The sequence below is a fragment of the Tachyglossus aculeatus genome, chromosome 27 (genome assembly GCF_015852505.1).
Source record: "Tachyglossus aculeatus isolate mTacAcu1 chromosome 27, mTacAcu1.pri, whole genome shotgun sequence".
Classification (NCBI taxonomy): domain Eukaryota; kingdom Metazoa; phylum Chordata; class Mammalia; order Monotremata; family Tachyglossidae; genus Tachyglossus; species Tachyglossus aculeatus.
In genome coordinates, this window is record NC_052092.1 from 1,591,381 (window position 1) to 2,005,691 (window position 414,311).

Consider the following 414,311-nt stretch of genomic DNA (forward strand, 5'->3'; position numbering starts at 1 on the left):
GGCTTTCTGTCCCTTGGGTGGGGCCCGGGAAGAGCTGGTGGTTGGGAAAGAGGGGTTTCCCTTCTCCCTTCCCCTCCCCATCTGTCCCCCGCCTCGACCCTTCTTCCTCTTCTGATCAGCCTCGTCCCCTCTTCCACCGGGCTCTGACAGAGGTCCGGGTGGGGGGCGGTGGGAGGAGGGGGCGGGTCTCCCCGCTCCAGCCTGAAGAAGGGCTGGGGGCTGGGGGTCCCCAGATCCCTCGTAGGACCAGTCTGAGCCCCCCCAAGATTCAGGGATGGTGCAGTCGGGGGGTGGGGGGGAAGGGGCGATGGAAAAAGGCCCGAGCTGAGGGTCGCACGTTCCGGAGAGCCCCCTCCCCAAAAGGAGGGCGAGTGGTCCCTCGGGTGAGCATGAAAAACAGGGCTCAGGCTGAAAACCCCCAGAGAACCCCTCCTCTTCACCCTCCCCATTACCCATCCAATATCAAAGTCAGAGACCCCCCCCCCCCATTAACTCCCCCGTTTCCCCGCACCCCCAAGTTCTTCCAGCTCTTCTTGTCCCCCGGCCTCCGGTGAGCTCCCTCCCCCCAAAACAGACCCCCTTCCCCAATCCCCAAAGTCGGGGGAGTCACGAAGCTCCACCCAGGCTGGTGACATCACCGTTGCCATGGCAACTGAGATGGTTCAGTGGTCCAGCGGCCTGATCCCCAAATTAGGTCCAAGAGGAAAGTCCGGTGCGGACCCCCGCGGGAAGGGGGGTGGGTAAAAGACCACCCCCTTGGGGAAAGCCTGTCCCCCACCCCTCAGGAGGCGAGAGGAAACGCTGCGGGGATGTACTGGACTCCTCCTTCCGAACACACACACACACACACACATCGCCCCCCAAGTTGATAGGGAAGTGATGTGAAGGTGATCAGACCTTACCCTGCTTCTTTCCCCGCCCCCCCAGCCCCAAGTTCAACCTTGAACTGCCCAGGACCCAGGTGTCCGACAGATCGCTCCCTACTTCTCGACACCCCACCCCGGGGGCTCGAAAGTTCTCTCTGAGGTCTACCCTCCATCCTTCCTGCTGCAGCCTCGGCCCAGACGGCAGCTTTGGTCTAGAGAGACGGTTGGGAGGGAGGAGAACGGCACTCCTCCAACTGGACAGGGAGGTGGACGGAGGGGCGAGGGGAGTACAGTGCTAAGCGCTTAGTACAGCGCTCTGCACACAGTAAACGCTCAACAAATACTATAATTCTATAATCTATATAATTCTATTTATTTTGACGGTAATGACACCTGTCTACTTGTTCTGTTTTGCTGTCTGTCTCCCCTTTCTAGAGTGCTAGCCCGTTGTTGGGTAGGGACCGTCTCTCTCTGTTGCCTATTTGTACTTTCCAAGGGCTTAGTGCAGTGCTCTGCACAGAGTAAGCGCTCAATAAATACTATTGAATGAATAAATACGACTGAAATACGATTGAATGAGGAGAGAGAAAAGGGGAAAGAGATGGTAGGGACCGGACTGTGAGCCCCATGTAGGGCAGGGGTCTAGTCTAGTCTAGTGACTTTCCTGCTGTGTGACCTTGGGCAAGTCCCTTAACTTCTCAGTGTCTCAGTTACCTCATCTGTGAAATGGGGATTAAGACCGTGAGCCCCCTGTGGGACATGGGTTGGGTTCAACCTGATTACCTTGTATTTCTCCCAGGGCTTAGAACAGCGCTTGACACGTGGTAAAAGCTTAACAAGTACCATAATTTTATTAGTAGTAGGAAGGAAGGAGGAAGAGCGTGTAAAAGGGCGGGAAAGAGGAAGGAAGGAAGAGAAAAAAGGAGGGGAGAAGGGAGAGCGGGGAAAAGGAAAGGAGAAGGGATGGAGGAAGGGAAAATGGGGGAAGAAAGGAGTGAATGAGGGAGGAAGGGAGGAAGAGAGGAGGGAAGAAAAAGGGAGAGAAGGAAAGACAGAAGGAAGGAGGGAGGGAGAAAAAGAAAGGAGAAGGGATGGAGAAAAATGGAGGGAAAGGAGAGAATGATGGAAGAAGGGAGAGAAGGAGGGAAGGAAGACGGCGAGAAGGAAAGAAGGAAGGAGGGAGGGAGGACGAAAAGGAAAAGGAGAAGGTATGGAGGGGAAAATGGGGGAAGAAGGGAGAGAAAGAGAGAAGAAGGGAGGAGGAAGGGAGAGAAGGGAGGGGGAAAAGGAAGCGCAGGAAGAAGGAAGTAGGGAGGGAGGGAGGGGGAAAAGGAAAGGAGAAGGGATGGAAGGGAGGAGAAATGGGGGAGGAAGGAAGAAAACGAGAGAGGAAGGGAGAAAGAAAGGAGACAAGGAGGGAGGGGGAAAATGATAGGAGAAGGGATGGAGGGAGGGGGAAAGGGAGCGCGGGAAAGAAAGAAGGAGGGAAGAAGGAAAGGAGAGAGGAAGGGAGAGGGAGGGAGAGGAAGGGCGGGAGAGAGGGCCAGAATGGGGTTGAGGGTCTCGCAATGCTGGGATCACTCCAGACCTAACTGTCGGAGTCTGCTGTGTGACCTCGGGCAAGTCACTCACCTTCTTAGTGTCTCAGTTACCTCATCTGTATAATGGGGTCTGTCTCTGAGCTCTGCCCAGGTCCAGAATCGGGGGGTGGCGGAATTGTGGGGAGGGGGTCTGAATTTTCAGCAGCTTCTCCCTGGGACTCGACATCTTGCCCCCACCCCATTAGGGATCCTGGGACACAGGACTGGCGCATAGGGGGAGAAAAGCAGGCCAGAGGGTCATTCATTCACGGTGTGCAAAGCACTGCCCTAAGCGCTCGGGAGAGGACAAGGGGACAATAAACAGACGCTCTCCCTGCTCACAATGAGCCGGGTGGGGTTGTCTTCCTGCACCCCCAAAATATCCGTAAAATTTCTCAGCGGACTGGAGAGGGAGAGATGACCTCTCTAAGCCCCCTCCCACAATCCAGAGGGTCGACACCTGTCATCTCGGCCTCACCGACTTTTTAGGGGGCCCGGGACGCCCCCACCCCCAATCTTTCCTCCCCAAGCCAATTTGGGAATTGCACAAAGTGTTTCTATGGAAACCAATTCGGGTGTCTGTTCCCCATCCCCCCCAAAAAAACCCAAATATAGCCAAGGCAGCCCAAAGTGGAGCCTGGAGGTGGTGGTCTTGGGGATTGGGGAGGGGGTTCTCTGAGTGCATTAGATCAGTGACCAGGCGAGACTTGGTGGAAGGGTGGAAAGAAGCCACAACCCTTCAGAAACGACCCCCTTCTCCCCCAACTGTTTGGACCTGTTTGCAGAAACGCCCCCCGCCCAAAATAAAATAAAATAAAATAAAAAATTGGTGCTCGAAGTCAAGGGATCCTGAGGATGTCACGTAGGTAGAATGAATTCCAGGATTTCTGGACTTTGGACCAGTTTATTTGAATCAGTGGCATTTATTGAGTGCTAACTGGGTGCGGGACACTGTGCTAAGCACTTCCTACGGGCGGGTGGGGCTGTGATTCATTCATTCGTTCATTCCATGGTTTTTATTCAGCGCTTACTGTGGGCAGAGCACTGTGCTAAGTGTTTGGGAAAGTACCGCGCAACAATAAACAGTGACATTCCCTGCCTCTCTAGACCGTCAGCTCGTTATGAGGAGGGATTGTCACTCTTTATTGTTGTATGGTACTTTACCAAGCGCTTAGCACAGTGCTCTGCACACAGTAAGCGTTTAATAAATATGATTGAATGACTGAATGGAGCTGGGGAGAGAGTCAGGGAGTGCTGGATAGGCCTGGGAGGGTCTCACAGGACATAAATCACCTTCAGTCCTGAGTCTGAGGGTCCTGGCTCAAAATCTTGGATTTTGGGGTTCAGTGGGTCATTCTTCCCGACTCCAGGTCCAAGCCCTGGGGGTGGACAGGGAAGCAGTATGGCCTAGTGGATAGAGCCCGGGCTTTGGAGTCAGAAGATCATGAGTTCTAATCCCAGCTCCGCCACTTGTCTGCTGTGTGATCTTGGACAAGTCACTTCACTTCTCTGGGCCTCAGTGTCCTCATCTGTGAGATGGGGATTAAGACTGTGAGCCCCATGTGGGACAGGGACTGTGTCCATCCTGATTAGTTTGTATCTACCCCAGTGCTTAATACAGTGCTTGGCTCATAGTAAGTGCTTAATAAATAATAAAACAATAATTATGGTATTGATTAAGTGCTTACTATGTGCCAAGCACTGTCTAAGTGCTGAGGTAAATACAAGGTAATCAAGTGGGGCTCACAGTCTCAATCCCCATTTTCCAGATGAGGTAACTGAGGCACAGAGAAGTTAAGTGACTTGCCCAAGGTTACGCAGCAGACAAGTGGAGGAGTAGGATTAGAACCCAGGACCTCTGACTCCCAAACCTGTGCTCTTTCCACTAAGCCATGCTGCTTCTCTAAATGCCACTTCTTATCTTTCCAGATACCTCCTTCCCCTCCTCACAGCACTTGTATATACTTGTACAGATTTATTTTTATTTCTCTATTTATTTTACTTGTACATATTTACTATTCTATTTTGTTAATGATGTGCATGTAGCTATTATTCTATTTGTTCTGACGATTTTGACACCTGTCTACATGTTTTGTTTTGTTGTCTGTCTTCCCCTTCTAGACTGTGAGCCTGTTGTTGGGTAGGGACCGTTTCTATATAATAATAATAATGATGATGGCATTTATTAAGCGCTTACTATGTGCAAAGCACTGTTCTAAGCGCTGGGGAGTTTACAAGGTGATCAGGTTGTCCCACGGGGGGCTCACAGTCTTCATCCCCATTTTACAGATGAGGGAACTGAGGCACAGAGAAGTGAAGTGGCTTGCCCAAAGTCACACAGCTGACAAGTGGCGGAGCCGGGATTTGAACCTCTGACTCCAAAGCCCGGGCTCTTTCCACTGAGCCACGCTGCTTCCATGTTGTCGACTTGTACTTCCCAAGCGCTTAGTACAATTCTCTGCACACAGTAAGTGCTCAATAAATACGACTGAATGAATGAATGAATGATTGTGAGCTCCATATAGGACAAGGTCTGTGTTTAACCTGATTAGCTTGTATCTATCGCAGTGCTTAGAACAGTGCTTGGCACAGACTAAGGGCTTAATAAGTACCATTATTATTATAGTTAAATACTGATATTATTGTTATTATTGATTATTTATATTATTATTATTTACTTATATTTATGTTTATAATATTTATTATTATTAAAGACTGATTATTAATGTTTCTAATGTCCCCCTTCTAGACTGTGAGCCCGCTGTTGGGTAGGGGGACTGTCTCTATATGTTGCCAACTTGTACTTCCCAAGCGCTTAGTACAGTGCTCTGCATACAGTAAGTGCTCAATAAATATGATTGAATGAATGAATGAATGGCATACAGTAAGTGCTTAACAAATACCATAACCTATCAACCCAGAGCTTAGTACAGTGCCTGACTCATAGCAAGCACTTAATAAATACCATATCTTATCTACATAGAGCTTAATACGGTGTCTGACTCATAGTAAGCACTTAACAAATATCATATCCTACCTATCCAGCGCTTAGTACAGTGCCTGGCACATAGTAAGAACTTAAATACCATTATTATTATTATTATTATTATTATCAGGTCAGACATGTGGCAGAGTCGGGATTAGAACCCATGACCTCTGACTCTGAACGTTTGTACATATTTATTACTCTATTTTATTAATGATGAGTCTATAACTTTAATCCTATTTATTCTGATGGTATTGACATTCATTCAATTGTATTTATTGAACGCTTACTGTGTGCAGAGCACTGTACTAAGCGCTTGGGAAGTAGAAGTTGGTATCATATAGAGACGGTCCCTACTCAATAGCGGGCTCACAGTTGTCTACTTGTTTTGTTTTGTTGTCTGTCTCCCCTTTCTAGACTGTGAGCCCGTTGTTGGGTAGGGGCTGTCTCTATGTGTTGCTGAATTGTACTTTCCAAGCGCTTAGTACAGTGCTCTGCACACAGCAAGTGCTCAGTAAATACAATTGAATGAATGAATGACACAGTCCCCATCGCACATGGGACTCTAATCTAAATAGATTAGTACAATCTAAGTAGGAGGAAAGCAGGTGTAAAATCCCCATTTACAGGTGAGGAAAGTGAGGCCCAGAGAAATGAAATGACTTGCCCAAGATCACACAGCAAGATAATCAGGGCAGAAGAGGTCCCTGCCCCACAAGATGCTAATAATCTAGGTAGAATGGAGAAAGGACATTACATCCCCATTTTCCAGATGAAGAAACTGAGGCTCAGAGAAGTCAAGTGATTGAACCGAGGTCACCCAGGAGGTAAGTGGCAGAGCCGGGATTAGAAACCACGTTCTCTAACTCCCAGGTCCGGAATCTTTCCACTAGTAAGTGCTTACTGTGTGCGAGGCACTGTACTAAGCGATTGGGAAAGGATGAGTTAAATACCTGTTCTTCCTTCTACTAAGACTGTATTTATTTATTTATTTAACTTGTATGTATCTATTCTATTTATTTTATTTTGTTAGTATGTTTGGTTTTGTTCTCTGTCTCCCCCTTTAAGACTGTGAGCCCACTGTTGGGTAGGGACTCTCTCTATACGTTGCCAACTTGGACTTCCCAAGCGCTTAATACAGCGCTCTGCACACAGTAAGTGCTCAATAAATACAATTGATGATGATGATGATGACTGGGAGCCCCATGTGGGACAGGAATTGTGTCCAAACTGACTAAGCTGTATCTACCTCAGTGCTTAGAACAGTGCTAGACACATAGTAAGAATTTAACAAATGCCATAATAATTATTATTTTTATAGCTTCCTTCTAGACTGTAAGTTTGCTTTTTTATGTTATCTGCAAAGCACTTACTGTCAGGCACTGTACTAAGCGCTGGAGTAGATACAAGATCATCATATTGGACACAGTCCCTATCCCATGTGGGGCTCACAGTCTTCATTCCCATTTGACAGATGAGGTAACCGAGGCCCAGAGCGGTGAAGTGACTTGCCCAAGATCACACAGCAGACAGGCAGCAGAGCTGGGAGGTCTCAGTGGTCCGCACACAGTAAGCGCTCAATAAATGCGATTGAAATAGGATGGAATGAAGGTCTCTGCTCTTTCCACTTAACTACTCTGCTTCTCTCGTGGTGGGCAGGGAATGTGTCTATCAGCTCTGCTGTAGTGGACTCTCCCAAGAGCCTAGTCCAGTGCTCTGGACACAGTGAGCGCTCAGTAAATAACACTGATTGTTTAATTGATTGTTTCCAGGTTAGAATTGGCCTATAATTTTCAGGATTGGCGACCTCCCCCAGTCACCACCAGGGGGCGCCCCAATGTCTCAGGACCTTTGTAGCTGAAGGGAATAAAAATAATAATAATAATTGTGGTGTTTAAGTGCTCACTATGTGCCAGGCACTGTACTAAGCGCTGGGATGGATAAAAGCAAATCGGATTGGATACAGTCCCTGTCCCACGGGGAGGGCTCACGGTCTCCATCCCTATTTTACAGATGAGGTCACTGAGGCCCAGAGAAGTGAAGTGACTGACCCAAGGTCACACAGGAGAAGAAACCCTGCCCCAAAGGACCGGATTCCAGCGACCCCAGCCTCAGCCCACCAGAGATCCCACGCCATCCCTCTCACTTCCCAAGCGCTTAGTACAGTGCTCTGCACTGTGTATATATATATATGTATGACATATATATATCACCTGTATATATGTATATATATTTGTACATATTTATTACTTTATTTATTTATTTTACTTGTACATATCTATCCTATTTATTTTATTTTGTTAGTATGTTTGGTTTTGTTCTCTGTCTCCCCCTTTTAGACTGTGAGCCCACTGTTGGGTAGGGACTGTCTCTATATGTTGCCAATTTGTACTTCCCAAGCGCTTAGTACCGTGCTCTGCACATAGTAAGCGCTCAATAAATACGATTGATTGATTGATTGATTGCACGGTAAGCGCTCAATAAATCCGATGGAATGAATGACTGGACCCCAAACCCGGGACAAATGCAGAGATCCCACCCCACCCCTCTCACTTCCCAAGCGCTTAGTACAGTGATCTGCACAGTAAGCGCTCAGTAAATACGATTGAATGAATGAATGAACCCCAAACCCAGGGCACATGCAGATCTTGGTATCATTGGTATATTTTTCTTTCTTTCCCTCCTCTGTCACCTACTCTCCTCTCTCCCTGCTTCTCCTCCTCTATCATGTCCCCTCATCATCATTATCATTATTAATAATATTAATAATAAAGCAGCGTGGCCCAGTGGAAAGAGCCCGGGCTTGGGAGTTAGAGAACATGGGTTCTAATCCCGCCTCTGCCACTTGCCTGCTGTGTGGCCTTGGGCAAATCACTTCACTTCGTGTCTCAGTTACCTTATCTGTAAAAAGGGGATTAAAAGTGTGAGCCCCACGTGGGACAACCTGACTATCTTGTATTTACCCGAGCACTTTAAACAGTGCTTGGCACATAATAAGTGCTTAACAAATACCATTATTATTATTATTATTATTATTATTATTATCATTATGTTATTTGATAAGTGCTATGTGCCTAGCACTGTTCAAAGCACTGGGGTAGATACAAGATAATTAGATTGGACATATCTTGTCCCACAGTCCTTGTCTTCTTTGACTATTATTATCACTATTATCAATTATCAATTAATTAATAATAAATATTTATTATAATAATCATTCTATTTTTATTATCATGTAATAATTATTATGACATATTACTATAATCCGTATATTATAATATGATAATTATAAGAAATAATAATTGTTAATTATTATTACAATTATTAATGATAATAAAATAAGACAGGACTGTGGGACAAGATATTGATATTATTAATAGTAATAATAATAATGGCATTTGTTAAGTACTTACTATGTGCAAAGCACTGTTCTAAGCGCTGGGGGGATACTGTGAGCTCACTGTTGGGTAGGGACTGTCTCTATATGTTGCCAACTTGTACTTCCCAAGCGCTGAGTACAGTGCTCTGCACACAGTAAGCGCTCAATAAGAGCTCAGTGGAAAAGAGCCCGGGCTTTGGAGTCAGGGGTCATGGGTTCAAATCCAGGCTCTGCCAATTGTCAGCTGTGTGACTTTGGGCAAGTCACTTAACTTCTCTGTTCTCAGTTCCCTCATCTGTAAAATGGGGATTAAGACTGTGAGTCCCCTGAGGGACAACCTGATTGCCTTGTAACCTCCCCTGCGCTTAGAACAGTGCTTTGCACATAGTAAGCGCTTAATAAATGCCATCATTATTATTATTATTAAATACAATTGAATGAATGAATGAATGCAGTAAGCGCTCAATAAATAGGATGGAATGAACAGTGGCGGAGGGAGGAGGAACAGAACGAACTGATTGTCCCTAGGCTGTGAGCTCGTTTTGGACGGGGAATGTCACTGGTTATTGTTGTTTTGTACTCTCCCAAGCGCTTAGTACAGTGCTCTGCACATAGTAAGCCTTTTAGACTGTGAGCCCTTTTAGACTGTGAGCCCACTGTTGGGTAGGGACTGTCTCTATATGTTTCCAACTTGTACTTCCCAAGCGCTTAGTACAGTGCTCTGCACACAGTAAGCGCTCAATAAATACAACTGATTGATTGATTGATAGTAAGCGCTCAATAAATACGATTGAATTGCTTCCAATTTTGTAGCTTCTGCTGCCCTCGTGTGGCCAACTGTCGCCATGACTACGGAGCTGATCTCTGCTCTTCTTGATGAATAATAATAATAATAATAATTGGCATTTGTTAAGCGCTTACTACGTGCAAAGCACTGTTCTAAGCGCTGGGGATGTGATAATAATAATAATAATGGCATTTATTAAGCACTTACTACGTGCAAAGCACTGTTCTAAGCTCTGGGGAGGTTACAAGGTGATCAGGTTGTCCCACGGGGGGCTCGCAGTCTTCGCTTTGCATATAGTAAGAGCTTAATAAACGCCATTATTATTATTATTATCCCCATTTGACAGATGAGAGAACTGAGGCCCAGAGAAGTGAAGTGACTTGCCCAAAGTCACACAGCTGACAAGTGGAGGAGGTGGGATTTGAACCCATGACCTCTGACTCCAAAGCCCGGGCTCTTTCCACTGAGCCACGCTGATGGTCCTTAGATAATAATAATAATTTATAATTATTATGGTATTTGTTAATCTCTCACTATGCGCCAAGCACCGTTCTAAGCGCTGGCGAAGATATAAGGAAATCGGGCTGTCCCACGTGGGCCTCACAGTCTTAATCCCCATTTTACAGATGAGGTCACTGAGGCGCAGAGAAATTAAATGGCTTGCCCAAGGTCTCACAGCAGACAAGTGGCGGAGCCGGAATTAGAACTCAGAACTTAGAAGTCTTTAATAATAATGATGATGACAATGATAATAACAAAAATAGTTCTGGTTAAGCGTTTACTGTGTGCCAAACACTGTTCTAAGATCTGGGGTAGAACAAGTTAGTGAAATTGGACACAGCGGCTGGAATTAGAACTCAGAACTTAGAACTCTTTAATAATAATGATGATGACAATAATAATAACAAAAACAGCTCTGGTTAAGCGTTTACTGTGTGCCAAACACTGTTCTAAGCTCTGGGGTAGAACAAGTTAGTCAAATTGGACACAGCGGCTGGAATTAGAACTCAGAACTTAGAACTCTTTAATAATAATGATGATGACAATAATAATAACAAAAATAGTTCTGGTTAAGCGTTTACTGTGTGCCAAACACTGTTCTAAGCTCTGGCGTAGTACAAGTTAGTCAAATTGGACACAGCCCCTGTCCCACATGGGGTTGACACTCTTCATCCCCCTTTTACAGAAGGAGTCAGAAGTCCTGGGTTTGAATTCTGACTGTATCCAACCTGATTAGCTTGTATCTGTCCCAGAGTGCGTGGCACATAGTGCTTAACAAGTACCGTTAATTATTATTATTACTATTGATATTAATACTGCACCCCAAAAGGGAGTCAGTAATAGGCTAGAGAAGCAGCATGGGCTGGTGGAAAGAGCATGGGTCCGGTGTCAGGGGAACTGGGTTCTAATCCTGGCTCTGGCACTCGCCTGCCGTGTGACCTTGGGCAAGTCAGTCGTCCGTGCTTCAGTTTCCTCATCTACAAAACGAGGGTTCAATACTTGTTATCCCTCCTATTTCGACACAGCACCTGTATATATGTATATATGTTTGTACATATTTATTACTCTATTTATTTTACTTGTACATATCTATTCTATTTATTTTATTTTGTTAGTATGTTTGGTTTTGTTCTCTGTCTCCCCCTTTTAGACTGTGAGCCCACTGTTGGGTAGGGACTGTCTCTACATGTTGCCAACTTGGACTTCCCAAGCGCTTAGTACAGTGCTCTGCACACAGTAAGCGCTCAATAAATACGATTGATGATGATGATTGAAAGCTCCCTGTGGGACAGGGACTGCGTCTGACCTGATTAACTTGTATCTGCTCCAGGGCTTCAAACCGTGTTTGACACATAGCAAGCGATTAACAAATACCATTAAAAGAAGTGAATGAGGCTCTTCTTTCTTACCAAAAAGGGGGGTGGCCTAAGAATTACAAGAGGAATAAAATAGTGATTCCACTATTTTAGGCTGTTTTTTCAGCCTAAAAACTCACCTCCTCCAAGAGGCTCTCCTGAATTAATCCCCCACTTTGAAAAAAAAAAGGTATTTTCTAAGCACTTACTATGTACCGGGTGCTGTATTAAGCACTTATCTGGGCTGAGGCCTTCCCTGACTAAGCTTTCCCTGCCCCTCTTTCCTCTTCTCCCACTCCCTCCTGCCTCGCCATGTCTTGTTCCTTTTTTTCATCCCCCCTCCCATCTCCACATCACTTATGTTCATTTCTATCATTTATTTATTTCTATTAATGTTTGTCTCCCCCTCTAGAATGTAAGCTCGTCATGGGCAGGAAATGTGTCTGTTTATTGTTGTTTTGCACTCTCCCAAGCGCTTAGTATCGTGCTCGGCACATGATAAGCGCTCAGTAAATACGATTGCGTGAACGTCTGTTTTCTCCAGTGACTCCAGTTGGTTTTCCTACTTTTGAATCCATTTTCAAGTTCTTCCCTGTTGGGGGGGAGACGGACATTAAAATCAATTAAGGGGAAAGTTCAAAGTGTATAAGTGACACAGAAGGGAAAGGGAGGGGGGAGAGAAGATGAAGGCTTAATTGGGTCGCACCTCTTGGTTGAGGATGTGATTTTAAAAAGGCTTTGGAAGTAGGAAGAGTGGTGGTCTGTGTGGATGTACTAATAATCGTATTAATAATTGTAGTATCTGTTAAACGCTTCCCCACAGCACCTGTATATATGTATATACTGTCTCTATATGTTGCCAACTTGTACTTCCCAAGCGCTTAGTGCAGTGCTCTGCACACAGTAAGCGCTCAATAAATACGATTGATTGGGAAGGCCTCCTGGAGGCGGGGATGATGATGATAGAGAGGCCTGGAGTTTCCGTAGTGTAGTGGTTATCATGTTCGCCTGACACGCGAAAGGTCCTCGGTTATGTATATATGTTTGTATATATTTGTTACTCTATTTATTTATTTATTTTACTTGTACATATCTATTCTATTTATTTTATTTTGTTAGTATGTTTGGTTTTGTTCTCTGTCTCCCCCTTTTAGACTGTGAGCCCACTGTTGGGAAGGGACTGTCTCTATATGTTGCCAACTTGGACTTCCCAAGCGCTTAGTACAGTGCTCTGCACACAGTAAGCGCTCAATAAATACGATTGATGATATACGTTTGTACATATTTATTACTCTATTTATTTATTTATTTTACTTGTACATATCTATTCTATTTATTTTATTTTGTTAGTATGTTTGGTTTTGTTCTCTGTCTCCCCCTTTTAGACTGTGAGCCCACTGTTGGGTAGGGACTGTCTCTATATGTTGCCAACTTGTACTTCCCAAGCGCTTAGTACAGTGCTCTGCACACAGTAAGCACTCAAAAAATACGATTGATTGACTGATTGATGGGTTTCCTCCACTGCCGAACCGTTTCCAGGTGCATCATACTGAGCTCTGACTTCTTTCATTCATTCAATCGTATTGATTGAGCGCTTACTGTGTTCAGAGCACTGTACTAAGCGCTTGGGAAGTCCAAGTTGGCAACATATAGAGACGGGCTCACAGTCTAGAAAGGGGAGAGAGACAACAAAACAAAACACATTAAAATAAAATAAATAGAATAATAGACTTCTGAAGACAATGCGGAGTTTGGTGCTGATTGGTGAGATGGTGATGAGCAGGATTAGGGTAAAGTTTCCCCCATCTCTGGGTCAAGATGGCTTGCGCGGTGTCCAAGACACCCCCTCTTTCCCAAGCAGCGTGGCTTAGTGGATAGAACACGGGCCCGGAAGCCAGAAGGACCTGGGTTCTAATCCAGCCCCCCGCCACTTAATAATAATAAAAATACTGGTATTTGTTAAGCGCTTACTATGTGCCAAGCACTGTTCTAAGCGCCGGGGTAGATACGAGGTAATCAGGTTGTCCCACGTGGGGCTCATAGTATTAATCCCCACCTTACAAATGAGGTAACCGAGGCCCAGAGAAGTTAAGTGGCTTGCCCAAGGTCACACAGCAGACGAGTGGTGGAGTCGGGATTAGAACCCACATCCTCTGACTTCCAAGCCCTTGCTCTTTCCACTAAGACATGCCACCTGTCTGCTGTGTGACCTTGGACAAGTCACCTTACAACTCTGGGCCTCAGTTCCCTTATCTGTAAAATGGGAATTAAGACTGTGAATCCCATGTGGGATAGGGACTGTGTCCAGCCCCATAAACTTGTATCTGCCACAGCACTTAGAACAGCGCTTGATAATCAATCGATCGATCAATGGTATTGACTGAGCGCCTGCTCTGTGCCGAGCACTGTATTCAGCGCTTGGGAGAGTGCAAAACAACATAATTTATATTGTACTCACCCAAGCGCTTAGTACAGTGCTGTGTATACCGTAAGCACTCAATAAACGGTTAAATTAATGAGCAGAATTACAAGTTCCTGGCTTGGAGTCTAGAGGCCCAAAGTGCTTAATACCATTTTTCAAAAAAGGACATTTCACTCTCTTTGAGAGCCCGGTGTGATACTTGTCTCTATGTGTTGCCAACTTGTACTTCCCAAGCGCTTAGTGCAGTGCTCTGCACACAGTAAGCGCTCAATAAATACGATTGATTGATTGGTAAGAAAAAAACCCGAACAGGTGTTACTCATTCCCCTAAATCTAAACCAGCAAACATGGTGGAGAAGTGGTTCTGGAGAGGAGGAAGAGAGGAGGAGAGGAAGAATCCACACTCCAGGTGAAAAGCAGTTATGTATGCAGGTCATAAACCCCAAAGTCCTGTATTTACCAATCCCAAGCAGACACAGCAAAGGATATAAAACGCCTAAGCAGCTTTTTTTTTTATGCAACGCTATGAATACGCCGGTTCTTTCTGCTCCCTGTTTAATGGATTTGAATGTGAAAAGATGCTGATTTGGGGAAGGGAGCTGAGGGGGGTGTGTGCGAAGGGAGAGGGTTCTTTTGTTAGAGAATGCGGTGGATTTATTTAGCATTTGGAGAACCGAGGGGCTTTCTCCCTTTTTCTCATTAGCATAGCAGCTGGGAAAAAGGGTAGACGCGTCCGGAGTGAATAGGGGGGAGAAAAATAGCTTTAAAAGCGGGGGACGGGTGAGGGGGAGAAGAAAGAAAGAAAAAAGAATGAAGGGTTGAATTGGGGAATTTGAAAGAAGAGGCCGGGGGGCAGGAGAGGAGCTGAAAGGTAGCTTTGAATTATTTTAAGGCTCAGAGGAGGAGGAGGAGGAAGGAGAGAGGGGCTGTCCGGCTGCAGAGAGTGAAGTGTCCAGGCTGAAAGGCCTGTTGGAAAAGGGGACATGGGTCACTAGGAACCAAGGGGGCATGGAGCTGTCTGAGATGGCAGGCAGAGGGGGTGGAGGCTGTTTAATTTGCCTGGCACAGACACCCATACAACAGCCCACGCTCCAGGCCTCTCAATCAATCAATCAATCAATCATATTTATTGAGCGCTTACTGTGTGCAGAGCACTGTACTAAGTGCTTGGGAAGTACAAGTTGGCAACATCTAGAGACAATCCCTACCCAACAAGTTCCTTCCTCTCCCCCTCGTCCCCCTCTCCATCCCCCCCTTCTTACCTCCTTCCCTTCCCCACAGCACCTGTATATATAATAATGGCATTTATTAAGCACTTACTATGCACTGCACTAAGCGCTTGGGAAGAACAAGTTGGCAACATCTAGAGACAATCCCTACCCAACAAGTTCCTTCCTCTCCCCCTCGTCCCCCTCTCCATCCCCCCCATCTTACCTCCTTCCCTTCCCCACAGCACCTGGATATATAATAACGGCATTTATTAAGCACTTACTATGCACTGTTCTAAGTGCTGGGGAGGTTACAAGGTGATCAGGTTGTCCCACGGGGGGCTCACAGTCTTAATCCCCATTTTACAGATGAGGGAACTGAGGCACAGAGAAGTGACTTGCCCGAAGTCACACAGCTGACAGTTGTCGGAGCCGGGATTTGAACCCATTACCTCTGCCTCCAGAGCCCGGGCTCTTTCCACTGAGCCATGCTGCTTCTCTTATATGTATATATGTTTGTACATATTTATTACTCTATTTTACTTGTACATATCTATTCTATTTATTTTATTTTGTTATGTTTGGTTTTGTTCTCTGTCTCCCCCTTTTAGACTGTGAGCCCACTGTTGGGTAGGGACTGTCTCTATATGTTGCCAACTTGGACTTCCCAAGCGCTTAGTACAGTGCTCTGCACACAGTAAGTGCTCAATAAATACGATTGATTGATTGATTGGGCTCTCAGTCCCAGACTGAGCCCCCTCCTTTCTTTCCCCCTCCTCCCCCTCCCCATCCCCCCCGGCTTTACCTCCTTCCCCTCCCCACAGCACCTGTAGGTATGTATATATGTTTGTGCGGATTTATTACTCTATTTATTTTACTTGTACATATTTATTCTATTTATTTTATTTTGTTAGTATGTTTTGCTTTGTTGTCCGTCTCCCCCTTCTAGACTGTGAGCCCACTGTTGGGTAGGGACCATCTCTAGATGTTGCCAACTTGGACTTCCCAAGCGCTTAGTACAGTGCTCTGCACACAGTAAGGGCTCAATAAATACGATTGAATGAATGACTGTGGCATTTGTGAAGCGCTTACTAAGTGCTAGGCCCTGTACTCCCTGCAGGAGAAGCAGCGTGGCTCAGTGGAAAGAGCCCGGGCTTTGGAGTCAGAGGTCATGGGTGCAAATCCCGGCTCCACCACTTATCAGCTGTGGGACTTTGGGCAAGTCACTTCACTTTTAGAGAAGCAGCGTGGCTCAGTGGAAAGAGCACGGGCTTTGGAGTCAGAGGTCAGGGGTTCGAATCCCACCTCTGCCACATGTCTGCTGTGTGACCTTGGGCAAGTTTCTTAACTTCTCTGAGCCTCAGTTACCTCAAATGCCGTCGTTATTATTATTATTATTATTAATTATATTATTATTATTATTATTATTATTCTCTGGGCCTCAGTTACCTCATCTGGAAAATGGGGATGAAGACTGTGAGCCCCCCATGGGCCAACCTGATCACCTGGTTAACCTCCCCAATGCTTAGAACACTGCTTTGCACATAGTAAGCGTTTAATAAATGCTATCATTATTATTATTATTACTGAGCTCTGGAGTGGATACAGGCAAATCGGGTTGGACACGGTTCCTGTCCCGTGTGGGGCTGACAGGTTTAATCCTATTTTACAGATGAGGGAACTGAGGCACGGAGATGGGAAGTGATTTGGCCAAGGCCACACAGTGGATGAGGGGCCGGGTCGGGATTAGAACCCATGACCTTATGATTCCCGGGGTCGTGCGCTTTCCACTGTGCCGTACTGCTGCCCCTCCACAAGTTCTGAGTGGGATTCTCCACTCAGAGAGAGAGAGTTTGGAAGTTTCCTGCCCCTTCCACCAGCCCCGAGCTTTAGCATAGGAAAGAGTGTGGCCTAGCGGAAAGAGCCCAGGCTTGGGAGCCAGAGGACCTGGGTTCTAATCCCTACTCCGCCACTTGTCTGCTGGGTGACCCTGGGTAAGTCACTTCACTTCTCTGGACCTTAGTTTCCTCAATCATAAAATGGGGATTTAATTCCTGTTCTCCCTCCTACTTTGACACCCAAGCCCGGGCTCTTTCCACATGGGGCTCATAGTCTGAGTTCATGGGTTCAAATCCCGGCTCCGCTGCTTGTCAGCTGTGTGACTTTGGGCAAGTTGCTTAACTTCTCTGTGCCTCAGTTACCTTATCTGTAAAATGGGGATTCATTCATTCAGTCGTATTTATTGAGCGCTGTGTGGAGAGCACTGTACTAAGCGCTTGGGAAGTACAAGTTGGCAACATTTTGAGACGGTCTCTACCCAACAGCAGGCTCACAGTCTAGAAGATGAAGGGATGAAGACTGAGAGCCCCACGAGGGACAACCTGATCAGCTTGTATCCTCCCCAGTGCTTCGAACGGCTCCGTAAGCTTTCCGATTCTAGGCTAAGGGTGACTTTGATGCTATACATATATAATAAGGGTTTTCCAAGTAAGTATAGCCAAGCTGCTAATCATGTGATTTTAATTATAATTATATTATATATATACTAAATATATTATATATAATTATTATGCACCTGTATATAATAATAATAATGGCATTTATTAAGCACTTACTATGTGCAAAGCACTGTTCTAAGCACTGGAGAGGATACAAGGTGATCAGGTTGGCCCACGGGGGGCTCACAGTCTTCATCCCCATTTTCCAGATGAGGTAACTGAGGCACAGAGAAGTGAAGTGACTTGCCCAAAGTCACACAGCTGACAGTTGGCGGAGCTGGGATTTGAACCCATGACCTCTGACTCCAAAGCCCGGGCTCTTTCCACTGAGCCACGCTGCTTCTCTATATATGTTTGTACAGATTTATTACTCTATTTTACTTGTACATATTTACTATTCTATTTATTTTATTTTGTTGATATGCTTCGTTTTGTGGTCTGTCTCCCCCTTCTAGACTGTGAGCCCGTTGTTGGGTAGGGACCGTCTCTATATGTTGCCAACTTGTACTTCCCAAGCATTTAGTCCAGTGCTCTGCGCACAGTAAGCGCTCAATAAATACGATTGAATGAATGAATGAACAGTGCTTTGAACATAGTAAGCACTTAACAGATGCCGTCATTATTATTATTATTATATGGGACAAGGACGGTGTCTGACCTGATGATCATATACTGACCCCAGTGTTTAGAACAGTGCTTGACACATATATTAAGGCTTTATAAATACCGTTGAAAAAGAGAGAGATGAGCTAGGGGTAGTGGAATGTGGGCCAGGAATGTGTCTGTTTATTGTTGTACTCTCCCAAGTGCTTAGTACAGTGCTAGGCACACAGTAAGCACTCAATCATCATCATCATCATCATCAATCGTATTTATTAAGTGCTTACTGTGTGCAGAGCACTGCACTAAGCGCTTGGGAAGTACAAGTTGGCAACATATAGAGACAGTCCCTATAAATACTATTGAATGAATTGGCGTGACCCAGGGGCTTGAGCATGGCCGTGAAAGTCAGAAGGACCCGGGTTCCAAACCCAGCTCGGCTACTTGTCTGCTGTGTGATCTTGGGTGAGTCACTTCGCTTCCCCGGACCTCAGTGACCTCATCTGTAAAATGGGGATTAAGACGGTGAGCCCCAAGTGCAACAGAGACCCTGTCCAAACTTGTATTTTCTCCAGCGCTTAGTACAGTGCCTGGCTCATAGTAAGTGCTTAATGAATACCATATATATAAAAAGAAAAATGACCCTCTGAGGACTTGGACTTCAGCTGCTGCTCCATCCATCAATCAATAGTCTTTACTGAGCACTAGATGAAGAGCTTGGAGAGCGCAATAGGGTTAAATGAGCTGAGTAGCACAGTGCTTGATTTATTATGAAGTACTTGATTTATTACTTTATTACCAGGACAGATTTATTACTCTATTTTACTTGTACATATTTACTATTCTATTTATTTTGTTAATGATGTGCATCTAGCTTTATTTCTATTTTTTCTGATGACTTGACACCTGTCCACATGTTTTGTTTTGTTGTCCGTCTCCCCCTTCTAGACTCTGAGCCCGTTGTTGGGTAGGGACCGTCTCTATATGCTGCCAACTTGTACTTGCCAAGCGCTTAGTACAGTGCTCTGCACACAGTAAGCGCTCAATGAATGTTTGGGGCGTTGGAGAGAGAATGGGGGCGGTTTGGGTTTCTTTGATGGCCCGCTCTAGTGGAAAATTAGGAAGAGGGATCTTTCCCCTTCATAATCTCAGGATTCTTCCGTGGCCTAGCAGAGAGAGTCTGGGCCTGGGAATAATAGTAATAATGATGATAGCATTTATTAAGCGCTTACTATATGCAAAGCACTGTTCTAAGCACTGGTGAGGTTACAAGGTGATCAGGTTGTCCCACGCGGGGGCTCACAGTCTTAATCCCCATTTTACAGGTGAGATATCTGAGGCCCAGAGAAGTTAAGTGACTTGCCCAAAGTCACACAGCTGACAATTGGCGGAGCCGGAATTTGAACCCATGACCTCTGACTCCCAAGCCCGGGCTCTTTCCACTGAGCCACGCTGCTTCTCCAGTTGGACCTGGAGATGGACCTGGGTTCTAATCCCACCTAGCCACTTACCTGCTGTGTGACCCTGGGCAAGTGACTTCACTTTCTCTGAGACTCAGATTCCTCATTTGTAAAACGGGGAGCCCCGTGTGGGGCAGGGACTGGGTCCAACCCAATTTGCTTGTATCCACCCTAGCGCTTAGTACAGCGCCTGGCATATAGTAAGAGCTTAACAAATACCACAATTATTGTTATTATTATTATCTTGGAAATGTCTTCTCTCCCTCAAACATGGAGGGGTTGGTGGAATGAACCAGAGCTGGGAGGCAGTGCGGGGAAAGGAGAGACTATTTCATCCATCCGTCTGTCCATTCAAGGGGTTGTACTGCCTTTGGGCAAGTCACTTAACTTCTCTGGGCCTCAGTTATCTCATCTGTAAAACGGGGATTAAGACTGTGAGCCACCACTGGGACAACCTGATCACCTTGTAACCTCCCCAGTGCTTAGTACAGTGCTTTGCATATAGTAAGTGCTTAATAAATGCCATTATTATTATTATTACTGAACTCCTTCTCCCCATGAAGCAGCGAGGCTCAGTGGAATGAGCCAGAGCTTTGGAGTCAGAGGTCATGGGTTCAAATCACAGCTCCGCCAATTGTCAGCTATGTGACTTTGGGCAAGCCACTTAACTTCTCTGTGCCTGTTACCTCATCTGTAAAATGAATGAATGAATCAATCAATCGTATTTATTGAGCGCTTACTGTGTGCAAAGCACTGTACTGAGCGCTTGGGAAGTACAAGTTGGCAACATATAGAGACAGTCCCTACCCAATAGAGGGCTCAGGGTCTAAAAGACAGTGGGCTCACAGTCTAAAAGAAGACTGTGAGCCCCCCGTGGGACAACCTGATCACCTTGTAACCTCCCCAGGGCTTAGAACAGTGCTTTGCACATAGTAAGCGCTTAATAACTGCCATCATTATTATTGTTATTATGCCAGGAAGGAAGAAGAAATGGTTCCTGCCCTCAAGAAGTTATCAGTCTGAGAGAGGAATCGAGGTAAGGGCTCTGGGGAGAGACTGGGTCCACCTTGATTATCTTGTTATAATTCTCTCTATTTATATATTTATTTATTTTACTTGTACATATCTATTCTATTTATTTTATTTTGTTAGTATGTTTGGTTTTGTTCTCTGTCTCCCCCTTTTAGACTGTGAGCCCACTGTTGGGTGGGGACTGTCTCTATATGTTGCCAACTTGTACTTCCCAAGCGCTTACACAGTAAGCGCTCAATAAATACGATTGATTGATTGATTGATTGATTCTGCCCCAGCCCATGGTAAGTGCTTAACACCTTATTTATCTTATGCTTTGAGTTGTCTCCAACCCATAGTGATGCCATGGACACATCCCTCCTGGAACGCCCCATCTCCATCTGCCGCCGTTCCGGTAATGGATCCAGGGAGTTTTCTTGGTCATAATCCAGAAGTGGTTGGCCGTCGTCTCCTTCCGTGTGGGAAACTTGAGTCTCCGCCCTCAACTGTCTTCCAGGCCGCTGCTGCCCAGCACGGGTGAGTTTTGACTTGTCGCTAGCCACTGGCCAAGCCAGGAATGGGATGGGTCGGTCTCGGCTCCACTCTCCCTCCCGTAGCCAGACTGGTAGAGAAGCAGCGTGGCTCAAAGGAAAGAGCCTGGGCTTTGGAGTCAGAAGTCATGGGTTCAAATCCCGGCTCCGCCAATTGTCCGCTGTGTGACTTTGGGCAACTCATTTCACTTCTCTGTGCCTCAGTTACCTCATCTGTAAAATGGGGATTAAGACCGTGAGCCCCACATGGGGCAACCTGATCACCCTGTATCCTCCCCAGCGCTTAGAACAGTGCTTTGCACATAGTAAGCGCTTAACAAATGCCATTAGTAGAGGACTGGAAACTCTCCAGGCGCCACCCTGAGTGGGGCCTTAACATATTACATTATTATTATCATTATTATTACTGTTGTTATCATTGGGGAGAGGGCAGAGGAGAGGGAATCATTCTCTTTGCGGTGCATTACTCCTTTCAAGATTCCGGAGAGGGGCAGAGCTTGCAGAGAGCTACAGAGAAGCAGTGTGGCCTAGTCGTCAGAACCCCCTCTCTCCATGCCAGGAAGGAAGAAGAAATGGTTCCTGTCCTCAAGAAGTTAATAGACGAATCAAGGTAGGAACTCTGGGGATAGAACCCAGGCCTGAGATTGATTATGATTATTATTATTATTGATTAATTCAATCAATAAATACGATTGAATGAATGAGTCAGAGGACCTGGGTTCTAATCCCACTCCACCACTTGTCTGCTGTGTGGCCTTGGGCAAGTCACTTAATTCTCTGGGCCTCAGTTCCCTCATCTGTGAAATGGGGATTGAGACTGTGAGCCCTCTGTGGGACAGGGACTGTGTCCAACCTTGTATCTATCCCAGTGCTTAGAACAGCGGTTAACAAATACCATTATTATTATTGTTAGAAATTAGCCTGATCTTGTCCCACCAGGGTTAGCACATGGGGTCTTGAGCAGCCCAACAGGACTTTGGCCTCCTGAGATTTTCCTGGGTCCTGGGTGGGTGTTGGTTACCATTAGCCAGTGAGATTCTCTCCCTTTATTTTTAATGGTATTTGTTAAGCGCTTACAACGTGCCGGGCTCTGTACTAAGCACTGGCATAGATCAGAAGCCAATCAGGTTGGACACGGTCCATGTCTCACATGGGATTCAAAGTCTTCATCCCCATTTTGCAGATACAGTAACTGAGGCACAGAGAAGTGAAATGACTTGCCCACAACAGAGAAGTGGCGGAGCTTTTTTTCTTTTGTATTTGTTAAGCGCTTACTATGGGCCGGGCATTGTACTAAGCACTGGGGTTGATAGAAGCAAATCTGGTTGGACACAGTCCCTGTCCCAACTTGAGGTCACTTGGGCAAGCCACTTCACTTCTCTGCGCCTCAGTTTCCTCATCTGTAAAATGGGGATCGAGATGGTGGGACAGAGACTGTGTCCAACCCGATTTGCTTGTATTTTCCCCAGCACTTAGTACAGTGCCCGGCCCATAGGAAGCGCTTAACAAATACCATAATAATAATAATAATTATTATTATTACAATACAACAATAAACAGACACATTCTCTGCCCACAAGGAGCTGGTCCTAATGGTCCTGTTCCTTTACACATCATCCTGAAGGGCAATGGATTGAGGGATGCAGATAAACTCCTAGAAATCACAGCTCCTGATTTCACATCAAACGTGGACTCCAAGCCAATGACCGTTTCTTCTCTTCCTCTGAAGCCCAGTGAGTGATCGATCATATCCATGGAATTGTTTTCCAAAGTGTTATCTCGCTTCGGCTAGTCTGATCCTTCATTATTTTTTTAAAATGGTATTTGTTAAGCACTTACTATGTGTCAGGCCCTGTACGAAGCGCTGTGGTGGAGACAAGCTAATCATACTGGACACAGTCCCCCTCCCACATGGGGCTCACGGTCTTAGTCTTCATTTTACAGATGAGGAAGCTGAGGCCCAGAGAAGTGAAGTGACTCTCCCAAGGTCACACAGCAGACTAACGGCGGAGTGGGGATTAGAACCCAGGTCCTGCTGATGCTCAGGCCCGGGCGCTAGGCCGGGCTGCTTCTCTATTTATTGGGTTAAGGTCCCCGAAATTCAAGGAAAAACCAAACCCTGACCCCTGCGACTTATCTATATGTGTTTTTCTATCCGTGTCTTTCTCCACTCCAAACACCCTTCCCCCCAAAAGTCTCCGGCTGCAGAATTGAAAGGAATCGAAGAGAAAGTTGTCAAACTTCTCTTGGCTGGGTTGACTTTTCATCGTCCTGTGGCTTGAGAGGAGAAGGATCCATCTGTTTTGGAGTGAGCAGCACAAACAGAAGCTGGAGACAATAACAAGAAAATACATGGAGAAAATCACAAGAAAATTCCTGCTCTCTTGAAAGAAAATTAGCTACGTAATAAGGTCTAAGACAGCCAGAGCCCTTGACATGCTGAAAGAATGTGCTTATGATGTGAAACAAAATAAGTAAAGATGTTAGATGTTTCTCTGTCTTTTGCAAAGACCTCTTGGAAAGAAAGGAAAAAAAATGCCTTCCAAAAATATGTTTACCATTGGAGAGAAGATAACCGATTCTTTTCCATCTGGCATTGAAATTTCAGTAGGAAGTAAGGAGAAGCAGCATGGAGTGGTGGTTAGACGGTGGGACGGTGGGCTTGGGAGTCAGACGGTCTTGGGTTTTAATCCTAGCTCTGCCACTTGTCCCTTTTGTTGGGCAAGCCACTTCACTTCTCTGGGCCTCAGTTCCCTCATCTGTAAAATGGGAATTGAGACAGACAGAGACTGCATCCAACCTGATTTGTTTATATTCGCCCCAGCGCTTAGTACTGTGCCTGGTGCATAAACAAATACCATAATTATTATTACAAATGGAGAGGCAGCCTCCCAAGTGCTTAGTACAGTGCTCAGCACACAGTAAGCCCTCAATTTAATCCCATCTCCACCACTTGTCGGTTGTGTGACCTTGAGCAAGTCAACTCCTCTGAGCCTCACTTACCTCATCTGTAAAATGGGGATCAAGACTGTAAGCCCCATGTGGGCCATGTACTGTGTCCAACCTTTTATCTACCCTTGCTTATTACAAAGCCAGGCACATAGTAAGTGCTTAACTAATACCATTTTTAAAAAAGACTATTTGAGAAGAAGCTGCTCAATTCATTGAAGGCAGATACGGTTTTCGAAACCCTAAACTCTGGAAAGTCACTTGGGGGGGTCTGTAAATGAAAATTCATAAAATCCCAGAGCTAGAAGAGTCCCAAGATCTGATGTACTCACCCTTTTTCCTCCCAGGAATGATGATTCTGAAAGCATTCAAAACCAGGGATTGAGGAATTGATTTTTAATTATCTCAGACAGACAATTCTACAGTCTTTCTTGGTATTGGGTTGACCAGTACCTATCTAACCAAACTTCTTCCGGGTGTAATGTAAATGCCGGGATGTTACTTAAACTGATCGATCAATGGTATTTATTGAGTGCTTACTATGTACAGAATACTATACTAAGCACTCGGGAGAGTACAGTCCAACAGAATTAGCAGACACGTTCACTGCCCATAATGAGGTTACAGTCTAGAGAGGGAAACAGACAGTAATATAAATAAATGCCGGGAAAGCAGCGTAGCCTGGGTATCAGGAGGACCTGGGCTCTAATCCCTGCTCCACCACTTGTCTGCTGAGTGACCTTGGGCAAGTCACTTTACTTCTCTGTGCTTCAGTTACCTCATCTGTCAAATGGGGATTAAGACTGTGAGCCCCATATAGGACAGGGACTGTGTCCAACCTAATTAGCTTGTATCTACCCCAGGACTTAGCACAGTGCTTGACAGACAGTAAGCGCTTAACAAATACCATTATTAGTATTACTACCATTATTAAGTAATTATTATTTAATAATTATTAATTATTAAGTAATTTTAATACCTAATTTTTAAAATGCGTAGTTAAGCGCGGAGGGGTTGAGCTTGGGATGAACATCAAATGTCCAAAGATAGCAGATCCAAGCGCGTAGATGATGGAAAACCCAATTAAGATAGGCTTATCAGTTTCCATCTTTACCTCACTCCAATGGAGGTTGATTCTCCACCCTAAGAGGTGAGGAGTGGCCAGATACATTACGCAGACTCTGAGCCATCAGTCTCTCCCAACACCGTGACTGCCGGGTGGACCTCACCAACTCTGTTATATCGTATTCCCCCAAGCGCTTAGTGTAGTGCTCTGGCATTCATGGATTTGGTGAGTGGCCCAGAGAGGAGCCATCTAAAGCCAAGAAAGAAATTCAGGGAGAAATCAGAGAGGACCGATTTCTTGCTTTCTCCTTCTGCAGCTCAATCTCCTCACCCCCTCCTAACCTCACCCTGTTACTCTACTACAACCCAGCCCACACACTTCGCTCCCCTAAGTAGGAGGGAGGGGGATTTAATCCCCATTTTACAGAGCGGATAACTGAGGCTCAGAGAAGTGATGTGTCCTGCCCAAGTTGACACAGCAGACGAGCGGCAGAACTCCCAAGCCTGGGTTCTTTCCACTGAGCCACCCTGCTTTGCTGCCCATCGGATACTAATGATGCTTTCGGTTGTCATATTTTCCTAAAGGCCAGCTGATTATCTTCTTCCCCTTTTCCAAATCTTAAAGAAATGTTATCTGTTGCCCACTTTGTGGCTAAACAGCAGCTGCTCAAAAGAAATCACACAGACCTAACTCTGACCTTCATCCTTCTAACGCTGAGCCGGCCTCTTGGAGAGCGGAAAGCAGGACGTGAGATCTCGAAGAGGCTGAGAATCTTGTGGGAAGGCAGAGTCGCTTGGGAAGTGCCAGTATTTTCTGCAAGTTTCATTTTTCTCCCTCTTCTGGGAGAACACCAAAAAACGCCCAAACTCAGGAGATTGGCGAGGTGAGGCGTTGAGTCCGGTGCGGGCTCAATGGTGATCAAAGGGAGAAACGCTCTCTGGGTCCACAAAGCATTGCCTCCGTCTCTACTGGGCGTCAAATGGCATTAAAACAAAGTCATTTCCGCGCTGAGGTTGAAACTGGACCACCTCCCCCATTCTCCCCCCACCTCCCCTAACTGGGGAGAGGCACAATGGCCTTTCTCAGTCAAATGTGTCTTTTCAGCAGAGAAAACTTAATTAAAAGAGATGCAAACTAATCCATTGTTTTGGGATAAAATGAATATACAGTACGGCAATGAAGCAGGCCCATCTGCCATTCTGAAACATCCCTTTATGATGAGTTTTAGCATAGAAACCAAGAATAGGGTCCTTACCATTGTTGGACTCTTTCAATGGAAGCTATTAGAACGACTCCAAAGGAAAAAAGAAAACTAGAAGAAAAAGCCACATACTCCGGAACATTGAGATTTCTACTGAAGTCTTTTTCTTTAAATTTTTAAACCGTGTTTAATTTTAACAGCGATATGAAGTTTATAACTGCTTTCACTTGGGATCTTTGCTCTTTTCACATGGTGACAAGCACTTTTATCTGTGGGAAAACAAGCAGAGACTTACCCAAAGTTTCCCAGAGAAACCGGAGCTAAACTGGGGATTTAGACTGAATGCATTAAGATTTGCCAGGTTTAGACCGTGAGCCCCATGTGAGACGGGGACTGTGTCCGACCTGATGAACTTGTATCAACCCCAGCGCTTAGAACAGTGCTTCAAACATAGTAACTACTTAACAGCTACAATAATTATTAAACCACTTGGCATTTGATGCTAGAAAGTGGCTTTATTCCACTTCTTATAGAGTCTAATCATCTTAGATTATATATCGTAGCAATTGCAAGCTCTCCCCTCCTTTGAGGAACAGCGCGACTTGGAGGAAAGAACAAGTGCCTGGGAGTCCGAGGACGTGGGTTCTAATCCTGACTCCGCCATGGGCCGGCTGTATGACCTTAGGCAAGTCACTTAACTTTTCTGTGCCTCAGTTACCTCAAATATAAAATGAGGATTCTAAACCTGCTCTCCCTCCTCAGTTTGCGAGCCTCGTGTGGGACAGAGACTCATTCTGGCTTGACACCTAGAAAGCACTTAATACTACAGTTACTACGACTGTACTGTCCGAACAGGCAATTCTAGGGGTTTTCCTGACCCATCCACTGTTGAAGAATGAGGGATCGTTTTTTGACAGCATACGTCCGACTGAACCGACCATGATGGGTTGTCAGAAGCAAGGCTTGTTCACGTTATCAGTCAAAACACAAAATAGGAACAGGAACAGTATCCAGCCCGATTTGCTTGTATCCACCCCAGCGCTTAATATATTATTATTATTAAGTGGCTTGCCCAAGTTCACACAGCAGGCCCCTGGCAGAGTTGAGATTAGAACCCAGGTTCTCTGGCTCCCAAGTCCTGTCTGTTTCCACAAGATCACATAATTTCCCATTTCAACAAACTGTCACACAATGTCCATCACCGCTCACCCCACTACACTAGGGGGTTTCTTTTTTATTTTTTGAGTGGTGGAGGAGAGAGAGTATTTGGGAATAACTCCTTCACATTATTCTGGATCCCACTGGGATGATCACAGGAAAGATTTTGATTCAGTTTGAGTTCAATTCTCTAAACTAGTGAGAGATTGGGGAGTTCTTCCTGTAGCGAAGTAAATTTTTTTGGGCAATGCTACTGACCAATGCTTAGGAGTTAGAGTGGCTAAACCACTTGTCTACTGAGTAACCTTGGGCAAGTCACAACTTCCCTGGGCCTCAGTTTCCTTAAGTGTAAAATGGGGATGAGAAGTGCTTAACAAATACCACACGCCCACAAAAGGACACAAACTAGCCACAGTGACCCTCAAAGTGGGTGTGGCAAGCTGCCAACACAACTGAATTTTCCCATTTGTACAATGCTGGCTTCCATGTTTTACTGCCACAGGGCCCGTCACTGTTTTAAATGCATTTGGGCAGAGAAAATCTGAGGTTTCCCCAAGTGGAAATCACCACTTTTCTCAAGTGGAGGACATGGGAGCAAGGCAAAGGGGAACAACCGAACACTATAGGTGCAAGACTGCTCAAGCTAAATGAGTAGCAAAATTAAGACAGGCTCAACGATAGTGTTTCAAGTTCAACTCTAAATAAAAACCCACCATTTCAAGATCATAACATCTTTTCAGGCCACTGTGCTAATGCTCAGATGATGCCTTACATGCAATTCCACCTCTGGCTTCAGATACTTTAGTACATATTTTAAAAGCAAATATTTTAATACAGAAATTCAGTTCTAGAAAATTTCTGAAGGGTTAGGGATACATATTTCTCTTACGAAGCTTTTCAGTTTTGTTCCCTACTTAATCAGTCTCCATTTTGGAGCAAGTAGTAGTAGCAATAGCTTACTATGTGCAGAGCATTGTGCTAAATGCCAGGAATATTCAGAATCAACTAATCTCTGTAGCAAACCCCAAAAGCACTAGCCACGAGACTCTTGTACACAAAGTGATTTTGCAGTCAGCCTGCGAAACTCTGGAATTAAGTCATGTTATTAAGGTGACATTCCACGGAAAAGGATTAACTTTTCATATCTGTTACCTGCCAGTAAAAGCTGGTGAATTCATGACAACTCAAGGGTCAGGTTGGATTATCGATTTCATGGGATTTTAAACCTGTCTTTTATTCCTCTGTTCACATGTACTTTCTAAATTTTTAATAAGCCACATTAAACTAATAGTGATGGTATTTGTTAAGCACTTACTATGTGCCAAGCACTGTTCTAAGCCCTGAAAGAAACCCCACCCAGAGGGATGGGCTTTCCACACCTCTTACATTTTGGAGGAAAACAATATGAGGGCAATACCGAAATGACTGGGTCAAGTCTACCACTAGCAGATATCCTAGAAAATTTAAATACACCAAAAACGCACACATCTTCACTCTGAGCTTAATTTTGGGATGTGGGTAACCAGAGGGCCTACCTTACCCTGGCTAATTTTACCTAGAATATCTGGACCATTCAAACCCTAGTAGAAGTTTTTGGCCTGAAGTACTGAAATAATTCACGAGTCCTGGTTTTTAAACTTGGTTGCCCAAGATAACTTCCAAAGAATGCCGACCAGCATCTTGGAAGGTCTGATAATTTGTTTCTGACCACGCAAGACAAGACTGCAAGCAAGGTTTTTCAGTTGCCTGGGAGCTTTGGTTCTTTTTGTATGGTTGAGTCAGAAGGAGGTGGTTTTACAATGGTCGATTTTCTCTTTTTTTTTTTTTTTCCATAAAATGTGTAGGTTAGGACGCTTCCTGTGTCTGAGGACATCAGTTTTTTAACTGCTTGATATCTGAAAGGAACCTTTGCAAGCTATCACTCAAGAACTCAGACAGGGCACGTATCTCTACATATGAAAACAAAACCAACACGTTCTTTTTTTATAAAAAGGATCAATGAAAAATTTATTTATAAATTTTTCACTCTGGGGCTACAAGTCTATATCATACACTCAGGAATATGCTGTATTGTACAGACTTCATCCAGTTAGAAATGATCATAATAGTGACCCACATACAGCTTCAATATAAGCCTAAAAATTCTTAACATTAATTAACATAATTAAAAAGGTATTCGCATCTAGAGAAAAAAATCTACAGAAAAACTCCTTTCTGGAGTAATCTGTGCAACAGCTTCAATGTCTGCTTATTTCACTGACATTATCAATATATTCTTCTTACGGAAAAAACCCACAGATGACTGCCACAAGATGACCCGTCATGCACGCATGCACACACACACATATACACACAAACACACAAAATCTCCATCCTTTTTTTTTTTGTACTCCCCATTTTGGCATGAAAGGTCAGCAGCACTATGTGCCAAATTGGGGGGGGGGGGGTTAGGGAGGGGGGAGAATCTCATTTAAATGTGAATAATTCAGCATCCCTTTTATTTATCAGGATCGAAACAAAATATGGGGGGGTGTGGGGTTGCATAGAAAATTGAAGCTACAGGGACTAAGGAAGGGCAGCAGCCTTTGTTAAAAAAAAAAAGTGATGCAAAAATACATCCACTTACACATTTTCAGAGCAAACCCCCCTTCCCACTGTATAATTTTCAGTTTCTAATCAGATCTACAAAGCTCCAGAAGGCAACACTTTTCTTAAACTCACTCAGCAATTAACACAAGAGATTCACAGTCTTATAGGTATTTTATAAAAATATAAATATGGGTACATTATGTTGTCTTCACAACACTGGACAGAACTCCCTTTAGAATTGGGTTTATAACCAAGATTTCTTTAAAAAAAAAACATCTAGAACTTGGCTTAAAATATGTTAATATTTTATACTATGTCATAAATGTTATGACATTAATTGTGGCCATCCATTTAGTTTTTTTAAAAAAATGTGCAACCATCTGGTAACTATAATAAAACTCCCTAGAAAAGGTACTGTTCACCCCTTTATAATTATAACAGAAGCACCACCAAAAGCGCTATTACTGTTTCACACAAAGTTTGCAAACCAAGCAGTCCTCGAAAGTTACAGCATTAACGAGACACTTCAAAAAAAGGTTTTAACCTGGAGCTTTTTATCATACACAACTTAGTCAAGAGAGAAAACTGCACGTGAAACCATTGTATACAAAGCAATATATTCAGTGCAATGAAAAAAAATTGGCAGACTCAAGTTTTTAGTTTGAGAACAGAAAAAGGCATGTTCCCCCAGGCCACATCGAACCCTCACAATATATTCAAAACGAACAACAACAAAAATCAGGGTCACAAACCCAAGTACGATAAATAGTTAAAAAAACAGATAAACTATTTTTTTCTTTCCTTTAATCGTTACGGTTTGAGCAAAGGGGACAAAGAGCGAGCGGAGGGATGGCAGTGATTTTTTTTTTCTTTTTTAGTGCGGACACGGGAGTAGAAAAAAAAAATACGAAAAACGTAGGATGTGGGGTTTGAAATTCTGCATCTTTGATGTTCTTGTGCCCAGGCGGTATAAAGCAGCAAGTTGGAGGTGCAGTCATTTACCAGTGCGATCTGACATGGTCTCTTCTTCCTCCCTCTTCTTTTTTATGGGGTGAAAACCAGGGGGAATTTAGAGGGTGATCCAAAAAGGGTCACCGAAAAAGAAACTTTTTAGTAGTTTCCAGGCTACCCTTGCAATTCTGCAGTGGGGGCGGCAGGGGGCGCTGCTGTCCCGGGCCCAAAGCCGGTCTTCTGGTCACCCCCACCCCCCCAAATGACTGTTTCTTTTTATTTTTCCCCCCCCTTCAACCTTTTCCCTGAGGGGGTAAAAAAAAAAAAAGTTTCAGAGGCCCGGATACCCTTTCTGCTGTCTTTGTTGTATTAAAATTCAGATTCACCAGAGGACTTGGAGGGGAAAAATTAAAAAAGACCAAAAAATAAATGAAATTATTTCTCTCTCCCACTAGTTTCCCCCTCCCCCCAGGAGGAAAATGAGGGGTACAAAGAGGAGTGGGGGAGACCCGATGGTGGGAAGGAGCAACCAGGAGGGGGGTTATTAAATAATTTTAATAGAATTAAGTAATTCTATTTATTCTGATGGCATTTTGACACCTGTCCACTTGTTGTCTGAGAGCCCGTTGTTGGGTAGGGATTATTCTCTATTTGTTGCCGATTTGTACTTCCCAAGCGCTTAGCCCAGTGCTCCGCACACAGGAGGGGGTAATTAAATAATTTTAATAAAATTAAATCATTCTATTTATTCTGATGGTATTAATCAATCATATTTATTGAGCGCTTACTGTGTGCAGAGCACTGTACTAAGCACTTGGGAAGTACAAATTGGCAACATAATGTCACCTGTCCACTTGTTGTCTGAGAGCCCGTTGTTGGGTAGGGATTATTCTCTATTTATTGCCGATTTGTACTTCCCAAGCACTTAGCCACGCAGGAGGGGGTTATTAAATAATTTTAACAGAATTAAATAATTCTATTTATTCTGACGGCCTTGACACCTGTCCACTTGTTGTCTGAGAGCCCGTGGTTGGGTAGGGATTATTCTCTATTTGTTGCTGATTTGTACTTCCCAAGCGCTTAGCCACACAGGAGGGGGTTATTAAATAGTTTTCATAGAATTAAATAATTCTATTTATTCTGACGGCCTAGACACCTGTCCACTTGTCTGAGAGCCCGTTGTTGGGTAGGGATTATTCTCTATTTGTTGCCGATTTGTACTTCCCAAGCGCTTAGCCCAGCGCTCCGCACACAGAAAGCGCTCCATAAATACGATTGAGTGAATGGATTGATTGATTCGTTCGATCGTATTGATTGAGCACTGGACTAAGCGCCCCACTGACTTCTCTGGGGAGGAATTCGAGGATCCTGAGGGGAGGTGAGGGGGGGGAAAAAAGTTAAATAAAATGTTCGTGTTGAAATGCATCTGGGTCAGTTCTTCCAAAAAATAAAATAAAATAAAATAAAAAAGGGGGAACAGCTTCTGGGGGTGACCAAAATCCCCCCTCCCCAGTCAGGGGGAGGAGGAAAATCCGTTTTCAAAGCATCTGACCAGCTCTCTCGCTGAAACGGCAAATACTGTGAGCACAGCCGAGGTAGATGGAAAAATTACAGTAGGAAAAAGAAGAACAAAAAAACCGAAAGGGGGAGGTTTTTCTTTAAAAAAAAAAAAATTAAAATCCCCCCCCTCAACCGCCTCAGCCCGAAGTGCAGACGGTTCTCAGGCGTCTCTGTGGGATTTCTTTGAAAAACGTAAAAAAAAAAGGAGTCCAAGCAGCTTTTGATTTCTTTTTTTAAAAAATAATGAATATTAGGGGGGGAAGGGAAATATAAAAAAACAAAAAAAAGTCCACAGACAGACCCCCCCACAGGCCTGCGTTGCCCCTCGCACGTCTGAGGAGACGACGGCGCGGCCGCAGTGCGCAGGCGCGCCTTCGCGGTGGGGGTGCGCGCGCACCCGGCGTGCGGGGGCTCGGCCGGGGTGCGCGCCTTCACGGTGGGCTGTGCGCGCGCGTCCCCCTCACGGAGAGGCGCGCCTTCACGGTGGGCTGCGCGCGCACCCATCGCGTGGGGGCTCGCCCGGGCTGCGAGCGCGCGCCCCCTCACGGAGAGGCGCGCGCCCCTCCATGTGATGAGGCGCGCGCGCCCCTCCTCGCGAAGAGGCGCTTGCACGATGAGGCGCAGGCACGATGAGGAGCGCGCCCCCGTTAACGATGAGGCGCAGGCACGAGGAGGAGCGCGCCCCCGTTCACGAGGAGGCGCGTGCCCCCACTCACGAAGAAGCGCCGGTACGAGGCGCGCGCACCCATTCACGAAAAGGCGCGCGCGCCCCCAGCGCGCGGGGACCGCCCCCGGATGCGCGCGCACCTTCACGGCGAGCTGCGCGCGCAGCCGACAGGGCGAGGGGGGGGGTCCCAGCTGCGCGCGCAGCCGGCGGCTAACGGAGGCGTCCGTTCCCGCTCCCCGGGCAGCGCGGGCCGCCTCCTCCTGCGGGTCCTCCTTGGTTGGGTCCGCGGCCCGCCTCTCCCCCGGCCCTCACCGGCCGCTGGCCGAGTACTTGGCCTTGGTGATGAGGTACAGCACGATGTCCTGGTGGCCGCCGAAGGCGGCGATGTGCAGGGCGCTCCAGCCGTCGCGGTTGGCCAGGCGGATGTCGGCGCCGAACTTGACGAGCAGCTTGACGAGCTCCAGGTTGCCGTCGATGACGGACTGGTGCAGCGCCGTCTGGCCCTCGGGCCCGAACGAGTTGACGTTGAACTCGCAGTTCGTCATGTTCTGCAGCAGCGACTGCAGCTCCTTGGTGTTGCCCTTGCGCACCGCCTCCTGGAAGATGCGCTGGCTCTGCGGGGCCGAGCAGGTGGACAGCTCCGCCTGGCTCATGCTGCGCGGGGGCGGGGGGGGCTCCGGCGCCTGGAGGGCTCCCCGGGCGCGGAGGCGCATGGAAGCCGGGCGCGGGGCGGCCGCTTCGGGCCCCGGGGGAACCGTCCTCCTCCTGTTGCAGCTGTTGCAACAGCTCTTGCAGGTATTGCAGGAGCAGCTGCAGCTCCTCCTGCAGCCGCCGCATCCAGCTCGGAGCTACCGTGGGACTCGTTGGGGGGGGGGGGGGGCGACGACAGCTCCTTATCGCGACATGAGTCGCATGCCCCGACGAGCGACACCTCCCCCCCGTCCGTCTCCGGGCGCGTCGCGCGCGGCTCCGTGGACGCGGCAACGGCGGCGGCGCCTTTTAGGCCCCCTTATATTTGCATAACAATGGAGCGGCCGGCGCGCCATTGGGCGCCGCGGCGGTGGGAACGGGCGCTGATTGGGCGGCGCCCCACGTGGGGGGCGTGGCGTTGCTAAGGTGGGCGTGGCGTCGCCCGGGAGACCGGCGGTGATGGACAGGCGGTGGCGTTCCACCCGCCTCCGTTTCTCAATCAATCAATCAATCGTATTTATTGAGCGCTTACTGGGTGCAGAGCACTGTACTGAGCGCTTGGGAAGTACAAGTTGGCAACATATAGAGACGGTCCCTACCCAACAACGGGTTCATTCATTCATTCAATTGTATTTATTGAGCGCTTACTGTGTGCAGAGCACTGGACTAAGCGCTTGGGAAGTACAAGTCGGCAACATATAGAGACGGTCCCTACCCAACAACGGGTTCATTCATTCAATCGTATTTATTGAGCGCTTACTGGGTGCAGAGCACTGTACTAAGCGCTTGGGAAGTCCAAGTCGGCAACATATAGAGACAGTCCCTACCCAACAGTGGGCTCACAGTCTAGAAAATATAGTCAGTATAATAAAGATGGTATTTATTGAGCGCTTGCTATGTGCAAAGCACCGTTCTAAGCGCCGGGGAGGTTACAAAGTGATCAGGCTGTCCCACGGCGGGCGGGGGGGCGCTCACAGTCTTCATCCCCATTTTACAGATGAGGGAACTGAGGCCCTCAGACCTGAAGTGACTTCATTCATTCATTCAATCGTATTTATTTATTTTTTAATGGTATTAAGCGCTTACTATGTGCAAAGCACGGTTCTAAGCGCTGGGGGGATCCAAGGTGATCAGGTTGTCCCACGTGGGGCTCACAGTCTTCATCCCCATTTTACAGATGAGGGAACTGAGGCATGGAGAAGTTCATTCATTCATTCATTCAATCGTATTTATTGAGCACTTACTGTGTGCAGAGCACTTTACTAAGCGCTTGGGAAGTACAAGTTGGCAACATATAGAGACGGTCCCTACCCAACAGTGGGCTCACAGTCTAGAAGGGGGAGACAGAGAACAAAACAAAACATATTAACAAAATAAAATAGAATATGTACAAGTAAAATAAATAAATAAATGGAGTAATAAATACATACAAACATAGATACATGTGCTGTGGGGAAGGGAGGGAGGTAAGGCGCGGGGGATGGTGAAGTGACTTGCCCAAAGTCATACAGCTGACAATTGGCGGAGCCGGGATTTGAACCCATGAGCTCTGACTCCAAAGCCCGGGCTCTTTCCACTGAGCCACGCTGCTTCTCTGAGCGCTTACTGTGTGCAGAACACTGTCCTAAGCACTTGGGAAGTACAAGTTGGCACCATATAGACACAGCCCCTACCCAACAGCGGGCTCACGGATGACAAAACAAAACATATTGACAAAATAAAATAAATAGAATAGTAAATATGTACAGGTAAAATAAATAAGAGTAATAAATATGTACAAACATACAGGGGCTGTGGGGAGGGGAAGGAGGTAAGGCAGGGGGGATTCATTCATTCATTCAATCATATTTATTGAGCGCTTACGGTGTGCAGAGCACTGTACTAAGCGCTTGGGAAGAACACTGCTAAGCACATAGTAACAAATGCCATTATTATTATTATTATTATTATTGTTATTACTAATCTCGGGCCTACGAGAGAGAAGGGCCTAGGAGAAGATGCCGCTTCCCTGGCAACCCCGGCCTCGCTGAGGGAGACCAGGCTGCAAAGCCTTCCTCCGTGACTTGCCCAAAGTCACCCAGCTGACAATTGGCAGAGCTGGGATTTGAACCCATGACCTCTGACTCCAAAGCCCAGGCTCTTTCCACTGAGCCACGCTGCTTCTCTATAGTGCCCAGCAAGCACCCAATACATCCCATTTCCTCATTGCACTAATGATCTCCTCCCCCTCTCTCTCTCTCTCGGTTCGTTAAGGGCGAGGATGGTTGTCCACTAATTCTGTCGGATTCCCCTCTCCCCAGCGTTCAGGACAGTGCTCCGCGCCTAGGAAGCGCTCAATAAAGTCATTGTGGGCAGGGAATGGTCTGTTTATTGTTATATTGCCCTCTCCCAAGTGCTTAGTACAGTGCTCTGCGCATCAGTGCTGAGAACAGTGCTTTGCACATAGTAAGCGCTTAATAAATGCCATTATTATTACTATTATAGGAAGCACTCAATAAGCTTGTTGCGGGCGGGGGGTGTGTGCTTATTCTAATATTGTCCTCTCCCAGCGCTTAGTACAGTGCCCTGTAAATAGGAAGCGCTTAATAAAGTCGTTGCGGGCAGGGAGTCTGTCTACTGTTTTATTGTCCTCTCCCAGGCGCTTAGTACAGTGCCCCGCGCATAGGAAGCGCTCAATAAGCTCTTTGCGGGCAGGGAGTGTGTGCTTATTATTCTATTGTCCTCTCCCAAGCGCTTAGTACAGTGCTGTGCACACAGTAAGCGCTCAATTAACCCCATTTCCTTACTATACTAATGCCTGTCTCCCCCTCCTCGAATCGTTAGGGGCTGGGGGACGTGTCCGCTAATTCATTTATTCATCCCACCGTATTTATTGAAAACCTACTGTGTGCACTGTACTAAGCGCTTGGGAAGTGCAATTCAGCAACAGAGTCAATCCCTGCCCACATCGGGCTCGGATCGCCCTCTCCCAATCAATCAATCAATCGTATTTATTGAGCGCTTTCTGTGTGCAGAGCACTGTACTAAGCACTTGGGAAGTACAAAGTGCTCCGCACATTCTGTGGTCCTCTCCCAAGCGCTTAGTACGGTGCTTTGCCCACAGTAAGCGTCCAATAAATACGAATAACAGCAATCAATTCGTCGGGGGCAGGGAATGTGTCTCTTTATTGTTCTGTTGTCCTCTCCAAGCGCTCAGTCCGGTGCTCTGCACACAGTAGGCGCTCAATAAATTGATTGATTCTCTACGATTGATAGAGAAGCAGCGTGGCTCAGTGGAAAGAGCCCGGGCTTTGGAGTCCGAGGTCGTGGGTTCAAATCCCGGCTCCGCCACTTGTCAGCTGAGTGACTTTGGGCAAGTCACTTCACTTCTCTGGGCCTCAGTTCCCTCACCTGGAAAATGGGGATGAAGACTGGGAGCCCCACGTGGGACAACCTGATTACCTTGTACCTACCCCAGCGCTTAGAACAGCGCTTTGCACATAGTAAACGCTTAACAAATACCAACATTATTATTATTATTGATTGATTGATTGATTGATTGATTGATTTCTAGAGCGCCCGCCTGGGAAAGTGGAGGCGTTGCAGGGCAGCCTCTCCGCGGGTAGGGGGCGCCAGTGGACAGACATGAAATCTGAGGGGGCGATGGAACGAATAATTACGGTAGCAAGCGCTTAGAACAGTGCTTGGCACGTGGTAAGCGCCTAACAAATACCATTATTATCATTTCATTTATTTATGGCCACTCTAGAGACACACACAAACCTCAAACCACACAGAGCGACTCCAAAGACATCACCTTTCTTCCCTTCCTCCGCATTTCTCAATCAATCAGTCAATCAATCGTATTTCTTGAGCGCTTACTGTGTGCAGAGCACTGTACTAAGCGCTTGGGAAGTACAAGTTGGCAACATTTCTCCCGGTAGCAATATTTGTGCTGGCCTGAAAATCCAGTCATTGTGAGCAGGGAACTTGTCTGTCTCCCCAGAGCTCAGAATAATAATAATGATGATGATTACGGTGTTTGTTAGGTGCTTACTCTGGGCCAGCCACTGTACTAAGCGCCGGGGTGGTGACAAGCCTGTCGGGTCGGACACAGGCCCCGTCCCGGGCGGGGATCCCCATTTTCCAGATGGGGCCCAGAGAAGTAAAGTGATTTGCCCAAGGTCACACAGCAGACGGCGGCGGAGTCCGGATGGTGCTCTGCGCGCAGTAAGCGCTCAATAAATACGATTGAATGAATGAATGAATGAACCCAGGGCCTTTTGACCGCCAGGCCTGGGGTAGGGACTGTCTCTATATGTTGCTAGCTTGTACTTCCCAAGCGCTTAGTACAGTGCTCTGCACACAGTAAGCGCTCAATAAACACAATTGATTGATTGATTCTATCCACTAGGCCCGTCTGCTTCTCAGTGCTCTGCACATAGTTGGCACTCCATAATCGGTTGACCGATCGATAGCCCAGTCGTTTAAATTCATTCATCCAATCGTATTTATTGAGTGCTTACTTGTGTGCAGAGCACTGTACTAAGTGCTTGGAAAGTACAAGTTGGCAACGTATAGAGAAGACCCCTACCCAAAAAAGGGCTCACAGATGACCGCTTAGGGTTTGGAGATCCTGTAAACTGAACACAAACGTCGGGTATTTAGGGCTTGGGGGCGTAAAACTAAACTGGGAGCTCGTTGAGGGCAGGGAATGTGTCTGTTGTTGTATTGTCCTCTCCCAAGCGCTCAGTACAGTGCTGTGCACACAAGAAGCGCTCAGTAAATACGACTGATGGAATCAAAGTAAAATGCATCCAAATGTAACGGAATGCACAGGGGAAGCAGCGTGGCTCAGTGGAAAGAGCCCGGGCTCTGGAGTCAGAGCTCATGGGTTCGAATCCCGGCCCCGCCAACTGTCAGCTGTGTGACTTTGGGCAAGTCACTTCACTTCTCTGGGCCTCAGTGACCTCATCTGGAAAATGGGGATTAAGATTGTGAGCCCCCTGGGGGACAACCTGATCACCTTGTAACCTCCCCAGCGCTTAGAACGGTGCTTGGCACATAGTAAGCGCTTAATAAATGCTATCATTATTATTATTATTATTAAATGCCTCCCCAGATAATCAGAAGGCAGTTGAGGGAAAGATATTGAGAGAAGGAGGGGGCTGTTGTGGTAGCATCTGTCTTTGGAAAACAAAAGATAGACCATTCCTGGCCCGTTTTTATTGACTCCGTGAGGTTGGCTGTTTTAGTCGTAATTCTCAGAATTCAACCGGGAGATCCGTAGGTTTTGTCCCATTCCCTTTTTAAAGCCTCAGTGGCATTTGCTGTCAGACGGGAGACAAAAGAGAAAAACGGGCGCTCAATTCAAACGCCTTCGGTTGGATTCAGAGCCACCAATCCTGGAAGGGGGAGAGGGGGGGATTCGCTCTCCCAATTCACCACAAAGCCCGCAAATCATCTCTTGGAAGGCGAAGATGCCATGAAAAGAATACTAATAACCTGCCTTGGGAAAAAAATCTCAGCCATGACCCTGAAAACCAGGGACTGTGTCTGTCTATTGTTGTACTGGACTCTCCCAAGCGCTTAGTACAGTGCTTGGCACCCCGTAAGCACTCCATCAATACGAATGAATGAATAACTTCTGTCTTTTCCATTTGTGGCCTGTCTTTTGATGCTATTGATGCCTTGTACATATCTATTCTATTTATTTTATTTTGTTAGTATGTTTGGTTTTGTTCTCCGTCTCCCCCTTTTAGACTGGGAGCCCACTGTTGGGTAGGGACTGTCTCTATCTGTTGCCAAATTGTGCTTTCCAAGTGCTTAGTGCAGTGCTCTGCGCACAGTAAGCACTCAATAAATATGATTGATTGATTGATTGTCTACTTGTTTTGTTGTCTGTCTCCCCCTTCTAGACTGTGAGCCCGTTGTTGGGTAGGGATTGTCTCTATCTTTTGCCAAATTGTACTTTCCAAGCGCTTAGAACAGCGCTCTGCGCACAGTAAGCGCTCAATAAATACGACTGAATGAATGATTGAGTTAGGCCACCCTGATGTCTTAGCAAAAGAGCGTTGGGTGAGAACCGTTTCTATCGATAGATTCATTCAATCGTATTTATTGAGCGCTTACTGTGTGCAGAGCACTGTACTGAGCGCTTGGGAAGTACAAGTTGGCAACATAGATGAGCTGTTTGGATGGAGACACACATTTCCCTGCCTTTCTCCGCCTCTGACCCCCGCCCTGTAAAAATGGCAGGGAAGGAGGACTGCAGAAACGATGATACCGACTAACTCATTTCTAAACATTTTCTGTTGACCATCATGTCCAAACTTTTTTTACATGCTGCAGATTTGCCGTAATAGATGCTAGCCGTCAAATTTCCTCATTAGGGCTTTACAGTTTATAGCTTGTTCTGTGGTTGCTGAAAATTAAAAAGAAATCATTTCTCGGCGTTTACAGAGCAGGATACAGTCCTTAATTGACCGGCAAGTTGCGACTCGTGTTCCCTTTGAAACAAGTCCCGGAATTCATTTTATAAAGGTAATTATTTCAGCCTCCGCTGTTGATTGGCAAGGGGCAACAGTCGACACCACAGAAGAGTCGTTGGAAAGGATGGGAAAACGTCTGAAAGTGAAAAGTCTGCTCTGCACACAGTAAGCGCTCAATAGATACGATTGAATGAATGAATGAATGAAAAAGTCCCAAAGGAACTTTCATTTCATTCATTCATTCATTCAATCGTATCTATTGAGCGCTTACTGTGTGCAGAGCACTGTGCTAACCACTTGGGAAGTCCAAGTTGGCAACATACAGAGACGGTCCCGACCCAACAGCGGGTTCACAGTCTAGAAGGGGGAGACAGACAACAAAACAAAACATATTAACAAAATAAATAGAATAAATATGTACAAATAAAATAGAGTAATAAATATGTACAAACATATATATATATCAATCAATCAATCGTATTTATTGAGCGCTTACTGTGTGCAGAGCACTGTACTAAGCGCTTGGGAAGTCCAAGTTGGCAACATATAGAGACGGTCCCGACCCAACAGCGGGTTCACAGTCTAGAAGGGGGAGACAGACAACAAAACAAAACATATTAACAAAATAAATAGAATAAATATGTACAAATAAAATAAATCGAGTAATAAATATGTACATATATACACACACGTGGTGTGGGGAGGGGAAGGAGGGGGCCGGGGAATCTAGGAAAACCGAAAAAGGATCTGATGACCTGCTAGTACGGTGCTCTGCACACAGTAAGCGCTCAATAAAAACGATTAATTGCTTTCTGAGTGATTTTTTTTTTGCTCACCAGAGGGGTTTCAATTGTCTAGGTTTACTTGGCTTAAGTCTCTGCTTGGGGAGAATGGAGGTGCGGAAAGTGATTATTTGAGTTCTTTTTCTCCGTACGTTGAATATCCAGAAAAAAACCAAACCGAACATATGCCAGAATCCATTCTAGACCGGGCGTTTGCTTAGACTAACTCAGAAGTCCGCAGCCTGCAGGTGTTTCTTTCCAAAAACCAACAAAAGCATCAGAAAGTGGCCAAGCGAGCTACCTCAAAGGGCCCAGGCTCATGGGAACAGAGCCCATCGCTCCAGGTGCGAAATGGGAAATGGCGAGCTCCAATTCCACGCCTCCCGAGTGCCAAAGCCCCGGCACAAATTAAGCCCCGAGGTCACGTCTTAATTGGGGTCTGTTTTTTCCCTCAAAAGCCAACGGTGACTGAAAACCATATCTGGCTTCATAAGAATTTGATAGCGGATAAATACCGGGGGAGAAATCGATGTGCGTGCCTTGTGGGGGATGGGAATTGGTGAGCCTGGGCTGTGATCTGGAAAACCGGCTTGGTTGAGGTTTCATCTCTGGCTCTTCAATCAGTGGTATTTATTGAGCGCCTACTCTGTGCAGAGTGCTGTACTGAGCGCTTGGGAGAGTAGAGTACATTCATTCATTCATTCATGCTTACTCTGTGCAGAGCACTGTACTAAGCGCTTGGAAAGTACAATTTGGTAACAGATAGAGACAAGGAATGAATAAATACGATTGAATGAATGAATGTTGCCAACTTGTACCTCCCAAGCGCTCAGTCCAGTGCTCTGCACACAAGTGCCCAATAAATACGATTGAATGAATGAATAATTCCCCTTCAGTCCATTTCTCCCCCTTCTAGACTGTAAGCCCGCTGTTGGGTAGAGACCGGCTCTCTATGTTGCCAACTTGGACTTCCCAAGCGCTTAGTCTAGTGCTCTGCACACAGCAGGCGCTCAATAAATATGATTGATTGATTGACCCCAGCTCTGCCAACTGTCAGCTGGGTGACTTTGGGCAAGTCACTTCACTTCTCTGGGCCTCAGTGACCTCATCTGTAAAATGGAGATTCAAAGTGTGAGCCCCTCTTGGGACAACCTGATCATCTTGTAACCTCCCCAGCCCTTAGAACAGTGCTTTGCACATAGTAAGCGCTTAATAAATGCCATTATTATTATTATTATTATTATTATTATTAATCCCTGCCCAACAACGGGCTCACAGTCTAGAAAGGGGAGACAGACAACAGAACAAGTAGACAGGCATCCATAGCTTCAAAAGACAGGCACAAATGGACACCAATATAGCAGCCACATTCCCTGCCCACAACGAGCTTACGGTCTAGAGGGGAGCTTACAGCTTACACCTACTGAATAGGCAGGGCGATCGGATATCATCAATATTATTTATTATTATTTATTATATTATTTTATTATTTTAGACAGTTGGGATTCAGCCAGTGGTATTCATTGAGCGCTTACCGTCCTAAGGGCTTGGGGGAGTAAAAGAGAACAGAATTGGTAGACACGTTCCTTGCCCACAAGGAGTTTCCACTGTAGAGGAATTCCAGTCCTCCCTTCCTTTTTAGAAAAGAGAATGATCTTTTTGTCCAATTTGACTTGAGCCTCTTGCCTTTCTCCAACTGGGGTGGACCAGCAAATCGGGTTGGGCACAGTCCCGGCCCCACGTGGGGCTCACGGTCTCAATCCCCATTTTACAGATGAGGGAACTGAGGCCCAGGGAAGGGAAGCGACCTGCCCAAGCAGAAAAGTGGCGGAGTCGGGATTAGAACCCAGGTCCTCTGACTCCCAAGCCCGGGTTCTTGCCACTAGGCCTTGCTGCTTCTCACAGCTAAAATTGAGAAGAGAACCGAACCATCAGAGACGCCGAGAATCAGGAGGTGAGAGGCAAAGGAACAGGCGACGAAAGAGGCTGAAGAGAATCGGCCAGAGAGCTAGAAGAACTGGGTGAGAACTGAGGCAGAAAAGCCAAGGTTAGTTAGCGTTTCAGGAGAAGGGAGCTCAAAACATTGTCAAATAAAGTCTTCCCTGCTTCTTTTAGCCCTAGCTCCACGTGTAAATCACCGTAGGTTTCCTCAGAGGCTCAAGTCCGTTAACAATCCAATGACAACACAAAAATTGGTGCTAGCAAACGTGTCAGCCTTCCACAGGAATGTTGGCAACTGTCACAGTGCCAGGAAAACACAAACACGAGTAAAGTTTCTCAAATTTAGACTCATCCTCACAACTAAATCTCCCAGGCTTAATTACAAAGGCAACCTATAATTTTACACTTTTATGAGGCTGAATCTCTTTTTCTACCCAGCTCCACCCAAGATAAACTGTCATTCCCCATCTCAAACTAATATGGGAATTTTCTCTCATAATCAGAGAGTGAGTGAGTCTGTTTATTGCTGTATTGTGCTCTCCTAAGTGCTCAGTACAGAGCTCTACAGGCCGTAAGCGCTCAGTAAGTATGATCTAATGAATGAATGAATCAGCTAAAAAGCAGCATGGCCCGGTGGATGGAGGATGGGGCTGGGAGTCAGAAGGACGTGGGTTCTAAGCCCAGCTTGGCCAAATAATAATAATAATAATAATAATAATAATAATAATAATAATAATGGCCTTTATGAAGTGTTTACTAATCAGGTTGTGTCAGGTGGGGCCCACAGTTTTAATCCCCATTTTACAGATGAGCTAACTGAGGCACAGAGAAGTTAAGTGGCTTACCCAAGGTCACACAGTAGACACATGGTGGAGCTAGGATTAGAACCCACGTCCTCTGACTCCCAAGCCCAGGCTCTTGCTGCTAATTCATGTTTGCTGTGTGACTTTGGGCAAGTCACCTCACTTCTCTGTGCCTCAGTTCCCTCACCTGTACAATTGGGTTGAAGATTGTGAGCCCGACTGTGTCCAACCTGATTAGCTCGTACAATCATACTGGCATTTAATAAGTGCTTACTATGTGCAAAGCACTGTTCTAAGCATTGGGGAGGTTACAAGGTGATCAGGTTGTCCCACATGAGGCTCACAATCTTCATCCCCATTTTACAGATGAGGGAACTGAGGCCCAGAGAAGTGAAGTGGCTTGCCCAAAGTCACACAGCTGACAGTTGGTGGAGCCAGGATTTGAACCCGTGCCCTCTGACTCCAAAGCCCGGGCTCTTTCCACTGAGCCACGCTGCTTCTCTACCTCAGGGCTTAGAACACATAGTAAGCGCTTAACAAATACCATTAAAAAAAAAAAAATCAGACCCTCTCCTCAGAGATCTCCGTGCCAATCTCCAGGACCAGAGGTCACTAAAAACCACTCTCCTCATCCATGAACCTCCCTGTTGCATTTTATCTTGACCAAATTGTTTTTCCTGATTATTATTCACAAGTTCATCAGGAGGTCATTTAGAAACCGTAACCTCCACTTGAGCAGTGTGGAAACTGAGGCAGAAGGAAGCAATGATAAAAAAAGGATGAGATGCCATAACTGCAATCTTGTTTTGTGTATGTGTGTGTTTGGAAGAGGTTTGGGGTTTTTTTTTCCTTGTTTTTTTGGTTTAATCCCAGAGTCACACTGGTTCCATTTGGTCCAAACTTGGAACAAATGGTTAAACCCTCATGAAAACATTTGTAAACAGACACGAGGATTGAAATGCTTGAGGTCGTGAGCATTTGTTTCTCTCGAGGGCCAGAGGCTAATAATAAACAGATTAATAGAAAGAGAAGTTAATCCAAGGCTGCTCAGACGCTGTGTCTAGATATCACTCCTTGCATTTGTCATAAAGTGATGGATGCTACTCTCAGGATGCCACAATTCCCGGTTTGCGTTATCGTTAAGGGCAGTTTGGGATTAATCAATCAGTCAATCAATCAATTGTATTTATTGAGCGCTTACTGTGCAGAGCACTGTACTAAGCGCTTGGGAAGTACAAGATGGCAACATATAGAGACAGTCCCTACCCAACAGTGGACTCACAGTCTAAAAGGGGGAGGCAGAGAACAAAACCAAACATACTAACAAAATAAAATAAATAGAATAGATATGTACAAGTAAAATAAATAGAGTAATAAATATGTACAGACATATATACAGGTGCTGTGGGGAAGGGAAGGAGGTAAGATGGGGGGATGGAGAGGGGGACGAGGGGGATTAGAAGTGTTAAAGAAATGAGCCTTGTTTGTGGTATTTGTTCATTCATTCATTCATTCAATCGTATTTATTGAGCGCTTACTGTGTGCAGAGCACTGTACTAAGCACTTGGGGAGTACAAGTTGGCAACATATAGAGACGGTCCCTACCCAACAACGGGCTCACAGTTCATTGAATGCTTCCAGTGTGCAGCGCTTACTATGTGCCTGGCACTGTTCTAAGCGCTGGGGTAGATACAAGGTGATCAGGATGGACACAGTCCATTTCCTTCATGGGGTTCACGGTTTCCCCATTTTACAGATGAGGGAACTGAGGCACAGAGAAGTGAACTGACTTGCCCAAGATCACACAGCAGACAGGTAGGGAGCTGGGATTAGAACCCAGGTCCTTCTGACTCCGAGGCCTGGGCCCTATCCACTAGGCCATCCTGCTTCTCTACTACAATAATAAATAATAATGATGGTATTTGTTAAGCGCTTACTACAACCGAATACAATACAACTGAATTGGTAGATACGTTCCCTTCGTACAAGGAGCTATTTGATTAATGATTCCCCTATCCTTAATTTATGTTTATGTCTTCCTTGCCCCTGTAAGCTCTTTGTTGGCAGGAATCGGCTGTACCATCTCTATTGTGTTGTCCCCTCCCAAGCGCTTAGTACAGTGCTCTGCACAGAGTAAGCGCTCAACAAATACCACTGATTGGTTGATTGAGTGCTCAGGGATGGGCTGACAGAGTGGCTCAGTGGAAAGAGCCCGGGCTTTGGAGTCAGAGGTCATGGGTTCAAATCCCGGCTCCACCAATTGTCAGCTGTGTGACTTTGGGCAAGTCACTTCACTTCTCTGGGCCTCAGTTACCTCATCTGTAAAATGGGGATTAAGACTGTGAGCCCCCCGTGGGACAATCTGATCAACTGGTAACATCCCCAGCGCTTAGGACAGTGCTTGGCACATAGTAAGCGCTTAATAAATGCCATCATTATTATTATTATATACGAGAAGCAGTCCTGCTTTTGGTCGTGCAATGTAATAATAATGAATATTACTGCTATTAATAAGAAGAATCATGGCATTTGTTAAGCGCTTACTATAAGCCCAGCACTCTACTAAGCGCTGGGGTAGATACAAGGGCAGCAGGTCCAATATGGGGTTTCTAGTCTAGATAGGAGGGAGAACTGGGATTGCATCCCCATTTTGCCGAAGAGGAAACTGAGGCCCAGAGAAGTGAAGTGACTTGTCCAAGGTCAAACAGCAGGTCCATGGGATTAGAAACCAGGTCCTCTGGTTCCCAGGCCCGTGCTTTTTCCACTAGGCCAGTCTGCTTCCCTGCAGCGTATGACAATGAGACAGTCTGCTTGTAGGCGCCTAAACTTGGGCTACATTTCTCCCCTTCATCTTGGTGTAAATTAAGAGACAGAACTGTGGGGAGGGGGCGGATAGAGGAAAGGTGAAAGGTAAAAATCCAGATGAAACATTAAATGCCCACAAACAGCCGACCACATTTGGATGGGGTTTGACGTCACGGGAATGGCTCCTTAAAAAAAAAAGGATCGCATTTAAAAAAAATCAGCCAAAAATGTGTAGCTGAAGACATATTTCTGAATAAAGCAATTGATGAATTTGAATTTAGTTCTGAGTTTGCATTTTACTGTGGGCTAGGTAATAAACCCCTCCTCCCATGAAAATGAGATGTTGAAGGGTTTATTTCCAGACAAACTCACCCTTGTCCAGGAACGTGACCCCCAGGAAGCGTGAGGCCTAGTGGACACAGCACAGCCCTGTGGGTCAGAAGGCCCTGGTTTCTGATCCCGTCTCCGCCGTTTGTCTGCTGGGTGACCTTGGACAAGTCATTTCACTTCTCTGTGCCTCAGTTACCTCATCTATAAACCAGGGAGTAAGACTGTGAGCCCTATGTGGGAAATGGACTTTGTCCAACACGATTAGAGAAGCAGCGTGACTCAGTGGAAAGAGCCTGGGCTTGGGAGTCGGAGGTCCTGGGTTCTAATCCTGCCAGCTGTGTGACTCTGGGCAAGTCACTTCACTTCTCTGTGCCTCAGTTCCCTCATCTGCAAGATGGGGATGAAGACTGTGAGCTCCATGAGGGATAACCTGATAACTTTGTAACCTCCCCAGCGCTTAGAACATTGCACATAGTAAGCGCTTAATGAATGCCAGCATCATTATTATTAATATTGTATCCTCCCAGCGCTTAGAACAGTGCTTGGCACATAGTAAGCGCTTAAATACATCATTAATTAATGACTTTGGATCCACCCCAGTGCTTAGTAGACTGCCTGGCACATGGTAAACAACAAATACCCAAATTATTTTATTATTATAATCTACCTTAGTAATATGTATCTTCCCCAGCACATGCTGGGCACATAGTAAGTGCTTAAAAAGTATTCTAAAACAACAACAACAACAAAAAAACACCCTCATGCTTACCTGTGGGGAATACAGAGCTGAAACAGAGAAAGGGGAGAAAAAAGTCTTCCCTGGGTTTGGATTTTCTAAAGTCAGCATGTGTAGACAAAGACTGTCCTGTGATCTCACTGTGGGAACTAAGGATAGCAACAATTCTAGAAACTTCAGGCTATTAAATCACTGAAGTCTTCCAGTTACAGTCTGCATTGCCGCTACATGTAGCAGGGAAGAATTATTCACTCCTTCCTCCCAGGGCCTCGCTACACCACTTTTTCTTAGCCTGAGTTTGACCACTATTTTTTTCCTTAATGGAATATGTTAAACGCATAGTATGTGTCAAGCCCTGTTCTAAGTACTGGGGTTCCGTACAAGTTTATCAGACAGAGCACAACTCCCGTCCTTCATGGGGCTCACAGTCTAAGGAGGAGGGAGAAAGAATTTCTGGGCGTTAGTAGTTCATTCAGTCGTATTCATTCATTCATTCAATCGTATTTATTGAGCGCTTACTGTGGGCAGAGCACCGGACTAAGCGCTTGGGAAGTCCAAGTTGGCAACGTCTAGAGACGGTCCCTACCCAACAGCGGGTTCACAGTCTAGAAGGGGGAAACAGACAACAAAACATATTAACAAAATAAAATAAATAAAATAAATATGCACAAGTAAAATAGAGTAATAAATATGTACAAACATATATACAGGTGCTGTGGGGAGGGGAAGGAGGTAAGGAGGCGGGGATGGGGGGGAGAGGAAGGAGGGGGTTCAGTCTGGGGCTGAGCGCATACTGGGTGCAGAGCACTGTACTAAGCGCTTGGGAGAGGGCAATAGAATAATAGACACATTCCCTGCCCACAGTGAGTTTATAGTCTAGAGGGGCTGTCCACAGACCTGCCCAGCACCCATGTCTACCCTTAATAATAAAAATAACTGTGGTATTTGTTAAGCGCCTATTATGTGCCAGGCTCTGGGGTGGATACAAGCAAATGGGGTTGGACACACAGTCCCTGTCCCACATGGGGCTCATATTCTTAATCCCCATTTTACAGATGGGGGAACTGAGGCATAGAGAAGTGAAGTGATTTGCCCAGGTCACACAGGAGACAAGTGGCAGAGCCGGGAGTCGAACCCAGGTCCATTTGACTCCCAAGGCTGGGCTGTAACCACTAGGTCACACTGCTGTTTCTCCTCCCCTCCCCATCTCTTTGACTCTCTCCCTCTGCTCTTTGTCAGCTGTGTGACTTTGGGCATGTCACTTAACTTCTCTGGGCCTCAGGTCCCTCATCTGTAAAATGGGGATGAAGACTGTGAGCCCCACGTGGGACAATCTGATTACCTTGTATCTACCCCAGCGCTTAGAACAGTGCTTTGCACATACTAAGCGCTTAACAAATACCAACATTACTATTATTATTACACCCTTCCCCGCCCCACAGCCCTTGTGTATATATGTACATATTTATAATTCTATTTATTGTATTAATGATGTGAATAGATCTATAATTCTACCTATATGTGATGTGTATATATCTATAATTCTATACTGATGCTATTGATGCCTCCCTACTTGCTTTGCTTTGTTTTGTTGTCTCCCCCCTCCTAGACTATGAGCCCGTTGTTGGGTAGGGATTGTCTCTGTTGCTGAATTGTACTTCCCAAGCGCTTAGTACAGTGCTCTGCACACAGTAAGCGCTCAATAAATACGATTGAATGAATGAATAGCTTCTAATACTCTTTTCCCGGACTCGTAGGAAAAGGGAGAAATGCCTGTAATTGACATTAGCCCACGGACAATGAAGCGCATCAATCGTCAGGTGAAGGTCATGTGTCTGTCTGAGAGCAATCAAATCAATCAAGTAGTGAGTACTTACTGTTTGCAGAGCACTGTACTAAGCGCTTGGGAGAGTCTGCTGGTGAACTGGAACGGACGGTTCCCTCCAACGACTGTTTATTTAGTGTTCTTCAATTTCTAATTTTGCATCTTGTTGGTAACAGGGGCTCTTTTGCCTACATCTTTCTTCATTTAGATCAGGAAGTTCACCTGGGGCTGGGGCAGAATCCGAGTTGTTTGTTACCCTAGCACTTAGTATAGTAATCAGAAAAGCAGCATGGCTCAGTGGAAAGAGCCTGGGCTTTGGAGTCAGAGGTCATGGGTTCAAATCCCCACTCTGCCACTTGTCAGCTGTGTGACTTTGGGCAAGTCACTTAACTTCTCTGTGCCTCAGTTACCTCATCTGTAAAATGGGGATTCAGATTGTGAGCCCCCCGTGGGACAACCTTGTAACCTCCCCAGCACTTAGAACTGTGCTTTGCACACAGTAAGCACCCTTAATAAATTCCATCATTATAATCAGCACTTCATAAGTCCTAATAAATATCATTCTTCCTCGCTCTGCATTTTAGAAGCATTACGGAAAAAGAAGCCAAGGTCCCTTCTTTGTGAGGTGCTTAATAACATCAATAGCTGTTTTGCTGGGGTTTTTTAAGGGTGTTTGTTAAGCGCTTATTATGGGCCAGGCACTGTGCTGAGCTCTGGGGTAGATACAAGACAATCGGGTAGAACACAGTCCCTGACCCGCGTGGGGCTCAGAGTCTTAATCTCCATTTTACAGATGAGGTAACTAAGGCATAGGGTAGCGCAGTGACTTACCCAAGGTCCCACAGCAGACAGATATATGTTGCCAACTTGTACTTCCCAAGCGCTTAGTACAGTGCTCTGCACACAGTAAGCGCTCAATAAATACGATCGAATGAATGAATGAATAAGTGGCGGAGCCGGAATTAGAACTCAGATCCTCTGACTCCCAAGCCCGGGCTCTTTCCACTAAGCCATGATGCTTCTCCACCTGTTTTCTCTCCTACTTAGATTGTGAGCCCCATTTGGGACCTGATTTTCTTGAATCCATCCCAGCATTTAGGACAGTGCTTGGCACATAGTATTCATTCATTCATTCAATGATATTTATTGAGCACTTACTGTGTGCAGAGCACTGTACTAAGCGCTTGGGAAGTACAAGTTGGCAACATATGGAGAAGGTCCCTACCCGACAGTGGGCTCACAGTCTAAAAGGGGGAGCGCTTAACAAATACCACATGGCTCAGTGGAAAGAGCACAGGCTTTGGAGTCAGAGGTCATGGGTTCAAATCCCAGCTCTGCCAATTGCCAGCTGTGTGACTTTGGGCAAGTCACTTAACTTCTCCATGCCTCAGTTACCTCATCTGTAAAATGGGGATTGACTGTGAGCTCCCCATGGGACAATATGATCACCTTGTAACCTCCCCAGCGCTCAGAACAGTGCTTTGCACATAGGAAGTGCTTAATAAATGCTATTATTATTATTATCAATATCATCATCGTCATCTGGAAGGGGCATCCCAAAATGCGTTTGATAATCAGTGGAGAAAGGAAGGAATTAAATTTGGCATTAAAACACTCAATATCCTAGTTATTAGCATTCCCAGCTTTTTAAAATCAAACCTAATGGAAAACTTTTACCCTTTAAGAACCCGAAGCATTGGTTTCAAAAGAGAACTGAAGAAAAAGCAGTGACAGGAAAAGAAAAAAGAACAAAACGCACTCTATGCACAGCCCAGAGAAACTCATTGAACAAGTCTAAGCTATGTTTTCAGCGATATGATCATTGTTTAGCGAGCACGTTATCACTACTTAGGTTCCAGTAGCAGGCTGGGAATCCAGATAATCCAGTTTGCCTTCCAGCACCGTGGCTCGAAAACAGTGTTACCTTGGCCAAGTCACTGCCCTTTTTGCCCCAACCTCTCCATGCCATCCAATCGCAGCTTCTAGAGGGCTTTGAAATCTGCAGGTGGATAATAATAATAATAATGGCATTTATTAAGCACTTACTATGTGCAAAGCTCTGTTCTAAGCGCTGGGGAGGTTACAAGGTGATCAGGTTGTCCCACGGGGGGCTCACAGTCTTAATCCCCATTTTACAGATGAGGTAACTGAGGCACAGAGAAGTTAAGTGACTTGCCCAAAGTCACACAGCTGACAACTGGCAGAGCCGGGGTTTGAACCCATGACCTCTGACTCCAAAGCCCAGGCTCTTTCCACTGAGCCACGCTGCTTCTCCTAGTGGATGACACTAAATTCATTCATTCATTCGTATTTATTGAGCGCTTACTTGTGTGCAGAGCACTGTACTAAGCACTCGGGAAGTCCAAGTTGGCAACATATAGAGACGGTCCCTACCCAACAGTGGGCTCACAGTCTAGAAGGGGGAGACAGAGAAGAAAACAAAACATATTCACAAAATAAAATTAATAGAATAAATACGTACAAATAAAATAAATAAATAAATAGAGTAATAAATATGTACAAATATATATAGATATATACAGGTGTGAGGAGGGGAAGGAGGTAAGGCAGGGGGACGAGGGGGAGAGGAAGGAGGGGGCTCAGTCTGGGAAGGCCTCCTGGAGAAGGTGAGCTCTCAGTAGGGCCAAATGAATGAAATATATAATACATAGTGATAATAATGATAATAATAATATATAATGAAGTATATAATAATAATAATGGTATTTATTAAGCGCTTGTATGGTTTCTTTATACTGAAGTACGCTTACAAAGTCAAGTTTTTAATGTTGTTTGGGGACTTTTTTAATGGTATTTGTTAAGCGCTTACTAAGTGCCAGGCACTGTCATAAGCACTGGGGAAGATAGAGGGGAATCAGGTTGGACACAGTCCCAGTCCCACGTGGGGCTCACAATCCTCACCCCCATTTTCCAGATGAGGGAACTGAGGCCCAGAGAAGTGAAGTGACTTGCTCAAGATTACGTAGAGGAGACCGGGGCGGACCCGGGATTAGAACCCAGGTCCTTGACTCCCAGGACTGGGCTCTATCTGCAAGGCCATGCTACTTGTACTTGTACTTCCCAAGCACTTAGTACAGTGCTCTGCACACAGTACGTGCTCAATAAATACGACTGAATGAATGAATGAATTATTATTAGTATTATTAACAATAATAATGGGGCAATGGGACAATAATAATAATAATAAACGAAGACCTGGGTTCTAATCCTGTCAGCCACTGGCCTGCTATGCGACCTTGGGACAGTCATTTCACTTTCCTGGGCCTCAGTTCCCTTATCTGGAAAATGGAGATTCAGACTCTGAGCCCCATGTGGGCCAGGGACTGGGTTCAAATTGATTCGCTTATATCTATGCCAGCACTTAGTACAGTGCCTGGCACTCAGTAAGTGCATACCAAATGCCATTTTTTAAAAAAAAGCAGGAAAAGAGCGCGAAATGAGAGCTGGCAGCGGGCGAACAGGAGCGAGGACCATGGAAAAGATGAGCTGTCAAGGAATGGAGAGTCAGTCAATCTGGCAATTAATCCTACTTACTGAATGCTCACTGCATGCAGAGCACTGTACTGAGCGCTTGGGAAAGTAAAATACAACAATAAACGGACCCATTCCCTGCCCACAGGGCGTTCACAGAGCGCAAGATGGGCTGTAGTAGAAAAAAGTGACTAGGGAAAGGAAATGATCCACGATGATGATGATGGTATTTGTTGAGTGCTTACTATGTGCCAAGCACTGTTCTAAGCACTGGGGGAGACACAAGGTAGTCAGATTGTCCCACGTGGGGCTCACAGTCTTAATCCCCATTTTACAGATGAGGTAACTGAGGCACAGAGAAGTGAAGTGACTTGCCCCAAGTCACCCAGCTACTTCTGTGAGAAGCAGCGTGGCTCAGTGGAAAGAGCCCGGGCTTTGGAGTCAGAGGTCATGGGTTCAATTATCAATTGAACAATTCCGCCAATTGTCAGCTTTGTGACTTTGGGCCAGTCACTTAACTTCTCTGTGCCTCAGTTACCTCATCTGTAAAATGGGGATTAAGACTGTGAGCCCCCCAAGGGACAACCTGATCACCTTGTAACCTCCCCAGCGCTTAGAACAGTGCTTGGCACATAGTAAGTGCTTAATAAATGCCATTATTATTATTAATAATAATAATAATCCTCATTTTACAGGTGAGGTAACTGAGGCACAGAGAATAATAATAATGTTGACATTTATTAAGCACTTACTATGTGCAAAGCACTGTTCTAAGCGCTGGGGAGGTTACAAGGTGATCAGGTTGTCCCATGGGGGGGCTCACAGTTTTCATCCCCATTTTACAGATGAGGTAACTGAGGCACAGAGAAGCGAAGTGACTTGCCCAAAGTCACCCAGCTGACAAGTAGCGGAGCCAGGATTAGAACCCACGACCTCTGACTCCGAAGCCCGGGCTCTTTCCACTAAGCCATATTGCTTCTCTATTTTCCATCCTCAAAAATCGGTATTGATGGTTCAGTCAATCAATCAATCAATCAATCAGTGATATTTGTGGAGCGCTTATGGTGCGCAGAGCCCTGGATTAAGCACCTGGGAGAGCTGCCCATAAGGCAGCAGTGTGTCCTAGTGGTAAGACCCCAGGCCCTGCAGTCAAAGGTCCCGGGTTCTAATCCCGCCTCTGCTCCTTGTCTGCTGTGTGACCTTGGGCGAGTCACCTCACTTCTCTGGGCCTCAGTTCCCTCATCTGGAAAATGAGGAATTAAGATAGTGAGCTGACGGGTAACTATCCCAACACTCAGAACATCGCAGGGCACATAGTCAGCACTTAACAAATACCCTAAAAAGAAAGAAAGAAAGAAAGAATGGAAGCTAGAGAAGACAAAAAGGGGGGGGGGGGGGGGGGCTTTCTGAATCCTGGCTGAATAGATCCAAGAATTTGGGGAAAAGTTTCTCCTTCAAGCAAAACTCACTCATTGTACCTAGCTAGTCAATGGTTTGGGATTAAATTGCCTTGTAAAACGCAGGGCTCTGCATTCCTCCCTCCTCTCGGCAGATTTTAAACTTAAAACCACCCCAATAGAAAACATCTTCTGTCAAGGGCAGGAGAGTAACAATAAGCCCGACAGGCCACCTTAAAGAAGCTTTGGGGTCAAGGGGAGGGGCCAGGGGCTTCCAGGAGAAGGCGTGGCTTCCAGTTAATTCATTAAAATGTGTCGGAGAGCGTGGGAAAGAGGAGAGCCTTTCTTCCCAGCAGAGCAGAAAGGCAAGAGAGAAGAGAGAGGGAGATCAAATAACACGCATGCCCTGAGCGGCAAAAACCAGAGAGGAAAAGACCGGATTCAGCTCAGGAACTGGGACACACAGATCAGTGGGCAAAAATATCACCTCTCCCACCCATCGTTTAAAAATCCAACCCCCAACTGTCGTGATTTTAACACCCAGAGTCTGTGGCAAATCCAAGCTAATGCTCAGATGACATTCGGGCAGGAAAACACGAAGGGCCACCGAGCAGAAGGGGTGAATCGCTTCTATTCGGTGGATTTTTTGCTTCAAGAAAAGATTGGCCGCTTAAATCGTTAGTTTCTGCCGTGACAAGGAGGGTGCTGGGAGTATCTTTTACAACTTTTACAAGCTGTGAAGCTAAAATACAGGCAGGCAGAGACTAGGTCGGCCTAAGCGTGTCTGCAGTTAGCTAGCTAGAAGCTGTCCAGTAAAAACTACTCTGATTTTTCGAGACCACCCCCATCCCCTAGCCCGGTCACTTCGGTTTTACAAGCCAGACATCACATTTGTCTAGCAGACGTCGATTTTCTGCTTTTCCGCCCACCCCGGCTGATGGTTTGGCGAAAACAGTCCGAAGGAAGGAAAGAAGAGATGATCGCAATGAACTACTCCGGATTGAACTGCAGTCTGAGCCCCGCTTTTAATCTCCGGTGTAGTTGCCCAGCAGATGTATTTATTAGTCAGAGGGCAGACCTGGTTTAAGATGAATTCACCGATGATGATGATAATGGTGTTTGTTAAGGGCTTACTTCATGCCAAGCACTGTACTCAAAGATGGGGTAGATACTCGGTAATCCTGACTGATGATTTGGGAGTGAGAAAAATAAGTTAGGCTGCTAATGTGAGCCCTCGGGGCTTCTGAAAAATCCAGACAAGATAGATAAAGAGTGTAAGGGAAGAGGAAGACGAGTCACAAATTAGTACGCGATCTAGAGGAACCCAAAGTCTTGCAAAACCTGTCAAGATAGCGACAACCCTGTAACCTATAAGCAAGGAATTTAGATCAGGAAATACTCACATCCCGGTCCTAAGAGGGAATTGCCCTGTCTGAAGAGGAGAGAGCTTTTATTGTTGCTTACTCTTCAGATGTTCCATGAATTTCAATATTTTAAATTAAATTTATTTTTTGCAACACTTAGGTTAGCATCTGGTCATGCCAACCTAAATTGTGCTAATCATGCTAAATTAGCCAAATCATTTAGCATGCTAAATCATGCTAGTGAAATCATGCCGCATCTACTGGTGTTTGATCATTTCCACCAATAGTAGTAGTGGTAATAATAATTGTGGTCTTTGCTAAGCGCTTACTATGTTCTAAGCAATGTGGTAATAATAATAATTATGGTGTTAAGCTCTTACTATGTGCCAGGCACTTTTCTATGCACTGGGGTGGATACAAGTAAATCGGATTGGACACAGTCCCTGTCCCACGTGGGGCTCACAGTCTCAATCCTCATTTTACAGATGAGGTAACTGAGGCACAGAGAAGTGAAGTGACTTAATAATGATAATGAGGGCATTTGTTAAGCGCTTATGTGCGAAGCACTGTTCTAAGTGCTCGGGGGGATACAAGGTGATCAGGTTGTCTCAATCTTAATCCCCACTTTACAGATGAGGTAACTGAGGCTCAGAGAAGTCAAGTGATTTGCCCATGTTCACACAGCAGACAAATAGCGGAGCCGGAATTTGAACCCAGGTCTTTCGGACTCCCAGGCCTGGGCGCTAACCACCAGACCACACTATTTCTCGGTAGTAGGAGCAGCAGCAGCAGTAGTGGTAGCAGTAATAATAATAATAATAATAATAGTTGTGTTATTTTTTAAGTGCTTACTATGTACCAGGCACTGTACTAAGCAGTAGTAGTAAGTCAGTCAATCAACCATATTTATTGAGCACTTACTGTATGCACAGCACTGTACTATATGCTTGGGAGAGTACAATGTAACAATAGAACAGACACGTTCCCTGCCCACAACGAGATTACAGTCTAGATGAGGACACAGACATTAATATAAATAAATAAAATGACAGATATAGACATGGGGGGGGGTAATGAATAAAGGGAGCATGTCAGGGCAATGCAGAAGGAAGTGGGAGAAGAGGAAAATGAGGGAAGGCTTCTTAGAGCAGATGGGCCTTCAACAAGGCTTTGAAGGGGGGAGAGAATAGTAGCAGCAGTAGCAATAGTAACAGTAGAGCTAGTAGTAATAGTATTTATTAAGCATTTACTGTGTGCAATGTACTAAGTGCTGGGAAAGAATATGCAGGTGGGAATGTCAATCGTATTTTTTGAGCGCTTACTGACTGCAGAGCGCTATACCAAGCTCTTGGGAGAGAACAATAGAAAAATATATTGTACAATATACAATATATAATCGAGTACAATATAAGGATTAGATGCAGTCACTGTCTTTTGGTGGGGTCGAGAGTGAGCTCCCAATCTAAGAATAGAAGGGGGGAGAAGGGAATACAAGAAGAGGATAAAGGGGAAGGGGAGAGGAAGGGCAAACTCCGCCTCCATAAAGAACAAAGCTCACCCTATGGAATTCCTTCTTTTTGATGAATACTTTCCGATCAACACCTAAAAAGGCTGCAGATAGATCTGAAACCACAATTAGAACCTCTGAGTTTCAAACAAGCGCCTCAGCCTTTGCTTTTCACCTTCCCCGCATCCACACACAAATCCCAAGAAGGGGTGCTCCCGTCTTTCCAATTTTTAGGGTTCAGATCGTCCTGCATCATAAGCGGGAATGATTTCCTGACAGCTTTTCCTTTTTCCCTCAAGTTTCCTTGGCTTGTCTTCACTTGGGATTATAAGGTAGGTTTCCTCCTCCCAAGCGCGGCATTTAAAAAGTTTTCCCCGCTCTGCCTTGCCCCAAAATATTCTTAAGAACTCAGAAACCCCCCGAGAAGTGTTAATGATAACCCACTTCCATTTTCCCACCTATGATTCCCTGGTGGCACTCCCCACTGATCTTCCGGCCTCCTGTCTTTCCCCACCCCAGTCCACACTTCACTCAGCTGCCCGGATCACTTATTTCTCCACAAAAACATTCAGGCCCTGTTTCCTCACTCCTCAAAAACCTCCGGTGGTTGCCCATCCACCTCCACACGCAGTGTGGCTTAGTGGCTAGAGCCCGGGCCCGGGAGTCAGAAGGTCATGAGTTCTAATCCTGGCTCTGCCACGTGCCTGCCGTGCGACCTTAGGCAAGTCACTTCACTTCTCTGGGCCTCAGTTACCTCATCTGTAAAATGGGGATTAAGACTGTGAGCCCTGTGTGGGACCAGGCCTATGTCCAACCTGACTACCTGTATCTACCCTAGCACTTGGCACGTAGTAAGCGCTTAACAAGTACCACTATTATCATTAGAGAAGCAGCGTGGCTTAGTGGAAAGAGCTCGGGCCTGGGAGCCAGAGGTCACGGGTTCGAATCCCAGCTCCACCACTTGTCGGCTGTGTGACTCTGGGCAAGTCACAACTTCTCTGTGCCTCAGTTACCTTAAAATGGGGATTAAGACTGTAGGTCCCAAATGGGACAACCTGATAAACCAGGAGGCCTTCCCAGACTGAGCCCCTTCCTTCCTCTCCCCCTCGTCCCCCTCTCCATCCCCCCATCTTACCTCCTTCCCTTCCCCACAGCACCTGTATATATGTTTGTACATATTTATTACTCTATTTATTTATTTATTTTACTTGTACATATCTATTCTATTTATTTTATTTTGTTAGTATGTTTGGTTTTGTTCTCTGTCTCCCCCTTTTAGACTGTGAGCCCACTGTTGGGTAGGGACTGTCTCTATATGTTGCCAACTTGTACTTCCCAAGCGCTTAGTACAGTGCTCTGCACACAGTAAGCGCTCAATAAATACAATTGATTGATTGATTGATTGATAACCTTATATCAACTCCAGCACTTAGGACAGTGTTTGGCACACAAGTATTATTATTATCATTATTGATAAACAGGAACTTCTTACATCAACTTTAAAGCCCTCCATCAGCTCTTTCCCTCCTACCTCAACTCACTTATCTACTCCAGTCCAGCAGGCACACTCCACTCCTCTAGCTCCAGTTTGCTTACTGGGCCCCCATCTCATCTATCTCACCGCCGACCCCCTTCCCACGTCCTCCCCCTGGCTTGGGGCTCCTTCTCCCTCTGTCTACACCAGACCACCATTCTCCCCACCTTCAAAGTATTATTAAGGTCACACAGCTTCCGAGAGGCCTTCCCTGATTTAAGCCCTCTTCTCCCCTGCTCTCTCTCCCTTCTGCCTCACCTGCACTTGGGTCTGTGAACTTTGAGCGTTATTCGTCCCACCCCCACCATCGCAGCATTTATGTACCTATCTTTAAATTACACGTTATAAATGATTTATTTATATTAATGTCTGTCTCCCTGTCTAGACTGTACGCTTGTTATAGGCACAGGACGCGTTGCTAATCCCCTTGTATTGCACTTTCCCAAGTGCTTAGTACCGGGCTCTGTACATAGTAAGCTCTCAATAAATGCCATTGATGATTGATTTCTTTCTGGTTTGGAGAAGAAGGGACTCTCTTTCCTTCCTCCCACCCACCTTCCCTCTTTCCCCCTCCTCCCCTCTCCTCTTCCCTCCCTCCTCCCCCCTCTACCCTCTCATCTTTCCTCCCTCCTTTCTTCTTTCTCTCTCCCCTCCTTCCTCTCTTCCTCCCTTCTTCCCTGACTCCCTCCCTTCCTTCCCTCCCTCCTCCTTTCACCTCTCCGTCCTTCCCTCCCTCCTCTTCTTTCTCCCCCTTCCCTTCCTCCTCTCTCTCCTCCTTCTTCTCTTCCCCCTTTCTCCTCTCTCCCTTCCCATCTTCCTTCCCGCCTCTCCCTTCTCCTCCTCTCCCCTCCTCCTCCTTTCTTTCTTCCTTCCTTCCTCCTTTTTTTCTCTCCCTCCTCTTCTCTCTTCCTCCCTCCTTCCCTTTCTCCCCTTCCCTCCGGCCTCTCCCCCTTCTCTTCCTCCTCTCTCCCCTCCCTCCCTCCTTCTCTCCTCTCCCTTCTCTTCCTCTGTCTCCCCACCCTCCTCTTTTTTCTCCCCTCCCTCCCTCTCCTGTCCTCTCTTTCATTCATTCGCTCATTCAATCGCATTTATTGAGTGCTTACTGTGTGTAGAGCACTGTACTAAGCGCTTGGAAAGTACAGTTCAGCAACAGAGACTCCCTCCCTCCCTCATGATCAGTCCCAGGTGAGATCTGTGCCCTGCAGGAAATAAAAGGGAGGCTTTCATTCATTGTCTCCCCCTTCTAGACTGTGAGCCCGTTGTTGGGTAGGGACTGTCTCTATATGTTGCCAACTTGTACTTCCCAAGCGCTTAGTACAGTGCTCTGCACACGGTAAGTGCTCAATAAATACGATTGAATGAATTCAAACGTATTTATTGAGCACTTACCGTGTGCAGAGCACTGTATTAAGCGCTTGGAAAGTACAATTCAGCAACAAGTAAAGACAATCCCTGCCCACACCGGGCTCACAGTCTAGAAAGGGGGAGACAGACATCAAAACAAGTTAACAGGCATCAGTAGCATCATTATAAATAAATAGAATTATAGGTATATACACATCATTAATAAAAAATAAATGGAATTATAATTATATATATGTACATCTATACACAAGTGCTTTGGGGCGGGGGGGGGGGTTAGAGCAGAGGGAGGGAGTCAGGGCGATGAGGGGGGAAGCAGAAGAAAAGGGGGGCTCAGTCTGGGAATCAATCAATCGTATTTATTGAGCACTTACTGTGTGCAGAGCACTGTACTAAGCGCTTGGGAAGTACAAGTTGGCAACATATAGAGACGGTCCCTACCCAATAGTGGGCTTAACAAGCAGCCCAAGATAGTCACTGTGTTTTATTCTCACCGTCTTTCTGTCCAGGAGGGAGATTCTTAGAAAGACAATCTGTCATCAGGGTTCAGAGCATGACTTGATTTTTTTTTTTGATGTTATAAAAGAGATCTCCTTTATCAGAGGACACCAGCAGGAATCCCATATACCAACTCTATCAATCAACTGTATTAACTGAGCGCCTACTCTGTGTAGAACACTAGGCTAAGCACTTGGGAGAGTACAGTTTAGCAGCGTTGGTTAGACATGTTCCCTGCCCTCAGGGACATCACAGTCTAGAGGGGAGTTTACTGTTGTATTGTCCCCTCCCAAGCGTTCAGTACGGTGATCTTTGCATACAGGGAGTGCTCATTAAATACCATATATTGAAAACAAATCTCAGGTAAGACTAGGGAACTCGCTCCCTGGGACCTATCAGTGGGTAATGTTATGATAATAAGTAATAATAATAATAAGTGACCTTGGACAAGTCACTTCACTTCTTGAGAAGCAGCGTGGCCTAGTGGAAAGAGCACAGGCTGAGGAATCAGAGGTAGTGGGTTCTAATAGCAGCTCTGCCACTTGTCAGCTGTGTGACCTTGGGCAAGCCAATTAACTTCTCTGTGTCTCATTTACCTCATCTGTAAAATGGAGATTAAGACTGTGAGCCCCATGTGGGACAATCTGATCACCTTGTATCTGCCTCAGCGCTTGGCACATAGGAAGTGCTTAACAAATACTATTATTATTATTATTATCTGGGTGCATCATCTCCGCTTTGCACATAGTAAGCGCTTAACAAATGCCATTATTATTATTATTATTATTATCTCCCTGTTTCCAAAGGGGAGCGCGGAAGACATTGGAGATGGGTCGGAAAGGGCAACTCCAGTTCAAAAGCCACAAAGCCACAGACCAGAGAGCAAGGAGGATTTTTTTTTTTTCAGAAGGCCCAGCCAAACGCAGAGCAGAGCTTCCGACCCAGATTACACCAGGAAGGAAGCTAGTGCGGAAAGGGATGTGTGGGGAGACACATTCCTAGGGGATGAGGAATAGCTTGGATATATTCGTTTGTAAACTGAAGGCAGTGTGACTGCCAAGCAGCTCGTCCTGGAGCCAGCAGGATACACGAGAGATACAGAGAGGGATGGAAATCGTAAGGGACTACAATTCTTTAAGGTTGGCAGGTCTTGACCAAATGGGAATACTCTGCCCTATCCTCAAGCAGCCCAGGCTCACCCTCAAATATCACTTGGCGTGGGGGGTCGAAGGCCCAGGCTTTGGGGAGTGTTTTGGGCAAAGGGAAGGTGCGGGGAGAGCCCCACTACAGAAAAGAGGAGAGGGGTTTCAAAGACCTGGCCTTATGTAAAATTTAACCCAAGCCTCCTGAAGGAAACTGAAATCTTGTTCCAGCGATCTGAGTTCAGGAAGAACTGTAAACTGAGAAGAAAAAAAACAAAACGGTGCTATCGGGCGTGACTATCATCTTGAGCTGTAAGGAAGGATCGAGGTTCACATAAACGTGAGGCCTGGGGAGGTCTTTTTTTTCTTTTAAGGAAATTTATCAAGCACTTACTCTGTGCCAGGTGCTGGACTAAGCGCTGGGGTAGCTACAAGCTAATCAGGTTGGACACAGTCCATTTCCCACTTGGGGCTCACAGTCTTAATCCCCATTTTACAAACTGAGACCAGGGAAGTGAAGTGACTTGCCTAAGGTCACATAGACATGTGGCAGAAGCAGGATCAGAACCCAGCTCCTTCTGACTCTCAGCCAATAGACCACACTGCTCCTACACTCCCTTGGAAAAAAAAAATGCTTCCAATTTAGCACTTTCTGTTCACCTGGTTTACGAAAACTCAAACAGCGGCAGTTTCCTAAGGGCTGAAGGGCAGCTCTTTTCAGTGCTAGTAAATGTTAAACTTTACAATGGCCAGTGCAATCAAAAACCAAGCCGCCAAATTGAAAAACAATGCATTAGACTGATTAAAAAGCTGAATTTAATGCTCTTTGATGTTTACCCTTTATTCAAATGGAGACAATTTATTACTTCCTTGATGATGATCAAGGCCAGGCTCCATGGATCTTGGCTTTGAATTCCCATTTATTATTAGAGATTATCTCAGCCCGGTAATTACATCTTAAAGGCCGACAGGAGGACAGGCAAAAAAAAAAAAAAAAAAAAGAGCAAGGTGGGGTTTCGGGACAAATGGCAGACCGGAATTCAGGTGGCTCTCCTTAGGGCTCCATTCAGCTACTTTTTTGAAAAAAAAAATGGCATTTGTTAAGCCCTTATTACTGTCAAAAATTGTTCTAAGGGCTGGTGTAGCTACAGATGAATTGTCAGACACAGTCCCTGTCCTGCATGGGGCTCACAGTCCAATAATAAAATAACAATGGTATTTGTTAAGTGCTTACTAGGTGCCAGGCACTGTTCTAAGCACTGGGTTGGGTAATAATAATAATTATGGTACTTAATAATACTAATAATGTTGGTATTTGTTAAGCACTTACTACGTGCCAAGCACTGTTCTAAGCGCTGGGGTAGATACAAGGTAATCAGGTTGTCCCACGTGGGGTCACAGTCTTCATCCCCATTTTACAGATAAGGGAACTGAAGCCCAGAGAAGTTAAGTGACTTGCCCAAGGTCACACAGCTGACCAGTGGTGGAGCCAGGATTAGAACCCATGACCTCTGGCTCCCCAGCCCGTGTGCTTTCCACTGAGCCACGCTGCTTCTCTAAGCACTTACTATGTGCTAAGCACTGTTTTACGTGCTGGGGTGGATACAAGATAATGGGGTTGGACACAGTCCCTGTCCCATGTAGGGCTCACAGTCTTAATCCCCATTATACAGAAGAGGGAATTGAGGCCCAGAGAAGCCAAGTGTCTTGCCCAAAGTCACACAGCAGACAAGCGGAGGAGCCGGGATTAGAACCCAGGTCTTTCTGGCTCCCAGGCCCGTTTAGGTAGGAGAGAGAACAGCGCTTAGTAGTGGGAAGTTTTGTCCTAGGACAAAACTTTCAGGAGGACAGCTGTTAGAACCCATGTCCCAATCAGTCAAACAATTAATCAGTTGTATTTATTGAACGCTTTAAGTGGTTAGAACACTGTACTTAGCGCTTGGGAGATCAATCAATGGTACTTATTGAGAGCTTACTGGGTCAGAGCACTGCACTTAAGCATTGGGAGAGTACAATAAAACAGAGGTGGGAGAGTACAATATAAAACAGAGTTGGCAGACACGTTCCCTGCCCAAAAGGAGCTTACAGTTGAGAGGACACGACAAAAAACCCCTGATGGATATTCAAGTGCTATGGGGTTGAAGGAGGGGTGAAGAAAGGGGGGCAAATCAAAGTGCAAGTGCAATGCAGCAGGGAGAGGGACTAGGGAAAATGAGGGATTATAAAAATATAAGATAATATAACAATAAACAGACAAATTCCCTGCCCACAACGAGCAATAGAAGAGCTTCCAATCTGCAGGGGTTGGGCAGGGATGAGAGAAACTGAGGCATCAAAGGACAGGATGTGGTTATCCAAGCTTCTTGTGGGCAAGGAACATGCCTGCCAACTCTATTCTATTGTCCTCTCCAGTCTAGAGTGGGGGAGACAGACATTAATAGAAATAATTGAAATGACAGCTATGGACCAAAGTGCTGTGGGGTGGCGAGGGGGGAAGAACAAAGGGAGCAAGACAGGGTGATGCAGAAGAGAGTGGGAGATGAGGACAAGTGGGGCTTAGTCTGGGAAGGCTTCTTGGAGGAGATGGGCCTTCAATAAGGCTTTGAAGGGGGGAGAGAGGCACTGTCTGTCAGATTTGTGAATCAATCAATCAATCAATCGCATTTATTGAGCACCTACTGTGTGCAGAGCACTGTACTAAGCGCTTGGGAAGTACAAGTTGGCAAGAGAGGGAAGGGAGGGCGTCCCAGGCCAGAGGCAGGATGTGGGCCGGGGGTCTGTGGCAAGACAGGCAAGATGGAGGCCCAGTGAGGCAGTTAGCACTAGAAGAGCTATTATTAATAGATTAATTAATTAATTCATAGCTATTAATAGAATTTTTTCCATCAATGTCTGTCTCCCCCATTCTAGACTGGAGAGGACAATAGAACAGAGTTGCGGGCTGGATTGTAGAAGGAGAGAAGCGAGGTGAGGTGGTGGCGGGGAGGTGGTGGATGGCTTTAAAGCCAAAGGTGAGGAGTTTTTGTTTGATTGAGGAGGTGGATGGGCAATCACTGGAGATTTTTGAGGAGCGGGGTGACATGTCCTGAATCAATCAATCAATCGTATTTAATGAGCGCTTACTGTGTGCAGAGCACTGTACTAAGCGCTTGGGAAGTACAAGTTGGCAACATCCCACTGTTGGGTAGAGACTGTCTCTATATGTTGCCAACTTGTACTTCCCAAGCGCTTAGTACAGTGCTCTGCACACAGTAAGCGCTCAATAAATACGATTGATGATGATGACTACCAGGCCCGTGCCCCATCCCTATGCAGCAGACAAATGGCAGCAAACCTTGTGACTACAAGGCCCATGCCCCGTCCCTATGCAGCAGAAACCTTGTGACTACCTTTTAGACTGTGAGCCCACTGTTGGGTAGGGACTGTCTCCATATGTTGCCAACTTGTGCTTCCCAAGCGCTTAGTACAGTGCTCTGCACACAGTAAGTGCTCAATAAATACGATTGATGATGATGACTCCCAGGCCCATGCCCTAATCCCATGCAGCAGACAAATGGCAGCAAACCCTGTGACTACCAGGCCCATGCCCCGTCCCTATGCAGCAGAAACCTTGTGACTACCTTTTAGACTGTGAGCCCACTGTTGGGTAGGGACTGTCTCTATATGTTGCCAACTTGTACTTCCCAAGAGCTTAGTACAGTGCTCTGCACACAGTAAGCGCTCAATAAATACAATTGATGATGATGACTCCCAGGCCCGTGCCCTAACCAGATGCAGCAGACAAATGGCAGCAAACCTTGTGACTACCAGACCCATGCCCTGTCCCTATGCAGCAGAAACCTTGTGACTACCTTTTAGACTGTGAGCCCACTGTTGGGTAGGGACTGTCTCTGTATGTTGCCAACTTGTACTTCCCAAGTGCTTAGTACAGTGCTCTGCACACAGTAAGCGCTCACTAAATACGACTGAGGATGATGACTACCAGGCCCGTGCCCTAACCCCATGCAGCAGACAAATGGCAGCAAACTCTGTCACTACCAGGCCCATGCCCGGTCCCTATGCAGCAGAAACCTTGTGACTACCTTTTAGACTGTGAGCCCACTGTTGGGTAGGGACTGTCTCTATATGTTGCAAACTTGTACTTCCCAAGCGCTTAGTACAGTGCTCTGCACACAGTAAGTGCTCAATAAATACGATTGATGATGATGACTCCCAGGCCCGTGCCCTAACCCCATGCAGCAGACAAATGGCAGCAAACCTTGTGACTACCAGGCCCATGCCCCATCCCTATGCAGCAGAAACCTTGTGACTACCTTTTAGACTGTGAGCCCACTGTTGGGTAGGGACTGTCTCTACATGCTGCCAACCTGTACTTCCCAAGCGCTTAGTACAGTGCTCTGCACACAGTAAGCGCTCACTAAATACGATTGATGATGATGACTACCAGGCCCATGCGCCATCCCAATACAGCAGACAAATGGCAGCAAACCTTGTGACTACCAGGCCCATGCCCCGGCCCCATGCAGCAGAAACCTTGTGACTACCTTTTAGACTGTGAGCCCACTGTTGGGTAGGGACTGTCTCGATATGTTGCCAACTTGTACTTCCCAAGCGCTTAGTACAGTGCTCTGCACACAGTAAGCGCTCACTAAATACGATTGATGATGATGACTACCAGGCCCGTGCCCTAACCCCATGCAGCACACAAATGGCAGCAAACCTTGTGACTACCAGGCCCATGCCCCATCCCTATACAGCAGAAACCTTGTGACTACGTTTTAGACTGTGAGCCCACTGTTGGGCAGGGACTGTCTCTATATGTTGCCAACATGTACTTCCCATGCACTTAGTACAGTGCTCTGCACTCAGTAAGCGCTCAATAAATACGATTGATGATGATGACTACCAGGCCCGAGCGCCATCCCTATGCAGCAGACAAATGGCAGCAAACCTTGTGACTACCAGGCCCATGCCCCGTCCCTAACCAGCAGAAACCTTGTGACAACCTTTTAGACTGTGAGCCCACTGTTGGGCAGGGAATGTCTCTATATGTTGCCAACTTGTACTTCCCAAGCGCTTAGCACAGTGCTCTGAACACAGTAAGCGCTCAATAAATACGATTGATGATGATGACTACCAGGCCCGTGCCCTAACCCCATGCAGCAGACAAATGGCAGCAAACCTTGTGACTACCTGGCCCATGCCCCGTCCCTATGCAGCAGAAACCTTGTGACTACCTTTTAGATTGTGAGCCCACTGTTGGGTAGGGACTGTCTCTATATGTTGCCAACTTGTACTTCCCAACCGCTTAGTACAGTGCGCTGCACACAGTAAGCACTCACTAAATACGATTGATGATGATGACTACCAGGCCCGTGCCCTAACCCCATGCAGCAGACAAATGGCAGCAAACCTTTTGACTACCAGGCCCATGCCCCGTCCCTATGCAGCAGAAACCTTGTGACTACCTTTTAGACTGTGAGCCCACTGTTGGGTAGGGACTGTCTCTATATGTTGCCAACTTGTACTTCCCAAGCGCTTAGTACAGTGCTCTGCACACAGTAAGCGCTCAATAAATATGATTGATGATGATGACTCCCAGGCCCATGCCCTAACGCCATGCAGCAGACAAATGGCAGCAAACCCTGTTACTACCAGGCCCATGCCCCGTCCCTATGCAGCAGAAACCTTGTGACGACCTTTAAGACTGTGAGCCCACTGTTGGGTAGGGACCGTCTCTATATGTTGCCAACTTGTACTTCCCAAGCGCTTAGTACAGTGCTCTGCATACAGTAAGCACTCACTAAATACGATTGATGATGATGACTACCAGGCCCATGCGCCATCCCAATGCAGCAGACAAATGGTAGCAAACCTTGTGACTACCAGGCCCATGCCCCGTCCCTATCCAGCAGAAACCTTGTGACTACCTTTTAGACTGTGAGTCCACTGTTGGGTAGGGACTGTCTCTATATGTTGACAACTTGTACTTCCCAAGCGCTTAGTTCAGTGCTCTGCACACAGTAAGCGCTCAATAAATAGGATTGATGATGATGACTACCAGGCCCGTGCCCTAACCCCATGCAGCAGACAAATGGCAGCAAACCTTGTGACTACCAGGCCCATGCCCCATCCCTATGCAGCAGAAACCTTGTGACTAGGTTTTAGACTGTGAGCCCACTGTTGGGTAGGGACTGTCTCTATATGTTGCCAACATGTACTTCCCAAGCACTTAGTTCAGTGCTCTGCACACAGTAAGCGCTCAATAAATACGATTGATGATGATGACTCCCAGGCCCGTGCCCTAACCCCATGCAGCAGACAAATGGCAGCAAACCTTGTGACTACCAGGCCCATGCCCTGTCCCTATGCAGCAGAAACCTTGTGACTACCTTTTAGACTGTGAGCCCACTGTTGGGTAGGGACTGTCTCTATCTGTTGCCAACTTGTACTTCCCAAGCGCTTAGTACAGTGCTCTGCACACAGTAAGCGCTCAATAAATATGATTGATAATGATGACTCCCAGGCCCGTGCCCTAACGCCATGCAGCAGACAAATGGCAGCAAACCCTGTTACTACCAGGCCCATGCCCCGTCCTTATGCAGCAGAAACCTTGTGACTACCTTTTAGACTGTGAGCCCACTGTTGGGTAGGGACTGTCTCTATATGTTGCCAATTTGTACTTCCCAAGCACGTAGTACAGTGCTCTGCACACAGTAAGCGCTCACTAAATACGATTGATGATGATGACTACCAGGCCCGTGCCCTAACCCCATGAAGTAGACAAATGGCAGTAAACCTTGTGACTACCAGGACCATGCCCCGTCCCTATGCAGCAGAAACCTTGTGACTACCTTTAAGACTGTGAGCCCACTGTTGGGTAGGGACTGTCTCTATATGTTGCCAACTTGTACTTCCCAAGCGCTTAGTACAGTGCTCTGCACACAGTAAGCGCTCACTAAATACGATTGATGATGATGACTACCAGGCCCGTGCCCTAACCCCATGCAGCAGACAAATGGCAGCAAACCTTGTGACTACCAGGCCCATGCCTCATCCCTATGCTGCAGAAACTTTGTGAATACCTTTTAGACTGTGAGCCCACTGTTGGGTAGGGACTGTTTCTATATGTTGCCAACTTGTACTTCCCAAGCGCTTAGTACAGTGCTCTGCACACAGTAAGCGCTCAATAAATACGAATGATAATGATGACTACCAGGACTGTGCGCCATCCCTATGCAGCAGACATATGGCAGCAAACCTTGTGACTACCAGGCCCATGCCCCGTCCCTATGCAGCAGAAACCTTGTGACTACCTTTTAGACTGTGAGTCCACTGTTGGGTAGGGACTGTCTCTATATGTTGCCAACTTGTACTTCCCAAGCGCTGAGTACAGTGCTCTGCACACAGTAATCACTCAATAAATACGGTTGATGATGATGACTACCAGGCCCGAGCGCCATCCCTATGCAGGAGACAAACAGCAGCAAACCCTGTGACTACCAGGCCCATGCCCCGTCCCTATCCAGCAGAAACCTTGTGACTACCTTTTAGACTGTGAGCCCACTGTTGGGCAGGGAATGTCTCTATATGTTGCCAACTTGTACTTCCCAAGCGCTTAGCACAGTGCTCTGCACACAGTAAGCGCTCAATAAATACGATTGATGATTATGACTCCCAGGCCCGTGCCCTAACCCCATGCAGCAGACAAATGGCAGCAAACCCTGTGACTACCAGGCCCATGCCCCGTCCCTATGCAGCAGAAACCTTGTGACTACCTTTTAGACTGTGAGCCCACTGTTGGGTAGGGACTGTCTCTATATGTTGCCAACTTGTACTTCCCAAGCGCTTAGTACAGTGCTCTGCACATAGTAAGCGCTCAATAAATACGATTGATGATGATGACTACCAGGCCCGTGCCCTAACCCCATGCAGCAGACAAATGGCAGCAAACCTTGTGACTACCAGGCCCATGCCCTGTCCCTATGCAGCAGAAACCTTGTGACTACCTTTTAGACTGTGAGCCCACTGTTGGGTAGGGACTGTCTCTATATGTTGCCAACTTGTACTTCCCAAGCGCTTAGTACAGTGCTCTGCACACAGTAAGCGCTCAATTAATACGATTGATGATGATGACTTCCAGGCCCGTGCCCCATCCCTATGCAGCAGACAAATGGCAGCAAACCTTGTGACTACCAGGCCCATGCCCCGTCCCTATGCAGCCGAAACCTTGTGACTACCTTTTAGACTGTGAGCCCACTGTTGGGTAGGGACTGTCTCTATATGTTGCCAACTTGTACTTCCCAAGCGCTTAGTACAGTGCTCTGCACACAGGAAGCGCTCAATAAATACGATTGATGATGATGACTCCCAGGCCCGTGCCCTAACTCCATGCAGCAGACAATGGCATCAAACCCTGTGACTCCCAGGCCCATGCCCCGTCCCTATGCAGCAGAAACCTTCTGACTACCTTTTAGACTGTGAGCCCACTGTTGGGTAGGGACTGTCGGTATATGTTGCCAACTTGTACTTCCCAAGCACTTAGTACAGTGCTCTGCACACAGTAAGCGCTCAATAAATACGATTGATGATGATGACGACCAGGCCCATGCCCTAACCCCATGCAGCAGAGAAATGGCAGCAAACCTTGTGACTCCCAGGCCCATGCCCGGTCCCTATGCAGCAGAAACCTTGTGACTACATTTTAGACTGTGAGCCCACTGTTGGGTAGGGACTGTCTCTATATGTTGCCAACTTGTACTTCCCAAGTTCTTAGTACAGTGCTCTGCACACAGTAAGCGCTCAATAAATACTCTTGATGATATAGAGACAGTCCCTACCCAACTGTGGGCTCACAGTCTATTAGGGGGAGACCGTGAACAAAACATATTAATAAAATTAATAGAATAGATATGTACAAGTAAAATAAATAGAGTAATACTGGAAAGTAATATAAGCATTTTCCTACGTCAGTCCCCAAATAGGACATTTCCTCTCCCCCTTTCTAACTAACAATTGAACTTGAAACAAAAGGAAAAATATATTCATTTTTCAAATATGTTTCTGTAGAAAAATGATCCTTCTTCTTCTCCTCTTCTTTCTCCTTCTATTCCTTCTCCTCCTCTTTCTCTTTCTCCTTTCCCTTCTTCTCCTTCTCCTCCTCCTCTTCTCTTCTTCCTCCTCCTTCTCCTCTTTCTCCTCCTTCCCCTTCTTCCCTCCAACCAAACCTCCCATTCAGCTCCTCTCAACTATTCCCTGCATCTCATTGGAGTCTCTCTCGCCTTCCCTCCCAGTACAGTATAGTGCTAAGTGCTTAGTACAGGGCCCTGCACATATTTTTATTATGGAAAGCAGTGTGACTCAGTGGAAAGAGCACGGGCTTTGGAATCAGAGGTCATGGGTTCAAATCCCGGCTCTGCCAATTGTCAGCTGTGTGACTTTGGGCAAGTCTCTGGGCCTCGGTTACCTCAACTGTAAAATGGGGATTAAGTCTGTGAGCCCCCGTGGGATAAACTGATCACCCTGTAACCTCCCCAGTGCTTAGAACAGTGTGTTGCTCATAGGAAGCGCTTAACAAATACCATAATTATTATTATTATTATTAAGCACTCAATAAATATGATTGACTGACTGACTGAATCCTCTCTGGAACTCCCCTGCCCCACTTCACATCCAGCAGTCAGCGCTCTCACCATCTTCAAAGTCCTATTAAAATCACCTCTCCTCCAGGAAGCTTTCTCTGACTAATCTTTCCCTATCCTATTTCTCCCATCAAGATCACATCAACCAAGTCACCTTCCTCCAGGCCTTAGATACTACCCCCCTCTCCTCCCTCCTCTGGACTATAAGCTCGTTGTGGGCAGGGAATGTATCTGTTTATTGTTCTGATGCACTCTCCCAAGCGCTTACCATAGGGCTCTGCGCACAATAAGCGCTTGATAAATACGATTGAATGAACAGAACTTTTTGTTCATATCTTTAAATTCTGTTTCTTCCCCTATTTCTTCCCCCACTATGATTTATTTTAGTGTCTACCTCCTCTGCTACAGTGTAAGCTTCTCAAGGGCAGGGATCACGTCTACTAATTGTACTGTACTCTCCCAAGCGTTCAGTACAGTGCTCTGCACACAGTATTCATTCATTCAATCATATTTATTGAGTGCTTGCTGTGTGCAGAGCACTGTACTAAGTGCTTGGGAAGTACAAGTCGACAACATATACAGTCCCTATCCAACAATGGGCTCACAGTCTAGAAGGGGGAGACAGACAACAAAACAAAACATGTAGACAGGTGTCAAAACCGTCAGAATAAATAGAATTACGGTAGATTGTAAGTTCCTTGAAGGCAGAGATCTGCTAACTTTATAATAATAATAATTATGGTATTCGTTAAGCGCTTACATGTGCCAGGCACTCTATTAAGCGCTGGGGTGGATACAAGCAAATCGGGTTGGACACAGTCCCTGTCCCACGTGGGGCTCACGGTCTCAATCCCCAATTTACAGATGAGGTAACCGAGGCCCTGAGAAGTGAAGTGACTTGCCCAAGGTCACAGAGCAGACAAGCGGCGGAGTGCTCTGCACAGCATTTGATCAATACTATTGATTGCTCAGTGCTACCATTTGGGCATTTTAGCTTTTATTGGGTTGCAGTTTTCCTGCCTGTGAAATGGAGAAGAAGCTGTCCACCCTCACAGGGTTGCCAACCTGTACTTCCCAAGTGCTTAGTACAGTGCTCTGCACACAGTAAACGCTCAATAAATACGATTGATTGATTGATTGATTGATTAAATCCACACTGAAAATGCCCTCTAACATGGCATGGAGGCTCCCTGGCCTTTACTGCAGCCCTAAGGGAGAAGCATGGAGTTCCCCTCTCCCACTCCCCCACCCCAATTTCGGCCTCCTGGACGTGCCCAAGGCAGAGGTCACTTAGACATTCCTGGACTGGGCCTGATCCCGAAAACCCTCTGGAATTTTGGGCAGGGAGAAGGGACCGCCCTAAAAGAAGGCAGCATCTTTTGAAATTCCAGCCCAAGTCTGCCAGAAGTTACTCCACTCGTTCAGTCGGATGCCCAGGTGCCAAGCTACCGGCCTGTGCCCGCTGACGGCTCTCGGGGAGTTTGGGATCACGGGTCGTTTGGCTTCGGAAGTCTCGAGGCCTTCGATCGTGAAGGACTCGGAGCGTTTAGATAAATTAGTTCTCTCAATTCTCAACCGAAGCAGGAGAGTTCCATGAAAAATAAAAAAAAAGGAAATCACGGGATGCTCCCGAGAGGTCAGTTTTATCAATCACCGGTTGAGATTTCAGACGAGAAAGGATAAATAACCAAGACTAATGATATAAATACAGGTTGCTGGGCCTCTTTTGTTTGGAGATGAGTCATTGAATGGGGCCAAAATATTTACGCTCCTCCCACAAGTCTCTGTTCCTTACTGGACTGCCGGGCCCAAGTCGGACTTGGAATTCTGGACGGAAGAAACCTCAGCCACCGCAAGTGCCGCTGAGAAGCAGCACGGTGTAGTGGCTAGTCAGAAGGTCACGGGTTCTAATCCCGGCTCTGCAGCTTGTCTGCTGCGTGACCTTGGGTAAGTCACTTCACTTCTCTGTGCCTCAGTTTCCTCATCTGTCAAATGGGGATTGAGACTGTGAGTCCCACGTGGAACAGGGACTGTGTCCAACCCAATTTGCTTGTATCCATCCCAGCGCTTAGTACAGTGCCTGGCACGTAGTAAGCACTTAACAAATACCACAGTTATTATTATTATTATTACCACCACCAGACCACCAGCACCGGACCACGCTAGCTCTCCGTTGCCATGGGGACGGTGAACACCTGGGACCTTTCAGTCAGGGCCTCAGGGGTTGGATGTTTGGTCAGATTAGTCACAATAATAAAAATAATAATAGTATTTGTTAAGTGTTTACTATTTGTCAAGCACTGACCCAAGCACTGGGGCAGATACAATCTAATCAGTCTCTGTCCCCCAAAGGGCTCAGAGTCTTAATCCCCATTTTCCAGATGAGGTCACCGAGGTCCAGAGAAGTGAAGTGACTTGACCAAGCACCCAGAGGACACGTGGCGGGGCTGGGATTAGAACCCAGGTCCTTCTATAATAATAATAATAATACTGGTATTTGTTAAGTGCTTACCATGTGTTCTACGCGCTGGGATAGATGCAAGGTGATCAGGTTGTCCCATGAGGGGCTCACCGTCTTGATCTCCATTTTACAGATGAGGTAACTGAGGCACAGAGAAGTGAAGTGACTTACCCAAGGTCACACAGCTGACAAGTGGCGGAGCCGGGATTATTGATTGAATGATTATACGATTGAATGAATGAATGATTAGAACCCATGACCCCCGACTCCCAAGCCCGGTTTCTTTCCACGAGGCAGCCAAGGTTGGAAAGTGGGGTCTCTGGGGATCACAGAGAGAACTTAGAGAAGCAGCGTGGCTCAGTGGAAAGAGCACGGGCTTTGGAGTCAGAGGTCATGGGTTCAAATTCCAGCTCTGCCCTTTGCCAGCTGTGTGACTTTGGGCAAGTCACTTAACTTCTCTGTGCCTCAGTTCCCACATCTGTAAAATGAGGATTAAGACTGTGAGCCCCACGTGGGACAACCTGATCACCTTGTATACCCCCAGCACTTAGAACAGTGCTTTGCACATAGTAAGTGCTTAACAAATACCATAATAATAATAATAATAATTATTATTATTATAATTAATCCATCCAAGCTCCTCTGTCTTGCCAGTCTGCTCCCCAGCCCCCTCAGTTCAGCCCTTCCAGCCCCAGGAATTCCCCAGCCCACATCCTCCTTTCAAAAAAAATGAATTGAAAGCCACCCTCAGGTTTTCTCAGGAAAGGACCCTGATGAGATGATCTGAAATGTCATGCTCCACCTGGGTAATTCCAGTTTTCAGACACTACCTTGGACGAAACCCCCCCCCCCCCCAAAATGCCCACTTCACCCTCCCATCCCAAATGGGGATCCCGGTCTGTTCACTATAATGAGTTCCCTATAATGATAATAAATAATAATAATAATAATAATAATAATGATGGTATTTGTTAAGCACTTACTACATGCAAAGCAATGTTCTAAGCCCTGGGGAGGTTACAAGGTGATCAGGTTGTCCCACGGTGGGGGGGCTCACAGCTTTAATCCCCGTTTTACAGATGAGGTAACTGAGGCACACAGAAGTTAAGTGATTTGCCCAAAGTCACACAGCTGACAGTAGGAGGGAGAACAACTATTGAATCCCCATTTTTGCAGATAAGGGAACTGAGGCACAGAGAAGTTAAGTGACTTACCCAATGTCTCTCAGCAGGTAAATGGTGGAGCTTGGATTAGAACTCAGGTCCTCTGGCACCCTCTTTCCACTAGGCCATGCTGTCGTTTTTTGTTTTTTTTTTAAATGGTATTTGTTAAGTGCTTACTACGTGTCAAGCACTGTGCTGAGCACTGGGGTAGGTACAAGTTCATCAGTGCTTAGAACAGTGCTTTGCACATAGTAAGCACTTAATAAATGCCATCATTATTATTACTTTAGGTCAGACACAGTCCCTGCCTGCATCGGGTTCACAGTCTTCAGTAGGAGGGAGAACAGGCATTTCATCCCCACGGTACAGTCGAGGAAAGTGAGGCCCAGCGAAGTGAAGCGACTTGCCCGAGGTCACACAGCAAGCCGGGATTCATTGATTCATTCATTCAATCGTATTTATTGAGCGCTTACTGTGTGCAGAGCACCGTACTAAGCGCTTGGGAAGTACAAGTTGGCAACATATAGAGACAGTCCCTACCCATCAGCGGGCTCACAGTCTAGAAGATCAGAAACCGGGTCCTCTGAATCCCAGGCCCGGGCTCTCTCCACTTTGGTTACCTGCTGTGTGACCTTGGGCAAGTCACTTCATTTCTCTAGGCCTCCTTTACCTCACCTGTAAAATGGGGATAGGGACTGTGAGCCCCGTGTGGGACAGGGACTGCGTCCAACCAACCTGATTTGCTTGTATCCACCCCAGCGCTTAGTCCAGAGCCTGGCACACAGTAAGCGCTTAAAGAATACCACGATTATTATTATTATTATTATTATGGTTTTGTAAGCGGGTGGGGGTGGAATGGCGGCCCTCTGAGCATTGCATGTGGGATTTTTGCTCACGTCAACCAGCTCCAGGTAAAACCAGGCTTGAATCTGGGACTAAAATCCAGTTATTCTGACACCAACAACAGCGGGTCTTCCTGAGGCAAATCGTATGGGCAGGGGTGTGTGTGTGTTTTTTTTTTTTAAATGGCATTTATTAAGTGCTTACTATGTACAAAGCACTGTTCTAAGCGCTGGGGAGGTTACAAGGTGATCAGGTTGTCCCACGGAGGGCTCACAGTCTTAATCCCCATTTTACAGATGAGGGAACTGAGGCACAGAGAAGTGAAGTGACTTGCCCAAAGTCACACAGCTGACAAGTGGCGGAGTCAGGATTTGAACCCATGACCTCCGACTCCAAAGCCCGGGCTCTTTCCACTGAGCCACGCTGCTTCTCTGTACTAAGCACTTGACAGTAGTCACTTCACTTCTCTGTGCCTCAGTGATGATTAATTGTTATTCTCTCTGGGTCTCAGTGCCCTCATCTGGAAAATGGGGATTAGGACCGTGAGCCCCTGTGCCCAAATTGATTTGCTTGTAGCTAATTCAGCATTTAGAACAGTGCCTGGCACATATTAAGCCCTTAATACCCTAGAAACAAAAATCCAGCGCTTAGAACAGTGAGCCACGCTGCTTCTCCATTAATAATGGAGATAAAATCCTTTCATAGGGTCCACCGCACTGGAAAGGGGAGTTGTTTGACTGGGTTGTCGCGCTGAACGGGGAGATGTTTGATTGTGTCGTTGCGTTGAACCGGGGAGTCGACTGGGTCGCCACGCTGAACGTGGGAGCTTGATTGGGTTTGCCACCCCGAGCAAGGGAGTTATTCGATTGGGTCCCCACGCTGAACACTTACCCAGGTGTTGCTCATTGCCCACCTCAGTCCTGAATCAGCCCGGGCGGGCGGAGAATGTGTCTGTTTAGTGTTCTATCATACTCTCCCAAGCGCTTAGTACAGTGCTCTATACACAGTAGGCGCTCGGTAAATACGACTGAATGACTAAATGAGCTCCCAACATAGCATCATCATCATCGTCATCAATCGTATTTATTGAGCGCTTACTGTGTGCAGAGCACTGTACTAAGCGCTTGGGAAGTACAAGTTGGCAACATATAGAGACAGTGGGCTCACGGTCTAAAAGGGGGAGACAGAGAACAAAACCAAACATACTAACAAAATAAAATAAATAGGATAGATATGTACAAGTAAAATAAATAGAGTAATAAATATGTACAAACATATGTACATATATACAGGTGCTGTGGGGAAGGGAAGGAGGTAAGATGAGGGGGATGAAGAGGGGGACAAGGGGGAGAGGAAGGAAGGGGCTCAGTCTGGGAACATTTTCACAGCTTCCAGCTGCTGGACATCCATTTTAATGAACCCTTTACCAAAAACAGCACAAACACCCGCCCCGTGAACCCAACACGCGTCCCCATCCTCGAGTCCAACGTGTAAACCCGAAACCGGACCAAATTTCCGTCTCCGGCTTCTCCCAGGGCCAACGACTAGAGGGACAGAGGGGTGGCTCTCTTATCCCTCTCCCCGAGGACCAGTTGGCTTCGACGGACGCCCGCCAGCCCTGAGCCCCCTCGACTCGGCCGCCGGAGACCCTCTGCCCGTCCTCTCCCTCACAAGATCTCCCGGAACTGGGAGACCAGCCGGTCGAAGTGAGAGCCGTCCCAGAAGACCTTGCCACACCGCGTGCAACAGTAGAAATGTGTCAAATCTTCCCTGTGGAGAAGTCCCTCGGGGATGGCCCAGGCCTGCAGGGACGTCCCGTTGCTAAGGGTCAGCGACTCGGTGTTCAGGGCCGACTCCTCCAACCAGGGGCAGCCGCGGTGGCCGCCATCGCTCGGAAGCCGGTTGGCCGGGGCTTCCGTCGTGGCCGGGTCCCGATCCCGTTTCTCCGTGGTTTCCGCCGGGCAGCCTGGGGAGACGGGAGATGCCCGTTCATTCATTCGATCGTACTGATTGAGCGCTTACTGCGTGCAGAGCACTGTACTAAATGCTTGGAAAGTACAATTCGGCAACAGACAGAGACGGTCCCTACCCAACAACGGGCTCACGGCAGGGAGACAGACAACAAAACCAAACAAGTAGACGGGCATCGATAGCATCAATCAGTCATCAATACCAGGCAGTTGTGAGGAATCATCATCATCAATCGTATTTATTGAGCGCTTACTGTGTGCAGAGCACTGTACTAAGCGCTTGGGAAGTACAAGTTGGCAACATATAGAGACAGTCCCTACCCAACAGTGGGCTCACAGTCTAAAAGGAATGGGGTTTTCGATGATAATAATGATCATTATAGTACTAAGTGGGCCAGTAAGTAATAACAATCATCATCATCGTGGAATTTGTTCAGTGCTGTGAGTCAAGCACTGTACTCAGCACTGGGGTGGATACGAGAAAATCGGGTTGGATTCAGGCCCTGTCCCACGTGCGGCTCCCAGCCTCCAACCCCATTTTCCAGATGAGGGAACTGAGGCCCGGAGAAGGGAAGTGACTGGCCTAAGGTCACACAGCAGACAATGGGCGGAGCCAGGATCAGAACCAGGTCCTTGTGACTCTCAGGCCCGGGGTCTAGCCACTGAGCCGCGCTGCTTCAGTTGGTAAACACATTCCCTGCCTACGAGGAGTTTACAGTTTAAAGGTTAGAGTCGGACACCATTCATTCAATCGTATTTCTTGAGCGCTTACTTCTTGTAGAGCACTGTACTAAGCACCAAAATCCCTACAATCCCCCCAATCCCTACCCAACATGGGGCTCAGAGCCTTAGTAATAATAATTATGTCATTTATTAAGTACTTACTATGTGCAAAGCACTGTTCTAAGCTCTGGGGAGGTTACAAGGTGAACAGGTTGTCCCACGGGGGGCTCACAGTCTTAATCCCCATTTTCCAGAGGAGGGAACTGAGGCCCAGAGAAGTGAAGCGACTTGCCCAAAGTCACCCAGCTGAAGAGTGGCGGAGCTGGGATTTGAACCCATGGCCTCTGACTCCAAAGCCCAAGCTCTTTCCACTGAGCCACGCTGCTTCTCAGTTTTAAGTGGGGGTGGGTGGAACTCCAAGTGGAGATATCCCAGAGGCAGGAAGTAATAGGGAGTGAGAGAGGCGATTGCCTCATCTCCGGGTAGAAGATAAAAATCTGAGAGTCCATCCTTGGAAGGTGGAGACTGAGAGCTTGGGAGTGAAAGAACTCCCCCAGAGAGGGAGGTTGGTAAGCAGAGCAGAGGGCCCGCTCTCTGTGTAACCTGTGGGAAACTGAGTCATATGCAAAAGAATGGGGCGATCATCTGTAAGGAATTCGGGTGGCGGGAAATACATAGGTTGAGTGACTTGTCCAGACCTGACCCGCCTTCCGGGGCCAGAGGACAGACTGGAACCCAGGACCCACTGTTCTAACCACGCCGCCATCCCCGGACTGAACTGCCAGACCTCCCCGAATGGACAGAGGGACTCGAGTTTTATTTTTTAACGGTACTCATTAAGCAATTCCTACATGCTGGACTTTCAGATTCATCCATTCGATCGTATTTATGGAGCGCTTACTGTGTGCAGAGCACCGTACTAAACGCCTGGAAAGTACAGTTCAGCATAGAGACAATCCCTGTCCACAGCGGGTTTACGGTCTAGAGTGGGGGAGACGGACATTAATAGACGTCATCCCTGGCCTCCAGGAGATTTAGAGAAGCAGCGTGGCTCAGTGGAAAGAGCCCGGGCTTTGGAGTCAGGGGTCTTGGGTTCAAATTCCGGCTCCACCACTTGTCAGCTGTGTGACTTTGGGCAAGTCACTTCACTACTCTGGGCCTCAGTTACCTCATCTGTAAAATGGGGTTAAAGACTGTGAGCCCCCCGTGGGACAACCTGATCACCTTGTAACCTCTCCAGCGCTTAGAACAGTGCTTTGCACATAGTAAGCGCTTAATAAATGCCACCATATATATATATATATATATATATACTTCACACTAGCGTGTGCACAGCACTATAAAAAAGCTCTTTACCATCTGCAGAGCGCTGTACTAAACGCCTGGGAGGTTACAATAGAGTTAGTAGACACAAACCCTGTCCTCCAGGAGATTACAGCCTACTGTGTGCAGAGCACTGTACAAAAGTTTATTATTAATAATAATCATAATAATTATGGTATTTGTTCCATCACTGGGGAGCCCGAATGGACAGATGGGCTAATAAATAAATGATAATGATGGTATTTGTTAAGCACTTACCATGTGCCAAGCACTATTCTTGGTAATCAGGTTATCCCATGTGGGGCTCACAGTCTTCATCCCCATCTTACAGATGAAGTAACCGAGGCCCAGAGAAGTGAAGTGACCTGCCCAAAGGTGCCCAGCTGACACGTGGCGGAGCCGGGATTAGAACCCACAGCCTCTGACTCCCAAGCCTGTGCTCTTTCCACTAGGCTGCACGGGTTCTCTAGATTAGTTAGACTGTGAGCCCACTGTTGGGTAGGGACTGTCTCTATATGTTGCCAACTTGTACTTCCCAAGCGCTTAGTACAGTGCTCTGCACACAGTAAGCGCTCAATAAACACGATTGATTGATTGATTTGGAAAATGCGGATGAAGACTGTGAGCCCTATGAGGGGCAGGAACTGTTTTCAACCTGATTATCTTGCATCTACCCCAGTGCTTAGTACGGTGCCTGGCACAAAGTAAGCACTTAACAGATCCCAAGAAAAAAAATCATCTTCAAGATCAATGGGGGTTAAGACTGTGAGCCCCCCGTGGGACAACCTGATCACCTTGTACCCTCCCTAGCTCTCAGAACAGTGCCTGGCACATAGTAAGCGCTTTACAAATGCCATCATCATTATTATATCATTTCCCCTCTAAACTGTGAGCTCGTTGTGGGCAGTGAAAGCGTCTGCGGTTCTACCGTCCTCTCCTAAGTGCTTAGTACAGCGCTTTATCATCAATCGTATTTATCATCATCATCATCAATCGTATTTATTGAGCGCTTACTGTGTGCAGAGCACTGTATTAAGCGCTTAACACACAGTAGGCGCTCAATGAATACGACTGAATGAATAAACCGAATATTCATTCACTCTTTCTGTCCCGCTCCAGACAGACAGTAGATATTCCCAAACGGTCTACCATTCTCTTTAGACTGGCCCCTTTTAATTGTGGGCTTCAAAGGGTGGAAAAACGCAACATCACTTCAAAGTAACAATTTTTCAATGGAAGCTTGTAAAACTTTTTTTTTTCCTCTCCCCCCCCTCCTCCGATGGCATTCTTTGGAAAGTCTTTTGAAGATGCCTGCCCTCCCTGTTGCAGCCTGTTTGAAAAGGCCACTGGAAGCGGAGAAGCAGGGGGTGCCAACTAGACAAACAATCTTAAGGGAAAACAAAAAGTTGCTGTGGAAAGGTCATCTTCTTGTCAGTGTTGAACAGAAGAGGGGTTTTTGGGGGTTTTTTTTTTTTCGGGGAGGAAGGCTTCTTTAAGGAGCCCCCCCCCCCTTTTTTTTTCTTTTTCCTTCTCCCTTTTCTTAAAGAAGAGTAAACACAGCAGCCTTATCTGTGTGAGAGAGTGCAAAGTACACAGAGCAATTCCAAGACAGAGGCGTCCAGCTCAGGGGAATTCAGGGACTCCCACGGTCACATGATTATGAACTGGGGCCTCACGGAATGCAAAAGCCATGAAAAGAAAAAGGGGCCACACCTTGACTGGAAGGCAAATTGGCATTTCCACCCAATCTCTCTCCTCTCTCTCTCTCACCCACACCCTCATTCTCTCACCCTTCCTCCCTTTCTTTCACCCCCATCTTCTTCTAGACTGTGAGCCCACTGATGATTCATTCATTCAATCATATTTATTGAGCGCTTACTGTGTGCAGAGCACTGTACTAAGCGCTTGGGAAGTACAAGCTGGCAACATATAGAGACGGTCCCTACCCAACAGCGGGCTTACAGTCTAGAAGAGGGAGACAGACAACAAAACAAAACATATTAACAAAATAAAATATATAGAATAAATACAAGTGAAATAAATAGAGTAATAAATATGTACAAACATATATATGTACATATATATGTGTACATAATAATAATAATAGCATTTACTAAGCACTTACTATGTGCAAAGCACGACTCTAAGCGCTGGGGGTTGGGTAGGGACCGTCTCTATATGTTGCCAACTTGGACTTCCCAAGCGCTTAGTCCAGTGCTCTGCACACAGTAAGCGCTCAATAAATATGATTGATTGATTGATTGCCATTATTACTATTATTATTGTAAGCTCCCCAGCGCTTAGAACAGTGCTTTGCACATAGCGCTTAACAAATGCCATTATTATTATTATTATTGATTCTCACCCACCTTCATCCTCCCTCACCTTCTCCTCTGCTCTCACCTCTTCCACCCACATTTTCTTCTCGGCGTGGCTCCCCTGGCAAGAGCCCGGGCTTTGGAGTCAGAGGTCATGGGTTCAAATCCCGGCTGTGCGACTCTGGGCAGGTCGCTTCACTTCTCTGGGCCCCAGTTACCTCATTATCATTATTATTATTATAATGGCATTTATTAAGCGCTTACTATGTGCAAAGCACTGTTCTAAGTGCTGGGGAGGTTACAAGGTGATCAGGTTGTCCCACGGGGGGCTCACAGTCTTAATCCCCATTTTACAGATGAGGTAACTGAGGCACGGAGAAGTGAAGTGACTTGCTCAAGGACAGACAGCTGGCAATTGGCAGGGCCGGGGTTTGAACCCACGACCATTTGAACCCCCATTTCCCAGATGAGAAGCAGAATGGGGGTTCAAATGGTCGTGGGTTCAAATCCCGGCTCTGCCAATTGTCAGCTATGTAACCATGGGCAAGTCACTTAACTTCCCTTAGTACAGTGCTCTGCACACAGTAAGCGCTCAATAAATACGATTGATTGATTGATTGAATCTCTGGGCCTCAGTTCCCTCATCTGTAAAATGGGGGATGACTGTGAGCCCCCCGTGGGACAACGTGATCACCTTGTAACCTCCCCAGCGCTTAGAACAGTGCTTTGCGCTTAATAAATGCCATTATTATTATCTCTCTCATCCTCTCCTCTTCTCTCACCCACCCTCTCTCCTCTTTCACCCACATTTTCATCTCACCCACCCTCATTCTCTTTCTCCATCTCCTCTCTCACCCACCCTTTCTCCTCTCTTTCTCACTCACATTCTCCTCTCTGTCACATACCCTCTCCTCCCTCACACACTCTCCTCTTTCTTTATGGTCGATCAATAATTAATCAATGGTATTTACTGAGCATCCTAAGACATTCTTGGGGAAGTACAATCTAACAGTTATTTGAAACGTTCCCAGCCCACAATGAGCTTACAGTTTAGAGGGAGAGACAGACATGAATATAAATAAAAAAATAAATTAAGAATGTAATGGCTATTATGCTTATAATAAAGAAATTACGGATATTCATCATCAATCGTATTTATTGAGTGCTTACTACGTGCAGAGCACTGTACTAAGCACTTGGGAAGTACAAATTGGCAACATATAGAGACAGTCCCTACCCAACAGTGGGCTCACAGTCTAATGGTATTTATTGAGTGCTTACTGTGTGCAAAGCACTGAACTAAGGGCTTTGTGGTATTTATTAAGTGCTTACTATGTGCCAAGCACTGTACTAAGCTCTAGGATAGAAACAAGTGCTTAATAAATACCATCATTATTGTTATTATTATTATAACTACAAGATAATCAGGTTGGACACAGTCCCTGTTCCAAGACGGGATCAAAGTCTTTATCCCCGTTTTATTCATTCATTGATTCAATCGTATTTATTGAGCTCTTACTGTGTGCAGAACACTGTACTACGTCTGTAGTACAGTACAGCTGTACTGTTTAACAACAGTAATAAAGATAGTATTTCTTAGGTGCACATTGTGTGTCGAGCACTGTTCTCAGCAGTGAGCCCTGTTCTAAGCACTATTACAGACGAGGTAACTGAGGCACAGAGAAGTGAAGTGACTTGCCCACGGTCACCCAGCAGACAAACGTCTCCAACCCTCCCGCTCAACCCAGTCTCTTCTCTCACCCTCCCTCTCTCGGCTCTCTCAATCGATCCATGGTATTTATTGAGCGTTTACTGGGTGCAGGGAAAGCGCAGTACAACAGAGTGGGTAGTCCCTCTAGACTGTAACCTCATTGTGGGCAGGGGAACGAGTCTGTTTATTGTTGCACTGTACTAGCCCAAGCTCTTCGTACAGTGCTCTGCACGTGGTGAGCGCCCAATGAGCCCGCTGTTGGGTAGGGACTGTCTCTATCTGTTGCCAGATTGTAGTTTCCAAGCGCTTAGTCCAGTGCTCTGCACACAGTAGGTGCTCAATAAATACGATTGAATGAATGAATACACAGGGTTCATACATCATACATAGGGTTCTTACATAGGTTCATACATCAGTGAGAAGCAACATGGCTCAGTGGAAAGAGCGCGGGCTTTGGAGTCAGAGGTCATGGGTTCGAATCCCGCTCCACCAGTTGTCAGCTGTGTGACTTTGGGCAAGTCACTTAACTTCTAGACTGTGAGCCCGCTGTTGGGTAGGGACCGTCTCTATATGTTGCCGACTTGGACACAGTAAGCACTCAATAAATACGATTGAATGAATGAATGAAGTGGCAGAGGCTGGATTAGAACCCATGACCTTCTGATGCCCAGGCCCAGGCTCTGCCCATGACGCCAGGATGCCATGGGGAAGCAGCATGCCTCAGTGGAAAGAGCCCGGGCTTTGGAGTCAGAGGTCAGGGGTTCAAATCCCGGCTCCACCAGTTGTCAGCTGTGTGACTTTGGGCAAGTCACTTAACTTCTAGACTGTGAGCCCGCTGTTGGGTAGGGACCGTATTGATACGATTGATTGATTGATTCTCTGGGCCTCAGTGACCTCATCCGTAAAATGGGGATGAAGACTGTGAGCCCCCCCGTGGGACAACCTGATCAACTTGTAACCTCCCCAGTGCTTAGAACAGTGCTTTGCATGTAGCAAGCGCTTAATAAATGCCATTATTATTATTATTATTATTATTATTATAGGGTTGAATGCATGAATGACCTCTGCCCTCAAGGAACTCACAGTCTCTCCCTCTTTCTCCTCTCTCTCAGTTTCCCTCTTGGCACTCTTCACCCCCACACCCTCTCCCCCATGCTTTCCTTTCATTCCCAACTCTCGCACTCCTCTCCCAAGACCTCACTCCCTTTCGCTTTCACACGACGCCCACCTGTCCCTCACACCCTCTCTTCCCCGACACAATCCCCCCCGGCCCGCCGTCGCCCGCCCGCCCGCCTATCCCCCTTCGTCCCCTTCCAATTTCTCCCAGGCTCCTGTCACAACGCCCTCCTCCCTTCATACATTACTAGTTTGGTCATAGATCACCGTGACAAGCCAAAGAAAGGACAGTCGGTTGAAAGTGGCAGTCTGACAGGTGAACCTGTTGGCGGCTTTTGTTCTCGGGATGTTCCCGGGGACGGATTGCGCCGATACGTGCAGGATGTTCGACCTGCCAAGCCTTCTGGCGCTTGGTGCAGTCCTCTGCACACAGTAAGCGCTCAATCAATCAATCAATCAATCAATCATATTTATTGAGCGCTTACTGTGTGCAGAGCACTGTACTAAGCACTTGGGAAGTACAAGTTGGCAACATATAGAGACAGTCCCTACCCAACAGTGGGCTCACAGTCTAAAAGACTCAATAAATATGATTGAATGAATGAAGATGGGGATTAAAACTGGGAGCCCCCCCTCCCCCCCAGGGGGACAACCTGATCATCTTGTAACCTCCCCAGCGCTTAGAACAGTGCTTAAGCGCTTAACAAATACCACCATTATTATATTATTATTCTAGAGAGCCTTCAAGAAGGAGAAGAGCCAGGGCGGGGACTGAGCCCACTGTTGGGTAGGGACTGTCTCTATAAGTTGCCAACTTGGACTTCCCAAGCGCTTAGTACAGTGCTCTGCACACAGTAAGCGCTCAATAAATACAATTGATTGATTGATTCCCTCACTCAGGAGTGACAAAAGAGGTATCCAATAATAATAATAATAATGATAGTGGTATTTGTTAAGTGCTTACTGTGTGCCAAGCACTGTTCTAAGAGCTGGGGTAGATTCAAGGCAATTGTGTTGGACACAGTCCCTGCCCTAGAAGGGGTTCACACGCTTCATCCACATTTTCCAGACGAGGTAACTAAAGCCCAGAGGACTGAAGAGACTTGCCCAAGGTCACACATCAGGATTAGAACCCAAGCCCTCTCACTCCCAAGCCCGTGCTCTTGTCACTCGGCCATGCTGCTTCCCGTGGGAAGTGCTGATTGTGAGGCTCTGGTACAACTGAGAAAAATGTGTTCCACCTGATTATCTTGTATCTATCCCAGCGCTTAAGACAGGGCCTGGCACATAGTAAGCACCATAAAACACACACACACACACACACACACACACACACACACGGAACCTTCTTGGAGTGAAAAAGTTCCCTGCAAAAAAAACCCCTTTCCTTAGTGAGTTTCCTTGATAAGGGAAAGGAGGAACATTTGAAATGTGAGTCCCTGGAGCCACCTGGTTATCTCCTGGTTACAGATACTCTAGATAAGAAGGGGACAAAAGAGCAGAATTAGGCAAGGGGGCATCTGTGTCTGTGTAGAACTTGTACTTCCCAAGCGCTTAGTACAGTGCTCTGCACACAGTAAGCGCTCAATAAATACAATTGATTGATTGATTGTAGAAGGGCCTGGAAAAGCCAGCTATGGGAAGAAATGGGAAGAAATGCCCTTTCCCCCCTCCTTTAGGATAGGCTAAGTGGACAGAATTGGGCAGGGAAAGGTGATTGAACAGGTAGAGAACAAGGAGAATTCCTCCGCTGCCCGCTGGCTTTGAGAATTCCAAAGTCAAAGAGAATTCCAGCTGTTTTCCTTCCTCGCTTTTCCTTCTTCGGGGTCACGGCCCAGCACAATTCTCTCCAGAGTTCATTTTCCAGACCCCGCCAAGAACCGGGGGGAAGCTGAGTTGATTGCTTAGCAGGGAAGTCCCCAAGATTCGCTCAGGGAGTGTTTTAATAATAATAATAATAATAATAATAATAATAATAATAAAAATAATGATGGTACTTGTTAAGCACTTACTATGTGCCAACCACTGTTCTAAGCTCTGGGGTAGATACAAGGTAATTAGGTTGTCCCACGTGGGGCTCACGGTCTTCATCCCCATTTTACAGATGAGGGACCTGAGGCCCAGAGAAGTGAAGTGACTTGCCTAAGGTCACACAGCAGACAAGTGGCAGAGCCGGGATTAGAACACACATCCTCTGACTCCGAAGCCCCGCTGCTTCTCATTGTTTTCTGTCTCACTGTTACTTATGGCAATCATTAAGCACTTCCTAGGTGCCAAGCATTGTACAAAGCACTGGGATGGATACAAGATAATCGGATCATACAGTTATTGAGCGCTTACTGTGTGCAGAGCACTGTACTAAGAGCTTGGGAAGTACAATCAATCAATCAATCAATCAATCGTATTTATTGAGTGCTTACTGTGTGCAGAGCACTGTACTAAGCGCTTGGGAAGTACAATCAATCAATCAATCATATTTATTGAGTGCTTACTGTGTGCAGAGCACTGTACTAGACTGCGAGCCCACTGTTGGGTAGGGACTGTCTCTATATGTTGCCAACTTGGACTTCCCAAGCGCTTAGTACAGTGCTCTGCACACAGTAAGCGCTCAATAAATACGATTGATGACGATGATGATGATGAAGAGAGGGGGCATCCCCTCTTGGGTGGTCCCGGCCGCTTCGGCTCGCCGCGCCCGAGTTCCGATTTCCTAGAGGCCCCGTGGGTAGACCACCAGGACGGGGCTCCCGCGCGATGGGTCCGGGTGGGTAAACGTTTCCTGGCGAATCTCTACAAGCCCAAACAGCCTGGGCGGGAAAATGTGCACAAAACCCTGGGAAACCTGGAACAGCCCTAGGTTAAAAATTCAAATGAGTTATTATACAACGATTAATTGTCCTGTTAATAACACACAAGCACAGCCATAAAAAAAAAAGAGGGAAAAAAAATCAAAGCGGGTTAGGAGGTGCGGTGGGGGAGCTTGGCTCCTGGCTCCTAGAAGGCCCGGGCCGTTCAGTTCTGGCTTGGGAGCGGTCCACGTGTTGGTGGGCTCTGGTCTAGACGCCTGCGGAAAATGGCGGCCTTAAGACGTGACAACCTTCGTTGTCCTGTGTCTGGCCCACAGAGTTTCCCCGGGGACTGCCAGGCCTGGGCTGGGTTTGGAGGTCATTCGTGCATCCAATTGTATTTATTGAGCGCTTACTGTGGGCACAGCACTGTACTAAGCGCTTGGGAAAGTACTTTACAACAATAGCCAGACACACTCCCTGCCCACAATGAGCTTAGCTTGCCAGATTGCTTCTTGTTCTATTATCCTTGAGGATAGAGCGCAGACCTGGGCGTCAGAAGGTCATGGGTTCTAATCCCTGCTCTGCCACTTGTCTGCTGTGAGACCTTGGGCAAGTCGCTTCACTTCTCGGGGCCTCAGTTACCTCACCTGTCAAATGGGGATTAAGAGTGTGAGCCTTATTTGGGACAGAGACCGTGTCCAATCTAACTTGTATCTCCCCCAGCGCTTCGAACAGTGCTTGGCACATAGTAAGCGCTTAGCAGGTACCACAATTATTTGTTATTACTATTACTTCACTTCTCTGGGCCTCAGTTGCCTCATCTGGCAAATGGGGATTGAGACCAGGAGCCCCACGTGGGACAGAGACTGCACCCAATTAGCTTGTATCCACCCCGGTGCTTAGTACAGTGCCTGGCACATAGTAAGCCCTTAACCAATGCCACACAACTACTAATCACTTGAGAAGCAGCATGGCTCAGTGGAAAGAGCCCGGGCTTGGGAGTCAGAGGTTGTGGGTTCTAATCCCGGCTCCTCCACTTGTCAGCTGGGTGACTTTGGGCGAGTCACTTCACTTCTCTGTGCCTCAGTTCCCTCATCTGGAAAACGGGGATGAAGATTGTGAGCCCCACGTGGGACAACCTGATCACCTTGTACCTACCCCAGCACTTAGAACAGTGCTCGGCACATAGTAAGCGCTTCACAAATACCATCATCGTTATTATTATTATTATTAGTGTGCGTTCAATAAATAGATTGAATGAACGAATCCGCAGTGCTGATCTCCCTTCGGGCCCCGGGATTATGTTGCTGACTCACAATCCTGACCCTCCACGAGGACCTTCACCCGTCGGCTCCGGGATGTCGGTCCTGGAGGCCGGAAGCCGGAGACGTAATCGTCATGATAATAATTGTGGTATTTGTTCAGTGCTTACTATATGCCAATCAATCAATCAATCAATCAAGCAATCGTATTTATTGAGCGCTTACTGTGTGCAGAGCACTGGACTAAGCGCTTGGGAAGTCCAAGTTGGCAACATATAGAGACAAGTCCCTACCCAACAGTGGGCTCACAGTCTAAAAGGGGGAGACAGAGAACAAAACCAAACATACTAACAAAATAAAATAAATAGAATAGATATGTACAAGTAAAATAAATAAATAGAGTATTTATATTAACATTAATTTATATTAATAAATAAATAGAGTAACAGCCAGGCGCTGTTCTAAGCACTGGGGTGGATAGAAGCCAATCAGTTTGCACACAGTCCCGGTCCCACGGAGGTCTCACAGTCTTAATCCCCATTTTCCCGATGAGGGAACTGAGGCCCAGAGAAGTGAAGTAATAATAATAATAACGAGTAATTATGGTACCTGTTAAGTGCTTACACACAGCCCCAGTCCCACAGAGGGCTCACAGTCTTAATCCCCATTTTCCCGATGAGGGAACTGAGGCCCAGAGAAGTGAAGTAATAATAATAACGAATAATTATGGTACCTGTTAAGTGCTTACACACAGTCCCAGTCCCACGGAGGGCTCACAGTCTTAATCCCCATTTTCCCGGTGAGGGAACTGAGGCCCAGAGAAGTGAAGTAATAATAATAATAACGAATAATTATGGTACCTGTTAAGTGCTTACACACAGTCCCGGTCCCACAGAGGGCTCCCAGTCTTAATCCCCCTTTTCCCGGTGAGGGAACTGAGGCCCAGAGAAGTGAAGTAATAATAATAATAACGAATAATTATGGTACCTGTTAAGTGCTTACTATGTGCCAAGCACTGAGGTAGCTACAACCTAATCAGATTGGACATAATCCCTGTCCCACACGGGGCTCACAGTCTAATAATAATAATAACGATGGTATTTGTAAAGCGTATACTATGTGCCAAGCACCGTTTTAAGCACTGGGGTAGACACAAGGTCATCAGGTTGTCCCCCGTGGGGCTCACAGTCTTAATCCCCATTTTCCCGGTGAGGGAACCGAGGCCCAGAGAAGTGAAGTAATAATAATAATAACGAATAATTATGGTACCTGTTAAGTGCTTACACACAGTCCCGGTCCCACAGAGGGCTCACAGTCTTAATCTCCATTTTCCTGACGAGGGAACTGAGGCCCAGAGAAGTGAAGTAATAATAATAATAATGAACAATTATGGTACCTGTTAAGTGCTTACTATGTGCCAAGCACTGGGGTAGCTACAACCTAATCAGATTGGACATAATCCCTGTCCCACACGGGGCTCACAGTCTAATAATAATAATAATAACGATGGTATTTGTAAAGTGTATACTATGTGCTAAGCACCGTTTTAAGCACTGGGGTAGACACAAGGTCAGCAGGTTGTCCCCCGTGGGGCTCACAGTCTTAATCCCCATTTTCCTGATGAGGGAACTGAGGCCCAGAGAAGTGAAGTAATAATAATAATAACAAATAATTATGGTACCTGTTAAGTGCTTACTATGTGCCAAGCACTGGGGTAGCTACAACCTAATCAGATTGGACATAATCCCTGTCCCACACGGGGCTCACAGTCTAATAATAATAACAACGATGGTATTTGTAAAGCGTATACTATGTGCCAAGCACCGTTTTAAGCACTGGGGTAGACACAAGGTCATCAGGTTGTCCCCTGTGGGGCTCACAGTCTTAATCCCCATTTTCCAGATGAGGGAACCAGACTGTAGAGAAGCAGTGTGGCTCAGTGGATAGAACAGGGGCCTTGAGGTCATGGGTTCAAATCCCGGCTCCGCCACTTGTCAGCTGTGTGACTTTGGACAAGTCGCTTAACTTCTGTGGGCCTCAGTTACCTCATCTGGAAAATGGGGATTAAAACTGTGAGCCCCCCGTGGGACAACCTGATCACCTCGTAACCCCCAGCGCTTAGAACAGTCCTTGGCACATAGTAAGCGCTTAATAAATGCCATCATTATCATTACTATTATTATTATTAATTCCAGCTCCGCCCATATGTCTGCTGCGTGACCTTGGGCACTTGGCTTCACTTGGCTTCTCCAGGCCTCAGTTTCCTCATCTGTCAAATAGGGATTAAGAGTGTGAGCCCCATGTGGGACAGGAACAGTGCCCAACCTGCTTAGCTCGTATCTACCCCAGCGCTCAGAACAGTGCTTGGCACATAGTAAGCGCTTTAACAAGTACCATAAGAACCACATAGTAAGTCCTTAGAAGGAATCTCCTAACACAGGCCTGAGAACTGTTGCTATTGTTAATCATTCCTGTTATAATAGTAGCCCAGTGTTGATAAATTCTAGTGCGAGTGGCCCAGCCCACAGCCCAGGGCTGTTACCATGTAGCCTGACTAATCTGGCCAGTAAAACCAGTTTTCCAGAGTGGTGGATTAATCTGGCTGTTATTTGAGCCGTCGTTCCCGCCCCCCCAGCCCCGCCGCCTCCCTGAAAATAAAGTGTACGACACAATTTGGTAATATTTATCTCCCATCTGCTCGCCGGGAGGGGAGATGACAATCGGGTCGAGGACCCTAAAAAGGCTCAAATACAGGGAAGCCAGGGAGACTGGGTGGTGGGACAGTGTGGCCTAGCGGAGAGAGCCGTCGTCTGGGAGTCGGAAGGAGCTGGGTTCTAATCCCGGCTCCGCCACATGTCTGCTGGGTGACCTTGGGCAAGTCACTTCACTTTCCCTCATCTGTAAAAATGGGGCTGAAGAGTGCGAGCCCCATGTGGGACGGGGACTGTACCCAACCTGATTGGCTTGTAATAATAATCATAATAATGATAATAATAATAATAATGTTGTTGTTAAGCGCTTACTATGTGCCAAAATAATAATGATAACAATAATAATGTTGTTATTTGTTAAGCGCTTACTATGTGCCAAGCACTGTTCTAAGCACTGGGGTAATAATAATAAAGATAATTTTGGTATTTGTTAAGCGCTTACTATGTGCCAAGCACTGGGGTAATAATAATAATAAAGATAATTTTGGTATTTGTTAAGCGCTTACTATGTGCCAAGCACTGGGGTAATAATGATAATAAAGATAATTTTGGTATTTGTTAAGCGCTTACTATGTGCCAAGCACTGGGGTAATAATAATAATAATTTTGGTATTTGTTAAGCGCTTACTATGTGCCAAGCACTGTTCTAAGCACTGGGGTAATAATAATAATAAGGATAATTTTGGTATTTGTTAAGCGCTTACTATGTGCCAAGCACTGTTCTAAGCACTGGGGTGGATACAAGGTCATCAGGTTGTCCCAGGGGGGGCTCACAGTCTTCATCCCCACTTTACAGATGAGGGAACTGAGGCTCAGAGAAGTTAAGTGACTCGCCCGAGGTTGCACAGCTATGTGGCAGAGTCGGGATTAGAACCCACGACCTCTGACTCCCAAGCCCGGGCTCTTTCCACTGAGCCCCGCCGCTTCTCATTACTAACAATAATAACTTTGGTTTTGGTTAAGCGCTTACTACGTGCCGGGCACTGTCCTGGGCGCCGGGGTGGATACAAGCAAATCGGGGTGGACTCGGTCCCTGGCCCACGCGGGGCTCGGCGGCTCAACCCCCATTGTACAGACGAGATAACCGAGGCCCCGAGAAGGGAAGGGACTTTCTCACGGTCACCCGGCGGACAAGGGGCCATGCGTCATCAGCGTTGCAGAATTTTTCCGGCACGGAGAGGGAGCGGAAAGGTGAGTTTCAGAATGGGGGTCCTCTCCCTCCTTTCACCCGCTCTGTCGCCACACCTGAGACAGGTGATTTCTCAGCTCCTTGGGTCCAAGCCACGTCGGGTGACTAAGGCAGAGCACAGAGCCAGAGGTCGGCCTGATTACATTAAACCAACAGATGACAAGTCGAAAAAAAAAAACTCCCAGGCTCCCTGAGCCTGCTTCATTCACTCATTCAATCGTATTTATTGAGCGCTTACGGTGTGCAGGGCACTGGACTAAGCGCTTGGGAGAGGACGCTGTAACACTAAACGGACACATTCCCTGCCCACAACAATCTGCCGGTTTAGAGGGGGAGACGGACGTTAACAGAAAGAAAGAAATGATGGAGGGGGACCTAAGTGGTGTGGGGCTGGGAGGGGGGGATGAATAAAGGGAGTGAGTCAGGGTGACGCAGAAGGGAGTGGGAGAAGAGGAAAGGGGGGCTTAGTCAGGGAAGGAGACGGGCCTTCAATCGGGAGAGGAATCGCCTGTCGGATTTCTGAGCTTGCCAACGGGCCAACGCCGGGAGATACGGATGCTTCCCAGACGGATTCTCCATCGGCACTCAATCGACTCGCCCCCTCCTTCCTCGCCTCGCTGATCTCCTCCTCCGGCCCGGCCCGCACACTCTGCTCCTCTAGCTCCCATTTCCTCACTGGGCCCCGATCTCGTCTATCAATCAATCAATCAATCAATCAGTCGTATTTATTGAGCGCTTACTGTGTGCAGAGCACTGGACTAAGCGCTTGGGGAGTCCAAGTTGGCAACACATAGAGACGGTCCCTACCCAACAGTGGGCTCACAGTCTAGAATCAATGGTATGTTCCGAGCGCTTACCGCGTGCGGAGCACTGGACTAAAAGCTTGGGAGGGCACAATGCAGTAACTGAGGCTCAGAGAATCAATCAATCATTCAATCAATTGTATTTATTGAGCGCTTACTGTGTGCAGAGCACTGGACTAAGCGCTTGGGAAGTCCAAGTTGGCAACACATAGAGACGGTCCCTACCCAACAGTGGGCTCACAGTCTAGAAGGGGGGAGACAGAGAACAAAACCAAACATACTAACAAAATAAAATAAATAGAATAGATATGTACAAGTAAAATAAATAGAGTAATAAATATGTACAAACATATATACATATATACAGGTGCTGTGGGGAAGGGAAGGAGGTAAGGGGCGGGGATGGAGATGGGGACGAGGGGGAGAGGAACCTTCCCGGAACTGTGGGAACAGGCCTGAGGTTCCCTCAGGGTGGGAGAGGGGCCAGTGGGCCGGGATATGGAGTGGAAAAACGAGACAGGGAGGCACGGTGGCTGGCAAAGGTGGCAGAAGTGTCTGAAGCTGGGCTGGCCCCTCTGTCAATCAATCAATCAATCGTATTTATTGAGCACTTACTGTGTGCAGAGCACTGTACTAAGCGCTTGGGAAGTACAAGTTGGCAACATATAGAGACAGTCCCTACCCAACAGTGGGCTCACAGTCTAAAAGGGGGAGACAGAGAACAAAACCAAACATACTAACAAAATAAAATAAATAGAATAGATATGTACAAGTAAAATAAATAGAGTAATAAATATGTACAAACATATATACATATATACAGGTGCTGTGGGGAAGGGAAGGAGGTAAGATGAGGGGGATGGAGAGGGGGAGAGGAAGGTGGGGGCTCAATCTGGGAAGGCTTCTTGGAGGAGGTGAGCTCTCAGTAGGGCCTTGAAGGGAGGAAGAGAGCTAGCTTGGCGGATGGGCAGAGGGAGGGCATTCCAGGCCCGGGGGAGGACGTGGGCCGGGGGTCGATGGCGGGACAGGCGAGAACGAGGCACGCTGAGGAGATTAGCGGCAGAGGAGCGGAGGGTGCGGGCTGGGCTGGAGAAGGAGAGAAGGGAAGTGAGGTAGGAGGGGGCGAGGTGATGGACGGCCTTGAAGCCCAGGGTGAGGAGTTTCTGCCTGATGCGCAGATTGATTGGTAGCCACTGGAGATTTCTGAGGAGGGGAGTAACATGCCCAGAGCGTTTCTGGACAAAGACAATCCGGGTCTGTCGATCCAGCGGGATGGGACTTCCAATGTTCTGGTCTTGCTACAAGATCCACGTTCTGCTACTGCTTCACACCCCGGGTCTGCCCTGGGAAAATCTGACTCCCCAACGGGACTGTGTCGCGGAAATGAATCTTCCCAAATAATGCCTGACCCGTACAGACCTGGCCATAGCCCAAGTGGCGACTTCTTAACTTTTAAAGGGTATTTGTTAAGCGCTTGTTCTCAGCCCCACGGCTCTTACTCTCATATCTTACTTTCATATAATAATAATGGCATTTATTAAGCACTTACTATGTGCAAAGCTCTGTTCTAAGCGCTGGAGAGGTTACAAGATGATCAGGTTGTCCCACGCGGGGGCTCACAGTCTTCATCCCCATTTTACAGATGAGGGAACTGAGGCCCAGAGAAGTTAAGTGACTTGCCCAAAGTCACACAGCTAATTGGCAGAGCCGGGATTTGAACCCATGACCTCTGACTCCAAAGCCCGTGCTCTTTCCCACCGAGCCACGCTACTCCACATGGGACAGGGACTGTGTCCAACCGGATTTACTTAGAGAAGCAGCGTGGCTCCGTGAAAAAGAGCCCGGGCTTTGGTATCAGAGGTCACGGGTTCAAATCCCGGCTCTGCCAGTTGTCAGTTGGGTGACTTTGGGCAAATCACTTCACTTCTCTGTGCCTCAGTTCCCTCATCTGGAAAACGGGGATGAAGACTGTGAGCCCCCACCGTGGGACAACCTGATCACCTTGTAACCTCCCCAGCACTTAGAACGGTGCTTTGCACGTAGTAAGCACTTAATAAATGCCGTTATTATTATTATTATTTGCCCCAGGGCTTAGTACAGTGCCTGGCACATAGTAAGCACTTAACAAATACCATTATTATTATTATTATTGTTATAAATCAGACCCCAACCCAGCCCCCGGACCCTCGCGTCAGCCGAAGTGGCTAGGTTGGCTCACCCGGTGGTGGACACGGAGTCCCCAGATGGTTTCCGCGGCCCACCTGGGGCCGGGCGGATTTTCCCGGCCCGTTTTCCTCGGCTCCGTGGCCGCTGAGCTTCATCAGTTGCCTCATCTTCTCCCTGGAGATCTTCAGGTACTCATCACAGTTGCACGCCTAGAAGAAAGAGAAGCGGAGAGGATGAGCGGGATTGGAGGTGGGCACCGGGAGCCGTGGTGACGGGAAGACGGCCGCACAGGAGACGCTCTCTGGGATGGTATTTCCTTCATCCTTTCGTTCATTCAATCAATCAATCAATCAATCGTATTTATTGAGCGCTTACTGTGTGCACTGCCTGATTTATTTATTTAAATAAATAAATAAACAAACAAGCAAACAAACAAACAAATAAATAATAGCTTAGGTTATTACTGGCTAGAGCCCAGGCTTGGGAATCAGAAGGCCCTGGATTCTCATCCTGGCTCCGCCACACGTCTGCTGAGTGACCCTGGGCAAGTCTAGACCGTGAGCCCGTTGTCGGGTAGGGAACGTCTCTACCTGTTGCCAACTTGTCCTTCCCTAGTGCTTAGTCCAGTGCTCCGCACACAGTAAGCGCTCAATAAATACGACTGAATGAATGAACGAATGAAAGTCACTTCACTTCTCCGGGCACATCCGTACAGTGGGGATAAGAGTGCGAACTCCACGGGGGACAGGGACTGAGTCCAACCTGGCAGAACAGTGCTTGGCTTATAGTCGGCGCTTAACGAGAACTATAATTATTATCGTGATTATGAGGCCGCGCCGGTTGCAACCGGGATGGGAGGTGAGGGGGCTTTTAGACTGTGAGCCCACTGTTGGGTGGGGACTGTCTCTATATGTTGCCAACTTGGACTTCCCAAGCGCTTAGTACAGCGCTCTGCACACAGTAAGCGCTCAAAAAATACGATTGATTGACTGATTGATTGAGAGGCAGCCCCCTGAGAAGGCGGGGTCTCTTCCTGCCTCTGGCAGCCACGGATGCCAGCTCCCACTGACTCACCAGTCCACCCCAGACGGGCTTCTCCGGGCCTGTTGGGAAATGGCTCCCGGCCCATCCCCGCCCCTCGGGAACCCGAGGCCCCGGTTTTCCCACGGCCACACGGCTCTCGGCCCTGAGTGGGAAAAACGCCGGGTTCCGGGGACGCCGGAGGTGGGGGCGGCTGGGGCGACCCAGGCCCGGGCCTGCCGCCCGCCGTGATCCCTATCGGGAGCTGGACGGGCGGGTTTTCCCCATTCGAGGCCCTTCTCCTTTCGGCTTGAACTCCCGGCCGCTGATGATAATAAACAATAATAATGATAATAATAATAATAATGACATTTATTAAGGGCTTACTATGTGCAAAGCACTGTTCTAAGCACTGGGGAGGTTACAAGGTGATCAGGTTTTCCCACAGGGGGCTCACAGTCAATCCCCATTTTACAGATGAGATAACTGAGGCACAGAGAAGTTAAGTGAGTTGCCCAAAGTCACACAGCTGACAATTGGTGGAGCTGGGATAGCATTTATTAGGCACTTACTATGTGCAAAGCACTGTTCTAAATGCTGGGGAGGTTACAAGGTGATCAGGTCGTCCCACGGGGGGCTCACAGTCATAATCCCCATTTTCCAGATGAGGTAACTGAGGCCCAGAGGACTTAAGTGACTTGCCCAAAGTCACCCAGCTGACAATTGGCGGAGCCGGGATCTGAACCCACGACCCCTGGCTCCAAATCCCAGGCTCTTTCCACTGAGCCACGCTGCTTCTCTGATGGTCCGACTTGTACTTCCCAAGCGCTCTGCACACAGGAAGCGCTCAATAAGTACGACTGATTGATTGATTGGTATTTAGGGTACTTATTAAGCGCTCACTATGTGCCAGGCGCTGTTCTTGGCCCTGGGGTAGATCCAAGGTCATCAGGTTGGACACAGTCCCTGCCCCATATAGGGCTCACACGCTTCATCCCCATTCGACAGATGGGGAAACTGAGGCCTAGAGAAATGAAATGACTGGCACGAGGTCACACAGCAGACATGTGGTGCTATTATTATTATTATAATTCCCAGACTGAGCCCCCTCCTTCCTCTCCCCCCTCGCCCCCCCTCTCTATCCCCCCGTCTTACCTCCTTCCCTTCCCCACAGCACCTGTATATATGGATATGTTTGTACATATTTATTACTCTATTTATTTATTTATTTTACTTGTACATATCTATTCTATTTATTTTATTTTGTTAATATGTTTGGTTTTGTTCTCTGTCTCCCCCTTCTAGACTGTGAGCCCACTGTTGGGTAGGGACTGTTTCTATATGTTGCCAACTTGGACTTCCCAAGCGCTTAGTCCAGTGCTCTGCACACAGTAAGTGCTCAATAAATACGATTGATTGATTGATGTGGTGGAGATGGGATTAGAACCCAGGTCCTTCTGACTCCAGGCCCAGGCTCTAGCCACTAGGCCAGGCGAAGTGAAGTGACTTGCCCAAAGTCACCCAGCTGACAAATGGCGGGGCCGGGATTTGAACCCATGATCTCTGACTCCAAAGCCCGGGCTCTTTTCCACTGAGCCATGCTGCTTCTTGTGGGACGGGGACTGGGCCCAACCTCCTTAGCTTGGATCTGCCCTGGTGCTTCGTACGGTACCTGGCACGTAGTAAGCACTTAACAAATACTAACCACACATATACACCCTAATCCAGCGTGGCTTAGTGGAAAGAGCCCGGGCTTTGGAGTCAGAGGTCATGGGTTCGAATCCCGGCTCCGCCAACTGTCAGCTGGGTGACTTTGGGCAAGTCACTTCACTTCTCTGGGCCTCAGTTCCCTCATCTGTAAAATGGGGATGAAGACTGGGAGCCCCCCGTGGGACAACCTGATCACCTTGTAACCCCCCCAGCGCTTAGAACAGGGCTTTGCACATAGTAAGCGCTTAATAAATGCTATCATTATTATTATCCGAGATCCATCAATCGTGTTTATTGAGCGCGTACTATGTGCAGAGCACTTTTCTGGTGGCTGACCTTGGGTTAGTCAATCAATCAGTCAATCAATCGTATTTATTGAGCGCTTACTGTGTGCAGAGCACTGTACTAAGTGCTTGGGAAGTACAAGTTGGCAACATATAGAGACAGTCCCTACCCAACAGTGGGCTCACAGTCTAAAAGATAATAATAATGACATTTATTAAGCGCTTACTACGTGCTAAGCCCTGTTCTAAGTGCTGGGCGGTTACAAGGTGCTCAGGTTGCCCCCCGCGGGGCTTAGTCTTCATCCCCATTTTACAGATGGAACTGAGGCCCAGAGAAGGGAAGTGACTTGCCCAACATCACACAGCTGACAAGCGGTGGAGGCGGAATTCGAACCCCTGACGTCACCAAGCTAGCTCTCTTCCTCCCTTCAAGGCCCTACTGAGAGCTCACCTCCTCCAGGAGGCCTTCCCACACTGAGCCCCTTCCTTCCTCTCCCCCTCGTCCCCCTCTCCATCCCCCCATCCTACCTCCTTCCCTTCCCCACAGCACCTGTATATATGTATATATTTTTGTACATATTTATTACTCTATTTATTTATTTATTTATTTTACTTGTACATATCTATTCTATTTATTTTATTTTGTTAGTATGTTTGGTTTTGTTCTCTGTCTCCCCCTTTTAGACTGTGAGCCCACTGTTGGGCAGGGACTGTCTCTATATGTTGCCAATTTGTACTTCCCAAGTGCTTAGTACAGTGCTCTGCACATAGTAAGCGCTCAATAAATACGATTGATGATGACGATGATGATGACTCGAAAGCCCGGGCTCTGGCCACTGAACCACACTGCTTCTCTGAACCACACTGCTAGTCACAGGGATTGAGGGGGTGATGGGGGCGGTGATGAGATTCTGGCACCCGTAGCCATGTTTTTTTGGGAGTTGGGGACCGATGATGGTTTCCCACCCCATTCCCGGCCTGAGCCTAGATGGAAGGCCTCATCATCATCATCATCAATCGTATTTATTGAGCGCTTACTGTGTGCAGAGCACTGTACTAAGCGCTTGGGAAGTACAAATTGGCAACATATAGAGACAGTCCCTACCCAACAGTGGGCTCACAGTCTAAAAGGGGGAGACAGAGAACAAAACCAAACATACTAACAAAATAAAATAAATAGAATAGATATGTACAAGTAAAATAAATAGAGTAATAAATATGTACAAATATATATACATATAAACAGGTGCTGTGGGGAAGGGAAGGAGGTAAGATGGGGGGGATGGAGAGGGGGACGAGGGGGAGAGGAAGGAAGGGGCTCAGTCTGGGAAGGCCTCCTGGAGGAGGTGAGCTCTCAGTAGGGCCTTGAAGGGAGGAAGAGAGCTAGCTTGGCGGATGGGCAGAGGGAGGGCATTCCAGGCCCGGGGGATGACGTGGGCCTCAGAGAGGAGCGGGCCTCGCCTCCCGGCCTCTCTGGGGTTAATGCCAGCAGAACCCTTGGGGACAAAAACACACCTTCTGAAAAGTGTGGGAAAGTCCTGGCCCAGCCCGGCCTCTTCTCCTCCTTGGAGATCCAGGGGCTAAGTCACCACCTTCGTCTCCCTTCTGACTCATCCTCATAATTTTCCCATCGGCTCACTCACCTGGAGCACCGGGCCATCCCAAGAGGAGGAAGGACGTAGTAGGAGGGACACGGGGGTGGCAGGAGAAAGGAGGGCGAGGGAAGTGACCCCTGGGCCCGTCAGGGGGGAGAGAGGAAGCAAGGAAGGAGTGTTTGGCGTGGGAATAATAATGATAATACTGTTTGTGGTATTTGTTAAGCACTGACTTTGTGCCAGGCACTGTACTGAGCGCTGGGGTGGATACAGGTAAATGGGGTTGGACACAGTCCCTGTCCCAGGTGGGGCTGGCAGTCTCAATCCCCGGAGGGGGGAACTGAGGCAGCAGACGGAGTGGCGGGGCCGGGATTAGAACCCACGACCTTCTGACTCCGAGGCCCGGGCTCTATCCACTAAGCCACGCTGCTTCTCCCTCGTTCATTCATTCAATCGTATTTATTGAGCGCTTACTGTTTGCAGAGCACTGGACTAAGCGCTTGGGAAGTACAGGTTGGCAACATAGAGAGACGGTCCCTACCCAACATTCATTCATTCATTCATTCAATCGTATTTATTGAGCACTTACTGTGTGCAGAGCACTGGACTAAGCACTTGGGAAGGTTACAAGGTGATCAGGTTGTCCATTTGTTAAGCACTTACTATGTGCAAAGCACTGTTCTAAGCGCTGGGGAGGGTACAAGGTGACCATTTGGCCCTACTGAGAGCTCACCTCCTCCAGGAGGCCTTCCCAGACTGAGCCCCCTCCTTCCTCTCCCCCTCATCTGCCTTTCCATCCCCTCCGTCTTACCTCCTTCCCTTCCCCACAGCACCTGTATATATGGATATATGTTTGTACATATTTATTACTCTATTTATTTATTTTACTTGTACATATCTATTCTATTTATTTTATTTTGTTAATATGTTTGGTTTTGTTCTCTGTCTCCCCCTTCTAGACCGTGAGCCCCCTGTTGGGTAGGGACTGTCTCTATATGTTGCCAACTTGTACTTCCCAAGCACTTAGTACAGTGCTCTGCACACAGTAAGCGTTCAATAAATACGATTGATTGATTGATCAGGTTGTCCCACGTGGGGCTCACAGTCTTCATCTCCATTTTACAGATGAGGTAACTGGGGCCCAGAGAAGTTAAGTGACTTGCTCAAAGTCACACAGCTGACATGTGGCGGAGGTGGGATTTGAACCCATGACCTCTGACTCCAAAGCCCTTGCTCTTGCATTCATTCAATCGTATTTATTGAGTGCTTACTGTGTGCAGAGCACTGTACTAAGCGCTTGGGAAGTACAAGTTGGCAACATAGAGAGATGATCCCTACCCAACGACGGGCTCACAGTCTAGAAGGGGGAGACTGACAACAAAACACACATGTGGACGGGTGTCAAGTTGTCGGAACAAATAGAATTAAAGCTAAATTCATTCATTCATTCAATCGTATTTATTGAGCGCTTACTGTGTGCAGAGCACTGAGCCATGCTGCTATTACAGCACCTCACCGATTTCTTGCTATAACCCAGCCCATCCGGTTCGCTCTTCTACCACCCTCCTACTCCCCATTTTTTGATCTCGTCTGATTCACCGCCAACTCTGCCCACATCCACTCTAGCGTGCAACTCCCGTCTCCCCTTCAAATCCGAAGGACCACCTCCCTCTCCACTTCCAAAGCCCTACTAAAATGCCACCTCCTCCGAGAGGCCTTCCCTGACCAACCCCTAATTTCGGTCATTTGCCCTTCCTTCTATTTCTTTTATACACTCAGATCTGTACCCCTTAAGTGCTCTGCACACAGTAAGCGCTCAATACATACAACTGGTTGATCTGATACTCACCCCATCCCTAGCCCCACAGCGCTTATGTGCATATTCATTCATTCAATCACATTTACTGAGCGCTTACTGTGTGCTTACAACAATAACCAGTGACATTCCCTGCCCACAACTAGCTTACAGTCTACAGCGGGGGAGACAGGCATCAATACAAATAAATAAAATGACAGATATGCATATAATGCTTTGGGGCTGGGAAGGGGGGGAAGCGAGTCAGGGCGACGCACACCTCCTCCAGGAGGCCTTCCCAGACTGAGCCCCTTCATTCCTCTCCCCCTCGTCCCCCTCTCCATCCCCCCATCTTACCTCCTTCCCTTCCCCACAGCACCTGTATATATGTATATATGTTTGTACATATTTATTACTCCATTTATTTTACTTGTACATATCTATTCTATTTATTTTATTTTGTTAGTATGTTTGGTTTTGTGCTCTGTCTCTCCCTTTTAGACTGTGAGCCCACTGTTGGGAAGGGACTGTCTCTATATGTTGCGAACTTGGACTTCCCAAGCGCTTAGTACAGTGCTCTGCACACAGTAAGCGCTCAATAAATACGATTGATTGATTGATTGATTGAGTGGCAGATGAGGAAAGGTGGGGTTTAGACAGGGAAGGCCCCTCCTTATTCTCTCCCATTCCCCTCTAGCTCGTTATGGGCAGGGAATGTGTCTGTTTATTGTTGCGTGGTACCCTCCCAAGCACTCAGTACAGTGCTCTGCACACGGTAAGCGCTCAATCCATACGACTGAATGAATTTCCAGCAGATCTCTACCTGGAGCTCCAATTTTAAGGGGGAAAGGGCGAAGTGAAAGGAAGAAACAAGACAAAACAAAACAAAAATAAACAGTCCTGTGAATATTCAGAGTCCCCAATCCTGTTGTAACGGGACGGATAGTTCACTGGCTTTTTATTGGATCATTAAAACGGGGGATTAGCACATCAATCAGCCTTCCCCGGGTGGTTTAAAAGGCTCTCCCTTCTGCAAGGCTCTTATCTTCCTCCAGGCCTCAAATCCAGCTCAAACTCCCAAACTGGAGCCCCACAGATTAGTCGCTGGGGAAGGCAATGCTGTTATTTCCCCCACCCTGAACTGAAATAACCCCTTATTTCCTTTCAGGTTGAAAGGGCTCTTAGGGCAGGGAAACGCAGGATCAAAAGATAACGCAAAACAGCAAACGACCAGGGTGTTCCCTAGCAAATTGGGGGAGGGCTGGTAGGATTGGGGGCAGCTCTTGGCCCTGGAATTCACTCATTCCTTCAATTGAATGAAATACGATTGAATTGCATTTATTAAGCACTTACTGTGGTGCAGAACACTGGACTAAGCGCTTGGGAAAGCACAATACAGCAGTGAAGAGCGACAATCCCTGCCCACAAGGCGCAAACAGTCTAGAGGTGGGGGAGCCATCAATGCAAATAAACAGAGATCAATATAAATAAATAAAATGACAGATAGATATGGGCGTAAGTGCTGTGGGGCTGGGAGGGGGCCCCTCCAGGAATTCATTCATTCATTCAATCGTATTTAGTGAGCGCTTACTATGTGCAGAGCACTGTACTAAGCGCCTGGGAAGTCCAAGTTGGCAACATATAGAGACGGTCCCTACCCAACAGCGGGCTCACAGTCTAGAAGGGGGAGACAGAGAACAAAACAAAACATATTAACAGGGTAAAATAAATAATAATAATAATAATGATGGCATTTATTAAGCGCTTACTATGTGCAAAGCACCACAGCACCTGTATATATGTATATATGTTTGTACATATTTATTACTCTATTTATTTATTTTACTTGTACATATCTGTTCTATTTATTTTATTTTGTTAGTATGTTTGGTTTTGTTCTCTGTCTCCCCCTTTTAGACTGTGAGCCCACTGTTGAGTAGGGACTGTCTCTATATGTTGCCAACTTGGACTTCCCAAGCGCTTAGTACAGTGCTCTGCACACAGTAAGTGCTCAATAAATACGATTGATTGATTGATTGATATTGATTGATTCTAAGCGCTGGGGTAGATACAACGTAATCAAGTTGTCCCACGTGGGGTTCACAGACTTAATCCCCATTTTCCAGATGAGGGAACTGAGGCCCAGAGAAGTTTTACATGACTTGCCCAAAGCCACACAGCTGACAAGTGGCGGAGCTGGGATTTGAACCCATGACTTCTGACTCCAAAGCCCCAGCTCTAGAATAAATAGAATAAATAGAATAAATATGTACAAATAAAATAGAGTAATAAATCCGTACAAACATATATACATATATCCAGGTGCTGTGGGGAGGGGAAGGAGGTAACGCGTTGGGGATGGAGAGGGGGAAGAGGGGGATTAAGACAGTGAGTCCCAGGTGGGAAATCGACTGTGTCCAACCTGATTAACTTGTCTCTCCCACAGTGCTTAGCACATAGTAAGCACTTAACAAGTGTTATTACTATTATTATTCTTCCCAGTCTCCCCCCTAAGGCTGCAGTTCTCACGCTGGCTCCTGGCCTGCGGTTGCTATTTGTCTTGACACGCACTGCTTTCTTATTACTAATAATCACCATCCTATTTCTTTTAATGACATTTATTAAGCAGCACGGCTCAGTGGAAAGAGACCGGGCTTTGGAGCCAGAGGTCTTGGGTTCAAATTCCAGCTCCACCACTTGTCAGCTGGGTGACGATGGGCAAGTCACTTCACTTCTCTGGGCCTCAGTGGCCTCATCTGTAAAATGGGGATGAAGACCGTGTGTCCCATGTGGGACAACCTGATTACCTTGTATTCCCCCCAGCGCTTAGAATCAATCAATCAATCAATCAATCAATCGTATTTATTGAGCGCTTACTGTGTGCAGAGCACTGTACTAAGCGCTTGGGAAATACAAGCTGGCAACATATAGAGACAGTCCCTACCCAACAGTGGGCTCACAGTCTAGAAGGGGGAGAGAGAACAAAACCAAACATACTAACAAAATAAAATAAATAGAATAGATAGGTACAAGTAAAATAAATAAATAAATAGAGTAATAAATATGTACAATACAACAGTGCTTTGCACATAGTAAGCACTTAACAAATACCAACATTATTATTAAGTGCTTACTATGTGCAAAGCAGTGTTCTAAGCGCTGGGGGATACAAGGTGATCAGGTTGTCCCACGTGGGGTTCACAGTCTTAATCCCCATTTTACAGATGAGGTAACAGTGACTTGCTCAAGGTCATAGAGCAGACATGTGGTGGAGCCTGGATTCGAACCCATGACTTCTGACTCCAAAGCCCGTGCTCTTTCCACTGAGCCACGCTGCTTCTCTAACAAATACCATAATTATTAGTATTACTATTATTAGAGTTTATAGACCCAATCCCTGCCCATAAGGAGTTTACAGTCTATTGCATGCAGAGCACTGTACTAAACACTTGAGAAAGGACAATGCAATAGAGTTGATAGCCTTGGTTTCTGCCCACAAGGAGCTTACCATCTTGGCTGTGTGATGATGATGATGATGGTATTTGTCTTCAGGAGAAGCAGCATGGGTCAGTGGAAAGAGCCTGGGCTTTGGAGTCAGAGGTCATGGGTTCAAATCCCGGCTCTGCCAACTGTCAGCTGTGTGACTTTGGGCGAGTCACTTAACTTCTCTGGGCCTTAGTTACCTCATCTGTAAAATGGGGATTAAGACTGTGAGCCCCCCGTGGGACAACCTGATCACCTTGTAACCTCCCCAGCGCTTAGAACAGTGCTTTGCACATAGTAAGCGCTTAATAAATGCCATCATTATTATTATCACAGCAGCCGACAAGGAGACGGTTGGGAGGCACACAAGGAGCTCCTCTGGGGTGGGAGCTCGGGGCGCTTCTGGCCTCACCCCGGCGGGATCACCTCTCTCCCGGGCAGCTGGAAGAGGGCACGGTGCCAGCTGGGAAGGGGAAAGTCTGGGGGAGGCGGGGGCGGCAGGGGAGAGGAGGGGAGCTCACATAAAGGGCTCATTGTCTTCCAGGGTTTTTTTGGCCGCGTTCACCCGGGGCTCCCGCCTCAGACTCAACCACCTCCCAGAAGTCTGAGTGGCTCCCCCATTCCCAAACTGGGGGGCTCACCTCACACTCAATCCCTTCCTAGAATTCCAAGAGGCCCCCCCCCCCCCCCAGCCTTTCCCAGTCTGTGGGGCTCCCACCTCAGACTAGACCTCCCAGGAATCCGTGCAGCCCCAACTTTCCCAGACTGTGGGGCTCCCACTTCGGACTATACCTCCCAGGAATCCGTGCAGCCCCATCTTTCCCAGTCTGTGGGGTTCCCACCTCAGACTAGACCTCCCAGGAATCCGTGCGGCCCCAACTTTCACAGACTTTGGGGTTCCCAACTCAGACTAGACCTCCCAGGAATCCGTGCGGCCCCATCTTTCCCAGACTGTGGGGCTCCCACCTCAGACTAGACCTCCCAGAAATCCATGCGGCCCCATCTTTCCCAGATTGCGGGGCTCCCACTTCAGACTAGACCTCCCAGAAATCCGTGTGGCCCCAACTTTCCCAGTCTGTGGGGCTCCCACCTCAGACTAGACCTCCCAAGAATCTGTGCGGCCCCATCTTTCCCAGTCTGTGGGGCTCCCACCTCAGACTAGACCTCCCAGAAATCCGTGCGGCCCCATCTTTCCCAGACCGTGGGGCTCCCACCTCAGACTAGACCTCCCAGAAATCCGTGCGGCCCCAACTTTCCCAGTCTGTGGGGCTCCCACCTCAGACTAGACCTCCCAGAAATCCATGTGGCCCCAACTTTCCCAGTCTGTGGGGCTCCCACCTCAGACTAGACCTCCCAAGAATCCGTGCGGCCCCATCTTTCCCAGTCTGTGGGGCTCCCACCTCAGACTAGACCTCCCAGGAATCCGTGCAGCCCCATCTTTCCCAGTCTGTGGGGCTCCCACCTCAGACTAGACCTCCCAGGAATCCGTGCAGCCCCATCTTTCCCAGTCTGTGGGGCTCCCACTTCGGACTAGACCTCCCAGGAATCCGTGCGGCCCCATCTTTCCCAGACTGTGGGGCTCCCACCTCAGACTAGACCTCCCAAGAATCCGTGTGGCCCCATCTTTCCCAGACTTTGGGGTTCCCAACTCAGACTAGACCTCCCAGGAATCCGTGCGGCCCCATCTTTCCCAGACTGTGGGGCTCCCACCTCAGACTAGACCTCCCAGGAATCCGTGCGGCCCCATCTTTCCCAGTCTGTGGGGCTCCCACCTCAGACTAGACCTACCAGAAATCCATGCGGCCCCAATTTTCCCAGTCTGTGGGGCACCCACCTCAGACTAGACCTACCAGAAATCCATGCGGCCCCAACTTTCCCAGTCTGTGGGGCTCCCACCTCAGACTAGACCTACCAGAAATCCATGCGGCCCCAACTTTCCCAGTCTGTGGGGCTCCCACCTCGGACTAGACCTCCCAGAAATCCTGCGGCCCCATCTTTCCCAGACTGTGGGGCTCCCACCTCAGACTAGACCTCCCAGGAATCCGTGTGGACCCATCTTTCCCAGACTGTGGGGCTCCTGCTTCAGACTAGATCTCCCAGAAATCCATGTGGCCCCAACTTTCCCAGCCTGTGGGGCTCCCACCTCAGACTAGACCTCTCAGAAATCCATGCGACCCCACCTTCCCCAGCCTGTGGGGCTCCGGCCTCAGACTAAATCTCCCCAAAATTTGTGCGCCCTCCCCTTTCCCAGACCGTGGGGCTCCCACTTCGGACTAAACATCCCAGAAATCCGAGCATCCCTCCTTTTCCCGGGCTGAGGGCCTCCCGCCTCTGACTAGACATCCCAGAAATCCGTGCGGCCTCCATTCAATCGTATTTATTGAGTGCTTGCCGTGTACTAAGCGCTTGGGAAGTCCAAGTTGGCAACATAGAGAGACGGTCCCTACCCAACGGCGGGCTGACAGTCTAGAAGGCTTTCCCAGGCTGAGGTGTGGCCTCAGACTAAACCTCCCAGAAATCTGTGTGGCCTCCCGCCTTTCCCAGGCTGCTGCCAGCCTCCGATTAACAGTCCAGCGCACGCAGGATGGGGACACCAATGCGTCCCCCTCCCCGCCAACCCGGGGTTGGCAGGAGGTCGTCCCCGGGAGGGGAACAGGGGCCCAGAAGGCCACACCTGGGGCTGAACCCCCGCCAGAGCCGGCGTCCCCGAGGCTCGGGCCCATCCAGGATGGGGTCCCCTCCGGCCGAGTTGGGAGAGGGAGCGGCGAGGCCCGGACCGATGGCCCATCTGCTTCCAGCTGCTGCCCGGTCAGGCAGACTGGGGCCGGGTCGAGGATCGCTCTGGGCCCTCCGTGAGCACACCAAAGGGGCCACCTACCCCGGCCTACCGAGTCGTCCATCCTCAACGGGGGCCCCGGGCTTGCCCAACGTCTCAGCAGCGGACAGACCGGACGTCCGGGAAGGTCCAGGACCGAGAGACGAGGCGGAGGCGGAAGGTCGGTGTGGGACAGAGAGAAGTGACTTGCCCGAAGTCATCACACAGCAGGCAATTGGCAGAGGTGATGATGATGACGATGGCATTTGTTAAGCGCTTACTATGTGCAAAGCACTGTTCTAAGCGCTGGGGAGGCTTGTATCCCCCCACAGCGCTTAGAACAGTGCTCTGCACATAATAAGCGCTTAACAAATGTCATTATTATTACTATTATTATTACAAGGTAATCAGGTTGTCCCACGTGGGGCTCACAGTCTTCATCCCCATTTTACAGATAAGGGGACTGAGGCTCTGAGAAGTTAAGTGACTTGCCCAAGTTCACACAGCAGACATGTGGCGGAGCCGGAATTCGAACCGGGATTTGAACCCAGGTCTCCTGACTCCCTGCCCCGTTTTCTTTCCACTAAGGCCACGCTCTTTCCCCAAGACCGTCAGATTCACCTTTTTTTTAGAAGATCTCAAAGCCTTCCAGAAATATCAGCTCCAGAAGACCACATCACCTTGTAGCCCACCGGTCTGTTCTCCTAAGCGTCTTACTCATCATCCCTTGCTCCTCCTCTTCCTCCCGGCGTCCCACATTCTTCCCTGGTCCTCTGGGAAGGGTCTCAGAACGATTAGTTTTTTAAATGGTATTTGTTAAGTGCTTACGACGTGCCTGGGGCTGTACTATTTATTATACACAACATTAAGTGTTTAAGAGTATTTGGGGGAGTTATTTTTGAAGGACATGTTGGGTAGGGACCGTCTCTATACGTTGCCAACTTGGACTTCCCAAGCGCTTAGTACAGAGCTCTGCACATAGTAAGTGCTCAATAAACACGATTGAATGAATGAATGAATACTAAACCCTGGGGTTAGATACAAGATAATCAGGTTGGACACAGTCCAGTGGGATTCACAGTCTTAATCCCCATTTTACGGACGAGATAACTGAGGCACAGAGGAGTGAAGTGATTTGCCCAAGATCACACAGCAGCAGATAAGTGGCACAGCCAGTACTCGAATCCACTAGGCCACATCACTTCTTCTGTGCAGTGATTGAGTTCCTGTCCAGCTTCTATTCATTCATTCATTCATTCATTCAATCGTATGTATTTATTGAACGCTTACTGTGTGCAGAGCACTGTACTAAGCGCTTGGGAAGTCCAAGCTGGCAACATATAGAGATGGTCCCTACCCAACAGTGGGCTCACAGTCTAGGAGGGGGAGACAGAGAATGAAACAAAACATACTAACAAAATAAAATAAATAGAATACATATGTACAAATAAAATAAATAGAGTAATAAATCTGTACAAACATATATACATATATACAGGTGGTGTGGGGAGGGGAGGAGTGGGAGAAGGAGGAAGGGGCTCAGTCTGGGAAGGCCTCCTGGAGGAGGTGAGCCCTCAGTAGGGCTTTGAAGGGATGCCTGGGTTCTGATCCCGACTCGGTTGCTTACCTGCTGTGTGACTCTGGGCCTCAGTTTCCACATCTGTAAAATGGGGATAAAATAACCTGTTTTCCCTGCCCCCTTAGAACATGATCTTTACTCACCCTCCCCTCTGCAATGGCAAGTTAGTCAGTCAATCGTATTTACTGAGCACTCACTGTGTGCAGAGCCCTGTACTAACAAAGCAGCGTGGCTCAGTGGAAAGAGCACGGGCTTGGGAGCCAGGTGTCATGGGTTCTAATCCCGGCTCTGCCACTTGTCAGATGTGTGACTTGGCAACTCACTTAACTTCTCTGGGCCTCAGTTACCTTATCTGTAAAATGGGGATTAAAACTGTGAGCCCCACGTGGGACAACCTGATCACCTTGTATCCCACCCCCCAGTGCTTAGAACAGTGCTCTGCACATAGTAAGCGCTTAACAAATGCCATTATTATTATAATGAGGAATCCCCATTTTACAGATGAGGAAACTGAGGTCCAGACTAGTGAAGTGGCTTGTCCAAGGTCACACAGAACGCAAGTAGCAGAACTAGAATTCAAACCCAGGTCCCCTGACACTATGGGCTTTTTCTAGTAGGCCAGTTGCTTCTCCAAGTACTCCATCAAGACCATTAATTGTTTGAGAAGGGAGAGAGGGGGAGAGAGGAGAAAGGGCAGAGAGAAAGAGAAGGAAGATGGAGAAGGGGAGAAAGAGGGAGAGATGGAAAGAGGGAAGATGGAGAGAGGGAGAGGAAAGATGGAGAGAAGGAGGGAGAGGGGAAGGAGGAGGGAGGGGATAGAGGGAGAGGAAAGATGGAGAGAGGGAGAGGAAAGATGGAGAGAGGGAGGGAGAGAGAGGGAAGATGGAGGTAGGGAAGAGAGGGAGAGAAAAGATGGAGAGAGGGAGAGGAGAAAAGGAGAGAGGGGGAGGAAAGATGGGGAGAGGGAGAGGAGAAAGGGAGAGAGGGAAGAAGGAGGGAGGGGAGATGGGGAGAGGAAAGATAGGGAGAGGAGAAAGGGAGAGAGGGAGAGGAGAGAGGGAGGGAGGGAGAGGGAAGATGGAGAGAGGGAGAGGAGAAAGGGAGAGAAGGAAGAAGGAGGGAGGGGAGAGGGAAAGGAAAGATAGGGAGAGGAGAAAAGGAGAGAGGGAGGGGGAGAGGGAAAGAGGGAGAGGAAAGATGGAGAGGAGAGGAGAAAGGGAGAGAGGGAAGAAAGAGGGAGGGGAGGGAGGGAGAGGAAAGATAGAAGGAGAGGAGAAAAGCAGAGAGGGAGAGGAGAGAGGGAGAGAGGGAGGAAAGATGGAGAGAGGGAGAGGAGAAAGGGAGAGAGGGATGTGAGGGGGAGGAAAGAGAGAGGGACAGGAGAAAAGGAGAGAGGGAGAGGAGAGGGAGAGGAAAGATGGAGAGAGGGACAGGAGAAAGGGAGAGAGGGGAGAGAGGGAGAGGAAAGATTAAGGGAGAGGAGAAAAGGACAGAGGGAGAGGAGAGAGGGAGAGAGGGAGAGGAAAGATGGAGAGAGGGAGGGAGAGAGGGAAGACTGAGGGAGGGAAGAGAGGGAGAGGAGAAAGGGAGAGAGTGAGAGGAGAGAGGAAAGATGGAGAGAGGGAGGGGTGAGGAGAGGAAAGATGGAGAGAGGGAGGGAGAGAGGGAGGGGTGAGGAGAGGAAAGATGGAGAGAGGGAGGGAGGGAGAGGGAAGATGGAGAGAAGGGGGGAGAGAAAGAAGGAGGGAGAGGGTGACAGATGGAGGTCTAGCCCCTATCACCAAGATGGTGGAGGGGGGATGTGTGTTTTGGGGGTGGAGGGGAGCGGGGCCATTTCTGCTTCCTCATTAAAACAGTTTGACCTCCAGCTCCTCATCTGCTGGAAACCGACCAAGTCTTCCTGGGGCGTGCTGGGATGGGATGGGATGGGATAGGATGGGGGCCGGGGGCCCTTCTGGCAGGGCCGGCCTTTCTTCTGTGATGGTTTTCCCGGCTGATCTTCCCGCCCTGCCCGAGGAAGCAGGGGCCGGAGGGGGAAAGGAAACCGAGACAAAGGAGCAGAAAATGTGTGCTGCGGCATTCCTGGCCAGGGCGGTGGGCTCAAAGGGGAAAGACTGCTGGAGAAGGGGTCCTCCTCCCCGGTGCCCCTGCCCCTTCCAGGCCCTGGGTCATCAGGGCCTGACTGGCTTCTTCTGGGGCTTTGAGAAGAGCTAACACGTTGCCCGATCTGGGCAGCGAATGTGTCCGTTTACTGTTCTCTTGTCCCCTCCCAAGCGCTTAGTACAGTGCTCCGCACACAGCAGGTGCTCAATAAATATGATTGAATGAATGAGTTCATCCAATTGACTCTCAGTCAACTCAGGGCAGAGAGGACTAGCACCAGTGGAGCAGAAGTGGAAGAGAAGCAGCTTGGCCTCGTGGAAAGAACGCGGGCCTGGGCGTCAGGGGACCTGGGTTCTAACCCTGGCTCTGCCGATGGCTTGGGGAAGTCACTTCAATCCATCAATAAATGGTATTTATGGAGCACTTATAATAACAATAGTAATAATAATGGCATTTATTAAGCGCTTACTATGTAAGAAGCAGCGGAGAAGCAGCGTGGCTCAGTGGAAAGAGCCCGGGCTTTCGAGTCAGGGGTCATGGGTTCAAATCCTGGCTCCGCCACTTGTCAGCCGTGTGACTTTGGGTAAGTCACTTCACTTCTCTGGGCCTCAGTTCCCTCATCTGTAAAATGGGGATGAAGACTGTGAGCCCCCCGTGAGACATCCTTATCACCTTGTAACCTCCCTGGCACTTAGAACAGTGCTTTGCACATAGTAAGTGCTTAATAAATGCCATTATTATTATTATTATTATTATTATTATTATTATGTAGTAAGTGCTTAACAAATGCCATTATTATCATCATTATTATTATTATGTGTAAAGCACTGTTCTAAGCGCTGGGGAGATTACACGGTGATCAGGTTGTCCCACGGGGCGGGGGGGGGGGGGCTCACAGTCATAATCCCCATTTTACAGATGAGGTAACTGAGGCCCAGAGAAGTGAAGTGACTTGCCTAAAGTCACCCAGCTGACAATTGGCGGTGCCGGGATTTGAACCCATGACCTCTGACTCCAAAGCCCGTGTTCTTTCCACTAAGTCACGCTGCTTCTCTGTTATGTGCAGAGCACTGGACTAAAACTCTTGCGAGAGCACAATACAATAGAATAAGCAGACCTCACTTCTTTAGGCCTTCTTTTCCTCAACTGTAAACTGGGGATTAAATTTTACTCCCTCTCAGACTGTGAGCCCCATGTGGGACAGGGACTGTGTCCAACCAGATCATCTGGTATCTATCACAGCGCTTAGAACAGTGCTTGACACACATAGTAAATGCTTCACAAAGACGATTATGACGAAGCCGATAATAATACTTCAGGAATCCCCCCTAAATCACTGGGTCGTGCATCCTTTCCAAGGCAGAGGCCGATTTTCCACGGACAGGATCAGGAGCAGAGATCCAGGGGGAGGAGAGGAGCTACTGGGACTTGATAATCAATCAATCAATCAATCAATCAATCGTATTTATTGAGCACTTACTGTGTGCACAGCACTGTACTAAGCGCTTGGGAAGTACAAGTTGGCAACATATAGAGACAGTCCCTACCCAACAGTGGGCTCACAGTCTAAAAGGGGGAGACGGAGAACACAACCAAACATACTAACAAAATAAAATAAATAGAATAGATATGTACAAGTAAAATAAATGAATAAATAAATAGAGTAATAAATATGTACAAACATATATACATCTATACAGGTGCTGCGGGGAAGGGAAGGAGGTAAGATGGGGGGGATGGAGAGGGGGACGAGGGGGAGAGGAAGGAAGGGGCTCAGTCTGGGAAGGCTCAATCCCCATTTTCCAGATGAGGTCACTGAGGCACAGAGAAGTGAAGTGACTTCCCCAAGATCACACAGCAGACAAGTGGCAGAGCCAGGATTAGAACCCACGACCACTGATTCCCAAGCCCGGGCTCTTGCCACTAGGCCATGCTGCTTCCCCCACTACTTTCCCGAGCGCTTAATACAGTGCCCTCACAGTCCCTGTCTCACAGTTTAAGGAGGAGAGAGAGTATCGAATTCCCACTGCACAGAAGAGGAGACTGAGGCACAGAGATGTGACTTGCCCAAGGTCCACGGTCAAATGGCGGAGCCAGGATTAGAACCCAGGTCCTCCGATTCCCAGGCCCCGGCTCTATCATTCATTCATTCATTCAATATATTTATTGAGCGCTTACTGTGTGCAGAGCACTGTACTAAGCACTTGGGAAGTACAAGTTAGCAACATATAGAGACGGTCCCAACCACTCCGGTTCACTTCCAGGCACGGTTATGAGCACATTAAGTCATAAGTGGGGAAGCAGCGTGGCTCAGTGGAAAGAGCACAGGCTTTGGAGTTGGCGGTCGTGGTTTTGCAGAGCACTGTACTAAGCGCTTGGGACATGCAATACAGCAGTAAAGAGAGATAATCCCTGCCCACAACAGGTTTTCAATCAATCAATCAATCAATCAATCGCATTTATTGAGCGCTTACTGTGTGCAGAGCACTGTACTAAGCGCTTGGGAAGTCCAAGTTGGCAACATATAGAGCCAGTCCCTACCCAACAGAGGGCTCACAGTCTAGAAGCATTTATTCAGTAAGTGCTTAATAAATGCCATTATTATTAGAAGAGGGGACCTTCTGACGCCCGGGGCCTGTGCTCTATCCAGTAGGGCACACTGATAAGTCTCCTGCCGACAGTAGGCTTCTGGTCTAGAGGGAAGGCAAGTAACTGTTCTCTCCCCCTTTTCCAGCCGAGAAAGGAAGGGAATCAATCAATCAATCAATCATATTTATTGAGCGCTTACTGTGTGCAGAGCACTGTACTAAGTGCTTGGGAAGTACAAGTTGGCAACATATAGAGACAGTCCCTACCCAACAGTGGGCTCACAGATTAGAAGGGGGAGACAGAGAACAAAACCAAACATATTAACAAGTGTTTTGGGGAGTTCTCAGAGGCCACTGGCCTGTACTAAGCGCTTGATTCCAGGTGCTTAGTACAGAGCTCTGCCCACTCAAGAAATACAACTGACTGGCTTACTGACTGAGAAAATAACAGTAGAATAGTCTTCTAGACTGTGAGCCCGTTGTTGGGTGGGGACCGTCTCTATATCTATTTATTTATTTTTCTATTTATTTATTTATTTTACTCTATTTTACTTGTACATATTTACTCTATTTATTTTATATATTATATTATTACTCTATTTATTTATTTTACTTGTACATATCTATTCTATTTATTTTATTCTGTTAATATGTTTGGTTTTGTTCTCTGTCTCCCCCTTCTAGACTGTGAGCCCGCTGTTGGGTAGGGACTGTCTCTAGATGTTGCCAACTTGGACTTCCCAAGCGCTTAGTCCAGTGCTCTGCAATCAATCAATCAATCAATCATATTTATTGAGTGCTTACTGTGTGCAGAGCACTGGACTAAGCGCTTGGGAAGTCCAAGTTGGCAACATCTAGAGACGGTCCCTACCCAACAGCGGGCTCACAGTCTAGAAGGGGGAAACAGAGAATAAAACCAAACATATTAACAAAATAAAATAAATAGATATGTACAAGTAAAATAAATAAATAAATAGAGTAGTAAATACGTACAAACATATTTGAATGAAGACACGTTGGCATCCCGGACTGCCACCGAACGCCCTTCCTCCCTTTCTTTCACCCCCATCTTCTTCTAGACTGTGAGCCCACTGTTGGGTAAGGACCGTCTCTAGATGTTGCCAACTTGGACTTCCCAAGTGCTTAGTCCAGTGCTCTGCACACAGTAAGCGCTCAATAAATACGATTGAATGAATGAATGAACCCAACCCAGCCACCGCTTCTGCTTCCCCCAGCCCCCCAACCCTTCCCCCAAACTGGCTGACGACCAAGTCCGGCCCCCCAGGAGATCTGCGGAGGCTGAAATAATTTTCCGGGGTCTGAGCTACATTGGCTGCTTTCTCCGGGAGTGAATCGGGGGCTTAAAAAAAAAATTTAAAGCCAGAACTAGCAGTTTCTCTTCCTAAAGTTCAGTTCCAGGTCAAAGCCGATCCTTCTCCGCAGCCAAGAAAGGCCAGCTGGAGCCCGTGTATGTTCCACGGATTCTTTCTTCCCTATAACGGAGTCATCCGGGCCTCTGGGGGGGATTTATTTTTCCAAATCTCACTTCTCTTTCGACGCCGTGGACATCGTAGGTGTGGACTGTGGGCCTCCCGGGTCAAACGGCCCGCCCGTTTCTGTTTTACGAGACGTCGGGAATGGTTTCCATAAAAGCGGAAGGCCGGAGGGAATCTCTTCGGCCACTCGGCCGCCAGGGAGGTGGACCCGTGTTTAGTCTGGCTGCTCCGAGGATTACGGGGGAAAGGAAGGAGGCTGAGGTTAGGGAAGGCCCAGCCCGCCTAGAAATCCCGGGGTCCCATCGGAGGGACGCGGGAACGTGGAGAGCCGGATTTGAGACGCGACTCGGGGCTAATCTGTCTTTGCTCTGGGAAGTGGTGTTGAGGTGACAATCTACAGCCGCCGGGAGGTCAGCGTGGACTTGGGATCTCAGACGGCAGCACAAACGATTCATTCAATCATCCCATCCTACTTATTGAGCGCTTACTGCATGCAGAGCACTGTCCTCAGAGCTCGGAAAGTACAGTACAGCAACTCTCATCCAACACGTCAGAACGGCGGGGCCTGCTCCTAGATTCATTCAAGCGTATTTTTTGAGCGCTTACTGTGTGCAGAGCACTGTACTAAGTGCTTGGGAAGTCTTTACTCCTGCAGCTCCAACCTCCAGTGGTTGCCCATCCATCTCTGCATCATTCACTCATTCACTCCATCCTACTTATTGAGCGCCTACTGTGTGCAGAGCACTGTACTCAGCGCTTGGAAAGTACAGTACAGCAACTCTCATCCAACACGTCAGAATGGCGGGGCCTGCTCCTAGATTCATTCATTCATTCAACCATATTTATTGAGTGCTTACTGTGTGCAGAGCACTGTACTAAGCGCTTGGGAAGTACAAGTTGGCAACATATAGAGACGGTCCCTACCCAACAGCGGGCTCACAGTCTAGAAAGGGGGAGACAGACAACAAAACATGTGGACAGATGTCAAGTCATCAGAATAAATAGAAGTAAAGCTAGACGCACATCATTAACAAAATAAATAGCATAGTAAATAGAATATCCCCCCCCTTGCGCTTAGAACAGTGCTTGGCACATAGTAAGAACTTCACAAATACCATAGTTATTTATTAATGATTACTATTATTTTGGATGCCCGCCCATTTGGGCAAGTTACTTCACTTCTCTGGGCCTCAGTGACCTCATCTGGAAAATGGGGATGGAGACTGTGAGGCCCCCGTGGGACAACCTGATCACCTTGTAACCTCCCCAGCGCTTAGAACAGGGCTTTGCACATAGTAAGCGCTTAATAAATGCCATCATTATTATTATTATTATTATAGTAAGCGCTTAACAAATTCCACAATTATTACCAGGATGCGTGATCCTGGCAGCTCAGCCTATCCCAACCCACGAGAGATTCTCTTTAGCCTGGCACGGGGGTAGGGGTGGACTACATCCCCCCCGCCTGAGGGTCTTACGACTGTGAGACCCCCAACCTTTTCCAACCCCATTGAGAAGGGCATTCTTCCCAGAGTTAGGGAAATTAAACCAGGGCCATGATCATATCTACGAACTATTATATTGTTCTCTTCGAAGCACTCAGAACAGTGCTCCGCGCACGGTAAGCACTCAGAAGACGCCGCTGGTTGATTGCAATTTGAGGCATTTTAGAGGCAAACTGATCAGCCACCGATCCAGACTACAGCCCCGGGACTCTGTATATATATATACATATATATGTATATACATATATACATATATATATATATGTACTGTATTTATTTATTTATCTTACTTGTACATATCTATTCTATTTATTTTATTTTGTTAGTATGTTTGGTTTTGTTCTCTGTCTCCCCCTTCTAGACTGTGAGCCCACTGTTGGGTAGGGACTGTCTCTATGTGTTGCCGACTTGGACTTCCCAAGCGCTTAGTCCAGTGCTCTGCACACAGTAAGCGCTCAATCAATATGATTGACTGATTGATTGATCAGTACAGTGCTCTGCACACAGTAAGCGCTCAATAAATACGATTGATTGACTGATTGATTGGTTGACTCAGGAGCTTTCCGCTTCTGCTACCTTTCAATCAGTGATGTTTACTGAGCGCTTCCTCTGTGCAGAGCACTGGACTAAGTGCTTGGGAGAGTCCAATATAACAGAGTTGTTTGATACGTTCCCCACCCGTACAGCCCAGAGGGACTGAACCCCCGCCAGGGGTTTGAGTCGCGACCGCTCTCGCTCCCTCTTGGAATATGAGTCCCATGTTGGGCAGGGACTGTGTCAGATGGGATTATTATCTGATCTGATTATCTGAGGTGCATTATGGGCATCTCTCGGCATCCCCGAGACCCAAGCCGGCAAATGGTCCAGCGGGAAAAAGGGAATATCGGGTGCTGCCTGGGGACTACTTAGTATCCAAGTGTTACTTGGTCTTCCTTCTATCCCAGCTTCACCATCCTGGTGCAAATGGAGCCATTAGCACTAGTGGGCAACGAAGGGAAAAACTACAAAAAGCCCGGAGACAACAGGGAGACCAAAGGAATACCGGTCGGTGGGTCATAAACTTGTCTGGGCTGGTGACGGAGGGTCTTGGGAAGATCCTGGCCCAACGAAGGTTGACGAAGCGTCTCCCCCAGCTCTCTTTGGCCTCCGATAGCTTTGAAAATCATGTACCACTCAATAGGAGTGAAGAAATAGGGAATGGGTGGGACGGGAGCTGGGATCCGGGGTGGGGGTGACCCCTCTCTGACCCTCTTTATAATAATAATAATAATAATGTTGGCATTTGTTAAGCGCTTACTATGTGCAAAGCACTGCTCTAAGCGCTGGGGGGGGATACAAAGTGATCAGGTTGTTCCATGTGGGGTTCGCAGCCTTAATCCCCATTTTACAGATGAGGGAACTGAGGCTCAGAGAAGTGAAGTGACTTGCCTAAGGTCACACAGCAGACATGTGGAGGTCGGGATTCGAACCCATGACCTCTGACTCCAAAGCCCGTGCTTTTTCCACTGAGCCATGCTGCTTCCATCTGGAAATGGGTCCCTGGGAGATTTTTTTTTTTTGTAGCTCAACCTTTCAGTCAGCTCTGATTATTAATAGTCACAATTAGGCAAGTGGCCCGGCCTCGCGGAAGGAATCTGAGCCCGGGAGTCAGAAGACCTGGGTTCCAATCCTCACTCCGCCATTTGCCAGTAAGCACTCAATAAATACGATTGATTGATTGATCACAGGAGACTTCCTCTCCCCCTCGTCCCCCTCTTCACACCCCCATCTTACCTCCTTCCCTTCCCCACAGCACCTGTATATATGTATATATATTTGTACATATTTATTACTCTATTTATTTATTTATTTTACTTGTACATATCTATTCCATTTATTTTATTTTGTTAGTATGTTTGGTTTTGTTCTCTGTCTCCCCCTTTTAGACTGTGAGCCCACTGTTGGGTAGGGACCGTCTCTATATGTTGCCAACTTGGACTTCCCAAGCGCTTAGTACAGTGCTCTGCACACAGTAAGCGCTCAATAAATACGATTGATTGATTGATTGTTAAATGCTTCCTATGTGCAAAGCACTGTTCTAAGCCCTGGGGGGATACAAGGTGATCAGGTTGTCCCATGGGGGGGCTTACAGTCATAATCCCCATTTTCCAGATGAGGTCACTGAGGCTCAGAGAAGTTAAGTGACTTGCCCAAGGTCACACAGTTGAGTTGAGGAAACCCCCCACAACCGACTGCCCCTCGGGCTTCCCAGCCCAACTCACTTCCCAATCAATCAATCAATCAATCAATCAATCGTATTTATTGAGCGCTTACTGTGTGCAGAGCACTGGATTAAGCGCTTGGGAAGTACAAGTCGGCAACACACAGAGACGGTCCCTACCCAACAATCAATCAATCAATCGTATTTATTGAGCGCTTACTGTGTGCCGAGCACTGTACTAAGCGCTTGGGAAGTACAAGTTGGCAACATATGGGCTCACACTGGGCTCAAAGTCTAGAAGGGGGAGACAGAGAACCAAACAAAACATAGTAACAAAATAAAATAAAGAGAATAGATATGGACAAGTAAAATAAATAAATAAATAGAGTAATAAATACGTACAAACATATATACATATATACTTCCCGGGAACAACTACCACGGGACAGGGCCTGCGAATATCACAATCGTAAGAAACCCCGTTATCTGTTAAGCGCTTACACTGTGCTAAGCACCAGAGTAGATACGACACCATCAAGTCGACACGGGGGTCACAATCTAAGGCAGAGGGAGTACGGTGGTTTAACCCCCATTTTACAGATGAGGAAACTGAGTTCAGAGACGGTAAACTCCTCGTTTACGCCTAATTCAGTGCTCTGATCAAGCTTTGACTCCTCTGGGCCTCGCCCTCCTCATCTGTAAAATGGGGGTTCGATGCCCCTAGGCCCTAAGGCCAAGTGGGACCCCTTGTCTTGTCGTATGCCGTCGAGTCGTGTCCCACCCACAGCGACGAATAAATCTATTCTACTTATTTTATTTTGTTAATATGTTTGGTTTTGTTCTCTGTCTCCCCCTTCTAGACTGTGAGCCCACTGTTGGGTAGGGACTGTCTCTATATGTTGCCAACTTGTACTTCCCAAGCGCTTAGTACAGTGCTCTGCACACAGTAAGAGCTCAATAAATACGATTGATTGATAGATTGACGTGGGTTCTAATCCTGGCCCCGCCACTTGTCTGCTGAGTGACCTTGGGTGGGCCACTTAATAATAATAATAGTAATAATAATAATAATAATGGCATTTATTAAGCGCTTACTATGTGCAAAGCACTGTTCTAAGCGCTGGGGAAGTTACAAGGTGATCAGGTTGTCCCACGTGGGGCTCACAGTCTTAATCCCCATTTTACAGATGAGGTAGCTGAGGCACAGAGAAGTTAAGTGACTTGCCCAAAGTCACACAGCTGACAATTGGTGGAGCTGGGATTAGAACCCATGACCTCCGACTCCAAAGCCCCGCTCTTTCCACTGAGCCACGCTGCTTCTCAGATAATCAGATCAGATAATAATCCAATCGGACACAGTCCCTGCCCCACATGGGACTCACATTCCAAGAGGGAGCGAGAACAGGTATTGAATCCCCATCATACAGGTGGGGAAACTGAGGCCCAGAGAAGTGAACCGACTTGCCCAAGGTCAATCAATCAACCAATCGTATTTATTGAGTGCTTACTGTGTGCAGAGCACTGGACTAAGCGCTTGAGAAGTACAAGTTGGCAACATATAGAGACAGTCCCTACCCAACAGTGGGCTTACAGTCTAAAAGCCAACAAATGCTATCATTATTATTATTATTATTATTATTATTATTATCTCCCGGGGGGCAGGCCCCGCCTTCCAATTTCCCGCCCCGGCCTGGCGGGGCTCCAACGGGGATAATTCCGCAGAATTCCCCTTCGGGCCCAGCTGGGAATGTCATTTCTCCTGGGCTTAATTAGATCCCGGCTCCGCCCCCTCCTTCCTCTCCCCGTCGCCCCCCTCTCCATCCCCCCCCCATCTCACCTCCTTCCCTTCCCCACAGCACCTGTATATATGGATATATGTTTGTACAGATTTATTACTCTAATTTATTTATTTATTTTACTTGTACATATCTATTCTATTTATTTTATTTTGTTAATATGTTTGGTTTTGTTCTCTGTCTCCCCCTTCTAGACTGTGAGCCCAGGGCTGGGTAGGGACTGTCTCTATATGTTGCCAACTTGGACTTCCCAAGCGCTTAGTACAGTGCTCTGCACACAGTAAGCGCTCAATAAATACGATTGATTGATTTTATTTTGTTAATATGTTTGGTTTTGTTCTCTGTCTCCCCCTTCTAGACTGTGAGCCCACTGTTGGGTAGGGACCGTCTCTATATGTTGCCAACTTGGACTTCCCAAGCGCTTAGTACAGTGCTCTGCACACAGTAAGTGCTCAATAAATACGATTGATTGATTGATTGATGTCTGCTGGGTGGCCTTGGGTAAGTCACTTCACTTCTCTGAGCCTCAGTGACCTCATCTGTAAAATGGGGATTGACTGTGAGCCCCACGTGGGACAACCTGATCACCTTGTATCCCCCAGCACTTAGAACAGTTCTTTGCACATAGTAAGCACTTAACAAAAGCCATTAATTATTATTATTATTATTATTATTATCATTATTATCCCGCTGATAAGATGCTGTTGGGGGGGACCCCTGAAGGAGAGGATTTTTGGGGTGGGAAGAGCGCTTTAGTCATTCCAACCCACCCAAGACCATGGGGGCTCGGAATGGTTGTCCCACACCCCTGCACCTCACAGGGTGGCTCAGTGGAAAAGAGCCCTGGCTTTGGAGTCAGGGGTCATGGGTTCAAATCCCGGCTCCGCCAACTGTCAGCTGGGTGACTTCGGGCAAGTCACTTCACTTCTCTGGGCCTCAGTTCCCTCCTCTGTAAAATGGGGATTGACTGTGAGCCCGCTGTTGGGTAGGGACCGTCTCTATATATTGCCAGCTTGGACTTCCCAAGCGCTTAGTACAGTGCTCTGCACACAGTAAGCGCTCAATAAATACGATTGAATGAATGAATGAATGAATCCCCATTTTCCAGATGAGGGAACTGAGGCACAGAGAGTGACTTGCCCAACGTCACACAGCAGGCAAGAGGCTGAACTAGGTAGGGACCATCTCTATATGTTGCCAACTTGTACTGCCCAAGCGCTTAGTACAGTGCTCTGCACACAGTAAGCGCTCAATAAATACGATTGAATGAATGAATGAAGGAATGAATCCCCATTTTCCAGATGAGGGAACTGAGGCACAGAGAGTGACTTGCCCAATGTCACACAGCAGGCAAGAGGCAGAACTAGGTAGGGACCGTCTCTATATGTTGCCAACTTGTACTTCCCAAGCGCTTAGTACAGTGCTCTGCACACAGTAAGCGCTCAATAAATACGATTGAATGAATGAAGGAATGAACCCGGCTCTGTGAGCCCTATGTGGGACAGAGACTGTATCCAACCTGAATATCTTGTATCTACCCCAGCACTTAGTACAGTGTCCGGCACATAGTAAGCGCTAACAAATACCACAATTATTATTATTGTTATCATTATTACAGTGCCCGGCACACAGTAAGCACCATCAAATACCGCAATCATTATTAATATTAATATTATTATAGTGCCCGGCACATAGTAAACGCTAATAAATACCACAATTACTGTTAGTTATTATTATCAAAGTGCCTGGTTCCTAGTAAGAACTAACAAATCCCACAATTAATAATATTAATATGATTACAGCTCCTGGTACATAGTAAATGCTAACAAACCCACAAATATTATTATTATTATTATTATTATTATTATTGCAGCACCTGGCACATAGTAAGCGCTACTAAATACCACAATTTTTATTATTGTTATTATTACAGTGCCTGGCTCATACTAGGTGCTAAAAATACCACTATTATTATTATTATGATAGTGCCTGGTACATAGTAAGTGCTAACAAATACCACAGTTATTATTAATATGAATTTTATTACACTGCCTAGTAAGTGCTAACAAATACCACAATTACCACTAAAATGAATTTTATTAGAGTGCCTAGCAGATAGTAGGCGCTTAACAAATACCAAAGTAGCGTGGCTCAGTGGAAAGAGCCTGGGCTTGGGAGTCAGAGGTCATGGGTTCTAATCCTGACTCCTCCACTTGTCTGCAGTGACTTTGGGCCAGTCACTTAACTTCTCTGTGCCTCAGTTATCTCATCTGTAAAATGGGATGAAGACTGTGAACCCCCGTGGGACAGCCTGATCACCTTGTAACCTCCCCAGCACTTAGAACAGTGCTTTGCATATAGTAAGCGCTTAATAAATGCCATCATCATTATTATTATTATTCTCTGGGCCTCAGTGACCTCATCTGTAAAATGGGGATGAAGACTGTGAGCCCCATGTGGGACAACCAGATTATCTTGTGTGTCCCCCAGCGCTTAGAACAGTGCTTGGCACATGGTAAGCGCTTCTAGACTGTGAGCCCGTTGTTGGGTAGGGACCATCTCTATATGTTGTCGACTTGTAATAATAATAATGATGGCATTTATTAAGCGCTTACTATGTGCAAAGCACTGTTCTAAGACTTGTACTTCCCAAGCGCTTAGTACAGTGCTCTGCACACAGTAAGTGCTCAATAAATACGATTGAATGAACAAATGCCATCATTATTATCAAAAATAAAAAAGGGCGTGGAAGCAGGATTTATTCATTCATTCAATCGTATTTATTGAGCGCTGACTGTGTGCAGAGCACTGGACTAAGCGCTCAATAAATACGACTGAATGAACAAATGCTATCATTATTATTATTATTATCAAAAATAAAAAAGGGCGTGGAAGCAGTATTCATTCATTCATTCAATTGTATTTATTAAGCGCTGACTGTGTGCAGAGCACTGGACTAAGCGCTCAATAAATACGATTGAATGAACAAATGCCATCATTATTATTATTATTATCAAAAATAAAAAAGGGCGTGGAAGCAGGATTCATTCATTCATTCAATCGTATTTATTGAGTGCTTACTGTGTGCAGAGCACTGAACTAAGTGCTCAATAAATACGACAATGAACAAATGTCATCATCATTATTATTATCAAAAATAAAAAAGGGCGTGGAAGCAGGAATCATTCATTCATTCAATCGTATTTATTGAGCGCTGTGTGGAGAGCACTGGACTAAGCGCTCAATAAATACGACAATGAACAAATGCCATCATCATTATTATTATCAAAAATAAAAAAGGGCGTGGAAGCAGGATTCATTCATTCATTCAATCGTATTTATTGAGTGCTTACTGTGTGCAGAGCACTGGACTAAGCGCTCAATAAATACGATTGACTGAATGAATGAAGTGGCGGAGCCAGGACTGGAACCTGTGACCTTCTGACTCTCGATGAGTCTGAATGAGACGGTCCCTACCCAACAGAGGGCTCACAGTCTAGAAGGGGGGAGACAGAGGACAAAAAACAAAACATATTAACAAAATAAAAATAAATAGAATAACTATGTACAAACAAAAATAAATAAATAGAGTAATAAGGCCTCTGGATTCCGAGGCCCGGGCTCTATCCGCTAGTCCACGCTGCTTCAGGACCAACCTGGGGGAGGGTGAGAATGGTTCCTTCCCCGTCCCCAGACTCAACCGCGGCACCCTGGGGAAACTGAGGCCCGGCCCCGGCTGGGAGTCAAAGGCCACGTGGGGATCGGAATTTGGGCGCCCCGCATCCCACCATTCCCAGGCACCCCCTTCGCTACAGTCGGGAGAACCTTAGCGAGAGGAAGAGTTGAAAAGGAGGCCCTATCAGTGAAACAATGAAGCTTTTCTGTTCCCCCGCCTCAATGGACATCAAGATCCACGCTGGGTTGACATGGAAGTCCGGACAACAAAGAGCACGTCCGACGGGCCCTTCTCAGGGGGCTGCGGAGGGTTGGTGGGCAATCTCTCTCTCCCGTGTGACCCCCCTGTCCTCTGATGGGAAAAATGGCCCTAACCTCTCGGCCCTGGGACCAGTTCCCACAGAATCCAACCTGCTCCTCTATTTCATGGGGACAATTCCCATAATCCCTTTTGTGTGTGTGGCCGGGGGAGCCCAGAGTCACGCTCAGTACAACATAGCAAAGGAGAAAATATATATATATATATATATATATATATATATATGTATAGAGATCGATATAGATCTATATCTAGATCTATATCGATCTCTACATGTATAGAAGTGTATAGAAGTATGGGAAGTATGGGAAGTACAAGTCTTAGATATATATATATATGTATATATATATACCTATACCTATATAGATATAGATATATAGATCTATATAGATATGGCTATAGATAGATCTATATATATCTAGATCTACCTATATCTATATAGATATAGATATATAGATCTAGATAGATCTAGCTATATATATCTAGATATGTATATCTATATAGATCTATATATCTAGATCTATCTATATAGATCTAGATCTATCTATATCTAGATCTATCTATAGCTATATCTATATATCTATATCTATATAGATATAGATATAGGTAGATCTAGATATATATCTAGATCTATACCTGGATCTATCTATATCTATATCCATATCTATATAGATATAGATCTAGATAGATCTAGATATATCTATATCTATTCTATATAGATGTAGATCTAGATAGATCTAGATATATATATCTAGATATGTATATATATCTAGATCTACCTATATCTACATAGATATAGATATATAGATCTATATAGCTATAGATAGATCTAGATAGATAGATATCTATATCTATATAACTATAGATATAGATCTATATATAGATCTATACAGATCTATATAGATATAGTTCTATCTATAGATAGATCTATATATCTATATAGATCTGTATAGATATATAGATCTATATAATAATAATGATGATGGCATTTGTTAAGCACTTACTATGTGCAAAGCACTGTTCTAAGCGCTGGTTGGGGGGGAATACAAAGTGATCAGTTTGTCCCACGTGGGGCTCACAGTCTTCATCCCCATTTTCCAGATGAGGTAACTGAGGCCCAGAGAAGTTAAGTGGCTTGCCTAAGGTCACACAGCAGACAAATAGTGGGGCCGGATTAGACCCCACGACTTCTGACTCCCTAGTCCGGGCTCTTTCCACTGAGCCACGCTGCTTCTCTAAAAGAGTACAGTAGTTGGTAGATACGATCCCTGCCCTCAAAGAGCCTACAGGCTAGTGGAAATCAATGGTATTTATTAAGCGCTTTCTATATGCAGAGCACTGTACTAAGCACTCGGGAGAGGACAATCCAACAGAGTTAGCAGACACGTTCCATGCCCATAAGGAGTTTACAGTCTAGACGGGGAGACAGACATTGATCATCATCCTCATCAATGGTGGCTACTGAGCGCCTACTACATGCTGAGCACTGTACTAAGCGATCTGAAGAGGACAATCCAACAGAGTTAGCACACACAATCCCTGCCCGTAATGAGCTTCCAGTTTAAGAAATAGCAAGAAAGCTGGAAGTCAGGCCCTGCAAACTGTCAAGTCTGGGAGTCAGAAGGTCACAGGTTCTAGTCCTGGCTCCGCCACTTCATTCATTCATTCGATTGTATTTATTGAGCGCTTACTGTGTGCAGAGCACTGTACTAAGCGCTTGGGAAGTACAAGTTGGCAACATACAGAGACGGTCCCTACCCAACAGCGGGCTCCACTTGCCTGCTGTGTGTCATTGGGTAAGTCACTGCTCTTCTCTGGGCCTCAGTTCCCTCATCTGGAAAATGGGGATTGAGACCGTGAGCCCCATGTGGGACAAGGACCAACTGGATTTGCTCGTATCCACCCCAGCGCTTAGCACAGTGCCTGGCACGCAGTAAGCGCTTAATACCACAGTTATTATTAGGTGCCTGGGGGGATTGAACCCTGAAAGGCCTGAGGCCCGGGAGTTCACCTCAGCTTATTTTTCTCCCCGACAGCTAATAATAATAATGGCATTTATTAAGCGCTTACTATGTGCAAAGCACTGTTCTAAGCGCTGGGGAGGATACGAGGTGATCAGGTTGTCCCACGGGGGGCTCACAGTCTTCATCCCCATTTTCCAGACGAGGGAACTGAGGCAAAGAGAAGTGAAGTGACTTGCCCAGCCAGTCACCCAGCTGACAGTTAGCGGAGCCGGGATTTGAACCCACGACCTCTGACTCCAAAGCCCAGGCTCTTTCCACTGAGCCATGCTGCTAGACTGTCTCTATCTGCTGCCGAATTGTACTTTTCAAGCGCTTAGGACAGCGCTCCGCACACAGTGGGCGCTCAATAAATACGATTGAATGAATAAATGAATGAATTTTCCCTCTTCCACGCTGTGGCTGTGGACGGGCCAACTTGTACTTCCCCAGCGCTTAGTCCAGTGCTCTGCACACAGTAAGCGCTCAAGAAATACGATTGAATGAATGAATGAATGAATAAATGAATGAATTTTCCCTCTTCCACGCTGTGGCTGTGGACGGGCCAACTTGTACTTCCCAAGCGCTTAGTCCAGTGCTCTGCACACAGTAAGTGCCCAATCAATCAATCAATCAATCATATTTATTGAGCGCTTACTGTGTGCAGAGCACTGGACTAAGCGCTTGGGAAGTACAAGTGGCAACATATAGAGACAGTCCCTACCCAACAGTGGGCTCACAGTCTAAAAGGGGGAGACAGAGAACAAAACCAACCATACTAACAAAATAAAATAAATAGAATAGATACGTACAAGTAAAATAAATAAATAAATAAATACAGTAATAAATATGTACAAACATATATACATATATACAGGTGCTGTGGGGAAGGGAAGCAGCGTGGCTCAGTGGAAACAGCCCGGGCTTTGGAGTCAGAGGTCACGGGTTCAAATTCCGGCTCCGCCAATTGTCAGCTGTGGGACTTTGGGCAAGTCACTTCACTTCTCTGAGCCTCAGTTCCCTCATCTGTAGAATGGGGATGAAGACTGTGAGCCCCACGTGGAACAACTTGATCACCTTGTATTCCCCCCCAGCGCTTAGAACAGTGCTTTGCACATAGTAAGCGCTTAACAAATACCAACATTATTATTATTATTATTATTATTATTATTATTATTATTAAGGGAAGGAGGTAAGGTGGGGGTATCAATCGTAATAAATACGATTGTAATAAATCGTAATAAATACGATTGAATGAATGAATTCTAGAGGCCTTCTCACACTGGCTTTAGTACCAAACGATTTCTTTCCAGGGTTTCGGGGCCTTACAAATGAGTTTTTCAGCCCATTGTCTGAAACCTAATGCTGTTTTCTCTGCCAACGGTTTAGACACACACAGGCACAGAAACAGAGAGAAGACCTCAGATGCTAATCTTGTTAGGTTTAATTGTTCTCTAAGCAGATGGAGATAAGGCAATGAGACTTTTCTCCTGGGCTGGGTTTATAGGCCACCGGAGGTCACTGGGGTGGGGGGAAAATGGCAGCTTTGGCTTTTGTGTCTCAGAAGGCGCTGAAAAATAAAATGAAAACATTCATTCAATCGTATCTATTGAGGTAAAATGAAAACACTCATTCAATGGTATTTATTAAGCGCTCACTGCGTGCAGAGCACTGCACTAAGCGTGTGGGAAGTACACGTTGGAGCGCTTGGGAAGTACAAATGTTTGGTGTCCAGTGAGGGGAGGTTGGGGGATCGGAGATAAAATACGCAAGCGGATTTTTCTTTCGAATGGCAAAATATACCATATTCATTCATTCATTCATTCAATCGTATTTATTGAGCGCTTACTGTGTGCAGAGCACTGGACTAAGCACTTGGGAAGTCCAAGTTGGCAACATCTAGAGACGGTCCCTACCCATTCATTCATTCAATCACTTTTATTGAGCGCTTACTGTGTGCAGAGCACTGGACTAAGCACGTGAGAAGTACACGTTGGAGAGCTTGGGAAGTACAAATGTTTGGCATCCAGTGAGGGGAGGTTGGGGGATCGGAGATAAAATACGCAAGTGGATTTTTCTTTTGAATGGCAAAATATATCATATTCATTCATTCATTCATTCAATTGCATTTATTGAGCGCTTACTGTGTGCAGAGCACTGGACTAAGCGCATGGGAAGTCCAAGTTGGCAACATCTAGAGATGTCCCTATTCATTCATTCATTCGATCGCATTTATTGAGCGCTTACTGTGTGCAGAGCACTGTACTAATCAATCAATCAATCAATCATATTTATTGAGCACTTACTGTGTGCAGAGCACTGGACTAAGCGCTTGGGAAGTCCAAGTTGGCAACATCTAGAGACGGTCCCTACCCAAAAGCGGGCTCACAGTCTAGAAGGGGGAGAAACAACAAAACAAAACCTATTAACAAAATAAAATTCATTCATTCATTCAATCGTATTTATTGAGCGCTTACTGTGTGCAGAGCACTGTACTAAGCACTTGGGAAGTACAAGTTGGCAACATATAGAGAGATATGTACAAGTAAAATAGAGTAATAAATATGTACAAACATATATGCATATATATATATAATAGTAATGATGGCATTTGTTAAGAAGCACTTACTATGTGCCAAGCACTGTTCTAAGTGCTGGGGAGCGGGATACAAGGTGATCCAGTTGTCCCACGTGGGGCTCACCACCTTCATCTCCATTTTACAGATGAGGTCACTGAGGTCACAGAGAAGTAAAGGGACTTGCCCAAAGTCACACAGCTGACAAGTGGCGGAGCCAGGATTAGAACCCGCGACCTTCTGACTCCCAAGCCCGGCCTCTTTCCACTGAGCCACGCTGCTTCTCCACTGGTTTATCAGACTTTGTTAAACGTATTTATCGAGCGCTTACTGTGTGCAGAGCACTGGACTAAACGCTGAGCTAAGACTTCTTCAAAGAGCTTCAATAGCCCTGAACCCAAATGGTCCCTTCTTTCATTCATTCATTCAATCGTATTCATTGAGCGCTTACTATGTGCAGAGCACTGTACTAAGTGCTTGGGAAGTCCAAGTTGGCAACATATAGAGACGGTCCCTACCCAACAGCGGTCTCACAGTCTAGAAGGGGGAGACAGGCAACAAAACAAAACATATTATTCATTCATTCATTCATTCGTACTTATTGAGCACCTACTGTGTGCACAGCACTGTACCAATCGCCTCAGTTTCCTCCTCTGTAAAATGGGGGTGAAGACCCGGAGCCCCATGTGGGACAGGGACTGTTTCCAATCCGATTCTCTTGTGGCAACCCCAGCGTACAGTACAATACCTGGCACACAATAAGCGCTTAACAAATCCCATTAAAAAAAAAAAAAATATTTCCCCCATTTCCTTCCCTTTGTGGGATTCAGCCAGTCCATGCAAAGGGAATCTGAGAAATCAGAAAGCTCATTACCGAATGATTAAACACCTTTGAATTCTGGACGCCGGATGATTATATTCCCTGCTGTTTGTGTTGCCGCAAAACTCTCCAAGGATGGGGAAAGAAAAAAAATAGTGACTTCCCTGGAAATGTGTGGTAATGAAATTTCACTCGGCTTCACAATGAGCTCAGATTTTCCTCCCAGAGGAGAGAGAAAGGTTTTCCTCCTTGAGGTGGAGAGGGGAGTTGTTGCAGAGAGGGGATATTTGTACTCTCTCAAGCGCTTAGTACAGTGCTTTGCACCCAGTAAGCGTTCAATAAATACGACCGAATGAATTGAATAAGTGCTCAATGCGTACTATTGACTGTGAGCCCACTGTTGGGTAGGGACTGTCTTTATATGTTGCCAACTTGTACTTCCCAAGCGCTTAGTACAGTGCTCTGCACACAGTAAGCGCTCAATAAATACGATTGGTTGATTGATTGATTGAATGAATATTTATTCCCCACTTGGGTGTGGAGTCCCTCTCCACACAAACATTCCTGCAGGTTTTGGAGTTCATCCGTTCATTCAGCCGTATTGATTGAGTGCTTACTGGGTGCAGAGCACTGTACTAAGCGCTTGGGAAAGTACAGTACAACAATAAATAGCGACATTCCCTGCCCGCAATGGATTTACAGTCTAGAGCTGGGGAGATAGACATCGATACAAATAAATAAGATGACGGAGATGTAGATAAGTGACTACTAGACTGGGAGCCCTGTTGGGTAGGGACCATCTCCAGATGTTGCCAACTTGGACTTCCCAAGCGCTTAGTACAGTGCTCTGCACACAGTAAGCGCTCAATAAATACGATTGTTTGATTGATTGATTGATTCCCTGCCCGCAATGGATTTACAGTCTAGAGCTGGGGAGATAGACATCAATACAAATAAATAAGATGACGGAGATGTAGATCAATCAATCAATCAATCGTATTTATTGAGCACTTACTGTGTGCGGAGCACTGTACTAAGCGCTTGGGAAGTCCAAGTGGGCAACATATAGAGATGGTCCCTACCCGTGACTACTAGACTGTGAGCCCACTGTTGGGTAGGGCCTGTCTCTAGATGTTGCCAACTTGGACTTCCCAAGAGCTTAGTACAGTGCTCCGCACACAGTAAGCGCTCAATAAATACGATTGATTGATTGATAAGTGGTGGGGGGCTGGGAGGGGGGCGATGAATAAAGGGAGCAAGTCAGGGTGACTCAGAAGGGAGTGGGAGATGAGGAAAAGTGGGGCTTAGTCCCGGAAGGCTTCTTGGAGGAGTTGGGCCTTCAATAAGACTCTGAAGGGAGGGAGAGGAAGGGATGATAATAATAATAATGATGGCATTTATTAAGCGCTTACTATGTGCAAAGCACTGTACTAAGCGCTGGGGAGGTTACAAGGTTATCAGGTTGTCCCACGTGGGGCTCACAAGTCTTAATCCCCATTTTACAGATGCGGTAACTGAGGCCCAGAGAAGTGAAGTGATAATAATGATGGCATTCATTAAGCGCTTACTGTGTGCAAAGCACTGTTCTAAGTGCTGGGGAGGCGACAAGGTGACCAGGTTGTACCACGGGGGGCTCACAGTTTTAATCCCCATTTTACAGATTAGGTAACTGAGGCTCCAAGAAGTTAAGTAATAATAATAGTGGGATTTGTTAAGTGCTTACTATGTGCAAAGCACTGTTCTAAGCACTGGTGAGGTGACAGGGTGATCAGGTTGTCCCACAGGGGGCTCACAGTTTTCATCCCCATTTTACAGATGAGGTAACTGAGGCTCTGAGAAGTTAAGTAATAATAATAGTGGGATTTGTTAAGCGCTTACTATGTGCAAAGCACTGTTCTAAGCGCTGGGGAGGTGACAAGGTGATCAGGATGTCCCACGGGGGGCTAACAGTTTTCATCCCCATTTTACAGATGAGGTAACTGAGGCTCTGAGAAGTTAAGTAATAATAATAGTGGGATTTGTTAAGCGCTTACTATGTGCAAAGCACTGTTCTAAGCGCTGGGGAGGTGACAAGGTGATCAGGATGTCCCACGGGGGGCTAACAGTTTTCATCCCCATTTTACAGATGAGGTAACTGAGGCTCTGAGAAGTTAAGTAATAATAATAGTGGGATTTGTTAAGCACTTACTATGTGCAAAGCACTGTTCTAAGTGCTGGGGAGGTGACAAGGTGATCAGGTTGTCCCACAGGGGGCTCACAGTTTTAATCACCATTTTACAGATGAGGTAACTGAGGCTCCGAGAAGTTAAGCAATAATAATAATAATAATAATAGTGGGATTTGTTAAGCGCTTACTATGTGCAAAGCACTGTTCTAAGCACTGGGGAGGTGACAAGGTGATCAGGTTGTCCCACGGGGGGCTCACAGATTTAATCCCCATTTTACAGATGAGGGAACTGAGGCCCAGAGAAGTGAAGTGACTTGCCCAAAGTCACACAGCTGACAGTTGGCGGAGCCGCGATTCGAACCCATGACCTCTGACTCCAAAGCCCGGGCTCTTTCCACTGAGCCACACTGCTTGAATGATGAGAAGGAGAGTTTGGGAGGGATTGAGAGAGGCAGGGAGAGTAAGAAACCCCTAGTAGTGCGCCCTCGGACCCAAACACACACACAAACACAGGCATGCGCTCACGCTCTCAGGCCAAAAAATGAAATAAAAGGAGAAAGATACGGGCACGGAGAGATACGGAACAAGAATCAATCAATCGTATTTATTGAGCGCTTACTGTGTGCAGAGCACTGTACGAAGCGCTTGGGAAGTACAAGATGGCAACATATAGAGACGGTCCCTACACAACAGTGGGCTCACAGTCTAGAAGGGGGAGACAGAGAACAGAACCAAACATATTAACAGAATAAAATAAATAGAATAGATATGTACAAGTAAAATAAATAGAGTAATAAATATGTACAAATATATGTACAAATATGTACAACGAAAAGGGGTGGGAGTCGGCAGGCTTGGGGAAGCTACAGACCTGCTGGTCAGTAGCCCGGGACCCCCACGGGACCTAAGTGTGAGAATTTGCTGGCTGCGACGCAGTGTGGGAAAGTGGGAGGCTGACCAGACGGGCTTTAGTCACAGCCAACACAGTGGGAACAAATCGCCTGACAGGCCGGGAAGGAGCAGGCCAGGCTGGGAATTTCCCACTGGGTCTGGGAGAGAGGGAGAGGAACGGAGAGAGAGAAAATGTGTGTGTGTGTGTGTGTCTGGCGATGGCTCGCGTGAAGGCCGAGAAAGTCCCTGTAGTTTGACAGAGGGATGGAGAGATTCCGAAGGAAACGACTCAATTGGACGCCCAGCTACCCTTCGGAGGCCGCGAGGGACACCTGGGGTGGGAAGTTTGGGAGACGCCCCTAGTTTGCACTCTGGGATGCCATTTGTCTACTCTGGCAAATGGGGCTTTGGGGAGTGTGTCCGGTTTGCCACGGATGCTGTGGTTTCTCACCCCATCCACCCTGTCCCCTCCTGACCCGGTGAGACCCTTTTCCTAAAGAAGCAGCGTGGCTCAGTGGAAAGAGCAAGGGCTTTGGAGTCAGAGGTCATGGGTTCAAATCCTGGCTCTGCCAACTGTCAGCTGTGTGACTTCACTTCTCTGTGCCTCAGTTACCTCATCTGTAAAATGGGGATTAAAACTGTGAGCCCCCCGTGGGACAACGTGATCACCTTGTAAGCTCCCCAGCACTTAGAACAGTGCTTTGCACATAGTAAGTGCTTAACAAATGCCATTATTATTATTATTATTATTAAAGAAGCCGGGCTGGACAATCCCAATAGCCCTCCTGCCCTTACAATTCCTCTTCCCGCCTTCAAAGCCTTATTGAAGGCCCAAGAGGCCTTCCCTGACTAAGCCCCCCTTTCCTCTTCTCCCATTCCCTTCTGCGTCACCCTGACTCGCTCCCTTTATCCATCCCGCCCAGTCCCATGTATATATGTTTGTTTGTATTTATTACTCTATTTACCTCCTCCAGGAGGCCTTCCCAGACTGAGCCCCCTCCTTCCTCTCCCCCTCGTCCCCCTCTCCATCCCCACCGTCTTACCTCCTTCCCTTCCCCACAGCACCTGCATATGCATATATATGTTTATACATATTTATTACTCTTTTTATTTATTTATTTTACTTGTACATATCTATTCTATTTATTTTATTCTGTTAATATGTTTGGTTTTGTTCTCTGTCTCCCCCTTCTAGACTGTGAGCCCACTGTTGGGTAGGGACTGTCTCTATATGTTGCCAACTTGTACTTCCCAAGCCCTTAGTACAGTGCTCTGCACACAGTAAGCGCTCAATTAACACGATTGATTGATTATTCTACTTGTACATATCTATTCTATTTATTTTACTTTGTTAATATGTTTGGTTTTGTTCTCTGTCTCCCCCTTCTAGACTGTGAGCCCACTGTTGGGTAGGGACTGTCTCTATATGTTGCCAACTTGTACTTCCCAAGCACTTAGTACAGTGCACTGCACACAGTAAGCGCTCAATAAATACGATTGATTGATTATTCTACTTGTACATACCTATTCTATTTATTTTACTTTGTTAATATGTTTGGTTTTGTTCTGTCTCCCCCTTCTAGACTGTGAGCCCACTGTTGGGTAGGGACTGTCTCTATACATTGCCAACTTGTACTTTCCAAGCGCTTAGTACAGATCTTTATCTGAGAGTTCTGCAGGTGTCCAGTTCATCTTCTCGCAGTGAAACTCCTCACCTGGAGGCCTCAGCCCCAGAACTGAAGCTCCCAGAGGATCTGAGACTGTGGTTTTGACTGAAATCAGGCCTCAAGAGAAACATCAGTCCCGCCCCCAGCCAGATGTTGCTAACGTTGCCAGAAACTTTACTCAACACCTTTACAGCCATATTTTTTTTTTAAAGGACATTTGTGAGGCGCTTTCTGCACGCCAGGCACTGCACTAAGCGCTGGGGTAGATACAATCAATCAATCAATCAATCAATCAATCGTATTTATTAAGTGCTTACTGTGTGCAGAGCACTGTACAAAGCGCTTGGGAAGTACAAGTCGGCTACATATAGAGACGGTCCCTACCCAACTGCAAGCTAATAATAATAATAATGGTATATGTTAAGTGCTTACTATGTGCTAAGCACTACTTTAGGCGCTGGGGTAGATACAAGGTAAGCAGACTGTCCCACGTGGGGGTAGATTCATTCATTCATTCAATCGTATTTATTGAGTGCTTACTATGTGCAAAGCACTGGGGGGATACAAGGTGATCAGGTTGTCCCATGTGGGGTTCACAGTCTTAATCCCCATTTTACAGATGAGGGAACTGAGGCACAGAGAAGCTAACTGATTTGTCCAAAGTCACACAGCTGACAAGGGGTGGAGCCGGGATTTGAACCCATGACCTCTGGCTCCAAAACCTGGGATTTTTCCACTGAGCCACGGTGATAAGATGTCCCTGGGGACTCCCAGAAAATGTGTTGGTCAAAATGAGCAACTCTACAATGAGCAAATGAACAAAATATACAACTCTGTCCTTCTCCTTCTCTTCAAGGCCCTACTGAGAGCTCACCTCCTCCAGGAGGCCTTCCCAGACTGAGCCCCTTCCTTCCTCTCCCCCTCATCCCCCTCTCCATCCCCCCATCTTAGCTCCTTCCCTTCCCCACAGCACCTGTATATATGTTTGTACATATTTATTATCCTATTTATTTATTTATTTTACTTGTACATATCTATTCTATTTATTTTATTTTGTTAGTATGTTTGGTTTTGTTCTCTGTCTCCCCCTTTTAGACTGTGAGCCCATTGTTGGGTAGGGACTTCTCTATATGTTGCTAACTTGTACATCCCAAGCGCTTAGTACAGTGCTCTGCACACAGTAAGTGCTCAATAAATATGATTGATTGATTGATTGATTGACTGAGTCTCCTGCCCCTTCAAGTAAGGCATGAAAACTAGAGAAACACTAGAGAAATTCTCTCCTCAGGGAATTCCCCAGACAAGGATTCACCCCTCCATCCCTAATCCTGGTAACCAAGACATTTGAAGGAGTTTTCCTGTTTCCCATCACTCTCTGCTCTTTCACTTTGGTATTCTCCTCCTCCAGGCAGTAAACTCATTGTGGGCTTATTGTTGTGTTGTGTTGTACTCTCCCAGGTGCTTAATACAGTGCTCTGTACACAGTAAGCGCTCAATAAATACGATCGAATGAATGAACCGATGAATGGAACTTTAGCTGGAGGATTTATTCATTCATTTGATCGTATTTATTGAGCGCTTACTGTGTGCAAAGCACTGTACTAAGCGCTTGGGACGTACACGTTGGCAACACATAGAGACGGTCCCGACCCAACAGTGGGCTCACAGTCTAGAAGGGATTGTTATTATCCAGGCTCCGGGCCACCCACTCCTTTGGAAGTATGTTCAGGAATATCCCAGATCTGAGGGGGGAAATGGCACTCTCCACTTTATAGTCCACTGCTCTGCACATTCATTGAAGCAGCATGGCTCAGTGGAAAGAGCCCGGGCTGTGGAGTCAGAAGTCACGGGTTCAAATCCTGGCTCTGCCAATTTCCAGCTGTGTGACTTTGGGCAAGTCACTTCACTTCCCTGTGCCTCAGTTACCTCATCTGTAAAATGGGGATTAATACTGTGAGCCCCCCGTGGGACAACCTGATCACCTTGTAACCTCCCCAGTGCTTAGAACAGTGCTTTGCACATAGTAAGCGCTTAATAAATGTCATCATTTGGGCAAGTCACTTCTCTGGGCCTCAGTGACCTAATCTGGAAAATGGGGATTAAGACTGTGAGCCTCCCATGGGACAACCTGATCACCTTGTAACCTCCCCATTGCTTAGAACAGTGCTTTGAACATAGTAAGCACTTAATAAATGCTATCATTATTATTCATTCATTCAATCGTATTTATTGAGCGCTTACTGTGTGCAGAGCACTGTACTAAGCACTTGGGAAGTACAAGTTGGCAACATATAGAGACAGTCCCTACCCAACAGTGGGCTCACAGTCTAGAAGGGATTGTTATTATCCAGGCAAGTTGGCAACATATAGAGACAGTCCCACTGTACTAAGCGCTTGGGAAGTCCAAGTTGGCAACACATAGAGACGGTCCCTACCCAACAGTGGGCTCACAGTCTAGAAGGGGGAGACAGAGAACAAAACAAAACAAAACATATAAACAAAATAAACTCCAAAGCCCCTGCTCTTTCCACACAGTAAGCGCTCAATAAATATTGAATGAATATTGAATTGAATGAATATTGAACTGAATTGAATGAAATACAGAATGAATTGAATGAATGAAATATTGATTGAATGAATGAATCAGGCCCCTGGGGGAGGGAGAAGGTGGGGAAGAGGGCTTGAGGCTGGCAGCTTGCTAGAAGGGAATAGCTTAACATGCAGGTGTGAAATGTTTTCAAGGTTTTTAGATTGTCTTCAGACTCTCACACCTCTGCTTAGAGTCTTAGGAAGAGGGTTTCAGGGCTTGAGGCTGGCAGCTTGAGAGAAGGGAAAAGCTCAACAGGCAGGTGTGAAATCTTTTCAAGGTTTGGAGATTGTCTCCAGACTCTCACACCTCTGCTTAAGAAATGTCTTAGGAAGAGGGTTTCAGGGCTTGAGGCTGGCAGCTTGAGAGAAGGGAAAAGCTCCACAGGCAGGTGTGAAATCTTTTCAAGGTTTGGAGATTGTCTCCAGGCTCTCACACCTCTGCTTAATAAATGTCTTAGGAACAGGGCTTCAAATGAGCAGGCAGGTGGGCCTTGGATGGGGTGGGGAGGAAAGCTGGCAGAGACAGAGACAGCTGCCTGCCTGTCATTCCTATATATATGTATATATCAATAAATCAATCATATTTATTGAGCACTTATGTATATATCAATCAATCAATCGCATTTATTGAGCACTTACTGCGTGCAGTAAGCGCTTGGGAAGTACAAGTTGGCAACATATAGAGACAGTCCCTATATGTTTGTACATATTTATTACTCTATTTATTTATTTTACTTGTACTTATCTATTGTATTTATTTTATTTTGTGAATAGGTTTGGTTTTGTTCTCCTTCCCTTCCCCACAGCACCTGTATATATGTATATATGTTTGGACATATTTATTACTCTATCTATCTATTTATTTATTTATTTATTTTACTTGTACATATCTTTTTTAGACTGTGAGCCCACTGATGGGTAGGGACTGTCTCTATATGTTGCCAATTTGTACTTCCCAAGCGCTTAGTACAGTGCTCTGCACACAGTAAGCGCTCAATAAATACGATTGATGATGATTGATGATGATATCTATTCTATTTATTTTATTTTGTTAGTATGTTTGGTTTTGTTCTCTGTCTCCCCCTTTTAGACTGTGAGCACACTATTGGGTAGGGACTGTCTCTATATGTTGCCAACTTGTACTTCATCATCATCATCATCATCAATCGTATTTATTGCGCGCTTACTGTGTGCAGAGCACTGTACTAAGCGCTTGGGAAGTACAAGTTGGCAACATATAGAGACAGTCCCTACCCAATAGTGGGCTCACAGTCTAAAAAGTGGGCTCACAATACTTTCCAAGCGCTTAGTACAGTGTTCTGCACACAGTAAGCACTCAATAAATACGATTGATTGATTGATTGATTGCTGTGGGGAGGGGAAGGAGGTAAGGCGGGGATCTGGAATCCAGATAAAAATAACGATAATAAGTATGGTGTTGTTTGCTAAGTGCTTGTTATGTGCCGGGCACTGTTCTAAGCGCTGGGGTAGATAGAAGATGATTGGGTTGGACGCAGTCCCCGTCCCACAAAGGGCTCATCGTCTTAATCCCCATTTTACAGATGAGGCTGGAGGATTGGGAAACAATCCAAACGATCCCTTAGGAGAACCACTGGAATAACAGCAGCAGCCTTTGGAGGCTGGAATTGGTCCAAGCTCTCCAGGAATGCGATAAGCGAGGTGTTTCCCGTCTCGAGAGACTCCGCTGCGGGACGCAAATAGCAGGTGATTTTCCCAGATTCCCAAACCCCAGCACTCCCAAGGCGGTTATTGTTTTCAGGGCCACGGAGACCAGGTCCAATTAAAGAACCTTTTCCTATCCATATACCATACAGTCCCCCACCCAGCTGACGAAGAATTCCTCCTCTGTAATCTCTTCGACAGAAGGGGCCCCGTCTGGGCCTCTAACCTTTCAGTCATTCCTTCAGTCGTACTTAGTGAACGCTTACTGTGCGCGGAGCGCTGTGCTAAGTGCTTGGGAGAGGACAACGGAACAACAAACGGACACATTCCCTGACCGCAACGAGATTACAGTCTAGAGGGGGAGACAGACATTCATACATGAATCAATCAATCGTATTTATTGAGCGCTTACTGTGTGCAGAGCACTGTACTAAGCACTTGAGAAGTACTTATATACATAAATAAATAAATGACAGATAAAGGACATAAGTAGTGTGTGGCTGGGAGAAGGGGGGATGAATAAAGGGAGCGAGTCAAGGCGACGCAGAAGGGAGCGGGAGAAGAGGAAAGAGGGGCTTAGTCTGGGGAGATGACAAGCACTGTTCGAAGCACTGAGGCACATACAAGTTAATTAGGTGGGACACAGTTCCCCGTGGGGCTCACGCCCTTATCTTATCTTATTATTATTATTATTATCCCCATTTTACAAATGAGGTAACCGAGGCCCAGAGAAGTGAAGAGGCTTGCCCAAAGGTCACACAGCAGACATGTGTGCTAGGATTACAGTGCTCTGCACACAGTAAGCGCTCAATAAATACGATTGAATGAATGAATGAATGATTAGAACCCAGGTCCTTCTGATTCCCAGGCCTACGCTCTAGCCACTAAGCCACGCTGCTTCTCTAACGCCAATCTACTCCCTGCAACTTGATTTAACAATAATAATAATAACGATGATAATAATAATAATAATGATAGCATTTATTAAGCGCTTAATATGTGCCAAGCACTGTTCTAAGCGCTGAGGAGGTTACAAGGTGATCAGGTTGTCCCACGGGGGGCTCACAGTCTTAATCCCCATTTTCCAGATAGTGCAGAGAAATGAAGAGATTTGCCCAAAGTCACACAGCAGACAAGTGGCGGAGCCGGGATTCAAACCCATGACCTGATGATGATGGTATTTGTTAAACGCTATGTGCCAAGCACTGTTCTAAGCCCTGGGGTAGATACAGGGCTATCAGGTTGTCTCACATGGGGCTCACCATCTTAATCCCCATTTTCCAGATGGGGGAACTGAGGCACAGCGAAGTGAAGTGACTTGCCCCAAGTCACCCAGCTGATTAGTGGCAGAGCCGGGATTAGAACCCACGACCTCTGACTTCCAACCCCGTGCTCTTTCCACTAAACCACGCTGCTTCTCTCATCCATCTCACCACCGACCCCTCACCCAAATGTCCCCCTCCGACCCGGAATTCCCTTCCCCTCCGTGTCCGAGAGGCCCACCCAATATTCCCATCGCAGTTGACAACGCCCCCCAGTCCTCCCATCTCCAAAATCCGCAACCTTGGTAGGTACCCCTGACACCCCTCTCTCTTTCAAGTTTGGCCATTTGGCCAGTCACTAAGTCAGGGAGGGTGTTCCCTCCACCCACCCCTCTTTATCCAAATGGCCACCTCCATCATCATCATCATCATCATCATCATCATCGTCATAATAATAATAATAATAATAATAATAATAATAATATCATTTATTAAGCGCATACTATGTGCAAAGCACTGTTCTAAGCGCTGGGGAAGCTACAGAGTGATCAGGTTGTCCCACGGAGGGCTCACAGTCAATCCCCATTTTACAGATGAGCATCGAGGCGACCCAGTTCCCTCCAGACCGACTGATAACAATAATCACTGTGGTATCTGTTCATTCATTCATTCATTCATTCAATCATAGCGCTTACTATGTGCCAGGCACTGTACTAAGCGCCGGGTGTATTAGAATCCATAGAATAAAAATAAATAGAGTAATAAATAAATAAATAAATAAATAATTGTTACTCTGTGCCAGGCACTATACTAAGCACTGGGATGGATACAAGCCAACGGGGTTGGACACAGTCCCGGTCCCATGTGGGGCTCACAATCTCCATCTCCATTTTCCCGCGGAGGGAACTGAGGCACAGAGAACTACATTCATTCATTCAATCGTATTTACTGAGCGCTGACTGTGTGAAGAGCAACTACAATTACTTGCCCAAGGTCACCCAGCGAACATCCAAACCCTTGCCATCCCCCCAGACTAGATTTGGGTGTCTGGCTTTGGCCTCTTCGCCGGTTTCCCTGCCTCCAGACTCTCCCCCTCCATTCCATATTTTATTCTCTGCCTAAAGTCTCTTAGTAAAATGTTTCACTCTAAATATATTTCCACTCCTTTGAGCATGAAGGGAAATTCCCACTGTCAACCACACACACGTTTTGTTTATTTTTCCCCTGGAAATTGTTGCAACTGAGAAGCAGAGTGGTTTAGTGAATAGAGCACAGCCCTGGGAGACAGAAGGTCATGGGTTCTGCCATTTGTCTGCTGTGTGACCTTGAGCAAGTCGCTTCACTTCTCTGGGCCACACTTACCTTATCCGTAAAACGAGGATTGAGACTGTGAGCCCCACGTGGGACAGGGACTGTGTCCAACCCCGTTGGCTTGTATCCATCCCAGTGCTTAGTATAGTGCCTGGCACAGAGTAACAATTATCTTATTTATTTATTTATTTATCTATTTATCTATTTATTTATCTATTTATTTATTTATTTATTTATTGCTCTATTTATTTTTATTACTCTATTTTATTTGTACATTTTTATTCTATTTATTTTGTTAATATGTTTTGTTTTGTTGTCTGTCTCCCCCCTTCTAGACTGTGAGCCCGCTGTTGGGTAGGGACCGTCCCTATATGTTGCCAACTTGGACTTCCTAAGCGCTTAGTTCAGTGCTCTGCACACAGTGAGCGCTCAATAAATACCATTGAATGAATGAATGAATATGTATATATGTTTGTATGTATTTATTACTCTATTTATTTATACATATTTATTCTATTTATTTTATTTTGTTAATATGTCTTGTTTTGCTGTCTGTCTCCCCCTTCTAGACTGTGAGCCCGCTGTTGGGTAGGGGCTATCTCTACATGTTGCCAACTTGGACTTCCCAAGCGCTTAGTACAGTGCTCTGCACACAGTAAGCACTCAATAAATACAACTGAATGAATGAATGAATGAAAGTCACTTAACTTCTCTGTGCCTCAGTGACCTCATCTGTAAAATGGGCATTAAGACTGTGAGCCCCCCGTGGGACAACCTGATCACCTGGCAATCAATCAATTGTATTTATTGAGCGCTTACTGTGTGCAGAGCACTGTACCTTGCAACTTCCTTAGTGCTTAGAACAGTGCTTTGCACATAGCAAGAGCTTAATAAATGCCATTATTATTATTATTATTATCATTATTATTATCATTATTATTATGAGTTTCCAGTCTAGAGGGGGAGATGGATATTAACAGAAAGAAATAAATGACAGAGACAGACATGAGTACTGTGAGCCCGTTGTTGGGTAGGAACCGTCTCTATACTTTGCCAGCTTGTACTTCCCAAGCGCTCAGTCCAGTGCTCTGCACGCAGTAAGCGCTCACTAAATATGATTGACTGAATGAATGAATACATTGAAGGGAGGATCAATCAAGTCCAGTGCTCTGCACGCAGTAAGTGCTCACTAAATATGATTGACTGACTGAATGAATACATTGAAGGGAGGATCAATCAATCAATCAATCGTATTTAGTGAGCGCTTACTGTGTGCAGAGCACTGTACTAAGCACTTGGGAATTCCAAGTTGGCAACATAGAGAGACGGTCCCTACACAACAATGGGCTCACAGTCTAGAAGGGGGAGACAGAGAACAAAACAAAACCTATCAACAAAATGAAATAAATAGAAAAAATATGTACAAATAAAATAAATAGATAAATAAATAGAGTAGTCACACAGCTGACAATTGGTGGAGTTGGGATTTGAACCCATGACCTCTGACTCCAAAGCCCGGGCTCTTTCCACCGAGCCGTACTGAGTACTCAGTAGTAGCCACTACCCAACAGTGGGCTCACAGTCTAGAAATGCATAGTGAATCCCCATTTTACAGGTCAGGAAACTGAGGCCCAGAGAGGCGAAGCGACTGGCCCAAGGTCACACAGCACCTGGCTTTTACGGCTGGAGGGGAAGACAGTCAGAGGCCGGCACAGGAAACAGGGAGGGGAGGAAAGGGAGTCAAAGCCGAGTCCTGTTTCCTTCAGGCTCCCTCATCACTTTCCTTTTCATCCCCCCTGGTCTCCAGACATCTTCCTCTCTCCCTTCCTGCCTGCTGCAGGGGAAACCCTGCTGTGACCCCTGACCTTTCCACCGCACCTAAATTCCCTTGAGCACCCAGCACCTTCCCACCACACATCCAAGCCCTCCCTGCACAAATTTCCCTTTCCCGGCCCTTTCCTAAAGACTCACAGGCTCTGGGAAAATATCAGGGATTGGATTCATTCATTCATTCAGTCAGTCGTATTTATTGAGCGCTTACTGTGTGCAGAGCACTGGACTAAGCGCTTGGGAAGGCCAAGTTGGCAACGTCTAGAGACGGTCCCTACCCAACAGCGGGCTCACAGTATAGAAGGCGGAGACAGAGAACAAAACATATTAACAGAATAAAATAAATAGAATAAATATGTATAAATATGTATAAATAAAATAAATAAATAGAGTAATAAATTCATTCATTCAATCGTATTTATTGAGTGCTTACTGTAATAAATCCATACAAACATATATACATATATACAGGTGCTGTGGGGAGGGGAAGGAGGTAAAGCGGGGGGGAAGGGTAGATAGGCTAAGCTATATGTTGAGCACTTACTATCAATCAATCAATGAATCAATCGTATTTATTGAGCACTTACTGTGTGCAAAGCACTGTACTAAGCGCTTGGGAAATACAAGCTGGCAACATATAGAAACAGTCCCTACCCAACAGTGGGCTCACAGTCTAGAAGGGGGAGACAGAGAACAAAACCAAACATACTAACAAAATAAAATAAATAGAATAGATATGTACAAGTAAAATAAATAGAGTAATAAATATATACAAACATATATACTACAGGCCAGGCACTGTACTAAGCGCTGGGGCAGATACAAGCTACTCAGGTTGGACACAGTCCCTTATTATTTTCCTTCTTATCATGTGATTATAAAACAAATCTGCCCTTATATGCTGACACTCTACTGGGGAAGGAGATTAAATTCTCTTGCTACAGTTTGCTCTTCTAGACTGTGAGCCCACTGTTGGGTAGGGACCGTCTCTCTATGTTGCCAACTTGTACTTCCCAAGCGCTTAGTACAGTGCTCTGCACACAGTAAGCGCTCAATAAATACGATTGATTGATTGATTCTCAAAACCAATTGGGAGGCTTTTTCAGCCTTCTGCTCTCCTTACGGGTGGTCAGTGAATGACTGCACTCCATGTTCCCAAAAACCGGTTCCCAGACAATTGGTCGGCAATTCCCGGAAAACCTTTCTCCTGTTTTTGAGGCTAGACACGATAATCGCCCTTTTCACCTTCTCCTGTCCCTCTGCGCTCTCCAGGCCAGAGACCCTGCCATAAAAGCCACCAATCCCTTATGAGAAGCAGCGTGGCTCAGTGGAAAGAGCCCGGGCTTTGGAGTCAGAGGTCACGGGTTCAAATCCCGGCTCCACCAATTGTCAGCTGGGTGACTTTGGGCAAGTCCCTTCACTTCTCTGGGCCTCAGTTCCCTCATCTGTAAAATGGGGATGAAGACTATGAGCCCCCCATGGGGCAACCTGATCACCTTGTAACCTCCCGAGTGCTTAGAACAGTGCTTTGCACATAGTAAGCGCTTAATAAATGCCATCATTATTTATGATTTAAGACGCAGCCCTGATCTACGTCGGTCTGAAATACCGCCCGTTCTTTCCACGTATCCTCTAACTGTTTCTTTTTCTCCGTCTGCTTTCCAACCTCCATTCCCAAGTGGGACTTTCGCTAGTCCCCTGGACGCTTTTGATCTTTTGTGAAAAGGAGGAAGTGGAGAAAAAAAAAACCCAAACGCAAAAAAAACAAAAACCCACTAAACATCTCTGCCTTTACGGTTGTTTGCGATCCGTTTTCCCTTCCTGTCTCCCAAAGGGTGATATCTTCCCCGATCCTCTTCCTCCTCCCAACATAACCACAACGTTTTCTGTTACCTTTCATGTCTCCGGTAATTTCATCTCCTTTTCCGGCCTCATACCTTCTTGTTTCCCTAATCGCGTCCTTAGATAAATGTGGTATTTATGCTCCTCTACTGACCTGGCCTGATTTCCATTTTTAGTAGCTTTCCCATTTGCCCTTGAGTTCCCTCCAGATTTCTTGGTTAAGAAAACTTGAAATCTTGTTTCTTTCCTCGTTCTTTCTCCGCATGCGTTTAGACTGTCGCCTCTTCATCTCCATCGATCCGCGGCTCTCTTCCCCCCCGGTCAAAACGGCACTAAAATCACATCTTCTTCAAGATCTTCCCCGATGCAGCCCTCTTTTTCCCAACTCCCTTGTCCTTCTGAGTCGCCTACACACTTGGATCTGTGTATTCACAGATATTCATCCCATTCACAGCCCCACAGCAATCATGTACATGTCGATAAATTATACATATCAATTATTGATATATATTAACGCCCGTCTCCCCCTCAAGATGGTAAGCTCGTTGCGGGCAGGGAACGTGACTACCAACTCTGTTAAGATTGATTGATTGATTGTACCATATTCTCCCGAGCGTTTAGTACAGTGCACTGCCCCCAGGAAGCGATCAATTAAGCTGATGGATTGATTGAGGCCTTCCCTCTTTGTTGCCCTTTCGGTCACACCCTTGGCGGTGATGATGAGAAGCAGCGTGGCTCAGTGGAAAGAGCCCGGGCTTTGGAGTCAGAGGTCTTGGGTTCGAATCCCGGCTCCACGACATGTCTGCTGTGTGACCTTGGGCAAGTCCCTTAACTTCTCTAAGCCCAAGTTCCCTCATCTGTAAAATGGGGATTAAGCCTGGGAGCCCCACGTGGGACAAACTGATCACCTAGTATCCCCGCAGCGCTTAGAACAGTGCTTTGCACATAGTAAGCACTTAACAAATGCCATCATTACGATTATTATTATTATGAACTAGGTTGAGTAGACCCTCTGATACTCACCCCAGCCCCACAATGCTTATGTAATTATTCTTATATTCTCCTACTTTCCCTATCCCTATCTATTCTAATGTCTGTTTCCACCTGTTAAACATAAAATGTGGTATTTGTTCATTCATTCAATCATATTTATTGAGCGCTTACTGTGTGCAGAGCACTGAAGCAGCGTGGCTCAGTGGAAAGAGCACAGGCTCTGGAGTCAGAGGTCATGGGTTCAAATCCCAGCTCTGCCAACTGTCAGCTGTGTGACTTTGGGCAAGTCACTTCACTTCTCTGGGCCTCAGTGACCTCATCCGTAAAATGGGGATTAAAACTGTGAGCCCCCCGTGGGACAACCTGTTCACCCTGTAACCTCCTTAGTGCTTAGAACAGTGCTGGGAACAGTGCTTAGAATATATTATAGATATAGTCACATCAAAACAAGTAAACAGGCATTAATAGAAATAGAACTATAAATATAGTCACATCAAAACAAGTAAACAAGACATTAATAGAAATGAATAGAATTATAGATATGTACATCTGTATGTTCAGCGCTTAACAATCAATCAATCAATCGTATTTATTGAGCGCTTACTGTGTGCAGAGCACTGTACTAAGCGCTTGGGAAGTACAAGTTGGCAACATATAGAGACAGTCCCTACCCAACAGTGGCCCACAGTATACCATCATTATTATTATTATGTGTCAGGCACTGTACTAAGCTCTGGGGGTGACACGAGCGAATCGGGTTGGATCCTGTCCCTCTCCCACATTTTAATCTTCATTTTACGGATGAGGGAACTGAGGCACAGAGAAGTGACTGGCCCAAGGCCATGCAGCAGACAAGTGGCAGAGCCGGGATTAGAACCCATGACCTTCTGATTCCTAGGCGCGTGTTCTATCCACTATGCCACGCTGTGCCCTCTACGCTGTACAATGTAAGCTCCTTGAAGACAGGGATCACGGCTTCCAATTCTATCGTACTATCCTCTCCCAAGCGCTTAGTCCAGTGCTCTGCACACAGTAAGCGCTCAATAAATACCATGGATTGACTGACTGCTTTTTTTTTTTCCACAAACAGATGGTGTTCTTGGGCGATTTTACATCTTAGGCCAAGTCCGTTTCCTGGCGCTAAAGAAAACTGCGAACCAGAGAACCAAGAGGGAGTTTTGTTAAAATGCAGCTTAAACGGACAAAGTGTTCGGAATAATTATCCCATCAGGCTACTATGGAGGCAAAGGATTTTCCATTCGGAGGCACTTGCTTGGTTTGGTTTTGTTGTCTGTCTCCCCGCTTCTAGACTGTGAGCCCGTTGTGGGTGGGGATTGCTTCTATTTGTTGCCAAATGTACTTCCCAAGCGCTCAGTATAGTGCTCTGCACACAGTGAGCGCTCAATAAATATGATCGAATGAATGAAAGAAGAAGAGGGAAATGGCAATTCCCGGTCCCCAAAGAAGTTTCAGGAGGTTTTAATTACAACCCAGTGTTTGCCTTCGACAAACAAAACTTGGGACTTTTTTCCCTCCCATCCGAAGGATGAACATCATCGCTGCCTTGGATGTCTGATTTTCCTCTGGGCGTATTTTCCCAGCCTGGAAAGCAGAAGTGTTGGTCTGAGACCGGGGCTTGTAAGAAACACTCGGCCAGGATGGGAACGTCAACTGATCCCACACCGAGCCCTCAAAAAAGGGGAATCGGGAGAGGCTGACAACTTCCCTGTCTTCCGATGGATTCCCAGTCTGGGACTAGGTGGGGGCGATGGTAAAGGGAAGTGGAGATGGGGGGGGGGGGGGTGGAACCTGAATTGTGGGTCCTGATACAGATCTATCAATCAATCATTCATTCATTCATTCAATCGTATTTATTGAGCGCTTACTGTGTGCAGATCACTGTACTAAGCGCTTGGGAAGTCCAAGTTGGCAACATATAAGAGACAGTCCCTTCCCAACGGCGGGCTCACAGTCTAGAAGGGGGAGACAGAGAACAAAACAGAACATATTAACAGAATAAAATAAATAGAATAAATATGTACAAATAAAATAGAGTAATAAATGCATACAAACATATGTACATATTCATTCATTCATTCAATCATATTTATAGAGCGCTTACTGTGTGCAGAGCACTGTACTAAGCGATTGGGAAGTATAAGTTGGCAACATATAGAGATGGTCCCTACCCAACGGTGGGCTCACAATCTAGAAGGGGGAGACAGACAACAAAACAAAACATATTAACAGAATAAAATAAATAGAATAAATATGTACAAATAGAGTAATAAATAATACAAACATATATACATATTCATTCATTCATTCAATTGTATTTATTGAGCGCTTACTGTATGCAGAGCCTGGACACAGTAACCTGGGGAGGTTACAAGGTGATCAGGTCGTCCCATGTGGGGGGCTCACAGTCTTAATCCCCATTTTACAGATGAGGTCACTGAGGCCCAGAGAAGTGAAGTGACTTGCCCAAAGCCACCCAGCTGACAAGTTGCAGAGCAGGGATTTGAACCCACGAGCTCTGACTTTTCAAAGCCCGGACTCTTTCCACTGAGCCACGCTGATTCTCTACTGATGCCTGTTTACTTGTTTTGATGTCTGTCTCCCCCCTTCTAGACTGTAAGCCCGGCGTGGGCAGGTATTGTCACTCTTTATTGCTGAGTTGTACTTTCCATGCGCTTAGTACAGTGCTCTGCACACAGTAAGTGCTCGCTAAATACGATCGAACTATTGAATGAATAGTTCCTCCCCCTTCATCCAGGCTCAGGTTTGGCTTAATGTATGGGACATCTAGACTGTGAGCCCACTGTTGGGTAGGGACCATCTCTATGTGTTGCCAACTTGGACTTCCCAAGTGCTTAGTACAGTGCTCTGCACACAGTAAGTGCTCAATAAGTACGATTGAATGAATGAATGAATATGTATATATGTTTGTATGTATTTATTACTCTACTTTATTTGTACACATTTATTCTATTTATTTTATTCTGTTAATATGTTTTGTTTTGTTCTCTGTCTCCCCCTTCTAGACTGTGAGCCCACCGATGGGTAGGGACCGTCTCTATATGTTGCCAACTTGTACTTCCCAAGCACTTAGTCCAGTGCTCTGCACACAGTAAGCACTCAATAAATACGATTGATTGATTGATTGATTGATTTTGGGTAGGGACCGTCTCTCTATGTTGCCAACTTGTACTTCCCAAGCGCTTAGTACAGTGCTCTGCACACAGTAAGCGCTCAATAACTACGACTGACTGACTGACTGACTGAATGAATGAATGAATATCTCTACCCCAGCTCATTAGTACAGTGCACGGCACACAGTAAATACTTAACAAATCCTATGTGTAAAGCACTGTTCTAAGTGCTGGGGAGGTTACAAGGGGCAGAGGATGTGGGTTCTAAAACCACATCCCACTCTATTTATTTTATTTGTACATATTTATTCTATTTATTTTATTCTGTTAATATGTTCTGTCTTGTTGTCCGTCTCCCCCCCTTCTAGACTCTGAGCCCACTGTTGGGTAGGGACCGTCTCCATATGTTGCCAACTTGGACTTCCCAAGCGCTTAGTGCAGTGCTCTGCACACGGTAAACGCTCAATAAATACGACTGAATGAATGAATGGGAAGCTGGCACTGTCCTGAAATTCCTCTTTTCTGAGGGTTTGGTGAGAGTCGGGGCGGTGGGGGGAGGGCCGAGGATCTCTCTCCCTCTCCCCGCTGGTTCTCAGACCAACACTTCTGCTTTCCAGGCTGGGAAAATGTTCGCAGAGAAAAATAAAAAAAAGAACACCAAACCAAACCGATACACCAAAGAGGACGGTGGCTTCGGAAAACCTGCTGTTCCCTTTCCCAGCAATTAAAGGGGATTTAAATGGTTCTACCTGGGCCCTTCTATAATAATAGTAATAATAAAAATGATGGCACCATTCTAGACTGTGAGCCCACTGTTGGGTAGGGACCGTCTCTATATGCTGCCAACTTGTACTTCCCAAGCGCTTAGTACAGTGCTCTGCACACAGTAAGTGCTCAATAAATACGATTGAATGAATCAATTAATCAATCAATCGTATTTATTGAGCGCTTACTGTGTGCAGAGCACTGTACTAAGCGCTTGGGAAGTCCAAGTTGGCAGCATATAGAGACGGTCCCTACCCAACAGTGAGCTCGCAGTCTAGAAGGGGGAGACAGAGAACAAAACAAAGCATATTAACAAAATAAAACAGAGTAAATATGTACAAGTAAAATAAATAAATAAATAGAGAGTAACAAATACGTACAAACATATATCCATATATACAGGTGCCGTGGGGAAGGGAAGGAGGTAAGATGAGGGGGATGGAGAGGGGGACATGGGGAGAAGCTGCTTCATGAAGCTGGGGAAGCTGCTTCCCTTCCCCACAGCACCTGTATATATGTATATATGTTTGTACATATTTATTACTCTATTTATTTATTTATTTATTTATTTATTTATTTTGCTTGTACATATCTATTCTATTTATTTTATTTTGTTAGTATGTTTGGTTTTGTTCTCTGTCTCCCCCTTTTAGACTGTGAGCCCACTGTTGGGTAGGGACCGTCTCTCTATGTTGCCAACTTGGACTTCCCAAGCGCTTAGTACAGTGCTCTGCACACAGTAAGCGCTGAATAAATACGATTGATGATGATGATGATGATGAAGCCATCATGAGGCCAAAATGAAAGGGTTCTGCTGAAGCGGCAGCAAGCCGAGACTCGATGGCTCCACCTTCACGCCTCCTAAAGATGATTTCTTCCTTTGTCATTGGCAGGCACTGACTGAAAACGTTTGTCTGCGGGGTGTGATGAAACCAATCCAATAATCTGTTTTGAACACCCAACTCCTCCTCTAAACTCCTTGTGGGCAGGGGTCCTGTCTACCAGCTCTGTTGGAGTATACCCTCCCAAGCATTTTGTACGGGGCTCTCCGCAAAGCGAGTGAGCGCTCAGTACATAGCAGAGATTAATCGATAACCGTCGATAGATAAGCAGTATGGCATGGGGTTGGGGCCTGGGAGTCACAAGGTTTGCTGCCATTTGTCTGCTGCATAGGGATGGGGTACGGGCCTGGGAGTCACAAAGTTTGCTGCCATTTGTCTGCTGCATGGGGTTAGGGCACAGGCCTGGTAGTCATCATCATCAATCGTATTTATTGAGCACTTACTGTGTGCAGAGCACTGTACTAAGCACTTGGGAAGTACAAGTTGGCAACATATAGAGACAGTCCCTACCCAACAGTGGGCTCACAGTCTAAAAGGTAGTCACAAGGTTTCTGCTGCATAGGGATGGGGCATGGGCCTGGGAGTCACAGGGTTTGCTGCCATTTGTCTGCTGCATGGGGTTAGGGCATGGGCCTGGCAGTCATCATCATCAATCGTATTTATTGAGCTCTTACTGTGTGCAGAGCACTGTACTAAGCGCTTGGGAAGTACAAGTTGGCAACATATAGAGACAGTCCCTACCCAACAGTGGGCTCACAGTCTAAAAGGTAGTCACAAGGTTTCTGCTGTATAGGGATGGGGCATGGGCCTGGGAGTCACAAGGTTTGCTGCCATTTGTCTGCTGCATGGGGTTAGGGCATGGGCCTGGTAGTCATCATCATCAATCGTATTTATTGAGCGCTTACTGTGTGCAGACCACTGTACTAAGCGCTTGGGAAGTACAAGTTGGCAACATATAGAGACAGTCCCTACCCAACAGTGGGCTCACAGTCTAAAAGGTAGTCACAAGGTTTCTGCTGCATAGGGATGGGGCACGGGCCTGGTAGTCACAAGGTTTGCTGCCATTTGTCTGCTGCATGGGGTTAGGGCTCGGGCCTGGGAGTCATCATCATCAATCATATTTATTGAGCGCTTACTGTGTGCAGAGCGCTGTACTAAGCGCTTGGGAAGTACAAGTTAGCAACATATAGAGACAGTCCCTACCCAACAATGGGCTCACAGTCTAAAAGGTAGTCACAAGGTTTCCGCTGCATAGCGATGGGGCATGGGCCTGGGAGTCACAAGCTTTGCTGCCATTTGTCTGCTGCATAGGGTTGGGGTACGGGCCTGGGAGTCACAAGGTTTGCTGCCATTTGTCTGCTGTGTGACCTTGGGCGAGTCACCCAACTCCCCTGTGCCTCAGTTCCCTCATCTGCAAAATGGGGATGGAGACTGTGAGCCCCACGTGGGATAGGGAGAGGGTCCAACCCAATTGGCTGGTTTCCGCCCCAGCTCTTAGAATGGTGCCTGGCACGTGGTAAATGCCTAGCAAACAAATAATAATAATAATAATAATAATAATAATAATAATAATAATAATAATGATAGCATTTATTAAGGGCTTACTATGTGCAAAGCACAGAACAGTGCTTGGTACATAGTAAGCGCTTAATAAATACCATCATCATCATCATAATAATAATGATGGCATTTGTTAAGCGCTTACTATGTACCAAGCACTGTTCTAAGCGCTGGGGAGGTTACAAGGTGATCAGGATGTCCCATGGGGGGGCTCACAGTCTTCACCCCCATTCTACAGGTGAGGGAACTGAGGCACAGAGGAGCTAAGTCATGATGGCTAAGCACAGAGGGGAAGCAGCGTGGCTCAGTGGAAAGAGCCCGGGCTTGGGAGTCAGAGGTCGTGGGTTCGAATCCTGGCTCCACCACAAGTCTGCTGTGTGACCTTGGGCAAGTCACTTAACTTCTCTGAGCCTCAGTTCCCTCATCTGTAAAAATGGGGATTAAGACTGTGAGCCCCACGTGGGACAACTTGATCACATTGTATCCCCCACAGCGCTTAGAACAGTGCTTTGCACATAGTAAGCGCTTAACAAATGCCATCATTATTATTATTAGTAAGTGACCCGCCCAAAGTCGCACAGCTGACAAGTGGCGGGGCTGGGATTTGAACCCGTGACCTCTGACTCCAATGCCCCGGCTCTTTCCACTGAGCCACACTGCTTCTCACGCAAGTTACCACTGTTATTATCATTATTATTAGTATTATCATTAATTGGGCTGCCCCTTGAATTAATTCAGCCCCAGCAGGTGGAAGGAAAAGATCATCGCGCCAAGCCCATTTCACAGATGGGGAAACTGAGGCTTGAGGGATTCGAAAACCCCAGATCAGGCTAGATCAGACTCAAACATCCCCCTGAATCGAACCTCCCCGATTGCTGCTCCTGCATTGTGTTAAGTGAATGAATTTATTAAGCACTTACTATGTGCTTTCTAGGTAGAAGCAGTGTGGTCTAATGCTTAGAGCCCCGGCCTGGGAGTCAAAAGGTCGTGGGTTCCAATCCCGGCTCCGCCGCTTGTCTGCTGTGTGACCTTGGGCGAGTTGTTTCACTTCTCTGGGCCTCAGTTCCCTCATCTGGAAAACGGGGATTAAGACCGTGAGCCCCACGTGGGACAGGGGCTGGGTCCAACCCGATTATCTTCTATCCACCCCAGTTATTAGAACAGTGCCTGGCACATTCATTCATTCATTCATTCATTCATTCAATGGTATTTATTGAGCACCTACTGTGTGCAGAGCACTGTACTAAGCGCTTGGGAAGTACAAGTTGGCAACATATAGAGATGGTCCCTACCCAACAGCGGGCTCACAGTCTAGAACGGGGAGACGGACAACAAAACACAACATATTAACAAAATAAAATAAATAGGATAAATACATTCAAGTAAAATAGAATAATAAATACGTACAAACATATATATACATATATTCATTCATTCACTCATTCAACCGTATTTATTGAGCGCTTACTGTGTGCAGAGCACTGTACTGAGCACTTGGGAAGTCCAAGTTGGCAACATACAGAGACGGTCCCTACCCAACAGCAGGCTCACAGTCTAGAAGGGGGAGACCGACAACAAAACAAAACATATTAACAAAATAAAATAAATAGGATAAATATGTACAAGTAAAATAGAGTAATAAATATGTACAAACATATATAAATATATTTATATATATTCATTCATTCATTCAACCGTATTTATTGAGCGCTTACTGTGTGCAGAGCACTGTACTGAGTGCTTGGGAAGTCCAAGTTGGCAACATATAGAGACGGTCCCTACCCAACAGCGGGCTCACAGTCTAGAAGGGGGAGACGGACAACAAAACACAACATATTAACAAAATAAAATAAATAGGATAAATATGTACAAGTAAAATAAATAGAGTAATAAATATGTACAAACATATATATATATATATATATATATATATATATATATATATATATATGTTGGTTTCCTTCCTCTATATAGAGGAAGAAAACCAACATGGACAGTAACCCTACTGCTGAGTAGCGTGGCTCAGTGGAAAGAGCCCAGACTTGGGAGTCAGAGGTCATGGGTTCAAATCCTGGCTCTGCCACTTGTCAGCAGTGTGACCTTGGGCAAGTCACTTCACTTCTCTGGGCCTCAGTTACCTCATCCATAAAATGGGGATTAAGACTGTGAGCCTCGCATGGGACAACCTGATCACCTAGTACCCTCCCCGGCGCTTAGAATAGTGCTTTGCACATAGTAAGTGCTTAAAAATGCCATTATTATTATTAAGAACATTGTTCAGAAAGGGGATCCCGTACTGTGCAAATGCTAGGAAACTCCTCATTCATTCATTCAGTCGTATTTATTGAGCGCTTACTGTATGCAGAGCACTGTACTAAGCGCTTGGGAAGTACAAGTTGGCAACATATAGAGACAGTCCTTACCCAACAGTGGGCTCACAGTCTAGAAGGGGGAGACAGAGAACAAAACAAAACATATTAACAAAATAAAATCAATAGAATAGATATGTACAAATAAAATAGAGTAATAAATATGTACAAACATATATACATATATCCAGCATATATATCCATATATATAATCCTCAATAATTATAATAATAATTAGGGTGTTCGTTGAGCGCTGGGATAGGAACGAGTTAATCAGCTCAAACAGCAGTCCCACATGGGGCTCACGGTCTAAGTAGGAGAGAGAACAGATACTGAATAACCATTTTACATATGAGGAAACTGAGGCCCGGAGAAGTGAAATGACTTGCCTAAGGTCACCCAGCAGGCAAGCGACAGAGCCGAGGTTCGGGCCCTTTCCACATGACCACGCTGTCTCTCTGTTACGGGCCGGGAATGTGTCTGCTAACTCTCCCGTATCATACTAGCGTTCCACACATAGTAAGCGCTCACTAAATACGGTTGATTGATTGATGATTATTATCCTGAGGATGCCGGGTTTCCAGATATGATCAGCTGCACCAAATGAAAAGGGGAACGAAGTTCTCATCGGCCGTTCGGCGATTTCCATCATATGTCACCTAAGGGGAAGCAGCTGTCTGTCACAGCCAAGATAACGCTCCCGAAACTGGAAGTTGTCCCGAGGGTGGCTTGAAACATTTCAGGAAGATCGAGTGGGAAAGGTCTCAGCCGGGTCAGGTAACAAGAATAACCGTGAGATTGGTTAAGTGCTTACTAGTTGCCGGGCACTGTAATAATAATAATAATAATAATAACAATAATAATGGCATTTGTTATGTGCTTACTATGTGCAAAGCACTGTTGTAAGCGCTGGGGGGATACAATGGGATCAAGTTGTCCCACGTGGGGCTCACAGTCTTAATCCCCATTTTACAGATGAGGTAACTGAGGCTCAGAGAAGTTAAGTGACTTGCCCAAGGTCACACAGCAGACATGTGGCGGAGCCAGGATGAGAACCCATGACCTCTGACTCCAAAGCCGGGGCTCTTTCCACTGTGCCATGCTGCTTCTCACTGTACTAAGCGCATGGGGGAGAGATTAGCTAATCAGGTTGGACGCAGTCCAATAAATACAGCTCAATAAATACGATTGATCGATTGAAGTGGCTTGTCTCCTCCGCTTCATTCATTCATTCATTCGAAAGTATTTATTGAGCGCTTACTGCGTGCAGAGCACTGTACTAAGCGCTTGGGAAGCACAAGCTGGCAACATGTAGAGACGGTCCCTACCCAACAGTGGGCTCACAGTCTCCCGCCCGCCCGTGTTCTGGCTGCTGAGGCCCAGAGAAGTGAAATGACTTGTCCAAGGTCACACAGCATCGAAATGGCAGAATGACTCCCAATCTCCTTTTATCTCCTCTCTCTAACCCCTGCACATCTGGTGCCAGAGGCCTAGATAAAGGGGAGGTGGGGTGGGGGGCTTTGAAAGCAAACAAACATCTCCTGTTAATGGGGGGAGAGCTGCTGTGAGCCCCTGGGGAGTTAACCACTGTGTTCCGTTTAGCAAATGACTCTAAATAGGCTACAGGGTGGGAGGGCAGAGATGAGAACAGAATTTACTGAAGGGGGGAAGAGTCACACAGCTCCCCAGTGTGAACAGGAAACCCAAGGCCTCGCCTACATTAGCACCTCATCGGATTAACACTTTTATTACCACCACCACATCCTCTAACAACCGCAACCCAGCAACCCGGGGTGGGAAGAAAAACAAAGGTGTCAGAGGGGAGGCTGAGGCATGGCTTCTCAGATAAAGGAGCTATCTTTGATCAGAGCTTTTCTCCAAGTCTCCCACCTCCCCAAGGGGTGAGGGGGTTTCGGGGCTGGGATCTGGGGAGTCATTCATTCATTCAATCGTATTTATTGAGCGCTTACCGTGTGCAGAGCACTGTACTAAGAGCTTGGGAAGGCAAAGTTGGCAACATATAGAGACAGTCCCTACCCAAAAACGGGCTCACGGTCTAGAAGGGGGAGACAGACGACAAAACAAAACATATTAACAAAATAGAGTATGTACAAATAAAATAGAGTAATAAATACGTACAAACATATTCATTCATTCACTCAATTGTATTTATTGAGCGCTTACTGTGTGCAGGGCACTGGACTAAGCGCTTGGGAAGGACAAGTTGGCAACATCTAAAGACGGTCCCTACCCAACAGCGGGCTCACAGTCTAGAAGGGGGAGACAGACAACAAAACAAAACATATTAGCAAAATAAAATAATTAGAATAAATATGTACAAATAAAATAAATAGAGTCCCCTCCGGATTCTGGAGCCTTGCTCAATCTATCAATCTATCAGGAGTATTCAATCGTATTTATTGAGCGCTTACTGTGTGCAGAGCACTGTACTAAGCGCTTGGGAAGGACAAGTTGGCAACATATAGAGGCAGCCCCTACCCAATAGTGGGCTCACAGTCTAGAAGGGGGAGACAGGGAACAAAACAAAACATATTAACAAAATAAAATAAATAGAATAAATATAGAATATATAGAATATATAGAAATTCTAGAATATAGAATTTATAGAATAAATATAAGTACAAGTAAAATAAATAAATAAATAGCTACCTTACCCTACAGTGGGCTCACAGTTGAGAAGAGATATGAGAAGCAGCAGAGCATAGTGGGCCCATATGCTGAGGTGGGCTGAAAGGATCACTATCGATCCATCAGCCTGTATGCTTTGCACATAGTAAGCGCTTAACAAATGCCATTATTATTATTACTATTATTATTATTGTTATTATTTATTGCGTGCTTTCTCTGTGCAGAACACAGGGCCAAGCCCTTGGAAGAGTTAAAGAGCATAAGGGTAGATTCATTCAATCTCATTCAGTCACATATTGAGGGCTTACTGTGTGCAGAGCACTGTACTAAGCGCTTGGGAAGTCCAAGTTGGCAACATATAGGGACGGTCCCTACCCAACAGTGGGCTCACAGTCTAGAACAGCAGTTCTAGATCTGGGTAGATCTGATCGCTGCCCACAGGGAGTTAACAGTCTAGCGTAGGGAAGACAGACACTAAAATCAATTTACAGGTAAGGGAAGAAATTAAGAATAAAGGCATATATTTTTAATGTCCATATATATATATATAAGGATGTGGGTTCTATTCCTGGCTCCGCCACTTGTCAGCTGAGTGACCTTGGGCAAGTCACTTAACATCTCTGTGCCTCGGTTAAATCAGCTGGAAAATGGGGATTAAAAGTGTGAGCCCCATGTGGGTCAACCTGATTACCCTGTACCCAGAGAACAGTGCTTGGCTCATAGTAAGCACTTAACAAATACCATAGTTATTATTATTACATAAATGTGTGACGTGGGGAGAGCCTGGATTTTTTTATGGTATTTGGTAAGCGCTTACTATGTGCCAAGCACTGTTCTAAGCGCTGGGGTGGATACAAGGTACTGAGGTTGTCCCATGTGGGGCTCACAGTCTTAGTCCACATTTTACAGATGAAGTAACCGAGGCACAGAGAAGTTAAGTGACACACCCTAAGACACACAGCTGATAAGTGGCAGAGCCGGGATTTGATCCCGATCCCAGACTGAGCCCTCTCCTTCTTTAACCCCTCCTCCCCCTCCCCATCCCCCCGCCTTACCTCCTTCCCCTCCTCACAGCACCTGTATATATGTATATATGTTTGTACATATTTATTACTCTATTTATTTTACTTGTACATATTTATTCTATTTATTTTATTTTGTTAATATGTTTTGTTTTGTTGTCTGTCTCCCCCTTCTAGACTGTGAGCCCGCTGTTGGGTAGGGACCGTCTCCATATGTCGCCAACTTGGACTTCCCAAGCGCTTAGTACAGTGCTCTGCACATAGATAACCAGATCGCTCAATAAATACGATTGATGATGGAGTGAACCACTGGTGAGGATTCCCTGGTACAAATTTGCTGGAACAGCATCACTGGGGCAAATTCACCGGTGCCAACTGGCTGGGGTAAAATCACTGGGGCAAATTCATGGGTGGAAACCACTGGGGCAAATTTGCAGGTGCCAAATCACTGCGGCAAATTCGATGGGGCAGATTTTCAGGAGCAAAATCACTGGGGCAAACCAGGGACGCAAAATCACTGGTGCGAATTCACCGGTGCAGATTCTCAGGTGCAAAAAATCAGTGGTGCAGACTCAAGGCCAACGATTTTAAAAATGCTCAGTCTCTCCAAGCAGTTTCTGGCCAGACCCAGGTTGAAAATGGGTGTGAAGGAGGACGCCTCTCCTCCTCCTACAGAAGCCGAGACTGGTATTTTTCATCTGATTCCTGCTATGAATTAATTACCGGCGTTCTGGTTCCCAGATTTGGCCTGTCTGGGAAAGGAGGTTACTCACGGCCTACGAACATCTCCAGCCTCAGCTGTACTCGGCCACGATTCCTGAGAAAGTGGGGTTTTGTGGGACTCATAAAGTTTCCCCGGCGAGAGGTAGAGCCTCTCTGGTTATTTGCAGGATTTATGAGATCACCTAAAGAGGATTTATTGGGTGGATTGCTTTTTAATGAATAGCAATTAGCCGTTTTATGTCTTTTCACTTGCAGCTATTTTCCCAGATTTGCTTTTTGAAATGAGCTTTCGTTGTCTGGGTTCATTATGGGGACTGGGTGACCAGATAAAGTGTGGTTCTTTTGGTAACTTGGAAATTCAGAGACTGGCCCCTGGACAGTTAGGGCAAGGGTTAGGCAGTTTAAATTTCTAGATACAAATGAATTAATTAATGCATTCATTCAGCACTTAGAACGGTGCCTGGCACATAGAAAGCACTTAACAAATACCATTACTATTATTATTCAGTCAATCTTATTTACTGAGTGCTTATTGTGTGCAAAGCACTGTTGATGTCTGTCTTCCCACTTCTAGACTGTGAGCCCGCTGTGGGCAGGGATTGTCTCTGTTGCTGAACTGTACTTTCCAAGTGCTTAGTACAGTGCTCTGCACACAGTAAGCGCTCAATAAATACTTCTGAAGAAATATTAAGCGCTTGGGAGAGTAATAATAATAACAATGATGACATTTGTTAAGCGCTTACCATGTGCCAGGCACTGTACTAGGCAGAGGGTGGATACAAGCTAATTGGGTTGGACACAGTCCCTGTCCCACGTGGGGCTCACAATCTGGATCCCCATTTTACAGATGAGGTAACTGAGGCGCAGAGGAGTGAAACGACTTGTCCTAGGTCACACGGCAGACAAGTGGTAGAGCCGGATTAGAACCCACGACCTTCTGACTCTCAGGCCGGTGCTCTAGCCCCTATGCCATGCTGTTTCTACAGTGGAACAATTAACAATTAATTAACAAATAATTAATTAATTAACTATTAATTACAGAAGCAGCGTGGCTCAGTGGAAAAAGTACGGGCTTTGGAGTCAGAGGTCATGGGTTTGAATCCTGGCTCCGCCACATGTCTGTACTTGTACTTCCCAAGCGCTTAGTACAGTGCTCTGCACACAGTAAGCGTTCAATAAATACGATTGAATGAATGAATGAATGAATGAATGTCTGCTGTGTGACCTTGGGCAGGTCACTTAACTTCTCTGAGCCTCAGTTACCTCATCTGTAAAATGGGGATTACGACTGTGAGCCCCACGTGGGACAACCTGATCACCTTGTATCCCCCCAGCGCTTAGAACAGTGTTTTGCACATAGTAAGTGCCATCATCATCACCAGACCGTACTGCTTCTCACCGGAATGAGTGCTGACAGAAGAGAATCTTCCAGAGGGCCTGGGAGATGTGGAAGAGGAGAGAAATGTTGCCAGGGTTAGCGTAAAAAGCACTGATTCATTCATTCAATCTTATTTATTGAGCGCCTACTGTGTGCAGAGCACTGTACTAGGTGCTTGGGAGAGTACGCTAGAATGATTTTTACTTAAGCACAAGGGTTACCTGTACGTGGAGAGGCAGTGAAGCCTTGTGTCAAGATCAAGCAGCGTGGCTCAGTGGAAAGAGCCCTGGCTTGGGAGTCAGAGGTCACAGGTTCGAATCCCGACTCTGCCACATGTCTGCTGTGTGACCTTGGGCAAGTCACTTAACTTCTCTGAGCCTGTTACCTCATCTGTAAAATGGGGATTAGGATTGTGAGCCCCACGTGGGACAACCTGATCACCTTGTATCCCCCTCAGCGCTTAGAACAGTGCTTTGCACATAGTAAGCATTTAACAAATGCCATTATTATTATTATTATTATTATTGTTATTAACAGCCCTGGGGGCCCGAGGACTGGGTTCTAATCCCAGCTCGGCCTCTTGCCTGCTGAGGGGCCTTGGGCAAGTCACTTCCTTCTCCAGGCTTCTGTGTCCTCGTCTGTAAAAAGGAGGTTCAATCCCCATTCTCCTTCCCGCTTAGACTAAATGCTCTGTGTGGAAAATGGGTTGTTCCGACCTCATTATCCTCAGCATTTGGCATTCATTTATTCATTCCATTGTATTTATTGAGCGTTTACTGTGTGAAGAGCACCGAAACTAAGCGCTTGGGAGAGTACAACAATAAAAATACACATTCCCCACTCCCCACAGGCTCACACAGCACTTAGCCAATACTGCAATTATTAGTATTAACAAACACCACGGTTCTTATTATCCTGGGAAAAGAAGACTCATTCACTCCGTCCTCCACCCCTGAAACAGGTCCAAATCTCCTCTTTCCTCTGGTTTCATTCATTATTTATTGAGCGCCTTGCTGTGAGCAGATCACCGTACTAAGCGCCTGGGAGGGTGTAACAGAACAATAAACAGACACATTCCCTGACCCACAATGAGCTCCCGACCTGCGACCTGAGTTCACTAGGGCATTTTGAATCTTCATTCCCCTTCTCTTCATCCCTCCCAGACTAATTGGCCTAGATTCTCCCCTGGACCCGGGGATGGGTGGGGGGGTGGGGGGGTGGGGGTGGGCTTCCTTCCTTTGTCACTGGACAGAGATCTTTGCTTTTTTTCCCTGACCATGGAGAGAATAGATGTGGGAAAGGGGCATAAAACTGGGATTCATTCATTCATTCATTCAATCATATTTATTGAGCACTTACTGTGTGCAGAGCACTGTACAAAGCGCTTGGGAAGTCCAAGTTGGCAACAGATAGAGACGGTCCCTACCCAACAGTGGGCTTCACAGTCTAGAAGGGGGAGACAGAGAACAAAACAAAACATATTAACAAAGTAAAATGAATAAAATAAATATGTGCCAAGCCCTGTATTGAGCAGTGGGGTAGATACAATAATGATAATGAGAAGCAGCATGGCTCAGTGGAAAGAGCCCGGGCTTTGGAGTCAGAGGTCATGGGTTCAAATCCCGGCTCCGCCAACTGTCAGCTGTGTGACTTTGGGCAAGTCACTTAACTTCTCTGGGCCTCAGTTCCCTCATCTGGAAAATGGGGATTAAGACTGTGAGCCCCCCGTGGGACAGCCTGATCACCTTGTAACCTCCCCAGCACTTAGGACAGTGCTTTGCACATAGTAAGCGCTTAACAAATGCCATCATTATTATTATTATGATGATGATGGTATTTATTAAGCACTTACTATGTACCAAGCACTGTTCTAAGCGCTGAGGTAGATACAAGGTCATCAGGTTGTCCCACGTGGGGCTCACAGTCTTCATCCCCATTTTACAGAGGAGGTCACTGAGGCCCAGAGAAGCGACTTGCCCAAAGTCACACAGCTGATAAGTGGCGGAGCCGGGATTATAACCCGCGACTTCTGACTCCCAAGCCCGGGATCTTTCCACTAAGCCACGCTGCTTCTCTGATAACCAGGTCCCAACAGGGGTTCACGGAGTAAGTAAGATTAATTCTCTATTTTGCAGATCAGGAAATTGAGGCCCAGGGAAGCCGAGTCACTTGCCGGAGGTCACATGGCTGACAAGGGGCAGAGCCAGGATGATGACAATGGTATTTGTTAAGCGCTTACTCTGTGTCAAGCACTGTTCTAACCGCTGGGGTAGCTACAAGCTAATCAGACTGGATACAGTCCCAGTCCCACATGGGGCTCCCAGTCTTCATCCCCATTTTCCAGACGAGGTAACCGAGGCCCAGAGAAGTGAAGTACTCTTCCAAGGTCACTCAGCAGACAGGGGTGGAGCCGGGATTAGAACCCACGTCCTTCCGATGTCTAGACCTAGACGTGGGATTAGAACCCACATCCTGTGCTCTATCCACTGGGCCACGCTGTTTTCACCTGGGGCTGAACGTTTTAATCCCCGTTTTACAGATGAGGGAACCGAGGCAACAGAGAGATGAAGCGCCTTGCCCAAGGCCACACAGCCGGCACGCGGCGGAGCCGGGATTGGAACCCAGGATTTCTGCCGTCTCTCCCACAGTCCCCTCGGCCGCCGCGGTCCCCTGAACCGAGGAGGGAATTTCCGTTCGGTGGCAGTCCGGGATGCCAACGTGCCTTCATTCAAATAAGTTTGCACGTATTTACTACTCTATTTATTTATTTTACTTGTACACATCTATTCTATTTATTTTATTTTGTTAATATGTTTTGTTCTCTGTCTCCCCTTTCTAGATTGTGAGCCCACTGTTGGGTAGGGACCGTCTCTATATGTTGCCAACTTGTACTTCCCAAGCGCTTAGTTCATGCTCTGCACCCAGTAAGCGCTCAACAAATACGATTGATTGATTGATTCAATCGTATTTCACTGGGATTTCATCATCCCCATCCTTGCCACCTGATCCGGTGGGATTGAGGGGTGGATGAAGGTCACTCTCTTCTCCTGAAACAACCCCGACCCCGGGTGGAAAAGGAGTCGGAGGAGGTGGGAAGGCTACGGTTATGTCAACACCGTCCGAGGCCAACTTCCCCACCCCCTTGAATCGATTCTTTCCATGGGAACTGTGACTCCAGCCCTCTGGCTGAGGTGCCGGGGACTATTTTTAGCCGTTTGAAAACAACTGCGGAGATACTTCATTCTCGGGCGTCGTTTCCGATTCGTTGGAGAGGGGAGGACGGCGGGCGCGTGAAAGGGCGGCCTCTGGGCTGAGAGAACGGTGTCGCGGTAACGGGCGATTCGGTATGGCTCCCTGAGGGGCCCTGGACACCCCAGTTTTGAGTCATTTGCGAACCCCGACTTGGGAAAGTCTACACAGGCAAACGACGCAGACACGCAGCATTAGAACTACTCAGCACCGATAAAATCAGGGTCCAGTTCTCAGGTATCAGGAATTAGCAACCGCTGGGAAGAAGTGCCAAGGGAAAGCCGGCCTCTCCCGGCCGTCACGCCAATCCCTACTACGCCAACTCCACCGAGGAGCAGGTGGTAGGCCTCCCCCAGTAAAAACGGTGACGGCATTGAGCCGCGTGAAAATAGTATTCATGAGTTTTCTAAACACTTGCTCATTAATAGATGCAAAGGGGCTTGGAACCGTCTACGGTGCTAGACTGCGGGCCAGCAGAGGCCTGTGGGAAATTTCTGGCCTTGTCCACAGCCCTGGGAGGATTTTGAAAGAGAGAGGTTAATCTGTTGCACTTGAGTTTTCAGAAATCGAGGGGAAACGGTAACGGATGCATTTTCACGGCTGGCTGCCCCGCTGAGCTTTGTGACCTTGGGCAAATCACTTCCCTTCCCTGGGCCTCACTTACCTCATCTGGAAAATGGGGATTGAGATGGTTAGCCCCACATGGGACAAGGACCGGGCCCGACTTGATTTGCTTGTACCCACCCCAGCGCTTAATACAGTGTCTGGCACACAGTAAGGGCTTAATGAAAACCATTATTACTAGGAGAAAAAGGTCCTCTGAAGTGTAGGGGCTGTATCCCTGAATAGCCTGGTTTTGGGGGGGAGAAATTGGTCAGTTAATGAGAATTCATGGGCTAAGAGGTTGGTGGTTTAAGGATACGCCACTGCTGGCATGTTTCCAAACACATTTTTACAGTATTATGTCCATCACTAGCAGTGTGCTTTATGCTCTGTATTAAAGACCGCCAAGTTGCAAAAGTCAATCAATCCATCAATGGTATTTACTGAGCGCTTACTGTGTGCAGCGCTTGGGAGAGAACCTCAATCTTGTCTATCTCGCTGCCAATCCCCGGCCCACATCCTGCCTCTGGCCTGGAATGCCCTCCCTCCCCAAATCCGACAGACAACACCTCTCCCCCTCTTCAAAGTCTTATTGAAGGCCCATCTCCTCCAAGAGGCCTTCCCTGACTAAGCCCTCCTTTCCTCTTCTCCCACTCCCTTCTGCGTCTCCCGGACGCGCTCCCTTTATTCATGTTTTGTTTTGTTGTCCGTCTCCCCCTTCTAGACGGTGAGCCCGTTGTTGGGTAGGGACCGTCTCTATATGTTGCCAACTTGTACTTCCCAAGCACTAAGTATGGTGCTCTGCACACAGTAAGCGCTCAATAAATACGATTGAATGAATGAATGAATGAATGAATGAATTCATTCCCCCTCCCAGCCCCACAGCACACAGGTCTGTTTCTGTTATTTATTTCTTTCGATTAATGTCTGTCTCCCCCTCTAGACTGGAAGCTCGTTGTGGGCAGGGAATCTGTCTACTATTTTATCATCCTCTCCCAAGCGCTTATTATAGTGCCTTCCCACGGTAAGCAAAATAAATACAATTGAATGAATGATCGAATGAATGAAAGTACAGTATAACAACATTCATTCATTCATTTAATCGTATTTATTGAGCGCTTACTGTGTGCAGAGCACTGTACTAAGCGCTTATAACAGCCACATTATCTGCCTTCAAGGAGCTTCTGGAGGACTAGACAAGGAAATGTACAATACCACCTGGCACTGCTTAGAGAGGCTGAGACAGAGGCTGGGGAGGGTGGCGTCGATGCCACGTTTAGGCCATTGCCCTCTCTGCGTGGGCACGACTGATTCCTATTACATCGAATTCACCCACACCGACTTATGAGCCAGAACGGACTCATGTTATAACCAAATCGTGTCATGAAAACACGGGTTATCACAGGACTGGGGGTAATCGTAATGACAATCATAATGCTGATAATAATAATGATAATCCTGGTATTTGTAGGGCACGTATTATTTTCCAGGTAGATCCAAGCAAATGAGGTTGGACATAGTCCCTGTCCCTCATGCTTCTTGGTCCTGGAGATCTTTTGTCTCCCTTTTCCTTTCCCCCAGGCCCTTTTTTTTTCTTTATGATATTGGTTAAGTGCTTACTTGGTGTGAGGCACTGTATTAAGTGCTGGGGTAGATACAAGGTAATCAGGTTGGGCAAAGCCCATGTCCCCCATGGGGCTCATGGTCTTCATTCCCATTTTATAGATGAGGGAACTGAGGCTGAGAGAAAGTCGCACATTCAACAGATCCTCTGATTCCCAAGCCCGGGCTCTTTCCACTAGACATCTCTTTTGAAATTCCGAGGCTGTCTTTTGATCTCTGGCTACCAGAAAGGGGCCAGTCGAATGGGGGGTGGGGGGGGTGGGGTGGGGTGGGGTGTGTGTGTGTGTATGTGTGTGTGTGTGTGTGTGTGTGTGTGTGTGTGTGTGAAAAACAGCACCACGTAGATCAATCCATCCATCATTGAGTGCTTATTATGTGCAGAGCACTGTACTAAGCACTCGGGAAAGGACAATATAGCAGAATTAGTAGACACGTTCCCTGCCCAAAATGAGCTTCCAGTCTTAGAGGGATGATTAAAATTCTCAGATAAACTCAGTCACTGAGGAGGAAAAAAAAAAGGAAAAAAGAAAACACACTGACCTGTGTGAGGAGAAGAAAAAGGGATGCAAGAGGGCTGGGCAAGGGAGAAATCTAAGGTAACAATATCCAACAACCATATCCAACTCTCCTCACCTTCAGAGCCTTATTAAAAGCACATCATCTTTCTCCCACTCCTTTCTGCATCACCCCTTGAACGCTTTATTCATCGTTCCCTCAGCCGCACAGCACTTACGTTCACATCCGTCACTTATGTAGTTACATTAATGCCTGTCTCGCCCCTCAGGACTGTTGGTTCGCTGTGGGCAAGGAACGTGTCTTCCAACCCTGCTACGCTGTCCTCTCCCAAGCACTTAGTACAGTGCTCTGCATAGAGTAAGAGCTCAAAGAATACTGTTGATTGATGGGTTAGTGTGAAAGAAGTGAGGCAACACCAAGTGAGTTTTAAACAAAATTCATTCATTCATTCATTCAATCGTATTTATTGAGCGCTTACTGTGTGCAGAGCACTGTACTAAGCGCTTGGGAAGTCCAAGTTGGCAACATCTAGAGACACTCCCTACCCAACAGTGGGCTCACAGTCTAGAAGGGGGAGACAGAGAACAAAACAAAACATATTAACAAAATCAAATAAATATAATATAGAAAATGACTATGGCATTTTTTTTTCTTCCTGCTGTGCCTTCTGTTCCTCCTCCATCCATCCCTTCTTCCTCCTCTCTTCCCTCTCCCTCCTCTCTCTCCTTCCCTTCTCCTTTTTGCCCTCCTTCCCCTTCATCCTCCTCCTTCTCCTTGTCCCCCTCTTCCTCATCCTCCTTGTCCTCCCCATCCTCCTTCCCCTCCTTCTCTCCTCCTCCTCCTTGTCTTTCCCATCCTCCTTTCCCTCCTTGTTGGCCTCCTCTTCCTTCCCTCTCCCCTCTTCCCTCTCCTCCCCCTCTTTCTCTTCCTCCTGCTCCTCCTCCTCCTCCTCCCAGCGACGTCCCCAGCCCCCAGCGACGCCGTCCCAAGAGCACAGCGGCTTCTTTTGTGTCTCCCGTGACCCAGGAATTATGAGTGTGGGAATGAGGTCTGTGAGCTGGGCCCCGCCCCTGCCGAACCCGTCCCCTGGATGTCTGACAAAAGATGGAGTGAGATGGAGGCAATGGGGGAGAGCCCATGGGACAAAGTCTCGCCTCTGAGGTTTTAGAAAGAGAAAAGAAAGAGATGCAGGACCCGCGGCAGTCTGGAAAGCGGGCCTGCCTTGGGTTTGCCGCCTCTCTAGGGTAGGGCCCTCATTATAGCTACAGGTTTGGAGGAGGCCAAAATCCGCCGTCGGGCGGAAAAAAGAAAAGGAAAAACGGTCTCGTTTGGCTCCCCCGACGTCTCCCTCTGATCTGGCAGTGGGCTATCAGAGACCCACCCCCTCTACCCATTTCCTCTTCTCCCACTCCCTTCTGCGTCCTCCTTGCACTTGGATTTACCCCCTTTTCTCCCCTCCCTCAGCCCCACATCACCTATGTCTGTAGCCATCATTTCTGTCTTTCTGTTAACATCCGTCTCCCCCTCTGGACTGGAAGCTCATCGTGGGCAGGAAACACGTCTACCGACTCTGTGTCACTGGACTCTCCCAAGCACTTTGGACGGTACTCTGCCCACAGCAAATGCTCAATAAATATGATGGAATGATTGATTACAGCTCTTATACCTTTGGCAAATGAGGGTTGTCAATGTCCCTTAAATGCAAGAAGACGGCTTTAATCCTATTTTTGAAATGAATGATAAATAAAACCCCAAAGCCCGCGTTCATTGGCTTTTGTTGTTCCAGTTCTCGGAATTCTAAAATCCTACCCTTTGTTCTCTAGCAAACTGTTGCAATTTAGTATTTGGGTAATGATCCTCTTTGAGGCTCTCTCTGGCTGTCGAGGCTGCAGTGATCCCGTGAGAACCGTCCGGTGAAACTGCACACCAGCACATTCAAAGCCGATCAATCGATCAATTGTGTTTATTGAACACCTACTGCATGTGAAACACTGTCCTAAGTGCTTATGAGAGAGCAGTACGAATCATTTTGGTAACTGTTATACACTTAAAATAATAATAATAATAATGGCATTTGTTAAGTGCTTACTATGTGCCAAGCACTGTTCTAAGCGCTGCGGTAGATACAAGGTAATCAGGTGGTCCCACGTGGGGCTCACAGTCTTCATCCCCATTTTCCAGATGAGGGAACTGAGGCCCAGAGAAGTTAAGTGACTTGCCCAAAGTCACACAGCTGACAAACGGTGGAGCCAAGATTTGAACCCATGACCTCTGACTCCAAAGCCCGTGCTCTTTCCACTGAGCCACGCTGCTTCTCTGAAGCCTTCCCCGATTAATCCCTCTTTCCCCAGGCTTCTGCGTTGTCTCTACATTGGCCCTGTGACCTCTGGACGTTTGTTATTCACCCCACCCCAACCCCACAGCGTTTCCATACAGGTCTTTAAATTATAGATTATAAATGACTATATGATAAATGATACAATGAGATATATATATATATATATATATATATAAATGATATAAATGATTATAAATGACCTATCAATGTCAGCCTCCCCCTCTAGACTGTAAGCCTGTGATGGGCAGGGAACGTGTGTGCTCACTCTGTTGCACTCATTCATTCAATCGTATTTATTGAGAGCTTACTGTGTGCAGGGCACTGGACTGAGCGCTTGTATCTTACTCTGCTGAGCGCTTCATCCAGTGCTCTGCACATAGTAAGCACACTTTAAATGTCATTGATTGATTGATTGATTTACTGATTAACTAGCTTAATCCTCACATTTTACCGGGGAGTTAAATGTGCTTATCCCGATTTTATAAAACGGGAAAGAGAGGGAGAGAAGGTGAGGGGGTTGCTGAAACACGGTGCACTGTACTGAGCACTTGGTAGAGTACAATACAACGACAAACAGACACAGTTCCTGCCCACAATGAGCTAGAGGGGAGACAGACACGAATATACATAAATAAATAAATGATAGATTGCGATGTAAGTGGTGTGGGGCTGGGAGGGGGGATGAATTAAGGGAAGCAGCATGGCTCAGTGGAAAGAGCCCGGGCTTTGGAGTCAGAAGTCATGGGTTCAAATCCCAGCTCCGCCACTAGTCAGCTGTGTGGCTTTGGGCAAGTCGCTTCACTTCTCTGGGCCTCAGTTCCCTCATCTGTAAAATGGGGATTAAAACTGTGAGACAACCTGATCACCTTGTAACCTCCCCAGAGCTTCGAACAGTGCTTTGCACATAGTAAGTGCTTAATAAATGCCATTATTATTATTATTATTATTAAGGGAGCAAGTCAGCGCGATGCAGAGCAGAACAGGGAAAGTCTGCTGCGTGAACTTGGGCAAGTCATTTAACTTCTCGGCACCTCATCTCTAAAATGGGGTTTAAAAATGTGAGCCCCATGTGGGACAGGTAATAATAATAATTGTTATTATTGCATTTGTTACATGCTTAACTATGTGCCAGGCACTGTACTAAGCGCTGGGGTGGATACAAGAAATTTGGTTTACTGTGCCCAATCTTATTATCTTATATCTACCCTAGGCCCTAGCATATATTCAAATACAATTGAATATATCTATAACTCTATTTATATTGATGCTTTGGATGCCCATCTACTGGTATTGTTTTGTTTTGTTGTCTGACTCCCCCGTTCTAGACTGTGAGCCCATTGTTGGGTAGGGGTTGTCTCTATTTGTTTCCGAATTGTATTTCCAAGTGCTTAGTACAGTGCTCTGAACACAGTAAGCCCTCAATAAATACGATTGAATGAATCATCATCATCATCATCATCATCAATCATATTTATTGAGCGCTTACTATGTGCACAGCACTGTATTAAGCGCTTGGGAAGTACAAATTGGCAATGAATGAATGAATGAATACAGTGCCTCGCAAATAGTAAGCGCTCAATAAATACGATTGAATGAATGAATGAATACAGTGCCTCGTACATAATAATAATAATAATAAGTGCATTTGTTAAGTGCTTACTATGTGCAAAGCACTGTTCTAAGCGCTAAGCACTCTTCTAAGCGCTCAATAAATACGATTGATTGAATGAATGAATACAAATTTATTACTCCATTTATTTTACTTGTACATATTTACTATTCTATTTATTTTGTTAATGATGTGCATTTAGCTTTAATTCTATTTGTTCTGACGACTTGACACCTGTTTTGTTGTCTGTCTCCCCCTTCTAGACTGTGAGCCCGCTGTTGGGTAGGGACCGTCTCTAGATGTTGCCATCTTGTACGTCCCAAGCGCTTAGTAGAGTGCTCTGCACACAGTAAGTGCTCAATAAATGTCACTGAATGAATACAGTGACTCGCACATAGTAAGCGCTGAACAAACACCATTAATGAAAAAATCAAAACGGAAAAAAAGTGTCTACCAACTCTGCTGTATTGTACTCTCCCAAGCGCTTAGTACAGAGCTCTGCACATAGTAAGTGCTCAGTAAATACCACTGATGATGAGGAGGAGAAGGGCACACAGTAATTCCAGAACTAGGGGGACCGAAGCCCTCTTGCTGAAGTGAAGTTCAGAGACTTAAAAGGATCCTTAATGAAACAGAGCGGTTTTGTTTTTCAACACATTCGCCCTGGGTCTCTCAGACAGAGTCATTACAAACCCACTCGCTCACTGTGGGAAAGTTCTCACTTTATAAAACTGAAAATTTGCTCCTCTTTCTCCCCATGGGTTTCCTGTTACTCTCAAGCGCCCATCTCGACTTGCTCCCTTCAATAACGGAGCGAAGAGATTCTTTGAAACCTAGGACCCTCCTGGCTGCACTTAAATCAAAATCATTCTTTGCAAAATAACTCAGGTCTTTTTTTTTCATGTCATTTGGCTTGAAGTTTCCTATTCTTTCCGACTGCTGTGGTGTAGTGGTCTGGCGAAAATTTATGACAGGCCTGTCATTCAAAAAAGAAATTTAAAATCAACCTTAGACGCTCAACGCGAAAACAAATCTACAATCAATCAATCATATTTATTGAGCGCTTACTGTGTGTACTAAGCGCTTGGGAAGTACAAGTTGGCAACATATAGAAACAGTCCCTACCCAACAGTGGGCTCACAGTCTAGAAGACCTGGACACTTGCCCTTTTGACAGGTCCCAGCCCTGAATGGTCAATTATTTTTTTATTTCACTGTTTTCTGCCCACTGATACTTGGGCAAGTCTTCTAAACACAGCAACCTCTTTCTAAATATTAACTCTCGGAGAGTGGATGGATGATTCCTAAAAATAACAAGCCCTCCCTCTGGTCCTCCAACTCGCACACTGATTGTTACCTTGTTTGTTTTCCTTTTTTCATTTTCTTGCTGGCTTTTCCCAGCACTGAGCTGGTGAAAAGGTTCAATTAACCTGCTTGTCGATGCATTTATTCATTCATTTGTTCTTTCAATAATAATTAATGATGATGGTATTTCTTAAGCGCTTACTATGTGCAAAGCACTGTTCTAAGTGCTGGGGAGATTGCAAGGTGATCAGGTTGTCCCACGGGGGGCTCACAGTTTTTAATCCCCATTTTACAGATGAGAGAACTGAGGCACAGAGAAGTGAAGTGACCTGCCCAAAGTCACTCAGCTGACAATTGGTGGAACCGGGATTTGAACCCATGACCTCTGACTCCAAAGCCCGGGCTCTTTCCACTGAGCCACGCTGCTTCTCTTTCAATCACATTTATTGAGGGCTTAACTGGGCGCAAAGCACTGCACTCTGATTTTGGGATACTCACATTTCCAATTTGGAGGGGCGGGGTGGCTAATAATAATAATAATAATAATAATAATAATAATAACTGTGGCATTTGTTAAGCGCTTTCTGTGGGCCAGGCACTGTTCTTTCTAAGGGCTGGGGCAGATACAAGATAATCAACTTTGTGTGACTGTGTGACTCTGTGCAAATCACTTCTCTGGGCCTCAGTTACCTCATCTGTAAAATGGGGATTAAGACTGTGAGCCCCAACTGGGACGAACTGATTACCTTGCATCTATCCCAGCTCTTAGAACAGTGCTTGGCACATAGTAAGTGCTTAACGAAAACCATCATTATTAAAATCGGGTTGGACACGGTCCCTGTCCCACATGGGGCTCACAGGCTTCATCCCCATTTTCCAGGTGAAGAAACTGAGGTCCAGATAAGTGGCAGAGCCAGGATTGATAATAATAATACTAATGATGGCATTTGTTAAGCGCTTACTATGTGCGAAGCACTGTTCTAAGCGCTGGGGAGGATACAGGGTGATCAGATTGCCCCATGTGGGGCTCACAGTCTTCATCCCCATTTTCCAGATGAGGTCACTGAGGCCCAGAGAAGTGAAGTGGCTTGCCCAAAGTCACACAGCTGACGATGGGAGGAGCGGGACTGGAACCCATGACCTCTGCTCTTTCCACTGAGCCACGCTGCCTCAACTGACTCCAGCCGCGTAGATCCTCTGCTTTGTCAGTTAAGAAACAGAAACAAATCACAAACAACCGCGACACCTCCAGCTCGGATAAAAGTCATTTCCAAACCAAAACCCTCTCATCTGTGAACCCAGCCCCGTGCAAATTTATAACAATTTTATAACAAATTTATGACTTGAATTCTCATGACGTCTACTTTGGTCCCCGAGGGACCGGTAGAGATGTCGTTCCCTGGATTCAAGGGGATGATCGTTCATCGTTGCCGACTTGTACTTCCCACGCGCTTAGTCCAGTGCTCTGCACACAGTAAGCGCTCAATAAATACGATCGAATGAATGAATGAATGATCGATCGGTTGATGGACTTTATTTATTCATTTTATTTTGTTAGTATGTTTGGTTTTGTTCTCTGTCTCCCCCTTTTAGACTGTGAGCCCACTGTTGGGTAGGGACTGTCTCTATACGTTGCCAACTTGGACTTCCCAAGCGCTTAGTACAGTGCTCTGCACACAGTAAGTGCTCAATAAATACGATTGATTGATTGACTTTACTGAGCACTTACCAGGGGCAGGACACCGTACTGAGCGCTTGGGAAAGTTGGTAGACTCATTCCCTGCCCGCAGCGAGTTTATGGTCTAGCAGGGGAGACCGACATTAATAAGAGGAAGTATAAAGTATAAAGAAGTAATTTCTTGTGAAGCAGCGTGGCTGAGTGGCAAGAGCCCAGGCTTGGGAGTTAGGGGTCATGGGTTCTAATCCTGGCTCCGCCACTTGTCTGCCGGGTGACTTTGGGCAAGCCACTTCACTTCTCTGGGCCTCAGTTACCTCATCCGGAAAATGGGGACTGGGGACTGTGAGCCCCACATGGGAAAACCTGATTACCTTGTATCTACCCCAGTGCTTAGACCAGTGCTTGGCATATAGTAAGCGCTTAACAAATGCCATTATTATTATTATTATTATTATTATTATTATTATTAATAATAATATATGATACCAAAAACAGAACACTAAGGAGCTTCTGGCAGAAGTCACTGGCAGACGCATGACTACAATTTCCTCCTCCATGACAAAATTAATGCATAATCACATTGATATAATTAATCCTAATGAAAATAATAATAGTAGTAGCATTTTTAAGGGCACTTGGTAAGCACTCACTGTGTGCCAGACACTGTACTAAACCCCGGGGTAGATCTAAGCTAATGACATTAGACACAGGCCGTGTCCCACATTGGGCTCACAGTCTTCATCCCCATTTTACTGATGAGGTAACTGAGGCCCAGAGAAGCGAAGTGACTTGCCTAAGGTCACACAGCAGACATAATAATAATAATAATGACATTTGTTAAGCGCTTACTATGTGCCAAGCACTGTTCTAAGCGCTGGGGGATACATGGTGATCAGGTTGTCCCACGTGGGGCTCACAGTCTTAATCCCATTTTACAGATGAGGTAACTGAGGCACAGAGAAGTTAAGTGGCTTGCCCAAGGTCCCACAGCTGACAAGTGGTGGATCCGGGATTCGAACCTATGACCTCTGACTCCAAAGCCCGTGCTCTTTCCACTGAGCCACGCTGCTTCTCACGCTGCCAGGGCCGGGATTAGAACTAACTTTGCTGTATTGTCCTCTCCCTGGCATTCAGTACAGAGCTTTACCTGTAGTAAATGCTCAATAAATGGCACTCGTGGATTAATTGACTGACTCTTGAATCCACCCTGAGAGGTTGTGAGCCCCGAGAGGGACAGGGACCGCGTCCAACCTGATGAATCTGTATCATCCCCAGCGCTTAGAACAGAGTTTGGCACGTAGTACTTTCCAAGCGCTCAGTATAGTGCTCTGCCCAGAGTAAGCGCTCAATAAATACGATTGAATGAATGACAAATACCATTATTATTATTATTATTACTCCTCGAGCGGCCAGTTTCCCTGGACTTGACGTCGCTTCACGCTTGGTGGAACTTGACTAATTCCATCACTCGGAGCTGCCTGGTCTCGACCGTGATACGGAACAAGGAAAACGAGCACGAAGAAAAATTAAAAATAGATGTGATGCGGCGTCAAGGGTTCATGTTTAGAGTTTTTTCACCCAACTTTCTTTGATAAAGTATTTTCCCATGCAGAAAGTCACTGGGAAACGACATTCCTGTTGGATGATCTGGGCTTTCCATGGCCTTTGTCCCACTGCCACCACCACCTATTTCATTCTTTTTAATAATATTAATGATAATGATTGTGGTACTCGTTAAGTCCTTACCATGTGCCAGGCACTGTACTAAGCACTGAGGCGGACACAAACAAATCAGGTTGGATACGGTCCCTGTCCCACAGGGGGCTCGCCATCTTATACTTCCCAACTTGCCAACTTGTACTTCCCAAGCGCTTAGTACAGTGCTCTGCACACAGTAAGCGCTCAATAAATATGATTGATTGATTGATTAATCCCCATTTTACCCATGAAGTCACTGAGGTCCAGAGAAGCCAAGTGACTTATCCAACGTCACACAGCAGACAAGTGGCGGAGCCGGGATTAGAACCCAGGTCCTTCTGAGTCCCAGGCCTGGGCTCTGTCCATTAGGCCACGCTGCTTCTGAAGAAATCCGCCGTGAGCAGGATTCGAATCTGCGTGGGGAAACCCCAACCCACTTATTCCAGTATATAGCCCCTGTCCCAGCTTCTCCTCATTCATTCATTCATTCAGTCATATTTATTGAGCGCTTACTGTGTGCAGAGCACTGTACTAAGTGCCTGGAAAGTACAACTTGGCGACAAATAGAGACAATCCCTACCCAACAACGGGCTCACACTCTAGAAGTGGGGAGACCGACAACAAAATAAAACAAGTACACAGGCACATGTTAATCGCCCATCTGCTTGAGCCCGGTGTTGGGTAGGGACTGTCTCTATATGTTGCCAACTTGTACTTCCCAAGCGCTTAGTACAGTGCTCTGCACACAGTAAGCGCTCAATAAACACGATTGAATGACTGACTGAATGAATGAATGCAGGTGGACGAAGACAGGAGTTACTCTACACCCCTGGATCACCTGTGATCCTAATCAATCTATCAGTGCTATTTATTGAGCACTTACTATGTGCAGAGCGCTGTACTAAGTGCTTGGGCGAGTCCAATCCAACAGAAATAGCAGACACTTTCCCGGCCCACAAGGAGCTTCCAGACTAGAGGGACTAAGAGCGAAGTTTTCCTGGCTCCTGATGGACACTGGTTCAACTCCTCATTTCATTTAATCGTATTTCTTGAGCACTCACTGTGTGCAGAGCACTGTACTTAGCGCTTGGGAGAGGAGAATACCACAATAAATGGACCCATTCCCTGTGTACAGCGAACTTATTTATCAGACGAGAGCGTCCCTTTTGGAACGAAACCGATTCCGGGGAGGAAAACTGATCAGAAGGGGGGCCGCGACCCCCGAGTCAAACGCTCACTAGGGAAGGAATGCCCAGAAAGTCGGGGGGCCTCGTGGCCAGACAGATGCCCATGAGGCAAATATCTAGAGGCCTCCTCTGTATAGACTGTATAGACTCCTCTTCCAGACTGTGAGCCCTCTGTTGGGTAGGGACCGTCTCTATATGTTGCCAACTTGGACTTCCCAAGTGCTTAGTACAGTGCTCTGCACACAGTAAGCGCTCAATAAATACGATTGAATGAATGAATGAATATACGTCGAACGGCGACGGTAAAAATAGCTGGGAAAACGTTCCGGCTCTTTAACCTTCGGCCCGTTCCTTGCGGGTCTGGGTTGAGGGTGACTTCCACCGGTCTGGGAGCCGGAGGAGATTCTCGGCCATGGGAACCAAAATCTGAACGCCCTCCCTCCTCAAATCCGACGGACAGTTACTCTCCCCACTTCAAAGCCTCACTGAAGGCCCATCTCCTCCGAGAAGCCTTCCTTAAGCTCCCTTTCCTCTTCTCCCACTCCCTTCTGCGTCGCCCTGACTCGTTCCCTTTCTTCATCCCCCCACCCAGCCCCACACCGCTTACATCCATATCTCCCATTTATTTCCTTTTCTTAATGTCTGTCTTTTCCTCTATCCATTCATTCAATCGTATTTATTGAGCGCTTACTGTGTGCACAGCACTGTACTAAGCACTGGGGAAGTACAAGTTGGCAACATATAGAGACGGTCCCTACCGAACAGTGGGCTCACAGTCTAGAAGGGGGAGACAGAGAACGAAACAAAACATATTCACAAAATAAAATAAACAGAATAAATATGTACAAGTAAAATAGAGTAATAAATACGTACAAACATATATACATATATACAGGTGTGTACTAAGCATCTCTAGACTGTAAGCTTGCTATGGGCAGGGAATGTGTCTGTTTACTGTTCTCTTGTCCTCTCCCAAGCGCTTGGTACAGTGGGTCGCGGCCCCCCTTCTGATCAGTTTTCCTCCCCGGAATCGGTTCCGTTCCCAAAGGGACTCTCCCATCTGATAAATAAGTTCGCTGTACACAGGGAATGGGTCCGTTTATTGTGGTAGTCTCCTCTCCCAAGCACTGAGTACAGTGCTCTGCACACAGAGAGCGCTCAATAAATATGATTGAATGAAATGAGGTTCATTTCACTGAACCACTGTCCATCAGGAGCCAGGAAACTGCTTCGCTCTTAGTCCCTGTAGCGCACACAGAAAGCGCTCAATAAATACGACTGAATGAATGAATGAAGGGAAGGTGGTTCAGAGGCCCTGTCTGGGGATGGGGCGATCTTTCTGGCCCTTTGGATCGCCTCAGCCTTTTTCTCTAGCCGTTGCGGCAGGTTTTATCTTTGTTTTCTTAGCTTACTATGTGCTGGCCACTGTACTAAGCACCGGGGTAGTTTCCCGCTAATCAGTTTAGCCACAGTTCCTGTCACAGGACTGGGTGTAATAATAACAATGATAATGATGGCATTTGTTAAGCGCTTACTATGTGCAAAGCACTGTTTTAAGCACTGGGGAGGATACAAGGTGATCAGGTTGTCCCACATGGGGCTCACAGTTTTAATCCCCATTTTACAGATGAGGGAACTGAGGCCCAGAGAAGTGAAGTGCCTTGCCCAAAGTCACACAGCTGGCAGTTGGCGGAGTCGGGATTTGAACCCATGACCTCTGAATTCAAAGCCCGGGCTCTTTCCACTGAGCCTCACTGCTTCAGGCAGGTCACTTCTCTTCTCTGGGCCTCGGTTACTTCATCTGGAAAATGGGGATCGAGACTGTGAGCCCCACGTGGGACAGGGTCTGTGTCCAACCTGAATTGCTTGCATCCACCCCAGTGCTTAATACAGTGCCTGGCATGTAGTAAGCATTTAAACAAATGCCAATCAATCAATCGTATTTATTGAGTGCTTATTGTGTGCACAGCACTGTGCTAGGCGCTTGGGAAGTACAAGTTGGCAACATAGTTTCACAGTTTCATGTTCCTCTAGACTGCAGTCAGCTCGTTTTCGGCAGGGGACATATCTGCTAGCTCTGCTGTATTCGACTCTTCCGAGCGCTCGGTACAGCTCTCTGTAATAATAATGATGGCATTTGTTAAGCGCTCACTATGTGCCAAGTACTGTTCTAAGCGCTAGGGGAGATACAAAGTCATCAGGTTGTCCCAGGTGGGGCTCACAGTCTTCATCCCCATTTTCCAGATGAGGCAACTGAGGCTCAGAGAAGTGAAGTGGCTTGCCCAAAGTCACCCAGCTGACAAGTGGCGGAGCCGGGATTAGAACCCACGACCTCTGACCTCTTTCGCTCAATAAATACCGATCGCTTCCGTCCAGTGGGAGGACCCTCGTTCTCCCCGACGTTGCCAGTTGAACTTCTTTGGTCATGAGTTATCTCCTCCTTTCCCCAGGGCCATCTCCCGCCCCTCACCCCCCAACCGAAAAAAGTACAGTCCCAGCTCCGCTTTTCTGATGGGAACGCTTTGCGAGCGAGGTCGATTTTCCCTTGAGGGGCAGCACCAAAATAACAGAAGGAAGAAAAATAAAAAGGGAAAACCGGGTAAGAAAGACTGTGGGATTCTCCCGGGAGAACGGGCTTCCCGAGCTGATATGGCCACAGCGCAAGTCGGTCTGGGACGGGGATGGGGGAAGTCAGGGCTTGGTGGGCCGCGTTCAGAGACCGAGGAGCAGCGTGGCCTAGTGGATAGAGCCCGGGGAGTTGGAAGGAGCCGGATTCGAATCCCACTTGCCTGCTGGGTGACCTGAGGGGGGTCGCTTTACTTCTCTGGGCCTCCGTTCCGTCCTCTGGAAAATGGGGATTCATTCATTCATTCAATCGTATTTATTGAGCACTTACTGTGTGCAGAGCACTGTACTAAACGCTTGGGAAGTACACGTTTGCAACATATAGAGACGGCCCCTACCCAACAGCGGGCTCACAGTCTGGAAGTGGGAGACAGACAGCAAAACAAAACATATAAACCAAGACGGCGAGCCCCATGTGGGACAGGGACTGTGTCCAACCTCAGTCTACCCCAGTGCTTAGTGAGGTGCCTGGCACATAGTAAGCGCTTAACAAATGCCATAAAAAGAAAAATGGGGCTGGGAGACTGAGGGACGAGGCCCCCGACGGATCAGGCCGGGTGATTCCAGTGATTCCTGGAGGTCGGCCGGGATTTGGCCGTATCGATGGCGAGGCGGTTTGTCGGTCGGTCAGTCAGTCAATGGGTCAGTCGTATTTACTGAGGGCTTACTGCTGTGTGACCTTGGGCACTTCACTTCCCTGTGCCTGAGTTACCTCATCTGTAAAATGGGGATTGAAACTGTGAGCCCCACGTGGGAAAGGGACCGTGTCCAACCTGGTTAGGTTGTATCCACCCCAGTGCTTACTACAGTGTCTGGCACACAGTAAGTGCTTAACAAGTACCACAGTTCGAATTCTGTGTGCAGAACATTCATTCAATCGTATCTATTGAGCGCTTACTGTGTGCAGAGCACTGGACTAAACCGCTTGGAACGTATGATTTGGCAACAGATAGAGACAATCCCTACCCAACAATGGGCTCGCAGTCTAGAAGGGTACTGTCCCATAGCTGGTCATGATTCGAACTCAGGTCTCTCGACTCCCAGACTGGTGTTCTTACCACTAGACCACACTTCCCTACTCCAAAAAATAATAAAAGGCAGTGGGGTGGCCCCCCCCCCCAGAGAAACACCCTCGGCTCAGATAGACCGAAGTCTCAAGTTGGGCGGGTGTGAGTGTGTGTGTGGAGAATTTTTCCCCCTCTCAGCCTGGGAGTCAGGAGACCTGGGTTTCCATCACAGCTCTGCCACTGTCTGCCACAACCATGGGTGAGTCACTTCCCTCCTCTGGGTCTCAGTTTTCTCACCTGTAAAATGGGAACCCATAGCCGCTCTCCCTCCTTCTTAAACTGTGAGCCCCACGTGGGACAGGGACTGTGTCCAACCTGATGATCTCGTATTTACCCCAGTGCCTGACTCATAGAAACACCACCATTATTATTAGGCACACATTAGGCGCTCAATAAATGCAACCGACTGATTGGCCGATGGGTTCCTAAAGCCGGGGCCAATGGGATGAGGGATTCAGAAATTCATTCATTCAATCGTACTTATTGAGCGCTTGCTGTGTGCAGAGCACGGTAATAATAATAACAATGGCATTTATTAAACACTTACTATGTGCAAAGCACTGTTCTAAGTGCTGGGGAGGTTACAAGGCAATCAGGTTGTCCCGCAGGGGGCTCACAGTCTTCATCCCCATTTTCCAGATGAGGTAACTGAGGCACAGAGAAGTGAAGTGACTTGCCCAAAGTCACACAGCTGATAAGTGGCGGAGCCGGAATTCGAACCCATGACCTCTGACTCCAAAGCCCGGACTCTTTCCACCGAGCCACACTGCTTCTCTATGTGCCTGGTACTAAGCGCTTGGGAGAGTACAGTACAACAACAAACAGACACGTTCCCTGCCCACAATGAGCTCACAATCTAGAAGGATCTAGCGGAGATCCAATCTGAGCTCAAGGGAGAAATTTATTTTAGAGTCCGTATCCCCCCAGTGACAACCTAAAGCTGGACAGTGAAAGAAACAGGATAGAAAGAACACTGATTCTTTAGAAATGCGGTGTTGGAGAAGGCTTTTGCGAATGCCGTGGACTGCCCGAAAAACAAACAAATGGATTTTGGAGCACATTATAATAATAATAATAATAATAGCATTTCTTAAGCGCTTACTATGTGCAAAGCACTGTTCTAAGCGCTGGGGAGATTACATGGTGATCAGGTTGTCCCACGGGGGGCTCACAGTCTTCATCCACATTTGACAGATGAGGTAACTGAGGCCCAGAAAAGTGAAGTGACTTGCCCAAAGTCACACAGCTGACAATTGGCGGAGCCGGGATTTGAACCCATGACCTCTGACTCCAAAGCCCGGGCTCTTTCCACTGAGCCATACTGCTTCCCCTTAAGCAGCGGGCTTTGGAAGGACAAATGACTTGACTCAGATGAGCGTATTTTGGACACATCATCAGGAGGACCGATTCTCTGGAGAAGACACCGATACTAGGAAAATTCCAGGGAAAACGTGGAAGAGGCAGACGGATAGAGACCATATTCTTTCAATCGTATTTATTGAGCGCTTACTGTGTGCAGAGCACTATACTAAGCGCTTGCAAAGTACAATACAGCAATAAAGAGGCGATCCCTACCCACAACGGGCTTAAAGTCTAGACCGAATACAGTTCAAGACTGACCTTCCAAAAAACTTTTTAGTAGTCGAAAACTGCTGGGCACTGATTAACTAATCACAGGTGACTACTACCTCAAATTTCTTACCACTGTTTTAAAACCAAAGAAAACAGCAAGTCCCTGTTAGCTATTTCCTTAGTATAACTTGAAACACAAAGCTGCTTTTTCCAAAAAACTTCTTTTTCTTTATAATAAAAATTCCTGCCCCATAACCTTCAACGCTCATTTCAGTGAGACAGGTTTGGTTTTAAAAGCCCAAGAGAATTTTACTCTTTCAACTAACGGAAGAACCGTTAGCAAGGTCGCGGATCATGGCAGAGGACGGGACGTTCTGGAGAACGTCTATCCGTGGAGTCGCTGTGAATTGGAAACGACTCGACGGCTCTCGATGACTGATCAACTTGTAGTTACCCCTGCGCTTTGTACCGTGCTTGGCACAAAGTAAGTGCCGAACAAAACCCACCATTATTATTATTATGTGTGGGGCAGACCAGTGGAACAGGCTGAGTGAGTTTTCACTCGGGACTCGGTATCCTCAGCAGTGGGCACTGGTAAAGAGTTAAGGAACTCCCAGTTGTGGGTCTGTGAGAACATTTCTCAGAGGGCAGTGCACTTTTTATGTGAAACAATTTTCCATTCCATTTATATATGAAATGGGAGGCAGCTCTGGGGGCCTAGTTTTCCACGAGACCCAGACTTCGTTCTCTGGCTAAAGATGACCCTATGTCAGCTGTCCTAAGAATAACCGAAAATTTCAAGGGAAATTTCAGGAGGAGAGAAGAAAATGAAAAAAAAAAAAAAACCCATGCACACACACACAGTCTGCTGCGGGGCCTTGGGCAAACCACTTCACTTCTCTGTGCCTCAGTCGCCTCATCGGTTAAATGGGGATTGAGACCGTGAGCCCCACGTGGGACAGGGACTGTGTCCGATCCGATTTGCTTGTATCCACCCCGGCGCTCAGTACAGTGCTAAGAGATCGATCCCAGTCTCTCAGCTCCCAAACTCTTCCCTGTTCCCGTGCAGCGCTATCTGTCCAGGAGGCCCAACGGGCACAATTTCCGAGTTCCCGGCTCTACAGTGTGACCTTGGGCAAGTCACTTCACTTCTCCGGGCCTCAGTGACCTCATCTGTAAAATGGTGATTGAGACCGTGAACCCCATGTGGGACAGGGACTGTGTCTGATCCGATTTGCCTGTATCCACCCCAGCGCTTAGTACAGTGCCTGACGTATTGTAAGTGCTTAACAAATACTATTATTATTATTGGACCATATACGCACCTCTTCCGGGATTGACCATGCCCTTCTCCAGGAACGAAGACGCCAAACTAGTTTGAGGCGTCGGATGGTTCACCCAATATAATAATAATGGCATTTATTAAGCGCTTATTATGTGCAAAACACTGTTCTAAGTGCTGGGGAGGTTACAAGGTGATCAGGTTGTCCCACGGGGGGCTCACAGTCTTAATCCCCATTTTTACAGGTGAGGTAACTGAGGCACAGAGAAGTGAAGTGACTTGCCCGAAATCACACAGCCGACAACTGGTGGAGCCGGGATTTGAACCCATGACCTCTGACTCCAAAGCCCGGGCTCTTTCCACTGAGCCACGCTGCTTCTCCTAGGTGGGTGGGTCAGGATCCCAAAGCTAAATGTCATTTTGGGGGTGGCAGGAATTTAGAGGAGTTTGGCATTTTTTTGAGTGTCCTTAGATGGGAAAACCAAATCTGACTCCCTTTCCGGTGGTGGATTGGGGCTAAATATCTCTAGCTACAACACTCTCCTCAAAGCATGGCTCCATGGAAACAGCCTGGGCTTTGGAGTCAGAGGTCATGGGTTCAAATCCCGATTGTCAGCTGTGTGACTTTCGGGCAAGTCACTTCACTTCTCTGGGTCTCAGTTACCTCATCTGTAAAATGGGGATTAAGACTGTGAGCACCATGTGAGACAACCTGATTATCTTGTATCCCTCCAGCGCTTAGAACAGTGCTTAGAGGAGCAGCGTGGCTCAGTGGAAAGAACACGGGCTTTGGAGTCAGAGGTCATGGGTTCAAATCCTGGCTCCGCCAATTGTCAGCTGGGTGACTTTGGGCAAGTCACTTCACTTCTCTGGGCCTCAGTTACCTCATCTGGAAAATGGGGACGAAGACTGTGAGGCCCCCGTGGGACAACCTGATCACCGTGTAACCTTCCCAGTGCTCAGAACAGTACTTAGAAAAGCAGTGTGGCTCAGTGGAAAGAACACGAGCTTTGGAGTCAGAGGTCATGGGTTCAAATCCTGGCTCCGCCAACTGTCAGCTGGATGACTTTGGGCAAGTCACTTCACTCCTCTGGGCCTCAGTCACCTCATCTGGAAAATGGGGATTCATTCAATCGTATTTATTGAGCGCTTACGGTGTGCAGAGCACTGTACTAGCATTCATTCATTCATTCAATCATATCTATTGAGCACTTACTGTGTGCAGAGGGAAGTACAAGTTGGCAACATCTAGAGATGGTCCCTACCCAACAGTGGGCTCACAGTCTAGAAGGGGGAGACAGAGAACAAAACATATTAACAAAATAAAATAAATAGAATAAATATGTACAAATAAAATAAATAATGGATTTTGGGGACTAAGACTGTGAGCCCCCCGGTGGGACAACCTGATCACCTTGTAACCTCCCCAGCGCTTAGAACAGTGCTTTAGTAAGCACTTAATAAATGCCATCATCATTATTATTATTATTATTATTCCCATTTTCTAGACGAGTCCCAGAGAAGTGAAGTGCCTTGCCCGAGGTCACCCAGCGGACACTGGACGGAGCCGGGATGAGAACCCAGGTCCTTCTGACTCCCAGAAGGCCAGGCCGCACTGCTTCTCTTGAGTGGGGAGAGGCAGGAAGCTCCGGGAGAAGGAAGTTTCTGGAGGCTCCTGGCCCTGATAATCGTTCTAATTACAAAGAACACAAAAAACCCGCACTGAAAGTCAACCAAAAAAACACCCGAGCTGCTTTCATCCAGGTCTGTCCCAAATTTGTCCCCCCAAAACCCAAACCAAGTCATTTCCTCTTCCTGCCTTTCTGGACTGAGGGTAAGTGACTCTAACTTCCAGTTCAGTAAACAGCTGCTGCTCGAATGCAGGTGTGTGAAGCGTCTCTGTGGGGTGAGTTCAAATCGATTTGAATCTGACCATTTCGACTTTCCCACGCCCAGGCTATTTTTCATCAACAGCGACAGCAGCTCCTTTCGAAACCAACCGCCGATCCATCAGGGGGGATTTACCGAGCGCCTGCTCTGCGCAGAGCACTGGACTAAACGCCTGGGAGAGGACACCAGAATTTCCCCTCATCTGGTCAAGTCTCGGGTCATCAATCAATCAATCAATCGTATTTATTGAGCGCTTACTGTGTGCAGAGCACTGTACTAAGCGCTTGGGAAGTACAATTCAGCGACAGAGACAGTCCCTACCCAACAATGGGCCCACAGTCTAGAAGTGGGAGACAGAGACGGGTCATCCCGGCAGATGGGCTGAGAGCCCCGTTCCCGAACCCCTTCCGGCTTTTCTGGGAAAGAAGAGATGTCCAGTCTGGCCAGGAGGACTCGTTCGGACGATAATAATAATAATAATAATAATAATAATAATAATAATGTTGGTATTTGTTAAGTGCTTACTATGTGCCAAGCACTGTTCTAAGCGCTGGGGTAGATACAAGGTAATCATGTTGTCCCACTTGGGGCTCACAGCCTTCATCCCCATTTTCCAGATGAGGGAACTGAGGCCCAGAGAAGTGAAGTGACTTGCCCAAAGTCACACAGCTGACAAGTGGCGGAGCCGGAATTTGAACCCACGACCTCTGGCTCCAAAGCCTGGGCTCTTTCCACTGAGCCACGCTGCTTCTCTGCTTCACGGTAATAATAAAAACTGTGGTATTTGTTAAGCACTATGTGCCAAGCACTGTACAAAACGCTGGGTTGGATACAAGCAAATTGGGTTGGACACCGTCCCTGTCCCATCCCAATCCCCGTTTTCCAGATGAGGTCACTGAGGCCCAGAGAAGTGAAGTGACTTACCCAAGGTCACCCAGCAGACCAGTGGCAGAGCTGCGATTCTATATCTATATAGATAGAATCTATATCAATCAATCAATCAATCGTATTTATTGAGCACTTACTGTGTGCATTGCACTGTACTAAGCGCTTGGGAAGCACAAGTTGGCAATACATAGAGACAGTCCCTACCCAACAGTGGGCTCACAGTCTAGAAGGGGGAGACAGAGAACAAAACAAAACATATTAACAAAAGAGCCCTGGCTTTGGAGTCAGAAGGCATGGGTTCGAATTCCGACTCTGGCACATGTCTGCTGTGTTACCTTGGGCAAGTCACTTAACTTCTCTGAGCCTCAGTTTCCTCATCTGTAAACTGGGGATGTAGACTGTGAGCCCCACGTGGGACAACTTGATCACCTTGTATCCCCCCCCACCCAGGGCTTAGAACAGTGCTCCACACATAGTAAGCGCTTAATAAATGCCATTATTATTATTATTACACACAGTAAGTGCTTTATAAATGCCATTATTATTATTATTAACAAAATAAAATAAACAGAATAGATATGTACAAGTCGAATAAATAGAGTAATAAATAGAGTAATATGTCTCTCTATGTTGCCAACTTGGACTTTCCAAGCGCTTAGTCCAGTGCTCTGCACACAGCAGGCGCTCAATAAATCCGATTGAATGATTACAGGCAGCTGCATTTCCCAGGACTCCTTAATTGATTTCAGTCCCAGCTCTCACATGTTAATGAGGGCTCCCTAATGAGCTGTTTAAACAGTAATTAGAGTCCGGGGCTGAATGGGGAGATAAAGTCTGGGGGCATTTGACTCTTTGGGGGCAGGCCCTGATAAAAGGGAATGATTTTTCTTCTGGGAGCAGGCCCTGATAAAAGGGAATGATTTTCCTTCTGGGAGCTGTTCCAAGGACCAATTATCTCCTCCCTATCCCGCTGTTCCCAAAAGGTGCAGATTGGAAAAAAATATACGTATATAAATCTATTTTACAGTGGTTGGTGATGACTGGACTGTTTCTCACGATTTAAGAGGGAATGTGGATTCTGGTTCAGGATTTCGGGTCTGAAGATTGGTCAGTCGGTGCGGTTGACTGGGTGCTTACTATGCGTGGGGCACTGTACTAAGCGCTTGGGAGAGGATGATAAAACAGTTGGTAGACACATTCCCTATCCCACAACAAGCTTCCAGTCTAAAACAAAGTTAGCCCCACAGGGGGACTATCGGGACTGATTATCTTGTGTACCATAGCACGGTGTTGGTCACATAGTAAGTGCATAATAATAATAATAATAATAATAATATTGGCATTTGTTAAGCACTTACTCTGTGCAAAGCACTGTTCTAAGCGCTGGGGGAGGAAACATGGTGATCACGTTGTCCCACGTGGGGCTCACAGTCTTAATCCCCATTTGGTGATCAGGATGTCCCACGTGGGTTTCACAGTCTTAATCCCCATTTTACAGATGAAGTAACTGAATATCATAGACATAAATATTTATTTATTGTACTTATTTATTTATTTAACTATTTATTTTACGCATTTATTTTACTATTTATTTATTTATTTTACTATTCATTCATTGTACTTATTTATTTATTTATTTTAAAATATTTATTTATTTCACTATGTACTTTACTTATTTATTTATTTATTTTACAGTGCATTTTACTTAACTATTTTACTATTTATTTATTTTACTTATTTATTGCACTTATTTATTTATTTTATGATTTATTTATTTTACTTATTTCTTTATTTTACTACGTCTTTATTTTACTTGTACATATTTATTCTATTTATTTGATTTTGTTAATATGTTTGGTTTTGTTCTCTGTCACCCCCTTCTAAACTGTGAGCCTGCTGTTGGGTAGGGACCGTCTCTAGATGTTGCCAACTTGGACTTCCCAATCAATCAATCATATTGATTGAGTGCTTACTGGGTGCAGAGCACTGTACTAAGCGCTTGGGAAGTACAAGTTGGCAACATATAGAGACAGTACCAAGCGCTTAGTACAGTGCTCTGCACCCAGTGAGCGCTCAATAAATGCAATTGAATGAATGAAGTAGGGAACTGAAGCTTGCTTCATCAGAATTTGAGGCAGGAAGAAATCCAAAGAGCGGTTACTTATCAGGTCTCTGACAGAAAACAATAATAAGGGCCCATTCCTATCTCGGCTTCTCTCATTCATTATTTCAATTGTATTGAGCGCTTTCTGTGTGTATGACACTGTACTAAGTGCTTGGGAGAGGACACTATAACATCAGACACACTCCCTGCTCATGGCCCTCTGGTTCATAATGGTTTCCCGGATAGGATTCTTCTTGGGCCTTTAAGTTCAGGTCAGTTCATTCAATCATTCAATCATATTTATTGAGCGTTTACTGCATGCTGAGCACTGTACTAAGCGTTTGGGAAGTCCAAGTTGGCAACATCTGGGCCTCAGTGACCTCATCTGGAAAATGGGGATTAAAACTGTGAGCCCCCCGTGGGACAACATGATCACCTTGTAACCTCCCCAGCGCTTAGAACAGTGCTTTGCACATAGTAAGCGGTTAATAAATGCCATCATTATTATTATTATTCAGTTTCCTCTGACCTTCACAGGTCTCCCACCCTCACCGGAGTCAACTAGGGGTCGGATCCCCAATGCTGGCAAACTCGTTCATTCGCTCGATTGTATTTACTGAACGTTAACTGCGTGCAGAGCGCTGTAATAATTATAATAATAATAATAATGGCATTTATTAAGCACTTACTATGTGCAAAGCACTGTTCTAAGCGCTGGGGAGGTTACAAGGTGATGAGGTTGTCCCACGTGGGGCTCACAGTCTTAATCCCCATTTTACAGATGAGGAAACTGAGGCCCAGAGAAGTGAAGTGACTTGCCCAAAGTCCCACAGCTGACAAGTGGCGGAGCTGGGATTTGAACCCATGACCTCTGACTCCAAAGCCTGTGCTCTTTCCACTGAGCCATGCTGCTTCTCTGATGGCATAATAATAATGCCATAATAAATATATATTATTATTATTAATATATAACATCACATATAATATATACTATATAATAAATTATTATATAATATATCATATAATATATAATATAATAATAATAATAAATAATAAATGCCATAATAATGATGGCATTTATTAAGCGCTTACTATGAGCAAATACTGAGCGCTTGGGAATAACCCATTCCCTGCCCACAACGAGCTTCCAGTCTCAGTGGCGACAAACTGGGAGACCCCAGTTCTGGTTTCCCGGGGGCGGGTGGGGAGCCCCCCAGGATGGGCTGAGAGAGGTCGGGGATGGGGGCAGCTCCTCTCTCCGGCTCCGGTTCCCTCAGGAAGGGCTGCAGACCCCGCAGGAAAGGCCCGGGCCAGGAATTCCCCGCCGGCCAGCCGCGACTGAGGGTCCGCAGAGAGAAGGCCGGATCCCGGGGCCCGGAAGGCAGGTCAGGAGAAGGGCCAGCTGCCAGATTGATTCGGTTCCCACCATGCAGGTGGGAGAATCCGGGCCTGGAAAAAGGGAAACGAGATCCATGGACGCTGCAGAGGGCGGATCCGGGCGAGGGATGGATGGGGCTGGGAAGCTGGGCAAACTGAAGTATGAGGAATAGCCAATCCATCCATCAGTGCTATTTACTGTGACCTTTTACTGTGATCTTTTAGACTGTGAGCCCACTGTTGGGTAGGGACTGTCTCTATATGTTGCCAACTTGTACTTCCCAAGCGCTTAGTACAGTGCTCTGCACACAGTAAGCGCTCAATAAATATGACTGATTGATTGATTTACTGAGCGCTTCCCTTGCGCCTCACCCTGACTTGCTCCCTTTATTCGTCCCCTGCTCCCAGCCCCGTAACACTTATGGCCACAGTTGTTATTTCTTTCTTTATATTCACGCCTTTCTCTGCCCGTCTAGAATCAAGAAGCGGCGTGGCTCCGTGGAGAGAGCCAGAGGTCGTGGGTTCTAATCCCGGCTCCGCCACTTGTCAGCTGGGTGACCTTGGGCAAGTCACTTCACTTCTAGACTGTTAGCCCACTGTTGGGTAGGGACCGTCTCTATGTGTTGCCAACTTGTGCTTCCCAAGCGCTTAGTACAGTGCTCTGCACACAGTAAGTGCTCAATAAATACGATTGATTGATTGATTCTCTGGGCCTCAGTTACCTCATCTGGAAAATGAGCTTCTGACCCCAGGCCCGGCTCTATCCGCTGCACTATGCTGTAGAAGGGGATGGTTCTTCTTTTGTCTTTGGAGAGGCAGTGTGGTTCAGTTGAAAGAGCCCTGGCTTTGGAGTCAGAGGTCATGGGATCAAACCCCGGCTCTGCCAATTGTCAGCTGTGTGACTTTGGGCAAGTCACTTCACTTCTCTGTGCCTCAGTTACCTCATCTGTAAAAGGGGGACTAAGACTGTGAGCCCCCCGTGGGACAACCTGATCACCTTGTAACCTCCCCAGTGCTTAGAACAGTGCTTTGCACATAGTAAGTGCTTAATAAATGCCATTATTATTATTATTATTATTATTATCATCTCAGGACAGAAGTCCCAGAATGTGGATTCCTTAACAGTATCAGCCCCAGAGACTGGAGTGAAAAGATTCTTTGGTGACGTCCTTCGGCGTCACCCTGGCTCTGTTCATTTAATCGTATTTATTGAGTGCTTACTGTGTGCAGAGCACTGTACTAAGCGCTTGGGAAGTACAAGTTGGCAACATTCATTCATTCATTCATTCATTTAATCGTATTTCATCATCATCATCATCAATCGTATTTATTGAGCGCTTACTATGTGCAGAGCACTGTACTAAGCGCTTGGGAAGTACAAATTGGCAACATATAGAGACAGTCCCTACCCAACAGTGGGCTCACAGTCTAGAAGGGGGTGACAGAGAACAAAACCAAACATATTAACAAAATAAAATAAATAGAATATATATGTACAAGTAAAATAAATAAATAGAGTAATAAATACGTACAAACATATATACATATATACAGGTGCTGTGGGGAAGGGAAGGAGGTAAGGCGGGAGGGATGGAGAGGGGGAGGAGGGGGAGAGGAAGGAGGGGGTTCAGTCTGGGAAGGCCTCCTGGAGGAGGTGAGCTCTCAGTAGGGCCTTGAAGGGAGGAAGAGAGCTAGCTTGGCGGATGTGGGGAGGGGGGGCATTCCAGGCCAGGGGGTGTATGGCGGATGTGTAGGGGGCCAAAAGCGAGTAAAATTGAGGAGCTGGATGTTCCCCAATACTTCAGGTGCAAGATCCAATTTTTCTTCTTCAAACTGAGTAACTAAGCAGAAGCCATCATGAGGCCAAAATGAAAGGGTTCTGCTTAAGCGGTAGCAAGCCGAGGCTAGATGGCTCCATCTTAACGCCTCCTAAAGATGATTTCTTCCTTTGTCATCGGCAGGCATTGACTGAAAACGTTCGTCTGTGGGGTGTGATAAAACCAATCCAATCACCTGTTTTTAACGCCCAACTCCTAAACTCCTTGTGGGCAGGGGTCCCGTCTACCGACTCTGTTGGAGTATACCCTCCTGAGCGTTTTGTTCGGGGCTCTCTGCTAAGCAAGCGAGCGCTCAGTACATACCAGAGATCAATCGATAACCATCGATAGATAAGCAGTGTGGCATAGGGACAGGGCACGGGTCTGGGAGTCAGAAGGTTTGCTGTCATTTGTCTGCTGCACGGGGACGGGGTACGGGCCTGGGAGTCACAAGGTTTGCTGCCATTTGTCTGCTGCATGGGGTTAGGGCACGGGCCTGGTAGTTATCATCATCAATCGTATTTATTGAGCGCTTACTGTGTGCAGAGCACTGTACTAAGCATTTAGGAAGTACAAGTTGGCAACATATAGAGGAAGTCCCTACCCAACAGTGGGCTCACAGTCTAAAAGGTAGTCACAAGGTTTCTGCTGCATAGGCATGGGCCTGGGAGTCACAAGGTTTGCTGCCATTTGTCTGCTGCATGGGGTTAGGGCACGGGCCTGGTATCATCATCATCAATCGTATTTATTGAGCGCTTACTGTGTGCAGAGCACTGTACTAAGCGCTTGGGAAGTACAAGTTGGCAACATATAGAGACAGTCCCTACCCAACAGTGGGCTCACAGTCTAAAAGGTAGTCACAAAGTTTCTGCTGCATAGGGATGGGGCATGGGCCTGGTAGTCACAAGGTTTACTGCCATATGTCTGCTGCATGGGGTTAGGGCACGGGTCTGGTAGTTATCATCATCAATCGTATTTATTGAGTGCTTACTGTGTGCAGAGCACTGTACTAAGCGCTTGGGAAGTACAAGTTGGCAACATATAGAGACAGTCCCTACCCAACAGTGGACTCACAGTCTAAAAGGTAGTCACAAGGTTTCTGCTGCATAGGGACGGGGCATGGGCCTGGGAGTCACAAGGTTTGCTGCCATTTGTCTGCTGCATAGGGTTGGGGCACGGGCCTGGTAGTCATCAACATCAATCGTATTTATTGAGCGCTTACTGTGTGCAGAACACTGTACTAAGCGCTTGGGAAGTGCACATTGGCAACATATAGAGACAGTCCCTACCCAACAGTGGGCTCACAATCTAAAAGGTAGTCACAAGGTTTCTGCTGCATAGGGATGGGGCATGGGCCTGGTAGTCACAAGGTTTGCTGCCATTTGTCTGCTGCATGGGGTTAGGGCACGGGCCTGGGAGTCATCATCATCAATCGTATTTATTGAACGCTTACTGTGTGCAGAGCACTGCACTAAGCGCTTGGGAAGTACAAGTTGGCAACATATAGAGACAGTCCCTACCCAACAGTGGGCTCACAGTCTAAAATGTAGTCACAAGGTTTCTGCTGCATAGGGACGGGGCATGGGCCTGGGAGTCACAAGGTTTGCTGCCATTTGTCTGCTGCATGGGGTTAGGGCACAGGCCTGGGAGTCATCATCATCAATCGTATTTATTGAGCGCTTACTGTGTGCAGAGCACTGTACTAAGTGCTTGGGAAGTACAAGTTAGCAACATATAGAGACAGTCCCTACCCAACAGTGGGCTCACAGTCTAAAAGGTAGTCACAAAGTTTCTGCTGCATAGGGATGGGGCATGGGCCTGGGAGTCACAAGGTTTGCTGCCATTTGTCTGCTGCATGGGGTTAGGGCACGGGCCTGGGAGTCATCATCATCAATCGTATTTATTGAGCGCTTACTGTGTGCAGAGCACTGTACTAAGCGCTTGGGAAGTGCAAGTTGGCAACATATAGAGACAGTTCCTACCCAACAGTGGGCTCACAGTCTAAAATGTAGTCACAAGGATTCTGCTACATAGGGATGGGGCACGGGCCTGGGAGTCACAAGGTTTGCTGCCATTTGTCTGCTGCATAGAGTTGGGGCACGGGCCTGGTAGTCATCACCATCAATCGTATTTATTGAGTGCTTACTGTGTGCAGAGCACTGTACTAAGCACTTGGGAAGTACAAGTTTACAACATATAGAGACAGTTCCTACCCAACAGTGGGCTCACAGTCTAAAAGGTAGTCACAAGGTTTCTGCTGCATAGGGACGGGGCATGGGCCTGGTAGTCACAGGGTTTGCTGCCATTTGTCCGCTGCATAGGGTTGGGGCACGGGCCTGGTAGTCATTGAATGAATGAATGATCAATCCGTGGAATTTTCAGAGCGCTTACTGTTGGCCGGTGACCGCTCCGGCATTTCTAGGAGGGAGGCAGGGCACAGCTGGGGTTATCATCCCCATTTTACAGATGGAGAATGGAAGACCAGAGAGGGAACGGGACCTGCCCAAGGTCACAGTTCATTCATTCAATCGTATTTATTGAGTGTTTACTGTGTGCAGAGCAGTGCACGCAGTGCAAGAGACGGAACCGGGATTTCCAACCTCTTAAGCTGCCTCGCCCAGCAGATTGCGGATTAGCTGGAGAAGCATCAGTAGAGCAGACCATCTATTATTATTATTATTATTATTATTATTGTTAATCATATTTACTGAGCGCTTCCTATGTGCAGAGCACTGGATTAAGCGCTTGGAAGAGTACAATACAACACAGTTGGTAGACTCGCTCCCTGCCCACAAGGAATTGACAGTCCAGAGACAGACATTAATAGAAATAAATGAATTATGGATATTGACGTAAGTGCAGAGGGGTTACTGTCTTGACCAGTTTTACTATTTTAGGAATTTTCTCCATGGCCTCAGTGAACTTTAATCTTTTCTTTAGGGACCAAGCCCATAAAAAAGCAGAAAGGCGTCTGAAGGATGGTTATTTAGATATTCCCACAATGGGAAAACCATTTTCTGGCCCGCTAAAGATTCAGAGGGAGGTTGCAAATCTATTTATTTATATTAACATCTGTTTCCCCGCTCTAGCTTAGATTGTAAGTTTAGACAGCCCAACTTAGACTGCAAACTCGCTGTGGGCAGGGAATTTGCCTGTGGCCTAGTGGCAAGGGCCTGGGCTTGGGAAAGAGGATGTGGGTTCTAATCCCAGCTCTGCCACTTGTCTGCTGTGTGACCTTGGGCAAGTCACTTAACTTCTCTGTGCCTCAGCTACCTCATCTGTAAAATGGGGATTAATACTACTAATAATAATGATGGCATTTATTAAGTGCTTACTATGTGCCGAGGACTGTTCTAAGCGCTGGGGTGGTTACAAGGTGATCAGGTTGTCCCATGGGGGGCTCACAGTCAATCCCCATTTTACATTAATTAAAAGATTAAGGCTGTGAGCCCCATGTCGGACTATCTGATTATCTTGTACGTACCCCAGGGATTGTCTCTCTTTGTTGCTGAATTGTACTTTCCAAGTGCTTAGTACAGTGCACAATAAGCGCCCCGTAAATCCAATCGAATGAATGAATTTGGAGTCACTGTGGGAGAGTCCTTTGATGCCAAGCAGCATAGTCCGCCTCCTCTACTGGCCCCCTCCCCATCCGTTCCCCACCGAGCCCCGCGGCCGGGCGTGTTGGCCCTGGCAGGAAGCCGGGTGTCTGAGAGCCGAGGAAACACGTCTCCCTCAGAGGCGACAATCCCGAGCCGGTCCGGGCTGGCTTTCCCTGTTTTCCGACAGCTCCCGCTGCCCCGCGGCCACAACGACCGGACGTCGGCAGGCGGGCCTGGAGATCCACTGCGGCCCATCGGATGGGAAGCCGTCCCTCCATGGGGGCACCTACTATTGCTCGTCTCATCTTATGCAGTCGAGTCATCTCCGACCCATCGCGACGCCATGGACACATCTCTCCCAGAACGCCCCATTTCCACCTGCCACCGCTCTGGTAGTGGATCCCAAAAGTTTTCTCGGTAAAAATCCACAAGTGGTTTACCATCATCTCCTACTGCGCAGGAAAGTCTCCGCCCTCGACTCTCTCCCGTGTTGCTGCTGTCCAGCTACTAATAATAATGATTATGTTGCCAACTTGTACTTCCCAAGCGCTTAGTACAGTGCTCTGCACACAGTAAGCGCTCAATAAATACGATCGAATGAATGAATGAATGATGAGGGTATTTGTTAAGCACTTACTATGTGCCATGCACTGTTCTAAGCAGGGGGGTAGATTCAAGCTAGTCGGGTTGGACACGGTCCCTGTCCCTCGTGGGGCTCACAGTCTTAATCCCCATTTTACAGATGAGGTCACCGAGGCGCAGAGAAGAGCGTGGCTCAATGGAAAGAGCCCGGGCTTGGGAGTCAGACGTCGTGGGTTCAAATCCCAGCTCCACCAATTGTCAGCTCTGCCACCTTGGGCAAGTCACTTCACTTCTTTGGGCCTCAGTTACCTCATCTGGAACATGGCAATTAATAATAATAATAATAATAATAATAACAATAATAATAATAATAATAATAATGGCATTTATTAAGCGCTTACTATGTGCAAAGCACTGCTCTAAGTGCTGGGGAGGTTACAAGGTGATCAGGTTGTCCCACGGGGGGCTCACAGTCTTCATCCCCATTTTACAAATGAGGGAACTGAGGCCCGGAGAAGTGAAGTGACTTGCCCAAAGTCACCCAGCTGACAATTGGCGGAGCCGGGATTTGAACCCATGACCTCTGACTCCAAAGCCCGGGCTCTTTCCACTGAGCCACACTGCATCTCTAAGATTAAGAGATTAAGCCTGTGAGCCCCACGTGGGACAACCTGAGCACCTTGTATCCCCCAGCGCTTAGAACAGTGCTTTGCACATAGTAAGCGCTTAACAAATGCCATCATCATTATTATTATTATTTGCCCAAGGTCACACAGCAGACAAGTAGCGGAGCCGGGAGTAGAACCCGTGACCTTCTGACACCCAGGCACGGGCTATTGCCACTAAGCCATACTGCATCTCATCCTAATATTAATAATGATGGTCTTTGTTAAGCACTTACTATGTTCCAGGCACTTAAGCGCTGGGGTAGATACAAGGTTATCGGATGGGACACATTCCCTGTCCCACATGGGGCTCACAGTCTTCAACCCCATTAGAGAAGCATCATGGCTCAGTGGAAAGAGCCCGGGCTTTGGAGTCAGTGGTCATGGGTTCAAATCCCGGCTCCGCCAATTGTCAGCTGGGTGACTTTGGGCAAGTCACTTCACTTCTCTGGGCCTCAGTTACCTCATCTGGAAAATGGGGACTGACTGTGAGCCCCAATGGGACAACCTGATCACCTTGTAACCTCCCCAGCGCTTAGAACAGTACTTTGCACATAGTAAGTGCTTAATAAATGCCATCATTATTATTATTTTACCCATGAGGCAACTGAGGCTTAGAAAAGTGAAGCGACTTGCCCGAGGTCCCACAGCAGACGAGAGGCAGAGACGAGATTAGAACCCATCACCTTCTGATTGCTAGGTCTGTGCTCTATCCATGGCGCCACGCTATTTCCCATCTGTAAAATGGGGATGAAGAGTGTGAGCCCCATGTGGGACAGGGACTGTGTCCAACCAAACTTGTATCTACTCCAGTGCTTAGAACAGTGCTTGGCACATAGTATAATAATAATATGATGGCATTTATTAAGTGCTTACTATGTGCCAAGCATTGTTCTAAGCGCTGAGCACTGTTCTAAGCACTTAAGTATTATTATTATCATTATTAGAAATCTAAGTGCTGAGCACTGTTCTAAGTGCTTAACAAGTACCGTTATTATTATTATTAGGAGAAGAAGGAGGGCAAGAGACGGGAAAGGAGAAAGAGGAATAAGACAAAAACAAAAAAGAAGAAGAAAAAGAAGCGAGATGAAGACACCCTCTCTCCCTCTTGATCTCGAACTCAAGAGAACACAAAACCCATTTCAAGATTTGCTATTCAAATCAATTTGCAGAAGCCAGTAGATTCTCCCAGAGAGCTCAAAGCTATTGCTACAAAACATGAACGTGTATTTTTAGAAGCATCGAATTGTGGCGCTTACAGAAAGAATATTTCCATGCAGGGTTTTTTGGTTTTTTTCTTCTCTCTTCCCTTATCGCTGATTTTGTATTTATAGCGTGAGAACTCTACCTCACGAAAACAAATTCTACAGGACGTCACGAAGAGAGAGGGAGTCCGAGAGGCAGCCCGTCCGATCCCGAAGTTTCTGACAATTCTCAGCTCCGCCACCCCGGGGGCCTCAGTGAATACTGTTCAAGGATGGAAGGGGATTCAGGGTAGGAGAGATAGTATTTGCTGAATGGGTATTGTGCACCAAGCCCCGTAATAATAATAATAATAATAATGATGGTATTTGTTAAGCGCTTACTATATGCAAAGCACTGTTCTAAGCGCTGGGGTATACAGGGTGATCAGGCTGTCCCACCTGGGGCTCACAATCTGAATCCCCATTTTACAGATGAGGGCACTGAGGCCCAGAGAAGTGAAGTGACTTGCCCAAAATCACACAGCTGACAATTGGCAGAGCCGGGATTTGAACCCATGACTTCTGACTCCAGAGCCCGGGCTCTTTCCACTGAGCCACGCTGCTTCTGTAAGCACTGCAGAAGAAAATATATGGGGATCAGACATGGTTCCTGCCCCTATCGCGGGCTCACAAACGAAGCGTGGCCTAGTGGATAGAGAACGGGGCTGAGAGTCAGAAGGTCGTGGATTCGAATCCAGGCTCCACCATTTTTTTGCTTCTTTACTTCTCTGGGCCTCAGTGACCTCATCTGGAAAATGGGGTTTAGGAGTCTGAGCCCCACATGGGACAGGGACTGTCTCCAACCCGATTTACTTATATCCACCCCAGCGCTTAGTACAGTGCCTGGGACCTAGCGCTTAAGAAATACCACTATCATTGTTATTTGAAGAATAAAAAGAGGGTTTGAGGAGCACTTTCAAAGGCGAAATTAAGAAGAGGGCCTTGTGTCCGAATGATTTCGTATTTCTGATTTTCGGTAAGACCGACAGAATCCACAAACGATCTGTCAACTGAAGGACGCTTACCCCTTCAGCCTCTCCGCAGGGAGACAATTCCTGGGAACTTCTGGATGAAATCGGCTGATACTTTACTGAGGACTTTTTTATTTCCCTTCCCTTTCGAAAGTCTCCCCAGGCTGGCACGGACCAGTTCTGGAGTGTTGTGATGAGCAGCCCCTGGAACCAGAGGATGGAGCATCTTCTCCCTGAGAACCCACAGCTTCACAGGCGCCTTGTGTCTGTTGGCGTGTGAATCAGGGAGGAGGGGGGGCCCGATCTGATGATGATGATGGTATTTGTTAAGCACTTACTATGTGCAAAGCACTGTTCTAAGCGCTGGGGAGGTTACAAGGTGGTCCCACGGGGGCTCACGTTTTAATCCCCATTTTACAGATGAGGTAACTAAGGCCCAGAGAAGTGAAGTGACTTGCCCAAAGTCACACAGCTGACAGTTGGCAGAGCCGGGATTTGAACCCACAACCTCTGACTCCAAAGCCCGAGCTCTTTCCACTGAGCCACGCTGCTTCTCTGACCACTTGCTCTGCCCGAGGGCTGTGAATCCACTCCGGCAAACGAGCGAGGGGCATTTTTTTATTTTATTTTAGTTTTTTTTTATTTTTTTCCATTCTTTCAAAAGACGAAGAAGAGCCGAGGCTGCGAGGGGCTGGTTTGCAAAGTCGTCACCCAGAGCCCTCAGCTACCTTCCCCACGGTGGGTACGATGGCCTAGTTATACCGAAACCGCGGCTCCCACAAATACGCGCGGAAATGAGTTTGGAGAGATGGAATCAGAACTGCCCTGAGAACTGCAGTGTGCCGGCGGTGAAGAAAAGACTCCCCTTCTGACTCACCCGCTACATTTCCGAGTTCGCTGCAGTTGGCCTCGAATTTCTGTTGAGGTCTCCCCTGGGCGGAGTGAGATGCAGGAAGGTATTTTTAGCCATTTCCATGTGGCTGCTGAGAGAATCGGTGACTCAGGGTGGATCAAACTGGGGAGATTTCTCAGCCCTTCTGTTCGAATCACTAAAACCGCATGAACTCACGGGAGTGTGAGCGTGCGTGTGGGGAAAGGGCATCCTGGAGCCTCAATCTCACTAGCCAAGACTTTCACTAGCCAGAGGAAAACTCACTCCCTTTGCCCGGTGGAAAAATCTTTGGGAATTTGAATGGGCTTCCTGCTGGTTGTCTTAGCTTGCTACTTCCGCGAGGAAAAGATAGTCACATCAGACAACCCCATTGACATCATCATCATCAATCATATTTATTGAGCGCTTACTATGTGCAGAGCACTGTACTAAGTGCTTGGGAAGTACAAATTCCCAAAGGCTTCTGGGACATCCCGAGTGGGACAACTTGATCACCCTGTATCCCCCCGCAGCGCTTAGAACAGTGCTCGGCACACAGTAAGCGCTTAACAAATGCCATTATTATTATTTGGTAACTCACAGGGACTAAGAGATAGGAAAAGATGCAATTCCTAAATGATGCCGTTTACGGCTGAAAGAGCATCTCCGTATGAGACATTTGAAGACGCTCCCTCTTCAGTCATTCATTCATTCAATCGTATTTATTGAGCGCTTACTCTGTGCAGAGCGCTGTACTAAGCACTTGGGAAAGTACAATATAGCAATAAAGAGAGACAACCCCTGCCCACAACGTAGTCTGCGGAGACCATGGTGATTCGCTTTACCTTTATCGGCACTGATACGCTGTTGTGCGGTATTTCTGAAGCGCTTACTGTGTGCCGGGCACTTTACTAAGCGCTGGAGGGGATAACGGCAAATCGGGTTGGATACGGTCCCTGACCCACGTGGGGCTCACAATCTCAATCCCCATTTTGCGGACAAGGGAACCGAGGCCCGGAGAAGTGAAGTGACTTGCCCAGGGTCACACAGCAGGCAGGTGGTGGGGCCGGAATTAGAACCCACGACCTTCTGAATCCCTGGCCCGGGCTCTGGCCACTACATCACCCTGATCTGAAGCCTGGCCCAAAATCTTAGCTTTCTCTCTGGCATCTCAGGCTGCATCTTCCCCACAGCACCTGTATATATGTACATATGTTTGTACATATTTATTACTCTATTTATTGATTTATTTATTTTACTTGTACATATCTATTCTATTTATTTTATTTTGTTAGCATGTTTGGTTTTGTTCTCTGTCTCCCCCTTTTAGACTGTGAGCCCACTATTGGGTAGGGACTGTCTCTATATGTTGCCAACTTGTACTTCCCAAGCGCTTAGTACAATGCTCTGCACACAGTAAACGCTCAATAAATACGATTGATGATGATGATGATGATGATCAAAGTAGGGAACTGAAGAGCTTCTCAGGGAGGAGTCCCGCTTGTATGACTTCTTCCAAAGCATCTTTGTTTGTTTGTTTTTTATGGTATTTTAAAGTGCTTACTGGATGTCAAACACTCTTCTAAGCTCTGGGGAGGATCTTGGAGAATTAAAAAAAAATAATGGACCATTTTGTAGGTATAATTAAGACATAGAGAATGGTCGCTGTTTACTTGTTTTAATGTCTGCCTCCCCACTTCTAGACTGTAAGCCCGTTGTGGGCAGGGACTGGCTCTCTTTAATGCTGAATTGTACTTTCCAAGCGCTTAGTACAGTGCTCTACACACAGTAAGTGTGGGAAGCAGCGTGGCTCAGTGGAAAGAGCCCGGGCTTGGGAGTCAGAGGTCATGGGTTCTAATAGCGGCTCTGCCGCTTGTCGGCTGTGTGACTTTGGGTAAGTCACTTTACTTCTCTGTGCCTCAGTTCCCTCATCTGTAAAATGGGGATGAAGACTGTGAGCCCCACATGGGACAACCTGCTCACCTTGTATCCCCCCAGCGCTTAGAACAGCACTTTGCACATAATAAGCACTTAACAAATACCATTAAAAAAAAATGTGCTCAATAAATACGGTTGTATGAATGAATGAATGAGTCTGATGATCAGGAAACCCCCCTTCAATTCATTCATTCATTCAATCATATTTATTGAGCGCTTACTGTGTGCAGAGCACTGTACTAAGCGCTTGGGAAGTACAAGCTGGCAACATATAGAGACAGTCCCTACCCAACAACGGGCTCACAGTCTTCAAGACCCTCCTCTGCGGCTGACTTCCTATTTGGACCAAGGTATGCAATCTCCCCGTCTCAGTTTGTCAGTGAGTCAGTGGTATTTATTGAGTGCTTACTGTGTGCACAGCGCTGTACTAATTGCCTGACAGAGTCCAACAGAACAGAACATATTTATTCTATTTATTTTATTTTGTTAATATGTTTTGTTTTGTTGTCTGTCTCCCCCTTCTAGACTGTGAGCCCGCTGTTGGGTAGGGACCGTCTCTGTAATGTTGCCAACTTGTACTTCCCAAGCGCTTAGTACAGTGCTCTACAGTAAGCGCTCAATAAATACGACTGAATGAATGAACATAAGACAATGAGGTTTCAGGCTAGAGGGGGAGACGGACATGAATAGAAAGAAAGAAATGACAGACGTGGAGACAAGCGGTGTGGAGAGCTGATTCGCACCTGGGGTGAAGGGTGAACTTGGGCAATGAGGTGCGGAGAGCTGGGGTGAAAGGTGAATTTGGTAATTCGGGGCACAGAAGGTGAATTTGGTAATTCGGGGCACAGATCAGCGTCGCGCTTGTGAAAGGTGAATTTGGGTAATTGGGTGCAGAGATCAGGCTCGTCCATGGAGTGAGAGGTGAGTTTGGGTAATTGGGGGCACAGCTCAGAATCCCACCGGGGATAGAAAACCAATGGGGGTAATTTGATGGGGTGATCAAAATGCACAGTCGGGGTGAAAGGTGAATCAGGGTAGTGAGGTGCGGAGACCGGCCAAGCTCTGCCTGAGCCTTTCTCTCGACTCTGAGCTACTTGTGGGTAGGGAACGGGGCCTACCAGCTCTGTTATACCAGACTCTCCCGAGCGTTTAGTACAGTGCTCTGCAATCCAGAAGCGCTCAATAAATACCATCCATCGATGGCTTTGGGACCTCTCCTCAGACTGTCCTCTCCGAATCATTCTCAGTGGCCACGCCGGCTTTTATTTAGGGTGTGGGTCGAAACACATTCGTACGTGACCACGTATTCATTCAATCATATTTAACCAGTGCTTACTGTGTGCAGAGCACTGTACTACGCGCTGAGGTAGGACCGTGTCTTGTACTTCCCAAGCCCTTAGTACAGTGCTCTGCACACAGTAAGTGCTCAATAAATATGATTGATTGATTGATTGATTGATTGACTCCGAGCTACTTTTGGGTAGGGAACGGGGCCTACCAGCTCTGTTATACCGGACTCTCCCGAGCGTTTAGTACAGTTCTCTGCACTCCAGAAGCTCTCAATAAATACCATCCATCGATGGCTTTAGGACCTCTCCTCAGGCTGTCCTCTCTGATCCATTCTCAGTGGCCACGCTGGCTTTTATTTAAGGGTGTGGGTCAAAACTCATATGTGACCATATATTCATTCACTCACTTGTTCATTCAATCAATCATATTTAACCAGTGCTTATTGTGTGCAGAACACTGTACTAAGAGCTGAGGTAGGACCGTCTCTTGTACTTCCCAAGCGCTTAGTACAGTGCTCTGCACACAGTAAGCGCTCAATAAATATGACTGAATGAATGAAGGAATTCAAGCTAATCAGGTTGGACATGGTCCCTGTCCCGCATGGGGCTCACACCCTTAATCCCCACTTTACAGATGAGGTAACCGAGGCACAGAGAAGTGAAATGCCTTGCCCAAAGTCCCACAGGAGACAAGCAGCGGAGTTGGGATTAGAACCCAGGTCTTTCTGACTCCCAAGCCCGGGCTCTAGCCACTAGGTCACACTGCTTTTATTTTTATTATTGGTATTATTAAAAGAGTCCCGAGACACCAGGTGGCCAGCTCTCTGAGCGGGGGATGAGCCGAAAAACGGCCACACAGGGCAAAGCCGAACAGATGGGTTTGCATGCCAGTATTGATCACAATCAGAACGAAAGTCAGACCGCCCCCCTGGGGGTACGTGATGGCAAGAGATAGAAAACTGGGGTTTTCTTTCACCGGGGCCTTCTGAAGATTCATTTGCAAAGGGAAAAAAGTCCCTTTTCATGGGCAGCGGGTGGGCAGTCCAGTCCATACTTCGCTCTGCCGCCCGGATCATTTTTCAACAAAAACGTTCAGGACACGTCACTGTGCTCCTCAAGAAACTCCAGGGTTTGCCTATCCACCAAAAATGGCTCACAGTCGGCTTTAAGGCCCTCAATCCCGTTACCCCCTCATACTTCACCTTGCTACTCTCCTATTCCAGCCCAGCCCGCACACTTCGCTCCTCTCCTTCGCTCCTCGACCTTCTCACTGTGCCTCTCGTCTATCTCGTCGCCAACCTCTCGCCCACATCCCGCCTCTGGCCTGGAATGCCCTCCCTCCTCAAACCCCACAGACAATCTCTTCCCACCGCCTTACTGAAGGCCCATCTCTTCCAAGAGGCCTTCCCTAAGTCCTCCTTTCCTCTTCTCTCGCTCCCTTCTGCGTCGCCCCGACTCGCTCCTTTTATTCATCCCCCCGTCCCAGCCCCACGGCACTTAAGTCCGCATCTGTCATTTTCTTTCTTTCTTTTAATGTCCGCCTCCCCCTCTAGACTGTAAACTCGTTGTGGGCAGGGAATGTGTCTGTTCACTGTTCTATCACACTCTCCCAAGCGCTCTACACACAGTAAGCGCTCCATAAATACGATTGACTGGATGAATGAGTCCATGCCCCCATTCATTCATTCAATAGTATTCATGGAGCACTTACTGTGTGCAGAGCACTGTACAAAGCACTTGGGAAGTACAAGTTGGCAACAGATAGAGACGGTCACTACCCAACAGCGGGGTCACAGTCTAGAAGGGGGAGACAGACAACAAAACAAAACAAATTAACAAAATAAAATAGAATAAATATTTACAAGTAAAATAGAGTAATACATATGTACAAACATATATGCATATATACAGACAACACAGAGACCCCGAATCCATTCAAGCCAGGTACCGGACCTGACATACTAGAAGATCTTGGGGACCTGGTGGGCCCTTAGAAGCGGTGTGGCCTAATGGACAGACCCCCAGACCCGGGAGTGAAAGAGACCTGGGTTCTAATCCCCAGCTCTGCACTTGTCTGTAGTGTGATCTTGGGCACAAGCGCTCGATAAATACGACCGAATGAGCGAATGATGAACGAGGTCTCTGTGCATGTTTGCTGTGTGACCTCGGGCAAGCCACTTCACTTCTCCGTGCCTCAGTTACCTCATCTGTAAAACGGGGATTAAGACTGTGAGCCTCACATGGGATGACCCGCTTACCCTGTATCTACCCCAGCGCTAACAACAATCAATCAATCAATCAATCAATCAATCGTATTTATTGAGCGCTTACTATGTGCAGAGCACTGTACTAAGCGCTTGGGAAGTACAAATTGGCATCACATAGAGACAGTCCCTACCCAACAGTGGGCTCACAGTCTAAAAGGGGGAGACAGAGAACAGAACCAAACATACCAACAAAATAAAATAAGTAGGATAGAAATGTACAAGTAAAATAAATAAATAAATAAATAAATAGAGTAATAAATATGTACAACCATATATACATATATACAGGTGCTGTGGGGAAGGGAAGGAGGTAAGACGGGGGGATGGAGAGGGGGACGAGGGGAGAGGAAAGAAGGGGCTCAGTCTGGGAAGGCCTCCTGGAGGAGGTGAGCTCTCAGCAGGGCCTTAACAACAGTGCCTGACACACAGTAGGCGCTCCACAAATACTATTATTATTAATTATTATTATAACAGGGACCCCCCTAATCTCAGGGTCCCACCCAGCAGCGCTTTTGTCCTCGTCGTCGGTGGAAGAAATAAACGATGCGAAGTTATCCTTTTTCTTCCCTCCCCCCGCCCTCTGGGGTGACTTGGACTTCACAGGAAGCTGAGAGAAAGTTCTCTATTCTCATCCTTACCCTTTTCTCCGCTCCCCTAACAACCTTCTGCCCATTTCTCATGCTCTCTCTGCTCTGCGGTCGACTGCCACAATAACCGTGACCTAGCCCCCACAGACAGCTCCGCTCGCCCCCGTTTTCTCCCGCCCCCTCCGATCACCTACTGTTCGGAAACAGCAGCTCCATGAAAGCTTTTCTTCCCTGCATGCCCTGCCCTGTTCAATTTTTCAGTCTCAATCTTCTCACGTCCCCATCGGGGCCGGCCCAGCCCCCTCCTCTCCCTCTCCACCTCCCAACCTCCCCCTTTCCCCGAGTCCCCCTTTCTTCTCCTCTTTCCCTCCTCTCCCCTGGGCCCGGCCTGGGACTCCGGAATGCCACAGCCCCTCTAACCCCCTCGGCCCCTGGGAATACGGTCCTCTGGCCTCTTCTGGATTCTAGGGGGGATGGGCAGGAAGAAAAGGGCTCACGCTTGGCTTGGAGTTGACTCCGGCCTCCACGGGAAAATTATACCAAGCTGGGCCGCCACACAAAGGAGCCTCCCGATGTCTTTCCGGGAGCGTCCGGGGTGAGGAATTGGCCCGGTGACAGTGAGAGGGATGAGAAGGGTGGATATCTTCCTCCCCTTCCACTTTCGACGCCGTCCCCCACAGTTCCACCCCCAACCTGGGAATAGTTTTCTTCCTCCGTGCCTGGCAAGTGAAATCCGTTTTCCCAGGAGCAGCCGGTCCGTGGGAGAGACGTGCTCGGCCCTCAAGATCGATTGCCCGGACGGAGAACTGGGGCTGTCAGGAGCTCCGGCTCCTGCCAATCAATCGACGGTATTTTTGGCGTGCCTACCGTGTGCGGAGCGCTGTACTAAGCACTAAATAATAATAATGATAATAATTATGGTATTTGTTAAGTGCTTACTACGTGCTGAGCGCTGGGATGGATACAAGTTAGTCAGGTTGGACACAGTCCCTGTCCCACACGGGGCTCATGGCCTCAATCCCCATTTTCCAGATGAGGTGACTGAGGCCCTGAGAATAATAATGATGGCATTTATTAAGCGCTTACTAGGTGTAGAGCACTGTTCTAAGCGCTGGGGAGGTTACAAGGCGATCAGGTTGTCTCACGTGGGGCTCACAGTCTCTATCCCCATTTTATGGATGAGGTAACTGAGGCACAGAGAAGTTCACTGACTTGCCCAAAGTCACCCAGCTGACAAGTGGCGGAGCTGGAATTTGAACCCGTGACCTCTGACTCCAAAGCCCGGGCTCTTTCCACCGAGCTACGCTGCTTCACTTCTAAGAGAAGTGAAATGACTTGCCCAAGGTCACACAGCAGACAAGTGGTGGCGCCGGGATTAGAACCCAAGACCTCTGACTCCCGTGCTGGGGCTCTAGCCACTTCTCATGCTGTTTGCCATCCTTCTCGTCCGTGTGGATCGTCTGCTCTATTGAGAAGCAGCGTGGCTTTCATTCATTCATTCATTCATTCATTCATTCATTCATTCATTCATTCATTCATTCATTCATTCAATTGTATTTATTGAGCGCGCACTGTACTAAGCGCTTGGGAAGTACAAGTTGGCAACATATAAAGACGGTCCCTACCCAACAGTGGGCTCACAGTCTAGAAGGGGGAGGCAGAGAACAAAACAAAACATATTAACAAAATAAAATAAATAGAATAAATATGTACAAATAAAATAAATAGAGTAATAAGTACATACAAAAATATACGTAGAAACATGGCTTAGTGGCTACAGCCCGGGCCCGGGATTCAGGAGGACCCGGGTTCTAATCCTGGCTCCGCCACCTGTCTGCTGGGTGAGACTGGGACAGAGACAAGATCATCAGGTCCCACGAGAAGCAGGGTGACTCAGTGGAAAGAGCCCGGGCTTTGGAGTCAGGGGTCATGGGTTCAAATCCCGGCTCTGCCAATCGTCAGCTGGGTGACTTTGGGCAAGTCACTTCACTTCTCTGGGCCTCAGTGACCTCATCTGTAAAATGGGGGTTAAGACTGTGAGTCCCCCGTGGGACAAGCTGATCACCTTGTAACCTCCCCAGCGCTTAGAACAGTGCTTGGCACAGAGCAAGCGCTTAATAAATGCCATCATTATTATTATTTCTAGACTGTGAGCCCACTGTTGGGTAGGGACTGTCTCTATATGTTGCCAACTTGTACTTCCCAAGCACTTAGTATAGTGCTCTGCACACAGTAAGCGCTCAATAAACACGATTGAATGAATGAATGAATAAATACGACTGACTGAATGAATGAATTATTATTATTATTACATGGGGCTCATAGCCTAAGTAAGAGGGAGAACAGGTAGAGAATCTCCATTAAGCAGATGAGGAAACTGAGTCTCAGAGAAGTGCAGTGACTTGCTCAACATTACCCGGCGGACATGTGCCGGGGCCGGGATTAGAACCCAGGTCCTTCCAGCTCCCATGCCCGGGCTCTACCCACCAGGCCACGCCGCTTCTCTGCTCAGATCAGCCGTGGCTCAGTGGAAAGAGTCCGGGCTTTGGAGTCAGAGGTCATGGGTTCAAACCCCGGCTCCGCCAACTGTCAGCTGGGTGACTTTGGGCAAGTCACTTCACTTCTCTGGGCCTCAGTTACCTAAACTGTAAAGTGGGGATTAGGACTGTGAGCTCTCCGTGGGACAACCTTGTAACCTCCCCAGCGCTTAGAACAGTGCTTTGCACATAGTCAGCGCTTAATAAATGCCATTATTATTATCAGCCGAGTTGGTTTTCTTCGCCTTGGCGGACACCTTCCTTTCTTGCTCTTCTCCCTCTGGCCTCGGTGGTCCCTGGGAGCTGAAATCCAATAGCCGCCGCCGCCGTCTGGCGATCCTTCTCCCCCTCCCTCCGGGGGCCAAACAGTAGAGGGATGGGGCTGAGTGACATTCTGGAGCTGGTCGTTGGGGGTGGAGTTCGCTCCGACTCCCGTGACCTTGTGCGTGAACTCTGACCCCGGTCCTGGGGGAGCAGAAGGGGGCCTGGGTCTCGGGACGGGGCGGAGGGGAGACCATTACTCAACCCTGACTGGATTCCAGCTGCGCCACCCGGGAGCTCCTGGCCGGAGTCCGCCCCGCCGGCTTCCAGTAGGACTCCCCCTCCGCTCTGCTTTCCCATCCATCCATCCATCCATCCATCCATCCATCCATTCATCCATCAATCGGTCGGATTGATTCATTCCTTCAATTCGATCGGCTCAAACAAGCGCTTCCTGGGTGCGGAGCAGAGACTAAGACAGGCAGTTACATTCCTGCCCGAAACAAGCTTAGGGCCGAGAGGGGGAGACTGACATTAATAATGATAACGATAATGATGGCATTTATTAAGCGCTTACTATGCACAAAGCACTGTTCTAAGCATTGGGGAGGGGCTTAGTCCTGAAAGCAGTGTGGCTCAGTGGAAAGAGCCCGGGCTTTGAAGTCAGAGGTCATGGGTTCAAATCCCGGCTCCGCCATTTGTCAGCTGTGTGACTTTGGGCAAGTCACTTCACTGCTCTGTGCCTCAGTTACCTCATCTGTAAAATGGGGATTAAGACTGTGAGCCCCATGTGGGACAACCTAATCACCTTGTATCCCCCCACCCCCAGAGCTTAGAACAGTGCTTTGCACATAGTAAGCGCTTAAAAAATACCATTATAAAGAAAAAGGCCTCCTGGAGGAGGTGGGCTCCCCATCCCCCCCGCCTTACCTCCTTTCCTTCCCCACAACACCTGTATATATGTATATATGTTTGTACGGATTTATTACTCTATTTATTTTACTTGTCCATAGCTATTCTATTTATTTTATTTTGTTAATATGTTTGGTTTTGTTCTCTGTCTCCCCCTTCCAGACTGTGAGCCCGCTGTTGGGTAGGGACCGTCTCTATACGCTGCCGACTTGGACTTCCCAAGCACTTAGTCCAGTGCTCTGCACACAGTAAGCGCTCAATAAATACGATTGAGTGACTGAAGGTGATCAGGTTGTCCCACAGGGGGGAGGTCACGGTCTTCATCCCCATTTTACAGATGAGGGAACTGAGGCACAGAGGTGTTAAGCGACTTGCCCAAAGTCACACAGCTGACAAGTCATTTATGATATATAATTTAGAGCTCTGAATCTATAATTTAAGAATCCTGGTTGAGCCAGTAGCTGTCCAGTTTTTCTGGCTCCAAACAGCCCCACCTTCACCAAATCCACAGAACTTATGTCCCTATCCAGAATGTATTTCCTTAAGCTTTCTTGGCTAAGAGTGTGAGCCCCCCCGTGGGACAGAGACTGTGCCCAATTTATATCTAAGAGAAGCAGCGTGGCTCAGTGGAAAGAGCCTGGGCTTGGCAGTCAGAGGTCATGGGTTCGAATCCCGCCTCCGCCGCTTGTCAGCTGTGTGACTTCGGGCAAGTCACTTCACTTCTCCGGGCCTCAGTTACAGCTGTGTGACTTCGGGCAAGTCACTTCACTTCTCCGTGCCTGTTACCTCATCTGGAAAATGGGGATTAAGACTGTGAGCCCCGTGTGGGACAACCTGATCACCTTACATCCACCCCCAGGGCTTAGAACAGTGCTTTGCACATAGTAAGTGCTTAATAAATGCCATCACTATTATTATTATTATTCTTATCCCGGTTCCGCCGCTTGTCAGCTGTGTGACTTCGGGCAAGTCACTTAACTTCTCCGTGCCTCAGTTACCTCATCTGGAAAATGGGGATTAAGACTGTGAGCCCCACGTGGGACAACCTGATCACCTTATATCCACCACCAGCACTTAGCACAGTGCTTTGCACATAGTATGCGCTTAACAAATGCCATTATTATTATTATTATTAACCCAGTGCTTATTTATATTATTATTATTAGTAGTATCATTATTATTAATGCCCGTCTCCCTCTCCAGACTGTTAGCATTTACAGACTCTGTCATTCTGCCCTCTCCCCAGTGCTTAGTCCAGTGTTCTGCACGCAGTAAGCGCTCAATAGGCAGTGTGGTCTAGCGGATAGTCCACAGGCCTGGGAGAAAGAAGGGCCTGGATTCTCATCCTGGATCTGCCTCTTGTCTGCTGTGTGACCCTAGGCCAGTCACTTTGTTTCTCTGGGCCTCAGTTCCCTCATCTGATAAATGGGGGGGGGGGGGATTAAGACTGTGAGCCCCAGGGTGGTCCAATCTGATTAGCATGAATAATAATAATAATTTTGGTGTTTGTTAAGCGCTTACTATGTACAAAGCACTGTTCTAAGCGCTGGCAAGGATACAAGGTGATCAGCTTGTCCCATGTGGGGCTCACAATCTTAATCCCCATTTTACAGATGAGGGAACTGAGGCCCAGAGAAGTGAAGTGACTTGCCCAAAGTCACACAGCTGACAATTGGCGGAGCCGGGATTTGAACCCATGACCTCTGACTCCAAAACCCGGACTCTTTCCACTGAGCTGCGCTGCTTCCCCACGAATTCATTCATTCATTCATTCAATCGTATTTATTGAGTGCTTACTGTGTGCAGAGCACTGGACTAAGCGCTTGGGAAGTACAGGTTGGCAACACACAGAGATGGTCCCTACCCAACAGTGGGCTCACAGTCTAGAAGGGGGAGACAGGCAACAAAATCAATCAAATTAACAAAATAAAATAAATAGAATATGTACAAGTAAAATAGAGTAATAAATAATATGTACAAACATATATACATATATACAGGTGTTGTGGGGAAGGGAAGGAGGTAAGATGGTGGGGGGGATGACGAGGGGGAGAGGAAGGAAGGGGCTCAGTCTGGGAAGGCCTCCCAACAGTGGGCTCACAGTCTAGAAGGGGGAGACACAACAAAACATACTAACAAAATAAAATAAATAGAATAGGTACAAGTAAAATAAATAGAGTAATAAATAATATGTACAAACATATATACATATATACAGGTGTTGTGGAAAAGGGAAGGAGGTAAGATGGGGGGATGACGAGGGGGAGAGGAAGGAAGGGGCTCAGTCTGGGAAGGCCTCCCAACAGTGGGCTCACAGTCTTGAAGGGGGAGACAGACAACAAAACATACTAACAAAATAAAATAAATAGAATAGGTACAAGTAAAATAAATAAATAGAGTAATAAATAATATGTACAAACATATATACATATATACAGGTGTTGTGGGGAAGGGAAGGAGGTAAGATGGGGGGGTATGACGAGGGGGAGAGGAAGGAAGGGGCTCAGTCTGGGAAGGCCTCCTGGAGGAGGTGAGCTCTCAGTAGGGCCTTGAATCTACCTCAGCACTCAGGGAGGCACACAGTAAGTGCTTAACAACTCCACTTACAAAGAAAATAAACAAAATTAATACGATTGACTGATCTGGTCGGAAAGTAATTTCATTTCCCTTGGGGTGGGTGTTCAATAAACACCCTGCTGTCCCCTTCTCTCGCTCCCTCTCTCTCTCTCTCTCTCTCTCTCCTTCTCCCCCTCTCTCCCTCCTACACAAAGAGGGACCACAACCAGGGATGAGTCTATTCCACTGCGCGAGCAGATCGGCGTGGGTTCAAAACGGTCAGCCCGCCGCCAAGCCAACGTTGAGGCGTCCCTCCCGTCCCCGGCTGGGGAAGCAGAGAGGTGTCGGGGGGCGTTGCGGGGGTCTTCCCCGGGGGACGGAGGAATTGTCCCGCTTGCGTTTCCTAGCATCCTCCAGGCCCATCAGCTGGGCCTCACGGTGCCTTTGTCCTCCTGGATTTACACGCCGGTGACAGTACAGGCCGCACATCACAGAGAAGCAGCGTGGCTCAGTGGAAAGAGGCCGGGCTTTGGAGGCAGAGGTCATGGGTTCAAATCCCGGCTCCGCCACTTGTCAGCTGTGTGACTTTGGGCAAGTCACTTCACTTCCCTGGGCCTCAGTTCCCTCATCTGGAAAATGGGGATGAAGACTGTGAGCCCCAAGTGGGACAACCTGATTACCCTGTAACCTCCCTGGTGCTTAGAACAGTGCTTTGCACACAGTAAGTGCTTAATAAATGCCATCATTATTATTATTATTATTATCACCTTGCAACCTCCCCGGCGCTTAGAACAGCGCTTTGCACATAGTAAGCACTTAATGAATGCCATTATTATTATTATTATTACCTTGCAACCTCCCCGGCGCTTAGAACAGTTCTTTGCACATAGTAAGTGCTTAATAAATGCCATCATCATTATTATTATCACCTTGCAACCTCCCCAGTGCTTAGAACAGTGCTTTGCACATAGTAAGCGCTTAATAAATGCCTTCATCATTATTATTATTATTATCACCTTGCAACCTCCCCGGCGCTTAGAACAGTGCTTTGCACATAGTAAGCGCTTAATAAATGCCATCAATATTATTATTATTATTATCACCTTGCAACCTCCCCGGCGCTTCGAACAGTGCTTTGCACATAGTAAGCGCTTAATAAATGCCATTATTATTATTATTAGATGCAGGGGTCATGGGGCCCAGGGAGGTGCTAGAAGCTTTCACTCCTGGTGAGTTTCAAGACAGAAATGACACTTTTGAGTGGGCAGAGAGACAATGCACCTGCTTAATTAGGCTGCTAATTGCCTTTCATCGGGACTAATCCTCTATTTAGAAATCCTAAACTGTTTAGACACTCAGTGAGGGGACTTTTTTGCTATGTGTTTTTAATGACTGGGGGGAGGGGGTGTCACTCAAATGCACCAGCTCAGGGACTAGGCAAAAAGGGTCTAATTGGGGCGAAGGAAGGGGGTCCCCGGACCCCCCTGAGCCCTCACTGGTTTCACATCACTCCCATGCTTGATGGGAAATGTGCAGTCTCTAAAATCAATTGGAGGTCGAGAGGTCATTGTGAGCCTGGACTAATAATAATAATAATAATAATAATAATAACGATGGTATTTGTTAAGTGCTTACTATGTTCTAAGCGCTGGGGGGGGATACAAGGTGATCAGGTGGTCCCACGTGGGGCTCACAGTTTTAATCCCCATTTTCCAGATGAGGCCCAGAGAAGTGAAGTGACTTGCCCAAAGTCACCCAGCTAGGTGGCGGAGCTGGGATTCGAACCCATGACCTCTGACTCCCAAGCCCGGGCTCTTTCCACTAAGCCACACTGCTTCTCAGTAGTCTACATAGTCTACCTAGAGGTAATTTATTTATTTAGATTAATGTCTGTCTCCCCCTCTAGACTGGAAGCTCGTTGCGGGTAGGGAATGTATCTGTTTATCGTTCTATTGTACTCTTCCGTGCGCTTAGTACAGTGCTCTTCACATAGTCTTGTCTTAATAACAAGACAATGTCTTGCCTTTTAGACTGTGAGCCCACTATTGGGTAGGGACTGTCTCTATATGTTGCCAACTTGTACTTCCCAAGCGCTTAGTACAGTGCTCTGCACACAGTAAGCGCTCAATAAATATGATTGATTGATTGATTGATTGATTGATTGATTAATAACAATGACGGTATTTGTTAAGTGCTTACTATCTTCTAGACTGTGAGCCCACTGTTGGGTAGGGACCGTTCCCTATATGTTGCCAACTTGTACTTCCCAAGCGCTTAGTACAGTGCTCTGCACACAGTAAGCGCTCAATAAATACGATTGAATGAATGAATGTGCTTGCTATTAGAGAAGCAGCATGGTTTAGTGGAAAGAGCCCGGACTTGGGAGTCAGAGGTCGTGGGTTCCAATCCCGGCTCCGCCGCTTGTCAGCTGTGTGACTTCGGGCAAGTCACTTGACTTCTCTGGGCCTCAGTTACCTCATCTGTAAAATGGGAATTAGGGCTGTGAGCCCCAGATGGGATGACCTGATCACCTTGCAACTCCCCCAGCGCTTAGAACAGTGCTTGGCACATAGTAAGTTTTATATGTAAACTATATATTTGTGCCAGGCACCGTACTAAGGGGAATACAAGAAAATCGGGATGGACACAATCCCTGTCCCTGGACTAAGCGATTGGGAGAGTACAACAGAATGATAAACAGCCACATCCCCTGCCCACAGTGAGCTTACAGTCTAGAGGGGCTAGTCCAGTGCTCTGCACACAGTAAGCGCTCAATAAATACAATGGAATGAAATGAATGATTCCCCCAGGCTCTCAGTCCAGTGTTCTGCACACAGTCAGCGCTCAATAAATACCACTGAGAAGCAGCGTGGCTCAGTGGAAAGAGCAAGGGCTATGGAGTCAGAGGTCATGGGTTCGAATCCTGGCTCCACCACAAGTCTGCTGTGTGACCTTGGGCAAGTCACTTAACTTCTCTGAGCCTCAGTTCCCTCATCTGTAAAAATGGGGATTAAGACTGTGAGCCCACCGTGGGACAACTTGATCACATTGTATCCCCCCAAGCGCTTAGAACAGTGCTTTGCACATAGTAAGCGCTTAACAAATGCCATCATCATCACTGATTGATGACCCTAAAAGCAAAAGAAGGGGAGGGGGCGTCTTCCTCTCTGATTGTTTTTGTTCTGGCCCCCTTTCCTGCCTCCCCGAGGGTCCTGTCCATTTCCTCTGGAGGGCCGGGGGAAAAAACACGACCACCCTTTCAACTTTGTAGCACCTTCGACGGGGAAAAGAGTCCCCAAATGGATCATTTCTCCCCATCTCTCCTGCTGTTATTCTAATCTTTATTTTGGCCTGTCCCCTTATAATATCACGGCTCTTTTGCAAAGGAAAAGTCCTCTGGAGATTTCCAATCTAAACAGGCCCTTGCTTTATCTCTAACTATTTGGATACACGACCTTAGATAACCCCGGGGCTGGCCGGGGTGGGGGCGAGGGGGTGGCATTTTCAAATTGCAGCCATGGGAACTCAAAACCCGGGGGGCTGATTTTCAGCTTTCCCAGAGGGGAGGAACCTCGATTTTTTTTTTCCTTCTGGTATTTTGTCGGTGTTCATTCATTCACTCATTCAATGGTATTTATTGAGTGCTTATTGTGTGGAGGGCAGCGTACTCAGCGCTCGGGAGAGTGTGATACAGCAATAAACGGACACAATCCCCGACCACAATGAACTTGTTGCCGTTGACTGAATGGAGGGGTGAGTTTGGGATTTCTGACTCCCCACGGGCCGATGGGACCACATCCTCCCGGAGAATCCCAAAGGATCCTCGGCTGGTGACGCTTCCTGAGTTTTCCCTATGGAGCGCTCAGGGAGCTGATTCCCTCCTGCCTCAATCAATCAACCAATCAATCGTATTTATTGAGCGTTTACTGTGTGCAGAGCACTGGACTAAGTGCTTGGGAAGTCCAAGTTGGCAACATATAGAGACGGTCCCTACCCAACAGTGGGCTCACAGTCTAGAAAGGGGAGACAAAATCAAACATATTAACAAAATAAAATAAATAGAATAGATATGTACATTTGGGGCCTCACCTTGCCCACATCCTCCCCCTCCATAATAATAATAATGGCATTTATTAAGCGCTTACAATGTGCAAAGCACTGTTCTAAGCGCTGGGAAGGTTACAGGTTAAGGTGATCAGGTTGTCCCCCGGGGGGCTCACAGTTTTCATCCCCATTTTACAGATGAAGGAACTGAGGCCCAGAGAAGTGAAGTGATTTGCCCAAAGTCACACAGCTGACAATTGGCGGAGCCGGGATTTGAACCCATGCCCTCTGACTCCAAAGCCCGGGCTCTTTCCTCTGAGCCACGCTTGCTTCTGTTATCTGTCTCCCCCTTCTAGAGCCCATTGTTGGGTAGGGACCGTCTCTTTATGTTTCCAAGCACTTAGTACAGTGCTCTGCACACTGTAAGCACTCAATAAATACGACTGAATGAGTGAATGAATGAATACAGTGCTTAGAGTGTCTACCAAGTCCTTTGAACTCTTCCAAGAGCTCATGACCACTTTGCCCACAGTAAACGTTCAGTAAGTACCTCTGATGGCTTGTAAACGAGCTAGATTTTCATCTCAGAAGCAGCGTGGCTTAGTGGAAAGAGCCTGGGCTTGGGAGACAGAGGTCATGGGTTCAAATCCATGTCAGTCTCCTGTTTGGCCTCGTTGGTTGGCAGTTTTTTAATGGGTTTTTTTTTTGGTTTTTTACCTCCTGGTAGAGTGACACCTTATCGCAGGACTGAAGATTGCTAATAAATTACACCTGTCGCTCCCCGGCAGAGCCCTGAGCCCTTACTGTTTGGAGGGCACTGTGCTAAGCGCTTGGGAAAGGACAATATAGCAGACCTGTCAGTCCCCCCCCACCCCCCCCGCCATACCTTACGCTCACTGTGGGCAGGGAATGTGTCTGTTTATCATTGCATTGTCCTCTCCCAAGTGCTTAGTACAGTGCTCGGCGCACGGTAAGCGCTCAATAAACCCGACTGAATGAACGCGTGAATGAATTAAGTTCCCGCTCACCCTGAGGAAGGCAACCCCCGGAGTGAGGAAAGACGGGGCCGCCGGCTCCTTGTTGGTGACAGGGCCGGGAACATTGGCATTGTTCTTTCGCTGTGACCTTCGCGCTCCACTGGGTTTCTGAAGATACGGAAAACTTGGCAGGGAAGGCCGCGGTCTGTGGGAACGGGCAGACCCGGACGGGATCCCGACCAACCGCTGGCGAGGAGACGCGGCCCAGGAGGGAATTGGGGGCGGAAAATCGACAGAGGAAAACACGGTGCCTCTCCTGTTGTACTGTGGGAAGCCTTTCGATCTTGTGCTTTGGCCAATGGACTAAGCCATTCGTTCGTTCATTGATAATCACGAACAATAATGATGAGGGTATCGTTAAGCGCTCACTAGGTGCCAGGCACTGTACTAAGCGCGGGGTGGATGTAAGCCAATCGGGTTGGGCATGGTCCCTGTCCCACGTGGCGCTCACAGTCTCAATCCCTATTTGACAGATGACGTAACTGAGGCCCAGAGAAGTGCAGTGACTTGCCCGAGGCCACCCAACAGACACGTGGCAGAGCCAGGATTGGAACCCAGGCCTGCGCTCTATCTATTAAGCCACGCATTGATGAAATGTCAACCTTTGCACGAAACGCCGTGGAAAGGATGCCGGTCAATGATAAAAATCTCACCGTTGGCAGCATTACCTATAAAAGCTGCACTCCACAAACACACTTATACACACACCCACACACAAAAACAAAATCAGAGCAGCGCCCAAAATAAGTAAAGCAGTTTAGGACATAACATGGATTTCTATAACACCCACTTCCAGTGCCATTCCTGGAGCTGGGGACTGGCATGATGGGAATGATCAGGGCTCACAATCCCAACCAAGACGATCGCCTGCAATCTGTTAGCTCGCAATCCCCTCTTAGGTGCCTCAGTTTCTCCATTTTGCTAGCCTTTGTAGAGTATCTCACTCAACGGATCCATCTTCCCCCTCCACCATCCACCCTGATTTCACTTTAACCAGCACAGGAAGGCAAGGAGAAAAACCAAAGATAATATTCTCCAGACTTTCAAAATCCCAGACCCATCTTTCCACCCCACCACCCATCCCGATTTCGCTTCAGACCAGCAGAGGAAGACCAGGAGAGAAACCCCAAGATCGATACTCTCCAGACTTTCCAAATCTCAAAGCCGAGTGACATTCTCCTTCTTGAACCCCGCTCTTTTCCGAGATCATGGTTCCATCTCCCTAGCCGGAAATCCATCCCGTTCAACAGATCCATCTTTCCCCTTCAACATCCACCATGATTTTGCTTCAAACCGGCAGAGAAAACCAAAGAACAATATTCTCGACTTTCAAAATTCCAAGCGGAGAATGGACATCCAGGGTGACCTTCTCCTTGAACCCGTTCTTATCCAAGACCGCGGTCCCATCCCCCTAGCCGGAAATCTATCCCGTTCAACGGATCCGTCTATCCTCTCCACCACCCACCCTGATTTCGCTTCAAACCGGCAGAGGAAGACCAGGAGAGAAACACAAAGAACCATCTTCTCCAGACTTTCCAAATCCCAAAGCCGAGTGACGTTCTCCTTCTTGAACCCCGCTTTATTCCGAGGCCACGGTCCCGTCCCCCTAGCCGGAAATCCAACCCATTCGACGGATTCATCTCCCCCCCCGCCCCCCCACCATCCACCCTGATTTTACTTTAACCAGCACAGGAAGACAAGGAGAAAAACCAAAGATGATATTCTCTAGACTTTCAAAATCCCAGATCCATCTTCCCTCCCCACCATCCACCCCGATTTCGCTTCGAACCCGCAGAGGAAGACCAGGAGAGGAACCCGAAGAACAACGCTCTTCGGACTTTTCGAATCCCAAAGCCGAGGTGACGTCCTCCTCTTTTCCGAGACCGCGGGCCCAGACCGAAGGAGGAAAGCGGGGACCGGAAAGGGGAGGCGATACGGGGGAGCCGGACTTGTCGGACGCGGGCTGGCAGGACGCGGTCCTACCTGACAGCGGCTGAACACGTCGGAGAGGGAAATGCGGACGTTGAAGTGTTTCAGGACTTTCAGGGTTTGCTCCTTCGCCTTGCTGCAGGTGTTCACCGCGTAGCATCGTCCTTCTCTCACCTGGGACTTCAGCTTCAAGACACCAAGTTGCAAAAATCTGCTGGAGTCCAGCAAGTATCAGCCCTTCCCGGCCCCCTTCAAATACCCTTCTCCGCACCCCCGGCCGACATCAGTTTTCTTTTGTTTTTTAATGGTACTTATTCATTCAATCGTATTTATTGAGCACTTAGTAACCATAAGTCACTTCACTTCTCTATGCCTCAGTGACCTCATCTGTAAAATGGGGATGAATACTGTGAACCCCACGAGGGACAATCTGATTACCTTGTATCTAGTCCAGCGCTTAGAACAGTGCTGGGAAATATCGTCATTATTATTATTATTATTATTATTAGAGGGGTCGGGCTTCAGACTTATCTTCAGACTCAGCCGTGAAGGGCAGAGGTAGAAAATCAAAGAAGAAGTGGAGAACTTACTGTCTGAAACGGTATTCCGGCGGTTAAGATAACTCTTCCTTCTTGCCGAGCGATCTGGAGAGAAAATGAAAATTTGCAGTTATTAACCGGGGGAACATACCAAATAAAAAGTCATAGCTCCGTTCATTTCTCTATGGGCTTAGGAAGCAGTGTGACCTAGTGGGAAGAGCCCGGGCCCGGGAGTCGGATGACCTGGGTTCTAATCCCGGCTCTGACGCCCGTCTGCTGTGTGATCTTCACTTCTGTGTGCCTCAGTTACCTCATCTATAAAGTGGGGATTAAAACTGGGAACCCCCTGTGAGACAAGGACTTTGTCCCCACCTATTTTGTAGCTACCCCGGCACTTAGAACTGTGCCTGACACAGAGTAAGTGCTTAAATATCATTTTTTTTTAAAAAAGAAGAGATTTATTACTGCTTAAACTAGAGGGAAAAGTTAGTGCTCTCCAAAGAGACTACTATTGTAGCTTAGTGGCAAGATGCTGGATTTGGGAGTCAGAGGTTGTGGGTTCTAATCCTGCCTCTGCCACTTATCAGCTGTGTGATTCTGGGCAAGTCACTTCACTTCTCTGTGCCTCAGTTCCCTCCTCTGTAAAATGGGGATTAAGACTGTGAGCCCCACGTGGGACAACCTGATCACCTTGTATAATAGTAATAAGAATGATGGTATTTGTTAAGTGCTTACTATGTGCCAAGCGCTAAGGTAATAATAATAATAATAATGATAATAATGATGGCATTTATTAAGCACTTACTATGTGCAAAGCACTGTTCTAAGCACTGGGGAGGTTACAAGAAGATCAGGTTGTCCCACATGGGGGCTCACACTCTTAGTCCCCATTTTACAGATGAGGTAACTGAGGCCCAGAGAAGTTGAGTGACTTGCCCAAAGTCACACAGCTGATAAGTGGCAAACCTGGGATTAGAACCCATGACCTCTGACTCCCAAGCCCGGGCTCTTTCCACAAAGCTACTTTGCTTCTCAGGTTGTCCCATATGGGGCTCACTGTCTTAATCCTCATTTTACAGATGAAGTAACTGAGGCACAGAGAAGTTAAGTGGCTTGACCAAGGTCACACAGTAGACAATAATAATAATGATAATAATGAGGGCATTTATTAAGTGCTTACTATGTGCAAAGCACTGTTCTAAGCGCTGGGGAGGTTACAAGGTGATCAGGTTGTCCCACAGGGGGCTCACAGTCTTCATCCCCATTTTACAGATGAGGCCCAGAGAAGTGACTTGCCCAAAGTCACACAGCTGACAATCGGCGGAGTCGGAATTTGAACCCATGACCTCTGTCTTCCAAGCCCAGGCTCTTTCCAATAAGCCACGCTGCTTCTGAGATGAAAATCTAGCTTGTTTACAAGCCATCAGAGGTATTTACTGAACGTTTACTGGGGGCAAAGTGGTCATGAGCTCTTGGGAGAGTTCAGAGGACTTGGTAGACACTCTAAGCACTGTATTCATTCATTCACTCATTCAATCGTATTTTTTGAGCGCTTCCAGTGTGCAGAGCACTGTACTACATGCTTGGAAACATAAAGAGATGGTCCCTACCCCACAACAAAACAGTGTGACTGGCAAGGGGTGTCAGAATTAGTAGACTCCTTCCTCCTGAAGAAGCCAATTTAGCTCATTTACAATCAATCGATGAATGGGTATTTACTGAACGTTTACTGGGAAAGTTCGAAAGAACTGGGTAGACGCCCCTACCCTGGAAAGAGCTAACAACCTACAGGATTGTTCTGAGCAGCGTGGCTCAGTGGAAAGAGCCCGGACCTGGGAGTTGGAGGGCGTGGGTTCTAATCTCGGCACCGCCACTTGTCTTTTGGGTGGCCTTGGGCAAGCCACTTAATTTCTCTGTGCCTCAGTTACCTCATTTTTAGACTGTGAGCCCACTGTTGGGTAGGGACTGTCTCTATATGTTGCCAACTTGTACTTCCCAAGCGCTTAGTACAGTGCTCTGCACACAGTTAAGCGCTTAATAAATACGATTGATGATGATGATGATAAAGGAAGATTAAGGCTGTGAGCCCCACGTGGGACAATGTGATTACCTTGTACTTACCCCAGTGCTTCGAACAGTGCTTGATAATAAATACAATAATAATACGCCAGCACATAATCATCATTATCATTATTATTATTGTTAATCACTTGGCAGGGGGCAATAGAGTTACTAGACTTACCCTCAAGGAGATGATAGTCTAACTCGTTTATAATCAATCAGTGGTATTTACTGAACGTTTACTGTGAGCAGCGAGCTGTTATGAGCGCTTAGGAGAGTTCCAAAGAGTCAGTAGACACGATCCCTGCCCTCAAAGGAGCCGACAGTCTACTGGGGGCAGAGCACTGTACTGAACGCTCGGGAGAGGATGCCGGAAGTAAGAGACATGATGCCCGCCCTCGAAGAAGCTGATGGTCTACTGTGGGCAGAGCACTGTACTGAATGCTCGGGAGGGGAAGCTGGAAGTAGGAGACACGATTCCTGCCCTCAAGAAGCTTCCCGACTTATCAGTCGACTGATGGCTTTTACGGAATATCGGTTGGGTGTGCAGTACAGTGTGGGGAGATTTGGTGTATATGTTTTGTTCTGTTGTCTGTCTCCCCCTTCTAGGCTGTGAGCCCGCTGTTGGGTAGGGACCGTCTCTATATGTTGCCAACTTGGACATTCCAAGCGCTTAGTACAGTGCTCTGCACACAGTAAGCGCTCAATAAATATGATTGAATGAATGAATGAATGAGAGTGAGACGGTTGGCAAGCAAGAGCCCTGCTCTCGAGAAGCTTACGATCGAAATGGTTCGGCAAGCCGGGAGCGGCAGAGGGTAAATGACAGGGTTTAGTGGTAAGGGTCCGGGTTTCAGAGCCAGAGGTCGTGGGTTCTAATCCCGGTTCCGCCACTTTGTCAGTTGTGTGACTTCGGCCAAGTCACTTCACTTCTCTGGGCCTCAGTGACCTCATCTGGAAAATGGGGATGATGACTGTGAGCCCCAAGTGGGACAACCTGATGGCCTTGCATCTAGCCCAGTGCTTGGAACGGTGCTTGGCACATAGTAAGCGCTTAACAAATTATTTATTATTATTATTATTATTGCTAATAAATAATAACTTCCTCCTGATTCTTAGCACATTCTTAAAAAGGTGTAAGCTTCAACTCGTCTACCACCTCCGTCGTATTACCCTCTCCCAAGCTGTTGGTCCCGTGCTCTACAGCCCAGGCCTGGGAAGTGAAGGGTCGTGGGTTCTAATCCCTGCTCTGCCACGTGTCTGCTGTGCGACCTTGGGCAAACCACTTCACTTTAGTGGCAAGAGCCCAGGCTTGAGAGTCAGAGGTCGTGGGTTCTAATCCCGGCTCCGCCACTTGTCACCTGGGTGGCAAGTCACTTCACTTCTCAGTCATCACATCTGTAAAATGGGAATGAAGACTGTGAGCCCCGCATGGGACAACCTGATGACCTTGTATCTACCCAAGTGGTTAAAACTGTGCTTGGCACACATTAAATGCTTAACAAATACCATCGTTATTATTCTTCTTCTTCTCTGGGCCTCAGTTCCCTCATCTGGAAGATGGGGATGGAGACAGTGTGCCCCAAGTGGGACAGAGACCGTGTTCGACCCGATTTGTTCGTATCCGCCCCGTCGCTTAGTACGGTGCCTGGCACATGGTAAGCGCTTATCAAATACCGCAGTTATCATTACTATTGCTCAGTACCCAATAAGCGCTCACTAAATACCGTTATTGACAAACACCAGTAGGGAAGGAAGCGTTGGTTCTGAAACCAGCGCTTAGAACAGTGCTTTGCACATAGTAAGCGCTTAATAAATGCCATCATGAAACCAGGCCAGACTGGGCTTGAAATGCCCACTCTTAGAATACACTTACTATGTTACTAGACCTCTTCCACGCACACCCCCAAATTCGAGCAATGGGCGTACTTTAAAAATGAGACTGGAATGATTAAGTTTATTAGATTTACTCATCGCTAATAACTTTACAGTTTTCATTTTCATCTGTAGATGCAAACATCGTTTCAGAAAAAAAAACAACAACAACAAACTCCCGTTATCTCAAGGGTCACTTAGTTCAGTTCCTCTCCGCTTTCCTGCAGAACACCAAAAGAAACAGAAAAGATCACTGCAAACAGAAATCACCGAGCCACTTTGGAATTACAAGAGCCTAAAAAAATGTTCATAAGCACTTGACTTCTATTTTTATTTGACACTTTTAACCCTCAACCACCCCCAGAAAGTGGCTGAAACATATTTTTGTTTTTAAAACATCTGCATTTGGAGGAAAGTTTGCCCCAAGTCTGAGACCTTATACGGGCAACTTCAACTGACAGCAAGTTTCCCAAACTGGTGTGCAGGGGAAGGAGAAGACGGTTCCCTGTGGGAACTAGAGAAAGTTACCGATGGGGTTCGCCATCTGCTTCCCCTCGACCAAGATGAATTCGACCCTGACTCCAAGCTTGCCTCCTCATATACGTCTTTCCCAAACTAATAGTAATAATAATAATAATCGTGGTATTTGTTAAGCGCTTACTATGTGCCGGGCACCGAACTTAGCGCTGGGGTGGATACGAGCAAATCAGGCTGGACGCAGTCCCCGTCCCATGTGGGGCTCACAGTCTCCATCCCCATTTTCCAGATGAGGGAACTGAGGCCCAGGGAGGTGAAGTGACTCGCCCAAGGCCACGCAGCAGATGTGTGGCAGAGCCGGGATTAGAACCCGTGACCTTCTAATCCCCAAGGCACGGCAACCTACTGGCCGCCTCTGGCATTTGCCTATTTCCGCCCACCCCCCGTCCACGCGGATGTGCATTTATTCCACATGTGTTCAATTAGTTCTTCCGATCGCTCTGTAAATACTACCCTGTCTGGCTCCCCTATTCATCATTCAGTCATTCAATCGCATTGATTGAGCGCTTACTGTGTGCACAGCACTGTACTAAGCGCTTATGGGGAAGCTCCTTGAGGGTGGGGAATGTGTCCCCCAAATTTCCAGAAAGCAAGGCACTCTACATCTCGGAACGACTGTCGTCCTTGCTCCTGATGGGGATTGGGCATGCCAGGCTGTGGCGACATCTGCATTTGTAATTGATAATAATAATAATAATAATAATAATAATAATAATAATGGTATTTGTTAAGCACTTACTATATGCTAGGCGCTGTACCTCGTGCTGGGTAGATATAAGTAGACACAACGCTGAAGCAATGTCAGGAAAATCAAAGAATAGTAACGATAACCGTGTCATTTGTTAATCAATCAATCAATCAATCATATTTATTAAGCGCTTACTGTGTGCAGAGCACTGTACTAAGCGCTTGGGAAGTCCAAGTTGGCAACATATAGAGACAGTCCCTACCCAACAGTGGGCTCACAGCCTAGAAAGCGCCGAGGTGGATACAAGCAAGTCGGGTTGGACACAGTCCCTGTCCCCTGTGGGGCTCGCCGTCTCAATCCCCATTTTTCAGATGAGGGAACTGAGGCACAGAGAAGTCAAGTGACTAGCTCAAGGTCACAGGGCAGACAGGTGGTGGAGCCAGAATTAGAACCCATGACCTTCTGAGTCCCAGGCCTGGGAACTATCCTCTTCGTCCAGCTGCTTCTCCTGCGTTGGATGAACCACTGACCCCATCCAGAGTAAGGGGATTTTGATTGTTCTTACCGTGCCAATTAATAACAACAATAAGTCCGAAGGACCTGCGTTCTAATCCCCGCTTTGCCACTTGTCTGCTGGGTGACCCTGGGCAAGTCACTTCCCTTCTCCGGGCCTCAGTTCCCTCATCTGTCAACTGGGGATTGAGACTGTGAGCCCCGTGTGGGACAGGGACTGTGTCCAATCTGATTATCTCGTATCCACCTCAGTGCTCAGTACAATGCTGGGCACATTCACTCATTCAATCGTATTTATTGAGCGCTTACTGTGTGCAGGGCACTGTACTAAGCGCTTGGGAAGTACAAGCTGGCAACATATAGAGACGGTTCCTACCCAACAGTGGGCTCACAGTCTAGAAGAGTAAGCGCTTAACAAACACCATTATTATAATTATTATTATCCACTTCGGCACTTAGTAAGGTGCCTGGCACATAGTAAGCACTTAACAAATACCATCATCATCATTATTGTTATTGTTAACCACCTCAGCGCTTAGTACGGTACCTCACACCTAGTAAGTGCTTAACAAATACCATCCTCATTATTATTATTATTTTTCTCTACCTCAGCGCTCAGTACAGTGCCTGGCACTTAGTAAGCGCTTAACAAATACCATCATCATCATCATTATTATTGTTATCCACCTCAGCGCTTAGTGCGATACCTCACACCTAGTAAGTGCTTAACAAATACCATTCTCATTATTATTACTTTTCTCCACCTCAGCTCTCAATACAGTACCTGGCACTTAGTAAGCGCTTAACAAACATCATCACTATTATTTTTATCATTATCTACCTCAGCACTCGGTACGGGGCTTGGCACATCGTAAGCTCTTAGCTAAAACAGAGAAGCAGCGTGGCTCAGTGGAAACAGCCCGGGCTTTGGAGCCAGAGGGCACGGGTTCAAATCCCGGCTCCACCAACTGTCAGCTGTGTGACTTTGGGCAAGTCACTTAACTTCTCTGTGCCTCAGTGACCTCATGTGTAAAATGGGGATGAAGACTGTCAGCCCCCCGTGGGACAACCTGATCGCCTTGTAACCTCCCCAGCGCTTAGAACAGTGCTTTGCACATAGTAAGCACTTAACAAATGCCATCATCATCATTATTATTATTATTATTAAAACTGCCATTCCCTCTAGCCTGTGAGCTCATTGTGGGCAGGAGCGTCATATTCTTCCAGGCACTGAGTACAGTGCTTTGCACACAATGAGCGCTCTCTTCCCCCTTTCCATCCCCCCCATCTTACCTCCTTCCCTTCCCCACAGCACCTGTATATATGTATATATGTCTGTACGTATTTATTACTCTATTTATTTATTTATTTTACTTGTACATATCTATTCTATTTATTTTATTTTGTTAGTATGTTTGGTTTTGTTCTCTGTCTCCCCCTTTTACACTGTGAGCCCGCTGTTGGGTAGGGACTGTCTCTATATGTTGCCAACTTGTACTTCCCAAGCGCTTAGTACAGTGCTCTGCACACAGTAAGCGCTCAATAAATACGATTGATGATGATATTATTACCAATCGCCGTTACCAAGCCAAGCCAACCCAACCCAACCCAACCCTAAAGCCGTTCGGGCCACCGACCTCGGCCGCCTTCCTGTGGTCGTCGCCGTTCTCCAGGATGAGGACGTCCACCCCTAAGCAGCGGAGGTAGCGGCCCGTCCCCTGGAGCATGTTGTCGCAAACCACGCTGAAATCCCGTGGGGAAATTGCCGCCGGGGACACGGGAGGGCTGCCGTCGTCCGCGGCTTTGGATTCCTGCAAGGCGATCGGGCCGTCAGGCGAAGGCATAATAATGATAACAATAATCACAATAATGATAATTAATTACGGTATGAGTTTCCGGTCCTCTAGCAGTCTCCGCTACGGGAGGGAGAGTCAAGCAGAAGCCTAATAATAATAATGGCATTTATTGAAGGTATAATAATGATAACATTCTCCCCCTTTTAGACTGTGAGCCCACTGTTGGGTAGGGACTGTCTCTACGTGTTGCCAATTTGTACTTCCCAAGCGCTTAGTACAGTGCTCTGCACATAGTAAGCGCTCAATAAATACGATTGATGATGATGATGATGATAACAATAATCACGATAATGATAATTAATTACAGTATGAGTTTCCGGTCCTCTAGCAGTCTCAGCTACGGGAGGGAGAGTCAAGCAGAGGCCTAATAATAATAATGGCATTTATTGAAGGTATAATAATGACAACAATAATCACAATAATGATAATTAATTATGGTATGAGTTTCCGGTCCTCTAGCAGTCTCGGCTACGGGAGGGAGAGTCAAGCAGAGGCCTAATAATAATAATGGCATTTATTGAAGGTATAATAATGATAAAAATAATCACACTAATGATAATTAATGATGGTATGAGTTTCCGGTCCTCTAGCAGTCTCGGCTACGGGAGGGAGAGTCAAGCAGAGGCCTAATAATAATAACGGCATTTATTGAAGGTATAATAATGATAACAATAATCACAATAATGATAATTAATGATGGTATGGGTTTCCGGTCCTCTAGCAGTCTCGGCTACGGGAGGGAGAGTGAAGCAGAAGCCTAATAATAATAATGGCATTTATTAAGTGCTTACTATGTGCCAAGCACTGTTCTAAGCACTGGGGAGGTTATAAGGTGATCAGGTTGTCCCACGGGGGGCTCACAGTCTTCATCCCCATTTTCCAGATGAGGTCACTGAGGCCCAGAGAAGTGAAGTGACTTGCCCAAAGTCACACAGCTGACAATCGGCAGAGCCGAGATTTGAATTCATTCTTTCATTCATTCAATCGTATTTATTGAGCGCTTACTGTGTGCACAGCACTGGACTAAGCGCTTGGGAAGTACAAGTTGGCAACATATAATAATAATAATAATGATGGTATTTATTTAGCACTTACTATGTGCAAAGCACTGTTCTAAGCGCTGGGGGGATACAAGGTGATCAAGTTGTCCCATGGGGGGCTCACAATCTTAATCCCCATTTTACAGATGAGGTAACTGAGGCACAGAGAAGTTAAGTGACTTGCCCAAAGTCACACAGCTGATAAGTGGCGGAGCCGGGATTCGAACTCATGACCTCTGACTCCCAAGCCCGTGCTCTTTCCACTGAGCCGCGCTGCTTCTCCCACCCGTTTCACTCCTAGCTTGGGCAGTGGCTAGCGAGTGGCGGGCCTTCTGCTACAACTCAAAACTCCTCCATGCTGGGCAGCAGCGGCTTGGGAGAGAGTCAAGGGCGGACACTCGAGTTTCCCGCTTGGAAGGAGGTGATGGCGGCAAACCGCTTCCGGATTTTGACCAATTTAATCCCTGCTTTGCAGCTGAGGGGACTGAGAACTGAAGTGACTTGTCCAAGGTCACGCGGCAGACAAGGGGCGGAGCCGGGATTAGAATCCCGGTCCAGGCCCAAGCTCTTTCCACTAGGCCGTACGGCTTCCCTGCTTTGGCGTTCCTAGTCGATCAATGGTTTTTATCAATCAATCAATCAAACGTATTTATTGAGTGCTTACTGTGTGCAGAGCACTGGACTAAGCGCTTGGTAGGTACAAGTTGGCAACATACAGAGACGGTCCCTACCCAACAGTGGGCTCACAGTCTAAAAGGGGGAGACAGAGAACAAAACCAAACATATTAACAAAATAAAATTAATAGAATAAATATGTGCCAAGCCCTGTATTGAGCAGTGGGGTAGATACAATAATGATAATGAGACATGGCTCAGTGGAAAGAGCCCGGGCTGATCGAGTGCTTACTGTGTGCAAAGCACTGTACTAAGCGCTTAGAGGCCATGAGGCCAATCTGTCGGGTGGTTTGGCAGGGACTCGAGGAGGATACCAATTCCTGGAAGATAGTTACGGGCAGGGAACGCGTTCACTGATTTCGCTCTGTCGTTCTCTCCCGAGCGCTTGGGGCTCTGTGCGCAGAAAGCGCTCAATAAATGAGAAGCAGTGTGGCTCAGTGGAAAGAGCCTGGGCTTTGGAGTCAGAGGTCATGGGTTCGAATCCCGGCTCCACCACATGTCTGCTGTGTGACCTTGGGCAAGTCACTTAACTTCTCGGAGCCTCAGGTACCTCATCTGTAAAATGGGGATGATGACTGTGAGCCCCACGTGGGACAACCTGATCATCTTGTATCCCCCCCAGCACTTAGAACAGTGCTTTGCCCATAGTAAGCGCTTAACAAATGCCATCAAAAAATAAAAATACCACTGCTTGATTGATTTTTACTCACTTGTGTGGATGAAGGTGGCCGTTTGGGCTGACTGATGAGCCGGGGGCCTCTGGCGATCATATTCAGCTGGACTACTTCCTTGAGGTCCACACTGAGGCCAAAGCGGGCTGGATCGTCACACAGGGCCCGGAAAACCTCCAACAGACAGTAGGCGTCGGAAGCTAGGACACGGGAACGCGAGAATCCATCAGGTATTTATGCGTCTAACACCTCTGTGACCCAGAACTCTCCCAAGCGCTTAGTACAGTGCTCTGCCCAGTCAGCGCTCAAACAGATACCAGGGACCGGTTGAGGGCTCACTGTTTGCAGAGCACTGAGGCCCAGAGAAGTGGACTGGCTGGCCCCGGGTCACACAGCAGACAGGTGGAAGGGCCGGGATTAGAACTCAGGTCCTCTGATTCCCAGGCCCGTGCTCTATCCACACTGCTTCTCCGTGTCAGGAGACAGCTCCTCGCTGGTGAATTTTCCCATCCGCCCTTTTCCCTCTGTGGCCTGGTTGGAAGGGGCTGAACAAATACCTTTAACAAAATAAAATACGGAAACCCCAAGAGAGACAAAACGCGGACCGATCAGAAAAATCCTGATAATCATCATCATCATCAATTGTATTTATTGAGTGCTTACTGTGTGCAGAGCACTGTACTAAGCGCTTGGGAAGTACAAATTGGCAACATATAGAGACAGTCCCTACCCAACAGTGGGCTCACAGTCTAAAAGGGGGGAATGCGATAATGATCGCATTCGTTCGGCGCTTACTATGTGCCAGGCACTGGGGTGGGTCTAAGCAAATCTAGCAATTCATCTGTCAAATGGGGCTTGAGATCAGTGCTTAGAACAGTGCTTCGCACATAGTAAGCGCTTAAATACAGAGAAGCAGTGTGGCTCAGTGGAAACAGCACGGGCTTTGGAGTCAGAGGTCATGGGTTCAAACCCCTTGTCAGCTGTGTGACTTTGGGCAAGTCACTTAACTTCTCTGGGCCTCAGTTACCTCATCTGTAAAATGGGGATGAATAATAATAATAATATCATTTATTAAGCGCTTACTATGTGTTCTAAGCACTGTTCTAAGCACTGGGGAGGTTACAAGGTGATCAGATTGTCCCACAGGGGGCTCACAGTCTTAACCCCCATTTTACAGATGAGGTAATTGAGGCCCAGAGAAGTGAAGTGACTTGCCCAAAGTCACACAGCTGGCAATTGGTGGAGCCGGGATTTGAACCCACATACCTCTGACTCCAAAACCCGGCTGAGCCACGCTGCTTCACAGATGAAGACTGTGAGCCCCCCGTGGGACAACCTGATCACCTTGTAACCTCCCCAGTGCTTAGAACGGTGCTGTGCACATAGTAAGCGCTTAATAAATGCCATCATTATTATTATTAAATGCCGTCATTATTATGGCGAGCTCCACGTGGGACAGGGACCGTGTCCAACCCGTTTGGCTTGTGTCCACCCCAGCATTTGGTGCAGTTAGCGCTTAACAAATGCCATACTACCTTTTAGACTGTGAGCCCACTGTTGGGTAGGGACTGTCTCTATATGTCGCCAACTTGTACTTCCCAAGCGCTTAGTACAGTGCTCTGCACTCAGTAAGCGCTCAATAAATACGATTGATGATGATGACTACCAGGCCCGTGCCCCAACCCCATGCAGCAGACAAATGGCAGCAAACCCTGTGATGCCCAGGCCCATGCCCCATCCCTATGCAGCAGAATCCTTGTGACTATATTTTAGACTGTGAGCCCACTGTTGGGTAGGGACTGTCTCTGTATGTTGCCAACTTGTACTTCCCAAGCGCTTAGTACAGTGCTCTGCACACAGTAAGCGCTCAATAAATATGATTGATGATGATGACTCCCAGGCCCGTGCCCTAACCCCATGCAGCAGACAAATGGCAGCAAACCCTGTGACTCCCAGGCCCATGCCCCGTCCCTATGCAGCAGAAACCTTGTGACTACCTTTTAGACTGTGAGCCCACTGTTTGGTAGGGACTGTCTGTATATGTTGCCAACTTGTACTTCCCAAGCGCTTAGTACAGCGCTCTGCACACAGTAAGCGCTCAATAAATACAATTGATGATGATGACTACCAGGCCCGTGCCCTAACCCCGTGCAGCAGACAAATGGCAGCAAACCTTGTGACTCCCAGGCCCGTACCCCGTCCCCATGCAGCAGACAAATGGCAGCAGACCTTGTGACTACCAGGCCCATGCCCCATCCCTATGCAGCAGAAACCTTGTGACTACATTTTAGACTGTGAGCCCACTGTTGGGTAGGGACTGTCTCTATATGTTGCCAACTTGTACTTCCCAAGCGCTTAGTACAGTGCTCTGCACACAGCAAGCGCTCAATAAATACGATTGATGATGATGACTCCCAGGCCCGTGCCCTAATCCCATGCAGCAGACAAATGGCAGCAAACCCTGTGACTCCCAGGCTCATGCCCCGTCCCTACGCAGCAGAAACCTTGTGACTACCTTTTAGACTGTGAGCCCACTGTTGGGTAGGGACTGTTTCTATATGTTGTCAACTTGTACTTCCCAAGCGCTTAGTACAGTGCTCTGCACACAGTAAGTGCTCAATAAATACGATTGATGATGATGATCGTCGTTATTATTACTGTTATTATTGTTACCGGCGTAGAGGATCTGTGCCGGCCGGAGGGGTCGCCTCTCCCAGTCCGACAACTGCTCGGCTTTGTCGAGAGGTTTCCCCAGGACGCGTCGAACCAGCAGGCTCAGTCCTTTCTCAGCCTGCTTCGCCCCTCTTGCCTCGGGGCCCGGCTCTTGGGCCAGGACGTCCACCGGGCAGGAACTCTTCTTCTGCTGACCGGGACACTTCTGCAACTACAGGCCGGGGGGAGATGGGGGTCAATGACCTTCAACCAATCAATCAATCACTCAATCAATCGCATTTATTGAGCGCTTACTGTGTGCAGAAAACTGGACTAAGCGCTTGGGAAGTACAAGATGGCAACATAGAGAGACAGTCCCTACCCAACAGTGGGCTCACGGTCTAAAAGGGGGAGACAGAGAACAAAACCAAACATACTAACAAAATAAAATAAATAGAATAGATATGTACAAGTAAAATAGAGTAATAAATATGTACAAGCATATATACATATATACAGGTGCTGTGGGGAAGGGAAGTAGGTAAGATGGAGGGGATGGAGAGGGGGGCGAGGGGGAGAGGAAGGAAAGGGCTCAGTCTGGGAGCCTTCATTCATTCAATCCTATTTATTGAGCGCTGTGAGCAGAGCACTTGGGAGAGTCCAACGGGACAACAAACGGACACATTCCCCATGCACAACGAGCTGCCGGGCTTGAGGGGGAGACGGACAGTAAGAGAAATAATAATAATAATGGCATCTATTAAGCGCTTACTATGTGCAAAGCACTCTTCTAAGCGCTGGGGGGGATACAAGGTGATCAGGTTGTCCCACGTGGGGCTCACAGTCTTAATCCCCATTTTACAGATGAGGTAACTGAGGCCTAGAGATGTTAAGTGCCATAAATAAGTGCCATAAAAAAAGTGACTTGCCCAAAGTCACACAGCTGACAATTGGTGGAGCTGGGATTTGAACCCATGAACTCTCACTCCAAAGCCCGGGCTCTTCCCACTGAGCCACGCTGCTTAAATGAGGGATATGGACATAAGTGGTGTGGGGCTGGGAGCGGGGAATAATAATAATAATGATAATAATGGCATTTATTAAGTGCTTACTATGTGCAAAGCACTGTTCTAAGCGCTGGGGGGGGATACAAGGTGATCAGGTTGTCCCACGTGGGGCTCACAGTCTTCATTCCCATTTTACAGATGAGGTAACTGAGGCCTAGAGATGTTAAATTACTTGCCCAAAGTCACACAGCTGACAACTGGCGGAGCTGGGATTTGGACCCATGACCTCTGACTCCATAGCCCGGGCTCTTCCCACTGAGCCACGCTGCTTAAATGAGGGATATGGACATAAGTGGTGTGGGGCTGGGAGCGGGGAATAATAATGATAATAATGGCATTTATTAAGCACTTACTATGTGCAAAGCACTGTTCTAAGCGCTGGGGGGGGGATACAAGGTGATCAGGTTGTCCCATGTGGGGCTCACAGTCTTCATCCCCATTTTACAGATGAGGGAACTGAAGCCTAGAGATGCTAAGTGACTTGCCCAAGGTCACACAGCTGATAATTGGCAGAACCAGGATTTGAACCCATGACCTCCGACTCCACAGCCCGGCCCACTGAGCCACGCTGCTTAAATGAGGGATATGGATATAAGTGGTGCGGGGCTGGGAGCGGGGAATGAAAAAAAGGAGCGAGTCAGAAGAGGAAAGGCCTCTTGGAGGAGATGTCCCCTCAATAATGACATCTGTCCATGGTATTTATCGAGCGCTTCTCGGGTGCAGAGCACTGGGCTAAGCACTTTGGCGAGGACGATAGAACAGAGCGGGTAGACACATTCCCTGCCCACAAGGAGCTCGCAGTCTAGAAGGGGGAGACAGACATTGATAGAAATCAATAATATGACTGATTACTATACTATAATAATAATTATTATTATTACATAATTATGTGCGTAAATGATGCGGGGGCGGGGGGGGGGGCACATTCCAAGGGAACAGAGATTACAGAATCAAGGGAAAACACCGATCTTTCAATCACTTTCTCTTTTTTCTTACCACATTTGGTGTGAACGATCAGTGAGTCATTGTGAGAAGTAGCATGGCTTAAGTGGATTAAGACTGGGAACCCGGGTGGGACAGAGACTGTTGTTCCGCCTGCCAGGCGCTGTACTAAGCGCCAGGGTGGATACGAGCAAATCAGTTTGGACGCAGTCCCTGTCCCCCGTGGGGCTCAGGGTCTCCCCCTCCCCATTTTACAGATGAGGTCACCGAGGCCCGGAGAAGTCAAGTGACTTGCCCCAACTCACACAGCAGTCTAGTGGAGGAGCCGGAATTAGAACTCACGTCCTCTGATTCCCAGGCCTGGGCTTTAGCCACTAGGCGACACAACTTCTTTTCGATCTCCATTTAGTTTCAGGTGGTTTTGGACCCTCCCAAGCGTTTAGTACAGTGCTCTGCACACAATTAAGCACTCAGTACATACTGCCGATTGTAATGGACTCTTCTTCACTCTCAAATGAGAAACCCCCTTGTCTAGGACTCCTGGCATCTGTCTGCATATTCCACCTCAGAAGGCAGTTTTAGGTCTGTCGGCTGAAGCAGGGTAGAACACGGGCCTGGGAATCGGAAGGTTGTGGGTTCTAACCCTGGCTCTGCCACTTCAATCAATCAATCAATCAATCATATTTATTGAGCGCTTACTGTGTGCAGAGCACTGTACTAAGAGCTTGGGAAGTACAAGTTGGCAACATTAGAGACAGTCCCTACCCAACAGTGGGCTCACAGTCTAAAAGGGGGAGACAGAGAACAAAACCAAACATACTAACAAAATAAAATAAATAGAATAGATATGTACAAGTAAAATAAATAAATAAATAGAGTAATAAATATGTACAAACATATATACATATATATATGTGTGTATATACATATACACACACTTGTCTGCTGTGTGACCTTGGGCAAGTCACTTTGTTTCTCTGGGCCTCAGTTCCCTCATCTACAAAATGGGGATTAAGACTGTGAGCCCCATGTGGGACGGGGACTGTGTCCAACCCCATTTGTTTGTATCCACCCCAGCGCTTAGCACACAGTAAGCGCTTAACAAATGCTACAGTTATTACTCTTGTTATTATTCACTCTCGTTCCTGGGACCCACACTCCGTATTTCCATCTTGGTTCGTGAGAGCAACCCGGAATAAATCAAGAAATCGCCATTATGGGAGCATGAGCTAATAATAATAATAATAATTCAGATGTGTTCTTTCCAAGCCCTAGCCCACCAACAGAATGGGTTTGTTCGCCAAAGCGTGAGAAGAGGCTGCCTCCGTTCACAATCATGCTTCAGCTGCCTTTCGCTTGATGGCTTTTATGAAAAGGTCCCCTTGTCGTTGGCTGGACCACATCTCATCAATGACCTAAGCAAAAATCATCCTTTCTGTGACTCACAGGATCTCAGTCCTTGGATGTGGGAAAGATCTCTGAGGAGTCTCTGACCGTTTCTTCCCCAGGCAGGACATTCAAGAGACAATGCCTGACTCACTGACTCCTCTTTCTTCTTTCTCCTTTTCCTTCTTCTTTCTCCTCCTCCTCCTCCTTTCTGCTTTTTCTCTCCTTCTCTCTCCTCCTTCATCTTTCTCCTTTTCCTTCTCCTTCTTTCTGCTTTCCCTTCTCCTTCTTTCTGCTTTCCCTTCTCCTTCTCTCTCCACCTTCATCTTTCTCCTTTTCCTTCATCTTTCTCCTTTTCCTGCTTCTTTCTGCTTTCCCTTCTCCTCCTCTCTCCTCCTTCAACTTTCTCCTTTTCCTTCTCCTTCTTTCTCCTCCTCCTCCTTTCTCCTTTCCCTTCTCCTTTTCTCTTCCTCCTCCTTTCTCCTCGTCCTTCTTCTCTCCTTCTTCATCTTTCTCCTTGTCCTTCTCCTTCCTTCTGCTTTTCCCTCTCCTTCTTTCTCCTTTTTCTTCTCCTCCTTCTTTCTGCTTTTCTTCTCCTCCTTCATCTTTCTCCTTTTCCTTCTCCTTTTCTCTCCTCCTTCTCCTTTCCCCTTCTTTTTTATTTTTTAATGGAATTTGTTAAGCGCTTATTATGTACCAGGCACTGATCTAAGTGCTGGGGTGGATTCAAGGTAATCAGTTTGGACATAGTTCGTGGGGTTCAGTCTTAATCCCCATTTTCCAGATGAGGGAACTGAGGGCACAGAGAAGTTAAGTGACTTGCCCAAGGTCACACAGCTGGGATTAGAACCCAGGTCCTTCTGATTCCAAAATGTTTATTATCATGGTATTTGTTAAGGGCTTACTCTGTGCCAGGCACTGTTCTAAGCGCTGGGGTAGAAGCAGCATACATAGTGGATAGAGCATGGGCCAAGGTCATGGGTTCTAATCCCAGCTCTGCTACTCATCTGTTGGGTGACCTTGGGCAAGTCACCTCACTTCTCTGTGCCTCAGTGACCTCACCTGTAAAATGGGGATTGAGACTGTGAGCCCCACGTTGGACAATCTGATTACCTTGTATTTACCTCAGTACTTAGAACAGTGCTTGGCACATAGTAAGCACTTAAGAAATACCAACATTATTATTACTATTATTATCTGAGTTGATCCAGGTGGATATTGTCCCTTATCCCGCATAAGACCTCAAGTCAAAGCCTTCCCCAGGAAAAAAGAAGAGGCATTTTCCCACCTTGGGGTAACCCATCCTTACTTGCTTATCTATTTGGAAGAGGTCCAGAATGCCTTGAACCTGCGTAGCCAGATTCCGGAGGGCAGGTCCCGAAGACGCTAAATTACGCAGGTCTCCCAACATTCCATAACCTGCGGGAGAAAGACATCAGTCAATCAGTCCATCATATTTATTGAGGGCTTCCTGAACGCTTGTGTGGATCCAGTACAACGGAGGTAGCTCTCTATGAAGGAAGAGAAGCAGGTATCACAACCCCATCGGAAAGATAAGGAAAGGATAAGGAATGTGAGCCCACTGTTGGGTAGGGACCGTCTCTATATGTTGCCAACTTGTACTTCCCAAATGCTTAGTACAGTGCTCTGCACACAGTAAGCGCTCAATAAATATGATTGATTGATTGATTGAAAGAGAAGTACAGAGAGGGTGAGCGATGGGTACTAGCTCACACAACAGGCCACAGGCAGATTTCAGAACTGAACCCAGTTCTCTTGGCTCCTACTCTGGTGTAATTGCAATCAATCAGTGGTATTTATTGAGTGCTTACTGTGTGCCAAGCCCGGCCCTAATAATAATAATAATGATGATGGTATTTGTTAAGCGCTTACTATGTGCAAAGCACTGTTCTAAGCGCTTGGGGGATACAAGGTGATCAGGTTGTCCCACATGGGGTTCACAGTCTTAATCTCCATTTTACAGCCACTAAGAGCTTGGAAGAGTCCAATAATAACAATAATAGTAATGGTGGTATTTGTTAAGCTCTTACTATGTGTCAGACACTGTTCTAAGCACCTGGGTAGATACAAGGTAATCACCTTGTCCCACGTGGGGCTCACAGTCTTAATCCCCATTTTACAGATGAGTTAACTGAGGCCCAGAGAAGTGAAGTGACTTGCCCAAGTTCACAGAGCAGACGCGAGGTGGAGCCAGGATTAGAACCCATGACCTTCTGACTCCCAGTCCCGGGCTCTATCTGCCATGCCGTGCTGCTTCTTTAACAGAGTTAGCGCTCCCGAGTGGTCAGCACTGTGCTCCGCCCACGGGAAGCGCTCAATAAATCCGATCGAACGAACGAATCGTCGGCCTTACCTAGTTTAGTTATGGAGGGGTTCAAATAGAGCTCTTGGAGGAAGTGAGCAAACGCCTTGTTCTCCTCCTCCTCCTCCCCGCGTCGGTCTTCCGGCTTGGAGAACTCCAGCAGGTCCAACAGGAAGACGTGCCCTTCCACGGCCATCTGCAGGATGGAAACCCGGGGCTTCCGGACCGCTCCAAAGGACGGTTTCCACTCCATGTCTATCCCCACCACCTGCCCGGCCTGCCGGGGGAGGGAAATCGCAGTCAGAATTCCCAACCGCAGGGCTGGGGGCAAGGTTCATTCATTCATTCATTCATTCAATCCCATTTATTGAGTGCCTATTGTGTGCAAAGCACTCTATAAAGCCCTTGGGAGAGGACAAGAGAACAACAAACAGAACCATTCCTGCCCACCATGAGCTCACAGTCTAGAGGGGGAAGCAGACATTGAAATAAATAAATAAAGAGATTAAATAGATACATTACAGATATGTATAGCTATATCCATGTGGGGATGGGAGGAAAGATGATTGAAGGAGCAAGTAAGAGCGGCGCAGAAGGGAGTGGGAGAAGAAGAGAGGAGGGCTTAGTCAAAGAAGGCTTCTTCGAGGAGATGGGCCTTCGATAAGGTTTTGAAGTGAAGGAGAGTGATTATCTGCGTGATATGAGGAGGGAGTGCATTCCAGGCCGGTGGTAGAATACGGGAAAGAGGTCCGAGGCAAGATAGATGCTCAGAGAGAAGGTTGGCATAGAGGAACAGAGTGTGAGGGCTGGGTTGGAGTAGGAGACGAGTGGGGTGAGGTAGGAGGAGGAAAAGCGTGCTTTAAAGTCGACGGTGAGGAGTTTCTGTTTGATGTGGAGGTGGATGGGCAACCACTGGAGGTTCTTGTGGAGTGGGGAAACGTGGACTGAACATTGTGCAGAAAAATGATCCAGGCAGCAGAGTGAAGTATGGACTGGAGTGGGGAGAGACAGGAGGGTGGGAAGTCAGCAAGGAATCAGGGCGGGATAGGATGAGCGATTGGATTAATGTGGTAGCAGTTTCAGCGGAGAGGAAAGGGCGGATTTTAGCAATGTCATGAAGGTGGGACCGACAGGATTTAGTTCCTTTCCTCAGACACAGTCCCACAACAAGCTTCCAGTCTCAAGCTGTCGAAGTGGGGCCTAGTTTCTTTTGTTAGACTGGTTCCCTGCCCATGACAAGCTTCCAGTATCGAGTGGCCGAGGCGAGGACTGATTCCTTTCCTCAGACTAGTTTCCAGCCCACAACAAGCTTCCGGTCTCAAGCCGTCGAAACAGGTCCTATTTCCTTTTGTCAGACTCGTTCCCTGCCCACAGAGAGTTTCCAGTCTCGAGCCACTGAGGTGGGGACTTGTTCCATTCGTTTCCCGATCCCGCCCCTCACTTACCTGCAGGACCATATCCTTCCACCTGGCCACTTCCTCCCAGGATTTGAGAAAATGAACGTTCTCCTGAGGAATGGGCAGTTGGTAATAGTCTTGCCTTCGGGCCTCTTCGTGGTCACTCTTTCTGCCGTCGTCCACTTCGTCCCTGGAAGAGCAAAGAGGCTGAGCATTCTCAATCACAAAATGGAAGAGTAAATATGTACAAGTCAAATAAATAGAGTAATAAATCTATACAAACATATATACAAGCACTGTGGGGAGGGGAAGGAGGTAGGGCGGTGGGGATGGGGAGGAGGAGAGGAAAAAGGGGGCTCAGCCTGGGAAGTCGGGGAACAGATGAGAAGAGGGGCTCATTCAGGCCAGGAGATGGGAAGAGGGAGCTACCTCAGGTAAGGTAGGTGGGACGAGGGGGCTATTATTACTCCATTTATTTATTTATTTTACTTGTACGTATCTATTCCATTTATTTTATTTTGTTAATATGTTTTGTTTTGTTCTCTGTCTCCCCCTTCTAGACTGTGAGCCCACTGCTGGGTAGGGACCGTCTCTATATGATGCCAACTTGTACTTCCCAAGCGCTCTGCACACAGTAAGCGCTCAATAAATATGACTGATTGATTGATTGATTAACTCGGGCCAGGCAAGTGAGAAGAGGGGGCTAACTCGGATCAGGGCAACCAACCAAGGCCGGGCCAAACCGCACTCGATCTGCTTCTAGGAGAAGCAGCGTGGCTCAGTGGAAAGAGCATGGGTTTTGGAGTCAGAGGTCATGGGTTCAAATCCTGGCTCTGCCAATTGTCAGCTGTGTGACTTTGGGCAAGTCACTTAACTTCTCTGGGCCTCAGTGACCTCATCTGTAAAATGGGGATTACGACTGTGAGCCCCCCATGGGACAACCTGATCACCTTGTAACCTCCCCAGCGCTTAGAACAGTGCTTTGCACATAGTAAGCGCTTAATAAATGCCATCATTATTATTATTATTATTATTACAACTTCCACTTGGTTCTCAGGTAAGGTAGGTGGGATGAGGGGGTTAACTATTATTACTCTATTTATTTATTTATTTTACTTGTACGTATCTATTCTATTTATTTTATTTTGTTAATATGCTTTGTTTTGTTCTCTGTCTCCCCCTTCTAGACTGTGTGCCCACTGTTGGGTAGGGACTGTCTCTATATGTTGCCAACTTGTACTTCCCAAGTGCTCTGCACACAGTAAGCGCTCAATAAATACGATTGATTGATTGATTGATTGATTGATTGATTGACTTGCGTAAATTCTACTGCCGAAGAGCTGGCAGGGAGGCCCCACCCCAGCCCTTTTTCGGTTTCTCCTTTGACAATTTCACCCCGTGGCATCGCTCCTTCAGAAGGGTCTGGGAACCGTTCTCCTCACACGATCACGGGCCCCGGCTCCCATCAGACGCCTTCTGCCGAGCAGCCGTTTGATGGTGACTTATGGTCTCCGGCGCTGAGCGATCCACCCAAAGCTGGAACCAATCATCTTCGCCCTCGCTAAGTTTAGTTTCTTGAGAGCCCAGGGCCCCCGCCCTGAGAACCGAAACCACACTCGCTGCGATGGTTTTGGAGTACCAGACCTACATCCTATCTAGAGTTTCCGAGGCTGGGTCTTCACAGGGTTGGTCATCCCACTTCCCTGTATTTTTCAGCTGACTCTGAGCTCTCATTTCACGTCAGCACCCCAAAGCCACCTGCTCGGCCAGCGAACCACAGGCTCGTTTTGTGACACGCAGGCTACTCTGCCCCTTAGGCTCACTCTAGCCTATAAAGAGGCTGGATGTGGGCTCATTTGTTCCATCGTATTTATTGAGCGTTTACTGTGCGCAAAACACTGTACTAAGAGCTTGGGAGAATGTAACACAACAACGAACAAACACATCCCTGGGTGGATGGCAATCAGTCAATTAGTGGTGCTTACTGAGCACTGTATTTGTCCAAAAAAGTGCTCTGGAGAGCACCGGCTCTCGCCTGAGAAGCAGTGTGGCTTAGAGGATAGAGCCCGGGCCTGAGCGTCGAATGGCCTCTGTTCCAATCCCAGCTCTGACGCTTGCCTCCTGTGTGACCTTGGGCGAATCACTTCTCTGAGCCTCAGTTACCTCACGTTTACAGTGGAGATGAAGACTGTAGCCCCATGTGAGACACGGACTGCGTCTGACCTGATTATCTGATTCCTTCCTCTCCCCCTCCTCCCCCTCCCCATCCCCCCCGCCTTACCTCCTTCCCCTCCCCACAGCACCTGTATATATGTATATATGTTTGTACGTATTTATTACTCTATTTATTTATTTATATTATTTGTACATATTTATTCTATTTATTTTATTTTGTTAATATGGTTTGTTTTGTTGGCTGTCTCCCCCTTCTAGACTGTGAGCCCGCTGTTGGGTAGGGACCGTCTCTATATGTTGCCAACTTGTACTTCCCAAGTGCTTAGTACAGTGCTCTGCACACAGTAAGTGCTCAATAAATGCGATTGAATGAATGAATGAATTACTCTATTTTATTTGTGCATATTTATTCTATTCACTTTATTTTGTTAATACATTTTGTTTTGTTGTCTGTCTCCCCCTTCTAGACCGTGACCCCGCTGTTGGGTAGGGACCGTCTCTAGAGTTGCCAACTTGTACTTCCCAAGCGCTTAGTACAGTGCTCTGCACACAGTAAGCACTCAATAAATTCGATTGATGATGATGACTCCCAGGCCCGTGCCCTAACCCCATGCAGCAGACAAATGGCAGCAAACCCTGTGACTCCCAGGCCCGTGCCCCGTCCCTATGCAGCAGAAACCTTGTGACTACCTTTTAGACTGTGAGTCCACTGTTGGGTAGGGACTGTCTCTATATGCTGCTAACTTGTACTTCGCAAGCGCTTAGTACAGTGCTCTGCACACAGTAAGTGTTCAATAAATACGATTGATGATGATGACTCCCAGGCCCGTGCCCCAACCCTATGCAGCACACAAATGGCAGCAAACCCTGTGACTCCCAGGCCCATGCCCCGTCCCTATGCAGCAGAAACCTTGTGACTACCTTTTAGACTGTGAGCCCACTGTTGGGTAGGGACTGTCTCTATATGTTGCCAACTTGGACTTCCCAAGTGCTTAGTACAGTGCTCTGCACACAGTAAGTGCTCAATAAATACAATTGATGATGATGATGTTGCCAACTTGTCCTTCCCAAGTGCTTAGTACGGTGCTCTGCACACAGTAAGCGCTCAATAAATACGATCGAATGAATGAATGAATTAACTTGCATTACCCCAGCGCTTAGTACAGTGCCTGACACATAGAGGGAGATTAACAAATAGTATAAAATTTTTTTCAAAAGGAAGTGGTTCAAGCCCTCTGCAGGTGAGAAGAATTCAGCTCCACTGGGGGTGATCTGTTGCTCAACTTCAAGGGTAGAAAAATCAGAAGATGAAACAGATGTTCTCTCTCTCTCTCTCTCTTTAAATGGCATCTTGCTAAACGCTTGGGCAGATACAACACAGTCCCCATCCCCACTCAGGCCTCATGGTATAAATCCAGAAGCTGCGTGGCTTTAGTGGCTTAAGCGCTTAGTACAGTGCAAGCACTTAGTACAGTGCTCTGCACACAGTAAGCGCTCAATAAATGCAATTGATTGATTTAGTGGAAAGAGCCCGGGCTTGGGAGTCAGAGGTTGTGGGTTCTAATCCCGGCTCCACCACTGGACAGCTGTGTGACTTTGGGCGAGTCATTTAACGTCTCTATGCCTCAGTTGCCTCATCTGTAAAATGGGGATTAAGACTGTGAGCCCCATGTGGGACAACCTGATTACCTTGTAGCTATCCCAGCGCTTAGAACAGTGCTTGGCACATAGTAAGCACTTAACAAATACCATCATCATTATTATTATTAGAGGGGTAGGGCTTCAGACATCTTCAGACTCAGCCATGACTCCCGGCTGGGAGTCAGAGACCCTGGGTTCGAATCCCAGCTCTGCCACTGGTCTACTGTGTGACCTTGGGCAAGTAGTTTCACTTCTCTGGGCCTCAGTTACTTCATTTGTAAAAGGGGGATTAAGACTGCGAGCCCCTCATGGGACATGGACTGTGTCCAACCTTGTATCTATCCCAGCGCTTAGTATAGTGCTTGGCACGTAGTAGCTGCTTAACAAATCCCATTAGAAAAAAAAGGTTGAAATTCCCGCGAGTTTGGCCAACTTGTACTTCCCAAGCGCTTAGTACAGTGTTCTGCACAAAGTAAGCACTCAATAAATACGATTGAATGAATGAATGAATCTGGCCCAGCACTTACGTTCATATCCATAAATTTGTATTTACATTAATGTCCATCTCCCCCTCGAGACTGTAAGCTTGTTGTAGGCAGGGAACGGGTCTAATAATAATAATAATAATGATGGCGTTTATTAAGTGCTTACTATGTGCAAAGCACTGTTCTAAGCGCTGGGGTAGATACAAGGTAATCAAGTTGCCCACGGGGGGCTCACAGACTTAATTCCCCATGTTCCAGATGAGGTAACTGAGGCCCAGAGAAGTTAAGTGACTTGCCCGAAGTCACACAGCTGACAAGTGGTGGAGCTACCAACTCTGCTGTATTGGACTCCCAAGCGCTCAGTCCAGTGCTCTGCACACAGTAAGCGCTCAATAAATACGATTGATGATGATAATGATGCACACAGTGAGCGCTCAATTAGTACCACTGATTGAGTTCATGGGCTCAATGAGTTCATAAGCTAATTTGTTCAGAAAAGCATGTGCTTACATACAAGTTTTTACATACACAGAAGTTAAGAGAAGCTGCGTGGCTCAGTGGAAAGAGCATGGGCTTTGGAGTCAGAAGTCATGGGTTCAAATCCCTGCCCCTCCCCCTGGAGTGTTTATTTGCTTGTTTGTTTTTTCACACTGGTATGTACAATTCATGGGCTATTTGTTACTCATTGACTAGGTAGAGGTTATCTGTCTCCAGGACTTTCTCCAAACAAGGAAATTCTCCAATGCCCTGCTATGGGGCAAGGAAGATTCAGATGCTGGTGGTATCAAATATTTCTTTCTGCATCAGATATTTAAGAGACATCTATAAGACTGTGGTGAAAATACAACTGAGGCTTTTGCCTCTTGGCTGGGTCGTCACAGCACTATGTTAGGAAATATTTGGACAGTGTTAACAGCCATTGGAAAACGTTTAGTACATATTTACTATTCTTTTTCTTTTGTTAATGATGTGCATATAGCTTCAATTCTATTTGTTCTGACGATTTTGACACCTGTCTACATGTTTTGTTTGGTTGTCTGTCTCCCCCTTCTAGACTGTGAGCCCGTTGTTGGGTAGGGACCGTCTCTACATGTTGCCGACTTGTACTTCCCAAGCGCTTAGTACAGAGCTCTGCACACAGTAAGCGCTCAATAAATACGACTGAATGAATGAATGAATGCTCCGCCACTTAGCTGTGTGACTTTGAGCAAGTCACTTAACTTCTCTGTGCCTCCGTTACCTCATCTGTAAAATGGGGATGAAGACCGTGAGCCCCACGTGGGACAACCTGATCACCTTGTAACCTCCCCAGCGCTTAGAACAGTGCTTTGAACATAGTAAGCGCTTAATAAATGCCATTATTAAGTTCAAAAACACAAAGGCGTTTTGAAGAAGTCCTCCAGGAGAGTGAGAAAAGGAGTGCCTTACCTCTCCTGGTCCTTGAGTTTCTGCCGCTCCTCTGCTATCCCATTGGGGAGTGATTTATCGGGGAGGTGGTATTTCAGAGCCCAAAGGGCCGCCGTGGTTACATCGGAGTAACTGACCAGGAGCTGAATCAGCTGCTCTTGAAGCCAAATGTTTCCCCCCACTGTGTTCTGAAACAAGAGTCGGGTGAAAGAGATCATAAAAACGGTGATAATAATAACAATAATGATAAATAATCATAATAGTAGTAGTTGTCAAAATGGTAACTGTGGGATTTGCTAAATGCTGACTGGGGTAGGACTAGGCTGCAATCTCGATTAGCTTGTATCTTCACCAGCGCTCAGTACGGTGCCCGGCACATAGCGCTTAACAAATAACAAACAAAAAAATGTGGTTAGACCCACCTTCTTACTCAAGGCTCCCTCTTCTTGAAACCTGCACCTCTGAAGAACCACAAGCTCAAAGAATGAGTCGATCTACAAACTGTGTTTATTGAGCGCTCATTGGGTCAGGCACTGTACTAGATGCTTAACGGAGTCCCGTTTGACTTGGAGAAACGCATCCTTGGCTAAGGATGTACTATAGACTGATTAATCTGTCAAGATGCGACTATGCCTTAGATTGGGGATGAAGACTGTGAGCCCCCCGTGGGACAATCTGATCACCCTGTAACCTCCCCAGCGCTTAGAACAGTGCATCGCACATAGTAAGCGCTTAACAAATGCCATTATTATTATTATTATTATTATGCCCTGTGGAAAGTTATAATTGTGTGGCATTTCCAGGAAACTAGTTCTAACAAGGCCTGGAGGGCTGGAACTTTTTGAATGCTTCACGAGCTAAAATATTCAAGGCAGCAATAGTGTAACAGGATATAGTATAATAGCCTCATATTATAGTATAGCTATATATAGTAGAGCTCATGGTCTACTGCCTAAAGTTGCTTAACTTGGAGGAGGAGTGTGGCCATTGGAAAATACTCAGACTTGGGAGTCAGAAGACCTGGGTTCTAATCCTGGCTCCATCGTGGGCCAGCTTTGTGAGCCAGGGCAAGCCGCTTCACTTTTCTGGGCCTCGGTCATAATCTGTAAAGCGGGGATTCGGTAACCGCTCTCCCTTCTACTTAGATTATGAGCCCTATATGGGACATGGACTGTGTCTGACCTAACTGTTTTGTATCTTCCCCAGTGCTTAGAACAGTGCTTGACACATAGTAAGCGCTTAATACCCCAATTATTAACTTAATATTAAAAAGATGAATACAGTTAAAATACAATTTAAATATGACGGAATGAATGAACTTCTCCGTGCCTCAGTTCCCCCGTCTCTAAAATGGGGATTAAAACTGTGAGCCCTCTGCAGGATAGGGACCGTGTCCGACCTGATCAGCTTGCAGTTACACCAGCGCTTAGTACAGTGCCTGGCACACAGCAGGGGCTTAACGAATACCACAATTATTATCAACTTCCCTCGGTTCCCTCTTCTGCAGAAAGGGGATTAAGACTGTGAATCCTATATATGTCCAAACTGATTAGTTTATGCTTATGCCAGAGCTCACTGCCACAATTATTATCAACTTCCCTCGGTTCCCTCTTCTGCAGAAAGGGGATTAAGATTGTGAATCCTATATATGTCCAAACTGATTAGCTTGTAAGTACAAGTACTTAGTACAGTGCTTGGCACAGAGTTGGCGCTTAACAAATACCATTAAAAAAAAAATGACCATGACCCTCTTATGATACAGGTCTTGCCCTACAGAATGAGGGCTCAGCAACTCGACACAACCTTCATTCAGTCATTCAATCGTACTTATTGAGCGCTTACTGTGTGCAAATAATAACAATAATAATTATGGTATTTGTTAAGCGCTTACTACGTGCCAGGCACCGTACTAAGCTCTGGGGTGGATACAAGCAAATCGGGTTGGACACAGTCCCTGTCCCCTGTGGGGCTCACAGTCTCCATCCCCATTTGACAGATGCGGTAACTGAGGCCCAGAGAAGTGAAGCGACTTGCCCAAGGTCACACGGCAGACAAGCGCACTGCAGGAGGGTGAAATGGTTTCCAGGGTTCTTTCTCTAACGGGGCCAGTACGAACGCAGGGTCTGCATGTGTGGAATGTGGCCAGACTTACTAGACCTCATTCCTGAGACTCCTTCGGGAATGCAAGGGTGAGAAATTGTCTTCAGAGAAGACACTCGGGAAATTAATCTGTTGGTGGCCCAGTGGTTTGAAAAAAATAAAATAAAATAAAGCACCGAAACATCAAAAACCCATGCAGAGACGGGAAGCTGGGAGGGAGGAGGTGAAGGAAAGTGGACAGAAGAGAAAGACAGGCAGTCCTGAAAGCGAATCTTCCGGTAGCCTCTTGGCAAGAAAACCCTCAAGGGGCTAATGAGGCAAAACCTACCCTGGACCTTTCAGCCCGGGGTCCTGCTACCAGAATAAACTTGCTTCTGGGCTCCGAGATACCAAGTCATCTGGTGGAAAGCAATTCACTCCAAGCCATTTCCTTTATCCTGGGTCAAAACTGTTCCTCTGGAAGAGGGCCTCCAAAGCAGGCATCTGCTCTTAGGAATAGACTGGGATTTTAGAAGCAGGAGAGAGAAACCGACAGAGAATCGCTCTCCCCCACTTCAAAGCCTCATTGAAGGCCCGTCTCCTCCAAGAGGCCTTCCCAGACTAAGCGCCACTTTTCCTCATCTCCCACTCCCTTCTGCATCTCCCTGACTTGCTCCTTTTACTCTTCTCCCTCCCCACTCCACAGCACTTATGACCATATCTGTCATTTATTTATTAATACTACTAATAATAATAACGGTATTTTGTTGAGCATTTACTATGTGCCAAGCACTGTTCTAAGTGCTGGGGTAGATATAAGGTAATCATGTTGTCCCAAGTGGGGCTCACAATCTTAATCCCCATTTTACAGCTTGACTGGTCGACTGACTGACCGAGGGACTCTTGGCCTCCAGAATGAGCCGTGGCCCTCTCGGACACTGGACCCCACCCGGCCCGTGTTTTCTTCCCTTGCACCTGGGATGGGAACGAGGCCTGAGAACAGCACCTGTGCCCTCTCTCCTCCTCTCACGCTCCCCCCACCACCCCGCTGGCCCTGACTATCTTCCCGGCCCTCCAAACATCCTTGAGGTTTTCCAAGCTCCCTTAGCACGGGGCCCTGGTTCCCACATGGACTACAATACATGGAAATTCCCCTGCATTCTTCAGGATTTCCTTTGCCCTTCCTGCCCCACCTCTGCCTTGGCACCCAGGAGACAACAGGCAGCTCGGTTATCTGTAGCTCGGGGCCTGGGTGACATTCTTTCCCCCTGAATCACCTTCCAAGCAGCGCCCTGGCCACGGCTCGGAGCCCGGAGGGCTGCCCATCTCCAGCTCGGGACGGGAGGTCTCCCCGAGATGTTCTTTGTGGCAAATGACCCCGTCCTGAAGGCTGCCCCGTCTCCGCTCTTAGAGGATCACGGCTTACTGGGCTGGATGAGCTCTTACCGCTTCCTCTTTGGACGGCCTGGGGGACAGGGATCCGGCCTCTCACTTCACCCCCTCCGACCTCATCTCGCTGCTCTTCTACAACAACCAGGGCCTCTAATGCCAAACTACTCGCTGTCCCTCCATCTCGCCATTGACTCCTCGCCCATGTCCCGTCTCTGGCCTGGAGAGGCCTCCCTCCTCAAATCCAACAGAGCGCTACTCTCTCTCCTCCTTCAAAGCCTTACTGAAGGCCCATCTCCTCCAAGAGGCCTCCCCTGGCTAAGCCTCTTTTCCTTTTCTTCCACTCCCTTCTGCGTCGCCCTGACTCGCTTGCTTTATTCATCCCCCTTCCCAGCCCCACGGCATTTACATCCATATCCGTCACTTATTTCTTTATATTAATGTCTGTCTCTCTGTCTAGACTGTAAGCTCACTGCAGACTGGGAACGTGTCTATCAACTCTGCTATACTGTCCTCTCCCAAGAGCTTAATCCGGCGCTCTGCACACAGTAAGCACTCAATGGATACCATTTATTGATTGATGATCTTTGGTCGCCATGGCTAAGGGGGAGTGAGAGGTCTCTGTGGAAATAAAGCAGGAACCAATGAGCTTTAACTAAATGCATGGTGGAGGTCTCACATCTGCTCCCCAAGACTCCGTAGCTACCCTGAGAAGAGAGGCTGGGGAAAGGCAGAAATCTGGGGCTCCTGGTTCCGCCCCCAACAATCTCCCCTGTGACGGCCCCCCCATCACCTGCCTTCTTCAACTTCCAGGAACAGGCCAACTGGATAATAATAATGATAGTATTTATTAAGCGCTTAAGTAATTGTGGTATTTGTTAAGCGCTTACTATGTACCAGGCAATGTACTAAGCGCTGGGGTGGCTACAAGCAAAGCGGGTTGGACACAATTCCCTGTCCCACGTGGGGCCCACAGCCTCAGGAAGCCATTGTTCGATACCTAATTTCTAGGCACTGTAATAATAAGGAACCCTCAAGGACTTGTCTGTTTTGTGACCCTGGGCAAGTCGCTTCACTTCCCTGTGCCTCAGTTACCTCACCTGTGAAATGGGGTTGAAGACTGTGAGCCCCACGTGGGGCATGGACCTGATTAGCTTGAATTTACCCCAGTGCTTAGAGCAGTCCCTGGCACAAAGTGCCTCCCAAATGTCATAAAAAAAATGTAGGTATCTCTATGCACGTCCTATAAAAACTGGGCTAGGGTCAAGATTCAAGCGCTTAGTACAGTGCTCTGCGCACAGTAAGCGCTCAATAAATACAACCGAATGGATGAATTTGAATCTTCTATCTGCAGCTCTATCGGCTTCCTATTCGCTTGGTGAAATCCCAGATCCCCGTCCTTTCTTATTTGGATGCCAAGCTCACAGTTTATCACCCTTTAGGAGATTTGTTTCTTTCTCAGTTTAAGCTGATGGACATTCTGGGTGAATGTGCAATTTCATGTTGGTCAGAGTAAATAAAAAACAACAGACAGATGCAGCACTGCCACACTGTTGGCCAATGGGGTTTTTCTGGAAAGAGGAAGCCAATATTCGTGAAAGAGACTCGGGAGACAACTCTGTCATTTTTTACAGCGCTCAAAGATCCCGGTTGGCCACAAGCCAAAGCAATAATGAGTACGTTTTGCGGGGTCTTTCGCAAGCAGAAGGATCAGCAGTGATCCTTTTTTCTTCTCCTTTCTCTCGCCTTGAATCTCCCGGTGCATTTCAACTGGGGGTGCTTTTCGTTCCGGTGGAGGAAGGCTTTTTTCTTTCATTTTTTTTTTTTAAATGCCTGAGAGGGCAGACTGAATGAACCTTGAAATTCACACCCTGGCAAGTTGAACTGATTTCCTAAATCCATAATTACAACATTCCTCCGAGATACGCATTCTTTCGGAGCGAACCGGTGAAGATTAGTTTCCTGTTTCTTCCCGTTTTGACGGCTTTGGGGTCGAGAGGGACCCCTTTCCTCCTCCAAACAATCCTGTTCTTAGGCATACGCCTGGCGAAGGAATCTTGCCTAAATATAGAGTGGAGCCAAGCTCACTTGAGAAAACAGCCCCAACTCCTAACATAGCACTTTTGTACATATCTTTAAATTACGGATTCTAAATTACTTCTTTTTTGAAATTCATATTACTTGTTCATATTTATATATTTATTAGTGAAGAGCAGCGTGACCTAATAATAATAATGGCATTAATTAAGCACTTACTATGTGCAAAGCACTGTTCTAAGCGCTGGGGAGGTTACAAGGTGATCAGGTTGTCCCACGGGGGGCTCACAGTCTTCACCCCCACTTTACAGATGAGGGAACTGAGGCACAGAGAAGTTAAGTGACTTGCCCAAACTCACACAGCTGACAACTGGTTGTATCCACCTCAGGGCTTAGTACAGTGTCTGGCACACAGTAAGTGCTTAACAAATGACATAATTATTGTTATTATTCCTCGATTTTCTTGACATTGCTCCAGTGTTTAGGACAGGGCTTTGCACTCCATAAGCATGACTGTTAGTAACGATGAGCCTGTTATAAGCAGGGAATGTATGTTTATTGTTCTACTGTACTCTCCCAAGCGCTTAGTACAGTGCTCTGCACACAGTAAGCATTCAGTGAATATGATGGACTGTTTGACTGATATTAATAATAATAATAATAATACTTGTTACAGTGTTTACCACATACCAAGCACTGTTCTAAGCACCTGGGTAAATACAAATTAATCAGGTTAGAGACAGTCCCTGTCCCGCATGGGGCTTACACTCTTAATCCCCATTTTCCTGGTGAGGTAACTGAGGCCCAGAGAAACGAAGTGATCTGTCCAAGGTCGCACAGCAGATACGCGGTGAAGCCGGGATGAGAACCCGGGTCCTTCTAACTCCCAGGCCCGGGCTCTAGCTACTAAAGCCACGCTGTATCCCCAAGTTAAATGACTTGCCCACGGTCACGCAGCTGGGATGAACTGGGATTAGAACCCAGGTCCTCTGACTTCGGGGCCTGTGACCTTTCCGCTAGACCACGCTTCTCCCTTTCTTGCGCGACTCAGACCGTGACCCCCTCCCTCCGATGAAGGTGTCGGGATCTGGACGACGGACAGGAAGAGCCCGACTCCACCAAATAGCCTGGTGGGCCGGGAGAACCTTCCAGAAGGTGACGACTGTGGCGGAAACCTTCCCGAGGATCACTACTGAGGCCGCGGTTGTCTCTTTGGTTGGACAGGGAATGAGAAACAGCCGCACGTGGAACGATTTATGCTTGAATGGGTCCCAGTAGCAGCTCCTTTCATGAAAAGCCAAATCCCAGCGCCGCTTATTACAGTCACACTAAGGGCAGTTGACGGGTGGGTTCCTTGTGGAGTTTAATGATCTGGCGGCTTGGGACCATTACAGACCTTGTCAAAAGACTGACTGTATCTTAGGGTTTATCGCTTGTCCTTTTTTTTTTCCTCCATTGGACTTCTCCCTGTCCCTACTTGCTCCCTCAGTCATCCTCCCTCCCATTCCCACAGCACATATGTAGAGATCTGTCATTTATTTATTTATCTATTTATTTATATTAATGTCTGTCTTCCCCTCTAAACTATGAGCTCGTTGCGGTCAGGAATGCATCTGTTTGTTGTGATACTATGCTCTCCCAAGCGCTTAGAACAGTCCTTAGCACTCAGAAAGTACTAAACAAATAAGACTGAATGAACGAATGGCCCAGTGACTTGTGACAATTAGACACCTTGTCAAAAAGACAGACTGTATCCGAGGGTTTATCGCTTGTCCTTTTTTCTTTTTTTCCCAGGGGACTTGTTAAGCGCTATGTGCTGAGCGATGTACTAAGCGCTGGGGTAAATTTGTAGATAATCGGGTTGGTCACACCCACGTGGAGCTAAGTAGGAGGGAAGATACGTTTGGAATCCCCCTTTTACAGATGAGGAAACTGAGGCCCGGAGAAGTGAAGTGACTTGTCTAAGGTCACACAGCTGGCCAGTGGTGGGGCCTGGACCCACGTCCTCTGACTCCCAAGCATTATTTCTTATTGGAAGCCACGTTGCCCTTTCCAATACCATTTCCCTCTGGCATCTCATACATTGCCAGATCAACAGAGAAAGTGATTTAAAATTCTCCCCGACCTAGGCCCTCCCCTACCGATGATGGTGGAAATGTGAGAACGGAAAAACGCAGCCAAGCCCGTGAGAATCCAAGAGCCTCCCCGGTTCTCCCAAGCCTTCTGGGAATCTGAAATGAAGCCCTGAGGAATTCCCTCCAACTGCCAGGTCCGCCTGATGGAATACAGCAGTGGCCAGTGAGGAATTTCTGCTTTTTTCATCATTAACCTCGTGGTACGAGTATCGGATGATCCAGATCGATGGTGAGAAAAATGTGGGGAACTCACCTGGATGTGGTCTGTCCAGTTCTCCTGAGTCATGCTTTTCTGCAAAAAGGAAACCACAACTGATTAATTTGGGGGATTACAAAGAAACGAAGACGCAGACCGCATTCGTTAAGGCTAGATTCTGTCACGGATGGTCTTTGGCTCTGCTCACTACGGGACAACCGAAAGGCCTCATTCCATCAGGCGGGAACCGTTCAATCAATCCTTCGGTGGTATTTATTGGGTGTTTTCTGTGTGCAGTGCCCTTTGATTAAGCTTTTGGAAGAGTCAACAGCCATGTTGGTTGACAAGTTTCCTGCCCATGACGAAAAGCGGTCGCCTAGCGGATAAATCTCAGGCCTGATGGTCTGAAAGACTTGGGTTTTAATCCCAGCTCTGTCACTTTACCTCCTTCCCTTCCCCACAGCACCTGTATATATGTATATACATTTGTACATATTTATTACTCTATTTATTTATTTTACTTGTACATATCTATTCTATTTATTTTATTTTGTTAGTATGTTTGGTTTTGTTCTCTGTCTCCCCCTTTTAGACTGTGAGCCCACTGTTGGGTAGGGACTGTCTCTATATGTTGCCAACTTGTACTTCCCAAGTGCTTAGTACAGTGCTCTGCACACAGTAAGCGCTCAATAAATACGATTGACTGATTGATTGATTGATTGTCTGCTGAGTGACCTTGGGCAAGTCACTTCACTTCTGTTTGCCACAGTTTCCTCATCTGCAAAATAGGGATTAAGACAGTAACCTCCATGTGGGACAGGGACTGCACCCAGCCTGACTAGCCTGGATCTACTCCAGCGCTTAGACACACAGTAAGAGCTTAAAGAACACCATCATCATTATTATTATTAATCCCCATTTTGCAGGTGAGGGAACCGAGGCACGGAAAAGTGAAGCGACTTGCTCAAAGGCACACAGCCAGCAGTCGGCAGAGCCGGGATTAGAACCCAGGTCCTCTGATTCCCAGGCCCGTGCTCTTTCCACTAAGATACGCTGCTTCTCTGTAAGTGCATTTGATGAGTGCTGACTACGTGCCATTCATTCATTCATTCAATCGTATTTATTGAGCGCTTACTGTGTGCAGAGCACTGTACTAAGCGCTTGGGAAGTACAAGTTGGCAACATATAGAGACAGTCCCTACCCAACAGCGGGCTCCCAGTCTAGAAGGGGGAGACAGACAACAAAACAAAACCTATTAACAAAATAAAATAAATAGAATAAGCATGTACAAGTAAAATAAATAAAAAGAGTAATGCTAAATAAAAAGAGCACTGTGCTAGGCGTTGGGGTGGAGACAAGCTAATCCGGTTGGCCTTCCTAATGCAGTTTTCTTTTACGGCTCTAACCGAATGGGCCCAGACTGGAACAAGAGGTAGGTGTGCCAACCGGGGGACGCGGTGAAAACAAAAAGATGCCATCCACAAAAACGCACGTGCAACGTACCTCAACAAACCTCTTGTAGAAAAGGTATCTCAGGGATCTCAGGTGCCGCTGGTTTATGACATTGGGGCAGAGCTCTGAAATGCAGGAGAAAAAAGTGGTTAACACCTTAACTAGGCCTCCTGAGTCACTGCGCTGCGGAACGAGTGTTTTCTCCACTCCGGCTCTCCTCACCTCTGCTTGCCTTGCCCCAGAGGAATCTTCTGGTTTTTGTTTGTTTTTTAAATAATAATAATAATAATAATAATAATTGGCATTTGTTAAGTGCTTACTATGTGCAAAGCACTGTTCTAAGCGCTGGGGAGGATACAGGGTGATCAGGTTGTCCCACGGGGGGCTCACAGTCTTAATCCCCATTTTACAGATGAGGTAACTGAGGCCCAGAGAAGTTAAGTGACTTGCCCAAGATCACACAGCAGACATGTGGCAGAGTCGGGATTCGAACTCATGACCTCTGACTCCAAAGCCCGGGCTCTTTCCACTGCGCCACGCTGCTTCTCTATGGTATCTGTTAAGTGCTTACTATGTGCCAGGCTCTGGGGGGATAGGATATGCTATTTGTTACGCACTTACTATATTGCAGGCATGGTACTAAGCTCTGGATAGATAGGATATGCTATTTATTAAGCACTTCCTATTTGTCAGGCACTGTACTAAATGCTGAAGTAGATACAAGCCTGTCACGTTGGACACAGTCCACGTCCCACAGGGGGCTCACAATCTCACAGACTGACTGATTACCTGGATAACCTAATAATAATAATGGTATTTGTTGTGCGCTTACTATGTGCCAAGCACTGTTCTAAGTACTGGGGAAGATACAAGGTAATCAGGTCGTCCCACGTGGGGCTCGCAGTCTTCATCCCCATTTTACAGATGAGGTAACTGAGGCACAGAGGAGTTAAGTGACTTGCCCAAAGTCATACAGCTGATAGTAATAACAATTATGGCATTTGTTAAGTGCTTACCATGTGCAAAGCACTGTTCTAAGAGCTGGAGGGGGATACAAGGCCATCAGGTTGTCCCACGTGGGGCTCACAGTCTTCATCCCCATTTTACAGATGAGGTAACTGAGGCTCAGAGAAGTTAAGTGACTTGCCCAAGGTCACACAGAAGACACGTGGCGGAGCTGGGATTAGAACCCATGACCTCTGACTCCCAAGCCCGGACTCTTTCCACCAAGCCATGCTGCATCTAGTAATGGTAATGGTAGGGAAGACTGATTACCCACTGTACCTTTTTAGGGATATTGACTTTGCTTGGGTCATCGGGCAAATCTGCTATACTGGACTCTCCCAAGCGCTTAGTACAGTGCCCTGCAGGCAGAGAATGCTCAATCAACACCTCTGATTACAGTCCTCTAGACAGTATGCTCATTAGTGAGCCCGTTGTTGGGCAGGGATTGTCTCCATTTGTTGCTTCTCCATAGAGAAGCAGCGTGGCTCAGTGGAAAGAGCCCGGGCTTTGGAGTCAGAGGTCGTGGGTTCGAATCCCGGCTCTGCCACATGTCTGCTGTGTGACCTTGGGCAAGTCACTTAACTTCTCTGAGCCTCAGTGACCTCATCTGTAAAATGGGGATTACGACTGTGAGCCCCACGTGGGACAACCTGATCACCCTGTATCCCCCCCCAGCACTTAGAACAGCGCTTTGAACATAGTAAGCGCTTTACAAATGCCATCATCATTATTATTATTATTATTATTACTGCTGAATTGGACTTTCCAAGCGCTTCGTGCAGTGCTCTGCACACAGTCAGCGCTCAATGAACACGATCGAATGAATGAACTAGGGGCAGAGAACGTGTCTGTCAACTATATCCACTGTCCCCTCCCGAGCGTTTAGTGCACGCGGTAAGCGCTCAATAAGTACCACCGATGGATCGATGGCCAAAGGTAAAGACGACTGCTTCGGGGAGACGTTTTTCTCTGCAGATCTCACTCTCCGACCACTCAGACCACGCCAGATGGGAAAACTTGGGGTGCGGAGGCGGTCTTCCGACGGATTGCCCAGTCCCACTCCGGAAGCAGAAGGGGTCGGGGACTCGAAGGCGGCAGAGGTTAGGTTTCCCGAGGAAGGTGTTCCCGACATACCTGGGAGACTTGACTGCTTACTGAACTCTTCTGCCCTCCGCACTACCATTTTGGACTCCTTTTTCTTCCCTAGGATTGGAAGCCATCTATCCATGACGTTTACTGTTCTTTGTTATTTTGGGGGTTTTTTAGTGGTATTTGTCAAGCACTTACTATGTGCCAGGTGCTGTACTAAGCGCCGGGGTAGATACGAGCTGATCAGGTTGGACACAGTCCCTGTCCCACAGGGGGCTCACAGTCTTCATCCCCCTTTTACAGGTGAGGTAACTGAGGCCCAGAGAAGTGAAGTGACTTGCCCAAAGTTATCTCCTGAAGATGTGATTTTAGGGGGCAAATGAGGGGAAGAAAGTGACTAGAGCCCGGGCCTGGGAATCAGAAGGACCTGGGTTCTAATCCCCTCCCTGCCACTTGTCTGCCGGGCGATCTTGGGCAAGTCACTTCACTTCTCAGGGCCTCAGTTATCTTATCTGTAAAATGGGGATTGAAACTGTAAGCCCCCGGCGGCCAGGGACTGCGTCCAACCTGATTTGCTTGTAATAATAATAATAATAATAATGTTGGTATTGGTTAAGCACTTACTATGTGCAAAGCACTGTTCTAAGCGCCGGGGGGAATACAAGGAGATGAGGTTGTCCCATGTGGGGCTCACAGTCTTAATCCCCATTTTACAGATGAGGGAACTGAGGCACAGAGAAGTGAAGTGACTCGCCCAAGGTCACACAGCAGACACGTGGGGGAGGCGGCATTCGAACCCATGACCTCTGACTCCCAAGCCTGCGCTCTTTCCACTGAGCCACGCTGCTTGTATCCACGCCAGGGATACAAGCGCCTGTCCACATGTTTTGTTTTGTTGTCCGACTCTCCCTTCTAGACTGTGAGCCCGTTGTTGGGTAGGGACCGTCTATATATGTTGCCAACTTGGACTTCCCAAGCGCTTAGTACAGTGCTCAGCACACAGTAATAATAATAGTAACGATGGCATTTATTAAGCGCTTACTATGTGCAAAGCACTGTTCTAAGCGCTGGGGTAGATACAAGGTAATCAAGTTGTCCCACATGGGACTCACAGACTTAATCCCCATTTTACAGATGAGGTAACTGAGGCACAGAGAAGTTAAGTGACTTGCCCAAAGTCACACAGCTGACAAGTGGCAGAGCTGGGATTTGAACCCATGACCTCTGACTCCAAAGCCCAGGGTCTTTCCACTTAGCCACGCTGCTGAGCAGTAAGCGCTCAATAAATACGATTGAATGAATGAAGCGCATAGTAAGCGCTGTTAACAAATGCCAAAAAAAAACAAAAAAAAAAATCACAGGAGCAAAAAGCCTTAGAGGTGAAAGATCCAACATTCATTCATTCATTCAATCATATTTATGAAGCGCTTACTGCGTGCAGAGTGCTGTACTAAGCGCTGGGGAAAGTACAATGGAACAATAAACAGGGTCATCTCCTGCCCGCGTCGAGCTTACAGTCTGACCATCCATCAGACTCAGAAGAGCTTTCACGCCGAGAACGCAGTCACCAGGGCAGGGTGCTAGGGGTGTCTACGTGAAATTATTCAGGAGCCAGGAAGCGCCAAGCTCTCCTCTCAGGAAACACGGCAAGTGTAAAAGGATGAATGAAGAATCCCGAAGCCCGACCCAATCGCTCTTGCGGTGTGCCCTTCCGGCCCCGCCGGGGATTTTTCCTGGAAATTCTGGCTCCGGCCTGGGTTCTGCTCTTCTCTCCTCGAGCGAGGTCAGTGAACTGTGGCCCCCTCCCTCCCCGACCGCGTCTTCTGGCCTCCTCGTCTTGGCGGTTTTCGGGTTGGCTCTCTCGTGACCCTTCGGTTTATTTATAGCTTGCCGGGTGGGGAATTTGGACGTCTTTGAGCCGACCAGATGCCGTGTGACTGGGCCGTGGGGTAGACCGTGGAGAGGGAGGTGATGCCAGCCCCCCGGGATCTTAGTAGTAACAATCGTGGTATCTGTAAAGCGCTTACTATGTGCCAAGCACTGGGGTAGATATGAGTTCCTGTCCCACATTCATTCATTCATTCAATCGTATTTATTGAGTGCTTACTATCAATCAATCAATCAATCAATCGTATTTATTGAGCACTTACTGTGTGCACAGCACTGTATTAAGCGCTTGGGAAGTACAAGTTGGCAACATATAGAGACAGTCCCTACCCAACAGTGGGCTCACGGTCTAAAAGGGGGAGACAGAGAACAAAACCAAACATATTAACAAAATAAAATAAATAGAATAGATATGTACAAGTAAAATAAATAAATAGAGTAATAAATATGTACAAACATATATACAGGTACTATGTGCAGAGCACTGTACTGAGTGCTTGGAAAGTACAATTCAGCAATAAATAGAGGCAATCCCTACCCAACAATGGGCTCACAGTCTTGATGAAGGGAGCCACATTCATTCATTCATTCAACCGCATTTATTGAGCGCTTACTGTGTGCAGAGTACTGTACTAAGCTCTTGGGAAGTCCAAGTTGGCAACATATAGAGACGGTCCCTACCCAACAGTGGGCTCACAGTCTAGAAGGGGGAGACAGACAACAAAACATGTAGAGAGGTGTCAAAAGGTGCCTCCCTTAGAAAGGATCACTGAAAAAGACACAGATCTCCGATGGCTAGCCATCTGCCACGTGGACTAAAAAACTCCTTGCAATTGGCTTCGAGACCCTCCGCCACTTCTCCCTAGCCTGTGATGTGTGTTCACCCTCGTGCCCCTCCCTTTCCTTCTATTCCTCACAGTAAACGAAGTTCGGTCACAGTAAGCGCTTAACAAATACCATAATTTAATTTTGTTTAAATTTATAATAGAACAATAATCACATCCATTTCCTGCCTAGAACTAGCTTACAGTCTAGAAGGGGAGACAGGCGTATAAAAATCAGTACATTACCCCGTACAATTTAAAGATCTTTACGTACACCCATGAGTGTAAATAACTCCTTTCCTTGGGAAAAAGAAAAGAGGGAGCAGTACCGAACTGCAGACATGGATTTGCAAATGCCCTCAAGTAAACTCCGTTCAGATCTGGCAGGAAACGGGGCCGAAACTGCAGAAACAGAGCTAAATGGAGGAAGGGGACTTTGTCTTGGAGCTGGTTGGATTCTCTCCATCCCCCGGGGAGTCGTGAAGACGGGAAGTAGGGAGACGGGAGGAGCTTGCTATCTCCCGTCTGGTCTTTCGGGGCCTTTGCAGCGGGCCATGGGTGCGGACCAGCGAGGTGGCCCTCGGGCTACTGTAAATCCCGTCCCTTTTTACCTCAGAGTTTGGCCAAAGGCCTCGTCCCTTAGGCGGACATTTGGGATTATGACTCGGCGACTGAGCCGAAGCTAACGTGCGGTCCCATCCCTGAGGCTGGCCGGGCTGTAACTCAAGACTGGGCCTCAACGTCCTCCTTGCTTGACACCCTTTGGAGGGCGAGATTTCCTCCATACCACACGGTGAACAACCGGGGGTGAGGGACCGTTCCCATAATTCACGGGCTTGGTCTGGAGGTAACGCCAATTCGGACAGATGCCCCGGGGGGAAGGCCCAGCTCAGAATTATGGCTGGGAATGGAGAGAGAAAATGAGAGAGGGAGAGCCAAAGAGAGACAGCGAGGGCTAGACCGGGGAGAGAGAGAAGCAATTCCTTCCGTTTTTCCCTGTAGAAAGCGGAGAAGGTCATCGTTGAGAAGAAAGTCACTCACCTGGGTCCAGACTGTACTGTTCCAGGAGGCGGAAGATGAATTTACTCAGCGTTTTCTGGTTCAGCTTATCCACTCTTGAGGACATAGGGCTTTGATACTCTCTGTACAGAGGAAAGCAGTCGAACGACATTATCAATACAACCTGATTCAGCCAGCGACGCTACTGCCTCTTCCTCCTCCCCCCAGTTTCTTCATCATTTCTATTTCGACCCCTACCCTCTGCTTCAAAGCCTCTCACGGGTCCCCTGGGTTATTTTATGTCTCTTGCTCTCCTGTCCTCCACCAGTGATTACTTGTTGAGCGCTTGCTATGTGCCAAGCACAGTTCTAAGCGCCGGGGTAGATACGAGCTAATCAGCTTGGGCACAGTTCCTGTCCCACATGGGGCTCACACTCTTAATCCCCGTTTTACAGATGAGGTAACTGAGGCCCAGAGAAGTGAAGTGACTTGTCCAAGGTCACACAGCAGAAAAGTGGCAGAGTTGGGATTAGAACCCAGGGCCTTTGGACCCCCACTCTGCCACGCTGCTTCTCGTAATGATGTCTGTCTCCAATTGGATACTCTTCCCCTTCCTTCCTTTTCCAAGAGAATAGCGGGATTCTCTCCTCCTAGGACTCCCCATTATTATTATTAGTAGTAGTAGTAGTATTGGATACTCTTCCCCTTCCTTCCTTTCCCAAGAGAATAGCGGGATTCTCTCCTCCTAGGACTCCCCATTATTATTATTAGTAGTAGTAGCAGTAGTAGTAGTAGTAGTAGTAGTAGTAGTAGTAGTAGTAGTAGTAGTAGTAGTATGGCATTTGGTAAGCACCTACTATATGTCAAGCTCTGGAGTAGCTCAGAGAAGCTCTGAGAAGCAGCATGGCCTAGTGGATAGAGCACAGACTCGGGAGTCAGAAGGTCACGGGTTCTAATCCCAGCTCTGCCGCCGGTCTGCTGTTGGACCTTAGGCAGGTCTGTTCACTTCTCTGCACCTCAGTTCCCTCATCCGGAAAATGGGGACTGAGGCTGTGAGCCCCACATGAGACAGGGACTCGGTCCAACTCAAGTTATTTTATTTATTTGTATTGACGTCTGTGTCCCCTGCTCTAGACTGCAAGCTCGTTGTGGGCAGGGAATTCATTCATTCATGCAATCGTATTTATTGAGCGCTTCCTGTGTGCAGAGCACTGTACTAAGCGCTTGGGAAGTCCAAGTTGGCAACATATAGAGACGGTCCCTACCCAACAGTGGGCTCACAGTCTAGAAGGGGGAGACGGAGAACAAAACAAAACATAATAACAGAATAAAATAAATAGAATAAATACGTACAAGTAAAATAAATAAATGAGTACTAAATCCGTACAAACATATATACATATATACAGGTGCTGTGGGGAAGGGAAGGAGGTAAGGCGAGGGGATGGAGAGGGGGAGGAGGGGGAGAGGAAGGAGGAGGCTCAGTCTGGGGAATGTCATTGTTTAGTGTTGATTTGTACTTTCCCAAGCGCTTAGTACAGTGAAAGGAGAAGCAGCGTGGCTCAGTGGAAAAGAGCACGGGCTTTGGAGTCAGAGGTCATGGGTTCAAATCCCGGCTCCACCACTTGTCAGCTGTGTGACTTTGGGCAAGTCACTTCACTTCTCTGGGCCTCAGTTCCCTCATCTGTAAAATGGGGATGAAGACTGTGAGCCCCACGTGGGACAACCTCATGACCTTGTAATCCCCCAGCGCTTAGAACAGTGCTTTGCACATAGTAAGCGCTTAATAAATGCCATTATTATTATTATTATTATTACAGTGCTGTGCACACAGTAAGCGCTCAGCGAATACGAGTGAATAAATGAATGAATATGGGACAGGAACTATATCCAACTTGATTAGCTTAGAGAAGCAGCGTGGCTCAGTGGAAAGAGCCTGGGCTTGGGAGTCGGAGGTCATGGGTTCTAATCCCGGCTCCGCCACATGTCTGCTGGGTGACCTTGGGCAAGTCACATAACTTCTCTTTAGCCTCAGTTATCTCATCTGTAAAATGGGGATGAAGACTGTGAGCCCCACGTGGGACAACCTGATCACCTTGTTTCCCCCCCAGTGCTTAGAACAGTGCTTTGCACATAGTAAGCGCTTAACAAATAATAATGATGATGATGATAATAATAATAATAATAATAGTATTTGTTAAGCGCTTACTATGTGCAAAGTACTGTTCTAAGCACTGGGGAGGTTACAAGGTGATCAGGTTGTCCCATGGGGCTCACAGTTTTAATCCCCATTTTACAGATGAGGTAACTGAGGCCCAGAGAAGTGAAGTGACTTGCCCAAAGTCACATAGCTGACAGTTGGCGGAGCTGGGATTTGAATCCATGACCTTTGACTCCAAAGCCCGAGCTCTTTCCACTGAGCCACGCTGCTTCTCCTAAATGCCATCATTATTATTATTATTACCCCAACCCATAGTACAGTGCCCTGCCCATAGTAAGCACTTAACAAATGCCAACCAAAAATAAAACTAAAAAAATCAACGTAGGCTGTCTGAAGCCTATTCAGACGGCCTCACTCTGGTGAGTGACGAGGGCTGAATGTTTGCAGGAAACCTCCACTTTGGCTTTCTTACCTTATAATGACGCTCGTATTGAAGCTGGGGTGACACCAGGAGTCCAGAATCTGTACGAGTTTGCCCTGCAGGTCGGGATTTCCCGACACGTAATCTTCAACCAGGTTCATCTTATCTTGCAGAATCAGTGGGCTGCACATCTAGGATCAGAGGAAAAAAGGCAACCATCCTTATCAGCACCATTATTTGCCTGGATAATAATCCTTATAGGCAGGGAAGCTGAGCGCTTAGTTCAGCGTGTTGCACATAGTAAGTGCTCGATAAATACAGTTGATTGACTGAGTGATAATAATGCATTTTGCTGCATTGCTTTCTCCAGGATTCGAAAGATCTCTAAACTGAATCCCTAGCCTGTTATACAGGGATCTTCATTTAATGACGAGTAAACAGAGCAATTTATCAAGAGACCATAATGATAAGAGGACCTCAGGAGAGGACAAACCTCAAACCACAGCAATACTGGGGACACAGTAGGGCCCAGTGGAAAGTGCTTAGTACAGTGCTCTGTACATAGTAAGTGCTCAATAAATAACATCAATCGAGTGATTGATTGATTGAAAGAGCACTTGGGTTCTAATCCCGGCTTTCCCACAGGTCTCATCATCATCAACGACATTTTTTATAATAATAATAATAATAGCAGTATTTGTTAAGCACTTACTATATGCCAAACACCGTTCTAAGTGCTGGGGGAAATACAAGTTGATCAGGTTGTCCCATGTGGGGCTCACAGTCTTCACCCCCATTTGACAGATGAGGGAACTGAGGCCCAGAGAAGTGAAGTGACTTGCCCAAAGTCAGATAGCTGACAAGTGGGTACCTGTACTTCCCAAGCGCTTAGTACAGTCCTCTGCACACAGTAAGCGTTCAATAAATACGATTGATCGATTGATTGATTGAAGTGGCGGAGCCTGGATTAGAACCCACAACCTCTGACTCCCAAGCCCGGGCTTTCCCACTAAGCCACGCTGCTTTGCTTACTATGTGCAGAGCACTGTACTAAGCGTTCGGGAGAGGACAATACAACGGAATTAGCAGCCACGTTCCCTGCCCACAAAGAGCTAGAGGGGGAGTCAGACATTAGTAAAACTGAATAGTAGGTAATACATAATTTATAGATAGGCACACAATTTATAGATATGCACCTGCTACCTCTAGACTGAGCCCGTTGTTGGGTATGGACCGTCTCCATATGCTGCCAACTTGTACTTCCCAAGCGCTTAGTACAGTGCTCTGCACACAGTAAGCGCTCAATAAATACGATTGAATGAATGCTATGCGATCTTGAGCAGGTCACTTAATTCCTCTGTGTCTCCGTTCCCTCTTAGTCCAGTGCTCTGCGCACAGTAAGCGCTCAATAAATACAACTGAATGAATGAATCTGATCTGCAAAATGGGGAGTCAAGCCCTGCTTTCCCTCCTACTTAGACGGTGAGCCCCATGTGGAATGTAATAATCTCGCGTCGACCCCAGCGCTTAGCACAGCGCTTGGACCATAGTAAGCACTTAAGAAGCACGGCCTAGTGGAAAGAGCACGGGCCCGGGAGTCAAAGGACCTGGGTTCGACTCCCGAGTCCTCCACTTGTCTGCTGTGTGACACTGGGTAATAATAATAATAATAGCATTTATTAAGCGCTTACTATGTGCAAAGCACTGTTCTAAGCGCTGGAGAGGTTACAAGATGATCAGGTTGTCCCACGGGGGGCTCACAGTCTTCATCCCCATTTTACAGATGAGGTAACTGAGGCCCAGAGAAGTTAAGTGACTTAAGTGGGTACTGCTCTGTGCCTCAGTTACCTTGTCTTTAAAATAGGGATTAAGACCGCGAAGCTTATTTGGGACCGGGACAGTGCCCAAGATTAACTTGTATAATAATAATAATAATGATGGCATTTATTAAGGGCTTACTATGAGCTTATTTGGGACTGGGACAGTGCCCAAGATTAACTTGTATAATAATAATAATAAAGATGGCATTTATTAAGCGCTTACTATGTGCAAAGCACTGTTCTAAGCACTGGGGAGGTAACAAGGTGATCGAGTTGGGGGCTCACAGTCTTCATCCCCATTTTACAGATGAGGGAACTGAGGCCCAGAGAAGTTAAGTGACTTAAGTGGGTACTGCTCTGTGCCTCAGTTACCTTGTCTTTAAAATAGGGATTAAGACCGCGAAGCTTATTTGGGACCGGGACAGTGCCCAAGATTAACTTGTATAATAATAATAATAATGATGGCATTTATTAAGGGCTTACTATGAGCTTATTTGGGACTGGGACAGTGCCCAAGATTAACTTGTATAATAATAAAGATGGCATTTATTAAGTGCTTACTATGTGCAAAGCACTGTTCTAAGCGCTGGGGAGGTAACAAGGTGATCAAGTTGGGGGCTCACAGTCTTCATCCCCATTTTACAGATGACGGAACTGAGGCCCAAAGAAGTTAAGTGACTTGCCCAGAGTCACACAGCTGACAATTGGCGGAGCTGGGATTTGAACTCATTACCTTTGACTCCAAAGCCACTGAGCCACGTTGCTTGTATCTACCCCGGGCCTTAGTACGGTGCCTGGCTTGAGAAACACCAGAAAAAAACCCACACAATTATTATTATTGTACATTTCCTCTAAATAAAATCCCCTCAAGCAGGGGCTTTCGGAGGCTCTCCTCTTACTGAGGGAGAAGACAAATCCCAAAGCAGGAAATAAGTCTGTGTCTTCTGCTAACTCAAATTATATAATGAAGGCAGAAGGTTTTTTTTACATGACATACTGTAATTCCTGAGTGATTCCCCTGGGGATGAATAGGGAAAATTCTCCAGTCAAAAATTTTGCAAGTCATAAACATCGTTCGTTGGCCAACTGCCGGTCAACAGGCATTAAGATAACTGAGCGGAGAAACTGTGCGGCTACATAAATCCATGGGGAAACGGAGCTTGGCATATAGTAAGCGCTTAAAAAATACCACAGCTATTATTATTAAACACAGAAACGGCGACTAATCGGGATTTCTGTATTTTTGTGGAAATGTCAATTACATGACACATAAAGAAGCAGCGCGGCATGGTGGATTAGAGCACGGACCTGGGGGTCAGAGGTCATGGGTTCTAATCCCAGCTCCACCACTTCCCTGCTGTGTGACCATGGGCAAGTCACTTCACTTCTCTGGGCCTCAGTTCCCTCATCCGTAAAACGCGGATTGAGACTGTGAGCCCCACGTGGGACAGGGGCTTTGTCCAACTCGATTTGGCTCAGTGGAAAGAGCCCGGGCTTTGGAGTTAGAGGTCATGGGTTCAAATCCCAGCTGAGCCACTTGTCAGCTGTGTGACTTTGGGCAAGTCACTTATCTTCTCTGGGCCTCAGTTCCCTCATCTGTAAAATGGGGATGAAGACTGTGAGCCCCCCGTGGGACAACTTGATCACCTTGTAACCTCCCCAGTGCTTAGAACCGTGCTTTGCACATAGTAAGCACTTAATAAATGCCATCGTCATTATTATTATTATTCTTTGCTTTTCTCCACCCAAATGCTTAGTACAGGGCCTGGCACATAGTAAGCGCTTAACAAATGCCATTATATTTATTAATAATTATTATTGAAGCAGTCGAGGCATCAATAACTTCTCCTTCGCACCTAGTTCACTCCAAAATACCAATCGTTATCGCCCACTCGGAAAAGGAGTTTTACTTTTGCACCAAACAAGGTTTAAGTTGCATAATTATTTGCAGCTCTAAGGGTTGAAGTAACTGCAGAGAGAGGCAGCGTGGCTCAGTGGAAAGAGCCCGGGCTTTGGAGTCAGAGATCCATGGGTTCAAATCCCGGCTCTGACAATTGTCAGCTGTGTGACTTTGGGCAAGTCACTTAATTTCTCTGGGCCTCAGTTCCCTCATCTGTAAAATGGGGATTAAGACTGTGAGTCCCCCGTGGGACAACCTGATCACCTTTGTCACCTCCCAGCGCTTAGAACAGTGCTTTACATGTAGTAAGCGCTTAATAAATGTCATCATTATTTTTGGGTAGGGACCGTCTCTATACGTTGCCAACTTGAACTTCCCAAGCGCTTAGTACAGTGCTCTGCACACAGTAAGCGCTCAATAAATACGATTGAATGAATGCAGAGTTTCATCCTTACACTGACCTATGAAACAATTCCATCAGGCTTGCTGAAGTCTCAACTGACATTTACAGTTTTTAAGCGTCTACTTAGGTGGCCCAACTAATATTGAAATGTCTGTGGGGAGAGGCAGTATGGCCTATAAGCCGGCCCTGGGAGTCCGAAGACCTGGGTTCTAATCCCCGTTCTGCCACCTGTCAGCAGGGTGATCTTGGACAAGTGCCTTCGCTCTTCTGTGCCGCAGTTACCTCATCTGTAAAATGGGGATTAAGACTGTGCGCTCTATGTGGGGCAGGGACTGTGTCCAACCTGACTCTATCCACCAAGCCAGGCTGCTTCTTTGATGATCTTTTCTCTACCTCAGCGCTTAGTATGGCGTTTGACACCCAGAAAGCGCTCCACAAATACAACCACCGTGATGCTAACAATGAGAGAGGGAATAAGAGAAAACCACTCACCTTCTCAATATCTAAATCTGGCTGTAATTTGAGCTTGGTGCTCAGCACAATTGCCTGCAAAAGACAAAAACGAGTGGGGCATGAGAAATGAGTAAAGGTGGAAACGGGGATAAAATATTCCCGATGATCTTCACGATACTATTTTAAGGAAGCTTATGGGAACATCCAAAATCAGATTTGGGATTTCAGCGGTACTTTCCCAACAGAGAGTTGGGAAGGTTGAGAGGCAGTGTGGCTCAGTGGAAAGAGCCCGGGCTTGGGAGTCAGAGGTCGTGGGTTCTAATTCTAATGCGTGACTGTGGGCAAGTCACTTCACTTCTCTGTGCTTCAATTCCTTCATCTGTAAAATGGGGATTAAGACTGTGAGCCCCACATGGGGCAACCTAGACTACCTTGCATCCCCCCAGCACTTAGAGCTTGGCACATAGTAAGCGCTTAACAAATACCAACATTATTATTATTATTATTATTAACACACTCCTTGTTGCCCTGCATGGGGACTAGTCTGTAAGTCTGTCTTTAGACTAACGCTCGTCTGTAGACTGCAAATTCGTTTCTAAACTGTAAACTCGTCTCTAGACTGCAAATTTGTCTCTAGACTGCAAGCTCATCTCCACACCGAATATTCGTCTCTAGACTCTAAATTTGTCACTAGACTCTACGTTAGTCTCTAGACTGTAGACTTGTCTCCAGGTGTAAACTTGTCCCTGGGCTGCAAACGTTTCTCCAGGCTCTAAGCTCGTCTCCAGACTGTAATCTCGTCTCTAGATGGTAAAATTGTCTCTAGATTGCAAATTCTTCTCTAGATTGTAAATTCGTCTCCAGGTTGTAAGCATATCTCTATAGTTTAAACTCATTTCTAGACTGTAAACTCATTTCTATCATCATCATCATCAATCGTATTTACTGAGCGCTTACTGTGTGCAGAGCACTGTACTAAGCGCTTGGGAAGTACAAGTAGCCTCCAAGCTCATCTATAGACTGTAACCTTGTCCCTGGACGGTCAACTTGTCTCTAGACTCCATTGATCAGGCACTGAGTCTCCATTTTAAAGATGCGGAAACTGAGGCACAGAAACACGAAGTGACTTGCCCATGATCATACAGCGCACAAGTGGCCCAGATTCCCCCATGTCCCAGGCCCGTGCTCTTTCCACTAGGCCACGAAGACGAATGAGTTTGGGGAACGCTTAGCATTCCTCGGGTGAAAACCCGGCAATAAAACTGCATATTTACCTTTATTGTCTTATCTTCAACATTTCAGCCCCACTTATCATTTACTTTTTCTAAAACAAAACAAGATATCCTCTTTCAGGCTGCCGAGCGGAACGCCGTTGGATGAGACCACGACCAATCAAAGAAGCCTGACTCAAGTAGCCCCACCTAGAACATGCCCTTAAATTGCACATTCCGACATATTTATTATTATATTTATTTTACTAATGATGTGTATAGATCTATAATTCTATTTATTTATATTGATGCTCTCGATGCCCGTCTACTTGTTTTGTTCTGTTGTCTGTCTCCCCCACTTCCAGACTGTGAGCCCGTTGTAGGGTAGGGACTGTCACGGCTTATTGCTGCATTGTACTTTCTGAGAGCTTAGTACAGTGCTCTGCACACAGTAAGCGCTCAATAAGTATGACTGAATGAATGAACCTCAGTGACCTCACTGGTAAAATGGGGATTAAGCCTGTGAGCCCCATGTGGGACATGGGCTGTGTCCAACCTGATTAACAATAATAATCATAATCTTGGTATTTGTTAAGTGCTTGCTATGTGCCAGGCACTGTGCTAAGCGCTGCGGTAAACACAACTTAATCAATTTGAACACAGTCCCCATCTCGCGTGGGGCTCCCCGTCTTCATCCCCATTATACAGATGAGGTCACTGAGGCCCAGGGAAGTGAAGGGACTCTGCCGGAGGTCAGAAGCGGTGGAGCCGGGATGAAAACCCAGATCTTTTGACTCCCAAGCCCGGGCCTCGCTGTTTCTCCTCTTGTCCTGTGTGAAAAAGTGGAATGTGGAAAACTGGAATTTTCGGCGCTGACCTTCCCAGGAGCCTATAGGCAGAGGCTGCATCGGATCTCCCGACGGGCTCCCACCCCATGTCGTCCCCGGGAGACAACGGCTCAACCAGCCTATGACTCCCAGCACGTACTGCTGACTTTTCCGCTTCTATTAATAAGTCACATTCAGGCGGCTCCCATTACATAAAAAAATAGCAGGCATGAGGCAGAAGACCCCCTGCCCCGGTCCCCCCATCTATTTCCAGAGCCGATCGAAATAGCAGCATGGGAAACGTTTCGTCCGCGCCGTACGGTCCCCAGCCTCGGCCCTGTCGGGCGAGCGGGATGAGGCGGGAAGTGGCCGGGAGAAAGGAAGGATCGAGGAACCGTTTTAGAACTTCAGCCTCGCCTCGGTTTGGCTGCCTTTTGGTGACAGTCCCCTCTTCGCTGGGCTTATCTCGGATCCGACGGATGACCCGGGGAGGCAGGAAAGTGAAAACCCCTGGCTGCGGTCCCGGGGGCCAAGAGGCGCTCGGGATTTCGCGGGATTTCTCCGAGGTGCTAACGCAGGGTGTCTTACGTGGGGAACAGCATGGCCTAGTGGATAACTACCGCTGACTTTTCAGGGTTTTTCTTGTTTTTTTTTTAAACGGTATTTGTTAAGCACTTACTCTACACCAGGCACTGTACCGAGCGCTGGGGTTGGACGCGGTCCCTGTCGCACATGGGGCCCGCAGATGTCGTCTCCATTTGACAGAGGAAGGAACCGAGGCCCAGAGAAGTCAAGTGACTCACGCAAGGTCACCCTTAAGTGGTGGAGGCGGGATGAGATCCCAGGTCTTTCCTGCTCCCATTCATTCAATTGTATTTATTGAGCGCTTACTGTGTGCAGAGCACTGTACTAAGCACTTGGGAAGTACAAGTTGGCAACATATAGAGACAGTCCCTACCCAACAGTGGGCTCACAGTCACTTCATATTAAGTACAAAGGAATCCTTAAAAAAAAAAAAATTAAATCTCCCAGGGCTGGGTTCAATCCACTAGGCCTCCCTGCAGGGGGTTTACGGTCTAGGTAAGAGGTGTGTTCTTAGGGGCTCCTAAATTCTAATTTTGACTCATTCTTTCATTCACTCAATGAAGCAGCGTGGCTTAGTAGAAAGAGCCCGGGGTTGGGAGTCAGAGGTGGTGGGTTCTCATCCCCGCTCCACCGCTTGTCAGCTGCGTGACTTTGGGCAAGTCGCTTCACCTTCCTCTGCCTCGGTGATCTCATCTGTAAAATGGGGATGAAGGCTGTGAGCCCCACGTGGGACAACCTGATTACCTTCTATCTTCCCCAGCGCTTAGAACAGTGCTTGACACATAGTACGCGCTTAACGGATACCATTATTATTATTATTATTATTAATGGTACCTGTTAAGCGCGTACTATGTGCCGGGCACTGTACTGAGCGCTGGAGCAGCTTTGCGGCCACCTGTTGGGCCCTGAGCCAGTCAATCTCTTAAACAAGACCGGAGCCGGGATTAGCCTTGGGAAAACAGGCTTCACTGGAGCTGACCTTCCGAGCATTTACCGCCCGGGCCGGGAGCGAAGGAATGTGATTTTCTTTCCCCCCCTTTTAAAGCGGAGCTCTCTTTTCACCTTGATAAGCTGTGTAAAAAAAAATGTCAATAAAATAACTCGGGGGACAATAGAGGGCCTTCATCCCGAAGCGAGGCGGAGTGATGTGAAATATCGCAGTCCATTAAGTCATGAGACTCCGCTAATCAAAGCTGACAGGGTCCTGAATGTGATTTCTGCTGAGACTCGGGCGATATCGCGGGGCACTGAAGCATGCCCGGCCCCGCCAGACGGCCCCCTGCTCCCGGGACAATGGCTTTTCTTTCCCAAAGGGGTCTAGAAGTGATAAAAGTCCCCTTTGTCTTTCCCTGCCTGCATTGGGAGTGTGAGGGAGGTTCATTCAACCGGCCCCAGACACTCTTTGAAAGGCTGAAGTGTAACATAAGATGACCATGAAACAGTAGCCTGCCTTCTGCTTACCCTTTATTCTTCTCAAGCACAGCCTGGCCTATTCAGAGTCTCTTCGGAGAATTAGCCTCGCACTATATTAGCCGCTACTCGGCTGAATTCTGCCATTGTTCCCCAAGGACCGGGAGCCATCTTGGTGTTCCTCAAGTCATCCGCCGACCCCGACTCCGAGTTCCAGACGAGCCGGGGAGGGGAGAGCCGGTGGGGGGTTTCCCTCGGACTCCGCCGGAGGATTTCGGCGCGGGCCCCCTCCGCCGACGGGCAGAGCCGGCCGGAGCGTCTCTCGCGGGAGAAGACGTGCCGGGAGAGGCCGAGCACCGGGAGCCTGAAGGGCCTGTGTTCGTTCACTCAATCGTATTTAATGTTCCAATCCCGGCTCTGTCTCTTGTCTGCTGGGTGACCTCGGGCAGGTCGCTCCGCGTCTCTGGGCCTCGGTTCCCTCATCTGGATAACGGGGAGCCCCACGTGGGACAGGGACTGTGTCTGGCCTGATTAGCGGTCACCTACCCCAGCGCTTACAACAGTGCTTGCCACATAGCAAGCGCCTAACCAACACCGTTATCATATCATTATTATTATTATTACAGGCTCCGACGTGATTGGCGGCAAATCAACACTCTACCCCGTGTGCCAGGCGAAACCTGCCTGGGAAAAACAAAAACTTAACGCTTCGCTCTCCTCTCCTGGAGCAGCTGCGATGGTTTGGATGGAGAGGGGTGACCTCTCGCTAAGCCACTGACCAGCCCCGGGCCCTCCGGTTTTGATTTACGGTCCAGCTCGACTCGGCCGTCGGTGGATCGACTGTGCCATCAAGTGGTCGAGACGGCTGGGCCGGGACCCCTTCCCGGTGGCCCGAAAGATCCCCTGGATGCCCTTCGGCTCACTGGAAGTCTGAGGGCCTCGCTTTTCCCTGACTTTTCCTGAGTCAGAGGACGTAGGTTCTAATCCCGGCTCTGCTGAGTGACCTCGGGCGGTTCACTTCACTTCCCTGGGCCTCAGTTACCTCGTCTGGAAAATGGGGATGAAGACTGTGAGCCCCGCAGGGAATGTGTCTGCTTACTATTTTTTGAATGGCTTTTATTAAGCGCTTACTGTGTGCAAAGCACTGTTCTAAGCGCTGGGGAGGTTCCAAGGTGATCAGGTTGTCCCATGGGGGGCTCACAGTCCTAATCCCCATTTTACAGGGGAGGTAACTGAGGCCCAGAAAAGCTAAGAGACTTGCCCAAAGTCACACAGCTGACGAGTGGTGGAGCCGGGATTTGAACCCATGACCTCTGATTCCAAAGCCTGTGCTCTTTACACTGAGCCACGGCCTCTCCCAAGCGCTTAGCACAGTGCTCTGCACACAGGAAGCACTCAATAAATAAGACTGAATGAATGAATGAATGAGGGACAGAGACTATGTCTTACCTGATGACCTTGTAACTACCCCAGCACTTAGAACAGTGCTTGGCACATAGGAAGCGCTTAACAAATACCACAATTATTATTAGTAATAATAATAATAATAATTGGCATTTGTTAAGCGCTTACTATGTGCAAAGCACTGTTCTAAGTGCTGGGGGGGGATTTCCCCCAGCACTGGCTTGGCTTTAACACTGCGACCTTTTAGACTTTTTTAGACCTTTTAGACTGTGAGCCCACTGTTGGGTAGGGACTGTCTCTATATGTTGCCAACTTGTACTTCCCAAGCGCTTAGTACAGTGCTCTGCACACAGTAAGCGCTCAATAAATACGATTGATTGATTGATTGATTGACCTAGAGCTTGGGAGATGTTGAAAAACACTGCAGAGTGTCCCGAGTTGGGCTAGGTGAGGAGCCGTCTCTACAATTTTCCCAGAGCTCAGAAATCTCTGACCGGGCTCCAATAGAGAGAAGCAGCATGGCTCAGTGGAAAGAGCATATATGTTGCCAACTTGTACTTCCCAAGCACTTAGTACAGTGCTCTGCACACAGTAAGCGCTCAATAAATACGATTGAATGAATGAATGAAAGAGCACGGGCTTTGGAGTCAGGGGTCATGGGTTCAAATCCCGGCTCCGCCAATTGCCAGCTTTGCGACTTTGGGCAAGTTACTTCACTTCTCTGCGCCTCAGTTCCCTCATCTGTAAAATGGGGATTGACTGTGAGTCCCCAGGGGACAACCTGATCACCATGTAACCTCCCCTGCGCTTAGAACAGTGCTTTGCACATAGTAAACGCATAATAAATGCCATTATTATTAACAAGTACCATACTAATAATAATTATTACTATTTATTCATTTCATTCGTTCATTCAATCATATTGGTTGAGCGCTTACTGCGTGCAAAGCACTGTATTATGTGCTTGGGAGAGTACAATATAATGACAAACAGAGATACATTCCTGCCCACAGCGAGCTCCCAGTCTAGAGGGAGAGACAGACATTTGTGCGAAGAAATAAGTGGTAAAATTATAACTTTATGAATCTATACACGCAGACGTGCGCGTATATTCTCCACCATAAAGAAGTCAATCGCTGAAACCTGCAACTGCGAGTGGGCAGAGTCGAAGAATCGCACCCACCTCTTTGTATTTGCCGTTGTGGTAAAGGTGACTGACGTGTCCGAGCAGATAGTTGCGGTCGGCTTCGTGGAGCCGGTAGATTCGGATCAGCGGGTCGAAGAGATCGCTCTGGCTGTCCGCCAGGATGCCGAATACCCGGGCCTGCAACTTCTTCAGCCTCAAGCCCGACTGTGGGGGTAGAACCAGATTTTGTTGTCCGTCTCCCCCTTCTAGACTGGGAGCCCGCTGTTGGGTAGGGACCGCCTCTATATGTTGCCAACTTGGACTTCCCAAGTGCTCAGTACAGTGCTCTGCACACGGTAAGCGCTCAATAAATACAATTGAATGAATTGAATGAACAAATGAACCAGAACCACCGTCAGAAGGCTGTAGCGAAAAACCCAAAATGGTTCCCAAGCACTTGTGATCCACCTGCCTCACATCATTATTATTATTATTATTATTATTGTTGTTGTTGTTATTAGAACATCGAGGGCCCTAGAACTGGCCCGGTGGGCTGTGAGGGAGGGATGGGGGGGAGGAACTCCTGAGATGCCGTTAATTAACCGGGTGACCAAGGTGATGTCGAGATCCTCAGAAGTGGCCCAATCAATCAATCAATCAATCAATCGTATTTATTGAGCGCTTACTGTGTGCAGAGCACTGTATTAAGCGCTTGGGAAGTACAAGCTGACAACATATAGAGCCCAGAGGGGCTGAAGGGGTGGGGGAGAGGAAAGGACGCCCCTGAGAAGCCATTAATTAATCAGCCATTAATTAATCAGCTGACCAAGCTGACATCGAGATTCCCAGAAGTGGCCCCGTGCTGAGCGCTTAGTTCAAGGCTCCTGGTGCTCTGTGCACAGTAAGCGCTCAACAAATAACATCGATGGATTGATAAGTTCCCCTTCTAGACTGTAAGCTCCCTGCGGGCAGGGAACGTGTCTACCCACTCTGCTGTACTGGACTCTGCTAGGCACTTAGTGCAGCACTCTGCACTCGGTAAGTGCTCAGTAAATACCGCTCAGTAAATAAGCTCCCATTCCTCTCCCCCTCCCCATTCCCCCGCCTTACCTCCTTCCCCTCCCCACAGCCCCTGTATATATGTTTGTACGTATTTATTACTCTATTTATTTTATTTGTACATATTTATTCTATTTACTTCATTTTGTTAATATGTTTTGTTTTGTTGTCTGTCTCCCCCTTCTAGACTGGGATCCCGCTGTTGGGTAGGGACCGTCTCTACATGTTGCCAACTTGTCCTTCCCAAGCGCTTAGTCCACACAGTAAGCGCTCAATAAATATGATTGAATGAATGAATTCTAGGCCAGAAGCTCTCCGTGGGCAGGAAATGTGTCTACCAACTCTGTTGTACAGGATCGGATTCTTCCAAGCGTTTAGTCCAGTGCCTGGCACACAGTAAGCGCTCAATAAATACCAGTGATCGACTGACTGAGAGGAAGGGGAAAGCAAGGACATGGGCCCCATGTCTGACTGGGTTAATTAACCGGGTGACCAAGGTGATGTCGAGACTCTCAGAAGTGGCCCAGAGGGGCTGAAGGGGTGGGGATACGGGATGGGGGAGACGAAAGGACCCCCCTGAAAAGCCATTAATTAATTAATCAGCTGACTAAGCTGACATCGACATAGCCCCTTCCTTCCTCTCCCCCTCGTCCCCCTCTCCATCCCCCCCCATCTTACCTCCTTCCCTTCCCCACAGCACCTGTATATATGTATATATGTTTGTACATATTTATTACTCTATTTATTTTACTTGTACATATCTATTCTATTTCATCATCAATAGTATTTATTGAGCGCTTACTGTGTGCAGAACACTGTACTAAGCGCTTGGGAAGTACAAGTTGGCAACATATAGAGACAGTCCCTACCCAACAGTGGGCTCACAGTCTATTTATTTTATTTTGTTAGTATGTTTGGTTTTGTTCTCCGTCTCCCCCTTTCAGACTGTGAGCCCACTGTTGGGTAGGGACTGTCTCTATATGTTGCCAACTTGTACTTCCCAAGCGCTTAGTACAGTGTTCTGCACACAGTAAGCGCTCAATAAATACGATTGATTGATTGATTGATTGATTGACTTGAGCCTTCTAGACTGAGCGACCTGAGCGATTTCTAGACTGTGAGCCCACCGTTGGGTAGGGACCGTCTCTATATGTTGCCAACTTGGACTTCCCAAGCGCTAAGTACAGTGCTCTGCACACGGTAAGTGCTCAATAAATATGATTGATTGATTGACTGGATGGCACTTCTTAGCAAAAGTGCCCAGATGGACACTTTTTAGCTTAAATCTGAGGAAATCACCTGACCCCTCTGTTCTAGCCAGGCCTCTAGACTGTGAACCCGTTGTGGGAGGGGATTGGCTCTCTTTACTACTTAACTGTGCTTTCCAAGCACTTAGTACAGTGCTCTGCACACAGTAAGCACTCAATAAATACGATTGACTGATTGAATGAATGAAGGCCCTACTGAGAGCTCACCTCCTCCAGGAGGCCTTCCCAGACTGAGCCCCTTCCTTCCTCTCCCCCTCATCCCCCCTCCATCCTCCCCATCTTACCTCCTTCCCTTCCCCACAGCACCTGTATATATGTATATATGTTTGTACACATTTATTACTCTATTTATTTATTTATTTTACTTGTACATATCTATTCTAGTTATTTTATTTTGTATGTTTGGTTTTGTTCTCTGTCTCCCCCTTTTAGACTGTAAGCCCACTGTTGGGTAGGGACTGTCTCTATATGTTGCCAACTTGGACTTCCCAAGCGCTTAATACAGTGCTCTGCACACAGTAAGTGCTCAATAAATACAACTGATTGACTGATTGACTGAATGAATGAAGTAAGGGCTCAAAAATACTACCAAATGAATGAATGAGATGACAAATCACCATCTTGGAGTATGAGGAAAGTGAAGCTGCCTTCCCTCCACTGCATTTAAAGGGTTTCCCTGAGGCCTCTGAGAAATTAACCCAACTCCAAAAGGGTATCCCATGCCTCCAGGGGAGTACCTACTTTGGCCCTCTTATCCTTTTCTTCCCTTCCGCGTCACCCTGTCTCGCTCCCTTTATTCAGCCCCACTCCCAACCCCACGGCACTTACGTTCATCTCTGTTAGCGTATTTATTTCTATTACCGTCAGCCTCCCTCTCTAGGCTGGGAGTCCGTTGTGGGCAGGGAATGTGTCTGTTGCACTGTTATACTGTCCTCTCCCCAGCGCTTAGTACAGCGCCCTGCCCAGAGTAAGCGCTCAATAAATACGACTGACTGACTGGTGGGACCCATCAGGCTTGGTGAGGCCTGGAGACAGACAGGCAAGGCTGACCAATGGGGCAGTGGAATGAGTAACGACAACTGTGGAATTTGTTAAGCGCTTGCCATGTGCCAAGCACTGTGCTCAGAGTTGGGAAAGGGACAAGGGTTGACATAATAACAGTAATAATAATAATGGCATTTATTAAGTGCTCACTATGTGCAAAGCACTGTTCTAAGCTCTGGGGAGGTTACAAGATGATCAGGTTGTTCCATGGGGGGCTCAAAGTCTTAACCCCCGTTTTCCAGATGAGGGAACTGAGGCCCAGAGAAGTTAAGTGACTTGCCCAAAGTCACACAGCTGACAGTTGGTGAAGCCGGGATTTGAACCCATGACCTCGGATTCCAAAACCCAGGCTCTTTCCACTGAGCCACGCTGCTTCTCTTCTGCTGCCAGAGACATCGTCTCTGGCCCACGTGGGGCTCTAATTCCAAGTAGGAGGGAGTAGGATTGAATCCCCATTCTACAGACGAGGGAACCGAGGCCCAGAGAAGCCCACTGTTGGGTAGGGACTGTCTCTATATGTTGCCAACTTGTACTTCCCAAGCGCTTAGTACAGTGCTCTGCACACAGTAAGCGCTCAATAAATATGATTGATTGATTGATTGATTGATTGAAGCGACTTGCCCGAGTTCCCACAGCAGACAAGTGGCAGAGCCGGGACTAGAGCCCAGTTCCTCTGACTCCCGATAATAATAATAATAACAACTGTGGTATTTGTTAAGCGCTTACTATGTGCATCTAGCTTTATTTTTGTTTTTATTTATGTTTTGTTTTGTTGTCTGTCTCCCTCTTCTAGACTGTGAGCCCGCTGTTGGGTAGGGACCGTCTCTTTATGTTGCCAACTTGGACTTCCCAAGCGCTTACACACAGTAAGTGCTCAAAAAGTACGATTGAATGAATGAGTGAATGTGCCAGGCACTGTACTAAGCGCTGGGGGCGGGAATATAGGGACTGTCTCTATCTGTTGCCAACTTGTACTTCCCAAGCGCTTAGTACAGTGCCCTGCACACAGTAAGCGCTTAATAAATACGATTGATGATGAATACAAGTGAATCAGGTTGGACGCCGTCCCTGTCCTATATGGGGCCCCCAGTCTCAGTCTCCATTTTCCAGGTGAGGGGACTGAGGCCCAGAGAAGTGACGGGACTCGTCCAAGGTCATGCAGCGGACAAGCGGCGGAGCCGGGCTCAGAACCCAGGATTTTCCAACTCCCGGGCCCGGGCTCTAGCCATTAGGCCACGCTGCTTGTGGAGAGCCGGCCGGGGGCCCTCACCTGTGCCATCCCGGGATGGTCCTGTATCCAATGCTGCAATTCCAGGGCAATGTAATAGTCCAGTGAGTGGCCTTTCCCCCTGCAGCTCTGGCCCTTCTCCAAGATGTCCAGGAGTCCGGCTAGCGGGTCCTCCAGGGCGGCGAACCCCTGCCTGGCTTCTTCCTTGAACTGCGGAGACACAAAACGCACATTGTTCCCGGTTATCGCCTCGCCCCTTCCCCCATCCCAACACAGAAGGGGTTGGATTTTGTGTTTTTTTTTTAAATTTCATCCATTCAGAGAGGTAACTGTCGCTATTCAACCACCACCCCGCGTCTCTGGGGACTTTTCATGCCACTAAAGATTCCTTTATGGTCCACCGCTCCCCAGACCCAGCGGGGACAGCGACGATTGTCCGTCCTAATGATCCCGTGGAGGCGGAGGGGGGTCTGGGAGAGGGACAAAGGGGCTCGTTTCTGGCGGCGGGGTCAGCGGGGGGGAGAGCGGATGACTTTCCGAGCCGCTTTATCGGAGACGCCAACTTACCTGGTCTCGGGATGGCAAATATGGCTCACTTTCCTCCCCCACCGGCCCAGGCCTGAGTTTGGGCCGCAGTGACCGGTGTGGCCTCCGATGCCCAAATAATAATGATGGCATTTATTAAGCACTTACTATGTGCAAAGCACTGTTCTAAGCGCTGGGGGAGGTTACAAGGTGATCAGGTTGTCCCTCGGGGGGCTCACAGTCTTAATCCCCATTTTACAGATGAAAGAACTGAGGCACAGAGAATAATAATAATAATAATGATGGCATTTATTAAGTGCTTACTAGGTGCAAAGCACTGTTCTAAGCGCTGGGGAGGTTACAAGGTGATCAGGTTGTCCCTCGGGGGGCTCGCAGTCTTAATTTCCATTTTACAGATGAGGTAACTGAGGCCCAGAGAAGTGAAGTGACTTGCCCAAAGTCACACGGCTGACAAGTGGCAGAGCCGGAATTTGAACCCATGACCTCTGACTCCAGAGCCCGTGCTTTTTCCACTGAGCCACACTGCTTCTCTAATGATCTTTTATTTTCCTCAGCGCTGCAGAGAGTAACAATCGGCATTATGGTTACTACGGTGCGAATGTTTAGCTGTCCTGGGCAATAATATATATATATATATACAGCACCTGTATATATGTGTATATATGTTTGTACGTATTTACTACTCTATTTATTTTACTTGTACATATTTATTCTATTAATTTTATTCTGTTAATATGTTTTGTTCTCTGTCTCTGTCTCCCCCTTCTAGACTGTGAGCCACTGTTGGGTAGGGGCCGTCCCTATATGTTGCCAACTTGGACTTCCCAAGCGCTTAGTACAGTGCTCTGCACTCAGTAAGCGCTCAGTAAATACGATTGAATGAATGAATGAATGAATGAATTTCTCCCGCATACATTAGGGGGAGTTTCCAAGGAGTTTATTATTAATAATAATGATAGTATTTGTTAAGCGCTTACTACATGCCAAGCAGGGGTTGGACGCAGTCCCTGTCACACATTCTTAATCCCCTTTTTCCAAATGAGGGACCTGAGGCCCAGAGAAGCGAAGTGACTTGCCCAAGGCCACACCGCAGACAAGCAGGAGAGGCAGGATTCGAACACACGACCTCGACTCTCAGGCCCGGGCTCCATCCACTATGCCACGCCGCTTCCACTAGCCGGTTGGGAGAGAAAGCGGCATTTTTCAGAACTCCTCTGACCCCCCTCCATTTCCTGGAGCGTGCGTTGGGGTGGGGTGGGTCTTTTAGACTGTGAGCCCACTGTTGGGTAGGGACTGTCTCTATATGTTGCCAACTTGTACTTCCCAAGCGCTTAGTACAGTGCTCTGCACACAGTAAGCACTCAATAAATACGATTGATGATGATGGGAGAGACGCCAGTAAGGACAGCTGTGCCCGTTCCCGCTTTCCCGGCCGAAATGCAACATCCAGAAGAAACCGCTGACTGCCTTCAGCCCAATTCCCAGATTTACCGTCCGTGGAGTTCTCCGACGTGGCGTCCGGGGACTACGATCCTAAGCTGATTAAGGAACGATGGGGTGGGGTTGCGGGGGGAGGAATCCGATTTCAACCACATGATCCCGCCGACCGTGCGTCTTAATTTTCACTATCTGTTCGGTCACTGTTACTGAATGACGGAAACCTTCCTCTCCTTTCCCTCCGCAAAAACCGCAATAACCAAAGCCGAGGGGTTGGCGGGGACGGACGGACTTAATAATGAGAATAATAATAATTGTGGCGTTTGTTAAGCGCTTACTAGGTGCCAGGCACTGTACTAAGTGCTGGGGTAGATACCAGAAAATCAGGTCGGGAACAGGCCCTGTCCCACATGGGGCTCACGGCCTTAGTCCCCGTTTTCCAGAGGAGGGAACTGAGGCCCAGAGAAGTGAAGTGACTTGCCCCAAGGCACACAGCAGACGAGTGGCGGAGCCGGGATTAGAACCCAGGTCCTTCTGCCTGGATTGGAGGGGGGAGGAGGGAGAAAGGTGAGTCCTACCGCTAGCAGGATCAGGTGCTTGTTTTTGCAGTATTGGGAATGGTTTGGCTCATCCGTTTCCTCCCTGTTTAGGGAAACAGCAGGGCCTGGTGGGAAGAGCCCGGGCCTCAGAGTTGGACGACCTACATTCTAATCCTGGCTCCTGTGACTTGCCTAATGTGTGTGAAATGGGGATTCGATACATGTTCTTCCCTCCCACGTAACCTCGTCCTTTAGACTGGAAGTCCATTGTGGGCAGGGAATGTGTATGCTCCTCATTATATCATACTCTCCCAAGCGCTGAGTACGGTACTTTGCTCAGTAAATCCGACTGAATAAATCCGACTGAATGAATGAATGAATAGCACTCAGTACAGTGCCCTGCACCCTGTAGGCTCTCAATAAAGATGATAGAGCGAACGAAAGAGGGCTAAGCAAGACCTAGTTTTGTTTGAGAATCGGCGTGTGTCCGGGAGAGCCAAAAAATTGGCCGAAACAATATAAATCGCTAAACCAAGGGATGGAAAGCACCGAGCTAGTTGGATGAGGAATCAGTCATATTTATTGAGCGCTTCCTGGGTGTGGAGCCCTGTAGCAAGTGCTCAGTAGCAATCTCCATATGGACCAACAATTTGATAGAGTTTGATTTAGATTTGTTTTCCTAGGTAAGTACCTTCCGACTTCGCTGTCCAAGTGTTCCCTTTCTTAACCTATGTCTTGTACATATTTACTATTGCATTTATTTTGTTAATGATGTGCATCTAGCTTTACTTCTATTTATTCTGATGACTTGACACCTGTCCATATGTTTTGTTTTGTCGTCTGTCTCCCCCTTTCTAGACTGCGAGCCCGTTGCTGGGTAGGGACCGTCTCTATATGTTCCCAAGCGCTTAGTACAGTGCTCTGCACACAGTAAGCGCTCAAGAAATACGATTGAACGAGTGAATGAATGAATATGGGACAGGAGCTGTGGACAACCAGATTAACTTGTATCTCTCCCCAGAGTTAGAAAATTGTTATACAAAGTGTAAGCACTTCGCAAATACCGTGATAATTTAATAATCCCCATCAGGCTCCAACTCCCTGAGAATAGTTCACTGTTCACTTTTAGAGAAGCAGCGTGGCCTAGTAGCAGTGTCTGGGCTTGGGATTCAGAGGACCTGGGTTCTAATCCCAGTTCTGCCACTTGTCAGCTGTGTGACCTTAGGCAAGTCGCTTCGCCTCTCTTTGCCTCAGTTCCCTCGTCTGGAAAACGGGGATTAAGACTGTGAGCCCCACTTGCGACAGGGACTGTGTCCAACCTGATTATCTTGTATGTACCCCCGTGCTTAGAACAGTGGTTGGCACACAGTAAGCGCTTAACAAATACAAGAATAATGATAATAATTTTGAAAGGGCACAGACTCATCCCGCCCCCTCACATCCCACTTCCCGGCCTAAAAACAGCATCGATCGAAAGCCCAGAGGACTCTCAGAAGGTTCAGTCACCTCTCCAAATGGGCTGCTTACTCCCTTCTCACTGAAGTGGGATCAGGCTATGAGCTTCAACTTGACCACTGACCCCGTACTGTAAATTAAGGGCTACGGGGGCCCTCTTCTTTCACAGATTTCCCTGGAAAAGGATTTCTCTATGGCACGTTCTCTTATAGTGTAAAATGGGACATGGGAAAAAAAAATGTACAAATTAGAGTTGCATAGTTCAGTGGTTTTGGAACAGTACGCGCTCCGTCAGGCCAGACATGTGGTTTTGAAATTTTCCAAGATGAGCAGCGTCCAAGTTTGGGAGAGTCGTGGAGCCGGATGGGGTTGAATCTACGGTCGGGGCGGGGTGGGAGGGATGGAGACGGGGGGTGGGGGAGCATCCCGATCGGGGCGGAAGTTATTCTGGATCTGAGTTGGTACAGCCTAGTTGGTACAGCCCAGGCCTGGGATTCAGAAGGACCTGGTTTCTCACCCCGGCTCCACCCCTAGTCCACTGTGTGACCTTGGGAGAGTCGCTTTGCTACTCTGGGCCTCAGTTACCTCAACTGTATAATGGGGATTAAGACCGTAAACTCCGTGAGGGGCGCGGATTGGGTCCGACCTTGTATCTACCTCAGCGCTTCTTCTGGGGCCTGGCACCTAGGAAGCGGTTAACAATTACCCTTGGGGGAAAAAAGGGTGTGCTTTGAACTGACTGAGACTGGGTAGGGATGTTGCCAACTTGTACTTCCCAAGCGCTTAGTACAGTGCTCTGCACACAGTAAGCGCTCAATAAATACGATTGATTGATTGATTGACAGACTGACTGACCCCCTAGATATGTCTCCCACGCAGAGGAGCTGAACGCAATCGGGCCCCCCGAGCGGCGCTCTCCACGGCGCCTCGTGCCCGGAGAACAGTTCCCGATAAAGGGACTCACCTTCTGCATCTCTTTCTTTATCCAAAAGTTTTGAAGGGTTTTCATCAACTGGAGCGGGCCCTGGCCTGGAGACGGAAGGGTGGGTGGGGGGTGGGGAGAACAAGGGGAAGGGAAAACAAAAACATAAACAAAAAACTAAACAGATTTATTGCTTCGCTCCGGGCGGCTGGGACAAAGTGAAGCATTGTTTCGGCGGGCGAAGATTGGATCATTCTGGGACACATTGGGGGAAACCATTAACTATCTAACAGTCAGGATTCATTCGTTCAATCGTATTTATTGAGCGCTTACTGTGTGCACAGCACTGTACTAAGCGCTTGGGAAGTACAAATCGGTAACATATAGAGACAGTCCCTACCCAAGAGGTTGCCTTGGAACCCCACCAAAACCGATAATAGACAGCACCCATGTGCTACTTGGACAAGAACAGGGGAGGGTAGTGTGGCCTAGTGGAGAGAACCCAGAGCCTGGGAGCCAAAGGATCTGGGTTCCAATCCCGGTTCCACCCCTTGCCCACTGTGTGACCTTGGACGAGTCACTTCACTTCTCTGGGCTTCTGTCCCCTCATCCCTAAAACGGGGATCGAAACCCTGAGCCCCATGTGGGACAGGGACTGTGTCTATCTTAGCTTATATCTACCCCAGCGCTTAGTACAGTGCCTGGCACACGAGATGTGCTTAACTAATATCATAAAATACAATTATTTATTATAAATGACTTATGGATTCATATTAATGTCTGTCTCCCCCTCTAGACTGTAAGCTCATTATGGGCCGGGAACGTATCTGCTAATTCTGCTGGACTGTCCTCTCCCAAGCGCTTAGAAAAGTGCTCTGCATGTAGTAAGTGCTCGATAAATGCCAATGAGGAGTTGATAAAAGGTTTTAAAAGGGGGGTGGTGGGGAGGAGAGGACTGTTACTAAACCATTCCAGGAAAAGCTCACAGGATGTCAAATCATTTGGCCCCTGGACACTAACAGTCCTCTCCTGCTGAGGTCCTAGGATGTTTGGAGATAGAAAACCACACAGACTTTGAGTGTGACCCATCCCGTGGCTGAGGGGTGAGTTAATGGACCCCCAAAAAAGGAATATGGCTGCAGCTTTCAGGCCTCACCAGTCAACAGCTAAATCTGGGTGCTCACTGGAGAATCTCTCCCAAGAGCTTAATAATAATAATAATTGTGGTATTTGTTAAGCACTTACTATGTACCAAGCACTGTTCTAAGCCCTGGGGTAGATACAAGCTAATCAGGTTGGATACAGTCCCTGTCATTCATTCATTCATTCATTCAATCGTGTTTATTGAGCGCTTACTGTGTGCAGAGCACTGTACTACGCGCTTGGGAAGTCCAAGTTGGCAACATATAGAGACGGTCCCTATCCAACAACGGGCTCACAGTCTAGAAGGGGGAGACAGACAACAAAACATGTGGACAGGTCGTCCACAAATACAACTAATAGAATTAAAACTAAATGCACATCATTAACAAAATAAGTAGAATAGTAAATATGCACAAGTAAAATAAATAGGGCTCACAGTCTTAATCTCCATTTTACAGATGAGGGAACTGAGGCCAGGAGAAGTGAAGTGACTTGCCCAAGGTCACAGAGAAGATACGTGGCAGAGCCGGGATTAGAACCCAGGTCCTCTGACTCCCAAGCCCGGGCTCGGCAACGTCCCTGGTCAACTGACTGAGCCGGGCCTGACCCATATAATAACGATGATATTTCATTCAGTCATTCAACTGTACTTACTGAGTGCCTACTGTGTGCAAAGCACTGTACTAAGCACCAGGCGATGTATTGAGCGCTGGGGAGGATACAAGCAAATCAAGTTGGACACCGTCTCTGTCCCATGTGGGGCTCACAGCCTCAATCCCCATTTTACCAGTGAGGTAACTGAGGCCCAGAGAAGTGAAGTGACTTGCCTAAGGTCATGTGGCAGGCACGTGGAAGAGCCGGAATTAGAACCCGTGACCTTCTAACTCCCAGGCCTGTGCTCTTTCCATGCTGCATTTCTGATTTGGCGGAGGGTGAGACACTGAAGGAGCCAGAAAAAAAAGGCCTGAGAATGAAAAGAAGCCAACATGGAAGAGATGAGCTGCTCTTTTCATTCATTCATTCAATTCAACCGTATTTATTGAGCGCTATGTGCAGAGCGTTGCCCTAAGCACTTGGGAAAGTACAATACAACAATAAATAGTGGAGAAGCAGCGTGGCTCATTGGAAAGGGCCCGGGCTTTGGAGTCAGGGGTCATGGGTTCGAATCCTGACTCCGCCAATTGTCAGCTGTGTGACTTTGGGCAAGTCACTTCAATCAATCAATCAATCAATCGTATTTATTGAGTGCTTACTGTGTGCAGAGCACTCTACTAAGTGCTTGGGAAGTACAAGTCGGCAACACATAGAGACAGTCCCTACCCAACAGTGGGCTCACAGGGGCCTCAGTTACCTCATCTGGAAAATGGGGATGAAGACTGTGAGCCCCCCGTGGGACAACTTGATCACCTTGTAACCTCCCCGGCACTTAGACAGTGCTTTGCACATAGTAAGCGCTTAATAAATGCCATTATTATTATTATTATTATTAAATAGTGGCATTCCCTGCCCACAATGAGCTTACAGGCTGAGGCAGGGGGAGACAGACATCAAAACGAATCAATAAAATGACAGATATATACATAAGTGTTGGGGGGACGGTGGGGGGAAGAGTAAAGGGCGATGCAGAAGGGAGTGGGAGATGAGGAAAAGTGGGGTTTAGTCTGGGAAGGCCTCTTGGAGGAGATGGGCCTTCAATAAGGCTTTGAAAGATGGGAGAGGAATTTTCTGTGGGATTTGAGGAAGGAGGGCGTTCCGGGCCAGAGGCAGGACTTGGGTCAGGGGTCGGCAGCGAGACGGGGGAGATGGCAGCCCAGGGGGAAGGCGAGCGGCACCAGAGGAGTGGAGTTCGCGGGCTGGGTTGGAGAAAGAGAGAATCGAGGCGAGGTAGAAGCGGGCGAGGGGTTGGACAGCTTTAAAGCCGTCATATTTATTGAGCACTTACTGTGAGCAAAGCACTGTACAGAGCTCTTGGGAGAGTATAGTATCACAGCAAACACATTCCCCGCCCACAACGATCTCACAGTCATCATCATCATCATCAATCGTATTTATTGAGTGCTTACTGTGTGCAGAGCACTGTACTAAGCGCTTGGGAAGTACAATTTGGCAACATACAGAGACAGTTCCTACCCAACAGTGGGCTCACAGTCTAAAAGGCTCACAGTCTAGAGGTGACAAACACTATTCTAAATTCTGGGGCAGAGACAAATGAATTACGTCACATACAGTTCTTGTCCTGCATGCGGCTCGCGGTCTAATTAGTCTATTTAATCCCCATTTTGCAGTTGAGGAAACTGAAGCACAGAGAAGCGAAACGGTAATTAATAATGGTGGTGTTTGTTAAGGGCTATGTGGAGTTTTTGTTTGATACGGAGGTGGACAGGCAACTACCGAAGATTTTTTGGGGTTGGGGGGGCGGTGGGTGACACGTCCTGAATGTTTTTTAGAAAGATGAAGATTTTTGAAGGGGGGTGGGGACGTTGTGACACGTCCTGAACGGTTTTTAGAAAGATGATCCGGGCAGCGGAGGGAAGTATGGACTGGAGTGGGGAGAGGCAGGAGGATGAGAGGTCAGCAAGGAGGCTGATGCAGTCAACTAGGTGGGATAGGCTTATCCGATTTCCTAAGATTTCATTCAATCGTAGTTATTGAGTGCTTACTTTTTGCAGAACACTGTATTAAGCGCTTGGCACTGCATCCGAACTGAGGCGGGGACCGTGGCGAGGGTAATAATAATAATAATGATGGCATTTATTAAGCACTTACTATGTGCAAAGCACTGTTCTAAGCGCTGGGGAGGTTACAAGGTGATCAGGTTGTCCCACGGGGGGCTCACGGTCTTAATCCCCATTTTACAGATGCGGGAACTGAGGCCCAGAGAAGTGAAGTGACTTGCCCAAAGTCACACAGCTGACAATTGGCAGAGCCGGGATTTGAACCCATGACCTCTGACTCCAGAGCCCGGGCTCTTTCCACTGAGCCACGCTGCTTCTTTTTAGACTGTGAGCCCACTGTTGGGTAGGGACTGTCTCTATATGTTGCCAACTTGTATTTCCCAAGCGCTTAGTACAGTGCTCTGCACACAGTAAGTGCTCAAAAAATATGATTGATGATGATGATGCCCGGTGGAATAGGAGAAGCAGGGTGGTCTAATGGATGGAGCCTGGGCCTGGAATGAAGGACCTGGGTTCTAATCTCGGCTCCACCACCTGCCTGCGGTGTGACCTTGGGCGAGTCAGTGAAATTGTCTGGACCTCAGTTACCTCACCTGTAAAATGGGGATTCAGCCTGTGAGCCCCATGTGGGACCCGGACGGTGTCTAACCTGATTAGCTTCTAATAATAATAATAATGGCATTTGTTAAGCGCTTACTATGTGCAGAGCACTGTTCTAAGCGCTGGTCTTCTATCTACCCCAGTGCTTCGAACAGTGTCTGGCACATAGTCAGCCCTTAACACCACCGTTGTTAATTATTATCATTTCGCTTCTCTGTGCTTCAGTTTCTTCAACTGCAAAATGGGGATTAAATAGACTAATTAGACTGTGAGCCACATGCAGAACAGCATGGCTTAGTGGAAAGAGCCTGGGCTTGAGAGTCAGAGGTCGTGGGTTCTAATCCCGGCTCTGTCGCTTGTCAGCTGTGTGACTTTGGGCAAGTCACTTAACTTCTCTGTGCCTTGGTTCCCTCATCTGTAAAATGGGGATTAAAACTGCGAGCCCCAGGTGGCACAACCTGATTACCTTGTATCCTCCCCAGTGCTTAGAACAGTGCTTGGCACATAGTAAGTGCTTAACAAATACCATCATCATCATCACGTAGAACGGGAACTGTATGTGACCTAATTCATTTGTATCTGCCCCAGCATTTGGAACAGTGTTTGACACCTCTAGACTGTGAGATCGTTGTGGGCAGGGAATGTGTTTGCTGCGATACTATACTCTCCCAAGAGCTTCGTACAATGCTTTGCCCACAGTAAGTGCTCAATAAATACGACCGAATGAATAAGCGCTTAACGAATACCATAAAAAAATTCAGTCCCAAATCCAGCTCTACAGTGCGCCTGATGACATTAATGAATACGGTTTTTATGTTTTCAGTTGAGACCGATTTTTACTCCGCTTCCCAGCGACCAGTGATTTATCGGTTCTCCTCCCGACCTCCCTACTCCAGGGCCCCATTTCCGAGCCTCGGAAGCCCCCGGATTTAGATTCCGGAGTTGGAAAACTGGCCCGGAGACCGGTCCGAAAGCCCTTCTCTCCTCCAGTTTTCAGCCGCGCTGTTCGGGACGGATTCGGAGCCCCAGCATTTAGAACAGTGTTTGACACCTCTAGACTGTGAGATCGTTATGGGCAGGGAATATGTTTCTTTGCTGCGATACTATACTCTCCCAAGAGCTTTGTACAATGCTTTGCCCACAGTAAGTGCTCAATAAATACGACTGAATGAATAAGCGCTTAACGAATACCATAAAAAAATTCAGTCCCAAATCCAGCTCTACATGCGCCCGATGACATTAATGAATACGGTTTTTATGTTTCCAGTTGAGACCGATTTTTACTCCGCTTCCCAGCGACCAGTGATTTATCGGTTCTCCTCCCGACCTCCCTACTCCAGGGCCCCATTTCCGAGCCTCGGAAGCCCCCGGATTTACATTCCGGAGTTGGAAAACTGGCCCGGAGACCGGTCCGAAAGCCCTTCTCTCCTCCAGTTTTCAGCCGAGCCGTTCGGGATGGGTTCGGAGCCCGACGGAAGCGGTTCGCCCAGGGCCGGGGGGGGCATGTGGCGTCAACCGACAGGCTTTAGCGGTCTCCCGTCACCAAACTCCAACCCGGGACTTCGCCGGTTGTTGCTGAAGACACTTGGCAAGGAAATCCATCTTCTAATTGAAGCCACTTGTGCCGTCCGCAACGGGAACGTCGGAAGTCAAGTCCCGGAGGGGGAATTGTCCAGTGAAAATCTCGCAATGGTTTGTCTTTGTGTCAAGAGCCATTAAACGCCGCACGGCCGGGGCGGGATCTGTCTTACGCTTCGCTAAATTATACTGTGAGAAGAAGACACGAGGAGCAGTGTGGCTAGTGGAAAGGGCGCCCTGGGAGCCAGAGGACTTGGGTTCTATTTCCAGCTCCGCCACTCACCTGCTGTGTGACCTTGGACAAGTCACTACACTCCCTCTGGGCCTCAGTTACCTCGTCTGTAAAGTGGGGATTTGATACCTGTTCCCTCTTCTCAAAAGACTGTAAGCCGCATGTAGTATGGGATTGGCGTCGGTTCTGAATATCTTTTAACCCCCCAGAGCTTAGCACAATCAATTAATCGATCAATCAGATTTATTGAGCGCTTATTGTGTGCGGAGCACTGTACTAAGCGCCTGGGAGAGTATACTACAACAGAATTAGTCGAAACATTCCCTGCCCACAACAGGCTAACGGTTTAGAGGACTGTGTCTGCCCCAGTGCTAAGTACAGTGCTTGGCTCCTAGCAAACGCTTAACAAATACTTCAGCGAATATTATTATTAGTAATAACAGTAATAGTAGTAGTAGTAATGGTAGTACTGTTGACAATGGCAACCTCAGGTGAGATATATTTAATTCAACCATCTTGAAATTTCCTTCATTTAGGGTTTTTGAAACTGTTGATTTGCAGGTTTATTACTCTATTTATTTATTTTACTTGTACCTATCTATTCTATTTATTTTATTTTGTTAGTATGTTTGGTTTTGTTCTCTGTCTCCCCCTTTTAGACTGTGAGCCCACTGTTGGGTAGGGACTGTCTCTATATGTTGCCAACTTGTACTTCCCAAGCACTTAATACAGTGCTCTGCACACAGTAAGTGCTCAATAAATACGATTGATTGATTGTTGATTAATAGTCAATGTGTTTACGCCAGGGAAGCAGTGTTGTCTAGTGGAAATAATAATAATAATAATAATAATGGCATTTATTAAGCGCTTACTATGTGCAAAGCACTGTTCTAAGCACTGGGGAGGTTACAAGGTGATAATAATAATAATAATAATAATGATGGTATTTGTTAAGCACTTACTATGTGCAAAGCACTGTTCTAAGCGCTGGGGAGGTTACAAGGTGATCAGGTTGTCCCACGGCGGGGGGCTCACAGTCTTAATCCCCATTTTACAGATGAGCCAACTGAGGCACGGAGAAGTGAAGTGGCTTGCCCAAAGTCACACAGCTGACAGTTGGCAGAGCTGGGATTTGAACCCATGACCTCTGACTCCAAAGCCCGGGCTCTTGACGCTGAGCCACGCTGCTCCTCCGCTTCTCCACACGGAGAAGTTAAGTGACTTCCCCAAAGTCACACAGCTGACAATTGGCGGAGCTCTCCACGGAAAGAGCCCAGGCCTGGGATTCAGAGGTCATGGGTTCTAATCCCGGCTCTGCCACTTTTCTGCTGGGTGACGTTAGGCAAGTCGCTTGACTTCTGCGTGCCTCAGTTCCTTCATCTGTCAAATGGGGATGAAGACTGTGAGCCCCAAGTGGGACAACCTGCTTACCATGTATCTACCACAACTCTTAGAACAGCGCTTACAAATACCATAATTATTGTTATTAATCAGGTTGGACGCGGTCCCTGTCCCGCATGGGGCTCACGGTCTTCACCCCCATTTTACAGATGAGGGAACTGAGTCCCGGGGAAGTGAAGCGACTTGCCTACAGGGTCACACAGGAGACATGCGGTGGAGCCGGGATTAGAACCCAGCTCCTTCTGACTCCGGGGACCGGGCTCTACCCACTAAGCCACGCTGCTTCTCCCGCTGCTTACTGCGTGCAGGGCCCCGTTCCAAGGGCTTGGGACAGTCCGACGTATCGGGGTCGGCAGACCCGTGCCCTGCCCGCAACGAACTTTCAGTCTGGAGGCCGGTCGGCCGGCCCGCTCTGGTTTCACGAGTCAACGGGGAGGACTCGGGGGCTCTCCCTGGGTGCGAGTCCGGCTGACGTACAACTCCAACAATTACTCCTTTCCTGTTCGTATGACATAAGAAAAACAGGATGCCGAGGGGCGCTTATCTGAATGAACAAGATAAGCAAGTTTTCGGACATTTGCGAAAGCTCTGAGGGTTCGGCAACGGGAGGCGGAGGTTATCTGAAATGATGTAGAAGAAGCCAGGCCAGAAAAAGTGGATTTTCTCACCAATCATCTCGTTAACCCGTAGCTGTGAGGTTTTCGTAACAGCGATGATAACTGAGGTATTTGTTAGGCGCTTACTACGTGTCCGGGACTGTACTAAGCGCTGGGACGGATAAAAGCAATTCGGGTTGGACACAGTCCCTGTCCCACAAAGGGCTCCCGGTCTCAATCCCCATTTTCCAGATGAGGTAACTGAGGCACGGAGAAGTGAAGCCACATTGCCCAAGGTCACGCAGCAGATAAGAGGTGGAGCCGGGATTAGAACCCAAGACCTTCTGACTCCAAAGCCCAGGCTCTAGCTGCTACAACATGCTGCTTCTCTCTGTGTGGTATCTGACGGGCCCTCCAGCGAAAGCACGATAGTTAAAAAGAAACAAAGATTGGATCAAACTTCAGTTTTCACAGTGGAAAGCGCAGCTCCTAATATGAAACGGTTATTTGGGTGGGTTTTTTTAAGAGGCAATTCAATCAATCAATCAATCAATCAATCAATCGTATAGCGGGGGATGGGAGAGAGAAAGAGATTGAGAAAAGGAGAAAGAGAGGGAAGAAAAGGAAAGAAAAAGAGAAAGAAAGAGTGCGAGAGACAGAGATGGGGCTAAGAAAAGAACAGGAATGAGGCAGCTGATATAATCCTAGGGGTAATTTTATCGATCAATCCACGGTATTTACCGAACGTTTTTTAAGTGTCGAGCACTGTACTAGGTTCTTGGAAGACAGCCATCCAATATGACAGACACACTCCCTGTCAATCAAGATATCAGTGGCATTTATTGAGCGCTTACTGTGTGCAGGGCACTGTAATAAGCACTTGGGAGAGTACAATACAACAATAGACACGTTCCCTGCCCACAGCAAGTTGCCAGTCAAGGGTGGAAGACAACCGTTAAAATAAATTCCTAAGAGGGGAATGGAGAGGATAAAGATATATAAATATATAGATATCTTTATATCTATATATACATATAGATAGAGATATAGATATATCTTAATATCTATCTATATCTATATATTTATATATAGATATACATCTATTTATTTATTATATATCTATATATTTATCTCAGTATTATTTATTTATCTACATATATAAACAATATATCTATATATCTATAGATATATGGATAGATATCGATAGATATAGATATATAGATATCTATAGATATAGATATCTATATATAGATATATAGATATAGATAGAGATAGAGATAGATAGATAGATATAGATGATAGATATAGATAGATGATAGATAGCTAGATAGCTAGATAGCTAGATAGATAGATAGATATACATCTATAGCTATCGATATCTACATCATGGGTTCTAATCCCAGCTTTCCCTCTGGTCTGCTGCGTGACTTTGGGCAAGTCACTTAACTTTTCTATGCCTCAGTTACCTCATCTGTAAAATGGGGGGTGAAGATTGTGAGCCCCACGTGGGACAACCTCATTACTTGCTATCTACCCCAGCACTTGGAACAGTGCTTGGCACACAGTAAGCGCTTAACAAATACCATTATTATTATTATTATTCTACTTCGCCAACACCTATATAGATATATATATATGTGTGTGTGTGCTGGGGAATTGCGGGTAGGGTCTGTCTCTATATGTTGCCAACTTGTACTTCCCAAGCGCTTAGTACAGTGCTCTGCACACAGTAAGCGCTCAATAAATACGATTGATTGATTGATTGATGGATCAAGTGCTCAAGGAATACAGATCCAAGACCATAGGCAACGCAGAAGGGAGGAAAACAGGAAAAATTAGAGCTTCATCAGGGAAGGCCTCCTGAATGAGATGTGACTTTAGTAGGGCCAGACTAAGCGCTTGGGACACTACAACAGAGTCAGTAGACATGTCCCCTGCGTTTAAAGAGCTTACAGTCTCCTGTGTGCAAAACCCAGAACTAAGCATCGTGGCTTAGCGGATAGAGCCCCGTCCTGGGAATCAGCAGACCTAGGTTCTCATCCTGGTTGCGCCATCTGTCCCGCTGTGTGTGTGACCCTGAGCAAGTCATTTCACTTCTCTGGGCCTCATTTACCTCATGGGAGAAAAGGGGATGAAGACTGTGAGCCCCATGTGGGACGGGGACTGCGTCCAACCTGAATAGCCTGTAACGACCCCAGACCGGGCACGTGGTAAGTGCTTAAATACCGTAAAATAAAAAAGTTAGTGTTAAGTGCTTAACAAATAACATAAAATAAAAAAGTTAGTGCTAGAAATGGACTGGGCTTTCAGCCTGACAGGCGGCGGGCTGCAATGAGCGTTTAGGAAAGCGGCCTGACCTCTCTGCGTGTCCGTTTTAGGTTTCGCCAACTGCAGAGTTTGAGAATCGCCCGGCCCTCACCCCTAATTCCCTCGCTGTGAGGATTTCTGGGTTTGCGGGTTTGGAGCGAGCTGGAATTCCTAGGGAGGAAAGCAATATTCTCAGTGCTAATGACGAGGGGGGCGATTAAAAGGGTGCAGAAGTTCAACCCTGTGGGAGTTTATGAGGCCAAGGCGTTGTAAATGCACAGGCCGGGCTGGGATTCTATGAGAAGCAGCGTGGCTTGGTGGAAGGAGCCCGGCCTTGGGAGTCAGAGGTCATGGGTTCTAATCCCACCTCCGCCTCTGCTCTGCTGCGTGACTTTGGACGAGTCACTTCACTTTTCTATGCCTCAGTTACCTCATCTGTAAAACGGGGGATGAAGATTGTGAGCCCCACGTGGGACAACCTCATTACTTGCTATCTACCCCAGCACTTAGAACAGTGCTTGGCACATAGTAAGCACTTACAAATACCATAATTATTATTATTATTCTACTTCGCCAACTCCTAGCCCTTCCTCAGTCCTACGAAGCAGAGGACTTGACCTTCATTCATTCCTTCATTCAATTGTATTTATCGAGCGCTTACTGTGTGCAGGGCACTGTACTAAGCGCTTGGGAAGTACAAGTTGGCCTTCCCGACTTCATTCATTCATCTTCTAGACTGTGAGCCCACTGTTGGGTAGGGACTGTCTCTATATGTTGCCAACTTGTACTTCCCAAGCGCTTAGTACAGAGCTCTGCACACAGTAAGCGCTCAATAAATACGATTGATTGATTGATTGTTGGGTAGGGACTGTCTCTATATGTTGCCAACTTGTACTTCCCAAGCGCTTAGTACAGTGCTCTGCACACAGTAAGCGCTCAATAAATATGATTGATTGATTCATTCATTCAATCGTATTTATTGAGCGCTTACTGTGTGCAAAGCACTGTACTAAGCGCTTGGGAAGTCCAAGTTGGCCTTCTTCGTGACTGATTTATTTCTATTAAAGGCTGTCTTCCCCTCTAGACTGTAAGCTCGTTGTGGGTAGGGAATGTGTCTGCTTCTTGTTATACTGTACTCTCCCAAGCGACTAGTACAGTACTCTGCACAGAGTAAGCGCTCAGTAAATACAACTGAATGATGATTTATTTCTATTAAAGGCTGTCTCCCCTTCTAGACTGTAAGCTCGTTGTGGGTAGGGAATGTGTCCGATTCTTGTTATACTGTAGTCTCCCAAGCAACTAGTACAGTACTCTGCACAGACTAAGCGCTCAGTAAATACAACTGAATGAATGAAAATGAAATGCTCTTGCGCCAGAGTCCGGGAATCAAACAGAAAAGTTCATTCTACCCAATCCCCTGACAGGACCTCTCCGCCTCATAATGTGAAGTCATGATAATAATATGAAGTCATAATAATAATAATAATAATAGTTATTTATTAAGCACCTTATCTTGTGCTAAGATCCAAGTCTGGTCAGACACAGTCCCTGTCCCACACGAAGCTCTCAGTCTAAGCAGAAGGGAAAGCAGGTACTGAATCCCCATTTTACAGAAGAGGAAACAGAGGCCCAGAGGAAGGGAAGTGACCTGTATATACGTATATATGTTTGTACATATTTATTACTCTATTTATTTATTTATTTTACTTGTACATATCTATTCTATTTATTTTATTTTGTTAGTATGTTTGGTTTTGTTCTCTGTCTCCCCCTTTTAGACTGTGAGCCCACTGTTGGGTAGGGACTGTCTCTATATGTTGCCAATTTGTACTTCCCAAGCGCTTAGTACAGTGCTCTGCACACAGTAAGCGCTCAATAAATACGACTGATGATGACGATGATGATGACGACTTGTCCAAGGTCACGCAGCGGACGCGCGACGGAGGAGGGATTTGAACTCCCAGGCCTGCGCTCTTCCCACAGGACCACGCTGCTTTCCAGGGCCGAGCGGACAGGGAAATGGAAATGGAAAAGACATTAATTTTGCATGTATGAAATGCATTTCATATTTCTAGAAATGGAAACCACATTTAACCGCTTTCAGTCGTTCACTCGGAAGAATCTTGTTTCCTCCTCCCCTGTTAGGCTGTGCTTTCTGAGGGGAAATCACTTGCGAGGGACTCCAGAAAAGCAGGTCAGGAACGGCGGGAAGGCATTTCATGCCTTTTCCGGCGTCAGCACGATCAACCTCACTAGCTGACTTTGGGAGCTATTTATTACTATTTATTTCTCTATTTTATTTATTTATCTTACTTGTACATATCTATTCTATTTATTTTATTTTGTTAGTATGTTTGGTTTTGTTCTCTGTCTCCCCCTTCTAGACTGTGAGCCCGCTGTTGGGTAGGGACTGTCTCTATGTGTTGCCAACTTGGACTTCCCAAGCGCTTAGTATAGTAAGCACTCAATAAATGCAACTGATTGATTGATTGATTGATTGGGAGCGTGTGGCAGTGGAATGGGAGGGACTCAATCCCAAGGGGAAAATCCACCAGCCCTTCACGAGTATTTTTTTTTTTTGGTGGTATTGCTCTATGTGCCAGACACTGTACTAAGCACTGGGGTAGATACTAGGCTGGATTCAGTCCCTGTCCCACGTTTTAGTCCCCCATTTTACGGATGAGGGAATCGAGGCCCAGAGAAGTGAAGTGACTTGCCCAAGGTGACACACCGCAGATGAGTGGCAGAGCTGGGATTAGAACCCAGGCCCTTCTAGGTGTCGCGTCTGGCTTCTAGGAGAAGCAACGTGGCTCAGTGGAAAGAGCCCGGGCTTTGGAGTCAGAGGTCATGGGTTCAAATCTCGGCTCCGCCAATTATCAGCTGGGTGACTTTGGGCAAGTCACTTAACTTCTCTGGGCCACAGTTCCCTCATCTGTAAAATGGGGATTAAGACTGTGAGCCTCCTGTGGGACAACCTGATCACCCTGTAACCTCCCCAGTGCTTAGAACAGTGCTTTGCACATAGTAAGCGCTTAATAAATACCATCATCATCATCATCTGGGTCTCAGTTACCTCATCTGTAAAATGGGGATTAAGACTGTGAGCCCCCCATGGGACAACCTGATCACCTTGTAACCTTCCCAGTGCTTAGAACAGTGCTTTGCACATAGTAAGCGCTTAATAAATGCCATCGTTATTATTATTATTATTACATAATAAGCACTTGCCATGTCACTTCTCTGTGCCTCAGTGACCTCGTCTGTAAAACGGGGATGAAGACTGTGAGCCCCACGTGGGACAACCTGATTACCTTGTACTTCCCCCAGTGCTAGGCACCTAGTAAGCGCTTAACAAATGCCATCATCTTCATTATTATTATTGTTATTATTATTAAGAAGAAGAAGAAATACCGTAGTTATTATTACTCTGACTTCCAAGACTTTTAGACTGTGAGCCCACTCTTTTAGACTGTGAGCCCACTGTTGGGTAGGGACTGTCTCTATCTGTTGCCAACTTGTACTTCCCAAGTGCTTAGTACAGTGCTCTGCACACAGTAAGCGCTCAATAAATATGATTGATTGATTGACTGTGCTGTAACCACTCGGCTCGCTGCTTTTTGATCGAGCCAACTCATCCATTTGGTGTCTGATCATTCCCCCTTTTCCAGTAGCCACACGCTCACTCCCGACCCATTTTCCACTGTGGCGGAGTTAAACCCAACACAGGATTCTCCCCAGAAGGGAGACGTCGCCGAGGGGCCGAGAAGAGGAAATGGGCCTATTGGCTTCTTCGTCGGGGATCTCGCCACGAATCAATCAATCCATGGGTCTATCGTATTTTCTGAGTGTTTACTGGGTGCGGAGTGCTTGGGAGAGTACGATATAATAATTACGGGATTATTATAGATCAGCGGGATAAATATCATCATCATCATCCATCGTATTTATTGAGCGCTTACTGTGTGCAGAGCACTGTACTAAGCGCTTGGGAAGTCCAAGTTGGCAACATAGAGACAGTCCCTACCCAGCAGTGGGCTCACAGTCTAAAAGGGGGGAGGACAGAGGACAAAACCAAACATACTAACAAAATAAAATAAATATAATCATATATAATATATAATAAATATAAATATATATATAATATAAATATCGTATAAATATATAATAAATATAATAATTATAATACTCAGCAAAGAGGTTTCGGGCCTGGATGCCACTAGATCACCTCGCCCCCTCCGACCTCACTTAGCTACTCTCCTATTCCAACCCATCCCGCACACTTCACTCCTCTATGGCCAATCTCCTCATCCGTCTCGCCGCCGACCTCCCGCCCAGCTCCCGCCTCCGGCCTGGAACGCCCTTCCCTCTCCAAATCCGACGCACACTGACTCTCCTCACTTTCAAATCCTTATTGAAGGCCCATTCATTCATTCATTCAATCGTATTTATCGAGCGCTTACTGTGTGCAGAGCACCGTACTAAGCGCTTGGGATGTACAAGTTGGCAACATATCATCATCATCAATCGTATTTATTGAGCGCTTACTGTGTGCAGAGCACTGTACTAAGCGCTTGGGAAGTACAAGTTGGCAACATATAGAGACGGTCCCTACCCAACAGTGGGCTCACAGTCTAAAAGGGGGAGACAGAGAACAAAGCCAAACATACTAACAACATAAAATAAATAGAGCCTAATCGGGGAAGGACTCTTGGAGGAGATGTATATATGTATACATGTATATCTACCTGTATATATGTATATATGTTTGTACATATTTATTACTCTATTTATTTATTTATTTTACTTGTACATATCTATTCTATTTCTTTTATTTTGTTAGTATGTTTGGTTTTGTTCTCTGTTTCCCCCTTTTAGACTGTGAGCCCACTGTTGGGTAGGGACTGTCTCTATATGTTGCCAATTTGTTCTTCCCAAGCGCTTAGTACAGTGCTCTGCACATAGTAAGCGCTCAATAAATACGATTGATGACGATGATGATGATAGAGGGGGAGCCAGACATTAAATAAAAATGTATAATGCCTCATTTAAAGGTATGGACGTAAGTGCGGCGGGGTTGAGGGTGGGAGGTGAATATCAAATGGTAGGTGAGCACTTGGGAGAGGACAATAGAACAATAAACAGACACATTTACTACCCACAGCGATTATTAATAATAGGCAGGGGGGAAATCCTGGGCACGGTGAGTGCCCAGTGAATACTGCTGATTGACGAAAAGCGCGGCGTGGCTCAGTGAGAAGCAGCAGGGTTAGGTGGGTAGAGCCTGGGCCCTGGAGTCAGAAGGACCTGGGTTCTAATTCCGCTTCTGCCACATCTGCTGTGTCACCTCGGGCAAGTCACTTCACTTCTCTGGGCCTCACTCCCTCGTCTGTCAAATGGGGATTAAGAGTGGGAACCCTACGTACGACAGGGACTGTGTCCAACCTGATTAACTTGTATCTACTTGTACATGTTGCCAACTTGTACTTCCCAAGCGCTTAGTACAGTGCTCTGCACACAGTAAGCGCTCAATAAATACGATTGATTGATTGATTGATCTACCCCAGAGCTTAGAACGGCGCTTGACACGGAGTAAAAGCTTTAACGAGTCTTGTCTCGTCTTACGCTCTCTACTCGTCTCCGACCCATGGCGACACCACGGATGCATCGTTCCCACACCCCCTCGCTTCCAAAATAATAATAATAATAATAATGTTGGTATTTGTTCAGTGCTATGTGCAAAGCACTGTTCTACGCGCTGGAGAGGGATACAAGGTGATCAGATTGTCCCACGTGGGGCTCACAGTCTTAATCCCCATTTTCCAGATGAGGGAACTGAGGCCCAGAGAAGTGAAGTGACTTGCCCGAAGTCACACAGCTGACAAGTGGCGGAGCTGGGATTTGAACCCACGGCCTCTGACTCCAGAGCCCGGGCTCTTTCCACTGAGCCACGCTGCTTCCCAGCATCCGCAATCATTCCGGTAGTGAATCCATATTTCTTGGTAAAAATACAGAAGTGGTTTCCCCATTGCCTTCTTCTGCGCAGTAACAAATACCACAATTATTATTCTAATTATTATAATGCTCCAACTCCGACGAAAATCACATCCACGGGTCCCGGGGTCTTCCCTCCCGCCCACCCCAAAATGAGGGTTTGGGGAGGGCCAGAGCCGGTGAACTCCTGGTGGCTCTAGATTTCACCGAGGTCAAGAGCAGACACTCTCTGCGGAGCACTTCAAAAACGGCCTCCCATTCATTTTCAATTACTGGGAAGAAGGCCTCGCCCTGAACCCACAGTTACTAGGCTCTCCGGGGCTTGATTAATCACAATGCATTGTCCCGGGCTGCAAAACTGACCCCGGGCTTCAGGCTGGGAAAGCAAAATACTTCAACTCCGGGGCGGGGGGCTGCGAGAGGAATGCCACAGGGGTGAGGAAGGGCCCGATCCATGGGAGGAACCGTATTTCTTCTCCTCCTAACGGTGACGTCGAATTTGTTTTCCCACTTGGAGCACGTAGCCGAGCGTTCTATCTAAGGAACAGAATGGAAACCCCAGGCATTGTCTCGGACTTGGCTGGGGTTCAGATCGGCGCTGAGGGTTTAATTCTAGGAAGTGAGTGGCCAGGAATTTTCGGATGCCGAAAGGCCCCCTTCTTTCTTTCTGATTCGCTGTTTGCTTTGGAAGTGGCCGAGCGGCTATTGTTTACTCCAGAAGGTGGTCAGTGTCTAAGCAGGGAGAGTGGGGAGAGGCTGAGAGAGAAGGAGAGATGGAGAGAGAGAGAGAGAGAGAGAAGGGAGAGGGGGAAGAGGGAATCTTTGAGAGATGGGGACAAAGTTGGGGGGAGAGATGAAGGGAGAGAAGTGGCGGGGAGAGCGGGAGTGAGAAAGGGAGACACGGAGAAAGGGGGTGAGGGAGAGAGGGGAGTGAGGGGGAAGAAAGAGGAAGGGGGAAAGGGGGAGATAGTGGGAGAGAGAGGGGGAGAGAGGGAGAAAGGGAGATGGGGAGAAAGGAGGTGATGGAGTGAGAGAGAGAGAGGAGGGAGAGAGGGGAATAAGGGAATGAGGGAAAGAGAGGGGGAGAGAGAGGAAGAGGGGGAGAGGTGATGGGAGAAAGAGGGAGACAGAGTGAGAAAGGGAGATGGAGAGAAAGGTGGCAGAGTGAGGGTTGGGGGGGGGAATGAGGGAGTGAGGAAGCGGGAGGGGGAAGGGAGGGGGAAAAGCAGAGATGGTGGGAGATGGGGAGAGAGGGTGGATGAGGGAATGATTGGGGGAGAGAAGGGGGAGAAAGAGGGAGGGGGAAGAGAGGGAGAGACAGTGGGAGAAAGACAAGAGACAGTGTGTGAGGGACTGGGAGAGATGGAGAGAGAAGGAGAAGGGGTAGAGAGAGGGAATGAGAAATGGGGGAGAGAGAGAGGGAGAGACAAAAGAGCAGAGAGAGAGAGGAAGAGAGAGGCAGGGGTGAGGGGGAGAAAGAGCGGAGGGGAAACGAGGAGAGAAAGACCAGCGGCTGGATGAAAAGAGCGGGGAACGAAGTGAGAGAATAGCTCGGCCAGACCAAATGTAGTTTGGCTTGAGTGATTACATCTGTTGTAGAGCCCTCGGCTTGCTCTCTCATTGCTGAGAGATTGTTTGAATTCTGCCTACAAGGTCTCCCAAATTCCCAAGGAAGGCTTCAGTTTAAATGCGAAAACTTTGAACGGGCTGAACTCGGGTTACACTAAATTTGTGAGTTTTTAGCTCCATCTGTCAGGGGAAGAGGCAGCTTTGCGGAGAACCGCTTCGGTGTTAAGTTGACGTTTCAACAGGGAAACGTTTCCAGTGGTTTCTGGGGAGCGGAGGAGAAAAATCTTTTTCCGCCGTCTTCGCTCCCCCATCACCATTTGCACGGAAAGGGGGCCGACGAGCGATGAGTGGAGAGGCACAACCAGAAAATCCCAAATACTCCCAATCCGTCCTCCGTGCGAAATCCAAATCCAGCCGTTACCAAAACCGACAGGCATTTGAGGAAAAAAGAAGGAAACCGAGTCGAAAGCCCCGAAGAATAGTTGCAATAGAAAATGCTCTGTTTCTTTTTTGGTTGGGATTAAAACCCAAGTCCTTTTGACGACCAGGCCCGTATTCATTCAATCATATTTATTGAGTGCTTACTGTGTGCAGAGCACTGTACTAAGTGTTTGGGGAAGCACAAGCGAATAGTAATGACTGTGGTATATGTTAAGCACTTACTAGGCCCTGAGTGCCTGCCATACGCTGAAAATGATAAAAGTGTATTTAAGCGCACGCTATGTGCCAAGCACTTTACTAAGCAGGCAATGCAGGAGATTCAAGCTAATCATGTGGAACACTGTATGCAGAGCACTCATTCAATCGTATTTATTGAGTACTTACTGTGTGCAGAGCACTGTACTAAGTGCTGCATTAAATGCTTGGAAGAAGGCAATGCAACAGAGTTGGTAGACTCATTCCCTGCCGGCAAGGAGCTTACAATCTAGAGGGGGAGACAGACATTAATAGGAATAAATAAATTACGGATATGTTCAGTAGTGCTGTGGGGCTGAGGGCGGGGGCAAATCAGGGTGATGCAGAGGGGGTGGGAAAAGAGGAAATGAGGGCTTAGTCAGGGAAGGCCTCTTGAGCCTACTGTTGGGTAGGGACCGTCTCTATATGTTGCCAACTTGTACTTCCCAAGCGCTTAGTACAGTGCTCTGCACACAGTAAGCGCTCAATAAATACGATTGATTGATTGACTGATTGGGGGAGACGGGACAGATAAGATGGAGGCACAAGATAGAGAAGCAGTGTGGCTCAGTGGAAAAAGCCCAGGCTTTGGAGTCAGAGGTCATGGGTTCAAACCCCGACTCTGCCAATTGTCAGCTGTGTGGCTTTAGGCAAGTCACTTCACTTCTCTGTGCCTCAGTTCCCTCATCTGTAAAATGGGGATTAAGACTGTGAGTCCCCCAGGGGACAACCTGATCACCTTGTAACCTCCACAGCGCTTAGAACAGTGCTTGGCACATAGTAAGCGCTTAATAAATGCCATCATCATCACAGTGAGAAGGTTTGCCTTAGAGGAGCGAAGTGTGCAGGCCGGGTTGGAGGAGGAGAGGAGCGAGGTGAGGTAGGAGGGGGCGAGGCGATGGAGGGCTTCAGCGGATGGTGAGGACTTTCTGTTTGATGTGGAGGTGGGCGGGCGACCACCTGAGGGTCTTGAAGAGTGGGGATGGGCCTGGAAAAGTGTCGTTGGCTCAGATGCTTTCCCGACTCCGGGAGGGAGGGGCGTTGGGAACACCGATCCCGGGGGGACTGAAGGGAAAATTCTAAGCCGAGGAGTCGAGGGGGTCCGGGCGGGTGTGATCCAGGGGTCTCAGCCGCACATGGGCTGAGGGGATGAAGGCCGTTTTGGTCAGAGGGTTGGGGAGGTTAACGATCGAGACCCTAGACGGGCTCCCCACGGAGACCCCCCGCTTTCATCTCCCAGGAGAGCAGCCCACCCGGAGAAACCATTTCAGCCCTGGACCTCGCAGAAGAGCTTCAAACTACTTGAGGGGTGAGGAGCTGGGAGTCCAAGGGGCCTAGCCCGGGCGACCGCCCCGAGGGGCCCGGTTCCAGAGCCCTTCCCGAAAATAGAAAATAGGTGGGAGTGCCCTCCCCTGACATCAGCCCGGGCCTGCTCTTGCCCCAGCCCTGAGCACTCAGCCCCCAGCCCCTAGGGTCCCCCCGGCCCCCGTCCGTCGGACTCGCATGACCCCGGGAGAAGGAATGAGGCCTCGATTCCCACGGGCCCTCAGTGAGAACATCATAAAAGCTGAACTTTAGCCCTCTTGACGGGGAGGCCGATGTCCGGCCTCTGCCGGAGCCTCACGGCGCTGAGGAGCTCGCCTCTTGTTTGTTTTCCTCGCCCTCCGTCCAAGGAAGACGGTTCCACATTCTTTGCCGGCCCCTTCTGCCCCCTCCTCCCCGCAGACCCCTGCCCCTCCCCGTCTCAGAAATGCAGGAAGGAAGTCCTTGCAAAAGCTGAACCAAAACCAACTCACACATACACACACACACTTCCAACTTAAAAAACTGCCCCAAATTTGGATGGAACTTCAGCGGCAGTTTTACAGCCAGGAGGCCTGGGAGCCATAAGAAATGAAATGGTCTCGTTAAGAACACCATTCCCAGAGGGCTGAACGCTCTTCGGTTGCTTCCTGGCACAACCTTTCTTCCGGAAACCTTGCTACCCATTATCATTCAATCATATTTATTGAGCATCTACTGGGTGCAAAGCACCGTGCTACGCGCTTAGCGGGGGTCCTTGTTGAGTGCTTACTTGGATGCAGGGCACGGAGCAAATTCATTCAATCACATTTATTGAGCACTTACTTGGGTGCAGGGCACAGAGCAAATTCATTCAATCATATCTATTGAGTGCTTACTGTGTGCAGAGCACTGTACTAAGCGCTTGGGGAAGCACAAGTGAATAGTAATGACTGTGGTATCTGTTAAGCGCTTACTATGTGCCAGACCCTGTACTAAGCGCTGGGGTGGATACAGCGTAGCTTAGTGGAAAGAGCCCGGGCTTGGGTGTCAGGAGTTGTGGGTTCTAATCCCGGCTCCGCCACTCGTCAGCTGTGTGACTTTGGGCAGGTCACTTAACTTCTCTGGGCCTCAGTGACCTCATCTGCAAAATGGGGATTAAGACTGTGAGTCCCATGTGGGAAAACCTGAATACCTTGCATCTACCCCGGCACTTAGAATAGTGCTTGGCACATAGTAAGCGCTTAACAACTACCGTTATTATTATTATTATTATTATTATTATTATTATTATTATTATTATTAAAGATGCATTTGTTTCTGGTTCTTTAGAGAATTCTAGAATCAATTTATCTAGGGCTAAAACATGAGCCAGGATATGAGAGCAGACCGATTCAACTGCTACGAAGATCACAGTTTCTAGAACGGAACGGAGACCCGCAAAGGAGAGCGATGAGAACCAGACGTGGCCGTGCCACAGACCCGAGTTTCAAAACTGGAGTCTTCGACTTCCAATTATAGTTCCCTCAATTATGACTTTAGACTAAATATTCCACGCAGACTGCCTAGCCAGGACTGTGTTTGGCCTGGGGTCACTTGTGTTTTGAATGAATAAAGACGATAATGATGTCCTGGTGTTCTATTCTCCTTTTCCTTTCTGCCAAGAATGTTCCCCCACACAACTGCCCGCCCTGTTGCCAACGAGCCAGAAATGCCCGCTGTCACTCCAGTGAGACTTTTTTTTTTATTCACGACTGGATGTTTAAGGTGAAGTTCCCCTGAGTTTCCCACCCCCATTTTTTGATCTGCACACTTGAGCACTATCCTGAGTTCTTGGAAATGCTCTCGCTCTGTCAGTTCCTCTCAGGCCACTGGTTAATGAGGAAAAAGATTCTCTAATTTGGGCAACTATTAAACTCTTTTCTGGATCCGTTTTGTCTGGTTACACTTTTCTCAGGTGGAGGAAAATTCAGGAGTTTTGCGCTCTCTCTCACTCCCCCTCTCTCTGTCTCTCCCTCTATCTCCCTCTTTCGCTCTGTCTCTTTCCTCTCTGTTTCTCTCATTCACTCTTACTCTCTGTTTCTCTTTCACTCACTCCCTCTGTTTCTCTCCCTTTCTTTCTCTCTCCCTCTTTCTTTCTCTCCATTTCTCTCATTCACTCTCTTCCTCTCTGGCCCTTTCTCTCTCTCTATTTCTGTCTCCCTCTTTCCTTCTCTGTCTCCCTCTTTCTCTCTCTCTGCCTCTCCCATTCACTCTCTCTGTCCCTCTCTGTCTTTCACTCACTCTCTCTACTTCTCTCCTTCTCTCTCTTCTCTCTCTCTATCTCTCTCTCTGTCTCTCTCATTCACTCTCTCCTCCTCAGAGCTCCAGGAAGAAAGCACTGGCAAAGTCTCTTTTGGTGTCCAGCTGACTTCTGAGCATATTTCCAAGCAGAGAGAAGACACACATTTCACGTATTCATTCCAGAGGCTGCAGTGGCCAAGCTGCCAGACTTTGTGCTCAAACTGGGATTATTAATAATAATAATAATATTACAATAATATAATAATAGTTGCATTTAATAATAATTATTGTTTTGGTATTTGCTAAACGCTTACTATGTGCAAAGCACTATTCTAAGCACTGGGGTTGATACAGGGTAATCAGGTTGTCCCATGTGGGGCTTACAGTTTTAATCCCCATTTTACAGATGAGATAGGCACAGAGAAGTTAAGTGACTTGCCCAAAGTCACACAGCTGATAAGTGGCGGAGCCGGAATTAGAACCCATGACCTCTGACTCCCAAGCCCGTGCTCATTCCACCGAGCCACATCTCTATTTGTTGAGTGTTTCCTATGTGCCAGGCACTATATTAAGCACTGGGGTGGATACAAGCAAATCGGGTTGGACACAGTCCCTGCCCCATGTGGGGCTCACAGTCTTCATCCCCATTTTACAGATGAGGGAACTGAGGCCCAGAGACGTGAAGTGACTGGCCCACGGTTGCACAGCAGACAAGTGGGAGAGCTGGGCCTGATCCCTGAGCTGCATCTGCTGGCATCCAGTGCGGTTGCCCCCGGTCCTATTCCCCGGCCGGGCGGGAGGGCCGCCTCTCAACGCTTAGCACGTGCTTTCACTTTTCTTAATCGACGGCTGCACTGAGTAAATGAATCTTAAATGGAAATTAATGGTCGTGGGGTCGGCGAGACCGAGGGCGATAAAAGGGAGTTTAGGAGATCCTGATGGATGGTGTCACAATGGTTCAGGGATTCACACGCATCAAACATGGGGCGAGAGGCAGTAACACCGGCCCTGACACAAGGGCAGGTGAGAGACACCGGCGATGTGTCTGTTTATTGCTCTACTGTCCTCTTCCAAGCGCTTAGTACAGTGCTCTGCACACAGTAAGCGCTCGATAAATACCATTATGAATGATACGGTCTAGTGGAAAGAGTCTGGGACCTGGGAATCTGAGGACTTCTAGAACGGAAGCTCATTGTGGGCAGGGAATGTGTCTGGTGTAGAGTTCGGTTGGACTCTCCCAAGTGCTCTGCACCTGGTAAGCGCTCAATGAATACGCTTGACTGACCTGGGTTGTAATTCCAATTCTGCCACTTGCCGGTTGCGTGACTTTGGGCAAGTCACGTGACTTCTCTGGGCCTGTTACCTCATGTGTAAAATGGGGATTAACCAAGCAATCGATCAATCAATCAAGCGCTTCCTGCGTGTGGAGCACTGTGCTTGGGAGAGGACAATTTAACAGAGTTGACAGACACGTTTCCTGCCCACCACAAGCGAACAGTCTGGGGGGAGACCGATATTAATATCAATAAATGGCATGTACGATACGTGCTGCGGGGCTGAGGGAATAAAGGGGAGCAAATCCATGTCCAAGGGGGACGCAGAAGGGAGTGGAAGAAGAGGAAAGGAAGGATTGGTCAGGAAAAACTTTTTGGGGGAAAAGTGCCTTCAATAAAGCTTTGAAGGTGGGAGAGTAAGATGGTTGAGTGCTTTAAAGCAGATGTAAGGAATTTCTGTTCGAGGCAGAGGTGGATGGATAACTACTGGAGGTTCCTGAGGAGTGGGGAAACACGTCCTGAAAGTTTCTGTAGACAAATAAGCCGGGCAACAGAGCGGATTATGGACCGGAGTGGGGAGAGACAGGCGGCAGGAAGGTCAGCAAGGAGGCTGATACAATAATCAAAGTGGGACAGGATAAGTGCTTGGATTAACACGGTCGCAGTTTGGATGGAGAGGCAAGGGCAGAACTTAGCGATGTTAAAGTTAAACCTACAGGTCTTAGTGAGAGATTCGGTATATGGGATGTCAGTTTTGGTGCTCCGAGGCAGGCGAGAGAGCCCAGAAGTCACGGGGGAGAAGCCAGGGTGAAATCCCTGCTGGATGGAGACATAAATTCGGCAAGGGGTAGAAGAGATATACATCCGGAAAGGCAGGAAACTCACCGGCCATGCTGACAATGGGATAGCTTTCCTTGTCTATTTTTTCATGGCACCGAGGCACCACGAAAGGGTTTCTCCCCACCAAATAAAATTCTAGAAAGAAAAGCACAATGATTTTTTTTAAGGTATTTGTGGAGCGCTTACTAGGTGCCAGGCACCGTACTAAGCACTGGGGTAGATACAAGCTAATCAGGTCGGACACAGTCCCTGTCCCACATGACGCTCACGGTCTTCATCCCCATTTTACAGATGAGGTAACCAGGGCACAGGGAAGTTAAGAGACCGGCCCGAGGTCACACGACAGACAGGGGGTGGAGCAGAGATTAGAACCCAGGTCCTTTAGACTCCCAGGCCTGTGCTCTATTCACTAGGCATCACTGCTTCTCCTGTGATGTGATGTCAGAACAAATAGTTTGGCATCTGCATGGGGCATTGAACCCGATGTGAATAATACCATCTGAAAGGTTCACCCAGAGCACACGTTATTATTGTTATTATTATCATCTTTTAAAGCACTTACTATGTTCCCAGGGCCGGGGCTGATCCAAGCTAATCAGGTTGGACACAATCCCTTCCGCACATGGGACTCACAATCTTAATCCCCATTTTATAGAAGAGGAAACTGAGGCCCAGAGAAGTGAAATGACTCACCCAAAGTCACATAGCAGACCCATGAAAAAGCCCATTCTAATAATAATAATAATAATAATAATAATAATAATGGCATTTATTAAGCGCTTACTATGTGCAAAGTACTGTTCTAAGCACTGGGGACATTACAAGGCAATCAGGTTGTCCCACAGGGGCTCATAGTCTTCATCCCCAATTTACAGATGAGGGAACTGAGGCCCAGAGAAGTTAACTGACTTGCCCAAAGTCACACAGCTGACAATTGACTCAATAAATACGACTGAATGAATGAATTGGTGGAGCCGGAATTTGAACCCATGACCTCTGACTCCAAAGCCCATGCTCTTTCCACTGAGCCACGCTGCTTCTCTAAAATAATGTCTCCTCTCTTAAATAACGATACAAATAATAATAAACTTGGTACTTGTTAAGTGCTTACAATGTGCCTAGCGCTGAACTAAACGCCGGGTTGGATACAAGCTCATCATGTTGGACACAGTCCCTGCCCCACGTGGGGCTCACAGTCTTAATCCCCATTTGACTGATGAGGAAACTGAGGCACAGAAAAATGAAGTGACCTGCCCTAGGTCACCCAGCAGCTAAGCATCGGAGCCGGGATGAGAGGCCAGATCCTTTGACTCCGAGGCCCGGGTTCTTTCCTCTAGGCTCCTTTACTTTCCATCATCCCCTTCAGCCTTCCCGAATGTCCCGGGCGTAACAGTTACATCCCCGGAGGCAGGTGAGAGAGGGCGCGCGGCGGGAGAAGTCGGAGAGAAATCATTCACTGATTCGATCGCATTTACTGAGTGCTTACTGTGCGGAGAGCACTGTACTAAGCACTTGGGAGAGTTCAGTACAACGATAAACAGACACATTCCCGGCCCACAGTGAAATTGCTGCTGAATGAAGACTTTAACTCGGTAAAAACAAGGGGAAAAAAGAGATATACATCTGGGAGGGCAGGAAACTCACCGGCCATGCTGACAGTGGAATTGCTTTCCTTGTCCATTCTTTCGTGGAGCTGAGTAGCCAGAATCAGGGTTCTTCCCTCCAAACGAAGCCCTATAAAGAGAAACACGGTGATTTTTTTAAGGTATTCATTGAGCGCTTACTATGTGCCAGGCACTGTACTAAGCACTAGGGTAGATGCAAGTTTATCAGGAGGGACAGTCCCTGTCTCACATGGAGCTCATAGTCTATCTCAGAGTGAGGAGGATTTAATGCCCATTTTCCAGATGGCAAACTGAAGAATGTGTCTGCTTATTGTTCATTTGTCTTCTCCCAAGTGCTTAGTACAGTGCTCCCCACACAGTAAGTGCTCAAGAAGTACAACTGAATGAATGAATGAGGCACAAAAGTGATTTGCCCAAGGTCACACAGCAGACAAGTGGCTGAGCTGAGGATTAGAACCCAGGTCCTCTGACGCCCGGGCTCTTTCCACTAGGCCAACCGCTTCTCTGCTAGGAAGCTATCCCTTAATAATAATAATTGTGGTATTTGTTAAGTGCTTACTATGTGCCAGGCACTGTATTAAGCACTGGCGTGGAGACAGTCCCTGTTCCACAGGGGGCTCAGGGTCTCAATCCCCATTTTACAGAAGAGGTCACTGAGGCCAAGAGAAGTAAAATGACTTGTCCGAGGTCACACAGCGGACAAGTGGCGGAGCCAGGTTTAGAAGCCATAACTCCGTGCTTTCCAGGGTAGTTCCAACCAGGCCAAAAACAGCGGCCTCCCATGTGTTCTCCATGGACCCACTCAGCAATCACACCTTATTTATCCATCCATCCATCGATCGATGGTATTGATTGAGCATGTATGGAACGCAGACCACCTGTGCTAAATGCTTGGGAGGGTACAGGGCAACAGAGTGAGTAAACGCAATCCCTGCCCACAAGGAAATTACAGTCGACACGAGGAGCTGAGGGTCTACGGGAGGAGCTGACAGTAGACAGGAGGAGCTGAGTGTCTACAGGGGAAGCTGACAATCTACAGGAAAGCTGACAGTCTACAGGAGAAGTTGACAGTCTACAGGAGCTGATGGTCTTCAGAAGAAGCTAACAGTCTACAGGAGAAGAAGACAGTCTACCAGAGAAGCAGACAGACTACAGAAGGAGCTGACAATCTACAGGAGAAGCCGAAAGTCTACAGGAGAGCTGACAGAGTTCAGAAGAGCTAACAATCTGCAAAAGAGCTGACAGTCTACAGGAGGAAATCAGCAGTTAGGGAAGGCCTCTTGGAGGAGGTGTGATCGGGGGCTGGTTTTGAAGACAGGTGGAGTGGTGGATTGCCTGATATGAAGGGGTCTAGGCTGACCTGAAAGGTGACGGGCCCTGTCACCTATTTCTTTTTAACGGTATTTAAGTGCTTGCTCTGTGTCAGTCACCGTACTAGGCGACGGGGTAGATGCAAAATCATCAATCCCTGTCCCACATAATAATAGTAATAATAATAATGATGGCATTTATTAAGCGCTTACTATGTGCAATGCACTGTTCTAAGCGCTGGGGAGGTTACAAGGTGATCAGATTGTCCCACGGGGGGCTCAAAGTCTTAATCCCCATTTTACAGATGAGAGAACTGAGGCCCAGAGAAGTTAAGTGATTTGCCCAAAGTCACACAGCTGACACTTGGCGGGGCAGGGATTTGAACCCATGACCTCTGACTCCAAAGCCCGCGCTCTTTCCCCTGAGCCACGCTGCTTCTCCACATGGGGCTCACTGACTCAATCTCCACTTTACAGATGAGGTAACTGAGGCTCAGAGACGTGAAGCGACTTGTCTAAGGTACCCCGACGAGCGGCGGAGCCGGGATTAGAACCCAGATCCTCTGTCTCCCGGGCCTGGGCTCGAACTTCTAGGCTCCGCTGCTTCACACTCGACAGCGGGCGAAGGGGGTGTGATGTGACAGCATAATGCTTTGAGAACTTTTTTCTTCTAAAATTAAAAAAAAAGATAATAAAAAGTGTTTTTCCAAAGAAGGCCAGCGGCCCCCGCCTTGGGTCTGTGGAACCCTGGGTTGAGAAACATTGTCCTATTCTGTGATTAAGAAATAGCCATTGTCTGCTGCTTCTGCTGTCCCAGACTGGATCAGAATTAATCATCCTTTGTTTCTCAGCCAGGAAATGAAGGAAGAGCTCAAGGGAAAGGGCAGAGAATCTTAATCAGTTTTGTTTTGTTTTTATTGTATTTGTTAAGCGCTTACTATGTGCCAGGCACTGTACTGACTGCTGGGGTAGATACAAGCTTAATCGGATCGGCCACGGTCCTTGTCCCTCATGGGGTTCACAGTCTTCATCCCCAAGGCTCAGAGAATAATACTAATAACTGTGGTACTGGATAAGCGCTTATTATGTGCCAGGCACTGTATTAAGTGCTAGGGTAGATACAAGCTTAAACAGGTTTGACATAGTCCCTGTCCCATATGGGGCCCACAGTCTTAATCCCCATTTTTACAGATGAGGGAACGGAAGCACAGAGATAATAGTAATAATTGTGGTTCTGGTTAAGCGCTTACTATGTGCCAGGCACTTTATTGAGCGCTGGGGTGGATACAAGCAATTGGGTTGAACCCAGTCCCTGTCCCACGGAGGCTCACAGTCTCCATCCCCATTTTCCTGATGAGGTCACTGAGGCTCAGAGAAGCAAAGCGACTTGTCCAAGGTCACAGAGCAGATGAGTGATGGAGCCGGAATTAGAACCCGTGACTTTCTGACGCCGGGCTCTAGCCACTCCGCCAATTACACTGATCGATCGATTGTCTACCGTCACTACGATGATCGTAAAACCAAATCTGGGCAGAAGCAGCGTGGCTCAGTGGAAAGAGCCCGGGCTTTGGAATCAGTGGTCATGGGTTCAAATCCCGGCTCCACCACTTGTCAGCTGTGTGACTCTGGGCAAGTCACTTAACTTCTCTGTGCCTCAGTTACCTCATCTGTAAAATGGGGATTAAGACTGTGAGCCCCCTGTGGGACAACCTGATCACCTTGTAACCTCCCCAGAACTAAGAACAGTGCTTTGCATGTAGTAAATGCTTAATAAGTGCCAATATTATCATTATTATTAAGTCACAAATTTCTGGGGCAACAAAACAGGCAGGGGGGTTTCGGAAAGAGCCAGACGGTGAAAATTCTCATTAAACTCCCCCGGGGGTCGACGTTGTCTGCCCTGGCTTTCTGTGAGTCATTAACTCGTAAGAATTCCGTCCCTCTTGGAACCGCGCACCCATAATGGATACCAGAAGAAAGCGCGGGCAAAGAAAAAAAAAGCCCTGACCGCATTGAGACAAATAACTGTGACAGGTTGTCAGATACTGGATCCAGCATGAGGAAGAAATTCCAGCCTGCGAGTTACTGGAAAGAACAACAAAGCCGAGCTGTAGAAAATCCTGCTCTGAAAATCCAGACCAAAGGGACGGGATTCCACAGGGCTAGGATTGTTTTCCGTTTAGATCTTTCTGAAGGGAAGGGGATGGCTTCCATTCCCAGGAGCCAAAGATGTGTGCCTGTGGGGGGCTTCAGGTGGTAACATTTAGGTAACGGAAAGCCCTCGATGTCCCGTAATAATGATAATAATAATCACGGTATTTGTTAAGCGCTTACTATGTGCCGAGCACTTTTCTAAGCAAAACAGAAATTCCTTTTTCTTCAGAAGTCAGCGAGTTGTTTCCGACCCACGGTCACAACTTCTACAGAACATACCACCGGCTTGAAAGCAGTCAATCCCCTCGCCCTCTCCTACCTCGCCTCACTGCTCTCCTACTCCATCCAAGCCCACACGCTTCGCTCATCTTATGCCAACCTACTCGCGAACCCTCCATCTCATCTATCTCGCCGCCGACCTCTCGCCCACTTCCCGCCTCTGGCCTGGAATGCCCTCCCGCCTCATATCCGACAGACAATCCCTCTCTCCCCACCTTATTGAAGGCACATCTACTCCAAGAGGGTTTCCCCGCCCAAGTCCTCATTTCCTCTTTCCCCCTCTCCCTTTTCATCACCCTTGCACTTGGATTTGTTCCCTTTAATTCCCCCCTCCCTCAACCCCACAGCATTTATAGCCTGCCTCTCCCTAGATCGCCGCGGGCAGGGAGCGTGTCTACCAATTCCGTTATACTGCTCTTTCCAAAGCACTTAGTGCGGTGCCCTGCACACAGCAAGTGCTCAATAAATACAATCTGACTGATTCCCAAGTGGCCTTCTGCAGTAGACCCGTCGGGTCTTGACAGAGGGCTCAAGCGAGGCCTTCTCCAGTAGCCCCAGACGGGGTAGAAGAATTCCCTCTATTGTCCACCCACGGATTGTTGGTTGTTTTCTTTCCCGCTCCCAGATTTGAGTCCCGGCCAGATTTCCCGGGACTTGGACAAGATGAATAAGAAAGGAACCCCCCTCCCCCCCCCCAAAAAAAAACCCTCCTTGAACTCAGCGTGGCTATAAACCGCTAAGATCTGACTCCAGAGAAGTGGCTTCATATTGGCAAGGGTCTTTTGGCAGAAAATTGACACAGCAAATGAGCCGGTTGCTTTCCAAATCAGAAGCGGGAATTCGGGGCGGCGAACACTCGGCTCTCTCCGTGTTATCTCCTGAGCTGCTGATCTGAGCCCAAAAGTTACTCCCCCTTCCTCTCCCTTCCCCACTTCTCCCGGCCACTTTTCTTCCTTAAATTCCGCCTCTCCCCATCCGAAAGCTTGCCAGGCTTGTCAGCATTCCTCCGTCACTGGCTGGGAACCTCCCTTCCACCGGGAGCCCGTCGGTAGCGATGGCAGTGGCATTTAAGGACTGTCAAATTCATTCGGTCGTATTTATTGAGCACTCACTTGTGAGCACAGCACTGGACTAAGCGCTTAAATTGGGGCCTAATTGGTGTCAAATTGGTGTCGGGCCATCGCTGAGCTGAGAAGCAGCATGGCCTGCGAGTCAGAAGGACCTGGGTGCTAATCCCGGCTCCGCCACTTGTCTGCTGTGTGACCATGGGCGATTCACTTCCCTTCTCTGGGCCTCAGTTTCCTCACCTGTAAAGTGGGGATGAAGACTGTGAGCCCCATGTGGGGCAGGGACCGTGTCCAACCTGATTATCTTGTATAATAATAATGATGATGGCATTTCATAAGCGCTTACTATGTGCAAAGCACTGTTCTAAGAGCTGGGGAGGTTACAAGGTGATCAGGTTGTCCCATGGGGGGCTCACAGTCTTAATCCCCATTTTACAGATGAGGTAACTAAGGCACAGAGAAGTGAAATGACTTGCCCAAAGTCACACAGCTGACAATTGGCGGAGCCGGCATTTGAACCCATGACTTCTGACTCCAAAGCCCGTGCTCTTTCCACTGAGCCACGCTGCTTCTCTGCCCCTGCACTTCGTACGATGCCTAGCATATAGCAAATGGTCAATAAATACCATTTGAGAAAACAATTAAAAAGAAAGAAAAACAGCCACTGCCCTCAGGTCAATGGCGTTTCCTCAGAGAAAAATCCCACTGAAGAACTAAAGTTTGAAGACCGTGTTTTTCCACGTGTCGTCTATCAGAGACCCGGAATGTCCTAAATGCCGTGTGCTCCTCGTCTCTTCTCAGAATAATAATGATAATAATAATAATCATGGTATTTGTTAAGTGTTTACTATGTATCAAGCACCGTTCTTAAGTACTGGGGTAGATACAAGGTAATCAGGTTGTGGGGCTCACAGTCTTAATCCCCATTTTACAGATGAGCTGAGGCACAGAGAAGTGAAGTGACTAGCCCAAGGTCACACAGCAGACAAGTGGCGGAGCTGGGATTAGAACCCGTGACCTTCTGATTCCCAGGCCCAGGCTCTGTCCACTAAGCCACACCGCGGCTCTAAAAATGACTGTTTTCCAAGTCCCTGGCATGGCACTGTTATGTCTCATAATTCACCAAACAGAAAGATTCTTGGGCACCGTTCCCATTTTGCAAAATAGCTGCAATCACGATTTTACCTCCTTTATTGTCGGTTTCCACCCCAATTCCGCTTTTAAAAGCACGGCTGTTTTTCTGACATCATAATAAAGTGGTTCGAGTTCCTGCAGCAGGCTAAATTTAGCTGAACAATTCCGAATAAAATAGGTCTTCTCTCTTTCTTGTTCTCTTGCCCGCTAGATTTATTTTTGTCCTCGCTCTGACTGCTGTCGTGCGTGGCGGATTTCTGTCGGGGGATAGCATCGGCGGTAGAGTCCCTTGTATTCGGAGAAAGGCGGCGGGGCGCGGGAGGCGGGGGAAAAATCGGCAGCTGTCTCAAAAGACCGAGGGGGCCGAAGGCCCGTAACCGAATCGGTGTTTTTCAGAGTTCGCGGTCCCAGCAATTGATGACGACGGTATACGTTAAGCACTTACTCTGTGCCAAGCACTTAGAACAGTGCTTGGCACAGAGTAAGCGCTTAACAACTACCATCATTATTACACAAGATAATCAGGTTGTTCCACTTGGGGCTCACAATCTTAATCCAAATTTCCCAGACGAGGGAACTGAGGCCCAGAGAAGTTACGTGACTTGCCCAAAGTCACACAGCTGATAAGCGGCGGAGTCGGGATTAGAACGCAGGCCCGGGATCTATCCATGAGGCCACGCTGTTTTTCTATCATCATCATCATCAATCGTATTTATTGAGCGCTTACTATGTGCAGGGCACTGTACTAAGCTCTTGGGAAGTACAAATTGGCAACGCATAGAGACAGTCCCTACCCAACAATGGGCTCACAGTCTAAAAGGGGGAGACAGAGAACAAAACCAAACATACTAACAAAATAAAATAAATAGAATAGATATGTACAAGTAAAATAAATAAATAAATAAATAGAGTAATAAATATGTACAAACATATATACATGGGGCCTAATTGGTGTCAAATTGGTGTCGGGCGATAAAAAGGTCTATCTTTTTACTAAGTGAACGATTGCTGAAATCAATCCATGTCAGCCCCGCGAGGCCCTTTGGCTAAAAAGCCTTGAAATCCTAGTTAATCAAGTGATCGATCAGTCGTATTTATTTCCCGCTTACTGCGTTACTTTGCGCTTGGGACAGTACAATACGACAGAGTTGGTAATAATAATAATAATAATGACGGCATTTATTAAGCGCTTACTATGTGCAAAGCACTGTTCTAAGCGCTGGGGAGGTGACAAGGTGATCAGGTTGTCCCACGGGGGGCTCACGGTTTTAATCTCCATTTTACAGATGAGGTCACTGAGGCTCAGAGAAGTTAAGTGACTTGCCCAAAATCGCACAGCTGATAATCTGAAATGAGTGTTGAAGGTTATGGGGCAGGAATTTTTATTAAAAAGAAAAAAAAGTTTTTTGGAAAAAGCAGTTCAGCTTTGCGCTTCAAGTTATACTAAGGAAATAGCTAACAGGGACCTGCTGTTTTCTTTGGTTTTAAAACAGTGTTAAGAAATTTGAGGTAGTAGTCACCTGTGATTAGTTAATCAGTGCCCAGCAGTTTTCGACTATTAAAAAAATTTTTGGAAGGTCAGTCGAACTGTATTCGGTCTAGACTTTAAGCCCGTTGTGGGTAGGGATCGCCTCTTTATTGCTGTATTGTACTTTCCAAGCGCTTAGTACAGTGCTCTGCACACAGTAAGCGCTCAATAAATACGATTGAATGAATGAATAATTGGCGGAGCTGGGATTTGAACCCATGACCTTTGACTCTCTCCACCGAGCCAGGGGATAAACCATTAAAATATACAGATTATAATCGATAATCTAGCTATCAAAGCTCCTTTGAAGAATTCTTTCTGCACCAGGCCGCCTGGAAAAGTTTGGAAGTTTTCCTAATTCCCCAACCGTTCCCTGACCCTGCCTGTGAAGGGCGAAAGGGCGACTTTTTCATCCCGGCAAAAATGATGGACTAAGTATTCGCCGGTGGAATTTTTGGGACAATTTCCCCTGCTTTTGAGGCCGTCCGGGGGAATTACCTGCTTCAATTTACTTATTTGAAGGAAAGGTCTAAAAGAGTAAATTCCACAACCGGGATAATAAAAGCCTCTCTGTAACTTAATTGCAGCGCGTCCTCTTCCTGTTGAGACCCTCCGTCTCAATAAGTTTTAGCTTTGGCTCAGTGGAAAGAGACCATCAGAGGTCATGGGTTCATTCATTCATCCATTCAATCGTATTTATTGAGCGCTTACTGTGTGCAGAGCACTGTACTAAGCACTTGGGAAGTCCAAGTCGGCAACGTATAGAGACGGTCCCTACCCAACAGCGGGCTCACAGTCGAGAAGACTCACAGCCAGGTTCTCATCCCGGCTCCGCCACGTCTCCTGTGTGACCTTGGGCAAGTCACTTAACTTCTCTGAGCCTCAGTTACCTCATCCGTCAAATGGGGATTAAGACTGTGAGCCCCACGTGAGACAACCTGATCATCTTGTATCCCCCCCAGCACTTAACTTGCACATAGTTAGCGCTTAACAAATGCCATCATTATTATTATTATTATTATAAATAATAATTGAGAGAACCAGACGCGGATTTTTCTGAGATTCACTCCCAGACTGTGCTTGGGGGGATTTTTTTTTATGGTATTTAAGTGCTTACTACGCGCCAGTCACTGTTCTAAACGCTGGGGTAGATGTGATAATCAGGTTGGACACAGTCCCTGGGCTTATAGTCAAACCCCCCTCTAGCCTGTTGTTGCGGGAAGGGGACTGTCTGCTTATTGTTATATTTAACTCTTCCAAGCGCTCAGTGCAGTGCTCTGCACACAGAAAGTGCTCAATTAATACGACTAAATGATTGAATGAATCTCCACTGTACAGATGAGGGAACTGAGGCCCAGAGAAGTGAATGATAATAATAATAAAAAATTACAATAATGATGGCATTTGTTAAGCCCTTACTAGGTGCCAGGCCACTGTGCTAAGCACTGGGGTGGTTATAAGCAAACTGGGTTGGACCCAATCCCTGTCTCATGTGGGGCTCACAGTCTCTAGCCCCATTTTCCAGATGAGGGAACTGAGGCCCAGAGAAGCGCAGTGACTTGCCCAAGGTCACTCGGCCGACAAGTGGCAGAGGCGGGATTAGAACCCAGGTCCTTCAGGCTCCTAGGCCCTAGGCCGCGCTGCTTCTCTTTTAGAGAAGCCGCGTGGCTCAATGGAAAGAGCCCGGGCTTTGGAGTCAGAGGTCATGGGTTCAAATCTCAGCTCCGCCAATTGTCAGCTGGGTGACTTTGGGCAAGTCGCTTCACTTCTCTGGGCCTCAGTTACCTCATTTGGAAAATGGGGATTAAGACTGTGAGTCCCCCGTGGGACAACCTGATCACCTTGTAACCTCCTCAGTGCTTAGAACAGTGCTTGGCACATAGTAAGTGCTGAATAAATGCCATAATTAATTAATTAATTAATTAATTTTTCGGGGTGTGCGATCCTTTCCGGAGACGGAAAAGGACAGCGCTGCAGTCCTCTCTGCTCTATGACAGGCTCGAGGAGAAGATAGCGGACAATAGGTATTGGATCAGTTTGGAAGCCGGGGCCTCATTAATTCATTCAACTGTATTTATTGAGCGCTTACTGTGTGCAGAGCACTGTATTAAGCGCTAGGAAAGTACAATTCGGCAACAGACGGAGACAATCCCTGCCCAACAACGGGCTCACAGTCTAGAAGGTGGGGAGACAGACAACGAAACAAGACTAGTAGACAGGCATCCGTAGCATCAAAAGAAATAAATAAAATTATAGCTTATATACACATCATGAATAAAATAAATAGAATAATAGATATGTACAAATACATCTAAGTGCCGTGGGGAGGGGGGTAGAGCAGAGGGAGGGAGTCGGGGCGATGGGGAGGGAAGGAGGAGCAGAGGAAAAGGGGGGCTCAGCCTGGGAAGGCTTCCTGGAGGAGGTGAGCAGGGTTTCATGACAGCAGGGGCAATCACACGCGCAAACCCCCGGCCCTCCCACTCCCCGTCGAAAGAAACGGGATGCTCTCGTTTCCTCTTTTAGAGAGGAGGTGATGTCAAAGGTTCACAAGTCCTCTGTCCTTTGGTGGGTTTCTTCCCTTTCCAAAAGGTGAGAGAAGCCGCGTGCCGACAATACCGTTCCACTGATGAAAATGTAATGACCTCGCCCGGGATCATTTATTTTTTTAAGGGCCTGAAAATTTAATGACCTCGCCCGGGATCATTTATTTTTTTAAGGGCCGGGCTGGGGAAACTTTAGATACAGATGGTAGCAGAGCTTTCTTCCAAGAGATGATTCTCCCGAGGGGGAGGGAAAGAAAATATCCGGCCCTCTGGCTTTCCAAGGAAGAGCTAACACCCTGCTTGGAATATTGAGCCTAAGGAGGGAAGCTAGTGGAAGAAGCCAGGGCCGGGAGTCAGAAGGAGCTGGGTTCTAATCCAGCTCTGCCACCGCTTGTCTGCTATGTGATCCGGGGTAAATCGCTTGGCTTCTCTGGGCCTCAGTTCCCTCATCCGTCAAATGAGGACTGTAAGCTCATTGTGGGCAAGGAATGTGTCTGGTTTATTGTTCTTCTGTACTCTCCCCAGCGTTTAGTACAGTGCTCTGCACACGGTAAGTGCTCAATAAATACGATTGGATGAATGAATAAATGAATGAATGGGGATTGAGACTGTGAGCCCCACGTGGGACAGCGATTGTGCCCAAACGGATTAGCTTGGATCTGTCCCAGGGATTAGAACAGTGCTTGGCACAAAGTAAGTGCTTAACGTGTACCGCTGATACCATTGATTGATGTGGAGAAGCAGCGTGGCTCAGTGGAAAGAGCCCGGGCTTTGGAGTCAGAGGTCATGGGTTCAAATCCCAGCTCCGCCACTTGTCAGCTGTGTGACTCTGGGCAAGTCACTTCACTTCTCTGGGCCTCAGTTACCTCATCTGGAAAATGGGGATTAAGAACTGTGAGCCCCCCATTGGACAACCTGATCACCTTGTAACCTCCCCAGCGCTTAGAACAGTGCTTTGCACATAGTAAGTGCCTAATAAATTCCATCATTATTATTATTATTATAATTGAGGGTTTTCCTTGTCCTCAGTGAGTTGCAAGGACTACCTTGCTAAGATTCCAGATCCAGAATACAATGTCACAGGGCAGAGGGAAAGGGTCCATTAAAACAGACACATTATTGGGTCAGAGTCCAAGATTTCCAGAAGGGTTCTCTCTCTCTTTTTTTCTCTCTCTCCCCCGCAAATCCAAATGACCAAAAATCAGCTTCCCATCTCCTCTGACGTCCTGGAAACTTGGAGTTCTGAACCCTGGGACCAGAGACGCAATGAGCCCAGGGGATGCCGAGGAAGAATGATATTGGGAGGCTGCGGGCTTCGGTGGGGAAATGAAGGGGCAGAGAGATAGGGGGGCCTTCTAAATATCCTGGGCTGGGCCAGCTCGGATTCCTGAAATGGTGGTGGGAAACCGTTCTGTGGAGAAGATTAAAAAAAAAAAATGGAAAAGATTGGCTCTTTTGACCTGGGAAAAAAGGCCCTGCTTTTTGGTTGCAGAGGGAGTCGTCGTCGATCCAACAGTCAATCAATCTTAATTTTTTTACGGTATTCATTAAGTGGTTACTCTGTGGCAGGCACTGTACTAAGCGCTGGAGTAGATATAGGGTTGGAACCGGTCCCTGTCCGACGTGGGGCTCTGCCGCTTGTCTGCTGTGTGACCTCGGGCAACTCACCTCACTTCTCTGGGCCTCGGTTCCCCCATCTGGAAAATGGGGGTTGAGACTGCGAGCCCCGCGTGGGACAGGGACTGTGTCCAACCCTATTTGCATGGATCCACCCCAGCGCTTACTATAGTGCCTGGCACATAGTAAGCACTTAAATACCATAAATATTATTATTATTTGTTTTTGGAACCTGCCCTTCTGAACAACCAAACGGGCCTTCTCGGACGGCCCGTTGGGACGCTCTCCTGAGCGCTTTTCCTCGTTTTAAATTAATCCTGTTTACCGATCGCCTTCCCGGGACCTGGGAACTAGGGAAAGAGGAAGAGGCCTGGCTGAGAAGGAAGAATATTCTCTGTGAAAAGGTGTCGCCTGGTACAGAAGAGACCAGGGCCACGGAGCATCACCAATGCCGGAGTTTCTCTGGAAGCCTTTCCCATGAGAAAACGCAAGCAGGGAAAGAAATCCATACGCTGGTCTCTGGGCCCCTCTGCTGGCAAAAGATTCCCTTTCAGCTAAGGAAATCGCCCTGATATCTTTTATTTTTTTTGGAAAATGGTATTTGTTAAGGGCTTACTATATGTCAGGCACTGTTCTAAGCGCTGGGATAGCTACAAGCTAATAATAATAATAATAATGGCATTGGTTAAGCGCTTACTCTGAGCCAAGCACTGGTCTAAGCTCTGAAGTAGACACAAGGTCATCAGGTCGTCCCACATGGGGCTCACAGTCTTCATCCCCATTTTACAGGTGAGGTCACTGAGGCCGGGAGAAGTGAAGTGACTCGCCCGAGGTCACACAGTGGACAAGTAGCAGAGCGGGATTAGAACCCATGACTGCCAGATTGTGAGCCCACTGTTGGGTAGGGACTGTTGCCAACTTGTACTTCCCAAGCGCTTAGTACAGTGCTCTGCACACAGTAAGCGCTCAATAAATACGATTGATTGATTGATTGTCAGACTCCCAAGCCCGGGCTCCAGCCACTACGCATGCTGCGTCCCTAAAATCCTTAAAGTTCCCACGCTGATTATGGAAAGGTTGCTGTTTGACTTCCCAGGTTTTCACTCCTGGAAACCAAGGTTTGCTCCGTCTGCAAGTTTCAGGGCTGCCGCTCCATGAAGCTCAGACAACTGTCAACTCTGCTTAGAGTGACGTTCCATAAAGATACTCTAAAAGAAAAAAGAAAAAAAAAATACCCGCAAAGAGCTTACACTCTAAGCAGCCCAGTCTAGTGAAAACAGCACAGGCTTGGGAGTCAGAAGAGCTGGGTTCTAATTTTTTTTTAATTTAATGGGATTTATTTATTCATTCAGTCGCATTTACTGAGCGCTTACTGTGTGCAGAGCACTACTAAGCGCTTGGAAAGTACAATTCGGCAACAAATAGAGACAATCCCTGCCCAATAACAGGCTCACATTTCACACTTACTAATAATGATGGTATTTGTTAAGCGCTTGCCTGCCTCAGTTACGGTATGGCTGCACTAGTTCCAGCTGAATTATAATGCCATTTATTATACTAGCATTTATTAAGCACTTACTCTGTGCCAAGCACTGTTCTAAGCACTGGGGTAGATACGGGGTAATCAGGTTGTCCCACGTGGGGCTCACAGTTTTAATCCCCTTTTTACAGATGAGGTAACTGAGGCACAGAGAAGTTAAGTGACTTGCCCGAGGTCACACAGCCGATAAGTAGCGGAGCCGGGATGAGAACTCATTCCCAAGCCCGGGCTCTTTCCACTGAGCCATGCTGCTTCGCTTACTACGTGCCAGGCAAGGTACTAAGCACTGGGGTGGATACAAGTCTTAATCCCCATTTGACAGATGAGGTCACTGAGGCCCAGAGAAGGGAAGTGACTTGCCCAAAGTCAACGAATTGACATGTGACGGAGCCGGGATGAGAACCCAAGTCCTTCTGATTCTCAGGCCTGGGCTCTACCTGTTAGGCTACGCTGCTTCTTTGATTACCTTCAGCACAGTGCTTGGCCCGGATAAACACTTAACAGAGATTATCATTAATAATAATTAATAATAATTAATAATAATTAAAGATTGTGGTATGTGTTGAATGCTTGCTATAAGCCAAGCACTGTACTAAGCGGTGGTGTAGATGCAAGATCATCAAGTCCCACATGGAGCTCACGGTCTAAGCAGGAGGGAGCACAGGGATTGAATCCCGTTCTGCAGATGAGGGAACTGAGGCCCAGAGAAGTGAGGTGACTTGCCTAAGATCACACAGCAGACAGGTGGCGGAGCCGGGATTAGAACCCAGGTCCTCTGCCTCCCGAGCTCACGCTTTCCCCATTAGGCCACGCTGCTTCCCTTAGAGGTGGGACCTCTTATTAATGCAGATAAGGAAACTGAAGTTACCCTTTAAGTGGAAAATCAATCAATCCATTGAAGGTGTTTATCGAGCACTTATGCTGTGCAGAGCACTGTACTAAGTGCTTTGGAGAGGACGATACAGCAGAATGCTTTTCAACCCCCCACACGTGAATGTTCACAATCACACGAATGCCCCGACTCTTCCCCGGTTTCTGACCCTCTCCGACTAGAGAATCAAGACCCCCCTCAGAGAAGCCTCCTCGCTTCTGGACAGAAATCTCCAGGACCCCGCCTTTCGTCTCCTAAACGCACTCGAATTCCACGGATCGCCAAATCCCTCAATTATCCAAATCCGACCGCGACATAAACCTGAACCCGCTTTTCCTGGGACCTTTGGCATTTCCCACACGGCAAACGGTTCAGAGATGGGGTCACACGAGCGATTGATCATGAGCAGAGCTCCGGCTCCTGAAAGCTTCCTGGTGGAAGCGCCTCTGGGCCTCGGGTTCCTAAAACGCCACGTACGTTTTCCGAACGCTCTGGAAAAGGAAGCTGGAAACCTAAAGTCAGGCTACGATCAAACGCGGGAGGTGGCTCGAAGGACGAAAATCTCCTCTCCGGAAATCTTCACGCAGAAGGCACTCCCGTTGAATCCATGACCCAGATTTCCATGTAAGGAGCTGTGCGAATAACTCGCTGATTGTTTTTCTGACATTATTATATTTGTTAATAATAATAGTAATAACGAGGGTATTTGTTAAGCGCTTACTATGTGCCAAGCACTGATCTAAGCGCTGGGGTAGAAACAAGGTTATCAGGTTGTTCCATGTGGAACTCACAGTCTTCATCCCCATTTTCCGGATGAGGTAACTGAGGCTCAGAGAAGTTAAGTCACACAGCTGACAAGCTGATACCGGGCTGGGCCAAGCTGGGGTACGGATTCGAATCACGGTATCACAGGATTTCCCCTCAAAGGATGGCAACTGGAGAGTTTCCAGTCCTCTACCAGTCTCGGCTACGGGAGGGAGAGTCGAGCAGAGGCCTGTCCATTCTATTCCTAGCTGCATAATTTTGGGCAAGACGCTTAACCTCTCTGTGCCTCAGTTGCCTCATCTGGAAAATGGGGATGAAGACTGTGAGCCCCATGTGGGACAACTTTACCCCAGCATTTAGGTCAGTGCTTGGAACGTAGTAAGCGCCTAACAAATACCATCATCATTATTATTATTATTATTATTATTATTACTAGAGCTTGTTGTGGGCAGGGAATGTGTCTGTCTATTGTTATATTTTCCCTCTCCAAAGCGCTTTGTATAGTGCTTTGCACATAGTAAGCACTCACGAAATACGTTTGAATGACTGAATGAAGACAAGGCAAGCAGATCAGATACCGTCCCTGCCTGAAGTGGGGCTCGGTCTAAATAGGAGGGTGAATGGGTGTTTAACGCCCATTTTATAGAAGAGGAAGCTGAGACCCCGAAAAGTGAAGTGACTTGCCCTAGGCCCCGCAGCAAGCAGGTGGCAGGGCCAAGATTAGAACCCAGGTCTTCTGACTCCCAGCCCCGTGGTCTGCCCACTAGTCCGCACAGCTTCAGGCTCTGCTAGAAGCATCTGGAACGGTTAATTATCAATTTTTTTTTTCGAGGAAGATTTTTCGAGGACAAGAATTCCTCAAGCCCTCCCCTTCCCTGCCACGTGGGAGCTATTCCAAAGTGCAATGGCCCCTTCCAGTCCAAAACTTTTTCCATATGTCCAACTAAACTCCTTCCCGCTCTCCGGGGCTTCCGATCTGTTGCTCCCGGATTTTCATGGAGAACCCCCGCCACCCCAACCCTCGCCTCGGCCTTATTCATTCAGTCATTCGATCGTATTTATTGAGCGCTTACTGTGTGTAGAGCACTGTACTGAGTGCTTGAGAGATAAACAGATCCATTCCCTCCCCACAGCACGTTTCCAGTCTAGAGGAGCTATCTTCTCATCAAACGACCGCTCAAGTTGCCCCTTTGGCTAATGTAAAATGGGGATTCTGCCATCTACAAACCAGCTTTGAGTTGGCTCTTATGCTCAACACACAGTAAGCGCTCAATAAATACGACCGAATGAATGAATGCGTATTGGGTCGAGAGAAGCCACGTGGCCTGGTGGACAGAACCAGGCCTGGGAATCAGAAGGACCTGGGTTCTAATCCCGACTCCATCCCCTCGTCTGTTGTGTGACCTTGAGCGAGTCCCTTCTCTTCTCTGGGCCTCCGCTTCCTCATCTGGAAAATGGGGATTAAGACTGTGAGCCCGAGGTGGGACACAGACTGGGTCCAACCCGATTTGCTTTGTATTCACCCCGGTGCTGAGTGAAGTGGCTGGCACATAGTAAGCGTTTAACAAACACCATCATCGTCATTATTATTAACAAATACCCTAAAAGAGGGCCCGGAATAAATGACCCCGATTTCTCCTCCTACGATCATCACGCTCGGCTCCCACGTGGTGCGGGCCTCCCTCCCGAATACGCTTCTGGAATCCGTAATCTGCGAACTGAAGAAACGCTTCAACGGTGAATGCATTTCTGGGAATAAAAACAGCTGGTGGATGCGAGAGCCAAAGGCCTCTTTTTCCTTTTTTTTTTTTAATTGGACATAATGTAAAATGAGAAAAATCTGCTTGGAATCCAAATTGTCTCTGGCTGAAAATGCGGTGTCTAGTCTGAAACACACAGGCTGCCGGCAGCCGAGCCAGAGGGAACAGAATTGCCCTGGACCTGCTCTTTCTCAAGTTCTTCCTGGGATCTGGCTCCTCTGAGGAGCTTTGGGATTCCTCTCTAACCTTCCCGATGGCCATGTGCGATTAATTTGAGTTTCTTAATTCAAAAAATAAAAAAATCACTCACTCGTCTCACGGTTCTGCGGTGAGCCCCTTACGCTGCGAGCTTGTTATGGGCGCGGGCTAATTCTCTTATGCTATCCTCTCCCAAGCCCTTAGTAAAGTAAACCCCCATTTTCCGGATGAGGAAACTGAGGCCTAGAGACGTGAAGCTGTTGTGAAGTTGCAATCGCCGCACGTTTCGCGCTAACTCCAGCTAGGCCGTAACCTCCTTCGGTACAGTGCTCTGCACACAGTAAGCGCTCAATAAATACGATTGATGATGGTGATGGGTCGAATTGATTCACATTACAGTTCCTTCCCAAACGTTTCATTCAATCATTCATTCGATTGTACTTATTGAGCGCTTACTGTGTGCAGAGCACTGTACTAAGTGCTTGGAAAGTACAGTTTGGGGTCTTTTATTTGAATGCTATTTATTAAACACTATGTGTTTTCAGGCACTGCGCTGAGCGCTAGGACATAACCAAGCTAATCTGGTTCATTCATTCATTCAGTCAATCACATTTATTGAGCGCTTACTGTGTGCAGAGCACTGTACTAAGCGCTTGGGAAGTACAAGTTGGCAACATATAGAGGCGGTCCCTACCCAACAGTGGGCTCACAGTCTTGGTACAGGAATTATTCAGTTCCGACTGCATGGAGTGGGTGAGGTTGGACACAGTCCATGGCCCATACGGGGTTCATGTTAATCCCCATTTTACAGATGAGGGAACTGAGGCTCAGAGAAGTGAAGTGATTTGCCCAAAGTCACAGAGCTGATAAGTGCTGGAGCCGGGATTAGAACCCAGGTCCTCTGAATCCCGAGCCGGGCTCTTGCCACTAAGCCACGCTGCTTCTCTATAACAGAGTTGGTAGACACGTTCCCTGTCCACAGCGATAATAACAGTACCGGTAATTTTAAAGTGCTTACCATGTGCCAGGCACTGTACTAAGCGCTGGGGTGGACACGAGCGAGTGGGGTTCATTCGCTCAATCATATTTATTGAGCGCTTACTGTGTGCGGAGCACTGTACTAAGCGCTTGGAGAGTTCAATTTGTAGGGACTGCCTCTATATGTTGCCAACTTGTACTTCCCAAGCGCTTAGTACAGTGCTCTGCACATAGTAAGCGCTCAATAAATACGATTGATTGATTGATTGGTTGATTGACTGGGCAACAAATAGAGACAATCCCTCCCTAACAACGGGCTCACAGTCAAGAAGCGGGGGAGACAGACGACAGAATGTGTCCCTGCCCCACGTGAGACTGAAAGTCTTAAACCCCATTTCCCAGAGGGGACCACTGAGGCCCAGAGAAGTGACGTGACTCGCCCAAGGTCACCCGGCCTGGAATCGGCAGAGCCGCGATCTCTATATATGCTTGTACAGATTTAGTACTCTATTTATTTTACTCGTACGTATTTACTATTCTATTTATTTCATTTTGTTAATGCTGTACATCTAGCTTTACTTCTATTTATTCTGATGACTTGACACCTGTTCCCATGTTTTGTTTTGTTGTCTGTGTCCCCCTTCTAGACTGTGAGCCCGTTGTTGGGTAGGGACCGTCTCTAGATGTTGCCAACTTGTACTTCCCAAGCGCTTAGTACAGCGCTCTGCACACAGTAAGCGCTCAATAAATATGATTGAATGAATCCAGGACCTTCGGACTCCCAAGCCTGTGCTTTCTCTACTAAGTCAAGCCTGCTTCTCAAGAGCTTACCGTCTAGCGGGGGAGACGGTAATATAAATAGAACAGTGCTTTGCACATAGTAAGCGCTTAATAAATGCCATTATTATAAATAAATGATGGGACGCGGACATAAGTGCTGTGGGGCAGGGAGAGGGGGTGACTAAAACGTGCAAATCCAAGTTCAAGGGTGACACACAAGGGAGTGGGAGGAAAGGAAATGAGGGTTTAGTCAGGGAAGGCGTCATGGAAGTCTACTATTTCCCCTATCAGTAATAATAATAATAATAATAATGGTATTTGTTAAGTGCTTTCTATGTGCCAGGCACCGTACGAAGCGCTGAGGTGGATACCGCCTTTTGTTCTACCCCCTCTTCCCCGCCCCCCAGCACTAGTGCATATACGTGTAATTCTATTTATTTATATAATTTACTTATATTATTATATATTATATATCTATATTATTTAATAATAACGATGGCATTTATTAAGCGCTTACTGTGTGCAGAGCACTGTTCTAAGCACTGGGGAGGTTACAAGGCAATCAGGTTGTCCCACAGGGGGCTAACAGTCTTAATCCCCATTTTACAGATGAGGTAACTGAGGCCCAGAGAAGTTGAGTGACTTACCCAAAGTCACACAGCTGACCATTGGCAGAGCCAGGATTTGAACCCATGACCTATGACTCCAAAGCCCGGGCTCTTTCCACTGAGCCATGCTGCTTCTCTATTATTTATTAATATTAATGCCTGTTTGGCTTGTTCTGATGTGTGTGTATATATATATATATATATGTGCATATATATATATATATATACACATATTCTGCAGAGCACTGTACTAAGCGCTTGGGAAGTACAAGTTGGAATATATATATTTATATATATATATTCTATAATTTTATTTATTTAGATTGATGCTATCGATGCCAGTTGACTTGTTTTGATGTCTGCCTCCCCCCTTTTAGTCTATGAGCCCGTTGTGGGCAGGGATTGTCTCCCTTTCTTGCTGAATTGTGCTTTCCAAGCGCTTAGTACAGTACTCTAGACTGTGAGCCCATTGTTGGGTAGGGACCATCTCTGTATGCTGCCAACTTGGACTTCCCAAGCGCTTGGTACAGTGCTCTGCACACAGTAAGCGCTCAATATGATTGAATGAATGAATGAATGCTCTGCACACAGTAAGTGCTCAATAAATAGCATTGAAAGAATGAATGAATGAATACAAGCAAATCACACTGGACCCAATCCCTGTCCCACGTGGGGCTCACAGTCTCAATCCCCATTTTGCTGATGAGGGAACTGAGGCAGTAAGCGCTCAATAAATAGCATCAATTGTAAAGGTCCCTCTCTAGACTGCACGCTCCTCGTGAGGAGGGAACACGTCTGTTGTATTGGACTCTCCCAAGTGCTCTCTAAATAGTAAGTGTTCAGTCAACAGCTCCCGATCAGCTGTGTGACTCTGGGCAAGTCACTTCACTTCTCTGGGGCTCAGTTAATTCATCTGTAAAATGGGGATTAAGACTGTGAGCCTCTTGTGGGCCAACCTGATCCCCTTGTATCCCCCTCCCAGCGCTTAGAACAGTGCTTGGCCCAGAGTAAGCGCTTAACAAATACCATCACCTTTATTAATTCTACCAGAGAGAAGCTGGTCAGATCCTCGGATCAGTCAACGCTTCCCAGGAGGGCGATTCCCTCATCCCACCCTCGGTTTATTTCCCAGCTCAACATTTGGACAGATGGGGAGGATTCCGCGGCCGTTCGGACCTGAGCTCCCGCCAAATGTTTTTATCTTGGCGGGCGTCCTTAATAGCGAGGCCCCGTAGGACACATCTGCTCCGGGGGAAAGCAAGTTTTCAGGGCTTGGCTTCGACATCGGGGATGCATCCGTCAAGCCCTTCTGTACCGTTGACTTTTTTCGTTCTCATCCCCGAAAACTTTGGGAAAGGGGTCATTAGCGGCTGTTGATATTGAGATGCATATTTGAGGGGGAGGAAAAAAGAAGCCGTTTTCTCGAAGGAGACAAACGCCGAGCAGTTTGGAGTTGCTTTTGGACGGGGTCGATGCAGGGTGATGCTTGGATTCGACTTGTCGTTTAGGTTCTTGCCAATCCCAAGAACGACAGAAGCAGCGTGGCTCAGTGGAAAGAGCCCGGGCTTTGGAGTCAGAGGTCATGGGTTCAAATCCCAGCTCCGCCAACTGTCAGCTGGGTGACTTTGGGCAAGTCACTTAACTCCTCTGTACCTCAGTTACCTCATCTGTAAAATGGGGATTAAGACTGTGAGCCCCCCGTGGGACAACTTGATCACCTTGTTACTTCCCCAGCACTTAAAACAGTGCTTTGCACATAGCAGGCGCTTAATAAATGCCATTATTATTATTAATCCCGGCTCCTCCTCATGTCTGCTGTTAGACCTTGTACGAGTCGCTTTACTTTTTTCCGTGCCTCAGTTCCCCCATCTGGAAAACGGGGGGTTGAGACCGTGAGCCCTACGTGGGATGTGGATTGTGTCCAATACTTTGAGCTGGGATCTACCTCCGTGCTTAGTACAGTGCCTGGCACAGATTAAGCGCTTAAGAAATAAAGAAAAAAGTCTGGAGGGGCTAAATAATAATAATGGTAAGCGCATACTATGTACCAAGCACTGTACTAAGCGCTGGAGTGGATAAAAGCAAATCGGGTTGGACACGGTCTCTATCCCATGTGGGGTTCACAGTCTCCATCCCCATTTTATAGATGAGAGAACTGAGGCCCAGAAAAGTGAAGTGACTTGCCCAGGGCCACACAGCAGACGAGTGGCAGAGCAGAGATTAGAACCCATGACCTCCTTACTCTCAGGCCCAGGCTGGGTAGGGACCGTCTCTATATGTTGCCAACTTGTACTTCCCAAGCACTTAGTACAGTGCTCTGCACACAGTAAGCACTCAATAAGTACGACCGGGATGGGGGCGCGGACTTGTTTTGATGTCTGTCTCCCTGCTTCTAGACTGTAAGCCCGTTGTGGGGTGAGATCGTCTCTCCTTATTGCTGCATTGTACTTTTCAAGTGCTTAGTACAGTGCTCGGCTCACTGAAAGCGCTCAATAAATACGATTGAATGAATGAGTGAATGAATGAATTTGACTTGTCATGTAGGTTCTTGTCGATCTCCAGGAACGAGGGGAATCCAGGATCAGGGAACACCTGAGGATAGAGACAGGTCTTTATTCTCTTTCAGCTCCTTATGGATGGGGAACGTATCCGCTAATTCTCTTCTCCTGAGCTCTCCCAAGCGCTCAGTCCAGTGGTGTGGACGTAGTAACCGCTCAATATATACCACTGACTGACTGATTGATTGAGGGTGCGGTTTAATAATAATAAAGGTATTTGTTAAACGCTTACTATGTGCCAAGCACTTTTCTAAGCACCGGAGGGGATACAAGTTCAGCAGGTTGTCCCACGTGAGGCTCACGATCTTAATCCCCACTTTTCAGATGAGGGAACTGAGGCCTGGAGAAGTGAAGTGACTTGCCCAAAGTCACACAGCTGTCAAGTGGCAGAGCCAGGATTGGAACCCATGACCTCTGACTCCCAAGCCCGGGCTCCTTCTACTGAGCCACGTTGCTTCTCCTAAGTTTAAGGAAGGGAAGAAGAAGGGACTTTGACTGTAAACTCTTTGTGGGCAGGAGCTATGTCTACCAACTCTGTTGCACTGGACTCTTCATTCATTCAATCGTATATGCTCAAAAAATTGGCGCTTACCATGAGCCAGACACTGTACTAAACTCTGCAGCAGATACAAGCTAATTGGGTTGGACTCAGTCCCTGTCCAATGTGGGGCTCATCGTCTTAATCCCCATTTAACAGATGAGGGAACCGAGGCATGGAAAAGTAACGTGACTTCATCATCATCATCAATCGTATTTATTGAGCGCTTACTGTGTGCAGAGCACTGTACTAAGCCCTTGGGAAGTACAAATTGGCAACATATAGAGACAGTCCCTACCCAACAGTGGGCTCACAGTCTAAAAGGGGGAGATAAAACCAAACATACTAACAAAATAAAATAAATAGAATAGATATGTACAAGTAAAATAGAGTAATAAATATGTACAAGCATATGTAATAAATATGTACAAGCATATATACATATATACATATGTATATGTATACATACGTTGTGACTTGTCCAAGGTCACAACGCAGACATGCGGCGGAGCCGGGATCTGATCCCAGGTCCCAGGCCTGGACTCCATACACTTTGGCAAACCACTTCTTGGTCGACAAACTGCTCCAAGTTACAGTCTTGAAAGTCTTTCAGGGATCTCAATTTGGAACTTTTTTTTTCCTGTCACCAAACAAAAACTTACATCGTTTTTTTTTCCCATTGCTTCAGAAGGAGATGCTAAATATTTGCTTTGTTTCTTTAAACATGCTTAGTTAAATGGTATTTACCCAGATCTGTACCTGCAGCAAAACCCCCCCCAGAAGTTTCAGACTTGTTTCTAATCCCCGGTAATCCCTTCTTGATTTTGCAAACTCGTTTTTCTGGAAATTGTTTAGACAGCAGTCCCCGCTTCCTCTCTAAGAGTGGTTAAGATGGGCTAAATAATGAGTAAAATTAGATTCATAATTTGTAATTGTTCCAGCGCTTAGAACAGTGCTTGACACATAGTAAGTGCTTAACAAGTACCAGAATGATAATAATTATCGGGCTGGAGACTTCTTCCGAACAACTTGCGTGGTTTAGTGGAAAGAGCCCGGGCTTGGGGGTCGGAGGACGTGGGTTCTAATCCCGGCTCTGCCACTTGTCTGCTGTGTGACCCTGGGCAAGCCACTTCACTTCTCTGGGTCTCAGTTACCTCACCTGCCAAATGGGGATGACGACTGTAAGCCCCTCGTGGGACAACTTGATTACCTTGAATCTACCCCAGCATTTAGAACAGTTAAGCCCCCTTTTTCTTCTCTCCCAGCCCCACAGCACTTATGTCCATATCTGCAATTTATTTATTTGTGTTGATGACTGTCTTCACTCGCAGACTGTAGGCTCGTTGTGGGCGGGGAATATGTCTGTTTTATTGTTGTATTGTACTCTCCCAAGCGCTTATTATAGTGTTCAGCACACAGTAAGCACTCAATCCATTACGCTGTGATGCTTCTTACAGAGACCAGGCATAGAGAATTTTAAGTAGACCTTTCCAAAATGCCCGGCTTACCAACACACACCCTCCCCCAAATGACTTCCCAAAACGCCTGGGTCGCCAACACACCCCTTCCCCAAAATGCCCGGATCGCCAATCAATCAATCAATCGTATTTATTGAGCGCTTACTGTGTGCAGAGCACTGTACTAAGCACTTGGGAAGTACAAGCTGGCAACACATAGAGACGGTCCCTACCCAACAGTGGGCTCACAGTCTAGAAGGAAAGAGCCCGGCCTCGGGAGTCGGAGGTCGTGGATCCTAATCCCGGCTCCACCGCTTGTCTGCTGGGTGACTTTGGGCAAGTCACTTCACTTCTCTGGGCCTCAGTTCCCTCATCTCCAAAATGGGGATGAAGACTGCGAGCCCCACGTGGGACAACCTGATCACCTCGTATCCCTCCCAGTGCTTAGAACAGTGCCTGGCACATAGTAAGCTCTTAAATACCATAAGACACACACTTCTCAAAATGCCCACATCACCAACACACCCCGTCCCCAAAACACCTGGGTCGCCAACACCTACCCGAGTAAGCAACGCAAAACCTCCCCAAAATGCCCAGGTCACCAAGACACACTCTCCTCAAGATGCCTGGGTCACCAATCCACCCTCTCCCCAAAATGCCTGGCTCACCAACGCACACCCTCCCAAAATTCTCAGGTCGCCAACACACACCCTCTCCAAAATACCCAGTCATCAACACACTTTCTCCAAAATACCCAACGTAGCAACACACGCCCTCCCCAAATGATGATGATGATGGCATTTGTTAAGCGCTTACTATGTGCAGAGCACTGTTCTAAGCGCTGAAATGTCCATGTCTCCAAGACACCCCCTCCCCAAAACACCTGGCTCACCAACACACCTCCTCCCTAAAACGCCAAAGTCACCACCACAACCCTCCCCCAATCTCCATGTCACCAAGACCCACCCTCCCCAGAAAGCCCAGGTCACCAACACAGGTCACAGATAACCGAGGCACCGAGGAGTTAAGTGACTCGCCCAGTGGAATGGTGGAGCCACGATTAGAACCCAGGTCCTCTGACTCCCAGCCCCCTGTTCTTTCCACTAGACCGCGGTGCCTCCCTAAGGAAGAAATATGTACATTTTTTTCCACAGCACAGAACAAGACAGACAAATGAATCCTTTGGGTTTCCAGACTCCCTTTCTCTCGGAGGCCTTTCATGTCTTATCGCCTAGCCGACAGAAGAGACGAAAGAGAGGAGAAAGAAACCAGCCATCTTTACCCCCATTTTTCTGCTGGAACCACTGAGGCTCAGAGAGGATATAGCACTTACCCAAAGTTGCCTGCTCAGTCTTTGGAATACCAAGTCCAGTGCTCTTCCCAGGGGCGACGCTGCTTGTCTTCTGCTTGGAAATTCCAGGCTGGAGGAATAAAGGGGAATAAAATGTGACTCTTCAATCTGGACCAATCTCGGAGGCTCCGCTGAGATCCGAGAGCTTTCTTTGGGAGTTCGGGGAGATGGGATGGGGACAACCAACCCCAGAAGTAGGAAGGGAGGAATCAGAAAGGTGATTGATGCCTTATAGAAGGCCTAACTCCTCCAAGAGGCCTTCCAAGACTAAGCCCCCCACCTTTCCTCATTTCCCACTCCCTTCTGCAGCTCCCTGTCTTGCCCCCTTTGCTCTTCCCCATCTCAAAGCCCCACAGCACTCATGTCCTTATCCATCATTTCTTTATTCACACTAAGGTCTGTCTACCAGTCTAGACTGCAAACTCACTGTGGTCAGGGAACGTGGCTACCAACTCTGTTACACTGTAGCCTCCCAAGCGCTTAGTACAGTGCTCTGCATACAGTAAGCACTCAATAAAATACCACTGACAGATGGGAAAGGGGTCTCGTTAAAGACAACGTTCAGATTGTAGACTGTCAGCTCGTGGTGGGCAGGGAACAGGTCTACCAATTCTGTCCTACTTTCCTCTCCCAAGCGCTCAGTCCAGCGCTCTGCACACAGTAGGCGCTCAATAAAACGATTGATTGGCTGGCTAGAATTGGGTGGCCGTAATAATGAGAATGATGAGAAACTAAAGCTCGCCGTAAATGTGTTTTCCCTCAAGCCTTGAATGGCAAGAGCAGGAGGCTGAAAATCTTTTTAATGAAGGGTGTCCACAATCCGCCACGGGGTGGGGAGAATGGGAGTTTACCCCTCTTCCCAGAGGAAGGAAACCGGCATTCTGTATCCATCAAGAATAGAAAGGAAATCCCATTGACTATAGAAAATACGGTTTCTAACGTCCAAGGAAAACCCTGGCCGAAGGTTGAGAGGAAAAGAATGCCTTCCCCTTAGACTTTTTCGAGCTTTCCTCTTTGCCGGGGCAAACAGGGACATGTCCATGAAGTGGCTCGTTGGCCCCTTGTTGGGTAGGGATTGTCTCTGTTGCTGAATTGTACTTTCCAAGCGCTTAGTAGAGTGCTCTGCAAACAGTAAGCGCTCAATAAATACTGAAGAAATGAATCCAGTCTTACCCTAGACAGTAAACTCGTAGTCGTGGGCAGGGAATGTGTCTTTTTATTGTTAGATTGTCCTCTCCCAAGCGCTCTGCCCACAGTAAGTGGTCAAGAAATATCCTCGAATTAATAATCCAAAACACTCAGCATAGCGCTTTGCACCCAGAGAGCGCTCAATTAAATACAACTGAATGAACGATCCGGGGTTTTACGTCATTCGCGTCACCGTGTCTGATCTTGTCTCCGTCTAGCGTCTTCTAAGCTTTCTCATACGGGACTTTATTTCAAACGTGTGCTTCTAACCGCGGCACATCCCAAAGCCGAATCTTCTAACGGACAAAGGGCTCCGTTGATACGACACTGTGTGGATTAAAGCCGAGAGGTGAGCGAATGCCGTTTCCATCAAGAAACGGATATGTGACCCGCTGTACTAAATCAAGGATGAGGATTTCTGTTTGGTTGTCTGTCTCCCCCCTTCTAGACTGTGAGCCCATTGTTGGGTAGGGACAGTCTCTATATGTTGCCAGCGCTTAGTACAGTGCTGTGCACACAGTAAGCCCTCAATAAATACGATTGAATGAATGAATGAAAAGCACTTCAAGTCTCCAGGTATCCCCTCCTTATTAAAGTTTGCTCCGTTTTCCAAACATGCGGCTGTCTTTACAGCAGTGATTCCCAACGAAAGGGGCTGGGGTGATTAAGGAGTTTCGCCATGCCCTGGAATGGCCTGAAGGATGGAGGGAATCTCCTCTCCTCTGGAGAAGCAGCGTGGCGTAGCGGATCGAGCCCGGGCCTGGGTTCGGAAGGTCCTGGGTTCTAATCCCGGCTGTGCCGTTGTGGAACGCTGCTTCGCTTTTCTGGGCCTCGGTTCCCTCATATGGAAAATGGGGATTGAGACTGAGAGCCCCATGTGGGGCAAGAATTGGGTCCAACCTGATTGGCTTGTATTATTATTATTTTTAAGGTACTTGTGAAGCACTTACTATGTGCCAAGCACTGTTCTAAGCGCTGGGGTAGATACAAGTTAATCAGGTTGGACCCAGTCCACGTCTCACAAGGGGCTCACAGTCTCAACCCCCACTTTACAGGTGAGGTCACTGAGGGAGAGAAGTGAAATGACTTGACCAAGGTCACACAGCAGACAAGGGGCGGAGCTGGAATTAGAACCTTTCAACTCCCAAGCCCAGACTCCTTCCACTAAGCCAAACTGCTTCTCTCTACCTCTCTCTCCCTATTGAGTTGAAAAGAAAAAAATCAATCAATCAATTTATTGAGCGCTTACTGTGTGCAGAGCACTGTACTAAGCGCTTGGGAAGTACAAGATGGCAAAATATAGAGACAGTCCCTACCCAACAGTGGGCTCACAGTCTAAAAGGGGGAGACAGAGAACAAAACCAAACATACTAACAAAATAAAATAAATAGAAGAGATATGTACAAGTAAAATAAATAAATAAATGAGCCAAGTTGTGACAACAGCCAGGAAGCGCAAAGCCGGAGTTGATCGTTGGTCCTCCAAATAAGCCTTTTTGGCCCCCAAATTCCTTATTTGAGTGTCCCTTCATTTGCCGAGGTAACTCAGAAGGGTTCGATAGTTCACAGGAGGTTATAGCCAATGTTATTTGCTCAAAAGAATGAGAAAACCCTTCTTGCATAAGCACAAATAAAGGAAATCTGCAAACCCCATTCGGAGGCATCAGGAAAGAATACATCATTTATTGGCTGACTACAGACTGATGTGAAATGATCGAGCGCAAGTATAAAAGTTTCGCCAAGCTGTCTGGCGAGGTCGACCGCCCTCGGGTCATTTCCAGGCATCCAGAACTCATTCCGAGGGAAAGTCAAATGGTCATGTCAATATTGGTGGGTACGCATTTGGGAAGAGGGAATATTTACTTACGACCTTTGCATTTCCTTCTCAACCGAGATTCCACAAGGGGAGACCCGGCTGATGGGGTTCACCGTCTGTTAACGTGGAGTGCTTTGCACAGCCCCCCAAAAGATTGGTTCGGAGACCGGTGGAAATCATCATCATCATCATCATCAATCGTATTTATTGAGCGCTTACTGTGTGCAGAGCACTGTACTAAGCGCTCGGGAAGTACAAATTGGCAACATATAGAGACAGTCCCTACCCAACAGTGGGCTCACAGTCTAAATCAGTCTAAATCACCCCTACCTCAACTTCCCCAGTTTAATCCACACTGTGGAGACGGATTGCCCTCTAGTTGAAAATGAAGGCAAAAAAGCACTAAAGAGATGGGTTGATGGGACTGGAGATAATGATAATAATAATAATAATAATAATAATAATGGTATTTGTTAAGCGCTTACTATGTGCCAAGCACTGGGGTAGATACAAGGTAATCAGGTTGTCCCACTTGGGGCTCACAGTCTTAATCCCCATTTTACCCATGAGGTGACTGAGGCCAGAGAAGTTAATTGGCTTTCTTTCATTCGTTCAATCGTATTTATTGATCTCCAAGGGCATAAGAGGTGTGGAATCAACCTTAACAAATCCCATAATTATTATTATTTGTTAAGCGCTTACTATGTGCCAAGCGCTGGGGTAGATACAAGGTAATCAGATTGTCCCACTTGGGGCTCACAGTCTTAATCCCCATTTTACCCATGAGGTGACTGAGGCCAGAGAAGTTAATTGGCTTTCTTTCATTCATTCAATAGTATTTATTGATCTCCAAGGGCATAGGAGGCATGGAATCAAGTTTAACAAATCCCATAATTATTATTTGTTAAGCGCTTACTATGTGCCAAGCGCTGGGGTAGATACAAGGTAATCAGGTTGTCCCACTTGGGGCTCACAGTCTTAATCCCCATTTTACCCATGAAGTGACTGAGGCCAGAGAAGTTAATTGGCTTTCTTTCATCCGTTCAGTCGTATTTATTGATCTCCAAGGGCATAGGAGGCGTGGAATCAAGCTCAACAAATCCCATAATTATTATTATTTGTTAAGCAATTACTATGTGCCAAGAGAAGCAGCGTGGCTCAGTGTAAAGAGCCCGGGCTTTGGAGTCAGAGGTCATGGGTTTGAATCCCTGCTCCACCACATATCTGCTCTGTGACCTTGGGCAACTCACTTAACTTCTCTGAGCCTCAGTGACCTCACCTGTAAAATGTGGATTAAGACTGTGGGACAACTTCATCACCTTGTATCCCCCCCCAGTGCTTAGAACAGTGCTTGGCACATAGTAAACGCTTAACAAATGCCATTATTATTATTACTGGTCTATGAGCCCGCTGTTGGGTAGGGACCGTCTCTATACGTCACCAACTTATACTTCCCGAGCGCTTAGCACAGTGCTCTGCATACAGTAAGTGCTCAATAAATACGATTGAATGAATAGGGACCGTCTCTTATCTGTTGCCAACTTGTACTTCCCAAGCACTTAGTCCAGTGCTCTGCACAGAGTAAGCGCTCAATACGATTGAATGAATGAGGACAGTCTCTGTTGCCAACTTGTACTTCCCAAGTGCTTAGCCCAGTGCTCTGCACACAGTAAACGCTCAATAAATACGATTGAATGAACGAGGACAGTCTCTATCTGTTGCCAACTTGGACTTCCCAAGAGCTTAGCCCAGTGCTCTGCACACAGTAAGCGCTCAATGAATACGATTGAATGAACGAGGACTGTCTCTATCTGTTGCCAACTTGTACTTCCCAAGAGCTTAGTCCAGTTCTCTGCACACAGTAAGCGCTCAATAAATACGATTAAATGAATGAATGCTGCCGACTTGTACTTCCCAAGCGCTTAGTCCAGTGCTCTGCACACAGTAAGTGCTCAATAAATACGATTGAATGAATGCATGTTGCCAACTTGAGGGCAGTCTCTATCTGCTGCCAACTTGGACTTCCCAAGTGCTTAGCCCAATGCTCTGCACACAGTAAGCGCTCAATAAATACGACTGAATGAATGAATGCTGCCAACTTGGACTTCCCAAGGGCTTCGCACAGTGCTCTGCACACCGGAAGTGCTCACTAAGTACGAATGAATGAATGAGTGAATGGTCAAAGGCCCAAGGCCAACGTCGCCTCAGGGCCGGGCAACGGTGCTGCTTCCCTTCCCCACGCGATAAGGGGTTTTTGGGGAGTCAAGGGGGCCGTTCCTGAGGTGATGGCGGCCCCTCACGGCCCCCCCATGGCCCCCTGAGGCGTGAGGGCCTGAGGCCTGTCCTGCCCGCCATGGCGGCCATCGCCTCCGCCCGCTCACCTGGGAGACGTTGCCGGCGGGGCCCCCTCCGGTGCAGCGGCCACTCCCTTCCCTTCCGGTCCCCGCCCCGCTGGGGCGGAACCTCGCGCGCCGGGGGCGGGGCCCGAGGGGCGGCGCGCGCCGGCCGGACGCCTTTGGCGGTGACACCGGAGCCCTCGGCCGGCCGGCGGGGCGCAAAGGGGGGGGGGGGGGGGACACGCCAGGGGGCGCTGTGGAGACGGCGTGCCATTCATTCATTCATCATTCAATCGTATGGCTTCATTCATTCAATCGGATTGATTGAGCGCTGACTAATAATAATAATTATAATGGCATTTATTAAGCGCTTACTATGTGCAAAGCACTGTTCTAAGCGCTGGGGAGGTTACAAGGTGATCAGGTTGTCCCCCAGTTTTCATCCCCACTTTACAGATGAGGTAACTGAGGCCCAGTCATTCAATCGTATTTATTGAGCGCTTACTGCGTGCAGAGCGCTGTACTAAGCGCTTGGGAAGTACAAATTGGCAACATATAGAGACAGTCCCTACCCAACGGTGGGCTCACAGTCTAAAAGGGGGAGACAGGGAACAAAACCAAACATACTAACAAAATGAAATAAATAGAATAGATAGGTACAAATAAAATAAATGAATAAATAAATAGAGTAAAAAAATATGTACAAACATATATACATATATACAGGTGCTGTGGGGAAGGGAAGGAGGTAAGATGGGGGGATGGAGAGGGGGACGAGGGGGTGAGGAAGGAAGGGGATGGCTTCATTCATTCAATCGGATTGATTGAGCGCTGACTAATAATAATAATTATAATGGCATTTATTAAGCGCTTACTATGTGCAAAGCACTGTTCTAAGCGCTGGGGAGGTTACAAGGTGATCAGGTGATCAGATCTTTTAGACTGTGAGCCCACTGTTGGGTAGGGACTGTTTCTATATGTTGCCAACTTGTACTTTCCAAGCGCTTAGTACAGTGCTCTGCACACAGTAAGCGCTCAATAAATCCGATTGATGATGATGATGATCAGGTTATCCCACAGTTTTAATCCCCACTTTGTAGATGAGGTAACTGAGGCCCATTCATTCAATCGTATTTATTGAGCGCTTACTGTGTGCAGAGCACTGGACTAAGCGCTTGGGCAGTACAAGGTGGCAACAGATAGAGCCAGTCCCTACCCAACGGTGGGCTCACAGTCTAAAAGGGGGAGACAGAGAACAAAACCAAACATACTAACAAAATAAAATGAATAGAATAGATATGTACAAGTAGAATAAATAAATAAATAAATAGAGTAATAAATATGTACAAACATGTATACAGTGAAGGGAAAGTCAGGGGAAGGGCAGGGTGCCACGTGAGACTCACAGTCTTAATCCCCATTTTACAGAAGAGGTAACTGAGGCTCAACTTAATCCCCATTTTATAGAAGAGGTAACTGAGGCCCAACTGAATCCCCATTTTACAGAAGAGGCTCGAAGAAGTGAAATGACTTGCCCAAAGGCAAACAGCAGACAAGTCGTGGAGCCAGGGTTAGAACCCAGGTCATCTGATTCCCAGGCCTATGCTCAATCCACTAGGCCATGCTGCTTTGCTAGTCACAAAGATTTTAGGACAGAGACCCCACCCATTCATTCAATCATATTTATTGAGCGCTAACTGTGTGCAGAGCACTGTACTAAGCGCTTGGGAAGTCCAAGTCGGCAAGATCCAGATACGGTCCCTACCCAACAGCGGGCTCACAGTCTAGAGGGGGGAGACAGACAACAAAACAAAACGTGTGGACAGGTGTCAAGTCATCAGAATAAATTGAACTTGTACTTTCATTCATTCAATCGTATTGATTGAGCGCTGACTGTGTGCACAGCACTGGACTGAGCGCTGGGGAAGTTGCAAACTTGTACTTCCCAAGCGCTTAGCACAGTGCTCTGTACAGTGGTCAGGGAACATGACTACTAATTCTGTTGTATTGTGCTCTTCCAAACGCTTAGTACAGTGCTCTGCACATAATCAGTGCACTGACTGATGATAATGATGATGATAATTGAAGATTTTTTAAAATTTGAGCCCAGGCACAGACTGCTGATCCTGGTTTGTGAATTTTAGCCCACTAGATGTCAGAGTAAGCCTCTGTGGAGAAGTCCGAATAGTATAATATTCGTTTTCTGGAGAAAAACAGGGATTTCTTCCTCATTTTGACCCCTTCCATTCCACCAGACAGAGCTTGTCACCTCACAAGAGTGAAATTCAACCATTTCCTCCTAATTTTCTCTCTCCCAAGAGTCCTTAAAGCCTGGTGTCTCTTTAAAATCTACACCTTACCCCCGCAAAAAGGGGAGTGGAGAATATCTCTATTAAGCTCGTTATACGCAGGGAAAGTGTAACAGTAATAATAATAATAATAATAATGGCATTTGTTAAGCACTTACTAGGTGCAAAGCACTGTTCTAAACACTGTGGGGGATACAAGGTGATCAGGTTGTCCCACGTGGGGCTCACCATCTTAATCCCCATTTTACAGATGAGGTAACAGAGGCTCAGAAAAGTTAAGTGACTCGCCCAAGGTCACACAGCAGATATGTGGCAGAGCCGGGATTAGAACCCATGACCTCTGACTCGCAAGCCCGGTCTCTTTCCACTGAGCCACGCTGCTTCCCATAATAATAATACTAGATATACTGTACAAAGTGCTCACTTACAAAACATCAGAGTAATTAAATACCATAAAATTACATACCATAAAAAGCATGTTCTCTGCCCTCAATGTCAAGAATTGGCAGCGAGGTCTAGTGATGGTGATGATGATGACATTTGTTAAGCGCTTACTATGTGCAGAGCACTGTTCTAAGCGCTGTGGGGGATACAAGGTGCTCAGGTTGTCCCACGTGGGGCTCACAGTCTTATTCCCCATTTTACAGATGAGGGAACCGAGGCTCAGAGAAGTTGTGACTTGCCCAAGGTCACACAGCAGATTTGAGGCGGAGCTGGGATTCGAACCCATGAATCCCATGGGTTTTATCCCGTAGTGGGTAAAACAGGAGCCTGGGAGCCAGAAGGACCTGGGTTCTAATTCCAGCTCCGCCACTTGTCTGCTGGGTGGCCTCGGGCAAGTCTCTTCACCTTTCTGTGCCTCAGTTACCTCATTCGTAAAATAGTGAAAAAAGATTGTGGGCCCCCTGTGGGACATGGGCTCTGTCCAACCCAATTAGCTCGTATCTACCCCAGCGCTTAGTACAGCGCCTGGCTTATAGTAAATGGTTCAGTGGAAAGAGCATGAGCTTTGGAGTCAGAGGTCATGGGTTCGAATTCCGCTCCACCACATGTCTGCTGTGTGATCTTGGGCAAGTCACTTAACTTCTCTGGGCCTCAGTTATCTCATCTGTAAAATGGGGATTAAGGCTGTGAGCCCGACATAGGACAACCTGATCACCCTGTATCCTCCCCAGCGCTTAGAACAGTGCTTTGCACATAGTAAGCGCTTAACAAATGCCAATTATTATTATTATTATTATTAAATACCTTTTTTTTAAAAAAAAGGTCTCATTTCTGTCTGTTCGTAATCTCCATTTTTGGCGTGGATGAGTAAATTCGCCCTAGGAGCCCCATGGTTCTGACCTCCAAGGATTCCTAGAGAAACCTGGGTCTTTGAGCCTCTTAGAAAGGGTACCCCCAGATGAGAGTATTCATTCTTTCAGTTGTATTTATTGAGCGCATACTGTGTGCAGAGCACTGCACTAAGCACTTGGAAAGTAGAGAGTAGCCGCCGAGCGATGACAGAGGCTCTCTCTGGCCTCCTGACTTCTGCCCTCCAAGGACAAAGAGGGTTTAGCTTCTTGGATAGGCTTGGAAAGATTTCCCACAGACAGCTCTAAGACAGAACAATAGTAATAAAAATAATAATAATAATAATAATAATAATGGTATTTGCTAAGCGCTTATTATGTGTCAAGCACTTTTTAAACCACTGGGTTAGATATAGGCTATTTAGGTTTGACACTGTCCCTGTCCCCTTTGGGGCTCACAGTCTTCATCCCCATTTTACAGATGAAATAACTGAGGCACAGAGAAGTGAAGTGACTTGCTCAAGGACACACAGCAGACAAGTGGCGGGGCTGAGATTAGAACCCATGACCTTTCATTCATTCATTCATTCATTCAATCGTATTTCTTGCATGCTTACTGTGCGCAGAGCACTGTAGTAAGCGCATGGGAAAGTACAAGCCACGTGGCTCAGTGGAAAGAGCCCGGGCTTTGAAGTCCGAGGTCGCGGGTTCAAATTCCGGCTCCACCAATTGTCAGCTGTGTGACTTTGGGCAAGTCACTTAACTTCTCTGGGCCTCAGTTCCTTCATTTGTAAAATGGGGATGAAAACTGTGAGCCCCACATGGGGCAACCTGATCACCTTGCATCCCCCCAGTGCTTAGAACAGTGCTTTGCACATAGTAAGCGCTTAACAATTACCATCATTATTATTATTATTATTAAGTGAAGTGACTTGCTCAAGGCCACACAGCAGACAAGTGGCGGGGCTGAGATTAGAACCCAGGACCTTTCATTCATTCATTCATTCATTCATTCATTCATTCGTTCAATCGTATTTATTGCATGCTTACTGTGCGCAGAGCACTGTAGTAAGCACATGGGAAAGTACAAGCAGCGTGGCTCAGTGGAAAGAGCCTGGGCTTTGGAGTCAGAGGTCATGGGTTCAAATCCCGGCTCTGCCAATTGTCAGCTGTGTGACTTTGGGCAAGTCACTTAACTTCTCTGGGCCTCAGTGACCTCATCTGTAAAATGGGGATTAAGACTGTGAGCCTCATGTGGGACAACTTGATTACCTTGTATCCTACCCAGAGCTTAGAACAATGCTTTGCACATAGTAAGCGCTTAATAAATGCCATTATTCATTCAATCGTATTTATTGAGTGCTTACTGTGTGCAGAGCACTGTACTAAGCACTTGGGAAGTACAAATTGGCAACATATAGAGACAGTCCCTACCCAACAGTGGGCTCACAGTCTAGACATTATTATAGACAAAATTATAGACAAAATGCCATTAGTATTATTATACAATGCAGCAATAAAGAGAGACAATCCCTGCTCACAACGAGTTCACAGTTCTGATTCTCGGGCCCGTCCTCTATCCACTCCACTGCTTCTCCGGTGTCACTTGCCCGATACCCAATACCCCATATTTAACCAGTTCCACTGAAAGAAAAAAAAGTGACCACTCCTGCCTGTCCGTAAGCTCAATTTTCAGCATGGATCAGTAAATCCGCCCTGCGTTCCCGGGATTCCTAGGGAGGCCTGGGTCTTCCAGCCTCTTAGCGCCAAATGAAATTGGCCACCGAGCGATGAAAGAGGCCATCTCCGTCCTCCCGACTTCTGCCTTCCCTGAGCCGAGCGGATTGAACTTCCCAAATAGGTCGGGTTTGAGTCCCCACAGCCACCTCTAAGGCCGAACAGGGACTGATTTTCTCCTGCGGCCTCTAAGACAGAACAAAGGCGGGCCTCACCGGTCTAGATTTGACTCGAACGAGTCTCCCTGGAGAAACAGAAGTGTGAGCGAGACAGGGGCTGTGTCCGGCCCGGTTAACCTGTAATCTCCCTCAGCGCTCGACGCCTAGTAAACGCTCATCGGGTACCGTAAAAGAAAAAAGCAGAAGCAGCGGCCCCCGATTGAGGCCCGACGATGGTCTCCAGGGACCTGCTGAAGAGCTGGCACGAAGCGGTCGTGGCGGTGGATGAGAAGAACTGGGAATCCGCCCTAGAAATCTTCTCCGCCGTCACGGAGCCCCCTTCCAAGATCGATTTCAATATCGGCTGCATTCGTCTCTTGATCGGAAACTCTGAGGGCGCCTTGAGGGTGAGCTGATGAAGAACGGGACCAGGGGATGGGGGGCGTTCAGATAAAAGAGAGATGCAGGGAGAGGGGGCCAGAACGGGGGGAGGAGGGCACCCTGGATTAACGGCATTATTAATGAGGATTAATAGTGCCAATCGATCAGTCGCTACTAAAAACACGGGCCTGGGAGTTGGAGGGCTTGCGTTCTAACTCTGCCTCTGCCGATTGCTTACTGGGTGACCCTGGGCAAGTCACTTCATTTCTCCGAAATGCCTCAGCTTTGGCACAGCACCTGTATATATGTTTGTACGGATTTATTACTCTATTTATTTTACTTGTACATATTTATTCTATTTATTTTATTTTGTTAATATTCATTCATTCATTCATTCAATCGTATTTATTGAGCGCTTACTGTGTGCAGAGCACTGTACTAAGGGCTTGGGAAGTACGTTTTGTCTTGTTGTCTGTCTCCCCCTTCTAGACTGTGAGCCCGCTATTGGGTAGGGACCGTCTCTATATGTTGCCAACTTGGACTTCCCAAGCGCTTAGTCCAGTGCTCTGCACACAGTAAGCGCTCAATAAATACGATTGAATGAATGAATAGGATCGCAATGTCCCCTCTTACCCCACTTTGCTACTCTCCTACTACAGGGCTGTAAGCTCGCCCTCGAGACTGTCAGCTCGTTGTGGGCAGGGAACGTGTCTATGTAAGAGCGCTTAGTACAGTGCTGTGCACACAGCAAGCTCTCAATAAATACAATTGAATGAACCCAGTCTGCACCTTTGCTCTTCTGATACCAACCTTCTCACTGCAACTCGATCTCGTCTATCTCGCCGCCGACCTCTCGCCCGCGTCTTGCTTTTGGCCTGGAATGGCCTCCCTCCTCAAATCCGTAAGACAATGACTCTCCCCCCTCTTCAAAGCCTTATTGAAAGCCCGTCTCCTCCAAGAGGCCTTCCCCAAGTCCTCCTTTCCTCTTCACCCCCTCCCTTCTGCGTCACCCCGACTTGCTCCCTCTATTCACGGGGAGCAAGTCATCAAGGAGTAGTGGTCATGGGTTCTAATTCTGGCTCCACCGCTTATCTGCTGGGTGACTTTGGGCAAGTCAATTCACTTCTCTGTGTGTCTCAGTTCCCTCATCTGTAAAATGGGGATTAAGACTGGGAGCCCCATACAGGACAGGGGCAGGGTCCAACCCCAGCGCTTAGTACAGTGCCTGGCATATAATAAGTGCATAACAAATACCACAAATATTATTATTAAGAGCTTACTATGAAGCACTGAGTTAGGCACAAGATCATCCCACTCTAAGTAGGATTTTATCAATCCTGACGTTAAATACAGTTGCTTTGCGCGTAATATCGATTATTATTGTTTTGTTTGTTTTATGGTATTTGTTAAGCACTTACTCTGTGTCAACATTCATTCATTCAATCGGATTTATTGAATGCTTACTGTGTGCAAAGCCCTGTACTAAGCGCTGTTCAAACTGCTGGGTTAGATGCAGGTTAATTAGCTGAAACAAAGTCCCTGTCCTGCATGGGGCTCACAGTCTAAGTAGGAGGGAGAACAGGTATTTAATCCCCATTTTACAGTTGAGGAAACTGAGTCCTAGGGACGTGACTCACCCAAGGTCACACAGCAAGAAATTGGCCGAGCCGGGATTATAATAATAGTAATAATGGCATTTGTTAAGCGCTTACTATGTGCATAGCACTGTTCTAAGTGCCAGAACCCAGGCCCTCTGACTCCAATGCGCATGCGCTTTCCGCTAGGCCACACTGCTTCCCCCAATTCTATCACAGTTTAGTCTCCCAAGCGTGCAGTGCTCTTGCCACAATAAGCGCTCAATAAATAGCACCGTTCGATCGATTGCGCTTTACCTCCAGGCTTTTGACAGAGCAGTGGCTAAGGATTCTTGCCTGGCGGTTGGCTTTTTCCAGAGAGGAGTGGTTCATCTCCAGATGGAGAAGTAAGTACAATGTGTCTTTGTTCCTTGAATTGCAGCCTGTTATTCTGGCATACTGCTCATTCCGGCCTGGCATTTTTCCAGGGATTTTCCATCCCGACTCAAGCCGTTGGAAGACTGTTTCCCCCTCTTGACTGCAAGCTCGTGGTGGGCAGGGAATATGTCAGTTTCTTGTTGTGTTCTCCCAAGCGCTTAGTGGAGTCAGAAGGACCTGGGAAGCAGCGTGGCTCAATGGAAAGAGCATGGACTTTGGAGTCAGAGGTCGTGGGTTCAAATTCCGGCCCTGCCAATTGTCAGCTATGTGACTTTGGGCACACACTTAACTTCTCTGGGCCTCAGTTCCCTCATCTGAGGGGATAAATAAATAAATTACTCTATTTATTTATTTATTTATTTATTTTGCTTGTACATATCTATTCTATTTATTTTATTTTGTTAGTATGTTTGGTTTTGTTCTCTGTCTCCCCCTTTTAGACTGTGAGCTCACTGTTGGGTAGGGACTGTCTCTATATGTTGCCAATTTGTACTTCCCAAGTGCTTAGTGCAGTGCTCTGCACATAGTAAGCGCTCAATAAATACGATTGATGATGATGATGATGATCTGTAAAATGGGGATTGACTGTGGGACAACCTGATCACCTTGTAACCTCCCCAGTGCTTAGAACATAGTAAGCATTTAATAAATGCCATTGTTATCCCAGCACTTAGAACCGTGCTTTGCACATGGTAAGCATTTAATAAATGCCATTATTATTATTATTATTATTATTATTATTATTAATCCCGCTCCTCCACTTGCCCACTGCCCTTACTGTGTGCACAGAGCACTGTATTAGAGCTTGGGAGAGTACAGTATAATAGATTTGGTAGACACGTTCCCATCTTTAACGAGCTTACAGTCTGGAGAGGGAGATTGGGCAGTGAAGTGACTGGTCCAGGGCCACACAGTAGATAAATGGCGGAACCGGGATTAGAACCCAGTCCTTCGGCCTCCCAAGCCCTGGCTCTATCCATCAAGTGCTTAGTACAGTGCTCTGCACACAGTAAGCGCTCAACAAATACGATTGATGATGATGATTAGGCCACGCCGCGTCCTTGGGAATTAAGACCGGGAGCCCCAGTGAGCCAGGGACTGTGTCCAACCCAATTATACTATATCCACCCCAGCGCTTAGAACAGTGCTTAGCATTCATTTATTCATTCATTCAATCATATTTATTGAGTGCTTACTGTGCGCAGAGCATTGCGCTAAGCCCTTGGGAAGTACAAGTCGGCAACCTATAGAGACAGTCCCCACCCAACAATGGGCTCACAGTCTAGAAGCGGGAGACAGACAACAAAACAAAACATGTGGACAGGTGTCAAAACCATCAGAATCAATCAATCAATCGTATTTATTGAGCGCTTACTGTGTGCAGAGCACTGTACTAAGCGCTTGGGAAGTACAAGTTGGCAACATATAGAGACAGTCCCTACCCAGCAGTGGGCTCACAGTCTAAAAGGGGAGACATAGAATAAATAGAATTATAGCTATATGCACGTCATTAATAAAATAGAGTAGTCAATATGTACAAGTAAAATAAATAGAGTAATAAATATATACAAATATATATTATAATATATATAATATAATATATATAATATAATATATTATATATTTCTTAATACAAGTGCTGTAGGGCAGAGCGGGTGGGGGGGGTCCGTTGGAGAGGGGAGGCGCTCAACAAATACCCGTTATTCATCCCCCCTCCCAGTCCCACAGCACTTATATCCATATCTGCCATTTATTTCTTTCTATTAATGTCTGTCTCCCCCTCAAACCGTAAGCTCACTGTGGGCAGGCGTATCTGTTTCTTTTTGTATTGCACTCTCCCAAGTGCTTAGTACAGTGCTCTGCACACGGTAACCCCTCAATAAATGCAGTTGAATGAATGAATGAATGACCTTGGGCAAGTCGCATTTAGTAACAGTGCCTGGCACATAGTAAACGCTTAACAAATACCATCTTTCTTCCCCCCTCTGGACCTGTAAAATGGGGATTCAGTAATGGTTCTCTCTCCTAATAATAATAGTAATAATGAGAGCATTTGTTAAGCGCTTACTATGTGCAAAGCACTGTTCTGAGCACTGGGAAGGATACAAGATGATCAGGTTGTCTCATAATAATAATAATGATGGTATTTGTTAAGCACTTACTATGTGCAAAGCACTGTTCTAAGCGCTGGGGAGGTTGCAAGGTGATCAGGTTGTCCCACGGAGGGCTCACAGTTTTAATCCCCATTTTACAGAGGAGGTAACTGAGGCACAGAGAAGTTAAGTGACTTGCCCAAAGTCACACAGCTGACAATTGGCAGAGCCACAGTCTAGAAGGGGGAGACAGACAACAAAACAAAACATGTGGACGGGTGTCCAAATCAGGCCGTTGTTGGGCAGGGATTGTCTCCGTCTGTTGCCGAATTGTACTTTCCAAGCGCTTAGTACAGTGCTCTGCACACAGTAAGCGCTCAATAAATACAGATGAATGAATGAATGAATCAGAACAAACAGAATTATCATTCATTCAATCGTATGCGGGGCAGCGGGGCTCAGTGGAAAGACCCCAGGCTTTGGAGTCAGAGGTCATGGGTTCAAATCCCAGCTCTGCCAACTGTCAGCTGTGTGACTTTGGGCAAGTCACTTCACTTCTCTGGGCCTCAGTTCCCTCCTCTGTAAAATGGGGATGAAGACTGTGAGCCCCACATGGGACAAGCTGATCACCTCTGTAACCTCCCCAGCGCTTGGAACAGTGCTTTGCACATAGGAAGCGCTTAACAAATGCCAATATTATTATTAATCCCCATTTTACAGATGAGGGAACTGAGGCAGTAGAGAAGTTAAGTGACTTGCCCAAAGCCACACAGCCAACTCCTGCTTAGACCACAAGCCCTTTCCCTCATCCGTCAGATGGGGATTAAAACCGTGCGCCCCATGACAGGGACTGTGTCCAAACCAATTATCTCGTCCCTACCCCAGCGCTTAGAAGAGTGCTTGGCACATAGTAAGCGCTTAACAAATAGCATTATTACTGTTGTTGTGATTTTTACTGCTAATTATTATTCTCCTGGACGGTAGATTTGCAGAAGCCCTGTCTGACTGCCGGATGGCCCTGGAACACCTGAGAAACAACTCTTTCATTGATTATAATCAACTGGGCCTGAGGTACACCTTGTACGCCTGGGAGGTGAGTCTGTGCACAGGTGTGTACACAGCCCTAGCCCGAAACGAGGCCGAGGCCCCCGCCACTCACTGATTTGAGCCGAGAGTCCGTCAACGACCCCCGCCATAAGCGCTTACTATGTGCAAAGCACTGTTCTAAGCGCTGGGGAGGATACAGGGTGATCAGGTTGTCCCCCGTGGGACTGACAGTTTTAATCCCCATTTTACAGATGAGGGAACTGAGGCCCAGAGAAGTGAAGTGACTTGCCCAAGATCACACCGCAGACCTGTGGCGGAGTCGGGATTCGAACCCATGACCTCTATATGCCAAACACTGTTCTAAGCGCTGGGGTAGATACAAGGTAATCAGGTTGTCCCACATGGGGCTCACAGTCTTCATCCCCATTTTACAGATGAGGTGAGGCCCAGAGAAGTGAAGTGACTTGCCCAAAGTCACCCAGTTGAGCAGTGGCGGAGCCGGGATTAGAACCCACAACTTCTGACAAGCCCGGGCTCTTTCCACTGAGCCACGCTGCTTCTCTTACTAAGCCAAGCTGCTTCTCTTGTACGCACTCCAGTGCTTAGTACAGTGCTTGGCACATAATAAGCACTTAACAAATACCATTAGTACAGTGCTCTGCACACAGTAAGTGCTCAATAAATACGATTGATTGATTATCCCAGCTCTGCCACTTGTCAGCTGTGTGATCTTGGGCCAGTCACTTAACTTCTCTGAGCCTCAGTTACCTCATCTGTAAAATGGGGATGAAGACTGTGAGCCCCACGTGGGACAACCTGATCACCTCGTAACCCCCCGAGCGCTTAGAACAGTGCTTTGCACATTGTAAGCGCTTAAAAAAACCCACTATTATTATTATTATTATCATTATTATTTGTTTCGGCGTCTGTCTCCCCCTTCTAGACTGTGAGCCCGCTGTTGGGTAGGGACCGTCTCTAGATGTTGCCAACTTGGCCTTCCCAAGCGCTTAGTCCAGTGCTCTGCACCCAGTAAGCGCTCAACAAATACGACTGAATGAGTGAATGAATCTACGAGGAAGGAGCCGGCTGGGGGGAAGTGGTTGGGTATTTATTACTCTATTTATTTCTTTATTTTATTTGTACATATATATTCTATGCATTTCATTTGGTTAATGTGTTTTGTTTTGTCTCCCCCTTCTAGCCTGTGAGCCCGCTGTTGGGTAGGGACCGTCTCTAGATGTTGCCCGCTTGGACTTCCCAAGCGTTTAGTGCAGTGCTCTGCACACCGTAAGCGCTCAATAAATACGGTTGAATGAATGAATTGTTATTAGAGGTTGGAGTCCATTGGGTTTCCAGGATCCGAAGCTGCTTCATTTCTCTTCCCTGTTGCCGTTTTTAGGTGGTCTACAATACCGCGGCCGTCCAGTCCCGGCTGGGGCTCTGGCCCGAAGCCCGGAGGAGTTTGGAAGAGGCGGTCGGCCAGAGGCCGGAGGGAAAAACGGCGGGCTTGGATGTGGCCTTGGAGCGAGTGCGGGTGATCACGGTGCCCCGGCAGATTTGCCCCCGTTAATCAATCGATCGTTATTTTTTGAGCAGCAGCATGGCCTAGTGGCTAGCGCCCAGGCCTGAGCACTGGGGAGGTTACAAGGTGATCAGGTTGTCCCACGGGGGGCTCACAGTCTTCATCCCCATTTTACAGATGAGGTCACTGAGGATTTAATGCCCATTTTGCAGATGGCAAACTGAGGAATGTGTCTGCTTATTGTCCATTTGTCCTCTCCCAAGTGCTTAGTACAGTGCTCTCCACACAGTAAGTGCTCAAGAAGAACAACTGAACGAATGAATGAGGCACAAAAGTGACTTGCCCAAAGTCACACAGCTGACAATTGTCAGAGCCGGGATTTGAACCCATGACCTCTGACTCCAAAGCCCAGGCTCTTTCCACTGAGCCACGCTGCTTCATAATAATAATGATGATGGTATTTGTTAAGCGCTTCCTCTGTGCCAACTTGTACTTCCCAAGCGCTTAGTACAGTGCTCTGCACACAGTAAGCGCTCAATAAATGCGATTGAATGAATGCAAAGCACTGTTCTAAGCGCTGACTGGTTCATTCATTCGATCGTCTTCATTGAGCGCTTACTGGGGGCATGGCGCTGTACTGAGCGCTCAAGAGGGGACAATACAACAATCATAGACACATCCCCTGCCCACAGTGAGGTCCAGGTGATGCTCTGTTTTGGTCGCCTCCCTCCCAGAAACGACTCTTCCTTCATCCCTTGCAAATCCCACCCGGGGAAGTCTTCAGGCCCCGGAAGAAACATGTGGAACAACTCCGTTCGGTGGATTTTCTGGGGAAACCCAAGGTAAGTTCAGCCTGGGCCGAATCCATCCATTCGTTCATTCAGTCGTATTTATTGAGCGCCTCCTGTGTGCAGAGCACTGGACTGAGCACCTGGGAGAGGCCAATATAACGGCCAACGGACACGAGTTTACAGTCTAGAGGGGGAGACAGAAATTAATAGAAATAAACAAATCACAGCCATGGACATAAATGCTGTGGGGCTGGGAGGGGGGATTCATTCATTCAATCGTGTTTATTGAGTGCTTACTGTTGGGCTGTACTGAGCGCTTGGGAGAGGACAATATAACACACAATAAGCTTATGTAAGGTCTAGAGGGGGAAACAGACACTAATAAAATAAATAAATTACAGACATGGACATGAGTGCTGGGAGCTGGGAGGGGAGAGTCATTCACTCATTCGATCGTATTTATTGAGCGCTTTCTGTGTGCGGAGCACTGTACTGAGCGCTTGGGAGGGGACAGTATAGCAGTAAACACAATGAGCTTACAGTCCAGGGGGGAGGCGGACATTAATAGAAATAAATAAATGACAGATGTGGACATAAGTGGGGTCGGGCTGGGAAGGGGGATGGATAAAGGGAACAAGTCAGGGTGACGTAGAAGGGAGTGGGAGAAGAGGAAAAGGGGGCGCTTAGTCAGGGAAGGCGTCCAGAAAGCTCCTGAAGGCCCCGGGAACAATTTCAGAGTCAGGGTTACCTTGGATCGGTTTCCTTGGAGCTCCGGAGATTCCCCTTTTTCCAATCCTTGTGGGCAGGGAATGTGTCTGTTTATTCTTCTATTGAACTCTCCCAAGGGCTTAGTACAGTGCTCTGCACACAGTAAGCGCTCAATAAATAGGACTGGCTACCTGACTTACCCTCTTTCTCTCCCCTCAGGTCATTTCTTCCATCCTCCCCAACGATGAATACATCGGATTTGAGCCTCTCCGGCCCCAGGTAAGGACGGACTTTTAGCAACTCAAAGTTTTCCATCAGTATTGTATCTCTCCCAGCGCTTAGGACACTGAGAGGCACATAGTAAGCGCTTAACAAATGCCATAATTATTATTATTATTATTAATATAAATCAATCGTATTTATTGAGCACTTACTGTGTGCAGAGCACTGTACTAAGCGCTTGGGAAGTACAAGTTGGCAACATAATACAGTGATCAGTGATCACGGGGGGCTCACAGTCAATCCCCATTTTACAGATGAGGTAACGGAGGCCCAGAGAAGTGAAGTGACTTGCCCAAAGTCACACAGCTGACAATTGGCGGAGTCAGGATTTGAACCCATGACCTCAGACTCCAAAGCCCGGGCTCTTTCCACTGAGCCACGCTGCTTCTCTGGCTTAACTAATGCCATCAGTATTGTATCTACTGAAGCATTTAGTACAGTGCCTGGCACATAGTTATTGCTTAACAATTACCATCAGTATTGTATCTTTTATTCATTCATTCAATTAGTCATATTTATTGAGCACTTACATTGTGCAAAGCACTGTACTAAGCGCTTGGGAAGTACACGTTGGTAACATATAGAGACGGTCCCTACCCAACAACGGGCTTCCCCAGGGATTAGTACAGTGAGAAGCAGCATGACTCAGTGGAAAGAGCCCGGGCTTTGGAGTCAGAGGTCATGGGTTCAAATCCCGGCTCCTCCAACTGTCAGCTGTGTGACTTTGGGCAAGTCACTTCACTTCTCTGGGCCTCAGTTCCCTCATCTGTAAAATGGGGATTAAGACTGTGAGCCCCACGTGGGACAACCTGATCACCTTGTAACCTCCCCAGCGCTTAGAACAGTGCTTTGCACATAGTAAGCGCTTAATAAATGCCATCATTATTATTATTATTGCACTGCCTGGCACATAGTAAGCACTTAGCAAATACAAAAAAAGAAAACAGCGGTTTTTGCCAAGCTGACAAGTGGGTATTAGAGTGAGTAGCCCATAGACCCCGGGCCTGGGAGTCCGAAGGTCATGGGTTCTAATCCCACTCCGCCGCTTGTCTGCTGTGTGACCTTGGGCAAGTCACTTCACTTCTCTGTGTCTCAGTTCCCTCATCTGTAAAATGGGGATTGAGACTGTGAGCATGAGACAGGGACTGTCTCCAAACTGATTTGCTTGCATCCACCCCAGCTCTTAGCACATAGTAAGCGTTTAACAAATGCCATTATTATTATTATTATTATTATTGTTAAGCAGCGTGGCTCGGTGGAAAAAGCACAGGCTTGGGAGTCGTAGGTCATGGGTTCGAATCCCGACTCCGCCACTTAGCTGTGTGACCTTGGGCAAGCCACTTAACTTCTCTGTGCCTCAGTTCCCTCACCTGTAAAATGGGGATTAAGACTTTTGAGCCCCACATGGGACAGCCTGATCACTTTGTATCCCCCCAGTGCTTAGAACAGTGCTTTGCACACAGAAAGCGCTTAACAAATGCCATCATTATGTATTTTTTATTTATTATTATTATTTCCCTTCAGAGTCTTCCCTCAATAGCCAAGCCTGACCACTTGGGGGCGCTGTGAGACCTCCTGCATTTGTCATTCATTCATTCATTCATTCAATCTTATTTATTGAGCGCTTACTGTGTGCAGAGCACTGTACTAAGCGCTTGGGAAGTACAAGTTGGCAACACAATAGAGACGGTCATCGTCATCAATCGTATTTATTGAACGCTTACTGTGTGCAGAGCACTGTACTAAGCGCTTGGAAAGTACAAGCTGGCAACATATAGAGACGGTCCCTACCCAACAGCGGGCTCAGAGAACAATCAATCAGTGGTATTTGTGGAGCGCTTACTCTGTGCAAAGCACTGTACTAAACGCTTGAGAGAGTACGATATAACAGAGCTGCCAGACACATCCCCCGCCCGCAACTTTCCAGTCTAGAGGAGAAGAAGCCACTTTGGGATGAGCAACTGGTTTGGTCTCCTGGGAGGAGAATGGGAGAATGAGGGGGACATTCTTAATTCATTCATCCAATTGTATTTAGTGAGCGCTCACCGTGTGCAGAGCACTGTACTAAGCACTTAGCAGAGTACAATACAACAGTAAACAGACACATTCTCCGTCTAGGATGAGCTTACGGCCTAGAGGGGGAGGCAGACATTGATATAAATAAATTATAGGTAAGTGCATAGCGCTGTGGGCTTGGAAGGGGGGATGAATAAAGGGAGCAAGTCTCGGCGATGCAGAAGGGAGCCGGAGAAGAGGAAAGGAAGGTACCCTCCAGCAGGATATAATTCATTCATTCAATCGTATTTATTGAGCACTTACTGTGTGCAGAGCACTGTACTGAGCACTTGGGAAGAACAAGTTGGCAACATATAGAGACGGTCCCTACCCAACAGTGGGCTCAGTTCACTCTGCTGTCAATATCATTTCTTCTGGCACATCATTCTGAACTCATCTCCCCACCTCTCGCCCCCACAGTCTTCCCATTTCACCAGTGTGGCCTAGTGGACAGAGCCCGGGCCTGGGATTAAGAGGCTCTGACTGCTCTACTCAAAGTAGGTGCTCAGTAAATTCATTCAATCATTTATTGAGCGCTTACTGTGGGCAGAGCACTGCTCTTGGGAAAGTACCATACAGCAACAAAGAGTGACAGTCCCTACCCACAGTGAGCTCAGAGTCTGGAGAGGGAAAGGCAGACATTGATGCAAATAAACAGACATCAATATAAATAAATAAAATAAGCTTTAGTCTGGGAAGGCCTCTCCTGTTGATTCGTTCAGTCAATCGCCTGTAGGTGCAGAGCGCTGGACTAAGTATTTGGGCGAGTATAATAGAGTTGGTAGACACAGTCCCTCAAGGAGCTTTACAATCTACTGTGGGCAAATCACTTTACTGAGCGCTTAGGAATATACAATAGAGTTGTTACACAATCTTTGCCCACAAGGCAAAGATTTTTTTTATTTTTATTTTATTTTTTTATTTTGTTAGTATGTTTGGTTTTTGTTCTCTGTCTCCCCCTTTTAGACTGTGAGCCCACCGTTGGGTAGGGACTGTCTCTAGATGTTGCCAACTTGTACTTCCCAAGCGCGTAGTACAGTGCTCTGCACACAGTAAGCGCTCAATAAATACGATTGATGATTATGACTACCAGGCCCGTGCCCCAGCCCCGTACAGCAGACAAACGGCAGCAAACCTTGTGACTCCCAGGCCCATGCCCCATGCCCCGTCCCTATGCAGCAGAAACCTTGTGACTACCTTTTAGACTGTGAGCCCACTGTTGGGTAGGGACTGTCTCTATATGTTGCCAACTTGTACTTCCCAAGCGCTTAATACAGTGCTCTGCACACAGTAAGCGCTCAATAAATACGATTGATGATTATGACTACCAGGCCCGTGCCCCAGCCCCATACAGCAGACAAACGGCAGCAAACCTTGTGACTCCCAGGCCCATGCCCCATGCCCCGTCCCTATGCAGCAGAAACCTTGTGACTACCTTTTAGACTGTGAGCCCACTGTTGGGTAGGGACTGTCTCTATATGTTGCCAACTTGTACTTCCCAAGCGCTTAGTACAGTGCTCTGCACACAGTAAGCGCTCAATAAATACGATTGATGATGATGACTACCAGGCCCGTGCCCTAACCCCATGCAGCAGACAAATGGCAGCAAACCTTGTGACTCCCAGACCCATGCCCCATCCCTATGCAGCAGAAACCTTGTGACTACATTTTAGACTGTGAGCCCACTGTTGGGTAGGGACTGTCTCTATATGTTGCCAACTTGTACTTCCCAAGCGCTTAGTACAGTGCTCTGCACACAGTAAGCACTCAATAAATACAATTGATGATGATGACTCCCAGGCCCGTGCCCTAACCCCATGCAGCAGACAAATGGCAGCAAACCCTGTAACTACCAGGCCCATGCCCCGTCCCTATGCAGCAGAAACCTTGTGACTACCTTTTAGACTGTGAGCCCACTGTTGGGTAAGGACTGTCTCTATATGTTGCCAACTTGTACTTCCCAAGCGCTTAGTACAGTGCTCTGCACACAGTAAGCGCTCAATAAATACGATTGATGATGATGACTCCCAGGCCCGTGCCCTAACCCCATGCAGCAGACAAATGACAGCAAACCTTGTGACTCCCAGGCCCGTGCCCCGTCCCTATGCAGCAGAAACCTTGAGACTACCTTTTAGACTGTGAGCCCACTGTTGGGTAGGGACTGTCTCTATATGTTGCCAACTTGTACTTCCCAAGCGCTTAGTACAGTGCTCTGCACACAGTAAGCGCTCAATAAATACGATTGATGATGATGACTACCAGGCCCGTGCCCTAACCCCATGCAGCAGACAAATGGCAGCAAACCTTGTGACTCCCAGACCCATGCCCCATCCCTATGCAGCAGAAACCTTGTGACTACATTTTAGACTGTGAGCCCACTGTTGGGTAGGGACTGTCTCTATATGTTGCCAACTTGTACTTCCCAAGCGCTTAGTACAGTGCTCTGCACACAGTAAGCACTCAATAAATACAATTGATGATGATGACTCCCAGGCCCGTGCCCTAACCCCATGCAGCAGACAAATGGCAGCAAACCCTGTAACTACCAGGCCCATGCCCCGTCCCTATGCAGCAGAAACCTTGTGACTACCTTTTAGACTGTGAGCCCACTGTTGGGTAGGGACTGTCTCTATATGTTGCCAGCTTGTACTTCCCAAGCGCTTAGTACAGTGCTCTGTACACAGTAAGCGCTCAATAAATACGACTGATGATGATGACACCCAGGCCCGTGCCCCAACCCTATGCAGCAGACAAATGGCAGCAAACCTTGTGACTCCCAGGCCCATGCCCCGTTCTATGCAGCAGAAACCTTGTGACTACCTTTTAGACTGTGAGCCCACTGTTGGGTAGGGACTGTCTCTAGATGTTGCCAACTTGTACTTCCCAAGCGCTTAGTACAGTGCTCTGCACACAGTAAGCGCTCAATAAATACGATTGATGATGATGACTACCAGGCCCGTGCCCTAACCCCATGCAGCAGACAAATGACAGCAAACCTTGTGACTCCCAGGCCCATGCCCCATCCCTATGCAGCAGAAACCTTGTGACTACATTTTAGACTGTGAGCCCACTGTTGGGTAGGGACTGTCTCTATATGTTGCCAACTTGGACTTCCCAAGCGCTTAGTACAGTGCTCTGCACACAGTAAGCGCTCAATAAATACGATTGATGATGATGACTACCAGGCCCGTGCCCTAACCCCATGCATTAGACAAATGGCAGTAAAGCTTGTGACTCCCAGGCCCATGCCCCGTCCCTATGCAGCAGAAACCTGTGACTACCTTTTAGACTGTGAGCCCACTGTTGGTTTGGGACTGTCTCTATATGTTGCCAACTTATACTTCCCAAGGGCTTAGTACAGTGCTCTGCACACAGTAAGCACTCAATAAATACAATTGATGATGATGACTCCCAGGCCCGTGCCCTAACCCCATGCAGCAGACAAATGGCAGCAAACCCTGTAACTACCAGGCCCATGCCCCATGCCCCGTCCCTATGCAGCAGAAGCCTTGTGACTACCTTTTAGACTGTGAGCCTACTGTTGGGTAGGGACTGTCTCTATATGTTGCCAACTTGTACTTCCCAAGCGCTTAGTACAGTGCTCTGCACACAGTAAGCGCTCAATAAATACGATTGATGATGATGACTACCAGGGCCGTGCCCCAACCCTATTCAGCAGACAAATGACAGCAAACCTTGTGACTCCCAGGCCCATGCCCCGTCCCTGTGCAGCAGAAACCTTGTGACTACATTTTAGACTGTGAGCCCACTGTTGGGTTGGGACTGTCTCTATATGTTGCCAACTTATACTTCCCAAGCGCTTAGTACAGTGCTCTGCACACAGTAAGCGCTCAATAAATACGATTGATGATGGTGACAAGGAGTTTACAGTATAGTGGGAGAGATAACAGTGTCTCTCCCCATTTCAGTCCACACTTCCCTCTGCTGCTTGGATCCTTTTTCCACAAAACTGTTCAGTCCAGGTTTCTCCACTCCTCAAGAACCTCCAGGGGTTTTCCAGCCACCTCTGCATCAAACAAAAACTCTTTACAATGGGCTTTAAAGGACTCAATCAGCTCGCCCCCTGATTTCTTCTTACAAAACAGCCCACACACTCGGCTCTTTTAATGCCAACCGACTCCCTGTACCTCCATCTCGTCTATCTCGCCACCATTCCCTCGCCCACATCCTGCCTTTGGCTTGGCACGTCCTCCCTCCTCATATCCAACAGATGATTCTTCTGCCCAGCTTCAAAGCCTTATTATTAAAAGCACGTCACCCTTAGAGACCTTCCCTAACTGAGCCCTTAATTCCTCTTCTCCTTAGTACCTTCATCCTTAATACCATGGATTGATTTATTGATAGAGGGCAGAGCTCTCAATCATATTTAATGAGCGTTTACTCAGTCAATCATATTTGCGGAGCGCTTACTGTGGGCAGCGCACTGTAACAATCATAATAATTGTGGCTACTATGTGCCAAGCACTGTACTAAGTGCCGGGGTGGATGCAAGCCAATCAGGTTGGACACAGTCCCTGTCCCACGTGGGGCTCACATTCTCCATCCCCGTTTTCCAGATGAGGGAACTGAGGCCCAGAGAATCAATCAATCGTATTTATTGAGCGCTTACTGTGTGCAGAGCACTGTACTAAGCGCTTGGGAAGTGCAAGTTGGCAACATATAGAGACAGTCCCTACCCAACAGTGGGCTCACAGTCTAGAAAGTGAAGTGAAGTGACTCTCCCAAGCAGACGTGTGGCAGAGCCGGATTAGAACCCATGAACTACTGACTCTATCTGCTATGCCATGTGTACTGTATTAAGCGTTTCTGTTCCCCACTCTTCATCCATCCTCTCCCCCTCGTCCCCCTCTCCATCCCCCCATCTTACCTCCTTCCCTTCCCCACAGCACCTGTATATATGTATATATGTTTATACATATTTATTACTCTATTTTACTTGTACATATCTATTCTATTTATTTTATTTTGTTAGTATGTTTGGTTTTGTTCTCTGTCTCCCCCTTTTAGACTGTGAGCCCACTGTTGGGTAGGGACTGTCTCTATATGTTGCCAACTTGGACTTCCCAAGCACTTAGTACAGTGCTCTGCACACAGTAAGCGCTCAATAAATACGATTGATTGATTGATTGATTGATTGATTGATTCCCTCCTGGGCCTGGTCTAACGCAGGGTCAGTTCGTCCCAGGAGAGACGTCTTGCGGCTCAGAGAGGCCCATTCAACTCCAGGTACACTTCACGTACACATTGGCTCTGGATGTTAGTCAGGACATATCGATGTCCAACCTCTGTGCTCTGCTGAGAGAAAAACTCCTCCAACGGACCGAACAGATGCAACTGAGGTAAACGCTGTTTTCCTCCCCAGCCGCCACCCCTTCAATCAATCAATCAATCATATTTATTGAGCACTTACTGTGTGCAGAGCACTGTACTAAGCGCTTGGGAAGTACAAGTTGACAACATATAGAGACAGTCCCTACCCAATAGTGGGCTCACAGTCTAAAAAGCCTTCAGACTTTAATTTTCTGTTTTAGGTTTTTTTTGTGTGTGTGTGGTACTTTATTTAGGGTACTTACTATGTGCCAGGCACTGTACTAAGCACTGGGGTAGATACAAGATAATCAGGTTGGATACAGTCCCTGTCCCCCATGGGGCTCACAGTCTCCATCCCCATTTTACAGATGAGAGAACGGAGGAGGAGAGAAGTGAAGTGACTTGCCCAAGGTCACACAGCTGACAAGTGGCGGAACCGGTATTGGAACCTAGGTCCTTCTCACTCCCAGGCCTGTGGTCTATCCGCTCTATAATAATAATAATGGCATTTGTTAAGCGCTTACTATGTGCAAAGCACTGTTCTAAGCGCTGGGGGGGATGCAAGGTGATCAGGTTGTCCCACGTGGGGCTCACAGTCTTAATCCCCATTTTACAGATGAGGGAACTGAGGCGCAGAGAAGTTAGGTGACTTGCCCAAGGTCACACAGCAGACACGTGGAGGAGCTGGGAGTCGAACCCGCGACCTCTGACTCTAGAGCCCGAGCTCTTTCCACTGAGCCACGCTGCTTCTCTCCATGCTCCCTCCTACTTTGGCTACTCTATTTATTTATTTATTTATTTTACTTGTACATATCTATTGTATTTATTTTATTTTGTTAGTATGTGTGGTTTTGTTCGCCGTCTCCCCCTTTTAGACTGTGAGCCCACTGTTGGGTAGGGACTGTCTCTATATGTTGCCAACTTGGACTTCCCAAGCGCTTAGTACAGTGCTCTGCACACAGTAAGCGCTCAATAAATACGATTGATTGATTGATTGGCTCCCTCCCACTTAGAGGAGCAGTGCAGTTTAGTAGCTAGTGCCCGGGTCTGGGAGCTGGAAATGAAGCCAGGCTTCTAATCCCGGCTCTGCCCCTTGTCTGCTTTGTGACCTTTGACAAGTCACTTCACTTCTTTGGGTCTCAGTTCCCTCATCTGGAAAATGGGGATTAAGAGCGTGAGCCCCACGTGGGACAGGAGCTATGTCCAACCTGAATGATTGTATCTAAGCAGTGTGGCTCACGCCTTCCCTCCTTCCCTTCCCCACAGCACCTGTTATATATGTATATATGTTTGTACGGATTTATTACTCTATTTATTTATTTTACTTGTACATATTCTATTTATTTTATTTTGTTAATATGTTTTGTTTTGTTCTCTGTCTCCCCCTTCTAGACTGTGAGCCCACTGTTGGGTAGGGACCGTCTCTATATGTTGCCAACCTGTACTTCCCAAGCGCTTAGTACAGTGCTCTGCACACAGTAAGCGCTCAATAAATACGATTGAATGAATGAATGAGTGAATGAGAGAGCCCGCGCTTTGGAGTCAGAGGTCATGGGTTCAAATCCCGGCTCGGCCAACTGTCAGCTGTGTGACTTTGGGCAAATCACTTAACTTCTCTGTGCCTCAGTGACCTCATCTGTAAAATGGGGATTAAGACTGTGATCCCCACCGTGGGACAACCTGATCACCTTGTAACCTCCCCAGCGCTCAGAACAGTGATTTGCACATAGTAAGTGCTTAATAAATGCCATCGTTACTATTATTACCCCAGCGCTTAGAACAGTGCTTGGCACATAGTAAGTGCTTAACAAGGACCAGAATTATTAATTATTATTATTGTGAACCCATGAAGGACAGGGACTGTGTCCAACCTACCCCGGTGCTAAGAACATTCATTCCTTACTCACATTTATTGAGTGCTTACCGTGTGCAGGGCACTGTACTAAGCGCTTGGGAAAGTACAATACAACAGTATTTGACATTTGTCATCTTATGCCGTCGAGTCGTGTCCGACCCATAGCGACACCATGGACACAACTCTCCCAGAACGGCCCGCTCTCCATCTGCCATTGGTCCGGTAATGGATCCACCGAGTTTTCTTGGTCAAAATCCAGAAATGGTTTACCACCGTCTCCTTCCACGCAGTAAACTTGAGTCTCCACCCTCGACTCTCTCCCTTGACGCCGCTGCCCGGCACGGGGGAGTTTATAGTGCTTACCAAATACCAAAAAAGCAAAATAAATAGGAAAGAAAACAGCCTCCTGGACCTGGCCGATTTCCTCACCTCCCTGGAAGTGGAAACGAGTTTATGGCTTCTCGATAAAGCCCCACCTGTTATGACACTTGTCTCTCCCACTCCTTGTGATCTTTGGCCTCGTTTCTTGATTTCTCTGCCTCAGTGCCGCTTTGATACCCGGGCAAAAAGGGCAACTGCGCCAGGCCCCCGCCTCCAGGTGGATCGCCCGGTCACCCTCTTTCCCTAGCAACCCCCTTTCTCTTATCTTTACTGCGGCCAATAATAATCAATCAATCGTATTTATTGAGCGCTTACTGTGCACAGAGCACCGTACTAAGCGCTTGGGAAGTCCAAGTTGGCAACATATAGAGACAGTCCCTACCCAACAGTGGGCTCACAGTCTTTTATATCCACCCCGGCCGATTTATAAGCGCTCAATAAATACAAAAACAACAATAAATATGATTGAATGGGAGATAATCAATCAATCAATCAATCGTATTTATTGAGCGCTTACTGTGCGCAGAGCACTGTACTAAGCGCTTGGGAAGTCCACGTTGGCAACATACAGAGACAGTCCCTACCCAACAGTGGGCTCACAGTCTAAAATAATAATTATGGTATTTGTTAAGCGCTTACTGTGTGCCAACCAGTACAGGCCGGGGTGGCTATACAAGACTGTGAGCCTGCTGTGGGCAGGGACTGTCTCTCTTTGTTGCTGAATTGTACTTTCCAAGGGCTTAGTACAGTGCTCTGCACACAGTGAGCGCTCAATAAATATGATTGAATGGAAGATAATCAGGCCGGACACAGTCCTTATCCCACATAGGGCTCAACAGTCTAAATAGGAGAGAGTGGGATTTAATCCTCATTTTACAGATGAGCACTGAGACCCAGAGAAGCAAAGTGACTCACCCAAGGACACACAGCAGACAAGCGGCAGAGCTGGGTTTAAGACGCAGGTCTCCTGACTCTGAGGCCGGGGAGCTTTCCAGTAGACCACACTGCCTCTGCTCTCATCATCATCAATTGTATTTATTGAGCGCTTACTGTGTGCAGAGCACTGTACTAAGTGCTTGGGAAGTACAAATTGGCAACATATAGAGACAGTCCCTGCCCAACAGTGGGCTCACAGTCTAAAAGGGGGAGACAGAGAACAAAACCAAACGTACTAACAAAATAAAATAAATAGAATAGATATGTACAAGTAAAATAAATAAATAAATAAATAGAGTAATAAATATGTACAAACATATATACATATATACAGACATACATGCATATATATATACATATATATACATACATATATACATACATACATATATATATAGGTATATATACATATATACAGGTATACATGTCAGGAGAGTATATATACTCTCCTGACCTGTCACATAATAGTAATAATAAAGATACTTATTAAGCGCTTACTATGTGCCAAGCACTGTTCTAAACACAGTTAGTTCGGGAAGGACGACTGTAAGCTTCTCCTCTAGACTGTGGGCACAGAATGTATCTACCAACTCTGTTGAACCGCACTTCCCCAGGTACTTAGTACAGTGCTCTGCACACAGCGTTCAAAAATGTTATTGATCGATTGATTGATATCTGTACTGGCCAAATGGGGCACAAGATAATGGTATTTATTGAGCGCTTATTTATTGGAATAAATGCTTGGGAAAGTACAACGGAAATAGTAGTCGTATTACTGTGTGAAGAGCACTGCACTATATACGGGGGAAAGAGTATATAATAATAATAATGTTGGTATTTGTTAAGCGCTTACTATGTGCAAAGCACTGTTCTAAGCGCTGGGGTAGATGCAAGGTAATCAGGTAGGCGGGAATTAGACACAGACCTGTTTCTCGAGGGGCTCACGATCTGGAAATATAAGTGACAGCATTTGTTAAGCGTTTATCATGTGCTAAACACTGTTCCAAATGGTGGGGTAATAATAATAATAATGATGGCATTTATTAAGCGCTTACTATGTGCAAAGCCCTGTTTGAAGCGCTGGGGGGATACAAGGTGATGAGGTGGTCCCACGGGGGGCTCACAGTCAATCCCCATTTTGCAGACAAGATAACTGAGGCACAGAGAAGTTAAGTGACTTGCCCAAAGGCACACAGCTGACGGCTGGCAGAGCCGGGATTTGAACCCATGACCACCGACTACAAAGCCGGTGAGCTTTGTAGTCTTTTCCACTGAGCCACGCTGTTTCTCACCCTGGGGTAGATACAGGTTAATTAGGTCAGATATAGTCCCTGTCCCACATGGGCTCACACTCTTATCCCCATTTTATGGATGAGGCAACTGAGGCACAGAGAAGTTCAGTGACTTGCCTAAGGTCACACAGCAGCATGTCGAGGATCTGGGATGAGAACCGGGCCTGTGCTCTACCCACTAAGCCATGCTGCTGAGATGGGAGAGAGTTAGTCAGGGAGAGGGCTGGAGAAGGATGCTTCAGAAACAATGAGACAATCAATCAATGAATCAATCAATCGTATTTATTGAGCACTTACTGTGTGCAGAGCACTGTACTAAGCGCTTGGGAAGTACAAGTTGGCAACATAGAGAGACAGTCCCTACCCACAGTGGGCTCACAGTCTAAAAGGGGGAGACAGAGAACAAAACCAAACATACTAACAAAATAAAATAAGTAGAATAGATATGTATTCTATCAGACTGTGAGCCCACTGCTGGGTAGGGACTGTCTCTATATGTTACCAACTTGTACTTCCCAAGCGCTTAGTCCAGTGCTCTGCACCCAGTAAGCGCTCAATAAATATGATTGATGATGATGATGATGATGTATAAAACATTAAAATAGCGTAGGAGACAAGAGCAAATGCACAATATAGAAAATAAAAACAGAAATCATTAGGGAGAAGCAGCATGGCTCAGTGGAAAGAGCCCAAGCTCTCACGGGTTCGAATCCCAGCTCCGCCAACTGTCAGCTGTGTGACTTTGGGCAAGTCACTTCATGTTTCTGGGCCTCAGTTCTCTCATCTGGAAAATGGGGATTAAGATTGTTAGCCCCCTGTGGGTCCACCTGATCACCTTGTAACCTCCCCAGCGCTTAGAACAGTGATTTGCACATAGTAAGCGCTTAATAAATACCGTTATTATTAGTATTATTAGGGAGCTGTGACCGGAGGAGCAGAATTTCGGGCTCCTCGTGATTCAGAGTCTATGGGCCACCCGAAGGTTTCGGGGACCAAAATTCTGGAAGGCCTCTTGGGCTGGGGGCTGTTCTCTTTCCCGCAGCAGGCCGGGCCACGCGGAGAGCATGGAAAGGTGTGAGGGGAGACCGGAGGATGCAGGGAAGAGGAGGCGAGAAGGCCCGGCAGCGGTTTTCGACGGGACGCTTTATTCTGCTGCCGTCTATAATTTCAGTTACCGCCACCCGGATAGCCAAGAGTCCATTGTGGTGTCAGAAGGAGAAGAGCTGGAGAAAATGTGGCAGCAGGCTACAGATGGGAAGCTGAATCTTTGGTGCCGGGTAAGAGGAGCACTGGAGAATCCAGTCATTCGGACTGGTGAATCTGGGGAATTTGAAATCATCATTAATCGTATTTATTGAGCGCTTACTGCGTGCAGAGCACTGTACTAAGCCCTTGGGAAGTCCAAGTTGGCAACATATAGAGACAGTCCCTACCCAACAGTGGGCTCACAGTCTAAAAGGGGGAGACGGAGAACAAAACCAAACATACCAACAAAATAAAATAAATAGAATAGATATGTACAAGTAAAATAAATAAATAGAGTAATAAATATGTATGTATGTATTAAGACTGTGAGCCCCTCATGGTACAGGGACTGTGTCCAACCTGGTTATTTTATCAATCAATCAATCAATCAATCGCATTTATTGAGCGCTTACTGCGTGCAGAGCACTGTACTAAGCGCTTGGGAAGTCCAAGTTGGCAATGTATAGAGATGGTCCCTACCCAACAGTGGGCTCACAGTCTAAAATGGGGAGACAGAGAACAAAACTAAACATACTAAGAAAATAAAATAAATAGAATAGATATGTACAAGTAAAATAAATAAATAAATAAATAAATAAATGAGCTGAGGCCTGTCAGTTGGGTTGCTCCTGCCCTATGCTTCTTAACAAATAATAATAACAATAAAAAACAAATAATAATAATATTTTTTAGAAGTGCCTGCTACGTGCCAAGCACCGTGATAGGTACAAAATAAACCGGGCGGAATTTGAAATAAGCTGAGGCCTGTCAGTTGGGTTCCTCCTGCCCTATGCTTCTTAACAAATAATAATAACAATAAATAACAAATAATAATAATATTTTTTAGAAGTACCGGCTACGTGCCAAGCACCGTGATAGGTACAAAATAAACCGGGCGGAATTTGAAATAAGCTGAGGCATGTCAGTTGGGTTCCTCCTGCCCTATGCTTCTTAACAAATAATAATAACAATAAATAACAAATAATAATAATATTTTTTAGAAGTGCTTGCTATGTGCCAAGCACTGTGATACGTACAAAATAAACCAGGCGGACGCAGTCCCCGTTTGAAATGGGGCTCGCTAAGTAGGAGGGAGAACAGGAATTTAATCCTCGTTTGGTAGATGAAATTGAAGCCCGGAGAAGTTAGCGACTTGCCCGAGGTCACCCAGCAGGCAAGGGAAGCAGCGTTGCTTAGCGGAAAGAGCCCGGGCTTGGGAGTCAGAGGATCTGGGTTCTAATCCTTGCTCTCCCACTTTCCTGTGGGTGATCTTGGGCAAATGGCTTACTTCTCCGGGCCTCAGTTACCCCTTCTGTAAAGTGGGGATTGAGATTGTGACCTCTACCTGGGATAGGGACTGTGTCCAGCCTGATTAGTTTATATCTGCCCTAACCCTTAGGACATAGTAAGCACTTAATGTATACCATTATTATTATTTTTATTTTATGTGTTTACTATGTGCCAAATACTGTTCTAGGTGCTGAGGTAAATACAAGGTAATCACGTTGGATGCAGTCCCTATCCCACATGGAAGGAAGAGTACATTTTAATCCCCATTTTACAGGTGGGGTAACTGATGTCCAGAGAAGTGACTTACCCAAGGTCACCCGGACAAGGGGGATGAGAACCCAGATCCCCCGACTCCCAAGCCCGGGCTCTTTCCGCTAGGCCACGCTACTCTAGGCTGTAATACGCTGGAGAATGGTCATTTGAGAACTGAGCACTTAGTACAGTGCTCTGAACACAGTAAGCACTCAATAAATACGGCTGAATGAATGAATGAGCTCACTGTGGGGAGGGAATGTGTCTGTTTAGCGTTCTAATGAGAAGCAGCGTGGCTCAGTGGAAAGAGCCCGGGCTTTGGAGTCAGGGGTCATGGGTTCAAATCCCGGCTCCGCCCACTGTCAGCTGTGTGACTTTGGGCAAGTCACTTAACTTCTCTGGGCCTTAGTGACCTCATCTGTAAAATGGGGATGAAAACTTTGAGCCCCCCCGGGAAAACCTGATCACCTTGTAACCTCCCCAGCACTTAGAATGGTGCTTTGCACATAGTAAGCACTTAACAAATACCATCATCATTATTATTATTATTAGTGTCCTCTCCCAGGTGTTTAGTCTAACGCTCTGCACACAGTAAGCACTCAATTAATACAACTGAGTGAATGAATGAGCTCACTGTGGGCAGGGAATGTGTCTGTTTATTGTTGTAGTGTCCTCTCCCAAGCCTTTAGTATAGTGCTTTGCACACAGTAAGCGCTCAATAAATACGACAGAATGAATGAAAACTTACCTCCTGAGCTGATGTTGGGGAGTCGTCCGTCTCTAACAGTACCATATCTTCCTCTTTGCCTCTAGGAACCACCAAACTGTGCCAGTCGATCTGTTCTCTATCGGATGGTGGCTCAGCACGACTATTGTGCACAAAACCCGGAGGATCTGGAGTTCAGCAAGGGGGACACCCTAGACGTCCTTTCTGAAGGTAGGGGAGCTAAATATTTTTTAGGAGTATGTGCTAAGCACTGTGATAGGTACAAAATAATCGGGGAGGACATACTCTCCTTCACCCCGCAGCACAAGGAATTAAGCAAGACCACTGGATGGTAACACTGGGTGGTTTCTCTCAGAATCCTCCAGGAACTAGCCAGATCTTGAGGGGAAGAAGCCCAGCCTCGAAGGAAGATCCCGGGCCTGGGTCTCAGAGGACCTGGATGTTTATCCCGGCTCCGCCACTTGTCTTCTGGGTGACCTTGGACGAGTCATTTCACTTCTCTGGGCGTCAGTTCCCTCATCTGTAAGAAGAGGGTTAAGACTGTGAGCTCCACGTGGACATGGATTGTGTCCAACCTGATTAGCTTGTATCTATCCCAGCGCGTAGTACAGTGCCTGGCACATAGGAAGCGCTTAAAAATACTATTATTATCTTCCTTTCTGCCCTTCCAGTGAATGCTGAGTGGTTAGAAGGGCACTGCAGAGGCTTCTCTGGAATTTTCCCAAAGTGTTTTGCCGCTCGGATCCTCCCAGAAACCCAACCCCGAACCTCAGGAGAAGCGGCTGCAGAGGAGACCCTCAAGCAGGAGACCACCGGGTAGGGCCCAACCATCCCGGCGAACGCGGCCAATCCTTGGGTCTGACGGAGAAGAGTTGGCCAAACACGTTCCCTGCCCACAATGAGCTTACAGTCTAGAGCGGGTAGTTTACAGTCCAGCTTCTGGTTTAGACTGGGTTTGCCCCAGTGGCTGGTGTTCACAGATAATAGTCAACTCCCAAGAGGTAGCTAGGAGAGCAAGCGTCACCCGAGACCAGTTTGTTTTCTTTGTTTTAGAGTATTTGTGCCAAATACTGTTCTAAGAGCTGGAATAGATACTAGTTTATCAGGTAGGACATAGTCCCTGTCCCACTTGGGGTTCGCAGTTTAAATAGGAGAGGGGAGAGTTTAATCCCCACTTTACAGTTAAGGAAGCTGCAGCCCAGAGGAGTTGAGTGACTTGCCCGAGGTCACACAGCAAGCAATCGGCAGAGTCGGGATTAGAACCCAAGTCCTCTGACTCCCAAGCCCGGGCTTTTTCCACTAGCCGTGCTTCTTCTCAAGATCAACTTAATCCATTCCAGGAGCCCCTGTTACTCACCCAGTAAGCGCTCAATAAATATTCATTCATTCATTCGTATTTACTGAGTGCTTACTATGTGCAGAGCACTGTACTAAGCGCTTGGAAAATACAATTCGGCAACAGATAGAGACAATCCCTACCCAACAACGGGCAATTTTGATCAGAGAACTGATCATACATCGTATCTAGACTGTAAGCTCGTTGCGGGTGGGAAGTGTCTTTTCATTGTTGTATTCTCCCAAGCGCTTAGTACAGTGCTCTGCGCACAGTTAGGGCTCCAATAAATTCGATTGGCTGACTGATTGCCAAGATTGCTAGCCTGCAAGGGCTCTGAACTCTTCCAGGTGTTTAGGCTGAAAGAAATGTGAAGAGCTTTCTGTGACCTCAAAATCTCCCCATCTCCCATTTTCTGGGGAGGCTCCAGTAAAGTACAAGTTTGGTTCATGGCTCCTATTTTCTCCATTAAAAAAAAACAACAATCAATGGTGTCCTTGAGTCTCTCTTTTCCACTTTCTTTTTTTCTTTTTCTGGTATTTGTTAAGTGCTTACTATGTGCCGCGCACTGTTCAAATCACTGGCTTAGTGGATAGAGCCCGTGCCTGGGAGCCAGAAAGTCATGGGTTCTAATCTCACTTGTCTGCTGGGTGGCCTTGGGCAAATCACGTCACTTCTCTGGGCCTCAATTACCTCACCCGTCAAATGGAGATTAAACTGTGAACCCCATGAGGGACAGAGACTGTGTCCAACCTGATTTGCCCGGACCCACCCCAGCGCTTAGTAAAGTGCCTGGCAAGTAGTAAGCGCTTAACAAATAGCACGATTATCATACAAGTTTATCAGATTGGACACAGTCCCTATCCCACTTGGGATTCGTTCTCCAATTTCCAGATGAGTTAACTGAGGCCCAGAGAAGTGAAGTGTCTCTCCCAAGGACATGCAGCAGACAAGTAGAGAAGCAGCGTGGCTCAGTGGAAAGAGCCCGGGCTTTGGAGTCTGGGGTCATGGGTTCGAATCCCAGCTCTGCCAATTGTCAGCTGTGTGCCCAAAGTCACTTAACTTCTCTGGGCCTCAGTTCCCTCATCTGTAAAATGGGGATGAAGACTGTGAGCCCCCCGTGGGACAACCTGATCTCCTTGTAATCTCCCCAGTGCTTAGTACAGTGCTTTGCACATAGTAAGCGCTTAATAAATGCTATTATTATTATTATTATTATTATTATTATTATTATTATTACAAGTGGCAGAGCTAGGATTAGAACCCAGGTCCTTTAATTCCAGCCCCGGGCTCTTGCCACTAGGCCGTGCTGCTTTTTCTTCACTTCGAAGGGGGCCCCGAGAGTCTGAATTCTCGGGTGACTCCTGCGTCTGTTATTCTGGCTTCACTGTAAGTCATCATCATCATCATCATCATCATTTGTATTTATTGAGTGCTTACTGTGTGCAGAGCACTGTACTAAGCGCTTGGGAAGTACAAGTTGGCAACATATAAGTCACTGAATCATTTCCAATTGATCCATCAATCACTGTATTTATTGAGCACTTACCCTGTGCAGAACACTGGACTAGACATGTGGGAGAGTACAATACAGTAAGTAGAGACAGTACCTCCTCTCAAGGAGCTTATAGTCCACTGTGGGCAGAGCACTGGGCTAAGCACTTGGGAGAGTACAATAATGTTCGTGGACATGCTCCCTGCCCTGAAGGAGCTAACTTGCTGAATTGTACTTCCCAAGCGCTTAGTACATTGCTCTGCACACAGTAAGTGCTCAATAAATATGACTGAATGAATGAGCTTACAGCCTCGCAGCGTTCCCCCAGTTCGGTCGACCCCTGCCAACACCCCCCCCATCAAACCCCATCATGGGTAGCCTGCACCCCAAAGTCATTCCCCTCAAGGGCCTTTTTCCAAAAATCCTATCCACCACCAAAAAGAAGGAACAATCCAATTCCCGGTCTTTACTGCGGAGTTCGTTTGCTCCCACAAAGTCTTCCTTCAACCCAAGTTTAACAGTAGGGTTCATCTGGCCCAACGGGGGATGGTGGCCAAAGAGCTGCCCGTCCTCGCCCCGTCTCCCTCGCCCTGTTCTGCCCGACTCCCGTCCGTCGCCTAAGCGGGAAGGCCGAAATACTGAACGGCGAGAGCTCCGGTGGTCAGGGAGACGGCCAACACCACGAAGAAGACGGCCGCGATCCAGACGTCACGGTTTTGGGCCCGGCTCCCGGCTGGCTCTTCGGAGGGGATCATGTTGGTGAGGTTCAGCATGTAGCCCAGGCTCCAGCCGATGTCCGTGTCTGCGGCCTGGGAGGGGACGCCAAGGAAAGGCCCGGTTGGTGACCGTGAGACTTGAGATAACAATAATAATTGCGGTCCTTATTCATTCATTCATTCAATCGTATTTATTGAGCGCTTACTGTGTGCAGAGCACTGTACTAAGCGCTTGGGAAGTACTTATTAAGTGTTTATTACACGCCAGGCACTGTACTAAGCAACGGGGTGGATACAAACAAATTGGGTTGGACACGGTCCTTATAATAAATAAATAATGATGGCATTTTTTAAGCGCTTCCTATGTGCGAAGCGCTGGTCTAAGCGCTGGGAGGGGATACAAGGTGATCATGTTGTCATTCATTCATTCAATTGTATTTATTGAGCGCTTACTATGTGCCGAGCACTGTACTAAGCGCTTGGGAAGTACAATTTGGCAACATATAAAGACAGTCCCTACCCAACAGTGGGCTCACAGTCTAGAAGGGGGCTCACAGTCTTAATCCCTATTTTACAGATGAGGTCACTGAGGCTCAGAGAAGTTAAGTGACTTGCCCAAGGTCACACAGCAGACATGTGGCGGAGGCGGAATTAGAACCCATGACCTGTGATTCCCAAGCCCGTGCTCTTTCCACTGAGCCACACTGTTTGTCCCATAAGCCTTATCCCATGAGGGGCTCCAGGTCTCAATCCCCATTTTACACATGAGGTCACTGAGGCTCAGAGAAGTTAAGTGACTTGCCCAAGGTCACACAGCAGACATGTGGCAGAGCCGGAATTAGAACCCATGACCTCTGACTCCCAAGCCCGGGCTCTTTCCACTGAGCCACGCTGCTTCTCCCCTGAGCCTTATCCCATGAGGGGCTGCAGGTCTCAATCGCCACTTTACACATGAGGTCACTGAGGCTCAGAGAAGTTAAGTGACTTGCCCAAGGTCACACAGCAGACATGTGGCGGAGCCAGAATTAGAACCCATGACCTCTGACTCCCAAGCCCGTGCTCTCTCCACTGAGTCACGCTGCTTCTCCCCTGAGCCTTATTCCATAAGGGGCTGCAGGTCTCAATCCCCATTTTACACATGAGGTCACTGAAGCTCAGAGAAGTTAAGTGACTTGCCCAAGGTCACACAGCAGACATGTGGCGGAGCCGGTATTAGAACCCATGACCTGTGACTCCCAAGCCCGTGTTCTTTCCACTGAGCCACGCTGCTTATCCCATGAGAGGCTCTAGGTCTCAATCCCCACTTTACACATGAGGTAACTGAGGCCCAGAGAACTAAAATGACTTGCCCAAGGCCACACAGCAGACATGTGGCAGTGCCAGGGGGTAGAACCCATGACCTTCTGGCTCCCAGGCAGAAGCTCTATCCACTAGGCCATTCTGCTTCCTTAATTAGCGTAGTTCTAATTAGTACACCCCTTCAGGTCTCCTCCCCCTCCTCTTTAATATTTTCTAAGCCCCCACCGAAGAATATGCTAGGCTTTTCTTTTCTATTTTTTGGTATCTGTTAAGCATTTACTGTGTGCCAAGCGTCTGATGATCTCCTATCTACCACAGCTCTTTTCTGGGCCTCAGTTTCCTCATCTGTAAAATGGGGATTAAGACTGCGAGTCGTATCTGGGACAGGGACCGTGTCCAACCCGATTGTTTCCTATCTACCCCAGCGCTCAGAACAGTTCCTAGCGCATAATAAGCGCTTAACAAATACCATAATTATTAATCATTATTAACGAACGTTCCCACCAGCCAGGTGTTCGTGTTCACAGGCGTGGGCGGGAGCTTAGGGAGAAGGGTGTGTTTTAACGAGATGTAAAAAAAAGGGGAGATAAAGTCTTCCCCACCCCTCATTCACCCACCCAAGCCCTATCACTTATATCCCTATGTGTCATTTATTTCTTTCTATTCATTCAATCGTATTTATTGAGCGCTTACTGTGTGCAGAGCGCTGTACTAAGCGCTTGGGAAGTCCAAGTTGGCAACATATAGAGATGGTCCCTACCCAACAGTGAGCTCACAGTCTAGAAGGCACATAGAAAGTGCTTGATAAATACCACAATAATGATAATTATTATTCCTACTTTTGCTAGTTTAGAGAAGCAGCGTGGCTCAGTGGAAAGAGCCCGGGCTTTGGAGTCAGCGGTCATGGGTTCAAATTCTGGCAATTGTCAGCTGTGTGACTTTGGGCAAGTCACTTCACTTCTCTGGGCCTCAGTTACCTCATTTGGAAAATGGGGATGTCAATATGTTTTGTTTTGTTGTGTCTCCCCCTTTTAGACTGTGAGTCCACTGTTGGGTAGGGACTGTTTCTATATGTTGCCAACTTGTACTTCCCAAGCGCTTAGTACAGTGCTCTGCACACAGTAAGCGCTCAATAAATATAATTGATTGATTGATTGATTCTCTGTGCCTCACTAACCTCATCTGTAAAATGGGGATTAAGACTGTGAGCCCTCTGTGGGACAGCTGATTACCTTGTAACCTCCCCAGCGCTTAGAACAGTGCTTTGCACATAGTAAGCGCTTAATAAATGCCATTATTATTATTATTATTATTATTGCTAAGGACAAACAAACCTTGTTACCTGTTTGCAAAAGCTAATGGTGGACCAGGATTCACTGGTGAACTTGTATCCATCCATCAGCAGGGTTAGAATGTAGACAGCTGTGGGGCAGTAATTATGCAGCCACTTCTTCTGGTCTGGGTAACTCAACTCCATCTGGAAAACCAATCAGCGAGACGTTCATTCATTCAATCGTATTTATTGAGTGCTTACTGTGTGCAGAGCACTGTACTAAGCGCTTGGGAAGTCCAAGTTGGCAACATCTAGAGACGGTCCCTACCCAACAGAGGGCTCACAGTCTAGAAGGAGGAGACAGCCAACAAAACAAAACATATTAACAAAATAATATAGATAGAATAAATATGTAGAAGTAAAATAAATAAATATTTATTGAGCGCTTACTGTGTGCAGAGCACTGTACTAAGCGCTTGGGAAGTCCAAGTTGGCCACAGATAGAGACGGTCCCTACCCAACAGTGGGCTCACAGTCTAGAAGGGGGAGACAGCCAACAAAACAAAACATATTAACAAAATAAAATAGAATAAACATGTACAAGTAAAATAAATAAACATTTATTGAGCGCTTACTGTGTGCAGAGCACTGTACTAAGCGCTTGGGAAGTACAAGTTGGCAACATATAGAGACAGTCCCTACCCAACAGTGGGCTCACAGTCTAGAAGCCAAGTGGAAAATGTGGATATTGACCACGCCCTCCCTCCTCAATCAATCAATCAATCAATCGTATTTATTGAGCGCTTACTGTGTGCAGAGCACTGTACTAAGCGCTTGGGAAGTACAAGTTGGCAACATGTGGGACAGGGTTTGAGTCCAACCCAATTATCTTGTATCTCCCCAGCGCTTGGAACAATGTTGGCCTGTAATAAGTGCTTGACAAATACTATTATTACCATCATTAGGGATGGAAAGTTATTCATTCAATCGTATTTATTGAGCACTTACTGTGTGCAGAGCACTGTACTAAGCGCTTGGAAAGTACAAGTTGGAAGCATATAGAGACGGTCCCTACCCAACAATGAGCTCACGGTCTAGAGGGGGAGACAGACATTAATACAAGGAGATAAAACAATACCATTTTTAATAATAGTAACAATAACTGGGGTTACTATTATATTATATATTATTGTACTATTAATAATTATTGTATTGTGCATATATAGCATGCAATATATTATATATAATATTATTATATTATGATTATAATAACTATGTGCCAGACACCGTACTAAGCTCTGGATACAAGCAACTTGGGTTGGACACAGTCCCTGTCCCACGTGGGGCTCACAGTCTCAATCCCCATTTCACAGATGAGGGAACTGAGGCCCAGAGAAGTGAAGTGACCTGTTCAGGGTCACGCAGTAGCGGAGCCGGGATTAGAACCCATGACCTTCTGAGTCCCAGGCCCGGGCTGACCCTGTAGGTGTCCTGCCTGTTAGCTTCAGGTCCAAGGAATCAATCAATCAATCAATTGTATTTATTGAGCGCTTACTGTGTGCAGAGCACTGTACTAAGCGCTTGGGAAGTCCAAGTTGGCAACATATAGAGACAGTCCCTACCCAACAGTGGGCTCACAGTCCAGGAAGATTCATCTTCTCTCCCCCTGCCATCTTCAGTCCTTACCCCACCGGGTTTCACCTCCCTCTTCTCTCGTCCCCCTCTTCCGTCACCCCCAGACCCTATATATATGTATATATGTTTGTACATATTTGTTACTCCATTTATTTATTTATTTATTTTACTCGTACATATCTATTCTATTTATTTTATTTTGTTAGTATGTTTGGTTTTGTTCTCTGTCTCCCCCTTTTAGACTGTGAGCCCACTGTTGGGTAGGGACTGTCTCTATATGGTGCCAACTTGGACTTCCCAAGCGCTTAGTACAGTGCTCTGCACACAGTAAGCGCTCAATAAATACGATTGATGATGATGATGATGACCCTGAGACAGCCACATGGGATCTGAGGAGGGAGGCGCTTCCCTCCCAGAAGGCAGCTACTCACCTCGTCCCAGTTCCTCTTGCAGAATTCCCAGACGGTGGCATTGGTGACGCTCAGGGACTGGCCTTTGGTCAGATTCAGGAAATCGAAGGTGTAATAGAAAGCTGAAAATGCCTGAAAGTTAGGAAATCAAACTGTTGCCTTGGTAGCTAGAGCTACATTCTAGCTCCCCACTTCCAGGTCAGGCCTGGGAGTTAAAAGGATCTGGGTTCTAATTCCGGCTCCCCCACTTGTCTGCTGTGTGACCTAGGGCAAGTCACTTTGCCTCTCTGTGCTTCAGTTACCTCATCTGCAAAAAATGGGGATTAAGAGTGCGAGCGCTGTGTGGGACGGGGACTGTGTCCAACCTGATTATCTTGTATCCACCCCATGCTTAGTTCAGTGCCTGGCACTTGAATGAATGACTCCCCACAGCACATATGTATCTATCATCATCATCATCATCAATCATATTTATTGAGCACTTACTGTGTGCAGAACACTGTACTAAGCGCTTGGGAAGTACAAGTTGGCAACATATAGAGACAGTCCCTACCCAACAGTGGGCTCACAGTCTAAAAGACTATCTATCTATCTGTATATATCTGTAATTTATTGTTTTATCTACTTGTATTAATGTCTGTATCCCCCTCTAGACCGTGAGCTCGTTGTTGGGTAAGGACCGTCTCTATATGTTTCCAACTTGTACTTCCCAAGCGCTTAGTACAGTGCTCCGCACACAGTAAGTGCTCAATAAATACGATTGAATGAATGAATGAATGAATGGCACATAGTCAGCGCTTAACAAATACCACAGTTATAATTGCTATAGGAAAGGATCAGCTCTCTCTGAGCAAGAGCGTCTCTTAAGGAATGAGAGCAATAATAATAATAATAATAATGGCATTTTATTAAGTGCTTACTATGTGCAAAGCACTGTTCTAAGCGCTGGGAGGTTACAAGGTGATCAGGTTGTCCCATGTGGGGCTCACAGTCTTAATCCCCATTTTACAGACGAGGTAACTGAGGCCCAGAGAAGTGAAGTGAGTTGCCCAAAGTCACACAGCTGACAAGTGGCGGAGCCGGGATTTGAACCCATGACCTCGGACTCCAAAGTCCGGGCTCTTTCCACTGAGCTGCAAAAGAGAAAACAGCACCAGTCGCTGCAAATGTTAAGCACAACAACTTGATTTTGTGTGCTGTGAAGCCAATCTTGACCTTGTCAGCCTCACGTGAACCTCAACGTCAGTTGTGGTATTTGTCAAGCGCTTGCTATGTGCCAGACACTGTACTAAGCACTGGGGTGGTTACAAGCAAATCGGGTTGGACGCAGTCCCCGCCCCATGTGGGGCTCACAGTCTCAATCCCCGTTTTACAGATGAGGGAACTGAGGCTCAGAGAAGTGACTTACCCCCAGGCAGACAAATGGCAGAGCCAGGATTAGAACCCAGGTCCTTCTGACTCCGAGGCCTGTTTCTATCCCCTACACTTGGTTCTTCTTAGAATATTATTCCAAGTGATAAATTGTAAATTTAGATTAATTGTTAATTGTAAATTTAGATTGTAAATGCTTTGAAAGCAGGGACTATGTGATGTAAGCTTGTCTCTAGGTTGGAAACTCATTGTGGGCAGGGAATGTGTCAGTTTATTATTGTATTGTACTCTCCCAAGTGCTAACACAGTGCTCTGCACACAATAAGCGCTCAATAAATATGATCAAATAAATTAATAAATGCCATTTCTTCAGAGCTCAGAGTATCAGTAGAGGGGACGGCCCATGGACGTGCAGGAGAAAGGAATTTTGGGAAAGGATGTGTTCACCCTGCCTCTCCCTTGACCTCACCCGCTCTCCTCCTCAATCAATCAATCAATCAATCGTATTTATTGAGCACCGGGGGTCCGGGTCAGAGAGGATGGGGGTATGAAGAGGGGGAGAGGTTCTCACATAGAAGTGGCCAGACACCGCGGGCTGGAAGACGCCATTGAAGCCACAGTCCTTGCGTCCCCCACAGGAGGAGAAGTTGAAGATTGTTCGGACGGCGGAGAAGCAGGCCTCGGGGTCCCCCGTTCCGCGGAGGAGGATTTCGCTTTGGGGGTTATAGGCCTTCGGGGGTCTGGCGCATGGAGAGTCGTACAGGCCTTCCAGGAGGAGGGTCTCTTGGAAGCCACTGGGGTAACACGGGTGGTCCACCCTGCTGGAGTTACTGGCCTGAGGAGATCGTAGCCAGTCAGCCTCCCAAAGTCTAATCCGCCCCTTTCCCCACATGCCCCTCTGATCCTGGCCAATCTGGGTCAATCAATCATCAATCAATCGTATTTATTGAGCGCTTACTGTGTGCAGAGCACTGGACTAAGCGCTTGGGAAGTACAAGTCGGCAACACATAGAGATGGTCCCTACCCAACAGCAGGCTCAGAGTCTAGAAGGGGGAGACAGAGGACAAAACCAAACATACTAACAAAATAAAATAAATAGATTAGATATGTACATGTAAGATAAATAAATAAATAGAGTAAAATAGAGGGTCTGGATCAGGGGATGAGGACTGCTCATTCACCTAAGCTGCCAGTCCAGCCCTCTGCACGTAGTAAGCGCTCAATGCCCCCTCCTACCTCACCTCGCTTCTCTCCTTCTACAGCCCAGCCCGCACATTCTGCTCCTCTGATGCCACTAACCTTCTCACTGGGCCCCGATCTTGCCCGTCTCGCCGCTGACCTCTCGCCCACATCCTACCTCTGGCCTGAAATAATAATAATAATAATAATAATAATAATGGCATTTATTAAGCGCTTACTATGTGCAAAGCACTGTTCTAAGCGCTGGGGAGGTTACAAGGTGATCAGGTAGCCCCACGGGGGGCTCACAGTCTTAATCCCCATTTTCCAGATGAGGGAACTGAGGCACAGAGAAGTGAAGTCTCCCCCTTTTAGACTGTGAGCCCACTGTTGGGTAGGGACTGTCTCTATATGTTGCCGACTTGTACTTCCCAAGCGCTTAGTACAGTGCTCTGCACACAGTAAGCACTCAATAAATGCAATTGATGATGATGATGATGATGATGAAGTGACTTGCCCAAAGTCACACAGCTGACAATTGGCGGAGCAGAGATTTGAACCCAGGACCTCTGACTCCAAAGCCCAGGCTCTTTCCACTGAGCCACGCTGCTTCTCAAATCCAGTCAACCCCTCTCCGCTCCTTCAATCAGCGTGGCCCAGTGGAAAGGGCCCGCGCTTTGGAGTCAGAGGCCATGGGTTCAAATCCCGACTCCGCCCACTGCCAACTGTCAGCTGTGTGACTTTGGGCAAGTCACTCAACTTCTCTCGGCCTCAGTTCCCTCATCTGTAAAATGGGGATTAAAACTGTGAGCCCCCCGTGGGACAACCTGATTACCTTGTAACCTCCCTAGTGCTTAGAACAGTGATTTGCACATAGTAAGCACTTAACAAATACCATTATTATTATTATTATTCAATGCCTTATTGAAAGCCCATCTTCTCCAAAAGGCCTTCCCGGACTAAGCCCCACTTTTCCTCATCTCCCACCCTTCCGCATCACCCTGACTCGCTCCCTTTGCTCTTCCCCCTTCCCAACCCCAGAGCATTTATGTCCATATCCATGTCCATATTATATCCATATGTCCACGCTGAGGAGCAGCGTGTCTCTGTGGAAAGAGCACGGGCTTGGGAGTCAGAGGTCATGGGTTCAAATCCCAGCTCTGCCACTTGTCCGCTCTGTGACTTTGGGCAAGTCACTTAACTTCTCTGGGCCTCAGTTGCCTCATCTGTAAAATGGGGATTAAGACTGTGAGCCCCGCATGGGACAACCTGATCACTTTTTATCCTCCCCAGCGCTTAGAACAGTGCTTTGCACATAGTAAGTGCTTAACAAATACCAAAATTATTATTATTATTATTATTATTATTATATCTGTCACGGTATTAACCCCTCTGCTCTTCCTCTCTCTGAGCCTCAAAACAGGTCCATTTCTGTCACTGTATTTATCATCAATCGTATTTATTGAGCGCTTACTATGTGCAGAGCACTGTACTAAGCGCTTGGGAAGTACAAATTGGCAACATATAGAGACAGTCCCTACCCAACAGTGGGCTCACAGTCTAAAAGTATTTATTTATCTGGATGTCTGTCTCCCCTCCCCTAAATTGTGAGCTGGTTGTGGGCAGGAAACGTCATGGTTTACTGTTGTATTGTATTTTCCCAAGTGTTCAGTCCAGTGCTCTGCACACAGTAACGCTTAATAAATACGATTGAATGGATGCGTGACTAGTAAGTGCTCAATAAATGCCACTGATTGATGGATGAATGAGGATTAAACTTTCTGCACACATTCCACGTCCCCCACCCCGGGCCCTCCGACCCCCTGGAGCCCTGGACCTCAGCCCAGCTACGCGCCCCTAAATCCAGGGCTCTGGCGTCCCAACCTGCACCAGGTGAGCCTGGAGCATCTTCAAGGCCTGGTCTCGCCCGTAGCAGAGGTAGCTGTGAGTGTAAACAGTGTAGTTGCCCCCGTAGAGGCGGAAATCCTCCTGGGTGCTGGGGTCCCCGCTGGGGCTCTGAGGCCGGAAGGTGATCTGCGTCGAGGCTCCTCCCAGATCCAGGGACCCCACTAGCTCTGCCGCCGTCGGAGGCATCCACTTCCCTGCGAAGGAATACTGGACCGGCACCCCCAGAGCCGGGAGACCCCCTCAATCAATCAATCAAGCATATTTATTGAGCGCTTACTGTGTGCAGAGCACTGTACTGAGCGCTTGGGAAGTACAAGTCGGCAACACACTCCACTTCCCCCACTCCAGGCCCCCCGGTGAACCCCAGAGCGTCCCCCGGGCCCCGTCGCAGCTAAGAGGGACCCACTCTAGGGATTTCTCCATCCTGGGGTTCCTCACCCCTTACACACCTGGGAAAGCAGCCGGGTCTAGAGGAGAGACCCTGGCCCTGGGAGTTACAGTGCTTTGCACATAGTAAGCGCTTAATGAATGCCATTATTATTATTATTATTATTATTATTATTATTATTATTATTATTACAAGGGCCTGGGTTCTAATCCCGGCTCTGCCATGCGCCTGCCGGGTGCCCTTGGACAAATCACCCAGCGGCTGTGTGACTTTGGGCAAGTCACTTCACTTCTCTGACCCTCAGTGACCTCATCTGTAAAATGGGGATTAAAACCGTGAGCCCCCCCATGGGACAACCTGATCACCTTGTAACCTCCCCAGCGCTTAGAACAGTGTTTTGCACATAGTAAGCGCTTAACAAATGCCATCGTTATTAAATCATTTCCCTTCTCTGGGCCTCATCCATAAAATGGGGCTTAAGACTGTTAGTCCAAAATGGGACAGGAACTGTGTTTAACCCAGTTACCTTGTACTTACTCCAGTGCTTAGTAATAATAATAAAAATAATAATGTTGGCATTTGTTAAGCGCTTGCTATGTGCAAAGCACTGTTCTAAGCGCTGGGGGGGTTACACAGTGATCAGGTTGTCCCATGTGGGGCTCACAGTCTTAATCCCCATTTTACAGATGAGGTAACTGAGGCTCAGAGAAGTTAAGTAACTTGCCCAAGGTCACGCGGCAGACATGTGGCGGAGCCCGGATTCGAACCCGTGACCTCTGACTCCAAAGCCTGTGCTCTTTCCACTGAGCCATGCGCTTAATACAGTGCCTGGCACATAGTAAGCTCTTAACAAATACCATAATTATTATTATGATTATCATTATTAAGATAATGATATGATGATATTAAGATTATGATATTATTATTATCATCATCACATTATTATTGTGATCATTATTAAGATAATGATAATCACAATAATAATGTGATGATGATGATGATGATAATAATACTTGTGGCATTTGTTTAGCTCTTACTTTGTGTCAGGCATTTATAGAGTTAGGGTTAGCACTGGGAGAGATGCCAGAGAACAAGGTTGGACCCAGTCTCTGTCCCCCATGGAGCTCACAGACAGGTATCGAATCCCCATTTTACAGACGATGGAACTGAGGTGCAGAGAAATGAGGTGACTTGTCCAAGGTCGCACGGCAGGTAAGTGGCAGTAAAGTAAGGTAAGCAAGGGCCTGGGGGCCAGAAGGACCTGGGTTCTAATCCCGGTTTCACCACCTGTTTGACCTTGGAAAAGTCACTTCTCTTCTCTGGGCCTCAGTTCCATCAGCTGTAAAATGGGGATTGAGACTGTGAGCCCCACGTGGGACAGGGACTGTGTCCAACCTGATTAGCTTTCAGTTCCATCAGCTGTAAAATGGGGATTGAGACTGCGAGCCCCACGTGGGACAGGGACTGTGTCCAACCTGATTAGCTTTGACCTACTACAGTCCATAGGACAGTACCTGGCACATAGTAGGTGCTTAACAAATACCATAAAAAAGACCCCCAGGGAAATCTTTGGACGCCAGGTGCGAGCTGCCCCCGATGAGGAAGATTAGCAGAGTAGGGGGCTCCAACCCTCCCCATCCAGCCTCCGTACCTTGACCAGAGACTCCAGCAGATAGTTGATGGTGATCCAGCCAAAGGCGCCCTCCTCATTCCCCGTCAGGAGCTGGGCGCCCCGGAAATCCACTGGGAACTGCCTCAGCGTCTTGGAGATTTCCTCGAACAGCCGATCCGCCTGGGAGCTGTTCTGCAGCCTGGATCCGCACCACAGCCGGGGACTCACACCCCCATCCCCTGACCCCAACTCCCGGGGTCCCCGGCCCGGGATGGGGGGCAACGGGAAGGGGCCTGGAACCCCAAGCCGAATTGGGATCCAGATTGGGAAAGGGAAGTTTCCACATCCTGAAGGGTAGAAGGGTGTATATAATAATAATAATAATAATAATGGCATTTGTTAAGCGCTTACTTATGTGCAAAGCACTGTTCTAAGCTCTGGGGGGGATACAAGGTGATCAGGTTGTCCCAAGTGGGGCTCATGGTTTTAATCCCCATTTTCCAGATGAGGTAACTGAGGCTCAGTTACCAAGGTCACACAGCAGACATGTGGTGGAGTCGGGATTCGAACCCATGACCTCTGACTCCAAAGCCCGGGCTCTTTCCATTGAGCCACGCTGCTTCTCGACATATGTCCACATTGATTATTCCTTACACATGCATAAATGTCCATATTTATTATAGAATGATTTATTAAGTATTCATGATTCATGATTAATTTATTCATTTTATTAATAATATAGATCTATAATTCTATTTATTTATACTGCTGCTAGTGATGCCTGTCTCCTTGTTTTGCTTTGTTTTCTTGTCTGTCTCCCCCCTTCTAAACCGTGAGCCCGTTGTTGGATAGGGATTGTCTTGATCTGTTGCTGAATTTTACTATCCAAGCACTTAGTACTGTGCTTGCACACAGTAAGCGCTCAATAAATACGATTGAATGAATGAAAGAAGAGGAAATTGAGGTACCAAGAGACAAAGGGGACGGGCCCTGAGAACCCCGAGGTTGAGGAAAGAGGCCCCCTGAGCTGGAAACTTTTGGGACGGGGAATGTGCCTGTTTTTTTGTTCTATTAGACCTCCCAGGTGCTTAGTACAGTGCTCTGCACACAGTAGGTGCTCAATAAATACTATTAAATGGATGACTGAACCAACCCTTCTCCCCTGGAGCGATGCCTCATATCAGAGGTGATTTAGGAAAGAGGAGACTCTAGACTGCAAGCTCTTTGAAGGCAGGTAGTATGTCTGTTCATTGTTCTATTGTCCTCTGAACACATTAAATGCTCAAAAAATATGATTAAATGGATGAATGAACCCCGCCTCCCACCATTCATTCATTCAATCATATTTATTGAGCGCTTACTGTGTGCAGAGCACTGTACTAAGCGTTTGGGAAGTACAAGTAGCAACATATAGAGACGGTCCCTACCCAACAGTGGGCTCACAGTCTAGAAGGGGGAGGCAGAGAACAGAACAAAACGTATTAACAAAATAAAATAAATAGAATAAATATATACAAATAAAATAGAGTAATAAATATGTACAAAGAGCGATGCTTGATATGAGCGGTGATTTGGAGTGCAAGGAATGAGAAGCGTCTCTAGACGGCAAGCTCACTGTGGGCTGGGAATGCGTCCATTTATTGTAGGATTGTCCTCTCCCAAGCGCTTGGTACAGTGCTCCACACACAGTAAGCGCTCAATAAATAGGATCGAATGAATTAATGAAGAATCCAGAAGAGGAAGGAAGGGGGCTTCAAGGGGAGCGTATTGGCACGGGGTGACGGGCCCCAACTCCATGAGAAGTGTCTCTAGACGGCAAACTCACTGTGGGCTGGGAATGCGTCCACTTATTGTAGGATTGTCCTCTCCCAAGCGCTTGGTACAGTGCTCCACACACAGTAAGCGCTTAATAAACAGGATCGAATGAATTAATGAAGAATCCAGAAGAGGAAGGAAGGGGGCTTCAAGGGGAGCGTATTGGCACAGCGTGACGGGCCCCAACTCCAAGCGCCGGAGGCTGGGTTTTCCTCCCAGAGGCTCAGGCGTCCCCTCTTTTCCCGCCACCCAACCCGGGGACCGGTACCTCAGCAGCCTCATGCCCGCCGTAGCCCCCAGAAATGTGGGGGTCCCCCGTTGGAGGTGGTCGGGGATGAGCCCCAGGGCCTCTCGCATGCAGTCTCTCAGACTCTCTCCGGCTTGCGTGGGCTCTTCCCTGTAATAAGAAATCCCAGGGCCTGGGAGTGGGTGGGCCCAGCTCAGGCTGAGAGTTGGGACCCAGGAATCCGAGGCCGCACGGGGGTGGGAACGGTGGGTCCACCATTTTTGAAAAAAATCAGGACGGGATAGAAAGAAACAACGATTCTTTTGAAATGTGGCTTTTGCGAATACTGTGGACCGCCCGAAAAACAAACAGATGGATTTTAATCAATCAATCAATCGTATTTATTGAAGCAGCATGGCTCAGTGGAAAAAGCATGGGCATTGGAGTCAGGGGTCATGGGTTTGAATCCTGGCTCTGCCACTTGTCAGCTGTGTGACTTTGGGCAAGTCACTTAACTTCTCTGTGCCTCAGTTCCCTCATCTGTTAAATGGGGATCAATACTGTGAGCCCCCCCATGAGACAACCTGATTTCCTTGTAACCTCCCCAGCACTTAGAACAGTGCTTTGCACATAGTAAGCACTTAATAAGTGCCATCATTATTTCAGCGCTTAGAACAGTGCTTTGCATATAGTAAGCGCTTAATAAATGCCATTATTACTATTATTATTGTAATTATTGAGCGCTTACTGTGTGCAGAGCACTGTACTAAGCGCTTGGGAAATCCAAGTTGGCAACATCTAGAGACGGTCCCTACCCAACAGTGGGCTCACAGTCTAGAAGGGGGAGACAGATTTTGGAGCAGATTAAGGCAAAGTGGTCTTTGGAACGCCAAGTGACTCCATTTAGATGAGAATATTTTGGACACATAATCAGGAGGACGGATTCTCTGGAGACGACACTAATATTAGGAAAAGTCCCTTTGATATGAGAGGTGATTTGGAGTGTAATGAATGAGAAGCGTCTCTAGACGGCAAGCTCACTGTGGGCTGGGAATGTGTCCATTTATTGTAGCATTGTCCTCTCCCAAGCGCTTGGTACAGTGCTCCACACACAATAAGCGCTCAATAAATAGGATCGAATGAATTAATGAAGAATCCAGAAGAGGGAGGAAGGGGGCTTCAAGGGGAGTGTATTGGCACAGGGTGATGGGCCCCAACTCCAAGCGCCGGAGACACTATACTAAGCGCTGGGGTGGTCTCTGTCCTGATCTTTATAAATAAATAAAAATAATAATTCTGGTCTCTGTTAAGCACTTACTTTATGCCAGGCACTATACTAAGTGCTGGGGTGGTCCCTGTCCTGATCTTTATAAATAAATAAGAATAATAATTCTGGTATCGGTTAAGCGCTAACGCTATGCCAGGCACTATACTGGCATACTGGCATACTGGCATACAAGGGAAAACATGGAAGAGGCAGACTGGTGGCTAGATAGATAGAGACCGTAACAGCGATAATGGTAGAACCGTTAGAGAGGTCGCGGATCGTGGCAGAGGACGGGATGTTCTGGGGAAAGTCTATCCGACTCTACTCCAGTCGCATTTATTGAGCGCTTACTGTGTGCAGAGCACTATACTAAGCACTTGAGAAGTACAAGTTGGCAACATCTAGAGCCGGTCCCAACCTCAGCTAGAAGTGGTGGAGTGGGGTGGGGGATTTAGAGGAACCTTACTGGTTCCCAAAGAGAAGGGGCTTTCTGTGTTTGCCTTTCTCAAACACTTGGGAAGCCTGGGGGAAGCCCGGGTGGTGAGTTAATCAATAACTCAGTAAATAATTAAAGAAGCAGCATGGCCTAATGAATAAAACCCGGGCCTGAGAGTCATAAGTTCATGGGTTCAAATCCCGGCCCGCCGTTTGCCTTCTTCATGACCTCGAGCAAATCACTTCACTTCTCTGGGCCTCAGTTTCCTCATCTGGAAAATGGGGATTGAGACATCAGCCCCGCATGGGACAGGGACTGTGTCCGACCCGGTTTGCTTGTATCCACCCCAGCGCTTAGTATAGTGCCTGGCATAGAGTAAGCGCTTAACAGAGACCAGAATTATTATACTTATTTATTTATCAAGATCAGGACAGGGAACACCCCAGTGCTTAGTATAGTGCCTGGCATAGAGTAAGTGCTTAACAGATGCCATCATCATCATCATCAATCGTGTTTATTGAGCGCTTACTGTGTGCAGAGCACTGTACTAAGCACTTGGGAAGTACAAGTTGGCAACATATAGAGACAGTCCCTACCCAATAGTGGGTTCACAGTCTAAAATAGTGGGCTCACAGTCTAAAAGAATATTTATACCAGAATACCAGAATTATTATACTTATTTATTTATAAAGATCAGGACAGGGACCACCCCAGCGCTTAGTATAGTGCCTGGCATAGAGTAAGTGCTTAACAGAGACCAGAATTATTATACTTATTTATTTATAAAGATCAGGACAGGGACCACCCCAGCACTTAGGATAGTGCCTGGCATAGAGTAAGCGCTTAACAGATACCAGAATTATTATACTTATTTATTTATAAGAATCAGGACAGGGACCACCCCAGCGCTTAGTATAGTGCCTGGCATAGAGTAAGCGCTTAACAGAGACCAGAATTATTATTCTTACTAATTTATAAAGATCAGGACAGGGACCACCCCAGCGCTTAGTATAGTGCCTGGCATAGAGTAAGCGCTTAACAGATACCAGACTTATTATACTTATTTATTTATAAAGATCAGGACAGGGACCTCGCGGGACCCCCAGCAGCCCTTGGTCCTGGCGCTCCACATCATGCCAACTTGAGAGACCTCGATTGACAGCAAGGAGGACGTGAGAAGAGCTCGAAGCACAACCCAGACCAGGGCACTGGGGGACGACCCTTCTGCTGCCCCTGCCTCCCCGCCTCATTTTTTTTATGGTACTTGTTAAGCCCTTTCTCTGTGCCACACACTGTGCTAAAAGCTCTGAGGTAGCTACAAGCTAATGAGGTAAAACACAGTTCCAGTCTCACTCTTCATCCTCACTTTGCAGATGGGGTCACTGAGGCCCAGAGAAGTGAAGTGACTTGCCCACGGTCACCGACCAGATAAGTGGTGAGGCTGGGATTAGAACCCAGGTCCTTCTGATTACCAAGTCCGGGCTCTATCCGCTAGGCCACACTGCTTCTCGACAGTGGTCTACACACAGTAAGCGCTTAATAAATACGCATAAGCTAGTCTTCTAGACTGTGAGCCCACTGTTGGGTAGGGACCGTCTCTATATGTTGCCAACTTGTACTTCCCCAGCGCTTAGTACAGTGCTCTGCACACAGTAAGCGCTCAATAAATACGATTGAATGAATGAATGAATGAAGCTCATTTGGGGCGGGTAATCATCATCATCAATCGTATTTATTGAGCGCTTACTATGTGCAGAGCACTGTACTAAGCGCTTGGGAAGTACAAGTCGGCAACACATAGAGACAGTCCTCTCCCAAGCGCTCAGTACGGTGCTCTGCACATAGTAAGCGCTCAGTAAATACCACTGAATGAATTAATACCACTGCTGTGTTGCAGCAGGGGAAGAACTGGTGGCCCTGTGGGATGATGGGTGGGGAGAAGAAGCCCAGGGAGAGGAGGGGGTGTCAGGGTTCAACCTTGGTCTTATCGAAGCGCTGAATCCGCTTTAAGTCTGGCTCTCAGCACAGTCCCCCCACCAAGGGTCCCCTCTAGACGCCCCCTCTAGACTGGGAGCTCGTGGTGGGCAGGAATGTGTCTGTTTGTTGTTACATTGTCCTCTCCCAAGCGCTCAGTACAGCGCTTTGCACACAGTAATTGCTCCATAAATATGATTGAATGAAGGAATGAGGGCCTATGGCCTCTCCCAAACCTCTCAGCCCCGGGGTGACGTCCTGAGCCCGACTGACCTTTCACGGAGCAGGCCAGGGCCTGGCTGACGATGCCCGTGTCGTTCTCCTTGCCCGCCGGCCACCGGTAGACAAAGAGAGCTGTGTGCGAGGAGCCGGCGTCAAACACCATCCCGTACTGAGGAAGAGAAGGCTCCTTAATTTTAACGGCATTCATTCCGGGCAGATCAAGTCTTCCCTGCCTGCGCCCCCCTCCTCCTCTTCTCCCACTCCCTTCTGCACCGCTCTGACTTGCTCCTTCATTCGTCCTTCATTAGAGAAGCAGCGTGGCTCAGTGGAAAGAACACGGGCTTTGGAGTCAGAGGTCATGGCTTCGAATTCCGGCTCCGCCACATGTCTGCTGTGTGACCTTGGGCAAGTCACTTAACCTCTCTGAGCCTCAGTTCCCTCATCTGTAAAATGGGGATTAAGACTGTGAGCCCCACGTGGGACAAACTGATCACCTTGTATCCCCCCCCCCCCACAGCACATAGAACAGAGCTTTGCACATAGTAAGCGCTTGACAAATGCCATCATCATCATCATCATCATTCATCCTCCTTCCCTGTGTCCAACCTGATTAGCTTGTATCTACCCCTGCGCTTAGTGAGTGCCTGGGACATAATAAGCACTTAACAAATCCCATTAAAAAACCAGGGCAGAGCACTGTACTAAACACTTGAGAGAGTACAAAACAACCGAATTAGCAGAGCGATTCATTCATTCATTCAATCATATTTATTAAGCGCCTACTGTTTGCAGAGCACTGTACTAAATGCTCCGGAAAGTACAATACAACAATAAACAGTGACGTTCCCTGCCCACAACAAGCTCACAGTCTAGAGGAGGGGAGACAGATATTAATACAAATAAATTAAATGACAGAGATGGACATGTGTTGTGGGGCTGGGTGCGGGGGAGAGAAAAGGGAGCAAGTCAGGGCGATGCAGGAGGGAGTGGGACATGAGGAAAAATGGGGTTTAGTCTGGGAAGGCCTCTTGGAGGAGACGGGCCTTCAGTAGGGCTTTGAAGGAGGGGAGAGGAATTGTCTATCGGATTTAAGGAGGGAGGGCATTCCAGGCCAGAGGCAGGATGTGGGCCAGCGATGAGCACTAGAGGAGCGAAGTATGGGGGAGAGAGCACTGCCCATAATGAGCATCCAGTCTAGGGGGGGAGAAGGGTGCTCACCTTGGTCTCTGGGGGCAGGTACACATCTCTGGTTTCCACAATGACAAGGATCAGGGCGACGATTCCTGAGCCAATGGCAGTAGTGAGGAGAATCCCGAGGACTAGGCCCTTCCGAGCGTGTCCCATGCTCGCCGCACACCTGGGGAGATGGGAGAGCCCGGGATGGTGAGCTGAGGTCATCACCCTCCCCTCCGCCCTTTGAAATCCAAAGTGCAAAAACCGGCAAGGAAAAGTCCTGATGACATGCCTGCTGTGTGACCTTCAGCAAGTCACTTCACTTCTCTGAGCCTCAGTTACCTCATCTGTAAAATGGGGATTAAGACTGTGAGCCCTGCGTGGGACAACCTGATCACCTTGTATCCCCCCAGCGCTTAGAACAGTGCTTTGCACATAGTAAGTGCTTAACAAATACCATCATTACTATTATTATTGGACCTCTAAGATACTGTACCAACCTCACTGGGCCCGGGAGAAGCTGGGTGGTTGAGGGGGAAAAGCTCGGGCCCGGGCGTCAGAAAGACCTGGATTCTAATCCCAGATCCGCCACTTGTCTGCTGGGCGACCGTGGGCCAGTTGCTTCACTTCTCTGGGCCTCAGTTCCCGCGTCTGGGAAATGGCGATTAAGACTGTGAGTCCCATGTGGGACAGGGACGGTGTCCAGCCTGATTAACTTGTATCTCCCCCGGTGCTTAGAACAGTGCTTGGCACATAGTAAGCATTTAACGGTAAGCACTCAGTAAATAGGATTGAATAAAAATATTGTTATCACTATACTGCACCGGTTAGGCTGGGAGTCCGGTCACTTTTGCCGATTGTCCCATCAGGGCCTCGGCAGATCCAGTTGCCCCGGGCTGGGGTCCAAAGGGGCTGGCGATGGTCTCCGCCGGAGTTTTCTGGGAGATTAAATCTGCTGCCACTGCTCCCCGAATCAATCCTTCCTTTGCCCTCCCTTCTTCCCTCCCCAGTGCTCAGCTGGGTGGGCAGACACTACCTTCCTACCCGCTGCCGAGTCGCTTTGGCATTTTGCCGGTCCGTGACACCTCCTCTCCCCCTGGAGAGTCTCTCAGGGCTTGGGGCAGGAGGGTAAGAGGAGGGTCTCAGCCAGGAGGCCCAAGGTGGAATATTGCAGCCCCCCAACATCCCATCTGGCCCCCTCTCAAGTCCGCCTCCGGGAAGGAAGCGGTGAAGGTCCCAGTTTGCCCTGCCTCCCCCCGCCGCCGGCCCTCTGCCCTTTCACCAGGCCCGGTCAGGGCCCAACGCTCACCTGGACCCAGATCTGAGGGGTCCCGGCTGCTGGACACTGGCCCCCCGAGTCCGTCTTCCCCTCCTCTCCCTCGGGAGGAAGGTGTACTGGGCTGGCGGGGTGGGGCTGTCAGGTGTTTGGGTCACTGCTTGGGCAGCCCTGTCCTGGCTCTATCTGTCCTAGTCCCCTCCCCTGGGCCCAGGGCCAAGCACCACCCCCTGGCAAGGTGCCCATGCCCGGGGTGGGGGGTGTGTGTGAGCCCTTCCCTCTCTCCCTCCTTCCCTCCAGCTGGGAGGCAAGTTTATTAACCACGTGGCTATTTACCTTGTGCGGCCCAGAGCTGATCCTGTCCCCAGGGTGGAAGATTGCCCCCGTTCTTTCATTCAAACATTCAATCCTACTTATTGAGCGCTTACTCTTTGCACAAAGCCCTGGGGAGGGTACACTATAACAATAAACACGGCATAGTGCATGGGCCTAAGAGTCAGATGGTCATGCGCTCTAATCCCGGCTCTGGCTGCTGTGTGACCTTAAATAAAATAAATAAATGATTGTATTTGTTAAGCGCTTACTATGGGCAAAGCACTGTTCTAAGCGCTGGGGGGATACAAGGTGATCAGGTTGTCCCACGGGGGGCTCACGGTCTTAATCCCTATTTTACAGATGAGGGCACTGAGGCCTAGAGAAGTGATTGTATTTATTTATTTATTTTACTTGTACTTATCTATTCTATTTATTTTATTTTGTTAGTATGTTTGGTTTTGTCTCCCCCTTTTAGACTGTGATCCCACTGTTGGGTAGGGACTGTCTCTATATGTTGCCAATTTGTACTTCCCAAGCGCTTAGTACAGTGCTCTGCACACAGTAAGCGCTCAGTAAATACGATTGATGATGATTGTTAATTGCTTATTAGGGGAGAAGCACTGTTCTAAGCGCTGGGGTAGGTACAATAATAATAGTAATGATGGCATTTGTTAAGCGCTTACTACGTGCAGAGCACTGTTCTAAGCGCTGTGGGGGGGGGGTACAAGGTGATCAGTTTGTTCCACGTGGGGCTCCCAGTCTTAATCCCCATTTTACAGATGAGGTAACTGAGGCCCAAAGTCACACAGTTGACAATTTGCGGAGCCGGGATTTGAACCCATGACCTCTGGCTCCAAAGCCCGGGCTCTTTCCACTGAGCCACACTGCTTAGGCAAGGCACTTCGCTTCTCTGGGCCTCAGTTACCTCATCTGGAAAAGGGGAAGTGAGACTGCTGAGAGCTCACCTCCTCCAGGAGGCCTTCCCAGACTGAGCCCCTTCCTTCCTTTCCCCCTCGTCCCCCTCTCCATCCCCCCATCTTACCTCCTTCCCTTCCCCACAGCACCTGTATATATGTATATATGTTTGTACATATTTATTATTCTATTTATTTATTTATTTATTTTACTTGTACATACCTATCCAATTTATTTTATTTTGTTAGTATGTTTGCTTTTGTTCTCTGTCTCCCCCTTTTAGACTGTGAGCCCACTGTTGGGTAGGGACTGTCTCTATATGTTGCCAATTTGTACTTCCCAAGCGCTTAGTACAGTGCTCTGCACACAGTAAGCACTCAATAAATACGATTGATGATGATGATGATGATGATGACTGGGAGCCCCACGTGGGACAGGGACTGTGTTCAACCCGATTTACTTAGTTCAACTCAGTGCTCAGTACAGTTCCTGGCACATGGAAGGTGCCTAATAAATGCCATAATTATTATTATTGTGTGGGGAGTCCAGCAGAACGGGACTAAAGGGTGATTGTGTGGGTTCTTAGGGTCGGGGAGAAGCTTTCTGGGGTCGCCGGAGGGTGGGAGGATGGGGAGAAGTTTTATATAAATATACAGGGTGATTCAAAAAGAAGCAAACACTTTTAAAAATGTATTATTCAGTAACTAGCTTATACTGTATATGAACCTGAAGACAAAACCAACTGAATAATACATTTTTGAAAGTGTTCAATTCTTTTTGAATCACAACTGCAGAGTCAGAAGGAAATGGGTTCTAATCCCAGCTCTGCCAGTTGCTTGCTACGTGACCTTGGGCGAGTCACTTAACTTCTCTGTGCCTCAGTTACCTCATCTGTAAAAGGGGGATTAAGACTGTGAGCCCCCCGTGGGATAACCTGACCTTGTAACCTCCCCAGTGCTTAGAACAGTGCTTTGCACATAGTAAGCGCTTAATAAATGTCATCGTTATTATTCTCTGTGCTTTAGTGTCCTCAACTGAAAAATGGAGATACCAATTCTCCCTCCAACTTACACTGTGAGTCCAAAGCAGGACAGGGACTGTGTCCGACCTAATGAACTTAGAGAAGCAGCCTGGCTCAGTGGAAAGAGCCTGGGCTTTGGAGCCAGAGGTCACGGGTTCGAATGCCGACTCCACCACATGTCTGCTGTGTGACCTTGGGCAAGTGACTTAATTTCTCTGAGTCTCAGTTACCTCATCTGTAAAATGGGGATTAAGGCTGTGAGCCCCATGTGGAACAATCAATCAATCAATCGTATTTATTGAGCGCTTACTGTGTACAGAGCACTGTACTAAGCGCTTGGGAAGTACAAGTTGGCAACATATAGAGACGGTCCCTACCCAACAGTGGGCTCACAGTCTAAAAGGGGGAGACAGAGAACAAAAAAAACATATTAACAAAATAAAATAACAAACTGATCACCTTGTATCCCCTCCAGCGCTTAGAACAGTGCTCTGAACATAGTAAGCGCTTAACAAATGCCATCATTATTATTATTATTGTACCTACCTCAGTGCTTAGAACAGTGCTTCTCACCTAATAAACAAAGTTCTGTTTGTCCCCTGCAGGGATCATTCTAGCTCCCTCCTGCTCAGGGCCAGAGAAGGACCAGATTTGCGGGGGAGGAATTCATTCATTCACTCATTCAGTTCATTCAATTCAATTACTGAGCGCTCACTGTGTGCAGAGCACTGTACTAAGCACTTGGGGGAGTCCAATACAACAATAGACACCTTCCCTGCCCACAACGAACCTACAGTATCATAGTCCGTATCCGTCATTTCTTTATTTCCATTCATGTCTGTCTCCCCCTTCTAGATGGTAAACTTGTTGTGGGCAGGGAAGGTGTCTGGTCATTGCCCTCCCAACCGCTTTGTCCAGTGATATGCACGCAGTGAGCGCTCAATAAATACAATCGAATGGATGAATGAAGGGAACTGGGGCATGCAGAGCAGGAGGGGTGAGTAGCCCCTGCCCACCACCTTTTCAGCCAACCAGTCTCCCCCCTTCCCATTTTTTCATCCCCGTCCAGTCCACAGCCCCGACAGACCCTCCCTGTTGCTTATGGGAAAGGTGCTAAAATGTGTATGTGCGTGTGTGTGCACATGTGTGCGCATGTCTGTGTGTTTTGGGGGCGAGAGGGGCCTTGATCAGATGCAACAACATCCCAGGAAAGCATCCTCTCCCCCTCGTCCCCCTCTCCACCCCCCCGAACTTACCTCCTTCCCTTCCCCACAGCACCTGTATACATGTATATATGTGTGTACATATTTATTACTCTATTTATTTATTTATTTATTTATTTTACTTGTACCTATCTATTCTATTTATTTTATTTTGTTAGTATGTTTGGTTTGGTTTCTTCATCTCCCCCTCGTCCCCCTCTCCATCCCCCCCATCTTACCTCCTTCCCTTCCCCACGGCACCTGTATGTATGTATATATGTGTGTACATATTTATTACTCTATTTATTTATGTATTTATTTATTTATTTATTTTACTTGTATGTATCTATTCTATTTATTTTATTTTGTCAGTATGTTTGGTTTACGTTCTCTGTCTCCCCCTTTTAGACTGTGAGCCCACTGTTGGGTAGGGACCGTCTCTATATGTTGCCAACTTGTACTTCCCAAGCGCTGAGTCCAGTGCTCTGCACACAGTAAGCACTCAATAAATACGATTGATGATGATGATACGTGTGTACATATTTATTACTCTATTTATTTATTTATTTTACTTGTACCTATCTATTCTATTTATTTTATTTTGTTAGTATGTTTGGTTGTGTTCTCCGTCTCCCCCTTTTAGACTGTGAGCCCACTGTTGGGTAGGGACTGTCTCTCTATGTTGCCAACTTGGACTTCCCAAGCGTTGAGTATAGTGCTCTGCACACAGTAAGCACTCAATAAATACGATTGATCGATTGATTGATTATTAGGCCAGAGATCAGAGCAGCCCCTTTCGAGTCTCCCACCACCTTCCTCCCTTAGCAAGGGTCCAGGACCCCCCGGGTGGTTCGGTCCTCTGGGCGACTGACTTCTGTAGGGGCCGGGCTCCTTCCTCACCCCACTTCGGCCAGGGAGAAGCCCCCCAAGGAGCCTCGCTGTCCCCCACCGGTGACCGGCTCCGCTTGATTCCCCCACCCTGGGCAGCCTGCCTCACTCTTGGGCTAGTGGACGGTCCTGCTCAGAAGGTCCAGGCCAGTCCGGGCACCCGGGGAACCAGGGACGGACTGGTGGAAGTTGGAGAAGAGAGGCTCGGGAGGCTCTGGGCGCTGATAAAAATAATAATTATAATGATCGTAGTTGTTAAGCGCTTACTATGTGCCAGGCGCTGGGGTAGATACGATGGGGGGATTCACCTTGTAACCTCCCCAGTGCTTAGAACAGTGCTTTGCGCATAGTAAGCACTTAATAAATGCCATCATTATTATTATTGTGAGGTAACTGGGTTGGACACGGTCCCTGTCCCACACTGGGTTCATCGCCTTCATCCCCATTTTACAGAGGAGGTCGCTGAGGCACAGAGAAGGGAAGTGATTTGCCCAAGGATACCCAGGAGACTCATGGCGCAGTGGCTCAGACCGGTAGTGCCTGAGAGTCCCAAGGACCTGGGTTCTAATTCTGGCTCCACCACTTGTCTGCTGGGTGACCTTGGGCAGATCAATTCACCTCTCTGGGCCTCAGTGGCCTCATCTGTCAAATGGGGATTGAGACGGTGAGCCCCACGTGGGACGGGGGCTCCGTCCAACCCGATTTGTTTGTGTCCACTCCAGCGTTTAGTACAGTGCCTGGCATGTAGTAAACATTAAACAAATACTACAATTCTCCTTTCCGTGGGTTCATCCGGGGTCAGCAGGGGTGAGGGTGGGAGCTGGCTCCCTCTGATCACGCCCTGGTGACTCCCTCCGAGTCTTCTGCAAACGTGCGGGCCCCAAGAAAACCCACTTTCAACCCCAATGGGGACCCAGTCCCTTGCTGCTGAATCAGTCAATGGTATTTACTATTCATTCATATAATCGAATTTATTGAGCTCTTACCATGTGCAGTGCACCGAATTAAGTGCTTGGGAGAGTACAATATGCTCATTTTGTGCAGAGCACTGTACTGAGCACTTCAGAGAGTATGATGAAATTGGTAAACATGATTCGTGCCCTCAAGGATCTTAATCTACCTCCCTAGTGGCTTCTTCCAAACCATCATTCCCTCTTAGGCCTTCCCATCATTCTCTTCCAGCTTTGCTCATAGTTTTTCCAAGCTTTACCCAGCATTCCCTTCCAGGATTACCCATCATCATCCCCCCAGGATTATCCATCATTCCCTTCCAGGTTTAGCCATCATTCCTTCCCATGTCTACTCATCATTCCCTTCTAGGATTACTCATCATCCCCCCACCCCGGGTTTACCCATCGTTCCCCCCCAGAGTTGCCCATCATTCCCTTCCAGATTTACCCATTATTCCCTCCCTGGAACACCCATCATTTCCTCGCTGGAATACTCATCATTCCCTCCCAGGATTACCCCTCATTCCCTGCCAAGATTGCACATCATTCCCTTCCAGGATTACCTATCATTCCCTCCCAAGTTTACCCATCATTTCCCCCAAGCCTTGCTTATTATTTCCTCCCAGGCTTACCCAATCTTACACATCCTTCCCTCCCACGCCTTCCCATCATTCGCACTCAGGCTTCCCCTTCGTCCCCTCCCAGCCCCGCGTCCCTGGGAGAGGACAACGAGGGGTCCACGCAGCAGAAGAAGAGACGGAGATAAGAGGGAGCCCTCTTACCCGAACCCAGGAGTGAACCGAGTCTGGGACTGTGGCAAGTGGCATGAAGCCTTAGGAAAATCCAAATCCCTCTTCTCCCTTTTTGCAGATAACGGTGACCAGCAGGACGAGGGCCACCAACAGCACCAGGGAGATGAAGAAGTTGGAGGCCACCCAGGGCTTAAACCTATGGGTAAACTCTTCCTCGCCCTTGGGGATCGAGTTGGTCAGGTCCAGCATGTAGCCCAGCGTCCAGCCGATCTCCGAGTCGCCAGCCTGGGACGAGAGAGGGAGAAGGGAGGGTCAGGGGGCTGGGAGCCCACTGTTGGGTAGGGACTGTCTCTATATGTTGCCAATTTGTACTTCCCAAGTGCTTAGTACAGTGCTCTGCACACAGTAAGCGCTCAATAAATACGATTGATGATGATTGGGAGCTCCCCAAGGTCTCCAGGCTCCCATCCCAACCAGGAAGTGCGTGGCCTAGTGGAAAGAGCAGGGGGGCCTGGGGGTCAGAGGACCAAATCTGAGATTTCCAGCCCATTAGGGCAGAAACCTTGGAGACCCTGGGAAGGGAGGATAATGGGGAAACTCGGAGGGGCAGAGGTGTCCGAGGGCGGCAAGCCCCCCAGCTCCTCCCCACTCCTCCCTCCCCTTCACTTCTGAGAAGCAGCGCGGCTCAGTGGAAAGAGCCCGGGCTTTGGAGTCCGAGGTCATGAGTTCAAATCCCGGCTCCACCCACTGTCAGCTGTGTGACTCTGGGCAAGTCACTTAACTTCTCTGGGCCTCAGGGGCCTCATCTGTAAAATGGGGATTAACTGTGAGCCCCCCGTGGGACAACCTGATCACCTTGTAACCTCCCCAGTGCTTAGAACAGTGCTTTGCACGTAGTAAGCGCTTAATATATGTTGCCAACTTGGACTTCCCAAGCGCTTAGTACAGTGCTCTGCACACAGTAAACGCTCAATAAATACGATTGAATGAATGAATACCATTATTATTATTATTATTCTCCACACTCCTCACACCTCTTCCCTCCTCCTTCCCACTCCTCCTCCTGACTTCTCACTCCTCCCACTCCCCCAATCCCCTCTTCCCAATCCTCCCCAATCCCTTCCCTCTCCTCCCCGCCCCTTCCCACTGCTGACGTGCTGCTTGAACTGGATGGAGTTCCAGTTATCCTTGTTGAACTTGTAGCCTTTCAGGAGGAGGGTGAGGATGTAGATGGCGTTCCCACAATAGTTCTGCAACCTCTCCTTCTTCTCCCCTGGGTAATTCTTCGTGAGCTGCAACGGAAGAGAGTTTTTGCCCCTGACTCAGGCCCCAGGGGTCTCCAATGCCAGACCAAGCCCCCCACGGCCATTAGTGCTTGGCACATAGTAAGCGCTTAACAAATGCCATTATTATTATTATTATTAGGAGCCAGACATTCACTGGCTGTCTGCTTTGTGACCCTGGGCAAGTCACTTAACTTCTCTCTGCCTCAGTGATCTCATCTGTAAAATGGGCATTGAGACTGTGAGCCCCACGTGAGACAAGGGACCGTGTCCAACCCAATTTGCTCGTGTCCACCCCAGTGCCTAGTACAGTGCCTGGCATATAGAAACCACTTAACAAATACCATAATAATAATAATAATAAAATTGGCCCCCCCAGTGCCTCCCAAACTGACATATCTTGGCATATTCTGGCTCACTAAATCAGGGCAAACAATTCTACTATCATTATCGTCATCTCCCAAGTGCTTGGTTCATTCGTTCCATCATATTTGTTGAGCGCTTACTGTATGCAAAGCACTGCACTAAGCGCTTGGGAGAGTACAATAGAACAATAAACAGACACATTCCCTGCCAACAACAAGCTTACGGTCTATAGTGCTACTATATTACTACTACTACTACTACTACTTTCTATGTGTACAGCACTGTACTAAGCACTTGGGAGGGTCCACGACACTAGACTGGATAGACAGTCCCTGCCTTCAAGGATTTTAAAGCCTAGCTGGGGAGACAGACATTAAAACAGATTGCAGAAAAGGGAAATAGTGGGGTTGGATACAGGCCCTGTCCCACATGGGGCTCACAGTCTAAGTAGGAGGGCGAAAGGGGGTTGAACTCCCACTTTAATAATAATTATGGTATTTGTTGAGGGCTTACTATGTGCCACCACTTTAATAATACTTATGGTATTTGTTGAGTGCTTCCTATGTGCCAGACACTGTAGTACTGCTGGGTGGATACAAGCAAATGGGGTTGGACACAGTCCCTGTCCTATGTGGGGCTCACAATCTTAATCCCCATTTTACAGACGAGGTAACTGAGGCACGGAGAAGTGAAGTGACTTGCTCAAGGTCACACAGCAGACAAGTGGCAGAGCTGGGATTAGAACCCTTGACCTTCTGACTCCCCCGGCCTATGCTCTAGCGACTACGTCGTGCGGCTTCTGCTTCCCTAATACTGGTGAAAAGCTTCCCAAGCGCTCTGCACACAGTAAGCGCTCAATAAATACGATTAAATGAATGAATGAATGAATGAAAACGGTGCTTTCTCATTCATTCACTCGATTGTATTTACTGAACGCTTCCTGTGTACGGAACACTGGAAAGTGCAATTCGGCAACTGACAGAGACGATCCTTACCCAACAACGGGCTCACAGTCTAGAAGGGGGGAGACAGACAACAACAACAAAAAAAACCAAGTGGACAGGCATCAATAGCACATAGTGTACATATTTACTGTTCTATTTTATTTTGTTAATATGTTTAGTTTTGTTGTCTGTCTCCTCCTTCTAGACTGTGAGCCCGCTGTTGGGTAGGGACCGTCTCTAGATGTTGCCAACTTGGACTTTCCAAGCGCTTAGTACAGTGCTCTGCATGTAGTAAGCGCTCAATAAATAATAATAATGGCATTTGTTAAGCGCTTACTATGTGCAAAGCACTGTTCTAAGCGCTGGATACGCTTAAATATGATTGAATATAGTATGTTTTGTTTTGGTGTCTGTCTCCCCCTTTTAGACTGTGAGCCCACTGCTGGGTAGGGACTGTCTCTATATGTTGCCAACTTGTACTTCCCAAGCGCTTAGTCCAGTGCTCTGCACACAGTAAGCGCTCAATAAATACGACTGAATGAATGAATGAATGAATGAATGAATGAATCTCCTGGCTCTGTGGCCTGTAATTTGTGTGCCTGTGTGTGTTTTAGCGGTTCATTGTGTCTCCCCTAGTAGACCAGTGCCATGAGGACAAAGGATGATTTCCTTCCTGGATCCCCTCCCCTCACGTCCCCAGAGAGCCCTGCCTCCAGTAGGGAGATGGGAATACTCACGTCATCCCAGCTCCGGTAGCAGAACATCCTAATGGCGTTTTCGACCTTGTGCAGATCAGGCTCGGCGGTCAGGTTGAGGAAGTTGAAGGTGTAGTAGTAAGCAGAGAAAGCCTGGGGAAGGGGTGGGAGAGGGCAATAATAATAATAATAATTATGGTTTTTGTTTAGCGCTTACTATGTGCTGGGGGCTGGGGTAGATACAAGCAAACTACATGGAGCTCACTGTCTTAACCCCCATTTTACAGATGAGGGGACTGAGGCCCAGAGAAGTGAAGTGGCTGGCCCGGGGTCACACAGCAGACAAGCGGCAGAGGCTGGATTAGAACCCGGGCCATTTTGGCCTCTCTTCCCCTGAATCAATCAATCAACCAATCGTATTTATTGAGCGCTTACTGTGTGCACAGTACTGTACTAAGCAAGAACAAAACCAAACATACTAACAAAATAAAATAAATAGAATAGATATGTACAAGTAAAATAAATCAATAAATAACTAGAGTAATAAATCTGTACAAACATATATACATATAAACAGGTGCTGTGGGGAAGGGAAGGAGGTAAGATGGGGACACCTGAAGACACTGCCCAGCTCCTGGCCTCCTCTGTGACTCAATCAATACTATCAGTTGATCGATCTATCAACTAAATATTGAGAGCTCACCTCCTCCAGGAGGCCTTCCCAGGCTGAGCCCCTTTTTTTCTCTCCCCCCAGCCCTACCTCCTTCCCCTCCTCACAGCACCTGATTTATTACTCTATTTTACTTGTACATATTTACTATTCTATTTATTTTAATGATGTACATCTAGCTTTACTTCTATTTATTCTGATGACTTGACACCTGTCTGCGTGTTTTGTTTTGTTGTCTGTCTCCCCCTTCTAGACTGTGAGCCCGTTGTTGGGTAGGGACCGTCTCTATATGTTGCCAAGTTGTACTTCCCAAGTGCTTAGTACAGTGCTCTGCACACAGTAAGCACTCAACAAATACTATTGAATGAATGAATGAATCAATACTATCGGTTGATCAATCTATCAACTAAATCCCTCCCAAATTCTCTTCCATCCCCTGAATTGTAGCCCTCAAGACTGGACGTCATCCGCACCCAAAGCCTCGATCGCTGCTAACAATGCAGCCTAGCAGAAAGAGGCCAGATCTTGGAGTCGGGGGAACTGAGTTCTAATCCCCACTCTGCCAATTCCTTCATTCATTCAATCATATTTATTGAGCGCTTACTGTGTGCAGAGCACTGTACTAAGCACTGGAGTAGATACAGGGTAATTGGGTTGGACACAGTCCCTGTCCCACGTGGGGCTCGCAGTCTTAATCCCCATTTTCCAGATGAGGTCACTGAGGCCCAGAGCAGTGAAGTGACCTGCCCAAGGTCACACAGTAGACAAGTGGCGGAGCCGGGATGAGAACCCAGCTCTTTCTGCTTCCCAGGCCTGTACCTCAGTTTTCTCAGCTGTAAAATGGAGATTAAATACCTGTTCTCCTTCCTATGTGGACCTCATAAGGGACATGATGATCTTGCGTCTAACCCAGTGCTTAGTACAGTGCTTGGCACATAATATGCATTTAACAAATACCAGTTGTAAAAGAAGCAGCATGGCCTAGTGGAAAGAGCATGGGCCGGGAGTCAGGGGACATGGGTTCTAATCCACATAATAATAATAATAATAATAATGACATTTATTAAGCACTTACTATGTACAAGGCACTGGGGAGGTACAAGGTGATCAGGTTGTCCCATGGAGGGCTCATAGTCTTAATCCCCATTTCCCAGATGAGGTAACTGAGGCACAGAGAAGTCAAATGTCTTGCCCAAAGTCACACAGCTGACAATTGGAGGAGCTGGGATTTGAACCCAGGACCTCCGACTCCAAAGCCCGTGCTCTTTCCACTGAGCCCCGCTGCTTCTCTGCTGTGTGATCTTGGACAAGTTCCTTAACTTCCCTGGGCCTCAGTTCCCTCATCTGTAAAATGGGGATCAAGACTGTGAGCCCTATATGGGACAGGGACCGTGTCCAACCTGATTACCTTGTACCTACCCCAGTGTTCAGAACAGTGCTTAGCACATAGAAAGCGCTTAAGAGATACCGCAATTATGATAGAGAAGCAGCAGCATGGCACAGTGGACAGAGCCCAGGACTGGGAATCAGAAGGGCCTGGGCTCTAATCCTGGCTCCGTCACTTGTCTGCTGTGTGACCTTGGGCAAGTCGCTTCACTTCTCTGGGCCTCAGTGATCTCATCGGGAAAATGGAGATGGAGACTGTGAGCCCCATGGGGGACAGGGACAGCGCCCACCCTGATTAACTTGTATCTATTCCTGCACTTTGGACAGTGCCTGGCACATAGTAAGCGCGTAACAAGTACCACAATTATGATTAATTATGACAATTATGTTGCCAACTTGTACTTCCCAAGCGCTTAGTACAGTGCTCTGCACACACTAAGCGCTCAATAAATACGATTGATGATGATTAAGATTATTATTGTGATTATTATTAATCAGAGAAGCAGCGTGTCTCAGTGGAAAGAGACCGGGCTTTGGAGTCAGAGGTCATGGGTTCAAATCCTGGCTCTGCCAATTGTCAGCTGTGTGACTTTGGGGAAGTCACTTCACTTCTTTTAGACTGTGAGCCCACTGTTGGGTAGGGACTGTCTCTATATGTCGCCAACTTGTACTTCCCAAGCGCTTAGTACAGTGCTCTGCACACAGTAAGCGCTCAATAAATACGATTGATTGATTGATTGATTCTCTGGGCCTCAGTTACCTCATCTGTAAAATGGGGATGAAGACTGTGAGCCCTATGTGGGACAACCTGACTACCCTGTAGTCTCCCCAGCACTGAGAACAGTGCTTCGCACATCGTAAGCGCTTAATAAATGCCATTATTATTATTATTATTATTATTATTATTATTATTATTATTATTATTATTAAGCTTCCCTTCTGAGCCCCGCCGGGCGGCTCTTTCCATAGACCCGGCTCCCTCCACGTGGTTCCGCGCCTTGGCTCCTGGCACGCGGATTTTGCTCACAAAGAACTTCCCGGTGAGCGGAGGCTGGTAGATCTCATTGAAAGCACAGGACTTGGTCTGGCAGTCGAATTTGAAGATCCGCTCGACGACATTCCGGCACTTGTCAAAATTCCCCGTTCCCTTCAGATCCCGCTTTGCGGGCCCCAGCTGGCTGACCCACGTCTGATTCGTGCAGGGGCTGACCAACTCTTCGCTGAGGTTCACTGGCTTTTTGAAGTTCTTGGGGTAACAGGGGTGCTGGACCTCGCCTTGGAGGTTTTCCTCCTGGAAAAGGGAAAGGAGGCGGGTTGACCTGGAGGCCGGGCCTTCCCCAGGTTCTGATGGAGCCCTGGGGGGGAAAGAGTTGAGGTTTGGGGTGCAGTGTCAAGGGATAACAATAATAATAATAATTAGGGTATTTGTTAAGCGCTTACTCTGTGGTAAGCACTGTTTTAGCATTAGGGTTGATACAAGGTGATCAGGTTGTCCCACGTGGGGCTCACAGTCTTAATCCCCATTTTCCAGATAATAATAATAATAATAATGACATTTATTAAGCGCTTACTGTGTGCAAAGCACTGTTCTAAGCGCTGGGGGAGGTTACAAGGTGATCATCATCACCATCATCATCAATCGTATTTCCTGAGCGCTTACTATGTGCAGAGCACTGTACTAAGCGCTTGGGAAGTACAAATTGGCAACATATAGAGACAGTCCCTACCCAACAGTGAGCTCAAAGTCTAAAAGGGGGAGACAGAGAACAAAACCAAACATACTAACAAAATAAAATAAATAGAATAGGTATGTACAAATAAAATAAATAAATAAATAAATAAATCAGGTTATTTATTTATAAATCAATAAATGATCAGGTTGTCCCATGGTGGGGGGCTCACCGTCTTCATTCCCATTTTACGGATGAGGTTACTGTGGCACAGAGAAGTTAAGTGACTTGCCCAAAGTCACCCAGCCGACAGTTGGCGGAGCCGGGATTTGAACCCATGACCTCTGACTCCAAAGCCCAGGCTCTTTCCACTGAGCCACGCTGCTTCTCTAGCCACGCCGCTTCTCTAAAGTAAGTGAGGCAAAGAGAAGTGAAGTACCTTGCCCAAAGTCACCCAGCAGGCGAGTGGCGGAGCCAGGATTAGAACCCATGTCCTTTGACTCCCAAGCCAGTGCTCTTTCCACTGAGCCACGCTGCTTCTCTATGAGCCCTTCCTCTAACCTGTAAACTCCTTCTGGGTAGGCAACATGTCTACCTATTCTGCTACACTGTGCTCTCCCAGTCAATCAGTCAACTGAATTATTGAGCACTTACTGTGTGCAGAGCACTGTACTAAGCCCCTTGGAGAGTACAATAGAACAGAATTGGTAGATATAGTCCCTGACCACCAGGTGCTTACAGTCTAGAGGAGGAGACAGGCTTAATATAAATGTAAATAAATATAAATAAATACTATCATATAATTAAATCGATAGTGGATTTATGAGAAGCAGCGTGGCTCAGTGGAAAGAGCCCGGGCTTTGGAGTCAGAGGTCATGGGTTCAAATCCCAGCTCTGCCAATTGTCAGCTGTGTGACTTTGGGCAAATCACTTAATCAGTTACCTCATCTGTAAAATGGGGATTAAAACTGTGAGCCCCCGTGGGACAACCTGATCACTTTGTAACCTCCCCAGCGCTTAGAACAGTGCTTTGCACAGAGAAAGCGTTTAATAAATGCCATTATTATTATGAGATTTACTCCCAGGTGCTTAATCCAGGGCTCTGCACTCAGTAAGTACTCAGTAAATACCATCAATCAATCGATCGATTGATTGATTAAGGAGGAGGGGGGCTGAGAAGCAAAAAAAAAAAAAAAGAGATGGAATTAGAAGACTGTGAACCAAAGATGAGGGAACCGCCATGTGGAAGGTTGCCAGCTGCCGTCTTGGAAATTGGGTCCAATCCCAAAAGGGAACCAAGAAAACATATCTCTTGGTTTACATAAATGTAAATAAATATAAATAAATATTATCATATAATTAAATCAATAGTGGATTTATGAGAAGCAGCGTGGCTCACTGGAAAGAGCCCAGGCTCTGGGGTCAGAGGTCATGGGTTCAAATCCCAGCTCCGCCAACTGTCAGCTGTGTGACTTTGGGCAAGTCACTTCGCTTCTCTGCGCCTCAGTTACCTCATCTGTAACATGGGGATTGACTGTGAGTCCCCCATGGGACAAGCTGATCACCTTGTAACCTCCCCGGTGCTTAGAACAGTGCTTTGCACATAGTAAGCGCTTAACAAATGCCATCATTATTATTATTATTATTATTAGAACAGTGCTTTGCACATAGTAAGCGCTTAGTAAATGCTATCAGTATTATTATTATTATTATCTCGGGAGCCCAGAGCCCCCCCCACTGGAGCTGGATTCATTCATTCATTCACTCAGTCGTATTTATTGAGCTCTTACCGTGTGCGGAGCACTGGGCTAAGCGCTTGGGAGAGGACAACAGAACAGAAAAGAGACAGGTGCTCACCACGAGTCTCTGTATTACTTGCTTCCGCGCCTGGTCCTGCCCATAGCAGAGGTAGCTGTGTGTGTAGATGGTATAGTTGTGCCCATACAACTGGTAGCTGGAAGTTGTGTTTGGGTTTGTGTTGCCACTGAGGGGAATGAAGCTGATCTGGGTGGAGGCACCTCCCAAGTCCAGGGCCCCCAGGGCTGGTGTTCCCTGAGGATGCAATTATTATTATTATTATTATTATCATCATCATCATTATTATATGATATTGGTATTTGTTAAGCACACATACTGTGTGACAGGCACTGTACAGAGAAGCAGCGTGGCTCAGTGGAAAGAGCCCGGGCTTTGGAGTCAGAGGTCATAGGTTCCAATCCCGGCTCCGCCACTTGTCAGCTGTGTGACTTTGGGCAAGTCACTTCTCTGGGCCTCAGTTACCTCATCTGTAAAATGGGGATTAACATTGTGAGCCCCATGTGGGACAACCTGATCGCCTTGTATCCCCCCCAGCGCTTAGAACAGTGCTTTGCACATAGTAAGCGCTTAACAAATGCCATCATTATTATTATTGTTACTAAGTGCTAGAGATTGTGTGCTGTATGACCTTTACATTCATCCATTCATTTGTATTTACTGAGCGCTTACTGTGCGCAAAGCACTGCACTTGGGAGCGTTTGGGAGAGGACAATAGGGCAACAAACAGTGCTTTGCACATAGTAAGCGCTTAATAAATGCCATCATTATTATTAACAAACAGATCCATTCCCCACCCACAACAAACTCACCGTCTAGACCTTGGGCAAGTCACTTCACTTCGCCTCAGTTCCCCTATCTGTCAAATGGGGATTGTGATTGTGAGCCCCACGTGGGACAGGGACTGTGTCCAACCTAACTTGTTTGTATCCACCCCGGTGCTTAGTACAGTGCCTGGCACTTCTGTTGCCAACTTGTACTTCCCAAGCGCTTAGTACAGTGTACTGCACACAGTAAGCGCTCAATAAATAAGATTGATTGATTGATTGATTGATTGGCACATGGTGAGCGCTTAACAACTCCCACGATTATTATTATTACAAGGAAGTCGGGTTGGCTTCAGTTGCCCCATCTGGAAAATGGGGATCGAGACTGTGATCCCCAGGGGACAGGGGCTGTGTCCAACCTGATTTGCTTGGATCTATAAGTCAGTCAGTCACCAGTCAATCGTACTTATTGAACGCTTAGTAGTTTTTAATCTCTTCTCAGTGTTCAGTTCAGTTCCTGGCGCACAGTAAGTGCTGAACAAATGCTTAGCACAGTGCTCTGCACGCAGTAAGCGCTCAATAAATACCGTTGACGTAAATAAGCTGCTTAAGTTTCTGCCTAATCTAACATTGTCGTGAACCTGAATCAAAAAAGAGAATGTGAAATAATTCAAGTACTCTAAAAAGTATTTGAAACCAAGCACGAATTTAGCAAATAGAATATTTTTATAGAGGTAATACAGAGTATGTTACTAAACGGTTGGTTTGGGGTGGGGGAAGCCTTGGGGAGATGCTTTAAAATTCTGCATGTGTTCACTAAAGAGCCAGGTTTTTTTGAGAGGTGAATCTGCCTGGATCAGTGCCTAAGAAAACTGATTGCCAGACCCCCAGTAAATGGAAACCAAATGAATCTTACTAGGCAGATTAGAAAATCATGCCCTGATTTGCCAGTAAATGGCTTCATATTCAATAGCTCTACTTGCCCTCGTGGTGTTTGACTGTGGCGTACTATAAAGAAACATAATGGGACTTTAATGACTTTAATGGGACTTTTAGACTGTGAGCCCACTGTTGGGTAGGGACTGATATGTTGCCAACTTGTACTTCCCAAGCACTTAGTACAGTGCTCTGCACACAGTAAGCGCTCAGTAAATCCAATTGATTGATTGATTGACTGAATCAATGAACGGGTGAATGAAGATCCTCTGCCTCCCTTTCCACTAGGCCACACTGCTCCCACCCTGCCACAGAGCCCTGTCTGGGGAGGAGGCCCGGAGTTGTAGGAGTTAGAGCCCCTACTCTACTCTTCACCCTCTTCCCACTCCTCCAGCGGGGAGGGAAAGTCCCAAGCTGACCTTAGTGAAGGATTTCAGGAGGTAGTTGGTAGTGAGCCAGCCATAACCTCCTTCATCTTTCCCTGAGATGATCTGTGCTTCCCGGAAGTCTACGGGGTAACCCTGGATGGTCTTAGCCACTTCATCCAGGATCTGGTCTGCTGCCTTCTTGTCCTGCATGCTAAACAACCAGGAAGGAAAGGGGGGCATCTTTCTCGTGGCCCAAGACTGGGGGGTGTCCGGGGCCCGAAAACGGTCTCGGCTTTTCGCTCCCGTCCTCCGTCCTCTGTCTGCCCCGATCACGGCCTGTTCCTGCGGGCACTGCCGATGCCAGTGCAACGCCAGGGGTAGAGGGCAGGCCTTCCCAAGGGGCTCCGAGGAGCCAGCCTGTTTGCCCTCCCCCCCGGACACCACTGTGAGGAAGCGAGGGCGCAGGTACACCTGAGAAGCCGCATGCCGGCGGTGGCACCGAGGAAGACGGGCGTCTGCCTCTGCCTGGCCGCGGGGATGATTTTCATGGCCTGGTCCAGACACTCCCGGAGAGAATTCCCGGCTTTCTGTGGTTCGCTGGCGTAGCTGGAGATGCCTGGGCCTGAAAGCCGAAACCGCGTGGGTTTGGCGGGCATCTCTGGCCTGGGCCCTTCTCCAAACACCCACTCGCCCAGCCTGCCCACCCGCTACCTGGGGAGCCACTCGACTAAGGTTCCTAGGCCCTGTCGGTGCCTAGGGGGGAGGACGGAGCAATCACCTTTGACCTCACAGCTCTGGATCTCCGTGACAAGGCCGGTGCCGTTCTCCTTCTCTGCCGGCCACTCGTACAAGAAGAGCTTGGTATGTGAAGAGCCAGCATCAAACACCATCCCGTACTGAGGGGACAGAGAGGCCCATCCATCAGGAAAGGGATTGACTAAGCACTTACTGTGTGAGGACCACTGTACTGAGCTTCTCTAACTTGCCGCCGACCTCTCGCCCCAATCCTGCCTCTGGCCTGGAATGCCCTCCCTCTTCATAGCCAACAGACAATGACTCTCCCCCACTTCAAAGCCTTATTGAAGGCCCGTCTCCTCCAAGAGGCCTTCCCTGACTGCGCCCTCCTTTCCTCTTCTCCCACTCCCTTCTGTGTCACCCTGACTCGCTCCCTTTTCTCTCCCAGCCCCACACCACTTTATGTCCATATCTTCCATTTATTTCTTTCTATTCATGTCCATCTCCCCCTCTTGAATGTAAACTCATTGTGGGCAGGGACTGTATCTGTTTATTATTCTATTATCCTCTCCCAAGCGCTTAGTACAGTGCTCTGCATACGACTGAGCACTTGGGAGAGGACAACATGACAGATTTATCAGACACATTCCCTCCCCACTAAGAGCTTTCAGTCTCCAGGAAGGAGGGGTTTAATACATGTTGCCAACTTGTACTTCCCAAGCACTTAGTACAGTGTTCTGCACACAGTAAGCGCTCGATAAATGCGATTGAATGAATGATACATTCAGTAGTGAGATGTCTATGGTTTATTCATTCATTCAGTCGTATTTATCGAGAGCTTACTGTGTGCAGAACACTGGACTAAGCGCTTGGGAGAGTGCCGTAAGACAATAAGCAGACACAGTCCCTGCCCACAACAAGCTGAGAGTCCAGAAGGGGAGAAAGGCATTCATAGAAATAAAGAAATGATAGATATAGTCATTAGTGGGGCTGGGAGGGGGGATCATCATCATCATCATCATCATCAATCGTATTTATTGAGCACTTACTGTGTGCAGAGCATTGTACTAAGCGCTTGGGAAGTACAAGTTGGCAACATATAGAGACAGTCCCTACCCAACAGTGGGCTCACAGTCTAAAAGGGGGAGACAGAGAACAAAACCAAACATACCAACAAAATAAAATAAATAGAATAGATATGTACAAGTAAAATAAATAAATAAATAGAGTAATAAATATGTACAAACAGGATGAATAAAGGGAGCGAGTCAGGGCGAGGCAGAAGGGAGTGGGAGAAGAAGTGGCGAGTGGGGTGTCTCCGTGGGGCCTGAATGTTTCGGGCAGGGGGTTGAGGGGGGACTCACCTTGTAGCGTGGAATATTGATCTTCCCACACCAGTTGAGGACGAGGGCGGCCGTGATACAGAAGATCAGAAAGGAAAGGGTGCCCATCACAACACGCCTCCAACCCAGCCCCATCCTGCAGCTGGATCAAGCGCTGGTGGAGGAGAGAAGGGAAGAGGAGTAAGAGAGGCAGTATGGCCTTGTGGAAAGAGCAAGGGCCTCCGAGTCAGAAGACCTGGATTAAAAAAAGAAAACTTTAGTGTATTTGTTAAACGCTTACTATGTGCCAGGAACCGTACTAAGCGTCGAGGTAAATAATAATTGTGGTATCCGTTAAGCGCTTGCTGTGTGCCAGGTCCGTTAATTAGGTTGGGTGGAGTTTCTGTCCCACATGGGGCTCACAGTCTAAGTAGGAGGGAGAACTGAGGCATAGAGAGGGGAAGTGACTTGCTCAAGGTCACAGGGCAAGCATTTAGCAGAGCGGGGATCGATCAATCAATCAATCAATCGTATTTATTGAGCGCTTACTGTGTGCAGAGCACTGTACTAAGCGCTTGGGAAGTACAAGTTGGCAACGTATAGAGACAGTCCCTACCCAACAGTGGGCTCCCAGTCTAAAAGTGGGATGAGGGCCCAGGGGCTCTGATTCCCGGGCCCGTGCTCTTTCGACTAGGCCATGCTGCTTTGCACACAGTAAGCGCTCAGTAAATACCACTGATGGATCGATGGTTACTCTGTGCAGAGCACTTTGCTAGGCACTTGGGGGAGTACAATACAACCATGTTGGTAGATGTGAGATCTCTGCCCACAAGAAGCTTCCAGTCTAATCAATCAATTGTGTTTACTGAGCATTTACTATGTGCAGAGCACTGTTCTAAGCACTTGGGAGAGTCCAATACAGCAATAAACAGAGCGATTCACACGTAGGATGTGAAGCAGCGTGGCTCAGTGGAAAGAGCACGGGCTTTGGAGTCAGAGGGCATGGGTTCGAATCCAGGCTCCACCACATGTCTGCTGTGTGACCTTGGGCAAGTCACTTCACTTCTCTGAGCCTCGGTTACCTCATCTGGAAAATGGGGATTAAAACTGTGAGCCCCACGTGGGACAACCTGATCACCTTGTATCTCCCCCCCCCAGCGCTTAGAACAGTGCTTTGCACATAGTGAGCGCTTAACAAATCATCCATCGTATTTATTGAGCGCTTACTATGTGCAGAGCACTGTACTAAGCGCTTGGGAAGTACAAATTGGCAACATATAGACATTCTTTCAGACTGTGAGCCCACTGTTGGGTAGCGACTGTCTCTATATGTTGCCAATTTGTACTTCCCAAGCGCTTAGTACAGTGCTCTGCACATAGTAAGCGCTCAATAAATACGATTGATGATCTAGAGACAGTCCCTGCCCAACAGTGGGCTCACAGTCTAAAAGGGGGAGACAGAGAGCAAAGCCAAACATACTAACAAAATAAAATAAATAGAATAGATATGTACAAGTAAAATAAAGAGAGTAATAAATATGTACAAACATATATACAGGTATATATGTATATATAACAGATGCCCTCATCATCATCATTATTCTCTTCTCAGAAAGGCCTGCGAGCCCAGGAAGAAAGGGTAGAACAAACAGGTCGGGGTTTGTGAGGACGCCCAGCCCCTGATGTTGCGACTCAGGATGTCCAGCTTCTGCCCTGCCTTTGCCCTGCCCCTGTTGAGAGAAAAGCCCACCGCCTCCCAATGTCTCTTGCAATTCTGTTGTTTCTCACGGAGGTTTGAATTTCACTTCCTCCTCCACGGGCGTCCCACCGCACCCCCAAAACCATTCCTCTTCCCACTTCGCTTGCGACTTCTCGGCAATTTCCCCCTTCCGTCAACCGGCGCCGAATCCCTGACCCATCCTCCCCGTGAAGGG

At 47.2% G+C, this 414,311-nt stretch overlaps 5 protein-coding genes across 6 annotated transcripts; 1 reads left to right on the plus strand and 4 right to left on the minus strand.

Moving 5' to 3' along the window:
• Positions 1-33,529: 33,529 nt before the first annotated feature.
• Positions 33,530-34,202, minus strand: LOC119946600 (NOTCH regulated ankyrin repeat protein). The gene has a single exon (XM_038768009.1). It carries the CDS (start codon positions 34,056-34,058, stop codon positions 33,654-33,656), a length of 405 nt encoding a protein of 134 aa, XP_038623937.1. The 5' UTR covers positions 34,059-34,202; the 3' UTR covers positions 33,530-33,653.
• A 43,314-nt stretch (positions 34,203-77,516) lies between these two features.
• EXD3 (exonuclease 3'-5' domain containing 3) lies at positions 77,517-340,767 on the minus strand. Of its 2 annotated transcripts, XM_038767866.1 has the most exons (23): positions 340,718-340,767; positions 335,316-335,403; positions 310,317-310,406; positions 308,718-308,807; positions 284,270-284,334; positions 279,371-279,538; positions 274,787-274,954; positions 268,206-268,259; positions 263,642-263,781; positions 261,051-261,151; positions 255,256-255,329; positions 253,809-253,847; positions 245,937-246,103; positions 240,256-240,397; positions 238,862-239,087; positions 237,797-237,906; positions 233,114-233,324; positions 230,480-230,640; positions 227,836-228,009; positions 220,576-220,629; positions 220,040-220,171; positions 96,265-96,421; positions 77,517-78,097 (listed from the first exon to the last, which is right to left on the minus strand). In XM_038767866.1, exons 3-23 carry the CDS (start codon positions 310,351-310,353, stop codon positions 77,799-77,801), a joined length of 2,769 nt encoding a protein of 922 aa, XP_038623794.1. In that variant the 5' UTR covers positions 310,354-310,406; positions 335,316-335,403; positions 340,718-340,767; the 3' UTR covers positions 77,517-77,798. The 2 variants fall into 2 exon arrangements, with proteins under 2 accessions (XP_038623794.1, XP_038623795.1); XM_038767867.1 differs by lacking the exon at positions 308,718-308,807.
• Positions 340,768-346,401: 5,634 nt separating this feature from the next.
• On the plus strand, positions 346,402-371,188 carry NOXA1 (NADPH oxidase activator 1). The gene is made up of 10 exons (XM_038767730.1): positions 346,402-346,575; positions 348,448-348,530; positions 351,639-351,747; positions 353,101-353,244; positions 353,958-354,065; positions 354,942-355,001; positions 367,837-367,928; positions 368,026-368,131; positions 370,455-370,578; positions 371,040-371,188. Exons 1-10 carry the CDS (start codon positions 346,402-346,404, stop codon positions 371,186-371,188), a joined length of 1,149 nt encoding a protein of 382 aa, XP_038623658.1.
• Positions 371,189-373,587: 2,399 nt separating this feature from the next.
• On the minus strand, positions 373,588-392,272 carry LOC119946567 (ectonucleoside triphosphate diphosphohydrolase 8-like). The gene is made up of 9 exons (XM_038767959.1): positions 392,147-392,272; positions 390,980-391,097; positions 387,072-387,222; positions 385,028-385,187; positions 382,965-383,195; positions 380,472-380,735; positions 378,551-378,661; positions 376,554-376,688; positions 373,588-374,005 (listed from the first exon to the last, which is right to left on the minus strand). Exons 1-9 carry the CDS (start codon positions 392,270-392,272, stop codon positions 373,814-373,816), a joined length of 1,488 nt encoding a protein of 495 aa, XP_038623887.1. The 3' UTR covers positions 373,588-373,813.
• Positions 392,273-399,422: 7,150 nt separating this feature from the next.
• Positions 399,423-412,529, minus strand: LOC119946583 (ectonucleoside triphosphate diphosphohydrolase 8-like). Its single transcript, XM_038767986.1, has 9 exons — positions 412,420-412,529; positions 411,099-411,216; positions 410,792-410,942; positions 410,372-410,531; positions 408,292-408,486; positions 405,792-406,055; positions 402,751-402,861; positions 400,575-400,712; positions 399,423-399,705 (listed from the first exon to the last, which is right to left on the minus strand). The coding sequence occupies exons 1-9, from the start codon at positions 412,504-412,506 to the stop codon at positions 399,502-399,504; spliced, it is 1,428 nt and encodes a 475-aa protein (XP_038623914.1). The 5' UTR covers positions 412,507-412,529; the 3' UTR covers positions 399,423-399,501.
• Between the last annotated feature and the right edge of the window lie 1,782 nt (positions 412,530-414,311).

Excerpts from the sequence above, each read along its gene's own strand:
- NOXA1 (XM_038767730.1), top strand. The coding sequence starts at position 346,402 with ATGGTCTCCAGGGACCTGCTGAAGAGCTGGCACGAAGCGGTCGTGGCG. Across the intron at positions 348,531-351,638 it reads GTTCATCTCCAGATGGAGAA|ATTTGCAGAAGCCCTGTCTG; the intron begins GTAAGTACAATG and ends CCTGGACGGTAG. Across the intron at positions 370,579-371,039 it reads CCTAGACGTCCTTTCTGAAG|TGAATGCTGAGTGGTTAGAA; the intron begins GTAGGGGAGCTA and ends CTGCCCTTCCAG.
- LOC119946583 (XM_038767986.1), bottom strand. The coding sequence starts at position 412,506 with ATGGGCACCCTTTCCTTTCTGATCTTCTGTATCACGGCCGCCCTCGTC. Across the intron at positions 410,943-411,098 it reads CCAGAGCTGTGAGGTCAAAG|GCCCAGGCATCTCCAGCTAC; the intron begins GTGATTGCTCCG and ends TTCGGCTTTCAG. Across the intron at positions 408,487-410,371 it reads TCCTGAAATCCTTCACTAAG|GGAACACCAGCCCTGGGGGC; the intron begins GTCAGCTTGGGA and ends TTGCATCCTCAG.
- EXD3 (XM_038767866.1), bottom strand. The coding sequence starts at position 310,353 with ATGGACAAGGAAAGCAATTCCACTGTCAGCATGGCCG. Across the intron at positions 279,539-284,269 it reads TAAAGAAAGAGATGCAGAAG|TTCAAGGAAGAAGCCAGGCA; the intron begins GTGAGTCCCTTT and ends GTGTCTCCGCAG. Across the intron at positions 228,010-230,479 it reads GGCCACCTTCATCCACACAA|GAATCCAAAGCCGCGGACGA; the intron begins GTGAGTAAAAAT and ends ATCGCCTTGCAG.
- LOC119946567 (XM_038767959.1), bottom strand. The coding sequence starts at position 392,272 with ATGGGACACGCTCGGAAGGGCCTAGTCCTCGGGATTCTCCTCACTACT. Across the intron at positions 385,188-387,071 it reads GCGGGCATGAGGCTGCTGAG|GCTGCAGAACAGCTCCCAGG; the intron begins GTACCGGTCCCC and ends GTGCGGATCCAG. Across the intron at positions 378,662-380,471 it reads CGGTGTCTGGCCACTTCTAT|GCATTTTCAGCTTTCTATTA; the intron begins GTGAGAACCTCT and ends CCTAACTTTCAG.
- LOC119946600 (XM_038768009.1), bottom strand. The coding sequence starts at position 34,058 with ATGCGCCTCCGCGCCCGGGGAGCCCTCCAGGCGCCGGAGCCCCCCCCG.